The sequence below is a fragment of the Balearica regulorum genome, chromosome 5, assembly GCF_011004875.1.
Source record: "Balearica regulorum gibbericeps isolate bBalReg1 chromosome 5, bBalReg1.pri, whole genome shotgun sequence".
NCBI classification, from domain to species: domain Eukaryota; kingdom Metazoa; phylum Chordata; class Aves; order Gruiformes; family Gruidae; genus Balearica; species Balearica regulorum.
Window position 1 is genome coordinate 53,825,990 of NC_046188.1, and position 485,024 is coordinate 54,311,013.

Sequence of the window (485,024 nt, forward strand, 5' to 3'; positions counted from 1 at the left end):
ACCACTGTGAGGGGAAGGGGTGGGTGGACCCCTTGCAACCCGCTTGTTCTCTTATTGCACCGACAACCCTGGCTTATGCATCGCAAACATTTTTCTCCAGAGGTCTAAAGGACTTGGAAAGTCACTGGAGACCTTACTGTGGACTTCCCATTTCTAGGAATATGAATGTGGAATCTTTTTTTATGAACGAAGAATTTTCACAAAATAAAAACACAAGCCTGAATTTTTCTAAGCGAGAACAAGTTGGAATTTTTTTTCCAGTGGAATTCTTTTCCTCCCCCCTCCCAAACTTTTTTTTCTTTTTTTTTTTTTTTTTAAAATAACACTCTAGATTGTTTCTAATGAGAAGTTTTGGAGGTGTTTTTTGCTTTGGTGAGCTCTATTTTTAAGCCTGTTTTGGGCTGAGTTGTAAGTAGCAATGTGCCTAATTGTTTCCTACTAAGAGAGCTGTGACTAACAGGTATAAATTGCTTGTGTACGTTCCGTAATAAGAGGTTTTCTAAGCTCTAACCAAGATTTGCAATATTCCCACAGGAGGGGAAAAAAACAGCTAGCTCTCCCATGCGAGGGGTGTTTATAGCAGAGGTTTCTGCAGAGGAAAGCACCCTCCCTTCACCTGCCAGCTCCACTTGCCAGGCTCAGTGATGAAGGATGTGTTAGACAGTGACTGTGCTCACATTCCTGCTCTGAACCGCCGTTTCCTTTGCTGGACACAGCAGCATGGCCCTTCCAGGGAGGGGAGAGGAGCAAGTTTAAGCTCCAGGGCAAGCTGCTGACAACAGAGGAGACTGTTCTGAAAAGAAACATGATTTTAACAACCTCATTTACTAGCAGGGCCGCAGTAGGGCTGGGAAGCTGTGGCTGCGCCAGAGAGGAGGCGAGAGTGGAAATACAGCCCCCAGTGAAGGAACATCTGTCATCGGTGGGTGCCTAAGAGGAGAGGCAAACAATTAACTACCTGACCAGCTCTTAATTAAGTGATAAAGACACAGGCTAGAAACCCCAAATCCCGTTGGTAGCACCTGTGCAGTTGAACTAGAGGCGCGTGTTAATCTGTATTTTTGCCTGACCATTCCTCTCAGCTTCAACCTGGGGCGCATCAGATTACCTTGCACAGGGCATAACCTAAGCAGGAGGGCACAAAGACATGCTGTTTCCGTGTGAGCAGCCTCTGGCAGCTTGCCTAATGCAGGCAGCCTGATGCTTTCACTTCAAAGCCCAGGGACCTGGAGCACACAGAAAACACCTCCCAGCCGCTATAACTGCTGCATAACTGAAACCCATGTTGTTTTCACACTTGCAGATACGTTAGAGGGTACATAAACTTTGCAGCCAGGAATGCCAATGTGGACCGCCTGGCGTTTCTCCACTGGCTTTAGATGGCCCAGCTCAATTGCCAGTGGTTGCAAGTAACATTTGTAATTAAGAGTTTAATCACACTTTTTTTTTTCTTTTTCTTTTTAAAAAGCGGTGTTTCTTGGCCCTGCTTTGCTAGGGCATTCCCTCATGTTAGAACACAGCTTGGCTGAGTACCAAAGAGGTGTTGGTCTTAGGCCAGGCGAGACAGCACATGCGCAACACCCTGCCTGCCAGCTGCAAGTAAACTGGTAAGATTTCCTCCGGCAAGGGTTACTGGTGTTAAATGCAAAGCCCTGTGTTGACTACAAAGTTGTATTGGTTAATGACGCTCCTACAGGTCATGTTCTAACAAGAAGTTTGAGGAGTTTTAGGGTTTTGTGGGTTTTTTTCCTTAATGTTAACTTCAAGGCCCTCAGCTGGTTCTAACGACCTCTTTCAGCCCTTCGCTACTGCTGTCAGTATTAGGCACACTGGGACCAATGATAGGAAAGAAAAAAGAGAAGCAAGAATTAGGAGAAGGGTTTCTTTAGTACAGCTAAGTCAAAATGAACAGAGACCTCCAAATGTTTCTGTTTCTTATTAAAATTTCAAATAATTGCAGAAAGTATTAATTTTGCTTTTAAATAAGTTCAGTTCCCTCCCACACATGCAGTGTCTCTAGCAGAAAAGGGATTGCAGGTTCTCCCTGCAGGTCCTCCCCAAGCTGGCAATGACACTGTTACTGTGAAGAATCAAGTTGATAAAGACCTCCATAGCCTGCCTGCATTAAAACTCACTCCACAGGAACCAATTTCATGTAGTTACCTTAGGGGGAAAAAGTACCAACATGGGTAAACAACACTGGAATAAATCAAACCTGCTAGCAGGCGAGCCAGAACCGAATCAAAGTGCAAAATAAAACAGGTAAGCAAAGCTCAGTGTAGAAAAGAGGCAGTGTCAAGGACTGAATTCTGGAAATTCATCCCATGGGGGATTTCAAGGCTATTTGTAGGCTTTCCTTCGTGCAAACTGGAGAGAGCAATTCGAATTATTTCCTTCATCCTGTACCCATTCTGGCTTGGTGTGAGAAGGATGCCGTCATCACTACTGTGCTTTTGCTTTTTGCCTGCAGGAAAATACTCCTTTCCCTTCCCGCCTGCCCTCAGGGGCTCCAGCGTCAGCTGCGCATGGCCACAACAGACTAACCCATACTCCTTCCAGACACAGGAGATGGTGAAAATGCATCTGATTGCTTTGTCTGGCTTGCAGGATCTGGGCGGCTGCTAGGGAATCGCCTCCTGGTTTCCTATAGCCATGGGACCTGGCCAGTGTTCCCTGCCAGGCGCCTACCTCAGGCTCAGAGTGCAGCAGCAGCCGGCCATTGAGCAGCGGAAACAGTTACCGGATGGGGGCCAGAGGACAGATTTATTTGCAAGAAAGCAGCACCAGGTGCCCAGTAATGGGGCTGAGACTGGTATGCATTTGCACATACCGCCCCAACATGCTGGCTTCCTGCAGAAACATGGGGCCATCTCTGCGAAGGAGCCGGCCCCTCAGAGCCTGCACGCTGGACATGGCCCGCTCGCTTGGATGATGTCCCACGCTGCAGCTCAGATCTGCCTTCCAGTCCCCCACTCCTCTTCAACTCACCTTAGTTCATGCCAGCAAGGGGAAAACACTTTACCATCTGATTGTCTTCAGAGTCTGAGTCATTATTTTTATTTCAGCTGTCGCCAAGCAATAGCAAAAATCCCAATACACCAGCATAGCCACCACTGCAAACTGTCTTGTCCTCAGCCACCAGAGAAAAAAGCAGCTTGTCCCCAGTTGTCCACAGTGTGCGATACTAAATCTTCTGGAGAAAGACAGGAAGGAGAAAATGGGTACAGCCAGCTTCTAGTGACCTTGGTCGTTAACATACACAGCACCCAGGCAAAAAAAAAGAAAACTTGTAGCTGCTGGAAATGGTGGAATGGGGCTTGTCTCTGAAGGTGCCCACATCCACAGGTGATGGAGATGATGGAGGTGGTATAGCCCTCTTCTGCCTCTCTGAACCCCTAATCTAGCACTAAAACCAGGGTTCAAAACAAAAAAGCACATCATTTGCACCAGTCCATGGCGTACCCTGCTTGTCTCCAGCCTTACAAAAAATGGGGCATGCTACTGCTTACTCCCACATGCTCTTGCCTGCTCCTTCGTACCCTCAGAGGCTCACGCCAGGTGTGTCCCCAGCACCCTGACAGTGTCACAAAGCACTGGTAGCCTGCACCCATGGTGGTTTACTCTTGGGTCCCTTTGCCTGTTTACTACCCTCCTCCTACCCATCCCTGCTCCCCTACCAGAGGACTCCTACTTTCCTCTCTTCCTCCCTCCAGCCCGCAAGCCATTGGAATGCCTGTGACCGTACTACCACATACGTATACATTAAAAAAATAGGATCACCAAACAGGGAAGCACCTCTAGAGCTGTTTTAAAACTACAGCAAGACTCCAGCCAAACATAAGACATTTTGCGCTAACCTCATCATTGCTGCCAAATGTATTCCAAACACAGACCTCGTCTCATAAATTACTGTAGTTAGCAACACTCCAGCAGGCGAAAGTATGTATTTTAAAAACTGACAATGCAAATGAAGTGGCTGCAGTTTATGTTACGGGTGACTCACAGCGAGGCCCTGCTTGAAGGGATCCAGTGAAGTCTGCTTGGCCACAGCCTTACCTCTAGCACAGCTGTCGGCAAACAACGGGTGATGCAGCAGGGTTAGGATGCCTGGGAGGAAAATTAAAGCGCCACTACAATCAGACAAAGTGGGGCTACATCATATTTTCTCCTTCTGTTGCAAAACGATGGCATAGATGAGCTTTGCTTATAGCCAGACCTATAGCAAGCCATGGGAAAGGGTGGAAACAAGCCCCGCAAACTGTTGGGCCACATGCTGGCCCAGCCCACCAGCACAGCAAACCTTGCCTTTTCTTTTTTCCTTAACACAGGGTAAACAAGCTAAGTATCGAAGCCACTTGGGAAATGTATTCCCACTGAAAATCTGAACTTTTTGCAGAAGGGGGAAAACAAAAAATCAGGCATCTTTGGCCAACACCAATAAAGCATTTTCAGACAGACTTCCACTTCTCGACGTGCACACAAAAAAAATGTTTTTCTGGGACAGAAAATGGAATTTTTTTTAAATGTTTTTGTTTATAGTGTTTTTATGCCCCAAGTGACTTGCAGTTTTCTGGTTAGAAATAAATACAAATTTAAAAACCCCAAACAACAAAAGACATTCCTTTTGAGTTTCATTGTGGCCAAACCCAGTTTTTCTGATGAGAAAAAAAGCTCTGCTTGACATGTTTTTTCCAGACTGTTGAAGGTAGCGCTGCCCGCCTCGCCACCCCCGTCCCGGCGCCCGGCAGCCCGAGGGGTGACCATTGCGCCTTAGCCACCACGGCGGCGGAACCAGGGCCGCTATTCCCAGTCGCCAGCACCACAGGCTCTCCGAGCTGCACGGGTAAACCCCGACAACACTCCTCACCAGCGGCAGCGCCGACACCCCCCCATCTGCTCACAGGCTGCAAAATGGCGGGCGAGCGGGCGGCGCGGTGGACCCTGGGAGCTGTAGTCCCCCCATCCCCGCCGAGGGGAGAGCCCGGCCCCGTTTCGCGGCAGGTCCGTAATATTTTCCCCACGCCTCGGCTCTCAAAATGTCCTCCGGCAGGGGAAAGGCGGGTGACTACACCTCCCAGGACGCAAAGGAGAGAGGCCGTGCGGGGACGGGCAGGCACCGCCCGCTTCCCGCCCCTTACGCGCTGCTTTACCCGCTGGGAGTTGTAGTCCCGCCACGGCGCGCTGCGGCCCCGAGGCGGCTGGTAGGAACTCAGTGTCCCAGCGCGCTCCGCGCGGGGGCCGTCGGCTGGGGGAAGAGGCGGGAAAGGCGGGCGGCCGCTGTGAGGAGGTGTTGGGCCCGCGCTGTGTCGGGGTATGGAGTGCTTCCTTTCCCCTTCCCCTTCCCCGCTGTTTGTGTGCCCGGAGGTGGTGGTGGGGTGGCGGCCTCCGTGCGTGGCGCTGAGCGGGAGCGGCGGGAGAGGAGGCTCCGGGCGCTCCTGTGTCCTGAGGAGAAGGGTGTGGGGGCTGGAGGAGGGTGTCAGCCCCCGCGCGCGCAGAGGCCTGCGAGGCGTGTAGCGAGGTTGTATCCACAGGATCCCGGCCCGGGGAAGGGAACTGGGCCCTGCGTGGGCAGGCAGGACGGCTGAGGCCGTGGGGTCACCTGTGATGTTGCACAAGGCCGTGGGCTCTGTCATTTCCTCCTCCCTGGGGTGGGTGCCCACTGGAGGTGTGTGTCAGGGTCCAGGGGCTGCAGCCCTCTGTCTTGGCCTAGCAGCCTCTGTGGGCACCGTCCCGAAGGACTGTGCTACGGTTGCCAGGGGATTGCCAGCAGGCTTTGCTGCAGTGCTGTCTCTGCAATGAGAGCGGGCTCTTGGCCATGTTTTGGAGTGACTGGGGTCTCTGTTTTCCTTGCAGGCTGTAGGAGGATGCACAGAGCTTGTCTGAGTAAGACCAGGATGGAAGAGTCTAATGGGGACCTTCCCATCCAGAGGGACGCCATGCTATCTGAGTTGTGCTGTGATCACATCACCATAACAAAGCTGTAAGTCTATCTGGTGTGCTGTAAGGGTCAGTATGTTTGGCTACTAGTGCTGTTAAGGCTAAAACATCTCGTTAGGAGCAAAATTGTTCCTTTTTGTGTAACTTCCCTCAGAAGAGAGATGCACAGATACACAGACTGTGATGAACACTTCTACTGCCATCTGAAAACAGCTCGTTTAGTAGTCAGTTATGTGCGCATCAGTGTTTCTTTTGGGTTGTAGTAATTACTTTCACATGTTATAAAACTAAGCAGGAGGATGTATGATTTTCAGATGATTATTTCCCATTTAGGGGTTATACTGAGGGCAATGTTTTCAAAAGCAGCCATCAGATGGATCCCTTTTGTTAAAGACAGACAGACTTTGCATGGAACACAGCGCTTGGTCTGTGGAATTCTTCAAAAGTTTCTCTGTTTTAACGCCTCATGAAAATCTGGCCCTAACTGTGAATATGACCTTTCTTAGAAAACACAACTCTGTGGTATCCATGGTCTCTTTTTTGCAACGTTTAGTCCTTGCAATGCAGAACTATTATTTTTATATTTTCTCAGCTGCATTTAATACTGCTCATTTAGTAATGGCTTACTGCACATGCAAATTACAGTTTTATTTTTTTAAAACCTCTCTTCCATTCTACAGAATAAGGCTGGCAATGTGAATGTGGAGACTGAGTAAATACAGCGGTGCCTGCCTTATTAGGCTGTGTGGTGTTCTCTTGCCAAAAATCCAGGAATATCTGCAGACTGTTATACTAGCATGAGTTTGTGTCAGATTTAGAACTCAATTTTGCAGCTTTGGATGATTCAGGGGGAAGGAATTATTTTTAAAACTCATTCTAAAACTACATTTCCAGTATCTTGATGGAAATGTTTGTTTTCTAGGGTGGAAGTGCTGAGATCTTTGGTGGCTTTAACTGACCCTCAGGAGGGGAAGCTGACTCAGTCTCAAGAGAAAGTGAGTGACTAACAGACTTTCCATGTCTGTTTACTCTATCATTTCAGAAGAATCTATAATTAGGTAGCTGAGCTTATTCTAACAATATATTAGAACTGCTTCTGTACTTCATGCTTTTGCGAGCTGAAGTGTGTGTTTGCCAGCTCTGTTTCTAATTGCCTGGCAAGCAGTAGTGTGATCATCACCCACCTTGGTTCTGCAAGGTTCCCTTCAAGCAGGTGGCAGAGTGAATCAGGTAATTCAGCCACTACTGGAAGTCAGGCTTCAAATCATGCTGTCTTTTATTGACAGAAGGGCCAGCTCTTGCAGACCCCTGGCTGCACCCTCCCCTTGTTTCCATGCACAAGCACGGCATGTGCAATTAGTTTTCTTAATCCAGTGGGTTTGATTTCTTGAGTTAGCTCATTTGTGATTCCAGGAATCTATTAATGACACGAGAGCTTAAGCCCAGGGAAGGAGTGGAGCTTGTACTTTATGTTACTTTAAAGCAATCCTGGAACTGTAGCCCTGATATTTTTGTGGCTTGTCTGCCACTGGCCTCAATCAGTGATAGTGTCCTTTGTAATGGGCAGAATGTGATCATTATTGGGACGTGAGCTAAACTGGCTAATGCAGTGAAGGATCATCAGCCAAAAGAAAGTGTGAGAGACTAGGATGTGTTTTTTGTGGATTTATACAGTATGATAAATGCAAGGTGTGATTGGGAGAGGTCATTGCTTTCTCTTGGAAGACATGTAAGACAGTTATGGGGTATTCTGATTTGCTCAAAAACTTTAAGCTCATCTTTTAGTAATTGGACCTGCTGTAACCTTTAATGAAATTTGGTGTGCAATGCTATTTTTAATTACTTCACATCCTTGTATTGAGTCTTGTGTAAGTCTTCAATTTTAATGCACATTCATTCCTTAAATAATTTCAAGCAAAATTGCTTAGGAATCTCTGAAGTACAACTGCCTGTGATATTGCAGTAATAATGATTTTGCATGGCACAGAATGGTAGTCTTGTACTTGGTTCTTATTTCACAGTTGAATTTTTATGCTCCTTTGTATTCTAGGCACTAAACTTGCTGGGCATTTGGAAAACTGTGTTTGGAGCTGTTCCTGGGCCTACGTCAAAGACCTCAGTGGAGTGACAGTTCGAAGATGGGAGATCAGGATGCAGGTGAACCCTTTCTGGGGACAGTGGCTGGTGGTGCCACAGACTACGAAGGAGCTCTGCCCTCAGACACAGTGTCTCTCAGCGATTCTGATTCTGATGATTTGGGGTTAGCGGATGAAGCGGAAGTTGATACAATATCTCCTGAGGAGCCATCTGTAGATGATGGGGATTACAGATCAGGGGAGATCCCCGACTCTTCAAACAGCAGTCACAGATCTCCTGTCCAGCCATTTCATCTGAGGGGCATGAGTTCTACGTTCTCTCTCCGTAGCCAGAGCATTTTTGATTGCCTGGAAGAGGCGGCCAAGTTGTCTGTGCCCTCGATGCCTGAAGATAACGTTGTTGATGGGAGGTTTAAGCGTCCATTGCCTCCAACCACAGTTTCAAGTAATATAGTTCCAGAGGGCCTAGGAAAGCAAACCAAGCCAGTGCAGGCTCCCAAAACCTCTCTTGCAGTGCCAGACTATGTGGCACACCCAGAGCGCTGGACCAAATACAGCCTAGATGGAGTTTCAGAGTCTAGCGACAAGACTAACAGGGCAGTGGCCATGGAATTTCTAAAGGGTTTGAAGAAAAGAGGGGAGGAACAAAGCTCAGCTACCCAAGATAGCTACACCCCGTACTTCAACCAGGACCCTTCCAGCTGTGGAGCTGGGAGGATTGTCTTCACCAGACCAATAAAAAGGGGTGTTGATGGACTGGAAAAGAAAACAGCATCAGGGAAGGGTGATAAGAAACACATGAGAACAGATCTGAAAGGAAAATCTCTTAAGAAGACTGATGACTTGAGGGAGGAGGATAAGGTAGAGCTGGGGCACTTAGATAGTGGAAGCGGAAAGGCAACAGAGGAGGAGGAGGAGGAGTGCATGATGACAGGGGACCTGAGTACAGAAGGTAAGCTTAGTGCAAGGTTTAGTGGCGCAGGTGAAGAGCCATCAGTGGAAACAGTTGGATTCCATTGCAGCAAGAAGAAGAATAGGAAACATTTCCGGCCTAAAGTAGATGACGAAGGGGAGGAGGAAGAGTCTTGAAGGATGGAGCACATTGGAGACATCCAAGAACTTGTATTGTCTTTGGATACGTTTGGCTTTTTCTCTGACTGTTTTTTTTCTTCTGATCTGGAAACCATGTGATAGCTTTTTGTCTAATGGTTTGCATTGTAGCCACCAAGAACATCTTATATTGTTAGAAATTAAGCTACCTAAAATACACTCCAGACTTTTTGTTTGTGAGAAGTCTGTGGGCACAGGATAGTTGCACCCTAGTAGAAGAGAATAAGGGGTGCTTTGTTTGCAGCTCCCTGGGGCTTGCTCTGGAGCTGCAAAGAAAGTAGCCAAAGAAAAAGATGTGTTAGCTAAAAGGCTGCAAGGCTTACTACTAACCCCCAAATTTAGAGCTGTTCCAAAGTCATGTAGAATCCTGGAACAAAGATGATGAGCTCATTATGTAGAGATTTTTAAACAATGAAAATAAAACCTGGTCTTCCACTAGATGTGATTTATCCTGGCCCTGTCCCAGGGAGGAAAACGTTATTTTTTTTTTTTAAAAAAATTTTTTTAATACATATTTTTCTCATTGCCATTAAGACTGAAAGCACAACGGTGCCCAATCATGAGTTTGGAGGGTCCAGGTGGGAACTGGCAAAACCATTATTTTATTAAGGTTGGCTTAATATTTACCTTATTTAGTGTTACATGATAAAGATTTTTAAAAACACTGTATCCTGTGGAGAACAGCAGCTCTGGATACATCGTGCTGAAGACACACTCAGGATGGCTTCAGCAAAGTCTCACCACATTGAGTGTAGGTCAGAATTCACAACAGCTTCAGTTGTTGTTGGGCAACAGTTTTTCCCCTTACTGGTATGATATGTGATGATTCTTGGCCTGCATCTCTGTATGTCCTTTCCAAGGTGGCACTGCTTCCACATTGATTCTCTGTGGATTTGGTGGGAATGAGGTATTTATACCAGAACTGGATACTTTTTTGTTCTTCGGGATTCAATAAACTTTCAGTTGTAGCTTGATTTTTGTCATCTCTTGGAACCATGCTGATTAATGCAGCTATAGGAGTTTTAACAAATACTCAGCTTATTTGATTTGAGAATTGTCTTGAAAATCTTCTAGAATGTGACTTTAAGCTTACTGGCTTGTAACTTCTCTCTCAAGTCTTAGATTCTAAAATTCACATGTTTAACATTTTCAATCATTTTACAATATATAGAGAATCACCTCATAGGATGAGTCACCTCATACAATGAATCACACTGTAATGAATGTCAAATATAGTAGTTTTTCCACACAGGGTGTTATTAAATTTTATAAATAAGGTTGAAAGATTAAATTCTTTGAAAGGTTATATGATTTGAAACTGAGATTAGTTCAGGTCAGTTTGGACTGACATTTTTTTTTCCAGTATTCTAAATTAACTAACCCAAATGTTAGTATTTATAACCATGTAGTGAAAGATTACTTCTTCAGAATTTGTGATCTTTCTTGCTAGGCTGTGCTTGTTCAAACTGAAGGATATTTGAGGAGGTTACTTCCTCTGAGGGGGTGTCCGCATCTTATCAATAATTGACTGGTAGGCCCAAATCATTAGTGTCTTTGTGTTTGAACAGATGCATCGTGAAGCAGAAAGCAATGTAAAATGAATAATATTGTTCCATCTTTTGAAATTCACCTTTTAATTTTAAAAGCAGAATGTATTTTCTCATCAGTATACAGTTTGATGCACATTAATTAATGGGTCATTGCTAAATACATCGGTTGTTCCAATATATGTGAGTGGGACATAACCAAAATCTATCCATTTGAAATTGTTGTTTCCAGTGGATAATTAATGTGCCAGTCACAATTAAAGTAATAGCCATTTCAGAATGGAAGCTGCTGCCAAGAGCGGGGCATGCTGGTTGTAAGATTTACATTATTTACCTCAAAAAAATGTAGCTCAGTACAAACTTACTGGTGTTAGAATTTCTGCTTGCCTAGGATAAAGAACAGGTAGGACAGTACCAAAATTTCATCGCTGTTAATGAGGTCACTGAGGTCTGGGGCACAGCTGCATAAACTGGACAAATGCCTATTTTATGAAGACATCATAACAAGATTAATATCAATAAAAGGCTTATGTTGAAAAGGTATTTTTATCAGGTCTGAGATATGTTTATTATTTTTTTCCCCACCTCTGGTAACAGAGAAAGCTTTTCCGCATCCTATATTTTGTTGCATAGAAGCAGTGTTATATGCATAGACTAAATTAAGTTCAGCTGAAGCTTATCAGAGTACGAAAGACCACATCCCCATACTTCTACCCTTCTGATGCTGTTTATATTATTCCAGAGAAATTTCCTTTTAAAGTCAGTAGTAATATTCATTTAATTGGTGTATCTTTTCATACAGAATTCTAATAAAGCCAGCTAGCTTTTTTTATGCCAGAAATGTACATGCAACTTTAATGAAAAAAAGGTCAAACAGTGCAAATCCCTGGTTTGTAGGAAAATTCTTTCTACACATTCTTACTTTAAAGTCTAAGTGATTTTATTTTTTTTCCTGACCTTTGAGAGAGAAAAGTGAAATCAGAAAACTGATACGTATAGATGTAGTGTTCCACATGGTGTGATACGTAAAGGCAAAGTCTGCTGTAACAGCAGCTATGATCTGGCATTGAAACAAAAAAGCAAGCAGCGGAGGCTGGGGGTCTGGCTGTGGGAGGGTCACCTGCTTTCTGTTTGGGAAGTGACTGCATGCCACCGTGTGATGCAATTCCAGTTTCTGGGGATGAGTGAGGAGCTCTCAATAAGGAATACCAGCAAAGAAAACCTCGAAGCCAGCGTGGGAAGAGAAGACTAAGTGCAATTGTTTGAGGGTTGTAAGAACTCCAGGAACTGTATGGATTGAATAGTTCAGTATCCCAGGCCCTTTCCTGTGGAAACTATTTCTTGATTTCCTTTCTAAGCAACGCAGAAATATGGGCTTGCTTTCTTGGCCAAGGAAGTGGCTTGGGTTTTAGTGCGTAAATGATCACCCTTCTAAAGGGAGACTCCCTTGAACAGAGAAATGTGGAAATTAGCAATGATGACGATGGATTGAGGGTGTGGTATTTGGAGAACAGAAGGGAGATTGTATTTAGAAAATACAGTGGTAGAGTTGTCCTGCAGGAGAAGGTTTTTTAGTTTGATTTGTGAAATGGAGTTTGGAGAACAGGCCAAGATATAGGAGCAGGAGGGAAGAAAGCCCAAGAAATTGAAGGAGGAGGACCAGGAAATCCTCAGTCATGTTAAACATTGACAGCGCTTGGCATAAAAGCTATGAGAGCTGGGCCTTAGGTCTTCATGAGATTGGGATTTTACTTCTACAGTAGTTCAGTAGGACAAAAGGTTTAATCTGAAGAAATGGGCAAAAAAATTAATTATCAATGTATATGATGTCAGACTGATCTGCACGCTCTTCTCTTTCACTTCTTTCTGGCAAAGGCACTTCTGTGTTGGCATTCATCACACCTAATAGGATTGTAAAAGCCATGTGCTTGTTTAAAAGCCTTAGGACAAGGGGCACATAATAGTAATTGCCTAAGAAACTTTAAAATGTTTAGAAAAATCCACAATAAAAAGATACTGTAGCTTCTATTACCTTGCATTTGCTCAGTAAATGATAAAAACAGGTTTCTTCTTTATTTTCCAGCTATTTAAGTTTCTGATTTTTATGCAGTTACAGTATTAATATGTCAGGGAAACATGCTACAGGATGGGTTTTCTTACTGGAATGTTGATAATGATGCAATTTACAAGCATGTTTTATAAGCTTCTAGCATAATTAAGTTTGAGGTTAGTTTGAGTCTGAGTGACTTGAGCTCTTGTCATGTCACAACTTGCTGAGTTTCCAGCTATTTCTTTTTCCTATGTAGTATATATTTGTTCTATTAGCTTGTAGATTTTGGAGGGCTTTTTGTGTAATAGATAGTAATAGATAGTAATAGATAGTAATATTGAAATACATCATTAAGAAGAATATCCAAAATCTTTATTGTGTTGGATATCCTGCGGTGGCTGAGAAATAGTCTGTTTCTGTCTCTAGTGTTTTAAACTCCAGACAGTGGAGCCATGGGACACAGGACATGATTCTTAACTGACAGAAATAGTAGCAGCTCTGAAGGCAAATGAGCTGTGTTGATTAAAACAAAGTAGGAGGCTTGCTCACTTTTTATTTTTAAGGATTATTGATATCTGTATTAAACAGTTTGGTAATACTTTGGTAGTACCATCTCATTGACTCAAGAAACCCCCAAGACAATCCTCTCGAGAAACCCTGTCGCAAATAGATACTTATTTTCATGCTTAAAGTTGTGTGAGATCATTCTAACTCGCACTAAGTGACAGTCCTTCCCCATAGCTTTTAAATATATTTTGCAAAAGGTATTTTTTTCATTCAGAATTATGAATATTCTGTTCCTTGTTCATATTCCCATTACCTCTAGGTACCTCCTTATGTGGTTCTTTTCCAATCTTTTTTTTCCCACTTGCAATTTTTTTAACTAAATTATTCAGCTGTATTAATTAGCATTTTCATGATCGTTTTCAATACTTACATGTATAGGTTGGAGCTGGTTGGTTGCACAGTAGGTTGGTTTTGGTTAAAACCTCTGCCATTGAGGAGATAACAGCTGTACAGTAGCAAATCTACAAAATAGGTAGTGATTTCTACGTCAGCTAATTTTTGTAGTACTTTATCCATTCTTAAATTTGCAAGAAAGATAATCTAGGCAGCAGCCTGAAGCAGGATCAGAAATACCGCATTTATTTAAAGAAATAGTTGAACTGTCTTGGAGGAAGATTTGTAGTAAATACCTTCCCCTTTTTTTGTGACTATATTGCATTATCTCAAGCTGGCACAATCTAATTAAAACATTTCTTGTGTGTTCCTGTTGGACCTGTATTTGATGTCGACATTGTTCATTGAATAGCATGACTTTTTTCAGGAAGCCATAAAATGGATAAGAAAAGGGAGGGAAACTGTAATGGGAGTATTAAGATAAGGAACTTTCCGCGAGGCCAAAATTACACTGGAGAGTTCTAGGGACAAAGAAAACAGTAACAGTTGTGCTACGTAGCACATGGTAATGCTGAGCATTTTCAGACTGTGTAAAAGATGTTTGTTTATATTTCAAGGGTTTGTCATCAAAAGCTCAAGATATGGTTTCCTTCTATTATTTGTGTTTTACATTTGTATGTTAGACACTTCCCTTTGAGCAGTTGGTGTGTGATATCTAAGAAAATTAGAAAAACTGATGTTCAAGAAGATTTGGTGTTCAAAAAAACATGTAGACGTGGCACTTTGGGACATGGTTTAGTAGACATGGTGGTGTTGGGTTGACGGTTGGACTTGATGATGTTAGAGGTCTTTTCCAACCTTAAGATTCTGTGATTAGTCTAGGTCAGATCAGACAGAATATGGGTATTTTCAAAGTTGACAGTTTTAAAGAAAGAAAAAGTTGGGAGAAGGAAGAGAATGGAGGGGGGAAGATGAAGCGTTTTCTTCCAGAAGCATCCTTAGTGAAGTAAACATTTCTCAAGTAGATTAGCAAAGAGCACAAGAAATGCTGTATTCCCATTTCTACCAGAGGTCAGAAATGTTTCTTTACGTATGTATATCACCAGAGGGAAAACAATAAGGAAAGTGAAACCATAATACAGATCCATTTCTCCTTCCCTTTATCCCTAAATACGGTCTGCCAAACCACCATTAAATGAGAAACATGGTGAAATCCTAAAGCTGATATAAATGCCTATAAACTATTACTTACCTGGGCTTCCATAACTTTAAACCACTTTTCTTGTTCTTTCAATCCACTAAAATATTTAGATAAATTATCCACCCTGTTGAAACAAAGCAGACACGCTGAGCAAAAACAAAAGGCCTCAGAAGAAACCCTAAAACACAAAACCCCACGTAATTTCCTAGAGCCATGGGCCCTTGCTGGCAGTTCTGTGCTGCTGAGACGTCCCAGAGCCCCCTTAAAGTTTTGCCCTTTTGAGGTGTTCCTGCAAGTATTTATTGAACAAAGCAGGGCTTCTGGAACCCTCTCACACACCTCACACAGATTACAGCAGTCTTCAGCTGCCAGTGAGGGCCACTGAGCCCCAGCTGCTGTGGAAATCAAGGACAGCAGAAAGGAGCCTTAGGTCCAGCTCTGTCTCTCCAGCCACTTATGTCCCACCTGTACCAAATGTAAACTGATCCTGGTGTGAGAACTGAGGCCACAACATTTTCCATCAGCACAGGGGAGATGAGTCACTTAAAATTTATATGAGGTTTCATTTTTGGAAACTGGCTTGACATTCAAATCCCTTTTTCCATGCAGTCCAAAGGGACTGTGTAAATAACTTCCCCATAGTGCCTCCAAATTGTTGTATTGTCCACATGCTTTCTGCATCCTTCACCTCTTCCCCCATCAGTTCCTTATTCTTAGCATCTGATTCCCCATAGACTCCTCAAATCCCTCTCTGCTTTCTCCTAACTACTATTTCAAAGTTTCCCTCTAAAAGGTTACGCTCCATTCAGGTCTGTGTGAAAAAGCTGCTGCTGGATCAGCCTAATGCATTTTGGGATTGGTTCAATGCAAAGTTCAAAGAATCGCTTTCAGAGGGTTGCATAAGATTTCAAATACACACAGCTACCACCTAAGAACAAAGATAAAAAGTTACGGGTTTAGTGGTGTTCATCTGAACCTTTTCCAGTATCTGGCTCTGCTATACCTGAAATACTGTGAAGCCAGACTGATTCTTACTTTTTCCCTCCAAGCTGCAATATAATCTACAATGTACCGTCTTTAAAGCTTTCTAGCTTTAAAGCTGGAAAGAATATAATTGTGCCCTCTGTTTGGAAGCAGCTGCACACATATTTATTGCTTGATCTCAACAACTGAGCTCTCATTCCTAGGGTTTGTCAGTAATCTGCTTATGAGAATAAAGTTTAAACCAATGTAATAATTCTAAATTATGAATTAAGAGTCTATGTAGATTATAGGGAGAAGAGTGTTTTCCAAGAACATACTCACGTAAGCTGTTCTGGTCTCCAACTATTCTGTGAGTTAGACAGACAGAGGTTTGTTTTGAAAGACAGCACAGAAAGAAAACAGCACAAGAACATTTCTGTGGAACTTTCTTATTATGATAACTTTCACACCCATTGTGCCTCTATTTGAAGTCAGTTTTATTGTAAGAGGAAACAGCTGAAACAGGTGTTAAAAGCTTCTTTAAAGAATGCTTTGCTGTCTGGCTTTCAGTATTGCCTTAGATGTTTCTTCTTTCCCTGCCTATAACTACTTTGTGTCTCATGTAAAGGAGTAAACCTCTGATTAATAATTTAGGACTTTTCCTTTAGAATACTAAACCAATTTAAGTGATATTCCTAGTGGGGAGATATTTTAGAGAAGTATTTAAATGGAGACTCAGTTAATTAAATACAATTCTAGAGCCAATATTATTCATTTCTTGTGGAAAACTGTAGTCTCCTGCCATAAAGCAGTAAATAATTTTTCTTCTGTATCTGTGGGCTGGGGGTAATACAAGATATCTTAAACTTCCATTCAAAAGTCTAAGCTATTCAAAAGTCTAATTTAAAAGTCTGTGTTGTATTCCTACAGGGGAAGGAAGTGCATGCACTGCAGCATAGCCAGGGAACTATTCTTCCACCATTTCTTCATGAATATGATTTTCATTGAGCTTGACTGCAGATTTGGATGGAGCTTACAGGTCTGTAACTCTACGTACTTTGCCAAAAACTCTTCTAATACTGTAGTGATGCTGGCTTCTCACATTTCTTCATGGCCTGTGTATTTCCTAACTGCATCCTAGTTGGACTTGTCATATAACCTTTACAAGCACCTGCATGTTTATCTCATTCAAAGCTGAAGACTTGCAAGGTATGTTTACTGTGGGTCAGAACAACATACTTGTTAGATGTGGCCTTCAGCCTTTCTTCATTGCTTTCTTTTCTTTCTTGTTCAAGGTTTACAAGATAATTTTCTTTTTGCACCAGCTCCCATGTTATGATTTTTTGATCTAGGCCAACTGGAAGATCTCTTTCTGTAGGGGAAAAAAAAAAGAATTATATTTTACTCCTTTTTCTCTTATACTAGTAATGGAAGGCTGCTATGCTAAAGAAAAGTGACGTCTTGCCATTGCAGGAGTGTCATGTTATGAAAATGTAGTGTAAAGTAAGTATTTTCTATGGGGTTTTTTGTTGGTTTTTTTTTTTTTTTTTCTTGTGATGGAAGGCAATAGACCTTTTTGCAGCTGGGTGTGACTCCTGACTTTTCTAAAGAACAGCTTGGACCAATTTTGGTCGTTCCATTTAAACTCATTTACAACTTTACTGGATTCTGACATATTTTAGCCCCAAAGTATTTAATGAGCAGAGCTTTATGTTCAGATGTACTTTATCGTCTAAGCTTCTTTATTAGAACAATTATAATAGGAAGGACAAACTGTGAATAAATCCCTCCACCTTGAAGTATAAAGTGTGTTGTTGTTGTTGTTGTCAAGTGTCCCAGCCAATAACAGATCTTAATTTCACAGAAATATTTTGAATGTAACATGCTAATTTTGTATCTTCCTGAAGACTGGTAAATGATCATCTGCTGCATGCTCCAAACACTGCTGAATCTATAACCTGAGCAGTCAGGTACTTGCTTTCTTAGGGAAAAAAAAAAAGATATTTTCTTTTTTTAAGGAATCTTCAGCAGTATGCTTTGATAGCCAGAAGGAGCGTGCCTGAAAGGGAGCTTAGTCAAAGGGCTCTGCATTGGTCCAGTCTGACAACAGTTTTGCTCCAAAGCCCATTGTCAGCCTGTGTGTGAGGAGTAAATAGGCTTATTATCAGATGCTATTAAACTAGATGTACCAAGTTTGCCATCACTAGGGAAAGTCCCCAAATGCCTTCTGTAATTGGGTGAATTACATCTGCCTTTTTAATTATAACTTTTAAGAGACCACCATTTCTCTAAGCATGCTCACTGTCTCTGTATTGGGAAATTCCACTGATCCTACTAGATTTTTAGACTTGGTGTATGTTTCTAGGGTTGTCCATACTTAATATTTACTAAAATTCAGGAGCAGATGAAATAACTGTTCATTAAACCTCTCCACTGTTATCTCTTCAGAAATCAAATCCCTTTAACCAGTTCTATATCAACCCCTTTGTTGTAATAACCACAGCGCATAAAGAAATGCATTGTGGGAAACCATTTATAGTAGAGGATACATTATAAGCCTTAATTTTTCACTTGTACTCTCCTGACACTCGTTGTTAAAAATAAATTGTGACTCTTGGCTTAAGGAAATCTTAATTGCTCTTTTGTTTTGTCTATACAGCATGACCTAAGAGAGTGTCAGTGTCTCCAGTTGTTAGAATTTTTTTGACAACTCACCCAGATGTTCTCTTCTATGTTCCATTTTGTTGAAGATTCTTCTGAGAACCAGAGTTATGTGGTTAATAATGATAAATGGTGGTGCTAAGGCAGGCCGGCCATAATATTCAACAATCAGGTTGTAGCGCTGAATTTTCCAGAAGATGTCTGCATTGCCCTGAACAACTTGAAAAGTGTAACTGTAATTGGGGGGGAGGGCAAAAGTATGTAATTGTTTTTACCACAACAAGCTAAAGCCTCATTTACTTTAAAAAAGGAACAGCAAGCTCAGCAAGTAGTGTTAATTTAATCTAAAGTTTGTGCAAATTCTTAGATACTAAAATAATTGCGGTTGCAGTCTTCAAACGTTAAAAATTACATTAGTTTTTTTAAAAAAACGGTAATTCCACTTCACTCAGGCAAGATCAGCAAACATGCCACATCAGTTCTTCAACCAAATGAATCATTATTAGCCGTGTTGACATCAAGCATTTCCCCTACGTGCAGATTATCCACTGTTAAGTCTGCCAAGTTTACAACTGCTTTGCACCTGCAGACTTGTACTGCAGCACAGCCAGGGATCCAGACCCTTCTATACATGTTTAATTGAATTTTTAGCAGTAAAAGAGGCTTCATTTCTTCTTTACTTTAGTGTGGCTAGAGTAAGGATGATGAGAACTTAAGAACTATGTGATCACAGAAGTCTACCTATAAATCCCCAAATAATATTCATTAGGAAAATTATTAGTATTAGTATTCCAAGTATTCCATTCCATTAATATTATTATTAGTATTCCAAAATGAATAGCCAACAGCAACGTAGTAAATGTGGGTGTTCAGTTAAACCTTTGCAGTCTCTGTCTTGATACGTACTGAAATTGCTCTTACCTGAACATAGCAATGAGGAGATTCATAAGGAGCACATTTGTGACTAGTAGGAAGACAACCAACAGAAGTATGACAAGCCAGTTGGCATAGCTATTAGGACATGATGACGAGTTCTCCTGCAGAATCTGCAGTGGATTAGGTGTACAGTTCCTGGGATACATTCGTGATGCTGCAAAGGAAGATAGAGAAATAAAAAAATAGTTTGACAAATCCTACTGCCACATGTATTTCTTAGAGAGGAGACAAAAGCTTTGCATTGTGGTGAGCAAAATCTGTGACTTTCAGCAAAGAATGACAAGAATTCCAAATTGTTCCTGAGTTTTGAAGTAATACATTTCATAGCTATTTCAATACAATTAAAAACTGAACTAATATCTCTACACGTCTTTTCTTAAGAACTAGTGACATGGATGGATGCGTACATTCAGTACTTTCACTGGTAAGATGCAAATCAAGGACAATGATGGTATTGATTACCAAAATGAGATTTAATCTTGGCTGCATATAAACAGCAACATAAATTTGTTCTGAATATTTTACAGTCACTAAAAGCTTAAACCCAATATTGTGGTAATGTTTGTGCTGCCCTTGTTGACAACTAGTAGCACTGTAAATACGAGACTCTCTCAACCCTAAAAGAACAGTTCTTTGACTGCTTGAGCTACTGAGCTAATTCTTGCAGTTCAAAGATTATCTATGTGAATTAATATTCAATGTCGTTAACTTTGTGAATATGTAACCATGTCATGTACATGAAGAGACACTGCTTTAATGTGCAAGAGGTTTGCAACCCTAGGACGACGCAGACTTCCAGAACCTGGCTGCTTGTTCAGTAGCAAGATGGCTGTCCCAGTTGGCTTTTCAGTAACATTCAGCAAAGGGGGATTGTACTGAAAAGGCTGTATCCTTTCTAGACTAGTTTTGAATTCCAAAAGTCACACCACCTTTGAGTATTTCGCAGTTGTGTTCTCCCACATACTCATGCCTTCGCAGTCCTCATGCTAGGAGTGTTAGTTTTACACGTGTTAGAGGAGAAGACTCAGTAAAAGCTGGGAGTGGAGTTCCTCGTTCCAAATTTAAACTACTTTGTACATCTGAACTTGCAGCCGAGGTTAGTAAGAATGGTTCTACTGCATCAGACTAGAGGTCTAACCCTGTATCCTGTCTCCAGCTATGAATTAAATCCACAAATTTAGAGTAGCATAATACTACTTACTTTTTGTTCTCCATTTTTTCCCTAATAATTCTTTTCCCCACTGCCACAGGTAACCCCATGATCGTATTCCTCAGAGCACGCAGTTGTATCAAAGCTCACAACAGCTGGGACTGCTTTCACCAAGTGCATTACCTTACATTTATCTACACAGAATTTCATTTGATGATTTAGCACTCATGAGGGTCCTCTGCAACTCTGAGGTGTCAGCTTTAGTCTTTACTATCCAGTAATGTAGTTTTGTCAGCAAATTTTGTCCCCCTCATTACCCATCTCCTTTTCTGTATGTTTCATAGAGATGTTAAACAGAATAAGCCCCAGAGGGCCCCAGGACAAATGACTCCCTTCTGGAAGTTGCCCATGTAATTAATTAAATTTTTCTCTTTTAACCAATTATTTATCCAGGTGAAGACACCCTTTGGAGTCTCAATGGAGAGAAACACACATTTCTAGGGAATGTTACATTTGATGGTTGGACTGGATGATCTTGGAGGTCTTTTCCAACCTTAAAGATTCTATGATTCTACATCTGACCTGTTTCCAAATGAGATGAATCCTATTCCAGAAATATTTGTTTCTCTCTAATTACTTTAATGGCAATAAGAGTGACTGGTTGTGCTGTGCCTGCTTACACTGTAGGCATTTAAAATTAAGTGAGATGAACCACACCCTGGCTGTCTTGTCTCATTCAGACTTTTTTGGCTTTTCTAAAACATGCTTTTTCTTACTAAGTGGAGTGAACTTGAAAGAATGCTTACTGGTTTGCTTCTGTCTGTGGGATTTTTTTGATTCTGTCTATATTACCTCAAGTTTGAATCCCATTCCAATATTGCCACTGACATTTAGCACTGTTATTCTGGCTAAATGCTATGGCATTACTTCAGACTTCTTAGGAGATACGTATTATGTATTTTACCTGCTTGCCTATCAGAAATGTTGCCTTTGAACTTTTACGTCCAAGTATTTCTGTGTCTTGTGATTATTTTTGTTTTGTTTGAAATGTTGCATATATGCAGTTACTAGCTTTATTTGATTTGGGCACCTTTACCTCCAGAGTCAATAAATGCTCTAGAGGAATATTTATTCTAAAACATAAGTGTTTGCTTATGGGCAGAGCTGTAGTGCTTTAACGCTGTCACGTTAAGCTACTGCCAAAATGTATGGAGGTGCTATTATTTCAGTTTACACAGGGTTATCTGGATCTAGGTTAAACTGAATGGAAATGGATTGAAGTGAAAGAAAGTATGCCAGCCTTTAAAACTGCAAATCCTTGTGTGAATACTTCAGACAGCTTGTCTAAATAGGGCCAACCCTTATGCTCTAATGTAATTCCACAATGCACATTATCTCTTTGCAAATACACTATTTATATCATAGTAATGTGAAAGCTCTGGCCTGCAGGACAAAGATTTAAAAAAAAAAAGAGAAAAAAAAAAAAAAGACAATATTGGGAAGGAATTCCATGCTCTAATCAGAAGTGTGCATTCAAAGATGGCCAAGTTAGGGGGGAAAAGAAATTTCCTCACTGTCTATTTCATCCAGTGGAATCTGGCCAAATATCTGAAGGTAGGGACGATAAAGCACCCTTCTGAATATCCATTCCACTCGGCTGTCATCGGGATGAAGTAGAGCTTGAGTTGTCACACCATAGGCAATGAGCCACACACTCAAGAAAAATAGAAAGAAGAAAACATCCTTCATCTAAAAAAGAGAGCGGGAGGGGAGAAAAGGAGAGGTGACTAACAGCATAGGCAAAGAATGGTAGTCTTTCTCTATGAAAATGGCTCAAATAATTATGGCTCAAATTCTTTATGAGCTTGTTTAGGTTAAAGGATGTGGAATAGGATACAGTTCCATGCACAGAATTCCTCTCTTCACCTTGCTGTTATCATAGTGTTCTTGGCCTGTAATCAGCATTTTTCTTCGATAGTTCATTTTGCTAAAGACATTTGTAAAATTAAAACCTTGCTTTTTAATCATCTAACATTTTAAAATTAAACACATTTTATCTTTTAAGTGAATCTCATTGTACCTTTTAAATGCAGATTTTCTCTGAGATCTCACAGTACCACCAACTGCTTTACTGTGAATTACAAGAGTTCTGCTGCAGGAGTGAATGCTAGTAACAGTTGGTGCTCATTGATGAATACTGAACCACTGATACAGCAGACACTGAAGGCTGTAAGGATCGGGTAGCTTCTGTCTTGGGTTTTCAAGCTAAAAGTAATGCATCTGAGGGATTGTTTTCAGGACTTCCTGCTTTTAAACATTGTGTTCCTCTACAGAAGCAGAAGTAATTGAATCCTAAACCACTTAAAAAAAAAAAAAATCTAATATGTATTTCAAGTGCAATAATTTTTCCCTGGTGGAAGAGGAACACTTCATCCTCTTCCCATCTAATCTGACAGAGTTCATTAGGGACAGTAGCTTTGTTTCAATTAGATTATTGGATTGTGCAGTTACCCAAACGCATAGGCATTTCAGACCTCCAGGATGTTACTTGCAGTTCTATTAAGAAACATAGTTTCTAAGCCAGGCAAGACATAGTTGATGTCTCTCTGACTTTCACCAATCTATTTTGTTTTCTGAATGATTTACAATTTAGTGATGCTGCAGGACTGTAATGGTGTCATAGTTAAGAGATAGTGGTGGCAAGTCTGGAAATACTTTTTTCCAACCTGCACTCTCTCTGTGAACAGGCATTGTTCTGGCATTGAACTGCCATTTTAGCAGCTACCTGACTTGTTTCAGCAATTCTGTAGCAAGGTTAAAAAGGAGAAAGACACTAAGAGACGATCTTGGATTGTTCCCCTGTTTAGGTAAGGTAAATGATCTTGCTTGAATGCACTTGATAAACCTTTTAAAAAGGTATCATTTACTGAAGCAACTTTCACTGTTCTTTCATTTGATGTAAGGTTCAACATTGAGCTACCAAAGCCGAGGCATTCTGTTGGCTTGGATGGTGGGGAAGATGAAAGGTCCCGTTTTATGGGTTTTGTCTAGGCTGCTGTTTATGTTCTTATTTGCATATTCTTAATCTGTGTGTTATCTCCTATGACTTCAGATGCCCATATAATAGGCATAGCACCATATTTCTTCAAGGCCCAGGTTTATCTTGGTGTGCAGGAAGGAAGGGTTAGGAGCTGTAGATCTGACTTGTTCTTCTACAGTAAAAGTCTGCTAATGCTGTAAGCTAGATAATGTTCAAGAACAAATATTTATTTGCCATTTATCCTTTTGCTACTCCAAGCAAATGTCATGTTAGAGTTCCAGTTATTGCATTTGTAGAAAATCCAAATAGCTTGGTAGTTATGTTTATTCAATATATAGGCTTGTTTAGACTGTAGGGCTTTTACTGAGCTCTGCTGTGAGTCACATATCAAATATTTGTAGATTCTATAATAGCACTTGCAATTAGACGAACTCCTATTAATCAGTTACCATGAGCTAATTGGCCTAGAGGATTAACATGCCTAAATAAAAAGCTACTCCAACATACCAACGCATACCCAAGCACAGTAACTGTAGTCCTAATGCCTCATTTCCTGCAGGAGAGTGGTAATAAATAAAAATCTTTTATCAACATCTTCCAACATATGCTCACAAAGTACTAATACATGTTTTCATTGTAACTTGGAGCTACAAAATACAAGTAAGAATAACTCCTGTGGGAAACTTGCAACTATCCTTTTTCACAGATTTTTTTCACACTTTTTGCAAATAACATAATCTATTTCCCCAAGCGGAGCGGAGTCATTCAGTAAATGCCCTGCCCTTCTGCAGGTGGCCTGTCGTCTGTCTGAGGTCTTTGCTCTGAAAGCACACAGCTGAGGAAGTAGGAGGAATAGCAGTAAGTCAAAGACACTCTACTCTTCCTTTGCCAAATCTGAGGTTAAATTATTAGGTAAGGTAAAAGGATTAGTAAATTGGGATCAACTTATTACTACAGAGCTCTTTAGAAGATCTATTTCAAACTTATTCCATCTAATACTCATGATAAATAAGAGAATATATGCAAAATGACAAGTCTTAAGAATATAAAAATATAGATTATAAACTGATTTACTTTGTAAAGAGAAGATTTCCTACTATCCATTTTTCAGAAAACATGAGTATTTATCCAAGAGAGACTGCACACTTACCATCCTTTCCACAATTATGATCTTTGGTCCAAGTTGTTTGTGAATTGCAAAAATATGTATAAGTCTAAGTGTAAACACCATAAAATCAATGGCAAGTATTGTACGGCCAGCTTGAAAAGTCGAGTTCAGCATCCTGCAGAACACATGAAATGAAATATCAGATCTCAGCAAGTACTGCTGAGAGGTATTTTCTCAAATATTATATTCAGTTTCCAGGCATAGCCTAGTTAGGAAAAGGCAAGTGCTTCAGGGCTGTGGTTGCATAAGCCTGTAAGAGGACTGTAACATAATGTCTGTACATTGATGAAAAATAGCCAAAACATGGAGGGACACTGTATTTTCTGTCTTGGCTTCAATGAGATTTATTTTAAAAAAAAAATTATACATTGAGTAAAAGTGATTGCCAAAAACAATTTAAAAAAGCAGAGCTTTTCTGTACATGTTTGAATATACCAATATGTCTTTTTGTGGTCTCTGGAGCAATTTCTATGATTCCACAGAATTTTAGAAGCTTTGACTACAGAAACATGTCTCAAAGCTTGTAAAAGTAAATGTCACAGCCTGTCCTCACATGGACATGAGACTCTCCTGTCAGTTTACATACGTAGCCCTTGCTACTGATGCTGACCACATCACATGCAACAGATATATACCTGCAGGTTACCCCAATTATGAAGAGGAAGATGGTCACCATATCACATTTATTCCAGTTATCCTCCACATACAGTTTAAATTTTTTCATTAAATTTGTGTCTTCATCTGTATAGAAACTCTGAGGAAGAGAAATAATCATTGGTATTGATCTGTTTCAAGTTTCACTATTTCATTGTGAGTTTTAACATAATATCTGTTACCCTTTTCTCTTTCATTGCAAAGAGCAAAACCAAATTCCTAGTGTAATAGGAAAAAAAGCTTGAAAGCATAAGCTGGGTTTACTGTCTTAAAACACAAAAGTTGGATGAAAAAGGAAAAAATCAAATCTTTTCATTCTTGTGATATTAGCCTTAAGATTTTTTGAGGCCAGATTTAAGATTTTGTCAGCATTCAGGCTGTTAAACACTACAGTAACTTCCAAAGTTCAGTTTCTAGACATTGCTGTCTATACAGCATGAACAGATTTGACATTTGTATACCGGAATTGTCAGAAAGTGCTACGAGTCAGGTTTCTGAATAGGATTTTAGCCTGGCTCTCTTCATGTTTTACAGGTTTATAATGAAATGTTCTTTGATCCAAATATTTTCCATGTCCTCCTCTGATTATGGCCTTGCTGCATAATTTAAATAAATTGTAACAAACTGGGATCCCCTTCACTGTCCCTATTGCTTAAATAATGAACACCTATTTGTTCTTCCAGAGTAAATGTTTATAACTGCTTTTCCATGTTTATAACTGCTTTTCCATGTTTAAAGAGGACAGCTTTATGCACCCACAGTTGGCAACACGCTAGCACCATTGATCGCACATTACTTTGGTTGTTGAGCTGAGGACGTTCCAAAACCAGTAACTGGGAGAGTAATGGAGAAGGTGGGTTGTTTTGGTTTTTCAAGAAAAGCAAGCCAAAAAGAGATATGCTAATCTTTTGAGTTGAGAAGTATTTTAGGAAAAACACAATCTGAATTAATTTACTTGTCCCCAGCAGGGAAGAATCTCTTAAAAGGATGTAGAGTTGTCTGCTGTGTTTCCAGGTGTAGAAAACAACTCCCAACTTACATTATTTCTGGTGGGAGGATCTAGCTCTGGGGAGTGAAATCAGAGATACCTGAATCTTAGCAGCCCACTTGACTTGGCTATGGCTGAAGCAGGATGGAAAAACAGAGGTGGGGCTACAGGTTTATATGGTGGAGAAAGACCTTGCTCTGGGAGAGAGAGGTGGAGTGGTTTGGATGAGGTAAGTTCTGCATTGTTCTTTTGTGCAAAACTGCATCTGATACTTGAAATCTTTGAGCTTGTACAGTTGTACAAATTGTAAATCTATTAAAAATATTGCCTCAAGTTTTACTCTGTTATTACTAAGATATTGTAGATTACTGACCTGTCGGATTTCTTCCAAGACCAGGGTAAAAACCCAGAAGTAAAGTATAATTTCTTTAGCAGATGGACCCTCAGGTGGAGGTGGTTTGAAGTCCAATAAAAGGACAGAAGCAAACAGAAACAGAAAAGCAAAGTACATTATAACATTGCCCATAAATACAGTTACAGGGGCACTCCAGAATTTTCTCCACCGACTAAACACGAATGTCGCCCACGCTGTGTTTTCAGAAGGGCTCTGCTTTTCCAATTTGCCACTTCCCCTGCAAAACAAAAAAGAGTATAGGTTTGGTGATGATTTCCTAAAATTAGTTCTAGGAATAGGCTCAGTATTATTCTATATAAAGCTTTTTGTAAGATAGTAACAGGTAGATGTTGGGGGTGGCAACGACAAAGGCTGTAGAAGTCAGACCAATCAGGTTACTATAGCAGAAATATTTCAAGTCGAAAAGAAGGTTTTGAAAAACAAAGTTACATCAGACTTAAATGCATATTCTTGTTGTATCAATCTTGTTGTGTTCATTTGTAACTTCATTGTGTTCCTGCATATAGTACAAACACTGTGCAAATACAGAAGGAGAGAGGGAAGTGGGCTAATTGCTCTGTGTCATCCTAAATAATAGGAAAGAAGAGCAAATGGCCAATGTAGTTTGCGAGTTGGTTCATAATTATTTTGTGTCTAAAAATTTCTTGCCGTGTTTGCATGCAGAAGTTCTTGTTGTTCCTGTGACTTTAAACAATTCCTCTTTTTGACCCAGTCTCAAAAGTGCAGGATCATACTAAGTATGTGTTTCTTGACTCTCCTTGCTGAAGTCTGAGCGAACTACTGAAGAAATACTTTAGTCCTTTATGCAACTGTAAGCACTGGTAACTTGCCCTTTACAATTAAATTAAATTGCAGAAAAAGTAACATAGAAGCCTTTTAGCAAAAAGGTTGATCTCATAATTTATTTAAATTAGTCTTTGACTATTGTGGAATTATGCAAGTATTTTGGTAACTGAAGGGAAATTTGACCTGTACATCTACAGTTGGTTTTGCTGTGTTTTGGAACATGAAGTGCTATCTATTGGCAATGGAAATTATCCTGTGCAGAAAATGCAAGTTCCCTGTATTAGATAGCAATCTGATCTTAGTGTGAGGTTTTGTTTCCACATAAATTGCTCTCCTGTGTAAACTAGGGATGTTATTGGATCTTTAATTTTGTGATTCTGACTCTGAGAGGTGTGATCTCCAACAAAGGATGTGCACACTAGGGTATGTTTTCAATTTCACCTCACAAAAAATAAACAATGACTCTTCACTGGGTTTTAATTTCCCCTGACATTCTTGCTAATTATTAAATACATTTCTTACAAGGAAAAGTTTCTTCTCACAGCCAGTCTTTTCTACGTGCCTGATTCTGTACTACCTCTCAATTTATGACATCATAAGATACATTCCCATGGTAACAGGCTAATATCATAAACAGACAATTGCAGTTTTGCTGTAAGATGCTGAAATAGATCTGGAAGGGAGAGAGACTCTTTGTTAAAATAAATTGCTAAGCTAATAGCAATCGGAATGCACAATGTAATGACCAAACCATGCTTCACTCAGGATATGGAAGTGCTTTATGACATTGCTTACAAATAGCTCCCAAGAGACAGATGCTTTTACACCTATTTTGTAGGTTAGGGAGGGAGAGAGAAGAACTAACGGTTTTCTCCAGTATACCGGCAGTTAAATGCCAGAGGTAAAAATAGAACCTAATAACTCTGACTTGGTCCAGCACTTCATACTGCAGAGGAAGCTTCCTTGCTACCGTTGTTCACATAGTTCTGAAGATCTCTTTAAATCATTGAAAAGCACATGCTTAATACAAGTGGCTATTTAGCCATTAAGAGGACTTTGTGCTAATCAGAAGTCTTCCTATCCTGACTTAAGTCCCTGTGGCCTCCCAGGTTTTGGTGATGCACCTGTGGCAGAGGTATAGAGTGGGATTCAGGAGTTCTGAATTACAGATCTATGAATGACCACGAGCGACTGACAAAATCTTTGTGTTCAGTTACTTGTTTATGTACTGCTTCCTCTAACTTGGGAGTTTGTTGTTGTATTTCAGGTTCCTCAGGGCCCATCATTTACAATATAAATGAAGACCACTAGTATGGTGGGAGGCTGACTTAATATAAAATTCCCAGGTACTGATATTTGCAAGTACTTCTGTTGCTGCCTTTGTAGGAAAGTATGTAGTGATGCACTCAAATAATGTAAGGTTTTGCTGAGAACCTTCTTTCTGCTCGGCAATCTGACTTAGTTCCTAAACCCAACATATATCAGCCATCACGAGCTGAAGGGAATATCAGGAAATGCTTTCTGATTCCCCAGGTATTAAGCCAATTCCTTGTTTTGTAAAAATTACCTCCTCAGAACAAGTAAAGTTGTGTCTACTTAAAACAGCGATATATCCCTGTTTATTTTCTATATTCCTTTTAGAGAGCAACAACAGCAGTAATCAGAGGGCACAGCACTTTCTGAGGAGTAATGACCTTCTTGCTCCTTCAGCTGCACCTTAGATCATTAGCTGGTCACTAATCCACAAGAAGTGTCCTGTTCTGTGACTGTTGTTACAGAAGTTACATTAACTAATGGTTTTAAACTTACCTGTCGTCGTCTTTGGGAAAAAAGAGAGTCCTCTCTGTATCTAAACTGTCCAGTTCTTTAAATGGCTCTGGTTCATTCTTTGATTGTTTTTCCTCACTGTAAGGAAATAAACTCATTAGTTGAAAGATGATGGTTAGCAATTTTTCAGTGCTAAATTGGCATTTATACAGAACTGCTACTTATCTCGGACTTGCTCCACTGAGAAGCTATCAAATAATGCATTAGTCCTTACCTCTGCAAATTCTGTTTATTTGTTAGGAGAAGGCTGAAGTCACCCACAAGATTCAGAGAAGTGGTAATTGGCATGCCTCACAAAAATGGAGCAGGATGTTCAGTCTCCTCAAATTACTTAGGATTTCAGCAGAAATAAACCCCTCAGTCAGTTCTAGAAGGCAATACTCCAATGCTCTGTTCCTGGTTACTCTTAGTAGCAATTAAGAGGAAATGCCAGAAGCAGTACGGAACATGGTGTCAACTCTTGCATTTCCAGGGAATGGAGGCAAAAAATGTCCTCAACAGAACAAATTTGGAAAGGCTTACTTTGACTATCAATCATAATTTAAATCTTTCCATGAAAACTTTGCCAAAATTTCACATTAAATTACTTGAATTTGTGAATCTGGCAGCCACTATGACAAGAAGGTCATCTTAAGTGATACTGGCAGAAGGAAAGTCTTAAGCCATCAGTGCCAAACAAGTTTTCCTCTTGCTTTTTAAGTAGTTTAATAGTTAAGAAACATGTATTTCATAATAGCATGTCATTCCATAATGCCAATGATTTGTATATGATTCTCACAATCTAGGGAGATTTTCTTAAAGTTTCAGTTCTTGGATGTTCTTATGACTGCCTGAGCATCTTGGCTGCTTTTTGTTTTGTTTTTTTGTTTGTGTGTCTGTTTGTTTGTCTGTTGGGGTTTTTGTTTTGTTTTGGGTTTTTTTTAAGAAAACCTAAGATTCTAGCCATCTTCACTGTGACAAAAAGCTGAAAACTACAAACTCCAAAGCTATGCCTGCAGAAGACTAACAAAGAGATCTCATAAGACATTGGATTTGAAAATCTTAATTGATTTCATGTCAGTCCTGTGTTTTAAAGCTTGACTCATGGTTATCAAGGCGTGTGGCTGATAATACTGCTTTATGATGGCTGTTTATCTAGATAAGATACTGAGGTTTGAAACAGGCATCTCCAAATCTAGAAACAGATGGTGCTATACCTGGATATATGCTACACATTACTGTGTAGAATCTGGAGCTGACAGAATTCCAACAGGCTTTTCTGTGGATAGTGCAAAATAGGAGTGATCTATGTGAACCCATGGCATTGATCTTTTGAGTATCAGAATAGGCATTAGCATAGGATGCACAAATCAGTCCCACAGAAAACTCATTTGGTTAATAGTGTGCAGTCCTGTTGACATTCTGAGGTGATACTACTGGTTTTGTCACTTCGGTGAGAAATTTTGAGTCTGGATATTTTTTATGGCTTATTTGTCATCCCTTACTTGCACCTAAATAGTTATGTTTGTACCTGAATGCTATTAAGTTCGTGTAGATTAGGAAAGGACACCAGAATGCACAGATTAACTTCAGGATCTGTGTGCTTGTAGACATGTCTCCCCACCATATTTTTGTCAGGAAGGCCTGAAAGTCAGGAAAACAAGAGATGGCTTTAACATCACAAAAACATACATGCAAATGAAGTGCACCTATGTTCTGTAGCTCCTAAGACAGTGAATACTCTGGAAACCTAAAGAGCAGGCACACCTTCAGAGCAAACAGGCGCTCTGTGCATTCTTCTGCAAGATGTTGAGTATGCGAAGAGGACAGTGGAAAGAACAGCAAGTCAAGTGTAATTAAACAACATCTGTAGTACTAATAAAGTGCAAGTCAGGCACTGGGAGCTAAAAGCACCATCACTCTTAATTTAGCTTAGTGTATGTGGAGAGAACTTGGGTTGTGATGGCAAAGCTGAATAGTGATTTGATTTAACTTTTATCAGTGCACTTTTCCTTGAGTCTGAACAAGGAGTTATCTCGCATCTTGGAGCAGCTTCATTATGCCTCAGGCAGATTTAAAGTGCTTTCCTGATGCTTCTCTGTGAGCAAGGAAGGAAGAAAAAGCATAGGATGGAATAAGGGCTAAAACTTCTCCTCTGCGCACTGATCTGCAGGCCAACTGGATGAAAGGGAGGGGAAAGGGGGAATGTGTTGCTTTGTCAGGGATGTGGTATAACGTTCTTTTCATATGGCACTAGGGAGAAGGAAGAGTCCCCTCTCTGAAGAATGTCTCTTAGGGGAATACATTTCATGGGGCTGTTCATTTGCTGTGCTATCCTCTTCTGTGTCCCATATCATTCTTAAAGGCCCTGGGGGTAGAGGTGGCGAGGGATGGGTCTGTAAAACTTACCTGGACACCATCGTGTGCAAAGAAAGACTTTGCATCCGCTTCTGTAGCCAGCTGAAGGCAGGTGGTTTTGCTCCAGTACTGAGTTTTCCTCACCAACAGAGCAAACGCTCTCTCCTCGCTGTTGTGGTAGCATTCACTAAACAGTTCTGCCAAATGAAGGAAACATAGATAAACAGACCTTTTAATTTAAAAGAAAAAAATGAATGTAAGGCAAGAGAGTGATGTGTGTGGGGTGCAGCGTGGTGGCAGCAAAGCCTGAGCACTGCCAGATGCTCCTTGCTGCACCAGAGACTTCTGCAAGGCTGGAGTAGTTGAAAAGAGCCTGAGAGAGTGCTAAGAGGAGGTGGGAGGGAGAGAGGAATGATGCTGGACACAAGAATAATTCGCAATGGCTTTACGCATGTGCGTACATGTGTCGGGGCAGAGGGCAGTTGAAATAGATTTTCCTTGGTGAAAAAAAAAATTACGGTAATTTTAAAATTTCCACTGTTTGCAGAAAGGTATGGAGTAAATCTCTCAGTACTTCTCTCGCCTCTTTCTATCTGCATGCTCCCTTCTCAGCCTGGGGCCTCTAACATGTTTGATTTTGGGGTTTTTTTTCCTTATTGTTGTTTGATCTAAGAAGAAATTTTTCTTTCTCAGTTCTTCTACAGACAGCATCAGAAACTTCTTGGAAACATGTCAGCATTTGTTACAGTCTCTCATCTGTAGCTGCCTCATGTGAAGCTTTAGGCAAAAAACTGTATCTCTTGGGTGATCCTCTTAGACTTTGAAGGATGAGTTGCCACGCTGTCCATACTCTCTTGAATAGACTAAACAAAAGGAGCACCTCAGCTTTGGCTCGTAGTCTTGGTTTTAAGACATAGCTATTTGACACAAAATAATACTAGGCTTGTGGCATAGTTCTGTTTCCAGAGAAGCTGGTCCTGGAGCTCAAAAAGTAGGATAAACAGTCCAGAAAGTCAAGGTTATCTCATTACACAAGATCTGACTTGTCTTTTTCATTCTGCTGATTCACTTCCTTATCTCAGTACCTTTCCTAGGCCAGCCTACACCTTGTTGTTACACTGTGAGAGCTGGGGAATGGATCAAGTTCACTTAAAATAAGCTGATATACAGACTTCTTTTGCAATTGATGTGGTATTTATCATTCTTAAAGAATGTTCGCTCTTCTTAATATTGACAGTGTTATCCAGGCCAGAAATTAAGATTGAGGATCTGATCTAATACTTACCAAAGCCAAGGAGCAGGCTTCTGTGTATTGGATTAGGCCCTCTAATTCCATGACTAAATTACTCAAGCTCTGTGATTATATGAGAACCAGACTTTTATTTTTTGTGAATAATAATGGCCCTGTGAGAAGAGGGGAATATGTGATCTGTGTATAAATAATGTAGCAACATCTGCATGAGCCTTCAGCTGCTTGATGTACTAGCTCTAAGGGGAGAGAAAGAGCCTCTGCATTTTCACGTGTGGCATTCTTTAAAGCCCTCTGCTCAGAGCAGTGCTACCTTCAGGTATGGATTAGATTGAAGTCCAATCAGCAGGGAAGCTTCTGTGCAGACATCTGTTTTTAAATCAGGCAAAAGGGAAAGGGCTTGGCATTCCGGCATTGCAGATGCCTAAATGCTTACTGCTGTAGGGAGTGGCGGCTTGTCTGCTGCGAAACCAGTCTGAGCCTCGCTGCAGTTTTGCAGTGCAGTTAGACCTCTTCTGGGTGAGGTAATCTCAAATTATTTTTAGCAGTGAAGACAAACCTTAAAACTTGTTGCTCTAGTGGCCCTTACAGAGCAAGCTTGATATTGCAGGAAAACCAGGCTGCTGTGAGCCTGGAAGCGTTTTGGTTATTCTATCTTGCCCATTGCTGTAACACACCTTGTACTAACATCAGACACTTAAAATACCAGTGTGCAGCAGGAGAGTAATTTCTTCCATGCATCCCAGGGGCCAGTCTTGGAACACTGATTTTTTTTCCAAAATGATTGGGTTTTAAGTCCTTCTGTGGTATTTGAATGTTTGGGACTGCCTGTGCTGCAAGGCTGTTAAATTATTCATGACAGTTAACCTTTTACAACTGAAACAGTACTTTTTTCACTTGCTTGCCTACCAATGGCAGTTACTTATTAAATTTTTGATGGTGTTAAAAAGGTGCCATTACTTACCAACAGCAAGCTGCTCATATTTGGCCTCTTTCATTATATGTGCTACTTCGGTCTCTGTCTCCAGGCGGGACATCTCTTTAAGGATCTTGCAGGCTGCCAGAGCTGAAGCTACACCCTCCTGACCCTGTAGAATTGAAAGGGGTGCTACTGTTACCATACACTGGAGGGCATTTCTGAACTGGGGAGACTTCACTAAGGAATACATCTAAAAAAACAACCGCCACACATACAAAACCCATCAAAACAACCCTGAATTCATGCACGTCTCATCTTTGAAGACCCTTCCCTCAAATACAAACTTGAAAGTAAAAAATGTCCATTGAAATGACAGTTTTGGTGATATTTGGGAATTGAAAACCACATATTGGTAGTTCTTGTGGCTTAAAAGACTGGAGGCGTCTGGGTTTGATTGACCTTAGAGGGGCCTGATTTAGGGTAGCAATCAAAGACTGAAAGGAGAAGAATGCATTATGGAAATAGAGCAAACCAGTCTCACAGCACCAAAATACCTCAAACGTGGCTGTGCTGAGACCCTGCGTAAGGATGTATGGGAAAGAAGGGAGCACAGCTGGCAGAGGCACAACAGTGGCACACAGCTGAGAAACGTGCCTCCTGGTAATAGAGCGCCACAAACACAAGGCCCTGCAAGGTGCAGATGTGCCTGCATGCACACGCTCACTGGCTGGAGAGCTGTGCTGCAGTTTGTCCCCCCCCCCATGACTTCCCCGGTGCCAGACGCAGCCGTCTGGAAGGTCAGGGATGGAGCCCCATAGCTGTGTCTGGCTCTAGCGGGGGGGAGGGAAGCTATGGCATTGCACTCCAGATGCACCACACAGGGCCTCAGTTGTGGAGGATTGTAAAACAGGAGCCAATTATGCCAGCTTGAAGCTCAGCCTTTGAGAGCGTGATGCTGTTGCTCCCTGCGCATACAGCACGTAAGCTAAAGATGTTCGATTGCACCGTCTTCCCTCTCAATCGTGCTAGAACCCAAACAATTGACCAATTGTAGAAGGAACAAAACCTGAGATTGAGAGTAGTCAGCAGCAGCAAGGAAGAGGAGAGCCAACTCTGCAGCTGAAGTTAATCAGCAGTGGCCCAGGCCGTGCTGATTTACACCTGCTGGTGCTCTGCCCTCCTGCTCTGTCAGGCCCTCTGGCCCCTGCTGGCATGAGACACACAGAGATGAAGGGCCCTATAAATGCCACGTCTTGTATTTTAGAAACAAACCTATCTGTCATCTGAGCTACACGGTTGAGCAAAAGCCATCTCATATACTTGAAATATGCCAATATTTCACCTGAAGCAGCTACAGATCAAACCTTACCATAGCCCAGAAATAGTTTGCCATCTTGTGCCGGTTTTGAAGTACTGCCCATACAAACAAATCCCTCCAAGGATTTTCGCTTTTCTGGTTCATATCCAGGGGCTCAGGTAATTGCTTTGTATTCATTTTATCCTGAAATATGGTTTGTAGAAATTAAAACCTGCTTTGCAGTCTCATTCCATGCAAATGACATGATCTAAGCTGCTCTTGGCCTTGCCAGCTACTTCATATTCTTTTGATTTTTCTTTTCTGTAGGACTGAGAGGTAATTAGTTCATTCTGTACTGAATCAAAGGACCCTTGTGTCCCTGATATAACTCAATATGTGTGAGAACATTCTGGATGAAATTGTGACTCCATTGAAGTTGATGGTAAAGCTCTCATTGACTTTATTAAGGCCAGGGTTTCATCAATGGTGTGTAATATCATACAAGACAAACCTGTGATTAACTAATCTGAGCTTGCCTTCAGTTATATTGGAATCTGCTCAACTGCCACAGAGGACGTGGTTTCAGAGAAAAGGGAACAAAAGGCATTTTATTTCAACAGAAATAAATCTCACCAAGGCCCTGTACAGGACAAGAATAGAGTACGTCAATACCCTCTTTTTAGTCTTTCCTTTGAGAAACCTCTCTCTCGTGCAGGGAGTGTTTTAAGTAGAACACTGCTTATTCCTTTAGCATTTGATTAAAAAAACTCTCCAGAGGAAGTATGGTAACTTAGGTCGAGTTCTGAGTTTTAAGTATATTTAAAAACTGCCTTTAAATTTACTGTGTTAACTAGAAGCAGCCAGAGTGGATTTTTTTTTTTAATAAAACAAGTTTTTGTGAGGGAGGATATATTTTTTTAATCACTTAAACTATGGGATTCTGTTCAAATTTATTTTAATAGCATTTTGGGGGAATGTTGGTGTTCTGTGATTTTTTTTTTTCCTTCAGTTTGTAGTGAACTATTTAATCAATTGAATTGCATTGAAAACCTTACAGGAGACAAAGATATCCCAAAAGCCTTATCACTCTTTGTAACCGCTAGTTTCTAACTTGAAATAAGATGCACAATTTAGCAGCAGTGACACTGGTTTCCCAGTACAGCGATGCTCTTTCTGTTGCCAGTGATAATGGGATTGAGCCATTGGTGGCAGCCACGGGAAGCAGCTTTTAAAAGAAAAAAGCTGGTAGGCAGGGTGATCTGGTGTCTGAACTGGGCCTTATTTACATCAGCACTTGGCTTTAGCTCACTTACTGCCAAATCCCACAAAGGTAAGTGGGATTTTGGGGGCATGTTTTTATTTCTGTAAAATTTGTGAGTCTGGAGTCTGCTTAATGACTTCGGAGGCGTTGCCTCAAATTCTCTGTCCTTGTGAACAAAGAAATCCAGATTCAAACTTAGCTTTGCATACTACTAATTAATTTACCTAGGCTTTTTCAAAGCAAGAGCGATTGAAGCTCTTGAGTGAGAATTTATTTTTTATTTTTTTAATTTATTTTTTAGTTTAAACAGTTTTAAGATGAAACTAGAACTGAGTAGATACCAAAAGGTTTAATTGTTTAGTCTGTCTAAAACTCTAATCTTAATGAAATTTATCTATACCTCTCTGTTTTGAAATCATGAGTCCAAACTTATTTCCAATGGTCTCGCAGGAACTTTGGTACTTACGAGTTTCAATGTTAAATACACTGTCAAAATGGAAAAATTACGATATATCTATTGCACAGTTGCGGACAGTGCACTACAGACATTCCACAGTGGTACCCATCACACGTTCTCCTTGTGTGTTGGCCAGGGTGCTTGCCAGGGCCACTTCACGCAATGGTATTTCTTGCTGTGTGTTAGGTCACCCAATAACAAGACTATAATGATCTAAAGTCAAATATCATGTACTGCACATTACTGAATATCCAATCTACCCTTACACAGTATAAATCTGGGAATAGTTTTACATACAAAGATTACCATTTTCAGATCTGGGATTGAAAATGGCCATCGCCTGCTTGTCTTCCTCCTAGAAAATATTGTCTTTCAAGTACTTCTGCCTGAAGTTCTGTAGGAGAAATGCAGACTGCTGTTTTTATGTCTAATTACTCCTTAGCAAACATTAATCTATCTCTTCATATTCCCCATATATCTTTCATTGAGCTTGTTCTTACGCATGTGAGGCTAATAAGATCAACAAACTGTTCTCCACATGCAAGGTGCTAGAATGAGGAATGGTCTGTGGGAGTTGCACTAGAAGAGTATGAGATACAGGGGCCTCTGCAGATCCTGAACAGAGGCCGTATCTTAGCACTAGTTCAAGGTACAGTAAAGCCTTCCATAAAACCCCACCTGCAGAGGGGGAGAAAGAGGAATCCCAACCTGTCTATCTTAGAAATTCCTTTCTTTTCCTTTTCAATTTTGAAATAAAAAAAGATCAAACCATTTTAGCTGTAATAGTAATGAGCTGAAAAAAGGAATGAGAAACTGAAGTGACTGTTTCTCTCATCTTCCCTTTCTTTCCCTGCCCCACTCCCAAAGGCTAGACCTAGTTAAAATTTTCAAATTCTAAATTGGGGGGGAGCAGGATGATGATGGAAAGTCGTAACTCACAGATTTCTTCTTGCCTCCATGTCTGAGGTCTTGATAGAAACCTTTGCATGCATCATGGAGAAAATCCTTGAGAACTCTAGAGACCTCACTGAGAGTGAAGAGTGGGCAGATCTCCTTCTGCTCCTTATGCTGTTGACCAGTGAGCCCTGCCAAGGTCAGCTTGCTTTCTTCGTGTTTCTTCAGTAGAAGCTCATAGAGGAGACATTTCTGAGAAATGGAACAGTAGAGTCTCTGCAGACGACTATATGTCAGGAATTCAGATATGTTAGCCCCATTGTCAATAAATAATTTTACGAATTCTGGTTTGTCGTTGACCAGAGCATCCATCATCACTTCTTCCAGGTCACAGGACTAGATTGATGAAGGGGGGAGATAAAAAAAAAAAAAAGTTTCTTGGGGTAATCATGGCTGGATGAGCAGGGAGGTAAGATTTAACATGAGGATATGCACATTTTGTCTTCCACGAGGTCAACAGTGGGTACAACGAGAAAGAGAGGTAGAACTCCCTTCGTTTCTCTGTGACAAAATGTCTAGGTAAGCATTAATGTTAAAACATCAACACAAATAGCATGCAGTAGTTGTGGTGATGTTAGGTACCCACCGCACTGGGTATTTATACAGCTGTTGGAAACAGTGACATTCTTCCTACCATCTTCTAACAGTAATATCTGCATGCTGCTTTTGCTTTGCAAGCTCAGGTTTGTTTGCTTTAAAGGTCTGTACAGAAGGGAGAGGGGGAAGATTCTTGCCCCCAAAGAGTTCAAGAAAGAGACTGTGACCACTGTATTGTTCCTCTCTTTAGCCATTGTCATGTAAGGGACCAGAAAGACAAACAGCCTAAGGAAGCGTGCTGCCACTGCTCAATCTCCTAGTGGAGAATGCATGTAGTGTTAAAAACTGAAGCCGCCTATCAGGATGTTGCAGTGTCCTGAACACATTGGATTAGACACTGATTGTCCTCTAAAGCAATAAGACCTGGTACCTTCCACTCGACGTCACCATTGAATATTTCACTTTTAGCTATGTCCACTCTATTCCAGGCCACTGCCAGCTTCAGTTCATCCAGATATTCCTGAGCCTCCTGACTGTGACTTTTACAGGCTGGCAAAAATAGAAAATGAAAATAAGCTCAGTACTTTACACTTGTTATGTTTAATTTAATACAGTATTGGTAATTTGATTAACAATACAAGCTTTCCTTCAGCTATTACAGATCTGTGGGGTGCTTAACTAGGAACCCTTCACAGGATTGTTTTCCTAATTTAGGAAATATTAATATTAAAAAATATTATTTTTTGCTAGCTGACTTTTCTGTTAAAATATTAAGTTTAAATGTCTGTAGGATTTTTTTTTTTAATAGGAGAAATGGATTTTTTTTCTGGAACTAAAGCAGTTCAAGTCTACTTATGTTTTTTGAGGGTTTGGATGTTTGTTTTGGTTTTTGGTAGTCTGTTTGGTTTGTTGGGTTTTTTTAATGGCTTGTAATTGGAATAACTGCTCCAGTATATTTCAGTTCTTCTATAACCTCTACTACTAAAAGAAGCAAGTAGTGAAATAAAGGAGCGATTAAAATAGTGCTGTACAGTAGCATAAGATTAAAAAGCAAACATTAGTTTAAAGCAAGGTTACATGAGCTATGGTAACTGCCACAGTAATTTGTCAATAAGCAAACAGAAAAATTCTTCATCTCGAAATGAATTTTGAATCCAACAGCCAACTGAACTTGCTCCGGACAAGAATGAAATACGTTTATGGCACAGAAGTCATCAGATAAGACCAGTATTACACTGTGTTGTGTTTATTGTTCTTACCTTTTACTAAAGCTTTTAAAATGACTGTGTCTAGTTCTTCTGAACTGTCTTGCTCAAAGTTGTGGAGAGTTAGAAGGTGTTGGTGTGAAATAATGTTCTGAATCTGTTGGGAGTCAAAACAAAAATCATTTTACACGTTGTCCTACTGCTATATATTAATGCCTAAGCCCAGTGGAGATCACCCATACAATATTTCCCAAAAACTTATGTTCTAATTGTAAAGGTGAGGTTTGGCAAGAAGATAGACATTATCAGTTTCCCATATATAAGTGCATGCTAAGACAAGGAGTGAGTTACTGCCTTTTCTAAAATCACCTAGCAGGATAGGAGGAACAGAACTTGGATATCCTGAGAACCAGAGCAGTGCTTTTAATTAAAAGATCTTTCCTTAACTCACATTCCTATTTGACTCATAGTCATGCTGTGGCCAGCATACCATGGTTTTGTTTTACCTTTTCCTGCTTTGACATTTAAGTTTTGCTCTCAGAGTTGTTTATTTAGAAGCATAGTCTCTAAATCTTCTTTGAGTAAAAGTCATCAAATATTGATATATACAGTACTCTTTCATTCTGCTTCTCTACTGAGTTTTTCTTTCTCACAGTGCAGCTGCACTGAGACTTTGTGAGCATCTGGCAATATTGCTTCTAGATGCCCTTCCATCCCCTTGTGTTAGTCAGCTGGCAAAGTTCTCCCTAATGGAATTAATACATGGAAATTTTAAAGCTAAGGATTACAACAGGGACTGCAAAGAATAAGTAGTGGGTCAGGTTGATTGGACTTGTTGTATCTCAGAGGCACACAGTGCTCTTAAATCTTCACATAAAGAAAATCTCAAAGTGTTTTTTGTTTCTTAAACACTTATGCACAGTGGTTTAAGTACAGCAAGTGTGCCTCAAGACAAGGAGTAAGGAAAATCTGTTTTGTCTTTTTTAAGAACTCACATAACTGACATTAGATAGGATAATTTCTAAACACCTTTCATTCTTTTTAATTTATTCATGCTTCTCCACAATTAAAAGGTTTCCATTTAACAACTGTAGGTCATGAATTAGGTCTCTTCTGTCACAGCTGCACAAGCTCCACAGCTGTGGAGTATAAATAATGCTTCGTGTCCTCCAGAAGGACTGTGGTGTTTCTGAGTGCTGGCTGTTACTTGAGGAAATAATTGAGCAAGGACAGAGCCCTAAGTGTTCAGCTGAATCACCAGGACAAAGTAGTTTGTATGATCAACTGAGCACTTGGTTTTAATGTTAGAGAGGTATTCTATGATACCAGTGTCAGTACCCAAAACTTCTGGGCAGCTTGTCAAACCTGTACTGAATGGACCTCCAAAGCTAGAAATGGTAGGAAAGAGCTTGAGAACATGATGCATGTAATATAAACATATAAGCTCACTGTTGCTGTCCATTGGAGAATGTCCTTCCACAAGAAGCTTTCTGCAGGGAATTTCTCCTTAAATTGCTTTTCAACAGCTTCTGGTGTAATAAGCTGTGGGTCATTCATGAATGCAGCTAAGATGTCAGCTGTACCTCCAGACCCTGCTAAGATAAGCCAGGGAGCAGAATTTTCCAAACCGCTGCAAATTCTCTGTAGTTTAAAAAGTACACTTTTAGAATTAATGTATGGAAAGAAAATGTTATTCAAAAGAAGGATTTCTTGCAAACTAGGAATAAACGTGTACCTAAACCAGATTTGCTATAGAGTCAGTCCAGACTCCTCTAAGCTATTAGGATTTTTTCTGATTCTGCAGCAGGTTATCCATGTAGAGGCCCCTGACTATACTTCTTTTCATGATACATCTACTGAGTAGCTAAGCTATCAGTAACCTGATTTGGACAATGCATTAAACTTCTTTGTCCCTGACTTTTCCCCCCTCCCCTTGCCATTTGTGTTTCAACATAGTCAAGTGCAAGAGGAGCACTATACAGAAATTCTCAGCAGGCTCTTCTGGCTGCTAAACCTGGTGATACTTTCTGAAAATCAGGAATTTTCCTGTGGGAATACAACATTGGGCCACAAGAAAAAAAACACTGAAGCATAGCAGCTACAAGAGTTAAAGGCTGATAATTCTATTACTTGTGCAATTAGAATGAGTCAGGCAGGTTGTTGAGAGAGGAAAGCAGAGGCCATGGCATCATAATTGCAACAATGACTATTTCCTGCCAATCTATTTCTTACTGTGGAGTCATGCAAGAAGCTAATGAGACTCTAAGAATCTAACTATTGATTCACTTGTTGCATAGGCTTGGGTTTTATTCTTTATTTTTTTTAACAACTGTTGTAGTCCTCGATATGTATTATCCAATTTGTATTTAAGAAATTGATATTCTAAAAAAAGCGGGATCAGTTATCCATTTCCAGCACATGTAAACTTAGAGCAGCTCCAGCCAGTCACCTTTCGTCTCCAAGTCACTTTGTTCTCTAAAACTTTGAAAAGAAGGTTTATAGGATGTGATAGGTGATTTTTCAACACCCAAGATATAGAAAACACTGCCATATCTAGCTTCTAGAAGGAAAGCTCTCATGAGGTGACATAATCTTAGTTTAAACAGTGAGTGTTTTAGTCCAGATGACAAAGATATGACAAGATACAGGGACTGGAAACTGAAGCTAGACAGCACTGAATGATTAATCCTTTTTGTATGTGATCTCAAGTAATAGCACAGTATTTCTATTTCGCTGGATTTGGAGCTGGCTTCTGTGGACTTGTTTTGGATTCCTTGTTCCACTGTGTGAGCTGGCAATGGAAGCTTTAATGATCAGCTGGTGCCTATTCAAAAGGAAATATTTCTCCCAAACAAATACTGGCAAATTTAATTTTAACAGAATTCAGTTCTTAATGGTGTATAGATATAAATTTTGAATTTATGTAAAGTGCCAATACACATTTGTCATCCAGCCAAATTTTCCATTAATTACTTAGCACGAGTTAATTTATTATTATAAAGTTGCAAACAGCTTCTTACCTCAAGTGTGCCTGGTCCTCCATTTACCAGTAAGCAAAGCACAGGGATCTCAATGCTACCCGTTCCTGGGAAATAGATGGTTTAATTTTTTAAAAGTTAACAGCTTTCACAAAACTATTGTGTTTGTTCTGACTTCTTGAAAATACTTCTCCTGTTATGATCTGGTTTGGTGAGCCTGCAGAAGGCAGGCAATTGCAGAAACAAGTGGCAAAGGAAGAGACTAACACTGTGACCTAGCAGATAGGGTCCTAGCCTAAGGTTCAGGACAAAGGCACCTTTACCTTGGACGTCTTGCATGATCCCTGGCAAGCAGTCCAGTCCGTTCTCACCTCAGTACACCTTGGCTGTGAAATATGGATATTGGCACGTCTGTATGTCATAGCACTGTTGACTTTTTAAATTTATTTATTTACTGCAAGGTGATCAGATAGTGGAGTAATGGAGCTGCATTAGGGTGCAAGGCAAGATTGTTAGGTTTTCAGAGAGGCAGCTACCATTGTTAAGATCCAGTTAGAAGTGAAAAGCTGTCAGTTTGTCCCAGGTGTTATGCATGTGCCTAGCATGTGCAGGAACGTGTAGTGGAATCTAGGAGAAGAGCCTGATAAAAGGAGGATTTAAGAATATGAAGAGGCTGACTATGTAGACCAGCTAGGGTCAGATATGAGTTGATAGGAACCATATGCTCCTTATGACTCTGCTTAAACAGTTAAAATTTCATTCAGCACAGTCTAATATGTGATTATTAATAACATAATATTAAACATTTAAAAGAAATGTTAATGAAATATTTAACATGTCACAGCAGCAGGGGAAGAAACGATGTAGGCATCCCTGTCCTTAGCCATCCTCCCACAGAGCCCCACTTATTTCTAGATGGTTTATACTGTAAATGTTGACCTCCAAAGGTGACTACAGATTGGTCTATAAGAGCTCAATCAAAACAGTAGCATCATGAGATGAATGCCTCTTTCAGCTGGAAGATAAAAGGCATTTGGTTCAAACAATTTTTTGATGTTTCCCTTTGTAGGTCTCCCAGAGCAGTGTAAAGATCACCACTTACTACTTTGTTGGATCAGAGATAAGGTAGAACTGAGCTGTAGCCAGGACATGATTGGCAAGTAACTTCATTTGTTTTAATGAATGGTATAGCGTTGCCATACCTCAATAAGGTGATGTTCTAGTTTGAAGAGTGACCTCTGTGACTTCAGGTTCCTCAAGATAAGTTTATGGATTCAAATATTCTTTATTTACTGTAGATTTAGATAAAATTTAGCCGGAGGTGGGGTGGGATTCTGACTTTATGTTGGGAAGGTGGGAAGTCCTTAACTGCAAAGAATATTCAGCATATCAAAAATTTCCTCTGAATGACTTCTAGGTATTTTTTTTTAAATAGGGAAATTCTGCATGACCTTATTGAAGTGTTTTACTTCAGTAAAGTCACATAGCTTTGCTCAGCTTGAATATAAATGAGCTTAAATGAATGATACTGGTTTTGTTTACAGAAACTACCACTGAATTCAGTATGTTCCAGTGAAATATTTGTCAAATGGATCAGCATTTTTTGACAGAAAATTGTTCCACTGAGATTTGTTCAGTCAGATTTGGTTTGCAAGCAGAAGGAGGCTACTTTTAATTCTCAGCACTGCAACCTCAGCCTGCCATTACAGCCCACCTGTGGTCTCTCTTATCTGCATCACCAGATAAGCATTCTTCGGGTGCATTCATGCTCTCAGGTACATCTGTGCAACCACGCTATGGGCTATGTAATTGAATATTCCATTGATGCGTGCAAGTGCGAATAAGTGAGCTCTCCCTTATGTTTCAGCTGTGCTAGCACTGCAGGTAGTACAGAAACAAAGGAAAGGTAAAAGTGATTGTATTAGCACTACAACTGAATTCTTTCCACAAATGGCAGTAGGAGGCCTGCCCAATAGTCAGTTCTCATTATAAACAAAGGTCACGTAGATTTAGATGGCCATTAGATGCTACATTGTTTATCCAGGATAAGATTTTATCCTGCAATAAATATGGCTTAAAATATTTCAGAGGGCTTTGGAACAAGTCTTTTCTTCCAGTGTAGGAGCAATTCAAGACCCTGTGTGTGAGAAAGGATAAAAGTATACAACAATGAATATCCATCTCTTAGAGTCACTGGTTAAGGCACTTAAAGCTGGATTTATTTTCCATTTGTTGTGTTTTAAGGCAATTTCAGCTATGCTTTGAAGATCAGCTTTGAGCTATGTTTAAGGAGATGCGATAAAAGTCAGGATTTTTGGTTCAAAGAGCAGCTTCCTCAAATTCAGAAGTCACCTTAGTTCTGACTTACATAATGACAAATGTGTTTACTTGATCTTGCCTATGATGTAGATGATTGTCCAATTTGAGAATTGGACTTGCCTTTGATAAGGCCAGGGGCCCACAAGTGTCGCTGTAATACTAATATTATTCAAGTTAGCATGCCTATATAGAGTCTACTTACCACCATATCCAGTACGCTGTTCTGAAATATACTTTTCCAAGGTGAGACGTAGCTTAGTGGTTCCATCTGGGTCATGTGATGTTATGTGATCCACCAAAATAAAATGGGAATGGTTGTGGTCCAGGGAATACAGTGGGCCTTGGATATTATCATCTGATTGGTAGCATACAAGACTTTCATTCTAGAGAGAGGAGGAGAGATGTTAGCGTTCTCAACAAAACACAGTTCATGTTTTTATGTGCTTCATCTCCATTTTTGTGTTGTCTGCACCATGACATAGCACACCACCTTTGAGACACTCGAATAGACTCTTTGAAAAGGGTAGAGAAGGAGAATGTGTTCCTTCCGAAAGGTGCCAGATTTGACAGGACTGAAAGCTGAAATCCCTGAAGTTTTCCTCTTGGGCTCTGCAAAATATAGTGACATCAGTCATCATCTCTGGAACGCAGGCATTCATTCAGAGGTTTTGGAAATGTTTGTTGGACAAATGGAAAGGGGCTGTAAGACCCAATAATTGTGGATGGACCTGTAATGTCTCCGAGGCCTAATGTCTCAGCTGGTATAAACAGGGGCAAACCTATTCATTTCAGTAGCATTTTGTCTGTGTTTAGTCCAGTAGATGAGTTAGCCTGCTACATGTCCATATCAATTTAAATGCAGCTTTATTTAACTGACAGGGTTATGTGAGGTCTAATGGTTATTCTCATCGTGGAAATTGCATTCTAAAAGAGTGAGTGACAGGCAGACTTTAGAAAGTGCAATCTTACCTTTTATTTTTGGGTGAGGGGTGTTATATCTTGAAAAAATTTATTAATGAATTTTTGCATAAAATCACCATCTGAGTAAAACAGAACCCTTCTTATAGTCTTTTGTTCTAAGGATTGCACTATGTATGATCTTCATACACACACTTTTTCAAACTCCCCTTACTTCCTTAATAAATCTTTCTTTCCCGTTGTTGCACATCCACTTTGATACATCATTCCTAGCTGCAAGCCAGGCCATAAATGCCTGGTTATTCTTTTTCATCTTCATAATCACTGTCCTGTTGCAAGTAAGCCAGATTAAAGCAATTGTTTAAAATCTGAATTTCCTTCTATCATGCCTCTTTTCCAACTCCTGCGGCCTTTGAGTTGATGAACAAAACTCACACTGTCAGCTTGGCCATGGTGACTCTGTAGTACATTTTCCTCCCACTAATTTTGTGGACAGAAAGGTGTTAAAGCCTTTCTAGATATAGCAGTGTAACTATGCAAGTAACCTAGTTGTCATTAAGGTATGGCAGATATATTTATGTTCTGGTTTTTAAAAGCCAGGTCTTATCTAGAGCCTTTTTTAATCTCAGCTTTTGGCAGTGTTGGCTAGGAAGAGCGGGTGCCCAGTTGAATCCTGGGGGAAGTCCAGCCCAGGGGTTATTCAGGTTCTTCTCCATAGCCCAGGGTAAGGCTGATGTTGGAGAGGCAGTGAATATATCACCAGGAGCTCATAGGAGCAGTACTGATGCATGAAAGCATTAAGTAACCCAGAGGACAAGCTCCTTCTTGCTGCGGGTAAAAGAGTTGACCACACTGCATAGCATGCCCTTAAGTGGCTTTCTGAAATGAAGCTGCATACAGTCAAACTAGAAAAGAGAAATCTTCTTCAAAGCAAGGTGAAAAAGGCTATAATCAGGCATGTTCCTATGGCTTCTTTCCCTGTCAGCAGCTCTGGGAGGAGCAGGAACATCAGAGGCTGTTCCAGGAAAAAAAGCAGTAAATTTGCATGTCCTTTGCAAAGAGCAAGTGCACAAATTTCTGTTCTCCTCTCTGTCTCTGATTTTTGGGGAAAGCTTCTTGACACAATTAATTTGCCTTCAAATTTTGTTTTGATAGAGGGCGTGCCTATATTCTGCTGCCATGTAACATTAAGCCTGCTTGCCAAAGATCTGGCCTTTGATTATGACCCAGAGGCACAACAACCAATTGAAAAAGGCCCTTGAGAATTTTCCTATTTATTCTCTGAAAATGTGGAAGTGATCTTTCAATGATGTTTAAAGCATACTATTAACACAGAAAAGATGGGAGGGATCCACTGATTTCAGGGCTTGTTTTTCTCCTTGCTAGTGTGGATTGTTAGCTCTATTTTATACAACAAGCTGCTTGTGTTAGTGCCAAGTATAAAGAGAACTGGGTTTAGATCAACATCCCTGTCTATAGTTCCTTTGTCCTAAAGTTACTGAATAAAATCCAGAATGTTTCTGGGTAGAAGCAGTGCCAGAAGTAATAGGGTCAGGAACGCTCTACATGAAATATTCCTTGACAAAGAATTTGGGCTTTAGTTAAGGGGAAGAAAATCTAATGCAACAAAAAGACTAGTGCACTTGTTTTGTAGCTGCTGGTTGGGAAAGATCCAGTTGCATTTTGATCACTTAGCCTAGGAGGGAGGTGAAATAGTTTACATTTGCCAAAGCAACTTTCCTGAACAAAATTCACAAACGCAATGAACTGAATTCTTACCTCTGAGGTCCTTTTGGACCAGTTCAGCCACACAAATAGGTTAAAGTCTTCCAGCTAAAGAGTCCCAGCTGGTAGAGCACACAGGTAGTTGTCCTTAGCAAAAAGGATGGAAAAAGGGGAAGCCCAATGGCAATAAATTGCTGATATGGTCTGGCAGTCTCCCAGCTGCTAGCTGGTAGTTGCTAGCCTATCTGAGGGAAGAATTAGGTGTGTGTTCAAAGGGCTGTGTTTGTCACTTGTTTCTTAGCTTCTGCAGGGAAGTAAAATAGCACAGGGGAACTGTCATTCATTGTCATTACACACCTGCTTTATTGTTATAACATTCTGCTTAGGACTGACTGTATATCCAGTGACAAGAAGATCATGCTTTTTTTTTTTTTTTTTTTTTTGCCCTCCACCTCCAGGTCAATTCAGCATCAACTTGTCTTGACATCTTCAGCAACTGTTTCATTGGGTGAGGCTTTTTGTTTGGGGTTTGGGTTTGGGTTTGGTTTTTTTCTTCCCCAAAGAACTTTGCTTTGACCTGAATTGTGAAGTCCCTAGAGCTCAAGTAACTATACGAAATCCTGCATGGCTAGCAGTTTTGGCTTGGTGTGTTGAGCAAGTTTTTGCATATTAGACACCAATTCAATGATTACTTCAGAAAACTTGGTCTTGAAATATTTTGTATTCCAAACTAGAAAATATACTTTTTACAGTATTTATGAAATAGCTTGGAGTAAATGCTTCTGCAGTAAGTGGACAAGGAAAAAAAAATATTAAAGGTACTGTATGATGCATGATTTTTTTCCTGACGTTCATCCTTACTCTGGTCGCTGAGTTAATGTCTAATGCTGTCACCTGCTGGATGTTTTCAGAATTGCTGTCAAGCATACCGAGGCACAGAATCATTAGGGTCTGACAATTCTTTCAGCTCTTTATTTCTGTCTTCCTCCAAAGCACACTTTAAACCCCACTCCTGTTTTTAAGTTAGATCAACATGGTTCTACCTACGACTTCCAAATTTTGTAAAGGTGCAGCTTACTTCTGAACAATTCTGTCTCATGAGTAGAATAAGTGAAAAATACCTTTGCATTGTCCAGAATGTCTCTGTGCTGAATTTTTCTGAGTGAAGTTATTCCTATGGCAATCACTCTTACTTTGGATGAAGTACTAGCCAGTGCGTGATCTCGGACTGCTTGCACTAAGTGTCTTGTTATTCCTACACGTAAAGCACTAGTAAAAATCCAGGCACCTGAAATTATTTTTTAAAAATGGTTAGATAATTTCTTTATAATTGAACATGTTTGTATGTCAGGTAACATTACTTGCAGTACTAGATTTAAGGGGTTTTTTTAGGTAGATAAACTGTAGACAGGTCTTGATGGACTGTAACTCTTAGAATTAGAATACATACAAAGTATGTAAGACTTTAATAAGGAAAACAAGAAGAAATTGTATGCCCAAACATGCTTCACATACCGTGTGATGCAGTGTTGTCATCTTTACTCTGATGTCAATACACCCATCAAGAATGCTGTGTCCAGTCTAGAGTCACTTACTGTCTATATACGAGCAGAAACATCACTATACCAAGCAGGTCTGATTGTTGCATGAGGAAAAGCAAAGGAATGGGTTGTTGGCTTGAACTGAGGACTAAACAGTCTCACCTGGTAGCAGAAGAGTTTGGACATAACCTGCCTAATGTGGTGTTCTCTTTTGTTCCTGTGTGTTGGAGAGTGAATTTTTCAGGAGAGTAGGATTTACAGCAGTATTGTTATGGTGACAAAGAATTTGGAGAACCCTACACAAACAGCTAACCAACCTTTTTCAAATATGTAACATAAAGGAACTGGAGATCTTATGCTGCCTAGTCTTAAGTATAGAAGGCAGCTGGAGATAGAGAGTATCCGTGTGGTACAAAAGTACCAAAACAGGGCTGTTTCATTACAAAAACCAAAACTGTTACAATCTTGTCTAGACCAGTGAAGCTAAACCAAGAGCTTGCTGTGAAATGCTTACAGATATTTTCATTTCATTTTGCTGGTATTTTTATAAAGCTACAGGGGAAAAAAATGACATCTGAAATGAAAGCCACTTCCATGCATGTTCCCAGACATTGATTTGTTTGGTTTTGTCTTCAAATGCTTTTCACTACTCTTGTCATTCATGTGAACAGCCAGGGAGAAAGTGGACTGACTTATTTTGTGTTATACATTACCAAGGTCTTTTTGTTTAAACTTGAGTCTAATCATAGGCTGTTTTACTAACAAAGTCTATTCAACTCTTAGATTTGAAGAAAATAATCTTCAAAAATTAAAAAAAAATAAATTGTAACAAGACTTTGGTAGCTAAAAAGTGAGAATGGAGAAAACAAGAATTCTTATTTTTGACCTAAATTCACTCTTGTTGAAGTCAAATTGCTATACTCTCTTAAGAATTATTTTGCTATGGCACCAAAGAGTATGGCACCAAAATGTATGTGGTCCCATCTCATACTATCTTTCTAGTGTCATCTCTGAGAGAATAATATCAGGTAATTTTACACTTCAGGAATGGTTTTGGTTTGAAACAACTTATTTTTGCTATTTCTAATACAATAAATTTAATTTCCAAAGCCATTTAAATAGAGGCTGTAGGTGGCATTCAGCAAAGCCTTGAACTTCCAAAAACAATTGTGTGAGCAAGCCCATTGACATTAAAAGATCACTGGATGCGAAGTGTGAGAATCCAGTAGGAATATAAATTCCTTCTTTAAAGCCTGAAGCACTAACCTGTGCTTTGAGCAGCCTTTATAAGTCCTTTTTTTAAGGTGTCCCGTAGCCAAGGCTTCATCTGGAAATTTTCTTCTTCCCCTACTAAAGAGACAACCAAATTGGGAGCAGGTAGCTTCCATTTGTTGAGCATAACTTCGAATATAATTCCAGGATGAACGGTACTCGGGACCTTAATAAACTTCAACAAGCAAAACAAAAAACTAGTGAATAACAATGGGACAGTACGATACAGTAGAGATATTGTTCATGGTGAATGCAGAAGGAAACTTATCAGCTGGGTTAAGAAAAATTTGAGCAAGACCTGATAGAGAACTAAATACTAGGATGAATTTAGCAGGCTTCTCTATAATTGTCATCTCACTAATTGGGTCAGTTCTATGGGTTAATTCTGTGTTGCAGACTGACATATTGCTCTCTTCTGTGCCTTCAGTTCCATGGCAGTGTAGCAAAGCCAAGAAATTTCTTAGGTGTTTCTTGTTTCTGCACTAGCTGAAATATTTGCCTGACTTCACGTCTGTTTTTCACGGATGTGTTACATGAATCTATTGCTTCTTCCTGTCCTGTATATATTTTGGCTTTGTGCTTAATACTTTACAATGAAAAAAACCACTTAAGGCAGATTTCTGATTCTAGGAATTCCTTCTGTGCTAGCACTAATGTACACAAGGGAAGAGGGAGGAGGTGGGTCTGTCCATGTACATCCTTCTCTGCATATTAGCAGAACAGAGAGAGAGAACTTTCAGGAGAGTCTTGAAATGGCTCAAAAGTATGTTTAAAATGTTGAAATCCATAGTGATTAATTTTTAGCAGAAAGATCAAACTAGGGAAATGATGCAAAATGAAGGAATCTGGGCATATGATTTTTTTTTTTAAAAGGAAAAAGTGATCAACTATACTTGCAGCATGTCAGTGCAACTCAAGTGATTGATTTCTGTATATTAATAGGCCTTATTTTAAATCACATTCATGTTCAGGAAGGCATGGTCCCTACATGTGGCACATCGACCCTCACTATTACACTCTCTGTGTTTAATGCTAAGAAGTAACAGCTGAACAACAGCAATAGTGTTAAAGGGTTAAAACTCCTCAGTGCTGTACCTTTCCACGTTTCTTCCCAGAAGCTGTGAAGTCTATTTCTCCTGTGCAGTACGGTAGCTCTCTTTTGAAAGCTTCCTCTTTGTCACTGCTGCAGAGCTTGGTTTCCATTTCCTCCATTGAATTTGTAAGGTGATCACCAGTAGATCAAGGTGTTCACTGAGATGACAGAAAACTGGAAAATGAGAAGCTGTTTAAACTGGAGAGGCCACAAAAGCCATTAATTTACATCTAGCAGAGTTTTAGTCAAGTATTTTACTCTTTTACTGTTATGGTTATAAGTTTCAGCTAAAATTGGAGGTGTTTGTACCAAATGTTGGATATTATATACAGGAGGAGGCAGATTCCACACCAAAGCTATGTAACAAGTTATGAAAAGGCATGAAGGAGTAAGGCTTTCTTGACACTCACGTAGCAGACAGAAAGCTGAGTTGCAAGGTGCAAGATCCTGCAATCTGCCCAAAGTCACGTGGGGCATCTCAGAGCCCAAAGGTAACCCTAATTCTACAAGGGAGAAAGAGGAGGCTGAGCCACAAACTATTGCAAGCAAGAGTAGAGCTGTGTCAGTGAGTGTCTGAGTCATGGTTTCTTGATGTCGTTATGCATCATGCTACTATGACTTATGTTATCCAACATGAACACTAAATAACAAAATGATGACATGGTATTCATGTGAAGATACTTTAGGAGAGGTTTACTCTCTGTTTGCTGTAGGAATAGGCTATTTCTTCATAAGACAAAGTATTTAAGGCCAGGCTGTACTCAACAAGAACATACAGTTCAAAAAGGCAGGTGTTTTTCTCTATCCATGGCTACAGGAATGACAGCAAGTAATCTGTCCTAGAGCAAAGGTCATATAACAAGAGTTGTTCTTCTGCATTACATGAGGCACTGAAAAGGTCTGTTGCTTTTCCTATGTTCCAGTTTGACTGAACTGATGAAATCTGTATTTTTCAAATTGCAATTACAACTTGCATGCTCTATTTTGTTTCTTTTTGAAAAGAGGCAATGAAATAGCTCTCTGCCCTCTGTCTTCATGTGCATATTGAAGTATGTATTCAGTACTTTAAAAGTCCTTGTGACAGTAAGTCAGCAATGGTAATCAACCCTGCATCAATCTTTATTTCCTAGCCCAAGAGATTTGCTGTGGACTTAAAAGTGGGTCAAACTAGCAAGTCTCTTGTGGGTCTGTTAGGATGCTCCAGTAGAGGGAGCAAGCCCTCCAGCTGTTCCCTTGGGCTGGAAAGTCTCTTGGGAGTCTGTATCCTGGCTGTTTCACCATTGCTGCCTCTGTATTCTCTTCTCTTCTTTTATGTTTTCTGTGAAACAGAAAGGAGTTACCTTTTTCTCTGATCTGCCTCTGAAAAGTGGTTATGGACCCTCTCATGACTTGTTTCCCCTACAGCTATTCCACACCTGTGTATCCCTCTGCCCCCGCCCAAACTTCTGCCGGAGGTCATTGCTTTAAAGATGCTGTTCTCAGTCTGCTCCCTGCTTGCATGCTCGTCACTTCTGGAGAGAATTAAGTATTTATTCTGAACACTAGGATATCAGACTAGTCCAGTTAAAGGTCTTGCCTAAAAGATCTTCTTTTGGATTAACAATAATGGTACTTTCAGCAAAGCCCACCTTTTTGTTTGAGTCCACTTTTCCACTGGAGATGCAGCTTTATCTCCTAAGAGTATAGAAGGCAGTATTCTGGGGAAAAAATAGTTAATATGGAGTCATAACAACACATTTTGACTATTCTAAAGTACAGAAATCACTTCCTGGAACTTGCTGACAGAACAAAGTTTTTGATTAGAAAAAAAGTATTCAGGACTGAATTTCCAGAGTACATTTAGTCACCATTCTTCACTGTCCTAGATAGCACACTCTTATTTATATCTACACACAAGCAATTAACTTGGAATATTGTGGTGGGTTGACCCTGGCTGAGGGCCAGGTGCCCACCAGAGCCGCTCTATCACTCCCCTCTTTCACTAGACAGGGGAGAAAAGGTACAATGAAAAAAAAACTTACGGGTCGAGATAAGGACAGGGAGAGATCATTCTGTAATTATCATCACGAGCAAAACAGACCGAACTTAGAGAGGGAATTCATCTTATTTATTACTAAGCAAAACAGAGTACAGGAATGAGAAATAAAACCAAATCTTAAAAACACCTCCCCCCACCCCTCCCATCTTCCCAGGCTCAACTTCACTCCCAGCTTCAACCTCCGCCCCCCCTCAGCAGCACAGGGGGACGGGGAGTGGGGGTTACGGTCAGTTCATCACATGGTGTTTCTGCTGCTTCTTCATCCTCAGGGGGAGGACTCCTCTCATCATTCCCCTGCTCCAGCGTGGGGTCCCTCTCACGGGAGACAGTCCTTCACGACCTTCTCCAACATGAGTCTCCTCCACGGGGTGCAGACCTTCAGGAGCAAACTGCTCCAGCGTGGGGTCCCCCACGGGGTCACAAGTCCTGTCAGCAAACCTGCTCTGGCGTGGGCTCCTCTCTCCACGGATCCACAGGTCCTGCCAGGAGCTTGCTCCAGCGTGGGCTTCCCACGGGGTCACAGCCTCCTTTGGGTGCCTCCACCTGCTCTGGTGTGGGGTCCTCCACGGGCTGCAGGTGGAATCTCTACACCCCCTCATCCTTCCTCCATGGGCTGCAGGGGGACAGCCTGCTTCACCATGGTCTTCACCACAGGCTGCAGGGGGATCTCTGCTCCGGCGCCTGGAGCACCTCCTCCCCCTCCTTCTGCACTGACCTTGGTGTCTGCAGAGTTTCTTACATCTTCTCACTCCTCTCTCTGGCTGCAAAAGCTCTCTCTAACTGTTTTTCTCTTTCTTAAATATGTTATCACAGAGGTGCTGATTGGCTTGGCCTTGGCCAGCGGCGGGTCCGTCTTGGAGCCGGCTGGCATTGGCTCTGTCAGGCACAGGGGAAGCTTCTAGCAGCTTCTCACAGAAGCCACCCCTGTAGCCCCCCCCGCTACCAAAACCTTGCCATGCAAAACCAACACAAATATATAGCAATTTACAAAGTAAGCTGATGGTTAATTTGGCCTCATAGATAGGGCCCAAGTGGTTAATTTTAAGTCTAGTTGTAGATACTAGCTTGCAAAATTTGATCATGTGGTTATGCCTGACTTTTCTCTTTTGAAATAAAGATGCTGAGCTGCTGAGATTTATAAGGAATATTCTTGCATTTGGATAATTAATTTTTTTCAGAAATAGCACATTATTTGATTTTCAGTTTAGGAATTCTGATTCTTAATGGTAGTGAACAACAGTGAAGGGGACAAAAATAGGTAAGATGCAGAAGCTTTGATCACAAGCTTTTATAAGTCTGGAAAGTGAAGAAGGCAGCTGGTAACTGCTGGCACTACACAGGGCACTACTTTTCTCCCCCCCCCCCCCCCCCCCCCCCTTTTTTTTTTTATCAAGCAGTCTCTGAACCTTGATATTAGAGACTAAGAGCTTATTTTGGGAAGTATTACTTAATTTTTCCATCCTGTTCTTATATCACTTCTTCAGCACCCCTGCAGGCTGCTGTCTGTGATGGGATACAGAGCTAAATGGAAATTTGTTATGATCTTCTACAGCTGTCCTGGTGTTCATGTTCCAAGCCAGGAAGTCTTCCAGCATCAAGAGCAGAAAAGCGGTACTGACAGAATGGCAAAACAAGTCCAAAAATTATGCAGGGTTCTGAATGGTATCCATGCAAGAATATAGTGTAGCCCTATATGGACCTGAGAATCTACACTAGACAAGATGCTGGACTATTATGGAGTCATACTTCCTAAGTTTTTGCACGGAGCTTTTACAGATAAAGCCAATGAGCAATGCCAAGTAGCTTGCATTTTTTTGCTATTTTTTGTTTTGTTTTTTGTTTTTAGTGAGATTTGTCACTTGACAGTTTTTCTTGCTTTATATTCTACCTGTTGTTTGACCTCCAAGGAATAAATACTGGGACTTTCAGTATGACTGCAGTAATGTACAGGTGCAAACGTTCCACATCAGTGCAGTGTTCCACCCAACAGTGCTAACGGAGCAAGGAAACGTTCCTTTGGTATTTAAAGGGATGGGGAAGAAGATTTTAAAAGCTGCTCTATAGATACTATACAATTAGGGGAAAAAAACGAAACAGGAATTCCTTATATCATGAATGTTACAAAATCACCAGAAGAAGACCTGCTGCATGAGATTTGCAGATGCAAAGGCTCACCACATTAAATGTTTCCTTACCTTCCTCTATAGCTGTCTCAGCTACTGCAGTGTAACTCCTCACTGTTATGGGCAGAATCGCAGAACACTGCGTGGATCCATTCAAGCACTGCACCTTCAACCTTACCACCACTTTGCACTGCAGTGGAGCTTTACTATGTACTGATCAGTCAGCACACAGACTGCTTTATGCCCTAATATTTGAATATATATTCAAAGAGGATATAGACAGCTCTGTCACTTCCTCCTGGATTAAGACCTCTGTTCTTAAAAAGCATGTGGACATCTTGGCCAATGTCCTCTAACAAGCAAAGTAAGCATGTATTAACAGACTGTAATATAATTACAGTTTTTTGGAGTTCTTCTCTCCTAGATTTAATTCAGTCTTGTTCTGCTTGGTTCCAGCTTTCACATAAGTCTGTAGTGGTTTCAGGGGCTATTGCTTTGAGACTTCTGGCTGTACTAGATTTCAAGTCAGGTCACAGTAATTGGGTCAAATCTTTGTGGTCAAAGTCATGACATTCCACTGCAGTCAGCTTAACGATGGTCAGCTTTCATCACCGTAACATCACGGAGTATTGTTTAATTGCAAGGGTCTGGAATAAGTCCATACCTTGGGAAAGAATAGGCAGAGAGCCAGAAAGGGGAGCATGGTCTAAGCACTTTTTGAATGAGAGAAAAAGTAGGGAGGAAAGCAAAGACAAAGGCTATAAACCCAGCTGGATGAAATACCAATGGGTGATGACCAGTACTCCATAATTTTCTCCCTTTCCATATACTATTTTCTGTGGAACTTTTTAGAAAATTCCAACTTTCTTTTTATCCTAATATTTAAAGCTATCTGTGAGAATGCCATTGTATTAAATTTAATGAAAAGATTACTTAAAGGCAAGCAATCAGAAATACATAAGGTGTGGGGAGAAAGCCACAAAAATCTTGCCTGGCCCAATCTGTGCATTCATATTTTAGATTTTGTGTACATATGTGTGTATATAGAGCAATCTTACTTTAGTTCTGGTTCAGACTTGAGTACAGATTTTTCTATCTAGGCTGCTGCTACATATTTAAGTTTGTAGGTCAAATTCTGTCCTAGATGTTCCCATCTATAAATACAAACATCCATGGAAAGAATGTACCTCTAATGATTAACAGATTTGAAATATAACCTAGAAAACTATTTCTAACTAGCAAAGCAAGTTAAGACAATTATGAGGAAAAGACAATTGCCAGTTCCACCTACATCTGGAAATGTGAGTCAATGTCATTTACATTAGGGATGGCCTGATTAAATCATTCCAGGTGTCAGCCAGTCTCATGAATCATTATTTCTTTAACCTCATAAACAGGAGCTGTTAGAATTGTACCACTGTACAGCCAGTGCTTGTGACAATGAAGTTTGCAGGTCCTAATGCTGTTTAGTCCTCCATTTTGGATGGTCCTAACTTCTTATTTGGGCATTCTAGATTTTTCTGGGATGTAGGAAGTTGGCAGGGAGGTATAACTTCAGGGGGACACTTGTGATGGCTTTAGAGAAACTCCACAAGGAGGACCCCTGCAGAGATTCTTTCCTGAAGAATTGATCCTGAAAAAGTGATGAGATCAGAACCACAAAGAAACATTTTAATACCTATGTACATCCCTTTCTGGACTGTTGTTCCTCCTCTGCTTCCTCACCCCTCCTCTGCTATGCCTTCTCTCCCCAGCCTCCTTTTCCTCTACAACTTCTCTCACTATTTCCCCCGGCTTTCTAGAGGCTCTTTCCAGCTAGTGTCACTGCCACTCAGCCCACTGCGAATATGCAGCTCTTCTTCCTGCTGTGGTAACAAAGGACAGGTGGTTCACCTCCAGATGGGTGACAAGAATGTGGGTCGGTTTCCTCCTTCCTTTAGATTTTAACCAGGGTTAGGCTGTGTCCATGGAAGGAAGAGAGGTCAAATTTGAGCCTTTCAAACGTATCTTGTGAAAACGGGCCCAGTCAAAGGATGGCTTGACCTCAATTGTTGTCTTCAAGGGTAATGGTTTGACTAAGAGAGTAGGCGTATGGTAGTCATTAGCTCTCAGGACTTAGCAGTAGTAAGAATCCTCCGTCATACTAGTACACTGATCAGCAGGCTGGGACACACCCTGACTTTTAATCACTATCAGATTCTTCCACCCACTCAAGGAGTACATTTGAATATGTAGGTGAAATGATTAAATATAGTAATACAATGGGCCCAGTACTGTTGATGTTAAATCAGTCACAAAGCTCCCCCTTAGGTTCAGTGGCAGATGGAACAAATCCATTGGTTTATAAACTTTAAAGGAAGCTTTCATGTGGAGCAAAAGAAAACTACACCAATTACTGTGCCCTTCCTGGTGCAGGGTGAGCTAGCGATTCCAATGAAAAGTGAGTCTTAACTATTGGTCAAAAAAAGAGAGGGCTCACAGTAATGATGCAAGTGAATAGTAAGGAGGAAACTGCAATGGAGACTACAATGAACTTTGCTTGAGCAGGAACAATCAGCTTCCAACAGTGGGATACCATTAGCTAAATTGTAGTCCTGTTTGAAAGGATCTAAGGGTTACAGGCAGAGCAAATATTAAGTGAGTAATGCTATGCTGTTCTTGCAAGAGATAAATGCTGTATAGGACAGTATAAATGGATAGCCTGTGTGAAGTCACTTAGCTGTTCAGCTTTACCTGCAATACTCTGTTTGGGTTTGGCTGCCGTGTTTCAAGGGAATTATGGACCAGCTGGAGAACGTTTGAGCAGGAGCAACAAGGACACAGACCTTGCACTAAAAAAGGAGAGCTTAAGCAAATTAGAATTGTGTAACCAAAAATAGAGGGGACTGCAGGAAGGGAAAAGAATGTAATAGGCTAGCAATGCAAAAGGATGATAGGAAAGATGTGTTCTTCGTATCTGTGGCTCGGACAGCAAGTAAGGGGCTTAAGGGAAGAATGGTAACAAGGCTGCCCAGGAATACAATAGTAACCACACTCTAAGAAACACTTCCTTGGAGAGAATGAATGGTTAAGGAGCCAGTAAAGCAACAGGCCGCAGTCCTCAATTGTGATGGAGTCTGTATATTGTCACCCAAAGAACTTGACCTTAACCTACATGTTATCGCAAGCCTAAGAGCTGGATATGCGTCCGCAGCTCTGATCCTCAAGATACACGTACACTTATGTAACTTTACTAATGGAAATGCTCTTACTGACTTTAGTGCAAGTACTCACTCAAGGAAAATTGCATCAGTGAGTTTACTGGGCCAGTGCCAGCCACAGTGTGATGGAATTACTTGCTTCCAATAGTAGCCGTGTTTTCATTCCTGTTTTGAATTAAAACATAATAAATATAAAGAACAAAGCAGATGCAGGGGATCAGAATGAAGACAACTGGAGAAGTGAAGGGCAGAGCAAAGACTGCAAAATTCATATTCAATTTCAGCATGTGCTCCAAAGATGAATTGGATGGGCTCTAGCTGGTGTGTATGTTTAAGTGTGAAGAAACAAAAGCAGTATTTAATCAAGAATAAATGCAATAGAGAAGGGGAGGTATGACAAGGCATTAACTAGAATCCAGGAAGGGAAAAATATCTAAACCCAGCATGGGAATAAAAATATATGATGTGAGACAAAAAGAAGTATTTGTTAGGGAAAATAAATGCGTACGTATCTGTGTGAGAGACTGATGTATATACATCTCTCTGCAATTATACACATTATCTTGCTTATATTTATGTTGTAGCTTTGGAAAATGTTTGTTGGGAATTAGCACATTGAAATTCTGGTAATGATGCATGAAACGTTTCTGCATCACAGCCAAATGACAAAGCAGAATCATCTGCCATGATTGCCAAGGGATTGCTAAATAAAGCATAAAGACCTAGGATGGTGAAATACAACAGCAGAAATCATGGCCAGCTGCCCTGCATAGGGCTTTGTCATGCCTGTAGCAAATAAATCTTTGAGAATTGCACAAATATAAAAAGGGAACAAAATAAATGTGACTGTCACAACAACTGCAACTTGAACTTCTCTCACGTTCAGACAGGAGGGCTAAGAAAAGTCATTAACTGCCAGAGATGAGAGCTGGAGGGATGCAACAAGTACACAGCAAATAACCCATGGGAAGGTTTCTCCATACTTTGACTAGGACAGAGAGCGAGAGGCTATTTGAGGTTGACAGCAACCTTGGGAATGTGTTCGCTAACCGGAGATTTTATGAGTTTGCAGACACAGGGCCAGACAGGGGCAAACATTAATAGAAACAAAGAACTTGAAGCAAAATCACACAAAGAAGTGAAGCATAGAAGTGGCCTAGTAAAATAGAAGTTTGGATTAAGGTTAGAGATATATTTATGTGAATTGGCCCCACTAGCAGCTTCCAAAACCACCAGTGTTGTCAGTTTCCTTCATAGAACAGCAGTTGCTATAGAATGTTATTTTAAGTAATTCCTCTTTACCGTATGTGTGCGTAGTTAATAATCAGAACAAAATGTCAGAGGAGGAAAAAATTGTTTTAAAAACCCCATCAACAACAAGCTATAAAACCTGTGGGAAGAGAGCCTTGTTACTGAACCAGCATAGGCTTTGTTTTAACATTTCTAGGGTATGCCTCTGGAGCCTGATCCTTCCTGTAATCGCCAGGATGCAAGTATGGGAGGCAAATCAAGTATTCACAGGAGCCTTCCCACTAGTTTCTAGGAGAGTGGATTGTGCTTTGGTTTCGATAGGGTTAGTGCCAAGCCTTTAACAAATGAATGTGCAAAATGCTAATGCAAATATTGGTACTTTTGTCTTTTTTGTTTCCGTCTTCATCTGCTTAACACAGTACAGAGCACCAGAGGCTATTTGAATAATGTACTTTTAGTGAGTTTGCAGAAATTTGCATACGGATGTCAGCCAGTGAATTTCATAGAACTGAATTTATTCTGGGGAGAAAACCTGAGAGGGTAGAGAGGTGATAAAAGGGAAATGTAGACATCAGTGAAGTAAACAATGGAAGGAGCAGATGAAACAGATGAGAGAAAACAGCAGCACTGCCTGATTAAAATAAAGGGACTGTGCTTACATAGCACATTGTATATGGGGTGTGGGGGGAGGCTGACACTAGTTTCAAATACTCCTGGACCTTCACTGCTCTGTTCCCACAGAGCAGTTCCCACTTTGTTCCCACTTTGAAGCTGTGCCAACACAACTCTTTGTGTGGCCTCACAGTGAATCAGGCTGAGTTCACTTAAAAAGAACTCATTTTTGCCAGGTCATTTTTCAGCAAAATCAGTTCACTAATGTGGTCTACAGCAGGACACGCAAACTCCTGAAAATAATGTATTGTGAAACCACAGCCATGAAAGAAAATACAAGAACATGGGAATAGTTCCAACTCAAAACAAGTGCTTCAGGAACGGCAATGTTCAGATAAGGCAGACAAAACCATACCTGAAAATTTTAGTTGAAGCTGGATTGTATGTGGACACTGGCAAATGAGTACTATTGAAAGCAAATGACACAATGAATACTACTGAAAGCAGAAGTATTAGAAAATAAAAAGGACTACCACTTGGGAACTGGAAAGGCTTGAAATAATCTAGTGTGGGTTTGCTCAGATCAGCTAGTATTTTTCATTTATTAAGATCTTAATATATCATACTTGTAGAATCTGCAAAAATTCACAAATGTTTCTCTTGATGCCAACAGCTAACATCACAGAGTTAGCCCCTAGTATTAAGCTAAGTACCAATCTTTACAAATTCTACTTTACAAGCTATGCTAAAATAATCTTTACCTCTGTTCAAATTTGTCATGTACTTTTTTTTTTTTTCAATTTCATGCCTGTAGCCATGCATTCTTTTACAGAAAAGAGCAATTTTTATGAGGGGGGGAACCTTCATTGTGTTTCCTTGTGGGACTGCTTTCATCATCTCCTATTTATAAGAGCTTGTTCAATGTTTTAGGCAAATGTTGTAAGCTTGAAGGGGAAGTATATTCAAATCTCAGAGTCTCTTTTGCATAAACCATATACAGGGTGTACTTTGAGAACTCCAGACCTTAGGAAAATAATTTAGTCTGGTTTGTTTCTTAAATATAATAAAACTGCAGACACAATTTTGAACTTAGTGCATTGTGCCAAAGTGGTAGTGGCAAAATTGTTCATCAACTGTTCTAAGTGTTTCCCTTGTTAAGACATGAATCTCTATCTTTTCTGTTAACTATAAAACTGAAGCTGCATTTGGATGTGGTTGTGAATTTCAGGAAGCCTCGGGCTTATGCACCCGAGTTCACTGGGCCATGTTGCACATTTAGAAATCAGACCCACTGAATGCACTATGATGTATTTTTTAAATCTCTTTTTCAGAAATTTGGATTTCTTGCATATAGTAAGCCCTGCCAACACTAGAGTTTAAATATATGCCTGTCACCCACTACAAGGAAGCCTGCCCTTTCTTTTGTCCTCTGGATAGTATTGATTTTTAACCCATAGTTACAGCAAATCATTGCTGATTTGCTCTTCGGCACTCTTCCCCGGGTTACTTATAGATAAGTTCAGATCAGATCCAAATGAATGAGGAGACTGTAACACTGCAAGGCACAGAAGAAAGTGTCTGAATGTGGCATATAGATGGAAATGGTTGACCTAAGGTTGTTAAGGACTGCTTCAGTGTATAGGAGAAGGAGTGACCTCAATTATTCTTACATGTTTGGGATACTCAAGAACATAGAATCATAGAATGGTTTGGGTTGGAAGGGACCTTAAAGATCATCTAGTTCCAACCCCCCTGCTGCGGGCAGGGACACCCTCCACTACACTACATTGCCCAAAGCCTCATCCAACCTGGTCTTAAACACTTCCAGGGAGGGGGCCTCCACAACCTCTCTGGGCAACCTGTTCCAGTGCCTCACCACCCTCACAGTAAAGAATTTCTTTCTAACATCTAATCTAAATCGACCCTCCTTCAGCTTGAACCCATTACCCCTTGTCCTGTCACTACACTCCCTGATAAACAGTCCCTCACCAGCTTTCCTGTAGGCCCCCTCCAGGTACTGCTAAGCCTCAATTGGATCTTCCCGGAGCCGCCTCTTCTCCAGGCTGAACAATCCCAACTCTCTCAGCCTGTCCTCACAGGAGAGGTGCTCCAGCCCTCTGATCAGCTTCGTGGCCCTCCTCTGGACTCCCTCCAACAGCTCCATGTCTCTCCTGTACTGGGGCCCCCAGAGCTGGATGCAGTACTCCAGGTGGGGTCTCACAGGAGCGGAGTAGAAGGGCAGGATCACCTCCCTCCACCTGCTGGTCACCCCTCTTCTGATGCAGCCCAGGACACGGTTGGCTTTCTGGGCTGCAAGCGCACACTGCTGGCTCATGTTGAGCTTCTCATCAATCAATACCCCCAAGTCCTTCTCCTTGGGGCTGCTTTCAATCCATTCCTCGCCCAGCCTATAGTCATGCTTGGGATTGTGCCGACCCACATGCAGGACCTTGCACTTGGCCTTGCTGAACTTCATGTGGTTTGCACGGGCCCACCTCTCCAGCCTGTCGAGGTCCCTCTGGATGGGATCCCTTCCCTCCAGTGTGTTGACCCCACCACACAGCTTGGTGTCGTCAGCAAACTTGCTGAGGGTGCACGCAATCCCATGTCGCCAAAAAGATGCTGAACAGTGCCGGTCCCAGTACCGACCCCTGAGGAACACCACTCGTCACCAGTCTCCACTTGGACATTGAGCCATTGACCACAACTCTTTGAGGGCAACCACCCAGCCAATTCCTTATCCACCGAGTGGTCCATCCATCGAATCCATGTCTCTCCAATTTAGAGACAAGGATGTCGTGAGGGACAGTGTCAAATGCCTTGCACAAGTCCAGGTAGATGATGTCAGTTGCCCTTCCCTTGTACACCAACGCTGTACCCCCATCATAGAAGGCCACCTAATTTGTCATCAAAAAACCATCCCTGCCTGCAGATGGACAAGAGGCCTGTGCTGGCACGGAGGTTCCAAGTCGGTCAAATTCACTGTGTACTAAAAACATCTGTTGCTTTGCCATATGCACCCGCTTTCCCTGTGTCTATAGCAGTTCCGCTTGCAGGTGTACTCACTGCAATAACCAGTTATAAGCAGGAGGTAAATCTTCAAATGTGGTGAATTCTGTGCGTGACAGAGTTTAACATGCTGTAGGAGAGAAACAGAGTAACAGATACTTCCCTTCACTTGATGTTTATACACATTCAAAGTGTTGCTTTGGTCAGTTTATTTTCCTGCTTGCAACCTCTGCTTTTTATTGAGATGGAACTTGGAAGTGAAGGAATGAACAAGAATATAAAGATTCCCTGTCATCTCTAAAGGTTTGGACCATAACTGACTAAACTGATTTGTAAATCATAGGTTAATTTTACTCTTCTCAGATGGCTGCAAGCAAGGTATATGCAACAAAAGATTTCTTCTCTTAGACAGCAGACAGTGATTTTTTTGTTGTTTGTATTTCATCAAGACCTGTTTAAACTTACGGTCGAACCAGCCAACAAAACCCTTAAGCCTTATATGCCTCCTGACTACTCTAGAAATACGTCTTCCTCTTCAACAGCCAAACTTTTTGAGTTGTGTTAAACTGGCTTCTGCCTCACTCAGCATAATTTGGTCCTGAAAAGAGCAATTACAGAGCAAACTTGCTATTATAAGAAATGCTTTTTTTCCTCCATTTCTACAATGTATAATACAATGTCAGGTGGTTTGGGGTTTTGGGGGGGGGCAGGGGGGAGGTTTCAATACTGGTAGATCCAAGGTGCAGTGAGGTGAGAATAAAACAACCAAAAAGAACCCATTATAGCAATCCAGTTTCTATAGATGGAACTTTACAGAGAGGTGGATAGATTCACAGTTTCAGCAGAGAGATGCTGTTGTTTCTGGAAGTGCAAGTTCCTGTTTTATCGTAGTAGCAATGTAACTACAGATCTTGAATATGTGACGCTACGCAGGGACAAGGTTTGTAGTGCTCTAATGTATCACAACTTTAATGGGATGCCTTACTGTTACACTAGCCAGGCAAGGCTCTTATCTAGACAATGAAATATTTAACATGTTAAATATAAAAGGGGTGATGAATTTTTATCTGTCACAAAGAGAGATTTTAAAAAGTTCCAATTACTCCAAGTAACGCATATGACCAAGATACAGTAAAATGCTCTTAGTAGTTAAATAAAACTAGATATATGCTTATACAGTGTACTTTATGGTGCTGTCACAGGTTTCCTCAGGCAAGCAAACAGAAGCTTAAATCGGCCACCCTGCCAATTCCAGGAAGTTAAAAGTTTCACAGTTGATGCTAGATCCATGAGCCATCTCCTCATAGGTTATGTCACAGTATGGAGCTATGCAGGAGGCAAGAGCTGAGAATAGCGTTTCAGTTGTTACTGTGTTGTCAGAGGTGCTCAAGTTTGAAATTTAACAGAATTCCTATTAATATTTCTGCTATAAAGTTGAATTGGAACATAGCTGGGGTAAAGCTTGTACAATTACAAGAGTGTTGAGCTATATATTGAGGATATAACAGTGCTATTTACATTTGTTTAAAAAAAGAACAAAACCCACGTACATGAACATGTAATTTCTAGCTAATTACAGAATGCAAGTCTAGAAAATATTAAAAAGGCATTTTTTCACTTGTCACAAGTCTCATGAAAATAGCTAAAAACTTGAATTCTATGGAATTATTATCAGCTACCGAAAAAGTTAAAATGCGTAACTTCTACTATTACTATCAATATGCTGCGTCCTATTCCACATTGGCTATGATTATAATATTGATGAAACAAAAACATATGTAGCGTAAAATGCAGAATAATATTAAAGTGAAGCAGGCTACATACTCATCTGGGGTGATATTAATTAGCAAACATTCGGTTTACATCTATGAAGGTCTTAAAAAGACTGTTTTGAAGATAATAGATCTAGTGCTTTGAGAATATGTGTACCTAATTTTATTTACATGAGCAGTTCCCTTGAGCTATCCATTAGAATAAAAAGAATTACACAAAGTTCAAAGAATTTACCAAAGACAAGGATGACTTTCACCTTTATTATTTATTGATTTTTTTTTTTAACTCACTAGGAGAACATGCTTTCCCAGATGAAGATAAAGAGTTAATGAAGAATCAAATTAGCCACACTGTGGCTTGTCAGTATTTCTGGCTGCATTCCCTGTGATCCTGTCTGAATGTAGAGTCTACAGGCAGTTGACTGCCTTTTATCAGAAACCATCATATAAAGATGGCTTTTTCTACCCTAACGCTGTCACCTAACGTTCAGATAATCTGCTGTTCTGAATACAATCTTTTAAAATAAAAATTACATGAAAAGATTAGAAAAGCAAATATTAAAATAGACACAAACCTGAAGACATCATCTGTGTCCCAAGATACTGTTGGGAATTGTCCTCAAGGGCTGAGGATGAGGAGAGAATAGTAAACACATGAAAGAGGAAAACCGAGTAGCACAGTGTTACAGTTATATTAGCAGATGCTCATGTCCTAAACTCATGAGGCTTGTAGAAGAATCCCACAGAATATTAATCTACAGTGCAGGAGAGTAGAAGTCATGGGTCCACCTCTGTACTGTGCTGTCTCAGAAACAGCTGTATAGTAGACAACTGCCTGACTGTAATAGTTCTGCAGTCTGCTAATATCAGACCAAAATAGTAGCCAAGGATCAGCGAGATACAAGAGTCTGTGAAGATTCAAAGGGTTATTCCCAGTGTAAGCTAAAAGGTTGCCTAAACAATGGAGAACACAATAATAGAACATTGCTGATGTGTAATTGCAGAACAGGACATATACAGTAAGTTAGCTACTCTTTATGTAAGAAAACCAAAGTGCTGAACAGAAGAAAAACTACAGAAAGTGATCTAGAACATAGACAAAGGACAGCAACTAATAGCTTGGGAAATTTCTGATACAGAAAATCTGGAAGTTTTACATATACTTCATTGTTCAAAAGGAAGAAAGAGTAGCAATGACCTTTATATCACTGCTGATTACTCACAGATGATGAAGGGGAAGGAAAACGTGAAGTAAGTAATGATCTCTTCTTGGTTGAATCATGAACATCTCTTAATGTACGTAGTATAGTTAGTGATCCTACCTGCTGGCTGTCCTTTGCAACAGGCATGACCATCCATCCGCAGGGTGAAGTTGCATTGAGGTGGCTATTGTTACCAATGCTATTTGCTGCTGCTCCCTTTTCCTATTCGGGAAGAGGAAGATGTTACCAGATTACTTGGCACACCAGTCCCTGTGACAATAAAAGTAAACATTGCTAGTGTGTAATGATATCGATAGCTCTTCTCTGGAATGAAAATAAGCCCTGTGAAACAAATGGAGATGCAAATAATATGCATTTCTCTGTGGCAGTAGGGGAGCATAGAGTTACCAGAAACAGACAACCAGCAGGAATGGACTTCAGCTGTGACTGTATTTTCTAAATTAAATTTTCAAATCCTTGCAATAACTTGGAAGTTGAGTAACTGCATCAATAACTAATCCTTCATTCCCTTTGAGAAGAGTCACATGCTTTCCCCAGCTACACAAATCTTTAACGAATTCCCCAGAGCACATGTGTGCAGTCCCAGCACTCCCTTAATGATTTAGGTTTTCAAACAAATACTGTCCACTTATCTTCACTGATAACTTCAAATTTTGGTGCGCAGCATGTCAGCCTTTAAAGTTAATTCATTTAAGGGATTTGTTCTGTATTTAAGAGTACAAATGTTGCATCACCATGCTTTCTTAGGTAACTTGCCTGTGGGGCTTTCTTGATATATAACAGACCTCATTTGGTATAAATTATTGCAGCTCAGTTGACTGCTGTGAATCAAAGCTACTTTGAAGAAGCCAAAGATGTGCCCAAGCTTTTCAACTTTTTCATGATCATAGTAATGTCTTTCTTCAAATATTTTTGTCCTTTACTGTCAAAATAAGTGGCATAATTCCTATATTTTTGTGTTGGGGCTTTGGGGTTTTTTAGCATAAGTTGATGTTTGCCATAAATATTCAGTGTCCTCAATACAGATTTTGCTATTTTCATAGGTATTAATTAAATTTGCCTTTCTGGATTTCTTTCTGGACTTCTTTTCACAAGTCTGGATTCCTTTGTTCTTTATTCCTAAAACCTTTAGAAAATATATCTCTGACACATCCCTTTGTTAGAATATAAAATGATATAAAACAGTCAGATATCCAAATTCTGTCTGTTCAAGAGAACAGCAGATTCTGTGTCTCTCATGATGACCTGTGTAATTATTCTGGATTGGTTTAAAATTTCCTTCATACGTCCATATGTCACTGTTTTTTAACTATCCTTGTTTCTGTTAATGCTTATATTTCTAGGAATATAATTGTGTTAAATTCCATTGTATCACAGTCATAAAAAGACCTTTATCTTTGATCTTTTTTACAACAGTGACAGTTGCTTGAAGTATAAAACCCTGAAATTAAGCAGGACCTTAATCAAGAAACGTTCTCTGAAAGCTGAACCAGATTGTAATGTATGGTGTTGAAGGCACTGGCTATTTTTGTCTGGATTTGACTAACGGTTGTGTCAAAAAGTACTAGGTGCTGAGAGTGTGAAAGTCATAGCCCAAGCAGAAGTTCTCCTCTAATACAGAACTAAGTGGTTTGTTTAGCTTCATCTACAACTAAGGAGCAATACTGAGTCTGAGGCTAAACTCCTCTTGTACCAGACCCTGAGTAAGACCATCTCAGTCCCTCCTGGACAATTCTTCTGCAAGTGTCTTCTCTGTTGAAATGTTTATATCTTTCTAAGTACTATTTAAACTGCAGTATTCCATCAGGCAAACTTTTTTTTTTTTCATGTTCTCCCTTCTGTTCAAAGCAAATGTGTTTATTATTAAACCATTTCCTAGACAGTTTCATTACCTTTTCTGGACAGTTCTAAGAAGGTTTGGTGGCCACTCTGACCAGTCATCAAACCTGTGCATCTGTCTGTCTTCCTGGTAGCTTTCCAGCCTTCACATCAATCTGGTAAGAGGGAAATAATGCTTGAGTGTGGAGATTCATAATTGATTACTATCTTACAGATGCTCAAGATTAAAAGTTTTGTAAGCTGTCTAATGCACTTACTCTACTGCAAAATTTCTGACATTTATTCAGCTCTTTCCACTGTCTTGCTCACACTGCCAGTGTACGTGCAATGACTTATTACTTACATTCCTTTGTCCTATAAGGTGAAACTTTCATTTGAATGTTCATTGAGTTGAACTGTGTCTTCTAACATAATATTTGAGTTGCTGCATCCTCAAGAGATTCCCATTTCTCCCCTTCGATTATTAACCCCAGCCATTGATGTGGTGATAAACTGTGTTTATTTTTTCTTTGTACAATGGTTGGCTTGTAACGTAAAAGATCAGTGTTATCAGTGACAACTAAGTCTGTTACTGTGTGGCTGATAAGCCAGATTACGTCCATTTCCGTGTTTGTTCACATGGCGAAGTGAACAGCAACGGCAAATGCAAAGAAGAGGAAGAATCTCTGTATGGTATCAGCAGCAGTTAGAGCATTCAATCAAGTTTGTGTTTCCATTCAAAACACGTCTTGATTTAAAATCCCAATGTTATTAGTTCTATTTCCACACCAGAACTTTGTACAGTGTTCCAAAGCATCCCTACCTTATAGTGGACTAATGCTGTGTCTCCTCTTCCCCAGCAAATCTGGGTGCTTAACATGCTACAGCATTTATCGTCACAGCTACAAAGGAGGACAGTGCTATTATCTCATTTAGAAATTAAGAACCTGAGGCACAAATAAGAACAATGACACACCAGATGTCACACAGGAAGTCTGTGGGAGAACTGGGAGCTGAACTCTGGTCATTCTAGTCTGAGATTAGAGACTGGAACTTTCCTCTTTGATGGAGGACTGAAAATACTTTCTTAAATTCAACATACTTACAGGAATTTGGTGCTCTCTCTGATAATTTCTTATTATTTATTATGCAAATCTTGGTAATGTATCAAGTTAAAGTCCAGCCTATTTTTTTGTTTTTTTTTTTCTTTTGCATTGACAACTACCCATCAAACTACTAAGTTCATTAGGATTTAATTTTCATGTATCATTGCTTGTAATGGTAAATGTCAAATATTATGCTATTCTCTTTCAAGTATTTGACTAGATTATTAACAGAAGTCAAATCACAGACATGTTTTCAATGGGAAACAAGGGCTAAGCCATCAGCCTTTTTCTTAGAAAATATTCTCATGTTCTCTACCCCACAATCAGCATTTTGGGAGTCCTAAACTACTAGTGCAGGAGAGAGAGTTGCTTTACAAGTAAAGAGATTCATTTGCTGTTAAGCATAATCTATAATACCATGTGAAAACTGGAGGCCCTCTGTATTGAAAAGACCATGTAAGTCAGTACTGAAAAGATGCTAGGGTCAGATCCCCAGCTGCATCAAATTACCATATTATGACTCAGTTTATGCCAGATCAGTAAAGAGTTGTGGTTTTGGATTTTGTTGCATCAAAAGAAGTCACTGAATCACCCTTCCTTTAGAGTATCAGGTGTCCTGTATTCAAAACCAGGATGATTTCTATAAGCTACTTTGAAAGTCCTATTTCTTCCCTAGCTTAAAATGTAACACTTCAATGAACAATTCTGTTGTTGCCATTTATGGGATTGTAATAAGGCAGCTTGTCCCACTGAGGACCAGTTAGGCTGTGACCAGCTGGCTTTGCGCTGGAAACAGGCATGCATGTCTGTGGTCACTTACTATTAAATGGGTGCAGCTGAAAGTGAGGACAGTGGTACAGTAGGCAGAGCTCGTCAGGTGAAAGAGGAAAAACTAAAAAGGAGTTAGAAGCTCCTCTGAGCAGCAAATGGACATTCTGATAATAAGGTATTAGCTCCCCTTGTCTTAAAATAGACCTGTAAAAGAAAAAATACAAAACCACTGTGACTGTGATTGAATGGTAAAGTTGAGCAGACTTGCAAGCAGTAACACATAATTTTCTAATTGTAAGAAATAGCTTCCATAAAGTGCCAATTACTTTTCCTTTTTCTTAATGTGACAAATCTTTTTATTTCACTTTTTTATTTAGAAGGATGAATTATCAATGTTAAGAAAGTATTTATGTCTATTATGAGAAATATCTGCAAAAAAATGAGACAAAACGCCTGTAGCCTATTAAGCCAGGCCAGATAAACTTGATACTTTAGCCACTAGAGGGACCTCCAGGAATAGAATATACAAAAATATTTCAAAAGGCTATTTTGAAGTATTAGGTGTCTTTAAAGAAAAACAAAAAAAGCTTTGCAGGTCAAACGAATTGTTTGTTTATAATGAGCTCTGAAATAATAGGAAATATGAATTAACTAATTATATCATAGATTTTGTCAAGAAAAAGCAACTACTTTTCTCCTGGTAGGATATGAGTTTGGAGGGTTGTTGCCTCTTCACTGAATTAGTGAGGTTAGCACATCTGCTTCCCAGAGACTTGTAATTTAGCAGTAAGGTTATGCGTTGCTCTTTTGAGGAGTACAAAGCAACTACAACTATTCTCTTTTCAGAGTTTCTGGGAAGAATACGATTTGGATGTGGTTCAGATAGTCTGCAACCAATAAGCTTAGTTTTTCACTGAATGGTACTTTAGCAGAGCCCTCATCTTACTTCAAATTTTAACAGCAGTTTAATAGCCCAGTTAACAAAGGTTAGTGCCTCACTATGAATGCAAGTGCTTTCTAAAAAGCGGTTATGCTACCACTTGGATCACTTGATTTGTAATTGGCAAGCAATCAGGGAGATGACAAGGGCGCTCTAATGTTCCCGTTTATACTTCTGCAATACTATAGAAGTTGTGGTGTTCTTCACACACAAAGTTTTCGGGCTCTGCAGAGCGCAAATTCAGCAAGCTTTAGCTTTAGCATAGCTACTGTAAAACTAATATAAGTGAGGGTGCTTCTGAGACACTGAAGATGTGGACACAAAGACAAGAATTGCAATTAACCCAATTAGTAAAAGGTCAGGGATGGGACTAGAATTTGGCATTAAATCCCAATTATGGAACAGGCTAAAAGAATTTTTGCGAGACCTTAAATTATGTTGCATTGTTTAGTTTTACCTGTTAGAATGATACTAGTGAAATGAAAACTCTTTATTTTGTGAGATGAAAGCAACCTGAAATTCCAGTTTGGTAGAGCTGATTGTTGCAAAGGTCTCCTGTGATCTATCTACCGAGTTTTATAGTTTCCATTTTGTTTGCATTGAGAGGTTACCTGCTGAGAAAAGGTGTAGTGGCAGGGGAGGAGACATTGCTAGTACCTTTCCTATTATTCTTTGTTGTTTTGGGTTGGGGGGGAGGTTGGGGGGGGATTTGGAGGGGTTGGTTTGCTCGGTTTTTTGTTTGGGGCATTCGAAAGCTCTTTGATGAATTACTGGTTGAAAAATCTTTGCTTCTGGCACAGTTAGCACTATATTCCTTGCATTACATGTGTATAACCTCCGACTGAAGTTTTCTAGTGAACTACCTGCAATTAAAAGACACATTCAACCACAGATATGCTTAACTGGCAGACTGATGACTCCTGACATCAAAAGTGGGTTGCTAAGTGGGCTCTGCTGAAGAAGAATGATTATCTCAAGCCATTCCATACGTGTGAAGTAGGATATTATATGTTACAGATTAACACGGTCAGAAGCAGGAAGTGTTCCTTGACCAGGAAGAGATTTAGTGATAACTAGTGATTTCTTTCTCAACTGCTAAGAGTGAAACCCTTCCTGAAATACCAGAACATCCTTTTATTAAGCACAGTCCCCTCCATAAGTAACTACAGAGCAAAAATTTTGGGGGGGATTTCAGAATTTCAAAAGTTCAGTTATTTATTTGCAGCTTAATCAGCAGTGTTGTTTGATACTGATTTAAGTCTAACAGAGAGTTTGTGACTAATGCAAGGGGGACAATTTTCATTTGATGCAAGAAGATGATGTAACAATGTCTTCATTTGAAGAATGCCATTTGTCACTCTGCCCTCAGATACCTTTGCATGTGTAAGAATATGCATACTGCATCCTGTATGTGAGTAATCAAATGCCTGTTGAGTCTTACATGCTTCTGAGATTAAAATATACCACATCTGCCTTAATGATGAAAATGAATGTTGCAGCTTTTTTGTCAGTCTCTTTAGTCTTCTGTTTTGGAGTGATACTCAGAAGAATCCTTTTTAAATTATGAAAATTGCTGAATGATTAACCACATCAAAGAACTGGGGAGGATGGGACACCAGAGGCAACTGCTGAAACAGACTGGAGAGAATATATATGCATGTGTGCACAAGTGTGTCTGGCTGTCAGAAATCATAACCAAGATCTTCTAAAGGTCTCCTCTCTTCACAAGGCCTTCTAGGCCTTCACAAGTTCTAGATTTTTTTTCCCCACTGACACTTTATTCAAGATTTGCAAATAGGTTGGGAGCAGGAAAAAAGTGTTGAGAGGGACATTTGTAAGATGTGATGCACCAAAGCAGTTCAGCTACATTTCTAGCTCTACTTTTTTCTTACTGCCAGTGAGCCCTTTGAGGGCTCTGCCCAGAAGTCCTGCTCATAAACAAGTAAACATTTAGGACCTGAGTTCTTCAGAATCAGTTATACCTGGAAACTTTTGGTCAAACAGCAACAATAGCAAATAGAACAGGCTAACAATGTAGAAAAAATGTGGATCTTTGTTGACATAACCCAAAATCCAGTTGGCTGGAACTGGCCTTTCATATAAGTGAATGTTCATTGACAAGAAAAAATAAGAGTTTACCAAGTATTGGTGCAGATATACACCTGCTCTGTCTGAACTGGAAGGGTTTTTAACTTTTATTTTTTGGACACATTTTGTTGAAGACAATAGAATCCTATGGTGTGGTGGGTTGACCCTGGCTGGGGGCCAGGTGCCCACCAGAGCTGCTCTATCACTCCCCTCATTCACTAAACAGGGGAGAAAAAGTATAACAAAAAGCTTATGGGTCGAGATAAGGACAGGGAGAGATCACTCACTAATTATCGTCACAAGCAAAACAGACTGAACTTAGAGAGGGAATTCATCTCATTTGTTACTAAGCAAAACAGAGTACAGGAATGAGAAATAAAACCAAATCTTAAAACACCTCCCCCCACCCCTCCCATCTTCCCAGGCTCAACTTCACTCCCAGCTTCAACCTCCGCCCCCCCCAGCGGCACAGGGGGACGGGGAATGGGGGTTACGGTCAGTTCATCACACGGTGTTTCTGCTGCTTCTTCATCCTCAGGGGGAGGACTCCTCTCATCGTTCCCCTGCTCCAGCATGGAGTCCCTCTCACGGAAGACAGTCCTTCACAAACTTCTCCAACATGAAGTCCTTCCCATGGGCTACAGTCCTTCATGAACTTCTCCAACATGAGTCTCTCCCACGGGGTGCAGACCTTCAGGAGCAAACTGCTCCAGCGCGGGCTTCCCATGGGGCCACAGCCTCCTTCAGGTGCTTCCACCTGCTCCGGTGTGGGGTTCCCCACGGGCTGCAGGTGGAATCTCTACACCCCCTCATCCTTCCTCCATGGGCTGCAGGGGAACAGCCTGCTTCACCACGGTCTTCACCACGGGCCGCAGGGGAATCTTGCTCCGGCGCCTGGAGCACCTCCTCCCCCTCCTTCTGCACTGACCTTGGTGTCTGCAGAGTTTCTTACATCTTCTCACTCCTCTCTCTGGCTGCAAAAGCTCTCTCTGTTTGTTTCCTTCTTAAATATGTTATCCCAGAGGCGCTGATTGGCTTGGCCTTGGCCAGCGGCGGGTCCGTCTTGGAGCCGGCTGGCATTGGCTCTGTCAGACACAGGGGAAGCTTCTAGCAGCTTCTCACAGAAGCCACCCCTGTAGCCAACCCCCCCGCTACCAAAACCTTGCCACGCAAAACCAACACATATGGACAAACAGCAATTCTTTTTTTTTTTTTTTCACCTTGCAAGGTTCAAATTTAAGTTGCGGAGCATTTAAATGTATGTATAACTTTGAACACATGAAAACAAAACAATGGTTTGTGTGCTGTAAGTCTAAATACGTGCTCAGAACCTTTCTTGAAACTTTGCTTTAGGACTTAAAACCTGAGCATTGGTAGACAATACCATTCTTTCCCAGAACAGCATGAATATGCTTTAAAAACCTATGAAACGATATAAAAAGAGGTTATAAACATAGACATAACTATGGAGTAAGACAGCGTTCAAACAGATAATGTTAATCAGGATTGTCAGCTGTTGTACTCAATAGACTCCAAACTCCAAATATCGGGTGCATGCTACTATGTTCTGCAATGTTACTTCTCTCTACTGACCAGAGTCCTAAACTTACTGCATCCACAGTTAAAAATAACCCAACCACAAAGAGGGTGGAGAATTAAAAGCAGGTTTAAACTTTCTAAATAGAAAGTTATCTGTCTGCCCCATTTGTCTTGAAAGAGACTGATAGAAGAGCAGATTGCATAAAAACCTTTTAAAAGTGCATCTTTTTTGACAGCAATTAGTCTTTTTATGAAGTGATTCATTAACGGGGTCTCTGACTTTGGACTGATCAACTGCTAACTTGTTCAGTTGCTCCTGCTTCGTTAATTTGTTTCAAGAGGAGGAACGTGTATTTCTTTTTGTTTTTCCAAGTCCTATCCTGGCTGTAGATAGTTAATTTGGCACTGAAGGCAGCATTTCAGAAGAGACAAGGCTATTTTATCCAGTTTTCAGGAAACAATTTATTGAGTGTTTGGTCCAGGACATACTTTGCCTATCAACTAGGCTGCTGTAATCTCTAATTCTTAAGGATGAACATCTGTGTCTTTCTATCCAGCACTTGTCCTAACTACCAGCACTGTACTGGTGCTTTCAAATGAATGGCAAAGGTGTCACCTTCCCTAGACATGCTTACCCTGGTACTTCTTGATGGTGCTACTGCTTTTGTTGACTCAGAGAAAGCCTAGACAGCAATAGATGTCTAAATTACAGGTAGAGCAATGACACAGTAAATGTGGATCTTGCTGATCAAGGAAGCTGGAATAAATTCACTTGAAGAAAAAAGCGAGCTGAACTAACCTGTGGATTCTTCCTAGCCATACAGCTATGGGACCACAAGGCACTAGTTATTACTGCACATTATAAGAATTTTATCTTAATGGTCAGGCTTTTGGGGCATACTGCAGTTTTAAATGATTTACCTTCTCCATATCTGGAGTTTCTACTGGTGTGCTACCAAGTTGTTTGACCAGCAATGCCTGTCATCAGGGAAAATCTGCTAGGTCTGTACATAAGAAGCATTAATGTATTCAGGAGCCTGTAACAAAGATTTTGCTTAAATTTAAAACCTAAAATTAAGCTGGCATAAAAGCATACCAGTTGTATATTAATAGATTGTGATCAACTAAAAAGAATGGTAAATAAGATTGCTAAGGTGTCCAATGAAAAATGGACAGGTGTACAATGTACAGGTACTCAGAAAATTGTTCTTAATTGCAACTTGATGAATGGATGAAAACTTACACATATCTCCCCGTCTCCCCACTGAAATGGCCAAGCCAGAGTCTTCCCAGGATTTAAAAAATGAAGCGAACTCTTTTATCTCTTTCCACTTTCCTTGCTTCTGCTTTGAATCGTAAGGCTGAGGTTTATTTGTTCAACGTGTTATTGTTGTGTTTTCAAGATCCTCTTTGAGTCTGAGGTCTAGGTATTTAGTTGTTTTGCAGTTGTTTTAATAGTAATATTTCTAAAGTAATGACACACATCTGTGAACAGAATTTTTTATTGATAGAAAATATTTCAAAAGTTATTGTCATACAGTTATTGCTATCTGAAAATATATGAACAATCTAGGACTTTATTCTCAGTTCAGTACTGAGTTGCATTTACCTTCATCACTGGCTGTGTTTTTAAAATGTTCTACTGACTTGATTTACTGTGAAAGAAGTTTTTCAACATGTCCCCTACTATATCTGGACAGAAATGGAAAATGGCATTTAAAAACCAAAACAAACCAAAACCATCCCCCAAAGTAATCTAACTGCAAATAAGATGATTTCCATGCCAGTGGAGAACTGGTGCAACCTGTATTGCAACGTAAAGTGTTAAAGGCTTTCAGAAGACAGAGAACACTCAAATACTTACTGTTTGTTTGAGTCTTAGCTTCCACAGGGAAGTAATCACATAAAAGATCAGGTGTCTCTTTATAACTGGCTGCACCAATTCCGGCTTGTAAACATTCAGCAGTGATTTAGCAGTATGATCTTATACAATACTATGGCAGGCACACAGTGAAAAGATAGCATGTAATGAGCATATCTGACAATGCATGTGTAATATCGGTCATAATTTGGTACAGGATAACAGGAACAGAGCCCCAAGCTGGTACAAATACTTCTGATCTACTATAGCCCAGTGGTGGGATTTTCAGAAATGTTTTTCTAGTCCTGCTCTGATTAAATTACTAGAATTGGGAGCTTTAGGATCAGCATAATTGGGGTATTGTCATCATACTTTAGTGACTTACCACATCTTATTTCTAGAATCAAAATCCGCTTAAAGACATAAAGATTTAAAACAATACTTGCAAACTGGGAAATAACAAATATCATGGTTATTACTCATTTTGCTACAGTTCTGTAAATACTCAAAGTAGACTAAACTATTGTTTAGTTTTTTAGAATTTAAACAATTCAGTGTAGTAGCTCCACCTGAATGTTTAAACCTGTATTCTCTTTATCCAACATATTTTCCAACTCACTTCATTATCAAAGCCTAGCAACCTGGCTCCATAAACATATTTTAACACTCATCTGCCTCCTCTTCCCATTTTTAGCCCTTCCATGTATACACTGTACTCTCTGGATTTTTTTCTCTTCTTCCACTTTAATAATTCTGCTGTTTTGTAAAATGAATATGATTAATATCAAGACATGGCTACTTATAAAGGGGAAAAACCGGAATTGTCATTACCATGCTAAAGTGTTCATCTTAAAAATGCTGCAGATAGATAGGTTTGGTAACTTAATATATATTAAAGATAATTATTCCCTGGATTCTCATCACAAGTTGTCATTGATTTGACACTTTTAAGTTGCTCTTGCCTTCACCTATGCCAGACAGATGTTTTAGCATTCAGTAACATGAACTAGCTGGGAATCATGGAACAAAATGATTTTTACTATATAAAATAAACATTATCATCCATTAGTAACACATTAAAAATACTGATTTTACCTATTTAAAAATCCTTTATTTGTGATGATTCTTTGAAAGGTTTAACCAACATAAGAGATCCAACCCAAAACCTTATGAAATATTTCTGTCCTGAAAAAACAGTTCAATATATTGGGGTATGGAATATATTTGAGACTTTTCTTGTTTTGCAGTGAGAAAATTATTGAAACAAACTTTGGTTGCTTGGAACAGTTTCTCATTGAACACTAAGGATCAAATTTAGTTCTTAACAATTTTCTTCCCTGCTTAGCTATTTAAGTACATAATACCTCTCTAACTTTTGTTTTGGAAGAAAATTGTGTAAGTAATATAGAAATTCCATTTTCTTAGGTTCAGATATATTGGGGTTTCTATTCTCTGTTTTGTTAATGAGTAACAACATAATGCCATTTTTTAAAGATTTTGAAAACAGTTTTTGAAGAACAACATAATGTACATATAAGCATACAGCCTCTTGTTTTGCTGAACTCTGTAAATTATGTTTTGCAGCTGGTTTCTGGATAAGGTCCTGTATAATCCAGACAATATGTTGATCTTCTTTAAAATAAAGTGGAACACTTGCGTAAAGAAACACATTTGCTAACTTTAACACCAATACTTTATCAGGCTAGTCCTCAAACAGTGAGCCTTCACGGGTAGCAATGACATTCTTTCTTCCATTAGTCATTTTTCTTGCAGGCTTATTGCAAGAAAGAACAATTTCTCAAAATAGAGAAACCTGGCTCTATTTTGACCAGATGCAGGAAAAGTTTCCTTTGAAATGCTGTTTTGATTAAGCTAGTTTGTTCTTCTTGCTCTGGTGGAGGGGGGAAGCCTGGTTAGTATGTTGTTCATTTAGAAAAAAGTTTTGCAAATTCTCTTTTTAACGCTTCTGGTTTTGTATTCCTAAGAAGCAGCCAGATCCTTCACGGGTGTAAATTAGTACTTTACAAGAGCCTACAGTCTTGCTTGTCTTCATTAATGAAGGATCTTGTCCAGTTCCCCTACCATATGTGCACCTGACATTTGAATGGAACTGCAGGGCTGTTTTTGTTTAACTTTATTTAGCACCTTATCTTCCCACAACATTCTTGTCCGAGTACCAGTATCAACCATGAACTCAACATAGCTCTTACTAGTTCTGTTCTATTTTGGGCTAGAAGGAAAAAACTCCAGCACTCCAGATCAAAGAGCACCCTCCTCTTTTGCTCTGGGAATAGAAATTGTTAATTGGTGCAAAAAAGGCTCTTATTACCATGACAAATTGATTCACACCACAGTTAAGTAAGTCATAACTTACTCTACTACACAAAAAAGTTATCCAAGCCTTTAAAATAACCTGTTATTAATGGCCAAACACACGCACCCTTCCACAAAGACAAGATGTTTTTGGTGTTGGTGAGACCCAACTTGCAGAGGCTGCAAGTCTGCAAAACTGTGTTCATTGAGTTCTACAATTTGCCTAATTACTCAGCTATTTGCTCCCTTATGTTACAGTAAGACCAGGGACTGGCCTTTATTCTTGTTACTCATATTAAAAAGAGCCTCCTGGAGGATCCCAAGTCCAGCAGAGCTCTGTTGCTTCCAGATGATGAAATTCTGCAAAAAGGGATGGAACAGCAGACCCTGAAGGCTCTGGTGGTCCTAAATCTGAGATAAGGAGTTGTACCCCAGGAGCTCAAGCCACCAACAGGTCATAAGGCCTGGGAAACACTTACTGTAGGACTTTGTCCCCACAGGTGCCAAATGAGCTGAAAAGGCAGGAAAGCCTGCTGGGCTTCTGGGGAGCTGGCAGGCTTCTCCCTGGTCCCTACCCTGTCACCTCCTGCAGCGTGCTGTGCCTTGCAAAGGTAAGAGGCCGCCTCCGTGCAGCCATGCTGGTGACACGGGGTCCGATGAAACAGGTCGAGGTCAGCAATGAGGACAGCAGCCTGACACGGAGAGGGGGTCCAGACTCGAGCCAGGGTTCGCTGCCCAGCCCGTGTCCTCCGGGGCTTAGGGCAGGTCCCTGAGACAGGTGCAGCCCGAGAGGCGACGTGCCGGGTGAGGGTGAGGCTAAGGGGACACCCCGGCTCCCGCCCTGAGGTAGCGCACTTCCCGGCCCGAGGCCGCCGCGCAGCGCCCCCCGGCGGGCGGCACCGGGGCTGCAGGCCGGGTCCGCCCCCGCCGCGGCTTGTCCTCACCTTTCCCGGCCGGGAGCCGCCCCTGAGGGGGCTGAGCCAGCGGCGGCGGCGGGAGAGAGCGCCCGGCGCCAGCCCGCAGCTCCGTGAGGCAACGCAGCCCCGACACCGCCGCGCCGTCCGGCCTCCCCGAGCTGTCCCAGCCATGTCCTCCAGCACCCCCCCGGGCGAGCAGAAAAGCCGGAGCCTGGGCCGGCTGTCGCTGCCCAGGAAAGGCAGCATGACGCTCGGCAAGAAGCCTTCGGCGCTGGAGCTGGCCGAGAGTACCCCCAACGCCCACTACGCCCCACTCTCCGCCGCCCAGGGCGGGCAGCCGCCGGCGGGCTGTAGCCCGGAGCCGGAGCGGCCGCTGCGCCTGAGGAGCGAGGTGGTGGTGGTGAGCGCCGACTGCCCGCGGCCGCCCGTCAGCCTCGACCCCCGCGTCTCCATCTACAGCCTTCGCAAGCCCCTCCTGAGCCGCAGCAGCGTCCAGGGCAGGGTCTACAACTTCTTGGAGCGGCCGACCGGCTGGAAGTGCTTCGTGTACCACTTCACCGTGTGAGTACCCGCCCCGCTCCCTGCCGCCTGCCGGGCCCACCTGCTCCGCGCCGGGCTCCCGTTACAGCGGCCTGTCCTGTCAGCCTGCGCCGAGCCGCGGCTGTCCGGAGCGGAGAAACCGTCTCCCGGAGCGGCCATCGGTACGAGTGGCTGCCCCTCACGCCTGCCCGCCGTCCCTGAAGTGTGAGGTGACCGCTGCCCCGTGCCCCCCCTCCCCTCACAGGGCTCGTCCTCGCCACGGAGGCGGGAGAGCGGCGGTCCTCTCAGTCACGGAGCTTTCCAGACCAGCCCGGTGCTCATTGAACGTCTTGCAGATACAGTCTTCTGAGGTGTTTTTTTTTTCCCACAGGTGTGAAGCAAAACAAACAAAAAGTCACACTCCGGGGGAAAGTTTCTCTTATTTTAAACAGAAATGCTGTATTTCAGTTCAGGAGCTCTTGGGTATAGCTATTTGGTAGAGCAGGAGCTGATTTCAGGCAATTTTCTTCAGAAAGTTACCATGGGAGTTGAAATAAATTGTTCATTCTAAGTGTGGAAATGAAGTAGGTAACAGTCCATTCTTTAGTAGTTTTTAATGCAGTGACTCCTGATTTTCCAGCTCACTGCACAGCATTTGTTTCTGACTGAATAGGTGTGTTATCCTCCTGTTGGAGGAGAATGAGAGACAGGTGATGTTCCTTTTCCTTGCCTCTTTTATTGCCCCTTGCTCTAACTCCTTGTCCTAGTGGGTACAAATGCCGTAGCTGTTATTTTTAGACAGGAAGGAGGACGACAATGTTTGGAGGATGTTAAAGCTGCTTAGCTGCAGGCAAGTTGAAAACTGCTTTGGGTATAATATTCACTGTGGGCACAGCATCCATCCTGAACCAGCGTGTGGCAGGCCTGTGGTGCACAAGGATCTCAACGAGTGCCTCTGTGAGAAGAAATCGGTGCTTTTTAATCGAGGTGTTGTGGAAGGCTTGCATGACCCTTGAGCAATTTGCCTATGTTAAATATAGGTAATAAGGTCAGGCAGAATCGTAGTGTCTGTTTATTGTATGCATGCACAAACACACATATATGTGTATATATACACTACATATATACATGGTTATTACAACAGTGAGAGGTAATGTATTTTATGGTCAAAATCCTAAGGCAAAAGACTTTGATAAAAATCAGGTTTTATGATTAATTATTGCATTCTGATTTTTAAATTCTATTTCTAAGTATTATTTTAAGTAAATTCAGGATTGTGTGCTTATATTCCACCATTGAGGATTCTAGAGTATTTAGGTAGTCAGGTAAGTGGTACTAACTTTATTTTAGTGGAGGGAAAACAGCTGTCATCTGAATGTATTTAATTGGGAGATGACTCTGTGCAGCTGCTAGAGATAATTGTGGGCTCCATTCTCTTTAACATTATGATAATGCCATTGATGACATAACAGCTAATAGCCATAATTATGAAGTGTCTAATAGTTGTGGTTGATCAATGTAAAACACTTTCAGGAATAGTTTTTTTTTTTTTCTTTTTCTAAAAAGGAGTTTTAGGCAGCCAACTGTTATAATTTCTGACCTTTTTCAAGCATCTCAAATTATTTATAGAAGCGACGGTAAATTGTGTTCAGTATCTTAACTAATCTTTTCTAAACCTTAACAGTAGGCCTAGGAAAATCCAACACCACCCCCCCACCCCCCCAAATGTTAGATCCCTTTACCTAAGATTCTAGCCTGAATTTTAACCTTTTTTTCCCCCCCAATTATTAGCAGTGTAGATTAATCCTATCTGTGCAAGAATTAAGATTTTGTAATTCTACTTTAGGAAAGAGATTGTAATATGTATGGGAAGTCATTGCCTCTCTCCCCCCAATATATACTTACCTACAGTGTAAGCATTAGCCCCAGCATTTCCCCTCTTTCCAGAAGAGCTCTTCTGTTGCAATGGTGAATGACAGTGGCAGTAAATATTCTCAAGCTTCTTACTAAGCATTGTGCAAATTACTTCAGTTAGGACTCTGAAGAGACAGATGAATGTACTAACACCCTCATGTGTTTCTTGCTATGCAATCTGCAAGTACCATGTGTGTATTTTTAGGCAGCCTCACTGTTTTCCACCAGCAGAGGGAATTGAGTCTGTGCTGTTCTCAGCCGTCCCAACTTCTCCTTATTTATGTGGTAGATAAGCCTGCACTTTTTGTGCCTGTTAAATAATGTTTTAGGTTACTGATCTTTGGTCTGTACCTCTCCAACTCTTGCTTTCTGAGCTCCCAAAGCAACCTCCTGGGAAGCTTGCTTTCTGCTATGCCAAGGAATGAATGCTTTCTTTGAGTACAACCCCTGCCAGCCAGCTGCTGAGTATTGGTAGATTAATAGTTGCTTCAAAGCAGAACTTTGTTACTAATATCAACTGACAAAGCAGACAGTTTTTTCTGATCCAGAGGAGCTGTTGTGTCTCAGCCTCTACTCTGGAGGAGTCATGGGACCTGATTTTTGCACGCGGTTTGCTAGCTTTTTGCAAGCAGTTGGTTACAAGTGACAAGCCGCAGAGCCAAAAAGGACTCAGAGTTATAAGACACATGCCTGCATTTCTGTCCCACTGGAGGAAGTAACAATTATTTTGTTGTCAGCATACAAATTCATAGAGAGCTAAGCTGGGTTTTACTTGTGATGTGCAAGGACCTTGATGGTTGTCTCTCCTGCCAAAATCAGCTTAAGAGACTGATGCCATTTGCCTGTTGCCTCTTTGTGACTGGCTACCCCCTGCTTTATTCTGGAGGCTTTCAGCTGTCTGGGATGTCTTGGTCACTATCTTAAAGGTTCAGAGGGGAAGGAAAGGGAACAGGAGTGGTGTTAAATCAGGGCACAAAGACCAAAGCTGACTAGAGGGTCCTGGCCAAGATGGGAGCAATGAGCACTGCGGGCTTCTTCATTTTCTATCTATTGCACTGTTCTACATTTTGCAGAGTGGGTGGCTGTGTTCTTAATTAGTGCTGAAATTATTAAATTTAGAAACAACTCCTGGAATAGTCAATTTAACTTGCTCTGGACCTGTATCTCTGGCTCGTTGTTGAAACACTGTTTATCAAGCGATAAAACTACATCTGCTAATTGCTTGTCCCACCCTTTTCCTGCTCAGGAATTTTAGTCAGTGGTATCTAGAATACTAACAGCTAAGAACTTATATTCAGGACTGATTTTCCTAATTTTTTTATTATAATGTTTAGAAAAGGGAAGCTGAACACAAAGCCTGAATCCACAGATTTGATGTTGGTATGTTTGTTTCATATTGTTTAGATTGCTGTATGTTTTGGTGTGCAGCAAAGCCTCTCATGTAGCCCTTGATCTAAAGGATGGAGTCTGGTTATCTTGTGCAGCAATAGACAGTCGCTGTACTAGATGAGGCCAATGACCTGTTTACTTCTGAATTGTTATTTCTTTCAAAAGATGGCTGAAATACCTGTTTTCTGGGATACAAAATGTATATTCTTTCTCTCTTGTTGATGTTTTTAATCTTCCAGGATAACTGGATATTACAGTCACTGATTAAATTCATTGAATTCTGCACAAGTCTTTTCTGAGATTTGTCTGTTTTGCTCAGAGCAAAGAGCAGAAACATCTCAAGTGAGCAGAATAAGAAATGAATTATTGTGCCTCACTTATACTAGATTTTTATAGGCTGCGGAACTAGTCTCTTTGGGGAGAAGGAATGGGGAATCAGCTATTTACCACTGAAAAAAAGTGCCTAAAAATACTAGTGGAGGTGATAGAAACTTTTGTTTCAGCTACATGACTTGGTTTGAAGTTGTATTAAATTTCATTTGAATATATTAAGTATATAGTATACATACACTTAATTCTACCGGTGCAGGTAAATTGTGCTTGACAGTTGAAGATTTACATGCATGGCTTCTGCAAACACAGCTGGTGGTTGCTTGGATACTTGGATTTTGCAAGTAAGAGCTTGCCCTGCGGTGTGGCTGCATGTTTGGACATGTCCTGCCAGAGCCACCAAACCCCTCTTGGCTGTCAGAGGTGAGGAAGTGACCGAGTGCCACTGTTCTCAGTGACCTTCGGAGCTAGGGCATCTTATCACACTTATCATAGTAGTGCACCTTGGGATAGTGGCTCTGAGAGGTGAAACGTTCTGTGGCCTTAACGAATCAAGTTTTCAGGCTATGTGAAGAGAGGTGGAGGGACAAAAGAAGCCTAAATTTTGCCCTCATAGTGGCTTGCTGAAATCCTGAGACTGTGTCCCAGTGTTGGAAATGACTGCGAAGAATAAGTGAAGTCTTCAGATACTTAAAAAAATTGTTTTAGATTTAAGTGCGTGAGTGTCCTGGTTCTGGCTAAACCACGTCAGTGAGGGAAGAGCTTCTTCTCACCTTCTTTAAGTAGTTTAAAATAAAACATCTTAACATGTACCTGAAGAAATGTAAGTTACGATCTTTCTAGTGATTTCTCTTGTTCTCAGTATGGCAAATAATGACTTCTGGCAACGAACACTGCATGTTGACTCCTTGCTTTGAGGTGTTGGCCGATACCAGAGGGAACAATTCGGAAACCAGTGGACCATTGGTCTGTTCCTGTATGGCAGCTCTCCTTTGTTGCCATGCAAGATAATCAGCTTGTATCTTATCTTTGCATGCGTGTACCTGGTTCAGTTTACTTTGCCTTTGCATATGTTTGGTTTAATCAGCAATGATTGTCATTGAGTTTGTTCGAATCCCAAGATGTTTACATAAGCTTGGACTGGCTGGTAGTTGAGATTTGGGAGACGGGTGTCTAGAAAGAGGCAAACTCTCAGAAGTGTGGCTGCATGTGTGTGCACGCAAAGATAAGAAGCAAGGGTAGACAGAATATTCCAGTTGTGTGTGTATCGGGACTTACAGTAATCAATTACTAAAAGCAGTGCAGTGTTTACGTAGTGCTGTTTACATACAATATTGTGAGGAAGAAGCATAACTCCATCTTAAAATCCCATTTTTGTTATTTTTCCAAATGTACTGCAAACATACTTCCAAACCTACTTGTTCATACTCAGTGTGTAAATTGTTGAGGAGGGAAAAAGATCCATAAAATAATTAGTGTGTGCATGTGCTCACTCAGTTTACTCAGTCTGAAAGAAAAAAGGGGCAAAACATACAAAGTACTATATTTTTGGACATAAACATTGGAATGTTTAGAGATTTTTGTAGCTTGGAGTCAGACTTTCAAATTATTATTTCTGTTTTAAAAAGGAGATTTAAATCCTCCAAAATAAGCATGGCTTTTCTAAGTGGAAGAAAAGAAAAATAATTTGATCAGAGTAATATTCTTTCTGCTGCAGTTAATTGCAGGAAGATGCAGGTTTAGGTTGTGGGGTTTTTATGTCTCTTCAAGACTGAGGTAGTTCAGTTGAGGTCAAACTGGCCCCCTTATTTTGGCATGTTTGAGAGAGAGAGATTATGCTTCTTATGTAGAGGCTGATGTGAACAAATGTTTGTTTTATTTCTAGATTACTTTTGTCTAGATGTCTAGATGAACTCCTGTTGCTTGCAACCAGCATTTAGTGTTTATTTGTATTACTGGAGCCCATTACTCCCATCCTTTCATGCTAGATACAATTGTAATGATAGGAATCTGCCTATTAGTACATGTCACTTTGTGTTTTCAAAAGCATGGTGTGTTACAGCTGTGCAGTGGCTTATATAGATCTTTGAGGTCGCACATATGCTCAAGGACTACAATTGGGAAAAATTAAGTGGAAACAAGGTGATATTTGTAGCTTTTTTCCTCCGTCAGCTGTACTCCACAGTCTAGCATTTTGATTTGCAGCAGAGTGGACATTTTTGCAACCTAGCACTGCATATCTATCAATATGCCTGGTAACACTTTTATCTGAGACAAAAAGGGATTGGAAAGCCAACTTTACATATTCCCAGAGAGGAGGGAAGACCTATTGCCTATCCCGTTAGTGTAACTGGTTGTACATGTAAGACTGTGCTAATGTTTAGGAGTTGCTGTTGCAGGGTCAGCCCTGTTTGCTGATCAGCCAGATATTGAAGTTTTGAGTCTTGGCTAATTTTGGATACAGGTGAGGTGATGTGACTTAACAGGTTTTGCTCCTCCTTCCTTCCCTGCTGCATGCCGCAGTTTAGCCCCTTAGCTACAATATTGCATGAAGGTGCTTCTTTGGGACTTGTGTGATTGAGACAGTGTTTGGGTTGGCCAGTATACAGCTTCCCGCTCTTGCCTTGTGCCATGTTTCACAATCTGTAACTTCATGGAAATTTCATTTTTGCACAGGACTGTCTGGCTGTCCTGTCACTGAGACCAATCCAAGTCTGTGCCAAGACAACCTCAGGAGTGACAGTGTAGTTACAGGTTAGGAGGGGTCCCCATTTCTCTTTCCTGGTGGGACAGAAGTTCTCAGGGTGAGAAATGCAGATACTAATAACTGCATAATTGACTAAAAGTGGGGGAAAAAAAATAATCCAAGTTTACTTAGTAATTGACTGTCATCAGAAAGAAAAGCAGTAATGGATACCAGATCCTTTCAATGTGAACCACTAGTAGTTAATGTCTGGAAGTCACTTTGACTAAATCACCATCTTTGCATCATTTCTTGCATTAAATGATTGCTGTATGAAAATGATTGTGGCAACCTATTTTGATTGTTGAAGAAAGGTGAAAAGCTGGGTATCTTCTAATTAAAATGCCTTTTGAAGGCATGCTGTCTTTAGCAATAACAATGAATATTCAGTTTCTGTTCTGAAATGAATAGCATGTTATGGTCGACTACTTGATACTCAAGTTTTTTTTCGTCTTGACCTGTGGTCTGCAGGCAGACACAGAAGCTCTGTGAGCGGGGGATGTTCTGTGGGGGCAAAAAAGGCTTTTCTAATTGTATTGATGTTTAGGTTTTTGAGTTACTGATGGATGTAGAAGGTTGTAAACTTCTGAATATTAATGCTTAGTGGAGACAAGTTGTGTGCAGTGGAGAAACAGTTCTGTGTAATGCACACATGAAAGTTATAAATGTATTAAATTTGGGCAGGCTTTCCTGGGGGTAGGCCTCTCTTTTCCTATCATCCTTCCAGTATAAAATTTTAAGTCCTTCTCTGGTGTTTGCTTCCCTCCAGGAAAAGAATTATTCTACCTTTAAAAGTTGCACACGAATGATCTTAAGGATCAGTAAGTGCAGTATTCACATTTCTGTGTATCTGTCAAATGGTTGGTTGGGCAATTCTGGCACACTTCCTTGCCCTGGCTCTTCAAGTGCCAGGGAAAAAAACGTGCAAGGCTGCGTAGATTGGCCTCTTTCAAAACTTTCATTGCAGTTGAATCAAGGCTAGAGTTGAGATTCAATTGCAGCGAACTAATTAGGCTGAGCTCCAAATGCCTGAGTGCTGGATGTATTACAAACAACGGTGCCAACATATGCTGTAGGGAACTATGCACAGGCACAGTGCTTTGCTGACTTTAAACTTGGCAGTACCTCATTAATTTTATGTGTTAATAGATTGTTTAATGTGCATTAGTGGCTGAACACAAAAGCTGTGAACACTTGCTCATTCAGTTCCAGATGGAAAATAGTGTCTTGTTGAGGGCAAGGTGTTTTCTGCCTGCCACCAAGAGGTCCAACACAAGCTTCAAATGCATTGGAAAGCTGCCAGTTGCAAATAAGCCTGATGGGTAAGTTGAGTTACAGAAGAAGAATGTGTAGATTAGTTGAGTTTTTAGGTAAGGTACTAGCTCTCCTCACACAGTCATGCTTCATCTGGCATAATGGCCTCTGAGAACCATTGTAATAGCAGTAATGATAATGGGAGAGCATGTGTATTCGCAAGCTTCTACTATGGTAGTAGCTACTGTATTTTACCTCCTACGAGGAAATACATATGTGCATATATATTTTCAATAACAGAGGGAGCGTTCAATGCTTTAGTAGTCACACTTAATTTTACTGTATGTTTTTAGACAGTGATTTTTTTTTGTTTGGGTTTTTTTGATAGGAAATTCTAAAGCTGCTCTAAATCAAGTAGTTTTATTTGGCCACCAGTTTGTGCACACCTGGAGGACTAGAGAGGTACTTGGTGCAAACTTTTCCCTTGTCTAGCATGATCAGTTTTTGAGGACACATGGATGTTTCATCTTCCTCTTTTCCCTACTTCATGGTACAGAATAATAAAGTAACAGCTGTTTTGTATGTTCAAAGAGCTGTGAGAAATTGTGCAGAGTGCAAGGCAGGACCTGGGTAAGTGTGTAGGTATAGTGCAAGTACTCAGTGGTTTTTTTCATTTTCTTTTAAACAAAAACCCACAAAAAACCCCGAAAGTACTGTCCCACATTTCTTAAATGGCAGTTTCCTCTCTTAACAGCCATACTTTACAACAGAAAGCCTGGAATCTGGAAAAATTACAATAAAAACCTGGCAGGCACAGAGGAAGCCAGTGATTTCTTAAAGCTTAGGACAACCACTATGCCAAAAGCAAATTTTTACTCTAGACTGCGTTAGCGTTAGAACTGCCAGTTGTGTAAGTTAATGAACATGTATTTTCTCAAAACTGGCTGAATCCTTTTTGAGTTTAAGAAAAGAATGTGTCTCTGTGTGTGACTATGCAAGGAATACATCGAGTGCTAAAACTGTGGCCTTGGAATTTTATCCTTTCGAAAGCTATCAACTAACGAAAATAGGAAATTATACTGCAAATGGTTAGGTGGCCTTTAGATATTCCTAGCAGTGTACCTAGAGTAGGTCTTTTTAGTTTTCCTCATATGTTCTTCAAAATCAATGTGATGTTTTAATATTTTATGAAAAATGTTAACCAAAGTCAAAAGAAACCTAGGATACGGTTTCTGCATACTTTTAAGTTTCTTCTGCTTCTGCAAATATTGATTCTGATTCCATGTTAAAATTTTCAGTAGGACCATAAATCTCACATGTTTTGCTAATGCCAATGGACTTATGATATCTGATCTGACAATACAGTTTTGCCATATTTGTAATAGAAAACTGAAAAGTTTTACTCCTAACTGCAAAATCCCTTTTCTTTTGTGTGCCTCTTTCTGCTGGGGTTATTTAAAAAGTAAATGTTTTGTTATATAACTTGACTAGTGCTTATTTCAAATGAGAAATATACCATTCTTAGTGAACTAAGATCTTGAAATAGTAGAAAATATTTATCTGTTTATCCTAACAGGTTGTACTCTTGTTTATCATCTATTAACTTTACTCTTAGTGTGCTCTGAAAAAAATAGAGCATACATTTTCTTTTGCAAAAATAGGAAAGTATAATACATTTGTTGAAGTAGTATCTGTTTTGATTCTGCAAGAAATATGATCATCATGTGTTTAGCTTCACTATGCAAATAGATACTTACTTTCCAGTGGGAGCAACTAGTAAAGATAAAAGGTAAGGACCAAATAGTAAAGACAAAAACTTGCATACACATCTCCAAAATTAGGGCAATTAAAATTAATTGCCAGACATTGTTCACAGGATGAATAGAACTCAGTTAAAATGATTTTATTTAAAATAAGGTATCTTTTTTGAAAGACCAAGCATCTTACAGTGCTAATTCTGTATGAACTTTTTCCACATGGCTGTTGTCTCTTGCCTGTAGTAAATATGTGAAATTACATAACATATATACCCAGGTTTTCCACCATCTCGCCAGTAGTTTTGTTGTAGATTTATAAAAATAAATGGTCCCCTCTCTGTCCTTCCCTGCTTGCATGTGTTCTAGGCTGGGCAAGAACACAGACATGTCCTCTCTGTTTAGACGAGAGAACAGTCACACTTGCGATAACCTGCTCACTGTCAGGCAGCAGTCTTGAACTGGTACAAGAAGATTGCGCTTGCTTCAATATGTGTAACTCCAGTACTCAGAAGTCACTTGTCTCCTCTGCAAATGTACTCCTTGCAGTCTTGGGGATACATTTAAGGGGTTTTTAAATTTTTAACAGTATTTTTTCATTGCAATGTTAATATTGTGTAATTTTATATGGGTTGGATAGGGAAGAAAATTGGGTCACGGTTTGAGAACAGAATGTAAATCATTCATCAGGTTACTTCCCTGAATTCTCTCCAAAGACGATAGGTTTAACAGCAGAGTCATGGTACTCATGGCAAAGGTTACAGAACCCATGCTCATCCTTACTACAACAAAGGCTGCAGCGGTTGTTGTGAAGTATCTTCCTTCTGTGAAGTAAGAATTTAGCTTCCAAGAATATGTTTGTTCCTGCAGCAGCTATCCCCTTCCCAGCGAAACTGTGCCTGAAAACAGGCTGGAATTGGCTAGACTCTTCTTTTTCACAATAACCCTTGAGGGTACCACAGTCTAAGTCAGAGCTGAAGTAAAGGTGCCTCATCTCCTGTAAGGATGTTGACAAGTAGAGCAAAGGAGAATGGATGCAGGAAGTAGCTGCTGCTGCTAATCTCATTCTTACACCCTTCAAATGCCTTTGCCCAATTATCTGTGCAGGGCAATGTAGACAGGGGACAGAAACAAGAGGAAAGATTTTTCCATCCTGTGGCTTCAAAAAAAGAGAACGCCCTGTGCTGATCGTGTTAAGAATCAGTGATGTTTATATATTCTGTAGAACAAAGGCTTTATCTGTCTGTTACAAGCTTCAGCAAATAGTTCTTAATTTTATTTTTTTTCCTATTATTCTTCCTAAGTAGATCTAGTTGAGATAATTTGATTTGTTTGTTTTTCAGTCCTGTCTTGGAAGACACTGAAATGCTGTCAAACCTGACAATGAGTAATAATGTGTATTGCTTTATCTGTAGTGTAAGTAAACTTCATGTGATTGTATGCTGTTATCTTATCTGTGACCCAGAAAGTATTGATAATGGATTATCTCAGCACTTCACACAAAATAAACCTGCTTACTTGATGTCTTCTATGTCAACAGGTCATCCAGCATCCTAGTGCTAAACAGTGAGCTCCCTGTTTCAACAGTGTGTAAAGTGTGACAGGCACAGACATCTAAGTCTTACACAAGCATGTTAGTTGTGTGCCTTTATAGTTCCGGTTGTTTAAGACAGCTCTTTGTAGCTTTTATTTACTATTATGACATGATCTTATTTGGACAGCTATGTATTTGAACCATAAAAATGAGAAAAATGCTACAAGAATGAGGCAGAAAACAAGGCTTTCAGATTCTGCAGGTTTTGCAGCAAATGCAAGGCTGTAGCTGTACTGTGTTAATGCTAGCCCTTCTTGAGCATGTGAATTGCTTGTTACACTCTGATTGTCAAACAGTGAGGTTATCTCTTGATGACTTCTGTGGCAGGTTTTTTGTTTGGCTTTAATATAAACCATTATACATTCATCAAGTCTCACTGAAGTGAGACTGAGAAATTGAGCAGTGTGAAAATGTGATGTACTATGAGAAGAGCATAATCTCTGGAAATTTTCAGTGGATAGTATCTGTAAGAGTAAAGGGACACTGGCTTATAGCTCTTATATAAAATAGGGTAGATAACATTCAAGCAGGTTTTGATACTAGCTGTTAGCATCTGCTGAGGTAGTCTTTTTTCTGAGGAAAGTTTTATATCAAATGCCTTTCTCTTCAAACAAGCAGCATTCATTTCAGGAAATCTGCATATGATCAGTGTTCATCATTATTGAAATAATGTATGCAAAGTGCCATGGGATTCTTCTCTTGAGGAATTCTGCTGGAAACTACCTAGCACATAATGAAACTATTTCTATGCACGCGGCGGAAATCAATCTGTTAGTTTATACAACATATTTTAGCAGTCAACAGATTGGTCAAAACCCAGTAATCTGTCGATTTAATTTCAGACTGTGATGGAGTAAAAGGGTTTGTGGCTAGAGGAAAACCAGATGTTGCCGTGTATATATTTTATTAGATTCTTGATACTTCACTTGTTTGCTTATGAACATAGTTTGTTCATAGTAAATGGAAATTGTGAGTACTGTATTTCAGCAAAGGTGTAGACTAACTGAAAAAAAAACCAAAAAACCAAAAAACCTGTCTGGGGGAGAATAAGAGCCACCCAAGGACTAGAAAATATGATGTTGTGACCTGAAGAAAGATAGCTTAGCATAAAGAACAGCAGTGTGAGAGTGGAAGGGGGATGATTTGAAGTCTTAAAAAAAAAAAAAAAATTAAAAAATTGCCCTAGGTACGAGGAAAAAGGTCTGTTTTTCATGTTCAGATGAATTAGATAAAAGTAATGGTCTTTAAAGCATACTCAGAATTTCTCCTGTTGCATGGGAGGAGTAGTGGAGCAATGAATAGCATTACCTAGAAAGGCTGTAGAATCTCCTCCCTAGAAGACATTAAGCACAGGCTAGATGAATATTTATCAGGGTTCATTGAGGTGTAATTGATCCTGCTGTGCATCACGTGTTCAGGATTCTGCATTCACACTGTGAAAGGAATATGTGCAGATCCTGGGAGCTGGGCAGTTTCTTAACCTTGTGGCACTTGAGTTTTCTTGCATTTGGGGAGTGTGTGTGTAAGGGGGAGGGTTGGTGCTCTTTCTGTTCCCAGCCTTTATATTTTTTCCCCTGAAGTACCTTTGCTCCTTTCATGTTCAATCCAAAACCTGCTATGAGTTTTTTGAGAACAGGTTTGTTAGAGGTGCCACCTTCTCTGCTGTCTATGGCATCTCAGCAGGTAATTTTCTGGCCTTTGTGCTACCTGTGACGGCCAGATTCCTTTGACACTGAGGACTTTATCTGCATGGATACATGAAGGATATGTGCTGTTGAGGTGCTGCTTCTATTGATCCTTCCAAGGTGCTTACAGCAGTATGGAGTCCAATTTTAAGACTTTTCAATGCATTACTATTGTGGTAACAGGAACTGCTCCTTTCCCATCCAGGTGGTTCTATCTTGCTGTTGAACCTGGCAAAGATCTTTGGGATGAAATATTACGTACCGTAGATTGTTAGTTGAATCCACCATATCTGAATTTACAGGCTGATTTAACAGTGAGTGAGTGATGGAGATCTAGCAGGGTATGGTGGGTGGCTCTTCTCACATAGCTATGAAAAGTGACAGTTGTATCAGGGTTTCAAAGGAAATGTCTCCTTTATGTTTACTCTCCTGGCATCATAATCCTTAGCAGTGACAGCCTTGTTGCTGAAGCACAGACCTTGTGTGGTTTGGGTATCTCGTGAGAAGTGGATCTATACCTTGGTCTCACTATGGGGAAGTTTAGAGAGCATCTTGATTGTTAAAGCTCTCCACCATCTGGTAGCATGCATGAAGCTGGGTCTACATTGTTCACTACTGTTGTTTACTTTGGTTTTTTCCATCTCAAAGTAGTTTCCCAGCTTTTTGAGAATGGCCTAGTTTATTATCCTTGATAGCAAATATCAGATGCTTAGGTATTGGACAGACTTACCAGAAATAATTTGCTTCACTTCTGTTATTCTCCAGAGTGCTTCTCTCTATTTCTCTCTCCCCTCTCTTTCTTATCTTTTTCCTTTTTTTTTTTGTGTGTGTGTGTTGTGTTTACTTCCACCCCTTTTCTGGTACCACTCTTTGTAAGAGATAGACTCACAACTGAGCATGCTGTTGAATAGATTCTTCTGTATCTCAGGGCTGACAGGTTTTGTTGCAAGAACTTTCTAGTTTTGTCATGAAAGGAGGTGTCAACCCATCTCGGACTTAAGAGCTGAATGATCTCATCCACAACTGATGGGTGATAGCCATAGCCTTGAAAATCCATAAGAAGGGCATTCTCTGTCTATCAGCCTTTGAGTCTCATTTTACTAGCAGATTATTTTATGACCAGTACTTGTTTCCTCATGGCCTGTGACTATTTTTGAGGCATCAAGAGCTGCGTTGTAATAGGTGAATGGGTGACAAAATCACCCTGTCTCTTGCTCAGTCAGTAGGGTTAATTGACATGACCTTTGGCTAGTGGCTAGTACTTCTCCAGCTGAGATGTATCTATGTGCACAAGTTGCTTTTACTGGGTACTGCCTGGTTGTCACAGATATATGGTGGCATGCACTTGTGTGATGCTCCATGGCAGATAAACTCAGGCTTTCTCAATAATCCTCAAAGTCGTTTGTGTGAAGCTGAAAGAGATCAGAGTAATCTCTTTGCAGGGTCTGAGTTAACGCAGTATGTTAAGATCTTTCACAAGACTATATAAGATATACTTGTGTCCTGAGCAGAAGGAACACCACATGGGCTCACTTGCCAAATGTGACAAAGCTGTGGAGTTACTCAGCTTATGGTGAGATGCCTCTATATCTACAGTGGAGGGATTGTACATGTAATTTATGTATTTCTAAGAGCTCTGATTACTGCTTAGTAACCTCTTTTTCTTTCTGTGTAAATTTTTCTGGGGGGAAAAAAAAATCCACAAATGCATGTGCTAAATATTTTTTAAGTATTTTTTTGTTCCAATTAAAGAAAAAAAAAAGCAAGAATGTTAATTGGATTTTAACTTTGTAATTCCTCCTCCCTACACTGAAACTTGAGATATTTTTGACTAGTGCTTGCATATGTTGAATTGATAATTTTATCAATGAAAACTTAGGGAGGCAAAGGCAAAAATGTCATCTAGATATTTAATAGAAGTCTGTTGCCACAGCTGAATCCAGAAATAAGAATGGATTTTTGTTCTGGTTCTTTGTCAGGTAAATCTCTGATGTGCAGTAAGCTACATGATGTTCCAGATTGTGTGTTTATATGTGTGCCTAGGTGTGCATAACTCTGAGTGTTACTAAGCACTTTGCAAAAATCGTTATAATGGAGATTGAGGCCATCATTCTGTCTCTTTTTCTACAAATGGGAACTCAAGGCATAAGATTAAACTCGGGTTTTACCCTGTTTGATGGTAGTTCAACTGATCTTAAATATTTAAACAATTATTTAGTCATGACTCCTGTTTGCTTTTATCAATTATGTCTCCTCTGTTAAAAGGGATATTTTTATGAGCTCCTCATGTTTCAATTGCCACCTGTTTAGAGGGGAAAAAAAAGAATCAATCCATCAACTGCCACTAGCTGTGAGGTGTACTGGTTGCACCTGGCTTCAGGACAAATGCAGTTTCAGAAGGAAGGAAGAAAAGCAGTCTTGCGATGTTAGGAAAATAAAAGCCATGTGTATGTTTGGTTTCCTCTGCCCCCCACAACAAATGCAATTTGATGATGAAGCTGTCTAGCTGCTAAAATGAAGGGCTTTGTTCATTGGAATTGCAGTCTCTCTCTCTCTCAAACACCACATCTGTTTGTTAAGCAGACTTCATTGTCATTGTCCTTTTTATATGGTGTCTTTTTTTGCCTGCTCCTTACCTTCCCACCCCTCCCCAATGCTCAAGCCATGTGGTATGTCGAAGAGACTTTGTATTCTGCTAAATTTTAGTCACCAGTGGCCGTGGAATACTACAGTCATGGGAAAATTGTGTGAGTTTAGGACAGGAACTGAAGGCAGAAATTGAATCAGTTGGAGTAAAGTGCCCTGTAGGCAGCAAATGATTAGCCAGAATAAAATTTGCCTGCACCACTGAGATTAGCACCTACTTATAAAATAAAACTAGTATTATACAGCATGCCTTTTAAAAGGTATTTAGTAATTGAGCTCTGCTTTGAATAAGTGGTCTTCCTATACAGTTAAGAGAGACCGTGGTGGTGAAAGTAGTTTCTTCAGTTTTCCCTGTTCTTCCATTTATCTTATGATAAATGTAGGGAAGAATGAAGTGTTTTTACAGGATACTTGTGGGGAAAGTGGTGCTATTGCAATGCAAGGAAGATAAATAGCCATGGGAAAGCCAGACAAGGTACACTTTCATTCACAAAGTGTAAATGTGACTTCTGTATATTAATGAACTGAAATAAGTTTGAATACATGGAATTAAATGGAGAAAAATAGCCTAGACACTAAGGAATAAGCACTGCCTCTAAATTTACTTCTTCCTTGCAACTTGTCTGAGGCAGCTTTACTGGCTGCTTCATATCACTTTGTTTACAGAAGAGGAGAAGAAGAGACTAGCTCTATCAACACCCAATGGACTTGAATGAAACAGTGAGATTCCACTTCATATCTCTAAGCAATTTGATACAAATCCAGATGGTTTTAAAAGATGTACGTGTCTCCACTGCTCTCCTAGACCTGAATGCAGATTATAACTGAGCTGTGACTGCTAAATCAGGCTGGCTATGTTAAGCATGAAGGTAGAGGGAACATATATGCAAACCCTGCAGTTGTGCCAACTGGCAGGACACGAGTTGGTTCTGGCCCAAAAGTAGCCACAACAGTACAGGGTTGTGCCTGTGCTAGCAAAGCCTCTGAGAGGCAGGGCTTATTAGCGTAGGTAGGGACTAAAAATTCTAGCTGGTGTTGGGACCAGAGTTGGCACGGAGCCTGACAGAGGCAGTGACTATGCCTAACTGGATGGACATCGCTGCTATGTACTATAGCATAATCTTCTGGGGCAGGAAGCTTCATGCTTTGTATGTCTTTACAGCATCTAGTACTGTGGGAATATTCATGGCTCTAGGGTAATGTGACAATACAAGTAGGTAGGCAGTCTGTACTTCTGAGTTTACCCTGTCCTGATATTGCAGTAGTACCTTAGAGCGCTTTGCTTGCAGTACCCCAGGATATGTGTTAATGCAGTGGCATCAGGGACTGACCAACAACTGAATCATAGATACAGTTTGATCCTTCTTCCTCCCTGACCCACAAGTTAAAGTGAAGTTGTAGGCTGTTTGTTCTAGCTATAGTGAATAACACAATCTGACTGCTCTCTCCCCTGGCATCCAAGTCTAAAGCTGTTATCAGTACTGCTGTGGCTCTGTGAGATCACAGTGGTGTTTGATTTAGGGAGAAACTGGCACCTCTCTGACAAGTGCTGGAATGTCCCAGTCTGTCCTTGGGGTGCTGTTGGCATCTTTCACAGCAATAAACCCCCAGTCAACAGTCTCGATCATGGGCAAACACCAGCCAAGTGCACAAAAGCTCTTATCTCCTGTTAGGCCATGCATTCATAAAAAGCAAAGTCATAAAAACCTTCAGTGGCTGGCAATTCCAGACCTTACTGTTAAACTTGAAAAGAAATCCTGAAGAACACAGGCCTCTTATCAATTTTAATTGCTGGGCAGTGGAGAGTTGCTGTTTGTTTAACGTCATCTGGTATTAGCAACTCTGTTTTACGCTGTGTGTTAGATCTTTCTGGCAAGTAATATTCTGCTGAATGTAAAATTCAACAGAAATACTTTGTTTTCAGGAAGAATTCAGGTTGAGCAATTCAACAGGTAAAGAAATGCAAATTGGAATCCTAAGAAAAGAAAGACTGGAGGTGCATAGTGCAATGTTAAGATACTGAATTTTAGAGTTGTTTTTTTGAACTATAGATGCTGCTATATTGTAATTACTTTGCATTGCTGCTGAAACGAAGTTCTGTATTACCTAATCTTTTTAGATTGCATTTTTAAACATTGCATTAATGCTTATTCATTTATGTAAAAATAGAAACTTCAAAGTTAATGCTCACTGAATGGTCCTTTATTCATCCCACATACTTAAAATCAAAATTCATGCCATCTTTAGGGAACTGAGCCAGAGATAAAGTCACTTTGAACAGTTGCATCAACGTTCGTAGATGGCTTTGCCTGTGAGAGATGTCTTTACATTTTTTTGAAGTCAACTTGCTGCATTTGAGCAGGCATAAAATTCCACATGGGTCTACAACTGGATCAGTAGAAACTCGTAGATGTGCAGGTTTTTGAAATGTCAAGCAAGCATTTTAAATGCAATTAAAAGTGCATCTGAGTTACTTTTAAACAAAATAAACTAAAATCCAAGAGGTTTTCTTATTGAAAATTACTCTAGAACTGCAACTTTCAAACAAGAAGCTGGTATGAAAAAAAGTGTACTTTATCGCAGCTGCCAAGGAGCAGATTGACAGCAGGTAGTTAAGCGAGAGTAGCTGCAATGGAAGCTGCTTCACTGATCTCAGCTCTATTCCTTAAATAGCAGCTGTGTCCCAGATTAATCAGGGTTGTATTTAGGTGGGATTTTCATACATGGCTAGGGAAGATACGTTGGAACGTCCCTCACTGACTTGAACACTGTGTTTGCTCACCCTCTGTAGCAGCTTTGAAAGTCTTTAAACGAGGCTTGACCAGAAATAACCAATTCTAAGAGTGTGAGTGTGGCTGTTTGCATTTAATGCTTCATCCTTTTTGATGAGATGGTCAAGGAAGCTGGTTGTTTTGATGGGCAACTTGTTTGCAACTGGCTATTGCCAAAAGACATGTAGATGAATTGGGGAAGAGGAAGAAAATAATGTGTAGAACAGTCCTGTTGGCATCTAAAAGAGGTGATAACAAGGGCATCTTTATTTTGGTGCCACATATGTACATGTAGAGAATAGATGCCATTACCTCTCCTACAAATGTGTATGCCTGTTAATGTGCTGGTTTGATGTCTGGTATCTGAAGTAGCCTACAAAAATAATTTCCCTGTTTCCTTTCTTTGTATGTATATCTGTCTTCATTTGAAATTCTTTTTCCTTCAGCATTTTTGTTTCTCTCGTGTGTGTGTGTGTGTCAACTTCTTTGGACTTTTGGGAGAGCAGTTGTGTATTAGATTAGAAAAAGCAGCAATGAGAAGCTAGAGCAGTTGTTTACTTAACATGGTGTTAAACTCAGTCCATGCTTAAAGTGGAAGGAAACTGCTTTTCCTTGTGACTGCCAGTTGCCAGGATTTTAGTGTGGGTTTTGGTTTTTTCTTTTTTCTCCTGCATGAGGAATTGCATAGTTGAAACTGCCTTGGTTTATGAAATGCTGAACTATTGATGTCTCTTTAGTTACCTTATGGAGAGGAACACTCCTACTGGCATAATACATAGACAAGCTACTGCTGGCTGGCTCCCTGTGCGTGATTAAACATAAGCAGGAGCTGGAATCAGTTTTTAAGTGGTCACCAGTTCAAGCCTGTTAGTTAGGAGTACCGTGGCAGTATTACTATGCTGCTGCCTTTGCTCAAACAGATAGGAGGTGTGTATTTTTTCATTTCTCATCTTGATTTTTCTTTTACTGTTTCCTGGTATTTGTTAGCTTTTATTTTTCTGGCATGAAACAGCAAATGTTTACCTTTCAGGCAAAATCTTTCTAAGCATTCATGAATCTAGCCAGGGAATGGATTTGCATTTTTGTTTGGAGCAAGCAGTTCCTGTTACTCATGAAACGGGAGTGGCTTTTTAATAAAGACGCCGGATCTCTGCTATGTAATTACCATAAAATAACCAGTACAGCAATTCCATAGTTTCAACAGCTTGACAACCAGATGCTTTCTGAACTGCTTGTAAGCTCTGGTGTCAACATAAACTTTGAAGAGCAACCTTTAGTACTTAATACATGCACTGTTTCTAGATTGTAAAATCTCTCCCTAACCCAGTATGTAATAAAAATGCATCTACATACCCAGTCTTGTCAACCAGGAGATTTGCTGGGAGTTCAAGGAATATGAGCTCTGCAGAAGGTATGGTACACCTAGCTATGAATATCTGAGTGTATATTCTGAAGATTATTGGCTGGATGCTTGCACCATTTGAAAGGCACTGAGTCTTTACCTTCTCAGTCCTGTGCTGATATTAGATGTTCTGTAATCTGAGCACAGCTGATCTTTTAAACAACTTTTCTGTCAGGTTGCCATCTTTTTTTTTTGTGTGTGTGTGTGCAGTGTTTAGCACCAAACCACACTGCTTCATGGTAGAGGTTGCTAGGTGCTAGGGCAATGCAAACAATAAATAACAGGGATCATGCTGGAGTCCTCTGAAGTGTAGCACAGGACAACCTCCACAATAATTGCTTATTTTTTGCTAGCCTCAAGCACAGCTATCTGTGCTGGGACACATCCTGTTCATTAAAGGGACCTTGCCTGGAGCCAGCCCAGTGAGCTTGAAGCCTGCATCTCTGGGCAATGTGGAGCCTGCAGCCCAGCTGGTGGGATGGGGGTGCCAGGCTACTGAATAACTCAGTTTGAGTTCTGCCAGGGAGTTATGCATGACAATCTGTTTTTCTTCCAGTGATTTTTTTTTTTTAAATTGTGTGTCATGTCCCTCCTTTTGTGGTATTTCAGTTTTAGTTCTCCGCATAGGTGGGACTCTAGCTGATTTCAGTGTGATGCAATATTTGAAATGATTAATATAAAAAAAAAAAGTAATCAAAAGGCACTGGTAAGTGTTCATTCAGAATGTACTCATACATTATCCTCTGATGAGATGCACTCTCATTTGTTTTCCATCTTCTTGACCTGTGGGTCTTCCGCGTGTGCCTGGCAAAGGCATGTTTGTTCTATGATTGTATGATACTTTATGAAAAATGAGGAGATAGAAAGCTGAGGAGAAATGCAGAGTGAAGAAGGGGCAGAGGTTTGTGTAATGCCAGCTAAAGCAGTGAAGTTAAACAGATAACTTTGCCACCACAACGAAAACTTAACTCAAGAGGAAGTTTATTAAGTCTAGATATCCTTGTTTTAAAGAGCACTTCAAGCTCTCCCAAACATTGTTGGCCAGATAACTGCAGCAATATACTGGGGGGTACTTGTTTATCCCTGTTTCTTTACCATCCTGATACGTGTTTCCACAGTATAGAGAACCTGTTCTAGTGTGTGGCTAGAGGCTGAGGCAGGGGTGTAAAAGCTTAGAGAGCCTGCTTGTTGAATGGAGCTACCACACCTGAAGACTGCTGTCTGCATTCTCTTATAATCCTCTAGCTCTGGAGCCTTTTAAAAGCTGTGATTTCAGGTGTGTGACAAAGGCTTTTACGAATCCACTATTACTATGTGGTTTTCAGGCAGCTGACAGGAACCATCTCTCTGGTAAATCTAAAGTTTCAGTAAATAAGAGGCCCCAAAAATCAAATTAACCCCTCCTCCAAGAAAAATATTCTGCCAACGTTAAAGAAGCCCAGAACCGATCATTAATTTTTGCTTATACATTGTCTCAGATATCTTTAAAACATCTGTGTCCCTATAGTACAGTGTTTATTTACTTGGTGGCAATTGGGTATCATGTATGTACTGCTATAGAGTGTCTGTATTGTGTACTTAGAAGCTAAGATGGCTAACTTATTGCTGGCTGGCACAGAGTTTCCTTAACTCAACTTGAATTTAGTGCTGTAAATTTCTGTGCTACCTGGCAAATAGATTTGCATACAACTTTCAACTAATTGCAGTGAAACTCTTAATAAGCTTGATCGTCATCTTCACTTCTCTCCCATTACTTTGAAGACATTCTAAGCTAAAATATACTTTGCTGTCTGCATCACTGCACCTTAAAATCTAAAGACAACTTTATTCCAAATTCTTGAGCTACTTGAATGAGAAGTGTAGTTCTTGCTTGTGGATTATTGCAGTGCTATATTGCAGTTGCAGATCCTCAGCCTAAATCACCTATCAGTGTATGAACCTCTTAACCGATGGTAGTACTATCGTAAGTTCCTCCTGTGTGTAAACAGTATCAGAGTCTTTATGTGGACCTGTCTTTTGCTTTGTTTGAAAGAAAGTGCCCAGAAACAGAAGAAAACAACGTGCTTCCTTTTAGGTCAAACTAAAAATGGTTTTGGAACTCAATATGTATATGTTGTACTGTTAACTCATAGATATTTTCCAAATATTTTACTTGAGAACTTATCAGCTGAGGCAAAGATCAGATCCAGGAATCTGTCATTCTCAAGGCTGTATGCTCTGTGGTGCCTGATGCAAACAGGGACCAGGGAACCAGGGTGGCCAATGGTTTAGTTTCTGGTATGCTTTTGGATCAGCAAAGCTTCAGGTGGTGATAGCAAATGAACTTTAAGTAATTTCATTTGCTACAGGAAGCTGTACTTTTGTATCTAGAGTATAAATAATACACTGTGTGCAATGGACAGATTTTTAATTGATTTTTTTGAACTGTGGGTGCCATTTTCATTGCTACTTAGACAACACAGTTCTGGCAATTAAAGGGATCTCTGCACTTAGGAGTTTGGAGAAAACCTGTCCTGAATAACTTAAAAACAGGAAAACCCAAAATACCGAAGAAAAAACCCCAGAACAACAAGAAGTCATACCTGTAAAAAACTCACCTTTGTATTCACTGCTCAGTGTTACAGCTGATACAGGAAAGTACCTACATTTTAGAATTATTAATGAATTCTATAGTGTATACACTAAATATTTAGAATGTTCTGATACTACCACATATTAATTTTTCTTGCCAGGCTGCACTGGGACTCAAATCATTAATGTTGTTGATTTAAATCTTGACAGTTAAGATGTTGAAAGTTACCAATCATTGCATAATCTTCAGACTTACTTTATTTTTCCTATTTGTTTGGGGTGATGGGAAACAGTTATGTTTAAATCTAGTTTCAAGGTCTACAACAGCTGAGGTGACAAAGTTGGAGGAGGAAGAAAACTTATATTGAAATAATATAGGCTGCATAGCCATGGTTATATATTCTTCAGGTACTTAGAACTAGAATGCCCTGTTGAGTCTCTTGTAAAGACAGTCTTGCTGATGGTGAAAACTGACTCAAAATGTTGGAAAGTGTTTTTGGTTTTATTTCTCTAAAGTAATATAAAACTAGGGCCAGCGAAACTAAACTATGTTTGGCCTACATCTTATTCTCTATTTTCAGTGTCCATTTTTCTTTTGGGGGAGGGCACTTTGGAAGAGAAAAGGGAAAGCAAGTAGAAATACTAGCAGCCTGTGTCTCGTGATCCAGACCTCCAGGAATAGTAGTTCAAGCAATTGTGAACTTTTCCGAATATTAATAAAGCAAGTGACACTTGTAAAAGGACAATTAAAAAAAAAAAACTAAGAACGCAAAACTCCCCAGTTTCATTAGATGACTGAAATTGTAAGATAATAGAAGTATATCTTAAGAGTCCTCAAACCAAGCAAATGAGAAATTAATTAGTACTTAATGATTAATTAAAACCCTAATGTGGAATGAGAAATTTTTTTCTTCAGCACTGTCAATTTAACCTCAAAATAAATGCATACTAATGATTGAAAATTCAAAGGAAGATTGTTCAACAGCATGAATAAAGTGAAAATCATCTTTAGGTAAGTTGTATGCACTTGTGTTCCTCTCTTTGAAGAACCTTGAGTATGCATTCAAGTTGAACTCTTGTATCTTTCAGCTGATGAACAAGAACAAAAAAATTCTCAAGAAAGACTAAAAACTACAGAAAGACTTTTTCTCGTTTTTTTTCTAAAATATATTTAGAACATTTCTGAGGGGAGATCACAAATAATCAATTCCTCATAACTTCTTGAAATAAGTGGGGTGTTAAATGTATTCTTCCCAAGGCTACCTTATTGTTCAAGTCCCTTGTTATGCCTTTTGTCCTGTGATGCCTAGAAGAGGACTTGATGACACATAGAAATCTCACCAGTCCCTAGCAAATATTGTGGTGTTGCTCTTCAGTCCTCCACCTGCCTCTTTTTTGCAGTTATTTTCTTTTCTTAGACTCCCTGTGGAGTCCCCGTGCTTCCTGATTGTCCTCTGTGGTTGTAAATAATTTATCATAGTTGATAAGTGTCTTTTCAAATGAAAGCAATAATGAGATAGTGTATTGGAAAAACAGCTACATGAGAAACCAATAAACTCAAAAAGATTCTGCTTTCTTTTGCTTGGTTTGGCATGATTGTTGTTCAGAGTAACCTGTTCATAACACCTTTTGTTTATGAATGTTATGTACAAATGACAACAAAGGGTAGCCTTCATTAGCCATCTTACGTTGTCTAAAACACAATATTCTAGGAATGAGGAAAAAAATGCAAAGCATGCAGGTAACAGTCATACATTGACAGTTTCAGGTGTCCTTTTTCTACTTTTTGCTATGGGGCTTCTAGGGGCATTGATTGTTTGCACCTTTGAAGTACTTAAAAAAAAAAAAATCAGGCAAAAGGTGTCTAAGAACACTTACAGCTAGCTGCCATTTCTGGCAAAGCAGACTGTGTTAATAAGCTTGGCACTCATCTTTTTACGGGTGTATTTTATTGTTTCTACATGTGCATTTAATTACCCAAAAGACCTTTAGTTTCCTGTCCTCTCAAGGTGGAAAACCACAACAGTTATAACCATCAGTGCAATCTGACATGCAAACAGTGACCTTGAATGTGTTGGACATGCTTCCTTGCCTTATTTGGGAACCGCTGGTAAAAAGCCATTCAGATAAAACACAAGTTTGAAAGCAGCACCTTAATAACAGCAGCGTAGTGGTCTAGGGGAAACAATGTTACAAGCTGCACTTTAAATATTTATGGTTAATGAGTTAATGTCACAAATCTTTTGCAGAAGAAACAAAGGCCGTTTGCGTCAAGAGTTTCCATGTTGTGTATTTAAAACGGTGTTAGGAAGAACTCTTGTGTGTGAACAATAGCACATGGTGATAGGACGGGTTGTTATGTGGTGTGTGCTCATCTAAACTGGATCGTTAGAGTGCCGTCAAAGTACCTGGGAGGTATAAACACGTGTGGCATTCTGCAGATGGACATGCTCTTGCATTACACTGCTCTGTGGGCTTGGAGGTTTTCTTTTTTCTCTTTGCCCCTATACGTATGGCGTGCCCTTAGCTATTTGCCATTTGCATCTGCAAACCTGAGAGCCTACTACAACTGCACAGTATTCAGTGAAGTAATCCATGGTTGCTGTCTTTTTCAGTTTGTGACTATGGTGTATCTGTAGTGTCCTTGAGCCCATTCTTCTCTAAGCCATTGCGTGTGCAGTGTCTCTGCAGCTGATGAACTGTAAAAGAGGAACTCACTTTGAACTGATGAATGTGAGAATTAGGTTATTTCACCTAGAATCAAAAGTGTGATGAAGTTAGTTTACTTTGAGAGACTGAATAGACAACGGCATGTGAAAGACCCAAAATGAAATGAATTATTTTTGATTGTCCAAAAGTTCCATTAATTCCCCAGATATAGTGGATATTGTTTCCAGAGATACAAAACAATGAACATTTGAGGGTACCCCTTTGGACTATATCTGCATTTTTTAAACCTGGTTTGAAGACTTCCTAACTCTAATTAGCTCTCTGACAGCATTTTTTAAAATTCAAAACATACTGCAAACCTCCCAACATCCTCCTGTTGAACATTCTCTTTCTGAAAATTTCTGCTTCTCTTTATTTTTAAAATTACCAAAAGTGAGCCATGAAAAATATTTTCAATTAGTTACTTTTCCATGCTTGCTTGTTCCCTTTGCAACAGCGACAGAGCAGGAGAAAGAGGAGAAAAGTGAGTTTAGAAGACTGGAAAATGGTGGAGAAAGAAAATAAAATTGTCACCAACTGTTTCCCCTTAAAGTCATGACAGAGTCAGGATTTAGATCCCACAGCTTTTTGGAAAATGCCCTGAATCCCTTGGGTAGGATTTGGTCACAGTGTATGGGGGGGGGGGGGCAGGGGAGGCGCCTCAAAACATGAGAGAGGCAGTCCCTGGAAGCTTACTGTTTAAGACCTTTTGGTAACTTCTGTCGCTAAAGGTGCATGTTTGAATGTTTGTGACCTGACACTATACCAGCCTGATCTTCTCTGGAAGAATAACTGGTAGTTAAGAAAGTCTTGATGCAATTTTTTTTAACCCCTGCATACTGCCTGACAAGTCTGCCCTGTTTACCTTCAAGGCACTTGGTGAGGTCTGTTGGTTAAAGCACACTATGCTGACTCTTACTTTCTTTGGTCTGAAGTGAGGTTTAATTTTTAAGCTTTTTTTTTTTTTTTTACTCTTAAATTTCAGTGTAGCAGCTATTGTGATGGGTTGCCATCAACAAATGATGCCTTTCTTAAGGAAAATATCAAGCCATTTCCTACAAAATTAATGCATATTTTTTCTTTTCTGGTCTCGATGAGGACTGACAAATACAGTTTCACACAGGAAGAACAGGGGAATGATTATCACTTCCTGCTATATTTGTGTTGGGCTTGTGGACAAAGGTAAAAGCACCAATGGCTTTATTCTTATACTAAATCTAATTGACTCATTCATGCAAGGGTTCTCTGCTAGTGGAAACAAAAGTCATTTTTTCCAGCTTCCAAAACCTATGGGAAAAGATTGTTAGGATTTTATGGGACTCTACTAGCATCATCAGTCTTGCACTATGAATCCTCTGCACCTTTCATGCTAAAAAAGGTTAGAAATTGCAAAATGCCAGCACCCTTACTCTACCAGACAGTCTTCATGATTGTGTTCTGGCTGATAAGTTACTCATAGTATTTCTTCAAACCTCTGATTTGAAGGGAGTAGCTGTTGCATCTTTCTCCCTGATTTTTGGGTTCATGGAGTTCTGTTGTTCACCATATCACCCCAGAGATACGAAACAACAGGATTTAATCCTTTTGGAAATAAGTAGAGTAAGCGGAACTGTTTGGAGAAGGATGAGGAAGGGGCTGTCTGTCTGAGCATGGAAAATTTTTACCTCTCACTTAAATCTTCCTCTGAACTATATCGAACAGAGAAGGATGTTCTAGTCTATTCTGGGTCAAAGCCCAGGAAACTTGTGTATCTTTTTTGCTTGAATTTCTTTAGAAAGTATGCTGTGAACTTTATATCCTGAAGAGTCAATTTCCAGATGGTTTCAGGCAGATGAATCTTGTGATGCAAGGGATTTCCTTTTTCCTGATTGCTCCATTGTTGGCTTCTTGCCCTTGTGTCTGTGGCTCAGTGGATATAGCTTTTGAGGGTGAATTTCTAATAGAGTTGAATGAGAGTGCTTACAGTTTGTGGCAGCCTTAGCTACAGCAGGACATGGAAAATAGTGGTGTAGGCTGTGACTCTTTCAGCTCTCGCTGTTGCATAGAGAAAAGTCTCTGCTGTATTCTTTTTTTGTCTGTTTTGAGGATGGGTGTAATATCTGCCTTTCTCCAGCTGTCAGGGGACTCTACCCTACCTCTTTCCCAGAGCAACAAATGACAGTGACATAGTTCATCTCAGCTCCCTGAGATGCAACGTGTCTGGCCCTATGGCCTTGTATATGAGTTCTCTTAAGTCATCCCTTACTCGATCCTGATTTCTTCCTGGTAGTTTATCTCTTCTTCCTCCTCTCTGCATCTAAGCAGAGAGGTCAGGGAGACCTTGCTGGTGGAGACAGAGACAAAGAGGGCATTCAGTGCCTTACCCTTATCTGTCTCTGCTGCCACTAAATCACCCACTCCATTCAGCAATAAGCCTGTATTTCCCTTCTTTTATTTTTACTACTAATGTAGCAGTAGAAGCTCTTCTGGATGCCCTTGACATTGCATCCAAGTGTCAACTCCAGCCAAGATTTGGGAGCCTGTGGCACCTGGTATTTGCAAGCGGTCTCTAGTCCAAGCAGTAACTGGGCCTGACCCTGTCTAGTTTCCAAGATGGGTGATATCAAGTGTGTTCAGGGTGATGTGGTGATGTGTGATAGACTACAAGAGATAAAACTTTAAGAACATTTTGCAATTTCAGAGAGTAAGATAATTCCTCAGCTTCTAAAGGAAATGTGATATAAAATGTGTGTGCCTGCATATGGGTATGCTGTGGTTTCCCTTTCGGGCTCTGTGTAGTTCCAGCAACCAAGCTGTCTTTCACCTTCTAAGGCTGGAGACGCGTAGCAGAGAAAAGACAAATTTTGACTTGGAACACTGATCCATAAACTCTGGTTCATGGAACTGATACAAGTTGACTTTAACATAATTTGGACTATGATTTTAGAGCTATACAGTAATTTCTTATAAAGCTTAATCTTTGATGGAACAAATGGTATGGCTAAAGTCTTTAATCCTGCTTTCCTTCCATCCTGAAGCACACAATGAATCTAAGCCTTAAGCTTCATTCTGAGTGAAGACGAGACAGTGGCTAATTATTCTGTATTGGTACTGCGTGATGTTACAACTACTTAGAATGCTGTATTATCATACACTGAAATGATTGCAAGTCAGCCACTTTTTCTTTCTATCTGTATGATGTGCACAAATACCGGTAAATCTGTATTTGTATTACTTTGGCTTTGGATTAGAGATGGCTTTATTGCTGACTTGGGTAAAATACCTGCAGTCACTTCTTTAGCTTCTCTCCTTCTTTATTCCCTTTCTCCCAAAATAAAATCAGAAAACCCAAATTTTCCTGTCATTTACTTGAAGTAAAACACCTTTCATATTTCACACCTGCCCTTGATTTTTTCTTCTTCCTCATACAGCTTTGATGATCTTAGCACTCTATCTCTTTGAGCTGGACCACTGTTCAAATGCTCATTTCCTCATTGCATTGGTTCAACAACCTGTTGAAGTGTTAAGGCCTTATAGAAATACTGGAAGACCTGTCCATCATAACATTTAAAAGGTCACATAGGTTTAAAAAAAGTAAACAAAAACCCCAACATATATTGGCTGCCTTATAATAGGTAGAAATTAATTTATCCCAGTACAGAATGCTCATGCGAGGATTTGTCTTGCTGCAGAGACTGAGTGGTGGAAAGGGATCTGCGTCTGTGTCTGCTGTAGTGGTGCAACTCTTCGTCTCTGTGTAAGTAGAGATGTCTGCTTACACAAAATCCTGAATCAAACAATGGACTTGAGTAGTGTGTGTGCAAAAGTAATATACCCTTGGTATTTGGGAGGTTAATGGAATGGAAAAGGCTTCTTCAGAGAACAGTGTGTTCAGCCCTTTGTTAGCTAAATCTCAAAATATTTAGTAAGCAAAAATCACCTGGCTATAATTGCTGCACAGTCATCTTTCCAAATACTGATGGGAAACACTGATTCTTCCCTAATGCTCAAGCTTGTAACATGAGGTTTTATCTTCAACACTGATTCTTAAGTCCTTGCATATGTCTATACCTTGAGCATTTTCCAGTACAAGATGCAAGGAGAGATATGGTGTTCTGTGTTCCTTTTGCCACATAAAACTCATTGAAGTTAATATCTTCTGGTATTCGAGTTTCTAGTTTGTTTTATCTTTGACAGTTTTTTGGTTTTTTTTTTTTTTTTTTTAGTCTGATGATTTTGCCCTTTCACTGTTCTGTCAGCATTACCAGTGGTCTCTCCCTTTCCATTTGTCTCGGATATAAGCTATATGACTTTGGGTTTTAAGGCCTTCAGCTTATCCACTCTATCATTTTCTCAATGTCATAAGGCCAGCTTAGGGACTCTTATCAACTTTTGCTTTGTGCTTTCATTCCTTTGAGTGAAATTATCAAGCAAATACTTTCGCTTCATGCTTACAAGCGAGACTGTAAGCCTTTTCCAAAAGATGCAAATTTCTTATTATTTAAAAACCTACGTAGCTTGTCAAGTTTCTTCCTAGCTGTCATGACAAAGTAGTTAAGCTGTTTCTGATGGGACATCAAAGCCTATAATCATGGTCGCATTGTGGGGAGTGTCAGTGGTGGTTATTGTAGGAAAGGAAAATGCAGAGATGGGTGTTAAAAATGAGGGTGGGAACCTTTGGTGGGGCCAAAGCAGTTTCAGTCCTTATCCCCTGCAAGTGTCTGTGCCAAGGCTTGGTGGTGCCTGCTCTGAAATTGGTGAATGCCTGGGGGATGCTGACTGAAACGTAAGCCACAGTGGGCAAAGACAGGAGGCTGCTCTCCCCCTGCCTGCTGGCTTCCTCGGTGCAAAGAGCTGGCCCAGCTAGCATGTGGAAATCTAACTATGTGAAACTTGCTGTTAGAAGCCAGGTCCTTGGGCATCTATCTTCAGCTCTGCATTAGATTTGTTATATGACCTTGCACAAGTCACTTAATCTCTCTGCTGTTCATCTTTGCTAGCAAATGAAGACAATAATTGCTACATAGGTCACTGCAGTGGAAGTTTACATGTGCTTAGGAAGTAGCTAGAATTTTTTTTTTCTTTCCAGTGTTAACCTGACAAAAGAACATGCTCTGTGTCTGCAAACTTCCAATACATAGTATGTAGTATGCTTTCAGTAAAGGTCAGTCTGTAAAAGCAAGGGAACTGCCTGAGATCAGGACATATATTGGCATAGAAGTTATGCAGAACTTGAATTTCTTGGTTTGTAAGATATCTTTGAAGTATCAGACTTTAATACGTGACTAGATGATAGCTTGCAAATAAGATGGTGGTGGAATTTTAGGAAAAAGAGTAACAGAACTAGATACTACTGAATTTCTTTAAAATACTAAGTATGGAAGGCCATGGAAGAGGAGATCTCTCAATACAAATTTATTGCCTAGAACTAGACCTATCTTGCCACAGTGTATATTGCAAAGCACGGAAAAGATGGTCATCCTTACTTGATGTTAATTGCTTAGGTAGCTCTGAGGCTCTCTATAATCACTAGTGTGTGTGTGTGTTTACTATAGATAGACAGGTAAGCTGCAAATGGCTCTTTATGAATCATTTTTTCCACTTTTAATGAACTGCAGGCTGATTGTTAATAGTGAAAACAAAATTCTCTTCCAAGCCTTCTCATGGTGCAGCAATAATAAAACAAGTGGTGGTGGCTATAACTTAAACAGGAATACCAGGCTAAGTAAACATAAAAAAAAAAAAAATCCCCCCCCCCCCCCCAGAAGAAGCTTTCCAAGACTTCTAAAAGATTTTTATGAACAGTGTTTTAGCTGGCGCAGTGCTGCGATTGCCCCTCTGTACAGTGTTCTTTTTTACCCTGTGACAGACTTGTCTGCCTAAAGAATATATAGGTGATGAACCAGACAATATGCTAGCATCTGCTGCTCTTCATCCCATTGTCACATTAAAAAAAAAAAATGGAAACATTGGAAACTTCTTTTTAATCTTTTTATTTTCTTAGACAGCAAGTTCATTAATAAGCACAGCTGCGCTGGGGCCGGGCATGCCTTCCTGAACACAGAGGAAGGCTGGTTTGGTTTTCAGCTGTGATTAATGAAACGAATTTTCTGAAGGAATAGATGTAAGGAAGACATCTTCATGAGACACCTGAAAGTCTCATTTTAGAATGCAGTCATTTTTAACCAGAATGCATTGCTTTTGAGCATGTGCCTTTTAGATGTAGGAGAAACCATTCCTAAGTTTCTTAAAAGGGCTTTGACACAACTAACCTTGGAAGTGTGTGAGTAATGACATGTAATGAAATATCTGCAGTGCCCTCTTTCTGACCTGCTATTACTGGAAAATGTCTGCCTAAAATACTTTCTACAATGATTTGAAGTTTTTTTAATCACAATGGAAGAAGCTTTTGAAAAACTGTGCAGCACTGTAACCATGTGATTTTTGTCCCATTGAAATGATATTTAATGGGTTATGAAGGGCAGAATCAGGATATCCATTGAAAAACACTTCAACATAAAAGCATTTTTCTCAAAAGAAAACTTGCTGTAGATTATTATTTTTCTCTGAAATGTAAAATTTCCATTTTGATGGAAAAAAGGGAGGGGAAAAGGCTTTTTTCTTACAATTAATGGCAGAAAGAGGGAAGGATGAAAAATAGAAACAATGTGCTTAGAAAACTTAAGTTTAAAAAATAAATGTCCATTTAAGTGATCACAACTTTGACCAGATTTAGTTTTGTGTATTAATTTATGTTCTAAAAAAAGAAATGCATAAATAAAATAAAGCTTTCACTCATTTTAATAACACAAGGGTACTTCCTGAAATGCATCAGAACCAGCAGACCAAACTGGAGTTAGGACTTCAGCTGCCTTTGCAGTGGGCACAGGAAAGTACTGGAAATGGCACTCGATGTCCATGAGCTGTTCTGAGAACTCGCTGCTGCTTTGGGGCCATCTGCTGGAGTCTTCCCTTAGGAGCCTCACCTCTCCTGTGCCTGTGTTACTCCAGACAGACTTTTTTCTGCACTGAACCTTTTTTCCCCCGACTCTTACGAATGCTTCACTTATGATGCTTGCCATCCCCAAACTGTTCCTCTGCTCCTATCCCTTAATCACGATAGGGAACAGCAACAATCTATCTGACAATTAACCTTTATGTAAAGGAGTCAGTGTTGGGGGAAAAAAAAAAATATCTTTCAAACAGGTGATTTTTATCAGTTAAAAAGGAGCTGGTTTCTGGAAGTCATCTTTACTGTGGGAGTGATAATGCTATTTTAACTTATGCTTAAGTGACTGAGGTGAATGAGAAACATGCCTCTGTGCCAATGTGAGCAAGGCATAAAAACTTCATGGATCACTTAAAAGTTCAGGGATTGCTGTTTCAGATGAAGCTTCTCACTGTTCAGAATAATGGTGTATTTTTAGGTTTTTTTAAAGTGTATTGCTGAGGGAGTTTATAACTTCACTGCTCAAACAAATATTTTGTTTGTTGATGTGCCCCACTTTATTTGCAATGCTAGGTTTTTCTGAGCTCAAATGAAGCTCTGGAGTCAGAATTCTAATGAAAAGAATATATTTTTGTTGTAAGATACTGTTCTTCCATAAATCTGTCAGAGATGGACGATGTGAAATTGCTCCCCCCTTTCCAATTAAGAGTTCATATCAACACAATTTGTGAGGATATCTCACAGTAGCAAGATTTTCTTTTGGTATTTGATGACCAATGGGAAACAGTATATAAAAGGAAATATGGAAATGTGAAGTTTATAAATCAGTTGTCCTTAGGCTATTTTTTTGAGACCAGTTGTAATAACTCTTTTCTCTAAAAGTGATTATTTTATGGGAAACTTGGTATTTATTTACCTATATTTTTAAGGGTTGTGGCCCTTTGTGCAGCAGTCAAAATATGTGTCACCATCTACTGTATTTATCTAAGAAATATTAAGAAAAAAAATAATATCTAACAAAGGTAAAAGCCAGAGGTGTGCACTGGTATCCAGTTTCTGGCATTCAGTGTTGCTTCATGCAGTAGTCACATGCACACTGCCTAGAGTAGGAATCTGCCCAGGCAATTGCTTGGAGAAGAAAAAAAAGATGTACTAAGCTAGCTGCCTTCCACTTTTTTTTTTAATTAAGCATATCCTGTCGGCTGGTCAAGAAATTAATTCTGCTCCATCAGATTGTGAAACAAATGTTATGTGCTATGCACATTAGAGATACTTTGTTATTTTCCCAAATCTGCTGCCAAAGACTTTCCAAGTAGAACAATGCCTTTGTTTGTACTGACGAAGGTGAAACTGCATAGAAAAGTGTTCTCCATTGGCACAGGTGCCATTTCAATAATGTCCGTAATCAAGCCATGTCCTTCAGGCTTATGCTGTCCTGCTGACTTTTCTTCTACTACTGTTTGGCATTACTGGTGTTCCTCAGCCTTCTGCAGCTTTTGAAGTGCTCTGCGTCTTTAAAAACAGTATTAATTATTGCAGGCCGGGTTTTGACATCGATAAAACAGAAAGAGTAACACTTCTGTCTGCGGTTGGTCCTGTGGACTTCAAGGAAATGAAGCATGGTACTATTTAAGCTTTAAAAAAAAAAAAAAGTCTTTATGCTGTTCTGAAAAATTCCATTAAAAATGCAGTTGTGGTTTAATCGGGACAAGGCTATTGCTAAAATAATTTTGGAATAAGTAAATATTTCATTAAAGCTGCAGTTTGAAAAGGAAGGTCAACTATTTTTGTCCTTTGTAATTTTCTTTTCTTTGTCTTGTGACTTGCAAGGTGACTAGTATGTCCTAAAGATGGTAATTTTTACCTCTTTTTAGTTATTGTAAAATTTATTGATTAGCATGGGATAAGGATTCTGAATCTTCTAACTTTTTAGTTTACTAAATTCACCAGAGATTGAGTGGTCACAAGCGATTAGGATCTGTAACTGGAACTACGTGTTCAAAAGGGATCAGTGCTTTAAGTTGAAAATCCATTCAAAAGAGTCATGGCTGAGGTCCTGGATGATGAACATATATGGAAATCTGATCCTTACATAGAAGAATTTTATGGATTACTTGATGCATGTGAAGTGTAATGGTTTAATTGATGCACTTCCAGAAATGCTTTCAAAATAGTAGGCTGCTTTTAATAGCTTTCACTGTAACCGTGCAAATCTTTGTTAAAAAGCAAAGCTATAAATTCAGTGTTCTTGACAGGTATGGTGGCGTGTTTCTCTCTTCAGCTTTCATTTCCGCTTTTTTCCCTTAGCGCATTGCCATCAGAATCCACAGGATGTAGGTCAGAAAAATAAATTCCTATGATTGAAAACTAAACAGATAGAATTAATAGATACCATGAAGTGAATGGCTACCAGAGAGTATCTTACGGAATATTGTGACTGGCAGCCAGTTACGCTCGTGGAAGGATATACATCTACTACAGTGTCACGTAGGTGGGTGAACTTGACCCTGCAACTTAGGGTTTTGGATGCTGCTGCAATGTTGCTAATACTTGTTTAAAATGTCTAATAGTTTAGGGCCAAGAATATTATCTTAAAGCGTGATTTTGCCATGAGGCCATATGTTACTCAAATGGATGTTCTTAATATATTAGCAGATCATAGCAATACCTTTTAATGACACTTTCTAAGCATACACTTGAAATGGCAGCTTAATCTCAAGAGCACTGAAGTTTGACAGAAAGTCACAATTTTATATTTCCTGGTAGTTTAGCCATGAAATGGTGACTTCCTGGAGAGAGCTCTTCAAGGCCTGCCTCTCATAAAAAGGCTTGCACCCCGATACTTAGCTTTATGTATTACAAATTTATGTTTGTGATCATTATTTGTTGCAGAGGACCACATATAAAACTAAATACATACTTAGAAATATTGGTGCTTTAAAAAGAAATATGCAGGAATTGAAATAATATGCACTATGGGTTAATGCCCTAGTACTTCTGGTATTTATAAAACTTAAATAAGGTGGAATTCTTTTTAGTCCTAAATTTAATATTTCTGACATCTTAATGTTGCAGATGTACTGCATGCCTTCCTCCATACAATTGAAGCAAGTTCTTGAATATATATTTAATAAAATGTTAGGCCTTGCAACATTAACAATTAACTGGAATTTAATTTATTATTCAAGTCAATTAGTGTGCCAAAGAATTTGAATATTTTCTTGCCTTTTTCTGACTTGTATCACTCTGTTTTCAGAAATGTCTTCCATACTGTTAGCGAGCACTTGCTATGTATAGTTTGAAAGCCTTAGTAAGCCATAATAGAAATAATTTTATGTCCATGTTAATATTGCAATAGTAGACCGTGCAGTGTACTGTCTCCCATGCACTGCACCCTTGCTTCTTCATACTATCTTGCAATGATATATCAGAATATGAGAATTATTGGAAGATCTTAATAATTCTAAACTAAATTTCGTAGCTAACCTCCCCTATTTTTTTCCCAATGAAGATACATTTTTGAGCTGGAATCTGCCCTGTGTGAAGCCCAAACTCAGCAAGCATTTAATCAACTGCTCAATGTCCAATTAAATTCAGATGGGGCCAACTATATGTTAAAGGATAGTGTCAAATCATAACCTTAAAATGATACAGCTTATTTTTAAGTTGAGGGAGACAGAAGAACATAACAAAGTTCAGAGGGAGTTTCCATGCAAGGCTTTTTTTTTTCTCATTTCTTTTAATTGCTTCATGGCTAGTATGATGGATAGCCCAAGGAGCTGGTTTACATGAGTGCACTGACCTTTTTCTGTACTGTGGAGGTCTTGGGATTAGCAGCAAAAGTTGGGAATCTTAAGAAAGTACTTAAAAGCTATCCATTGGAATTCTGAATCTGAGGCCTCATTTACAAGTGAAAAATAACATTTATGCATATAGCAAAATACTTGCCAGCTCCCTGTGGTGTTGTACACATTACTTTAAAGGGACTGTGCCAGCTTTCCCTTCCTAAGGCTGTGGCCCATCTTCAGATGTGCCACAAAATGTTACTATCTCTCAAGTGTCTTTTTCGTTAATAAATTTTGATAAATCCATGTTCCTGAAGTTACCTGACTGGGAATTTGAGATTTCATTATAAAATAAGCAGGGTTTCTTTCTTCTGCAGCATCAAAAGACAACTCCCAGAAATGTTTAAATGCTTCATGGTTTGTAGAATGGAGGCATGATGTTTGGGAAGCTGAAGCTGGCAGTGGTATTAGGTATACCCATGCTGATGTATTCTCTTCTATAATGTTACATTAAGTATGCTTTTAATTGGTGCTGGTTGGGGAAAACAGTCTAAAGGACTGTACTAATATTTATAATGTAAAATACGCATTTTGTAACCAAACCTTCTGATCATTATAGTGGGCAAGTCTTTTAAAACTCCAACTACAGAGGAGTTTGTGGAAGAGGAAAAATGAAGTGCGTGTCTGTCAGCTTCAGCAGTGAGGTCACTACTGTGAGCACAGCAGGGTTGTACGTCCAGTTAATAGTTGATTTTTTTGTTATGTTATGTGGAACCACTGTATTCCTGAATAAGAGCCCTTCCTGTAAGGTTCAGTATATTAAGCATCTCACACGTTTGATTACTTCATCTTAACTTCTCTTATAAGTAAGTTCTTTGGTAGTTGAAGGGACAAGTTTGAAGTCACATTTTGAAACTTAAGTATTTTGGACACTAAATCACTTTGTGCTGTCACTTGGATGCAGGCCTCTGAACAGATTATAATTTTCTTGAACAATTTTCTTTTAATGTTACTTTGTTTTCTTTGGGGCACTACTGATTTCTGTGAAAGCATCTGTCAACTGTACCTATAGATAATTAAAGCAGAGGATCAGAATGGAAACAGCAGTGAGAGTAGTTATCCCAGCTCCAGATCTTTCTCACAGTCTTCGTCTTACTTGCCAGCACTGTTGAAAGTACCTTTCAGATACAGTTGTTTCAGGAGGAAAGAGCATAGAAAGGCATTTAGAGGATCAGGTGAAGGGGGTAGGCCAGAGTTGCTCAGGTCTGGTATCACTTTTGTGATATTTGGAATAAATCAAATTAAGTATCTAATCCAGGTTCATAGCTGAAGGTATGATTACTTCTTCCCCATTTGTATATTTATCTATCTGTGGCTTTTTAGTCCCTGTTTTACTCTATTCACAACTAAAAATAAAAATGTCAATACTGTTTTCCTGTTGTAGAGGTTCTTTAGTAAACTAGCAAAGTGGGTGTTTCTTTATAGAACATATAGAAGCATAAGTCCTGACTTGTACTGCAATAAAATTAGTATACAAGTTTATGTGCACTAGTAAATCAGTTGTACAACATTGTGGGATGGTGCCCTTCTCCTTAGGTGTGGAGATAATGTTTCCTTTCTTCTGCCTTGTTTTACTTCTTTGGGGTAGGATAGATTCTTACTTGGCTAGTAGAGATAGATTTCTTACTTGGCTATGTGCAATATCCAGAAACTGGTTACTAAGCAAGCAATTTGTGAGCTGAGAAGCTGACCATATCTGGGTTTTCTGCAGTATTATAAGATATATATGCTTTAGGAGGCATAATACAATGTCCTTTGGTCTTTAATTAGGGAGGGAAAGTGATTTGCAGCAGTACTGCTGTGATGAAAATAAATAGGAAAAAAGAAAAAGAGGGATAGTACACACAGCCCTTAAATACTTTGTCAGATGAAGCTATCAAAATAGTGTCCAGCCAGCCCAAGCAAGAGAAGCCATTAAGAGTAGATATTGTTGCTCTTTTAAAGAAATATTGTGTATTTAGGGAAAGTAATTTAAAGTTTACTTAAAAGTACAATATTTTATTTAGACATATTTATTTAATTTAGGTTTGATAACAGCAAAGCAGAGTAATAGCCTAGGCTTGGCAATTTTTCAGAAGCTAGGTTTTACAAAGTCTCAGAGATTTTAGTAGTATTCTCTTAATATTTGGATATTAAATTATTTTAAACTCTGCTGCCTTGAACCTGCTTTTACAAGAAAAGTGGCAGAGTGATGTAGTGAGCCCTCAGGCCGACTGTCTAAAACTCCACCTAGAAAACAAATTTTACTGGTATTGTGGCCCTCAGTTTCTAGAACATACTTCTATGTTTTTTTCCCTCTCATTAAAATGAAAGCTTATCCAGAATTGACTGATAAAAAGGAAAATCCTCTGTTGCAATAAGAGCAAATGGTTTCCTTTCAGCAGTGGTGTGCAACTGATGTATTTGCCCTAAGCCCCTGTTTGCAACTCATGATTGATTTTGGCTAAATATGCCTATTGTGTAAAATAAGGCAGATGTCCACCCTGACTGCAGCACAGTGTAATGGTGATGTAGTCTCAAATCCTTTGAGGGATGTTACCTGCTCTTTTGCTGGTGTCGCCCACCACCAAGTGACTTGGCCTGGGCAGCAGAAAGGCTGTGATTCTGGTTATACCTGCATGCATGCTTAAAACCAAGTATAGGCTGAATTTAGCATTGGTGCTCACCTTGAGGTGGGCAGTGTGTTAGAGCTGCAGGCAACGAATATGCAGCGGTGGATGTCTTTTGGAACATGCAACTGAATGATGGGCTGCTACAGGACTTGGGCAAACCTGTATGTGGAACTGAGAGGATGAGGACAGCACACAGGACTGCACTGGTTTCCTAGTGGTATTTTGGAGTGACAAAAACTGAGGACAAGATATTCCAAGCAAAATAAGCTGTTAAAATTACACTTTCTCTCCTGCTTTGTGAGGTTTCGTCAAACCACAAGAATAAGAGAAAATCTTTCATTGTTTTACAGCATATTCATTGTACTCTTCTGATTTTCAAGTCAGAGCACTATGACATATTTTTCTCTTGCTAAGCCTGAGGTGCATGTGAAAAGAACTGCAAAAATTCTTCCATTTGTAGTATTGGGTGACACCCTTTCCCATTGCGCATGTGCACTTACTCCTTCTGCGGCTGTCACGTTGCTTTGTTGGGATTTCATGTTAATGGCTCAGACACATTGGAAGCTTGTTATGAACCATCTGAGAAGCGCTGCTGAAGCTCCTGCAGTCTACTGGTTCACATCTCTTGGGTCACGCACTTGTTTTTAAATGCAGCATATACTTTTTTAAGCTTCTTACCCAGTACGTGTCATCTTTTTCCTGTTCAACCATGCTATTCTCAAAGGAACCAATACCTTGTTGCAGGATGCAATAACATTGCTTTTTGTGGGCAGTTAACCTTTCCTCTTAAAGATCTTGATGTCTGGTTTGCATTTTGCACCCTTTGCCAAGACCTTAAAGGACTTTCCTGCAATAATTCTGGTGCTGTATCCTAAATAAATTTTGATTCATTGTGTGCTTTCTGCTTTGGTACACTGCCCATAATTTAAATTATTTTTACAGACACTAATCTCCCAGAAGAGCCATGTAAGTGTGATAGAAGCCTTGCTTATTAGCTGTATAGCTGTCCTCTTCTTATTTTAGTATCAGACTACCCTGTATTGTACAATCTTTCTTGTACAATGAAACCACTTTCTCACTCAGGAGCTAGAAGACAGTATTTCTTTGACAAGGAGTCAAGGAGCTGGTTAAAAATTATGCCATTGTTTCCTTCAGGAAGCACCAACTGTGCTTTGCCTTACAGTTTGAACAAATACATATTAACAGGAAGCTCTATCTGATAGACCTAAGCTAACGCAAACAGAGTGTTTGCACTTTGCTGAAGGCTTTTTGATGGCAAGTGACAACTGAGAATAGTGATCTGTCTACTAGTTTGACCTGTGTAGGACATAACGGAGAGGAAGCATGCGTTGTACAGGAAACTGTTGTAGCTGGTTCCTGGAGGGAATCATGCTTCTCTGCATGAATGCAAGTATACTTCCTCTTCTGCTGGGCATCTTCATGCTGCAGAGAGGCTGGATGATGGCAAGGGGCTGTACTCCTCCTTCCTTCCTCTGCCTCAAAAACAAAACAGAAAAAGATAAGACAAATCCTTAGAGGAAAACCATGCAAAGAGCCTGTGTGACCAGAGATTTAAATCCCCACCTTTCTCTTTTTATCAAGACTAAGTTGCTCTTTTTAAAAAAAAAAAAAAAAAAACCAAACACAAAAACCCAAGCAAAAACCAATGAACCAACTTGTTTCACTTTCAGCTATAGTTTGTGTAGGTTGCTGGTCTCTTCTAACTATTTGCCACAGTGATTTTTTTTTTTCATATTTTCCCCTATTTAATGGATCTTGACCCAAGTTAAAATGTATATATTTTTGGAAGTTAAACGATTTTCTCCTAAGCAAGTTAGCTGAACTGGTTAGGCAGCACAGCTAGTGCAGTTGTTAAGCAATTTTCATTCAAGGATTAGATAGTTCACAGCCATACTTTAGAAGAAAAATCCATGTGTTAATAAAAATTTCAAAGTTGGCCAAAGGTATGGGCAAAGATGAATTCATTCTAATCATGTACCTTCACCAGACCATTCTCTTAAAAGCAAACACTTTTTTTTTTTTTTAAATGGAGGACCTCTGACATCCACCAGTTGCATAATTGAATGCTCGTTTAGTCTTCTATTAGTAGACTGGCATTGTGCGCCCATAGTTCATAGTCATGACAGAATTAGTGTCTTTCCAGTTCAGTTCAGCTTGCTAAAGAGTTCAGCGTAAGACCTGGATATACATACAGGATATTTACATGCATGAATTTCGTTAAGGATGAAAGGTTTCTCTGCATGGTGAAATCCTGTTTCTTTTTTAAAAAACAACCCTATCTGAGTTTCTCACTTTTAAAAGCATCAGTTGGTATTTGTACTTGACACTATACCTTGATGATGATCCCGTAACATAAATTGCCGTCCTGTATGAGCTTCCTGGCAATGCTGTTTATGATCTAGAGTCCTTTCCTCTCTCTTATTGTCAGCTGTCCTGCATTTGACAAGTTCTACCTATTCCCCTTCTAGCTTTTTATTAGAATTTCTTTTTTTCCTCAGGCAATCCTAAAATGGCTTGAATGAAAGAAGAAGAAAGACTTGATGCCTAGCTGTAGTAATGGGTTAGTTTGAATGTTTACCTAGTTGCACCATGGAAATGACTGCAGTACTGCCTGAAGTGGTTAGGGATTTATGTTGGTTAGTAGTAATATAAACCTTTTCAGGCTTTTTGTCAGAATCTTCCTGATGACAATTAAGTAAGGAATTACTTCTCTGGCATGGAATATGACAGAGTGATCCCCTATCTTCAGTGTGTGTCTTACCTGAAGTTGTCTGTCTAAATCCTCATTGCAGAAACTCTTTCTATTGCCTGAAAAGCTGCATGAAAATGTCCTTTTATGATACCATTGACCTTTGTGGTCACAATCTGAAAAATGTCAGTATGTGTAAGCCATGGAGATGAAAGATGAAATAATGATGCTGTCTTATGTTTTAATGAACTAACATGAACTGGATATGCAGCAGCCTTATGGTTTGCAAATTATGATGATCAAGATAAGAATCTGCCCATATTTAATCTGTGCACTTGTGTTGTTCATTCTCAATGTCATACTTCCAGTTCTTTTAAAGCTGTATGCTTAGAGGAGGTTAAATTTTGTTTGTATTACTTTGTTTACCAGTGAAACCTATCACAATTAAAAGTTAAATGGCAAAAAAGTTGTTGTTTACTCTGTAAAAAACAACTAACCAAAGCCGCACAAAACAAAAAACCAATCTCGCCCTCTGAGTTGGGGGTTGGTGAGGAAGTTGCACGGTTGGTGGTTGATCATGCATGTCACTGAACAAAGCTGTACGTTCAAAGACAGTCCAGTTGCCCAAAAGTAAGGTGCAGACACAGGCTCAAGAAGGAGGCTTATGTAGAATGTTACCAAAGACATAGAAGGACCCAAAAGACTTTGTTTTTATTTACAGAATATTCTTCACCGAGAGGGTGGTCGGGCACTGGAACAGGCTCCCCAGGGAAGTGGTCGCAGCACGGAGCTTGACTGAGTTCAAGAAGCGTCTGGACAGCGCTCTCAGTTATATGCTCCGATTTGGCTGGTCCTGTGTGGAGCCGGAAGTTGGACTCTGATCCTCTGGGTCCCTTCCAACTCAGGATATTCTATGATTCTATGATTTTTTAGTTTCAGTCATTTTCTCCAGTAGGCAGGGAGGGTGAACTACAACTAGCTATTAACCTCATGACAAAAAAAGAGTGCAGATCCAACAGTTATAAGCTAAAATAATATTCCCTGTATGCAAAGGCACTGATAGTTGGATACCTTCATGATTGATGAATGTAATGAATAAAAGTTGTTTGAAAGTGAAGAGCAGACTTAAGCCAGCTCTTATGGGACATTGAACAAGTCAAAACTGGCTGTCTTCCTGGAGGCTTACAACTCAAGTTGGTGTTATATGAATTGAGCTGAACTTTGCATCTCCTTTCTCATCTATTAAATGTTTTTGAGGTTTCAGCTTAATATAGGGCCTAATGCCAACCTTTGCAGGTTCATGGAAAGACTCCCACTGAGAGTATGTAAGATACACTGAGAGAAGGAATAAAATCCACCCACATTTTAATACTGGTTTTGGTGATAATGGCTGTGTGTGCATGAGACTGTATTAATCTGGTGAGTAAGTAATTCCAGCTTGTCTCGTGTACGTTTTTTTTAAATGTTCCTGGTCGTATCACTGGACATATTTTATAAACCTTTATCAGTTCTCCTACCTGTGACATTTACTAAATGAGCATTGTTATCTATCAGTAAGTGATAGATTGTTCCTTTGATCATTCCACATGTTGTTTCAAGCCACAAAAAAGACATGCTAATGTTCTAAAACCATAGTTAAATACAGGAGGAAAAAAAAAAGCAGCAGCTCAGGGCTGGAGGCTGCAAAGTACTGATAGCTACTTATAATGTGTCAAGTTTCTGCAGCTGCCACTGAGGTCAGTGAAAAGCCCTAAGACTATATGTGTTCTCAAAGTTGAAATATATCCTAGAATAGTCAGAATTAAATCCACCTTTAGCTCATAATATATTTGCTATATATCTCATATATATTGCTAAATATAGCGCATATGCTAGCTGGTCATGTTTACCTGTCAGCTGTATGATTCTTTCCTGGAAATGCTCTGACTTCTCAAACCCGTTTGAGACAAAAAAGTATCTAAATCATCTGGCTGACTTCATGGACTAAGCCAAATTTTATTACTTATTATATGTTTGCCCACATACACACATCTGTGCACACATTGTCTCATCTAAGTATATATATACCTGTGTCTATATATGTACTTTTGTCTTTAATGGGTAGTATAGCATAGACACACATCCCAAGTCTATATATTAGCTTGGATGTACGTGAGCTCAAGGTATTACTGGAGGGCTGCATGCTGACATAGCTCCGTTTCTGGGTATGACTCTACCAGGTATGCAGTGCCTGTAAAAACTGAGTTGAAAAGACAACCACAGAAACCAGCTTCTAGTAAAACAGTGCTGGTGGCCTGGGAAGAAACGGGTCACCTTGTAATAGTCTACTGAAAATGGAGTCTATGAAAATCTATCTGCTGTTTTGTAAGTGTTAGTGTCCATGCTGCTTTAAGAGTGGTTTCATGGTTTCACATCCAGAGGTACAGAGATTATCAGAGACTTGAAAAATTCTTGCAGTTAAAAGAAATGTATCACTGTTAGATAGGAGTTAACCACAAAGCTAAGTATTTTTGAGAGCATGAACTGATGCAGTATCTGTGATTTATCTACATGCAGGCAGATGCTACTTTGTAACGTAGGTCTGGCAGTATGAAAGACTTCACACACTGTCACCTCATCTCTAATGCCTGCTCGGCCCCACAATCTAAGAGTTAGATCAGAGCTGATGAAAGCCTGAATTCCTCGTTGCTCTGCTTCCTTTCTTGAAGATGGTCACGTTTGTGCATAGAAGGTAAACAAGCAACAGGTTTCAAGAGAGAAGATTGCTGTTTTCCAAGACACTAAGCCTTTTCTGACTGCTAGAGTTAAAGAAATTCCAGTGTTCTGCTGTGTGGCTCTCCTTTAGAGGAAAAAGGTAATATACTGGAGTCGTTAGGGCAGATGCAATGGTGAATATTTGTTCTGCTCCCCCTGTGCAACTGGTGAAATCAGCAGGGGGATGTATGCTTAGCAAAGTGTTCCAGAGTGGCTGATGTTACTGGTTAAACCATTCATCTATCTTACATCTTTTAAGTCCCGGAGTGATATATGGGACTTGGGGTATTTTTAATTTTTTTACTGTGAGACAGATAAGCAAGGCTGGTTAAGTCATGTGGTTTTCTCCTTGTTATGTTACAGTAAAGTAGCTTGGCTACAACCCAGCGAAGAGTACTATTGTTCTGTGAAGTCTAAGTGTTTTGGGATTAGCATGTACCCTGGATAGCTTACATTCAGTTTGTCTAATCTAAATGTTCATGTATAGAGCCTGCACCTGCTCAGCAGTTGAAAAAACTAAACATTTTGCACTGTAACTTGTTTCACATGGGATACGAGGTGCTCCCTGAAGGGGTCCAGTGTCTTTCCACTGACCACAGAGCTTTGACATACAAGTGAGGCTTACTTTGAACCAAAGCTCTCTTAACTTAGCTATCTGGAATTATGTGGTTGATTAGGGTAGGACTGATACATCTGTCTACTAGTAATTTGTCTAATGCTTCTTATTGTAAAGTTGGTTTCAGTTGCCCATTAGTTTGATATTAACTGGTTGGATGAACAGTTTACATGCTTTGCATCTCTCTCAAGGTGAGTACTTTTTTGGGAAAATGTAGTAATAATGATCACAGTAAAGTGATATTAAGAGTTATAAGGTTATTTTGAGCATGTGAAAATTGCATGTGAAGGTAGCTGTCAAAAAAAGAAAAAAGATGGCAAACTTTTCCTGTTTTCCATTTTCCTGGTGCCTCACTCCCTTCTTAGACTTCAAAAGTGGAGGAGGAAATCTACTAGTACTGAAACAAAAACAGGGAAGGAGCAAAGTGTTGGAAGGACACAAACAGCAGGCTGATGCCACAAGAGGACCATGTATTTTTTTAATCTCTTAATTTTGGATCATCTGTGCCTTATGTGCAATTGAAGCAAAATAGTGATGCCAGTGTGACAGGGTTAGTAGCCTACCTGTGGTGCTCCACTGGCAGGTCTGTACTACTGGGGCTTGCAGGCCTCATCTCTCTGCTGCTTCTTACCTGTTTCTTTGGCATTAATATCTGACCAAACATCTTTGTTTCACTTGGGATAATGTGTATTTGTGGGTGTGAAGCTGTCTCATGCTTCAGCCTAGAAAGAGCACAACAACAAATATCAAGAGTTTTTCTGGGGGTGAAAAAGAAATAAATAAAATTAGTAAGACTGAAATGCATCCGTGTGCATGAAAACCTGTAAAGTACGTGATGCACTGACTGGCACTCAGTGGAGTTCTTATGTCAGCCTTTGCTTTCTCTGATAGTAACAAGCAAAGAGATTTGGCAAACAATGTACCCTAAGTTTATATTCCTGTCACTTAGGCACACAAACTTTCACCTTTAATCCTTACTATGTTCTCTGTAGTTGTGTTTGTTTAGGAAAAGTTCAGAAATGGGATAGTTCTTGCTTTGCTGCCCTCTTGTGGTTTCATGTATTGGCCGGGTTACACTTTTAACAAGTCCGCTACTATTAAGGGATATAATAAGTATTAATTGTTATTGCTTAAGGTGTTGTGAGGCAGCTTACACCATCCCATGCAACTCGTTTGAACTAGTAATTCTGTGTATGTTGGACTTATTTATCCAGAGACCCTTAGCTGCCTCTGTGTAACTGAACCCATTTGTGTTCCTGTATCGGTTTTAAGCGATTGTGGGAATGTTGTAGATAGGGCTGGATGCTGGGGGAACATTTATGTTATGTTTCAAATGACTGGCTCATCTTTGTTTTCCCATGTCTTCTTGTCTGCGCACCTTACTTCTGTTTAAGAATGGCCAAATGGCCATATATTTATACTTTGCCTAGGTAAAAGTATATTCTCATATGTATGTTTGTGTCAATATATGATAATCTCTATCCTATTAACTTCCAATTGTTATCACTTACTAATTGAATTTTTTGTACCTGTTACCTACAAACGTCCTCTCCACAATTTTGTAATGTGCTTACAATATCATTTGTCTATGTGTGCAGTGGACTTACATGCACAGTATTTTGAACCGATCATCAGGCAATCTACCTTATAATGTCAATCCTGACACACTGTTGTTTTCTTGAGCGCTTGGCCTTTCAAAAGATTCACCCAATGAAGTTGTCACTTAAGTGAAAAAAGATAAAGGCTCCAGATGACTCCAACTGTGCCATGCCAATTTGCAGCCACTGATGTCCTGGATTCATTTTTCTTAAGTTCAGTTTTATTCATTATGTCAATTCTCTTTTGTTGTTGTTTTTCTGAAGGAAAAAAACTACTAACCATTTTGAAGATCTGTAAAGGAGGGAGGGTGTGACTTAGTTACTGGGTTTTGCAATGAGTTTCTGTCGAGTGTGAAGGTGGTGTTTGTCTCAACAGATTTATGAAAAATATCTCTAACAACTGTCTCTGTGTTTAAGTGAATGTCTTGTCTTCTTCATTACTCATGTCATATTTTAAAAAGAAACACGCAGTTGTTTGGGAGCTGGAAGCTGCCTGTGCCCAGTGTGGAGTGGATAGCTTCCAGTTTGGGTCTTCAGTGTTTTGCTTCCCAAGTGCATTATGTTGGCTGAAGGCAAGCAGCAGTGCTGTGGGGTGGTGGGCACAGCTGAAGCTGTGCAGCGAAGGGGTTTGAAGGCCGCGGCTGCAGGGCCAGGCAGCCTTGCTTCCCAGCTGGAGGAAGTGGCTTCTTGGGGGTGACAGGCACTTGGGCTGAATTTGCTGCAACTCCCTGGCTGTCCCAAATCTTACCTTGGGAACCAGGATGCCCTCCCAAAGGACTCACTCAGGCAGGGGGAACCAGGGAACAAACCCTTATATTCCTACTCTCTCTCTGATAGTTGATTTGAAATTTTATTTTATTTAAAAATGGAATCAGTCCTAGGCTGTGTTTCAGATACCAAATGTCAGATTTTATTTATCTTGGGCTTTTTGGGGATTGTTTATAAAAGACAGTGTGGGCAGATCCTATTAAGCTCTGGCTTAATTGGGATTTCTCTTTGCAGTTTATTAGAATTCGGAACAGCAAAAAGGGAAATATTTGAAATGGTAGTGGGGGTGGTGATTCAGCCGTAGTAGCCCTTACAATTGGAAAGAACAAGGAGTGATGTTTTCCTGAGGAGCTAGGAAACAGCAAGTCTTAGAGGTAGGTGAAAGCTAATGTTGGTATGTGGTTTTATTTGATAATGTCTAACCCAAAACCTCAGTATCTGAAGAGAAATAAACAATCCAACATGAAGCAGGATCACTCAACAGTTACCAGCTGTGTTTTAAGATAATCCAATACCAATGATATTGCTGCGTATACAGATAATTTGTAATGGCATAATTATCTGTCCTCCCTCTAGGTTCTTACTAGACTGCATTACAGTTTTTAATTATTTTTTTTTTTATTTACAGCTTCCTTATTGTGCTGATATGCCTTATCTTCAGCGTGCTTTCTACAATTGAACAGTATGCAGCTCTTGCTACAGGGACGTTATTTTGGATGGTATGTATGCGGACATTAATGTGATTGATGCATGTTTGTTCTTCGTGTGCAAATTCTGATCTCCTGAGCTAATACTGTATCAAGCAGAATGTTCCTTATGGTTTAATTGACAAAGCTTTTGTGCTTTTTCAAAATGAATCTGTAAAGCCACAGAAACACGAAAAGTCATGGTAGTACAAAACCCAAGTCTTACCCTATGTGGACTATACTGAGGGCATCTATATTGTGTCCAACACACAAGGCTGTTCCAATTAAGGTTGAATCCCTCATGTTGCTCAGGTTAATCCATTTTTAAGCCATACTGAAGACCAGACACCTGACTGTAGGAGGAAGAAAAAAGTAAGTGGAAGTTCTTTTAGTTCATGTCAGATCCAACTTTCTTTCAGAAGTGGAAAACTCGTGTATTCTTTGACATTAGGGCTAAGACAACTTGCTGTACCTGTCTTACGCACTGTCACTTCAGTAGAGAAAACAGTTCTTTTGTTTATAGTACACTAGTGTGCAACAGATATGTATCAAGAAATGTTCCAAGAGTATTACTGTCCTGCCAGCTTAGATTTCATTCAAGAGCCTTAGTTTTGAAGTTGGAGAGGCATGATTTTAAACATACAAAACATTTATAAATTTGTTGTACCTCAGTGGTGGGCTTACATCATTGATTTCTCTATTTGTAAATAAATAACCATTATTTTACTTATGAAAACACTGTCACTGTATTGAGAAAATGCTAACTTGCAATTTAAATGTTTGTTAAAAATAGTTCTTGTAGCTGTGCACCAGTAATATCAGTTACGTATTATATCATAATTAACATGGAAAAGATCACTTAAAATACCCATCAATTATAATAAACTTTTTCAGTTTATTCAATAAGCTAAGTTTTTATACCTAATATGAATACTTTAAGAATAAGAATATACTATATTAAATTTAGTGTCAAACACACTATCTCTATTTAAGGTATCTTCATGCATGGTATATTAGCTTTAGAATAGAATAGACTATTTCAGTTGGAAGGGACCTACAACGATCATCTAGTCCAACTGCCTGACCAACTCAGGGCTGACCAGAAGTTAAAGCATACTATTAAGGGCATTGTCCGAGTGCCTCTTAAACACCAACAGGCTTGGGGCATCGACCACCTCTCTAGGAAGCCTGTTCCACTTTTCCTGACCACCCTCTCGGTAAAGAAATGCTTCCTCATGTCCAGTCTAAACCTCCCCTGGCGCAGCTTTGAACCATTCCCACGCTGTCCTGTCACTGGATCCCAGGGAGAAGAGCTCAGCACCTCCTGCTCCACGTCCCCTCCTCAAGAAGCTGTAGAGAGTCATGAGGTCCCCCCTCAGCCTCCTTTTCTCCAAACTAGACAAGCCCAGAGTCCTCAGTTGCTCCTCACAGGACATTCCTTCCAGCCCTTTCACCAGCTTTGCTGCCCTCCTCTGGATGCATTCAAGGACCTTCGCATCCTTCTTAAATTGTGAGGCCGCACCAACGCTGAACACAGCGGGACAATTGCCTCTTTCGATTGGCTGGTTACGCTGTGTTTGATGCACCCCAGGGTGCCGTTTGCCCTCTTGCCTGCCAGGGCACACTGCTGACTCGTATTGAGCTGCTGTCGACCAGCACCCCCAGGTCCCTTTCTGCAGGGCGGCTCTCCAGCCACTCCTCTCCCAATTTATACTTGTGCCCAGCATTACTCCATCCCAGGTGCAGAATCTGACATTTCAACTTGCTGAATTTCATCCCATTAATCATAGCCCAATGCTCCAATCTATCTAGATCCCCCCGCAAGGACTCTTGTCCCTTGAGAGAGTCAACAGCACCTCCCAGTTTGGGATCATCAGCAAACTTGCTTCTGGTGCATTCAACTCCTGCATCCAGATTGTTGATAAATACATTGAACAGAACTGGCCCTAGAACTGAACCCTGAGGAACACCGTTGGTGACCAGTCACCAGCCAGATGTAGCCCAAATTTTTAACTAACTTGTAAGATATTTGAACTCCTAGGTGTAACATAATAATTAGCTGCCAGCGAAGAGAGTCTATACATGTATTTCTGCATCTGGTACCTTTTCTGTTTTGTGGTTTAGGGTTTTCTTTTTGTACAAATTTGCGTGTGTGTTATCCATAACTAGTAGTTGTGGATACTTCTGCCAATTTCTATGATGAATTTCACTTGTGATAATCTCTCACTTGTCTTTGCAACATGTCGTAATATTTTACATGGACACAGTGTGTGGTTTCAGTGAAACAACTTCTAGTGACAACATAACCAGTGATGTTTCATTCCCCCCCCCCCCATGAAATCATGGAACTCATTTTGTGTGTACATACTGTATGCAGTATGTATTATCTGTATGTGTGTAATACGATTAGTGTAATATGTATGCAATGCGTTCAAGATTACATACAAGATATGTAATATCCAGTACACATTGGGTGTTCATGCTATTCTGTATTATCTTGCTTTCTAAGCAGTGTGAATCAGTGTTCCTCTTCTATATCATGAGTAAAACTACAGGTAATTTTTAACATTGTGTGGTGGGTTGACCCTGTCTGGAGGCCAGGTGCCCACCAGAGCTGCTCTATCACTCCCCTCATTCACTAGACAGGGGAGAAAAAGTGTAACAAAAAGCTTATGGGTCGAGATAAGGACAGGGAGAGATCACTCACTAATCTTCATGGGCAAAATAGACTGAACTTAGAGAGGAAATTCATCTCATTTATTACTAAGCAAAACAGAGTACAGGAATGAGAAATAAAACCAAATTTTAAACCACCTCCCCCCACCCCTCCCATCTTCCCGGGCTCAACTTCACTCTCAGCTTCAACCTCCACCCCCCCTCAGCAGCACAGGGGGACGGGGAATGGGGGTTATGGTCAGTTCATCACACGTCGTTTCTGCTGCTGCTTCTTCATCCTCAGGGGGAGGACTCCTCTCATTGTTCCCCTGCTCCAGCATGGAGTCCCTCTCACGGGAGAGAGTCCTTCACAAACTTCTCCAACATGAAGTCCTTCCCATGGGCTACAGTCCTTCATGAACTTCTCCAACATGAGTCTCCTCCACGGGGTGCAGACCTTCTGGAGCAAACTGCTCCAGCGTGGGTCCCCCACGGGGTCACAAGTCCTGCCAGCAAACCTGCTCTGGCGTGGGCTCCTCTCTCCACGGATCCACAGGTCCTGCCAGGAGCTTGCTCCAGCATGGGCTTCCCACAGGGCCACAGCCTCCTTTGGGTGCCTCCACCTGCTCCGGTGTGGGGTCCTCTACAGGCTGCAGGTGGAATCTCTACACCCCCTCATCCTCCCTCCATGGGCTGCAGGGGGACAGCCTGCTTCACCATGGTCTTCACCACGGGCTGCAGGGGGATCTCTGCTCTGGTGCCTGGAGCACCTCCTCCCCCTCCTTCTGCACTGACCTTGGTGTCTGCAGATGTTCTTACATCTTCTCACTCCTCTCTCTGGCTGCAAAAGCTCTCTCTAACTGTTTTTTTCCCTTCTTAAATATGTTATCACAGAGGCGCTGATTGGCTTGGCCTTGGCCAGGGGCGGGTCCATCTTGGAGCCGGCTGGCATTGGCTCTATCAGACACAGGGGAAGCTTCTAGCAGCTTCTCACAGAAGCCACCCCTGTAGCCCCCCGCTACCAAAACCTTGCCATGCAAACCCAATGCACATTGAAATCCTACTATCATGATTTCTTGAGAATTCAGCAGTTGTTTGTTTCTTCAGTGTTGGCATATTCTGACATTTTCTTAAAAGATTAACTGTGGCAATTTTCAAGAAACTTAGGGGGATGACAGTGATCCATCAGTCCAAAGCAGTAGATCCAAGTTATCCAGTTGTGGTGGGACTTTCAAAGGAGTTGTGGCACCTTGCAACAAACATAGAAATGTCAGAATCTGATTCCTGTTAGTGTGTACCCCAAAAAAATTCGTATTCTGTTCTTATTTTAAGGTTTTATTTTCATTCTAATGTATCATTACAAGCTGTCAAAATTAGATGTAACTGAATTCTTAAGGGGGGAGTTAATCACAGATGAGTGGTTGAAGAGAAACTGTAAAATGCAAAGAAGTAAAAGAAAGTGTAACAGCATACAGGGATTAAAAAACAGAACAGGAAAAAACACAGCTCAAGCTTACAACCCAAATGGTGATGTAAGGAGACTTATTAAAAAGCTTAGGAGAGCGCGCTCTGCTGCTTTGCAGTAGGAATTAATTTCTCTTGTGTTTGTAGGGGGACTTTTAGTTATACCACAATAATAGTTTTTATTTGGAGCCAGACAATTAAAGTAGGTACCTAATTGTTGTCGTAGGTGAGCAAAGAAGGGCAAACAAGTTGATTTACAAACTAATAGTGAGAGAGATCTCAAAGGAGATCAACAACCTACTAGGGGGAGTATGGGAACCTTGAAGAAGGCTTTTCTGCTTGGATTTAACTGGGATGGTGAGAGGGAGGGAACCTTTGGCTACGTGGAATTTGAAGTGTATGAGACCTCAAGTCATTCCTGAATTACACAGCCTGAGTGTGTGCTCTGTGAGATTAAAATAATTAAAGTAACACAGAGACCTTTAGTTCTTTCTTTTGAAGATTATAAAATTGAGTCCGCCTTTCCCTACCTGTGTTCCAAAGGGAAAATTACTGAAGCTTTGTCCAAGAGCAGACTGCCTTTTATTTAAGCGTAGTTTTCTATGTAGGGTAGAATTCTCTCTAAATGAATTATGCTTTGTGGTGCATCAAATATAAGTCTGAGATAGTTAGTGCTACCAAATGTGCAGTGTCATGCTTTGAAATTTTGCCTACCTGAGATTTGTGGACTTGTTGTATTTGGGTGGGGAGGAGAGGCTTTGACCAGGCAATCAGAGGTCTGAAAATGCAAGAAATGACTCTATCAGGCTGATTGTCTGGAAATGAGTGCTCAGAGTTAGTATGTGGGTGTGATGAGCTGAACAGTCCCATGGGGCAAGTCTGATTAGATGAGCTTAACTGCATGGGCACTGTAAATCTGATTCATCCTGAAAATGAGATGAAATAACCGTAAAAGCACACGTGTGTGTGTGCATGTTATCTCTAAACTACTGTTGTTACAAAATCCCTTCTACAGCCCTCTCGTGATTTGCATGGCATTGAAGATGCACATTGGGAAAAGTACAGAATCTCTTCCTCCCGACTGAAAAAACATTCGAACAAGATCCTTGAAAACACTCACAATTAGGAGCTACACCACTCCATTTCCTCCACATAGCCAAAAGTTTCTTGCTGTGACCCTGTGAAAGATCTAAGCACCTACACAACTTCAGCAGAGTCTTTTTAAAACCTGTGAAATTGGTAGCTGTGTGTGCCCTTTTTCATGAACAAGACTTGCATGCTTCAATAATATAGTCATGCAAGATATTACAATTATATGAAAATAAGATCTAAAAAGGTTGTTGAGATTATATATATAATTATTTCTTTTTTACTCTGGAACTGCTTGTCTTAGAATATCACCTCCAGCTACCAGAGGAGGAAATAGAAGATGTTATGTTATCAATTATTTTAATGCATTTTAAAATGCTTTTATTTTTCGTAACAATAAGAAAAATACAAGCTTAACATTGGAAAAATAAACAAGGGAAAGTTTATATGTGTTCCAAGCGGTGTTCCAGTTTTAGACAAAAAGCTTACAATTAGCTGTTGAATCGTTCTCTACTTGTCACCACACTTCACAAGGCAAAGAGTCTCGATGAAAGCTATACCTAAATGCAGTTGTAATGGGAGATTAGGAGAGAATTAGCCTTTTGTTAGTTTCCAGAATGCAGTGAAAACTGTTTAAATTTGCATGTGTTTATTTTTTTTTTCACTAGATGGTGCTGTTGGAGGGGTTTGACTCCAGTTGCTCATTGGCACTTGCCCAGCATGAACTGGAGTCTGAGCCAAGACTGTGAAAGGATCATCATTTTGAAGGGTCTATGTACATTTGGCCCATTTAAAATAGTGGTGCGGGAGAGCTTTTGCCATGACTCATAAAGAGAATGTGGTATATCTGTGTAAAAATTGATTTTGAGACTACAATATTTAAACTATGGAAAAAAGTAATTCAGAGATGTATGTTCCCAGAGAGGCCATATTTTTCTTTTATTTTCATAAGCAAGGATTTTATGGTGCCAGAACACAGCAGAATGCTGTTATCTCAGCATGATCTAAGAAAATCCAAGTGCCTGATCCAAGGGGATTAAATATTCTGCTGAACCAAGGGATATTCAGTGTGCCTGAAAAAGCTATTTTCTTGTAGGAATCTCATTTCAATATTGATTCAAAAAAAAAAAAAAAAAAAAAAAAAGGGAGGGGTATGTTTTTATGATGAAAGTATAAGCTCTTTCCAGCTTTCTGTTTTCTGAGTTCCTTTTCTACTTTAATGTACTTCTCACTGAAGAGATTAAACAATTTTTGAACATTAAAAAGACTATCAGTTAAGATAAGTAATAGTTTTGGGTGGTTGACATTTATGTTATTGGTATTGAAATTATTCCTACATTTAAGAAAGTGGCACAGAGTCTAGGCTTGGGAGAAATCTAGTTTTTATTTCTTCTTTTAATATTATCTTTTGAGTATAAGCCTTGGGTTTTGTTTGCTGGAGTGTTTTGTGGGTCTTGTGAGAAAGAAAGAGAAAAATACCTACAGTTTGTGATTCTGAAGATGGTCTTCACAGAAAACAAATGGTCCAAATAGTTTGAAGTGGTTCCAGTTCTTGGGTTGGGTTTTTTGTTGGTTTGTTTGTTTTTTTTTCTGATTAGCTTCCTTGGTTAAGAAAGCCAAGACAGAGACTTACAATCTGAACATTGGTATATTTTCATCCTTTTGAAAAATTAAATGGGATTAATGTCTGTAAAGTATGCCTGGTGATAGCTCTACAGACTGATCTAGTCTACAGACTCTCTCTAAAGAACAACTGTAGCTGAGAGTGTGAAGAAATTTGTCTGTGCAGCCGTAGCAATGTACCCTGGTCTGACCCAGAGTGAGGTCAGCTGGTGTAGAAGACCTGTGCGTGGTGGACTTGTGCCCTTTAATCCTTTTCCTTTGCTAGATCTGCAGATACACCTGTCCAGAGAATCGCTCACTGCAGCATTTCCTTTCTGTCACTCCATTGATAGCTGAAGTTGAGAATCTCAGCTTTCATTTCAAGTCACCTTCTCTACATTTTAGTTTGTAGTTAAAAGGCCAAATGTGAAGGATTCAAAGGTTCAGAAACATGAATAGAAATGAAAATTACCTTCTCCCTTTTAATTAGGTGACAGTATAGTTAGTAGCTGGAACAAGGAGCTTCCTCTGAATCTGAACTCAGGTGTTTCTCACTGCTCTTCAGTCTGTGGTTCTCATGTTTGTAGCTGAGCTGTGCTGGCAGATACTGGTGAGTGCTTCTAATTTGCTTCATTGCAAAATCAGCTGCCTTGGTTTAAAATGCTGCTGGTAATAACATCTTAACTTGTTCCAGCTGTTCACAAAGCAGTACCTTGTCAACTCCCCTGGTCTATGTAGGAGAATTGTTTAATGTAAATGTGATGTTAAAGGATTTTAATTAATTTGGTTCAGAAGGTTGCCTGAATATGCTTTTAGTCCAGCTTAAATTCTGCTTTATGTACATTCTGAACAGATCTGAGGGAGTCAAATCAGATGCTGCTAAAGTGGAAACAAGATTATCTGTAGTGACAGCTGAACCAATTTAATGAAATGGGCTTTAAAAAAACCAGCCCATTGTTATTGTTTGGTGTAGATAGTCTGAACTGAAGAGGAATGTCAGGAAGGAATGAAGAGGTAAGATAAAAGGTAAGTATGCCTAAGATCAGTAAGGGAAAGATGAGCTGCTTTTTCCTTTTATGTACGCTAAAAATCAAACACTTGTAGAAGGGAGCTATAGTTTCACTTTAAAAATCTGTAGAGGGCAGCATTGGACCATGCTGTGTCCTATTTGGGGTGGCTGTATTCAGACCTTGGATGATGTCCTGAAGTAGATAAAAATATTTTTTGGAAGAAGTGAGCTATTAATAAAGAGATGTTTTTTCACATGGGCTTGGGGAATTTTAAACAAGTAATCAACAGAAATAATTCTGGGAGAGAAGGGTGGAAGAAAAGGGCTGTGTTAACGTTGCTGCCAGGGACAACTCTGGCCACTTTGTGGTTGTAGCCACAAAATTCATGCTGTTTGGCCTACCTGATTTCTTGTCATGTGAATGGCTTTTAGAAAAACGTGAGAACAATTAAAGCTTTCAGAGAAATGAATTGGAGGAGTATTTGCATGGACGAGAAGGAAATAGATACTAAACTTGTTAATGTACTGGAAGATTTCCAGCATGTTATGTTATTCCAGTATGTTCTTGCTGTTGTCTTAAATGTTTCCTTTTCAGTGGGGAAAAAAGAAAAAGTTTATTTGGCTAAACTTCTCTGAAGTTGCCATCAAAAATTACTTTGAGATGTATATGATAAGAATAAGCCGTGATTTTTATAAAAAAGAAAACTCTCTTTACATGTATTGCGCGCATTTTTTTCTAGGAGGTTCAGAATGTTCTGGGTTTGAATTCTAATTTCAGTTTGCTACACTGGAGAGTGTATTTGATAAAGATAAGTTTGGATGCAGAAAACTGGTTACTTCCATTTCTGCCTTTTCTCAGAACTATGAAAAAAAAATAATATTTCTCTTAATGGATTTCTGTGCCTGGAGTTCTGTGGTGGCATACACATCAACACCAAGAGGCCCCCATGGATGAACACGGACCTCCTGGGCAAAGTCAAACAAAAAAAAGGAAGCCTACAGAAGGTGGAAGCAAGGGCAGGTAGCCTGGGAGGAATACAGAGAAACTGTCTGAGCAGCCAGGGAGCAGGTTAGGAAAGCCAAAGTACTGATAGAAAGAAATCCGGCCAGGGATGTTAAGGACAACAAGAAAAGCTTCTATAGGTATGTCAGTGATAAAAGGAGGACAAGGGAAAATGTGGGTACCCTCCGGAATGAAACGGGTGACCTGGTTACCCAGGATATGGAGAAGGCTGAGGTACTCAACGGCTTCTTTGCCTCAGTCTTCACTGGCAAATCCTTGAGCCACACTGCCCAGGTCACAGAAGGCAGGGACTGGGAGAATGCAGAACCGCCCACTGTAGGAGAAGATCAGGTTTGAGAATATCTAAGGAACCTGAAAGGGCACAAGTCCATGGAACCTGATGACATGCATCCGCGGGTCTTGAGGGAACTGGCGGATGAAGTGGCCAGGCCACTCGCCATCATATTTGAGAAGTCCTGGCAGTCTGGCGAAGTTCCCGTCGACTGGAAGAGGGGGAACATAACCCCCTTTTTAAACAAGGGTAAAAAGGAAGACCTAGGGAACTACAGTCTCACCTCCGTGCCTGGCAAGATTATGGAGCAGACCCTCCTGGAGACTATGCTCAGGCACATGGAAAATAAGGAGGTGATTGGTGACAGCCAACACGGCTTCACTAAGGGCAAATCATGCCTGACAAACTTGGGGGCCTTCTATGATGGGGTTACAGTGTCGGTGGATAAGGGAAGGGCAACTGACATCGTCTGCCTGGACTTGTGCAAGGCATTTGACACTGTCCCTCACGACATCCTTGTCTCTAAATTGGAGAGACATGGATTTGATGGATGGACCACATGGTGGATAAGGAATTGGCTGGATGGTCGCCCTCAAAGAGTTGTGGTAAACGGCTCAATGTCCGAGTGGAGACCGGTGATGAGTGGTGTTCCTCAGGGGTCGGTACTGGGACCGGCCCTGTTCAACATTTTTGTCGGTGACATGGACAAGGGGATCGAGTGCACCCTCAGCAAGTTTGCTGATGACACCAAGCTGTGTGGTGGGGTCAACACACTGGAGGGAAGGGATCCCATCCAGAGGGACCTCGACAGGCTGGAGAGGTGGGCCCGTGCGAGCCGCATGAAGTTCAGCAAGGCCAAGTGCAAGGTCCTGCATGTGGGTCGGTGCAATCCCAAGCACGACTATAGGCTGGGTGAGGAATGGATTGAAAGCAGCCCCAAGGAGAAGGACTTGGGGGTATTGATTGATGAGAAGCTCAACATGAGCCAGCAGTGTGCGCTTGCAGCCCAGAAAGCCAACTGTGTCCTGGGCTGCATCAGAAGAGGGGTGACCAGCAGGTCGAGGGAGGTGATCCTGCCCTTCTACTCCGCTCCTGTGAGACCCCACCTGGAGTACTGCATCCAGCTCTGGGGGCCCCAGTACAGGAGAGACATGGAGCTGTTGGAGGGAGTCCAGAGGAGGGCCACGAAGCTGATCAGAGGGCTGGAGCACCTCTCCTATGAGGACAGGCTGAGAGAGTTGGGATTGTTCAGCCTGGAGAAGAGGCGGCTCCGGGGAGATCCAATTGCGGCTTACCAGTACCTGAAGGGGGCCTACAGGAAAGCTGGTGAGGGACTGTTTATCAGGGAGTGTAGTGACAGGACAAGGGGTAATGGGTTCAAGCTGAAGGAGGGTCGATTTAGATTAGATGTTAGAAAGAAATTCTTTACTGTGAGGGTGGTGAGGCACTGGAACAGGCTGCCCAGAGAGGTTGTGGAGGCCCCCTCCCTGGAAGTGTTTAAGACCAGGTTGGATGAGGCTTTGGGCAATGTAGTGTAGTGGAGGGTGTCCCTGCCCATGGCAGGGGGGTTGGAACTACATGATCTTTAAGGGGTCCCTTCCAACCCAAACCATTCTATGATTCTATACCTGAATGTTGTCATTTAAAATAAAGCCTACAACTAAGTCACTGTGAGTAATCAGGATTTAGCATTTATCTCCACAGTACATTGGGATGAGATGGCTATGAAGCACCAAGCATTTGTTGGGGCTCAAACTCTGAAGATTAAGCCAGGCTCCGGGAAGAGTGACCTTCCCCAAGCTTGTGGTGGAGCTGGTGACAGATTGCAGGGCAGCATGAACCACTGGTGATAGATCGGTGCCGTCTGCTGGCTGCTTGGTGGCCTACATGATCTGACATGGTGATCTCCCTTGCTGGCAGTGTGTGGGTGTTGGCCAAAGACTGAAACGAGCACAGTGCCAACTGGTCCTTTTGCGCTGAACAAGCTTCCTGGCTTTTACATATGTGAATTACAGTAGCATGACAGTCTTCAGAAAACATTGCTTTTATGTTGTATGCAGTGTTTTGAAAAATAGGGGGATATGTGCCTCCAGAGTTGTTGTTAGTTCACCTGTTGTCAAGATCCTGTGTTTGTTCTCAGAAGTCACATAGTATACTGGTGTTTTGTTTCTTTATTTTTAGTATAGCAGCACTCCAGTAAATTCTGTTCAAAGCTCTGTCCAGGAAAATACCATCACTGAAAAAAGTATGTTTTATTCACTGTTACATCTTTTGTTCGCTTTTTTTGAGCTTTCTACTTAAGGGTTAAAATTTGACTGAACTTTTCTGGGGTGTAAATCCATGTCAAGCTCAGAGCATTTGCTTGGTAACTCTGAAAGAAACATGGTAAACATATTTTCTTTGAAATTATACACAATTTTTCACTATTTAATATTTTAGTAAACAAGCAGAGTAATACAAATTCCATCTTGGAAAAAAATTTAAACTGTGAAATACTGGTGCGTAGTAGAACCAAGTAGTGAAAAGAAAGATTTTTAAATTTAGGGTTTATCTGGATTAGTGTGCAATGTTTGCAGTGACAGGTGTTTCCTTTATGCTTTGCCCAAATGTCTGGAAAGGAGTTTGTCATTAAGTGCTACATTCAGTGTGTATCTCAATTTCAGTATAACTGGAGGGTCTATGGCTTTGTTAGGTCCTTGTTTCACATCTGACCTCAGCCAGCTGGAGTCTATTGTTTTACGCGTAATGTAACAGCTGACATAACATAACGGATATCAAGCTGAAAAGCTGAAACAGTGCAGTGAACTGATGCAAAGAGAGGGGAAAGGAAGAAGTTGGGAGGGAGGGACAGAGGCAAAACTAGCTTCATGATTCAAAGTGGAAGCTTGCTGGCTTGTTTTCCCAGGGGGAATCAGCTAGGAAATAATGGGATGAGTCTGTTGAAGTTCTATTTGCAATTGATTACGTATGATAGACTACTGAGACAGGTTTGAGTTTGCCAGCTGTCACTAGCTGGTGGCTCTTGAATGGCTTTAAGTGGCCCTTGGTAGGCAAAACTGGAATAAACTCTGCAGGTGTGGTGTAATTGTAGTGCGGAAGAGCAGTGAGTGCCAGCGTCTTGGAAGAAAGAAGGTTCCAGGAGTAAAGAGAAAATAACGTAAACAAATTGAATACATTAAGAATTTTATTTTGCGATGTTGGATTAAGTGGATTCAATTAACTGGCTAAACAAAAGCAAGGGGACTTCTTGGTGGCTTTCTTTTTCTTGGCAGCTTCTAAAGTAAGCTTCTATGAGTTCATTTTTGCAAAACTTCGTTATTTCATTTCTTGTCTTCTGCATTTGATGGTAGGAAAGACCATCTCAGCATTGAGCACTAACTGTTCTTGGAAGGGGAATGAGTAAATGAACATCCTGTTAGAAACTTGCCACACTATGAAAAAAGTGACAAATACCTGACTTTGTGCACACAGAAGGAACAAGAAGGTATAGAAATCACCCTATTATTTCTTAATATATATTTATATGTATGTTTCTTTACATATATATTTTTCTGTATATAGAACATATTTCTATTTTTAGCAATTATTAGAAAAAGTAATTCTAGCTAGATTTCATTTATATTGAGTAGATCCTCCAGCCCTACTGAGAGATTTTTCCATGGTTTTAGGAGATGGGGGTAAAAAAAAAGTCAAGACTCTATATGCTGGGGTTTTTATGTGTATGGGTATAGGTGACCAAATTAGGTTCTACATTTATAAGTGAAGTTTTTATGGCATGAGACTTGCAATTATGCAGTATGTTTAACTTTGTGCATATGAGTAGTCATCATGGAGCTTCCTGTGTTCATAAATATTAACAGGATTGGGGCATAATAGGAAAGGTTTCTTGAACAGTGTCTGCTTGTACTTAGGAATAATCTAGGAAACATGAGAGTTTGATTTATGTAACTGCAAGTTGTATTTATCTCACATTAAATGTTTTAACTTTATTTTTATCTAATTTATTTTCATAGTATGAAAAGTATCAGTATGACTAAGTATCAGTTCTGTTAGATTTGTCTTGCACAAAGAGTTTCTAGGATTGTTCCTGTTGTAATACAAGGCCCAGTCCTATTTTATCTCAGTAATTAGAAAGGTCTTGTGAAAGAGTTTTAGAGCTGTTGATTCAGTGGCTAATAATACATAGCATGGGCATTTACACTTTATCTCAGCTTATAAAAGAAATTAATTTTGTGGTAGAGCTTAGAACTTGGTGTTTATACTGAGCTGCTGGAGGAGTCTTGATAGCCCAGAGAGCTGCTGCATACTGTGTTTTCTGTTCTGCATTCCTGGCATGTCCTGTGCCTTGGCTGCAAACAAGGACCAGTGCCCATGTGTCCTGGTAGCGACAGCATCAGAGACTGCAATGGAGTAAATACTGTAGGTTTCTCTGAGTGGCTTCCAGGGTCCAAACATTGGGACAGATGTCCTAAAACCTCTGCACTGCTCAGCTATGCCAATTGTTCATTGATTTCAGTGACCTGTACCTTAGTGTATTGTTTACATCAGGTAGTTCTACTTAACCCATCAAACATTAGCATATTTCAAAGATGATGGGGGGGTTAAGAATTGTTATTAGCTCTTGGAAACAGCAGGACTTTGAAGAACTAACAAAATAACCAAAATGCCTGTTTTCACACCATCTGTGAAAGCAAGCTATGTACTGCCTTACTTTGATGGTGTTTCCCTTATGCTAATGACACTGAGGTTAACCTCCCCCCCCACACCCCAGCATGCCGTTAACATCCTTATTAGGTACCTTTCAGAAACACTCTTTTTCGTTGTTGTTGCTGTCAGTTTGGCAGGATGCGTTTGAACATGGACTGCATGCAAAAGGAGTTGATTTGCTTGTCCTTTATCCCTCTGCAGCTGTTCCCCAGATCAAGGTGAGAAAGGATGGCTGCTGTAGAGGTAATCTGACTATTCCACAATTCCCTGCAGCAGTGTGGGTACAAAGTATTTAGATGCTGTTTTGGCTGCAACATTGCAGAACAGTTTTAGATTGGAATACGTGTGTATGATGACTGACCTCCATCTGGCCTACAGACAGGGAGCTTGACAGCTACCTTCTAGGAGCTGTTCCAAGTCATTGATTTAGTATATGAAGCTCAGAACAAATTATACTTAGTGGCCAGGGCAGGGGAAAAGGGAGGAGAGAAAATTAAATATTTACTAATCTTACTTCTGTAATACCTTACAAACACGAATGTACTTAACCTTGCAGCATTCTTGGGAGGTGAGTATTAGCAGTTTTATGAGTAAAATTGGGTGACCCATAGCTTTTCCACCCTAACTTGGCTTTGTAAGATAAATCCTTCAGAGAACCTGGGCTGCGCTTTCAAGAATGGGTTTCGGCCTGCATAAACTGGCACTGCCACCTGAAGAAACGGTCCTGCTGCTCTATTCCTTGTGCCAACACAAGCATTTGTGCAGCTATGTTGTAAACTGCCTTGGAGAACCCAGATGGGTTCAAACTAACCTTTTTTTTGGCCAGATGAGATTGCTTCTTTTGGCAGCAGTACTGGCTTAAAGTGTTTGTGGAACTGTAGAGTAAGATTTGTTAGCTTTTGATGGTTAAAAACATGATGGAAACTTTTATCTGCAATATAATTTACAAGCAGACTTGTGTGCTATCCTTCTGAGAAAGGATATTATTATTATTTACTTACACCCCATTCAAAGGGCCCTGCCTGTAAGATCAAGTACAACACCTAGTAGAGGTGGCCAACATGCTCTAAAAGATAGTTCCTACCCTCGTAGACCTTGCAGCCCAAACAGACGATGTGATGAAAAGGTGAGTGGGAGGAAGTGTGCGTAGCCTCTTGTGCAGCCAGGCACTGAAGCAGAGAAATAACATAACTTACAGAAGTCCCAGGTTTGGCCTGCTCCATGCGTTCAGGTCTGGTGATGAACCTCAGCAATCATAACACTGAAAAAAATATATATTTATTTTTTCATTTAATTTCTTAATTTAGAAGTTGAAAGGTTTTTTTTTTATAGGAAAGTGGAGATTTTGGCCCTTATTTTACATACTTAGCTTTGTGCATCTCTTGTATTAAAATGCTACTTAATTCGTTATTCAGTCAAATCATGTTTGCTTTGCATCTGTTTTGCTGCAAGACAGCAGGATATCAGCCTGACAGCTGATTTAGACCAACTTGACTGAAATTAATTTTATCCTATAGGTCTAGGCATGCCTACTATAATCCAGACCCAGTTATTGAACTTGAATTGGCAGCTAGGCTGTCTCTACAAACAAAAGCTGTTTTGTTCAAGCTCGGCTAGAACAGACAGGGTGTAGATAGGGCTGCAGAAGCATGTCTCTCTGGAAAAGCTGAAGAAGCAGTCATCTGCTAGCTCTTCACTGCTGCCCCTCAATGGGATTTTACTCTGCCTAGAATTAGATTGTACTGCATTTGCTTTCATAGTCTGCTGCAGTGCCTTGCTGCCCCAGAAAACTTTGTTTACCACCCAAGATGGTTAAAACTAATTTGGTTAGATGGACGGAAGGCTAAGAGCACTTCCACAATGGGTTACCGTTGTTCAGCTTTGTGGGTGGTAATCTCCAAGATGAGGGGTGCAGTAATGAAGAGTTGGGTGTGGTAATATCTTCAATCTCTTACTGACTTTGAAGTGATCATGAGCACATGGTTGCATGCGTCGGTATAGCCTAGTTCCATAGGGTATAATTGTACTATTATGTCATCGTTATTATTAATACAATAACAGGGCATTTGCTTTTGAATTACTGCAACTATTTTGATAAAAAGGGAAAAAACCCAAACACAGCCAAGCCCCAAACCCCACGTATCTCTACAGAGAATACCAATACTAAACATGTGTGTAGACTAGTTCTGAGATATCAACTTATAGATTCCTAGTGCGTGTGTGTATATGTAAATATATAAATAAAAAAAAGCTGCTTGGCTGCGAGTGTGATATTTTTTTTTTCCCCCCAGACATGATGACATGTCTTTTTATACTTGCATGTTAGGATCCAGCTCATTAGTGAAATATTTAAATATTTAACCACTATGAGTCATTTGTCTTTTTAAAGCAAACACAGCTTAAAAGAATGTAAAGAAAAAATTCTTCCCTTACTCCAAATTCTGAACAGGAAGCTTCGTGAGTTGCTATCTCATCTGCAAGGAAATAAATGCAAGAAAATTAGAGGCACTGTACTGAAGTCAAACTTCCCACTGGTATGCACTTAGGAATATATTTGTGATACAGGAGGTAAGGTGGAGGGAATAGATCTGGGATCTTGTAGACCTTAAAAGCAGCACAAGGTTTGCAGCAGTAATCAAAATGAGTAACTCTTTATAAACAAAGCCCTATTTTTATATTTTGGTAACATACTAGGAAACTCCACGTTAACAGGTTGGAAAAATGCTTTTGAGTAGTGTAGCGATAACATGAAATTTCCTTTTCTTTTCTTAATTACTCATGTCAGGTTAATGGTCAATGAGAGTCAGAGGTGAGAAGCTCAGCCATGCATCAAGTCACACAAAAATGCACACTGTCACCATTCGATCAAATGACAAAACTCAAAACAAACAGGCAGCCTGTCAATTTTTACTTTCTCAAGGTCAACAAACCATGGTTCTGAAATGCTAGTGAAGCCATTAAGAGAAAGCTGTTTCAGGATTTGATTCCGCTTTTGGAAAGCGTCCGAACTCTGGTTTCTAAGTGTTTGGACAGAAGGGACTGTTAGGTTGCACATCCCAGGCACCTTCATTTGTTTCATGGCTGATGTACAGGGATGTTTCTATCTTTAAAACGAAATCACATCTTCATAGATATGTAATGAGCTCTGTGGTCTGTATCTAAATTGCTGATTTCTTCTGATTTTGTGTCTGCAATTAACTTTCATTTGGAAAGAAGAAACTAGTGTTTGTGTAGGGTAAGGTGTTTTCCTTCAGTCCTTTTCTCACTGTAGTGTTGCTTGCACTAGGGAGAGGGAATCAATGCTAATTCAAATATCCTCTGGCACTTTAAATCTCCATTAAGTAGAGTCAGGTAACAGGGGGCTAGATTTTAATGTCTTTTTGATATAAGAACTCCCCAGCACTATGGTTCCTGTAGATCTCCTAAAACATGTAGATTACTGCTACTTGCATCTGCTAGGGTGATCATCCAGAAAATAGCAGATGAGAAGAGGGAGATTCTGCTGCTATGCCTCTTTGAGCGCAGAATGACATAAAAATGCGGAACAGCATCATGAATAGTCTTAGTTTGTTAAGGAAAGAACAAGGACACAAGCAGGAGAAACATCTCTTCTTTCTGATGACCTCACTCTGAGTTGTCTGTTCCTTGAAACAATTGTCTCTTTCTCCTTGCTCTTAAATTTGGTGTGGCATTGAGAAAGTTGCTAGTAGGGTTTTTTCCTTAATATTTGAAGAAGTTGAGCTAGAGCTTTTTCACTTACAAAGACTAGTTGCTTTGGAGAGTTGAAGCAAGATGATGGAGACTGTTAGTGAAACCTTTTGTGCAAAGGTGTCACAGGTGGGGGAAGAAGTGCTAAGTGGCTTGGATGAGGGGTGCAGCACATGATTAGATACTTCTTGTCATTTCTGTTTTTCTGTCACCTCTTGGAACGCAGACTTCTTGAGTGTTAGAATTCCTTAATTGCAGATGTCACTCATCGTGGAACTGTATTTTCTGTCGTTCCTTCCCTACCTTGATCTTAAAAATTGTTTCCAACTGAAGCAGCCTACAAGGCGTGGAGAATTCAAACACACAGAAAGCCAATGTTGATTCAAATTTGGGGCAGCTTCTGCCATTTTTGAGTTGCAAGTGACTTACGTTGCCTTTCTGAATGTGCATTTAGGCTTCCATGCACAGTATCACTTTGCTTGCATTGTGTCCCTTGCCTGCCATCTACAAGAGGGCAGGGATGTAGCAGAGATCACTCTAGCTTGCCTTTTGCACGGTGGTAGGGACCATCCTTTTGTTCTCCTCTGGCTTCCTTGATCGGTGCTGCCCACAACTTACAGCATTCTGTGGCTCAAGACAGTGTAGAAACATTTATTGGGTCCAGAGCTGCGTAGAGATATCATTGATTAAGAGTTGGAACAAACTCTGCGTGGAAGAGGCAGCTCATGAAGCGCTTCAGCTTTTTTGAATTAAAATGTCTTTTAATCACTTTTATGTAAATACTAATCTGAGCCTCTATCCCAGGAAGCTTCAGGATCAAAAGAATTGTGAACATTTTAAAACAGAGATGAAAATTGAACTAGTGTGGGGCATTTTTTAAAACTGCTACTGTTTTTCTTGTTTATTCTTAGTCTTGGATGTAAGACTGAAAACAAACAGTAAAAATCTTGGAAAAGACTTTTGTTTCTCTCTTTTCATTTTGTTTTGTTTCCCAGTAAGATAACTTCCATGTGCCATGGGACCAGGAGGAAAAACAATGGCATCTGACTGACTGGCATAGCGGAAGTGATATACAGAACAAAGAAGGCTTTTTATTTGTAATCTCTTAGGTTTTTATTCATCTTAATTCATAACACAGGAAATCAATAATTTTCGGTTGCTTTAGTAAAGTAGTATTAGGTCAAAATCAAGCAGTGCTTTTAACAAACGAGCTTACTGTAATGTTCCCATCTTTAAGGCTAAAGTTTCAAAGCAATGTGCTTTTTACTTTGATTTATTTATTGTTGGTAGCTTGTCAGGCCTTTGTTTGACTTAGGAGCCATTGTGGGCAGCCAGAAATTGAACTTTATGTAATATAATCTGTCAGTTAGTATCAGTTCACTAACAATGATCCTAACACATTCAGACTTTAGCATCTGGACTTTGCACTTGAGTTTTCAGCCACTAGGTAGGGTCTAATGTTTCAGTGCTTCCGTGTAGCTCCTTCCCAGCTATTTCCCATCTGTATGGCTGTCCCATTTCCCTAGGGGTCAGTCGCCAGAGCTGCCAATGTCATCAGACAAGCCTTTTCCCAAGAGAAAAATTTTTTTTGAAAACTGTATCACTTGTTAAACTGTGCTAGACTACTAGATTCATAACTTTTACCTCAAAAGCCAGAAAATTCATAATAAAGCAGAAAGTTGCAGGGTTATCCTTGAGCATGTGTCTGAATATATCGCTTTTTATTTCATGGGCTAATTCTAAAACTGTGGTTCTTCAGTCTACTTTAACGTTTTACAAAATGAAAGCTAATGTTTCCATGGAAGGATAAGGTGTAATTGCAGGAAAGACTAAGAGAAAGTGTTAAGAGTCTGTAGCTGGATTCTCAACCTCTCTGACAATGTCAGTTCTTGAAAGAAAAATCTGTAATAGTTAATGTAGTAAATGCTATTAAAATTTGCAACCTGCCTTCCATCTTCTCTAGTACCTTTACAGCTGTCAGGATTTTCAGGGAATGTGCCTGTAGGTATTTCATGCTTTCCTAGCTGGGGAAGACCTTGGAGGAAAGTAGGCAAGCCTGTCCTTGAGCAAGAGAAGAATTCACGAATCTCCGCCCTGGGCTTCCCGTGAACTCCCAAGAAGGTTCTACTGTGATTGCTGCTGCTATTTCATATGCTGCTTGTGGTGCCTGGGAGCTGGCTGTAAATGAGGACCCCTTGGTGCTTTGGCCCCACATGTGATATGGAGACTTAAGTACTGAAGAATAAAAGCAGTAGGTGGGCTGGGCTGAAGGACACTCTTCTCCAAATCTGTGCTCTGTTTTGTAGGTAGCAAAGTACCTGTTAGCACTTAATGACAGAGATCTGAACCATCAAATAAATAGGGTATCTTTTCTTATGCGCTACCCTCTGTTTTCTTCTGTCAATTGGTTTCTTATTTTAGGTATTAATTTACAAGTTGGAAAGCGCAACTAGAGCCAGTGAAGGGGAACCTCAGCCCGGAGCAGTACCTCTTCTGTCTCTTGATCAAGTAGCAGGGAGGGAATGAAACTTCCCTCAAAAATCTGGCTGAGCTGAGCTGTGCCATTACATCCACCCACCAGGGAAGGTGACTGACTCCTGGGGTGGGGCCAGATCAAAAGGAAGGTGCAGGGAGACAGAAACAGGAGTGGAAAAGGATGCCAAAATGTTGAAAATACAGCTACTGCATCTGTCCAGTGGTCTAGCTCCTGTTTGTGGAATAAATTTTATGAAAGATGCACTTATTTATGTTAGCCTGTGATATGTAGGTCTAGACCAACCAGCATGTTTTAAGAGGTTGGGAAAGAAAAGAAAAAAGACCAAACTGTTTTGCTTGCACTTTTTGCTTTAAGGTAATTTAGTCTAAAAATCTTTGAAGTAAAATAAACATTGTATTTTAAGTAGCTGAAGGCATTTACTATGTTTGCAAAGGCCTTTGCTCTTTGCAGTCTGGTTTGAGGAGATTTGTTTTTGTCTAGAAGAAACAAAAATATTTGTGAGCTTGCTTTTGACTCCTGGATTGCCAGAAGTCCTCTTCTGTGTGAAGTGGAATTGTACAAAACATCGTTTTAATGTGAGTGCAAAGGAGAGAGACACTGCTAGTGGGCTGATCTAGAACAGCTACATTAAAATCTTTCAGTGGCTGCTTTCAAGAATGACGGGTTGTATTTGTTTCAATTTCCTTTCCTATAGTGCTGCTGGTGGTGCTAACAGTAGCCTTGATGTAGGTGTCTTTAGAGAGGTTGCTCTCAGGATCTTGAACAGGTAACTACCGCTGCTGGTTGGAAATCTCCTGTGTGTTTGTCACCACCTGAAATTTGGAGCACCTTTCCAAGTTTTGAACCATTCAGTGGTCCTGCCCTGTGAAATCTGTGTTCATCTGGTGGTGTAATTAATTCAGCTGGCAGGGACAGATTTATTATTAGCGATGTGAAACATGACAAACCTTGAAGTCAGATGAAAAGTGGCATTTTCAGCTGCATTTTGCTTTGATCTTCCCTGCCAGCTGCACCAGGAATATATATGGACTAGGCCTGAAAATACATTTGTAAGCCCAAAACGTCAGTGCCTGCGGTGCTGCTGTTAAGCTTTATCCGATACAAAGGTTTCACTCATAAGTTAAAATGGTGAGCTACAGATGCTTATTCCTTCTTTGCACATGGGCAGGATTTTAGATTCAGGTTTGGTACCTACCTGTTACATTTTTCAGTGCACTTGAAATCAAGTTGTGGCCTTTTGTGGGCCTTTGGGGTTCAGAAAAGTATCATCACTGATTCAGAGCAGCATTACTGCCAAGTCAGTATAAAGAAATATATTTACATTTTTCTGCACAATAAATGTGTAAAAAGACTTTACCTCATTATTTGCTGTAAATGTTTTTCTTTGCCCTTCAATTTAAGTAGATGTGCACAGAACAGTCTGTGTATCTGTGAATGTGCGTTGTTTGATCACATGTGATTCTTATTCTGCAGTCGTTTGTGTCAGTGTACCCTGCAGTTTAGAAAGAACAGTTAAGAGCAATTGAGAACACTGAGTGTAGAAAGATATTATATTTATTCTAAGCAATATCTCAGAATCAATGACCATTATCAAATGAAAAATGATGGCAATTAATTCCTGGCTATGTGATAAAGTCATAAAACACCTTGAAGTGTGAGAATGTGATTCTGGTAAACAGATAAACGCATCAAATCGGAGTAAAAAAAAAAAACCAAACAAAAACAATAAACCACCCCTCCCAAAAGACTTGACCTCAAGAAAGCACAGTAGTCAGTGAAATCTACTCTGATGTGAAATCCTTCATTTTCTGATTATCAAAATACTGAAGTAAAACTAAAACTAAATTTGTTTAAATAGCTCTTGCAATAGACCATGCGTGAATTTCTCTACTGTCTTCTGAAATATTTATAAGGAAAACTATTTAAATCCTGGTTTTGCCACTAAATCTTTCAAAAAAGATAAAAAATGCACAGGAAAGGTTTGTGTACATGACAGAATTTTGCTTGCTTATATTGTTAGAGCTTGATTTCACTCTTTGAATATAAGGTTATGTTTAAAAGCCACGTTCTTCTGGCATCTGCCCAGGTTATGTTCTTCAGAACTCTTTAGTATGGGCTAAAATAAGCAGTAGTGGTAATTAAACAAACATGGCACAGTCAAAGCAAACGCTTTGATCAAGTATCATTGACAAATGTGCTGTTATGGAAAGCTTTAAATAACACATTTTATTTCTATCTTGCTGTAGTGCATGGCATTAGATGAATCAAAACAGGTGGATTCTAAAAGTTACATAGCTATCTGGTTTAGACATAGATATGATTAATCAAAAATTATTGTAGTGCAATGTGCATGTCTTGTAGTAAGTGCATTTAAACATATTTGGCAATCAATACATCATTTATTTACGTAAACAAGCCATTACGGAAAAGGTTAAGAGAAATGATGATACTGTCTAGCCTCTCTCATGTATATTGAACCTTGCTTCTTAGTCCTGTTTGGATGAAGATTTTGGCTTTTGTTAGTATTTATACTGTCTCAAGCACCTGTACATTGCAACATTCTGGAGGAAAATGTTGAACACTGCAGCTGTAAGAGCCTTGTACTACAGGTCGTTCTCTTTAGTATTTGTGAGATACTGTCATGGTGCCTGCCACTTCTTTTGCACTTGTAGGGTCTGCAGTGATTGTTATTAAAAACAGTGTCCCTTCTTGACAGAGAAAGACATAACTGTTGATTTTAAACAGAGAGAGGCCTTTGTCATCATATAAATATGTTAAGGAGCTTTCTTGTGCCAAAAGCTTAAAACTATGACCTGCTAGATACAAACCATTTGATAAATTGGCATAAAAAAGTGACAAGCTAGGAATAGCACCTTTTTCAATATATATTGCACCACAAAACATAATGCCTAAAACTGAAGAATATCTCTCCCTGAATTTTTTAGGTGTTCAGAATCTGAGGTGCATAAATGAGGAGCAGGAATGGTAAGATGCTGCGTTGTACTGAGGTGGTTCTGTCTCAAAAAGAAACCTTTGAGCTAGCATCTATGAGATGGTTTCTGTTTTGAGTTAGGATCAATGGATGCAAAAATTCACCTGCCTGTCCCCCTTGGTGAGTGTTGTTCCAATAAGAGGTGGGAGACAGTGATCTGCAGCAGCTCCTCTGCTGCTGCAGTTGTTCACAGTCTGAATCATTGGTGTAAATTTTTGTTGGTCTCAGATTAACTTAATACAAGAGAATGAGACTTTTATGGTCCACCGAAGAGCTTTTATCCCTGCTGTTGGATCTGGCAGAAAATCAGTGTGTTTACCTCACTGTAGTGTGGCAAAGCTCTTTTTTGGTTTGGGTGGTTTTTTATTTGTACTTCATAGCTCTCGGGAACCTGAGCGCTGCTTTTGCTTGAGGCTCAAAGATGAACATATGCCATCTAACCTGAGGCTGAGATGTCAAAATTAGAGTCTCAGCATGTTTCTGGAGGTGCCCCTCTCCTGCACAGATTTATGGATGGAGCCATGGGTTTTCCAGCTAAGAGCTGAAAGTGAGGTGGGACAAATGCAGGCCTAATTGCATTTCTGAAATGAATATAAGCTTCTAAAATCTCTAAAAAGCATGGGTGAATCTCCCTGATGTAGGTGAAGAAGTGTCGGTTGACAGATGTCCTGTCACCACCATCTCTCTGGCACAGTTTATGCTTAAAGAGTCCAGCTTTCTTTACAGGTGTGCAAATTTTCCTCCTAGTGCTTACATCACTTTGGAAGATACAATAGGAGTTACTAAACCACTGAAACACTTGTGAAGACTTTGTCTCAGGATATAATGCATAATGGTAGCTGTTGTGTAGCTATATCAACTAAAAATTTTGTGTCTTGGAAGCAACCCCTGATTTTAGGGTCTTATATGTCCTGAGGAGAGCTAAAGAGCTTGCTTGTTTTTCCAGTTTAAGCAAAGTCATTATGCTTTCCAAGTGTGGAGAAGCAAACAGATTTGATACCTCATTCCCTTTTTTTGGATGCAGTTGTAACTACACAGTTCTGTACTGCTGTTGCAGTACAGTATTTGTGTTGTACACTTTGAAAGAGTGGTAGGGATGGTTGTGATATAATGTCCAAATACCATTTCATCATGTGATTTTTCTAGCAAAATTGCTTTAAAAATAGAACAAAAAATCATCCCCTTACTTCTGTGGAATATAAGTGCCCTGATCATCTCTGGAAAGACTAGCATTCTTTGGAGTTTAAGTGAACTCCCCCCAAAATGGGAAGCCAACTCCGTGATCTTGTTGCAGCAGTGTTGTACTTGGGTAGTCATTGAAAGCCTTTTTTAGCATGATGCAGGCTGACTGCTCTCACTTCTTTATTGCTTTACATTTTGTCAGAGCTTAAGTGATCCTTAGACTCAAGCATCTGTAATCCTTTGCTGTGGCAGGGCTGTAAGGATAAGTACCTGAATGTAATGAAGAAACTTACCATGAAGTGGAAATTGCCACATAGATAAGGTCTAGGGAAGTTGGGTTTAAATGAAGAAAGCAGTAAGATGTAATCTCCCAGGAGGTCTGAAAGGAAATCTGATTGCACTGGCTGGTTTAGAAAGGAAGCATTGATTTTCACTGATGTAGTTTATCCAGCTTCTACTTATCCTACATGTCATCATACAATTATTGTGGTCTATAACTGCAGTGCTGGGGAAAAAAGATATATACGTTTTCATTGTTGATAATGCCCCATATATAAGCCCCTATGTGCCTAGAAGTTCTTCATTACAGCCCTGTCACACTGCGCAAGCCACAGGGCGGCTGTTAAATTGACTGATCAAACCTGTGAAATGTTTCTCTGACAGTGCCTGGCTCTAGAGACTGTCTCTGCTTCTTGCTATGGAAGTTTCCCTCACTTGTAATTTTAAAGGGGAAAAACGTCCAGCCCCGCTCTTCAGTGTAGTGCAAAGGAAAAGTGCTGGTGGAGATCTTGTGGCCAGCCTGAGGTTTTGGGTTTTTCCCCCTCAGCTCACTTTGGAGGACCAGCAATGGCTGCCCCCCTCATCTATAATGCCTTTGCTGTCCTAAGACTCCTTGCTTAACCTTTTATCAAGAGGTTAATGCCTTTCACCTTCACCCTTGTCCGATACCTGAGGGGGGACACAAAAAGTCCTCTGCAAAGCGTGCCTGATGATGCTGACTGGCAGGATTGCTATTAAAAGGAAAGTGAGGAGGAGCTTGCTTTCTCTGTGTGCTGCTCCAGGCTGAGCATGCCCTTATTGTTATTTCTGGATGTGCTGATTCAGCATTGCAATGGTGCGTAATATATACAAAATATGAGTGGCTACATATGTCAGATTAAAAAGTAAACAGGTCAGAGCGTGTCCTCCGATGTGTATTTATCTCACTGACATCAGCAGGAGCTATGTACATCTGAAGGCAAATTCAGCCTGTGTGCGAAGTGGAAAGAAGTGTGCCTAAAGCAAAAGGAGCATAGGCTGCATATCGTGCATTTAAGTGAACATCACTTGTAGCTGTCTTAATATATACCCTACTTACATTGTATATCTAACCTTAGTGATTAGCGCCTGTTAGGTATATATGTGGTGACAAGCTGTACCTTTCTGTAGTTGCTTAAAAGTTACAAATAGGCATGACTGAGTAGTTGAAGGACATTGAATTAAACATGCTTGAATTAATAGGGTAATGATTGGTTCTGCTCAGAGCTATAAAATAAACACCAGCTAGAGCTCTGTGCTATGTGGCAACCAGATCAAGCCACGGGGTTGCTGGAAGTATTCTGAAATGTCTCAACTTTGTTAAGTGAGAGAGATAATCCTAAGAAAGTTCTCTATGCAGGCTCCCTGTGCAGTTAACGTTTTAAACCCCCCTTTGGCTTGTTGTTATGACTTCAAAGATACGCTAAAGCCTTCGTTAAATTGATCATTAACTCTGCAATGTTATAATTAGACATTTGAACTTGGCTGCATTCAAAAAGAAAATGCAAGAATGAAAATCCTAACCAGTGTTGTTTCTCTGCAGCTCATCAGCATGGTCAGAGACGGATTAAAGTTCCACAGGAGTTAAAAAGCAATGGGAATTGAAGGTATTAACCAGCCTTGCAGGAAGGATAGGGAGCCATTAATCCACAAAGTTTTTCTTTGAAAGTATGGAGCGAGAATAATGTCAGGAACCTGAAATGGGTTACTGCTGGAGATTTAGATTTAAGCTCATAAAACCATTTACATGGGAATGTTGGGCTAGAAGTGTGAGTTGAGGAAGCCTTAAGTTTCCAGCCCAGTGAACAAACATGTTATACCAAGTGGTTGTGTGCTGCCGCAGACCTGTTACGAGGCTGTAAAAGCAGCGGAGGAAGCACTGTAAGGCAGCTTTAAACAATAGCAACAAACCCAAGCGGCGGTTAAGAAGATTGAGGGTTGGATGCTGTGGTTAAAGTTTATGAGGTCGAGGGCTGGGAGAAGCTCAGTCCTACGTCTCCCACTTTCTTTCCTCAGTCTCTCCTGATGGAGCACGAGTCGAGACAACAGCTGGTAGCTACTATACACCCGGCTGCATAGTGGATGGGAAAACCCATCTCCATAGTAACAGAGAAGGCATTGCATGTGCTTCTCCTGCTCGATCTGGGGAGTAGCTGGCTAAAGACATCTGGTCAGTGTAGCCAGTTCTCAGGGGAAATGAGCTCATTTCATCTGATAGTAACCACAGAAACTTTTGACTTAGTTTAATAGTATGATGCTGAACATGAAATAGAACTGACTGGTTCAGCAGTTTCAAATGTCAAAGATTATCTAATTATTTTTAGATAAATATTTTTTTAAGGAAAGCTATTGCCTGTGCTCATTCCCCCATGCCCCGCTCTTCCCTGTGGGCATGTTTCTGTCCAATATGATGGTGATTCTTCAGTGTGGGGTGGGTTTTAGGAATTTAAAGGCAGTTTTCTTTTTGTAAATATTTATTTCTTTTGCTTACATGAGCTCTTTTTATTATACAGTGAACCCTCTAATCCTTTTATCTTAGTGGAGCCCAGTATAGTGTGAGATACTGCTTGTGTTAACATACTGTGGCTTGTATTCTAGAAAGTTCACCCCCCACCCTGAAAATCTTGAGTCAATTAACTCTTGACTAATTTCAAAAAAACATTCTGAACAGCTCATGTGGCTACAAATAAGCCTTCAAAATAACTGGTGATTATGTGTAAAAGTCTTGAACTATTTAACATCACTGAAAGATCATATTTTTTGTGTACAATACAGGAAAATTCCCAGTTGATTTTTGCAGAACAAATTCAGCATCCGGTATGCAGAGACTATACTGAGAATATGGTGGTTGGGTGTGCTGTTTTTTCTGTTTACCATAAAATTTACCAGCTCATGCTATCCTGTGTAACATTAAAAAATTTGGAGGAAATTGAAGAATGGAAACTTTTTTTCCATTTGCATGTGAGGACATAGTTATGTATTTTTCATATGCCAATGAATGAATGTAGTGGTCAGTAACTTTTCTGTAAGTATAATGCATGCAGACAAGTGTCTTAGACGAGGCCCAAGAGCAACATCCTGATTGTGTGGGGCACAAATAAATACTTGATCTGTCTACCACTGACACTGCCCACTACTGACACCTACTCCTGATTGTAAATATTTGAACTCAGTGGGTGGTTGTTACCACGATGAACTGGAAAGTGAAAATGCGTGGACAGACATAAGCCTGAACCGTATGTCTCCCTTTATGGAAGACCCGCAGAGCTGTCAATCTTTGAGAAGTGCTACCCATGATTTCTGTTTGAGGATGTGCAATCCTTCTCTGGAGATACTCAAAACTTGCCTGGATGCAATCCTGTGCAACATGCTTAAAGTGATCCTGCTCAAGCAGGGGGGGGTTGGACTAGGTGATCTCTAGAGGTCCCCTCCAACCCCTACCAATCTGTGAATGAGAGAAGTATGATCAGCTCGGTTGGACAACAGCAGTAAATGATTATATGGACAATAAGAACTGCTAGCTGCCATAGTTCTTAAGAAAGATCAGGGGAATCTAAAAGTCTCAACAGAAATCGAAGAAATCCTTATAATAAACAAAGGGGCTTGAGCTTCCTAAAACAAGTCAGACAAGGGCAGCAGATGTTCGAGGGCCCCAGGTGGGTTATATAGATGTTAACAAACCAGATGAACTGAAATCAGTTAATAAAAGAGGTTTAATCAATCAGAGTTGATTCAAGAAGTGACTACATGATGAATACATATTCCTTACTGAATGAAGATTCATTGTTTTGCTTTCTCTGCTGAGCTCATGCTCTGATGAATCAAGAGTTACATCTCTGGAGTTAAACCATTGAAACTAGGTGTCAGATTTTTTTTTTCCTACCTGGAAACAGTCATGTAACAATGTGGAGAAGTATGTGGGTAGGTGGTGGTAGAGAGGACATGGAGGAAGTCTTTACTGTTTCACTCTTAACTTCATATTGAGTTTCATGGCAAGTGAACTGTCCTTGATACTGAAAAAGAAACCTCTCGGTTTTGTAGTTTCAACAAATTTCTTTCTAAAAGTGATTTGTGTTTAGTCACCTTTTTTCTGGAGGGTGGTGGTGGTAAATATAGGTTACAGGAATCAATAGGAAAAATTCTGCTTAATCATAGAAAAATTATATTATTATAGAAAAACTTAAGCTGGGGGCTTTGGGGGTCTTGAAGTGGATGGTTGCCTGCCTTTCTGGGTTTTTTTGTTTGTTTTTGTGAAGCTGAATGGCTTCTGTTGAAACTTCAGTTTTCCTGAAGCTGGATGTTTTGTAAAGATTAGAGAATCCCAATGAGTGTGATCAATCTTTTCTATCAGTCTGTAGAGAGGGTATTTTCTGCCAGACTCCTTATTTTCACAACACTTTCAGGAAGTTTAAATCTCCTCTGACGTGCCTGACCTTCTGATCTGTCCAGATCAACTAGTAGATGTGGGAGTTTTGAGAGGGAAACTGGAGGTAGACAAGGTAATCACATGGACCTCTCTAAGGAGACCAGCCATAGAAACCCTTCATAATCCTCTCCTTCGAGTGAGAACCAATAGTAAATTTCCTCTGCTGTTTATACCACTGCTCCAAGCTGAGAATACTTTATTGGAGAATTCAAAGCAGTTCTTCTAGGCAGACTCTGAAGTTTTTTGCAGCTTTTAGGTAGCATAAGCCAGTCACGTAGGCTTTCCCTGCATGGAAAAGGATAGATGCTCCTGAAAGTGTAGTTTATTACATCTTAAGGTGCCTAGGACAGTTGAGATGAATTTCCCTTTGTATGTGCCTATTCCTCTCCATTAATTATAAAAAAAAAAAAAAAAAGCTATGTATAATTAGTCTATTCAAGTATTTGGAGTTGCCATTCTCCATGAAGTCGCTTTCTAGCCAGGCAGTTAGTATTAAATTAGTTAATCGGTATTAATACTAATGGTGTTTGTATAATTGTTTTGTAGTTATGAACATGCTTGAAATACATCACATGTGGTCACATCATAGGCTTTTAACAGTTTGGCTGGTATTTGAAATATGGTACAATTACATTTTTGATGCCTGGATACATGCTGGCTTTTGTTTGTGTTTTCCTTTCAAGAAGCATAATCGTTGGTTATGTGGCTCAATACTTAGATATGTGTAGTGTAAGGGCATAATCTTCCCTTTTCAACAGATAGGTTCAACTGTGCTTGGTTGTTATGGATTGGAGCTTGCTTCAAGGGTCCATCCCGTTGACTTGGATGGGAATATTCAAGAATAAAGTGATGTACAGTGGAAGAGGTGTCAGAAATCACCTCTACGTGATGTAGCACAGGCAGCTTAGTGTTAAAGCCCCGAGCCGAAGTCTAATCCTGTGATCTAGATGAAACAAAATGTCAGAAGTATTCTTCCTGCCAAAACTCTGAATAGCTTCTTTTATCATTGAGTCTTATGATCGTGTTGGCTCACAGGCAGAGTTGCACAATGTACTAAGCAGCAGTAAGAGGTGCAACCTGAGCAAAAGAGGAGCTTCTCGGCTCCTCTCAAAGAGGAGTAAATACTTCAGTGGAGTTCCTTTGAGCCTGAATTCTGACTGACTTATCTTTGTATTTATTTTAACAGTAAAACAAGTTGAAAGTTGGAAAAAAAAAAAACCACCAAAAAATGCTTTCCCTGCTTTAAAGAGTAGAAAGAACCACAGAACATGAAGTAAAGTTAAAAGGAACTCCTTGAATGTTGTTAAGGATTCCAGAAGTAGTCTTTAACTGCTGCCAAAACTAATGCGGCTGGAATTTCCGTGGAAAACATCAGTGCAGTACCAGTTAGTATACAAATACCTCTAGTTTGCAATAGATTTTTTTTTCTCTCCTCAAAGCTTGTTCACCGTTCTCCATGTTAAAAAAAAAAAAGTATCCACATCTAATACTGTGCTTAAGATTGAAACAGTCAAACATGAGTTCTCACAGAAATACTAGGACGCAGGTGGTGGTAACTACTCAATGTTGCACTGAGAACTGTGCTGAGAACTGATTGCTTATTCTACAGCCACCATTGTTTGCTATCTTTTTAAACATAAAAATAATCAAATTTGTTGAAAAGATAATTCCCACAGCCTGCAAATAATTCACAAAGTATTTTTAAAGAGGGCTTTCGTAGCATTTTTCAGAGTGATTTAGCACCCGAGATGAACACATTTCATGTCTTCATAGCATAAAATATTCATTGCTATTACTTAAAAGGTGTGAAACCACAGATAGTATTACCAGAGAGTTCTACCACTTTTTGAGTACCATAAAGCATGCTGTTTAAATAGGTATAATGTTTCTGGCTTAAACAGTATGCCATTTGGGACAAGTAATATGGTTCATGATAACAGAATTCTCTGATGTAATATGCTAGGGGCAGATTTCTAACGAGGAAAGCTTTATTGATGGACTTATTAAAACATGCATTCATGTCATCAGCTTTGGTATCCCAAGTGCAATAGCTTATAAATATTCAAATACCTGGTTATGGGACACAGCTGTACCATACTTTCATGTTTAATAAGTTTCCTTTTGCCATCCAGCTGATGAGGAAATGCACATTGTACACAAAGCAGTCCCTTTTCTAGTGTAATGTAATTGTTATTAATTACACCCCGAACAGTACATCAATTGACACTTCTGTACAAAGTTAAATGTGCAATGTGTTATGTGTTCAGGAAAGGGCAAACACAAGGTTGTCATTAAAGCCATTTTTAGCAGAGCTGGAAATAGGACACAGATCTATCTGAGTGTGGCAGACCCACTTGTTTAATTCACCGAGGAGGAACTGGCCAAAAGGGTGAGTTGGGTTTCACTGCCTTGGTAACTGCTCCCTTCAGCAGAGGAGGACAGGCCTCTGACCCTGCTCTCCATATTTTAGCCACTTTTACTGACGCTTTAAGAAAACTAGAAAACTACCCAAACTGAACTTCAGTTTAAGTAGCCTCTTCCTCCTGTAAGATCTGTAAGGTTGGCTAAAACCTTTGACATTCAATTACTTCTAGAGGTCTTGTTCACTTGAGATACTATTCCTTTTGTAAATCCATTAAAAAAAGATGTAATCTAAACTCATTACATGCACTATTCGTGTCAGTATTTGATTGCTGTGCATCAAGACTCCCTTTTTTTTTCTGCCCCCCTAGACCTAGAAAAGAATTTACCCTGATAACTATTTATTTTACATACTGAGAAAATACCATTTTAAAAGAGTATTTTACAGTGGAAGGAACACTATCACCTCTCAGTAATGATATGATGTGAAAAATGTCACGTTTCAGTTGTTTGTCACAGAGTGGTGGCTTGCATATTGGGTTAGTAAATACTAAAGTTGAGTAGCTTTAAAGCAAGGAGTCACCTTTCTTGAATGTAGCCTCTTGCTTCATTTCTCTTAAGCCAACTGGTACAAGTGTCAGTTCTTACTAGTTCCTCCATTGCCGAACAAGTATTTTCTCGGGTAGGATGAGCACCTTTGGTTCCAGTGGGTAGTGTTAGCTCTCTGGTTTGGCAGTAAGACCTTTGGTGTCCAGGCTAAACTTACATCTAACATGATGGGATCTTGAGAGGCTTAAGCAGGACAGGCATACTAAAACCAGCTTTTTGAAACAGTGAGTATTAACAACTGCAGAGATGATGTAAAGGGAAGGCTAAAAAATTGGATGATCTTTTGACATTTATTAAAAAAAAAACAACAAAAAAACCCCAAAAATGTTTTTATAATTACTGCCAGAATTCAACTGGCTGTGGAGTAAGACTGCCATTTGCTTTATCACATAAGGTACTGGGGAAAAAAGAGTTTGGAAATTGGGCATTTCCAAAGATGCGTTTAGTTTGATTCCCCACTTAAGCAAACAGTAAATCTCAGATCAAAGAAAAGGCCCTAGAAAATTCAGCTATTCTGAGGGAAAAATCATACCATTAATTACTTGGAAGATAGCTCACATAAAGAAAAGATATGCCTTAAGCTTTAGAAATATGAGTGCAATAGTAATGCAATATGAAGTCCTGCTCCACTGCAACCAGTTGGATGTTCTGATATGTTGTCCTGGTTTCAGCTGAGATAGAGTTAATACTAGTAGCCACTATAGTGCTGTGTTTTGGATTTGGGATGACAATAATGTTGATAACACACTGATGTTAGTTGTTGCTAGGTAGTTGTAGTGTCTACACTAAGTCAAGGACTTTTCAGCTTCTCACACCCTGCCAGAACAAGAAGCTGGGAGAGCACAGCCAGGGCAGCTGACCCAGACTGGCCAAAGGGATATTCACTACCATATAGCGTCATGCTCTGGATGGAACTGGGGAAGCTAGCCGGGAGGTGGGATTGCTGCTGGGAAACAAACTGGGCATTGGGTTGTTTATTTGGGTTTTTTTGGTTGGTTAGTTTTGGGGGGGGGGGGGGTTCCCCTTCTGCATGTGGTAAGCAATTGTATTTGTGCATCACTTTATTGTTGTTATTCTCTTCCTTTGTTATCCTATTAAACTGTCTTTTTCTCAGCCCGCAAGGTGGGTTTTTTCCATTCTCCTTACCATCCCACTGGAGAGGAAGGGGTGAGTGAGAGGCTACGTGGTGCTTGGCTACTGGCTGGGGTTAAACCATGACATATGTTAATGCATTTAAAATGCATAACCAGTGCTTTGGTTGTTCTAATAAGGTATATTTTCAAGTAGATCCTAAATATGTCCTGCATTGCACAATGTCTCAGCACAGAAAAAGCTCATCTGTCTCTAGACCGTGCTCCTTGTGCCCCTTCCTTTAAGTTGCAATTATTTCTTTTTCTCTTTAAGTACCACTCCACAGAGTGGTTGGGTGTCTTTTGCTTGCTACATCAGCTGTCTGCTAGCCTATCTACTGTTGCAGAGCCTATAGTTTACTCTTGACATGTCTTAGGCATTGGTTTTATAAAGTCCCTCCTTTTCCAAAGAGTTTTGGAGTACAGCGGTCCTGAATTCTGCCAAATATCAGTTTGGAGGTTTTTTTGTTAAATTCATTCCATATAATGCCTATTAGTTTCCTGAGGTATTTGATGTCTTGAAGCTCAGACCAGCTGCCACTGAGAAGACCATGGTTTTTTTTAAGAATTTTTTTTCTTCCAGCAATGAATAGTGCACTTGTCCTTTATTTGTAAAGGGAGCAGGGGAAAGGTGATAGTGAGTGAAGGGAGTTTCACAGAGCTGGAGTTCTCCTTTCGTAACTTTGAATTCTGCAAAGAGCTGCCTCTGTTGCACCATTTATTTATGTTGGACCCAAAACTGATAGAAACATGAATCCAAGTAAAAATAGAGGTTTTTGCACATAACAGTAGCTTGGTTAATGGGGTATGCAACTTCAGAGAGATCTGGCTTATATCTTCATTTTGCAAATGTAAGTTTAGTTTGGTCCGTTTGGAACATTATCAAAGCTCTAGGGAGAGTTTGCACTGAGTTAATCATGTGCTTTGGTTGGTATAAATTAACTTCCCATTTTGGTATGCTATAATCCTGATGCGCTGAATGATAGCTGCAACTGTTTAATGCTCGCTGATTGGAACTAGCGCAGGAAATTGGCACGGGGAAAAAACTACTTGCCTTCACTATGTGAAATGTATTTGCCACTTAGCTGAAAATGCTGACTTTGTTGCCTTCAGTTAGGTTTATTTTGCATGTCAAATAATTTTCCTCTCCTCCTTCGCAAATTTTAGAGGCAACTGTAAAATGCTGACTGAATGTGCTGTGTACATATGGCATCTGAGAGGTTTTTTATTAGCTTAAACTAGCACATGTGTTTTCCTGTGAGGAGTATTAAGTGCCTGGACTACAGGTTTAGTGTGTGACTGTTTTTGCAGCTGTGTGGAAGAGCATGATGCGTATTCCCTGGAGCAGGCCTGGGAGAGAGCTCAAGTATGCTGAGGCAAAAGCAGGTTGTGTTTATGGGAATGTCAAACAGAAATATGACACTTGAACTCTTATCAACGCTGAGCCTGATACCAGTAACTGAGCAGCGGTCGCCCAGGTGTGTGAAAGGACATGCCCCGTTTCTAACTGCGTAGGATTTTGTTTCAGAACTTGACGTCTCTATCCCGTAACGCTGTCCTGCCAGTCTGGGGAAAAAAAAGAAACTTTTCTTTTTTCCTTTTGTTATCTGGAGGTGGTTGAAAACAGTGTTAGTCCACTAGAAATACAGTTCTTGTTAAACTGTTATTAAAGAGCATGGTCATTGCTCAGGCCAGAAATCTTACTTTTGGCAGATGAATTTTGAAAACATGATGCTTCTAGAAAAAGAGGATAACATGAGTAGATGTAGAAGTAGAGGTAACATCCTGTTTTTGGTGACCCTCTCACTCTTCTGGAAATGTCCTACTTGTGGAACATATATCACAACCCAGAGAGGGTCCCATAAAGCCGAAAACCACGTAAAGGAGCTGGAAGGATAGAGCTGAGAATCCCAAACAAGGCTGTCTATCACGCAGTACCATGTTCTAATTCCCTTCTTGGAAGGAGGGTGGGTTTGGAGGAGATGTCTTGCTGCACAAGAGAGGTAAGAAGTTGAACTTCCTCAGAAAGAGTTCCTCTTTGGCGTACTCTGTACCTGCTTTTGCAGGAGCAATTTGTTAAAATAGCTTGTAATAGCTCATGGGATTTAGATGTGAGGGCCTCATGATGTTGCTGTGCATATCCAGCTATATTTCCATACATAGTGCTACTATCTCGTTGTCTTGGAGCATTTGTGTGGGTGAGGGTGGTGAGAGTAGTGGATTTCTCTGATTGGGAACAGAGTTAAAGACTGTATGTGGTTTGCTTAAAGCCCTATGAGAAACCTGTAGCTGGATAACAAGGCAAGGTCTGATCTTCTGTACCTTTGCAGTCTTCCTGACTTTTGCCTACGCAGGGAATGAAAAGGGTCATTGCTACAGCTTGCGGACATGTTTTCTCTTCGTTTGGACTCTGGATAGCCCTTAATTAAGTTGAAAAATCTTTGTAGGTCAGAGCGGTTGGGCTGTGGGTGAGGTTGAGATGATGCATGTGCAATGCTGTCAACTTTGGAGGAGAAAGACGCTCAGAGATCTTGTAGAGCTTCAGAGGTCAGGTTTACTGCAGAGTGGGAATGTAAATATCCTTGGACAATTGGTGACCGTACAGGGGGAGAGAAACAACAAAAAAGGAAAATTCATTTCATTAAAACTTACATTTTTACAGTCCTTGTTTTGCAAGTTTCTAGAGAGAAAAATGTTGTTCCTAAATTTTCTGCTTAATAATAAAAAAGTATTCCCTTTCATGCCTTAAATCTACAGATGATTCTGCAGACATACATCTTCTGTTTAAAAACTCTATACATTAAAAAAGACCATTTTTCAAGAGCAAACATTGATTTAATGTAAAAGATAATTGAAAACTAGAGGTTTCTAGCTTCCCATCTTTACCAGTCTTTTTGCTCTTTTTTTTCTGCCCTTTTCTAATACAATGAAAAGAAATGAGTAAGGTTGAAAAATGAATACTCACAGAAAGCTTAAAGTTATTTTCTGCTTTTCAAAACCAATGGAACAAAAATATTTTTTCATCAATAGTCTTTCTAATTTCTGTTTTAAAATGTATTGTTGCTTCCAGGCTGCTATCACAGCGTGGCCTCAAACAAAAAAAAAATGTACATTAGCATGTCTGAAACCACTAGATTTCAAGTGTTGCTACCAAACTGTGTAGCAGGTGACCAGAGCTTGGCCGTTACATCTTAAAAATGCAATCTGCCATTACATTCCCTTTTAAGTATACAAAGTGAAGCTATTGCAGGTTAAGCTGGGCTGATAATGGCCAGATTCTTCCTGTCATGTGGCTCTGCTTTCAGGTAAGAGATATTGTGCGATATTTATTTTCTCTCAGAAAGGAATAGTGTTGTAACAGTGACAGTCTAAGGGTTTGCTGGAAGACACAATAGCTTTTATTGCCCTGTCATTTATAGCTGGAAAAAAAAAGTCTCTTCATCAGGTCCCCCAATAAATTAAAAGTTAGCTGTGGAGCAAAGGGAAGACTTATGAACTGCTCAGTGAATATGAAATAGCTTTTTTAAAAGTGAGTGAGGAAGGTCATTTAATAAAAGGCATGCAACAAGATACTTGACAGGATAAAAATAATCAGATTGGGGAAAGTGGCCACTGTGTAAATAGTGTTAATATGAAAGGTTCTCTGTAATATAAAAATATAGAAAATTTGGCTTTTTTTAAATGGTCTGTAACAGTTCCTTTCTACTCATATTAGCATATTGTATGTACTAATGAATGAGTATGCATCTCTGTGAACTGTGTGTATTTGTTCTTAGTCTTAAGTAGGTGAATAGTCCTTTTGAATTCAGTGAGATATAAAATTAAGCATATGCTGCACTGGGTAGAAGCCAGAGCATTTTTCACTTTGAAGGAGAGGGACCTGTATGAATTCCTTCTAGAGACTTTTATGAAGCCCTGAATAAGAGTTTCATGAAATAAACGGAAAGGAGTGTGTGTGGGGGGGGTGTTTAATCATTTTTGCGCCAGTGTTAGCATGTTGACACTTCCTTTCTCTTGCCAAATACTTTGGGTTTAAAGTTTAGTTCTTGAGCATGCTTTGTGATGGGGGAGAGCTCCCCACTAAAACAAGTATCGTAAACTAAATGTGCAAGCCCAGGTTAATTATACTCCTGTAAATTCCTGGTGGATATCATCAGCAACTAAGTTCAAAAGCTAAAGACATCTGTGTTATGAAGAGACTTGTGCAGGGCTGACGGTGTGGAAAGTTGTTCTAAGGCAGCAGTGCTCTGAGACCACGCCTTCACATGCAAGGTTACACCACCGACATCTGAGGCCTTTTGTAGGTGGTGGAAAAATTTCAACTGCCTGCGTTCGGATTTGGCTGAAACTTCCAGTGAGGAGAGAGCTAAGGAAATCAATTAAAGGCTTTTTAAATGTACCTAAGGGAGTTAGGTGCCTGACTCCTATTGAAATTCAGTAGGATTTAGTTGCTTGGAGCCTTTGGAAAATCTCAACCTAAAATTGCAGGCCCGCAGTATTCCTTATTGGTCCCAGTGCTATTGTTCTCTGCTCTCGGCACCAATTAAGAGAAAATAGAAAAGCTTTGGCACAGTCAACTGTTCTAACTCTGCCTCGTAGTTAAGTGTCCATTTTTTTCTGAACATGACCGCTTACGTAAATATTATTTCATCTTAATTAAAAACATTAATAAGGGGACTTTAATGATGCCCAGTAACTTCTTACGATTAATTATGGGCCTCTGAAGATAGAAATGTGATACTGATACCGTGGGGTTTTTGTTTTCCATTGTCTGTTTAATCATTTGGTGCCAAATATGCTAGATAAAGAATTTTAGCAAATGATAGTAAGCTTTTTGAAAGGAAGGAACACTGAGTGTTCTGGCTTTAACCATTTTTTAAAAAAACTTAACATTGCTGGTTTTCACTTGAAAAGATGCAATTTACAAATCTTTGGAAGTAGGGGAAGAAGAATCCCAATCCTAAATAGTGCTTTTGGCACCTGCTGTTGATCAGTAAGTGTTTATATATATGAAAAAACATTTATCTTTTTATTTTTGATCTGTACTTCATCAAGTTGGGATTTTTACTTTATTGAGCTTGGTGTCTGTCTTTGTCTGTTTGCCTAGGCCATCTGATTTTGCTATTCTGTGTATCTTAGAAAACACAGTACAGCTCTCAGGAAAAAATCCTGCCTTTCTCAACAGAACAAAGAGGGGCCTCTCTATACAAAATGAGTGAGATTAGAAGAAACAGTTGCCTTTGCTGCTGTTAATTTGCATACCCTGCTCTGGCTATACACAAGTGCTGTCTGAAGCGTTTTCCAAGCTCTGATGTGTCAGGTGAACAGTGTGCTGTGAAGTGGCTCTAGCTCTCTCCAAACTAACGCGTAGCCTGCCATGGTTTGGTTTTTGTGTGCTACCCTTCTCTGAGTGTAAATGACAACCTATTGCTCTACAGCAGACACATTCCTGGGGTTTTTTGACCTTTTGGTAGCTGTAGAGGATATGCTGCATCCTTGCTTGCAAAGATGCTGAGCCTGTTTCTCTGTTGCCCAATCCAGCTCCGCAGCCCTTGGCTGATGGCAAGTGCCCCGTTCGTCACTTTGCATTAGCATCAGCGGATCTATTGTCCCCTCTCTTGGCTCCTTCAGAGATCTCCTTGTCGCGAATTCTGAACAAAACTTTTGGCAATGTCCTTGCTCCACTACTGCTGCCTGAGATTGCGTGGAGGTTACTGTTCCACTTTACTGTTGGCAGCAGAGCTCTTCCATTGCCTTGCCTTACAAGTAGGTATTGGTACAAGTGGTGCCACAGGAATCTTATAGCTGAGGTAATGCTGGTTGGCATGCGATCCCTATGTAAGCTATGGGAGAGCTTATTTCCTTGTTTAAAGGAATTCATGGGAACTTTGTCATCCTTGAAACTAGAATTCAAAAGAAGCCAGCTTTGAAAGAATCGTGGGAATAATGTGGTTGATCCCTCCAGTGAGTATAACGTAATAGAGCTTGTGATATGGCAGAGGTGGGTAGGAGTCGTATTCCCAGTAAAATGTTGGGGTGGGAGGAAGTTCTTACAGTACAAGAAGTATGTGCTTATGAGGCTTAAAGTCATCCCCCTCATCAATGCCTCTTGTTTTCCTGTGCTTTTTACCTCCCTTTCCTCTTAGGGCAGCCACCTCTATGGCAGATGGAATAAGCTGTAAGTTGCCTTCAATTTTCAGTCTTCAGTAGCCAATGAGAATAACATAGTGGTATGCTTTGCTTCCTTGCTCCTAAACCATGTGTTTTACTACTTTTATATTTATGGAGTTCATTGAAAAAAGTCTAGACTCATTAGAGTCAAGGCATTCTTGTTCATAACAGGTTTCAGATGACCTCATCCAGTCCTCCCACATCAAATGGCTGCATGAACCTCTGTGATAGTCCATGACCAGTTACAGCTTTGAGGTCTACAGGCAGAGCCTCAGGCAATATATTTTCTACACAGATGCTTTCTCAGCCTCCAGAGACAATTTCTGTATCTGTTAAATAGCTGTTGTTATGGTGTCATGATCCATCCTATGTCAGGGGTTTGTTGTGGTTTTTTTTCCCCTCAAGCTATTAATCTGTCTAACTGCTTAAAAACATCTCCTTCAGCTAAGTTTAGGGACTCTGTTCTTCCTTTTGGAGTTGCTACTGCAATTTATCTCACAGTGTGGACGTTGGATGCCTCCCAACGTTAGACAGTAGCTCTTCCAATCCAGTGGGGGTGGAGTAGTAAAGGAAGGGCTTTTCAAGATGCATTTATTAGCAAAATAAAACAGATATTCATTTTGCTAATATACTTGTGTGTATTTGTTTTGATAGATCTGACTCTCCAGTCACATAGCGGAAGAAGTCTGGTTCTTCCTTCAATTCCATCACAGTCGTTTTCATAAGTAACTTTCCCCTGTTGCCCTCTGGAAGGGACTTTCTTGTTCTTTTGCCTAATGGCATCCTGAAGTTTGTCAGGGCAATAGTTAAGGTGTCCTCATCCATAGCAGGTCCAGATCTTCAGTGTAAGTCAAACCTAATACCTTGGCTCTTCATCACAGCTGTTCTTTGAGCCCTTCTCTGTGTGTTCCATGTGGGGGCTTATTATGAAACTGTGATTATTCCATGGGAACTGTGGAGATATGGGCTGTAATGACAGACAGCATGGGTATGTTTGTTGGGGGACTCTTTTTATGGACCTGCCTATGGTCCTTCATCAGGTGATGAGAGCTGTACGTTAGCCAGATGATTAAGTTATGACATGTCTGTCTTGGACTGAGGATAATTTGTATGTTTTGATGGCTCTTTATACTTGAAGCAATTCCCAAAGCTGTTCATGTAGTACCTGATCAACTCAAAGGAACTTCTGTTTCCGTGTGAAAACTCTGACAGTGAGTAGTGAGATGCACTGAAAAAATCTGTCGTGAGACTTCTGAAATGGACTCCGCATGCTAATCCCACTCCTGCACCAATGTACCAGTGAGGATTCAAGCTCCTTTACTGGTCTTTATGAGAAATATTTAATTCCCTGGCATCTGCTAAATGGCTACCTGGAGACCTACTGTAGTTTCACCAAGCACTGTACCACAGTAAAAATGTCCAAGGCTTGTTACACTAGTCTTGCCTACGTGTTCCTTGCAGTTGAAAGTGTTGTGAATTTACATGTTGTAAGTTGCTCACAACTGGAGAGTTACTGACACGGATAGAGTTTTTGAGAAAAGCAATATACACGTTTATCTCATGCTCATCTTCTCTACCTTTTCATCCAGAATTAATCTGGGACTTGGCTGTGTTGGGATCATGTGGCTAAGAAGGCATGAAGATGGCATCAAGCATATGCCTGGGTTGAGCAGGAGGAAAGGCAGGAGTGAGGGTATCATGTGTAAATCGGTAATTAAAAGGAAAAAAAGGCCTCTCCTCTTAAGCAAGAGGGCTCCTGTGTGCCCACAGTATGAAGGTCCACAACTGTTACATCTCAGAGGGCTCTTTTTACCATGTTAATAAATTTTTTAAATCTCGGTGTTGTATTTCTATTTTCACCTTATTGAAAGGAGATCCCAATTAAGTTGCATAAGGTTGAGCGTGTTCCTTGCACGTGCAGTTCTTATGTGTCTAATTTTAAGCAAGAAAACTCTTCCACTGAGCTTTAATCCCTACCCCCACTAGTGTTTTGCAGGCAGTTATTTGCTCTGTATTTTAACTTTTCCCTTGTGTTGAATGTTGCTTTGTTTGTTATTTGACTCATTCTTTACATCCTCTCTGTCTGCTCAGCACTTTATCCTTCCATTTTCCTGTATCAGCTTCTTGAAGCCATGTTTCAGTCAAGCTGATTCATTGTGAGAAGCACAAACGGTGCACTTAGTTAAGCAGACAATTAGGAGAAGGTATCAAAGAAACAGTGGACCAAATTAATCTGTATTGCAACTCAGGTTTGCTGAAATTCTCAGGTGTGAGGCATTGCTGTGCTCTCACAGGGTAAATCCTATTAAATGGAATTCGCCCTAATTACCACCAGCATGCATAAATGAAGGATCAGGTTGGCACCCTTCTAGTTAATGTAAAGTTTCATGTTAAGCAGTTAATTGGGAAAATGTAGGCAATATTTTAGTAACTCAGGAAGCCATAATTTTCTAATGTACTTTTTCCTCATTGTCTGCATGTTTCTGGCTGCTAATTTAAGTGTGTACTGACAGAAAATCATCAGCCTCCCCCACCCCCCAGGAGACTACTTATTAGATTTATGCAACACAAGATATTAAAAACACTTTTGTCTGTCACACAGCCACGGGCAGGGGAGGGGGAATTTGCCAGTTGCTAATGGATACCTGGAGTTTTTGTGTATGACCATGAAGAACAGCTTGTGCACTTTCACCCCCAATGTTCCCTGAATAACTTGGGTCTCATTTAGGTCAATAAGCCTTTATCAAAACGTCAGGAGTGAAAAATGTGTCTTGGTGTAAGCCGACTGGTCGTTCCCTCCAGTCACCAGAGTCTATAGGACAATCAATGTTCTCTAAGCTTGTCTGCATGTCACGCAAAGAGCTGGATGACAGTAACCATTGACTGCGTGTCTGTCGCATTGTCTTTGGGACAGCCTCCATTTGCATACTTGCCGGTGTGCCTGTTATCCAATGAACCATGGAGGGCCTTTAAAAAACATACGCGCACAACTCCGATGCAAATTTCCTACGCAGAGAATGCACGCTTCTTTAAAGCACAATCCAGGCTTTCACTTTCTACCTTCTTGCTATAAAACTGAAACTGTGATCCTGACAAGGCCACGGTTCCTGGTCAGAGTGCTGTTTGTGGTTTCATTGTGCCAAAACATTAACTTTTCTCTGGGTTTTTCTTTGCCTCTCAAGATAATTTTTTGTTGTCGTTCTTTTGCTTTCAGTAATTGCTAAATTGATATCTGAACAGTATCGTCTGTGCTAACACATATGATGTGAGGCCACACATTCCCTCCTCAAATTAGTTATTTTGAATGAAGGACAGTTTTTGCTCCCTGTACGGTTGCTGTTGTCTTTTGTTAAGGGAGTTTCCTCCGTGGTAGTGATGAAGGGAGAGATACTAGCCTTTTTGCACACAGAACAGTACTTGCATACTAGAGTTTATTGACCATATCTGTGAAACAAATACAATCACCTGATCAGAAAAGACAGCCTTTGGTGCTTTATTTTGCTGTGACAATTCAACAGCACCTTGTGTAAACCAAGGCTCATCATTTTGTCATTCACTGCAGGTTCATAAATGGTGTTAGGTGAAATTAGGCAAAGGGAGAGTTTCATTGTGTTTGAAGCTTCTGTCATAAGACATAGGCTTTACTTAAAGCATCTGCTGCAGATGCTGTTTCTTTAGGTATATGACATTAATTCTGACTGTATTTTGTTGAAAAATATTTAAAAAAAAAAAAAGATGAAGACTTTTGGTGGATCCTTTCAGAGTGAAGGTGCAGAAGAGATTCTTGGCTGGGTTGAAGGGTCCAAGCTTCATGTTTATTACAACCAATGATCTGGACAGTTTCACTGTATCTGTCTAACTGGAATACAAGTGACTATAAACAATCGTGATAGCTGTTCTGCTGCATCTGATATCTTGCACAGGTCATAAGATTGTCAAAACTAAGCGGAAGAGTCCTGGCTAATGTTCTTCTAGCTTTTCTAGAAGTGTCACAGAGCTGAACTTCAACACTGTAGTGCCTCGAGATGAGCAGTTTGTTACGCCATCAGGAGACTGGTGTTTTAGAGCCACAAAAAGATTATAGTGAAGTCAACTGATGCATACATTTTTCCTCTCTTTTTGCTATGTACAGTCCTATTATTTTATTGAGTATTCAGGGCAATGTCCCATGCACTTTTGAAGCTGATAATATGACTCCCACTCGTTTTGACTGGATACAGTCAAGTTCATTTAGAAAACAATCATAGGTACCATCTTGAGGCCTGTTTGCCAATCTGCTATGAAAAGCAGCAGTGCGCCCTGCAGAAATATAAGGAGGCTGGATAAAATGTTCAGCAGCATTTAATCTTCTCTGCGATTGCTCTTTATATTACATCACTGTATGAAATAAGCAGTGTGTTCTCTTAATCTGCAATATCCTATGTAACTGTCATACCTTATGATTGGCTTCTCTGCTTTACTCTTTCATATGCCATGTGCTGTGTGTTTTCAATTATAAGCCACTGTTACCATTCCAATTAGTAGATTTTGCTGTTGGCTCTGATAGAGAATGTGACCAGTTATTAATCAAATTGCCAATAAGGAAGCATTGCAGCTCCCTGCAATACTCAAGGAAGCTCTGTGGAGTATGCCATGCTCAGCCAGTCTGTAGAAAAGCAAGGTTTATCTGCATGTTGACCAAGTTCCAAATCTGACGTAATTGTACCTCTGTCTAATCAAGAAGAATGCCAGGTGCCTTTGACATCTATCACTTTGTAGGCATTTCCAAAGTCATACCTTAGCATAGATTTCGAGGGTGACAGAGCACTGGAAAAGGCTGCCCAGAGAGGTTGTGGAGTCTCCTTCTCTGGACATATTCAAAACCCACTTGGATGTGATCCTGTGCAACCTGATCTAGGTTATCCTGCTCTACCAGGAGTGTTGGACTAGATAATCTCTAGAGGTCCCTTCCAACCCCTACTAATCTGCGAATCTGTGGGTAACGCATAGCTTGATACCAGCAGTGCTTCAGGACGAGACCTGTGTTGCTGCTGAAGTTTCTAGTTGTTGACAGAGAGGATGGGAAAGGCGTTCTGGAGATCTCACTATGTTTTCGGTGCACCTGGAAACTGACATATTGGTAATGGGTATTAGAAATCTTTCTTCAATCCATGTGAGATTAAAGGAAGACTGAAAAAAGTAGAAATAAGTGGGAGGTTAAGCTAATATGGTAAATGGAATGTAAAGCGCACCTCTTCCCGAAATGAAATATGCTAGCAAAATACTCATCTTCTGAATGCAGACCGCTTGTTTTGTTTGGCTCGGTCAGGAAACCTTTTGTTTGAATTAGACTAGGTTAGTTGCACAGAATGGTTTTCAGTTTTAGCATGTGCAGACAAGGCAAACTGCATGCAATTAAAGTATTTAAACTTGCTCTTAATCTTTTCTTTCTTTACTCTTACAGGTTTTTCTATGTTACTTTAGATCATTTTGGTACAGATGACATTTTTTTCACCTTCCAAATTTTACATTTTATTTTAGCACTTTCTAATGCATTCTGCAAAAAGGTGAAAGACATACAGTAGAGAATTAATCTAGTTCCCTGTCTGTTTCTTTTAGGAAATTGTATTAGTGGTATTCTTTGGAACAGAATATGTGGTTCGGTTATGGTCAGCAGGATGCCGCAGTAAATATGTTGGAATATGGGGAAGGCTTCGTTTTGCTAGGAAGCCTATTTCAATCATTGGTGAGTATGCACAACTTGCAAAGTTGACATAAAGACTGAGTAAAACTTGTCCTTGAAAGTTTTGAGAAGTGGAATTTCTGCAGCAGTTGTAGCCACATTTAGAGCAAGAGCTCTTGTCATTAGTGTTAACGTAAATATGAATTTCCTTTCAGGAATCTGTGGCATTGTCATTTGAGAACAAATGTAGCTTGATTTGTTTTCCCGGAAGAGCAGAGTGTTTTCTTTTTCTCAAGTGATTGGAAGCTTCGTCAGAAATAAGTCTTGGCCATAGTCCTGTCTCTTGTGACCTCAGGATCCCAGACACCGTACCATAGCTACAACTGTATTTTTTAAAGATACTGAACAGCCTTCCCCACCCCCCCCCCCCGACAGCCATTTGAATAATTTATTATGAGTTTATTTTGCACTCTAATTGAGCTACATACTGCATGGTAGAGCATGATAGATGCACTGTGGATACTTTGTCTATCTATTGGATTAAAATACAGTTTTCAGTGATGCATTTGGAACTGGGCACCTGACTTCCCTTGATATTCACTGCAGCTGGCTTCCTGACTGACTTCAGTGTTCTTAGAAATTACATCCATATATTCCATGCATGTCACAAACCATTATTTTATTTTTTAGACTGCTTGTCGTGCATTTAACAATTTCACTGAAAGAAACATAATAATCCAAAATCAATCTGTATTTTGTTAGCTAATATTGAGAGAGATATGTAAAGACCCTAGCCCTGAGGCACTTAAAATATAAATAGATTAAACAAACTGGATTTTGCAAGAGGAGTATTGTTATAGAAGCATAGTAATCCTTGTTCTGTGACGTAGTTTTTTCCACTACTTGGAAGCATTATTTGTTGTTGAGTAGAGGATATAGGTTTTAATAAACTATCTACAAGTTTGCTGAAAATTTACACAATTTTGTATCTGGGTATTTTTACAATCATAAAATAGATTAGATTAGCTTCTTTGTGCCTATTTATGAGTAACAACTGTATTGCAGGTGTGACTGCAACTATAAAATGGCTTTAACTGCATCTTTGCCCTCTGTCCTTTTCTCTTGACACCTAGAATGCTAGGCGTTCTGAAACATCATCCAATTTATTTCAGTTTGGGAAGTGAAACAAAATTTCCTGTTCCCAGTATCAAGAACTATTTCACTCTCCAAAATAGAGTTCCTTTCCAAAATTAACTAGGCTTGAGGCACAGAGACTTAGAGTACAGTCCAAGGGTAATGCCCGACTTAAATTAGTAAATTAGTCTCATACAGTAATTCCAATTTTTCTCTCCCTTTTTAGACCTGGACAGATGAAATAATAGTAAGCCTTATGTATATGAAATAATAGTAAGTCTTATGAATTAAATAAACCACAAAACCTCTGTCAATGAAAATACTGTCTAAACCAGCAGAGAAAATAAGATACACAGAAGAGATAATAGGTAGAAACTGCTGAAATTCCTCATGGGTTATAGCTAATAAGGATTCCAGGCTGCTGAGACTGCTTTACAGTAGCTCATTTCACTCGTGTCATTTTTCTAGAATGTGGCCATCTTGGACCCATCCCAGTAACACCTTTCTGTCATATCACACAGTTATATTTTCTTTATATGTTTACAGAGATCTCTTGATACATAAACAAAAATCTTAACTTGGGATGACTGTTCAAATTGTTGAAGTAATATTGGCATTGGTTCCAGTAACAGTCTTGCAGAACTATTGCAAGATGCTGCTAACTCATTTTTTCAATTGACTTTTATTTTCCAGATTTAATTGTAGTCGTTGCTTCCATGATAGTTCTTTGTGTGGGCTCTAAAGGTCAAGTCTTTGCAACCTCCGCTATCAGGTAATTATATGCAATAAAAGAAAATAGTGCTGAGTAAGGTGATTTTTTTTTTCTTTTTTTACCTCCTATTTCAATTCTTGTAGGAGAAAACAAGTCACTGCTCAGAGAGTCATGTAACAGAGCAGATCACCAATCATGTATGGATGTGAAACAGTCATCCCATTAAGTAAAGGGGAAATAAAATTTTGTGTGTGTTGTCTGGTCATAATGCGTTTATGTCTGGTGGGGGTAGAGGTGCACACACCCCTGCCCCCTTTCCCCTGACTAGGTGGGTTCTACCCAAATCCTATTTTAGTTTCTTGGCTCAGTTTTATAGCAATGCTTTCATGCTTCAAGTCTTTGACATCTTCAAGGTGCTTCTTCATAAAAGTTAGTGGTTGTGAATTCCTGAAGGACTGAATCTACCTTGTGCTCAGGATGGTCACGCTACTTGGTTTTCTTGAATGAGAGAGTACACGGCAGTGTACTGTGCTCACTAGCTGCAGTGGTGGTCTAGAATTGTAGTGACTCTCTTAAAAAGAGTATTTTAAAATATTATTGAACTGTCTAGTTCAAATTGCCTATGCAATTCCTCAAAGGTGAGGAATTCAGATCTTTAGTTAACTGTTTCTGTATGTTGTTTCCCATCCTGGTGAGCAGGTCAAATATGAGTTGATGATTTCTAAAGCATTCACACTTTGTCTCCAAAATTTCTGAATCCTTGAGTTATTCTCACTAGCCATGTATACAAAGGTCGGTCCTCCTGTGCAATCTCCCAATCCTGTCTTCTACCTTTCATCTTGTTTGTTATGGTGAATGGATTAAAAAGAGACAGGCTGCTAGGTCTAACATGAAATACTATGTGTATGTGTCAAAACGGTTCTTTGGAAGAGACAGACTTCTCCCTGCTTCTGTTTCTTCTCTTGTATGTTTAGTCTCTTCATTCATTTAAAAATTTATTCCAGGGGCATCCGTTTTCTGCAGATTTTACGAATGCTGCATGTTGACCGTCAGGGTGGTACGTGGAGGCTGCTGGGATCAGTAGTGTTCATACACAGACAAGTAAGTTTTGAGTATTCTGAGTGGTGGTGTAATAATTGATGCAAAAGTCCTTATATTCAGAACAGCATATAAGCAGACATGCTGATGATGTCAAATATATTTAGTGTGGTGGCATGGAGTCATTTATTTTTACCAGGTATGGTTGTTCTGACTTGTTCAAGGGACAAAAAGTTCCTAAAAGATCAAAAATATTCACCTCCACTTTCACAAACTTTTGACTTCTAGTTGAACTTAACCACAGACAATGAGACTTCTGAAAAGTAGTCTGAATATTTCTAAAAATATATATCTAAATTCCAAAGTTATTTTGAATGTGACACTGTTTTAAAAAATTACCCAACTACTTTTTGGTGACCGAAAGGTTAATGAGTCATCCTTGCAAGTGAGGAGGTTGTTTTGACTCCATGTTTGAAATGTGCATGCTGGATCACGTCATCAGCTGTGGTCTAAATTCTTTCGCCATAGAGCTCAGTGGATATTTGTTAATTTGCACAACCAGCAGTCGGTGTCAATGTTTATTAATTGCTGAAATTACATTTTTCTGTTCCAATTATCTTTTAAAAAATATCAGTAATAAGTAATTTAAGTGTCTCAACAATATCATAATGCTGTTATTTTCATTCTCTTTGCAGGAACTGATAACTACTCTCTACATTGGATTTCTGGGCCTGATTTTTTCCTCTTATTTTGTGTACCTGGCTGAAAAAGATGCTGTAAATGATTCTGGAGAAACAGAATTTGGCAGCTATGCAGATGCCCTGTGGTGGGGAGTGGTAAGTATAGCAATTTCACGTGTACTAAAAGTAGTTAACACCTTCAAATGTGGAGTAAAGTTCAAGCAAGCGTGGAGTAAGAACAGCACTTTGAAATGGACTCTTATTACTTCAGTACACTTTCTGGTTTTGTAATTCCATGAAACTGAGAAAGCACTATAGATGATCAGTAGTTCTATTTGATGTTTATAGTCTTATGTGATCCAAAGTGATCAAATTATGTATACAAGATGTAGAAACATCTATTCTTATTTCATTATCCTGTCTTCCCTTCTGTTTATAGTGATTACTTCTTGCTACCTTTCTTTTGGTAGGGTTCAATCTTCTAAGGTAGTAAGAGTCTTGCTAAATCAGGGCTAGCATTTTGGGTGTTTGTATGTGTGTTTGGGGTAGGTTTTTTTTTTTTTTTAAAAAAAAAACAAAACAAAACAAACTCAACAGGTATTTATGATTTGCAATTTGGCCTGGGACAGTAATTCCTTGTTTATTCAGAATGGACTAATTCCAGAACAAGTTGCTTCTGAGATACTTACGAAATCCAGGCACAGGACTGTTTTAAAGTGATTATATTGCTTTGGAATCCACTCAGTATCCTTATGTGGCATTTGTCTGTGCTATGTCAACATACCATCTTGCTCAGTGTTTTCTCAGGTTTCTGTAAGGTTCTGCCATACTTAGTGATATAGATGTATCTTTACTTCTGCTAATAAAGTTCTTGACGTGGTTTAGGCCCAGCCGGAAGCTGAGCGCCACGCAGCCGCTCACTCACTCCTTCCCCAGCGGGACGGGGAGGAGAACGGGAAAAAACCAACGGCAAAAGCCTGAGGACTGGGATAAGGGCAGTTTACTGGGACAGCAAGGGAGAGGGAAACAATCAACAACAGTGCTGATAACAGATATTCACAATGGGTGATAACAGAGAACAACTTACTGAACCAACAACCGACCAACCGAGCACACACTCAGCCAGTCCCGGAACCTTGCCGAAACTGCGCCGCCCCTCCCCTACCCGACTGGCCCCCTTTTATGGTAAGCATGATGTCACATGGTATGGAATAGCCCCCCGGCCAGCTTGGGTCACCTGTCCTGGCTCCTTGTGAAATTAACTCTATCCTTGCCAGAACCAGGACATTATCCACCCCTTATTCCATACCAACTACATCATGCCCAGATTATTTCACTGACACCATTCTCTTACTCCATGGGCCATCGCTCTATAAAGTGTCCATTGAGTTCATTGAGTCCATGGCTTTGGGTTCCATCTGCCATTACAGTGTCTCAGAGCAGGAACAATGGTCCGTGCTGCTGGATTGTTGCATACTGCATCCGGAGTATTTTTCATGGCTGGTGTATCTGGTATGGTCCATGCTCGCAGTCTGGAGGTCACAGATGTAATTTTCGATGAAGTTCCTGGGCACCAGTTGAAGTCACTTCCAAAGTCCATCCTTCATTAGTTTTGGGTGATTCTTATGGTTATACTATTAATACAGTGTATAGCTATTAACATCATACAATTTAATTTATTGGCTATTTTCACCCAAAATCAAATCCCCCTGGGGTACACACCGGACTTCCCCATCCTTTCTCATCACCCACCAAGTGCACCCTGGTCCCTGAGCAAAAGCGATCCCGCAGATGGGCTTGCCTTTGCCTGAAGCAGGGATGACCCAAACTGTTTTACCCAACATATTCTTCATGCGCACTACAGGAACTTTATCTCCTTCTACTGGGCATGGAAATTTTGATTGGGCAGGGCCAGCTCGATTGGCAGATCCCCTAGTGTTAACTAACCAGGTGGCCTTTGCTAAATGTGTGTCCCAGTGTTTGAGGGTCCCACCACCCATTGCTCTCAGGGTAGTTGTTAGCAGTCCATTGTACCTTTCAACTTTCCCAGAGGCTGGTGCATGATAGGGGATGTGATACACCCACTCAATACCATGCTCTTTGGCCCAGGTGTCTATGAGGTTGTTCCGAAAATGAGTCCCATTGTCTGATTCGATTCTCTCTGGGGTGCCATGTCGCCACAGGACTTGCTTTTCAAGACCCAGAATAGTGTTCCGGGCAGTGGCATGGGGCACAGGATATGTTTCCAGCCATCCCGTGGTTGCTTCCACCATTGTAAGGACATAACGCTTGCCTTGGCGGCTTCGCGGGAGCGTGATGTAGTCGATTTGCCATGCTTCCCCATATTTGTATTTCAACCACCGCCCTCCATACCACAGAGTCTTTACCCGCTTGGCTTGCTTGATTATGGCGCATGTTTCACATTGATGGATGACCTGTGAGATGGCGTCCGTGCTCAAGTCCACCCCTCGATCACAGGCCCATCTATATGTCGCATCTCTTCCTTGATGGCCTGAGGTGTCATGGGCCCACCGAGCTAGAAATAATTCACCCTTACGCTGCCAGTCCAAATCCACCTGAGCCACTTCAGTCTTGGCAGCCTGACCCACCTGCTGGTTGTTCTGATGTTCCTCAGTGGCCCGACTCTTGGGTACGTGGGCATCTACATGACGTACCTTTACAACCAGCTTCTCTAGCCGGGCAGCAATATCTTGCCACAGTGGGGCAGCCCAGATGGGTTTGCCTCTGTGTTGCCAGTTGCTCCGCTTCCACTGCTGTAACCACCCCCACAGGGCATTGGCCACCATCCATGAGTCGGTATAGAGGTACAGTGTTGGCCACTTTTCTCTTTCAGCAATATCTAAGGCCAGCTGGATGGCTTTCACCTCTGCAAACTGGCTCGATTCACCTTCTCCTTCAGCAGCTTCCGCAACTCGCCGTGTAGGACTCCATACAGCGGCCTTCCACCTTCGATGCTTTCCCACGATGCGACAGGACCCATCAGTGAAGAGGGCATATGGCTTCTCATCTTCTGTTAGTTTATTATACGGTGGGGCTTCTTCAGCACGTGTCACCTCCTCCTCTGGCGACATTCCAAAATCTTTCCCTTCTGGCCAGTCTGTGATCACTTCCAGAATTCCTGGACGACTGGGGCTTCCTATCCAAGCCCGCTGTGTAATCGGTGCAACCCACTTACTCCACGTAGCATCGGTTGCATGATGTGTAGAAGGAGCCCTCTCTTTGAACATCCAGCCCAGCACTGGTAGTTGGGGTGCCAAGAGGAGCTGTGCTTCAGTGCCAATCACCTCTGAAGCAGCTCGAACCCCTTCATAGGCTGCCAATATCTCCTTTTCCATTGGAGTGTAGCGGGCCTCGGATCCTCTGTATCCCCGACTCCAAAACCCCAGGGGTCGACCTCGAGTCTCCCCTGGCGCTTTCTGCCAGAGACTCCAGGTAGGGCCATTCTCCCCGGCTGCGGTGTACAGCACATTTTTTACATCTGGTCCTGCTCGGACTGGCCCAAGAGCTACGGCATGAACTATTTCTTGTTTAATTTGTTCAAAAGCTTGTCGTTGCTCAGGGCCCCATTTGAAATCATTCTTCTTCCGGGCTACCTGGTAGAGAGGGCTTACTATCAGACTGTAATTCAGAATGTGCATTTGCCAGAAACCCACAACACCTAGGAAGGCCTGTGTGTCCTTTTTGTTGGTTGGTGGGGACATGGCTGCTATTTTGTTGATAATACCCATTGGGATCTGACGCCACCCATCATGCCACCTTATGCCTAAAAATTGGATTTCCTGCGCAGGCCCCTTCACCTTACTTTGTTTTATGGCAAAGCCAGCCTGCAGCAGGATTTGGATTATTTTCTTCCCTTTCTCAGAAACTTCCTCTGCTGAGTTGCCCCATACAATGATGTCATCAATGTACTGCAGGTGCTCTGGGGCTTCACCCTTTTCCAGGGCAGTCTGGATCAGTCCATGGCAAATGGTCGGTCTGTGTTTCCACCCCTGGGGCAGTTGATTCCAGGTGTACTGGACGCCCCTCCAAGTGAAGGCAAACTGCGGCCTGCACTCTGCTGCCAAAGGGATCGAGAAAAATGCATTAGCGATATCAATTGTGGCATACCATTTGGCTGCCTTTGACTCCAGTTCATACTGAAGTTCCAGCATATCTGGCACGGCAGCACTCATCGGCGGTGTGACTTCATTCAGGCCACGATAGTCTACTGTCAGCCTCCACTCTCCATTGGACTTCCGCACTGGCCATATGGGACTGTTAAAGGGTGAGCGGGTTCTGCTGATCACTCCCTGACCCTCCAGTTGACAAATTAGCTCGTGGATGGGAACCAGGGAGTCTCTGTTGGTGCAGTATTGCCGCCAGTGCACAGTTGTGGTAGCAATTGGCACTTGTTGCTCTTCAACCCTCAGCAACCCTACAACAGAAGGGTCCTCCGAGAGACCGGGCAAACTAGACAATGGTTCAATTTCCTCCGCTTCCAAGGCAGCTATTCCAAAAGCCCACCGGTACCCTTTTGGGTCTTTGAAATACCCTTTCCGGAGGTAGTCTATGCCCAGGATGCACGGAGCCTCTGGCCCAGTCACAATGAGGTGCTTTTGCCACTCATTCCCAGTTAGACTTACTTCAGCCTCCAACAGAGTCAACTGTTGGAATCCCCCTGTCACACCAGAAATAGATATCGGTTCCACCCCTTCATAGCTTGATGCATTAGGGTACACTGTGCACCGGTGTCCACTAGGGCCTTGTACTCTTGTGGGTCTGATGTGCCAGGCCATCGGATCCACACAGTCCAATACACTCTGTTGTCCCTTTCCTCCACCTGGCTGGAGGCAGGGCCTCTCTAATCCTGCTCATCATATTCGCTGCTCATCTCTTGCAGAAAGGACTTAGAAGTCCCTTTAAGAGGGTCATAAGTGCAGTCAGGCCTTCCACTTAATCTGGGGGGCTGCCTGGTGGAAACTGGAGCAGCATCCTTTCTGGAAGAGTTCCTTTGTACAGCTGTCTTGCCTTGTAGCTCATGTACGCGTGCCCGCAGGGTTGAGGTAGGCTTCCCATCCCATTTCCTCATGTCTTCTCCATGGTCACGCAGGTAAAACCACAGGACACCTCGTGGTGTGTATGCTCTATATCCCCTCTCCGGAGCAGAAAAATGCTTGCTCCTAACAGCTGAAATACGGGTCTGTGGGGGTGGGGAGTACGATATATCCTCTTTGAGTTGCCGGACATCCTGGGACAGCTTCTCCACAGCTGAGACGAGGGAGGAAGAAAGGCTCTCTTCATACTGCCGGAGTCGGCCAGCCACTTCATCCACTGTGGGTGCCTCTTCACTCTTCCAGTCAATTACTGCCAGTGAGTTGGTGTACGATGATGGTGCACTTCGCACAAATTTTCGCCACATGGGTCGGGTACATTTGGACTTCATCAGGGTCTGTGGGCAACTGTGCGTTGTCTGGATCGTAATAAACCATCTCCCGCACAGCTAATTCCCTCAGATATTGGATACCTCTCTCCATGGTGGTCCACATGCCTGGCCGACATACGACATCTTCGCTGAAAGGATACCTTTCCCTCACACTTGACAGGAGTCGCCTCCAGAGACTGAGGGCCTGTGCCTTCTTCCCAATTGCCTTGTCAATGCCCCCTTCCCTAGACAAGGATCCCAGCTGCTTGGCCTCCCTGCCCTCCAGTTCCAGGCTACTGGCCCCGTTATCCCAGCAGCGGAGCAGCCAGGTAATGATGTGCTCCCCTGGAAGGCGGCTGAAATCTTTCCGCATATCTTGCAACTCACTCAGGGACAGAGATCGGGTGATCACTTCTGGTTCCGGCTCTTCTTCTCGTGATGGCCCCGGTTCATCATCATCTCTCATGATGCAAACCGATTTCTTTGTGTATTTCTTTTTGTGTATAGGGGCGACTGATATTGGTATGGGTTGATCTTTTGGCTCAGTTGCAGTGCCTGTTGTGGGGGTTTGGGCAGCTGCAGTGCCTGTTGCAGGAGTTTGGGCAGCTGCAGTGCCTGTGGGTCCGCTCCCTCCCTCTGGATGGTGCTGTCTACTGTCAAGCAGTGTTTGATAGATTGTGGCCAGGGCCCAGCACAGCGCAGTAAGTTGTGTCTCCTTAGAATCCCCACAGCATTTTCCTTTCAAATATTCTACCATCTTATCAGGGTCTTGCGATTGTTCAGGAGAGAAGCTCCAAACCATTGGGGGTGAAAAGGTCTCTAGATACCCGCCCATACTCTCCCACATGCCATGCCAGCCCTGACCATGCAGTCTTGGGGAATATCCCTGGGTGGTATTCTTGAAACAATTTTTGCTAACCCTGAACAGGAGTTGAAAAACATTCAGGAGACCTAGCAATAGGAATATACTGGCCTGAACATTCCAAGGGTATTCAAAATTCTCAAAAATTGTTGTAACCAACCAAAAGGGAAAAGGGGAGGTGAAAGAGTGCAAGAAGGTATCCCCCCGTCTTCCCCATAGATCGGGTGCAGTTATTAATCAATTCTAAAAAACATTGACTGAGGTACAGGCCTGACCGAAATGCTACGTACAAGTACCAGCTCAGACTCATGACTGTCGATATCTTATCATAAGTCATTATCACACAATACAAGAACATGAGAACAGGAACCCCTCTCCCAGAGGTGATCAACAGCACCGCAGGGATTGCATAGAGTAAACACGGGTTTACAAACCAGAGCCATGTAATCAAACAGAACATCATTATGACCAGTGACTGTTTCAATAACATCATAAATTCTTATGACAATTTTCTTTAACACACTTGGGTCAGACTTGTCCTTATCACAACCCCTCGAGCCCCACGTTGGGCGCCAAAAAGGACTGACATGGTTTAGGCCCAGCCGGAAGCTGAGCGCCACGCGGCTGCTCACTCACTCCTTCCCCAGCGGGACGGGGAGGAGAACGGGAAAAAACCAACGGCAAAAGCCTGAGGACTGGGATAAGGGCAGTTTACTGGGACAGCAAGGGAGAGGGAAACAATCAACAACAGTGCTGATAACAGATATTCACAATGGGTGATAACAGAGAACAATTTACTGAACCAACGACCGACCAACCGAGCACACACTCAGCCAGTCCCGGAACCGCGCCGAAACTGCGCCGCCCCTCCCCTACCCGACTGGCCCCCTTTTATGGTAAGCATGACGTCACATGGCATGGAATAGCCCCCCGGCCAGCTTGGGTCACCTGTCCTGGCTCCTTGTGAAATTAACTCTGTCCTTGCCAGAACCAGGACAGTTCTGCTTTCTTGCTGTTGCTAGTGACAATTGTCTCTCTTTTAATTTGTTATATGTACTTACTAGTTTGGCAGCTCTATTCTGAGATTATATTTTAGTAAATTTTTAATTTTGTTGCTTCTGCTAGTAATAATTATTTTCTCGCATGATATGCAAATATTAGGTTGGCTACTCTGTTCTGGGATTTCCCGTCTGTGATTGTTTCCCTTTCCTTTTCCTATTACAGGTCAAAGGAAGGTACTTTTTGGAAGCTGTTTTTCCTTATCATTAGCGTTCAAGCAATGACTTGGTTTTATCTGCTTTAATTGTATGTAGCTTAATCAAACAAGCTGTCATCTTTAAGTGCTACAGATCTTTAAAATGCATAGGCGTCGCTAATGATTCCATGCTTGCATTTTCAAGATGTGCTGATTTTCTAGAGTCTTCTCTTTGCTGTTTTAAATGAAAAGACTTTTTTTTTCTTCATTAAAAATGAGACTACTAGTAAGTCTTGTGTACAAGAACAATAGGGCTAACACCTCTGTTTCACTAATAAAACATTTTTTTTTAAGAAGTATTTTTAATAAACCTCAGTGTGTGTGTGCTTATATAGTCTTCTCTCTACAAAGAGTACCACTTGCTGTTTCAGGAAGGAAAGATCTACTGATGAGCAGGTTTCTGGTGCTGAAATGCATATGTAGCCTTTTTTTGAATCCAGTAGGTTTTGTTTAGGTTTCTACTAAGATCTGCTGCAGAATTTTTTCCTCTTGCTGTCTGCCATGGTTAAATAAAGCCTCTGTTAAGATCAGAAACTTGCTGTGTAGCACAAGGAAGTGGCTTTCTGCAAGTAGCTTTTGCAATGCTTTCATGTCATCATGGCATTTTTATTTTCCAGCACAGCGGTCAGATGACTGTGTAATTAATAGTGGCAGATGTAGCTGCATTTTAAAACACATGCTGTCATTGACATCGGCATTAAAAATTGAGTGTGTGACAGACCAGACTGGCTTACTGAAAATACAGTAAAGCCTTCCACAGAAGCGATACAATCTGTCAGGATATTGAAATATTCTCTTTTCAGGGAATTATTGCTCAGTTAATAGACAAGCCAGTTATTTTATCTTTCTAATTACAACAAACTTATTTAATCAATAAGTTTAATTATGATAATATTCTTTCTCTGTTACAACTTCTATTATGTTGTAGCATGCCACTTGAAGTGTGAGACTGCATTCAAAGAACCCATAGTGTAATTTCTTTAATATTAAAAATAGAATTCAGTGTCTTTGTTCTTCTCTGAACACAGATGCTATACTTGTGCTCACTGCTAAAAGGATTTAGCAAAACAAAACTGAAATGGATTCAGATCTGTCCATTTCTGGTGTTTTGATACTGTAATATTCTTCATGCTTTCGGCTAGGTTACTTTCTGTAAAGTTAAGGCAATAACTGGGAGGTCATTAAGTATCAGGATGCTTCCTCATGAAGGTCTCAAACTCACACAGAAACTTTCTCAAAGTGTGAGGTCTCAAAACTTTCGGTTACATTTAACCAGAATTTTCAGAATCACTTAAACACCACAAATTCTGGTCACTGAAAACCTCAGTCTGTTTTGAACTGGACACACAGAAGAGGATAATTCGCAGCTCCTATCTCAGAGACAAATCATAGTTATGTGGTCTGTCTGGCAGCATGGCTGATACTGCACTCTGAAAGTGCACTTACCTTATGTAGTAGAGAACACTTCTAAAAGTACTTGATAAAGTTTTCACAGCCCCTTTCTCACTCTACAACATGACACTTTTTTGTTATCTCAGCATATGCTTACACTACTAAACAAGTTTTTTGGGTAGCATAGCATAAAGTAAACCATAGAAAAGGTCTGTGTTACCACAACTAAACTGCATCTGGAATAGGGTACTTTTATATTACTATGCTTTGCTGACTATAGACATACCCATAGGGTGCATAACTTTTAATTAAATGTTCTTCATTGTCATTGTTGTTATTTATAAATCTATATTGCTTTTCCATTTCCTTATGCAAATTGGCCTCCTGGGCTTTAATTGAATTTCCTTGAGAACTCTGGCTGTAGCTATATGCTGTTCCAGTTTATGGGCTTCTTGAAGAAACCTAAGGTTACCTTGTGGCATAGAGTAATGATTTGTCTGTATTATTACTGGTTTTGAATGCAGTGCCTGTTGTATAAATAATTCTGCCAATGGCTGCATATCTGTGTGTCTTTCAAAAGACAAGTTTAATATTTGCAAGTAAAATAGAAGTAACATGATGCATCTTTCAGCTCCCCAGTGCAAGTATTCAAAATTAGTCTGCGTATGTTGTCCTTCATGTCTAGACTAACACTCTTAAAAGACCTGGTATAGATTCTGGACAATAAAAAGAAGAATTTTTTTTTTTTTTTAAACAAAAAGATAGTTCAAAAAACCAAGATACTAAATATTCTCACCAAATCTGTGAAAGATGACCACCTTCAGGGAATGTTATCGACTCACTGTCTCTGGGGTTTTTTTATGTGTGTGGTTTTTGGGGTTTTGGTTTGGTTGGGGTTTTTTTTTTTTTGGCATCATCCCCCCCATGTGTCGTCCCCCCCCCCGCAAGCATTAAATTCAGTCATGCCTCAGGCAGACTGAGGGGACCCCTCCTTTTGATATCCACTGAATGAGACACAATTTCCAACCTTCACATCTGAACCAACATCCTTCAGGAAAACCATTATGTGGATTGTGCTAGCGGTCTCTTTGATCATGAACATTATTTGCCACAAGCAATTATTGAATATAGACATGCATGGATGTTACATGGTGCCTGTTTCTTTGAATTGGTTTGAATTCGATCAAGCAACTGTCTGCAAGTACCAGCTTAGTTAAGAGTTTCTTGTTCCTTTAATTCATCGATATATGCTTTATCACCAAGGACCTAATTCAACAAAACATTGATAAGTCTCCTTACTCCTAAGCATACATAAAACCATGTTCCTATTTAGCAAAGCCTTTCAATATGTGTTTAATGTAAATTGAAAATCGAAATTGCGGGAAAGCTTTGCTGAAAAGTTACAGGAAAGGCCACTCGAAACTACATACGCATGGAATTTATGCTACATTAGAGCAAATCTCATTTAATTTATAAATAGTTGAACACAAATATTGAAAAATTGCCACATAAAAGAGATTTTGTGTTATTCAGAACCCTTTTTTTCCCCCTTTCTAAATTGAAAAAGCTGTTCAGGACTGTACACTGACTTCAATATTAGACAGGAGGAGACACTTCATTTTTATTTCTTTTGTGGTTTACAAGTCAAGAATACCAACGATAGGCCTGTTATATCCTTCCCTCCCCAAAGTTTTGGGATGAAGTGTTTGGATTTTTTTGGGAGGGAGTTGGTTATTTTAAGAATTTCTGGAGCGGGGGGTCAGAAGATGTAAGGGTTAGTGTTTTAAATTTATTTTTGTATGCAATCTCTGCATCTGGCAACTGCCTTCTCATCTCTGAGCTTTAATTCCATGACCAGTTCCACCTACATTTTGTTCTCATTTAGTAAAGATCTGTGGGGTAGGTGTGGAGAAACCTTTTAAAATTCTTACTTACAAAGTGCAGATATAGATATTCTTGTATCTAGAGAACACTCTTGGGACTTACTTTCTTAACTCCCAAATATTTAAACCTTTATCAAAAGATATGAAGGAGCTAGGAAAAAATTGTATCTAGAAGAATCCAGAAATTTTCAACAGTAGCTTTGCATTTGATGAAACAAAAGTAAAGTAAAATATAGATAATTTTCTATGTCAGGATCTAGGAAAAATAATTACAATAAAGGAATTTAGCTTTCATTTAAATTTCAATAATTAACACAAATTGTGCTCCTGTTGAAATGGGCCTGTAGGAGGCTGAAACTAACTTCACTCTGATTTTCCTGTCATGTGGCTAGAATTATCTTTGTAGAAAGATGTTTTAAAACTTTCCTCCTAAGATATTTGGCTACCTTATATATGCTTAAGCATTCTTTTTTCCCTTGTTGTACCTAGATAACACTGTTTCTTTTCAGTGTAATTAATATATTTTGTGAGGTGTAATGTAGTACTAATACTGAATGGAAAACAAATAGCTGCAGAATTTCCACAAACAGTTCAGAAATTGTAGTCAAACTTTCTGCATGTGTTGATAACTCTCCCCAGCACTTCAATATCGCACTGAGATCTAGAGGGTACTACTTCAACTGGGTGCTTTTTCTGACATTCTTTGTACAGAGGTGATCTGTTGAGCAAAAGATAAGATAGATCTAGATAAGAGAAGCTCCTCTACTATAGGTGGAGACCTGTATGTGCTTGAGCTCAACGCTGGTGAGTTCAAGTCCAATAGGCAGAGCTCGCTGTTGACTTTGCCAGCAGTGTGATTGATGGTGACCAGCAGACCTTCCACCATTTCCCATTCATCTGATCACTAAGCAGAGAAGGACTGGTATACTGCGGCCTCCCAAAGAAAGTGTCTATCGCTGTACTGTAAAATCTAAGCAGCTGATGGTGGATTAATTATCAGGCTAGGATACAAAGCTGCTGGATCTCCTATGAGTTGTGTTGCTTGTGTCCATGTATACATTTACTACTGAGTTCAGAGCTAAAATTGTTCACTCCAAGTAGAAATGATCATAATAACAATCAAATTAAAAAAAAGATAATAACCGTCTTCCTAGGAAATTTTAAGTCTTTTTGCTGGAATATGTTTACCTGATTTAGTTACCTTAGTATTTTGTTAGGGGTGCTTGTAGGGGAAAGAAAAAAAAAAAAAGAAAAAGCACAGGGGAACCCCAACACTTTGTCTATACCTTCACTACTAATGAACAAATCTCTCTATGCAAGTTTATGCTTTGTGTCTTGTCATCCTTGAGAATTACTGTCAGGATGATCAAGGGCACGAATAGGCTATTTTACAAGAATGAGTGAAAACAGCCTTTTTTGTGAGGCTAAACACACTGAGAAGGTGATTCAGTGGCCTTTGGAGCGTGCTGTGTTGCAGGTGTGTGTACTGCATGAGTGAGGGAACAGAAAAGGGAGGAGGAATAAACTGAGACCATGAAATGGTGGAACAGAAAAACAAGACTGGAAACTTATCTTTCAGAAATGAAGACAGGAGCCTACAAGAATGTCTGGTACCATCAAAAGCATGAGATTCATGAGTATGTCCCAACAGGAACAGTGAGGGGAAAGCCAATTAATTTTCAGATGGAGTTGCATTTTCAAGAGACAGTAAATGAGATGATATGATGTTGCTGACTTGAACTAGTCAAAAGTAGGAATAGCAACCGGAAAATACCTTCAACCCTTGTATTCTTACTGACTTGGTTAAAGCTGCTGTAGTCCCTTTTTTTCATTGTACAGAACAGACTTTGCAAATTTAGCTGAGCTCAATGCTGCAACTTAATTTTCATCAGTTGTGTTTTTTAAGATTCTTCTAGTTTTATCTCTGAGGTCTCATAAGTAGACGTGCTTAGTTTGGGCCTCCGTTTGATTAGGAGGTTTAAAGTGGCCAGTAATTTGGTTGGAACTGATTGATGACTGAAAATGACACCTTGAGGAGGTATTAAAGTAAGATCCAAGAGCGATGGCTAGGCAGCACTGTGGATCTATTATTTGAGACACACACTCTGAAGTTAATATATTCTGTTTGTTGTGTTTGCAGTTGGATGTGTAGTTCTATTTAATTTCATATCCGAAGTTATTAGAAGTGTTTCAGTGTCCTTCAGATGTGGTTGTATATCAGTTATGTACTTCAACTGCATCAAGAATGATGGTGCCAGCCTGCAATGATAACTGTATGAAAATGACTTTGAAATTTTAAGAAGAAAAAGAATCCAAACATACCCTTTAAATGTTTGTATTAGTAGTGACCAGGGAGTCCTTTTTATTGGATTACAGTTTTATTTCCAATGTTTCAAAACATTTGTGTCCTGTAGAACATAGTCTTTTAACTTGTTGTTAAGGATGTAACTCGAATCTTTTCAGAGTGCTGCAATGTACATAGAGGTGATTGGGAGCAGAAAGTGGAAGTTGTTTTGTGAATTGGTTCTTATTGCCAACATCCTTATGTGCACAAGGAAGAAAAAATATTGTCATTTGGAAAAGGATTCAGAATATTGAAAGATCACTAAGGGGTTTTTTAGTTTTATACAGATTGCATAGTTCACAGTAAAATAAAAGCATGAGTGTCTAATGTTTGCACTTGTGCTGCATGGGTTTCAGCAACTTGGAAAGATTCTACTTTATATTCAACTTGCATGAATGCAGTTGACTGAATAAGATGTCAAGCAGTAGAAAGGTTTCTAATGTGTTCATTACACTTAGGCGTACAGGAGAGCATTAAAACCATTTTGCAATTTACTATACTTTAGTTGCAAAGAAGTCATGGAGCCAGTCAATGTTTCCAGTATATCACTGGATGTTGTTCTTGTATTGGTTTAATCAAGATGGGTGTTCTGAGTGGGTCAGAAAATTCTGAGGGGTATTTGGTATGCAAAACAACACCTAGTGTAATTGATTTTGAAGTTGCAGTGCTGCAAATTTACGAACAAAGTAGTTAAGGTATTTTTTATAAAGTGCGTTTCCCTTATTTGCTTTAATGCTTGGCTTTTTTAATCGTTTTGCTTGTGTTTCTTCTTCAGTCCTGTGATGTCTGCCTTTTTAATATCTCTGAATCATGCGTTCTTGTGTTTTGTAGCTGTTTAACTATCAAAATTTTTGCAAGGCACACAGGAAGGATTTCATCAACGGAGTGTTGTTACTCACCTGATTAGTTTGCTGTGCACATTTTGGCCTGATAGCCTTGAATAAAATCCCTTCCCTATTCAGTGCTGAGGAACATTACTATTTCTTCTTGCTGTGTGGATTTTTGCTTCGTATTTCCTCCTTCAGACTACTGATGCATATTTAATAGGAACAAGATTAGTCTCAATACCAAAGCCTGTGGTGATGTACATCACTTCAAAGTTGTGAAATAGTCAATGGATTATTATGATTTTGTTCCTAATTAAAACAATTAGTTTTACATGCTGCTTTTCAATGGAATTTTAATGTGTGAGCTCTTGTATCAATTTAATTTCATTATGTCAACATATTTACTATGCTAGAGTAGAAGTTGAGTCAGTATTTCCATTATAAGATCCTATTTTACAACTGTAAAATTAGTATTGTACTCTTCAGGGGGTTATAATCGGGCTGTAAAAATGCATTTAGGGCAGAAACTTGGCATGTAAGGTTTCAACAGCATATATCTGGGAGGAAAAAAGAAAATGTAATTTTGGAATACAATATATTTGCAGATGGATTAGAGTTATGAGGGCAGAGAAAAATGTAACTTAAACACACACTTTGATTTGCAACCCAATTTCCAAAATGCTTTTTAAAAAAAACCTCCTAAGCAAACAGCACAGAAAATACATCTCTTGTGTTACTGATGCTTCATATAGCCCAATTCAGAAGGGATGGGCGGGGTGGTGATGGGAAAAGACAGACAAGTACTACTTAGTTGTATATGAAATTTTTCTTCAGTTATACTTCAGTCAGCTCAAAAGCACCTATTTCTTTTCACATTTCTAGTTAATGTATATATTTCAACATGATGTTAAGATTGCAGCACAGAATAGTTGATAAAACTTCACTGACAAGGATTTGTAAATCTTTTCAAAAGTAGAAGCATAACCCACTATCTTCTTTCATAATCTTTTATGTAAGAAGGTACTAGAAGACATCACTTTTCCCATAATTATATTTCCTTTTTTACACCACATTTTTTGAATAGGAAATTGTAACTAGAATTTAGGATTTTAGTACAGGATGCATGATACAGAGGATTCGCTATCCTCTCTCTGCTTGACTGAACACAGTTACTTAAGGGATAGGGGACAATGGTGACAAGTTCTTGCCTGGCACATCAGGCCTGTCTCCTCTGTGACTACTCCACCTTCCCAGGTGCCCTTGCATAATAGATATGAGGCTCTGCAAGTGGAACCAAACAATGACAAGGATGATGGTTCATCTAGCTTGGAGGTATTGCTGAGGTTAAGTCGGCCTATGCACTGTGTCAAAACCGTCTCCATAAAGGAAAAAAAGATGGGTCATTGTCATAGGAGACTATCCCTTCTGAAGGGACCAGAGGGCCCAATTTGCCGACCTGACCCACTTCTTAGGGAAGTCTGCTGCCTCCCTGGGGCCTGGGTTGAAGATGTGATGAGGAAACTTCCTACCCTGGTACAGACCTCAGATTGTTATCCATTATTGATTTTTTCGGCAGGCAGCAATGAAGTTGCAATAAGAAGTCCGAGGGCAATCAAGAGAGACTTCAGAGCCTTGGGACAACTGGTTAAGGGATCAGGAGCAATAGTAGTGTTCTCTGTCTTTCCAGTTGCAGGGAGTGATGAGGGAAGACATGCTGGAAGAGCCAGCAGATCAATACCTGGCTCCAAGCCTGGTGTTACTGGCAGAATTTTGGGGGTTTTGATCATGGGTTGGTTTACATGACCAACTGGAACAGTTGTCAGGCACTAGAACAGGCTGCCCAGGGAAGTGGTTGAGTCGCCATCCCTGGAGGTATTCAAAAGCCGTGTAGATGTGGCGCTTGGGGAAATGGTTCAGTGGTGGACTTGGCAGTGTGAGGTTAACGGTTGGACTTGATGATCATAAAAGTATTTTCCAACCTAAATGATTCTATGATTTTTTTTTTAAACTGACCCTCTAATGTATGTAAGGAGATAATGTCTTAAAGTATCTTAATATGTATTCGTAAAATACTTTTGTAGGATTCAACACAGTTTTGGAAATAAGCCACATGTTAAAAACTTGTATTAAAAATTAAATGCTAATATTTGAATGTTTTGAGTATCAGAAACTTGCAACAAACTTTTAACATCACCACCTCCAGCAGCTAGAGCACTCCCTTTGTTGTTTATTTGACAGACATGCGATGATGTTGCTTAGGAGGTGGACGGTTTGAGTATGGATGGCTTTGTGTTTTTCTGAGGTACAGCTCAAGTTGGAACTTACATCCACAGGATTTCCCTCTGGTGTCCCATTTTTTAGTAGGAATGGGCAATTGTTAAAGTGGCTGACAGCCACACTTGTCCTGAAGCACTTGTCATGACTCTCTGTTTCCCCAAACCTAGTGTCTCCATCCCTTCACTCCCTTAGCAAACATGTTGCCTCTATAAATCTGCCCTTCCTTTCTCGCCTCCCCTAGAGATGCTGCCCTCACCATTTCTGCAGTAGCTTGGTGGTAGTATGCAGGAACAACTGCAGGACAAGATGGGAATGTATATTATTGCCTGGAACTAACATCCTCTGGGTCCTGGGTGGCTGAAGCCCATACTGTCAGAAGAAAACCTGAACAACCAGCAATTGAGGTGTGCCTCAACTGCTTGAGAGCTTTATGTGGTTTCACATGCTCTGATTTGGTTAGGCTTCTTCAAAGTCACAGACGACAATCGCTTTAATTTCCAAATTCAGAAATAGCTTGTGACACAGGTGTTGAGTTTTAACCCCAGCCAGTAGCCAAGCACCACGCAGCTGCTCACTACCCCCTCCCTCCCCAGTAGGAGGGAGAGGAGAATGGAAAAAAAACTTGTGGGTTCAGTTAAGGACAGTTTACTAAGATAACCAGGGAAGATAATAATAATAATAATTTTTAAAATGATGCGCAAATGCAATTTCTCACTACCTGTGGGGGGAAAACCCTGATGCCCAGTCTGTTTCCCAGCAGCAATCCCAGCTCCCACCTAGCTTCCCCAGTTATATCCGGAGCAGGATGTTCTATGGTGGGGAATATCCCTTTGGCCAGTCTGGGTCAGCTGTCCTGGCTGCGCTCTCCCAGCTCCTTGTGCACCTGGCAGGGTGTGGGAAGCTGAAAAGTCCTTGACTTAGTGTAGACACTACAACTATCTAGCAACAACTAAAAACATCGGTGTGTTGTCAACATTATTCTCATACTAAATCCAAACCACAGCATTATATCAGCTACTAGAGAGAAAATTAAATTTATCGCAGCCGAAACAAGGACAATAGGTGAATTTAAATTGCTCTCGGATGCCAAATGTATCCTCCTGCTTCAAACAAATCCATTCTTTCCTTGAGCTCATGCAAATAATGACTTATTAAGCCTTGTTATGCTACATCACCCTGGTGGTAATCTTTACTTCAGTGTTTTGAAACCCAAACTCAACAGATGTTTCCTGCATGTGTGCATTAAATTATCTGTTCTTGCTCTTGGTGTACTATATGAATTAGTGATTTGTTAGACTATGTTTTTCAGGATCTCTACTACATGGAAATTTTTCAGCTTCTCTTGCTATTTATACCAATGTTATTCTCTAGAATACTTCATGTCTGACCCCAGTCATAGTCCATGGTTACAATATATATATACACACACACACACACACTCTTTCTATGCAACAGTCTTGTAATACTCTCAGCAAACATCTCTTGCCCATAAAGAAAATCAGTAATTCAGAACTGTTGGCAGCCTCCCACTAAGGAAAGTGTATGACGTGGGTAGGCAGCCCATATCCCAGTAACTTCATACGCTGTAAAGTTGCCTCAGCCATGAAGATTTAAATTAATGGTTTTACTTTACAAGATTTTAAACATGTATTTTATTGTAATTCAATTTCCTGTACCTTTATAGGTGGGGAAGCAAACCCAGAGAGGAGAGTTACCTTCATTAATGTCATACACATTGTCATTCGGAGAGTTAGGAATGCAACTAATGTTTCTTTAAAATAAATTAAAAAAGGAACAAAAAACAACAACCTGAAAATGCCACATTAATACTTCCTGTAATGCTCTATGTATTTCTCTTCACAGGTGACTGTAACAACTATTGGCTATGGGGATAAAGTGCCTCAGACCTGGATAGGAAAGACCATTGCATCTTGTTTTTCAGTATTCGCAATTTCATTTTTTGCACTACCTGCGGTAGGTTATCTTCTGCTTTTGCTGGCAATTTGACTCATTAGTCATCAGAGGAAACTTTTGTTATTGATTCTTTAACCCTTCATTTAACATGATGTTATGAAAGCTTTCTATTCAACTTTTATTTTGTAGTTAAAATATATGTGGCTTGTAGAAGGAAAAAAGCTTCTATAAGTAGCTAAAAAAAGTAAACATGTAGTGTTTATTGTATGCAACACTAGATATGGTACGTATTTGATAAAATGATGTTGAATTTAAAATACTTTTTCTGCCCATCTCAGAAATGTAAAGGAAATTATTTCTCATGCTAATTACTTCTGGTCTCAGTGGCTTAGTGATGTTTTGGCTTTTTAAGGCATTCACTCATAGTTTACTCAACTGATTAGGTTCAGGGTGACCTGGAAAGTTCTCATACACATCACTCTTCTCATATACATCATTCTTCTAGCAAAGTTGCAGAAAAGGTGTCACTGGCAGAGAGACAACAGTAAGCAGCCAGGGCCACTGATGCAGCTCTTTGCCAAATTAGCATCTGTCCATGGCCAAAGTCCAATTTTAAAAGCAACCTAGGGCTGAGCTTGTAAAAGTGTTATGGCACTTTGTTTGCACTGAAAACTGGTTCCCAAGTACTTTCTAACAAGAAACAAGGCACTTGAGTACCAAGGGTAAATTCAAAATTAGCAAAACCTGGACTGTGGTTTGAAAACCCAAGATGTTCAGTGCCAAGAGTACTTAAGAGTATTTTTTTTTTTTTTGCACAAATTTAACAATACTCCTGAACTATGCTGTTAAAATGTTTGTGCAACCTGAAACATGCAGTTAAAATGTTTATTTTTCAGCAAGTTTTTCACTTCAGTGACACCAACAGTTGCGTTAGCAGATGTTAGTGTAGTTGTGGCAGGGAAGCAGTGGCGATAAGTACAGGATGGATGAGAAGAATGCTTTTATACCAGTACCATCACAAAAATTCTTCACAATATGAAATAGTAACTATTAAAAGCCCAGTGGCTTTTTAAAATTAGTCATTACTTGAAAGGTCCACAACCTTTTGCGGCGGAGAGTACTTAAGTGTAGATTTTTAGACTCTTCAGCATCAGTTTGCCTTTAAAGCGTATTCTTCCCCCCCCGCCTCATTCTAACTCTTTGATCTTTACTAAATGAACATAATAGCAAGGGTCTTTCCTGTTCCTTTCAAAACACTTGATTAATACAGTTCTTAGAGGCTGAGCCATGATCATTGGCTGCTCTGACACCTCAACTACCATAGGAAGAAAATGCATTATGTTTTTATTGAGTAGATGTAGTCATGTAAGCTGATTTATAGATCATCTCATTTTTATCTGTGTTACTAAAACTTCCGTTAAATATGTGTATAGCTATGCAAATGACTACATAAATGACTTGCTCTATACTTAATTTTGGACTTAATAGTTATGCTACATTTGGAGGCTATTTTGGGTTGTACACTATCCAGTGGCGTTAGTCCTTGTCTTTTGTCCTGAGAGTGGATTAGGTGGCCTTGTGTTGAACTCACTGAAGTCCTGACCATTTTGTAATATTCCTTTTCCTCTTCTTTGTCCTCCCCTCCTACCGTGACTTAACATATGGAAACAGAAATTATCATACTACAGTTAAAAGGTCTTTCTTGTGACCTGAATCATGCCATGCCAAAACTTTATTTCTCATAAAAATGGAGTTAAGCACATCAGGTTATTATTTCTCCCTATTCTGTCGCTCCCCTGCGCAAGCATTTATGAGGCTTTTAAAGGGTATGAAATATAATTTCTGCTCACTCTTTAGCATTTGAGTCCAGCTAGCTTAAACAGGCTTTGGATCAGGGCATGATAGCATTCATAGTTGGTTTCAAAAAGTAATACTAACTGAGTCTAGCAACTTAACAGTATTAAGTCATTTCCTCTAAATAATTAGTTAGGTTTTATGATGCTGAATAGAAGTTTATTAATGCAACATAAATTGGTAAGCTTATGTGTGTTTTTTCCCTCCCTTAAAAAAAATTAAAAAATTAGATCTGTGTTTTCTTTCTTCCCATAGGGGATTCTTGGTTCAGGCTTTGCCCTAAAGGTACAACAGAAACAAAGGCAGAAGCATTTCAACCGTCAAATTCCAGCTGCTGCCTCTCTCATACAGGTACTAAGTTCCTGCATTTTGCATACTATCATTTCTTTCCATTTATAGTTTTTTTCAAAACTGTTGGCAATATTTCCATGCCTGATTCCCATTAAAAATTGTATAGGAGTTACAGATGCAAGTCTTTTAAATGGTTTTGGAAATCCCACCTTTAATGTAAACTAATGAGCAGAAAAGCTCACTCCTAAATCAGTGCAAACTGTTTAATTCCGTTGGTTAAAATCAAAACTGAAGGCTATTTTGTAGTTATTGAGCAATGTACCTGGGGAAAATGTTATTAAATACTATGCTTGCAGTAATAAAAAACAGAGAAGAGGCTTCATGTAAAATTACAATGTAAAATTTAAAAAATACTTTGTTACTTGTAAAGACAAATGTCAGATATGCTTCATTTTCCTTGGGGCAAATAAATTCTTAAAAATCTCAAATTTATAAGAATTAAGTCAGAATATTAAATAGTAAAATCTTGTATGAATTTTTCAGCTCCAGGATAGGTGGCTGGGAACCACTGGGATTCTGCAAAATCAGGGGTTTTGTTTAGGATAACATACAGGCAGAAAAATTCTGTTCCCCTCTGTTAACAATACAGTTGCAATTCAGTGTCAGTAAGGTCAATGAGATTTTATCTTTTACTTTGGTGAAGCCAGCATTTCACCCTGGAGAAGAATTAATATTGTTTCATTCTAGGTTTTTCCAGCTTTTCCTGCCTCAGTATCTGCATATAGCTTTAGAAGCACAGGAATCAAATTTAAAAGAAATCTAGATGTACACTTAAACCATATCATTTCTGTGTTCTCATATGACTTATTTCTCTAGCTTCATGAGTGAACATGGATTTCCAGGTCAGGCTCTTTATGGAAACAGTAGCTAACTGTAAAGTTTATGCTTGAAACTAAACAGTCCCAGAGTTAATGTGAAAAAGGTTTAAATTTAGGGCCCTGGTTATAGCCGGAGATTAGCCAAAAATCTTCAGACTCAGTGTGTTTCGTTTGGACTGCATGGTCAAAAAAAGGTATGGTTTTACAAAGAATGGATTTTTAGTGTTCCTACTGATTCTTTTGGGAAATCAACCCCAAATTATTGGGAGGCCTGAGACTGCATGTCCAGAATGTTGTAGTTGGCTCCATCTGAAATGTTAAGGAGGATTGGAGGATGGACAATGAGTTGCTGACTACCTGTTCTTAGTAGTGATAATTATGATTTACTAATAGTCTCAGACTTCTAATGACCCAATTTAATAAGTGCTCTACAAGTAACTTATAAGAAGATTATTCTTAAACAAGAAGTTTATGAAATAAGTACAAGACAAGACAGCAGCTGAAATGAGTGATACTTTTTTCCTGTACTCCTTGTTTTCTTCTAGAGGCCAGTTGTTTCTTTCAGTATCCTATTAACCATGGTAGGAATGAATTATATGGTGATTAATTCTGTGATTGATCCTTTGATTTCCAACTGCTGTCTGTTTTCTTCTGTCATTCTGCCTTGCTTTGTTTCTTTCATCTAATGTTTTCTGGCCTTTCCCACTTTAGATTTTGTGTATCTATATGTGTGTCCTTTTTTTCATGTAGTTTGTAAGTGAGGATTTTTAATTTGGAGACTAATTATTAATCAACTCTGATATATTTACACGTTTAGGAGAGAATGTAGTGGTGTTTTGTCTCTGGTTGGTCTTGTTTCCTAGCCCTGCTTTTTTTCCTGTTTGTCTTAGTACTTTAATCATTGGTGGTTGGCAGAAGGGAGGATTGGGTTTGGGTTTTGGCTCCTGGTTAACCACTGGTGCTGCTCCCTCATGCTGTCAGGCTTATTTCTTCATATGAATATGGTCCTACTAACCACACCACAATTGCTTTTTTCTTTTTCTGAGAGTACTCTTGTGAGGCAGGGAAGAACAATTTTTGTTAGGAGCCTGAAACACAGGATCCAATAGGCAAAATGCTCAGAGGGGGAAACTGGGGCAGAGCAAGAAATTTAACCCCAATCTTTTGAGTCCAGTCTAGAACTCTCTCTTACTATTTCTTTGTTGCTAATGCGAACAAAAGTTGCACTTGAGAGGACATCTTCCTTTCTGGTTTGCCCAGTTCAAACTATGTAGTTTCTGTTTACTAAATAAGGATTCTAAACATGCTGAGTTTGTTTCCAATGAGAATATTCAAGAATCCTGTTAAATAAAGAATGACTAACACACTAATTTGAAGTTACTTTATAGTACAGATAGCTACAAGTCCGATTGCATTAATTGTTCTGTGGCTTAAAAACATTTGTTCTAGACTGCATGGAGATGCTATGCAGCAGAAAACCCAGACTCTTCTACATGGAAAATATACATTCGAAAACCTGCCAGAAATTATCATTTGCTGTCACCCAGTCCAAAACCGAAGAAATCTGTGATGGTACCAGTATCTAACACTTCCTATTACAGTAATTTAAAATTTTTAAATTAGATAGAATTTGTTCACTCTCTAGAGGCTATTTGTTGTGTTTGTTTTACAGATTATTACTTTGTTTCGAAGTTTCATTTTCACTTCAGTTTTGAGATTTTCAGTATACAGACATTTTAAATTATAACTTAATTTGCTTCAGTTCCCAGGCTTGACTTTTTTAGTGGATCTATGGGTTTGGAAAAGAGTAATAATGACCTAACTCAGGCATATCAATCAGTAACTTACTGTTGTTGTTTGGAAAACTATAAGCAAAGGAAAAAAAGAAAATTACTATTTTCAAAACAGCAACTTTTAATTGTTTTGAGTTTTGTTTGGGTTTTGGGAGGTTTTTGTTTGGTTTTTTTTTTTTTTTTTTAAACACCAACAAAACTGCTGCTTGTCTCAGATATTGATTTTGTGGCTTTCTAAACTATGGTGAAGACATCCTGTGCCTACATACAGTAGTATTTTCATATCAACGGATTCCATAAGTTAAGAATTTTTTGTTTAAAAAACAGCAACAAAACCCCTTTGTCAGAATCTTTAGATTACATAATATTTCATCCTCTCTATTGTAAGAGTATTGCACAGTACTCTCAAGTTGGATGGAGAGGCTGTTGTGCAAAAATCTTCCCTAGTATCCCAGGTTCATCTGAGTTCTGTAGCAATATATCTGTTTTCTTTTTGCTGAAGGTATGATTTATTGTATCCATGTAGTGGTAATGATGTTCTAGAATAGGTTGATTTATTTAAACTGTTGCAGAGCTAGCAGACTTTTTTACTGCAGGCAAGAGATTTGCTAATGACAATGTGCAGAATTCTAGTGATTAGCCAGTTTTGGTGGGATGGGGGCGATCTTACTGAGAAACGCAGAGTGTAGCATTGTGAAAATGTAATTGGTCAGGCACTCTTTTGACTCGTAGCTCATTGGGGACTGCATTATTATTGAAGACATTACTGAAGAGAGAGCTAAATGTACTCAAACCAAGTCAATTTAATGTATGTGTATTTTTAGGTTAAAAAGAAGAAATTTAAGTTAGACAAGGACAATGGACCTTCTTCTCCAGATAGGATGTTAACTGTTCCACATATCACTTATGACCACGTGATGGAGGACAGGAAACCTGATTTCAGTTTTGAACCATATGAAAATTCTGGTAAGAAATTCCATTATAAAATGCCAGTAACTGTAATGACTTCTATTAGTGATTTACACACAGGTCCTCTTTACTATCTGTAGGGGAGAGGATGAGGACACAACAAGCTTTTGTCATTCTAAAGCAAGAATACTTTGCTTTTTGACTTTGCTTGCTGGCTTCTCTGGATGAGATTCAACTATTCTTTTAATAAGCATGCTCCACTGCAGACAAACTGAGATTATTTGTCATTTCTACCTGCCAGAAGAGCTACTGTCTCTGAGGCTAGTGGATACATTCCCCAGTACTGCAACTTATTGAAACCACAAGGATTAGCTGTCTGCTTTTCAGTGTGACATTTACCCAAGATGTGTTACTATTGTGCTTGTACGTCAACCAAAAAGGGTTGACATGTCTTGGCTGCACTGAATGTAGTCTGGTACATGAAACCATCGTGTGCTCCTGCCATCTGCTCAGTGGAGTAGGCTGTGAATCAAATTTTGAAAGCAGAAGTACTTAAGATGAATGTGGATCCGTCTGTATTAACTGTGACTGTACAAAATGGTACTGTATGAGGAAAAAGAAGAAAGAACTTTAATAGTCACCTTATAATTAATAGCTTAGTTATAGTTGCATTAGCTGTAATGAACTTCCAAAATGACTCTGAATTTACAATGTGGCTTTTTTACAAATGTACTTTTATTAGAAGTTCTTACTGTGCATTGCTCAAATTTTGGCAGCGAGAATGAGGTTTGAGTTTTAAGGTTTGTTTTATTGATTATAGATACCTTAAGTACTTATGTTTTTTCTCCTAACAAGAATTTGGCTGACCTGATTAAATTTAGTGACCTTTAAAATCAGATAGCAATGTGGGCTGGCACCAGGCGTATTTTAATTCAAGCAGAAAGTCTCACCTTCCATGCACTTTTTTGGTACGCCTCTGTCTTGTCTTGTTCTGTAACATCCACGCTTTTCCACTCCTTCTTGGCCTCTGTTCAGGAATGATTGCGAATTGCATCTGGTGGTAGAAATTACACAGCTGTTAAAAGGTGGACAAGTAATAAGTTAGTCTGTGTCTCAGGCTTTGAGGACAGATACCTTTTTTCAAAACAGTCCAATGAATGAACTGTACAAATGCTTAGATTTGTGAAGTCCCACCTTTTATCACTCACTAAGTTTCTAAGTTGATTAAAGGACAATATGATTTGCAGGCAGCCTACTACTGCCACTTCAAAAATCATCTCTATAGCTTTTAATAAAAGGATTTTCTCTAATTTCTTCTGACACTTATCTTTTTTTCTTTTTTATCTGTGTTCTGCTCTCTCTAAACTGTTACAAGTATACAGGACAAACAGGAATGTTAAAATTGCTTGGTAAGTTGAGGAAAACAATTCTGTCTATGGCATGCCAGCTTATGACAATGTAATGTTTGCAGTGCTTTTCATGTGTGTCTAGTGCCATATAGTTTGTAAGAAATCTTTTGCAGCCAGGGACATCTAGACAGACAAAAATGTGCATTGTCACACTTGTAATCACAATTGCACCCACAGTTTCGTTACAAAAAGAAAAGTGAGCACTCATTTTTTTGTATAAGTAGATGATCTCTGGTTTTTTATAATTGAGAAAAATTGCTCCTGTGTATATAACCAATAGAAAAATATAATCTGCATATAAATAAAATATAATTCATCTAGTAGTTATCTGAACATATAGCTGAGAATTAATTTCTAAACAAATAGATTGAAACGGAAGAAAAATTTCCAAATTTGACCTCCAGTGTTGTGTATTCTGAAGTACATGCATCTGTTCCTGTAAAAATGCTCTGTAGATGTTTGTGAACAGATAGGGACCCATAAATTAAATAATTTATTTTACTGTTTGTCTGGATTCTGTGATCACTTAAGCAGCCATGTAGTCCTGCGATGTTTCTAATGTGCTTGCTTAGGTACTTTCTTAACAACTGAGTGTTCCCCAAAGACTCCAGGATTAGAGCTAGGTCTGGGCACAAAACCTCTGTGATTTAGTGAGAGTGCTGTGAGCCACCTGTAAGTTGTCTGCTCCGCAGCCACTACAGACAATAGAGGCTTCTTTTCAGTAATTGAGTGCATGGATGCTCCGACTTAAATTGTCTGAAAATACAAGGTTCAGTTTCTCCTCTGAATCTGTGTGGAACACAGGTGCAATTAAGGTGCTAAAATAGCAGAAAAACTGAATCTCCTTGACTCCCTCTGACCAATCCTTGATTTACCCATTTTCCGGTTTCCACTTTTCTCCTGTAAAAGAGGGGTTAGCATGGCGGAACAAGTTCAGGAGAGCAGCAAGAGCCATGAAGGCAACTGTTTTACATGAACAAGAAATTTCTTCATCCTGGGGAAATATCAGAGGAGCTTTGCCAGCCACCATAGGTTCAGTTTCTATTTCTTAGCCAGGCAGCTGAGAGGTTACCTAACACTGCTCTCACAGTGACTTGAAGAAATAAAGAGGAAAGAGGAGTGTATTTGTACTTACTGTGAATAAGATTACCTACACAGAAAACTGAAGCTGCCAAGTCAAAAGCTCAGAAACAAGAAATTAGGAAGTTCAAGAATAAAGGATGCTCATTCAGCTTTAATGTGGTCCTCAGAAAGCCTGTAGTCACATATCCATATGCCGCTTTCTCATATTCAGTAAATTCTGGTTCTGTCTTTGGGCTGCCCACTTACATTCAAGTCTTCATGCTCCTGGATCCCCTTCTGGCTTCCCTGCCAGTATTCTTGTGCAACCAGAGATTTCCACCTTCTTATCTCCTCTCAAAGACCCAAGAGCCAAGGCTAGAGCATACCTAGCAGTGACAGAACGCTTGCAAAACTTTTTTTTTTCCTCCAGATTTTTTGACTCCAATATATTTATATTTTGAGAGTTTTTCTCTTTGCATAAAAGATAACACTTCTGAAAAATATCACTCTTTCCTAGGGTGCGAGTGCACAGGCATTTCTTAATAATGAAATAGTTATTAAAAGGATAACACTATTCAAAAGAATGAAACATAGCGTAAACGTTATGTTTTGCTGAGTCTCTTTCTCATCATTGACTCCTCTTGCTTGCCTGAAACTTTTCCCCAAGAAATTCACCTTGAGGCAGGCACTTGGCTTAAATGGTTGAAGTGGGCAGCTTCAAATGCTTTTAATGGGATGTGTCAGGCATCTTCAAACGTGGGTGGCAGTACTGGTCTGTCCACTTGATAGCACTGAAATTTGACCAGGAGCTAGCTACACTGTGAAGGGTATGAGCCAGAATAAGAAGGGTCTGACCCGTATGAGGTTGTACACTTTGCAAAGGGAAACACTTGAGGAAACCCTAAAGTCAGGAAGGAAGGGGCAAACACACAGATTACTTTCCTCAAAATGGGACTGGCATGTAGGGAGCAATACCTTGCAGCAGGTGACAGTGTCATGAAGAATGGGTTTGAAGAGACACGATGCCTCCCCTGGTGGTGGTTTAATGTTCTGCTAACATGTAATACATGCTAGAAGTTTCATACAAACTCTTTTCCACGGTATTTTTTATTTTGGTTTTAAAGATGTCAGGTACAATATTCTGTATTTTAGGTATGTCTGCATCTCCTCAGCTGCCTGTCTGGACCTTTTTTCTTTTTTTTTTTTTTTTCCCCTCCCATCTCCTATCTCTTTGTTTTATGTGCATCTTTACTCTGACTCAGATTGTCAGCGCTCCTGGCCATCCTTTTCCACAGACCAGCAGTCTTCCAGCGCTCCTTCCTCTCCAGGTAAAGCTCATAATAATTCATTGCTCCATCACCTTTGTTAATTACTAAGTCTTTCCAATGCTCGTCTGGAGTTGCCTGAAGTGGCACAGAAAATTATAGTGCTGGTTTTTAAAGAAAGCATAGGCATGTCAGTAGAATTTTGAGTTTGGAAAGTTTTTCAGGTTGTAAATTGCAAATGTTTAAATAATAAAAAAAAATATTCTGTAGAACAGAGGTATTTTATAAATGCATTAATGAAAACTCAGATTTTCCATGAAAAATGCTTTGAAGTGTTTTAAATTTTGTCTGTGATTGCAAAAGAGAAAGTGTAAACTATTCTCTGTCTTGCTAGCCAAATACCCCACTACCAGAAAAGCAACTGCATACATGTCATATTATATACAAAATTGTTGTGTTTCTGTAGATATATAGAAAACCCACCAGCAATTTCTTGTTACTGTGATTGTAATCCTCGATTGAAAGTTCATAGAATCATAGAATTGTTTGGGTTGAAAGGGACCTTTAAAAGTCATCTAGTCATGCAATGGGCAGGGACATCTTCAACTAGCTCAGGTAGCTCAAAGCCCCATCCAACCTGACCTTGAATGTTTCCAGAAAGTTCAGAATTTCTGTTTCAAAGCAGGAGTTCTCATATTGTGGGGAGTATATTTGCTGCCATTTCAAAGTAGTACTTGGCTCGGCTTTATCAGTTGGATACTCATGCCTCTTACCATAGTTGCTGCTGCTACCCATCAAAAATAGAGAAAATAAAGCTTGGGAACCCCTGAATTATAGTAAATATCCCTCACTACATCTGTTTCCTGTTTCTTTTCATTCATTATTATCCATTGAAAATGAGTTTCTAAAGCTTCCTTTTTTTTCCTTTAGCCTACTGATTTAGAAATTTAGTGTCTTTTTTTAACATACTTCTTTTTAAACACTGCTTTGTGGGAAAGACTCCTCCAAAGTCAAATGGCTATGAATTTATTTTTATAAATAAAAAAAATATGCTGTGGCAGCATATGCTCCCTAGTGCTCTGCTTGAGTCTTTGTCATGGTTTAACCCCAGCCGGCAACTAAGCATTGCGCAGCCGCTTGCTCACTCCTACCCCCACCCCTCCCCAAGCGGATGGGGGAGAGAATCGGAAGAGTAAGAGTGAGAAAACTCATGGGCTGAGATAAAGACAGTTTAATAGGTAAAGCAAAAGCTGTGCGTGCAAGCAAAGCAAAACAAAGAATTCGTTCACCACTCCCCATGGGCAGGCAGGTGTTCAGCCATCTCGAGGAAAGCAGGACTCCATCATGTGTAAGTTACTTGCGAAGTCAAACACCATCACTCTGAATATCCCCCTGTTCCATCTTCTTCCCCCAGCTTTATATGCTGAGCATGATGTCATATGGTATGGAATATCCCTTTGGCCAGCTGGGGTCAGCTGTCCCAGCTGTGTCCCCTCCCAGCTCCTTGTGTACCCCCAGCCTACTCACTGGTGTGGTGGTGTGAGGAGCAGCCTTGGCTCTGTGTCAGCACTGCTTAGCAGTAACGAAAACATCCCTGTGTTATCAACACTGTTTCCAGCCCAAATCCAAAACACAGCCACACAATAGCTACTATGAAGAAAAGTAACTCTATCCCAGCCAAAACCAGCACAGCCTTGCTTCAAGGCATTTTGTGGCAGGGAAACTGTAATTAATACCGTGTTCTTTCCTTGGTCCCTTCCCTTCTCTCTGCAGGCAGATTGCATTGGTAGTATTTGGAGTGATTCCTCCTTTATATTGGAAGCAGCAACATATATTTAAGAATGAGAACATAAAGAGCAGAGGCCTGCACCGGTCACCAGAACTGACCAATCTTAGTTATGATCTTAGAAAATTTTAAAATAAAAAGAGAGGGAGATACCATGTTTGCCTCATATTAAGCAGCTCTTCATTTCTGTATTCTCAGATAGGCTGAGATACACTCTTGACTTCTTGTTCCTTTTTCATTGTGCCACTCCTTCTCTCCCCTCCCATGAAACTGAAAAGCAAAAACTGTGAATGATCCAAGAATAGCTGTTTCTGCAAATCCACTTGTGTACTTTGTGTATTGTATCTCTCATAAGCACAGTTCAGTGAGTGTTCAGCAAACACTTCATGTGGTTTTAGGTTCAGCAGTTTTACCACTTGTCATCAGGAAAACTAAAAAGGCTGTTTCCTAGAAACCAGGAAAGTTTCATTTATATCTTGCAGAAATGAAAACATTGAAAACTGATTTAGTGGAAGCCAAAGGAGTCTGTTTTAAAGACATTTTGCTGCATATCTGAATCTGGAATTATTTTGCTTGTTTCACAGGCACTGTCTTGGATGATGGCTACAGTGAAGTGATTAAATACCATGACACTAAAACAAAATATAGGAAGCTAACATTTGCTAAAACTTACTATAGAATTTTAATTTTTAAGTGCTGCAAGTGTCTCATGTTTTTAATTTGTCTTTAAAATATAACTTCATCTCCTGGCAGTAGTGTCTTTTTTTTTTTTTTTTTTAAACTGTGATTTCAGAGGTCTTCCTCTCCTATTACAATTTCTGGAGAGCAAACTTTCCCATTGTAATTTTGAATGGCCGTGTGCCTAATGATATAATAACGCTTTCTCTTCTCCTTGTTTGTAAAAGTTCAAATCCATTTCTGCCACATGAAGATATCTACTTACTTGAGTAAAATGATTGCATTTTGAAAAAAAAATTTGTTTCCTGATATCCCCACTTCTCATTAAATTCAGCTGCATTTAAGTTAGCTATTTCTGCTGCATTCCTTTAGCTTTCCTGTTGCATTTTGGCAGGACATTATTTACTGTTATATCATAAAGTATTTTATTTAATACAGTAGAGATTTCATAAATTACAACACTATAATTATTTCACTGAATGATCCAGCCAGTTGCACAGATAAAGATTTCTATGGAAGCATCACAATCTACCTATGATTTCGACAGAATTTTACTTGTTGCTTTTATTATCTATAAAATTCATTTACAAGTGCAAGTATAAATATGATAGTGGTTTTATTTATATGCAAATTTTGTGGCTTCTCTAACAATTGTTAGGATTATGCTGGAAAAAGCACTTAGGGTTCTTAATGTTAGAGTCTGGCAGAATTTAGGAGCCTGAGTTTAAAAATGAAATCTACGATACTCTGCCTAATTTCTTGGATGCAACTTGGAAGTGTTGGTTAACAAGTACCTTTGCCACTAAAAACTTGCAATATCTGAAGTTTTGTGAAATGGCCTTCCCACGAAGGACCTCATCTTGGATGAATGGATCATCTTGTCACCTGTGTCATGTCTGGGCTCATCGATGAGGCATCCTTGTGCCTAAGTATGAGAGGGATTGGGAACCAGTAGACTGGCTCAGACAGTGCAGGACAGGAGCTGACTGCTCACCTTGAAAATGTCTAGACCCCTTTGTTGATCTAGGCCTGGTTTCTGGATCTTAGTCACACTAACTGCACCTCAGAAACTGGTATTATAAACTAAAACATGAAGCAGAGATGATATGAAAAGGACCTGATCTTGTCATCGAATTGCACTCGTGCGCTGTTGCTATAGAGTCCATGGTATGGCTGAGTATTGTACAGTAAGATTTATAATGCATGAAGCTGCCTGTGATATAGATACTCTACATTCTAGTGTATGAGGAATATGAACCAAAAGAAAAAAAAAAAAGAGTAGCTTTAAGTCTTCAGCAGAAGTTGAAATTCTTTGGGTAGAAGAAGAGCTGAAATTTTACTTTTCATGAACTCTGTGGTATATGCAATTTTTTTGTAGTAAGCTCTGTTTTCAAAATTCTGTTGAAATGTACAGTATTTCAGAGATCCAAATGAGTGGTAGACCTTTCTCAAAAAAAGCCAAATGCTATTGCCTTAACTGTTATCTGCATGTTTCCTCACAGTGAAAAAAAGCCCGACGTTTTTAGATGTGAACACAGGACCCTTCATCAGGACCAACAGCTTTGCTGATGAGCTTGACCTGGAGGGTGAGACACTGTTGACCCCTATAACTCACATCTCACAGTAAGTCAAGGCTATTGAGTTGTGCATTAGTTGACTTAGACAAGAGAAGCCAATTCAGGTGGGAGGAGCTGATAGGGCTATCTCAGATATTTGCGTCAAACTCTTTTTACCTTGAAGTTGGTGTATACTCTTCTGAGTGCCAGTAAATCTTTGTGTTGACCTAAAGAAAAGTTCACTTGGCTGTAACACAAGGCTTTAGTTTTTTGCTAATGTCAGTGGGCAGCTGGTGGTTGATAGCCTCAAGATTTTCACATGGAGACAACGTGTGGGAGTACTTGCCTGTTGAGATTATATTACTCTCTCCACCATTTTCCAGTGAAATAGCTGTAAAGTGCAAATTTTGAAATACTACTTACATGAAATACCAGCCTTTCCGTTTCAGTAGCACGTTCTCTAACAGTCAAATGATGATCTGCATTGGAAGAAAAGATCTGTTTTGCTCTTTATTACTGCTTTGTGGCATATAAAAATGATCTGAAATAGGCCTGTATATTTTTTTATTTTATTGGGTTTTTTCCTTTTAAAAGAAGATTTTCCACATCTTTTATGCTAAAATGTTATCTCCAGGTTCTCAGGTTATTCTCAAAAATTGAGAATTGCAAAAGCTTTTTATTCAAATGCCTTTAAAAAAAAATAATCTTCTGTCATTGTTTAATTCAAACTCCTGACAAATGCTTATTATTTACCATAGTAGATGTGTTACAGTATGGTCTCTAGCAGAGGAATGAGACAATTTTTCCCTCTCCTGTTCCTAGAAATCTGAGGATTTCTACAGTGAAACCAGAGATGAAAATTCTTGGCATACTTATATTTCTGAGGTACAAAACATGCAGAAATGCCTGCTGCCGATTTTCAGGACTTCTTCCTATGCAATATAAATAGCAGAGAAGCATGAATGTACTTTTTATAGCCATTGTAGAAGGGCATTTTTTTAAAAAAGTAGGTTTCGGAGGACTCTTCCCTGCCCCCAAACAAAAGGTTGTGCATTTTTAGCCAAATCACCTAAAGGTACATATATTTGTAGGCAGAGGATTTAGGAGACTTGTATTCTGGAAGATTTCTTAGTGGCACAAGCAGGAGGAGGAAGTCATAAATTTCCTCAAGCCTTAGACAAGAACAACGGAGCAGCAAAACCAGATCTAGAAGTTTCCTTTGTGTAGCTTTTTTTTAAACTTTAATTTACCACAACATTACAGGCTTTCTTTAAGAGAAATAAGCTTTGGTGCTAGGAATTTCCATTATCTTTTTTCGGATTCCGGAATGATTTAGTTACTTCTCGTTATTACCTTCACTGATGTTTTTCAAATAATAAGGTGTGTGCTCCATCACTTTTAAGTCCAACTTGTGTAATATCTGAGGTTTATTTTTTTTTCTATGGACTCTTTGTGGGAGACTTCAGGATATAGATAATGTGTATCAGCTGAAGAACTTTACCAATTTAACACTCTAGGCTATTAGTAACTTATATATTTCTCTTTCACCTCCTTAATATTTGGTTGTAACCTTTGTTGAAATCTCCCTAGATTGTTGTAGGTCATGAGCGATGGGATGGTACAAAACATGTCCCCATATATCGCCAGAATTGAATCTTTTCTAGAGTGGAACAAAATGGAAAGCATTGTTTCTTTTAAGACTTTGGGTTTAGATTCAAAACTGAATAAATTGGATTAAAGACAAAACTGGATAAAATATTAATTGAAATGTGTCCTTTTGAAGCATGGCTGCCAAAATGTTGTAGGGTCTGAGAACTTAGAAGTGCATTTATTTTGTATGCAGTTTATTAAAAGGTCTGAAACAATGCCAGATCAGCCTATAGATATAACGGTTTGGCAAAAAAGTTGGTGAAAACCCTGTGTTTTGTAATGTCAGTCGGAGTGTTGGCATTTAGGTAACAGATATTCCCAAATATTTTGAAATGAAAAATATTTTAATGTTTGTTTTACTGTTGGGTTGTGTGTTCTGCTTGCATTTGAGGTGGTTGAAAAGCAAGCTGCTGTGCTGGGTTTCACTGGGTACCCATGTTGCTAGATGCTGGAGACCAATCAATTTCCATGAATTATTTAGACAAATGCTTCTTTTTCATTCTTTGTTTCAAAGTCCTAGGGAACAAATATTTAAGAGCTGGTTATACATCTTAGTAGGACCTGCATGTTAGACGTGTGGGCATAGAACTAAGGATCAAATTTAGAATTACGCAATAGACGTAGCTCTGTGTGCAAAGCCACATACTAATTTTCTGTGTAATAAAAGTGGTTAGTCATTTCAGATCCATGTCTGTGTGTGTGTTTAATTCAGGCTTGAAAGTTATGCTGTGCCTGAGAGAACCTAGGATGAATTATTTTGTTCTGATGTCCCCAGTTGTGAAGCATTTTATTTCCTTAAAGCCATCATCCAGTATGATCGCTCCAGATTTGTTGATAAGGAAATAAGCAACCATACACAGGTCTAAAACCAAGTACTTAACAAAAATACAGCACCAGCTATGGAAACAAATTAGCATGGAAAGGTAAAATGAAGTGCAAATATCTCTAGTTGCAGGTCTTAAAAGCAATTCATAGTCTATCAGAGGAACAGAAGCATGAAGACAGTTTCAGAAATGGAAGCATAATGTAAAACTCTTGATCTAAGGATGCTTGGATTTGGGATTCATAGAACTATTTCCTGGTCAGTTATATATTTATTGCAACATGAATTAGTTTATCCATAAACCACAGAAAAGTGACTCCAGAATAAACGTTACTTTTTGAAAGTCATAAATACATGAGTGAGTATTATACAGTTAATTGGAGGCATGCAACTGGAAAGTGACTTCTAGTTGACAGTATGAAAAATATTTCCTTTTGACAGGTAATGTAAATCTGGCAAAAGTGTGGGGTACCTATTGTTACTGACAGGCAAACACTTGGCATCATTATGTCTTTAAAAAAGAATGAGGCTGAGTTTGTTTTCTCACTTGCATTATGTCATGGAAAGGAAATGCTATCTTTTAGCTCTACTGGTAAAGGGCTGTAAGCTTCTAGGCCTAAAGTCCCCTTTAAGTTGTATTTCAGTACCCTGCTTGTTTATGCAAAAAATACTCTCTTTTTATAAACATAGGTGTAGATTCCTGCTGAATTTAATAGGACTGGTTTTGTCTAATAATAAAAATGCGCGTGTGGGGATTTTTTTGCAGGATATACTCCTGGCTGTATTTTAAATCTATTTTGAAATAAATATCATACTAAATGTAGTCCTGTTTCTGTGGAATTAGAAATGTGAGATCTTTTATGTGGAAAGATTGCTATACCAGTTAATCATTTGTCACTACCCCTTTGAGGAAACAAAAATAATAATAGAAGCACTTTGAGACCTGATGTTCAAACAGGAAAGTGATTAAAATGTCATAGAAAAAACAGATTTGCAGCAGGTGTGTGCGGAAATATAGAATAAGATAGTGCATGGAAGAGTAACTGCACTTTCCTTCTATGTGAGACGTTTTATAAGCTGAAGGTGTAGATTCAGGCAGAGCAATCTGTGTAATTGGCTATTGCAGATCTCTCCTGTAAAATGAACTGTAACAGTTTGAAGAATGCAGTACCCAGTGTGGTGTTTGAGATAAGTCTGGGCTCTTCAATGGTTTGTTTAATGATCATTGTGGTCTGTTCTGTTGTAAAAGTGAATTAGGAAACTAGACTGTAGCAATACCACACCTCTCCTTTGGACTTCTCACTGTTTTCTTTCTCTCTAATCAGTGCGTTCCCATATTGTCTCCTGTTCCCTGTTTCACTTCATTGGGTCTTTTGTTCTATTTGCATTTTAAAGCAGTGGAAAATCGATGCTACTTGTAGCTGAACCTCAGCTGCCAAGAGGTCCTTTCCATGTGTTGGTGTAATTGTTTGATTTCAGCACCTTTTTTAACTTTTAATTTTAACATTAGCTGAAGTAGCAAAAAGAAATTAACCCAGCTTCCAAGGATACAAGTGGGAGGGAGGGAGACAAGTAGGTGGAATTGACCTGAAAAAGGAAGAGAAGAAAATAATGAAGAACTCTCAATCTAATATATTTTTATATAAATATTTCTAACCTTTTTAAAGAAGTTTAAAAAGAGCTCTGAATTCTCCGTGACTATTTCAGAAATGCTACTGAATCAAAAATAAGTTGATGTCTGCTATTCCTATAGTTTCCCATTCTCAGGGTTCAGCAGCTCATTAGACAGTGGTTTGTTTAATCAGTTCTGCTGTAACAATGTTTGGTATTTCTTTCTGCTTCTTAATAAGAGTAATCTTTTAGGGAAATGCTATCTCTAAATGTATTGTAAACTTGCTGCAGAAGTTGAAACCTAAGTCAAAGTTTGTCTCTGGATACAGTATTTAAACTCTTTTTATATAAAAAGTAGCTTGTTTTTCACAAAGGTTAAAGAAACTGGTGAGACTTCTTGAACAACCCAAACCTAATTCTAATCCCTTGAGTATCATGCCAAACGAATACTTGCTGTCATAAGACTATGTAAACCAAGATACTCTCTAATTATGCAAATTGCTGACAAAATTCTTGATCTTTAAATTGTGAGTACGGTATTGCTTCATGTACATCTTTCTCACTAGGTTTTTTTTTGTGTAAAGAATTACTGTGGATCCAGCTGACTTCAGGGAATGTATTTCTTGCTGAAAGCAGTTGCTAACATTGCACATTTGAGATCCTGTTATTGTCTGTATGGTCAAAATAACAATAATTCTTGATGTTTTAATGATTTTTCCCCACCCGTTTAATGTATCTCTTTACTGGGGTGATGAAAATACATTTCATTAGTTTAAGGATTGGTTTTGTCACTATACATATAAAATAAATTTTCAGTGGAGGCTTTCTTGCAGTGGCACACTGCTGTGATCTTAGATTTAATATAGTAGGCTTACAGTAAAATAAAACATTGTATTAAAAACAAAAAGCACTTTCTGTTAAGTGCATTTCCATCCTCAAAAACTGTGTCATGACATCAGCTTTATCTTTTGTACTATCTTCATCAGCGTCTTAGGTGTGGTAGAGCCTTTTAGGCATTGTATTATAAGTAAATGGCAGTCTCCAGTGGTGGAGGTGTTTTTAAAAATAAACCCTTCTTTGTCAAACAGCATGATAGATCGAATAATTAAGCAAACAAATGCTTTTTAATAATTCCAGATTAAGAGGAAATGATAACAGATGGATCTTTCTGAGTGATTGAAATGAATGCATTTGGACACTTTGAAATGTAATTGAAATAATCAAAATAAGCGTGCTGGTAAACTCTTGAGTGCAGCGTCCATGGTGTTGCGGTTACCACTGCCTTTTCTTGGAAATAATGTTTTCTTTCTTTTCCCTTTAAGATTTTTATTAAGTGTTCTATGTTTTAATTACTAGCATATAATCTGTTGGTATGAGATACAGCACCGTTACCTAGAACAAACAGCGCTCAATGTGTTTTATAGCTGTCTCTCTTCTGTTGGATTATCAGTGAGTGGAATCCCTATTTGCTTTGACTTGCTAGCTCATATTGTAAAAGATTCCTGCTTTTATCTTCCTATCCTATACCAAAATGACACTCTGAAGTCTGAGCAAATACTTTTTTTTCCACTCTCGAGTGGCCAGATGTAATGGCTGACTTCTGCTGTCACAAGAATTCTCTCTGAAATGCTGCTAACAATATTTAAACCATGATTTGCATGAGGTTCATTTTATCATTAAAGACAGGGCATGTTAGAAGAACTGCAGTGATGGCAACTGTATGTAAGAACGTGCCTCAGTTAAGACCAGAGCTTAATGTTCAAACATCTCTGATTACTGTTATGTGCTGATATTTCAGCCATTTACTTCACCTGCAACAGGAAGGTCTTTGGTGCTTGCTGTACGCTGGGCAGCGTCCCTTTTTCATTCGGCGTGTTTCAGTATGTAGTCAAACTCCCTTAGAAATGCTGCTTACAATCTCTGCTGATTTAATAGTTCTCTTAAAAGGAGGGGTATGGACTATTTCCCTGAGTTATTCCCTTTGGTACAGAGAAGCATCATTATATTCTGTGCTTTCGGTATAAATATAGATATAGAAATCGACCCTGGATATCTGGACATATCAATAATCTGATTTTTCTCATCTGTTCAGGTGCTTTGAGCCACTTGAGGATATGAAGTGTCCCTAAAGCTGGTTGAACAAGCAATCAGGAAAGATGCTTTTTCAGATGGAAAGCCCAGAACAGTGGTAAATAAGACACTGTATTGATTTCAGTGGCATCACCCCATTGTGGTTTCTCATTGCAGGTTGCAAGGGAGAGGAAAAGACCTGTGGCAATCCAGTCCTAAATATGGCTAATCCCTTAAGTAAGCAATGATGACCACAGTACGGTCATCAAAAAGGACTCAAAGCATCTAACTGATTTAAGTTAAGAAATTATTAGTTTGCTAGGTAGTCCCAGTTTTAGGGAGCTGCAGAGCTTATCTGCAGCTCAAGAGCTACGTGGTTGTAGTGGAGGAAAACATAAACTTGTCTCTTTAAATGTTGAAAGGCAAATGGGTATTTTAGTATGTTTAACAGACTTTATAATAATTTTATTTCTGGCTTATGGGTATTGATATCAGCTAGAAGCACTGCCAAAATAGCTATGGCATTCCCACTGTAGCAATGAGCTAATAGTACCAGTGTCATGCGTTTTCGTGTGCAGCTGCCCTGATTCAAAATCACTGTGAAAATCTTCCCTGCACCTGAAGAGTACTGTAGCCACTGCTGTGCTGAGACAAATGTGATATCTTATTTCCAGGTGCCAGTGCATCTTTCTGTATGTATATATTTAATCTGTCATCCTATGCCTAGAATGGAAACTCTCTGAGTTGGGGACTGTTGTTGTTCTGTGTTTGTATAGCATCTAGTAGGTTGGATCCCAGCACACAGTTTCTGTGCTCTGCATCCAGTGTCTGCCACAGACTTGGCTGAAATTGGCTGATCGTGTCTTCCATGATGCAGACAGTTATTTATAATCTTCATTTTTGAGATGGATTACCTGAGGTGTGCTGAAGACTTTGGGCAGATCTTCACGGTGTCTTATTTCACCCTCAGCATTGTAGTAACTCAGCTGCTTCCGACAGCGCAATAAGTAACGTGGCTAACATCTGTCCCATGTGGTTACTTGTTTCTTTTATCTTTAGGGAGAAGTTCTTGTGCGCAATGGTGGGTGGTTGCTTTTTTCATAGATTAGATAGAGTGTGTAGTTTACATCTGTAGATCTGAAGACCAGAACGGATAATTAGATAATTAGATCTCCTTTGATCTTGTAAAAGACAGGCTGTATAGCGCTCCATCGAGTTGCATGCAGCATTGCTGTGCTGTGTTCTTAATATGAGCAAAAACACAATAAAAGAATTGTATTTCACAAGCTTAGAGAGTTAACAGGTGAAAAATCCAGGCAGGAACCTAGAGTTTGCAAATTCATCTCTCATTTTATTTTAATTTTCTATCTATTTATTTATTGGAGAGGGAAGTGCCTTCATATACTGGTGCTGCTATTTGCCAGAAAGTAGTACTGAACAAATATGTTCCGTGTTAGAGGTTACAAGCCTTTATGAAATAATATTCTCATGATCTTTTCTCCCTTACTACAAATTGTCACTTATGTATTCAAGTACAGCATAAAATTACTGTTTGGCTATTTTATGTTACTGACATAGTATAAAAGTAATGTGTTGACTTTTCCTAGTGTACAAACCGTCTAGGCAGAAGCTAAAATAGCTTAGCTATTTCTTTTGTGTTGCAGATGAACGTTGCATTCCTTGGTCTCCAAGTGCTGGTTTACATCTTGATTGATGTTAAGTAATTAAACCAGACTCCAGCTGCTTAGTGATTCAGAAGTACAGGGTTCCTATGCTGTAAAAACAACAAGCAACTCTCCACTTACTAACTTTTATCATTGTTTACTTTAAGCACCATGCAGAATAAGAAGTGCAAAAACTTTTTTTTTTTTTGGAGGGGGAAGAGAGAGAAACAATAAAAATGTCCCTCTTTTATCTGTCATTTTAAAAAGTTAAATTTATGATCATCTTAAGTTAACTCCAGAATTAAAATTCAAAGCATAAATAAACATTCTCTTTCTGTTAACAGGATGGATTTGCTTTTTGTTTAGATGTTGTGGATTTCCAAAAGAAGTTCAAAACTTGAGTAGTTTATAATGTGTGCGCTTTATTTGGTGGGAGTTATTTTATCCACTAAACAGGATGGAAATTGGATTTAGTGGTTTATTGATATTATGACAAATAATAGTTTTCTACTAATGTGGTAACAAAATATTCATTATGAGGTTATAAAATGTAGTCTTTTAAATAGCAATTAAATTAGCATACTTAAAAATCTACAGGCAGCATTGCGCCCCCACATGCTGCATATACTATGTTAAATCAGTGTAGCAAACATACCTGGATTTGGCACAGCGGCTCTCCAGCAAGAATCAATTTGATATCAGTACAAGGTTGTAGGAATGCCTGTCAAGATTCTTATGTGCCAACCAAGAGGCATAGTTGACCACTGAGATTTATTTCATGTGCAGGTACAGACTAGTAAATGAGCATTTTTAGCAGAATTATAATTCTAATAATGGTCATAATGTTAGCATATGTAAACATTTTTTTTAATTAGTGAAACAATGGCTGTGGATGTGAGCATACTTACAGATATTTGTATTGTGTTTGGGGTAGACAGAGCTGGAAACCAACACAGCGTAACAAGCAAATAGTTTATCTAATGTATTTTTGACCTAATCATCTCATTCCAGGCTCAACTATCAAATCCAGGCATGGAACATTATGGTATTAAAAACCAATAGCACGTGTGACCCAAGGGACCTTTGTATTTTAATACTTGGATAGCATTTAATTTCTAATAAGGTCTTGTGAGAGCATCTTTTGTAGTAAAATGCATTATGTTGGGAAAATGAAAATCAACAGCTGGTTTAAATGTTGCTGGATAGTGCAACAGGACAGCAATAGTTGAAGGAAAATACCTTTTTGTAACAGTATTAACACGCAGGAAAACACTTCCTAAAGGTGTAAGTGGGATAGTTTACCTGCTGTAATGCTATAATTGTTCAGGAAATTGCATGCTGTACATTCTGTGTGCAAAACTGATCTGAAAATTGCTCAAACATATTATCAATACAAGTTGATTTTGTCTTTTAACTTCCTTCCACAGTGTTTTATGAAGATAAATACTGCAGTTGCAGGTTTTTTCACAAGTAAATGCTGCTCCCAGTATGATCAGGACCCAGTTCAGAATTAATGTAGTATTTTCCTCTTGCTGTACTTCTCCGGAGATCCTTTTACAGCATTAGCACATTAAAGAGTTTCTTTTGCAGTTGCTGTTTCTGATCTCTATTGATGACTTTTTTCCCCAAAGTTAAAAACATGGTCAAGTATGCTTAACACTCTACTGATGCAGCAAAGCTTTGCTGGAAAATGCCTGATTACTGCAATGGAAGGGTTTGTTTGAAACATTTGCCAAATCCAAGCCAGAGCTGTAGTGCAGGGGGCTCTACACATTGTCCCGGATGCTGGATGCATGAGGTGCAGCATGCCAGGCCTCGGGCGCTTGCCCTGGAGAGGTCATGGAGCTGGTGACTGAAATTTACTTTCTTCACATGACTGCAAGGACTGAAAATAGTTGTGATTTCACACAGGGACTTTCTGTCATTCTCATGTGTAGAACTGTATGTTTTGTTTTGCTCACTGCAGGAAGTTAAACTGGGAAAAGCTAAAGTGTTTTCATTGTGTTGCAGACAAAATACCTTAAATACCTTACAGTAGTTGTCACACTGTTAGCAAACTAAAACAAAGCACCTGACCTGTTGCTCATGGTTGTATTTTGGTCTGTGTTTTTTCTCAGGTTCCTGTATCACACCCATTTCTGTGGTTACTGAGTTCCTCCTGGGATAAAAGTAAATACAGAAGGTAGTCATCGCTATGTCCGGTTACTCCTCTATATCTGTCTTTCCCAAGGAAAACTGATGTGTTTGTGTTCAGTTTTTTCCCTTATTCTCCATATGTAAAATGCATAAATATAATGTCAAAAGGGAAACGGAACGGAAAGTGGTAACTGTTGTTGTCAGTCTGTCTTCGTGTCCTATTGGTCAGGGGCCTGCCCCACAACCAAGTCCCATCTCCTGTGCAGCCAAGCGTCATTGGTACAGAAATGTCACTCTTCCCGAAAACAGGAGTTATTGGGAGTGGCAGGGATCCCAGGGACTTGATCTTTTAGGAATTTTGGGCCCGTATGAACTAGCACCTTGAAAATAAAGGCAGGGGATACTCAGTGTGATGCAATGTCCTGCAGAGGGCCGATGAAGTGAGCAGAGCACAGCAGATACATAACACTTGTTAAGTTATTCCTGGTTTACAGGAGATTGCCATGCTGTGTTTTGTAGGCGTAGTGTGGTTTTGAGGCATGGCACTTTCAGGCAGGCTAGATCCATAATACAGGCTGTGTGTGAATGGGAAAATACCAGGGTATGCCAAAAATGTTTTGCGATCACTACCAAAGTTTGGTTTACGCACAGGAATATGAAGGGCAGTGAAGAGAGAGCTGTATCTGGTGAGATCTCACATTTGGAAATGACTTGCTTGTCTATATCTGCCAGTAAGTTCACTTTGAAACCTTTAACATACAGGCAGTAAAACTTATTATCCCCATGATTATTTCTCTTCTCAAGTTGTAGGTTCAGTATGGTGGACTTTACAGGCGTTAGGCAGTGGTGAATGGTTTGAAAATTCACAGATTCACAGATTGGTAGAGGTTGGAAAGGACCTCTAGAGATCGTCTAGTCCAACCCTCTTGCTAAAGCAGGATCACTTTGAGCAGGTTGCACAGGATCGTGTCCAGGCGGGTTTTGAATATCTCTAGAGAAGGAGACTCCACAACCTCTCTGGGCAGCCTGTTCCAGTGCTCGGTCACCCTCAAAGTGAAGTAGTTTTTCCTCATATTGAGATGGAACTTCCTGTGTTCCAGTTTGTGCCTGTTGCCCCTTATGCTGTTGCTGGACACCACTGAAAAGGTTTTGGCCCCTTCTTCTAGACATCCACCCTTTGCATATTTATAAGCATTAATAAGATCCCTTTCAGTCTTCTCTTCTCCAGGCTAAACAGACCCAGCTCTTTCAGCCTTTCCTCATAAGATGCTTCAGTCCCTTAAACGTCTTTGTGACCCTCACAATCCATTATTTTAAAGTTGATTTTAACACAAAATGGAAGCTTGTCTTCGGCTGTCCCACAGATGGTGGGACACGCAGGACAGCACCAGTGCGGGACGTCAGTTTTCTGTTTGTTAGTGACATGAGCTAGCAGCGGTGCTTAGCTGACCACAGTTGGGGTCAAAAAACAAATAAATAAGGTTTGTATGAACCATTCATTATTCACGTAGGTCTGTGAGTCAGGGGTCAAATTCCCTCCCTTTTTGAATGTGAAGCGTTCAAGAGCTTTGTGTTGGGAGCATAGGGAGGTTGCAGAGGTGAAACACATCCTTTTCTTCTCCTGTCCTACCTGAAGTCTAGGACGCTGAGCTGCCACGTGTGTGCTTTCATCGTATTGGTTTCCAGAAGCCCCACTCTGGATTTGGAGTCCTGCTGTGGTTGGCAGTATGCATGCAAACACCGAGTCCTGTCTGGGGATGTTACGCTGTACCTGTCCTTCCTGAAAAGGGACAGAGAAAAAGTTCGGTTTGAAAGCACCACTCTATCTCAGCACAGTATTGAGGAAAATTTGGCAAACTGGGATTAATAGACTCTATCATAGGCTGTTGTTCTCCTGTACTCATCTGTTTTTAGAAAAAAAATCACACTCTGATACTGAGAAATTCTGGTTCAGCAGCACAAACATTAATTTCTCCTCTTTCTTCTCTTTCCACCCTGTACTCTTAGCTATTTTTCAAACTGTAACATTTAATAGTTCTTGTTATTACCTGTTCCATAGAGTAAGTAATGCAGGGGAAATAAGAAGTCAGGTGCATCATTAAACATGTTATAAAACTTCATCTATGTTCTAGCTGTGATAAATACACTAAGAAGTTGAAATGCCAGTCATTATTCTTCTTGTTGTTTAATTAATTAATACTTCAAAATGTTTAGGCCTTGCGAGCAATGCCATTATTTAGAAGGAAAGGTAAAGATTTGCACATGTGCTTTGTCCTAGAGGATTTGCACTGGGCTTGCTGGTGTGTATGGAGCCTATGCTGAGAACCGTGGTCATGGAAAGTACTGTACAAGAAATACTCCTAAAATGGCTGCTGGGATAATAAATAACCAAGGGACGCAACCACAGTGTATTTGTTCTTTAGTGAATTTAGTAAGTGTTCTTGGTCCATCTGCTTTTTATTTTAGAAACCTAATCCAGTCCTGTCTATGTAACATTTTCAGATACTAATTTGGAATGCATTCTTATCCACATGCTTTGTTACGTTCCAGAATCTTGATCTTTTAGTTTTATTTTTTTTAAAAAGACTATTTGCAGTCTTCCTGGGTTTTTTTTTTTTTTTTTTTTTTTTTGGCCACCCACATGGGGGCACCTGCCAGGTCTTCAGGGATAAGAGATACTTCCTTTACTCTGCAGGACTCTGAGGTTTTTGTGTGTGTGGTGTGTTTCATCCATTTATCATTATTACATCTTAATGTAGGTCTCAGGTTTGCTAAATTATGTTAAATCACTTCCATATTGAAACACATGAATAATCTTAAATCATTGTTGCAAACAGCAGGATCAGATTATTAGAGCTCTTAATTGTTTCTGTCTTTTTGTCTGAAGGCTCTTGGTATTTTACTGTAAATTCTGAATTGGCAAACAATGTATACTATGGGCCTTGTAGCATTACCATGAATGGCATATTTAAGACAGTACTTCTAGGAACCCTCTTTTTCTGAGGGAAGTACAGTTTAAAGGTATGAACTTCTCAAAAAGCAGTGCAATATAAATCATACCTAATGGAGCTGTAGTCATTATAGTTTGCAGATCCCCTAAGAAAAGTAGGACTTATTAGAAATATTTGAATGGCAGGAGTCATTTGTTAATGACTTTTTTTTTTATGCATGCAAGGTGTCCCTGTGTCAAAGAGAACTGAAAGAGGAAAAAAGAGAGAAGGGGAGGAAAGGATAAAAGCAAACCAAGAGTCTGAGGTCTGGGAACGTTCATATCTGAATTGCAAGCTTTCGAGTTCCGTTCCTCTCTGATTAAGCAGGACGTTTGTGTAGAATGCAGAACAAATAAAACATGCAGTAAAGAAATGAGATGGATGGCTATACAGAGTTACACGTGATGGAGAAAACATTCAAGGTGCTCATGGCAGTAGTGACAGATCTACCACAGAGACTGAAAAAAGAGAAAGATTTTTGATAATTGGAAAGTAAAATGAGTTGGAAAGCTATACCTTAATTACTGGCCTCCCCTTGTCCCATCTGAACTTCCTCTGGTCAGCTCATTGAAAGGCTAGAGCATTACAAATGCCTAAATGGATTTGAGGGGTTTTTGGTTGGTTGGTTTGGTTTTTTTGAGGGTTGGAGAGGAAGGGGAGAGGTCTCGGAGATGCTGTGACAAAACAGATGGATTGTAGGGGAAGGAGAGAAGAGGAAAGAGAGTAATTGAAGGATATAAGCTTCAGTGAACAGGAGGGATAGTCAAGTCAGCAGTGACAGAGGAAACGAGCTGAGGATATGGGAGAAAATTTGGCTGATCTTGATGATACCGTTGGATGCATTTATGTTTAGAATGTGATGCCTTTAAAATTCTGTTGGCATTGGTGTATTTCAAAGACTCAGATTATTAAAGATGTCCTGATGGCTTCATATTTTTCAGATATTAAATTTGTGATGCTGTGTTCTAGGGACCTTGATACTTGGTACTCCTCTAGGAACTGTGCAGATGTGGATGTGTGTTCAGGAGAAGCAACTTCTAGGAAATTAACTTTGTCCTTTTTTTCCTCTACCTTTCTATCCAAAAGCTTTTGGTTTCCTGATACAGAACTGTGAAATCTGCTGTGAACAATACTGATCTTCTAGAATATGCTGCTTGTTTCCATCACTTCAACTCAGTTCTTATCCACTTCGTTTCAGTTCTTCACTTTTCCCCTCAGTTCCCCTTTTCCAAGGTTCAGTTGAACACCTTGGCCCAGCATTTCTCCCCACATCAGTGCTTTATCCTGCCTCCAGACTTCTATGTAGAGAAGACACAGACTTCTGAGTAGAGTTCTGCAGCTAGGAAATAATTTATTTCTTCCCTGTTCATCTTTCTTACCGTCACTCCGAACTAGTGTGTGTGCTCCCACAGGGTATGTGCCAGTAGGACAGAGATGGCTAATTTCTCTGGCAGTTTTGTAGCCTGGGTTTTAAAGGGGAAAAAGTTCTAATTCAGTTTTCTCTTCCTTGGGCAAAGGGCCTCTACATTTATTTATTTATTTGAATTTCCTTTCCCCTACTTATAAACAAAGGGCACCCAGTTCTTCCCTTGGTTATTGATGGCAAACATCTAATCTAGCTCTGACTGCCTGCCATCTGCTAGCATCATCGACCGGTTCTCACTGGCATTCACCCTCTTGGCTTAACAATAAACATTTAAAAAAAAAAAAAAAAAAAGGAAAAAGAGCATAAAAATCTGTCCATGTTTCCTTGATGACAGCGCTCACCTATCTGGCCTGAGTCCAGCGCCCTGTTTAGCACTTCGCAGATGCCACAAGGGTTACTGATACCTGCATAAATCCCACATAACTCTCTTGGTTCTTTATGCTAAGGAACAAATCATAGCATTTCGTAACTCATTTGAAATAATTTGAAATATTTTCCAAGTGCATCGTGTGTTAATATATGTAAATTATGCATAGGACCAAATTCTCATTAGAAAAACATTACAGCCCTTTACGAATCCCTCAGAACTTGCAAACTGAATGTGTTTGGCAAAGGTGGTGTTTTGTTTGAGCAAATAATTTTAAATGTAAGCATATATCCTGTATATGTCTATGTGCCCACTTGGACCTCTGATGTCCTTTGTGAATTTTCCGGTTGGAGTATGGTATGTTGCGCATGTTGACGTAGGCTTCTGTATTCAGAGCTAGTAGTGAATTACACTGTGTGTCTAACTTGGTGAAGTTAACTAACACTCTTGCTATATGATTTCATATAATTAGTTTTATAACTGACCTCTAAGAAAAAAGGGATTATGTAAAGAAAACAGCTTTGAGAGGGAAACAGCTTTTCCCTTTTAGTTGTTGTTAATAAATCTGTCAGTGATGTAGGATTGTATCACTTTGGAAATATATGTTGCAATTTTCCAAATTGCTTTCCATCATCCATACCCTATGTTTTGTTTTGTCATAGTTTCAAGAACTGTAGAGCTCTAGTTTCATACTCAAGAAACTAGTTAATTTTATTTTTTATATATCTTTTCATATTAGGAAAAGAAATAAGTAGAGATGTTCTGAGAAATCATTCTGCTAAAGGAAGGGGATCTAGCTTGACACAAGGGGGCAGTCATGTTATATATGAAATTATGCCTACTTTTGAGTTACTCAACCATGGGTTAATAGTCAACTGGATGACAAAATTAGTGTTGTAGGGTGGCATGAGTGGATGCGTGGAGTCTTACATTTCAGCAGGATTCACCAATGCTGCTCCAAGTAGAATGGCTGCCAGGATTTTAGGAAAGATTTATTTGTAATCCTTTTTTGGAAAAAAAAAAGAAATAATCTGTGTACGTATGATAAACCGAGTGCTTTGTTCTTACAGGTTAAATATATGTATATGCATGTGTATGATAATGTAGGTCATAGATGAGATGACTGCAGTACTTTCCACACTTTGTTAATGTCTCCTCAGGACTGGGGAATAAAAGGAAATGTAAACATAATATATCTTTTAAAAACTCTGGATACAAAGGATTTTAGTTGGAAAGTGGAATTGATTTAAAGATTGTTGATTCTGTGAGAGGGATTGAGTAGGAGATCTCTCCAAATTTGTTTTGGACAGGAGATAGGATAGCACTTGAGAAGCCTCATTTCCCTCTTTCACATCCCTGCTCATTGCATTCCTGGAAAGGTCAGTTGGGTGATATTCAATACAATTAGTGAAGACTCAGTGCAATTACTGTCTTCAGTGCTTGTTGGGAAGCATTAAAAATTAAATTTGTTAGATAGTGATAGTGTTTTACCTGGGTCATGGTCCTCCTCTATTTTTTGTTTGAAAGATCCAACTACTCTCAACATGAAACTGAATCGGCTTGATTTGCCTTGTAGGTGATGTTGCATGAGCACAGAGTTTCAGAACTATAGTTTTAAAGTAAAGTGATTTTAATCCTAATCTGTCATGACACATCCTGAACAAGTCTTGCAGGATAGGTCTCAAACTTAGCCTTGCAAACACGTTTCAAACGTAGGTCCATGGTGAGAATAGGTCTCAGAGGAGAATGCAGGGAGGAAAAACAGCAGCTTAGCATGTTGTCTAACTTCAAGTTTGGAACCTGTATCCTATTAAGAGAGATCATATATTTAAAAGCTGATAGATCTGATCGTTAGTTGCTTTAGTGTTCTGCTGCTGAATGAGGCTACCTGTAGCATTCTGTCACTTTAGCATGTCAGAAATCTCCCTGCTTTCTGGAAACTGTTGATAGAGGGAGGAAAACCCCTTGAAAGATGAGACAAAACATTATAAATAGTGCTGGAACTACTGAGCCTTCAACTAAATGTAAACAAGGTGTAAGTGACTCAGATGGGTGATAATCCTAAAGTTTATGTTGCCATCTCCTGGTGTGTGTCACTTGAGGTCATTATTGTAGAATGTGGGCTTTTACTTGGAAAACTATGGTACTTGAGAAGTTGGGTTTTTTTCTTTTTTTTAACGGTTTCTTTATCATGGCTGACAGCATTTGTTTTGTATATTTTTTTGGGCTGAGTATTATTTTCATCTTGTATGGCATATTTTACAGTTAGGAAAGCAAAAAAAAGATTCAGATGACTTCTCCTTCATGAGTTCCCTTATTTTAACCTTCTTAGGAGGTGAGATTAACAAAGGAAAAAAACCCCACAGATGTGCACACACTGCTGCATAAATCAACATCCTTTTTTGCAAGAAAGCAGGCCAGTGTGATCCTGTTGTCTGCATGTCACCAGTCACCAATCCCCAGATAGATTTTGAACAGGTTGTCTGCTCTTACCTTAATTTCATAGGAGCTAAGTTGAAATGCTACTCAATTTCATGAAATAAACAGTTGTGTAGGAGAGGAGGAAGAGGGAAATCTCGCAGGTGGTTTCTCCACTGAAGTGAAAGATTTTAGTCTGCATTCAGTCTTACTGTTAGACAAGGCATAATCCACACAGGATGCCCAAGAAGCCAGATTTTGTAAATTCCCCTGTGCATACAACTATTTCTTCTATTAGAGGATGAGACGATACCTAAGCTTGAAAGTTGGGAAATGCCTGTAATTTAATAAAGTGAAGCCTTACAGTAAGTGTACATGTATACACCACATGAGCAATGAATCGGTGGCCAGCTTCCTTTGTCCTTTTGTCCCTTCTTTTCACTGGAAAGACAAAGTATATAATTTCATAATCTGTCTTGTGTATTTAAATGATTTTTAAAAATACCTTTTTCTCTTGTAAATCATTGCCATAGGATAAAAGTTGTCAATATCTGAAGGATGAAATTCAAAGTGGTAGCATGTATATTTTTGGAAGTTCAGTTTTAACTTTGGGCAGAGGCTCATTTATAATCCCCATTGGACAATGCGTTTGTTCTCTTCGACAGTTGAATAAGGGGAAAAGACATGTTGAAAAATGTGTTCCTGTCCTCTTTTTCTGTGTGCTTTTCTCTACATCTGTGCTTAGCAGAATCCCTCAGGGTATCCTGGATTGTATTTACCAGGAAGAAAGAATACCTGACTAGACTAGCATTACTCCTCGTGATTATGGTGTCATCAATTAACTTATATGACTCAAAAGTGAAGCTTGCCAGTCATTTTAAAGCTTTGGATAATGAAACTCAGGAAGTTTGTTCCTACGGCAAATTTCTTCAACCTTTGTTTAAAATAGTATAAAATAACTTCCTTTAATTGTGGAAATATACTGCTGGCAAAAGGCAAGGGCAAGCTATAGCTCTTTAAACATTAGAAAACATGAGTCCATCATATCTGACAGGTTAGAACTGGTTTCTCCGCACATCCAATAGCAGACAAATAGCAACAGTATAATAATTAAAGCTTAATCCATGTAGTCATAAGCTATTATAAGTAATTGCAACTATTGCAGCTTATGAGTTTTGCTTTTCTTATCTTTCAGAGTGGGATGTTTGGGTTTTTTTCCCCCCTTAAAGAAGGGGAAATGCCTCAGTGCTTTTGAAGGGCTGGTAGGACAGCTTGACAGTTATGTAAGCAGCTGTCTGCAGAAATTCATTAAATGTCTGATTGCGCATAGCCATGTCTGACCCTTGGTGCTCACGCTGAGCTTTCCCCCCGCCAGCTACCTTCTTGTCTCTGGTTGATATTGTGGATATTCATTTACAGGGATGCAGACTTCAGTGGTTGTCCTCACAGTAAAGCATGCCATGATCCCTTTAACTTTGTAGGCAGGGGTTCACATTTTTATGTGAAATGTGAAAGGAATTTGGTCTCTAAATGGTGTGGCTTCACAGAAGAATAAATGTTGTCCCGTACACATACTTGCTGCTTAAACTTTTCTCTTTAACAGTTTGAGGCTCTTCCATTTTCTTAAAGTGATCTTCTAAGAGATCCAAAAAGTGGGAACTTTTTAATCTCCAACTGTACCTGATTCTATTTTTGAAAGTACCAGTGTTTACTGGCCTACTATACATCCCACCATGTCAATGAGGAAATCATGAGCAATTCTAACGTTAAAGGAAAGCATAGACTTTTAGTATTTCAAGGTGTGCTAACGACTCATATATTTGGAATTAGTGACCTTACATCCTGTGCTTATTCTGTTCTGTCTGATATCACTTTATCCATCTCCTGTATTAAGATTATTATTTTTTCAACATCATAGTTCCATTTAGTTTTCTTCTTTAATGAAATTTCATCAAGATTCCTAAAACAGATCTCACAGCTCATGTATTTCTTAGCTCTACCTATGTGTTGATGTCATTTATATCCAAAAGACTCTTAATATCAGCGTGGGATTCCTTCTGGCTTCTCTTAAGATTGTAAGCGGTTTGTTTTCATCTTTTTTTCCCCCCACTTGTTGAAGCTGAGAGGTGCTAGGACTAAATCATGCCAAGACTGAAGCCACTAGACTTAGCAGGGTTAGTCAATGACCAGAAGATGTACTAGAGCTGGAAGTTCTGGGAAACATTTGCTTAGACAAGATATGGTGAAAGTAAAAAGGTTGTTGTAAGACTGCAGGAAGCTGTCAGGCTGTGCTTTCTGCTTCTGCTCTAGTAGCTGCACTGATAATTTTGTTTATTGCTACAACTAGATATTGTACTATACATTTTATTGGACAGTAATTCTTGTATTGACCATTCCATGCTTCCCGCAAAATGCCAGACACACTCAGCTGAGTTGGTAATTAAGCCAAAGGAAGAATACACAATTTTTGGGAGTAGCTGTCTTGTGAACATGTAGACCCTGATTTAGGTAATTGGTTAAGCACGCACTTTGGGCGCTTTCTGAGTCTTAATAGCTTCAATGGAGGTAACATTTTGTTTAACATAGAGCATGTGCCTGCATGTGTTGCTGAATCAGATCCAGCTGAATCCCTGTAAAAGATCAGGGATTAAAACTGAGATTCTCCGATTCTCTTGTTTGGACTGTGTCTGCCAACTATGAGCCAGGTTGAGTAATCATAGCATTGCCAGCCTCGAAAAGGTCATAAATTGTGAGTTAGGCCCTGCTGAATCACAAAACTTAAGGAAGCACTGGCATCTCTTTTTAACTCTTAACACTTAGGCTACGCATAGTTTCAAGCCCTTCTGTAAAGCTTGAAATACACTTTAAAAATTCAAAGTGTTCACATAAATCCTTGAAGCTTCAATCTTTCAATTTTTTCCTTAAATTCTCTCTCTTGGTCTGTACGTCACCTTTCTTACACACACACATACATCCTCTGTCTTTGTTTCCATTCGTCACCCAGAGAGAGGGAACCAGATCAGTTGATGGCTTTGGAGAGGGAGGACAGTTCTGACTTCCTGGATGATTCTTATCTACGCACAAAATAGACTAAAGGATAGTGAAGAAACTGAGGCATAGAGAAAAAGGAAACCTTTATTGTTTCACTAGTTAAAACAACTTTTACTGTGATTTTTGTGTTTGCTTTGGCTGGTACATATCTGGCATTTTAAATCTAGAATGTTTGTGAGCTTGACCTATGAGAAATATGTCAAGAATGGGTGGTGGTTTTTTTATTGTCTAGGATACCTGGGTAAAAGGCTTCAATTTTTGCAATGGTGTAGCAGAAAGTATGCAGCAGAAGGAAACAACCCAGCACCTCAGCCCTTTAAGCTGGGGGAGACTAGAGATCATCTGAGCCCAGCATTGAGCAGACCCCTCAGCCTGGTGTATGCCCAGTGAGGATGCTTTACCCCAATGGCATGGACGGCTGTGGGGGTGTGTATGTAAAAATGTGTGTGTATGTTCATTTACAAACTCATTAATTCAAGTGAGCACTTCCCTTTTTCGACACCATTTATTCCTCTCTGCTTTTAAGCTGATTTGTGCTCCTTAATTGCTCTTGTACTTTTGGCAGCTGAGGTGCCTTTTGTGCAGGGAAACTCGATTCCATTTGCTATCTAATCTGTGACTTGTTTTGCAGTTTAATACTACGAACAGATTCTCTGCAGTGACCTATTCTCATCTCCTCCCTCCAGCATTTTATATCTCTGAAGTATTCTGCCAATATCCATTTTCTTTCATCTAAAAAAATTAATATGTGTCCAGTAGAGTTGTCCTTCTTTTCTACTCAGCTGCCAATGCAATCAACGGAGATGTATATTTGGTACTGTTGTCATCAATTGAGATTCATTTATTGACGATTTCTACTTCAAATCTGTGTCGCTAGATAAATTCTCACAAACGTGCACACTTAGTTCTTATCGGGAAGCATAAAATGCATTTCTGAACACCAGAGCAAAAGTGTTTGTGAACTCAACCCAGAGGTAGCTCGTTTCCTGCCCAAATCCCGAGGTTTTCTCTGCATTCCACTGCTGTGCCGTGTGTTTGTCGTCCGAGTGCAGACACATGTTCAGTCTAGCAGCTCCTCTTTCAGCCAGTGTTTGAGCAGCGGTTAAAAGAAGATGCACTCATGTGGAAAATCCTGGCAGCAGGCATCCTGGATTGTGTTACAGCAGCTGTCCTCAATGGGAAGGCATTGATGTTTACAGTGTGTGTTTTTCCATGGAATTTTGTTTGTCTGCCGTATATATACAACACAGGCTATTCTTCTTTGTGTGATACGTTTTTCAGTACTTTATATACAAAGCATTTTCTGTGGTAATATTTATATCTTAAATGGGAATGTGGATGTAAGGCAGACACTGGCTTGAAAACATTCACAATTTAAAAGTCCGATATGTAGTAATTTAGATTAATCAGCATCTTTGAAACAAAGAGGGGTGAGGAAAAAAAGCCTTACTGATCTGAAACATGCAATCTTGCTTCAGCATACATATCAAAAAGTCTGGAGGAGAGTAAGAAATGCTTTTTAAAAGAACCTATTTATAAGCACATTAATTAGTACATTCTTTTTGCTAGATAAACTTCCTTTATTTGCATGGAACCTTGAGGTGGTGGTGTTATCTGAATTGCAAATGGTTTAACTGTCAGTAACAATGTCTTGATATAGGGTGAGGAATCCTTCTTGCATTATTTTTCCCAACATATCAATGTAATATGGTATCAGTTTTTCATATCTATTTTTAGCGGAGTTGTCATTTTAGCACCCAGGCCATAATTGGCACAAGTATATGATGATGTCGCTCCTTCTGCCTCTGTCATACTTCCATTTGTTTTTTGGGGAGGAAATTTTTTTCTTGTTTTATTTTTCACTTGCTGAGGTCATGCCAGTGGAATTCAGTGGGCCTTACATTGTTTTCTAAAGCCGTAGTTCAGCAAAATGCCTTGACATGCTTGCTCAAAGTGGATATTAGGCAGCTATTGGCTTGGGCAGGATTTAAGCACTATCTTAAGTGCTTTTTGGAGCATCGAGTGATTTGTAGCTTATGGATAAGTGAATGCAGTTTTTTCTATTGAGTCTATAACAAGTTGGACATGAATTAAGGCAAAAGCCCTTTCCACATCTGTGCAATACCCCTGGATCATTCCAAGATCTGCCCATCCTAACAGCACCATTGTGCAATCCAAAGAGGTGTGAAAAAAAGGAGAGAGCGCCTCAAGGCATCCCAAGCCCAGGGTATTCTACTTGAATATGTTTCTCTGATCTCGAGAAATGCCTACCTTTGGGCTGGATCACTTGCTATTGTGATAGGATGTAGATGGAAAGCTGAAATCTAGCCACTCTTTGGCAATTGCATGCCTTGAAAAAATTGCAAAAGAAAGTTTTAAGTAGCATTTGGATAAACACGTGCAGTACTAGGCATGCAGTTGTCTTAGGTTTACAAAAAGAAGTAGTATGTTTGTGTACAGGTCAAGCCAGCCTCGAGAGTCTTCCCAGAGACGTACAAAATCACACCCTGAGGCTTGCAGTCTGGCATAATTAATGAACATCAGCAAAAAAACCACCTAAATGGAACATAGAATTTGTGAAATAGTCTGCTTTGACTTTTTAGAAAAAGTCAATGTTCATTTTTCTAAAAAGTCAGCATTCAGTACTGGGATGTTACTCCACGTGCTGATTTGGTGCATAGGAACCCATTTCTGTGTTGCACAGTGATACAATCTCTACCTGTACCACAAGGAGCTTGAGTTTCCATAATTTCCTAGCTTCTGTCTTTGTATGCTGGAAAAAAAGCCCCAACTTTTAACTATATGCAAAACTGTATTTTCAATTAAAAGACTGTGCAAATGTACAGTGTCTAGCCTTCACTTCTAGTCCAAACTTTTATCAAAGACATGTTTGTCAGCAGGAGGCTCTTACTGCACTGTGGCTGCAACAAAGCCCAGAACAGCACAAAAAGTGGAAGGTGTACAGGGCTGCAGTTCAGTCTTCCTTAGGCATCAAAAATACCTTATTTTTACTAGTACCTCACACAGGCAAGCAGTCATAGTTTCAGGCAAGTCCTCCTTCTCTTTGATCTCTATGCTGCCTGCTATTATAAGATACTGAATTATCACCTCCTCCCTCAGGCGCTCTCAGAATTTTACAGATGCAAACTTTCAAATCAAACAGTTTATGTTCAGCTGGTTTCCCCTTACTCCTTCACCATTGCAAACCAGTCAAAGCAAAGTTCACAAAAGAGAAAAACAGTAGTCAAAACACCTAATAAATTATCACCCATTTATTTTTAAAAATCTTTCCTGAAGTAATGTTGTTTACTCTTTAATATGTAGCTATGATGAAAGCAAAGCCACTTGGCAACTTGCTTTTTAGGTAGGGCATTTGTATATTGGCGCTGCTAACGGTGAGGATTGTTTCTAAAGAATTCATGATAATTAATTGGTGTGTTTATGGTTTTGTTTGTCTGCAAGTGTAGCTGTGCCTTGTGCCATCAGCTTTGGATGAAGCGCTAGCTCAACAATAGGAACGTTGTGTGGGAAATCAGAACTATATGGAATTGCATATCGACATTTTCACCAAATTAATTCCTTTTTTCGTCTTTTGCTAGAATTATTAAAGATGTAACCACAGAGCCTCTTTTACAAAGTGCAGATCCACAGTGCTGTCAGTTTTCATTGCATTTCTTGAATGCAATGTGGCCTTGAAAACAATTTTACTATAAATAGTGCAACTCCAGTTTGGGAGTTTGGTAACAAATGTAAGAAACTTTTATTTTTCAGAGGGAAAAGTTGACACCTTTTCCATTCCTTTGTCTGGGATTTGAAACAAACTAAAGTAATAGCTTGAAAGCTTTTTAATTTCCCAAATGTGTCTTCCATTACCAATGACACTTCTTGGCCACCCGGGCAACTCTATTGCTAAACCTTCTAATCTTGAAGGTTCTGTGAGTATAGGCAACTGTCAGGGAAGCTGCATAAGCTACATAACTGGATCCGGGGAGGTACAGGCCTGTCAGTCTGACCTTGGTGCTGAGGGAAGGTCATGGAGCAGATCGTCTTGAGTGCCATCACACAGCACATACAGGACAACTAAGTGATCAGGCCCAGCTAGCATGGGTTTGTGAAAGGCAGGTCCTGCTTGGCTAACATGATCTCCTTTTATGACAAGGTGACCCACTTAGTGGATGAAAAGCTGTGGATGTTATTTACCTGGACTTTAGTAAAGGTTTTGACACAGTTTTCCACAGCATTCTCCTGGAGAAACTGGCTCCTCATGGCTTGGATAGGTGGATGGCTGGGCCCAGAGTTGTGGTGAATGGAGTTGAATCCAGTTGGTGGCTGGTCACAAGTGGTGTGCCCCAGGGCTCAGTACTGGGGCCAGTTCTGTTTAATGTCTTTGTTAATGATCTGGACGAGGAGATCGAGTGCACTCTCAGTAAGTTTGCAGATGACACCAAGTTGGGCAGGAGTGTTGACCTGCTTGAAGGTAGAAAGGCTCTACAGAGGGATCTGAACAGGCTGGATTGATGGGCCGAGACCAATTGTATGAGATTCAACAAGGTTCAGTGCTGGGTCCTGCACTTGGGTCACAACAACCCCAGGCAACGCTGCAGGCTTGGGGAAGAGTGGCTGGAAAGCTGCCTGGCAGAAAAGGACCTGGGTGTGCTGGTTGACAACTGGCTGAGTATGAGCCAGCAGTGTGCCCAGGTGGCCAAGAAAGCCAATGGCATCCTGGCTTGTATCAGAAATAGTGTGGCCAGCAGGACTAGGGAAGTGATCGTCCCCCTGGACACTGGTGAGGCCACACCTTGAGTACTGTGTTCAGTTTTGGGCCCCTCACTACAAGAAGGACATTGAGGTGCTGGACTGTGTCCAAAGAAGAAGCAACAAAGCTGGTGAAGGGACAGGAGCACAAGTCTGATGAGGAGCAGCTGAGGGAACTGGGACTGTTAAGCCTGGAGAAAAGGAGGCTGAGGTGAGACCTTATTGTACTCTACAACTACCTGACAGGAAGTTGTAGTGAGGCGGGTGTCGGTCTGTCTTCCCAGGTAACAAGCGATAGGACAAGAGAAAATGGCCTCAAGTTGTGCCAGGGGAGGTTTAGATTGGATATTAGGAAAAAATTCTTCACTGAAAGGGTTGTCAAGCACTGGAACAGGCTGCCCAGGGAAGCAGTTGAGTCACCATCCCTGGAGGTATTTAAAAGCCATGTAGATGTCGTGCTTAGGGCCATGGTTTAGTGGTCGACTTGTCAGTGTTAGGTTTATGGTTGAATTCTATGATCTTAAAGATCTTTTCCAATCTAAACAATTCTATGATAATTCGGCAGTGAAGTCATGCCTGATTCATTGACTGTTATTCATTATACCATTATTTCTGCAGTTCCTAAAGATGATAATCCTGGTGGTAAACATTGATGGGAAGTCAGCAGTCTTGGACCAGGAATGAGATGATCAGAATTACATGCTAGAGTGAAATCTGGTAGAAAGCATTCCATTAAGAAATACTGTATTTAACACAGACTGCCTTTTTAAAAAAAATTACTTAAAGAGCTTTTAGAGTATTTTTTTTACCAATGCATTCCAAAAAAATGTGTGAAAATAATTTATAATTCCTTTTTGTTTCTTCCCCATTAGTGGATACGTTTTTGACTGTCTTTTCTTCTTTGTTTCTCCCTCCTCTCCTCAGCTTTTCTTATTTTGGTTCATTAATATCATATAATTAAAAGATGCTGAGGAAATTCCGAGTGCATGGTGCAGGTGGATGATACAGGCTTCCTACACTCAGCTTTTCCGTATCTCAGCAGCGTAACCAGTGTATTCCTGTCCTTGAACTCTTCTGAGGTGGCAGTTCAAGTACTGACAACCTGTATTGTGGCTCCGAGAAGACAACAAATGGCAGCTGGAGAGCGGTTTGGGAACAACTGCATTTATTTTAATTTGAAACATAATCTGTGCCTCCTCCCCCTCTCCTTCCCCCAGTGTTTTGAATAGAGCACTCAGGGAAGGGAAGGAGAAAAGAAAAGTTTGGCTGACACTTGTTTACCTTGGGTTTAGTTCAACAGCATCAGTGGCCTCAGCAGGTCGGGCAACCCTGGGAGTTGGTAACTCGGTGCTACAAAGCAGTGATGTGTGTATTTTGCGTACTGCACAAAAATGGCCACAGCAGTGCAGGCAACATTTAAATTCATATTCAATGATAGCATTCCTCTGTTGTGAGATAGGAGGTGGGTAGTTCCTGGCTCCATGGAAGTCAGCAGGGGTTTTGCCAGAAATTTGAGCAGGCCTTAGATTTTATCCACAGTTTTCAGCGTTGTTTTGTTTCCAGGATTTGTCCTGAACTGTAACCTTTATGTGCCGGGGCTGTCTTTGTACAGTGCCTGGATGGCATAATCAAAATTTAGCGCTTGTCTGAGGGTCCAGACACTGCTGCAGTGGAAACAGTGCCAATCTCAACAGGATCTGTGTGCTTGTGATTATGATTTTTAAACTGACCTGAATTACTTTAGTACCGAAGCTGGAATTGAAGTTGAACGTACCAGAAGACAACCCAACAGCTGTAACGTGATAATGAACGGTGGTGCAGGAAGGGAGGGGGCTGATTAGCGCGGTAGAAGTGCAGGTAAGCATGATGGATGTGTTTCTTAGAAACCAGCCTGCAGAAAGCTGGATATAAAGATACAGACCAAGCTAAAAAGCTTTATGTCCTCTCCTTAGGGACATTAGAAACATCTAACACATCCAGTTGTCTGAATTAGTATTCAACATGGTGTAATTCCGTGCAGGGCAGACACATGCTTTGGAGTGCATAGAAGCATCAGAACAGGGCAGTTCAAAGATATAAGTCTCTATTCAACAAAGCATCAATAAAGCAAGCACTTCATGCTAAATTAGGAATATATAAGAACTAAGAAATAAAGTACAGGTTTTATTCTTAGTAACTCTGCCAGTGCCAGTTTGCCGCAACTTATTTACAATTTACAGCAGTCATAGTTTCATTTGTTCTCATGATACCTAAATAGTATTCTAAGCTAATAAAATTTGTTTTGTTTTGTTTTGTTTTCAAAAAAAAGCTTCATTATAGGAGAGACTTGCTAAATGATATATGCCTGCTAAACACAAAGTTACATGAAAACTTTGCACTGCAGTTCTGACCACGCACAAAGTGTTCGTTCCAGTTGCTAAGAAGTGCAGAGCTTTCTAGCACTGGAGAATGAAGATGTAAAATTAAATTCTAATTGAAGAAACTAAATATAACTGTCCATTTGAAACATGTGCAAAAGCTAATCAATATAATGATGAAAAGGAACCTGTTTAAAACCTTTTCGTTAAAATCTTAATTTAGCAAATGTTAGAGTAAGCTTTTAAGAGAAATTTGATTGAAATTTTCCTTAAAAACTATAGAATGAAAACCTCAGGGTAGGAAATTGTGACTGATGGCCTTGGCTAATTTTAAGGAGAATACCCACTTTTACTATCCTTTTACATTCTGCTGGTGAAAAATATTGCATAGATTATCGAAGTACATTAAACCCTGAGAAGGAGCTGACATCAAGGCCAAAAACTATCCTGCACTATTTTACTATGCCCTTTGACGAACAGTGTTTGATGTTTACTGTTTGTTTTGTAGTAGAATTATATTTTGTGGCCTCAGGCAGAGAACTGTACCTGAACTGTTTTACTCTTTCTCTCTCTTTCCTCTGAGTATAAAAAAAATTGTTGAGCCACCTGCAGCCTCCTCCAGTCCCTGAACTTTTTCTACATCTGCAAGAGTTTTTCAAAGCAGTATCCTTAAGTAAAGTAGGAATGGACTTTATTTTGAAAATCTTATTTCTATGCAAAAGTTGTCTCTGTGGCATACTTTTTGCTAGTATTTACCACCATCATGCTTTCTGGGTAAATTTCTGAAGTGGTATGTACATTTTGTAGGGCATATAGGTATACACTTGAGGTTAAGCCTTTAACGAATGCTTTAATGATTTTACAAATTGCATCCTTACTGAGCAAACAACTTATGCATTTCCTTGAATCTAATTAAAGTTAATGGGATTGTTGATATGCTTAGAATTAAGCACATTCTTGAGTATTTTCCTGAACTGAGACTTTACTCCTTTAAAGCAGTATTTTAGTCACTTCTGCAAGCAGAATGGAATAAAGGATTTGTTGCTGTAAATTTCTTATAACCATGGTAAACCCTTCTGCATGAAGGATATTGATGAACAATACGTACCTGGTTTAGTGGAGACTAAGAATGATTTTATTGCAAAGGAGAAACCAGGCTTGTTGGGTTTTGTCTTTTTTGTTGTTGTTTTGAAAAGATGAAAGTTCAAGTTTCATTCAGATGCTGACTTGAAACCAACCAAAAAAATGTCTGTGATGCTTGCAAAATAATTAACCTCTGATGGTTATTCTGAACTAGTGCACTGCTAGTTTGCAGTCTGAGCGGTTCAGAAATAGTGCACTGACCGTTGAATTGAAGACAAGCAAATCAAAGCCGCTTTTCCTGTCACACATACTTGTGTTAATCCTACTACAAGAGACCAAGCAGAGACACAGTAGGTGTTACAAATTTTTGAAAAGTTCAAAGTGTGCGTACTCGGTAGGATGCGGTGACTCCAGGGTGCACAGGCTTTGAAAGGGTGATGTTGCAGCCTTGCGAAAGGCTCTGTTCCTTTTGGACTGGTTAAAAGGTACTGTTATATTTGGTAGGAAGAAGGCTGTGGAAAGCTGAAAGGGAACAACTCATAGCCAATGTATGTGTGGGGTCCTGAATACTTTATTTTAACATATTCCACTGCAATCACATTATGAACAATTCGCACTTCACAGAAATCAAAGAAGGAAGAAAACCATTTAGATCATCTTGGCTAATACTCTTGCAAATGCAGGATTGTGTCCTACTGTATTTTCCCTCTGGTGTTAGACTATCCATTTTTATCTGACTCAAGTTGATCATGCATTCCCTAAGAGTCTAATAGATTTTACTGTTAGGAAATTTTCTGTTGCTCTGTAAACTAAAGTTAACTTTGTTTAAATTTAGACCGTTACTGAGACACAAATTTCCAGGAACTTAAGCAAAGTAATTCTCATTGCTGTCCTTGGTGGTTTACACCATTCAGGTACCTGTAAGTCTAATAATTGTGCTATTAAAGAAATAATGCTACTGCATAAATTTTTTCACTGGGAAAAAAGTAATACCACAAAAACCCCAAAATACCACTTGTGTGTTCATCAACCTGGTGTTTTTCTGTAACTATGTAAAAGTTTGTGATGAAATTCAATCCTGTGTTTATAACAGCACTTGTGGCTCAGTTATGTAGCTTATGGTATATATTTGGTTTAAAGGTAACAGTGGTCACAGTGACAGAAATACAGAAGACACATGAAGCTGCAAGCAGGGGTGGTTTGGTTTGTGTTTGGGTTTTTGGTTTGGTGGGGTTTTGGTTTTGGGGTTTTTTTTGAATCACACATTGGACTGTTTAGTCTTGATCCACATGTTAAAAGGAATTGCAGCCCCTTTACAATAGCCGGGTAACTTGAGAGAGCCGTAAAACTGTCTGGTGTATTGCCAGTTTAGGGACAGCTACATAGCTTCTGTAGCATCTCTGACCTGTAGGTACAGAAGAAGTGTAGGAAAGAAGGGGTAAGTGAAACAGTTGTTGCGACTGCTATTACCTCAGTGGCGATCCAGCAGATATCCTCGAACCAGCAGCCTTGCCACCTAGCTGTGTCTAGGACACAGGGCTACATGGACAAAGAGACCAAAGTGCAGTTCCCAAACTGTGTTAGGTTCAACCTCTGGCTGTAGGAGAATGTCAAATGGGAAATGATTCTGTGAGGTATGACAAATCTCCAAGACACACATCTAAAGTGATAGACACAAGGATAGGATTCACAGTGCTTGCATTAGCCCTCATGAACGAGTCTTATTTGCCTGTGCAAGTTGTATGGATGTATGGCTGGCACTGGCCTGGCAGCTCAGCTTTTGGAGGTACCCTTTTGCACTACGTGGCATGACTGTGAGTAGATAAAGGTGTCTGCAGTCATATTTCATAGCTGCTTTCTAGGAGAACTTCTCCAAAGTTTGAATACTCTTGAAATCACATCTCTGGCTTACTTTGGCTGTGGATGGTCTTTTTTAAATATATACCCCTATGCCTAATACAGACCCAGCATTGTGTTTCCCTGGTAGAGAAGGGAGAGGTGATTATTGTGGAGTCAGAAAGAGAGAATTAGGGCTTGATAAGAGCCCTGGAGATGGAGGGCCAATGTGGTAATGTGTCCCTACTGCCTCCCTTCTGATTACTGGTTGAAATGGCTCATCTTAATTGGAAGCTTCCTGGCAGCTGTAGATAACCTTCAAGGTTGTAGTGCCTCATTTTATTACCTTTGGCGCTCTAGTCTGTTATAAACAATGTGTCTCATTACAAAATGAAAAGCTTTGTCTTCCAAAATTAGACTTATAAAAAAGTTTACACTCCATATTCTGAAATGTCTTTGGCTGAACCTTTTACTTTCCTTTTTGTTATGTGTTTATCCAGAACTTCTTCTGGAATCATTGTGCTTGATTTAGGTATTTAACTTTGCAAGAGCTGGTTTATAACCATGCTTTATGTACATTGTCTTGAGATGGAAAAAAGTCAGTTCAGAAAGCTTCTTGAAACTTATTGATAAGTAGAAAGCTTCTTGCAACTGATTGATAAGTTGAACATCTTTGCAGGATTACTGGAAAGTACGTCATCTGAGACACTAGAGTTGATAGTGGTGCTGTGTTATTTCTTTGGGAAGAGGAAGGTTGAATCAGCATTGCAATTAAATACAGTCCATAGGGTGAATGGACTGTGGACCTTGGCTTTTCAAGGTGGCATTTGTTATAGTAGTCTCTGAAAGCACTGCTGTAGTTAAGGATCTGTACATACTTTTATTATAAGTCCTTATTTTATAGTCTTACAGTTTGACCATAGAAATTTGCCCTTGGCAAGAACTTGGCACACAGACTGCTGTCAACACAGGAGTCTAAGTTATGTATTTATTATTTTCTCCTTCTTAAATCTAATTCATTTTAATTAAAGATGGGCTTGTGCTGCAGAATTCTGATCCAAATCATAAACTCCCCCCCCCCCCCCCCCCCAGGTTTAGAGGATGTATAGACTTGACACTTACTTTTGGGCCAAACTTTTGTTTAAATTCAGCTGGCAACAGTTAGGCAGTGCAGTCGTGTCAGATCCTTTTGCTATTTTCTTTCAAAGAACAAAATTTTTGTCAGCAATGTCCTTTCTTCCGTTTAGAACGATGTCTTCAGAAATGCTTGATTTATTTTTGAGTATTGTATTTTAGAGAAAAATCAAATGGCTTGTAGGTTTTGTTCTGTTTGGAAGAGAATAAAAGTTGGAAGGCTGACGTCACAACCCAGTTTGGCTTCCTGGAAAAATGCTAGTCTGTACCGATCATGTTAATAGCTCCCTAACTCCTGGGTCCAGGTAATGGCTTTTAGCTCTGGGTATCTCTGGAAGCAAGATCAGGCCTTGCAGGAAGAGTACAGAGTCACGGTTCATATGTGCAGAGAGAAGACACGAAAGGCCAAAGCTCAATTAGAGTTGAAACTGGCCAGCGTTATTTCAGATAGCAAGAAGGGCTTTTTAAAGTACGTTAATAGCAAGAGGAGGTCTAAAGAAAACATTGGACTGATACTTGTTAAAAATGGTCATCTGACTAATAGGGATGAAGACAAAGTTGAGACATTCAATGTGTTTTTGCCTCAGCCTTATACGGACAGACCTTGGGCTGCCTGGTCCCCTGAGTCAGAGGGCCATGGGTGCAGGAACCAGTGACTTTCCATTTGTGGACACTGAAATTGTGAGGGATGAGCTCAATGTTCACAGGTCCATGGGGCCTGATGGGATTCACCCCAGAGTACCGAAGGAGCTAGCGGATGTTATGGCAGGACCTCTCTCAATCATCTGCTAAAGGTCTGGGGAGGTCCCTGCTGACTGAACGCTAGCCAATGTTATTTCAATTTACAAGAAAGGTGTGAGGGAAGACCCAGGGAACTACTGACCTGTTAGACTAACCTCAGTTCATGGAAAATTATGGAGAAGATCATACTATGTGCTATTGAAAGGCATTTAAAGAATAATGCAGTCATCAGGGACAGTCAACATGGGTTCACAAAGGGAAAGTCCTGTTTGACCAATTCGATATCACATGGAAAAGATGAGGGGTAATGGCTGCAAGTTACTACTGGGGAGATTCCAATTGGACACTAGAGGAAAATTTTTTGCAATTAGAAGAATCAGCCATTGGAATAATCTCCCCAGGGAAGTGGTGGCTTCCCCAACATTGGACACTTTCAAGATTCAGCTGGACAGGGGGCTGGGCCATCTTTTCTAGGTGGTGCTTTTGTCTAGACAGAGTTTTGCTAAGAAAGATTTCACCAGACGATCCTTGAGGTCCCTTCTGACCTGGTATTCTATGGTTCTTTAATATCCTTCTATGATAAGGACACTCACCTAGTTGATGAAGGGAATGCAGTGGGTGAAGTTTTTCTGGATTTTAGTAAGACTTCTAATACTGTCCCTCACATAATCCTTCTGGACAAGTTGTCCAACTATGGGATGAGCAGGTTCACAGTGCGTTGGGTAAAGAACTAGCTGAAGGGCAGAGCTCAGAGGTTTGTAGTAAATGGCGCTACATCTGGCTGGCGACTGGTCACCAACGGTGTTCCTCACGGTTCAGTTCTAGGGCCAGTTCTGTTCAATGTATTTATCAACAATCTGGATGCAGGAGTTGAATGCACCAGAAGCAAGTTTGCTGATGATCCCAAACTGGGAGGTGCTGTTGACTCTCTCAAGGGACAAGAGTCCTTGCGGGGGGATCTAGATAGATTGGAGCATTGGGCTATGATTAATGGGATGAAATTCAGCAAGTTGAAATGTCAGATTCTGCACCTGGGATGGAGTAATGCTGGGCACAAGTATAAATTGGGAGAGGAGTGGCTGGAGAGCCGCCCTGCAGAAAGGGACCTGGGGGTGCTGGTCGACAGCAGCTCAATACGAGTCAGCAGTGTGCCCTGGCAGCCAAGAGGGCAAACGGCACCCTGGGGTGCATCAAACACAGCGTAACCAGCCAATTGAAAGAGGCAATTGTCCCGCTGTGTTCAGCGTTGGTGCGGCCTCACAATTTAAGAAGGATGCGAAGGTCCTTGAATGCATCCAGAGGAGGGCAACAAAGCTGGTGAAAGGGCTGGAAGGAGTGTCCTGTGAGGAGCAACTGAGGACTCTGGGCTTGTCTAGTTTGGAGAAAAGGAGGCTGAGGGGGGACCTCATGGCTCTCTACAGCTTCTTGAGGAGGGGACGTGGAGCAGGAGGTGCTGAGCTCTTCTCCCTGGGATCCAGTGACAGGACAGCGTGGGAATGGTTCAAAGCTGCGCCAGGGGAGGTTTAGACTGGACATGAGGAAGCATTTCTTTACCGAGAGGGTGGTCAGGAAAAGTGGAACAGGCTTCCTAGAGAGGTGGTCGATGCCCCAAGCCTGTCGGTGTTTAAGAGGCACTCGGACAATGCCTTTAATAGTATGCTTTAACTTCTGGTCAGCCCTGAGTTGGTCAGGCAGTTGGATTAGATGATCGTTGTAGGTCCCTTCCAACTGAAATAGTCTATTCTATTCTATTCTATTCTATTCTATTCTATTCTATTCTATTCTATTCTATTCTATTCTATTCTCTCAAGTAAATTTCTAGGAGCGAACACTTTTCTGGGGCAAAGGAACAATCCAGCAACCTGTGCCTTAGAAAACTAGTGCTGCAAGCATCCCCATCAGTTGTGTATATCCCTCCCAGGTTCCCCCTGGCTGTTCAGAACTCTGATTTCTACTTACATCTTTCAGAGGTAGTGTGTCAGTAAAGCAAGGAAATACAAGTTTAGCATGCATAGGCCCATGCTTCCTTCTTAAAAAAACAGGAGAAATCGTTTAGTTAGCTTGTGATGGTTTCAATCATCAGACTTCTGAATACAGAAGTTTTCAAGTATCAGTCTAAGTGTTGCTTATAGGGATTGTGAAGCATATGAGAGGAGTGTTACAGGTGAGGCAGTCCTTTTATCCTTCCTTCTTTGTGGGGAGGACCAGGGTAAGGATAAAACTTTTTAAAAAAATTCTTTAATGTGACTTTGTAAACATTAAAAAGAAAATAATTTCACTTTCAGGCTTTGGCAAAAGTTTTGACAGCTTCTTATTTCACTCCCTATGATTGTTTTTTCTAGGCAGCCAACTCCAGTGGGATGCATGTTTAGTACTTCAAAAGTGACTATGAATATTTATCTTCCCATGTCCCCACCTCTTCAGGTATCCCCAGCTGAACATATGCACCTTCTTTATGTCCTTGCTTTGAATCTCCATCCTCTTGATAGGATGGATTGCACATTTGTCTGTATCTCCTCTTTCCTTTAAATCTTTAAAAAAGTGCTCTAAATGTTAGCTTGGGGTCAGAGATACTTGCTCTGTATTATCAGCTTGATAATGTGTGATGGAGAGCTGCTTGCATCCGGAGCAGCTGAGTAGTCATTCTGTGATATGCTATTGCTAGATACTTTGTTTTGCCTTTATGGTTTTAAAAATAGAGATTTATTTCAGAAAAAATAAAAGCAGTATTTTTGGCATTTTTTTTAAATTGAAGTAAAGAAAATAATCTGTGAATGGGCAATTGCAGTATTACTTTTCAATTATAACTTGTTTATTTGTTTAACCAGTAAATCATCTGCTCAGAAAGTGTCTTGGTTTTATCTTAGGACTTTCAGTTACTGGAGTATTCAAAACCCTGTCTTAGGCAATGACAAAGTACTCTGTATATTGTAGCACTTCACCTACTGCTTCCATCAAGGGTCATTACTGTTTGCTTAACGGGCTGGTAATCTGGAGTTCAACGATGCTCCCTTCTCATTAAGACGTTCGTTATCCCACTGCCCTTCCTTCCCAGTGCATTGACTACTCTGACCGTAGCTGCTTTAGTATTAGAAGACTAATAATTGCAGTTGGAACCAGAGAGGGGTTTCTTTTGCATACTAAGCCATTCTAGGAGTGCTTTATCAACAGAATATGGCAGTGGTGCTCTTAGTCAGGAGGCCAATAATAGTGGTTTAAAGCTGGCATAAATAAGCACCGTGCTTATTCACTAAACTCAAACTGACTTCTCATCCTATGCTTTTCTGATTATGCATTCATGTATTCTTCATTTTATAGATTTCTCACTCTGCACCAAGTCTCCATCCTTATTCCAGCTTACTTTGGAACTGGAGATAGTTTAAAGAAATAAATTTTTACTTAGAGAATCCTGGTGATAAGGTCTGTGTTTGCTGTCTTGTTCCTGCCTTTGTTTCCTGTCAGTGCAGATACTGTTAGGACTTCGTACAAAACAAAGGCGGGCAAAAATTACTAATATCCCTGTATTGAATAGGTCTTGCATCTTTAATTACTGTATAAGGGGCAGTCTTCCATAAATGTCCAGCCCTGCTTTTAGGTCACAGGTGTTGGGTGCTGTGGTTATGTGACTGGGATGTCATACAATTATGTGTTTTGGTGTGCCCAAACACTTCAGAGTGGAGAAATTTGAAGAAATTAAGAGACTGCTTTCCCACCATGATTCATGTTAAAGAAGAAAAGATTATAAGTGCACACAGAGCCAAGTGTCTCCTAAATATTTTGGGCTTGTGTTATCATTTTATTACTGAAGGGTTTTAGATAAATTTTGCAAAATTAAGTGATCACTTTGATATGAGTGGTTACCTTCAAAGTCACATTCCAAACCTGCTTCCTCATCCATAGTACAAGTACAGGGTTTCTTGCCGTACGTTCTCTTTAACACATACTCAGTCCATTCATACTAAGTATATCAGGGTGATCAGCACATGAGAAGATACTAGAGTTGCACGTGGCTCTTACACTGGGTTTACATCCTACTACCGGCAAAAGCAGGACTGAAACAGAGGGACTGCTGAGACCATGCAGGATGGCACCATGGCAATGGAGTTGCAGTTGTTCCCTCTATGTGAACCTTTCCCAAAGCTCTGTTTTGTGTTAGCTCTCCTAAGTGTGTGATGTATCATAGGATTTTTGATGACATGAAAATTGCAGGGTCTGGAAGATTCATCACTTTGAAATACAACCGTGTCAGTGTAGTTTAATGCCATCTACAGAGCTGCGAAGATTTGCTTCATCATTTGTGTGTCTCTTCATTATCATGTGTTGTCCAGCTGTCAGTGGGTCAATCCAAAGTATTGTTTAAACTTTACTTTTAGATTATAATTATAAAATTATCAGAAAACATATGATCACTAAATTAGGAGAACCTAAACCCTCATTATATCATGCTCACAAAATCCAGGCCAATTAATTCAAAGCTGGGAAATAATGCAGATTTAAATCAATGTGACAAAAAAATTAATTTGGCCCTATGTGTATAGGCGCAGATCAGCAGAATCAGTAATACTGTGCTTGCAACACACACTTGTAACTTAAAATGATCAGCTGTAAAATGTGTTATTTTTGGAACATAAGGTAGATTAAAGTGGTTAATGGCATATTATTCTAGCTCTTGCTTCAGCAATCTGATCAAGAAGGTTAATGACATTTTGTTTGCACAGTACTGTATTCTATTCATGTCCATAGCTAATATGTATTTTCATGAACATTGCAAGCAGCTTTTCTGCTGTGGCTATAAATCACATTGTTTCCTTGACATGTTGGGTGTCAATAGCCGAGGCGTACAAAAAAACCCCAAACAGTTAGTTCATTGATTTGAGGTTGTGCATGTCTCCACTGACCCACCAGGTGTGTTTGAGTGTGTCTAGGTGAGGTTACAGAAGGGACCAGGAATTCCTTAAGCTGTGATCTATGGGCAAGTGATGGTTGGCAACAGAGCGAAAAAGGTTTGTCAACAGTTACATTGGGATGTGCTCTGTCAGCTTCTCCATTTTGGGTGCTCTGCTTGGGCTAATAAGTACTTGATTTCACTTGGTGGTGAAGTCAGAGCTCTTAGCTGGCTTCGTTCTTAGTGTACTGCTACTGTTTTGGGCACAGATCAAGCTTATCATCAGTGTAATAGGCATAGTTTTCTTAGAGTCAATAGGTGAGTAAATTTAGGTAAAGATCTGGATCGACAGCTTTCCTGCCAAACTTCTGCCTTCTCACTCTGTGTTGTGCACTCTTGTAGGGCAGTAGTGGAATTCCCATTAAATGTCTAATAATTTAGTTTAAAAAAAAAATAAAAATAATCACCTGTAGAAGAACAAGCAACTGAAAGAAGAAATAGCTAGATCAGAAAGAGCACGAACTTGTTGGAGGGAGTCCAGAGGAGGGCCACGAAGCTGATCAGAGGGCTGGAGCACCTCTCCTATGAGGACAGGCTGAGAGAGTTGGGATTGTTCAGCCTGGAGAAAAGGCGACTCCGGGGAGATCTAATTGAGGCTTACCAGTACCTGGAGGGGGCCGACAGGAAAGATGGTCAGGGACTGTTTATCAGGGAGTGTAGTGACAGGACAAGGAGTAATGGGTTCAAGCTGAAGGAGGGTCGATTTAGATTAGATGTTAGAAAGAAATTCTTTACTGTGAGGGTGGTGAGGCACTGGAACAGGTTGCCCAGAGAGGTTGTGGAGGCCCCCTCCCTGGAAGTGTTTAAGACCAGGTTGGATGAGGCTTTGGGCAATGTGGTCTAGTGGAGGGTGTCCCTGCCCACAGCAGGGGGGTTGGAACTAGATGATCTTTAAGGTCCCTTCCAACCCTAACCATTCTGTGGTTCTATGATTCAATTGATAATTTATGTCTTACTGTCACATGAAGGAATTGGACCTCTTTTGGAGGAAGAGGGCAGGCAAGAGAGAATAGTTCCAGTGCTCACCCAGGAGAGCTATCCATATGACAAATGAGATGTAGTAGCAGTGAAAAGCTTTGCCCAGGTTTAGTAACAAATGCCAATTTTGGCATGTTCACAATACCACCATGCTACATAAAGTGTCTGTATGTTTGAACTCCATACATTTCTTTAAAGGTGACAGCTGAATCCAACTGTATGTACTAAATAATGCAAACAATGTCCATATGATCAAAGACGACTCATCTTGAATTTGTAATAGTGGGTTAATGTTAAGAGTTGTTTTGTGTTGCCTATTTTTGTCACTCATCTTTTTTTATCAAAATGCACCTTGCTTTTTTATTTATGTATTCCTTGTTCCTTGACTATAATAGTATGTATTTTTTCTCTCTAGTTTCAAAATGTAATATCAAGTGCATTTGGATTTGTATGCCTTATACATCCATATTTATTAATTGAGTTCAATCTTCCTGTGCACAAAGAATCGACATTTTTGCATTTGTAGAGGCAGTCCAAAAGCCTAAAACTTTATGTACAGTTAGCCAAAAAAGAGGCACCTGGAGCTGTGGTGCATGAAATAGTCCAAAATGCAAAAATCACTTTACAGTATTTTATTTATCTGAACAACAGAGAGCAGTGTGTAGATAGTGTTCAGTGTCTTATCAACTAATAGTGCTTGAACCTCACTGGATAGCAAAAGCTTATGTTATAAGATTTGCCGTATTTTTTTCCTTTTAAAGACCTTTTTCTCTTCCCCCCCTAGCAGGGAAGTAACATAAATTCATTACTCGCAATGTTGCCTTAATCTATACTCAAATAAATATTTATGAGACTAAATTTTGGTAATTGTAACATTATTGATACATATTGTTCTTAGAACTTCAGTGTAAAGCATCTTCGTTTCAGAATATCTGTGCTTTTGTCAGAGCGAGCTGTTCACTCGCTCTCTCAAGTATGTTTTTTACATTGCCTAACCTTGAGTGAGTGACGACTTTAAATATTATAGAGAAAAGCAAAGAAACGCACTGGAGATGTGTGACTTGGTTTCAAGAGCAATCTCACTGTGAAGGCCAGCTGCCTCAGGCTGTACTTTTCATGTAATTCCTCCGAAATGCTGACAGAGATGTTAGGGATTTTTAAAGCCATCGTGAGCCCGAATTAGCAGTACAGGGCCTTCCTTTTATATAAACAAATAATCTGTATTGTATGTTCAGTATCCCTCCTCCAGATTGTAACGAGACCTAGTTTGTGGTGGTTTTACTTTTCAGACAGCTGTTCTTGACGTACAGCCGAATAGCACGATGTCATGTTCATTACCAGTTTGACAGAGAGGGGGTTTGCATTAAGCAAAGTTTGCTCCATACACACAGAAGCATGTACAGTTTTGACAGTAGCTTGTTTTACTGTACCTGAATGTTGTAAATATTCTTTTATCTCTATTTCGTTGAGGGGTTTATTTGTTATTTACTTGGGGACGCAAGTTCACGATGGTGACTAGCAAAACAGACTTGAACGGAGTGCCTTTGGGTTTGTCGCAAGGTTCCTCTGCGTTTTACTGTCTTGTGTATAACCCCTGTTCCCCATTAAGTGAAAACTGCTAAATCATATATTGAAATGAAATGGTGGAAGTGGCAGTGGTGAACTGTTCACCCAGTTCCTATCAAGGTGATTTTCCATCCCGCTCATTGGCACTGGATGCGCATTAAAAATCCTGGAAAAGAATACGCAGATGTGCTTTTCGGAACAAAGAATTAAATGACACAATTTTCTTCAGATTTTCCCAGTGACAGACCTTAAAATGAATTACAATTGGTTTTGGTCCTAATAGTCATGCATTTGCATTCAAACAAACAGAAATTACCCTCTGCGCTGTGTTTGTTATTTTGCATAGAGGAGATGCCAGCTAGACACTACTGGGAATATTTTTATCCCCAAGGTCTATATTAATCCTTTCTTGCTAAAAGACACATTTCTGAAATATTTATCGTAAACCTGCCATGCTGTTGTCACATTGTTCCTTTCATGGAGTGAGCAGTTCTGGGACTTCTGCCAGCATTGTTCCTTCCATTCAAATGGGAGATTTGTTACGAAGTGTCTGGTTCTTGGATGAATAGCGCAATGCTTGTTCATCAACCTGACTTTGGTGATTCATAACCCGAATGTGTGATGCCATGCAAAGTAGGAGCAGCCAGTATGTGGCCTGTCAGGTTTACTGACATTATATTTGCAAGTATAATTTTACTTGTATGTATGCATAGGAAGGGGGGAGGGGTCGATCATTTTAAATAGGAGTCAGATCTTTGAAATACTAAGTTTGTATTGCTTAATAAGTTCTACAAATAATTAGGCAAAAACTGAATGAGACCGAGGCTTTGACTTACAGCTTTTTTAATCAGAAAGTTTTACAGCGTTAGTTCTTCTGCTGTCTTTGTTTCTGGGACTGAATAACTGAGAAAAACTTGTGCGCACTGGGAGAGGGTCTTGAACCTGCAGTGTGTTCCAAATGTGGGTTGGAACACCTCACTCTTCTGAGTGGGGTTTCATCTATGAAATATTTGTTTCAATTGGTAAGCTAAAAATAGTGTTCCTTCAAAGGAATTTGTGTACAGCAGAAAAAAGTCAGTCTGCAGATTTTTTTTTACATGCTTTTCAATTTTTATTAGATTTTTTAGTCTATTTTTTATACATAACAAATAGCTTGTCTATGATTTAATTTCAAATGCAGTTCTATTTTAGCTCTGAGTATTCTGGCGAATAGCAAGAATAATTTGATAACGCTATTCCCTTATGAAAGCATTTAAATATAGTAAGTATTTCCATTTCAGGAGTGTGTAGTGCTGTCTGGTTAAATTATATATTGGACTTGAATACATCATTCATGAGCTTCTTGAACCAAACTTTGACAGCTATTCTAAAACTATGCCAAATTTATTTTTCATATGTGCTAGAATCTACCTGCAACATAGCTGATAGGCTCTCTTAAGAAATGATGATAGCTTTTGTATATAAAAATAAATTACTTAATTACAATAGACAAGTTAAAATCATATAAATAAGAATATTTCTAAGGGTAACTAAATCTTATACACAGCAACATGAAATTCAATACAAGTAATAGGGAAAATAATAAGAATTCTTTGAACTTTCAGTTCATGGGGCTGTTGAAGGTTTTATGGTCAAGGCGCAGGTATTAGTTTAGACACCTAGGATACTTTGGGATCAGGGTACCATGTTCCCTAACATCAAAAGCAGGACACAAATATATGTGTGTTGGGGGAGAGGCAGCACTTCTGTTTGAGCAGAAGCTGCACGTAAGAGGCTCCGAGCAACTGCATTTCTACCAACTCTCTTGTAGCACTAAATTCTAGACCAGGTGCTCAAATTCCCCGTTGCCACTGGCACAGTGTTCTCTTGTCTGCTGGTGTCTGCCCCTGCGTTGGCCGTCAGCGCGGTACTGAGATCTTGCTCTTGCTTCTGAGTAGGATTCCAGAAGCCTGGAAAGGAGCTGCCTTTACTGAAATCTATGGACATACAGTAGCACTACTGCTGATAGAGGTGGAGGAACTGGGTTGGAAAAGGGTGGGATCCCTCAGGGAAACCAGAGCATCTTTTACCCCTATGTGACCTCTTTAAAAAAAAAATAAATCTCCCTTTGATTTCTCTGTCTCTCATTAGCTGGATAACAAATAATACATATGGGTCACTTTTTAGTTGAAAGTGGCTGATTTAAGGTTATATAATAAAAAAGGATAAAAAGAGCATCACTTTACTACCTGTCAAATAGTTTGATTTCAAAATGAGTATGTATACTGCCTATATCGCAAACTCATCCAGGAATCTGAAAGCCAAGAGGTGCTTCTTTGCTCCTGTGTCATTGCTGATGACAAACAAGCAATTATAACTAGGACCTTATTTTGATGCACCACAATACAGTTCCAAACAGCCTGCAATAACATTGATATAAGTTATGATGAATAAAACCTATCACAGTAATAATTATTACTATAAGCTTGTAATATTTCTTAAGTTATCAAATCAGCAGATGGTCTTTATCATCACTTTAAGCAATATAAGAGTATGGTCCCATTGTGATTCTCCTCTGTGTGTTGGTTTTGGAGTCAGTATTTTGTCCTTGGTTTTGACCAGCTTTCTTCCAAATTCTTCACTTTGTGGGTATCACTTCCTGGTAAGGCTACAGGAGAAGTTCAGGTCATGCTTAGGCCATTGCTAAATCTGTGAGCTAGTGTTTTCCAAGAAAAACATTGTAAATTGAAATGTTATTAGACACACAGTTAATTAGATTACCTACGCATCTTCAGTCTGAAAGATCCACTTTCCTGCATTTCTTCTGGATAGAGATAAACCAGAGTGGTTTGACTGAATTGAGTCTTCCTTAAACAGCGATGTATCTTTGTATCAACAGTAGCGAGGTAAGACATTGTAGCTGAAAATGGCCATGCTGATTTTGGTAGGGGTACCTGTGTCTTACTGCAGGGGTTATTTGCTTTCACCAGCAATTGTCCAGTTTTTAACATGGCTGGAAGCATAACTGAAATAACAGTTAGCTGTAGCCATTTATTGTATTATTCATGCAGCTGCTTAACTCCCATGGGTGTTCGCAGAAACCGGAGATATTCCACTGGATATAGCCAGGATCTGCAGGTTCAGATACAGCAGCCCTCGTTCAACAAAGCTTAAGGAGGTTCTTAAATCATGTTGAAGGAGCTACTGTATCATTTAAATTAAGTGCAAGCTTAAATGCTTTTCTGAATGTGTGAGGATCTGGGAAATATGTATAGTAGGTCAGCTACAGTAGGATGTTTCAGGATGCTCTTACATACAAGACACTTGTTTCAAGCACGTTGAAACTGCGGCTAAGCTAGGAAGGACAGGAAATTGGGTAGAAAACATTTGATATATCTTAAGAACAAAATATAATGCATTAAGTCCTATCCTTAAAAATAAATATTTATCTACTAGAAATAATTTCTTGACACGCAAATCACTTGCTATTCTGTTAAGTGTTTGTTTCACTTCTTAATTTAGGATAAACCAATTTCCCTGTTAGATACTGTGTATTAAATGTTGGCTTTTTAAATTGTTCTAAAATTTAAGTAACTTTTAATGATCTGCTTAAGATAAACAGCTTGGCCTCTTCATTATGCAGCCAGTCATATTTCCAGATCAGTAGCACATATTTTGATCATTGAATGATTGTATAAAAACACTTGGAGGGTTCCTGGGTTTAACACTCTGGTGGATTCCTGTTAAATTAACTGCAGAAATTATAAGACATTTTTCTGACACACTGCATTATCTGCCTGTTAAGAAGGAAAAAACGTTCAGATTAAATATTTCAGGCTAACTTTATTTAGCCCCTATTTCCCAGCTTCTTGCTAAGCAGTTCAATAGGAAAAAAAAGTATTATTTTTATTTTTAAATTTGTTGAAGTTGTCATTCTATTCGAGTCAGACAGGCCTGAGGTCTAAAGTTACATGAATTTGGTCAAACTGACCCTGAATTCTTGACTGTAAACACCATAAATCTTCCCTGCAATAATTAGTTTCACATTGTAAAGGCCATGCTGTGAAGGGTAATCCCTCATGCAACAAGTTGAGTTTCTAATTTGTTTTCCGTAGCACAATGAATTCCAAAAGCTTTCACCATGTTTCTAGCAAGTCATTTATCAGCTTCATAATAAAACATAGAAGGGACATCGCAGATCATCTGCAACAGAAACTTAAGTTGTGTATTTCCTTATACATATATACATATTCTTATATATATAAGAGTAGGCAACAGTCCCTGAGGGCTACAGTGTTTAACATGATTTTTTTTTTTGCTTTCATAATTCACTTTGTTTTATAAAATTTTAAACTTAAAAATCTGAAAAGTAATCAAAATCTGTAAGCTGAGCCCAGAGATTGAGTTTCTTTAATAATTTTCCTATCAAGAGTCTATCAAACAGACCTCAGTAATATGCCAGTCTCATACTTCTCCATTGAAATACAACTTCACAGTATTGCAAAAGGCTGTACCAATACAGGAAAACATCAACACCATGACTCAGCTAATACATAAGTACAGGAGGTGCTGTCTTTCAGTCTATCCTGTCATTTTTCAGAATTGGTCTATTACAGTTTTTCCTAGTCTAGAGTACAGAATTTTGCATATCTGTGCTTTGCAGAGTAATAAAATAGTTAGCATAATTCCTCTTCACGTAAGTTTCAGTAATTGGTTTGACAGCAGCATATATCTCTAGAGTAGACATTTGAACTGCAGCTTTTAAATTACTGCTAAACTCAGTAATATTCTTCATCCTATCTTGAGTCCAGTGAGACCTTTTTTTACTTTTTTTCAGTATTTCAGGTTCATTTGGGTTTGAGGTTTTTTCAAGGGGGGGGGGTGGTGGTGCAGTGGTGGTGTGGTGTAAGAAACACTTTTTTGTGGTTTTGTTTTTTAAGAAAGTTGATTTGGAGGGAAAATGTATCAGATATTTCTGACTCAAATGAGACTCCCTTTAAACATCATTTTGCTTCTATGGCGAAGCAAAAGTAATTTCAGTCAACAAGCTACAAGTCGTCAGCAAAAGACAGCATTAACTGTGACATACCTTTTTTAGGACAATTTGGTTAGGTCAAAAAATATCTGCCTTTCTGCTTCAGCACATGCCAATCAAGAATCCCAGACCACAATCCTTTGCTGTCACCCTTGGAGTTTAGCTTGACATACAACAGCATGTCAAAAATATTTACAGGAGAATCCTGTGAATGCCAGCCGGGCACACAACTGTGTAGATCATCTCTACAGTGAATGGTGACTTGCTCTGTTCTGAGTTTTATTTGAGTACAGGGGCCATCTATAAACATGTGCCTGTGTACCCGATGCTCTGCTAAAAAAGTATACTGTCCTGAAATAACTTGTGCTAGGGATTATTAAAGCACTAAATGGGTTATTAAAGGTTATTCTTCACCTGGTTCCTCTCTTCCTGCCATTTTCAAAGAAATTCTGGAACTAAAACCTGTATCATGAAACAGTAAAAGTGAAAAAAATAAGCAAGCAACAAGAGAAACAGACAGGTTGGACAAGATGAACTATCCAGAGACAGTATACTTGACAAATGCTTCATGGATTTTAGCAGAGAATCTGCGAGCAGGCCATTCTCTAGTCTAACAGACGTTCTGTCAATGGCACTCTAGCTCAAGAGCTTTGTTTCTTTCTCAGGTGGCTTCTCTGAGAAAGATATTCTGCCTAACAGTAACTCGGTGTCAGTGACCATTATTTTCTTGCCAGTTGTCTTTTCAAAATAGATGTAAATCTATAGAAATAGTGCTGTCTGGTGAGGCACAGTGTTGAGGAAGTTGTTGGGTTCATGGGCTGGAGTGGAAGGGGCCAGAGGTCTTTGATTTCCGGAGGCTGTTGTAGTTTCAGTGACTACCTAGGGAGAAGTAGAAGGGCTGGAGTTGAGTGCAAAAGCTCCTTTAGGGCTTAGCATTGATTGTTAGCAGTTTGATTGATGCACAGATTTCAGTGCTTTTGGGAATCAGGGCTTAATTAGTAGGACAGCTGCTTAATTATGTTTATCATCAACATCCAGTGTATACTGAATCCAGAGCATGTAGTCTTGTTCTGTTTGGCAGGCCTTATCACTGAGCACCATCCGTGTATTATCAGCTTTATCTCCATTAATATTGTCACCCTAGCAGGAAGAGTTATTTCAAAAATAACAAAGTATCAATAACAAATCCAGATTTTAAATTCCATGTTTAAAAGTCCTTTTAAGACTTCCTCCAGATTATACTTCCTTACTGCAAATGTTGAACTTCAAGTCCTGCTGACTTCCACTCAATGTCTGTAGTAGATCCCAGGTGTCTCAATTTGTGTATCCGCAGCACACTAAGGGCTGTAAAATAAAAATTGTATTGAAATGTTGTGCTCAGTGTTGCAAATGTAAAGAGGGAATTAAGTTTTCTTGGATGAATATATACCCTGGCCTCGAGCATAAGGCTTTCCCTTCTGTAATTCCCTGCCTCATTCAGTAGATAATACTGAACAAGTCTGGTGAGTTCATGTGTGGTCAAGGATTGTTCATACCTGTGTCCTTCCTGCTGCAAGTATTTTGTAGGGAGGACCAGTATAACTGTTAACTGTTGAACTCCTAATACCTGGGATAATAGGAGCTAAAAGATTCTGGCTAACTCACAGTAGGCAGTGCTGTACAGTTATTTGATTATACAGTGACCTTATTTCTAGTGAGGTTTATTAGCTTATTGTGAGTATAGGCCCTGCTGAACATTAGGCTGTTTCTTTCAAGCTTCTCTAATGTCTCTTCATCCTTCGTAACAGCATCAGGTGGGGTTATTAGCTTAGGCACAGCACTATTGCTCTCGTACATCTACAAGCTATAACACCAACTCATCCTTGTGTTTCCATGAGGGCTGCTCTCAACTCAGTGCTCATCCTGCACCTTCAACTTCCCTCCTCAGTAGTCAGAAAACCTAGAGATGTTGTCCCTTAGCATCTGCATATATGTCCTTCTTCAGAAGCTTTCAAATTTGGGGATGTATTATTTGGAAAACTACCTAAATCATTTTGAAACACATATTCCATGTTGCAAAAGCCCTGAAGAAGATAATTCCATTAATTTAGTCTGAGGTCTAGACTTCTCAATATGGAGGTCTCTTTAGAAACTTGGTCAGGACTTTCCAGGAAAGAGCATCTCTTTTCCTCCTGGCAATGATGATAATCCCCTACTGTTCACAGAATGTCATTTAAATTACTTAGAGGCTTTTGGCTTGGTCGTGGGTGACTCTTGATGAATATTGGCTTCAGCTATAGATTTGGGAAAATTTTCACAGGGAAGTTCAATCATTAGAACTAGTCAGCAATTTCTTGTGAATTTCTTAGAGGTGAGAGCTGTCAAAAAAGAAATCTGGCTTATCTTCAAAAAAGCTTTTATAACACAGTCTGTTTTGATCTATGGCTCAACTCAAAAAAAAAAAAAAAAGAGAGAGGAAAAAAGATCTGAGATAGTCAAAATGTCCCTGTTGACTTTTTTTTTTTTTAATAAAAAGGTCTTTCATGTTCAGGCAACACTTTGTAATGAAGTACAAGCTAACCTATCTTGGAATTTGAAAATCAACTTTTAAAGTGCTTTAACCAAAACTGGAGCATTGTTACATTTTTATTTGAAAATCCTCTTTTGATTTTTTTTTTCCCTCCCCTCCTGTCTTCTGGGATGGGAACAATTTCTGAAATCATATATGTTTTCACAGAACAAAAAGACTCTCTTTCACTAAGCTCTTGAATCTGTTCACTAGCTGAGGATCTGCCCTGTGCACTTCTATGAGCCCCTTGAAGTGTTAACCTGATATTCTGTTGAAGTGTGGGTTACCTATATCAAAGGAAGCAGAGATGTGCGGTCACATTCTGATGTCCATGCTCACGCTGAAGAAGTGCCTTGTGCTGCCTAGAAGTCACACTGATTTCACAGAAACTATTCATGGAAGAAAGTTTGCATCAGCATAAATAGATACCAAAATTTTTAAAAGCCCTTACATACAAATGGTACTTACCATACATTTGGACAAGATGCAGAAGTAACTGATATTAAGCTGCTTTATTTTAAGTATCACAAGCTGCAAGAAAATGTAGTCTTTCTCTTCACCCCCTGCTCAGCCACACATGCTTATTTTAATGTTAGTTTGGTAAGAGAACATATCTTGCATTTGAAAGGTTTAGTTTATGTGGAGTTTAACATTATATTGACTTTCAAATCATACTGCAAATAGGAGCTGATCATCTTTTGGCTTCAATGGCAAATGTATATATTCTGACACTGTAGAGGATGTTTTCAAAAAACTTCTGAGTTGCAGTGGATCTGTGAGTCGGACTGGTCCTTTAGGGACTAGTCCTCTTCTGAAGAGAGGACAGTGGCAAAGTGGAGGCTTAGCACTAATAGTTTTGTGTATATTTTACATGCCACTGATTCACAAAACCTTGCTAAAATCCAGCAGGCTTGTCGTTTAAGGACAGCTGGTATAATTGAACTTGCTTGGGAAATTTTGTGATAACTTTTTGGATATTGAGCTTTTTATGCATTGATATATTTTGGGCTATGATTTGTTAAAATCATGCACAAAGCCTGCGTTTATAGCATGACTTAGTTCACCTTATGCTATGAATGTAATATTTTTTGGCAGTATAGCTGGAAAAATTGAATATACTGTTGTACGTCAGCTGTTTCTAATCGAAGAAGTATGTTTAAAAGAGTTCTAGGAGCTTTATAAACTATGCATTCAAATTACTTTTGGAATTGCTTTATTACATTCAGTTGTGACTGCCATTGCTTTGGGTAACTACTCAAATCCATTGTTATGAATTAATTACAACCATAATATAGCCTTTTGATACATTTAACTTGACTTATCAGCTAATCAAAGGCGCATGCATGTTATGCTGCCACAGAACATGGAATAATTAATTTTTAATGTTCTGTTTATTTCTCTAGTGCATTTTTTTTTCCTAAAAATAGAATGCAAACTGTTTAAAAACTGAAGAGGTTTGATTGGACATGAAATGTATTTGTGTGCTCTTTGCAGCAAGAACAGCTAGTGAAATATTTGAAATAAATTGGCAAGGAAGTGAACTTCTGATCCATGCACTTTGACTCCCTTGGGAGTGTGCTGTTCATTTGTTAATACACACAACACATCATTTGTATGGAAGATGCCAATTCCTGCTGTGTTTCTCTGTTTTTCTTTCATTTGCATGCAAACACGCAGCACTTGAGTTCTACAAATTCAACTGCTATGATCCATGGGAAAATTGGCTGCATTTGCATGCATGAATATGCATGGTTTCTAACAGGAAAAATTTGTATTAAAATATGTGTGTGTGTACATCTATATGTACTCAGTTAACATAAATATGTACATTTAAAAAACCCCAGGGTGAATCTTACATGCATTTCTTACATATCTGATGCTTATCCCTGATGTGCGTACTGTGGCTAAACAGAGATAGAAAGCTCGTTTGAAAGCATTCTTGAACAGTTGACATTGCTGCTGCTATTTTTATCCAAAACTCTACATTTATTTTTTCGGGCTGTTTTTCTAACAAGGCAGCAATCAGTCCCATGTGGTTTATACAGTAACTGAACTGTACGTGCCTCTTGCCTGTTTGTCAGCGAGAAATAGGAGAGCTGTGCTTGTAGGTGTTAGGACTCAACACTGAAGTTGAGTGATATACACTGAAGAATATATGGAGAAAATAAACCAGTAGCCCTGTTCTGCTAGTAATAGCTAGAAAAACCAAGAGTGAAGAGGCTTGCAGTGAACTGCTAGTAAAAGCACGAATGGATATCAGCTAGTCATGAATGAATTGAGGCTGGAAAAGGGAGAAAAAGATCTGACTGCACAAAAGTGAGCTTCTGGAGCTGTCCTCCAACAGAATTTGAACAGCAGGAACCAAACCGGTACATGCACAGCTCTTGAGTCAATTGATGAAGGAATTCTGTGATGTGGTCACCGAAATCATAGAAATGCAGGTGGTCCTTCCCTCCAGTGTGTGCTTTATCAGATTAATCACGTTATATTGCTATTAATCCTAGCACTGAGGTTGATATAAACTAATAACAAATGACTACAGAGTAGCTCCAGGCCTATCGTATCAGTATCTTTAAAAATCAAGTCATATACGAGGCAAGTGGTTATAAACTTAGTTGTTGGAGTGTCAAGTCCCCCAATTTAAGTTTTTATATCAGAGTAGTATTGTAAAGGCATCAAACCCCATATTTTAAAATAACTTAATTCCAAAATTTTCCAATGCATTTAGCATTTTTCTGTTCTAGATCACTTCATGGTGAGTTTTTCCTAGATAAACTTTCTTTGTTTATATTCTTTCTTTTCTCCAATTTTACTATCAGGTTATAAAATTCTGACATTTCTTTGTCCTTAACTACTTATCCTAAATGTTATGTTTTGTCATCTATGCAACATGTTCTGATGATGTATATAAACCAGTTGGTCAGTTTAAGCTTTAAAAAGGAAAAAGAACAGTATATGAAAGCAAAATATATTTCCCTTCAGCAGTCTCCCAGTGAATGCTGGTGTACCACCCAGGCTTAAAGAACTGCCTTGCTTATGAAAGCAAAGGCATCACAGAATCAAACAATGGTTCAATTTCATGCCTAATTTCAGACATCGTTAAACATATTTGATTTCACCTCATCTTCATCAAGGTCCCAAAAAAAGACAGGAGCTCTGATTAATGTATATTGCAGCAAAAGAGGAAGAGGGGGAACTTCATAAATCTTTTTTTTTTTTCCTGATTTCTTTGCTGCTTTGCCTGCTGTTGTGCAGCTTTTTATTCCTCCTTTTTTTGAGATTATTCTTTCCTTGTGTTTATTCCTATAATTGCTGCGGAGGACAGTTATTAAACCCCAGGCAAAAAAATCAGCTCAGCCTTGCAAAACTGCTCGTGGTTGTTTCTTCTACAGATTACTGTTCTCAGGAGAATTCCTGCACTGCCCAACCAACACCTTGGCCCTATTCCTCTTCCCTTTGTTTTACAAAAGGGTTGAAGACCCCAAGCAGAGCAACTGTTGAATTTTGTTTACTGTATTCTCCAGTATAGAAAAAAATACTAGCACCCTGCTTTACGGACTCTCTTTATTGTTCTTCCTCTGTATGTGTTTATAGCCAGTGGCCAAGGAGAGGAAAACTTGTTTACACCACTTTGGTGCTCTTGAACTCATGGGGAAATGTCTGTCGGCTATGATGGAGACTGAATTTTCACTCTGTAGGTATTAGATGTGAGAAAGCCAGGATCATCCTTCCTTCAGGAAGGTTCAGGTACAGCAGGCTCCAGGATGAAGCTACTCTCTCACCATATTAGATCCAAATTAGTGATCTGTAGGGTATGGTGTCCTGTCTCAGAGGGTGGCTGGCATGATGATAGCAGCTGCTGTAGAGATTTGTGAACATTTGTGTAGTAGCCAGTTATATGGTAAAATAAAATTAGTAAGATGGAGGAAGATAGCAGAGAGAAAGAAAAAAACCCCTTTCCGGATCTTGCTCATCGTTGTGGGATGTTGGCATTACATGACTGCCAGAAGCAAGCTTGCTTTCTGCGAAGCCGCCTCCATCGGTACTTCAGATGTGTTTATGTCCCCTAAGCAGAAGGGGTCGGGGGCCAGTGAGAGCTCTTATCTCGACGGGCCAGAAGCCACGTGCAGGGACAGGCAGAGATTGCAAACAGCTCTCACGGCATCGCTTGTAGCCCCTCAGCTGCCAAGAGGCCTGCATAGGAAATCTATTGTACCTGAAAGAGTAATAAAATCTTGGTACCAAGTACTGTCTGTCTGAACTACTCTGAATCATCAAAAAGGCAGTGCTCCAAAGAGTAAAGGCTTTGTAGTTGTTAGAAATGGGCTTCTTAATCGCTGGATGTAAAACTTGAGAATTTTGGTTTCTCTTCCTGTAGTTTCATTCAGTTTGATGTTTATTTCTCCTTTCCTCCTCTCTCTCCTGGCTCTGCTCGTTCAATGGTTTTCTCCTTCCGCTGACCATTGGCTCCCTTTCCTGCACCCTTGTTGTCACATTTTTTTATTTCTTGGTCTATCCCTTTCCCCACCCAGCAGCCACACTCCACGTGCTGGATTAGCGTCTGCTTCGGGACCTGCTGTGCCCAAGTGAAATCTTGTTGTCCATTGAAACCTTATTCGTGTGCACTGCAAATGAAACCTTGGAGGCCAAGGAAGAATGAAATACTAACTCAGATGAAGTTTTGACCTTCGTTATTTAAAGGAGGTACAGCTAATTCAGAATCACCTGTACCCGCAGGTTTTTCCAATAAAATGTTTTGATGTAGTGCTTTTGTGGCTGTTGGTGAAATTTTAATTTTAAGCTAGTTACATAACAGCAAGCTGTTGAACTGAACTTTACTTTTGTTTGTGCAAAATCCAGAGGAATGAGAGAGACAAGGACTTCTCTAAGGGACATTGTATCTAATATCAAAAACATAAGCTAACCTTGATGATTTACATAAACGCTCCAATATGTGATTTAAATGAAAGTTAGCATTTCATATTTAAAGTGCAACCTCTTACCTCTATCATGTGGAGATTTGAAGCAAGTCTTGCAAAAATTCCTCGGCTCAGCAAGCTCACTCTTAAGCTAACAGCTAATACAGTGCAGAGATCAAAAGGGTTGGTTCAGTTTTTTTTGGAACCTGCAAGTTGAGATAAGATCTACATGAGACCAAGCTGAATATTTTTCATGTTACATCTGTGGTTTACCAGAAGTGACAGTATCACATAATTAGTGATGTAACGTTTGAAACATTTAGTAAAGTCACATGTGGATCTAATCTTTATGCCTAGTGGAACTGTTATATATTTGTATAGATTGTAACTTCTTTTCTGTAATGTCTTTATAGCTCATAGTTGAGGGGAATGATGTCTATTATAGTAATTTGACGCCCAAGGGTAAAACTTATTGGGCATAAATGAACTAATATCTCTTGAATTCAAGTTGATTTTGCAGCAATAAAAAAGCTAAGATTTGTGACCTGCTAAATCACATACCTACCTCAAGTAGCCCATTTCTTAATCTCTTAAAATTTAAATAGCAATATGTGGCCTTTAATTGGTATAATAACTGTCATTATGATATAATACTGTATGATAATTAACTAGCAAAATCTGAAGGCTCGTGAATATTGGAATTGAAAATTAATTAATTGAATTTATAATTGCTTTTCCTTATTTTAGTCTCATGCTGTAGAGACCCTCTGGCACATACTGAAGTGCCTGTATTAAGAACAGAAATACTGTGCATGCCTTTCTGGGTAATTTCTGGGTTTCACTGCATGGCCAAAATGGGTCATGACTTACCAGAAGGAGAGGTTCCTCTGGGTTGGGGTACAGGAGGGAGGCGCCTTCTCTGTGCTGTGGACAACTTCTCATGCTTCAGGGCTCATTGGGGCACTATGGGAATAACAAGAGCAGTATTTCTTTACATATATTCTTCTACAAAATACTTCCTTCCTAAATGGAAAGAATATTTGTTTCCTAAACTGCCTCTGGAGCTTCTGACAGTGACACAGGGCATGATGAGAGTGTCCTCCTCTCTGGCACTGCACAGTGCAGGCGCCCTGACTGAATTCAGTGTCTGCAGCAAACCAGGGATTTGGGGTTGACCTTTTTATTTGTTCAGATTGTTCTTAGAGCTTCTCTTTCCACTTCCATCTTTACTGGCTGCACGCCTTGCATATTCTGTCTTTGGCAATATCCAGTATTTTTGTTGGTTCCAGTTAGGATAAGATTTTGTCAGTTGTAATACTAGTTTTGCACGTTATTGCCTTTAAGAAATAGTGGTGGGCAACTTTCAGTTGTCTGTTTGAAGAAGTGGAAGTGATGCATCTTTTTTGGAAAGTGCTTTTGATGTACCGATTGAAAGCTCCATATCAGAGGTAAGTTACAGCAGTGTTTGCTGTCATCAGTCTGCAGAACTAATGGATGTTTGCCAAGCAGCAACCACTCGCGTGGTACTTTACATGCATCTATGCGTGTGCTTCCTTCCATGGCGGCATCAGGAACATAGGCTTCTTGTTTTGATTCACTGGTAGCTTAATGTATTTATTTCTGTGTGTATGTGTGTGTAAACTCAAAGAAAGGAGCACACCGAATTCTCCTTCAATTTTTCATTACAATAAGTTAAAAATATTGGAAAGGTAGCATCAGTTGGGTTGGCTGTTTGAAGCTGGCTGTGATGTGAAACATGTGAGCAACTCTCAAGGTTGGGTTTCTGCTGTTTCTTGAGAGAAGGCCACGCTGTGTCTTAGTTCTGTCAACTATAGTTATAGGAAATATTTGTTTGACTTTTTCTTTTTTTTTTTTTAAGGTGTCTGTTGTAAGTGCTGGCAGGTTCCTTGCCCTTATTTTGCTGTATTTTTCCCCCTAAGTGGTGTGCTATACCATGCACAATTGATTCTCAGTCATTCTGGGAATAACAAACACATTTTAAGATTTGTTTCATAGTATAAGTTGTCAGATATATATGCAATAACAAGATGACTAAAGACTTAGTTGTTCAAAGACTAGACTTTCTCTAATGACTTCTTGTTGCAAATGAGGGTTGTCAAAGTGGCTGTAATGTTCACTACTGTAGCACTTTCTTTTTTAATGAATATTATGAATTGTGACATTCAGTGGGACTGCTTGTGATAATAAACACCATGGTTCTGTATGATAGATGTTTGCATGCTCTGGCCTTTACAGTTTCTTGCATCAGCTAATGAGAGTATTTTATATGTGCAAGTGTCAGAGAAATTTAACCATACTCTGTGACTAATACTTAGTAATAAGTTTAGATATAATCAGTAAAATATCAGCAGAATTGTGTGCAAGTGAGTTTGGGTTAAATAACCCTTTTATTTTTAATTTATTGTAGTTGCATGGATATGGTCCAGAGCATACAAACCCCAGGTTTTGATCCACTGAGATGTACATGATAAAAATTAAAGGATTTTTTTTTTAATTCAGGAGTTCAGACACATTTTTTCGTAAGGGCACCTTAACCATGGAGTGATCCCCATAGAGCAGGCTTTGAAATCACTGCTTAGAGGCTCTTAAAATTGAATGCCATAAAATGTTCAAGGATAACTACGTTGAACATTGGCTGAGGGACAGACAAAAGAGTTTGATTAATTTCATTTTCTCCCCTATTATTTCTTCAGCAAGTTGCTGCAGTTTCTGGCTGCCTATGTAAAGGTGCCTGGACTCACTGAATCCTTCACTGCTTGAGAAATTTCAGCCAGTGCAACATGCTAGCAAGGCAGCAAGTTCTAGTCTATTGGGGGCGGGGGGGGAGGGAAAAAAAAAGAAAAGGCATAGATACTTTGAATCCTTCTGCAACCTCTGATTCTGGGCTAACATGCTCAGAGGAGGAGAGAGAAAGAGCAGATCGAGTTTTAGGCTGATACGGCAGCAGGCAAGCATCAGTGTGTTACCTGAGGGAGATGTGTTTGTACCGTGATGTTCAGCAGCAAGTCATATTTCCATGCTCTTAAATTAAGCAGGGTAACAGCCTGTTGGTTCTCACTGTGGTTTCCAGCTCTGTTTTTAGTTATCTGGGGCTTTATGATCTTCTCTCTGTCCAAGTAATCTCACAATAAAATATTCTATTTTGAGCAGCAGCATGGAGCTGAGAACAGAGGCTGAGTTTCAGTCTGCTTTTGCACCTCTAGGACCGGGCAACAGCGTGAGTGCTCAGCCGAGGACACTGGCAGTGGCATTTTTCATTCCCTCAGAAGTGCCAAAGCTGGAGTGTTACGAGGCTTGTCACATTCTCTAGCATGCTGAGTTACATGCGAAGAGCAGATATTTCTAAAGTATTGCATTCATGGTTCATTTGGATGAGCAAGCATTTCTAATTTGGCACCAGCCTAATGAAAAGATGCATTCCATTCCAGATTCCAGCAGCTGCAGACTTCATTGACTCCAAAGATAATGCCTTTAGTTTTGGCCGTGGAACTCGAGTGATACTTCAGCTAACTGCTTCTAAATCCGGTGGTTGTTATACTTAGAGGAAAAATAGCGAAATAAAATAGTTACACTTTAAATTCACCCTTATGTTAGCTTTTGTTTGATTTACTGGTAAATTACAGATACACTGTAGTAGATTAAGTAACAATTTATGGCATGTTTTATATGCAAAAAACCCCAACCCCAACAAACCCAAAGCATGTCTGACAGAAGAGGTAATGCAGAGGACTCTGATTTAATATATAAATGCTAAGCAGTTTTGCTAGTGGTGGGAGGGAGTTGTGTGGTTTCACTTCTGCATTTCTTTGGATTCTGAAGGGAACAGTGAAAGGTAGCAGCTGAGGTGGAAATTTAATTTTATTATATTTTGGGAGGTAATTACAGTGAATGGTAGCATCGTATATTTGAGAATAAAGGTAAAATTTGGATATTGAATTAGATTCAAAGTTAGAAAAAATATTTCATGAATACATTTCACTCTGGAATTCTTTCTCTTTCAATGTTCGTTAGAAAAAACTTACATTGTCTACTTCCAAACTGATAGAAGAAGCCTGTTCCTGAGAGAAATGTTCTTTTCCTAATTTAAATACAGAGCAGAGGAATTCCCACTTGTGACAGTTTGGTAGAAGCATTTACCTGCTGCTTCTTTGCTTGCTTTCTTTGTTTTTACCTAAAAATTAGTGTTGAATTTACTCAAGTAGATTAAGTTGAGGGATAAATCCATTAGACTTCTGCTGACACCTGAAAATGAATCAATTACCACCTAATTTTTAGAGATATGAACATGCCAATAAGACAGAATGTCCTTCCCCTGCTAATTTCAATTTACTGTACCAGCAATACCTGTAACACTCACAAGAAAGGTATGCCTGCTAATTGGGAAAAAAGGCAGGGACTTTAAAAAAGGAGGAAGAGTGACATCAACATGACACTATTAACTTTTAAAAAGAATTTTTTCAGATGTGGCTTTCCTGCACATTTAACTTGAACTTTGAAAGTTCTGTATTTTAACAAAATTGTGTTCCTTTCCATGCTTTTGCAGTTTTCTGCTGACAACAGAAGTTTTCAAGCTTTTTAATAATATTGTCTGAGAACAATATAAAAACATTTATCCATAATAAATGTGAGTGGCACATTGCACAGAGCTTTCCTCCCTGGAAGCTACGGAATAAGCCTCAGTGGTGTTGGAAGTGGAAGGAGGAGAAGGGACGTGTTTTGGTGGAGCGGAGTGTTGAGAACAGGCTGTACCATCAACTTTTCCATGCAATGAAGTGAGAATGGGATGTTGTTTTTCCTGGATGTAGTAGGATGAGAGGTGGGGTAGTAAGCTGCTCTGAGACTAATGAGGAAGAATCATAAAAGATCAGAGCAAACAATATAAGAAAGTTCTGGCGTCACCAGTCATTGCAGTAGGGTGACCAGTTTGAGTGTTCGAAGTGTAGAATTTGGAAATATTATCTAGAGCTGCTCCGTAAATAAATGAGAGGCAGTGATTTCCAACCTGGAGGGTATAGTCAGGTAGTTAAACTTCTCTGTAGATATTGAATAAAAATAATCTGACTGCTAAAAGTTATTTTTTCCTGGCACATTTAGGATTCATATATGATTGGCTCTTAAGTTACTTAGGCTTTTTTAATACCAATCTATGAATGTGGGAATTTGACTATAAATTTGACTAAAGGTTTGAGATCCTTACCTGAAAAAAAATTATATTGAGGTTTTTTTCCTTTTTAGGATGATAGGTGTTATGTCTTTCGATTGTATTCCATTTGTATAATTAGCATGTTCCATTTCGTGACAAGCCAGGCTTCTGTGATAGACCAACTTTCACTGGCATATCAAATACAGAAAATTCTTTCTTTGGGGGGCTTTTTTTTGAGGTTTTGTTTTTAATGCTGGCTTCACTCAAGATACCAAAGTAGGGAGCCTCATTTTTCTTTCTTTTTTTTCTTTTTCTTTTTTTTCCTCAGGTTTAGCAAAACATCCTTTGGCTTGGGCACTGCTATGCCACAGTGGCCTGTGGAAGTTTTTAAGTCAAAATTGCCTAACACCAACTTTTTTTCTGAACACTGCCATAAGAAAATCTTGGCAGTTTATTCAGATATTATCTCTTGGAATTTACTCAAAGCCTAAGTTGAGGAGGTAGTTCTGATTTATAATTACAAGGCGGATAATCTAAATTCATCTCTGTTTTTGTAGGCATCCATTCAGAGTAAGCGCTCTGGACTGGAAAAAAACCCCAACAAATCATAAATGTAAAATCCAGACCCAGATCTCAGAAGTGGTGACCTATAAATGTACTTTTTAAAACATGGAAATGGCAGTTCTACCAAAAACTATGTTAAACATCTCTGGTAGGTAGTGAATAGATTTCATTAAACTGCAAACCATTGTGCTTAGTTTTTCATTTTAAAAAAGTCTTGTAAACCATTAAACTGCATCCTTTTTGGATTCACTGAGAATAATTACTGAGTAAAAGTTCTGGTATATAAGGTGGTTTATACTAAGCATGGATCTAACAGCTTTTTGAAATTAACAGCGCGTTAATGGCACTTTACACTGCAGAAGCTATTTTAAATGAATACCTGGACTAAGTAAATACAGGCTTGCATTTTGTGGAAATCCCCCCAGTTAGTCCTTTATCTTCTGTTTGCTCAGCTTTTAGAAAGCATGTATTAAGTCACAATGCTAACTAGAAAAGAATTAGTTCTGTACTTGTTATTTGACACTTTCTTTATGTGATTCCTCCTAAAACAGTTCTTATAATGCCATCACATTTTCCCTCATATCTTCTAGTGTAAGCTTACTTAACCTTTTGGAAACACCAACGCAGTTTTCAGATTTCATAACAAAATATTGCACATGTGGCTTTTGTAACATTTTTGCACTCATTTTTTGGTATTAGGATAACGCTAGGGTAAAAAGTTAAACACTGATATTTGGGTTCCCCAGGGGAGCATTCACTGTTTTTTATCTCATCTCTGTTACTGAATTCTTTTGTGATCTGAACTCTTTTAAATATAAAACACTTCCATTTTCTGGAGGTGGAATGTGAGATCTAAAGATCTGAATTTGGGAAAGGTTGACATTAATAGTTGCAGCTGAAATCAATGGAAGCGGTACTTGACTCTATCAACTGTCATGTGATGCTAACTGCAATTGATTCTTCATTTCATGACCAAAAATGCAGATAAGACTGTACGGTGATACTGAAAAAGATGCTGCAAAGACATGAATTGCTCAGCATAGATGGTCAGTGGGTCCTGGTGCTGACTCCAGTAGAATCATCTCAAGTATCTTCAGTTGCCCTTGGGTCGATCAGATCATGGAAACTGAGAGGTACCTTCATTTTGAAAAATCCAGCTTTTACACATGTAAAGTTAGTTGATGGTTTTGGCCGTAATCACACTGCCTTTCTAGTTTTGATCTGCAAAGTGAGTGTGTTGTCATACCAGTCGGCTACCAGGAGTGTTTTGAAGCTAAATGTGTTGATATTTCTAAAATATTTATATTCACTCATGGAAAAGACCTTGAAATAATTAATCATTCTGTATTCATCATAAGGGTTGGAGAACGTGAAGCAAATAAAGAAGGGATCTCACAATTCATAAGCAAGAGAAAACAGAATGCTTATAGAATAGAATGAGTGGTCCCCTCTGTGAACTCAGGTTTCCAGGGCTGTGACAGAAAAGCTGTGAGTGAACATTTAGTTAAAGCCTGGACGATAACGCTAAAGGAAAGAGGACTAGTGCTTGTCACCTTCTGAGTGCATGTCTCGGCAATAGGAGATTATATATAATAACCCTCCATGCATATACTTTTCTAGCACTTCTTTCAATTTTTTTTAAAATCCAGTCACGTATTAAGGATATCATGTTGGTTATCTGAAAATTAGGTACTTTGTAAGCTTTTCAAACCTTCTCAGTAAAAAAAAAAAAAGTAGTTAATTTCAATTTCAGATAAAATTATTATAACAATGACAATGTTAGTGTTTTTTTCTTCTGTTAACTATTTATTCCCTTCTGAGATCCTCTCGTGTTAAAGTATATTTAGGGCAAATCATGGGCACATGTTCATTCTCAGCTGTAAGCACATGCTTTTACACAAAATTAGAATAAAGTCATGAATGTTTTTAAGAACGTACATTTGTTTTAGCTAATACAAAGCAATGATTCAGTTAGACAAAACACTAGCACTATCATACTGATTTTATTACATAGGGCATTATAGGTGAATATAAAAGATATAATTTTGTAGTTCCCATCTTCACATGGTCATGGAAAATGTCCCTTAAAATGAGGGCTAGAATCAAGCACAGTTTGCGGGAGTTTCAGGGGTGCACTGAAGTACATCTGCTTTACCCCTGATATTCCAGCAAAGGGGTCGTTCCCCACCATAGGCTTCCAGTAACACCCGGCTGGGTTACGGTTTGTGATTTGGTCTCCTGGGTGCTGTAGAACTATCAAAATCCATTTTCACTTTGGATTTGAACTTTGGTCTCCAGAGGTAAAAGCCTAGAGGTCACTAACACCATATACAGACAAGCCTAACATGTTACTATTAAGTCAAATAATTATAGGCATTTGTGAACATTTTTCAGTAATAATTGCACTTTGACAGATTTGTGCCTTGCTGAAAATCTGATTTTTAGCATGTGCTGTGATCGATTACCTGGTAGGGAGTCTTTCTAACAAGATGAACAAATTCTTTATTTTATTACCTGAAACAAAACAGAATGACTATCCAAATGTTAATTCAGCAGTTGGACATATTAGTTCCATCTCAGGAAAACCAAATCTCAATTACTTTCAGTTGTCTCTAGTACCTCATAAAGAGCTAGCTTTTTTGTGCATGGTCAGTTGACAAGAATTAAATGCCATCCTTAAAGATTTGTTTGTTTGGAAAACAAAATATGCCAAAATGTTTACTTAATGTCTGAAAAAGAGTGACTATATAATTGTATGTGTTCAGCTCACATTTAACAGTAAACATTGAATTTAAAATTATTTTTTTTTCTTGAATTGAAATAATGAAAGCAACAGAATAAGAAGCACTGCATATACCAGAAAGTGCCTTGTGTTAATTGTGATACCGGAGATAACGTGGTTGGGGATAAGAGAGCTGATCCTCAGTTTTCGCAAGCACTTGTCTACACATGGAATTATTTAGGAACAGCAATTCTTGAATAATTCCATGTGCTGACACTCTTGTTTCTGTTTAGCTTAACACACTTTGATGGACTAAATTAAATAGAAATAAGGCAACCTTATTCTGGAATAAGTGTGTCTACACATGGAGTTATTCGGGAATAGCTGTTCTTAAGCAGTCATTACTAAATAATTCCATGTGTAGACAGGCCTTTAATCTAGCAAGTTCTTAAGTCATTTCTGAAAACATGACTTAGTATCCTGTGTTATTAAGGGAAAGTCTAAATATTTTTAGCGAAAGTATTGTTTTGAAAAAAACATTTAAGTCCCAGCTGGTCTTGGAAGATGTAGGCTAGATAAGGGGCATCAACGGGGGGGAGGGTGGTTTCAGGCAGTATGATGCAAAATAAGAAAAATGTACAGCAGAATAACAATTTTCAATACAACAACTCAAACGAAGAGACTAATCTGAACAGTTCCAGAGTATCTTTACTAAGAAAGCAGCTTGGGAGATGATGATTGCATTAAGGGCTTCTGCCTATCAGTTCTGCATCTGGTTGTATTTAAAAAGTAAGACAAGAAATTCTAAGTTTCATCAGTGACAGAATAATATTGTAAATGATACTGTTTGCCTTACAGTGAAAACTTGTTTTTTATAATGATGGGATTCCCCCCCTGTATTAAATAGGTACATGGAAATTCATTACAATCAGGAGTTTCAGGCCAGTGAAACTCAGAGCTTACATTCTGCTTAACTACAAACTGTGTCTTAATGCATTTGTCCAATTCACTTGTATAAGTTACCAGTGGAAATCTGCATAGCTCATAGGACACTGTGTTCAGCTTGGCTATTTGAAGAGATGTGTTGTTGCCTTGAAAACAGATTACATAAGATTCAGAATTTAAAACACATGTTTTGAGAAACCGTCAGATTATCTGTTCTTATTAGAAATGAGTGAACCTCAGTAACGAAATATTCAGAATTTCTCTATAAAGGGATTTTCTGTAAAGAATGAAAGATGCATTATAGTAATTAAGAAGTTCAGACTTTGTTATGTTTTATTAAAAAAAAACACCCCAACATTCTGGGTCAGAGTTTCACAAATGTAAATACAGCATGGTATATTGTTAATTCAGAGCAGTGAAACGAATGTGCACAATTCAGATGACAGATGATTAAATAAGCACCAATTGCGTATGACACATGAATACTCAGTATGGACTTAGTATTGTGTTAATAGTCACGTTGCTGTTGGGACAAGCTATCACTTCCTGTAGTGAATTTCCTTACAGTGTAAGTAAACAAAAGATGTATGCTCTATTTTTTGGTTTCTTTCTCTGGCATACAAATCTCCTCTTTTCTGTATGCACACAAAAATGTAGATTTTGCTGCGTTGTTTTCTCCCACTCACATGAATCACATTCTTAACTAAAGGCAGCCAAACTAGCCTTCAATGTAAGCCTTTCTCCTAAACACCAACGTTAAAACATTATCCTGCCATGACATCATAGCTGACTTAATTAAAACAAGGCTAATGCGGAGCAGAATTGTACCTGATTTGGCTATCAGTATCCTATTCTTCTCTCTCTCTCTGTATCATAATGGAGCTGGCTAAGAAGAATTTGACTGTAGTTTTCCTCCATAAACTCAAGTGAACTTTGGCAAGATCAAGACAGACAGTATTATTGCAAAGTCATAAATGGGATTTCTGTAGATTCTCCAAATACCTTTTTGCAGACTACCAATAGACTCCTTACTGGGATACGGTAATTCAGCATAGGAGACTTGATGAATAAAGAGTAAGGCTGTTGCTGTGCTAATGTTTAGGCACAGTTCTTCTATATATTACTATATAACCATGAATTATTGAATCAGCAGTGGAAAGGGACTTCCAAAAAGCACATACTACTTTTTGTGTACAACATTGGGCCGCAGTACCTTTGATACCCAGCTCTTGTTCAGCAGCATTTGAGTTGTTTAAAATCATGGTAAGTTTATTTCCCCACATGAAGGAGCCTGCAAGTCTCATAAAATTGAAATTTTGGTTAACAAAGCCAACAGGCTTGTGTTAGGTGTCTCATTTATACCTCTGTCAAATGCGCATTGATCACAACAGTCCAACTGCAGGCTGTTTTTTGGGTGTTGTCAGACCGACTCATAGAGTGCCGCAGACACACTGATGATCAAGTTGCTTCCGCTCTCTGTGAAAAAACAGGACAATTCTGTCAGGAAAATGAAAGAGGAAATGCTCTGTTTTTAAAGTGAAAAGGCAGTGCTACCTTTCTGCCTTCTAGGGAAAGATGCTTCTCTGCTTGGGAAACTGCTTTCTATCCCTTCGTTTTGTCATGGTGCTTCCTGAGAGGCAGACCTCTGAGCTTTCACCTTCTCTCAAGCCAGAAGTGTTAAAATCTGCACTTTAAAATCTCTTTAGATTTGGGCTGCATCTCTTTCTGTTTGTGCACAGTTCTCTCATAAAATGTCCGCGCAGCTCCTCCAGACCCACTGGAAGGCACCTACCAAGTGCCCTTATAATAAACAGGATTACATGTGATTCAGTATAGCCCATGAGGAAAAAAATCTCTGTTAAGCCCCATGTCAGGATTTTGTTTGAGGTAATCTCAGGCTTTCACATACATCAGAGATGTTCAAAACATTGTTTTGCATTAGCCTAGATACCAGTACTGGTTTAGAGGCATTCAACTTGAAATTTGCTGCAGTATCCCTTTTCTGCCCCTGGTAAACCAGCAAATTGCAGTTCAGTGTTTGCTTTGGGGTTGCACTGGTCTTTGGATTTAATACCGTGCTCCGGGGCGCCTTTGGATGAGGTAGTGTTCTGGTCCATCTGTAGCTGCCATTCTCTTGGAGTAACGTGCTGCTTCTCTAAAACCTTAGAGAAGGAAGGGACCAAGTATTAATGAAAAGCTTCTTCTGGGTTCATGCTTCCTGCTTAGTTCTCTCTGTAAAAGTGCTTGCTATACTTGCTAGTTGTTTTTGATTTTTTTTTTTAAATGAAGTGGGGAAAAAGCCCACATACGTTCCAGGTGTTTTTTTTTTTAGTTAGAAAGCTTGTTAAAAAGAAACTGAAGTATATATGTGTATGTGCAGATATACGTGCATTCTGTTAGCATGTCAGACTGACCCAACCTTTCTGTGTAAACAGGGTTAATGAACCTTGCAAGGCACAGGATTAACAAAAAGAAAAAGGAGCTCAGGAGCAGTGAAAACGGCCTCAACATTAACTGGGAAAATGGGTTGCTTTCCAAGTATGTCCATTTGGCAGCGCTTGCAGGCAAGCAACGTGACATTTCCTCTCTCTTTTTTTTCTTCGTTTCATTCCTTGTCCCATTTTTTTCACTCGGCCAGCTATTCGAGAAATGGACTTTATTCATCCGCACAAAAGCCACAATTTACAGATGCCTCCTGATCCTTTAAGGTTATTCATTCCAGGGCAATGCAAAACTAAAATACACATTGTGAGTTTAGCATCTTGGGGTCATCTGTGAATGTATATGACTATAGCTAGAATGGGTGAAAGCAGGCTAAGGCCGCTACTGCTGTTAAATGATTTGTCTTGCATAAGTCTTGTGGGCAGCCTGTGTGAAAAGTTGCAGTATGAACATAGAAAAAGCCAGAATTAAGCCATGATGGTAGTCTTTAATAATTATTAATGGAAGTACATGTTTATGAATTGTGATGCTGTGGGTTTACATATTATATAAAAATTAAAACACATTGCTGTTTTAAAAAGAGCACTGTTATCCCATCCCTACCCCTTTTCTCCCTGCCCCCTATGTCTTACATTTTCTTTCCTTTAAAAGAAACCCTTTCTGATTAAGGATCATGTTGAAAACTCAGCAGTTTTTAATCCAGCTCTCTGCAGGCTGCAGTTCATGCTTCATTTAACTGATCGGTTCCACTGCTACATTACTAGACAAAATCACCAGTTTGAAGAGAGAAGCAATTACAGTAAGTCATAAAAATGGAAGACCCCACATTTTAAGAAATGAAATCCAGTTTAAAAACTCTCCACTTCTCATACAGTTGATTTGGAGGGTGTTTTTGTACCAAATGAATAGCACACTCTTCAGTATTTTGGTACACTTTGTGTAATGAATCCTGATCAAAACACGAAGGATGTGCTTAGCGAACAGATTATGCATGCTTTAAAATAACAGTATGGATACATGTGAAAAAGTTTCAGCAAAGTAATACATAAATGCTGGTGAACTATGAGTGTCAGGCTTGAACAGTAATTGTTAATGTGAATCTTGAGGTTAGCATAAATAGGGCTTCAAATCAGCAAAACCAGTACTTGTTATTTTGTGGGGCTGCTGGAATGTAACTGCGTGAACAGATACATTGTCAGGGACACCAAATCAGACACTGAGAGGAGATGCTGTTGGGAAAAAACTCTGTCTTGCTAGCAAAACCCAAAAGGTGGAGGGGGGCAGCTGTGGGGTCCTAATTACTCCCATGGACTACTGCGTAGGACTTGTTGAACTTGTTCATTTTATCATGCCATAATCCTGGAGGATTCCTTGCTAGTGTGTATTCTTGACCTAAATCCTCACAGGTTCAATACAGCTGCAATGTATGCTTTGAAGGTTCAGAAAGTAGCATCTCTGTCTTTAAAGAAATGTTGCCTAAGTGACAGACCCATTTGACTGCCTGTTCTCTCTGTGTATGGATGTATATACGGATGCACATGCATTCTTGCAAAAAAACCACAGTAAGCTTTTATTTACACTGTGTAATAATTTTTTTTTTACTTTTTGCTTATACTATTTTTCATGCAAATAGTTGTGATGACAAGTTCAGTTTAGCTATTCCTTTAGCATAATACTGTTTAAATGTGAAACAACGCGTGCCAGTGCAAGTTTTTTCTCCATTCTCCCCTCATTCACATTTTTCTGTGCTGTTTCAATTGCTGTTCTTCATCAATCCTTCTTCTAAGACTACTGACAAGGCTCTCGGACTAGACCACCTTATTATAGCTCGAAGTATAGCGATTCAGGATGGCTCTTGCAGCAGACACAAAAAAATTCGATGTTTGAAATACTGGGTGTTTCTTATTAAGATATAAATCCACTGTATATTTGCTCAGCACATAAACATTTATGCTCCTCTTTTGAATAAGAAAGATACTATTGTCTTGCTAGAACTTACCTTGATACCTTAGATATTTAGGGCATCATGCAGTGGTTTAGTTACATGAATCCAATAGCTGCTAATCACATGGAAAAATCCACACTGACCATTTTCACAGTTACAATTTGCAGATGCTACGGTGCCAGGCATGCTATAAAACCAGGAGCATGATAAAAATTGGAAAGTTGATCAGATAGCGCTGCCTCTGAAGGCTTTTCACCATGTCAGGGGTTTTTTCTTCAGCATGTCAGCCCCATGAGAATCTATTGTGACAATGCAAAAAAGCTAGTTGTTCTGAGGTGTTTAGCTGGTGCCCTACAGGTAAAAAATGTGTTATACTATTAGACGCATTTATGGAAAATACTCTTAAAGCAACGTGGCACCTCATGTGGGGCAGTACAGCCTGTGGCCAGCAACACAAGCTCATGAAATTTGTCTTGTGAGAGCAGATTCAAGTTCTTTACATGATCATTGTATTGTACCTGTGTCATGTGGCTTTTCTTTTTTCCTCTAACGTACACCTTTATTTTCCACAACGGTAACAGTATTTTTCCATATGATGTGGGTCAAATTCTGCTTTGAGCTCTACCTGCCTAGATGAAGCAAATTCACTCCCAAGTTACACCACTTTATATGGCATGTCCATTCCTTACAGGAGCAAAGATAGATATCTATTTATTGCTTTTTCTCTGAAGTGATGTTTAAATAAGCACATTGCTTTTTTTTTTTTCCTAACAAACCTACAGTAACAAAATAATATAAGATGACAGGCCATACAACTTAGCTGTATATTAGCATTAGAGCAAAAGACCTAAGGATGAGATGTTTTCAGGCAGACAGAATTTGGGCACATCTAAAGAAAATTCTCTTCAGTAAGCTGCACCAGATAGCCAGGATAAGGTTGAGTAATTTGTCTGAGTTCTTAAATTGTTTGAAAAATAATAATTTTCTCTCTTCTTGGTAAGAACACACTAATTTAAGCTGAGCAGGATATACTCATGTATTGAATGTGTTTTGCTATAGTGTTTCAGGCTCAATGACTTAGAGATCTCTGAAAGCACAAGGAGATTTTGGATATTTTTATGTATTTACACTGTAGGTAGGTGACAGCATGATGTAGTTGATTGGACAGGTTCTGTGTCAGTATATAGCATTTCCTTTAATTGTAGCACTACAGTCAAGGAGAGATTACTACTAAATCCAGGAAATATCATTTGGCCATCTAACTAATCTCCATATTTTTGGAGGGAGAGGGAGAAAATGCTATGGGTTTGGTTTTGTTGTGTTGATCTGGGGTTTTTTATTTATAAAAAGATACCTTAGGTTAATCCATTTTGAATGTCAAGAGGATAAATCTGACAGGAGTCAGAAGAGCTCCAGTGGGACTAGCATTACAAGTTACAAAACAGCTAACATCATCCAAGACTAATTTCTTTCCCCTGTTTGTCCTACTGTGGAGGGAGAGTTAAAAGGCAATTCTTGGGGAGTTGAAAGGCTCCATAATAGGGCTCCTCTCTCTAAGGGAGTAAAACTGCTTTGTGGCCTTTGTCTTCAGGCTGCTAATAAACCATCCCATGCTGTGAAGCTTTGAGTTCACTCTTAATTCAACTTCAGTTCAGCTTCCATCAGCTTTGGTTTCCCTGTCTTTGTGAGTTGTTTTTTTCTTAAATACATGGTGTATCTAACTCGCATTTGAGCTTTTTTCATTCATTGCCTGAGTTTGTAAATGTACCAGCTTCATAACACCCTGCTTGGCAATTTTTATCAAAGCATCGACATTGCCAGAAGCATTTCAGTAACCGAGAGTTTTGATGGTTACTGCTGGCTGTCTGTCTGAGTGCATGTCTCCTTCCTTCTTAAAGCATCTTATAGATGCGAGGATACATTTACCCATATGAATCTGTGTCAGATCTTCTGGACTGTTCATGAGGGCACATTATTCTGTGCAGCTGGAGTTTGGCTGATCCGTCTCCTTCCCCCCATCCCGTCCCCAATTATGTGACCGATCATTTCATAACATGTTTGTCTGCCTATTGTTCCTGCACCTGCTTTTCCAGATGAGACCAAAATATAGTACCTGGACTTGTAAATGCCAAGTAATTTGCACTTGGCAAATTACAGATTTGGCAAGAGATAGTTTAGGGGGGGAAGTTCAGTTAATTTTGCGATCCATGAAGTCTGATAGCGGGGGAGCAGCTGCAATGGGCCGGTTCCAGCCCTGCCAGCCTAGTGAGGTACTGTTTACTGCCTTTGTACCTGGAAAGAGCTTAGAGAATGACGGGGAGAAAGAAGGGGGATCTCCCACCTTCTGGTGGGAAACAGTCTCATGCCTGTGACGGTGACCAGGGCTGCACAGGCAGCGCTGCCTGCCAGGCTTCGGTCCATGTGAGCAGCTCTGTTTCGGGGCTCAGTAACCGAGACGGTGATGGTCTGTGCCCTCTGCTGCTTAACCCTTAAACTGCTGCTCTCGTAGGATGGCCAGCACCAAGTGATCTGGGAGCAGGGGACGCACACAGTCAATGTACCTTGACTTCAGAACAGCTGTCCTGACAAACAGCAGTATGATCGTGTCTAGAGCCAGAGGGAGCTGTTAAAATAAATTTTTAAAAGCAAAACAAAGGTTCCACAAAACTTGCTTTGTTACAGGAAACCCCCAAAACACTCACCTAATTGTTTAAATGTCCCTGCAAGTCACATCCTTTTCAAGTGAGCTTAAAATAGTTGCAGTTTCTCTTAGAAATTGTTTGAAATGGAGTGGTGGTGATGCATCTCTCACTGAGCATTGGTTGCATTTGTGCAGACACATTTCCAGCACTAACAACATGGGACAGAAGTTAATGAGAGTAGTATACTGCTACCTAACTACTATACTAAGCATATTACTTTGAGGGAGAACAAAGGAAGGATCTTGTGCTGAAGAAAGTGTTAGGCTGGATGAAGTATGAAGTACCATCAATTTAGTAGTGAGCTGAGGCAAAATCCTGTTATTAAAGGGTTGGGTATTCTTCACTAAAAGGACAGAAAATTGGTGGATTAGTCTCAAATATCTAGTTTATGACCTTTTAAGTAGTTTGCAGGGAGAGCAGAGAAGCTGGTTAGTCAAGGGGTTTCATTCTAATTGGTCTTTTCATCTACTTTTCAAGAAATATATCCATTTTCTCTGTCTTGGGTTTGATGGGATGTATGAACCTATAAGCACTCTATGGGTTTCTGTTTTGATAAGATCATATGTGATTAGGTCTTGCCAAGTAAAAAGGTTGGGAGTCTTATGGATATCTGCTACTGTCTTCTCAAAATTATATCCATAAGAAATCAAAACGGTATGAAAATTAAGCATACAGTTGGAAGTCAGAAGTTCTGTGTCTTTATAAAAGTATGAAAAACAGGTTTTTTCTTGCTATTAATTTTAAGGTAAGTGAGCTAGTTTTACACCAGGTATTGGAGAACTTAGTCACACAAATTTCACTTTGTTTCTGACTGAGTACTGCTTTCAAATCTGTAGCTATTCAGATGTGGAACTAGCACACATTTATCTCAAAGGATGAGCTCTTTGCTGTGTCATCAGTATGTTAGGGACTGTTATTTCCAGAGTGTTGTGTGTATGGTCGTCTGCAGAATGTTGAGGTTTTTTTATTTCTGTTTCTTGGTTTGCAGCTTAATTCTCATCAAGAATGTAGCAAATCAACATGTAGTTCAGTTCCGTTTCAAGAGATGAGATTCAGGTAAAATTTATTGTGCTGCTAATAGAAGGAAAAAAGCTAAGTACTCCCAGAACTGGAGGCCCAAATGAGAAGGGGTAGTAGAAAATTCAGGGGTTGGGAAAAGGAGGTAAGACAAAAAAGATAGATCAAAGAGGAAAAAAAATAGAAAGGAAAAAGAGGGCAAATGATGTAGCAGATGGAAGATTAGATCGCGAGTCCTTTATGCTTAGAAAGAATTGAGATGCAGAAAGGCAAATAACACCAAAAAAAACCACAGGAGGGGTCATTATATTAAAACAGCACATAACCTGAAACTACATACTGAACTTCCATGTCAATTTGAGAGAATTCTTTTGGAAATGAGAGCATAAAAAATGTATTTCTGTGCAATATGAGGGGTTTTTTTCTTTTTTTTCCTGGGTTTTGAAAAACCTGAGCTTGCTTTTTATTGAGTGACATTTCTAAAAGATTTTTTCCTGCAAACCCTACTAAGAAAACCTAAGTGCAGCTGGAAGGAAATACTATATTTTAAAATGTTACTATCATCTCCCACATTCCTACCATCACTCTTTGCTTTTAGGACTGGAAATCAAACTGACCTTCGCCAGCTACTCTAATGCAGCTGAGAACACATGTTGAGAGGCCAAAGGCTTGCACACGTAAATGTGATTTTGTACCCTTGGTTCATGCCAAAAGAAAGTGCAATTATTCTCTACTCAAAAGTCTCAGTGGGGACCCTGGCCATTGTCAGATGGGTGCTTTGTGCACATCTGCTGCATTGCCCAGTGCTTGACTTGACTGCTCACCCTTTCATTGAGGATAAACAAGGAAATAGAAACTCCTGCTTGTGTAACTAAAAGGATATGAAAGGGTACGTCCTCATTCGAAGCATTCTAGCAAAGAGTAGCCTGGCTTGGAACAAATACAGAGGAACAAAATGTATCCGTATTTTACCAGGTCAGACTGCTACTTCATGCGTATAGCTGTGGTGCCGTGGATAAATAATTATTCTTAAGACTCAAAAAAAATGTGTATATCTGAGCTCGGAAGTATACAAGGAGATCTCTAAACAAACATGTCAAGTGTGATTAGTGTTGTGTGCAAACAGGCTGTCATACAGTCCTTTCTGTCCCTATCTGTCTCCTATTTAAGTTGCATTCAATAAGAGATGCTGTCAAATATCAGAAAAGCAATTTTTCCAGTTTCTTCATGCAAAATGGGGAATAACTAACACATATAAAAGCACGTAGAATTTGTTGTTATTAAGAAAACTTCTTTTTTCTCTCCCAGAAATTGGTGTTCCAGTAGATGCAAGTGATGTTACTTAGGTATCTGGCTATCTGTTGTGTGGCTCTATTCCTGGAGTAATATTTCTCACGAGAATTGTTTGTTATGAAATCGTTTGGACCCAAGAATAACAGTAGGTGTAAAATTGGTGTAATTGCTTATGCCTTTAAAACAGTACTCACAGGAGAAGGACAAAACTAATGCAAGAAAAAAAAAAAAGCATGACCAGAGAGTAGCGGAAAGTTTAGGTAAGGTTGACAAATGATGTTTTGACAGGCTAGTGCAATCATTCCAATGGGATTTAAAGTTTTAGGAGCCTGCAAGCTGACATAGCCTCTTACCTTCACAATTTTAAACGTGAACTTTCTTTTCTGCTCAGAGATCTTGGATAGTCTAGTCACACTTCAATAATGCCCCTGGAATGGAGGGAAATTTATATGCTATCTGAAATAAGCCATCATGCAGGAGAAGAGTTACAGAGCACCTTCAGAAAAACTGCTCAGTTTCTCGACTAGACAAAAGGGAGGGCACCTCAAACAAACCATAGCTAGGGCTTTGCAAGATGAAAGGTAAGCAGATACCCTGCCAAAAGCTTGAGTAAGGAAAGGGCAGGTCTATGTACAACACATGCTGTCAGCAGGCTCCCTTCGTAGTTTTCAGTGCTGCTAGACTCTTTAACTTAAACCTCCCTACTTTCTCTCAGGATAGCTCCCACCACCCTCTGATCCGGTCACTCCTTACCTAGAGTGTCCATTTGCCCACTGTTTCGAGGGAAATCCTCCTTTCTCGGCAGCCAGTGTCCTGTAATCATTTCCCAAGGAGGAGAAACTGAGAAGCATTCAGTCACACTAAAATGTGTGGTCTTTGACCTTTTCATGTGAGTATACTGATGCTAATGAGTGACTTGGTATTGTGCATAAAGCATGTATGCTTTATTAATAACGCATGTGTGCTGTTTTCCATTAAGAATAAACTTTGTTCCTTATTTTTCATACACTGCTACTTTAATTTCTTCAAAAGAGTAAGGAAGCCACCTTACTCCCACTGCTGCCAGCATCTTTCAGCTTCCCTTGTTGCAACATGTTCTCTGCTTCAGCCTCTGTCCCCCCTTTTCCCCCTCCTGCTACAGACAGAGAGGACTGTACAACAGTCTGTTTGCACACAACACTGATGCCTCCCAATTTAGGCAAGTGGCAAGCCCATCTACTTTTATAGACTCAGTACTTTAAGAAGAACAACTAGATTTATCAATGTCCCTGCAGAAAATAGCAGGGAATAGAGAGCTGTAGCAGGCTGCCCTTCATGTGTAGGGATTAACTTCGAGGCACTGGCAAAATGCTTTCAAAACAAGTATCTCGTTTTAACCATCAAATAGGTGTGGCAAGCTTTCTATGAGCAGCAGCCCATCACACTCGTGGAAATCTCTTCAGATTTTAAAGCAAAACTCAAATCGGGATTTGTGCTTTTGAGAATTCAATGGCAGTCTCAGTGGCTTTGTAGAAGGCAACTCTACTGGGAGAGACTCAGGTGTCAACGCCTAGTGCTATTTTAGGTGACCTAACTTATCTTGCTTGATCTACAACTACCTCTTCTGAAGGCCATGGGGCTGATGTTATATCTGCCAACCCCACGCAGGTGTCATGGATACTATAGAAGTGCCTAAAATAGCACTACATGTCTCTCTGCTTGCATCTAAACCCATGCTGTTTAAGCTCCTGCTCTGAGGTGTAGGAAAAGGCACTGTGCTACTTCATATCTCATTACTGAGTGAAGCATTAAGTGAAATTTTGACAGCTTACAAGTTTTATAAATGTCAGAGCTGGTTTTCAACAGAGGCAGAGCTAAATGCTGCATCCAGTATTTCAACTTAAATATATCACCTTAAATTATTCCTTTGGTTGTTCCTTCTGTAAGTTTTTAATGCTGTTACCCTTCCTTGCTGCAGCAGCAGGTACTATGTGAATGAGCAGAACCAGTCAGCAAGTGTTCTCAAGTGTTCAAAATATCTTCGCACACATGCATAAATGCAGTAGGGTTTATAAAATACTTGTAATGGTGATTTGGGAGTAACAAAAATAATCCTTGCTGTGAGAGGCTGCAGTCTGTAGAACTGCTTGATGCATCCTCCCAGCCATGGGTCACCTTTAGCATCCAGCGCATGGCTGGAACTTGGAAACCACTGTTTGCTCTAAGTTCAGACAATGTGACAACAACAAAATACTTGTCACTTTACCTGACTGTGGCCAACTTGATCTGAATTGATCCCAAAACTATTGTCATTGGGTTTTTTGTCTTTATTCTGAGATAAGTCTGCTCACTTGGCAATTCCAAAAATAGAAGCTCATTCAGTGACCTAGAGACACGTGTCTCTTATAGCTTATTTCTCACAATTTAGAGAACCTTGATGAGAATGAGAGGAAAGTAGCTGATTCCCTCAAATCGTGTTTGTTCATGGCACAAAGTCTCAAGCATGTTTACCTGCAAGGTGCGTATTGATGGATTCACTGTCATGCAGTTTTGAACTTCACTAGAAGCAAGGTATGTTAGTTTCTGTGAACTTTCAGAGCAAAATATTTTTTCTCAGCTGTTGGAGAGGAATGAAAACAAACATAAAGACGTGTTGCCATCATGTCTTTTGAATGACGTTATTTACTTAAAACCTCCCTGGATGTAGTGGCTGGCTGAGGCAAGTATTCCATAAAAACATACTGGTAGAAACCCACGGATCCTCAGTCCGGACTCTGAGGGAGTGGGAATTAATTTTTTTTATGCTCAGTTTTATGTGGATAACAGGTAGTAGATAAGAAAAAAGGTTGTAAGGTTTGAGAATGAGGGCTCAAAAAACAGCATACTAAGTTCTTGGCAGGGCAGTGTAGTGTATGTGTAAGGATATGAAGAAGCCAGTGGGAAAGCTTCAGAGCTCCAAGTGCCCTTGTTCACTATCTCAACTACATGAGGCATCATGGTGGTTTGGTTTTGTTATAAACATTGGTTTGGGTTAGCTACAGGAGGCAACTGATACTTCTTCCTGAAGACTGGATTCATTTTCAGTTTTGTTTGACGCATTTGGACTAATCAACCCAAATGACATCATGGACATTAAATTGCGCTGGCATACATCCTAAAAATGATACTGTTGGAAACTTCCAGCTAAATTTCCATCAGTGGAAAATGCACTCTCAGCAAAAGCAAAACTTTATGTGAGATCATGGTAAGGTTAAGGGGGTTTCTGTCAGAAAACTTAAAATATACTGTATGGGATGGGTCTCCCATCCTACCTGAGTGTGTTAGATTGGATAGTTCATTACTATTTGTACAGTGTTTTGCCGACCCACAGCATTCCTTTCCCTTCTCATCCTTCAGAAGGAGAAGAAAACCAAGGCTTATTTCATCATAGGAGACTATTGGATTTTCATGTCATGGATTTTATAGTCCTTCCCATGAAGGACAGAGTTTGCCGTGTCTTGTTTGGTGGATTCTCGAAAGGATCCTGGCCAGCTTTTAGCTGGAAGGCTGCTATCACCTGACCCAGTTTTCTACGGCACAAAAGAAAGATTAGCAAGAAACTGATGGAGTTGGGGCTGGAGGCTCTCTTGTAAGCTGTGACTCTAAGGAGGAGAGGACTTCTTTTGTTTTCTTTTTTAAATTTAGAGACCTTTAAAAGTTTAAAGCAACTTCTAAACAAATAGTTGTGTCCTGTTGAGCTGTTCCTTCTATTAGCCAAAATCAAATGCAGAAACTGCCTTAACCAGAATTGTGATGGTGTGTTCTTAACAGGTTCCTTTCTTTTACAGAATACTCCATTTCCACACCTTATTTTTCCTTAGCCTAGCAACAACTTGTCTTTAAGATTTGTCTAACAGAGCTTACCCCCTGTTGGTTATAGGCCATCACTTTATATTGATTTCATCAATGAAAACCACTATCAACAAAACAGAATTAATGTTGGGTGCTATCAGCTTTGTGACTTTTGTTGTTTCCCTGCATTATTTAATGCTTGTTTATGTATTTTTTTTAAAGCAGCTCACCCTCTTTTTCCCTTTGCAACTCACCCTCTCTTTTTTTTTCTTTACCTTGTTGTCAATATACTATGTGTAGCAGATCTGAAAATGCTGCTTATTTTTCATGCCCACAGTATAAGTGGTCAGGTTGATAAACTGAAAAAAGCTGAATCCCAAAACTGCCCTTTGGAAAGAAAACTAACTGGGAGGAGTACAGTCCTAGTCAGCCCACTCCTCTGTGGACTTCACTGAGTAAGATAAGGATTTGGTTGCTAATTTTAGTAGCACAAAACCATTAAATGAGTTTGTCTTTCAGTTGCACAGAAATGTTCATTCCTAAGCACACAGGACGTATTGCAGAAATGGAAGACTATGTATGTGAACCGTTTTCACAGAGAAAGTTTGTTCTTCCCTCGCTTAAACCTCAGTATAGTTATAGTCTTCAAGAATTTCTCAAATTATTTCATTTCCATGGGAAAGTATGAGGAACTGCAAACAATTTTACATTCTGTTGCTACAGGTGAAGGGACTAAACATTTGTTGAAAGGATTTTGCTACTGTTATCTCAGGAAAGAGATTTCTGAAAGAAGTTTAAGTAATTTTTTGTGCAGTTGGCCTTCGGGTACCCTCAGGCACAAAAAAATAAGCTGCGGGGGACTGTTATTGCTGTAGAGAAACTTTTCAAGAAGAAAACTCGGTGAAATCAAGATATCTGGATTTTATTGCGATAAAAAGGAACTTGCAACAATCTTCATTGTCTTGCATCAGTTTGAAGTACGTCCTTGGAATGATGTTAGGGAATAATTAAATATATTCTCCCCTTTTCATAAAAGATTGGAGTGCTTAAGCGCACACTCTCGGACTTTTGCAAAAATTGGCTCTCGAGGAGAAGCTGTACTGGTGCTGTCTTTGGGTTAGCCCCTGGCTCATGGCCGGTAGATAAGCAGGGCTGTTTGGAAGGCGGCCTTTTGTGCCCTGTCCTGCTGTGACCCGTGTTCTTCAAAGTGCACTGATGGCCAGCCAGGGCAGTCGGTATCTTATATATGAGGTGAGGTGCTTTTAACACAGTGGGGAGCAGAGCTGGGCTGCTCTCTAATACATGGCAGCTGCCTGTAGCCTCAGGGACAGTACTGAAACCAGCATTAATGGGAAATATCCCTTTACCTGTTGGAAAACACATTGTTTTGTCTGATTGAGATGAATAAAAGGAAGAAAACAGGAAGATTGGACTATTTGGGGAGTAGGTATTCCACCTCTGCAAACTGATGCAACCCTTAGTAGTACAGAGTTATTCTTTGCTACTAATTTTGTATTGCACTGAATGTAGAAAAAGCTCCTCGCTGCAGAATAATAAAAAGACAGAGGAACAAAACTATTACTTATAAAAATAATTCTTTGGAAGTATTTGGCATTGACCTTCATGTGATCCCATTCAGGTCTGCAGAAAAAAATTGTAGATGGAAGCAATATTGCACCAATGTTCCCTTTAAGGGAAAAACCAACATTTGCAACATAAATAAGAAAAAATTAAGTAGAGAATTTTTGAGTGGAGGTGACAGAAACTGTAAATTACATGCAACGTTTGAATTATTGTCAAATTTTGCATTATGTAGAAGAGGTTGACTTGTACCTTTAGAAGGATAGAGAACTGTAGCATCTGAGAAGAGTATTGAGCTGAATTGGAAATGTGTATCAGAAAAAAGAACTTGGAATTACAGAATCAATATTTTTTAAAAACCCAGGAGTATAAACACTTGTGCTTTAAGGAATACCAATTTGCAGACAACTATTGAGCCTTGGAGTATATGAGCGCTTGGGAAGTGTTTTGTCAAAACTGCCTGGAAATCAGATTTCTTTCTTTGAAGCATCTGACCCTGGCTACCCTGCAGACCAGTTTGATCCAGAATTGCATTCCTCTTTCTAAAAGTAAAAGCTAACAACAAGAGAAGATTAAAACATACGTACAAACATAGTGAAATGAAATAACTTGGTATATTGATAAAACAATACTGTTAATGAGAACAATTCTAAAAATCTCACCTTATAGAAATGGGATTTTGGTTCCATATACCAGATGTTAAGAGCAGAACCAAAGACATTTTGGCAAACGTAGACTTTTGGTTGCTGGAATTTTTTTTTTCACATTTACTTACAGTCTTCCTAAAACTTTTCAAACAGCTAATGCAACATTTAATCACTAAAATGAGATTCATTGAATAAGGATATAGTTGCCGGTACTTAAATCTAATCTGTTATTACACCTAAGCTTTTCTGAAGTCAAAGTTTGAACTCTCAAAAAGTGTTTGTTTGATCTTGGAGAAGATATGCCAGTGATTAATGTTAACGATAAGGTGTTGATTGGTGCTTGGGAGAACGTATTCATAGAAACAATAGACTATTATACTCTGCTTTAACTACCATATAACAATATTTAAGCTTTACTCCATAGAAACAATAGTCTTATTTATACATCCCTGTCTGCCTCTAAACCAGCATTACAGTTTCTGGCTTCCTATTGGGTTGAAAGCACCCATTAACATTTTTAGTGCTTGAAGAGTTCAGTTCTATACCAAGGTGCAGAAAAAAACAAGTGGAATTTTTCAGCCTGACTATTATTTGAAGTTTACAGTAAAAAAAAGCTGAGCACTAGAACTGTTGTCTGTATTTTGCTACTCATCTGAGAGGTGTACGAAGATTTGAGACATTACAGGCTAAATCCTCCTTCTTTTTGAGCCGGACTACACAAGCTGTCTTTCAGCCTTTCATACTGTTGCCAAGGGTAAGAGCACCAGGTGCACCAGATTTCTTACCAGTACTAAAATCATCCAAGAAGATCAAATTTACTAGACCTCAAATAGCTAGAGCATCTGCTCTTCTCAAAGGTGCATAGTTGGTCTCGGAAGCCTAAGAGTCAGAAGTTTGGTATAGTAACTTTATATAATTGTTACTATGCTATTTTAAGTTAAGTAAAGCTGTGCAGTGAAGAGCTTGCAGGTTATGGGAATACTTAGGCACTGAATATATGAACTGAGCAGAGCATAGATTTATCATACTGTGTTCGTGCTTCTTCCATCTAAGAATAAAGCAGAAACCCTTCCTTCCCCAGATAGCATGTCAAGAATTATTGTGATTATTTAGCAAAACTGATTTTCAAGAAGTGGAAGTGTAATCTACCCATAGCGTTGGGGAGAAGGATGAAATTACCACAGGGATGATGCAGAACCCACACCTGAAACTCTGCTACCTCGGATCTTGGCATTTAGCTCTGGAAACAGAGATCTTTTTTACTTGAACTAAAGTGGTGTTCATTTGCTTATGTATAATAAATTGTCCATAATCTTTTTAAGCTAAATCCAGAACTACTGCATTTTGCTTTGTTAACACTCTTTTGTAAGATGATACATAAACAGAAGAAATATTATTGATGACAGTGTCATTTCATTAATAATGAATTTTTACACACTCAGACCACCTGGCATTATATTAAGATTACACAATTATGTCTTTAAATAGCTCATGCACTTAGTCCTGTGTTGATCTCGTCTTTGCACAGAGGGACACCATTGGAGGGAGGAAAGATGATTCTTCATGCCATGTAAAAAATACACATAAAAATTAAATGGTTTTCACCTGATAAAAGTCACTTTGAAATGACAATTATGTGGTGCAGCAACTACAATAGTTATCCTTTTTCTTTACGTACGACATACATATCAAGCTCTAGAGGGTTCATCGGGGACCTCCTTCTGTACTGTGGAGGTTGAGCTACATTCAACTCATTTTTAAAGTCAACCTCAGTTCTAAATAGCCTTTATCCATTTATTAGTACAGGTCATCTTTTAAAACAGACTCTACAGAGAGAAGGAAGGAAATTATCCTTATGGACTGGAAGAAGCCTTCAGTTTGCAGAAGGCCTATGATTTTGGTTGCTATCAAGGCTTATGGAGGACAGTGAGCTCAAGGAACATGAAAATTAAAGTCTAGTGTAAATATAACCTGTTTGAAGGATGTGGCAAGGCTTCCAGTATAACATGAAAGACTGAAACTCAGAGCTAGGATCAGAATGACAGACGGTAGCCAACTGCAGAAGCTGTGGGAGTAGAGAAAGACCATAAAACCACAGACCTACTGAAGGTGGATGGGGAAACAAGGGATAGAAATTGTCACGACAATGGGAAGGGTAAGCTGCAAATCCAGGCAAATTGCATGGATTTTCTTCTTTGGAGCAATTGATTGGTTTTTTGAGGGGAAAAAAAACCCCAAAACAATATGAATAGAGACAAGAGTGAAAAAAGCAAAGACAACAGGCTTGTGTTTGCTCAAGTGTAGATTGATTTTTGAGCAGCTTTGTATCATGATTTGTGGGTGTAGGGTGAGAGGGAGAACTACCAAGAAAGGGCATTGTTACAGTGGAATCTAACTCAAAAGAGGATTGTTTTCTATATGCCAAAAAATGGCAGCTGGACAAAAAAGAAAAGAAAATGTAAATAAGGGCAGACCTTTATGTATGTATATATTTGAATTTATTAGCTGCCAACGTTGTCAAACAGAAATGGAATTTGATACTTTATATTCCTCATTATATGTATTTCACTCCTACTGGAATTCCTCTGAAAGATGGTTTGTTTGAATGTTGGACTGGTTTAATATTTGTTTTCAGAAAGCAGAGCATAGAGTAAAAGAAGACAAAATATTTCTTCTAGCAAAGAGAACAAGCATTCAAACGGTATCCCTAACCAATGTTACATTAATGATGGCTAGAGCCTCATGGAGACACCAGTCTATCAGTACCTACACCAGCTGTCACATTATTTAAAAATACATTTTGGAAACAACATAATTTTTACATTTAGGAAAAAATCCTGTCCTAGTATTACAACTTTACAGAAAACAGTAGCTGCTGCTTTTTCTTTCCATGTGCAGCTGGATCACCTTGGATCTGTTTAATAAGAAGGCTGTTAAATCCATACTTCTGAACTCTCAGTCAGGGTTTATAAAGTTATGATATGAAGGCTTCCCTTCGTGCCTTTACTTGGTGCATCTTCCTCCTTCCCCTGTGAAACTCCATTTTTGGAGTTGAGGAGATTAGGATGTCCTTCTTGCAGAACTCAGTTCCTGCAAAGACGTGTCATACTAGCCCTCATACAGAGGAGCTTTCACAACCAGGAAGGCACTGTGGAACACGTTTGAAGTCACATCAATTCCACCTTAAATATTTTCTGAGTAATTTTTTGTGTTCTTCATCCAGGAGTACATGTTATTGTTTCCTTACCCCTTCCACTTCTTTCTCGCTTCTATACTGTCCTGTATTTAAAAAAGAGATTAATTAGTTGATGGTTTCAGATGCAGTAATTCTGCAACTGAAGATTCTCTTCTCAAAGGTTTTTTTGACAGAAGAACTGCACTGCAATCAAACCAATTATTTGCACTTTACAGTGTATTAAAACAATATCGAACTATCTCCTTAAATCCACACAGGTGTACTATATTCAGGTTTCACTGAACTCCAGTTATTCCTTGCATATCTGATCTATCATCGCTGGGGTACCTGAAAGAGAGATTGCATCCATTTTATTTCATTTTAGGTCATTTGCCTTTATTATAATGGACAGATGAGATACTTATGGCCCTTGTCTGTTGGCTTTTGGGGAGTGGGGTATGCAAATCTTTTTTTGACTTTTAACACATGCTTCCCGTTGGTTATTTTTGCCGTATATGATCCATCACCGTCTTTTTCTTAGAACATATTTCAAAGGTGTTGGAGTGATGTGCTCATTTCCTGTCTTTTTAAGTTCAGGCACATTCTTTTTTTATCTCGGGGAACTTCATTTAGTAACCCAGGGTCTCTTAAGATCAGACAATGAAAGGCTCTACCACATTTTCTTGCTAAAGAGGTGGTGTGAGGATGACATCATTCATCTGTGCTAGACACTGACTCATAGGCATTTGACCCGAGGGTGGAACCCAGTAACAGGGGTTAACATGAAGTCATCTGCAGTTGCACAATGCGTTTCACAGTTGTTCTCCCTCTCCTTTTTTAAACGGTCTAAATAATTGCAGAGCACACAACATAAAGAAGTACAGCAGTAAGGGCAAACATTGCTTTTGGGGCTCTTCCAGGGCGCTTTGTAGACCACAATGGAAGAGAGTAGGAAAAATTTTGTGATAGAGTATTGGATTTTACATTTGGATGTAGAAATAGCTTTGTCCAGTAGCCAGAAAATGGAAAACAAATTTGTCTTACAACAGTATAGCATACAACCTGTTGCATTAATTTTCACTGTGAAATACTAGACCTGGTTTTAGATTTGTAGGGTGGTATCATATTTTTGATATGATACCTTTGAGGCATTGTTGATTTATCAGTATCCAAGACATGTTTTGGTTTGTTCATTGTTTTTTCCCCTAATGTTTTTTGGCTCTGTATTCAGCTTGTCCACAATTGCTTTTTTAGAATTCTTTACTTCATATTCTGGCACAGGGTCTGGTCCCCTTCTTGTGAAATACAGCCTGAGCGTACATTTAAGGGCTGAAAGTCACCAGTGATGTAACTTGCAAGAATATCTGTAATATTAAGAGCTTCAGAAAGAGAATTACCTGTTGGCATCTCCAGTTTCTTACACTGAAACTTGGCAGAATTTGTCATGCAATAATATTTTGGTACATTAGAAAATCTAAGGCTTTCCCTTGTTAAATCAATGGACCAGCAATTACGTTCTGCTTTTACTGTTAACAGCAGAAGCATGAACCTTTCTCTTCGTGGAGCATAGGAAAGCACGTCCATTCTGTCCAAAAGATATTCGGACTGTTGCATTAAATTATCTGGGGAGTATGGCTGCTCCTTCTCCACCTGTAAGTAAGGCAGGGAGCCTGGCCACCCTGCCTGGAGGTAATGCCATCAAGAGGATGATTGCTCAGGACTAACTGTTTCCAGGATCTCCCTTTCCGTTAACTAGAACTGGTTTGATGTAGGCTCTTTCTGTCCTTTTATAACATGAGAAACGTGCTTTTCCCTGCTTCAAAAGCTGTGGAGAGCGTTAAACACATGGTTTATTTTTGCCTGCTGGTGAGTGCTGTGTAAGTATTTTAATCAAAAGAGAAAGTTGGAACAAAACACTAACTTCCAGTATTAGATTCTGGAAATCTTCTGAGTCTTGTAAGCAACTTTACATTTGAGTATAACATGGTTTAATGTAACACTTTAAATACTTTTCTAGATGGTATATAATTATTTACCTAGCACTTTGCATTTCAAGTCTCTGAAATTTAGCTTATCAATAGTCAAGACAAGTGGGAATTTATGTTTGGAAATGTGAAGATTCTGTTACAGAACATTTTGTAAGAATGAATGAGTTATTAAAATGAGGATTGTTACTGAGGAAGAGTCATAACATATGTCTGATTTTGAAAAAGACTCTTTTTTCTGAAAATGATCTAATGGTTTACAACACATGAAGCTAGACTTCCTCCCTCCCCGGAATTTTAAGAGACTTGTAGATCACTGCTGTGTCCTATTTTTAATTAGAAAGTATGTTAAGTATTTCGCTTCATAGCTCATATGGGTAGATATATTTTACTAAACTTCTGGAGAAAATGAATCATACGGGGCTTGCTTTTAAGAAAGTTCTCCCTGTGTGAATGCAGTGTAGCCTGCTTCTCTCCACTTAGCTCATTCAGCAGAAGGTTTAAGCATGCACTTGCTTTTGTATACACTGCTGGACTTTAAGAGGTTTCTTAATTGAGGGCCTTTGTCCATGATGGCTGATTTCTGGTTGAGTAAAGGACAGAAAAGCTGGTTCTTGGAAAATACGTGAATAGGTGGAACGTGATTCTGCTGTGTAACTTCTTACCAAAGGATGACGTGAAGCCTTGGAGTTTGTTAGACAGATGTCCACTTCAGTGGTACATAAGCAGTTTTCTATAACATTAACAGAAGCGTTAGCTGGAACAGGACAGTGTAAAATCTCTTTGGCTCTTAGAGGTGATCTATAACTTGAAAAATATATAACTTGGAAAAAAATATTTTGAATATTGAACTTCATCATAAAATAGGGAGAAAGTAGTCTCTTTTTTTCCATAGGCATTGTTGAGTTCTGATGCAAATTCCATGCAAATTGCTGACCTTGGAAACACCATGGGGGCAATCTTTACGTAGGCATGAACAATTTCTCCAATGTACTAAGGCATAAATAGTCTTGGTTTTGACATCAGACATGCAAGAGGTTTTTTTCAGGTTACATGTTTCTGGAGCAAATGCATTTATTAAATTCATTGCACAAAAATCTGCTTTACAGTTATTCTTCACTAACCTTTTCCCAGGAGATTATGTCTCATTATTCCAAGGTAGTTAGTTATTTTCTGAATTAACTTTTGTCTGGGCACTAGAGGATGCACCTTCTATAAGATTTGATTAAGGTGGCTTGAGATGTATCTTTGAAAGTAACAGAGGTGTGTGTTCAATGATCCCACAAAATGAGAAATACCTATACGTACAGGCATGCAGACAGCCTCTAAGCATTCTTCACCACATCAGATTATGTACTTAGCATCTTGCTTTTGGTCATAAAAATATGCATTTAGAAACAAGTATAATAAATCAAATGGTTATTCAAACTATTCCATTTTAAAGTGTACGTGTGCTGTGATTTATTTTTTTTTTTTACACTCATGCACACACCCCCCAATGCTAAAGCATTCGTAGACATTGTTTTTGATGATTAAATTGCTTATCTCTACTGATCTAGTGAAAAGCGGAAACATTTGCTTTTGGAATTATAGGGACTTATAGTGACACTTCCCTACAAGGTCTTCTCTCAAGGAAGCAGAGTGACAGGCAGGCTTTTATTTATGGCAGATGGTAAATTTGCTGAGTTTCACTGGGGGAAAAAAAGAGGAGGGGGAGGTGAGGAAATACACTAAATAAAAAAAAATATATATATTTTCAAATCCAGGAACTAGAAACCTTGTAATCTGCAAAGCACTTTTTTGCACCCTCCAACAAGAAAATGTACCACAGACTAAGGACAGAATTTTTTTTGCATTTCTTTGTTTGCTTCTGTATGAAGAAAACACAAATTGTAACCCATATCCTCCAAATGTTTTGGGTTTAGTTTGGGTTGGGGTTTTTTTTTTCAGATTTCATCTTGAAATTCTGTATTGTTAAAATGTAAGTTTATAAAGGAGAGTCTGTCCAGGTCTTAACTGCAGTCGTGCTCCTAGTGCTACTGCAATTTTATATGTGTTTCATTATATGTTGTACATAATTTCAGTATATGATGTACGCATTCCTAAACATTAAGTATATCCTATGAAATAATGGCACCTCATAAAAAGGGATCATTTTCATACTAATGATATACTTAAGCTGTTCAGAAACTAACTGAACTCACAACTTATTTCCTGAGGCAGGATTTGGGGATATATTTAATTTAAATGGGGCAGCCATAGTGAGTTATGAATTGTGAAATGACCGCTATGTTTACCACTTAAGAGGTGCAAAATTGTTAATTGATACATGAAGTCTCCCTTACCAAGTAAATTCTCACATGTTGCAGGTCTGTATTCTCAACAGTTAGATCCAGAAAGTGGTCTGCATATCTTTAGAAACACTTTGAAATGTCATCAGCTGAAAACTTTGCTCAGCCTTTTAAGAAGAAAGTAAGGTAGATTTTTCCATTTAAATGGATCAAATTTACTCATCATTGAAAACTAAGGTCTTATTTGCCTTCAGGTAAAATGTGACTGTGAAATCACTTCTGAACATTCTGCTAATCTCTGCTTCTCTTCCTTACCTCCTTGCCTTTCTTTAGAATAATAGAATTAGAAGAAGGGGAAGAATTCCTACCACAAGTTGAAGATCACAAAGGGCTGGAGATGCGTCCTGTGTATTGCTCCAGAGTCATGTGTCATTTGTTGCTTGCTTTTCTTTTTTCTTCCAACCTGTGTTTGTACTGTTAAGGTGTCTTTACACAGAAAGTTTAAATTTAGGGAACAGTAATCTCACAACAAACAATACTGGAAGCTTTTGTTGTCATTGACCAGCTCTATTAGCATACGTGCAGGTTTCAGAGCCTTTAATTTCCATTCTCAGCTTACACTCAGGACTTCCAGTTCTTATGATTTTATTGAAAATTTTTACAACATTTGATTTATATTTTTTTTAAATTTTATTTTCACCCTAAAGACCTAATTCTGAAACCAGGGGTCACTAGTAATATTTTAGTGTCTGTTTCATTAAAACTTTTCGCTCCACATAGCTTGGAGGAAGGTCAGAAAATTAGTGTGAGTTGCCAGGTTTCATCTGTCACATCACTATCAAAACTGAGGCTTAAAAAAACCCCTGCAAGTGTCATCACACTTAGGTAAAGGCTAAAAGTTAGGATTTCTTCTTCTGAGAGTTTTCTCTCAGCTTTGACTTACTGAATTTGCAGTGGCTGGAGGTAAGAGAGCTTGGGGTGAGAGCAAATTATATTTGACATTTTCCATGCATTTGAAACTTTTTTTTTTTCATAACTGCTATTTAATGTATGGGAATGTGAGAGAGTGAGCTGTGAGATAATCTGTTTCTCTGAGATAGTGTATATTGAAGAACTTCTCTTTTTATGTGAAAGAATAATTGTCAAGAAATGAGACTTGCATTGTTGCACCCTTGAGATAATATAATGAAATTTAAAATAAATTACAATGAAATAATGTTAAATCAAGGAAATTCTCAGTGACAGTTAAAGCTTTACCATTAGTCAGGTGTGCTGTAGTGATTGTTTTAAATATCAGATTTACATTCATCAGAATCTGAATTTCCTGCTTTTGTTTTGTTGTTGTTTCAGGGTTTTTTTTTAATCAATACTCTTTGAATCAATACTCTTTAAATCAATACTCTTTGAATCAATACTCTTTAAGAAGATGCATTTCTTGTACTCCACTTCCATGTGACCAAGGTGCCTATGTAGTTGATGTATACCTTATATTTTTAGGAGGGTAAGGGTAGTTTCTCAATATCTCTTCTGCTCTGCCATCCATGTGTTTAAGGGTTCCAAGACACAGTGAGAAGCATGTTCTCTTGTGCACTGCAGGATTCCTAGCTGCTTTAAATGACAGTTTTAAATTCGTGCCTCTGCTTTCATTTTACTGTGCTCCTTTCCGTCATCCATTTCAGTGGTGAAACTTGACTTGGTGTGTCTGATAATGACTTGCCTTAGTAGCTGTCTGGCCGTGTGCCATGAGCAATCAAAGTAACACTACTCCATCATAATATGTAAGTTGCCATATCTCTTTGCAACAATAAAGAAATTTCAGAGGGTGAGGAAGGAAGAGGAATAGGAACATGCAGTGGGAGAGAAGGTGTGCGCTGGAAGAGAAGTAACTATTGGTTTTGCAATTAGGCATATGTTCCTCACATTGGACAAAAATAGCCTATAATAGTTCAGAAAGTTTAATGATACACATTTTTAATTTATCAAGCTGAGTTGAGGTAGCTAAGGTAAGAGAGGAAGCTTTTGTTTTCCCGAGTGCTGTGTGCCCCTGGCAGCCCAAACCTTTGAGCAGAGCGGGTATTGGGAGGCTGGTCCAGCCCCAAGTAATGGATTCCCATTCTGACAAGTTGCTGCCTCGTGTAGCCCAAGTGTTGCAGTCAGACAATGAAATGGAAGACCAAACTGTCACGCAGAGTCACTCCAAAGCTGATTGGATCTGGGAAATACCAGAGAAAACTTAGGAACCTGGCTTGCTTACGTGGTTTTGTAAATCCCATCCAGCTGTCTAATTCTGCATCTATAAGCATGCAATTACTCTTATTTTTAATCTAGCTGTCAGACTAGCACTTAATTTCACAAACCATCACATAACGTGTCTGTTTCACACTGTAAGAAGAAATATATGAGTAAGTAAATCTCAGTAACTTGTGCAAACGTTGTTTTTGTCTTTTGCTTCAGTTAAAAGGCTTTTGCACAGCAGTAGATGAGGATACAGGGCCAGGAGCATAGAATAAGATTTCTCAGAAACTCCTATTAACTAACATCATGCGCATTGAGTTAATGGAATCTTGTCATCACCTGTAAAACTTCTGTCAGCAAACATCTGGGTTAGATTGAACTTCTCAATAAGCTGTGTTAAAATTGACAGGGCACAAAAGGGTTTGTATGTGAAATGCTGAGATGAGCTGTAAGAATCGTGGTGTTCTCCAGACTGTCATCTCAAAGAATTAAAATATCCTCAAGAGGGAGATGGGCTCTTTCTGTAGAACTGGACTTGACTTTAGCAATTCTGCATATTTAAAAAAAAAAAAAAATTCTAAATAAAGTCAAATCACTGCAAAAATGTCAAAGCCTGGACTTTGTCACAAGACAAATGAAAGGAACTTTGTCTTCAATTTCCATAGATTAAAAAGCAGTTAATGAGCTTGCTCTTTTTCCATGCTATAAACTTGTTGCTAGTATACAAGTTCTGAATGGATTGTTGGTCCTGGGCTCTCACTTAGGTAGCACGATGGTATTGCGGTTAAATGATGTCAGGGCACAGACCTATAGACAAATACAAGTGTTCTTTTTCACAAGGAACAATTGCCTTACTCTACTGTATTTGTCAAGAAAGACAGGAAATTCTTTTAAAACATAAGAAAAAGCATTTTTGCTTGTGAGGATGCTGAAACACTGTCAGAGGTTGCCCAGGCTGGTTGTGGAGTCTGCCGCCTTGGAGATACTCAACACCTGACTAGGCACAACCCTGGGCAACCTGCTGCAGTTGACCCTGCTTTGAGCAGCAGGGTTGGACTAGAAAATCTCCAAAGGTTCCTTCCAACCTCAACAATTCTATGATTGTGTGAAAGAATATACTTCAGACTTAATTTCTCAAGCATTTTCTTTTCACACCTCTATATACTGTAAAGTTAGTTGAGGGTCTTCACTGTTAAACCTCTGTTGTTTCTGTATCACATTGTTTTCGTGACGTGGTCTTCCTCATGATTAAGAAGTAGTTGTGCATCTGCCTCCCATTGTTACTGTTGTGGAGAGAGAGGACTGGCTTTTCGGGACTGGGAACAGTCTCTGGAAAGGACTAGGGTGTGAAGCTGGAATCGCACTGAAACATCAAGAGGGTGTGAGTTGTTAATCCAGTACTATGGCCAAAATTACTTGTAAAATGAAAACATTCAAATTCCATTGAAGTAGAAGTCAGTGTTTAAACATTAGTGATGTTTTGCTCAGGAAAATGCTTTTTATCAGCAAAGAAGGGACATAGTAGAGAGTGAATGAGGTGTGAGGTCTTGTGTGCTTTTCTGATAAAAATGGGTACATTTGATAGCCTTAAAATAAGCTTCTGGTTATCTTTTGTTGCATTTGCCTTACTTTAGGTGATGACATGCTCTACAGTAATTTTTGAAAAGTCTAAAGTGTTGACATGAGATGTGCTATTTGTTGCCAGAGGAAGGAAGCAAAAGGTTTCGGTGCTTTGGGGATGCGTAGTCCTGATATGGTGCAAACCTGATTTCCATAGTTATTTCACTGAAATGAGCAAGGCTGTTCTTTTTGCAGGAAGGCTGCTTTAGTCTGAGGGCACAAGTACATTTCTTCCTCCAGATTTGCCTCTTCTGACGGGTGTATTATAAAGGCCGTACACAGTAACCCAACTTCTGCTACTTTGTGGGCATTCTATTAATTTTCCAAATAATGTGTTTCAAAATCATTGATTTCCTCCTCTAACACTTTTAAAACTATTACTTCAGTAAAAGAGAACCAACCAGGTGGCTAGCAATTGCGAATATCAATGTCGCTTTCTTTAAAACGCTTTCAATGAAATGGGATGTGAGCAGCTTCTGTCTCTCCATTCCCTCCAGAGTAGAAATAGTCTTCTCCTGCTTTATTGTATCTGCGGCAGGGGTCCTGGATGGGAGCGGGGTCCTCGCAGAACAGTGTGACTGCTGTGGAGACCAAACCTTCAGAGCCTACGTGCCCTTTCTCAAAAAAAAAAAAAAACACACCCCAAAATCAACCAAAAACCAACTGCTAAAAAACCCCTAAAACAAACCAAAGCACCCCAAAACCAGGTAGCATGCCAGCTGTAAAAGGGCATAGAGAAGAATAGAGCCTGGCCAGAGAGTGAAGCAGGAAAAATTGCCGTAGCAGCTCCTGTATAAGCCGTCATTATTTTATAGTGTTTGAGAGACCGAGGGGCTGCTGTTCTCAGAGGCGATGGCTGGGGCCTGCTCCAGCCCTTCTCTTCCATTCGTCCCCAGTATTTAAAACTCAGTGTACTTGTATTTTATTTTGCAAATACCAACTTAGACCAGGAAGACCAGAAATCAAAGCAGCAGCAGCTGTCTGTTGTAGGACCAGGAGATATAAACATGCCTGCGTATAGAGCCCTGCAAGTCACTTTTGCCCTCCCACCCCGGGACATATTTTTTTCCAGCTCATTGAATGTCATTTGTGCCTGTGCATGGAACAGGTGTCTCTTGTGAACTCCTTAAATAAACTGAGTTTTTTAAAAAGATACTGATGTCAGTTTACACAGGTGCAGACATCATTCAGAAGAATGCTATTTGCACACAAACAGACTACTGTTTACTGTCTGCGCTGCAATCAGAGCAGTGCCAGAAGGGCACTGAAGCAAGATGTAGCATGGTTTGCTTTGCTGCTGCTGCTGTCGATTGATGTGAACTTTCATAAAGTTTCCTCTCAGTGGGCAGAGTCTCCTTTTTGCTCCATGAAGCATTAAAAAGTGCCCTTTCAGAGTGTGACGCAGAGGAAAGCAGAAGCCCTTTCTGATCGTGATATGTAAGATGGAATAGAAAATCTGTCTGTGCGACTCTTCTTGGGTTTGCTTGGAAGCTTAGCAGGAACTTTGATTTTATTTGTTGGGGTTTTTTCCCCCAACCCCGTATTACAGCTTATCCAGGGCAGCCCACAATAGGAACAATTCAGTTAACTTGCGGCATCTCTCAGTGTGTGAAAATGCCCACGGGTTATCTCCGAGACAGCCCTGCCAATACTAAAAAAAGCAACAAATTGCAGATGGCCCATGAGCAAAGGAGCACTGAGGTGGGTTATTGTCCACCTTCGCAGCCCCCGTGAGCTGATCAGAGACTCGTCCAGTCCCTAATACAGCAATGAGCGTCCCTTGTGCATCAATACAGGGTGAGCAAGTAGGAGCAAAACTGGCCGTGTATAAATCATGCTCTGGGCTATCACAGCGCAGGATAGCTTTATTAATACAGTTTCAGAGAATTTAATTTTCATCAGATTCCCCAGCATTGCTTATGGTCTGCATAGCTGCCCAAAGCCCGCGGCGGTTGGAGCTGCAGGATCGCGAGCTACCCTGGTATCTTTGCAGTACTGGACCTCTCTGCCACATGCTGTCCGTGGTAAGTATGCAAGGAAAAAGAACTGAATGTGTCCAAGATATCTTGTTCATCACATACTTAAATAAGAGCAACAGTAGGATTCCCAGCATGAACTTTTTCCTTTGTGTGTATATATTTCAACTTCTGAGTGGAGGACATCCACAGAAATGACAGACATTTCTCTGGCAAGAAAGCCCACAAGCTCTTAATATCAGCCAGTGCCCATTAATTAGGCTTTCTGACAAAAGGCATGCTTGCCACACCCTTTTACATGCATTGGCCTGTGTAATTTTTTCCCTAAGTAGAGCTTTTAGGTATATTTCTTCCATTGAAAATCGTGCATTAAAAAAAAAAAAAAACCCGACCAACCCAAAACTTTTACAAAAGCAAATTAAGAACAGATGTAGCTGAGCAATACTTTTTAACCCAGGAGTAATAAATGTTTGGAATGGACTGCTGTGAAGGTTATTAAGACTAAAACACTGGGGTCATTCAAATAAGAGTTGAGAGCATCCAAGGGGATGGAATTGGAGTAGAAAAGAAGTGGATAACTGAACATTATCCACTGTGTTCTTGATGATGCATAACACCCTGTGCACTTGTTTTATGTTGTATGACTTGAAAATCTATCTGCATTGGTTAAATATATACTAAGGATTATACCTTGGTAAAAGCTATGGAAAGTTGATTATAATAACATGCCAACAAGCTAGTCTCTGGACTGCATCACTTGGGGAAAGTTGCCTCGGGAGAAGAGCTGTTTGACTTTATTCCTTCTCGGATCTCATGGAGGACATAGATGTGACAGCTTGAAACATTTAAAAACATTTATATTTTATCCTGACTGTGGTTACTGTGGAGCTATTTCATACGCTGTGAGGAACATCAAATTTTGAGGAAAAAGTAATATTCTAAGTGTAGTTTAAGTCCATATTGAACAGATCATTGCAAAGATAGGAAGTAGAGACTTGTAATGTTTATTTGCATCAGTCGTGAACAGCAAGAAAAGCACTACGCTCTGTGCTTGTATCTGGTGTTCCAGGATTATTATCAGATGTTTGTCTAATCAAACAGCTGGGAAAACCACTGCGTATGAATGCTGCAGCCAGCTGACACTGTTACACCTACTTCTCTCCTGACTTTCCCAAAGTCATGCCTGTAACTTCATTGTAATATTTTTTTTCTCTCAGTCACTTCCATCAAGTAGGTGGGTATTTAGTATTATTTCTATAGATAGTCCATTTATTTGCATGTATAGAACTTTAGAGACTTGTTAGCTACCCATTTCAAAACGCTAGTTCTTAGTAGATAGATGTCAAATATATCATGGCATGCACTGGCTCTCCTTCTTAGACAAGAGAGTGAGGGAAGGGTAGGAAAGCTTTTCAGTTCTTTTAGTTGAGCAAACTATTCTTTGATTCTAAGGACATCAAGCAAACCTAAAAAAAAATAAAATTAAAATAACCAAACCTGTATCAAAAACTTGTTAAGCTTCAGTGATTTTTAAAAATTACGTATTTTAATTTAAAGGACTGTTAAGGATCATAATTTCCCATTCCATCTAAGACTACAGTAGTGCTCAGCTGGGTCAAAGAATTCTAGGAGGAGCTCAGAATACAAACGAGGTCAAATCAAGGCATTTTTATTTGTCCATATTTAACTACAAGAATAAATCTAACTGTCCAGGCATTGTGAGAGTCTCAACTTTTGAAGCAGAAATGAGAAATCATATGCACAAAAATGGAAGGCTATGAAGTGACATCCTCAAATCTGAAGCTGGAAACAGAAATTTGGGTTTCGTCTTTTCTGGGCAGATGACTTGATGCAAGATGTGTTTTAATCTGGTAGATAAGTAATACAGCTTAGTGTTCAGATTCATTTCTAGAGTTATTGCCTAGACTTTATGAACCAAAAGAGAATAATAAAATGAGGAACACCAGGCTTAAGTTACTAAATCCTCAGTTAGGACATTTTCAGATTTTTTTTTTTTAGAAGGCTTAATTTTATACTGTGAAAGATAGAAAAAAATGGAGACAAAGAATTCACCTGTTGTACTGACTTCTCAAAAGTACCAAAATTTAGTAATTACTTGTCTAAGGTTTTCAGTTATCCAGCTTATAAATAGCATTCTGAGCATTAATTAAGCCTCACAGCACTGTGAGTCATATGTCTCTTTTATCCCCATTTTAAACACAATGAAACACTGAGAACCCAAACATTATGATCGGCTCTCCTCCTTCCTTATTGCCCTCCTACCTGGGCCTACATACAGTAGAAGGAATTAAGCAAATATTTCTTTGAGCCTGAACGGTGGTCATTTGAGAAAATGACATTTGCTTTCTAAGCTGTGTACTATTCTGTACGTCCTTGTCGAGTACCTGACGTGGATCTAAATACTCACGATGCTCAGAAACACTAAACAGCTTTTCTATTGCAAACATCATTTATCAAAGCTGTGATAAGGGCAACTCGCACAACTGACTTGAATACAATGGAAAGTCTGTAAGCTTCCACCGCCTCGGTGAAGTTGTTTCTGAAGTTGTTTCTAAAGTTGTTACAAAACAAAGGGTAGCTTTCCCTTTTACTGTCTTGCAAGGATATTGTTGACTACTACGGACCTGAACTTTAACCTTGTAGGCTATTGTTCTTACCAAATTATAAAATATTTATGAACGGCTAAAAGACACAGCCTTTTTTTGTTTTCTTATAAGATTCTCACAGCAGAGTGAAGTGATCAAGTTTTTATCCTAAATCGTGAGGGCTTACGATGCGAGGCATTCTGTAGCTAATGGTTGCATTTGTAAAAATCACAATGGAAAAGCAATAAAGAACGAGATTTGCAAATCACATGAGAACTCATCAAGCAGCGAATATCTTTGGAGGTGATTTTTTAGTAATGGGAGAAGTCAGAGTGCCTTGACAACTTGCTGCCTTTGTTCCTGTTACAGGACAGTCCAATGCCCGTATATTAGACCTTTGTTAGCCCAGCTCTCTCTGACGGGTTCCCTCCACATGTGCCTTAGCCCTGGTAAAAACAAAGGCTACGTGACATGACCTCTTTTCCTGTGCACATTTTAGCCTGGAGCCATTGGTCCAGCCTGTCTTAACTGATGACAGTCTTCCAGGTGCTGTTCTGATCTTAATCTTCTGGCTGAACCATAGGCCTAATGTGGTAAGCTATAAATCTCCCTAGGTCACCGAGAAGTCTGCTGGTGTCATTTCTAATTGACCTCAGGGAAAAGAGACCAGCTTAGTTCATAATTTCCTAGGTTTACAGATTCACAGGCTGGCATTTCCAAAGCCGTGCTCGTGACTTTTCAGTAATAAATTACACCGAAAAGCCTACAGCTACAATAATTTATGATCTTTCTGCTGCTCTTATAACACATGTTAATTGGAGGGAAAAATTTTTTATAGAAAATTTTCAATGGAGTATTCGGAGAAAAAAATAGCATTGAAAAGCCAGTGCTTTCTACTCAGTAAATTCTTTTGTGTAAACATATTTAGAATTTTCTCCGCAGTAGTAAGAAGAAATAGACTGCGGTATTGGAAGAACAAGCCAGCAGTTGCATAATGGTACACTTTGCAGTATATTTCGTGGCACTTACTGCTCAATAGCACTGCGTTTTGATGCTGTGGGTTGAGCGCTGGGGCTGGGTCTTTGGTGGCACACATCTGCCCAGCTCTATCAGTTCTTGTAAGTTGTGGTAGAGGTGCCTCAGCTAAGAAGTTGCTCTCTAGGTGTAATAATGTGAAAGGATATGGGGAAATACTTAAACGTCCAAAAGAAAAGTTGTTCTTGGTCAGTTTTACCTGAACTGGTCTGTTGACAGAAAGTAAGAAAACATTTTGCTCAATCCATTACCGTACTTGAAAGAGGAGTTAGGAACTGATTCAAAGCTCATTGAAAAATTCCTGGTGGCCTTGCTGTCAGCAATACAAAGAGTTGTTTAATTGCTAAATATGATTTTAGTTGTATTGTTGACAATTTTTTGCAAAGGGAGAATACAATTAATCTCAATTAAGGCACAATTTATTAGCACAAATTTGCTGTTAAAATCCTTTAATATAAGTCTTTTTTTTTTTCTTTCCCTTCTTCCAACATTTTGAATATGCATGCATTTAAAATTAGTTAAATGTTATTTTGATGTGGAATAACCCAATATTGTACTCCTTTAAATCTGAACAACAATTTCATACTTAGTCACAACTCCTGGAATTCCTGGGGAACAAAAAAATCAAAATTGTTAGCTCTGATTCTTATCAAACTAGATTTTCAGCTAACACTGCATAATGAATATATTTTTGCCCATTTTCCAGTGGTATTCTGGGTTCAGTTACTGCTTCAGAGGTAATCCACAATTACATTATTTTATAATCTTTCCCAAATCCTTTGGAAACTTTTCCAGAAGGCTTCTTGGGAAAGCTGTGCTGTGTAAACATTTCAAAAGTGAAACAAAAGAATTTTCTACCCAGTTTTGAAGAATGAAATACTAAGCATAAACACGTCCTTTTACCTATTAAGTAAAAGTGAAACAATTTGGAAAGGTGCCTTTTAACTGTTCTGGTTTTCAATATCAGCTTTATGGTATCTTTTAAAAGTAATTTAGCACCTTTCAAAAATACAGCACTAATTTCCTGATAGACAAATGAACTTTACTATTAGGTTTGTTTTGGGAAGAATGATTCATTTATTCAGTTCACTGCTACTGACTGGTTTTAATTTGTTATTGATTCCTTACGGATTGGCCAAGTCACAAGTTATTTCTTAAGAGTTGTGCCACTATTTAACTTGGCATTTCTGACCCAAGCTTAGCTCATACACGAAGCTGTGGATCTAAGACACTTATATTAATCAGCATTCGGTCTAGTCTCATACTTGTGGATTACTTTTATATTCCAACGACGTTACTGGAATGGTCTAAGCAAGGCAAAAAAATAAACACTGAGCCAGGAAAAAATAAATTTCATATTTCAGCCGTCTTTCTGCTCTGTATGGTCACCTTTCTTTAAACCAGTTAATTCTGTAACAAACTTGTTTCGAAGAAATGCACAGCGAGGACAAATCATGATGTCCCCTGGGGTGGGGATGTGGCGTGGAACAAGCACGTACATAAGAACATGGATCCATGTCATGCTCTGAAGTCAATGTCAGGTTCTTTACACATTCTGCTCAGAGGGTTTGTCGTAACCTTTCCATGCAATTTGATTTTTTTCGAAGTTAATTTCCTAAAGTAATTGCTGCAAAAACTTCCTTAATGTTAATACACTAACAGTGTGCTTTTATCTGAAAGACACAGAAGTTTATCCTACAACATTTTATAACCCATGCCCTTGGTTATATCTACACAGACTGTTTTCGTATTATGTTCTCTGACACCTGGCTATTGAATATTAAGTAACAATGCAGGAAATAATTCAGAAGATTGTAGCCAGTCATTTGCCATAACTGTCCCTTAATTTAAAATTTAGTAAGGTAATTTAGCAAATTAGTATAATGAAAAGAAAATGTAGTCCAGTCACATGCGGAAACATTAGCAGAGGTTGAGAAATAATATGGATCTTAACTAGCAAAATCAACAGTTAACTCCAAATATATAACATGGAAAAGGTTCTAGGAGTCAAGTGATTTCACTTACAGCTGTTTTCCAGCTAAGCAAGCTGTTCCTCATTCCTTCATGTTTGATGATTCTCATACATGTGTGTGTGGAAATGACACACACATCCTTACCACCAGCAGCTCCAGCTCTCCCTCTCTCTCTACTAACCCATGCTTCTGCTTCTTCTGAATTCAGACCATTTCAAAGGTATTAAGACACCAAAGTAACTGCATATTTAGTTGGATTACCATAAATAGTTGATCTGTTTAGGTACTCAGCTCGCTTAGAAACAGGTCATTGTAGGCAGCTTTGTCCCCTTATCCCCACAAGCTGGAAGCTACCTCCTGGAGACCAACCTGCCATGAATCCCAGGAGCCTCATCTGACGGTGAGCTGAAGTGGCTTGCTATGGCTAAATCCCAGACAGAAAGAGAAAGGTGTTTTCCCATGAAAAACGTAGATGAGCGTTGGGTTAAATCGCTGATGCTACTATTTAGTGCTGTCAAGGAATGCTCAAAGGACACGAGTTTCTGTGTTATTTTGATGATGATCTTTTTCCTACAGTTAAAAAGGGAGCGAGTTGCTGGCAATCTTCTCTGTGTATATTACTCTTCACCCAAGCCCACTTTAGTTGGGTGGGTTGAATTCAGGCTACAGTCCTTGAAGCTTTGCATAATCCCTATCAATGTGCTTAGCCATCCTGATGAAAACACCTATGTCGGCATACGTGCACATGCATGCACAGCCGGCTAGAGGGCTGACCGCTCCTCTTGCAAGATTGAAGGGCTGAGAAGAAAATTCCCTCTGAGGAGTAAACGTAATGACATTTTGATCCCTTGAGAAATGCTGTCGTAACCTTGCCTAGATTCTCACACTGTTTGGATTTTATTTTTAGCTCTGGCGTTCTTGAAGATTAATAAGCATAATGTTGCTGAAATTATTCTGCCAGTGTAATGTTACCTGAACAAAGTATTACGTAGTTGAGTAATGAAGCTGAAATGATGGCTCAGGGAGAAGCACATGCTACAAATTGCACAATGTTTTAGAAAACGGCCTATTTCAGTTTTGTTCTGCCAGTGGCTTTTGACATATTGCTGTTTCAAAACACTTGCTGGCTAGTGAGCCACAGATAAGCGTGTAACAAAAAGCGCACAGAGTGTTTCTGAGTAGTGGGACAGAAAAGGGAAGTACAATAGAGAGGTAAATTGCAAACGCACTTCTCCGTTCGTTAGCAGACGTGCCTCTGTAATAGCAGCCCAGTGTGTACTGCAAAGCAAAAAGGCATTTATCTAAGCTAAAAACTGAAGATGAATCAAAAGCAGAAAAAATAGTGGTTTTCTCAAGTTCAGAACATTGATCTTTCATTTTTAGAAGAATTTTAGTGAGTAAGTATATCAACCTGCAGTAATTCCACTTAAGCCACTGGAGTTACTCTGGACTTAAAATACTGGAATACTTTAAAAGAAGACTTTTAACTATAATGTCTACTACAGAAACTGGTGAACATGCATTCATAGGGTTTTTTTTTATCTAATAATGCTTACAAAAAGAAGTAAAAAATATCTTAATGCATGCTGTATAAGTTGATGAAAGTTTATATTCATTCCTATCTACTGGATTTTTTATGATACAAAAACTGTCTCAATTTTTCCACTACCTTTATTCTTAATAAATAAGTCACATGAGATTTTTTGTTACTGTATTGCATAGGTACACCTAAAAAAAATATCTAGTTGTGTAAAACTGAACCTGCCAATTATTTCTGCGAAACTTAACACTAGAGACTTGTTTGTAAATGTTATGAATGCTACTCAATGAAAACTTTGTTTGATTTCACTTATGTTTAGTATAATTTGTTCTGCTCTAGGGCATCCTGAGAATAGGAGATTGTACGCAAATGAATACTGAGTGAAGCAAAGATCATTAAGAGAGGAACTGGGGGGGAACCACACATGCCGGACACAATTATGTGTGTGTGTTATATTATGCTATCTTGGACACATCAGCACTGACTGCTTTGTTCCTTCGAATGACCTTTGATCAAGAGAGACTGCATGTGTCTTTGGTCATTCCCACATCCTAGGCTACTGTAGATGAAGGGAATTTCTGTGGTGTCTTAACTATAATCTCACTGGGAGCTGCCTCATTGTGTGCAAACACTCTGGTAGATGTCTGCCTTGTTGGGAGTTTACAATTGGAGGAAAGGATGGTGGCATTACCTCAAGCATACTAGGCATTGTGCCAGTGTAACTGAGCAGATGGTGACCCGTGGGTCATGGGACTATATTTCTGAGATAGATGGGAAAGGAAATTCTACAGTTTGCAGACCAGATGGAGAGTTCTCACAGAGCTGGCTATAAGGAGTGTATCTACACGTGTGTGTGTGTGTGTAAGAGAATGTCAAAGCAGAGTAAAGTAGCAAGTGGATATTATTAAATGTAGGAAGAAAAACTTAGCGATGGCTTTTATGCGAGAGGACATCAAGTAATAAAGGTGGTTTACGTGGCTATTAAATACAGCATTCACAAGTTTCCTGCTAGTTTCTGTACTTCACTCTTGTTTTCATTACATAGCATTTGAATTACTTCTATATAAAATATCTGTAATTAAAAAACCCTATTGTTCTTATTCCAAACAGATAAGTGATTTACTTCCTCTCTAGTATTCAATTTATCCAGACTTTTCTTTCAAAGTGGGGTTTTTTTCCAGATAAATTATTTTTTTTTTACAAAGAAGGTACCAGGTGCAAAGTTTCTTTACCTAAAATTATATTCTCTGTCTGCCAGAATTGCCGCCTTTCTCCCATTTATTTCTTGAAGGCTTTTAGGGGCTCTTAGTTGTGTCACTTGAAGGTCGCTTGCAAAGCAAAACAGATATTCCTCAAGCAGTAAAGAGAGCTCTGGCTGCCAAATGTCAACATTTGTGTAGATTTAATTTGCAGGTTATTTGCACATTGAAAAAATTGCTGCTATATTGATCTGAAAATATAGAAATCATTTGATCTCTGGGAACAAAGTATGTGCTTCACTAGAAGAACTAATAAGTGTCTGACAGATTATGTGTGTCATGAAATGATATATGCATCACTAAAACAAGGAAGAGAGGGAGAGTTTTTTCTGAGAAATTTCCTTTGATTCTCTTTCAATGAATCCATGTGCCAGTACATAATCCATAAGCCATTCCAGGAAGGAAAAATCAGTTGTAGGGTCTCTTTCTCAGGATGGCAATTACATATAAATCAATGAAAAGAACCTCCCCCTGGTCTCTCTGCGATGACTGTTGCTACAGGAAAGGGCAGTTATTGTGCATTGTTCAGAGTAAAAAAAATGAAAAGTCTTGAGCTCTTTTTGCTTTGTGATTTGTTTTACACCTTGAATTTAACTTTTAAAGAAAACAGTTCAAGAGGAGCCCAAGCAACCCTTTAAAGAATGAAGAACATAAAAGTAATAAATATCTTCAGAAACATAAACTATATGATAAGCCATAAAGTTCTGGTTGCTGTTATATTTCATCCTCAATCTAAACAAGCGAGGTAAGTGCAGATAGCGTTAACTGTGCTTTCAAGTCAGTAAAAAAAGTATATACAATAAAGGAACCACAAGAACGGTATTTGCAATGGGAACTACTGAAAGATACCATCTAGAGAATTTTGTGTTTCCTTAAAGGCCAGTATTCACTCAGAAATGGATATGTTAACATCTTTTATTTGAAGGGCTTAACAATAATTTTTCACCATTGCTTTCATTTTTCTCCTGAATTTTGTATTTAAATGGTATTTAAGCCTATCCCTCAAAGGTAGCTGTGCACCCTTTAAACTCAATACAGTGGTTAAAAGCTTTATGGGCAGTTGTACAACTGGAGTCATCTTCATTCAATTTAGTTTGTACTGAGCAAAGGTGGGAAAAGGAAAAGGGAAATTTGGGTTCACTCTTCCCAAGTGAATGCTTTAAATACTTGGCAAGTGGTAGGAGTCATACCTTTTCAAAGCCAAGATCTGGGCAAGTTTTCATCCAGTATTCATGTCCTTAACACTAGACACCTTTGGAGATGTCTACCTGAGGATCTGTAGATGCCTACCTCTAGGGCAGTATCAGGACATACTGGTACATTCCGTGTGGCAGAATTTTAGGCATGAGGTGACATTTATGGGCAGAAGCTTTGGTATCTAGGTAGTTATGTTCCTCTGAGGTAGAGAAAACACGTCACTATTTGAGATCAAGAAGCTTAAAGAGGTGTTAGGTACCTATTTCTTTGAGCCTGTGTCTCTAATCCCAAGGCCCCAAGTAGTGAAGCCCACTTTTAAGCAGGAGTGGTCTCATTAACTTAAATGGGACTACTCGTGTACTTGTAAGTTAGACATATGTTAAACTGCTTGGTTGAACTGGGGCCCAGATTTCTATTTTTATGGAAAACTCACATGTGCAAACAGTCATAGCATAATTAATCTCTTTTCATGAAGTGTTGGTTTTAATAATTTTACTTAGGACTTATTGTGCATAGTACTTTTCATCTTCAAGGCCTTTTACAAACATCAGCGCAGGGATTTAAATTGGGTGTATGATTGTGGGAATTGCACAGTCTTATATCTGGCTTTGCAATTCTGTACCTCCACGTTCTTGGCAGGAGGCTCTTGCCATGCAGCTGGGCTGGCTGAACCAGGAACCTTGGCTCTGTCTCCACTTAGCACCTTGGCAAATTATGTCCCAGGTGGAATACTGGAGGCTGTAAGTAAGTGGTTTCAAAGCCTCTTCCAGATCCAGGTTTTCAAGCTAATGACTTCATTCACCACTAAGTGAAGCAGAGGTGGTGATGTAGGCTGCATTTGGCATGTTTGGCTGTTATGCCTTCCTCCTCTTCACCGCGAGCTACTCAGAAACAGGAGAAGGACCAGAAATGCAGATGGGCCAAAGTTACATTTAAGATACAGGCATAATTCTTGTTGGCTTCAGAAACGCTTGACATATGCGCTCAGATCTCAGTGCTGCCTGTACCTTAACCCATCACAGCATTTATGGCAACATGTAGAATCTCAGCATCTGATGGTGGAGGGCTAATTCCAAACATGTTTCCAAGGCATGAGAAGCGTTTAGGGTACAGTGGTACTGACTGTTGATTTAACTCGTGATGCTACCTACCATGCACAGTAGTTTATTGTACAAAAGGCCTGGACTGCAGAGATCCTTAAGTTTTCTTTGCGTTCTGGAGGAAGCCCAGTTGTTCTCCAGTTCGGTTGGCTTGCCTGCTTGGAGCAAGGTTTCTCATTCTTCCATATATCTGGTGAGGTCCAAGCCTTGTTATTAGTGTGACCTTGGTTTTCTCTCTGTAAATCTCAGTAGTAGCAGCTAGGCAGGAGAGTATATCTTTTTTTTTTTTTTTTTCCTTCCCAAGAAGAAAAATTCCTTAAAAGATTTTTGGTTTATGCCGTGTTTTCAGCAAGAGGGCTCCTCCTACTGTTCCAATTTCCTTCTCAAAGGCAGATGCTCAAGGTATTTGCTTCTTTCCCTTTCAGAGCAAAAACTCACATCAGTTCATGTTGCAGGAGAGAAATTACTGTCTTTTCCCATTTTCCTCTTCCTGACTTGAGGTTAGTTGTGTTTTACAGAAAAGGACCCATTTTTATGTGAGTGGCTCTAAAAAATAATTGAGTGGACTGCTGTCTGTGACACCAGCCTCCTTACCGAGTTGTGTATTTATTGGTGATTCCTTGGAAAATACAGAACTCGGTTGAAATACGGGGAGAGCACTCTTTACCGCCCAGCAGTCTTCATAGATGACAACACTGCCCAGTCCTGCTTTTTCTCTTCACCTTTCCCAGAGGTAAATAAGATGTTTAACTAGTGCCCTGGTCAAGCTAACACATTTCAAATGCATGAAAGGAATCAAAATATCATATGAGGGAAGGGAGTAATTAGAGTGCTGTAGTTACAAACAGGCTGATCCTGTAAAAAGATGAACTCCAGGTTACAGGAGGTTTTGGATTTAATGGTGTGCTAGTGTTTATCGCTAATGTGTGTGCCGCTGCGCTGTGCTTAAGCGATATACGTGGGAACTCCTGAAAGATCCTCTTCACATAACTAATAAGCCACTAGAAATTCTTTAAAGGATCACACCCTTTAAATAAAAGTATTGCCTCATTAGAAATATCAGAAAATAGAGAGTCTGAACAGAGATGAAAATGGAGCTTGTGACTTAATAGTTGTAATGCAAATCTAATTAGTCTGGTATTTTAAAGTATTAACAGGGAGCCATAAAAAAAGATGGATTGGAATGAAGAAATTTGTTGTAAAGAAAATACTGGATAGTGACAAAAGCCCAATTTATTAACACTCCATGATGTGGAAACAATGAAAAGGGCATTAATTACTTTACTAGTATTTATTTTGTGCCATTGCCCAAAGTAATTGGTTTATTGACCTCTCTTTAATCCTGAATAGTTGTAAAAAATAATCTCAATGTTGAAAATGAAGTTCTGTAAAAGCATGTAGGCCTGTTTGTTCTGTCCTGTCTTTCCTTGAGTATAAGTGATGCGTTGCTTCAAACATATCTGACTATATGTGGAGGGTAGGGTATCTGTATGTTCTCTGTGTCCTTTATCTGTGTATGCAAGCATTAGTTTTCAATCAGTGCCAGAGATACGATTTTTTTTAAAAAGAAGTGGCTATAATAAGATATATTTGGTATGCTCTTCTCAGTTTAATTTCAAGTATCTTTAATTATATAGTCCTAATAATTCATTCCTGGAAGGAAGTTCCTCATTTATGATTTTTATTGAAACTCCCCTCCACACCTCCAGACTTCTGCAAGGCAGTATATGCAGCACTTTGAAAACACATGTGTTTGTTTGGCTGTAATTTATTTTTTTAAATGTATTCCTTTTTGTAAATAGTATTAATCTTTCACACTTAGGCTATATATATGTATATATTGTTTCTAAAATTTTTTTTCACTCTGTACTATTTATGAGAAACTATTTTTGGCTATATGGAGGCAGAAAATTAAATGTCATCAAGAAATGGATGTATGGAAGTGATTGGCATAACTTCAGGTTAAAATTCAGGATGTGCAAAATCAATGGGTTTTTTCTTCTGGGAAATGTTTAGCAAATGTAAGATTTTTAGTATATTTCTGTGTTTGAGGAAAAGCTGAATGAATTGTTTCAGCTTATTTACATTGATAAATTGTATCGACCTTGAATTGCTGAGATGTTTCGTGGAAGGTGACGTTCAGGTACCACTCACCTGTATTTTACATAGCCAGGTGGAATTTCTGAGTCACCAAGTTGTGTAATTGCTGTAGTATCCTGTTGTTTTCCTTTTGCTTATCTGTATAGTGATTAGCAATTTGTGACTGAAAAAGACTTTTTTTTTTTTTGGTTAACTAAGTTCACCATAAGCATCTCATTTGTTTATTTGTCATTGTCATAATGAACAAGCACGTGGACTTTAATGACTATGTCTTTGAGGTATCAGTCTTGATACGCACTCAAAAGACAGATGCTGAATAGCAAACAAGTAATTTTGGCTTCTGTTTTGTTTGCAATACATTAAGGACAGAAAGGTTCATGATTAACAGCTGGAAGTGGGTGAAACCTCTATGGAAATCAATGTAATTACAGTAGACAAGTGGTCAAAGAATGCCCCATTAATATGTCCAAACAGGAAGGCAGTTGATGCAATGTAGTGTGTAACACTGCTGTATGCAGTACAAAGTCAGTAAAATTCAGTATACTGACACTTTCAGCTACAGAAAAACCAGCGCATATCAAAGCAACAATATCACAGTTCTTTGAATATTTTTTTTTCTGGAATATCTTGCGATCAGAATAGGACACTTTGTTTGGACTGTTTTAAACTTGTTTCCTCAAAGAAATGAACTATATAACCAAGTCTCTGTCAAGTCTATTCATGTGCTCGAATATCTCCCTGCATTGTTCTCCCTCAGTTCGAGCAGCTCTCAGTTGTCTTTGCTCCTTCCTTTCTCTCCCTGTTTCCCTGCGTTTTGTTCCGTGTAGCTGGGCACTGGGCTCCTGCCCCGCCTGCGGATGGGACCGCATCAGCTCCTTCCCTCTCTCCTTCCAGGTTACTCACTAACCATTCTTAATCTTTACCTTCATTAGGACATTCCTGCTTTCAGGCATCTATATACTTATTCTGGCTTATAGAATCCATATAAAACAGTGATGTAACTTTATCATGAGAAACATGAACAATCCTCACTCTTGTCAAGGTTTATAACATTCAGCTGGTTAGAAAAGATTTGCCTAAATTTAATGCGTAATCCATAAGTGTAACAAAAGTCCAGTTAAAAGATGAGGTTGACTAGACTGCAGAATCTCAAATGCTGCTAGGTTTGGAGAACCTTGTCATGTATGTTTTACCTAATTTACTTTAGATGTTTAAAGAACATCAGAAGGTACTTAGTCCTTAGGTCTCCTGGGGTGTATTTGCTGACCAGGATCCTGTCTGTATTACTTGGGTACATTAATGACATATTTTGTTATAAATCTGTAGTACATAAAGTGTATAATCTTGTAATGGAAGAGAATTAAGTCTACTTATGTACTTGAAAAGTTACAAGGGAAAAAAAAAATCTTGTATTATTTGATGAGTAGGAGAAACTGCCTGTTTATATGTGCATAGGGTTTTATTACTTAGTTATTCAAATATTATATTGACATTTAACGTTAAATTGAAACTGTGGTCAGGCGTTCTTCACTCCTTTGTGTGTGAGGGTGGAAAAAAGGTTAAAACTTTTTCAAAACTAGAGTAGCTTTTTTTTTGCATGTATAATTTTTAGTCTTCATGATGTGAATTCCATATACCTTTTCTCTGGCTTCTGTCATGCAGGGCGCTTAGAAAAGAAACAATCAGTTTTGTTTTCTCTTCAAACTGAACATTTGGGCAAACTATTTAGCTATAATCTTCATGTATCCTTTCTTAAAGGGTAGAGGGGACTTTTTGCAGGAATGCTGTTCTTAATGTAAGTAAATAGGTACCACATTTCAGAGTAGCTAAGCACTAAATTTTCCTAGCGAGTATTCCTCCAGAAACACACTGCATTTTATTGTCTGCAGGAGGTAAGCTATTCTTCAACAGTATTAAAAGTAAAAAGTGCCTTTTTTTAAGTATGCCTGACTTGTCAAATTGGCACCACGGCATCAGAACATGACTGGTGTTCCTGCGGTCTGATATATTCCTCCCCCAGATCCCTGGTGAAAGTGGTGCTCAGCTGGTTGGTGGAGGCAGCATGTTCTGTGCAGAAGTTTTTAGAGCATAATAAAGCTTTCATTCATAAGAAGGGGACTTGATGTTTACTTTTTTTGGCAGAATTCACTAATCACTCACCAGTAAATCTAAAATAAAAGCAGACATGTACAGATACCGAAGTGCCTCCTATACCCACTGTGACCGGGTGCCTGGGGAAATTGGTCGTATCATGAGCAAAGGTAGTTGGCTTCAATTTGGACTGAGTTGCTCAGAAGTAAAAGTCCCTCCCGTGCAATGCTGACAAGGGATCTATGTGACGTTAATCCAGTTTGCAAGGTGACAGGTGCTCTTACCTAACTAGCTCACAAGCGCATACGCGCCCCTGCACCAGCTGCTTGACAAAGCAGCCGAGGCCAAAATACACATAGAAATTGGCCTAATTGTCCTTTAAAATGTGTTTCTGAGAAACAATAAGAGGACAAAGAAAGAATGAGTGAAGTAAACAGTAGAATCCTGTTCCCATTTTATGCAGAAGAAATAGGGCTTGGTTGTTTTTTTAGTGCTGTGAATCAACACCTGTTTCAAAAAACTTCACCACTGAAGAGTGGAAGAATACCCAGTCGACTTCAAAGCAGAGAGAAACCTCGCTAGAAATAAACAGAACCAGTTCCTGGCCACAGGGATGTTTGAAATCTCGACTTGAACTTTGCAGATCTAGTATCTAGGTAAGCCCCAGAGTTTTGAAGGGATTTGCAATCCAGACGTGTTGTACTGTTAATTTTTTCATAAACTATTTTGGGTTTATTGATATAAATTCAGAGGATAATCTGGTCATCTTTGGTCAAAAGCAAGTGTACCATTTAGAAATCTGAGGTAAGAAAAATGTCTTACCATGCACATCTCGTTGTCAGAAGGGAAATGTCTCTCTGTCACATTCTTCAGCATCTTGTCTTCTCTGGTCACTCAGGAAACTAGCATCTCCTGAGTCTACTGATTTCTGCTCCCTGCCCTGCCTGGATACACTTCTGCTGTCCTAGCTCTGAAAACACTCCACAGTATTTCAGACCAAAATAATGTAATACTTTTATATTAGGGACTACATCACAGCGCATCACCGCCTCACACTGAACCATTGGCTTCATAACATCTTTTAAAGTGATTCAGAGACCCAACAAAGAGAAGAATTTTCTCTCCGTTAATGAGTTTAGTGGTAGCTAAGCTTGTTACGAAGACTTTTAGATGGGTTTGTAAATAGTAAGGCTTTAAAAGGAAAATGTCTACAAAGCTGTTCTAGATTCCATCCAACAAAGAGACTGTATCATTCGTTTCAAAATGTTAATGTTTTTTGTCTCTTTGCCTTCATTTTGGTCAAGCAATCCCATATAAGTCATCTCAGTGCAGCCATTATTTATAGCTAATAATCTCCTTTAGCTGCCAAGCCGAAACTAGATCTCCTTCACTCGAGCTGAAAGCGCTTTTCTTTCTACAATGTGCTGGAAATGAGCCAATTTACCAGTTCCATTAACTTAATGAGGTCTGACAGCCTGCAGCAAATTTTCTCATAATCTTTCTTGGATTTAAATTTGGTGCTGCACAAACAACTGAGTACGACCAAGTGGTTGCTTTTTAACTCTATGTATTCTAAGCAAAATTCCTGACACATCTTAAATACAGGGCAGGCTTGAGTCTTTCTTTTTGATGGGCAGTTTTTTAATCATGCAGCAATTATTACATTTACTAATTAATTTTTAATCTTAACAATCATCTCATGCTGTATTTGTGTTGACCTGTTAAACATCAGTATTAAAACTTCAAGTGATTTAAGTGCAAGTGATTTCAAATGTAGTACTGTTGGTAGTAGTAGAAGGATGGTATTTATTTATTTTTATAATACACCTGAATAGTTATATGAGCTGTGAGGTTATGTCATGATTTTCACAGACTAATAAATAATCACTCTTATAAGGTCAACAGTAGTTTTAATGCAAGGTTAATCCTTAGCTTCTGTTTCCTAATACTTCCAATGATTACTGTTCACTAAAGGCTGTAGTATGTTACTAAATTCACAAGAAATGGAATTGCTTGGCAAATTAAGCAGGACAAAAGTAAAATCTTGCTTTCTCTTGCTTGAGTTTTACCTTCCCCAGGGACAGTAATATGCTGAAGGCAAAGCTGAAAAAACAGGATTATTACTCATTGCAGGAATAGTGGGTCCTTATTTGTATTTTTTTAGTACATCAGATTTCCGTAAATCTGGTAAACCACTTTAAATTTAACAGCATGGCATTGTAATAGAAAATTGCTAGTGACCTACCGCACTTTGAAAATGAGCTTGGAACAAAGGTTTGATCTGAATTTAAAATTGCCAGGGGTATTTCCCTTCACTGTATTAACGCTTCTGTGAAGCTTTTATTTGCACCAGTATTTCCCAAGTAGCTGTAAATTTTGTCTTGAAGTGCTTTGGACATTACAAGACCTCAGTACTTGGGGTAGAAGGTGTATTGGAGGAATCTTAAATTTGAAAGTAGGTGACAAAGTGCCTCAAGTAGAAATATGCCATCTCACACGGTGTCTTTATCTGGAGGGTCTCCTTGCATGGGCTTTGCCTATTTTCTGTTTTATCACTATATTTGTAAGTATTAACTTCACTATATAAATATTATCAGGCTGAATATTTGTACCTCTCACAGTCCACAGTCTTTTGGTTAACGTCAAGTTCTGCAAAATTAATGTGTTACTCCTCTGTTTAATCTTTTTTTTTTTTCCTAAAACAATCTTTTGGTGAGCTGTTTCTCATTTACAAGGGGGCAAAAAACCTTAGGCCTCATCCTTACAAAATCTTACAAGGGTGCTTTACATCACATGAGGTATTGCCCAGCACACTCAGTGGAAGCATTCATATATTCATAGCAACATGGAATTGCAACTGCAAGATCTTTTTAGTTAAATTAGAATGTCTTTTGTTTCAGACTCCTGGACAGACTCTTTCTCATATAAACTCATCAAGTTTTTGTGTCTGCAAACTCCATGGAAAATTTGAATGACTGTTGATGTTTAGATAACAAAGGAGTCCAAACAAGTCAAATTTAAAAATTCAATGTACACATACAACATTGTATGGAATGAGTATTAACGTCTTGCTCTTCATACTGGGAGCCAGGTTTTAATGGAGAAAGCCGGGAAGTCACCTGCATGGAGCCCCCAGCTTTAATCCTGCTTTTCCTCAGCCAGTGCTAAATGCAAAGCTAAAAAAATAGCTTAGGACCTGTTTTTCTATCTTTAACATGGGTCAACTCTCATGACTTTTTATGACCAGTCTCATCATGTCTATTTTAGGTCATATTATCAGTTCAAGTCCCAGTTCCTCAAGACAATTGATTTGTAATTTCCCATGAAGAAGTAGTTGAAAGAAAACACTGAGTTTGCCCTAATGCTTTAAATGCCAGAAACACTTCTTTTTCTTCCTTTTTTTTTTTTGTTCCCCCCCCGCCCCCGCTTCAAGAGGAAATAAATCACATAGTTTGGAGCCCCATACATGTCTGGTTCAAATATGCTGACTGTATGGTCATTTACGAAAGTTTTTAATTTTATGTTCCTCAGTCTTCCCAGCAATTTTTTTTTCCTCTCAACCAAGAACTTTCTTGAGTCCCTGAAAATACTTGGTTGAGCTTAATGTCGGTGTTTAAACACTATTGTATGTTTTGTTGCTGTTGTGATGTCTTATGCTCCCTTAAGCAAGTGCATTGCACAGTCTGGGGAAAAGGAGATTTTTAGGGATGTGGATGGAGATGGAGGGGCTTTATGTCCTATTGAAGCATTGCACAGTCTTATAGCAAGCATGGATGTTTCTTGCTATAATACTTCTGAAAATGTTCTGTCAAATTACTCGTATTAGCTCAGCTGAATACAAGTTGCTTGAAGTGATGGCAGATAAAGTGAAATATTAAAAGAATGAAAGCATTCTTCAGGACACGTACCCTTGAGACAGGCAGGTACTGTTAAGTTTGCATGAACATCAACATAGCAAAAGCGTGCAGCCAAGCAGTATTTAATGTCACCTATATATCAGTCAATTCTGCTTTGGACTAATGAACTTAGACTATACCATTCATTTATTTTTAACATCAGCGAGCATAGTGAGGCTGTGTTCCTGCCAATGACCCTGTTTTTATAAAACCAGTCATTTTTAGAAAAGGTATTTATTTCTTGCACGGAATGGCAAATTTAAAGGGAAATCTGTATAATTGCAAATCTTAGTTAAGAAAACTACGTTAAATACAAAATGTGAGTGATGGAAGCAAAATGTGAGTAGTGTTAATAGGAGAGAAAAATCAGCAGCTATAGAGAAATCTATCTAAACTCTCTGTTTTGTTTTAATGCAGATTTTGCATTCTTGTTTTGTCACTGTGCTATAAATGGTCACACAAATGTTGCCATTCATAGGCACAGAAAAAGGTAGGAGAGCTGGAGACTGAGAAAATCTGTTATACAGGCAGGTTTGAGAGGAGATGCAGTGCTGCACTTGGGTTTTGCGCTTTGACTCTAACCATAAACCAGGGCTTTCTTCCTGTGCAGACCACTGCTTGTTCTTTGTGCCTTTATAAGCAGAGATGCCTGAATATGTTGTGGCCAAGTATTGATATATATCTGATCATAAATTGGGAAATTACCTGTTTTATGTTTGTGCATGTGTGCGTGTACTGTGTTTTCTTTGCACTTTAATTCATTGTGCTGGTAGGAAATACGGGGCTAGAAAAATGTTTGTTCACCAGTACGTACTTCCCTCTTTTTTCCCTCCTGTTCTCATTATTGATTGGTATTTTTTTAAAAAAAAAAAAAAAAAAAAAAAAAAAGGAAATGTGTTCAAATAATTCCATGGAACTCAGAATTTTTGGCTTTGCCACAGGCTTCCTGTGTAACCTTGGACAAGTTGCTTAATATACCACATTTTGACAGGGGTCTGGAAAAAAGGTGGTTATGTGAAGCAAGAAAGTATTTGATTATGTTTTCTCATCTAATATCTCCATAATAAATCTACCAAACAAGTCAGGCACAGCAACTTCTAATGAACCCTTAATTTGTATGTGTTTTTTAATGGGATGAAATTATCCTTACCAGCAGATCTGAGTGTTTCTAAGAAACTGCACTTTGACTTTTTAGACAACCTCAGCAGATGTTCAGGCAGCTCTCCAGGTATCTAAAGATAATAGAAGGAATTCCAACCCACTGACGTCAATAGCAAAACTTTTATTGACTTCAGTAGGCCAAAATTTCACCCCGTCACAGATCTGTGCTAACCCTTGTGAAAGAACAGCTCTCTGCAAATGGATGAAGATGAGAAACAACTTTAGAGCACATTCTTTTGTATTATGACCTCTCTGCCTTTTATGTTCTCTTCAAGAACTGGTGTGAATGCATAGTTGAACACTTAACTTTATGATGTGTGAGAAAAACAAAGCATAAATGCTCTTCTGGACATTCCCTTGATTCTCTTTCACTAACAGGTGATTATACATTTGATACTTCCTGAAGACTGATTTGAGCACTGGCAATGCCAGCATCTATGTTGTCATTTTTCCTGTTTAAAGATAGCTACTACCATGCTGGATACCTTTGCTGAACCTTCCAAGAACTATTCAATCTTCTCTAAGCACATTTTTTTAATAAAAAATTCATTACCATTGTAAATTGTTCGAAGTCTTGAGAAAAGAGAGAGTATGTTCTTGTTGAATTCAGAAAAAAAGGATGGCTTTCGGGTCAAAAGTTTTCATGTTCAGTCCTCGTTGCCAATTATCTACTTAGGTGAGAGTAAATTACAAAAAACTAAACAATTATATGTTATTAGATAATCCACATGTTTTTATTTAAGGCTGTCTTAGTAACTGAGTAACATATATGAGTAACATGTAATAGGGCAGGTTTTGTATTCCACTGGATTCATACAAGTTGTTCTATCTATCTCACTTAAATTCTCTGAATTGCCACTGACTGAACAGGATGCGTCGCCTCTTCTGTCTTTCAGACCTTCGAGTTAGATGTCTACCTGCTTTGTTTTTAAGTGGAAAAGCACCTTGATGCTTACACATTGGTCCTGTATATAAAATCCTTGCAAGAATCAACAAACTTGAAAGGGCCTGACCATATTTACAGGATATAGCATTTCCTCCGTTTCGTATTCCACTTGTTTTTTCCTTCAAACCAACTGCTTTAATATTCTCCTTACCTGAAAAAGAAAAAAAAAAAGTGAACTAAACCTTTAGTTCAGTAGAAGCACTCCACAATAATCAAGCAAATATATATATATATATAAAAAAATTTATGTATACACACAAGGGAAGAAAATAAAGCTATTTTTCTTTTAAAACTGTGAGGATTGTGCTACTGCTACTGATAAATAATTTTGTGGTCTACTCTTTAACATGAAAGGAAGTGAGATTCCATTTTTTGTCTAGAAGTTTTTGAGAAATCAATATGGTAAAGGACTGTCTAGATATAGTTTGGACATAGTTTAATTTGTGATGCAGCTATTGTTATTTAAGAAATGGCCATTATTGTAATTGAAGGTGAACTTTCACATTGCTTTGCTTTAATAATTTCAAGCATGAGAATAAAAACAGTCTTTGGGACAGCTCTTTGTACTATAAAAACCTGTCTTTAGCCCATTAGCACTTTAATTTTGTCTGAACGTGAATCTTAAGCGGCAAGCATTGTTTAAGGACCCTGCAGTTGCTGTTCAGTAATATACATCATAACAGCATTCACTTCAGCTCAGATTCAGGAAAGCATTCTAATATTCAAAATCGTATAGGATTTTATTTGGCCTTTATTTTAGGCCTGACGGCAAGCAAATAATTGTCCTAATAGCTTGATATTAATGTGTTCTCGGGAAGCAGCAGCTAGAGGTGTCAGTACAGGCTGCTGTGCAGGATAAAACATTTCAGGACATTCCGTACCTCTGGGGGAAAAAGGAACTACATGAAAAAACCCAACACAAATTAAATTTAGGCACCTAATTATACAAATATAAATAATTTGTTTGTTGTTGCTCTATTTAGATTGGATATTAGGAAAAATGTCTTCACCAAAAGGGTTGTGAGGCACTGGAACAGGTTGCCCAGGGAAGTGGTTGAGTCACCATCCCTGGAGGTATTCAAAAGCCGTGTAGATGTGGTGTGTAGGGACATGGTTTAGTGGTGGACTTGGCAGTGCTAAGCTTACAGTTGGACTCGATGGTCTTAAAGGTCTTTTCCAACCAAAACAATTCAATGATTCTGTTTTATCTGGTTTATGTATATGTACACACAGACAAGATAGGTAAATACTGTTCAAAAGAGAATAGTATTTAAACTTAAAAAATAGAGAGGAATGAAAATTAGGTATATTAGACTTGCACTTAAACATAGGCAGAGGCCATCTGGTTACAGGACAAACAATACCAATTTGACAATCCATTCTAGAGAGCAATGCCATCTTAGTCTTCTCAATAAAATCAGCAGTAGATAAACATTCAGAGGTTTGAGTAAAGATTGCCTCATATGGAGTCTCTCAGACTCATCCAAATCTCATGAGTTTTCAAACTGGGTCATTAAAGTCTTGTGGGAAAAGAGTTTGAGCTGATTTTTTTGTTTGTTTGTTTTTTCCTGCTTCCAATTCAGACTGGAAATTCTGCGAAAATGTTCTTTATTGTGGCATTTCATCATTGGTGCTTTAGGTCTTGGCTTGCAAACAGAAAAAATCATGTGAAGAAAAGATATTTAAGCCTTTTTAAATGTGAAAAGTCCGAAACTTTTCCAAAGACCAAACCATTTTTTTCTGGTTTGGTCTGAGATTAAGTGAAATTATTTCTGTTTCAATTAAAGGCCAGACTTTTATAAGTATAAGGCAACTCTGAGACAGACGGGTAATCAGTAGGATTTGCCTAAGTGTTTTGTAGTTAGTTGTCTGTTTACGTCTCTAGGAATTTATTTAATACGCACAAAACCCCCCAGTGTTACCGAGAAGTGCTAGAGGCTGCAATTCGCAGTTGAAAAAGCAGGTTTGCCTTGCGTGTTAAGCCCTGCTATTCTGAAGAGATGTAACTTTTCACAGGTCTCACACTGGCGTTGCTACAGGGATAAATTGCCCAGGGGACGAGCAGCAGTCACAGCTCCACAGAGCTGTTTGCCAACAGACATCAGGCCTGGCTTGAAAAAAGTCATTGCCAAGTCCCTGACCTCTGAGACGCACAACAGAGTCACTGTGTCGTGCGTGTTGTCATCGGGCATTTTCTGCCCGCGAGGAGCTGGCTGTGTAAAAAGCCTCTGCCTTTTTGCGTAAGCCAGCAAACAAACATTGATTTTTAACAGCTTCCCATTACGGCACTCCAGGGTGGAGTCTCCGCCTGTAGTCACCTACTCCATTACCCAAACTTGTTTGCAATTTGTCTGGTTTTGGTTGAATTTTAAGCAACTTATCATCTTGTTTTTCCTTGTGTTCTGACCAGGCTGTCAGTTCATATTTAAAACAGCATTAATGATGTGATACTAACTCTTATGATAACCTAGTAGTTGCTTACTATAGGACATTTAATAGGATTTTAAAGTGGAATTCAGGATACATGAATTGTTTGTCACCAAATCTCCAGGAAAATTAATACGAACTCAGAAATACTGGGAGTAAGGGCAACTTTCATTTTCTTGTAATGTTTGTTCTTCTGTATTTTAAAAACCTTGAACAGTTGAGTAATAAAGATATGTAGAGAAGAGAAATGGGGGGAATATCCCATGCACTTCCACTTTTGAATGTGGAAAAGCCCAGATCCTGGTGATCACCTATTTGCACAAATACCTGCGGTATTGCCCAGGCTCTAGTTAAGGTCTCAGTAGATTAATCCAGTGGGAGTGTGCTTTCATAAACTGGAAGGAGAGGAAAATAATATAAATAAAAAGGGTATATGAGGGAGGAAGAGCAAATATAGCCTCAGAGCCTGGTTTAGCTGAAATCGCACCATCCGCAGGCAGAATACAGTTGGCTTGCTTTCTCCTTCCGTACAACGCAGGGAGGAAAGTGGTATTAAAGCTGCACAGAAGACTGCTCAATGGGCTCAGTAAGGCCATGCCTACTCCCATTCAGCATTGTTTCAAAACTCCTAATTGTTTTTCAACCCCCAAAGTGAGCAGACTTGTAATAATAAAGACTGAAATTAAAGACCTGAATAATGTAAACCATCAAGTCAACTCTCTGCTCTTCATTTGAGGGTGGCATCGTCCACTAGCACCCTCAGTACTGGTAAAAACTCTGTGAAGCTCCAGAATACTAACGACATTAATTTTGCTTCAGTGTTCCTGCGTATGCTTAGCCTACTCTCCTCTCTGCTCTTGGCTTGTGCAGAACTCATGGATAGAGAGACATATACAAGGTGTAAAAGTAGCTGGTAGAAAAGTACCACTGATTTTCCCAACTTTCTGAGAAGATTTTCAGTGAAGAATCACTGCTGATGTCTATTGAAAGTCTTCTTGTTAATCATGATTTTGACTTCTCATCACCTTAAAATACCTTCTTGATTCCAGTATTTTCAGAATTTATTCCTTTTCTCTCCAGTTCTTGTCTGCAACCTGCATTAACTTACTTGCCTTGTATTAAATGAATACTTTCATATACATATATTACTATGTATATTAGCTTATATAAATGGATATTTTTATGCAATATTCAAAGATGGAAATAATTTATGGTCTTGTACTACCAGTGTTATCTGTGAAGTGCTTACTAGGAAGAGCACACTAGAAAGACTGTCTCTTATAAAGTCCTTTTTCCTCACAAAAGTTTGAATGAGCAAGTTCTTGCTTGGTTTTAGGACATCCTTGTCATTAGTTTGACACAGAAAGTACAGTTACAAAGCTAATAACTACATTGAAAGCCTAGTTTTGCAATGCTTCTATTTAGTGTTTGTGCTCCTCAAAATATGTGGGGTATATTCTCGAGTTGTGTTCCATTGTGAAGAGATGCCATGCACCCAAAGAGTAAGGAGAAATAGAAAAAAGTTATATTGCAGTGTTGTTTGGTACAAAGGTGGCAAGGAAGGAAATGGGCCTGCATGATTATTGAGCGATGGCACACAGAGTGAAGACACCCGTGAGATTTGATAGCTGGAGGGCTGTGAAAACAGGGATGAGTAACTTATGACTGATACAACAGAGAGGAGGAACCACAGGACAGATGCAGAAAACATAAAGGGGAGAAAAAGATAATTGGAAAGTGTAGGAAAGTCAGAGGAAAAGAAGAGAGGGGCTAAGAGTTAATGTGAAGGAAAGTTGCTAGAGAAGAGAGCTGGCTTACAGTGGCATGGCAGGAAAAGAGGGGGTGAGACCTGATGAAGTGCTCTTTTAAATAAGACTTTTAGGATTGCTTATCTAATTAAATCAGTGGAGCTCTGATTTGAACTAGCTGAGAGTTTGGCTAATTGCTTCTGATTCTATCTCTTTTGCAGGTAAGACATTTGAAGGGTGGGTGGATGGGCATATATATGCATGTGAGTTATATGTGTCTTATCTTGCACCCAAAGAAAGTAAATTATCACAGTGTCATAGCCAAGCAAGATAACATTTGCTATGTGTTTTGTGGTATGATGTACTATGTTAATCTTGAGGTGGGAATCTTCAGATCCTCAGACAAGTATAACCCAAATGGTGGCAATGCTGAGCCCTCTTTAATTCCACTGCTACTATGTTCCCTCAAATGACTGTCCATCCTGGATTGTAGTCACACTTCTGGACATTGGTAGTTTAGTTTTCATTTCCATTTGACTTTCTCTGTACTGATACTGCCAAGAGAAATGCATGGTCATGTTAGTTCTTTGATTACAGGATTCCTTAACTGTATTGATAGCATTGGAAAAAAAAAGATTTCTAGAATAAATAGAGCCCACCTAAAACTGGCCAGGATGAAGAGATTCCTATCTGCTATGCTGAGCTCAACCCTTATGAAAGAAATGTTGCTTTGCGGAAATGTGTGTTACAAAACTGTAAAGTTACAAAGTGGGATGATATTTTTAACAAAGTACTTGACTGTAAATAATTCTCACTATCACATATTTAAACAATGACATAGGAATATTAAGCAAAATATATTTTTCTGAGTAACAGTACTTAAGTTGAAAGGTACAACAGTCTTGTTAACAGTTTCTGAATTGAGAGGGAGAAAGTAATTAAAACACACGCTGTTTTCCACATCTAACTTACTAGAGAATAATTCTAGGTGAAAAAATACATTGTTGAGCTGTGCTTGTGCTTTGAAGCCACAGAAACAAATGGAGTTCACATACCAGAGTAGTTAGTCCCAGCCAGTTTCTGTCTCCAGCATATCAGCTCATAAAATTTCTCCTGTCTTTTTGTAATAGTAATAACACAACATATTCTTTAACTATTAGATAGAACAGGAGACCTCAGATGATTCAGGCCAGATTTTCCACACAAAAGATATGAACCTAGTTAGTAAGTGTGTATCTACAATTCTCCTCAACATATAATCTCCATTTGCTATCTTAAATGTTTTCTTGTATATAGAAATTCTTCAAGTTTCTACTGATCCCTCAACACGCAAAGCAAGTGTGTAAGTTCATGCGTGTGTCTTTCCATTGACTTCAATCAGGCGACTCCTGCACGTCATCCTGCACCCATTTTGGTGAGATGGGGGCTGCAAAGCAACTTTGAACCTTTAGGCAGGAACTTCTGCACAGGATGTGCTTTAAAGAACATTTTATCTATCTAGCCATTTTGAACACATAATTCAGTAACTGTGATACAATTCGTATTTTTAGTGGCTTTCAAGCTGTGAAGTTCCTCTTCCTTCGTACTCATACAATTTGTACATCTAGTTACATATCGAATAGGTCAGATGATTGTCACAATTATTTAGGTACCTCATGAGATTTTTCAGAGCTGTGTATTCCAACCTAGTTAGATGGGCTGATAGATATCTTTGGTAATCTCACTGGGGACATCCATAGGTGTTTGTATGGAAATATCATCTTGGGTTGACAAGAGACAAAGACAAGATCTGGATCTGAGCATCTGAAGCAAGAGAGGTTGGATTTGAAATTGGACCGCAGCTTTAAAAAGCTGTAGGGATAAGAGGATGAAGGTGAAGCAGTTGAGGGTCTAATCTTAAATTTTCCACAAAGTATGAGATTGTGAAAAAGTCAGTCTTTGGTTTGAAGTTATTAAAAAAAACCCTAAAAATTGTGGTGACTGTTATGGTTATTGCGATTTGCTAACACATGATTTGATATGTCAAATGTTGGTCAGAAGAGAGAATTGTGCTAATATAAATTCTCTCTCACACTGTTTTCCCCAAATCTTTCTTTGACAGTAAAATTACATAAAACAGTTTTAGCAAGCTATTTCAAAAGGGCTCAGGTTTTGTTAGGTTGCCTCTCTGATTGTAACAGCTCAAAATTTTAGCCATGACTGCATTTTTTGGATGCTCCCATAACATGCCCAGTAGCTAAGACTGAATTCATTGTCATGCTGTGTTTAATGTTCTGAGGTAGCTGCTACTCCACTTAAAAAAAGATTCAGCTGCCCATCATTGCCACTTTAGAGCCATTTTTCGTATGAATTGCAAGTTTTTCAGTGAAGTACAGAAACACCCTAGCTTTTCATCAGGAGACAAGGACAAAAGTACCACTTCCCTGAACGGCAGCCAATAAAGGGACAGAGGCTGGATTTCCACAGGGAAATACTATGTATGTAGATGAGTGATCTTGCAGTGAGCTTAAAATTATCTTTCCTTTTCTCCTTTCAGCTGTCCTGGGTTGGTTGGTTTAGAGTTTGCTCTAAAATATTACATTGGTGTAGAGGTTTAACATGACGTAGCATCATACTTTATTTCAATCTGAGCCCGTTTCTGGTTTTAATCATACCGTTGTGTCACGTATGTGAGTGAATTTCTGGAAGTACTGGAACTCTGACCCTGACAAGGTATAGACTAATGCCTCTTGACAATGCTGATATTTCAGTCCATTCTGTTACACTGTGGGGTTTTATTTAAAAACACAAAAAAAAAGCTGCATCTTAGGATTCACGTTTGAACAGGCTATGCTGGGTTTGGGTTTTTTTTTTTGTCCAGTGAGCCATAAGAGAGGCTAAAATGTTAGAGAAATGGTTGGGGATCTTAAAAGACAATAAATAAATGCTCTTTCTAGCATCTTAACGCTCTTACATATTTCTGAAGAGAAATTATCACTAATGTGTTAGTATTAGTTCTCCTATTACCTGATTAAGGAGTTTATAACCTTATGGTGAGACGACAGGCTGCTAGTTACTTCTTTCCCAGTGAAATATAGCCTGATATTCAAAACCAGAGGCCTGTGTTTGCCAGGTCTTGCTCTATAAGAGAGATCCTAATCTCAACAAGATAAACAGCTTAAATAAAAGTTGATGAAAGAACAGTCCGAATAGTGGATTATGCTCTAACAGTTTTACAGTGCTTTGCTTTAGGACAATTCTGTGCTTGCGTCCTTAGGGAAGTCGGTCAAAGAGCTGAAGTTTTCAGTGTTTACAGAATTGTATTCATCTTGATTTTTACCAAGTTAATTTCTGTTCAGTACTTGTGTATTCATTTTCATTTTGTACCGGGAAGAAATTATGGGGAAAGGGTTAAGAGCATGCTTGCTCTTCATCTGTTTTAAATCCATAAATGTGAGCCCCTGTGCTGTTTCTAGGTTTCAGATTACGCTCTGTGATTTATAGGAAAAGGCTGTTCTCCACAAGTTTAAGTCCCATGTGTTTCTCCACCATTGTAAAATAACAAATCCTTGAGAAAGCTTCCAGTTGCAAAAATTGCAGTTTTGAACTACATTTGTAACAGCTTTTTTTTTTTTCTGAAGTGATGGTATTGATGTGGGAAGTGAAGTCTCCTTGTCCTAATGCTATCTATCCAAGGTTTGCCATGCTTTTCATTGCAGCTTACACAAACTATAGCAACACCCTTACGTTTATAGTCTTCTATCACTTTATTTTTGGAGGATACACCCACTAAAAAATGCAGCTGTGAGCAGTCACTTATATCATTCTGCATAAGTTAAATCCAGAGCCCCTACAGAGATGGCAGGCCAGAAGGCACAGTGACCTAACGGTCCATCAGCCTCCAGTCCCTTCTAGTGTCTCCTGGTGTAAATCAGTGCAGAATTTGGCCTCATGTTTTTCAGTTGATTTCTGTGGCAATGATGGGGTTTTTTTGATACGGTATGATTTCATAATATAGTGCTTAGAAACAGCTTCACAGCAGCAACTTCCATCTTCTCTTTATCATCATTAAATGGCAGGAGAATCTGCCAATCATCTCTGTAGTAGAAAACAACATGAAAAATGTTAGGATTTCTGAAATAGTATTAGCACTGATTTTGGTAATGTAAATATTGCTATTCAGGTCAATGGCCTTTTCCTTACAGAGATTTTTTTCCTGCTATAATTCCTGTCTCTGCAACAGGAGAGCTGCTTTGCTTTGTCAGTCACAACTGTGTAATGCCTTTCATTCGTGTTGAACAGCTGAGATACTCTCCTGATTTACCTACTTTGCCTTGGTAGAATAGCCTGAACTTGCGAGGGTGTATGAGTTAATCTAACCTCTTGCTTGTAATTGGTTTTACAAAGAAAAAACAACTTTTTTTGTATGTATTCATCATTATTTAAAAATACATATGTTGCTGAGATGCAGGAAAAAACCAAAGGAGGTTCTGGCTAAAGTCATTGTGTGAGGTTAAATAAGTAGCAATGTGATACTGTTTTGACCTTCCATGGATCCCCTATGAACTGCGTCAGTAGTCGACCTAATAAAAGTTTATATCTTTTGTCTCAAAACAAAAGGTTAAATGGGACGTTATTAGTAGTATTACGTGATGAGTCTTAATTAAGATGTGGGATACAGCATATATTAAATTAGCATGTTAAAGTATTATGTAGAGTGGAAACAATTGATAATTAATGAGTTGATCATAATTTTGATGCTTTTACATCTCATACTTGGCATTAGATATTTTTGTGTGCAGGTTGTATCTGATGTGTATTCTGGGCAATGCAATTTAAGCAAAATAATAGAAAAGTCAAACTCAGCCTTGAGTTTGCAGTGGTCTTGTAACTCCCTACAATGAATACAACAAAGACCTACCATCTAGTGTTAGCAGCTTCTTAAGCATAATGAAGTAGTGTAACATCAGCCAGTTTAATATTCAAAGGTTATTGTAAGTTTAATAGGCGAACAATAGAGAGGCAAGTAACCATAGGCAATATGGTTATTTCTTCCTAGTGTCACTGATGGTAGCCCTGCATTTCCTTGTATAATTCAGAGCCATGAATGACAAGCTCTGCAAAAAATATTTTTTTTTAACCTGAAAAGATTGCTCTAAATCAGACGCTGCAAAATAATAATATCCATGGCTTTCCATGTGCACTGAACTACAGCTCCGTTGTGTTCTGTCTTCACCTTCTTTAGAAAAGGAGTTTAATGTGTCAGACTATGTCTGTAAGACAGTGCTGTACATTATTATTTACTTATCCCCTATCTCATTTGTGTTTAGTTACTTTCAAATTGCTTGGCCTGGAAACCATGTGAAAAAGTAACTGCCTTCCGACTCAACAAGATGCAGAGAGCAAAGAGCTGAATAAAGGTTCACTGTCATTTGATATGAGTATCAATATTAATTGGTGTTTGATAATGATATCACCAAAGTTGGGGAACAATAGCCAATTCTGACAAAATGGCAACTGGTTTTTATATTTTTTCCTGCTTTATCTACAGGGTAATTCGGTCCCCAAAATAATTTTGTCTTCCTCTTTTTTCCCCATGTCCTTTGTACAACTTTTCATACCCTGGTAACGGACATAAGTAAAAAACAGAATTGTGAAAATATACAGCAAAGGCAATTTAGGATGTGCAAGAAATCTCATGCTCTTGCCTGACTTCAACACAAACTTTTCTAGTCAGGGTTATGTTCTTAGCTAGCATCATTGTGGGCAGACCACAAAGGAAATCTCTGATGCTACATCTGTTTGCCCCAGCATACCATTAGCTCTGAAAACGTATGCATGATCTTTATTCTAGCTACAGCAATTTGTCTTGGTTCTAGACATACTATGTGTTGGACCATTTCCCCTAGGAGAAGCTGAACAAATTTGAGCATTGCACTCCAAAATCCTATGCTGCTTAGCTATTCTGGATACTCCTCTGTCTAGTCAGAAACCAGTTTTTATTTTGTTTGTCAGGATATGCTGAGGAATAGAGGGACAACTGGGAATGGAGTAGAGGCTCAGCATGCTTGAAAACTTTGCTTTTAAGGGTGTGTTTATCTTCCTTATCCTGGGTCCAGTCTCCCAGTATCACGTAAATGCTTTGCAGAAAGCTGTTCTTGAAAATCCACCTTGACTTACAACAATATAGTCATCATGCAGCAGTATAGATATTAGAGAGTTCGTACTTCGGGTGAGCTATGAAGCCAAGCCCCTGGTGAGACTTGTGTTGCCTGTCAGAAAAACAGCTTCCAAAAAATTCTGCACTTCGTGCCATCTCTTGCTGATCCACATGGCAGTTGTTATTTTTACCTGTGCTAACTAAAGGTCAGGAGAGTAATGGTTCTTTCCCTTCTCAGGCCTGCATTTAAATGTTAATTTCAGATTGCCTTGATATAAGCATATTTTAAAGGACTAGACTGATGAGCTCTATTTTCCAGAGTTGCTCTGAGTCTCAAATTGCTATTAGTGCCTGAAACAAGTCAAGTCACTTGAGGTTGTTTTCCCCTTCCCATATGAACCCCCACCTCCTGCTTCCCCACCGCCCCTTGGACACCTCTCCCAGGCCACCGGCACAGAGCTCGGGATTCTTTCTGACCTGCCGTATGCCTCTGATCAGGTTTCCCACCAGCTGCCATTGCTGCGTGAAGGCTCCCAAAGCAGGAGAAAAGCCCTAGTGCCATGCTGAAGCCTTCTCCAGCCGTACGCCAGCGTCACATCTCTGCTGAGATGCAGCTGAGACCTAGGGAGATCACATCACACTCCAAGGTGTGGGTGCTGAGCTGCCCACCCCACGGGGAGGCTGCGTCTTTCCAAAGGCTTCCCCCATTTACATACCATGTCTCAATGGCATGACCATGAAAAACCTACACAATTTTTTTTTCCTTTTTAAAACATTTCTTATAATTGTAGGCTATTTTTATTATGAACTCGAAGATATTAAAATATCAAAATCCTGCAAAGGCAATGTTATTTTTTAAACTTGTTGTTTTTTGTATGTCTCTTAAAAATCCAGAAACCAAGCCAAACCAGACTATCTGTAGAGAAAAGAGGATTGCTAGAACTACATGAAAGGATTTCTGAGTTAAGCCCGTGACTTTTGAGAAGGGAGACATGAAAGCTGCTGTAAAATAAAATACAAATCCATTAAAAGATGACTGTGGGTTTAAAATTACTTATTTTAAATTAAAAAAAAAAGACCAACCACAGATATTTGGGAGAACACATAGTGGGGGGAGGAGCCTACAAATATTAATTCAGCTTAAGCTAATTCGCCTGGGGCTATGTTCACATTCAGTAAATAGTAACCAAGATGTTTACTGGTTGAAGCGTTCACCAAAAGAGTGAATTTGACATTACTCTTACAGAGTATTCTTGCAGAGCAATTCTTTACTTTATAATCACTAATACTCCTATGGGAAGGCAGCCCCTGCATTCCCCTGGGTAGTGTGTTGGTTTTGCGTGGCAAGGTTTTGGTAGCGGGGGGGCTACAGGGGTGGCTTCTGTGAGAAGCTGCTAGAAGCTACCCCTGTGTCTGACAGAGCCAATGCCAGCCGGCTCCAAGACGGACCCGCCGCTGGCCAAGGCCAAGCCAATCAGCGCCTCTGTGATAACATATTTAAGAAAGACAAAAACAGTTAGAGAGCGCTTTTGCAGCCAGAGAGAGGAGTGAGAAGATGTAAGAACATCTGCAGACACCAAGGTCAGTGCAGAAGGAGGGGGAGGAGGTGCTCCAGGCGCCGGAGCAAGATCCCCCTGCAGCCCGTGGTGAAGACCATGGTGAAGCAGGCTGTTCCCCTGCAGCCCATGGAGGGAGGATGAGGGGGTGTAGAGATTCCACCTGCAGCCCGTGGAGGACCCCACGCCGGAGCAGGTGGAGACACCTGAAGGAGGCTGTGACCCCGTGGGAAGCCCGCGCTGGAGCAAGCTCCTGGCAGGACCTGTGGATCCGTGGAGAGAGGAGCCCACGCCAGGGCAGGTTTGCTGACAGGACTTGTGACCCCGTGGGGGACCCACGCTGGAGCAGTTTGCTCCTGAAGGTCTGCACCCCGTGGAGGAGACTCACGTTGGAGAAGGCCGTGAAGGACTGTCTCCCGTGAGAGGGACTCCATGCTGGAGCAGGGGAATGATGAGAGGAGTCCTCCCCCTGAGGATGAAGAAGCGGCAGAAACACCGCATGATGAACTGACCGTAACCCCCACTCCCCGTCCCCCTGTGCCGCTGGGGGGGGCGGAGGTTGAAGCCGGGAGTGAAGTTGAGCCCGGGAAGATGGGAGGGGTGGGGGGAGGTGTTTTAAGATTTGGTTTTATTTCTCATTCCTCTACTCTGTTTTGCTTAGTAATAAATAAGATGAATTCCCTCTCTAAGTTCGGTCTGTTTTGCTCATGATGGTAATTAGAGAATGATCTCTCCCTGTCCTTATCTCGACCCGTAAGTTTTTTTTTCATTGTACCTTTTCTCCCCTGTCTAATGAAAGAGGGGAGTGATAGAGCGGCTCTGGTGGGCACCTGGCCCTCAGCCAGGGTCAACCCACCACAGTAGGGAACAGAAATTATATTTTAAGACACAGGCATTTAAGTCGAAGCAGCTTGTATTTTTAAAATTAAACACTTGAAACATACTATTCTATAGAAATTATTAATCAAATGTCTTCATAAAAATCATTTGCTGCATTGAATTATTCAGTGCTTAGATGAACAAATGTATCTGATGAAAATTTAACTATTCATGACCACTTTGCAAGCACAAATAAGAGTTCAGTAGATGTAGATCTTTCATACCCAGATTACTTGTTCGCCAAGAATTACTAGAATGCCTTTGACTACTAAGACGAAAAAAGTTTTAAACATCTAGCTTACCTGCTATTTGTGATTCTCCTTGTTCTACATATATCTATAATTTCTGTGTTCCTATTGCATTTAAACCTGTGAAGACCCTGCAGGTGAGGACTGTGGGGGATAGGTGAATTCATGTCATTGGTCTTGTCACTAGTTTCTAACTTTACTTCCACACATTGATGGGAAGTCCAGAGGGCAAGGTCTAGTAAAGAATATCTGTCCATTAAAAAAAATACATTCATAAATTGAAAATGCTATGGGAGCATTTATGTAAACACTAAGCTTGGCTGAAACCCATATAATAAAACTTCAGTTTTGTAACTGGTTTGCTCTGCAAGTGTCATCATACTTTTCTAACACTTCTGGGCAGCTTTTACTGTTTTGTCCTTAAGATGGTTTTTGTGAATCATTTATGGGCCAGGGTATATTTTGAGAGCCCACGATAAATGTATCATAAAGATGGCAAACAACAGTTGCCAAGCTCTAGCAACAAATCAAAGGAAAAGCTGGGTCACCCACGTTGTTTGAAACAATCAGTGATTCTCATTTTGTTCCTGTGTACGGTGATCAAGCATTTCCCATTACAGAATACACAGCGATGTGACCTAATCCCTTCCAATTTATTCCATCTAAAACTTTGCCTAGTACGGAGAGACTCCAGTCAACTGTAATGGGCAGAGAATGACAGAACGTGTGAAAAGACAAGAATAACCTTGAGCCACAGCAAATTCTGTACCAAAAGCGCCTGGAGAACTAAAAATGAAAGATTTCATTAGACTTAGATGCACTAATGAAATGGCTTAATGTAGTTACTCTGAACCTCGTCCACCAGATTCTGTGACAAGGAACGCTTTCAGTGCCTAAATGGAAAAAATATTTCAGTTCACATGCACAACATATTATTAAAATCTGATGTGTTAAAGATAAAGTTCATCTAAATAATGATTAGTGCCAAAAACTTCAGGCCAACCAACTTCAGCCTTCTTTCTTAATACTTTAGTCTGTCCTAAGTCAGAAATTTAAGATGACTGCAGAGAATTTTAAAATGCTTGAAAACTGAGCTTGACTTCAAATCAGTGTTAGGTTTACTAAGAAATGGGCATTTTGTAAAAGTTATTATAAAGCTATGGCTCTCTCCTACTGAGTTTTCATTCTTGTTAAACTCATTCTGAATAGACAGCGTTGACCTTTTAACTCTGATAATATCAGCGTCCATGTACGTTGGGAGGTCTGTGCCAGACATTATGGTCCTGATAATAAAATGTTCTACAAATGAACAAAAAGGCAAGTGTTATAAATAGGAAATTAGCACCACCTTTCCTCTGTCTTGTTGCTTTAATATTTCTGTTAACACTAAACCAATATGTAGAACACCTTCCTGAGATGAAAAGGGGAACAAACTTCTAATGGCATTACAAAGGATTTGATACAAAATTCAGCAGCTTTGTAAGGACAATAAATATTTCTAATTAGTAATTGTTTTTCCTTTCTTGTTCTTTAGTGACAGAACTGTGTATTTCAGAATAGGGATTAATCTTCTAAAACTTAATTTAAAAAAAAAAGTTTTTATTTTTCTTGAAACATAAAACAACCAAACCGTGCAACTGCTTACTTCCCTTTTTTGTAAAGCCACCTGTTTCTTGTAACCAAAAATCTTAGCCTTGTTCCCAGAAAACATTTTTCTGGGGTGGCCCTGCAGGTCCCCTGGCAGGAAGGAGGCAGGCGGGTGCTGGCTGAAGCCAGTGACATTCACTGCGGCTGTCGGTGAGTGTGGGACTGGGGAGTGAGCCACACCTTGGGAAACCTATTGAGGTTTTGGCTGGCTATGTTGTGAAAAAATGAGTAATATTGCAGTCAAATGTACAAACAGCTCCGTTACAATAGTTTGGGGCATTTATAAATGTATAACAACTTTCCAACCAAATGAGAATGTCTGTAAAATTACCTGAAGTTCTTCAGCATGCTTGTTTTCTAAATTACATGAAATTCCAGTCCAGATTTCTGGTGGACTAATGAAGGGATCAGGTTTCCTCCAAATGACTTGTTGTAGGTTAAGTATCCTAACAACAAAAGGAGGCAGGAAAAACTAATGATTTCTAGTCATTTTATTCTGTCAGGCTTTCTTTTGTAATGTGCATGCTCAATCCATTTTATTTTGTTGCCGGGGTTTTTTTATCCTCATTTCTTATGCTTTGAGGAGTACCTGCATCTGCAACAGGTTACTTTTTCAGTGCACAAATGAAGCAAACCTAGTTTATACCTACAAATCATGTATGTTTGTATGAATCTATTGACCCTATTACCACTGGGATGGTTTTCTGTTGTTGGTGAGTTCTTATATCCTCCTTCAGTCTTCTGGATCATTCCTACAGGTTCTGACAATGTTACGGCTTCATTGGTGGCTTCAGGACTGAATTCTATGAGTTTAAGTCCACGGGAAATGTCACACAGTATGTACCGTGTTCAAGGTGATCATGATGTCGTGTCTGTATTGAGAAAGAAAATTATTGGTAGCCAGTGAAAGCTGTTGGCAATTTTTTCTTTGGAAAGGTACAGGCTGAGATGTTGTCTAGTAGTGGACGCAGTGATCTGTAGCTTGATTTTATGGGCATACAAACTACTTCAGTTTATTTTTGAAGGCAATGTGCTGATGGTTATTGGAATCACTCAAACGCTGATTGGCGAGTCCCTTCGGCTGTTGGTTATCATGAGATTAATGGGTATGGTGAGGGCAAGACTCAAAGCCTGACAAACGCTCAGGAGAGGAAAATAGCCTTGTTAACAAAAGGGCATAAACCTTCTCTGTGGACCCTGTTGCTAATGCACTTATCGAACAAGCTTTCTCCCAAAGTCAGGCAAAACCAAATGTGTAAAAAGATGAGGGATTTCAATCACAAGAGAGCTTAGCTCCCACAGCCACACTGAAGCAGGCAGGCTCTCTGGAGTATCCCAGTAGTCCTGGAAAACTCCATCCATAGGGGCTGAGGAAAGGCGACTCTGCCAACGGGGACTCGCTCTGCACAGCAGTACTTCTCCGAAGGGTGTCTCCCGCTTGCTGTGGGGATTCAAGCACGGCAAAGGTATGCTGCTGCTAGCACTCTCAGATGATGTCATTTCCTGCCACACTCCTAAAAAAAAAAAAAAAGTATTCATGAAACCTTTGCTCTGAGGCCAGTAATGTATTGAGCGGCTATCTGGCATCTAAGCATGCTGTATGTCCCCAGAGGTTGCAGACAGCCATTCTGTAGCCAGAATTCAGAGATGTCACAAGTGGCTGAACAAACAAATATCACCAGTTAATGGTTAAACTCTAAATTTACTAAAACACTTGTTACGAGTTTGCAAAAGAGATCAAACAAACGTGAATCATAACCTTGGCTACTAATTAAATCCTTTATTCCCTTCCCTCATCGCAGAAGCATTTAATCTTGGGGAATCAGGACAGCCTGTTGTGTAGAATTAGATTTTACAGCATAAGCAGAAACAAGCTTACTGTAAGGTTTCCTACTGGAGCTGGAAATGGGAAGGAATAAAATGAGAATATTAACTTTCCCTCCTGGCATGGAAGCTCATGTTAGCGCTGAACAATGATTGATGTAAAGTACCTGCATTGGAAAATCATTTTGGTGGTATAGTTTTCTTATTTCACTGAATGGCAAATATCATTTTATTATCTGGCTGTCTTGCTCATAGATGAGAGTCGTCATCTAGATAGAGAATGAAGGATTTGGTGTGCTTTACTAGTGACCGTCTGTCCCAAAGAAAAATATTGTACTTAGAAATAATGGACTGTGAAGAACACCCCAAAGGAAATGAGACATAAAACAAAATGCTACAAGCAGTTTTATTGCAGTTGAAATTTATTTCTATTTGTCATGTTTTTGTGTACGTTTATGTATAGGATGTATAGCTGCATGACAGTTAGGCTTTCATACCTTTGATATTTAATAGCAAATTAAGCAGCATTTATCTTTTTGGCTCCCATCTCTGTGAAGCAGAACTTAAAACCCCCAAACACTTAATTTCCTTCATTTTTTGGGGAAGTCATCCTTGTCCCTAGGAGCAGAGTGTTGCAGCAAGGACTCATAGAACAGAGATACCGTGAACTAGCATTAGGCTAACTCCGTTCACCAGGACTCGATCCAAACAGGCAGCCATCCCAGTCAGGGAGGAGTGAGTTTCCATTTTTGTAACACGAACCAGGATCTTGCAGTCAGGTCTGCGGGAGCAGGGTCCAGGAGAGAGTCTCTCCGAGACACCCCAGTTAGGCGCTAAGAGGGAAGGGCCTCCCTGTACAGATCCAACTGCAGATTCATGGTGCATAATTATTGAGGCACAGTCGCTTTATATAAATGCACTCACACTTTTTGCGATCTGTAGACCTGTGGTGAAAAGCTGTACATTATTAGTTTGGAAAGCAACCGTATTTAACACGGTAATCTTTTCTGTCATTGCTAAATCTGAATAATTTCTGTAACTGAAAGAAACCACCTGAGAGGCAGTATCTGCAAGCAGAAAATGAGAGCTCGTTCTGGTTCTGGTTTTGGCTTTGCAGAAAGCTATTTTCCCACTAAAATGTGTGAGTTTTCAGAAAGGGGATGCCCCAACTACACTTGCCATGCTGTTCAGAGGACAGGCATCCACCATTTGCACATGCAGAACTTCCGTTTGCTGAGGGAAATTTGTCCTGAGGAAATATGTGAATACTCACTAAAATTCCAGGTTATATTTAACTGAAGCGGCTTGGTGATACCATGCTATATCATACCAAAGACCCAGACCTGTACAGAACTTAAATATGACTTTTCCATCCCATAGTGAGTATGAATGCTGTCAGGTTCAGTACAGACAGAAAGCACGGCCTAGTGACATCTCAATATGCTGGTCTATCAGTATTACTAATAATAATTTTATAAAGACAAAGCATCTGGAATATCTAATTCTGCTTTTACGGCTGCTTCCCCAAAGCCATCACTAGAAGTCTGTTTGGGATGAGAGTTAGAAACGCTGCATATTCATGCATTTAAAAAGGAAATAAAGGTTGCACACATTCAAGCGCATCTTGATAAAAGTAATAAAATGAGCAAGTAGAATAAATCATCAATGCAGCTTAAATTTTTGATTTGATATTTTAATGTTCAGAAGAACAATACATCATTTTTGCAAGCCTTGAAAAATTTAAAATATCTGTTGTTCTTAATGAACTATTAAAAAATGTCAGATACTATGAGAATCTGTTATTTTAAAGCATAAAGAGCAAATTATTATTTTTTAATTGTTTTCAGTTCATGTGCATGAAGAAGGGGATATATTTGTTTAAAGACCTTACAGATTCTTTTGTCTTTATATACACTTACAGTTCAGATTTGAGATATGTAGATGTTGCATGCAGCTACCAAAGATCATTTGGATTGTTTAGCAGTCAACGACTCAAAAATCTTTAAAGTGTTTTTTAAAATAATTTTTGAAAACCGCATTTGTGTAAGTGAAGAAACATATCATACAGGACTTGGGGGAGGGAACACAAAAAAACCCACAAAAAAACCCCAAAGCTGGATTTCTAGAGTGACTGTATATAAAAGCTGTGCATGGCTGAATATGCAGAAACTTGATAGGTTGTTTTGGGTTTTTTTTTTTAATTTTTATGTGGAAATGAAGCTGGGAAAGATAGGTGGAGGTTTGCTTAGACATAGGAGGAGGTTATGTGGACACCTCTTTTTACTGTGAAATGTATGCAAACGTAGCATAGGTCAGATAAAATCCTGGGGTTTTATAGCCTTCTTGAAAGGTGGGGAAGGTCAACACAATAATGTGTTGTGCTCCCGGGCTGAATCGCAACTACTTACATTACACATTCACGTGTTAGTGAAGCATTTACTGCAGACTGTTATATTTATTGTCTGGATGGAGATGCTCTTTCACCCCACTCACCTTCCTCGTTTTTCCCACAGGCTACGAGAACACCACCGCGCTGCAATTAAGGTGATTCGTAGGATGCAGTATTTTGTGGCAAAGAAAAAGTTTCAGGTGAGCTGTGAATAGAAAGCTCCTTTTCTAAATCAACCCTTTTATTCTCCTGATTCATTGTTTCTTTTAGAAACTTAAGAGAGACTAACACAATTCATTTCAGTAATGGTGAGCTACACCCACTATTCTCTTCCTCCTTCAATAGGGTGGTTGTTTAGCAGCAGATTAGTCAACTGTGGATGCACTGGAAATAGGCTAAACTCCTGAAATGCAGCCTGAATTAAAATGTTATTTTCTGCTAATGGACTTGACCCTTAACCCTCTGTTATCGCTGTCTCTTTCTCGTGGTGCAAACATTCTCATATGTCTCCATTAATTCTGAGCTGTATGTTACTGTCATGCCGAGGCAGTAGGATTAGAGATTAAAATACTGCCTCAGCCTTGTTTCTGTCTCTTACTCAATGATAATGAAGTCCTGATAAGAAACCCGGGGTGGAAATTTGTTAGCGTATTGGAAGGTTTCTCCTTCCTTTTCCCTTCTCCCCTCTGCATAGGTAGGAGATGACCTTCCCAGTTTGTGAGATACCGGTTCTCTTTACTCCTCTAGACCTCACTGACATACGCTTCCAATGTGCCACTTCACTTGCTGTGATGTTGCGATACCATAAGCATTTAACAGTAGCTAATTAACCTTGTTGCCTGGTCTGAATAAAAAATTCTGCCTGCAAACTTCCTAAGAATGTGGTTTCTAAATCAATTTCATTAATCCAGTAAAAACACGTCAACAGCCTTCAGCTTGATTTAAACCAGGTGAATATATACATGTAAGAAATATATTGCTTTTCTTAAAATTAATTAAAAAGGGACAGTCTCTGGAGAACAGGCTTCACAACTGAAAACCAAAGAAAGAGAGGGGCTTAACTGCCCACATCCATATGACCTTGGCACTACTGCTTGCAACAGACTAAAAAACTTTCCTGCCCTTAATCTAGACCACCCGCAAAAAAGGGAGGATGTTTTTTTTCCTTCACATCTGAAGGGCACAAAGTTTACAATCAAAAAGATGATGGCGAGGATGGTGATGACCAATAGTCCAAGAGATCATTGTTTCTGTAAGGCTGGTACTTCAAAATGATGATTCTGACTTCCTCATTGAAATTTAGAAGCACTGAATTCTTCAGCAGTTTTCTGCTTTGAATCTTTTTATTTTTACTAAAATTCATGAGCTACTTTATGGCTAAGGTTGCCTGAGCTTTCCAAAAATTCATTTCAGCTATGTATAATGTATTCAGACTGTCACTATTTAGGCTGAAATCTCCCATGTCTGGGGTTTTCTTGGAGAGAGCCCTTTCAGAAAGTTTCTGCTAGCACATTTCACCTGTTATTTTTATTAGACTAAAATTAAGAAAAGCATAATGTCTGGACTAGTTGAAAATAATTTTTATAGTCATTTTGTTGAGAAGCTCCTTAACACTTGCTTACCAGCACTTGTAACTTGGCAAGGGACGTGGCCCATTCCAGTGATGTGTCCACTGACATTCTGTGAAAAACCACCTAAATGTGGCCAGTGCCATTAAACTTTAATTTATTCTCATTCTAAAAACTGACTGTAATCCTTTGCTCTGTGGCAATTACTGAATTTTTGCTCTCATAAATTTAGATCATAAAATATTTGCCATGGTATTAACTAAACTGCTTAGAAACAAGAAATCTACACATTATATATCTACCTCCCAAGTGGTATTTGTCAAAAACAGATTTTGAAAATGCTTGAACACTGTGTGCAACATTATCCACCTGGCAAATAAATGAAACTCCCCTGCGGCAGATGATTTGATAGAAGCTGAAAAAGCATTTGACTGAAGAGAATGGGACTATTCAGTTCATGCTTAAAACTTGTTTGTACTCGGTATCCCTGGTTGCTAATCTGGCTTCTCAGTTGAACTCTCGCTTTCACGTCTGCAAAAGACCTGCTCTTGGCCATCTACAAAATACCTCAACAAGGTTGTCTCTCATCCTGCTTTAGTAGCGTTTCTTCTTCTTTCTATCAATATTAGTTATTCCTAAAGAACTAAAAATGTCAGTTAGGCTGAAGTGAAATGTACCTCAAGTCACTGCTACGTACAAGTGATACACTGCTCTTTCTGTCAGAAGCAGAATCTCCCAATAGAAACGTACGGGGGATATGTGATACTTCTCCATAATTTGTGAATACAAGGTTATGACTGGGTTTAAAGATTTGGAGAGCACCAAATGTACAGTTTTTCAGAAGCACCTAGGTAACTTAATGCACAAACTCACCTTGAAATTCAAGCTACGAGGTGCTTTTGAAAATCTCTCCCGTAATTAAGAGATAACCACTGTCATTATTATTTCCGCAAAAGTATGTTGTAAATCTGCTTTGTTCTATTGTATGCACAGAAAATAGTCATAAAAAATTAAAATGTTTAAACATGTGCCAAGTAATGACTATACAGTTTCTAATAACCAGTCCAATGCAATATCTGAAATTAAGGTAAAGCAGAAGATGCATTTTAAAAATGTATCTTTCAGCATTTAAGAAGTCTGCATAGTTGTTTTCTGGCAGATATTTGCCTTCTAAGCTTTTTGTGTTTATGGGAAATGTATCTTCCTAAAAGAAAAATCAGATATTTTTTCCTATGACTTTTGAAAAAACCCACAAATTTCAGCTGAAGTCCATTGGACATAAGTAATTGCAAGGCCAGCACTTAAAAGGAGTATTTTTTAGAGATGCCTCTGAAGATTTTCAGGAAGGGAAGCATAGGAAGAAGGAGAGGAAGAGGAAAATTTTGCAAAATAGGTCCCAGCATGAACCCAGCATGGTTCTTAAACTATACCAGCTGTTTGCAGGATACACCTGTATGCCTGAATTTGCCTAAATATATTTTTTTAAAAGGTCCATTAATAATGGGGTGACGGCACCACAAGGACAAAAGTCAGTTAGAAAGCAGAGCCTTCCTGTTTAAAAAAAAATAAATAAAATAAATAAAGAGAAGCTAAAGAGGGATACAAAGAAATTTCAAAGGACATGAAAAGCAATTTGTGAAGCATCGCACTTGGGCATCATTTCCTCATTAAAAGGAGGGGAGAAATTTATGCTCTGTTTTAAAGTCCAGGTTTGAATATGTTCCATGTGATAATGTCCATGTAAGAACCCAGCATAATATTATAAAGAATTAATACCTTTTTTATGGATGTGTTTATGCTCTTGTAAAGTCTGTAGGACTGTTTCAAATTGTGTAGGAAAGATGATATTCTACTAGTAGTCAACACAAGTCCTGTGCTTCAGTTAAGGTGAATGGCTCACGGTTAAGGAAGGATTCTATAGATTATAGGCAAAACAGTACTTAGAAATTAATGGTTTTCTAGGCTTTGTTGACCCCACCTTAGTTTAATATATTAATTATAGATCAGATGTCTTTGGCACAGTCTAACCTTACAACTGAATTTCAGAAAGAAAATCACCGTGCTTGGTTATTCCATTAGCTGGATTTATGAGTAAATAACCGTTCTCTTCCAATTAGGAAAGCTTCTAAATGTCTTAAGACTTACGCACATGGATACAACTGCAATATCCATCACAGATCCAGAGACCAGGGATTTCATCTGGTTTCCCATTGTCGTTTTGAAATCTTTTTTTTCTCTTTCCATGTAAATTCTTCCTGTTGAATAAATCAGTTTCCTTCTAAAATACATTTTTAACTCGTGTTATGTTTTTCACCATGGCAAATATTCTATACATAGCATAAACAGGTTGCAGTTCCGCTGATGATGTAACTGTTGCCTGGTTTGTTACAATTTCACTGGAAAATCTTGCATTTATAGTCTTATAATCCATCATCTTATGTAATTCATTTGTCGTGGTATGAATCATGAATTGTGCGTGTAATCTCTTCTAATCTCCATACTGGGCTGTACCAAACAATGTAGTTCAGAGTGTTCTGTGCTTCAAAAGACGTTCTAACCATTTTATTTGACTGTTATTTGGTTACATTTCCCAGAAATTCCCCTTGCATGGATTCCCCTCTCCCTTTCCCAGGTCTGCCTCCCTGCGCAGGCAGTTACTAGGGAACAGCCATGGCCAGTGGTGCACATTTAATATTTGGTGTTGGCTTTTGTGTCTTTTGCAAACTTTTGTATATGATGGAGGAAATTTTAACCCATTTAAGAAGATTTTTGCCATGAGTATTAGTTAATTAGCAGGGGGCCGCAAGTAAAGAAGTGAAGAAGTTAAGGAAAGCTGTGGGGTGGGCTTTACTTTTCTTTCTTTAATACTCATCCATTGCCCACTGCAGATTGTTTTCCTTTTACAAAACTAACATGTTGTCAACATCAAGAGTATTTTCTCTTGAAAAATCAGCTTTCAATATGAAATAATTACAGAATAATCAGTACCGACTATTAAATACCCTATCCTACTCAGAAATTAAGCTTCATTCATAAATTCCATTTACTCCAAGTTTTCAGTTCTTGTTTTAAAGAAGCAGCAGCAGCCCAGTAAATGAAAAACAGGGAGGGACATACCTACTCTTTCTACTGTCAGACACCTGCATCACAGTACAAGGACAGCTCTGCACCTTTGTTCTTACTGAACAGCTTTTCTGAAGCTGGAGTTTTCAAGCTGATCTTGCAGATTTCTCTCTTGCTTGTTTATAATACAAAAATAATCCAAAAATTCTTTTTTTTTTTAATATATATATTGTCATGTTTATAGTACTAGTCCATGGAAAGACTTATGGGCTTAAGCCATCATTGAATCATATTTCTTTTCTTTGTGGATGTTATGATTTATATGTATCTAAGCAGTCGGGATTCCTGGGAATTCCTCTGTGTGCTCTTTGGTTAGATTGAAGCAGTTCCCATTCCTGTTTAGCCTTCCACTAGACAGTATCTTACATTCACCCAAGGTTTGCAGTTGGCTTTGAGGAATCTGGCAGACTGAAATACATAATTTGTTTGATGAAGTGATATTATTAAAGTAATGATTATTAAAGTAATGATTCCTAAAATGTGGGAGCTACCTCCCAGGTAGGTGCAGGAGACTCAATGAAGGTGCCACAGCCTGGTTTTTATATTGTATCCTGCTTTCCTTTGGCTTAAAAAAGAAGGTATTTGTGGCATGGAAAACCTGCGGCTTGTGAAATAAGGTCAAGCAGTGCAGAGGCATCTCCTGCTTTTGAAGTACAGGTGACAAAATATTTCTGAGACCTCAAATGGGATACACATTCTGGTATGTTAAAAGCTACCACTGTAAACTCTTTTTCTTGTTCTCAAAAGATGCAAGAAAGGAAAAGTTGTAACTCGGTGTTACCAAGGTTTTTACTAAACCTTGAAAATTATCTACAGAGTATCTATAAACAGCATAATGAGTCAGAAATGTAGAATCGTAGAATAGTTTTGGTTGGAAGGGACCTTTAAAGGTCATCTAGTCCAACCACCCTGCAATGAGCAGGGACATCTTCAACTAGAGCAGGCTGCTCAGAGCCCCGACCAACCTGGCCTTGAATGTTTCCAGGGATGGGGGATCTACCACCTCTCTGGGCAACCTGTTCCAGTGTCTCACCACCCTCATCGTAAAACATTTCCTCCTTATATCTAGTGTGAATCTACCCTCTTTTAGTTTAAAACCATTACCCCTTGTCTTACCGCTGCAGGTCCTGCTAAAGTCTGTGCCCATCTTTCTTATAAGGGCCCTTTAAGTATTGAAAGGCCGCAATAAGATGTCCCCGGAGCCTTCCCTTCTCCGGGCTGAACAACCCCAACTCTCTCAGCTTTTCCTCATAGGAGAGGTGTTCCCTCCCTCTGATCATTTTTGTGGCCCTCCTCTGGACTCTTTCCAACAGCTCCATATCTTTCCTGTGCTGGGGACCCCAGAGCTGGATGCAGTACTCCAGGTGGGGTCTCACAAGAGCAGAGCAGAGGGGCAGAAACACCTCCCTCAACCTGCTGGCATATCATTTATTGTTACTGTAGTGTTTGACTGATTCGATGAGCATCTTTAAGAAAAAGTTTTCTACCCAATCGTAAGTTCAGGTGTTACTGTTCAGTCTAATGTGTGAAGTTTACACACACTCCTCTCCTCTCTCCTCTTTTGTGTTAGAGCTTCATTGCTGCTTCTCATACGTAGCTCTGATATTGATTGGACTCTAGTTTCTAAATGTAGGATTAAGATATTTTTAATTTGTCACTGCACTTCAACAAGTTCATTCACTTGCTTTCCAGTTAGTCTTGGTGTTCATTGGTTAAAATCACGATCTTTAATACTACACAAAAGTGTTTTTGTTACTCATAGGTCAGATTAAGGCCTTCCCATGTATGAAGGGCAAATTACAAGACACAGGGCTTTCTCCCTGGTCATTCCTTGCACCAATATTTTCCCAGTATTTCCCAGTAGATTTGAAAGCTCGGCCAGTCTTTCTGGAAGAAGAAATCAGTCATGCACCTTCAGCCAGGACCCTGCTCTAACCTTCCCATGGTAAGCGCTTATCTGAGAACTCCAGCTGTCTTGCTGCTGACTGAGAATAAGGGCTTGCATGTGTGAAAGACCTCTTTATTGTTCGGTGGCCGATGAGTATGAACCTTATTTCCAGAAGAAACCAAAGTGACCACAAACTTCTGAGCAAAATTCCAGATATACTTTTTTGGCCCCAAGTTCTTTTGGCCTCAGGTTCAGTGGATAATCTCTTGAAAGGCATGTAGACCTGCAGTAACAAAAAGGTGGATGAAATCAGAACTGTCATAATTATTCCACAAAAAATGTATGATCATGGCAACAGTCAAAATATCTCAAATGTTTGCACAGTGTTAAAAGGGTTTAAAAGAACTCACTATTTACTCTTGAAAAAAATCTACATTACCATTTACCATTCCTACATCCCTGTGGCTTAAAGGCATGGGTTTTGTTTTTTTATTTTACAGCAAGCTAGAAAGCCCTATGATGTCCGAGATGTTATTGAGCAGTATTCACAGGGTCACCTCAACCTGATGGTGCGAATCAAGGAGTTACAGAGGAGGTATGTCAATAAAGTTCAGTGTCTGTATCTGTAAACACCAACAGAGGGATGTTTGTAAATAAATCAGTGATTGGGGTCAGGGATCAAAAACTGACAGGGTTACAGGTGTCATATTGGTAAGACTGCAAAGGTACAGAATACAAAATGGCATTCAATTAAAGTTTTCTTTTCATGCAGGAAGGAAAAGGTGAAGAGCTTAAAAATCTCCTGATCAGGACATGCAGTTTTCTTTATACTTACATACATTGCCTCAGTCCCTGCTAGCTTTGACTATACACTGTAATCCCTATATGTTAGGGGCTGTATTATAGGTACAGAGTGAAATACCGTTGCTGCTCTGATAGAATTGCACTTAAGAGCAAACTAAGAGATGACAGATAGACGCAACAGGCAAGCTGCAGAAGAACAAGGAAAAGAGGAAACAATGGTGTTCACATGGAAAAGCTATGGGCATGGTACAGCTTTACAGTGGTTAAAACTGCTAAAACCCAATATAAGTCTAAGGCCATTTTGTTACTATTTTTTTTTAATTTCAAGCTATTCTTAGCCCAAAGCAACTGCTTCACTTACAGTACAAACCAGAACTATTTGAACTTCCCTTTACTTGTTTGTGAAGAGGTCTCCCCCTCTCCAGCAAAAATGCTGTTTCAGGCTGGTAAAAACTAAAAATTATCCTTTTTGTTTGATAGGTTGGACCAGTCCATAGGGAAGCCATCTCTTTTTATCTCCGTCTCAGGTAAGTTAATATGAAGGATGTGTCTAAAGTTAATCTGATGAAGATATAATTAATGGAAAATACTTGTTAAAATACTGTTTATTTTATCGCCAAATTTTTAAACAGTGCCAACCAGTTGTGGTCTGAAGTTTAGGTATCTACGATAATATTTAGTCATCACTATCTTTAAAATAGGGTTGTTCTTAATTAGATATTTAAAGCACCTACTTTCACAGAAGTTTTCAAAATGTTGGCTCTAATCTCTCCAAGACTCACCATTTTCAATAAAATTTTCAATAAAAAATTATTATGATCAATTGATTATGATTACAGAGTTCCTGTGAAATCAGTAATATTCACACAGAGCTTTGATAGCTTTGAAAAGAGACTGGAAAAGGAGCACAAAGTACTAAGTTTGTTTCTGACAAGTCTGGCTAATGAAAACTCTGTTAGTGTCATTTTCAGACTCATGTTTCTATATAGTTTATAGGGGGACAAAAAAGACAAAATGTTACCCAATGCATTGTTCAAGCTGTCTGTAGAGTCTTTTGCATAGTGCCAGATTGGTTTTAAATGGCAATTAAGACATTAACTAAATTGGGAACAGTTTTGTTCTCCCAGGTTAAAGCATAAAACTCAGTTTGAAAGTGCCTTAAACTTAAGGGCTATTAAAAGCCATGGCGTGGGCTAATGCTATAAAAAGAAACAAAAAGCTGCTTTTAAGGAATAAAACTACCAGCCTGGGAAAGGTGTTCAGTTACACCGCGTTGGTGGGCTAGTTAAACACACCCTGTTGTGGCTTGCTGCTATTTTGTTATACCACCATATATTAATTTGAAAATGTTTCTTGTTCCACAGAAAAAAGCAAAGATCGAGGGAATAACACGATTGGTGCCAGGCTGAACAGGGTGGAGGACAAGGTAAGCCTCAGTTAGACTGGCAGTGAATGAGGATATGGTCTGTGATTGAACAGTGCTTGTTTCATAGGACGTGAGGGAAATTTCAGCTTAAAATAGAGTTGAATGTCTGGCTTTTCCAGGTGATGGAGCATAATTTTTGTTGCAGATTGCATTTTTGGTTCTTTCTTGTCATTTTAACAGAATAAGAAAAAAAAAACAGGCTCTAATTGATTTCAGTCTCTTTTGGGATGCGCTTGGGTTTTTGATTTTTAGTTGTATATATTACATGTCTCAGTGCTCTACTTCCTTCCTTCTCAATAGATAAAAGGCTCTGTTCCTTTAATACCTCAGTATATTATGGTCCCTAAGATTTCCCTTTGATCGTTGCTCTGTTGTTTATATAACTCCACCTACAATTCCTTGTTCTGTCCTGGTTTTCATTCGTTATGACAAATGGAGTTTCTCCTTTCAAGTGACGTGAAGCCAGAAAAAAATCAGACTTGTTCTATAATCTCAAATTAACAGTCAAGTGATTTGTAACCCTTTATTTCAATGCTGGCAGTGCTTGAAAAATTAAATGACAGGTGGAGGCTATGTTGTTATTAAAAAATACAGATTTGCCTACATTGGTATTAAGGAAAGAAAGGGAGGGTTAAGAGAAATGGTTTGAAGATCTCTTATAGTGATTTCGTGAGAGGGTGAAAGAATTTCTTTACCTTAGGATTATTTCACTCATGTAGCTAAACTGTTCATTTGGTATTAAGGAGTGGGTTTTTTTCTTGAAGAAAAGAGCTTTCAGATTGTTTCTTCCATAACTGGAAGTATGTGATAACCTCATGAAGGATTTGTTCTGAAGAAATATCCAGCAAATGTTCTGCAAACGAAAAGAGTTGTGAGCAACGCATCCCAAACGATGCAAATTGAACACCCTAATCTGTACTGATTCACTTGTGACATATCCGTTCCTTACACAATTCTCCTTAAATACTTACGATAAACTTACTTACGAACAATAGTACTCAGAACTGTACTTCAATCTATTCCAAATAAATGGCATTTTAAAGGGAAGAGGTGCCTCTTGGTATATAGGGTAACACATAGAAAGGGTGAAATAGAAGACAGGAAGGTACAGTGCATTGTGCACGAAGAAGAATCACTGTGCAGTGCTTGCTTGGATCTGCGGTTGGTAAGTGTTCTTACACATGGAAGCCCTTTCCAGAAAGTTTGGATTACATTTATTTATTTTCTCTCCATAATGTCAACTAAAAGTGTGGAACACTAAAAAATGTCTCGTGACTTGTGACAAAGAGCAATGACTTTTTAGTTTGGACAAATAATTCTCAAATGACAGCTAAAATAGCTTCTCAGTGCTATTTGTAAAATCTCCAACGAGCCTGGGAAAGCTTTGGTGTTGTGGCTCAGAGATAAGCTGTTTTGGGGTTATTAATTACTCTTTTTACATCCTTACAAATAAGTACACCGTGGATTTATAGTGACTGTTGTTTTATGTCTTGTAATGGGACTGTAAAACACTCCCTGTTTAATTTTAGTATAGCTGGGTTAAATTTTAGCCTTGTTTTAAGTAACAGACCCTTCTTTCTTTGCAGTTGTATGAGGTCATGTGTGGTTTCAGAGTTGTATGTTATCTGCCCTATACAGCTAGTCCTATCTGCAGGAATTTTATCTGAAAGTAGCTGAAAGGCTAAAAATAGAGAATTTCGGTTGGACTTGGCAAATAGTGGTGTTCATGAAAACACGCTGGCAATGCTGAGATCACATTTTTGCTGCAGCTGCAGATGGTGGCCAAAGCTAGTTTTTTGGTATATTTGCTCTCAGAGATTGGCCTTCTCTTTCCCGTAAAGTATATGGTACCTGGTATGCTTTCAACAAACAATTAAATCCTTCCTGAGATGAGCACTGTATAAAGGCTATCTGTATCAGCTGGTTTTTAAGGTGACTACATATTTTAAAAAGTTATATCCCATTTGGTTTCTGAATTAGTTTTGGATCTTCGACTTCTGATGGAGAAATTTTCGGTGCTGCAGGCTAGCGTTAGCATCTGACCACCTTTTGTGCATTTGAAAAATCTCCTTTAAGTCACTTTAAAATGAGCCATAGCCTTCTGAAATTATTTGGACACTCCTGCTACAGCGAGAAATTACACAGTACTTCCCATGCCACAGGCATAAGCTGAGTTCTTCTAGTAGATCTTTCTCGGTGATGGTTAGTATACTCGTTGCAGCAGAAGGCTGGCGTGCAGTTGTCAGAAAGTCTGTTAAAGCAGAAAGTCTGAGAAGAAACCCTGAACCTTCCTTTTTTAAACTTTTGGGTGGTTCTGCTTATGGATGTCTGCTGTCAGCACAGGATCTGCTACTTGCACATCACAGAGGCAGAATCCAATTTTATGCATATTCCTACAAGCTTTTGTGGAGGTGGATTTTAACTTGAGAAGCTTTTACAAATATATCTAATTCTGTCTTCAAGAGTATTTAATCATTTTTCTGGGACATCGTGTCACTCTTGCAAAGCTTTTGTACTTGTGGCACAAGTGAACGTGCTCTAGAGGCACAGATGTGGCTGGCAGTACAGAGGGGAAGGTACCTGAAAGGGACATTTTAAATATAAAATGCTTAGAGTCAAACAGCAGTATATTGACAGGAATTATACTTTATGGCACAAATCTGAAATTCAAAGGTGGAAATCAGCAAAAATTAATGTTTTCTCCTTTTAAATTTTGGAACATGTTTATTTGGAGGGGGTTGGTATCTGCAGAGTCTGTTCATCTTGTGCACTGAGTGAAACTTTGACCTTGAAATATATACAGTTTGTGATAATGTAACTAAAGATCGTTTCCTAATATGCACAAGCCAGGGGGAAGAATCACGCTTGCAGGAATCTTCCTGCAGGTTCCTTCCCATAGAATTTTTTAATTCTGGCAAGCAACTGGAAAAGGTAGTTTTGTAAACATAACCAGAAACCACGCAACCCAATAGGCCTTCGTGCAAAGAAATCACAATCCAACGTATAATCACAGCATATTTGGACTTTGCCATTGTTCTCTGTTGCTATAAAGCTGTGGGTAGCAAATGCTATGTTGTTCTAAAGGTGTATTGCCACGGCTGAGCGCAGATAGTTGCAGGCACCCGGCGTGCCCACGGAAGGCACATAACTGCGGGCCTGCAGTGCCCAGGCTGAGCTCATAAACCCCGCTAAGTAGCAACAGTCCAAGCGTGTGCACGTAGATACGCCGATACAGTCCCTCAGAGAACGTTGTTGAGCAGGATTACAGCAGCAAATCAATTTATTTGTGGCAACCCGCCTTCTCTCTTTTTATCCTGAAACATCTGTGAGTGACTATTCAGCCTACCCTCAAGAAACCTGGCCGCTGCTGGCTTGCTACCAAAATCAAAATCAAAACCAGTTTTTCCAGATAGGCGCAGCTGTGTGTGTGCAGCGCTGTTAATCCTCACGCAGAGAGCACTGCGAGCCAGTGGTTTAATGCTGGGTGTGCCCAACAGCTCCGTCCAGGAACAAGCGCGCAGTGCGCTCCAGAACTTCTGTGTGCTACATCTCCTCTTTCCTTTTCACTGCTTTGATTTTAGCTTGGGTATAAATGACTGTAATGCTAACTTTTTAGAATAAATTAATCTGCTCTTTTTTAACCTTTTCCTGGCCATTAATTGTGATATGACAGGCGCAGCTTGCACTTCTCCGGTAATCGGCTGGGCTTGTTGCTTGACTGCTCTAAGATAATTCGCTCTTAAGTATGGGTGCTGCAGAAAATCATCTAGAATATATAACGAGGGCTAAAATTGGCAGTCCCTGGACTCTCGACAGGCTGTTGTGCCTACGTGCCAGACTGCCCAGATGTCAATAGGTCCTGCCTGTGGACCTCCTAGAGCAGAATAACAGAACCCAGATTTACAAAAAAATTTTAAAAACCATTCTGAGCAGTAGACATTATGCTTTGTTCTCTGTTAAGTTGTTCTAAAAGTAGGACTTGACCTTTTGCAATGTCTTGGGCACTTTAAAATTTGCCTTTTAAGAATTGTTACAGCAATCCAAAGCAATTTTCTGGATGTCCCTTCTATATACTCAGAATTATTCCTGTACCTTACAGGAAGTACAGTATTAATGTCAGTATTGCCAAGGTCACAACTGACATCTTTTTCAATTATATGGAACATCAGGAGTAATGCTATATCCTGGCTAAATTTTAAGTTGTAGAGATTTAAACGGAGATTACTCTTTATACAGAAGGTATGTAGATGTGACACCTTTTAATGTGAATCCAGCGGTTCTGCAAGGCAATATTAATTCCAAGCATATGCACATTTTGCCTGCATACAGCTGAAAACGTGAACCCTTGGATTCTGAATAGTACCAACCCAAAGGCCAACATGCAGAAAATCAAACATGCAGCACAGCACTGAACAGAGAATCCTATCAAATTTTCAGATTTACTTTAAAAGCAGATTGCACCACTTTTTAAATCAATTAAAAACAAATCTATCATTTGAAAGCATCTACCCTACAATAGATGCTACTGTGCTGCTTGAGTTGCCTACTGGAAATCTGATCTTGGAAACCAAAACTGAAAGGAAATTCTCTTTTTTGCACAGTTCTTTTGAGTTCTGGTTAAGGTGATTTGGTTTTCTGCTTTCCATCTACAATGTCTTTGATTGTTAAACATATAGATCCCATGTTCAGTAAAACTGTAAGGATATGGCATATATTTGATACATTTTTCACCATGAGTGCAGAGTATGAAACTTTTAAAGAGAAGCAAGTGCAAAGGCTTTATTTGAGGTGGCTTTCAAAAAGTGGTTAAGACCTGTATGTTACAACATTTATATATGTGGTATGACATTTTCTTCTGGCTAAGTAATATTCTGTAATTGTTTCACCATAGCATTGATTCTGTCCATGTGTATTAGAAACCAGTTTGGCTGGAACCCTGTTAAACACAGTCCAGCTGAACAGAGTAAGTCTAGATCTAGTTATTGATTTTACTCTTGCTCTTTCCTGCTTTTGCTTCCTCATCAACTAGTAGTTACCTGTTGCAAAAGGTTTCAGACCTAATTTATTTCTCTTGTTGATTTGCTGAAAAATACATGAACTGGGGTAATATATTGCAGAGGAATTTCACTGTAACGTTAATAATTTTGCTGTTTTATTGTATCACAAGGAAAATTGTAACCATGCCATTTCTAATAATGAACTCCCAGCCTATCCAACGCAGAAAGGTTTAGGACATGCTCCAGAGCCTGTTAAAGGTGACAGGAATCTTTCCTTTGACCTGGCAGGCTGTGAAGCAGGCCTTTTGATCAAAATATAAGCCTCAATGAGCCAACATTTCAGCCTGCCTTCATCAGGGTAGGAAGAAGAAATGTTTTATCAAAGTTGTATGCTTTTGAGAGGATTTGTTCTGTTGGCTGTTGTGGTACAGTTTTGCTCTGTAACACGTATGTGTTGCTTGCATGACAGCACTTGTCTCATAAATGGAAATATAAGTCTGTACATATATGTGTCTTACTGAATGCTCTGTATTTAAAATCCTAAGAGCATACATTAAGTAGCTTAACATTTTACTTAGAAAAGTATTATCTCATCTACCTCTTCCTGGGTTCACAAGTACCAGGTTGCATGTTGACAGCTTGTTCACCTAAAAGAATTCTTTGTGTGTGGCCAGTCTTACAATTTGCTGTGAAAGATCTGCCTTATCTAACATAGGACCAAAACTTGGTGGGGTTTTTTGCCTTTTTTTTTTATGGCATTCTGTAGCCTGTGGGAGCAGTCACTGTGCTTCCTGGTGTAACATAGCAATTCCTGCAAACTTCGAAAAAGGCCTTGAGTGGTGATGGCCCTCTTGCACATCGGTATGCAATGGATAGGGACATTTTGCCTTTATTTTTAATTGAATAATGATGCTGAAAAATTGATGGAAAATGACTGACAAAGAACCATCTTCTGACTTTCTGGTCAGTACTGGAAACCTTGGTTAGAGCCATGAGTTACGAGTTGGAAGAGATGACTTCAGAAAGTGTCTGGCACGGAAACAATTAGCACTTTGCAGGCTGAACATATGTGAGGCAGTTCAGGTATTGAATACTGGCAGCTTCTGCAATAGGTGTGTGAGTATTTGCCTTCCTGATAGCTAGAAACAGAGGGAAAACTGTGGGTTTGGATGGAAATTTTAAAAGATATGCGAAATCAATAAAAATCAAAAGAACTGCCGCCAAGCAGTTACTCATCTTGTATGTAGTTCTTGCAGTAATGCAGAAGTAATAACCTGGGGGATGTGGAGGAATATTAAGAGACATATGGAAGATTAAGTATCCCTATTAATTTAATCCTTAGTCTTTTTCCAGATGCCGAAGTACAAGCATACGGAAGCAATTTCAGTGCTGAACTTTGTGATGGAGGATGCCCATTTTCTATAAATTGGACTACAACTAAGCACATCTTTCATCCATCTAGGTCATTAGGCAGTCCTAAAATTTTAATAGCTTTTTTCTCACCAATCTGATAATATTTCAGTGGGTAAACAAAGACAAACTGCAGATTTTCATTTCCAATATCCTATGCTTTCCATCTCCCCACTACAGTGAAATAAAATTGTCAGACATACATGTTAAAAATGAAAACAAAGAATAATTACTTGTAGGATTCACTGCTGCCAGAAGCTTTGGTAGCCAGAGTAGAAACAGAGGGAGACGTTAGGCAAAGTTGTGGAGAAAGGCTCGCTTGAGGATTATTAAACAGGATGTCTGTATGTAAACTCCAGTTAAGCAAGTACTTTAAACAGTAGTCAGTGATGAGTTGGTAAAAAAAAGGAAACACGTGATTTTATGTATATGTACTTTATTACGCTTGGTTTTAGACTCTGCTATAAGCCTTTGGCAACACCAGAAACAAGGTAACTTGGGGAGATAAACTTCAGTCTTGTTCAGTATAGCCCTTTTTATGCTAGATTGTTATTCACAGCTGCTTGCCACTGGATTTGGTCACCCATACAGCCCCACGCAGCTGAACATTGCTGTGCAGTGTCTTAAACCTGCTCTGTTTATGAAGGCTGTGCAAGCAGACCCCTGTGCCTGTCTGGAGGACATTCATGTGAGTTTTTGCAGCACCATACCCTGAAGACTGTAAGGTCTTTGGAATAGCCTTCATTTGCATCTATTTGTTAGCACTGATTTTATCTGTTTGAAGATCATTAGATCCTACTGCAGCACAAATGAAAAAAAAAATCATTTTTTGCATTAATTTTGAAATTGTTTAGTATACACAGTGTTAAGTACTATCTATAACCCATAGGATATTATCTAGGTGCAGCGGCTTAGATATAGTTACAGACCTGGCCTACAGAGCAGTGTTACAAGCTATCGTGATGTTTTGTGGTCTGTTTCTGAAGTGTCAGCTCTTGGATCAGAGGAAACATGATTTTGTCAAAAAAACAAATCTGGCATTGAATATACATAGCCACAGACAGTGAGGATCCTGCAGCTCTTTAGCTTATTTGTAGGAATTGAGTATACACTTCTTCAACGCCGTAAAATAAAGTTAAGCAAGACAAGTATTATCTTTATTCTAGAGAAGAGTGACTGAAGGTAGCTCACTTGAAGGTAATTGAAGCTAGCACACAGCTGCTGTGCTAGTATTCAAACGCAATGACTAATTAAGCTCTGGTCCTTGAGTCGCATGCAGTCATCCATGATACTCCTCTACATATTTTATGAAAAGTAAAAAAGCAAAAGTGAAATACTCCTAAAGAGAAGACTTTCTGTTTAAGTCAGTTGCTGTAGATTTTACCCCAAATTTCTACCGCTTCTGGATGCAGACAGTAGTTGGGAAGCGTGATGCTGAAAGCAGAGTGTAAACCTTTATAAATACAAAGTGAGATATATATATATATATGTTATTTTTCTTTTAATCTCATTGTTTTCTTCCCTGTTTGGAATCCGATTAATGATTTTTGAATTCTTAACACTGGCAATGGTTGTGTGCTTGTGATCTGCATAGCTGTCTACTTGCTTATTAAGAGAAGAAATCCCAGAGGAATTTTAGGTAACATGCAATACATCCTATAAAATCTAGGAATTTTGCGGGGGAAATGGAGGAATGAAATGGTGTGTTAGCAGTTGATACTATCTAAAACAATCTTCAGATATGTTGCTGGTTTGTGAATCAGCTGTTTGTGCTTATATTGAGTAGGTATGGAAGTGGATGTAAGGTCTGCAAATTGAGATGACTCGATCTTTTATTAAACCACGTAAAGCCTGTTTTGTCTGGCATTCAAAGATAAACCCAAGCAAGATTTGAAACATAGCCTCCACAATTCTTGTGCATAGACTGTTTACATTTCATGTGGAATGGAAATGCATGGTGAATATGCCGAGAGAGAATGTGGAACAGTTGTATGGACTAAATACCCTGTAGAGCAGATCAGAGAAAAGAGATTTAAGTGAACAACACACGCGCACTGCATGCCTCACAGAAGACAGTTATTTGTCTTTCTTATAGGTTAAAGAAAAGAAATGACCGTAAGATCATGTCTGCATTTTAATTTTGTGTGTGTTGCAGATGAGCAACCAAAAAACATTCTAACGTAAATGGCAAATTTTGCTTTTGGTACACTGGGATGAACCTTTACTGAAGTTAGATGCATCAAAGTTGAAATTGTTCCTTGTCAAAGATCTAGTTTTAGAGTGATCTTGCTGGAATTAAAATATTTTATTTTCATTTGCAGTTGAGTATCAGGGAGGAAAAGTGCATGGAGTTGAAAGGACTCTATTCAGGCTGCAGTCTTTTCAGGTTGGAATCTATTCAGCTCTTGGAAAAGATTCAGAGTAAAGTATACTCCCTTTCTTACGCAAAGTCCGTACCTTCTTTCACCCTAGCTTTTCCCCCCACCCCCAAATAAAAATTGCAAACCAGAAATGATCCGGTGCTGCTTAGATTGCAGGAAGAGAAATAGGAGAAGGAGCCTTTGCTGTCTGACTCCTACTTCGAGCTATGGGAGTCAGAGGGAAGATAAGAAGAAAAATAAGCAGTCCATAAAAAGCAGAAATACGAACACCTGGTTCAAAGTATACCTACCCCTCCTAGAGCTCAGGAAGCCAAGATGGCAAATATAGCTCCTCAAACCTTTCTTTGTTCCTGCATCCTTCCCACTGGGGTTGTGACAAAACCACAATTCATCTTTCAATGAGAAAATCAAGATTTGCGTAACTTCTGTAAAAATCTGGAACAAATATGATTATGCCAACTTTTTACACGTCTTTAAAGTATCCCACTGTTTCAGCAGTTAGCACAGGGCTGTGAACCTGTATCCCAGGTTCTCCTTCTCTCCCCAGTTAACTGATGCCACACCTGGGCAGCTCCAGCCAGCAGCCCAACCTGGCAGAGTGGGATTGCCCTTGTGTGCCATGGGTGTGATAGTACGATGAGCTGCCTCCCTTGAGGATGGACCTTTTTCATTATGTTCCTCAGAGCTCCTCCTCTGACAGACTAAACACACAAAATAGAGAAAAGAAGGGAAAAAGAGAATATTGTTTCCCTGTTTTACAGCTAAGGAAGTGACTTGCCCGAGGTATCACAGTGGCACCTGTGGTACAGCCAGGAATTGAACTTAAGCCGTGTCTGGGACACAAATCAGCATTCCTTTTTGTTATTGTGTTTAAAAGCCCCTCTAGTTTTGAATAGTTATATTGGCCAGTGCACTGTTCAACATAATCATAGTCCATTAATACTAAAACCATCCAGTACTTGAGAACAGTATATGTAAACACATAAACCACACCAAACCAGCCAATGTAAATGTACTGGGACTATTTTAGACAGTAGATTTTAAATCGTCTAGAAATTAATCCACTAACATAATTTTGTAGCCCAGGAGCCTAGGGGTGGAGAGGACTGGACATGCTTACATGACACAGAAGCTGTCCTACGTATAGATAATTATGCATTTAATATTTAAAGCTAAACAAATTATATTAAATGCTATATTTGCACAGTCAAGCAGAGAGAAATATTCAAGTGAGTTCAAATATTCATATAAGTTTCTATTTTAAAAGTCTTGGATCCAACATTGCTCGCCTTTGACCCTTCTCTGACATCTGTTAATCTTGGGTTTATTTCAATTTCTTTCTCTCTCTTTTTTAAACAGATGACTCCACTTAAATCAACACTTGGTTTCCATTAGACAGATAGAAGGTGATTCACTTAGTAACATGTGCATCTTTATCTAGTTAAGTCCTAATAGCCTTAATATATCAAGGAAGCCAGTGTGATTAACAGCACTAAAGGCTTTGTCAGACACTACAGCTAATAAATACTGCCTTTCCTCCAGCCATAGAAAAAGAGTGAATAAATACATTGTTTCCAAACTGAAAACATGTACAGCCATATAAATATTCTAAAATTATACCTATTAAAAAAATATGTTGACAATGGAAGTTACATCTACATACATGTCTGCGTTTGTACATGTCTACTGATTCAAGTGCAGGTTGGCTCTTTGCCATGCCTGGGATGTCCTTTTGCTGTTTTATCATTTCATGATGGAGCCACTATTCATGTGTGATTTTCCTCCTGTTCACTGGAGCTTCGTGCAGATTCTTCAATGGTTCTTTGTCTCTGGTTGTCACAGCTTATCTGTCCTGGGGTAGTTGGATATGCCAACTATATTAGTTGTGCCACTCTAGTTAATGTTGGCAACAAAGACATCTGACTTAGCTTGATTATCATGTCTGATATTCTTGCCAAATGAGGCAGTCAAAACAAAAACCCCAAGAGTAAAATATATTCAAAATGTCAGCTTGGGGTCCTTGCTTCCTCATAGCTAAAATATTCTGGAAACTTTCCAGTTGTGCCACCAGTGTCTGTGCTTGCGTGCTGTGGACATCAGGGTACTGAAGGAAGTCTTTATTCTGCTGCTCCCAAGTTTCTAGAGAGTTTCAACCAGAGGAGTTTTACAGAACACCTTAGAAAGGAAATGTGCAAGGATAATTTTTGCTGTGTCTTAAAAAGAGACTGGCTGAGCCATAATCATGGATCCTCTACTTTTGTGTTTGCTTCATTTTGCATTAGGGAGTTTTGGCCAAGCTTTGACGTCAAATAATCAGTCTCTCAGAGATGTTGCCAAAAACTCTCAGGAGAATTTTGGTAGAAGAAGTGACTGGGGAAGGAACACAGTGCCTATTCACCGATGCAAAGGAGCAGCAGTTTCTGCTATAGCGCTAACCCCATACTCTACCGTCTGACGCAGTGCACAGCAGGCACGCTGCCCTGGGGCCCAGAGGTCCATCTAGCAGCATTTGGGTGGCACTGCATCCACGCATGGCTTTTTAGCTTGGGCATGATACTTTGCAGAGGTCTGGCTGTTTCTGGTTTAAGCTTGGGCAGCACTGGTTCAGCTCTCTTTACAGCACGCTTTTGATTGTAGCCAGCTTGGCACGATGCTCAGAATGAATGGGTTGTTCAGAGGCTGCTCCAAGGTAGTGGTTGAGAAAGCTGGTTTTGAACCTGAGCCCTCTGAATCTCTGTGTAGAGGGATTTCTGAATCCCATGTCAGCTAGAAAAAAAGGCAGTGGAAAGTAATTTCCTTTGCATAGAGAAAGGGCAGGAGGATCAGTTAATGGTGCTACACTTGAGAACCAAAAGGGGCGGTGATTGTCCTGCAAACAAGGTCACCTTCATTTTGTTTTCTGTGCACTGACTGTACAACTTCAGTGAAAAATCAAGAACAGATCATCATATCAGACCTGAAACAGAATAAGAACATTTTTGTTGTTGATTTGGAGTGGGTTTTTTGGTTATGTTAGTTGTGGTAAATCCAGAGAGTCCAGCTTGATATATATTATTTTGCTCTAAATCCAAACAGTTTCCTTCTTTTCTCCCGTCCCTTTGATATTTATTATCAGTGAACACACAGGCCACCTTCATTCAGTCCCGAGATGGCTGCTCTCATAAAAACCTGGCCAAGCACAGTGCACGTGCATAGCAGTTGTTTAGAAATGCTTCACTGATTTTCATGACTACAGGGTTGGCACCTTTTCTTTCCACTGCTGGTGGAAGGGCTGCAAGATGAGAGGAGGAAAGCAGCAGCCTTTGCAACTTCATTTTTGTTGTATGGCATATCTGAAGGTATAATTAAATTAGGATACAAGCAAATTCATCAGATCTATCAGTGACTGCTACATTTAAATTATTATTCAAAGAGCTGTATGTTAGAGGAGTGTGAATTATTCTATGAAACGAAGCCCTAAAAACAATTGACCTTAATTTTTCCACACTGAAGTTCCCCTTCCATACCCTTCCCACACCTTTCCTGAGAGGGGCTTGTGCTAATTAATAACTGATGGAAATGAGTCTTAAACCGATGACTGCAGCAGAAAAACTTAGAAAAAAATGAATTGTTCTGTCTTCAGAATATATGAAAAGGAGGAGGCATCGAGATGCACTGAGGGGGTTGAAGTCTTTGGGATCTATGGCCTCTTTGCAGTGCAGAAACATTATAAAGCAAGGGAATTAGTCCAGCTCTCACTTGATAATAATTTAAGTTCATTTTTCTCTCCAGCTGCCCAGCTTTGACCTGTATCGTAACCTTGAATAGGCGTCTTCATCCCTCTCAGCTTCTGCTCCTGAGCGGAGCCTGGGGTGCTCATCTAGGCTGTAAGCTCTCTGACCTCCAGCCCTGTCGTGTGTTTAGATGGGACTTTTCTGTTTTCCAGTGGTGCTGGAATTTGGGGATTATCGATGCCAAACAGTAAAACAGTATTCTAGCCTGGAAGATTTGTGCATAGTACATGCCTAGGCTTTTGAACATAAAGTAAAAACAATACAAATATAGCAGTAACAAATCAAAACATAGACATTTTCTGTGCTAGAGAAATAACTAGTAGATAGCTAGTAGGACTCTAAAAAGCAGGGAAGAACTTCAGAAGTTGTCATAGAATAATGTGGATTCATCCATTTTTGTAGTATGATTGTAGTGATGGGGGGAAAAAAAGGAAACCAGTTACCAAGATGAAGTATTAGAGGTAAATTGGGTTAAATGTAAGTCCAGAAAAATGCAATTGCTACATATGTAGTACTATTTCAAAAAATGTGTGATGTTTTGGTTGCGGTTTCTTCTGGAGGAACTTATTGCTAACCTTGGAAAAGGCAGGCAGGGTAACTTTAAATTGAGATTCCTTTTGGTAGAAGACTCTTACAAGTCTATTATTCGTTCAAAATAAAAATGGCTATTTTAGATGATCTCCTTAATATATAAGGATTTCTTCAGAGTAAAATGACATAGTCAGAGTGGGTTTCATACTGGTCACACTCAGAAATGCTTTCTCTTTAGGCCATGGGTGGAAAAGTGTAGGAATACTACCAATACTTTAGTCAGGAATAGTACCAATATTTTGGTCAGCAAAGCATCCAGGAAGCCCCTGGAAGAATATGGTACACATCAGTTTAAGAAACAGCTAGATATATTTTTGAAATTATCTAAGAAAGCTAACACAATTTGAAGGTGGTATGAAGGTAAGGGCAGAGTGTGGTTTAATTAGAGGTTTAATTAAGGATGAAATTGTATTAGCTAAAGTCAGCTGGCAATTATTGGGCACTAATTCATGGAAGAGGGATCTTCTCTCCTTCCTCTGTCATTTCTATATCCTCCTCTCACTGCTGGAATAGCTCTCCCTTGCATGAGGCTGAGGGAGCTGGGGCCAGAACATGTCTCCTTGCTGTGCTAGTGAGAACTTGTGTTGAATCCCGTGACACTTGTGAACTTGCAGCAGCTTGAACCTTACTTCTAACCTGGATCCCAGAGCAGCTGGAGGGCATTGTAGTTAAAAAAAAAAAAAAAAAAAAAAAGTGCCAACAAATAAAAATTCCTTTCCAGTTGCAAAAAAATGGTCTGGAAAAGTGTCAGAGCACATCCAAAAGCTCCTTGGGTGTTGTTCTGATTCTCAGCAATGCAGAAGGTAGAAGGTAAAGTTGGAAGCATGCAAGAGGGCACTCTCTGACAAGATAATGTGTGTGCACACAAACTCCTGTTTATGTCTAGCAAGCCTTGAGGTCAGAGAATTGTAAGCTTTTCTGACCCCTGTTTTAAACCCCAAAGAAGCAGAAGTCCTTTTACAATGTAAAACTGCATTTTCTTCTGCTTTACCATAGAAAATCCCTCTCTCCATTGAAACCGAGAAGTTTGCGCTCCATAGTAAATAATAATGAGGATTATTGTAAAAGACTCAGGTTATTTCTGCCCTGCTCCTAAGCTTTCTTTCCTTTCATTGTAGGTTTGTTTTGTACTAAAATGAAGCTGTGAGGTACACACATTGAACAGAAATCAAAGTTGTGCTTTCATCGCAGTCTTGAAGCTAATTGGTTGGCTTGCTGCTACAGGCATCTGCAGGCACCTTGTACTATAGTACAGTAGTGTTATGACTTTGGAGGCCCGGCTATTTTAAATCATAATAGTGACACACTATGCATGTTTTCTTTCAAAAAGCCTGGGCAAGCCACGCTAAGTTGATTTTCTTGGCACACTGTATGCCTATAATTTTGTCTTCTATTTTGTAATGTAGGTATCTGGGCATAGAATCAAAAAGCTCTGCTGAATATAAAAGTTTTTTTTTAAAAAGAAAAACACAACAACAAACACACTCTTTGCTTTTAGATTGATAATACTTCTTTAACAACTATAGATGTTTAAGAACAAAGAAAGTTACTGGGGGAAAAAAAAGAAAAAGAAACATTATGATTGTGGGAGATGTTTAGAGGGTTTCTTTGGCAAGACTGTCCAGGTGTTTTGTTAGTCAATTTTTCTACCATGATTTTGGTCCTCTGCTAGTATACTTACAGTGACTGGGTTGCAGTTACTCAGAACAGCGAGAAAAAGTAATAAACTTTCATGAAAAACCTGAAAAGCCATGTGTGTGCTGTAATAGCGGTCAGCTGAACTGACTGATTCTAGAAGAATTGTCTAATGGACACACTTTATTCTGCATTGATTTCCATTGTTCATGCTGCTAAAGGAAGTAAAGTCACGATAGGAGGATCTAGTTCTAGTTCTGTGGCTCCCCATTTCATCGCCCGATAGCCTGGTTTTCAGAGGTGGTGGCAGACACTGTGGGTTCTCAGCATCTCGTTAAAAATCAGCCCCTACCTCTCCTCTGAAAAGGAATATAATGCCGTATCGCCTGCCCACGGTTGGAGAGACAGCTTTTCACACTGAGGACACTGAGCGTCAGAAGAGCTAAACCCACCCTTGCTAATCTCTATGAAAACAGAAAGAGTAGAGTTCGACAAGGTTCTTGAATGATTTGTAATTTGGGATAATGGTGTAATTAACCTTATAACAATAGCATGAAATGTATCAGGCTCCATTCAAGTACAAACAGGAGACCCACCTTTAATTGGAAGGTATCTAAGAGGGATCTTTCTGTTCCTGTTTTCTATTCATTGCACAAAATTGGCAAATGCTACCTGTGCTATCAGGGATGAGGCCGAGGAAGAGTATCTCCTGCAAATTCGCTTTGCTTTTCCTGTATAGGTACAGGAAACTACCCAAGCCTGAATATAAAGAAAAAAAGCAGGTGAGGGGGAGTTGACTATTGAGTTTTTATTTGCATATTTTTGCTAGAGATCCATCACTGTAGTACTGTAGTATTGCAAATGAGAACTTTTTGTGCAGGTGCTATTTGGTCATTCCTAGCTATTTCCTATGCATCGATAATCAACTACTCTAAAACACAGTGGTGAAAGAGATTGCTGTGATCAAAAGTTTCCATATTTTCTTCAGAAATTTTTTTTTCTCCACTCTGAGAAGAGGGCTTTTCCCCACAATAGGGAACAGTACATTGCATCCTTTTTTTTTTTCCTCACCTTCCTTTTCACCTCAAATTTGTCCATTCCCTATCACTGCCGGTGGTGATGCTTTCCCTAAGTGTTCAAATTTGATTGCTTCTGTCAAAGACTTTCTGATGTTATCCTTGTTTACCAGAGGCAAGAACAGAATAGCTTGGTTTTGGTTCGTGGTAGTCTGTAGACCTAAAGCCCTTCCAAAAGTACGTTCTGTTTCCAGACAAGAGGATTTGATTTCAGAAAATTAGTCTCTGTAGCTAGTTGTAGGGAGGCAGATTGGTTAAAGTTTACAACCTCTTTTTGTTTAGCCTCTGGAACAGTGCCATGGAGTCTCAAGTTTCCTGTATAAAGAGAGATCTGTATTCGGTCAGAAGGTAACCAGGCAAGGTACGTGAAGGCTGCAGGGTGAATGGCTCTTTCAACAATGAAATCAGTTTGAGGTCTTTAAGATCGCAGCAGTTCCTTGTGTCAAGACAGTGCTGAGTAGGCAGAATTGCTAAAAACTTCAGGGGGGCAAAATACCCAGCCTTGACAAAACAAAACTTCAGAAAATACTAAACAGGAAGAATTTTCCTGCAAATCTGATGATCCTTATGAAGTTCCTTGGCTCTTGGGGAATCAGAAGAGGTGACGGTTACCCACATCTTCGTTTCCTTCCCAATGAGTCCTATGTGCTTTGGTTGTTCACACAGGGAATGAAATCTTATGTAAAATATCTTGATGTACTGTTGTTCTGGGAGCAAATGCACCCATGCACCTTGAGTTTGAGGGTTAATAGTTATTCCTGCAAGTAGATGACTCACCTTGCTCCCATCTTCCTGAAACTGGAGCTGTCACTCTACAATCACTAAATCACATTCACATGTTACTCCAGGGTGCAGAAGCTTTGCCTCAGGCAGAATAAAAGACAGGAAGAAAAGAAACATGCACCTATAAACATTGCATTCAAGTAACAGTTGTGTAAACTTTGCCATTATAGTATGTTTCTTTAAAATATTAGAAAACACTTCCTAAGCACCATACATCTCTTCCACTATTGGTTGCTACTCAGAAAGCATCACTGAATTAATGATGGCTCATGTAGCAAACTCATGAAAGCCCCAGTATTTTTGGAGTATGGGACCTTGGTTTTGATAAAACCAAGAGGCTAAGGCCCAAATTAATTTCATGCAATTTTAGACATGTGGAACTGTAGCATTAACATCCTTTTCCAGAGAGCTGAGAAAGACCTTATCCTCAAGACAGCTTCTGCAGAGTAGGTGGGGTGAAGCCAAGGCTGCTGCAGCATGCAGTGCTGAGGTGCAACTGCCAGGTGGCTTTGCAATGTCTTGCTTTTGCTCGTTATGCAAGTTAGGCCATTCTGAGCTTTTTGCAGGGATATCCACAGATGGTAGGTCTTGCAATGAAACCTTTCCAGAAGTGAGCATTTCTTGTGCTCTTTTTCTCTTATTTCCTGGTTTTCTAAAAGTGCATCTGATATAAAGGTGTTTGAATATTTGCCTTTAAACAAATGGGTTGGAGAACTGCTAGCCATCGGGCAGAGAGCGTTGCATTTTTCCTGATATCGACTGGTGCCTGTTTAGATTTTTAGGGAATACTAGTTATTTTTTGGTCTCTGCTTAAACTAAGCAAGAAATAAGAAATAGGTATAAAGTCTAGTTCAGTGAGTGTGTGAGGTGATGCCAAGGAGTGTCAAGTAGTCCTCTTCTGGCAACAACGGGCTGTTGTTCAGTATCCTCAGACAGGTTAACCACAGACTTGCTCCTGAGAATCTTTCTGATTTATGATGACGTTGCTGGCAGCTCTTAGCAGTGCTTTCCACAGTGCTGTGTCAGCAGTTTCTTATATATATACACACACACGCTCTTAATATACATATTTATAGCAGAGAATTCTGACCCGATTCTAGTAGTCATCCTGTTTTTCTTTGCACTTAAGTGATGTTTATTCAGCAATAATGTATCTGCCTACAGCTCTGGTTGCAATTTTAGAGTCTGTACCAATTACAAAACTGTGGTAGTCAGAACAGCCCTGGGAAATGAATTATATTGATCTTGTGTTGCAAGTGCCCTGCTAGGAGGAATTCCTGGGAGGGGAAGAGGCAAGTAATTCAGTTTCTGGGATGATACAACTTGTCTCGATAAAGGATTTAAAATGTTATCAGAGAAGCAGCTCTGAATTCACATACACAATAATTATAATACAATTAAAAATACAAGTTGCATCACAACAGTGTTTCTGCTATGTTTGAAAGATATGTCTTTCATTAAAAAAAGCCCTTCATCTACATATAGCAGAATTTGAATGAAAACGTTTGTATCCTGTAGTATCATTCTTGATACCCTCTTTCCACCTTTCCTTCTGTTCCCCCAAGAATTCAAGAAGCTTTGTCCTGCCTTGACTTGTATATAGTTTGTGCTTCATCTATTTCTTATTCCTGTTCTCTTTTTGGGCAAAAACTCAGATAAAAACTACACAAATGTGGAACTCATGAGATTTGTATCTTCAACCTCTAGCTGAAGGGTTTTGGTTTGGGTTTGTTTTCTAACTAATTGTGGTTGATCCTCCACTCTTTGGTTTCTCTGGATCAAGCTATGGTTTTGTCTGTTTTGAGGCAGTAGCATCACGTAATGCCAGCCCCTGGGCTATAGATGTGCCAATATTGAACTACGTACTGAAATATAACAATTTCTAGAAGACAGCCTGCGGGCTGTCAGCTCAGGTCCAGTTGAGATCTGGACAGTCACATAGTTCAGGCTTTTATTCCTTTCTTCGAGCTTGTGAATGCATAAATAAGAAGAAATCAAAACACATAAACCATTTTTTTAATATTATACTGGTATTTTATTGTTTCTTGTAAGCAGTCAGTGCAGAGTCACAAGGTTGATGATGAACGGTGGCCAACAGGAGGGATACAATGCACATGATCACGAGTGGGATGGAAAGCACTGGTGAGGCACTCCTGCTATTGACAGACATGTATGGGAATACCTGGTCTGAACCGTAGTCACGTCCAAATTCTTCCTTTGGGTGCAAGTGCCACAGCACAGGACATGCAGGCACCACAAACCTGACTTTTTCTGCTATTAGGTCACTTTCAGCTATGATGTTGTCCAGGATCTCAACAGAGTTTTCAAGGAAATAATTTAATACTGCCTATTGAAGAAACATTTTCTTCTTAATTTTGCAAGGAGGATTGTTGGTAATATCCAGAAGTGCCTAGATTTGGGGTTCTTTGTTTTTCCTAAAGAAACTTTTATAGCCTATGGGTGAATAATAAAATTGTTTTGCTAGATAAGAAAGTCCTCGAGTAGAGATGGATTATCATTCTGCCTTTCTGTTTGGATAGGGGGTTATTTTGAATAACTTGTTTGACACAGTAGGATTTGGAAAAAGAGCTAATGAGTTCTCTTATGTCATGGAAGTAGTCTTAATCACAGATACATTAAATGCAACTTAATAGCTTCAGTAATGAGAATATAGTAACGTTCTTGCATAGGTCTGTGATGTACCTCACTTGGAATACAACCAGAGCAGATGTAAGCTGTAGGGGCTATAGGGAATGAGGAAAATTTCTGCAGTAGATGTTGTGTTAAGCACTGGACCATCTTATTTATAGAATCAATACATTTGCAAGATAATATGGCTATGCATATCCCTAAATAGAGTAGAGAAAACAAACAAACAAAAGAAATTAAAAGTAAAGTTGCACCTACAGTTTTTGTAGTGGGTAAAACAGGATCTGACAAATAACATGTTCTTTGTTAGTCCCTGCTGTTTAATTCCCTGAATTAAATAGCACCATCCTGGGTGCTACTGAGACAGAGAAAGCTTGTGGGGAAAAAAATAAAACACAAGCATGCAGTGAAATTGTTACTTACTAGGTTTTCAGAAATGTAACAGAGCAAAGGAGAAGGTTCATTAAATGCAACCATATGGCTATGTGATGTCTTAACTGGGCTGGAGATCTTCTACTAACCGCACAAACTTGTATTGCCTACCTGAATAAAGCAATTTAATCAACAGTAGTAGTTTATTATCCACACCACAGACCAGCCCCAGGGCCAGACACACAACCCACGTGTTTGCTGTTGCTTGTTGCCACCAGAGACTGGTAAGCCCTCATAACTGGGGTTTCCCTTCAAGGCTACGACAGGCGGTGGCATTTTGACGGATGCAGACTTTTCTTTCCATTTTCTGACAGATTTGATGTCTTCTACTATGTACTCCTCAATGAATTTTTCCCAGATTTTTTTTTTTTTCTTCTGAAGCCCTGAGGCCCGGAAGTTGATTTCCTTTACTCTCTCCAGATTTCACTCATATTTATCATCTCATTTTCCCACCATTCCCAAGCTCACCTCTGCTATAATTTTTTCCAGGTATTTCCCACTCCATCCTTATATATGTTTCTTTCTTTCGTTTGCAATTGAATCAGAGTTGTTTTCTGTGTTGTCTTGACTCAGACAGCATTAATTGGCAGTGCTGGGCAAGTCTCCTGCACTCGCTTGTGGTGATTTCAGGCTTGGCATAACCCACACCAGACCTGAATATCATGCAAAGTGAAAGTCCTGGTTTTTTGCTGCTTGGGAGCATGGGCTAACAGACTGTTAAGGGATATTTGCCGCTGGCATCTCTGTACTAGGAAGGTAAATGCTGCCATTTTCCAGAAAGAAAGGCTGTATTTTTCACATGATTAGCAAGAAGGCACATCCTTTGTCCAAAATGTTGCCTTATCAGAATTGAGGTTTCTGATTCAGAGGATAGAGGGCCAGGACTTTCATAAAAAGTCCTTTTTTTTTTTTTTTTTTACATAAATTCATTTTTTCTTGACATTGCTTTTAGAAAAGGCAATTAATTTGTCTGAAATTTCCCAAAGACTTTGAGGCAGATATTCAGCATAAAAAAAATCAAGCCCAAGAGTTGTACTTTGGCAGAATTACTGAAGCGTTATCATCTAACAGGAAGCATAGGATAGACTATACAACTGCTAACACACTAGTTACAACCGTTCTTATTACCTGAGTGAACATCTGACCCATTTTACAATTTTGAATATACATTTTGATGATGATTATAAAACCTTTTATAGTTGAGCATATGTCAAATGCTAACTGAAAGAGGAAATGCAATGCCCACTTAAGGATTTGGTTTTATGACCGTAGAAAGGGAGGTTTTTTGTCAGTCTTCTAAAGCCTGTAATACTTGCTTCTGCCAAAAAAACAGTATTGGTGAGCCAGTATTACTAATCAGTGGACAAGCAATTTGCTGCACTAGCTAGATAAGGCTGCAGTTCTAGGAAAGCTCAAAAATGAGGAAGATTTAGCGAAATGAAAAAATAGTTCTGTACTAAAGTGTGTGTGCGCACACATGCATGTATGCATATACATGTCTACCCAAGTGTTAATTTGTTTTTTGTAGAAGATTTTGAAACATTAGCTGTAGTAAAAATAAATAAATAAATGTCCATAGCTGCAAGTGCCTTGAATCTGTCACGGTCCTCTTGCACTGTGTCAGGCAGCACATCTCTGTAGTAAGTGCAGCAGTCTGTACGCAGGGGGACGCCTGGTCCCTGTGCCTCCTTGTAACCAGCCAGACAGCACCTTCAAAGGAGGGTGAGCTGAAGTGGAATTAAAAAGCAAAGGGGAAGCCAGACGATCAAAGAGATAAAGGCAAACTTGCCCTGCGCTACTGTTCTGGGTACCTTTACAACAACCAATCTGAGTAAAACTGCCAGGCTCTTTCCTCGGTATTAGTGATGATGTTGCAATACACTGGCGCTTAAAATTCAGTCAGCTGTTTCAAAGATTGTTTTCACTCTGCCTTCCTCTGTGTAAGTCTCATTAATGTCAATAGGGCTACAAGCACGCAAGAGAAAAGGGCAGTAAGTTTCTAGAGCTGGCTCTGAAAAGTGCCAGGAGCTGAACAGCAATAGCTGTATTTAACCCGTAATCTAAAGGAGAGATGTTCTCCTTTAAACACTTCACTGGAAAAAATAAAATGTGCATGAATGATAAAACTTACCAGAGAGCAGACATTAGGATAATACAGAATTGCTTGGCGTTTGCTTGCAAGCCTGACCATAGCACAAATAAACAATTACACACTGGTTTAATTACACTGCTTTAACCCAGTGGACTCTGCTGACCTTCGCTGTAGCAGGTTGCGTTCTCTGGAAGCACTAGCTTAAACTGTAGCACATTTCAAGGTCATTTGCTCATTGTAAAAACATTTTGTTTGAAAAAGAGTGTTCCCAAATTTAATGTTGCACACTTGGCTTTAATTCAGCAAGGTACTTAAGTACATGCCACGTGTAAGTATAAATGATTACTGTCCACTTCAGTTGGAAGTACTATTGCTTCAGATTTATATTCTGCTTAAGTAGCTTGTTGAACAAAGGTCCTCGTTTGTAGGTAGGGGTTTTTTTTCTTTCCTAACTTTAAAAACAACTGCGACTTTACTGTTTTTAAGAAGCTTCCAGCTTTTACAAGGAGAGTTGAATCACGACTGCCGTGGCGTTTTGTCTCTATGTATAAATCCTGCTTAGTGTGTAAAAGCAGAGGACTCCAACCACATGCCCTAAAATCCATGTATGGCTAGAAATGTTTAACTTCCTTATCTCCAGGGATAAGGACTAGATAATTTACCAGGACAAAAACTTCAGATTCCCAAAGATCAGATCGCTGCAGTAAAATCAGAGCTAAACAACTTCAGAAGTTTGCTTTATGTGCCAATAAGTTACGTATTACAGTGTTGACTGCTGAAAAGCAGCGGAGTCCCATGTGTCCCATTCATTTATGCAGGACTCATGAGATTTCCTTCCAGCCCTTTACTCCCTTTCAGCAGTCAGCACTGTTGTATAGTATATACTATATTTTACTGATAAATCTCACATGGCAGTACAGATTAGTGGACACAGAGTATGATTAGAGTTGGAAGTGTTTTTGAGATGTCTGCAAGGTAGGTCCACATGTAATTTCTTTCTTATTTTCTGCAATGAAAAAGTCTTCTCACATCTCAGTCATAGGAACAGGTCCTTCGTAGTGAACATAACTGTGAAGGCTGCTTAGAAAGAAATCGGTTACAAACATAAGAAAGTCGCTGCTTCTTGGGTGCATAAGGAGGAACAGTGATGAGTTTTAGGCATCAGGAAAGCCCAAAAGACTTGCATGGGAGCTCCTTCCCCGTGATATTCTTCACAGTAAATCAATTCAGAACCAAATGTCTGCATCTCCCGGTGTGTCACAGGCAGCAAACCTTGAGATTAGCTGGATGTTTCCCGGCAGCCTGCTAGATGCCTACAGCCGCAGAGGGGTGGGACGCAGCACACATTCCTCTCAACGCTGCTGCATTTGGTGGTTAAAACAGCTCAAAACATGGCCTGTAGCATCCCCAGCCTGAGTCACCTGTCTCTCACCGCACATTGCGTGGAGAGCCTAAATACCAAACCCAAACTGCAGGCTACCTATCTAAAGGCTGAGGGTTCTGACACTAGTTTGGCAAGGCCCAAGTCTAACTGCAGACCTAGTCTTTATTATATGGGTGCGTTAAATCCCTATGGGATATTTCCTTCTGTCGGTTTATTGCTTTCTTTGTTTATTTTAAACCAAAAAGTTCTTTGCAGCTGGCTCAACAGCATTCAGGTCATGGCTGATAAGCCTCTTTGCTCTACTGTCAGTGCAGCTGACGATACAGATAAAATTGGGAGAGAGAGGCCAAAAATATAAATCATTTCCGTGCTCCTTCCATTTAGTGAGCTAAATCTGCTGGCGGACTTGTGCACAGGTCTGAGAAACTGAGCAAGGCACGGTGTGTGATTTGGCAGACATCCTCAAAAGTCAGGTTGAAACGGGGTGTGCCCAAGGAGAGTATGCGAACCCAGGCTGACGGGGACAATGGAGAAGGAGCCGGAGTGGGAGAAGCTGTTGGCAAAGCAGGGAAGCACGTACAGTCCAGGAAAGGCTTTGTGTCATAGTATTTTTATTTTTTTTTCCAATGTGTTAATCAACACATAACCAACCAGTTTCATATTCTCCAGAGGGTTTTCCCATGATCTGGCATTTTGGGTCTTTGTTATTTTTCTTTCTGTTTTCCTGTCTCACTTCATTCTTCTTGCCCATTGATCTCTGAATTAAATACCACTTACTCAAAGAGACACCTGGGTCATGGTGCACCCATCAAAGTCACAACAACTGTATCAAATTCATGGAAATGTTGTAGAATTAAGTTCTTTGGTTATGTACAATCAGTGTAACTTTACAGAAATTATGGCCAAAAAAAAAAATCCATGAGTTAACTCATTGTGAACTTTACATTTGAACCCCAAAATTCATTATTTTATCACTATTTTACTGAAAATCTGAGTCTCCTTCAGCAGCTTCTTCAAAAAGATACAACCAACAAAGCCTTGAAAGACTAAAAAATAAGAACAAAAATAATTACTGATAGGAAGTGGGAAATTCTGCATTTAATGTGATTATAGCAATAGCTGTCGCTTCTTCCTAAGCCAAACATGACATCTCTTTCCATTGTTTTCCAATGAAAGCATTCATCTGTGTGCTTGTACATAATCTGGCATTTCTCCCAGCTGTTCTCTGGATAACGTGTTGGGTTTTTTCTTCTAAAAGAGTAATTACTTGTCCATCAAGAATAGTTTGTTAAATAAATACTGAGGAGAAGCTATGACACTGAGTATTTTACACTGAATATTATTACATGTACATTTTCATAGTGCAACCTCTGATGTTTTATAGACGTCTTGCAGTTGAAAGAGCAAATTGTGAGAGAAAGTATAACTAATTTACTAACTGCTGACAAAGTTTCCAGATATGCAGGGAATGGGAGTTGCTTCAGGAAGGGAGAATTTCCATTTTTAGAGGGTGGCTCCGAAGGGCAATGCTCTGCCGTCTTCCCCTCCCCGCAGTCACTTTGATTTAAAGGAACTTAAGTATATCCATGATTGCTTTGAGCCCCACTTCAGTTCACATCAAAGTGTGTGGAAAAACTGCCAATTAACTTTAGGGTTGTAGGATCATGACCTTGCTTCTAAGATCAGAAGTAGGATCACGAATAGCAAGCTAGGCAATGTTACACTTAAGGACAGTAGCACCTATAGAGCCAGTAAATTTCAGTGACCTATATTCCGCTCTGAGGGGAACTGAGCACTGATTATAGGTGGATATGTAATTCTGCTTGGGAGCAATCTCATTACATTTTTCATTATTTAAAATTCTTACATTTGTTTTCAAAAGCTATTTGAGAATTTTGTGCCAGAAAGTTTTTGTATGGTACTTTTTCTTTATCAGAAAAAAATATTTTTGTAAAAATACATTTTGCAATGTCTGTTTCATATTTGTAAAAATACATTTTGGTTGAAGTGCTTAAGTTTCATTTGAGGAATCAGTCTAAAGTTCTGATGACCAGACAACACTGTCTGCTGCTTAGGCACTATTTAAAATGTCTCTGGAGGTCAGCTAAGTTTGTCTTGGTGTGTGCAGGTGAGCTGCTGCATTATCTGACTGAAGTTTGGAAGACACACCTTCAAGACATTGAGGTGCTGCAGCGAGTCCAAAAAAGAACAACGAAGCTGGTGAAGGGTCTAGAGCACAAGTCTGATGAAGAGCGGCTGAGGGAACTGGGGTTGTTTAGCCTGGAGAAAAGGAGGCTGAGGGGAGACCTTACTGTTCTCTACAACTACCTGACAGGAGGTTGTAGTGAGGTGGGTGTTGGTCTCTTTTCCCAGGTAACAAGCGATAGGATGAGAGGAAATGGCCTCAAGTTGTGCCAGGGGAGGTTTAGATTGGATATTAGGAAAAATTTCTTCACTGAAAGGGCTATCAGGCACTGGAACAGGCTGCCCAGGGAAGTGGTTGAGTCACCTTTCCTGGAGGTATTTAAAAGCCGTGTAGAAGTGGTGCTTAGGGACATGGTTTAGTGGTCAACTTGGCAGTGTTAGGTTAAAGGTTGGACTCGATCTTAAAGGTCTTTTCCAACCAAAACAATTCTATAATTCTATGATTCTCCCATCTTGACTAGGTTCTTTACTGAATTAAGACCCTAAAAGTTCTGTATTCAGGGGTTTCCATGCTGTAGGGCTGGTTGGTCAGGTGCATTATGGGGAACGCATTTCAGCTAAAGAGCACGGTCCATCTGGAATGATGGGAGGGGGTTGACCGTCTGAACTGCTTTTGCCATGGGACAGCTCTGCTGGTCCAGGTGGGCATCATGTAATGTCTTGCCAATTTCAGAAACACCATTTTGGCAATGTCTGTTTTACTCATTCCAAAAGGAGTTTGTATTCATGTACAACACTGTGGCGCTTTGCATTTTCTGCTGAGGTATACTTAGACAGTAAGATAAACTCATTGATAGTCTTTTTCCCCATGAGAATTGTCATGAGTAGACTCATGGGCATTTCTGTGCAAGCATGAGAGCTACAAGAGTTAGTGGCTGCGTTTTCAAACTCTTACGCTGCTGTCTTCAGCACAAGCTGCTTTTACCAGAGGAGGTGCAACACCACTTGAAATGCATTGGTTTCTTTAGTGATGTGCAGTGCTAACATCAAAAAGCCCCTTGCTTGGGTTTGATGTGCTTTTCATTAAAGCTCCTTGGAGGTCAAATGGTGCCAGACAGGGTCCCAGAGGCACAGAGCTGAGAACAGAAGAACTCTATCAAGTTTACACGACACAGAAACACTTTCTGCGTATGGCTTTGCACAGAATATTCACTTTGAAATATTTTTCCTCACATAAAAATCACCGTGGTTTTTTTTCAAAGCGCGGTGACTTCTAAGGAGCTGTGTGATTTATTGTTTGTCCTGTACTTTTCCTTTGCTTTATAGAATATTTAATTAGCAAAGGTCCTTCTGTTACTGCGCCTTTTGAAACAAGTTCAGGATCCCTTTGACAGCTGCCATTTTTTATACCCTGATACCATTACCTGCAGCAAATCTCCGCTGCTCAAGCTTGCTTTTCTCTGATCATACTCAGTCATGAAAGGTGGTGGAGTCTCCCAGCCTATTCCTTGCCTTGTCTGCTTTTTTTTTTTAGGAAGCCAGATGGTGCATGCCACATGTAATTTGTGTCAAAACTAGTTAATACTGAACTGCCGCAGCGGTTTTTTTATATATGGTGGATCTCATCTCATAACAGTTGATGTATTTCACAGCTGTTTTGGTTAAGTGCACTCTGAGCGAAAGAAGCAGGTACTCGGTCACGGAGATTCAATCTGATGAGACAGCTCTGTCTTATGCTATCACTATACAAATGGCGTTTACCTCAGTATGGTTAACATTAATTTCTCTCTGTAATACCGGCACGGATCGTTTTCCTGAGAGCTGGAAGGAGATGCTACTTTTCCCCCGCCTCTGGCACCTCAGGAGATGTTTAGTATCTGCATTGTCATCTGGTTAGCAACACCACAGGCATAAAAGACATTTGTTTCCATTGAAAAAAAACCTATGAAATTAAGCTTTGTTTTCATGAAATCTATTATTTGGATTCATAGCATGATGGATGATAACTAATTCCAATACAGCTGAAAAGATAATTTTAAAAGACAGTGAACCACAACAAAGGCAAAAGCTTGTGTGGAATATGTGGCTGGCTTCGTGGCTGAAGATACATAAAGGAACAGTATATTCATACATGACAGCATCTTTTTCAGAGGAAAAGGGCAGGAAGATTAAATAGAGTTGATGTTATAACATGTGTTTAATGTACTAAAGTAGATTCCTTGCCTCGGTAACATATACTTTGATGAGAAGAATTTGAGATCATTTCAGATGATAGAAGGTGAAATGTTCATGGCAAAGACTACAAAGCAGCAATGTTTCTTTTGCAGGTGCTTGAGCATCAGTGTTTATTAGTCATATATCACAGGAAAATCCATTTTGGTAACGTAAATAACTGATTGTATGGTCACAAAAGGAGAGTAAAGTTATAAAATCAAGATGTTGATTGTAGCATTGCTCTGTGGTACATCTAACATACTTTCCAGTCTGAACGGAGGTATTGGCAACTTTTAGTTTCAGTCTTATCTGAAGTTTATTAGATGAAATAGATTACAGTTTTTTGTGCAAAGTTACATCATCTCAATTATATAAAAGATCAAGAGCCCATAGAGTTGTGTTGGGCTGCTGTATATTTAAAACATTTTTCTACCAGTATCTGTTATAGGTGACTACCATACATGAAGTTAATTGGTCTTGCAAGATGCCAGTGATTTTTTTTCTCTCCGCTTACCGAAAAAGTGCTTTCTTTCCATCCTTCATCTGTTTCCAGAAAAACATTGTCCAGTTATATCTGTTCTGTGCAGTTGGCCACAGAAGTTGTAATGGCATTAAAAAACCCAACACATGTGAACCAGTATGATAGCGCTGTGAAACTGGTGGAACAGACTCTGGTACCATTCGGGAGGGGATGGCAGGCTGCTGCCATCCTTCTAAAACTTAGTATTTGAAAAGGTGTGTTATCAACCTAAAAGAGGAACAGAAATTCCTAGTAGTCATTGGTCATTAATGTTTATAAAAATAGGACCTTGAACAGTCAGTGTGTGTTTGACCTTTGACTTGCAGAAAATTCCTGGCAGCTTTGTCCAACCAAAGGACTATTTATGCTGGATGTAGGATGAGTTCTGAGATTTGGCTGTGATACCGTGAAGTATCAGGAAACGCTACATAAATGATTCAAAGTCAGATGAAGTAAATTAACAAAATGCCAAAGTGGACTTTAATGCCTATGTACAAATTTGTAAACATTCCTTGGAGGCAGGCAGAACCTGTGGGTTCCTTTTGCAGATAGCTACATTTATCTGCATATATTTTTATAAAGTAGATATGTATAAACCATATATGCACACTTATATATTTATTTCAAGAATTGAATTGAGAACATTTGTGAGGGATGAAATTAGATCTTGCTTCCAAAAAATCTGTTTTTAAATCTTACAGCTTTGTTATGGTAGTATGTTTTATGTTACATGAATTACGTCCTTTAATGTGAATATCTGGAAGATACATTCACCATTGGATTTAACTTGCATTTTGGAATGTCCACAGAAAAAGGATCAGCGGAGCAGTAATAAAAAACAGGCATTTAGTAAATTTTTTTCTGACACATCTGTGAGCAGTAAAGAGACACAGGGTTTTACCAGCCCCGAACATTCAATCATAAGTGAAACTTTACAACTGCAGTAACAACAGCGCTGTGAAAACATTCACTGAACTGCCACAAACTCTCTACTTACTACTGAAATCCTTAGACAAATATTGAATGAAATTTCTTATTGCAAGGCATGGCAAAGGAAAACAAACACACTTTCATATCCACTTTTTTCGCCTCAGATGTACATCAGGTGACACGGAGGCATGCTAATTGAAGTTGATTTTTAAAGGCTTGATTTCCAGGCTCTGAGTTGCTACAGGTGCATCTCTCTCTCTTGTGGTTAATGGGAATGAAGGACTGAGGTCATCAACACAGCAAAAGAAAACATCATGAATATACAAAATCTGCATATGCGGCCACATACAGCTTCTGTATTTTTCTCTTTAGCTTAGCATCTCACAAATGCTGACAAGTTAATTTAAAGATTGGGATCTGGTTTGTGTTTTGACAGTATTAGAAAAGGATGTTTACAAGACAGGCATTAAAAGATGCAGACATTCCCTTAGTTTGTAAAGCTTCAGTTCTGCATGCCTAGGTAAACGGGGCTTTCATTTCATGGTGTGAGGAATGCTGTGTTATTTATCTTTGGGTGGATTTTATTTTCTGTTTGGGTTTTTTCTGTTTAATCACATTCTCTGAAAATATTTTCAGTATTTCAGATTTGCAGTAAATTTTTATCTGATACTGAATGAAAATAACATTACAAAAAAGAAATCATGTATTGCAATACCAGTATTAAAAGATTTCCTGGTTTTTTGGTTGCATTAATTCCAATTGAACCTGCAGAACTGAATACAGAGTGACTCTGCCCATGGAAAGGTTTCTGTGTTCTTCTGTCTTTGCCCTTGGGAAAGCCAAAGTATAAGAAAATTACCAGAATGTTGATTCTGTGCCTAGAACGCTTAAATTCGCTTAATGCCAGGAAAATCAAATATGCGCATCAGCAGTTGGTCAGATGGTAAAACATTTAACTGGTTTTACCAGTAAGACGCACTGCAGAGAGTGCGTTTTATGCAGAGATCTTTGGACAATACCCATTCACATACGGTGTGTGAGCTCTGGGGCGGGCAGGATTTTCACACAGGTACTAATAGGCTGGAAGCAAGTCGTATAATGGCAGAAAATACGTCAGGTCAGAAATAGAAAGGTAATAAATGTCATTCCTGTGCATTATGGCTTGGATTTTCAAAGAAGTCTATGAGCTTAGCTTCTCAATAGCCACTGAAAGTGGGAGCGTGTAGGAGGGACAGGGGGCTGTGACGGGTATCTCCGTTTTGTACGGGAAGTGCCACCTCTAGGTTCAAAATGAAGCACTGGCCTCCCCTAGCATTGGGCAGAAAGCCTCCAGCAGGTGTCCACGTTGGGCAAGCCTGGGCAGGTTGCAGAAGAGAAAGGTCTGCTTGTTCAGGTGGGCCCCAGCAAACTGGTAAGAAGGGGTCGTATTTGTCCTAGCGGCAATATCCTGGAGCCCCAGTGGCACGTCAGGTCAGTCTTCTGCTTGCTTTCTGGCATGATGTGGCATGTAGCAAGGGCCTGAACTTGAAGCAACTAGTAAGCAGGGATACTAGAAATCATGTCAGCCTGCTTTCTGAGGGAAGAGTATCTCAAGAAGAGGTCCTTCAATATCTCTGGGTCCTTTTGAAGCTCCTGGTTTAGGACTTCAGAGTTGTATACCTTGGTAGTCAGCATTGCTTACTTCAAGCGTAGACAAGTAATGTGCATGGTAGAAACTGAGTTGGACATCTTTTCTGCATTTAGGACCAAGTGTTGCAAAGTGGTCCAGAAACTAGACGTGTGCCTGAGAGCTGGCATATGTATGTGGGCAATGTATTTGCAAAACCATCCACAATAATGGGCTCGGTATTTATCGTCACAGCAGGGGTAAAGACCAGAGGTAGTATGGGTTGACTGAACCAGGTGCCACTAAATGAATTAGACCCAATGAACAAACAGGCAGGGGTTGTTGTATTGTTATCACACAAAGCTATGCTTTGATTCTTTTGTTTCTGTCCTCTTTGTCCTCCATCCTAGTCCCTGGTTTTCACACTCTTATCTTTTCTTAGCAAATGTGATATTTCAGGGCTCTGGAATAAGTGAATTATACAGCCTGTAAATTTTTTGGCATCCTACCTATCTGCAGCTTACAGTCACCAGCACCTAAATCAGGTTCTGAGTGTAGGGTCACCTGCCTCCTGGGTTGTTCCTGCTTATCCCCCACTCAAAGGATATAACACTCAGCTGAGTAAAAGTATAGTGATTTGAAAAGGAAATTTGCGTTAACATTAAGGAAAAATAAAGGCCCTAAAGTGAGGTTATGTTTTGTTTAGTTTGGATGAAGAAAGCAACTCTATAATGTAATTTTCTTACCATTTCCATATTAAGTCTGTCAGAGTATCGGGCTAATTTTGCAGATTTGTAAGCAATTATGTGGTGATGATAGAATAAGAAAAATGTGTGACTAAACTTGTCTGGTCAATAAAAGGAAGAGGTGAACTCTTCTGTTTGGTTTCCAGGTTAGTCAGGGAGGAGTAATTGCTGTGTTGCCCAAATTAGAAATCAGAACAGTTGTTTTGCTGTGCTTAACCTCAGCTACACCCAGTGTGTCCTCACAGTGACCTCCCCATTTGCTTATGAATAATTGCTCATCAAAGAGCCAACTGGCCACAATTTTATTCTGAATTCTTAAATATTGTGCACAATTAGTAACATCAAAGCAACCACTCAAGAAACCAAGGCTAGCCCTACCAACCACATGGAGAGGTGGTGTTTCAGATAAATTTAGCTTCAGGTAATGATGCTGAGTTTGCTTCAGTGAGGATCCTTCAGCTCACAACTTCTCTGACCAGAATAATCTTTAGTTCTGAAAGATTTGTAATTTACCTGAGTGATCCTTGCGTGTTACTGAAGAAAGTTATTTATTCACTGATAATCTAGCTTGACACAGTTCACTTTCTTGTTTAAAATGGGGAAAAAAAAAGAAAAAGATATATTATTCTGTACTTTTAGGATCCTTGTTTTCTCTTCTTAAAGAAAAGCCCTGCTGCGCAGCATGCCAAGCATGTCTTGAAAGGTCTTCAGGTTCTACAGAAATCTGCAGGAACAGGGGGAGTTAGCCCTGTTGTTAACTTGGCATGGCAAGTAGTCAGTGTAGGTTTTCATAGAAGATGCACAGGCACCAAAGTCCTAGGCAAATGTTTGATTTGTTAGCAGGCAGCTGAGATGCCACCTCATCACCCTGAGGCTGGCTTGAACTGGGCAGGGCATCAGAGTGGGTGATGTCCACGAGGCTGGATTCCAGCGCTGACTTTGTGGGGGAGTCTCTAGGACAATAATCTCTACTATTTTTCAGTTTTCCTGTCTGTGCAACCAAGATAATGATACTTTCCTTGCTTTTTAAAGCACATTCTGACCTGCAAGTGGAAAGAGCTACCAAAAAACCACTAAATACTTGCTGCTGTCCATTCTTTTAAAGCTAGCTTTAAAACTGTGCCACTACATTCATCAGCGGTTCAGAGCTTTTGAAGTCAAGGCCGTTTTACATCATGGTAATAGCGAAGAGTGTTTTTGTAGTGTGTGAATGAGTTTTATTTTTAGATTAAGAGTAGATGGGTACTGACGTCTGTTAGTGTTTACTGAGAACATAAAAATGAAAGAGACTAAATATTTTGTAGCGCTGCACCTACTTTTGGCAATAGCAAGCCAAAAAGAAACTTCCCAGCTGGTGTGTATCTCTCATCAAGTCCAAGCTGGTTTTAGACTTCTCTGAAGATCTGGCAGTCAGAGGGCTAGGAAGATTCAGAGATACTCAGCATGTGTTCTCCAAAAATGTTTAGATGAACAGGTAAGTGTTAGTGGTCAGTGGCAAAAAGCAATACAGTGACAGTTCACGGAAACTACTTTAGGTGACATGGATTTTGTAACGCACAAGAAACTGTGCTTTAGAAACTTCAGCCTTAATAATGCCTGGCAAAGCCATGGCCAGGCCCTAGTCGGTCAGACGTCACTGGCAAAATTCCTGTTTAATTCAACTACCAAAAATAGATCTCAGAGCTGAACACATAAGACTTCAGGCATATTTTGGAAAAGCACTATAAGTAGTACTTAATATAAAGTACTAACTATGTATTTCCTGATCTATCACTGTTTCTCTTTCAAATTACTGCCTTCCTGGTTTTTTCCACACTTTGGTGTCCCTGGAATCAAGACAAATCATAAACCCAACTGATAAATATGTTAAAGTAGCATCTTTTTTCCCTGACATGGCCATTTCTAGATTCCCTTGCCAATGCAGTTTGCCATTCTATTTGGCTGTTTCTCTGTGACCTAGATTTTCTCGTTCTGTGAACACTAAAAAGGAGGGAAAAAACATCAAAGTGTAAAGATACACCAGCTTTACCCACTCATCTCAGGAATGTTCTTCCAGCCCAGCTGGAAGAGGAAAGGCTCCAAGGAGAAGGCCCAGACCCAGTGGTCCTCCAGCCTCTGGTGTGGACCTGGGACCTGAACTCTTGTATAACAACTTTTGCTACTTTTCTGAACTTTTGAATTTAAAAAGATATTTTTATAGAAGAGAACTTTCTCACTCTTTAACCTGCAAATCCTTCTAGCTTCTCCTACCGAAAGTTTAAGGTAGGATGGATGCCAGAAGACTGTGCTGAACACCAAACCAGTGCTTTTAAGAATGAAAGGCACCTGGCTTGCGTGGAGAGGAGTGGGAGGAAAAAGGAGAGGTAGTAGTAGATTTACAAAGTAAACACAACCCTACATCAGTGACCTAAATATAGATGAGCATTTCATATTCCCTTTTACAAACCTTGTAAAGTTTTGAAAGTACTGAAATATTGAAGTGTTTATTTTTTTAACACTTCTGTTTGCTTGAGTCCAGCCCATCCCTTTTGGCATGCCGAACCTGCGTGGAGGAGAGCTGCCACCTTTGAGAGGGTTCTTGGCCAAGCCAGCCCCTGCCCCGTAACCGTGAGCTGTCATTCCACCCAGGGGCAGTAACTGCAGGAAAAAAAATCAACAGGAATGTTACATGAGTGTGTGTACCTACCAGTCCTCCAAGTGACTCATTTATAGTCTGAGCCTTAATGTCTGTTCATTAAAATCTCAGAAAAGTCGTTGTCCCCCCACCCTTCAAGCCATAAAAGTCTATTTAATACGCTCTTTCTCAGAAATCAGCAGCTCTCCAGACCCCGTTAAACTACGCAAGTTATGACAAAAACTCAGCCTTGTGCTCCTGTAGCTTGAGCTTTGGCGTTATTAGTTTCCCCAGCATCGCTGCTGGGGATCGGGGCGCAGCTCGGGGGGCATTGTTTGTTTTCCATGTAAGAAAATACAGTAGCATTTCATAAAACAGATTGAGCCGGGGCGGCGCAGTGACGGGTTATTGGCCGAGCTGTGCAGCCCCGCAGCAGTGCAGGCTGGAGCATCGTTAGCCAAAGCACTTAATACATCACTGTCCACTTTCACAGCCAGTGAAACGTGAGGAGCAAAAGGGAAAGGATTTTAAAATGCTATACTTGATTTTTGGTAGTTCTGGTCTAAAGAAAGTAAAATGTCTGGGTTTTGGAAGGACTGGGAGGACAAAGAGGCAAAAGCGGCTCTTGATTCAAATTTTAAATTATTCAAGCAAGTAGCTCTTGTTCTTGTCGGACAGGTACTAAGAGGTATTTAGGTACCTACGTGCTGCTGAAGTCAGTGGGAGTGGAACACTTAAATATCCTGTAGAGGTTACTGTTAGAGTTCAAGAGAAGGATTTTGGAGACATTGAACTTCACTTCACTTTGATAGAGCAAATGTGTTGGGGGCTTTTCTCTCAAGGTCAGATTTAGTGATGTGCCTCTTCATTCCTCCAGGTACCCAGCTCCACACCCGTGCCTGGACCTGCCGTGTCTGCACAGTCGGCTAGTGGGGAATGGACACTGGGCTTGTCCTCCCTGTTGGGATCCCAAACTGGGATGTTCCCTCAGGAATTTTTAGCCAGGATGTGTAACACCATGAAACACCATCACCTGCTACTTTGCCTTACCTTAAAAGAGCAGCATATACAAAATGATTTTTGTGAAACCAGGCCAAAATGTTACTGCGTGCATAAAGAAAACTCAGTTTATGTATAAGGAGGGGTTTTCCTTGACTCCTTTTCAGTTTTTGATAAAATCTTTCTCACTTTTTTTGGTAACAGTGACAGGTGCTAAGTTTTAAGTAGGACAAAAATATCTATAATGTTATCTCAGTGGCTCCCTTTTATGTTAGTTACAATCCATACTTGAGCATTCTTCCAAGATTCTTCAAGCTTCTAAATGCCTAAAAGAGTTGCTATTAGTTTAGCACAGTGCTCTGCCAGCCATCTGTTGTGGTTTATATCATTAAATATCAGTAGGGGCTATGTATTACAGAGCAGGGAGAAAAGCTCTGACATAGTAGAACTCGTCTCCCAGAGGAAACGATGGACAGCCAGAGGCTACATCTTTTTTGGGCGTTTAAAACAGCTCAGACTGAAGTGTAGGAGCTTGTACCACAGGGCATTTTTGCAATCCTACCTATGAAACCACAAAGGTCTAAAATCTTCCTGGTTCTTGGAGGGCAGAAAACAGGATAATGTCTGGAGGCCTTTAAGAGTAAGCTACGTCTTTGTGACTTTAAAGCGCAATATTTTCCCTTAATAAATTTGCATTGCAAATGAAACGACTTGAAATATGTGTCTCCAGGAGAAGTAGAGGAATATACCTTATACGTATTTGCATTTCAATAGCATCTAAAATTTGTGGTGCAGGTCTTCTGTTTGCATCTGGCTCTCTTGGATAATCAGAAGCCCGATGCCCAGAGGAATTGCTTTTGAAGGGAACAGTTCACAGCTCGGTCATGAGATTATAACAGTTTCACAGGGACCGACTGAGGGAAGAATTGCAGTCAGTTTGGGCTCGAGGAGTAGCACTGCGTGTTTATGTCTCTGAATGATCTGTTCTTTTCTGTTTTACCCAAAGGAATAACATCCTGATGGTTTTCTCTTAAACAGTGTTAGCATCTGACTTCGCAAATACCACTTTATTTCTTCCGCTATGCTTTACTGGGGTCTGTCCTGTCTTCCCAACTTCTTCAGCTGGCACAGGCATAGCAGGTAAAACAGCAAAGTACAGTACAAAACACCTTTAGCCATTTGCAGTTAACCCACAGTATTCCTCAGTCCAGACTTTTGTATTCAGCTGTGACAGTGTCCTGCAGGAACAAAGGAACAGCGTAGGGTGCAGGAAAGGATTGCTGAGGTGATAGCCTAGGAAATTACACTTCTCCAGTTCACTGCAATTCCTAAAGGTGTGTTGAGACAAAGAACCGTGGATTGCCGGTGGGCATGTTCGTACACAAAGATAAAGAGAATTTTGTTCAGACATGCCTAAGCTCCTTCTGATAATGACATATTTAAATCTAGTGAGTGTGCTCTGTGCTTATATCACATGTGGTATTTCATATTCGGAAATGTTCTAGCTTGCTTATTGCTGATATGATTTTTTTATTTTTTTTTTTTTTTTAAAAGTGACCTGAAACAAGCAGGAGTCCAGACCTTCAGTCTAAATCCTTCCTGTTTCATCACAAATCATGTCCTGGTTTTTTTTTTGTGAAGGAAGTATTTCTGAAAATAATAGCTAAAAATGTCAATATCATTTACTAATTTATTGCCAATATATACATTAATCTTTTAAAAACACAAAGTTTTTTAAAAAATTAGCCTTCATCTGTGCTTCATCTCTGGGTGCAATCCATTACTACTTATTATCTGTATTTCATTCCTGTCCTTGGTTACTTCACAGATTCCTTTACTTTGTCCTCATTAGTACCCACAGACACATCCTTCATGAACGTTGCCAGTGTTCTTTGTTATCAAACACAGATGTGAAGAAACCACTGAGATTTTCTTGATTCTTTTTCAGTCACTGGAAATTTCTTTGTTGTTCTCTTTGGTCCCGGTCCAACTCTGTAGGAGTCAGTGATTGTCTTTCCACCAACTTCATTGGGATTTGGATCTTATATTTAATAGCTCCACTAAATTCATTTTATTTTCAACCTTCAAGTATGTCTCAAAGTTATTTTATTTTAAAATTCATTATGATTTGCCATTTGACCTTCATGGATTTTATATGTTTCTGAATACTGTCGTTATATTCCATCAGTTGCTTCTTGTAAAATTCAAACCTTGTTGTAGTCCTTTGCCCATGCGCTCACTCTCCCGCTCTCTCACTCTCTTTTCAGAACTCTGTTTTCACTCAGCTAACAATAAACTACTGATCATTGGTCCTTATGGGGGTTTAGTTTTAGGTTTCACTCTCCATAAGGATATATGTCCCTCCCAAGCCAACTCTGCCACTTCTTTCAACTTCAGCAAATCTTGTCTACTGCACCTCTTTGCCAGTAAACATTACAAATTTCTTTCATTAAAATAGATTTAATTTAATCAAATCAGGCCATGTATTCACCATCATTTCAGACAGTGAACTTGAGAGCCTTATTAAATGTTAGTCTTGTTTTCCACACTTTGCTTAATGATCACCTCTTTTATTCATTGTACCACTGTAGCGCAGGAAGGGCTACAACCAAGATACGTGCTTGGTTGTGTTGGACTGATGCGCACACACAGGGAAGGAGCAGCCCCTGTTGCAGTGTTGAACAAAAGTGAGCAAAAGTAAAGTTCCTTCTCAAACAGCTGAAGTGACTGGCCAGCAGTTTAAAAAAAAAAAAAAAAAAAATAACCAAAACGTTACCAGTCCACCTTTCTTTTTCAGGTTAAAGTGTGGGTATGTGGCTCCCCATGTGTCTGTTTGTGGTTTGGTGGGGTTTTTTTAAATCAAAGGCATCGGCTTTCTTTTCTAGTATTGCAAAACTGAATTTAACTCTTCCAGTCTTGAGCCTAAAGGCTTCTATCACTGAGCAACTCTCAGTGCTAGTATGTAGTATTTTTCTGATTGAATGTGCGTTCAATCTTCCAAACTAGACTCGTAGCAATATAAAAATCACCTTTCTTCATGGACCACAGTGGCATTAAGAGAGGTCAGTCAGAGCGGTGCCTTTGCAAATGTCCCTCCTAAATCCTTCTGCCACCCATTATCCTCTAATTTTCACATCAGCAATTTTTCTGCTGTCTTAGCAATTTTCTTGGGCTCAAGACTAGTTAATGGTTATTAAAGCAAGACCTAATCAACCCAGTTAATTTCAGTAAAAACTGTTCTTTCAAGGTCCCCCTTTCAGCAGCAAAGTCAGGTATGAGATAGCTAGGATCTCCCTAGGAACTCACACCTGGAGGAGAAATGACCGCTAGCGGCTCAGTGTTAGAGGAGAAAAGAGATTGGCCTCATTCCCAATCCTAGTGGGCAAAGCACAAAAACCACCATGAGGGTTTGCAGTTATTCGTACTGCTAACAGTGTCCTTAGTAAGGGGAAGAGCTGTAGCAAAGGAAATATCCACTCGCTCTTCCATCCCATGGGTAGGATGGATCAGCGAAGCCCTAAGGGGGGATTTGAGTGCTATTACCCTGGCTTTCTCTGCCCTGTGTAGAAATAGGGCAAATGATTTCATTCTCCAGTGCTTTTGGCCCTGTATCTTCCTCAAGCAGGAAATTAATACAAAAATGGAAAGTAGTTTGCCATTAACATGGCAGTGATTATCCGAGGGCCAGACTCGGCATCCATTGAAGTCAAAGGAAAAAAAAAAATTCCATCGACTTCCAAGGGCTTTGGCTCAAGGCCTAGGAGAACCTCTTCAAATTTCTGAGGATTGCTAGGCTACTGAAAAATAATGTACGTACAGTGCTTCAGTGTACATATGTTGCTTTGATTATTTCATGAATATCACGTGCTTTGATGTTGGAGGCTACATAAAGACCGCCAAAAAAGATCTGTTAACTAATGACTGTGTTTATGCTGTAGTAGGCAAATGCTGAAACTGAATTTGGCCTTTTTCCCCTGGGACCAAATCCAAATAAATGTCATGAAGTAACTGCACAAACAGCACTCACTGGGGAAAAAAAAGGTCTTTGTTTCACTAATAAGCTCTTTTAAGGAACAATGGATACAGTTTCTCAGTTTTCTTTACTTCTGACAAAATAAAGCAGGCAAGAATTCTATTTTAAGGCCGTTTGAATGAAAGCAATGAAAATTGGTTTGCTTAACAAAGGTAACTTGACTAACTATTTGTTGTGGTTAGGAAGATATGAGAACCCCTATGAATGTTTCTGGATTCCTGAAAGGAATGCTGGCCCTGGAGGTTTGCTTGTTTGCTTGTCTGGTGAGGGCAGTTGGGTTCCAGCACAGGGTTTATGTGGGGCAGATTGCACGGCCCAAAATACACCCGCGAGTGTGTATCCAGGTAGTTGGAGGATGCTGATGTTCATGAATCTACAGAATGTGTCTTTCGGTGGGAAGTTACACCATCATTTAGTTTAATTCTGATTCTTGTTGAATCAGCTACAGGTTGGGTAGCTATTTTCTGTAATTTCTGTAGCTGTCTGTAGTATCACTTTCAGGACAAATGCTCTTTAGTTGTGTGTCTTGGAGCCGGGTTCTTTCTGAAGTCAAGCTAACTCTACATGCATTACATACTGGAGAGACTGCTAGTTTCCAAGCCATGGACAGACTTCTCCAAATCCAGCCATGTGAGCAGAAGAAGTTACCACCTTTAGCTACTCACTGCTCTTCCCCTGTCAAAGGCTGCTGCCCTCTCCATCTACTCGCACAGCAAGTTGTTTAGGAGGTCCCTCGTTTGTTTTAAGCAAAATCAACTCCATTTGTTTTGCTCGTTGTTGGTCTGCACCAAGAAACTGGCTCAGCCTGAAGCTGGGCCTTGTAGGAAGTGTCATACAAACTGTTCAATGAGCACATCAGTGGGGGTGATCCCTAATGAGGAGAGCAGGGAATGGCGCTGAGCAGCTGAGAGTAGTAACCTCTTCCAACTCACAGCAGGGTCCCGAAGAGGACATCTGTTCATGGCTTCTGTCTATAGCTCCTGACCAAAATGCTTCTAGCAAAAAAGCAGTTCCTACTGGGGGGGGGGGGGGGGGAGGGAAGGTAGTTTAAACATTTTTTGCAGGGAAATGTTAATTTGAAAGAAATTCCAACAAAAAGTGGAATGGTGCCTCCAGTGAAGGAAGTGAGGGTTTTCTACCTGAGTTCAGTGGAGTCAGGATTTCACACAAAAATACCTGCTTCAGGATTTCACACAGAAAACTGGTTTTTTTGAATTGCAGATTTCAATTTGCAAATTTGTTTTTTTCATGGAAAAAATTCATTTCTCCACCAGTTCTAACAGCTGCCACCACACTGCTAGGAAAAAAATAGGAGCACGTTTTGCTCCCACTCACCCCTGTAAAGACAACAACTCCAAATCCTCACTGTAGAATTTGACTCTAGCTATTTAAATGATAAACTACATTAAAATGGACGGGCATGTCTGTAGCCACCAGTCCCAGCTTGCAATCTGTAGCGGTGGAAAACCTCATTTCCACATGGTTCATCTCAAATCCCAACTTGTAGCATACTCATAGTTTAACATTAAATTTCATTAAATATCTCTCAGCAGATATACTGTGTTAAATAATTGACAATCTCTTGGTGTAAGACTTTATCAAGGGAGTTTCAAACAGGATGGAGTAGATCCCCTCCACCCAGAACTGCAGAACTTCTCCACAATTATCCCCGTGTGTCGCTTAAAAACCATTTTCAGAGCAAATGGCATGTTCCATATTTAGAGTGCGCCATCTCTTATTTCTTTAAAGAGGTGAAAAACATAGACCTTAATGAAGGCATAAATCCTTGGTGTTGAATCTTTCTAAAGAAATGCAGTAGTGTTTGTAAGGGAGGATATTATAAAAAAATCAGTAACTACTGAAAAAATGCAGAATATCTCAATATCGCCATTTATATAAACAGTCAGAAGCTGTTTGCTTTATAGTAAAGAATACAAGGAACTGACTTTTTTCTCCTCCCCCACAGATTTCAGTAAATAGTAGTCTCAAAGTGAAATTGTCTTCAGTGTTGACTATGAAACCATGCTATGATGCTGTAGTCACAAGGATGCTTCCAACTTCAGTATTGCACTGCAGAATAAGCAAGAAATATCTTATAAGTAGGACCTGTTAAAAGAGGAAAGAGCATAATTTAAGGATCAGTATATAAATAAGTTGTAACTCTTTTTTTGAATCTATATTGCTTTTCCTAAATGTACTAAAACTGTAAAGTAATATCAGTGGAAAATTGTAGCAGAATGATTTGTTTTCATAGTTCATTTATAGTTAATTTCCTGTACTGGTAGTACAGGGAAAATGATTTAGCAGCGAGTCTAGTGTGAATTCCTTACAAGAAACCAAAAGATAAATAGCTTACTCCCTACTGCCTAAAGGTTTGAGAGTGCAGATGAACTGAATTAATAAAATCTTTGGAGTCTTTGTGTGCTGCAGTATGGAAGGCATGAAAAGTATTCCTTCACTGTGCAGTTTATTTTCTGTACATGTTCTCTGAGAAGGCAGCCTAGAGATAATACAGGACAAGTTACCGTCAGCTTTGAAAATGGTGGTCCGCTTTTAAGTTCTGTCCAGGCTCAGCAGAAGGCTGTGGGCTTCCTACCTCTGCCCCGGGAAAAACTGAAGGTACCCCCGCCCCCAGCTAAGACGTTTGGCAATGAGATGGATGCAAAATGGCTATTTGCTGTGCTCTTTCCTTTCCTACAGAGATATGTGGTGTTGTCCTTCATATACCTGAGCTCTGCTGTGCTAACTCATCCTTCTAATTTCTTCTGTGGAAGCCAGAAGGATATTTATTTGGGGGGTCACTCCTGTATCTGAGTGTTTGACTGCTGCTACACTAAGATTGTTCTGTGCTTTCCTTGTCCGTCTCTCAGCTGTTGCTCCGCACTAGCATGCTGGCAGTGTCCATTCAAGGGAAGGAAGAGAAGCAGGAAGGGGATGGACTTCTCGGCAGAACTTGGCAGGATTTTCATTTTGGTATAATTTGCTTAAAAGAAACAAGTTAAAATATATATAGGTATAATAGGGTGTATATAAATATCCTACTAAAATACATGTAGGTCGAGGGTAATAGATACAACATATGCCTCTCTTTTCTCATTGCAGACTAATTAGAATAGCAAGCACATATTAATGGTTCATGGTTGCTCCCCACTTTTCCTGCCCTCCAGCTGTCTGGTTTTGAATCATAATTTGCATTTCCTCCCAAACCTCTTCTAATAAAAGATCTAAACCTCACCAGTCCTGAACTACTTTTACTAGAGAGGACTGGACTGACCCTGCTGACCAGCTGCTGTTATAGCTCTGAAAATCAAATAAATTCATCCCCCACTCATTTGCTTTCATCGGTTACATATGAATACAGTACAAATGGGATGGTCTCAATTGTAAAGATCAGAGGAGTTACACAATTAAGCCTGCTTCTCTATTTCATTGATATCAGAGAGTAAAATACACGTTACACTTTCTTACCTAGTTCACCAAGCTTTTCTGTACTGAAATATATAGATATGAGTTTAAATACTCAAATCAAACCATGAAGTAAGCAAATGCATCACTGTGATAAGCTACTAGAACTTTGTTGTTTATATTGTAGAGGATAACTTTGTTTCTTCTGCACTGGGTATTAAACCAGAGACTCATATTCTTGACTAACAAAATGCAGTTGAAGCTATTGATAAACCGTGATGTGAACTGATAACAGAACCTTTGACATTTGGGTCTGTTCAGCTTTATCCACCTCAAAAATAAGGATCAACCAATCTGCAATTCAAACGTCAGCATTTAACAATGCTGACAGCTCATTTAGAAAGGATGCCTGGTGCTGAAGTGTATTAAGGGATGTTATTTGTTTTCTTGCTGTGATGGATATTGACCATCGATCGAAGACAGGAGCTCAGTACTCCCCATCTGATTACAAAGTTATTATGGAAGGAAAAGGCTGAATGGCTGAGTTAAACTCAGTAACAACTAACTGTGTTTCCTAGTAATATTTTCAGACATGCCAATTTAAGTTATTAGCATCCAGATTCATTGTGTAACTGTTAGGGATGTGTTGGTTTGACTCTGGAAGGTGCTGAGAGCTTTAGCTGAGCAGCTGACAGCTTTCATAGTACTACATTTGTACCTCCATAGCATTGCTGGAAAAATTGCCTTTGACTTGAATGGAGCAGGATCAGGTCCAGGTTCGGGTGGTATTCATGTTCTTCACAGGCAGAGACGTGTGAGAAGGTCAGTTGAGACTCGGTGTGTGGCTGGATGGGGATAGCAGTTAAGTGAGGAACCTGCTCGTGTACCTGCTTTGATGAACTGATGTCGGGGTATTCGGTGTCTTCAGCCATATATATGATCTTATTAAAGTTATGCAAGTAGTTAGACTGTGAGGATGAAGTAGTTTCTAGTGAATGTGCAAATAAAAACCACTGGCTGCTTCCTGATACAAAACCAGATGGCACTAATTTTGTGAGTTAATTGAAATAAGTTACCGATGACTTAGTAGTGAAGGTCAGGGAAACTTGGGCAGGTTTGGATTTGCAGGCAGCTGGGGAAGGTTATCTTATTTGCACTGTTTCTACACATAACTGTAAAATGACTACTGCTGGAGTCGACAGCAGCCCTGTTTGTTTATTTTAGAAGTGTAAAACTGAGATTTATATTATAGTAGGAAACAATATTTTAATGACTTCCCAGCCAGGGAATAGTGTAAGAGCACATACAGGAGCCACCACTCATGTGGACAAGAGTGACCTGTTTGAAGTGCTGTGTATGGATTGCCAGAGGGCTTTGACAAGGACGCTTAAATGGTCTCAGAATGGTCTCATGGATCACTCACAGATTTGAATGATGGCAAGCAACGGCTGTGAGTAAATGGCTAGAGAGGTAGTGGTGAATTCCCACAGGGATCTGGCCTGGAGCTTGAGCTGTTCGATGTGTTCATAAATGATCTGCACAAAAGCGAGCTGACAGCATTTGCTAGGGATCCAAGATTATTCCACCTAATGGCAATTAAAACTAATTGTGTGGAGTTGCATGATACTGAGTGGCAGATGAAATTCAGTGTAAAGAAATACGAAGCAATGTATACGGAGAGAAACATTCTTGCTATATACAAATGCTGTATAGAATTAGGAATGGCACAAAGAATGAAACAAACATTTTATACATAATAAATATCTTATTAATATAATACAGAATAAATGTAACTTTCCAAAGCATTGCTGTGGTGCAAGGGCACAAGCCTTGCTTCATCAAGTGTTTGAGCGTCTGCACTGCAGGCAGATCGGGGCTTTGAGCCACTATGCCTGTGCTCCAGGAAAGTGTCCCTGGAGGGGCACAGTGCTCCCTTCTACCCACTTTGCTGTAAGACCAACAACTTCACCTAGAGGGGGCAGTTAGGGGTAGTATCTTCTCGTATCACCATAGCAAGACTATTCAGCAACCTCTGTCCAAAAGGGCTTTTGATGAGATGTAGGATTTGCGGTGCTTGAGTCCATTTGGGTCATGGTACGTGAGCATGTCTTAACATGTTATTGCAGATCATGCATTTATGTGAGTTTAACTTTTAAGATACCGGTTTTATCTAAAAATGTGCATTAAAGTATTTGTACAGCACACACATTTCTATTATTTGTGTGTTGAGCAGATGATGGTAGACTGAGCTGTCGCAAGAGATGCTCTTACTGAGCCAGTGCCCAGCACAGCGCTGCCAGGGGCCTCGAACTGCAGAGCAGCAAACCGAGATCCTGCAGTATGCTCAGGCCTATCCCTTCTCTCATGGGGGTACACCTCTTACTTGGAAAACATTTTCCTCAACAAAGTTTCTCAATAACTTCTATTTAAATCGAATTTTTTTTTTAGTTGTAACCAAGAGTCCCCGATGTCCTTGCCTGCCTTTTGCATACCTGCCAGCTAAACGCTCCTCTTGCAACCCACCTAGCACTGCTTTCCCTTCCCCTCCTCATTTGTGCTTTTCTAAGCATTGATTAGCCCTCTGGCAGCACCGTGTTTTGGTGAGAGTTGAAACAGTCCTCATGTGTGTATGCACGTGAGTACATGTAGGTGTGGAGAGGAAAGGGGGCACGAGTTTAGTCACTTAACAGAAGCAGCGTTTGGGCACTCCTGGGGATTTTCTTCAAGCACGCAGAACATGATCAGGTCCATAGCTAGTAGCTACAGAAGTTTCTAACGTTGCTGGTGTGTTTATAGTATAGCATGGAAGGTGCTATATAAATATCAATTACTCTATGAGTACTAGTAATTAGTTTTTATACCCTACATTCATTTTATGCTCTTCATAAGAAAATGCAACCAATGCAGACTACCTTAACCTTCAAGCATCTAGATGTGGTTCATTCTAAGGGTTAACTTACTTGTAGTTTACTGTATTAGTCCCAGTTGTATTTGACATAAAAATGTTTTTATAGCACAACCAAATACCAGCATATTTGCGGTTGCAGTCAGATGTTTTTAACTATATTGGATATAACCCACAATGGTTTCAGAAGATATTTCCATTGTTTTAGCCAGATTTAGAGAGGCTGGATTAAGCTATGGCACACCAAGCCCAGTGCTGTTTACATATGTCAGTATCAGTCTTAAAGGGCAAAGAATATGATGTTCCATAAACCTTTATACAGAAATAAATACCTCGCAGCAAAAATGTTTTTCTAAGATCAGTTACTATTTCAACTGTAATGACCTGCCTGGAGAAGGTCAGGGGCCAAATTCTACTCGCATTTACACTGGCGTAAATCCACAGTAACGTAAGTGTAGGGTTTGGGCTCGGGAGTGTAATACTTTGGAGTTAATTTTCCCCTGACCCGCAACATTTTAATGCAATCTGTTCTGAGCTGTTAATTTAGCAAACTGTTCCATGGATAAGATCCTGATAAACTACGTAACACAAGAAATTAATTCAGTTGGAGCTTCAGGGCAGAATGCAGCCCTGAGCAGTGCTTGTTTTAACTGTGTCTTTCTAAAAACAAAACTGTGCCTGTGTTGATCTGCCAAAAGGCTTGTTCAGGTTGGAGATGTTACTGTTTAAACTGAATATATATGTGGGTAATGTACTGTGTATATTTAAATATATGTATGTCAGTAATATACTGAAGTTCTGATCCAACTTTACAAGTGTACCAGTCCCTGGAAGTCCTCAAATCATAACTGCTAATGCAAACATCCCTCAGTCTTTGTCCATCTTCTGAATGGTTGAACAAAAGCTCCGGTTCATATATGTTCCTAACTTTTGCGGCTCAGTTCCATTTTTAAACTTTATGGACTTTTCCCATGTCATCTTTAACTTTCAGTTGCAATTAGTATTTCTGGTCTTTACTGCTAGCAGTGAAGAGCTCGTTAATGAAGGATGATTTAGTACCAATTTAAACATCAAAAACTGTTGTAATAGATATTATGTAAATATGAAGGATAATTCTTTTTAAGACCGCATACCTGACTTCTGCATGTGCAGTGCAAATCCAGTTTTCAATCCACATTGCTCTTGAAAAAAGTAGCAACTTTTTTTTTTTTTTTTTTTCTTAAAATAGTAAGTTGTTTAATGTAGCCAAACTCAAAACCTGATTAACAGATCCTGTGTTATCAGCATCCCTCATAGCAACCAGACACCTGGGACTCTGGACCCCATCCAAATTATACAGGCCAGGCTACACACATACAGAAAATGAGGGGCCAAAATATTTCAAGGAGCCTACAAACTCCTCTGCATACCTTCTAACCATGGCTCTTTCACAACTCAGTCCCATATTCATTAATATGACACTGCTCAGGAACCTGAATTTGGATCCTCCTTCCAGATTTCAGATGCTCCTGCTTCTAGTAACACACATCTGTAATTCTTGCGTAGCCCGGCCACCTCCTAACATTTCACCTCCCAGGTGCCAGGACTTCCATCGTGAACGTGAAGGCAGCTGACCGATCCTTTGAAGAGCAAAATCATGTTAAGCTATCATCCTGCCTAGAAGATTTTCAGTCTGTGCAATTATATGAACTCATGTTGTGATCCTGGGCAGCGGGGGAGATGGCAATCGCAAGGGCCAGTTTTGCCGGTCTTTGACATTGAGTAATACAGATGTGGTTGAATCTTCCCGACCATGCAGTGTGTTAGTAGATAGCTTCTATATTAAAACCTGATGTGGTTTTGGATATGTATTGGATTAGTTTCTCTCAAATAACTGTTCCCGTCTAATTTGAACATTACACAAATACAGTAACAAGTGAGAGGACTTTTATTGTTGTTTTAATTCAACACAGAGCACAATATATATAACCATTGAAAACAGAACCACAACTTGACAGACTCAGATCTGGCTCTTCCCTAATCCTGCGGGCTCTGTGCAAAACCCTAATGGAAAAATACCCTGGAAAGAATGGGATGAGATGTAATCAAACTCTCTACAGTTCTCTGGAGATGCTGCTGCCTTTGGGGAGGACCTGGAGCGGAGGGAGGACCTGGGGTGGATGGAGTACCTAGTCAAAAGCTTGTCCCTGAGACTCTGTAGGGAATCAGGACTTTTTCTGTTAGTATCCAAAGCTCCGTGTTGAAAGTTGCCTTCTTTTCACAGCTCCCCACCTCCTGTCCTGGAAACAGAACTGACTTCAGAGCCTTGTTGCCATTTCATGTTCATGTAACTGTGCAAAAGGAAGGGGACTCTGAAAGTTTATGGTGGCATTTGCTACACCAAGCACCAGATGGATTTCCATCCGGATGTTCTAACAGCTGCTGAAAAGGCACGCTCTAGAAAATTATTATTTTGCAGTTACACATGCCGTTCCTACGTGTAGAAAAGACATAAAGTTGATAAGTTGATGAAAAAAATTCTTTCACTTCAGTTAGACCAGGATTTTGCTCTTACCCCTTTCTCAAAAGAAACGATGGCAAGATTGTGCAAGCGTTAGCATCTACGACTGAAGGCCAAATGCTACAAAGCACTTGGCAGACAGTGAGATGTTCCCAAAGAGCTGCAAGGGGTCTTCTGGTCCCCACCCAGCTGAGCCCATGCACCAACCCTCACTGCTGCTTTGCATGGGAAGAGTTCTGGGTTTATGCATGCGCATCTGAGGAGAGAATCTGATGATTCCCATCTCAAAAAAATACAGCCAGCTGGCCTGTTTCAGTGTTGGCTGACTAAAACTGTATCCTTGCGTGCATCCCAACATGCTGAGCAGTACTAGCAGTTTTCCTCTGTAGCCGGAGTGATTGCTCACAGAATAAGGTGCTTGAGGTAGAATTAAAAGCTCTGGGAAATGCTAGTTCACCATGGTGTGGGCCAGAGAAAGTTGATACTGGAGGTGTCTTCTTTCTGGAAAGGAAAATATTTAAGGAATGTGGTTTTAGCTGCTAACTAGATGCAAGCTGTATGTGAAATGGGCATGAGAATAGGACTTGGTTCCATTTTGCAGTGTGAGTGGTTTTTTGAAGCCTTGTCATCAAATAGATTCAGATATATAGTCTTTTTCCTTTTTTTCCTTTTTTTTGGAGGGGGGAGCAGGAGGGGTGGTTTCTCTTGCAGTAGGATCCAGTTAGCATCAGGACCACATTGTATTAGGAGTTACTTAAAGGCACGGAAGGCAGCTATCCTGCCTGAAGAAGCTCAAAGCCCATAGCACACAGATAGCTGTCGTACATGTAAAAGTCTGCTGTTAGCAAGATGGCTTTTTGCTTTAAGAGTAAGCACTTGTCTTTTGAAATTAGTCTGAACAAATAACCAATTACTTTTCTTAACCAAATATTCAGCTACGATCATGCCACTAGGTTAAAAACTCTGTGTATATTTTGTATTTTTAATTTTTTTCTCCCCAAAATCAGTAAGAATTAGTGGCTATAGTTAAAATGTATTCTGTTCGATGTGTCCTGTAATTGCTGTTGTTCCCCATCACATCAAGTTTTTTTAAAAAACCCACCATTCCAGTGAAAATTCAGCCTCTTTAACAGTTGATATATTTCTCTCTTGCTCCATTAGGAAGCTGATCCAGCTTCAGTTTCTGAATGTCCTAGTAGTGTCAGCACACACGTCTTCTGTCAAGTTCAATTAAGAATAGCTCAGATAGCAGTTGAGTATTTTTCCATAGCAAATCATAACTTCTTCACCTTCTCAAAACCTTCTTCAGATGTTTCTGTGACGGAGTATCAGTCTGCATTTGGGTATCATTCCCTCATTAATGTAAAATAGTGTGACTGTCTTCTTTTACATGAGGAGCTTTGTTTTGTTTTCTCTGCTGTTATTTGAGTTTCATTTTAGAGCGTGCATACGCTCCAATTTCCCATCTCGCAGCACAGCTGGCTATACCCAAGGGTGTGCAGTCTCGAGTCTACAACTAACACTGCTGAGAGGGGTAGTGCACGGAGGAGGAAAAAGGAAGGGATGCAATAGTACAATCTTTATAACGTGAAGATCATGGATTTATTTTGTTTGGAGATATATATCTCGACAGATTGGTCAGAGTAATAAGAGAAGGGTATTGCCATGTTGCAATTAAGGTGTAATTATGCTGTTTCCAGTGTGTAATTACAACTTATTTATGAACTGCCAAACCTAACCAATTTGCTTACTGAGACCCCTTTGGCAGAAGTAGTCACGCATGTATTTTTATAGGTCAGATATATTAACTTCTGCTCTACAATGTAATTATTCTGGGTTGTGTACTATATTTTCTGATTATGGATGTTAATAAGTATTGATATGATAAAGCAAAACTTCACTGCAGCCAAGCTGCGTCCAGGCTCAGCTCTATGCCAGAGGACATTAACAGCTGGCAAATGACAATATGTCTCCTGGATTCTTCCGTCACAGAAATGACCCTGCATGTGTTTGCCACGATATGCTTCCCGCTGTGCATTGCTATCGCATGCCTTCTGCTTTTAGGAAGAGATGCCCAAGCCCTGCTCGGACAAGGGGCTGCTAAGGATCCCTAGGCACCAGCTCCTGGGGGCTCCTCTTGTCCCCAGCCTAATGAGTCTGATCCAAGTAGCAGACAAAGCCTTTTACAGAAAGACTAGTGATAAAAATGTTGATTTTGGGAAGCAACTGAAATGACATGTGGGGCCTGATCTTCAAATCTGTGGAAACCTGTGGAAGTCCTTTATTTTCATGCACAGAAAAGACCTAAGTGATGTGTAGTTCTCTCAGATTTTAAAAACGAGAGAAAAAAGACAAACCCCAAAACCCTGTCTGCACGGTCTGGCAACAGCCCATTTACAAGGCATTTGACCATTTAGCCCCAGTTAAGACCTCACTAAAATCACTGTCTAACTTCCCATTGCGTGGATTTTCTCTGAGTCCTCTGTCTCAGTTGTTGATGGAAGATACGGTAAATAATGTTGGACACTTGAAAAACGCAGATTAATTGTATAAAAACATCATACAGGTCAAGAAAGATTGTGTTTCATGTTATTTACTGATATGGGGCAGCATTACCAGTGGAATTTGTACATCCTATACTTGTAACATACTCATTCATTTGGCACTCCTGAATGGAAAACATGGAGCAATTATATGCAGACAATGCTGTAATGGAAAATAATTGAAGACAGCCACAGTTTGGGTTTTTGTTTTGTTTCTTTTTTTTTTAAACAATGCATGCCAGGTCCTGCATGCAAGCATCCTTTTTTTTTTTTTTTTTTTCCCTCAGCATAAATACAGCCAACACTTGAACCACATATGAAACCACAGTTCTGGGGCTCTAACTTCACAGCCAGCTAGAAATGACCAAAACAACATCTGCTACAGTTAGAATTTGAAAGTACTTTTTCATTTTGTTGAGTTCCTTTCTCTGTTCAAATCACCCTCTGTAGAGTTAATGTTTTGTAACTGTTTTATCTGAGTAAATGGAAAACTTGATGGTTTTCTGAATTTCAGCAAAGGATTTGTGTGAAAATCCATCAGGCAAAAATGGATCAAGTGTATGTGTGCATAAATCTGTGTATATGTAGTATCTGAAGCATTTCTTGTTATGTCTTCCACAGTGCTGTAACAGTTCAAGCAAGCTCCTTTTAAGTCAGCATACACTTAACATTCCCTTGCTTTTTATGGTTTTAAACATCAGTGTTTACCTCTGCGTAAGTGAAACTGTCAACACAGCGCTTCTAATATTAATGTGACATATATGCCTATTCTTGTTGCTCTTGTTATTATTAATAGTAACCATAATGTTTAAATTATGGTAGTACCTCAAGACCCAGCCTTCTTCTCACTAAGTTTTTACAAAAAAAGAGTAAAGAGAGGGTCCTGTCCCAGACAAAAGATCAGTTGGAAACCAGGCATGGAGAGGAGGAAGAGTGAGCTGCAGCAGATCAGGAGAAGAGCTGAACCAATGGTGATAATGCCATATGTGTCAGAGGAATCAGAAATAATCAAGTTTGATTGATTTGGAGAGTCAAATACATTTGAGTGCTCTTGCATGTGTTGTAGCAATGTGGCTGAACCTCTGGTACTTGTATTGACCTCAGCTCAGTACCTCAGGCTTTTCAGCCACAGCCAAGAAGCAATTAAGTAGCTCAGCAGCTTTTAGGAGTCTTGTACATCCTCTTCTTGACTGGCAGTGGGAGCAGAGAGGAGGTTTGTAGCAATGAGAAGCTGTCAAGAGTGCATGAAAAACATGTCTTAACCCCTTATATATTGGTTTAACATGGAGTTACATTGATTGCCACTAAGGATCTGATCTTGTATGCCTCACTGCAGTAACTGAATTTGTTCAGTAATTCCCCTACAAGTACAGAGGACAAGTGCACTCTTCCTAGCCAGAGTCTGCTGCGGTGTTGCTGCTGACGTTGCAGCTGCTTCCTTGGTACCCCCCAGGGTCTCTGTTCCAGCCCTGGGGTACCTGCTGCAGCTCATCTCCCCTCCCAGCTGGCAGGACTCCCTGGTGCACCCAGCAACCCACCCTTCCCCTTGGAAGGACTCTGTTTCCAGGGCTTCTTCAAAGAAGCCCCTGCAGGTCTGGTTTGGATTTACCAACCTGAAATCAAAAGAAGGACTCGTTTAAGGCTAGAAGCATGCGGTGTCAAATTTGAATCAGATGTAATTGGAGATACAAGTAAATCTGTGTGAGTGAGTGTAGTTAGTGTTGATTTGTACATCGGAGGCAGACAACAAGGAAATGCAACCAGCATAAAGATGTAAGATGAAACAGCCCCACCTGACTTTTTATTTCTTGATATACTGGGCCTTAGCCAGTGTGACTACAAGGCACGTTCTTGCAGATCCCTTTGGTTGCTACAGCACCACCATTTACAGTGTCCTCCCAAGTAAACTTGGTCCACAGAAGCCCTGAAACCATGGGGCTGACATAAAAAGTTAGCAAAATGTGGCTTCTCATGTGTTTTACTAATCATGGTTACTAATCACATAAATACGCACAGAAATGAACTCACAGATCAGCAGGGATACGCAACGCTTAGTGGTGCTCTTCAGCATCAGGGCAGCGAAGGTTTGAGTGGAGAGATGTTCTGTATGAGGATCTTTTTTCTTAGGAGTTGGTTCACATGACTACAAAGCTAGAAAGATTCCATCTTCTAAAGAGTTGATGGATCTAAACAAGTAAATTCTTTTAAAGCAAAAATAGGTATTTTCTCAACAGTATTTATTTCAAGAGTGGCAAATTTTTACGTATGAGACATAGTTTACTTTGTATTGGAATTTATATTATATCATGGGTTTACTCAGCTTATGCAGACAACTCTCTTTGACATCTTACTGAGTGTGCTGATAGTGGTAGCCTTGTTCACCGAAGAGGAGTGTTCATATTCATGTACATCAGCCTCTTCTTCTGTATCTTAACCATCCACAAAAGCACTTTATCATCTTGCAAGGTCCTATGTGATGACTTCTATGCTTATGTTGTTATGAGAAAGTTAAGAACATTTTCTTCCATGTACCAAAAATACAGATTTGTATCAGAACTGGAGCAGTCAAACACCTCTTCTGGCATAAAGGCAGGCCTTAGTAGAAGTAGCTGTTGGTGTAGTTTTCCTGCCTGTTTTCCATAGCTTAAATCTGTATGTTCCCATGAACTACTCTAAGAAGTAGCTTCAGCATTGTAAACTGTTGCATGAAGAGTAAAATGTCCATTAACTTGTGGAATGGCAGAGTGGAAAGCAAAAAGCAGACATACTAGAGACATACTAGATTTTCTTTCTTGTACTAAGTCATTCATTGTCATGTTGGAAAAGTTGTCACGCTGAAAAAAATTCTGTGTCTTTTTCCTTATTGATGAGTAGTTTCATGGTGAGCTCAGAAATGGTGGAAAAAGTACAATATGGAAGGCTTTGATGCAAAGTGCTGTGTGATCACTGTGCCTTACTGCTACTGATCCTTTTCTTTAAGCATGTAAAGAATACTTGTAAGGCCATATTTTAATTATTTTACCATTATTGATAGAAAAAGTATTATGCAACAAATCTATCTGCTCTTTGTTGTCACAATATTAAAGGAATTGTGAGCAAGCAGGCATTAAGAAAGCTTCAAGTACTCTACTTGCATTGCTATGTATTGGTGGAAATGAAGGCAGGAAATCCAATCTCCTACAGTGACAGATTAATAAATTACAATATAAATTTGAGCTGGTGAATTTATGGATTGTTTTTTTCTCTTCAAAAATTGGGTTGCACCCAACTATTGAAGGGAAAAATGCAGTTTTGTCATGCCTGTCTAACTGGCATAGATCCAAAGTGCTAATGATGCAGTTTTAAATTCTGCATAAGCCAAAGACTCAAACAAGAAAAGATGGGTCGTGTTAGAAGTTTTTGGAAATAGTTGTATGTGGAAACTGATTACAGTTTGCAGCTGACTCAGGAGTGCTGCATCCATCTGTCCTCCTCGCCAGAGTGATAATGGAAGCCATTAGTGAATTGCCAGCATGGCAAGTAACAGCCTCCCTGGTGGCACTGGCTTTGATTGATTTTATGCAGCAGTGAGAGGCTCCATGTTTCATGCCCAGAGACTCCACATCCAGGATCAGAGGTTATGGGGATGGGAGCGCAGAAGCAGTATGATGTCTTCATTACTCAAAGGAAAAAAGCCAAATATGCTGAACATCAGTGCTGCTCCCCCAACTGCCATTGGCATCAGCTACTGAGACACAGGGTTGCCAAGTCTCTTGGCTGATATCTGCCGTTCTGGCAACTGGAGCCATCAAGAAGGGGGGCGGGGGGGGGGGGGGGGAGGAGATTAAAGGAATCATTGGCGTGACGAAGAAAGACAATTTTAGGGTCTGGTTCTCTAGATAATATCAACTCACTGTGAACAGCAATGACTTCAACACTTCAAGCGGATTATTTATGGATTGGACTCTTACAAGATAGCTTGGGAGTATTGGCTGCTATTAAACAAATATATATATATATATATGGAAATTTGTGTGTATATATAGCCAAATTATAACCCTGGGGGTGCATGGGATTACCCAAATATATAGGACAGGAAATCTCTCTGCAGTTACCATGAGATTATAGCTGTACACAACAATGTCTCCTTGGTGTCTAGGTGTACTTCTGTGCTCATTAGGGTGAAGATAGCATCTTTCTTCAGTTTTCTCCGCTGGTTCTTTCCACAGTACAAAGCAATGGCTCTAGCCTACAGCTGTCTGAAGTTTTTTCTCTCTGTCCTTCCTCTACCTTGTTATTCAGCCCTTCTCAAGGTTTTTGAGGAGATATGTGATGGTTGAAACCTGCAGGAACCAGGTGTTTTCAGAGCCTGACTTACAGCTGTGATATCTATATCTCTTCCTCCAAGAAACAAGGTAATCCTGAATCTGCCCAGTTTTCATTGAAATGTCTTCCCATAACAACCAGTGAAAAGAGACCCTGCTCTCACTCCCTAAAAATAAGGCATTAACACTTCTGAAGGTCTCTTTAGCAGCATAATAAGCTTGGTACATTTCAGGTCTGGAAATTATTTACAGAATTTTTATGGGAAGCCAAATACATCAATAAACACATTGAAAATACCTACTGGGACGGTGGATTATAGGGAAACTGAGAGTGCTGAGCTTTCAGAATTATGAAAATATTTTGAATCGAGCAAATGATGAATGTGATGCCCTATTATGCAGTTTAAGCTAAGGCATACATTTATATGAGGTCATTTAATACGGTATCATTTAATACAGTATGATGAAAACAACCAAGTAGATAATTTTGCTTTATATAAGTGAAAGTGCTTTATGTTCTTTTCACAATCATGTTACCAAAGTGCATTCTACATTGTTGATGTAAATGATTAAAATTTAAAAATATAATTTCAAATACGAAAAACAAAAAATCTTGAAGAGACTGAAGTGATAAAGGTGTCTTTCTAAATTTTCTATGTTATTTTAATTGAAAAGGAAAGTATTTTTTATTTTTCCTGTTAAAATTTTCCACTTATTAAAAAGAAAATAAAATGAGATTTTCTCTCTCTTTCTCTCTCTCCTTTTTCCTTCACCTTCCTTCTGACGTAAGGGAAAACAGAGTGGAGAATAAACAGCTCTCTCATTTTTAGGGCCCCCTCCTTCAAAAAGTCAGCCTTATCTGGTTGCACTTTCTTTTGCTTCATGCTGAAAAGTGAGTTCTTTCAGCACCAGACACAGACCAGGGAAAGGGCTGGTTTCTCTGGAAGGGTTTTCTTCCTGACTTGCCCATAGTGGTATCCAGCCACTCCTCCAGGGAGCCTTGTGGAGGGGCACTCACGGGACAGACAGTGTCCCCCAGGACACGCATCGGGCTGAGCTCACCCCGACCCGCCTTGGCTCGGGACTGAAAGGCGGCCAAGAGCAGGGTCTGAGCCAGCCGGCTCCTCAGGGATATCTCTAACCACCGTGGGACGTTTTCCATCTCCTCTGCGAGTGGGGCGATATCGTGTATTTAAAGATCTGAAGTGCCTTGCGTCATAACGAGAGCAGAAGCGTCCACGCAAACTGGAGTTGGTTTTGTGGCTGGTGCTGTTTTCAAATTAGAAAAACAGTCAAGGGCTTTTGGATAAGATGTGCATGTCAAAAGGCAATAAAGAAAACAACTGGTCTTAAAAGCTAATCGCCATGCACCGTTGTGATTGGGACCGAAAAATGTTAGCTAATATTTTAAATGTGAGTGAAGGGTCAACAGATGAACCGTATTGTAAACATACATGTCAGCAGGAGGGCAGGGTTGAAGATAAAATTAGAACCATGTGCTTCTCCATTTCTCATAAGGCACAGGGGTCATGACCCCAACGGCTTAAAAGTCCCTCAACAGGGAAAAATATAGTAATGTCATATGTCACGCAGGGAGATGCTGTGCTTATTAATTTTGTAAGGTACATACAATTGCTAAGAATAATGTTTTGTACTGTGAAGGAGAGAGTCTCTTTTAAGAACATCTGGTTTTTATCAAATAAAACTACTCTTGAATCAGGTCTTAACACAATACATGGAAATACAGTTAGAACTTACAATGAACTGTAACTAATCCCACAAACTGAAGAATCAGCACAAATCACTAAATATGATATTTAGAGCAAATGAATACAGTCATCTGATAAACTTTGGAACTGCCTCGTTACTGCTATTAATTCAGTCATTTAAGAGCTGTACCCAAGTTAGCATCTACTCCATTTCCACCCCAATACCCGAGGAAGCTACAGGCTTTTTCTTTCCTTTCTCTTTCCCCATTAACAAATTCTAAACGTTTCTTTCCGTGGTGCAATTATGTGGTCATTGTGCTGGTTTTTAAGTTAGAAAGGGGAGCACAGAGGAAGGACTGCCCACTGGACCCAACCCAATCCCCCTCAGCTAAAGACCACGATGGTGAGGTGGTGCTTTGAAGGAGAAGGTACCGCTGTATATATGGCGGCTCCATGGATGGTTTAGTGATGGCAACGGCAGCGTGCTGTTACAGAGTGGTAAACCCTCGTATCGCCCAACCAGAGCTTCAGCAAGTTCTCATGCCCAAGAAACATATATGTGCACTGCAGAAATCATTCAGGACTTATACTTTCCTGGAATACCAGACATTCATGGGTCTCGTCTCTTAAAAGAAAAAGAAAAGGTGTTTTTTAGCATTTAGTGTGCATCTGCTCTTATACAACAGTGTCCTCTAGAGGAGTAAATATGGGACAGAGGGAAAAAGGTCCTGAGTTCTGATCTTCATTTTGTTCATCTCTTGGTAGGAAAATCTCTCTGTTGCTTTCTCCTAACACTAAAATGCAACATACCTGTTTCAAAGCATATCTCTGAATATAAACTAGCTGCAGCTTCTCTGGTTCTTTGAAAATCCAGAAGGTATATTTTTGTAGTAGAGGCACATCACAAAATGTCAGCGTCCTCCTGGCCTTTCCATTCCTTGGGGTACTGCAATTCCAACCTCGTTGTCTTCTCTTCCCAAGCCAGACTTCTCTTCCCCTTTTCTACTTCCTATCATTGTTCCACTTGTATTTCTTGCCTGCCAGATAGCTGTCTGTTTTATCTCCCTTTATGTGCATTTCAAAGCTGAGGCCCTGAAATGTCTGGGATGAAAATTGTCCTCAAAGGGGCCAAAGTGAGGAAGGAATTGGATGTTCTACTTAATTCATGATTCAGATGAATCCATGCTAAACCTGTTTTCAGCTCTTTTCTCCAATGCAATTATTGAATGTCACCCAGGCCAAAAAGTCTGTTGACTTTTTTCCAATGCCTGTGTCCATGGATATGCAGGTCTTTTATAATAGTTTGTAATGGTATTCAGGAACATTGGGCTGGAAAGAACCGCCTTCTGCCTTTGAGGCTAATCTCCCACAGTTGCAACCATGAGAGAGATGCACAGTTCAGGAGCACACAGACCTTCAATTCCTGGAATCATAGCACACAAAATACTTCTTACCAGCCTCTAAAAGTACAAGTTTATAGTGGAAGGTCAAAAGCCATGCTATAATGTGCCATAGGAACATAACAGGAGAGATGGAGGCATTGCAAAACGAGATTGTGTACGAAATACAACTCCCAGGTGACAAAAAAGCTGACTAATAACCTTTGCTTCTGAGGAAAGAGGGAAACCTAGTAGGGTACCTGCCAGTATGACCTGAAGGAAAAATGTGTGCTGTTTCGTGAGTGCCAGTGGGACGTGCCAACTAGACACTGAAGGGAATGTAATGGTATAAAGCGTGAGTGTGTCTGCATCTCTTACTGCCAGTCTCCAGTTGCTCAGCGAAGGGAGGAGAATATCAGAAACAAGGGCAGGAGGATGAATAATTCTTTCTGGCCATGACAAGGTGCAAAAGCTTGAAGTTAATTTGGTATAAATACACTACAAACAGAGATACATTGCCCTTTCAAACTCCTTTGTATGTACCAATACACTGGATACCTACAGATGTCCATCAGAAACATATTTTCTGGGAATTTTTCTCTATAAATTACTCAGTCCCTTCCCTAATCCCCTCAAAATCCATCTGAAAGCCATTTAGGCATCCTGTCACCATGAGCCTCATGTGGAAGCAGCTTACAGAATTTCATTCTTCAGACAGCTAAACACCTGTTCCTAGTTTTAACTACATTTATTCATGACCAGTTTATTGCAATTTGATCTTATGCTCTACAGACATAGTCATATAGGGCCATGATATCTTTTCTCAGCCTTTGCTTTATGAGGCTGAACAAGCCAACTTCTCCTATTTTCCTATCACAGGATTTATTCTCTCTCCCTTAATAATCTCTGTGATCCTTCTTTGAAACATGGTTTCTTCTAAAACGCTGTCATTGTCCTTAATATATTTAGAAGAAGGGTATCTGGGAATCTGAGACCATGAATGTTCAATAAGGTCTGTGTGTGCATGTGTTAAAACATATAAATGATGCGCTTTCACATACGCTTTAGGTGCTGGAGTGTGTCCATAGGTGCTGGACCGTGTCCACGGAAGGGTAATGAAGCTGGTGAAGGGTCCAGAGAACAGGTCCTGTGAAGAGTGGCTGAGGGAACTGCGATTGTTTAGCCTGGAGAAGAGGAGGCTGAGGGGAGACCTTATTGCTCTGTGCAACTACCTGAAAGGAGGTTATAGCCAGGTCAGTGTTGGTCTCATTTCCCAGGTAATAAGTGATAGGACAAGAGGAAATGGCCTCAGGTTGTGCTAGGGGAGGTTTAGACTGGATATTAGGAGGAATTTCTTCATCAAAAGGGTTGTCAAGCACTGAAACAGGCTGCCCAGGGAAGTGGTTGAGTCACCATCCCTGAGGTATGTAAAAGCCATGTAGGTGTGGTGTGTAGGGACGTGGTTTAGGGGTGGACTAGGCAGTGCCAGGTTAACAGCTGGACTCAATGATCTTAAAGGTCTTTTCCAACCAAAACGATCCTATGATTCTATATATCTACACACATATTTTAAAATGAAAGAAAAAGTGTGAAGGTTCAGTGTCTTGCCAAGCTGTTACCCTTGTACTTGGGCTGGACAGACTTCTTGGAGTCCCCATTTTCTCAGTTTAAGTAGCAAGAGGGAAGGTGCAGCACAAAGACAATCAGAGCAGATCTAAATGCAATAAACAATAACCACCTCCTCTTCCTTTCTGAGAATTGTGTAACTTGACCTAGTTACGTTTTTAGAAAGTTGGTATGTGCCCCTACACGTATGGCTTCCAGCATAAAGAAACCCTAGAACCAGGCATGTTGTTATCATGTCGCTTTTCATACTCCAGTCATCTTAAGGGATTTCATAAATCATAAGGATCTTACTAATATTTTAAACATTGTTGAAGACACTAAACTCTGTCTGTTACACCATTCTAGTTTTAATTTTCCTTGTTTAAGCCTCTTATAAATGCATACGGCTTAAATGCTCATATAGCTGTCAGTGCATTTGCCTGATTTCATTACCTGCAAATTCTTAATAGAAAGCTGTGCAGTGAAACTACTGTTGTGGAAAACTTAAAATGGTAAGTTGGATGACTTCTCCTGGGTCACCTTAAGGCAGTCAGCGCTTACTTAAGCTACCCATCTTGTATTTTAGTAAATGTCACCCTATTCTGGATGTACTTAAAGTCTACCCAAATTCTGGGCCTGATTCTGCAGTCACATCTGCACAAGCCTAGATGTAGATGTTTGCAGAGCATCATTAACTCTAGCAGTGCTTTGAGAAACCAACAGTTCTATAATCTTGATTAAATTTAATAGCCAAAAGAAGAGGCTAACCACGAATCAGCGATGGTGAAATAGAAACCTTGCCCACCCCACAGAAATAAGAGGGCTCTGTGTTTTTGTACCCTACCCCAATCTTAGATCTGTTTGAAAACCAAACCAAATTGTAAATGAATCCAAAACCAAACTGCAAATTGGCTTCTGGTGCTTTAGATGCTTCTATTTAGGTGCCACCCAGTTATAAAGGCTCCACAAAACCAAACTGGTGTTATTAAGATCATTTATTCTACTTCTAAGACTGCTTCTGGCACCATCTAGGGCAATCTGAAGCATAATTAGCAGAGTGAAAGGCAATGAAATTTTGTTTGAAAATGGTTTATTATTGTGATTCCATAGCTTCTCTTTCCTGAATAGTGCATCAATTTTTTTCATTAAGAAACCATTTTTTTCTTCTGACTCTCTTTAGGTTTTTTTTTTTCCTTAGACACCAGTCTTCAAAAATTTCTTATGTTCAACCCCATCCACTTAAGCTTTGATAATCAAATTTGGGGAGAATAAGAACAGGTATTTTTGATTTGAGAAAAATTAGTATGTCTTCATAGATTTTCGGAAGGTTGTCACAAAAATGACTCTGCTTTGAAAGTCCACATTTGTTTCTTTCACTGCTGGGTTTAAGATGCTCCCGTTAAAGAACTACCAAAAAAACAGATTCTTGTAGATATTAGAAAGTTGTGTTGCTGAATGTTCCTGTAATGAGGAAGGAAAAGGATGAGCATCCTGGCTGTCCAGTTCGAGCTGAGATGTAAAGGTTTGGATTATTGCTGTGGGGAACCCAGGCACTGACTCCCTTTTCTCACCTCATCTGGAGCTCCAGCTCTGTAGGAGCCACTGCCTTAACTGAGGCAAGTATATTGCTAGCAGCTTATCCCTGTTCCCACTGGGTTTTGGACAGCATCTTTAGCTTCTAAACTGGAAAAGACTGTGCCCACAGCCTCAAAAAGTTGTTGACTCTTGGTCTGTTGACTGTGACATAGCACGGTATAGTAGTGAGGCTGAAACGGAGACAGGGCGATGGGAAGTGAGGTTCTGGTTTCGTCAGAGTCAATGGCAGACCCTTATGCACTGCAGTGGGGCAAAGGTTTCAGCCCGGAGGGAGGGCGATTCATCTTGACCGTTTGGGTATTTTACTCTAAGACATCTGCAAGTCTAGACTCAATGGTCAGGGGAGGGAAAAGGGCATATCTAGAGCATGATGCATCTCATCCTAAAATAGACATCTGAAATAAAGTGCACAGACTACAACCTAGCTGCCCATTTCTGTCTGCTGACTATAAAAAGCATCAGTATGACTAGCTCCAAAACACACATCTGTGTTGATACCTACAGAAAGATCATTTGCTGGAGAGAACTGAAATGACATAGAAAAAAAGTCCCACCATGGTATTTAGGTGGAAAGTCGCGCTATCAGTGTTGTTGCATTATGGACAACAATACAGTACATATAGCAGTATTCAGCAACATTCCTCTATGTGAGACTCAGGAGTGACTCAGGGATCAGGATTGTTTGTGGTTCCCAAGCCCTCCATTTGCACACTCCCCAGTGCCTGTGAGGGGGAGGAGATGGGAAGGAGGAAGGCATGTTGAATTGGTCTTTACCCTTTCTTGCTTTTTTAGCTGTTTGTTTTCATTTAACAGTCAACTTATTTTATGTTTTCCCATTTTCAAATATTTGTAATTTGACATTGCAGCGTCCACTAAAGAGTGCCATTCCCTCCCTCAATTCAAAATAAATGAATGGAAAAAAAATCAATAATCGATATGTAAATGTGCAGGATAGCTGTAAAGTTGTACTAGAATATCTATTTGGCCATTCACTTTCAACAGTTTGTAAGCAGTTGCTTTTAGGTGCCATGGTTTTACGGTGGCAGGCTTTGGTACAAAATCACATGACTCGTGAAAGTAGTGTTTTTCACATTTTTAATTACGATTTGCTCAACTTTTTAGAAATTTTGTTTTTTCTGTGTGTCAGATGAAAAGTTGAGACTGCTTTACCGTTCCCAAGGCTTTAGAAGAGGTCAGGGTCTTTCAATGATGTGATGCCTGTGGGTGCAGGGAGACACTTTGCTGTTAGCTATCTGTCCTCAGTTTCTGAGACTCTCTGGTTCAGAAGTGCCTGTCACAGTACCATCATGTGCCCTGCAGGTTTTACCTCTAATTTCTCTGATGTCTCTTTATATGAGGCATCTCCATTCAAAAAAAAGAACTTTTAGTTCCAAGCTCTCTTATGGCATGAGGGAGGAGGATGCCCGTTGTTCTCTCTGCTCTGCACAGTATCATTTGGGTGGATATTGCCAGATTCAGCATACTTAGCTTTAGCTTCTGCTCTGTGTTGAATCTGCAGTTATTTAGTTGCATATCTTCATTTTAGGTAGGAAATAAATTAAATCTAGGCTTGCAAGACTTCTCATTGCAAAAAAATGAATTTAATCTTTTACACTGCTGTATGGCCCTAAAGTCTGTGCACAGCAGTGGTGCTGCTAAAATTTGCTATGCAGTTAGAGAGAGAATATCTGCAAAAGCAGGCTGACATAAAAGAATTTTTTTAAGTAAATAAAAGAGTGATTTCATTTTTACTGTGCATACAAAAGTATAGTTTGCAACAGAATTTTTGCTTGCTATGTGCATTTTGAAAAGCTCAAGGCTGCTGTATTTCTAGTGCACTGCACCCAGGCTTCGGCGCTGGTAAGCACAGAGATGATTTTCTGGGTTTTGTTTTCAAACCATAGTGAAACTGAAAAAGCAATGAGGGCTAGATATGAATGCAAATTATGAAGACCAGCAAATATTCCCAGCAGATAGAGCTCTGTATGGCAGAACTGATGGTTCACATCACTTGATAAATACTTAGTACTACTACTACAAAACAAACACTGGGATTAATCACAAGAAAAGTCCGCAGGTTGAAAACCTTGAATGAGCAACTGTAGAAGAATTTTCAGAACGGCTTCAGTCTGTTGATGTATCTCACCATAAAATCTTTCCATATTCATATTTGTTTTTTTGGCTGAAAAAGTTAAACAGTGGTCTGGCTGCTAGTACAAAGTGTTCTGTCTCCCTTCCCCTCCTGCCTTCCTGTATTGCCATGGCTCCAAAGTGAGGGAGGAGTCCGGAGACTGAGCAGAATCAAATGCAGGTGGGGATTATGTGCTAACTAGCCAAGACAAACAGCGCTCTTGCTGTCTTCTATCTTTTTTTTTTCTTCTTTTCCCCCGAACTGCCCTACATTCGACGCTATCAGCCTGTTTGTAGCTGCTGGTGCGTGCAGTGGTACTGATTGCTGCAGCGTTGCATCTCCCTGCCGCAGGCAAACATGCGCTTTTGTTTCTTTTACATTCTCTCCTCCCTCTCTCCAACCTTTTTCCCGCAATGGTTCAGTTTAAAAATAAATAAATAAATAAAATTAATGCAGTGAATAAGAGATCTGTGCAAAAAGCCCGGTAACAAAGCCAGGAGAAACTTGGCCAGCTTTCAGCTTTGTTACAGACTCAAAGCCCCAGTCCAGGTGTGTGGAAAATTTTGCGACTGTTCTCCAGACTGCTCAGCGAAACTGGGCCCTCTTGCACTCAGACTGGAGCTGATTTCTGGTTTCACATGACAACGTGAGGAAAATCCAGCTCCCATGTGGTTTGTGGGTCAAAACCTCGAACTGAAACCAAGGGACACCTAACCCTCAGCCCACAAACCCAACCAAAGCAAAAGATTTGCACAAAGGCTATGTCCCACGGTGCTGAATTTGACAGAATACTAATAGTTTTCCCTTAAGCCTCAATTTTTAATTATAAATACCTGATGATTAAAATTTTTGTCAGAAAATTACACTGGAATTTTGCACCTGAGATATAGTTAATCTCTCTTACCTCATCCAAAGACATCTGTTGAAAAACTTATAGCAGAAGAAACTAAAACTAATCTCATCTTCTGTTGGCTAATTTGTTCCTTCAGGCAGGATTTTGCGACCTGATCTTTCTCTTGGGTCCAGGTCTGCCCCTTCAAGGTCTGTCTTTCTGGTTATTGAGTATAACCACGCACTGCAGAAAGTAGTTTCCCTGGGTCCCAACAGCAGTGGACACAGAAGTGCAGCTCCTGGAGTGGTATGTGTGCGTGTAACAAATGCAACCCTGCCGTCACTTTTTATATGCTGCAGTGTAAACGTCAGCTACTCCCCCAGGTATTCTCTAAGGCAGCACAAGGTGACTGCTGTTGGAGAGACTTGCCATGCTTTATCATGAAGGATAGTTGTTCTTTATTTCTTTGTTGCCTCCTTAAATTTAAAATGCAAGCCATAAATTCTGAACATATAGAATCCATACTGGCAGCTTACTTGTTTCAGCGGCACGGGATGGAATTAGAGTCACTCGGACAAGGGCTGTGAGTGGTACCTCCCATCTGACATCCTGCCCACCCATCCTCTCCCTGCTGCCACTCCGAGGAGCTCCACACAGCTCCCTGCCAGCTCACCATGGGATCTCCTTCACTCCCCAAACAAGATTACATGAAGCTGAGGATCACCTTAGACAAACAGAAGGCATTATCAGGTTGTGGGGGTTTTTCTCTGATCCTCGAAAAGCCTCACAGGCTTCCTTGTCTTCAACTAGGGAAAAAAAGCTTTCTGCCATCATTATGCACTCATTGAGAGGTGATAAAGGATTTCACTTCTGTGGGTGCAGAGGAGAGCTTTTGCCAGCACTGAATCAACACCCGGCACCCATGCCAGCAAGAAACCACTCCCCAAAGCCAGCACCCGCAATCTGCTCAACATTTCTTGCTAGGACTGAGATCCCAGCTGCCTTTAGGGCTGCAGGCAATTACGGAATGTGGTAGTTCCTCCCCTTTTTTCTCTAACTGCATAGCAATTTATAGATCAAAATCTGTATCTTTAATGTTCCGGTCCCTGAAGTACTGCTCAATGCACAGCCAGTCATCTTCTGCATTACTAGAGGTATCCAAGTGATAAAAAGTGCATTCCAAGTGGAGGACAGGGCGAATACCCCTCCTGAAAGGGCAGCAGTTGCACTACGTGTGTGGCAGTGTCCTCACGCAGAGAGAAGTGTCTTGCTGTCTTCTAGCCAAGTGCTCAAACCAGTCGGTTTGATCCTTCTGCTTCAGGAATGTCTAGCGATAGCCTAATATGCTGCGAGGATTGCAACACTAACTAGCAAAGAGTAGAAGAAAAAAAAATACTGTTAACTGAGAGCACCAGAGATTCTTCTGTAAACTCTTGCTGTTGCTTTTGCCATGCTCAGTGGGACGTTAGGATGGGCAGTCGGTGTACGGTGACACAGACACATAAACTTCCCAACAAGAGCTGCTACCAGCACCCATCACTGTTTACTCCAATAATTTTAAAGAGTGATTATCAAGATTTTTTTTAAGTTCTTTCTCTTTTTATCTTTTTTTTGTTGGTTTTTTTTTAGCTTATTTTATTCTGGGTGAATACAGTTGTTCTAAATCTTGTTTAACTTTGTTCTGCCTGCTCAATTTGGGAGAATTTAACTTGTCAGACTTTATTACAGTGAAGATCCTCTTTCCTGCCTCACAATTTAGTGCAGTGGGATTGCAAAAGCTCTAGGGGAAAAGTCAATTAAATGAGCGATGAAAACACTCCTAAGTATATTAAGAATTTGGATTTGTTTGCTTTTTGTTTTTAACAAACCTAATGTGAACTTGAACACTGAATTACTTGATATGGTTTGGTTTTAAAAATCAGTGGTCATACTGCAGTGTAGGTCTCACTGGTTGCCTTGGTGCTTTAGCTCAGACCAGGAATGCACTTTTGAAGCAATCATCTGACAATCCCAATTTATTACAGTTTTGTTTTTGTTGAGAGCAGTCTCAGAACAGGAGAGAGTTATGAATGAAACCAAACTGTACATGTGCTCCAGGATTACACTTAGCGCACTCCCTCCCCAAGGGGCATTTCCTCCCTGGGGCCGGATAGAGCTAGTCCAGAGCAAACCCGCCTCCGAAGGCGCGCGGTGGTGCTGATGGCTCCGCCACACCAGCTGTGTGCACCAGCTGTGTCCACCTCGCTGCACTGCCTCGCTTGCCAATGCAGAGACAGCCGCTGGTTCCAAACTCGGAAGAAACTCTCTCCCCTATCTTTTTGTTCTGCGCCAAACAGGAATGCGCGGTCTGAAGGGTAAGAGGGAGAGGGTGCGCATATCCACAACTTGTTTTGTGATTATGCTTTATTTGGTTATTACTATTAGCTAACAAAGATATCTCTGTGGTTAGAACCCCTTGGACTCAGCTGGCCTAGATTCAGTTTCTAATCTTATATATTTTCCTGCACTATTTTAGGAAAAACTGTACAGTCATATAGCCTGGCCTCATCCCATACAAGTTTACCCTCCTACAGTCGTCTCGAAATAGGGACCTCCAGAGCGTGTCCCATTGGCCGCACCAGGAATCTAAACCAATTGGACTTCTGACATAAAGCACTTCTGGGCAGGATGAGTCCAGGCCTTGGTGCCATCATGCCTCGGGTCCCTATTTATCATGAGACATGAGAGGGGATGCGTTGATCAGAAGGGAAATCCATCTAGCCGATTGTGCCGCCTGCGGCAGGGAACAGCATGGAACAGAGCAAGCCTACAGTGAAACATTTGAACTGCGTTTGAACTTATTAGAATATACATAATTTTTCATGAGGTTCTGAGAAAGCAGTTGTTAATTGGCCTCTGCTAGAATTCTTGTGGAAAATCATGGGTTTTGTCAGCCTGAGTAGAGCACATGGATCGTGGAGCAATGGATATCCTTGCAGTCCAGTAGCTGTGGCCTCCCATCAGATTACATTTCAGTTATTCCTCATGAAAAATAATGCCTTCATTGTAAGACAGTTCTTTAAAAGACAGAAACTTTACGCACATGCTCCTGCATCTGCTGGGTATCTTTATGAACACATGCTACAAAAGGGGTTAAAGTGCATTTGGCCTCTCTTCAGTGAACCTGCTATAAGAGTAAAACACCGGAGGGCAAAGGGTGCCTCAGCCCTTGGCCAGCTGAGTTTATATGGTGTTTGGGATCTGCTGGAAGCAGGCGTTTTCTCTAGTCCTCAGTGTCAGTGTATTTTAATGTAACATTCTGCATAAAGCCTCTCTGATGTGAAAAACCCCTTTTACACAGCACTTTGCTACTGCACACCCCATGTTCTGGGATTGATTGTGTCCCTGGGGAGTACAGTAATGATGATGCCCATCTTTGTCATGTTGGTGAACTTCTGCTGGTATCTTTGAAGGAAAAAATAGGGTGGTTAACAGTGGTTAGTTGCGTTACAGCTCTTGGAGGCTCAGCAAGTAATTTAATGGTCACAGCTGTTTGTTTGCAGGGGGGGTTTGGACACGTGGAAATACATTGACCTGCGATCTGAGACCTACTCCTAGCTCTTCCTGTGTGACCTTGGGCAAATCACTTCTCTGGTTTTCTTCCCCCCTTTATCTGCCTTGTCTATTTAGTCTCTCAGGAAGCTCTTAAGAGCAGAGACTGTATCTTACTCTCTGTTTGTACAGTGCCTAACATAACAGGGCCCCAGGCTTCCTGAAGTCCCAAAGATGCTGTTGCAATACAAGTCATAAATGTTAAAGAGGTGTAAGAATCTGGCCCAGCTCGCCACCATCACCATCTATTTTTCTGTGACAAATTAGTAGCATGAAGGCATGCAGCTGAGTGATTAGAGCTGTGACCATTTGCTAGACTCCCTAGCTTCTGCTCCTGGGTTTGGCACAGCCACGCTTTGTAACAAGAGCTGTTTAAAAATTTTCCAGCAACGTGCTGTTGCTTTTTCTCCCTTAGAGAGTGTCAAATTAGTAAAAACTGAAAATAAGGAGAAAAAAAAAAAAAAAACAACCAAGACCATGCCAGTTTCAACAAAGCTTTAATGGGAAGATGTTTCAGGGGCCCAGGTTGGAATTCCTGGAAAACCAGAGAGCAAGCGACCTCCTCCTCTCACCTCCTCTAGAGGAGCCAGTAGTGCTCGCATGCACGGGAGAAGGCTGCGTTGAAATCTCTGTTCCAGCAAATGTTTTGCATAAAGAGGAGGTTGCAGGACTTGGTAATGCCATGGTGGCTGAGGCTGTCACCTGGGGTGCAAAAGGCTGGTTCTTGGTTTGAATCACACAGAGCACCGATGTGGACCTGGGTTTCCCCCCTTTCCTGATAACTTCCTCGCCCCTAAACTCTGCTGTCCCAAGGAGGAAGGAGTTGAGATTGTCTCTGTGGCTTTATGCTCATAGATTTGCATGGTTTCGAGGTTGTCTCCAGTGGAAAGCAAAAAATAAGAAATATTTTATGTGTTGAACAGATAGGGAAGCCATTTTCTACCCAACTCCTTGTGAAAGCAACTTAATTTTTCATTGTCTCTGTGTGTCCTCTAGTAAGTGGGTACACTGGTACTTTTAAATAATGTTGTAATGCACTTTGCAGTGTTTGACCAGCGTTATCACTTCCCCTTTGCGGCTGGTGCTTCATCTGATCTGGCTAGAAGTGTGGAAAGGTAGCTTTAAATAGGCAGTCTGTGCCCTGCAGCTTGGGCATTACGTGGAGCAGCCTTCAGGCAGTCATCATCTAACCTCAGCTGCAGCATCAGCTAAGGAGCTTGTTGCTCCACAAATAGTCATTGGCTCTTGTTCGTGCTTCCTCCCCACAGCACCTCCCTACAGTGATACAATCACCTACGTCAGCTTTCCCCAGCACCCAGGACTCCTCTGGAGAAAGGGAATCCTCCAGCTGGGCAGGGAACGCAAGCAGCAAGCAAATACGCACCGCTGCTCCGGGATTTATCTCTGTCAGGATGAAATATTCTTAAATCTTACAAATTTGATTAATTCTTTGCACTAGAAATTTTAAAATATACCCTGCTTTAAGTCAAATTGCTCTTGGCTTCTTTTTTAGTAATTCCTTGTTATTTGTTGGAAATTATGTCATCCAAAGGACTTAGAACAAATAGATCACAGGGAGTCTGCATTTAGCCATAAAACTACCATGTTTCTGAGAATGAGCTTCTGTCTGACGAACTGGATGAGGCAATGACTGGTGATGATGCTTGTTTTGTTAATCGAGCCATTGAATTACTAAATTATTTCTCTTTTTTTATTCTACTTTTCTTGGAAGAGGCTTCCTTGACAAGCAGGTGTTTCCAAGACCATAATCAGTGCAGAAACTTAGGGTAGCTTGGAGCTGTCACATTTCCACCAAAAGTATTTCATTACCATTATGTTTATGTCTACGTCCACATAATGAGATTTCTATAGATCATGAGACCCACTTAGTATGTCCTTAACCCCATAATGATAGGAAATGGTACTCTCGACTGCCAGACAGATTTCCCTCGTGAGGGTTATAATCTTAAAATTTGCTTTCCAAAACTAAGAGCCATATGTTGCCACATGGAACTGCCATTGGTTGCTTGAATGAGTCAGTGCCCTGAATTTTATGACAGCTGGAATGACTACTGTGGTTGAAATGAAACTTTTCAACTTCAGGTGTTGCAATCACAAAGGAGGCTAGTGTCTGAAGTGAAGTGGAGCATGCCAATGCAGAAGTGAGCTCATTTCCTAGCTTGGATCTGTTATTTCTTCAGAAGCAGAAGGAAGAGGATTTTGCATCTGTTCCTTCTTGCCTGGAGGAAAGCATGCTTATTAACCATTTGACAAAAGACTTAGAAACTTTGACCTCCAATGATGCCCGAGTCACTTTAGCCATTGAATCTTGCAAGATGCAGTTTAATAAAACCTTCCACTACTGCGAAGATTTGCAGGGAGAGGTAAAAAAAAAATTATTCGTGGGAGAGAGGTACCTCCCTTTATTTGCGTTATTATCAAAACAGAGATATTTGGGGATGAGGCAAAGAAGATAGCAGGGGGGGTTGTTTGGTTTGGTTTTGATTTTGATTTTTCTCTCTCCAGGCTCAGGCAATTTTGTGAGCCTGTGGCTGTAACTCCAGGAAGAAACAGGTGAAATGAAAAGTAGCTTGTCAAGTAATGTGAAGTTAACAGAGCACTGTTTCTCCAGCCCCAAAGCAGGATTCTTGAGAGACAGCTAAACAGGAAAGAAATTCTCCAAAATAAGTTATAGTGCCTGTCTGTTGTGGTGTAATTGACTGTTGTTATATATTCATATGAGGTGTAGGAAAGGATTTGGTATGTTTTTGCCAATAAAAAGTTAATGATGTAGACTCCATTTTCCAGCAAATAATTGCAACTATTTCTGCCATGGTGTGTTTATAAGGCTTAACTGAACTTCCAAGCAAGGAGGAGAAGTTTAGCACAAAGCACGACTGAAAGAAAGTCAGTTTTACCCAAGGGTTTGCTTTTGCTTTTGGTTTGTGACATCTAACGTGATGGGTTTGGTAGTGGTTTTGTTACATAAAGGTGATTCAGTACTGACATGGGCTATTCGACATCAGAAACTCAGTTCAATTGTATTGATTGATCGATTGCCAAATCCAGTATTCTGCAGATTCCAAAAATAAAACAAAGCCTGAAAAGGGAACCCATTTTTTAAAAAATCCCTGTAAATACTTAACCTTAAGACTTTTCCACAATGAGTAGACACTAACTTTCAGAGCCCACTCTTCACATTGTATTTCTTCATATATTTCAGGCCATTGGAGGTTGTTGTGTCCCTTCCCCTCTCCCACCCCCTAATCTCTCTCATAGTCTAACATTCAAGGTGTCTACAATACCAAAAACAAGTATATTGTGGCTTTGTGCATCTCATAGCTCTTAATCTGAGGGCTGTGAACTCAGCAAGTGTTTCTTTTCTAACATAAGAGGATGGAAGGAGGTAAGAACTTGTATCGTCTCTGAAGTGAGCTTTGTGGAGCCATGACAGTGTTCTGCTAAACAGAGGGCTGTATTGCAAAAATGTATTCGTGCAGGTAATTTTGTGATTAGGGGGAAGACCAGAGATTGATGGATTATCGGTCTGACTCAAAATTCATTGAAGTCAGGGGAGAGATCTTCAATGATTTTAATAAGTGCTATTTTAAAAGTATGAATTGGTGATAAGCCAATACTCGGATTTGAACTCTGTCAGAATTTGGGAAACAGTTGAGATACGATGTAGTTAAGAGCTATGAGTAAAGTTTGACTCTAGAGCCCTAACTTCAAGAAATTCCTGTGTTGCTCAACTCCAGAGTTTGCTTTAGAGTCTCTGGTGCAAAAAACTGTGAGATTTTACAGTGCTAAGGCCTAATTTTACAGTAGGAATTTGAAGGATGCATCACAATCAATTTCTCTCAAGTGAAAAAGGGATAGAAACACAAACTGTCTTGTAGGTTGGATTTCTCGGTTAACATGGTATATAATTATGCGAATTTTCCATATGAATGGCCAACTATTGTTACATAAGGCATGTAAAATTAGTATAGCCTATTCAAACTATGATGTGTTTCCCACTGGTGGCCTTACCATGTAAGTAGTCATGCAGAGTTTCAAAGCCTCATCTGCTGTTCTAGTGCTAATTTTCCATGCAACTGATAGTAGCTGACGTGGCTGGAAATGCGGTCCTGTAAAAGGAACAGAGGTTACTTCAGGTAATCTCAATTTTAAAACAAGTTCCACCCAGTATGAAGTTGCATAGCTTTTATTATAAGTGATAATATTGACTTTATTTTAGTTCAATTTGGGTGTATTGATGACACAGCTTTACACTCTTGAAAGTTGAATCATTGAGAAATAGGTTATTCTCCAATTTGTCTTGGCAAATTTCTTTATATTTCTTTGCCAGTAATCTAGACCACTCACATAGTGTTGCTCCAGAGGTGCTGAATTGTGTTATATCCAGAACGACTTCATACTGTACCAAGTAGAAGCCACGACATTTTTATTTCATGGATGAATCCTTCAGTGTCCTCAGCAGTGTGAAGACAAAATAATTTCCCAAAAGCATGGGCTGTGCAATATTTGGAAGTGTAGGTTTGTTAATATATGTTTAACACATGTAATACTTATTAATACATATATAAAATGACGATGTCTGTGGAAGTTTTTGTTAAGCTTTTGAGTATGTTGAATGACATACGACAAACGATGAAGGGTTTCCTAGAAATGAATAGGAAGGCTTTATGGGGTGTGTGAGTCTCCCTAACTTATTTGCTAGTTTGTACGGTTTGGATGGATGAAGTGTGTTCTACATTTCACGAGCATCATGTTTGGGTTTTGTACTAGCTATTCCATCTGTGCAGTTGTCTCAAGTAATTGGTTTTGATTATTGGGGTTTTCTCAGTATGAAAATGATATGTTTTGTCATTTTTGAATGTAAAATACGTATTTCTTAATACATAAACTTGTGTGCTGCCACAAATATTTGTTAAAACGTGCCTTTACAGGCTAATACTAACTCACTGCCATGCATTAAATGAGACACAAGTACAGATGATGTCAAAGTCTGTACTCAACCTGACACAAAGCACAAACCATGAAGAAGGTGGTGGAAACTTCTTCAGAGCTCCAAATCTTTTTCAACGGAGCTTCCAAGTTACCAGAGAGTACCTGTGCCATTTCCTGTTAAAATCCAATTCACTATGATTAAACCATGGGTGATTCTTTCATACTTTCATCTGTCTTTGTAATAGCCATCACAAACTGGATAAACTAAAGATGATGAAAATTTTATTTTTCTTCCTACTTCTAATTGTCAGTGCTAACATAAATCAGCTTCACTGTAAGGAGAAAAAAAAAAAGGTAAATACAGCTGTAATTGTAAACATTTGTAACATGAGTTACGGACATGGGATGCCAGAATTTGTAATCTTGAAAGAGTATGTTTTTATAGTACAGAACTTAATACTGCAAAACTGAGTAACAGCATAGAAACTCATGTGACTTTTCTTTAATTATGTTAAAAGCATATGCAGCCTATCCCTTTCCACGCAAGACAAAGTAACTTCTTCAAAAACTTTATACATTTCTTTAAGATGTTTTTGTTTTGTTGAGTTGTGAGGACATAGGTATTTACCTGGTGTAAGCTGTTGTAACACCATTTACTCAGTGGAAATAGCACTATCCCAGATGAAAATCCAGCCTAAAATCCCAAGCATTTTGTTTTCAGTTAGATCACACCATATTAATTTTTGTTGTTAATTTTAAGACTTGTTTAGGCTGCTGTCATCTAAATTTCAGTTATTGCAACATTATTTTCTCTGACGTTAAAAGAAACAATTTCACCCTGTCTTAATTCATAAAGTATCTGTTGCTGTTTCCAAGTTTCCAAGTCCACAGCTTTGACGTTTCATCCTTCTCTTTGCATCCTTCTAACTCTTTCGCCATCATACTAAGCATATAGCACTTACATTAATTTTCAAGACCTTTCATGATCTGTCTCCTTCCTGTCTGTCACCTTGCCTTTGGTTCATCGCTTACACCAGTTTGCATCATCTACTTACTATATCATTAGAGAAGCCCATACTTTGTCTCATATATATATATATATGATACATATATATATGCTCAGAGTCAGTCTCCATAAATAACTTAAAGCTATTCTGCTTTTTCAGATCCTTCTGTAAAACTCATGCCAGTATAAACTGCCTGTCCTCCTGCCTGGTATGTCCTAGTTGTTCCTCATCTATTTGTCTGTTGTCACTGTATTACACTTGGATTAGAAGACATCTGAAGCAGGAACTGTTTTTCCCCTTGTTCTCTTTCTTTTTTTAATATGGAGTCTAGTACATCTGAAGTCCGATCAGATTAGTTTTTCCTGGGACTTTGCTGATAAATACATAATACAACTGATAGTAATTGTTGTTGTTGGTCGCACATGTGATATAAACGTGCAAGGAATTCCTCTAGCGTACCTTCACACTGCATTTCTGCACAGCAGTTTTTCTGTGGCTCCTTGAGCTTCTGCAGGTTTACTGTTGTTGGGAACAGACCTGCTGTCTCCCGAGGAAGATTGGGGGTCATGGCATTCATAGGAAACTTAAGTTCAAAAGAGGGCTAGGTTAGACATTGACACAGACTTCATACTTGTGAAATTAACTTTTAAGAAAGGATTTGAAATGGAAAATGTTTGTCATTGCAAGCATCTTGTAATTATTCACTTATGATTGAGAAGGGATTTTCCTCTCTGTCTTTTAACTAAGATGAAAGTAAATCTACCTTTGGTTTGAGCGATCACGTACAAGCAGAACAATTTCTGAACTTGCTTCTGTGTCCTTTAGAAATTATATACACCATTGTATGTGCCTGCTACCTTGCTTAATACATGTACTCACTGCAATGTTTTCTGCCTATGTAGTGGTTGCAGATAATTTTCATTTTCTTCTCTAAGCATTTTAAGGACACAATTCAATTGCCATTGGCTTCCTTGGAAGCTGGATCAAACCCTATAAAACAGTCAGTTAAGGGTTTTTTGGTTAAAGGAAAAATAAGTTTACTGTCAGGCAACTTGAAGATGTAAGCGGAAGGGACAGCTGGTTCAGGCTTGTACAAGGTTATTGCCTTCCCTATGGTTTCAGGAAAAGATTAGCTGGAGGCTATTACTTATCTGAATAACTCCCTTCATAAAGCCTAGCCGTTTGCTGTGTAAGCAGGGAACTTACAATGTCATTTCCCACTGTTGCCTTTAGTTAGTGCAAAAATTTACACTCTCCAAGCACCAGTTTACAAAGTAGCTTGTTCATGATATTGTATGTTGAAAGTAGTGTTTGGTAAGAAATGCATGAGCGTCGTCTGTGGTCGCGTGCAGTATATAAGCCTCAGGACTCCGGCCCTGTATCAGTCACTTCTCTGCTCCTGGAGTAACAGCATTTTCTGACGCTCTTGTCCTATGCCATGATTAAACAGGGATCTGTTTACTGAAGGATTTCTACAGCTGTAAAACTAAGCAGAACACATGTCCAGAGAAGTGAACAGCACGTCATAAATAAAGAACAGTTTATTCGCAATCTCTCCGGCAGCTGATGAACCTATCAGGCACAGGAGGGCTTTCAGAACAGGAAACTTCTGTGAAGGACAGAAGCTAGTTTGGGATTAGTGATTTATCATCACGTGTCATGTAAAAACAGCAGCGTGCTGGCACGTCTGCAGAACTCCATAGGTGAAACTGTTGTACAATTTACCCCAGAAAACTTAAGAATAAAAAAAAATTGATCTCTAGTTGAGTTTTGCTGGCCTCTGAATCGCATCTAGGTAGGAGAGAAGTCTGCTGGCCCAAGAGAAGTCACAGGAGGGAGGTCTGGTCTGAAGCCAGGACCCTGGGCTGCGTGTGGAAACAAAAGCAATCTTCCCTGCCCTCAAGAAATCTTTGTCAGCTGCACACTACCCAACCTGCTCATTGGATCAGCGTAAAGGGATGGGGACGTTATTCCTCTCCCATGGCCTTCACAGAAGTTGTGAGGAGGAAGCTGGTAGCAGCAGCGCTACAAACTTATGCATTCCTTTGGCTTCATCAGTGCCAAAGATTCCTGTTATCATCACCGTCTGTGTTTGTGGAGAAAGGACTCTGTGCATCCAATGTCCAAAAAAGCCCCTGAAGTTGTTTGTGGCTATTCCTTAACACCATGACATTTTTTCTGGGTTTTGAGTGGGTGTTTTTCAGAGTTGGGGGGGGGCGGGAGGGGAGAAGCACATTAAAATTGTTAGTAATTTTGAAGAAAATGAAAGTAAAACCTTTTCAAAAGGAAAGTGTGAGTTTCCAGATGCCCCCTGAGTACTGGGACATGCTTTGTAAAGGAAGAAAGTATTGAGTTTCTTCATGATGTGGTAGATGCTTTTGTCTATCTCTAAGCCCATATCTCAGCCTGCCTATTTTTCCTTCAGTTACTAATCCATAGAAGTAACTGGTTGATTTGATTAGGATTGGTGAGAGAAGTATCCTCTGGGTATATTTTCCTCCCTGGCACATGAGGAAAGCTGAAGACTGCCTCAGACCTGTTTTTAACCATGTAGAAATGCAAAACTCTGTCCTTGAGGTAGAGAGGAGGGAAAGTCTAAACATTTTCCCTTTCTTTTCAAAGTTATTGACTGCGCTGGAGACAAACTCCAGTCAATTCAAGCCTCTCCCGTATATTTTAATCAACCCAGAACTACGTGTCCAAGGTTCAGCTGAACATAAGCTCTGCCGTTGACACCTGAGCCAGGGAAAGCTGCACTGAGACTCCAAACTCCTGTATGTCTTAAGGCCTGTCAGGGAAGAATACTTGGCTCAATACTGCCTAGTATTAGCTTCAGACAAGAACTCCACAGGAGAAAAGATTTCCACAGCCTTTTAGGAAACAAGTCATCCTGCCTTTCTGAAGGACATTATTCACCTGGACCAGAAAGACAGAGTAACACACGGGCAGTGAATTTTCGTTTTAAACAGTGAGAGAGCGCAGCCTGGCAGAGGCTTGGTAAAATGATGATGCTCATTGCATAAACAGCTTATGCTTATTATTGGCTGCACATCTATATAAACTAGAAAGTACCCTTTCCCTAAGCTAACTGTAGTTTTTCCTCTGATTGCTGGTTCCCATTTGTTTCTTCTGGTATGTTCTTGAAGAGAAAAGAAACCTGGTCTAACAAATTAGCCTAGCGTAGCAGCATCCAGATTAGCGGCATGGGTACTTTGGAGTTTCGGTACATTTTTTTTTTTCTCTGAAAAACTGGTTAAAGTAGTGTATGAGCAGATTCAGGGCTTGTTATGAAAGGATTAAGTCCAGCTCTTTTCTAGAACAAACTTGAACAAAAACCAATCTATTTTGATCATCTTTCAGAAAAAGATTAAGGAGGCTGATTTATTATGTATTACAGTAGTCACACACTAGAAAATTCTTTCCAATGCAAAGGCGCCTTTTTTTGTTCAATTAAAAAAAAGACATTTGTAAACAGGAATGGACAGGAACTGCTACGTTCCTAGGCTGATCCAGTATGAACATGTTCCACTTCAGTTTGAAGGTGGTTGGCAATGTTTTGGCAGGAATATTATTTATTTAATTAATCGGTGTGGAAAGAACCATTTGGCTTGTTTTCCCGCTCTTCTTACAATCAAGATCTTTTGCCTGTTGGATGCTCCACCGCTTCTTACATACCGCTTTTGCAACCTACTCCCTTTTTGCTTATGCACAATGCTTTTCCTTCAGTTTTGGGAACCACGTTGAATCAGCAAGCTAACTCTCTCTGGCTCTCAGGCACTCCAGCACATCCCATGGTTTTATTGATAAGCCATTAAGAGAATTTTTTTTCTTTTTTTTTTTTCTTTTTTTTTTTTTTTTTTAAACTTGTCTGGGCTGGTTTCTGGCCAGTGGCAGTTTCCCCAGCTCATAAGTTTCAGACTCTGGATGGAAGAGAGCCTCCGAATAAGCACTGGCCCTCCCCTCTGGAAGCCCCACAGTCCATCAGTTTTGAACACAACAGCCTGGTCAGCAGAGACTGTCAGATACGTTGGGGCACTCCATCAGTTTAATGTGGAGACAGAAGCCCTTTGGGGAAGTACCTGGTGGTGCTGGGGGGGGGGAATTATAGGGACAAGATTTTTGTAAACGTTAGAAAATCTAAAAAAAAAATATGTGCTTAGTGAATGTATTCATCTCTGCTGAGGTACGGGAGGGTCTTTTCTTCAAGAGTTATCTCATTCCTAATGGGCACGAGGAGCAGAGGAGAGTGCTTGGAGGGTAGGCACAGCAAGCAGAGGGAAATCATTATGTAGGGTTTTTTCCTTATCAGTTCTGCAACTTAAAACTACCCTGAAGAGACGTGTTTCGACAGAGCTCTTCACACTTCCAAACAAAAGAGCTTTTCTCTCTTCATTCCCCCTCACCCTCCCCCCAGTTTGGATGTATGGCTGGAGAAAAATGATTGCAGGCATTGTCTGGCAACAACAACCGCAGAGTCTCTTCTGGAAACAAGTTGGGTCAGGTTCATGAGCGCGCACAGAAATAAAAAAGAGAGAAGGGGGTGGGGGGAAGAAAGCTCCCTGGTCAGATAAATAACTCACTTTTGGAAGATGCTTCACCAGTGTTCCTGCTGTTATATAACAGCCTCAGCCAAGATCCAGCTATTTCATATTTGCTTAAGCAAGAGAGTCATACAGGGAAAACATTACTGTGTTCTGTTACTTGTTTAGTCATTGGTACTGGGAGAGGTGATATGCTAACAAAAGTATGCAGTAACAAGCATTTAAAATGCGATGTTTTATTAATTTTGCAGTCAATACAGTGAAGATACTTATGAATAATTTCTGCTCTTAATTTAATTCATGTTGTGAACACGAAAATGAGGAGGGAATTAATTTCTCAGTGGCTGGATCCTCTCACTGACCCTATGCATGTTTGCATTTAAACAAAAGAAACTAAATTTCTGCCCATGCATTCCTGGAAAAAAATGTCTGTAGTTTTGTCTGGGTATCATGACAAAGGGGTTTAATGTAACTTCAAGAAATAATTTGAGTATTAAATGGGGAGCTGATTAGAGCAGTAAAATAATCAGATGTTAAAGGAGCAAATACAGTGTAACGGCTTAAAGCCCAGGAGTGGGAATCAGGCCAGCTGGGGTTCTGCTTCCATTCAAGCATGCTGTGCAACTCTGAGTAAGTCAATAAACCTTGCAGTGCTTCAGTTCGACCATCTGTAGAATGGGAATAATAAAAATATTATTCCCTGTCTCCCCAAACTGCGGTGAGCCATTGAGATGAGTATTGAGTCAGTGCTGTGAGTTGAGAAAAGACAGATTTAAACTTTCCCAAAGTTCAGAAGTTTGCTTCCAGTTCATTTCTATTTGGGAGGCTCAACTCCACGTTTGCAATTGTGAATCTGTTTTCCTCCCACCCCTATAGCTGGTAGGCATCTATTGGCCTAATGTGAACACTCAGGAGACAAGATGCGTTCGTGTCCATGACAGTGTTGTTACGAGTCAAAGAAGTATGTTACGCTTTGGGAACTGTGGCAACAGGGAAAAGCATGCACAGTTGAGGATGAAAAATTGAAGTGAAACCATGGGACTAGTAGTTAAATTCTTTGCATATTTCAGAGACCTTTCTCTGAAACAATACACTCAAGATCCTACTAACCCAAATCTCATGAGCCCAGGCTGTATACTTTTAATTATGACAGCATCTTTCTTCTTCAGGTTGTTTTGCTGCTCTCAGATGGAGTATGCTCTAGAGCCCAGGCATCACCAAGACGTACCTTTGCGCTTATCTCTCTGCACCCTGAGAAATACCGTTGAAGCGGATGAGGAATACTCTCAGTGCACATAGTTATTCACATCCATGAGTCTTGGTTAGGGCTTAAGCGTACGCAGTAAAGGGACGGTTGGGACACCTGAAATACCATACAATTTAGTTTCACTAAGTTATCTTTTAATTGTAATTTAGCTGTAAATTGTTTTTCCTGTTAATTTTCATCTCTGATTCTGAGTTGTAGTTAGAAGTGCTGAAATACAAGTCCAGGCTTCCTGGTGTATTTAGCTCAACATTGGAGTCTCCAGAGGTTGAGATAAGTTCCAGAGTTGATTCCAATGGTTTCTTTGCTCATTGAAAGTAATTTCCAGATCTCTGAGTAGTTCAGAAGGTGAAACAATCAATTAAATACACACATGCACAGAATATCCCTGAGGTGGTTAACAGGGCAGAATGTTTAAAAGGCACCAGGAGCCCAGTTCAGTAAAGCTGCAAAGACTGCAACAGCTTGGACATCCAGTCTCCTCATAGGCTACAACTGAAATTTCTCACATCTTTTGTACCCTACGTGAGAGCCAAAAAGCAAGCAAAAGAGCAGCACGATTATTTTGTCAGAGTAAAATGTACATTTTCTCAGAATATAAATTCTTTTGTTTTGCACTCAAACTAATTGTAAAGAGAAATATACACATGCAAAATGTTTTACTTTTTCCTTGTTTTGGTTAGCAGTGAGGGTTTTTTCACACAGCCCTCACTAAAAGTCTGCTGTATGGGAAGGGCTTAGAGTGTGTTGTAAACAGCAGGTTCAAATCAAGGCTAAACCAGTCCTCTCAGTCCAGCCAAAGCCACAGGGTGCGCAAAACTCCAATCTATTGCAATATTGGAAACAAACTACCGTGCAGTAAATTGTAAAGACTGTTTTTTCATGTTGCTGCTGTTATATGAATTCATTTTCTTTCAGCTACAAAATAGGGTGAAAAATCTGAGAGAAAACAAAAGGAGGAAGAAAAAAATCTTTTCAGTTACAGAATGACCTTTTTCATGGTCATGGTTCACAATGCTGCAAAATAATGAATTCAAAGAAATTTTAAACAAACTAAGTTGAGAAGATTGTTTCTTTACATGCCTTAAAATTCTTTACTTCGTGACATATATTTTATTTTACCTTTGGCAAGATGGCAGCCTAAGCCCTGAAAATCATCTTGTTTCAGCTACCTCAAAGAAATTTTAAAGTTCTGAAGTGACTTTAAAAAGACCTGTCTTTTCTGATCTAATGCTACAAGATTTAATCCTGGTCTGTACATGCAGATTCTGGAACACTCAGTAAAATCTTTGGGAATTCTCCATGTAGTAAGTTTCCCATGAAGTTCTGAAAGCAGAGGTTTGCCTTTCTTATCTCATTGTCAAATGATTAAATATCTTAAAAAAAAAAAAAAAATAATGCAGTAGGAGTTTAACACCCAGTCATCTGTGTGCCACTGAAGTCAGGAAATATTAAGGCTCATAGTTTACGAGAAGACATTCTCTTTTCTGCTTTAGATTGACAAGACTCAACTATCATCTGATTGTTTGTTTTTCATTGTATGCATTGGTCACCAACAGAGCTCCACGCATCCTGTGTATTACAGTGGCAGGACTCCAAGGCAGTATTTGGCTATCAGTTTATTCACTAAATTTTTCATTCAAAATCCCTCTTGAGCTTTTCAGTATGGCTCAAATAAATTATTAGTTGGCTCAGAGTGCTGGCTGTAAATGTTTGGGCCTTTATTTGAGCATTAAAAAAGGCCTGGGAACTATTTCAGGGAAAGTATTATTAACAAATTCTATGTGATAAAATCTACTATTTGTTTTGGTTTTCAACCAGGATTTTTTATTTTGAGGGAAAGGCATGGAGGAGGTTGGTGGCAAGGAGAACCATTCATATCAGAAACAATGTCATAATTACACAGAGTAGAGAGCCTGTCTAGAAAACAGGATTTTAAAATTTATATAGAAACTTCTATAGCCAAAGAGGGAGATCCCTATGGATGGCGGAGGAGGGCTTCCAGCAGCCGAGCTGGCAGTCTGGTTCAAAAGTCCTATCAGAAACAGAGGTAAAGGTTTCATTAAGAAAGTCAGCAGGCACACCCTGATTTCCAGGAAATACGTGTTATCCTTATTACCTCCCTGAATACAAATCAACCTGCAAGCATTCCTGGGAGGTGGACAGAACATGCTAGAGTCCCCGAGCAAGGTTCCTGCAAAGGGCAATGCCCTCCATGTTTTCCAGAATTGCCCTGTGCAACTGGATTTTCCACGCAGCGATCCTCAGGACCTTCCTTTTCTATGTTAAATTCCTTCTACACAGTGTTTCTGGTGGTACGTTAGTTTGGTCAGGTGTGGTGGTGGGTCTCCATTGGTATTGCTGGTTGCGTCATGGAGCTCAGTGTTATCCCATGCAGCTTGTGGATCTCACTGTGTTTCTTCTTGAGCGGAGATATTCTTGGTAAACCCGAGTTTGATACAGTCCTCAAGAGACAATCAGGCTAAGATTTTTGACCCATGTCTCATCAAACCACATGACCAGCTCTTACTGTTTTCTTTCCCCTCTGTATTTTCCCTGGTAATTAGATCAATGTGTACAAGACTGGCTCAGCAAATTGGGCTATAGGATCAAGATGGTTTCTTGTATCACTGAAACTGAACACGAGAGTTTAATGGAAAATTGTCATCTCTAATAATTGCATGGATTTATATTTTCCATCCATTTCCACAACTAAAAGTCTTGGAGAGACTTTTTTATCAAAACTTGAAAAAGTAGACTAGCATTGACACTAATTGACTGTTCAGATTGAAACACCTCCAGGGCCAGCCCTGACCTGAATGCTCCTGGGGCTAATCCTAAAGTAAATATGTTGTTGATAAAAAAATAATTATTCTCACCTGTGCTTCTGCTCCTTTTAAAGTCAATGGCAAAGGTTTCACTGGCTTTAGAGGACACCCATGCTATCATATTTTCACACAGCGATCCCAAAACACAGTCTGCTTTGGAAGGCTCCCCGGTAGGACTTGCTGCCTACTCACCTTGGGCAAAGCTGGAGGTGGAAAGGTGCACTTCAGCCATCCAAGGACCATACGCAGGTTACTGGAAGCCCTATTATTTTGCAGCATTAGCTGTTGCAGTTCTGTACATGGAAAAACAATTTGCCTCTCCAGGGATTTCTGCTGGAAAGAACTAGTTAGAGCCACTTACAGAAACAGGAAATTCTTCAGTTTTGTAAATGATTTTAAAACCGATAGCCCTCATGACAGGCGGTTCTTCAGAGGCCCACTCCAAAACGCTTCCCCAATGAACAGGCACTTGTGTCAACATCTCAGGAGGACAGGCTAACGGCAAGGAAGGACTGAGACATGGTCGGGTTTTGTTGGGGAGAAGGGGGGTTATTCAGAAAGTAAGAAGTCCTAAACACCTTATTTTAGATAGGGCTGGCAAAAATTAGCCTTTTGGAAAAAAACAGAAGTCCCATTAGAAACTTCTGTGTTGTCACATGTGAACAAGGCTGCTTGGATAAGATTTTCAGTCAAACCTTCTTGGAATCATTGATTTAGACTTTTTCATTGTGATCAGCATTTTAATCCAAGGACATTGAAATGTTGCACTTAGTCTGTTTTGTTATCTTTTTATTCCTTTTAGGCACTTTGGGATAGTGATAGGGATTTTACTTTTTTAATTAAATATTTCAGTACTATCAACATTCATTATGAAGCTAAAGCCGTGTAAGTGTTTCCAAATTAAAATAGTTTGCAATATCCACTCCTTGAAATATCTCAGTATTTTGAGAGGTTAAAAAAATCGTGATATGCCATAATTTCCCATACAACAGAAACTCTATTTACTGACCAGGGCAAGTAATGACAATCCTCTTTTCTGTAAAAGTACCCAAAAGTGTGGTATTGAACCCAAGTAATGAAGCACAGTTTGTCTCCCATGTAAACGTGTTTTGGGATTTATTATGTGTACTCACCTGCTTGTTCTTGGGTGTTGGGAGTGCTTCAGAGCCTTACCAAAACTTTATAAGACATTTCCCATTGTAAGACTTTGGTTTAGTTGTGTGCACCTTTAACCATCCAACCCAAAGTCTTCCATTTTGGACATCTCAGACTAAAATTTTTGGGAATGTTTCAGCTGAAAAGCTTCAGCCATTCTGAGAAGAAAGTTAGGAAGAGACATATAATTTTGCCTGTATTATTGTGATTATTTTTAAATCTTGTGTTTTGAGATGCTCTCCTACATCCATACTTTGGAATGAAGACTTGAAATTTGTCTGGAAGTTGTCCTAATTTCAGGTACATTTATTCTTTCTCTTAAAGCAAAACCCAAACAAACCAACCGACAACAAAACAAAACCTTGACCTTTTATTTGGCCAAAGTGAGAGCCTCTAAAATCACACATTCTTAGGGTAGAAGCGGGCAGTGGAGGGGGAGGTGCTGATCTCCTCCCTCTGGTGACCAGCGACAGGACACGAGGAAATGGAATAAAGCTGTGTCAGGGGAAGTTCAGGTTGGACATTAGGAAAGGGTTCTTCACTGAGAGGGTGATCGGTCACTGGGACAAGGTCTCTGGGGAGGTGGTCATGGCACCAAGCCTGTCAGAGTTCAAGGAGCGTCTGGATGATGCTCTTAGTCATATGGTTTAGTTTTAGGTAGTCCTGCGAGGGAGCAGGGAGTTGGACTCGATGATCCTCTGGGTCCCTTCCAACTTGAGATATTCTATGATTCTATATAACAATCTAAAAAATAAATGAAACTACTTGATTTTCAGAAGGAAACTACTTCTGAAGTAGAAAACTACTAGGTTTTTTTCTGAACACAAAGTAATGTAATAGTTCTTTACTAAAACATGTATAACTACTCCTTTTTTTCTTTTCTTTTTTTAGTAAGAATGTGTGAACTGCAGGTCAGATGTTTAGAGAAACCCATTAAGTGATTATTTACTTTTTTCCTGAAGCATGGCACAGTTTGTTGTTTCTGTGGCTGCTTGCACAAAGGACTCTGCAGAGAAATAGCAAAATCCAGACTTCCTTCACCAAATAGGAAATCAAAATATAGGACTTTATTGATTTTTGTAAAGCTTCAAGAAGCAAAGCCACAAGTAACTATTGCTATGGGAACATACATATTCTTGCAAGAGGTTAGAGGCATGTTGTTCCCCTCCTGTGCTTAGGCCCTGTGTGCCCAAAGGCTGAACACAGCTCTGATGTCTCAGCTTATAAATACGGTTTGAGTACCGTCCTGGAGTTAGTAAGCATAGGGTTAATGAAGGAAGACGAAGTTGATTTGAACTTGAAAACTTTGGTTCAATTCCTAGCTTTTGCCCCAGATATTTTTTGTGTGAGTACAGGCAAGACATTTAATCTCTCTGTATCTCAGTTCCATATGTATAAAACAGGAATGAAAATATGATCTTTGTCCCACCCCTTTTTTTATCTCATCTATTCAGATCATGCATTTTTCAAGGCAAGGGCTGTTTCTCTCTGTATGTGCGGAGAACTCGTAGCCCATCAGGGCTCTGATCTCAGATGAGGCCCCTAAGTGCTATTAGTATGTAGCAGTAGTAGTAATAATAATATTAATAATAATAACAACAACGATGACGACAACAGACGGAGTCCAAATTCTGACCGACAGCACTGAGCCATTACACATTCTGAAGTATTAATACAGGCGAGCTCAAGACAGCTATTTTCATCAGAGACGAAAGTTAACAGTTTGGCAGGGTGAACAAATTTGGCATTATGTAAGTTGGGCTTTGCAACTTCAAACTGTGGTTTTATTTATGTCTTTTTTTTTTTTTTTTCACCTTCTCCATATGATTCAGTCTGTGACTGGCACTGTTTTAGAACTGGCTCGTTGTGGGATCTACCCTGCTGCAAACAACATTTGGAAATCTGAAAAAAAGGTTTCTTTAATTAACTGAAAACCAGAGCCCATAGTCTACTTGATATGAAAAATAGACCAAATTATCGTGGTATTCATAGCCTGCTGGAATGATCGGTTGTTTTGGAAAAAAAATGTTTTTAAAGGAGGCTTGCCAAGAAACTGTTCTCTCAGGAAATGATAAATGGCAGTTTGGAGACTTGAGTGGCCTGTGCTGTATGTATGTGTCTTGGTAACTGCTGACTCAATTGTGTGTGCTCCTGATGGCTCCCACATTTGCAGCACAGGGGATTTACAGTCCTGATTCACAAACTCATTACTGTCCTGCAGTTCGGAACTTTTACTTATGGCCTCGGGATTGTTTTAACTGAAAACAATGTAAACACATTTCTTTAAATTACACTTCAGATAACCTTTTGGTTATCATTACTTTTACAATGTATACTAAAAACCTGGCAATTTCTTTTCCAAAACTATAGTTTCTCTGAATACATTCTGCCAGGTTTGGTGTTTTCTGTTTGTTTGGTTTGGGTTTTTTTTTTTTCTTTTATAGTATGTTTTCTATGAAGTTGTGCAGTTTTAGGAAATTTAAGTAACACAAGAATGAAGACATGGCTAGAATTTGTATGCCAGGGTTGGTTTTTAAAAGAGTAAAAGAAAATGCTATCTCTGTGCACTGAAGAAAGATCTGCTTTAAAAAATGCACCATTTAGTCACATGAGTTCTTTGCAGTGGTATGTGCTGTTTACTGTATACTATTACTATAGGGGATATGTTGTGTGCAAATGGACAAGCCTTTGGAGTGTACTCTTATGAGTGCTAACAGTGATCCATGTTTTCAGGCCTTTTACATTACTTTAATCCCATTGACATCAATAAGTTTACTCCTCATTTACTGTGGGGTGAAAGAGAAGCAAATTGGGACTACTGTATTTTTAGGAGACATTGTTATAAAACATGGCTGGATGTTGCACTCAAACAGTTGTAGTCAACGGCTCGATATCCACGTGGAGACCAGTGATGAGTGGTGTTCCTCAGGGGTCGGTATTGGGGCCAGCACTGTTTAATATCTTTGTCAGGGACATGGACAGTGGGATCGAGTGCACCCTCAGCAAGTTTGCCAACAGCACCAAGCTGTGTGGTGTGGTCAACACGCTGGAGGGAAGGGATGCCATCCAGAGGGACCTCGACAGGCTGGAGAGGTGGGCCCATGCGAACCGCATGAAGTTCAGCAAGGCCAATTGCAAGGTCCTGCACCTGGATTGGGGCAATCCCAAACATGGATACAGGCTGGGCGATGAATGGATTGAGAGCAGCCCTGAGGAGAAGGACTTGGGCCTACTGGTGGGCAAGAAGCTCACAATGTGTGCTTGCATCCCAGAAAGCCAACCGTATCCTAGGCTGCATCAAAATAAGCGTGACCAGCAGGTCGAGGGAGGTGATCCTGCCCCTCTACTCCGCTCTGGTGCATCCAGCTCTGGGGCCTCCAGTACAAGACAGACATGGACCTGTTGGAACAAGTCCAGAGGAGGGCCACAAAAATGATCAGAGGGCTGGAGCACCTCTCCTATGAGGACAGGCTGAGAGAGCTGGGGTTGTTCAGCCTGGAGAAGAGAAGGGTCCAGGGAGACCTTATAGCAGCCTTCCAGTACCTACAGGGGGCCTACAGGAAAGCTGGAGAGGCACTGTTTACAAGGGCAGGTAGTGATAGGACAAGGGGTAATGGCCTGAAGCTGAAGGAGGGTAGATTTAGGTTAAATATAAGGAAGAAATTCTTCACTGTGAGAGTGATGAGACACTGACAGAGGTTGCCCAGAGAAGTTGTGGATGCCCCCTCCCTGGAAGTGTTCAAGGCCAGGCGATGGGGCTTTGGACAACCTGGTCTAGTGGAGGGTGTCCCTGCCCATGGCAGGGGGGGTTTGGAACTAGAGGATATTTGGGGTTCCTTCCGCTCAAACTATTCTATGTCCTGTTCCTGAGTCACAGTGGAGGGAGGGAGAGGTTCATGTGGTACACAGACCTCAAGGGATTTTTTTTTCCTAATGTTTCCTAATGAATCTGACTGAAAAAGATCACGCAAATGGTAAAGAAAATTTGTGCCTGTGAAAATTTATACTGTGTGCTTGTAAACTACAAGATGAAGCATGGATTAAAGAGTTTGGAGATAATTTGATATAAAATGAATTGATTCATTGCCTTTAACTTGAATGTTAGAGTTCCTAGCACCTTATGAAGAATTTGTGTATTTGGTCATTTGTATCCTTGAAAACCTTTTTAACATTCACATAAGAGGCAGTTGTGAAAATACTGAATGCTTCAAAGATCACTTCTCTGCCCTTCATTATTTTTCCGTCTTTGCTCCTGTTCTTTGCTGTTACTGAACAAATTCTTCTCCTTCTCCCCTTTTACTTTGCCTGCTGTATGGTACTGTGGTGCAGAGCGCCTGTAAACAGCTGGGTGGAGAACCCTGCTTACACCAAGGGTGCTCCTTGCCTTTGGTAGAAATGGTGTTACTTTTATGTTGAGGACAGCATGAAACCTTGGAGTGTATTTAATTGAAGGAAGCACCTACCTAAAGTAACTTTCTGCTCTGTGATTTGCCAGTGAGAAATCTACTGATGGGTTTTAAGTGCCAACTGACAGATTAGGAGAAGAGAAAGGTGAGATGCAGTTATCTCTGCCCCCTCTGACCAGTTAGTTAGATCCTGGCTTTGAGGTTATATACCATTGATTCTTCAAGTTGTGCATACTGAGCTAAAGGAAGTACCAGCACTGATTAGCATCAGTGTGAGCCGGGACCGTCTGGGGAGAGCTGCAGTGGCTGAAGATGATTTTGAATGGGGAACTACATCCGTAAAAAAATGAACGCTGACCTTGGCATTTGAGTTTGAGCATAATTTTAGGTACATAAATAGCACCTATGAAGCACAAAGTAAATAAAATGAAATTATTTGACATTTCTCACATGTTTACAAGTTTTGCTGGGTCAGGCATTACTATACAATGAGAGATGGAGAAAATGTTATTTACATGAAAGTTAGAAGAATGCATATTCAAATCTAAAAATAATGCTAAACTTTGGATTTCAACAACAGTATCTGATTAGTGCTTCAATTTCTTTATTCATTCAAACGTTCTGGACTGTCTTCTTGTGCCCAGCAATGGGGTATTACAGTTTTTCACCTTTAGAGACTTCAGAGAGTGAGTTTATATTCAGGGTTGCCTAGTTTTGCAGCATCAGAATTGCAGCTCCAGCAATATAATGGTGTCTGTCTCCTGGGGTGGCTGATTTAAAACCTTTGCCATGAGCAATGACCCCCGAGTGAGTGAAGTGCGTAATTAGTACAGGTGTTCACTGTACTAACAAAAGCGTTTTTAGGCTCTGGGACTGTCTGCAAAGACTGAGTTCATGTCATTTTCTACACATGGCAAGCTTCTTTGTCCAGCACGGATATACAAGCCCTAAATTAACTGTAGAATTATAAATAGGCCATGGTTACAATACATCAGGAGAGAAACCTCGTTTTGACCTCTTGTATTGTGCAGTCGCTGTTACGGAAATTTATAGACTCTGTGTTTCATATGTACTTACTTCTCTGCAAATACATGGATCTTCCTCAATGAAAAGCTGCCTGGGTGTCAAGGGCACTCAGAGAGTAAGGGAAGTGTTGAGCACCTGGCAGCACTGCGTCACAAACAGGTTTGACAAAGTTGGACTGATGTGAAATACTCATATAGAAATGTCTCCCTGGAAAATGACACTTACTCCTCTGTGTCAGTTGCATGTAGAGAACTGCTATGATTTACTCAAGCTTCTTCTATAGCCAGAAGCTTATTTTGCTATTGTACTGGATGCTCTGTTGTGCCACAGCAGGGGAAAAAAAAGACAAAGAATCAAGATAAAATGGTATTTGTGATGATGTGTCTGCATGTCTGCACATCATCTGCAGGCTGTGGATTTATTAGTTTTTCAGTCAGTAGAACTGTTATATAAATAACGCATATCAGAGCTGGTCACACATGGTCTTCTCACTTGCAAATGTACACTGTGAGTACTGTCTGAGCCAGAGAGGGTAAGTGCAACCAGACCTCCTCTGCCTTCTCTGTAAATCAGCTTTTAAAAGGCAGTGTCAGACACTCGCATCGTCACGACAGCCCGCGTCCCATCTAGAAAGATGCATCGAGTGTGGTTATTGTGGGGTTTTCAGGCCATGAGGGTGCTGTTCCTGACTCAGCCGTCACTTTCTGCAGGACTTGAGGCAAGTCGTTTCATCTTCTGTTGTTTCCACTTCCTCAGCCGTGAGTACTGTGTATCATAAAGCTTTTTGAAGCTTGGAGGTCAAAAATGAAAACAGAAGCACCTGGTATTTTTATTGTTTTTATTATTCCCACTGTTGTTCAGCATCTATCTTAAAACTTAGATATAATTTGAGATTATTTCTTGACTTGAAAAGACTGTTGCTTGAATATATAAATCAACAGTGCAGGTACTATAAGGTAAAAAGGAGCAACTTATACCTGAAAGGAACGGTGATGCTTGAGACTGAATTAAACTCCTTTTGCATTTCAGAGCAGATGTGTCAGAGCTAGAATTGTTAGCCGAATCACATAAAGCCATCCATGAAAATGGATGAAAATGTCTTAATTAATGCAGAATGATGTTAGCATTTTAATCTGTAAAGTCCTTAGTAGGTGCTGTCTGACAACCTCTTTTCAAGGGTTGCAATGACTAGGGGTGAATTAATTTCTCCACTGAGTAGCTGATTACTCTCTCTCGGGAGTGGGAGGAAGATACTACTTAGCAAAAGAGATTAGCAGAAGAAAGGAAATAAATAACTCCGTAGTAACCTCTTTCACTCTTTCAAGGAAAATACGCAAAGGGAAAATAAGAAATGACTGCAGCTAAACCAATTTGTGCGGTGATACTCAGATCTTCCAAGTAAAGCATGGTCTGGCTTCTATGACACAAATGGTCAATGTCCGGGAGGAATGGGCTGCAGCTTGCTTCAGAAAGCTGATTCCCTGATGTCGCCTTCCCAGAGTGCCACTGTCAATGAAGTCCGTCCTGACTGACGCCTAAGACAAGCTTGGTCCCTCTGTGGAGGACCATCCTTTAGATGAGAATTAAAGTGATGTCTCTGATCACCTGCAACCATTGACGATCTTGTAGCACTTTTTGTCTTAGACAGGGTTGGGTAGCTGCTTTCTGCCACCGTGATGTTCTCCTGTGATTTCGTCACATCACTACTCTTTGTTCCTATCTGTAAATGCTGTGGGGCGTTACCGTGTTACATAAACAGATGCTGCCTCCCATTGCAGAGAAGCTACATTTTGGGTTTGATTTAACAGGGGCTAGAGCAGCCCTTAATGGCAGGGGCTTGAGGGGAAAGATTCAGCTACGTATTCGTGCTCCTCCTTTGCGAAATTGATAACAGTTCTGGTGGGGGGTGGGAGTGGAGAAGGGAAACATCACAAAGCTCTATGTGCAAGACTGTCACCACCTCTGCCTGAAGGATCTTCCAGTATTTCATGATGTCTAGACTTTATGTACTGTGTTATCTTGTGTAGAAGCCTCGTCTGTCATAGGATAAAATTACAAAGCCCAAATCCTTTTTGTTTTGAACAGTAATGATCATCGTTATCTTAAGAATGAACAATCCAGGCTACTGCCTATGAACCAGAACAGCAAGAGATGGATGCACCTCTAACATCTGAAGCTGGGCAGATCATTTAGTCTTCAAGCCTGTCATGATGATTAATCAGCTAGGAAAGACTGCGAGCCTTTTGCTTCTACCACTGCGCAGTTGCTTACGCTGCCAATAGATTCACTTTTTGAGTCACTGTTTACCACTCCAAATAAATGCCCAGTCTGGCTGTATTCCTAGAAGAAACTATTGACAAAGAAAAGCACTAAGGATTTTTTGTTATCTTTGTCATCCATTATTTTTTTCAACCACATTATCAGAAACATTTGTTTATTTTTGAAGTCATTATAGCTTAAAATGTTATGGAGAAGAGCCTTGATATTTTAACTGACTCAAAACCAGAGGAAAACCTGCAATGGAACTGATTTGGAAAGTTAACCCATGCAGAACTTGCCAGCAGTAGCCAAACGATCTGTCTCTTAGTTTTCAAAATTAGTCAAGCCCCCAAAGTGTTAGGAAATTGGCTTAAAGCCATAAGGTTGTTTTTAAGCAAAAAAAAAGAAATATCAGAGTCTTTAAAATCTAGTTTCTGAGACCTTGGTGTACGCTGAAGACCTTTTTTTAAGGTTTTCTCTGCAATAGTATTGGTTAGAAGCTAACCCTGGAAATTGAAGCTAGTATTCTTGCATAGCCGGTTGGCTTCAGAACTTAGAATTTAAAGAAAAATGTCTAAAACTACAAAATGCATAGCAAAATAATCACTTCATTTCCCCCAAATTCAACTGGCAGAGCTGTTGAACTCCTGCAGGCATGGTAATGACTTTGTATGACCCATGAAATTTGACTGAAAACCCTTCTTCATTAGCAGTTGGTTGCCTTTGTTGTAGTTTTGCTCCTGGTATCCATAAGATCTGCTAGTTTGCCTGTATGAATAATGCCATGACAGCCAACAGGCAGTTTCTTTTCCTTTTAAACATGGGTTTCCACTGGTAAATATATTGGGTTCTGGTTCACTCATTGGTTATTTGTTGGCTTGTGATTGATTATATCTGCTTCCACTTTTTGAAGCAGTCAGTAAAGAAATGAAATGCCATTTCGGGGTGTCCAAGGCAACTTGATTTTAGAGGGTGCAGAGCACCTGCATCTTCTCTGGATTTCAGTGCTTTTGCTGAGTGCTCACATTTCTGCAAAATGAAAGCGTTTTTATTTTTAGAGTATTCTGAAGGAGATATTTCCAAGGATATGATTTCAGCAGAACTGAATGGCGGTTGGAAAGGCTGGAGGAGTAGAGTGGGCTCGCAGACATTTTATCACCGATAAATTTCACCTCTGATCTCTGTGCAGCTCCTGGGAACGAAAAGTGCCTTTGGAATTGTGTGTAGTTTTCTTTCATTCCACTGAGCTTTCTCACCGAAATTTTCTGTCTTGCATTTGCATCTTTGTACAGCTTAATGCAATGGCAAAGCAAGAGGCCTCCTCCTTTCAGAGGAGCTGACTCAAGCGTACAAGAATACAGCCCTGGTTTTATGTGTTCAGAATGGGAGCAAACTTGCCACCTTATTTATCACCGGGATTTCTAACCCTCAAATTCCATGGCCCATAAGTGACTTCTCCATAATAATATTTATCAAAGTATTTCTGGTCTAATTATTCATGCTGAGCTTGTTCTCTAAAAATTTCTCTTGAAAGAAGCTTTTTAAAGATTTTTCTTTTGAAAACAAATTCATGACCACATCAAACGGAGATTCATGTTGCCGTTGGTTTAATTACCAGCAGCCCTCAGGGAATCTCAAAACTCACTGTTGTTATAATTGCTTCTCTCCCTTTCTCTCCCTCACTCCTTTTCCCCTTCCATTTTTGATTGCTGCAGAAGTCATCGCATGGTTATTAATTTTTTAAGCTCATTTTAGGGACAAAGAAGGTTATGTCCTTTTTTTTGCCCATATAGTAACTTTCAAATCATAAATAATGAGTACATTACGGATTTACAGATACTAAAAAAGGAACTGGCCAAACATCTATTTTTGAAAAACAGTTGAAGTCATCATGGTTTTTAACATTTCAAGCAAAAAGCAGACAGTGCTGCCCTTCCCTGCTCATGCCATGCTATAAGATCAGATCCATAACCTGTGAATGCATCTCACTTCCTATTCCAACCAGAAAACCCAGTACACCTAGTCTGGCTTTACTCCCTTTGAAAAGCACTATGGATGCCTCATTTGGGTGAAGTATGAACACAACATAAGTGATGCTGACTTAACTCAATGTGATACATGGCATATTTGCTTTAGAAAGAGCAGCAGTCTCAAATCTGGTTTGAATTAGGAAAAGTGTTTGAGAGAAAGTAAGGAAAAAGAGAACCGTTTCATAGCAGGCATCTGAAAAATAACAGTTTGGAGGAAGGAGGAAAAATTGTCAGGCAAAACCTAACAGTTAAAGCTGAAAAATGTATTTCTAACACTAGGGATTGTGAGTGTATATCTTATTCTTTGTTTTTTTAAAAATAAAATCTTGGCAACTTAAATGCATACTATGATGATCCAGAACAAGAACAGCTACTCAATGGTGGAATTATCAGCAGTACTCAGCAAGAGGTTATTAGTCATAGTCCCAGTATCATACAAGAGCCAGAGCCAAGGATTCAAGAAGCAAAACATTCCCCTTTGGAGAGAGGTCAAGATTAGTCACTTTTGTTTTCTTTAATTGGTGAGGGTGGTAGGGGGGGTTGGGTTGGGGTTTATTTTGTTGTGGAGAAGAGTTTGGGACATATTTTTATGCTAGTTGGGTCTTTTACTTTTTTTTTTTTTTAACCCTAAAGTGTTGTAAATATGCCACTGTTTCACGTTAGAAACAGGAATCTACAGCTAGGAGAAAGCTATTGTCTGATAGCCAAACTTCTGACAACAAAAATATGGAGTGATATTAAGAGGCTGTACTGCCATGATTAAACCAGCAGAAAGAGTCCTCCAGAGGCAAGTACCACGGGGAGTTTTCTTCACATCTGTGGAACTGAAGCATCTGTAATATAAGTGCCGGTTAGCTAAACAAAGAGTCTGTCTTTCCCCTTCAGATAGGTACCGGGGTGCTCAACCAGAAGGACCTGACGTGGGAATGTTTTGCTGAACAAGAATGTGATTGAGAATGAGAAAGCAATCAGTTTTCCAACCTTCTGTCTCATTAAAAATCAGAAAAGTGCTTTGAAATTTTCTTTGAGATCTGAAGATCTGTCCAGGGCAAGGGAAAAGATTTTTAAGATTTTGCTAAAGCTCTTCCTTCCAAGTTGAACTTAAAGATGTTTAGCATATCTGAAGGTGGGCCATTAACTTTACTGCCTCAGCGTTCCCCACTTTGTGATAGCAATAACAGTACATAGCTACTGCAGTGTGGTACTCTATAGATACACAGAGGTTTACACAGTGCTTTGGATATAAGATGCACCAATAACCACCATTTATTCTATAACTATATCCAAACTGTTGTATAAAGATAAGGGGCTTTTTTTCCTGGTTTCTTTGATCAATACTTCCCTTATATTTCTTGTTATCTCAAGTCTGTTCGACACCCTCCATAAGGCTGGATTTCAATTTAAGCATAATTTCAGAAACTGTTTATGATGACGGATGTCCAGTGATTTTTGTGGACACACAGATGTCTCATACTTTTGGTATCATTGATTCACTTATAAGGAAAGAATCCCTCTCTCCTTGCCAACATGTGTCTTATTTTTAAATGGAAATGGAAGACAGTTGTGTCTGGTCAAAGAGATATTCTTTCCTGAAGGTGGGACTATAGTAAACAAAGATAAGCAAATTCTTGAAAAATCCAGAGTAGTCAATTAATAGGATAGGGGGATTTTATCTTCTTTCATAGCTTCTGATAAAAGTTATATTTAGAGACAAGACCCTAAGCTTCACTTTCCTGGCTTCATGCAAGGGGAGGAAAACATTCCAAGCTCCCTTGTTCATCTACTGATACTCTGTTTAGAGGAAAGGGTTAAAAAAATAAATATCTGACCTTTGTAATATTTTAGAGAAAAAAATGCTGTATCCTGACGCTGTGCTGGGCCAAAGACTGTAGATTTTGGACATTGTCCTAACTTGAAAATTTCCATGTGTTTTAAGTCTTGTCTCATTTATCTACAATAAGAGTCAACCACAAATTTTAATTGCTTGGCCATAGCCCTCTGGATGCCAGATAGATCTGCAAGCATTGCGCACATCTGGGCACGCATGCGGTACTTGTGAGGTCAGCAGGGCTGGCCTGGGAGCTTGGGGAGCCATCAGCAGGCAGAGGGGCTTCATGGCCCAAATCTACACCTAGAGCTAAAGAAAAATTCTCAGGAAAAGCTGATTTCCAACAGTTTGGGTGTTTCAGATAAGCCAAATATTTTTGCAAGAAGTTGTTAATAGCAACAACAAAAGGGCTGAACCAGGGCCACCGTTCTCAGCTCTCTCTTCTCAAGTAGCAGCCATATCCAATCTCTGCTTCTTACCACCTCCTCCAGCCACATCCATTGTGGTCCTCGTTTCTGTCTTGACTAGCAGCATTTTAGGTCATGCCTTTCTGACTTTTTTTACCCTTGGGCCTTTCTGAATCTTCTCCACTTCTAAAATAAGCACTGCCCCAAAAGCTTTCCAGCTTTTGAGGTCTTGTACTCTATAACAGTCCATGGCCAAGTGTATTTGACTCTCCTGTAAGTTAATTCTTCCATTTGCCAGTGTCCTACCAACCTCCTTGTTAGAAGGGGAGGTATATATTCGTCTTATCTTGCTTCCTTTAGTTAAGCAGCAAGTTATGGCCAGGTAATTTTATGAAAGTGACATGTAAAAGCTAAGTCAACTTGTACATTAATAACTTTTGATTTCTCTTTATGTCTCGTAAATTTTAAGATCTTAAAGGAATTGCTGTCTTATAGAAGCACAGCATCTGTTGTTGCCACTTGTGTCTTTGCAGGTCTTATTTAATAGACCTCTCGTACTTGAACTTTTGCCTGCTGCTGATCTGCAGCGTTATTCACATAAGGATTATGTACACAAGTTGTGTGTAAGTGGCTGGAAATAGTCAAAGATAGCTGTGAAGGTTTCTGTTTTACTGCTTAACATCCTCTTCAGTTACTGCTGTTCCTGAAGGCTGCATCTTCATTTTGATTTGGGGGAAAAGGGAGATATCATAAAAGAGGCAGTTATGAAAACATGCTGCCAATATTCTGTTTGGTAACATATATGCTGTATTTTATATTATATTATATTATATTATATTATATTATATTATATTATATTATTTATTTAATCACTCATTGCTGAAGTGGCTTCTTCCTATCAGTTTTTGACCTGTCAGAGCATGTCTCTTACTATTGTCGATTTCAAATAGAATTCAAGGGAGACATCTAATCTGAAAAATGACATTATGGTTGTAATCTACACTCATTCTACGAATCATGAAAATCCACATGAAAGAAATGGAGCTGAGTGAACAGTTAACCAGAGATGTCATATTTCCAGAAACTTTGAGGAAGCTTTTAGAAAAAGATGTTTTTCTTCAGGGAAAAGGACATTTGGGAAGGAAAAATAATTCTCTGCAGTATAGTTACTTGCTTATCAACATTGCTTTCCCAATTCTAATGGAAAGAAAGAAGGCATAAATCAAGCCTGTCATTTCTCCTATTTCCTTTAGCTTGAGCACCCGGTACCCTACAGCTTGTGCTGCACGATCAGGACAAAATTCTTCAAACAAACAAAAACTACTTTAAAATGCCACGAGTGTTATAGTCAGTAATCAAATGGCCACATCCTGGTGGTACCAGTTTGTTTTACTTCCCAACATAATTAAGAAAAACGTGTGATAAAACTGTAATTCTATACAGTGCATTAGGAGTCTACTATGCCAAGTCAAGCCCTTTTTAATAGCAGTTCACTCTGATAGCAAGGTGACTTGTGGAGAATCGGAGCCAGCAGCCGGCTTATAAATCCTCGTTGTTTCTCAGCTCTGACCTCGACTCAACGACTTAAAAGTTTCTTCCCAGTCCCAGGTCATCACCCTCTGTTGAAAGCACAAGCGGCACACCCTGATTAATGGTGAATTACCAGCAACCATTTAAGGGTTACTACTACAAAAAAAAAAAGGTTTTTTTACACCTTGGGAAGTGTAGGAGAAATATTTTATTATAAAAATGCAGAGTAAGATGAGACCAGCAACAGTCTCGGTTTACTGAAAAAGCAGAACAATTTTTAGTATCTCAAAGCGAAGAAGAGATTGGCACTGATAGCTTTATGCAAGAGAGCTGATTTTAGGACACAGTGTGTAACGAGTGCCTTTCTTTCCAAAGATGCTTTTTGTCTCAAAGTTATCCATTTTATTTGTCTGTTAAGACACTGGTTCATATAATATTTTCATTGACTAGAAAGTGATTTGTCACATGCAACCCTCAAAACCTGTTTATTTTGTTCCTCAGAAGCTCAGCCTTTATATTTTTCTAGCAATGAGTAATCTTATAGTAGAGGGGAGTGTTTTCTCACTGGCTCCGCTTCCTCTATCCCTCCCCCAGACACCGCACGCATACTCCCTTCTTTGGCCAGCTCTCAAGAGAAAGTACAGACAGTCTGGAGAACAAATCTTCCTTCGTGCAGATTACATTCTCCTATAAACACCTCAGCAACGGGTGTATAACCTCCAGCAAGACTAATGCCTAATCTCTGGCAACAAAATAAACAGATTGAAGCCAGAAGCTCTGATAAGAGGATTTGCAAGAATCTGGGATCTTGGGTACTGTAAATGGAAGGAAGACTCTTTCCATGATTTTTGAAGAATCATGTACCTGAACAAAGAAACTTTCTTTAATAATACTGAAGTTGTTGGTCTCTCCTGCCACTATTATAGAGAAATGTTTAAAATAAATCCTCTGTGAAGATTCCCATACCTATCCCGGAAATTCTCTAGAAGGCCACTCCTAACATCGTATCTGTTCCTGTCCACAGGGCCCTCAAAACTAAAGCATCAACTTTTAGAAATACTGAGATACCAAAATGTGTAGGGATTTAGCAAGAAGAGGAGCCAGGGAAGCTGCTCTCTGTAGTTTCTTCAGATATTCTCAAGAACTTAAATAGGATGGATCCCACCAAAGAAAAATGTGATTTATAACCACACCTTTGCTTGCAGAACACACTCACGGTTTTCTTAAGTACTGCTTGATACTGATATCTTCCTTCATATCATTACCATTAACAAGTATCATAAGTTCTGGAATATTTTTTGCCTCTTATCTTTTCTTCAACTGAATCATGTGTGCCTGACAATGATTTTGTTAATAGATAGGATATTTTTATGTGTTTTTCTGAAATATAAAGCTAGCTCATTACTGAGTATACTGTTGAATAGCAAACACATTAGGGATTCTATACAACACTGCTTACAAGGATGCACAGATGGCGAAAGCATCATTCTCTTTCCCTAAAAGTTTGCCACACTGCAGAGCAATAGGGTCCTCCTTATTAACAGGCCACCAGGAGTGATAAATACATGAAGATGTCCCCGATCATCTTCCGTTATTTTGAAAAAGTGCCTTAAAGAGATGGTTCGCTTTGAGCTAAAAAGCTGCACCCTCAAGAATGAACGACAAGATAAGTCAGAGTAGCGGACTGGGGAGTCTCATGTTGGAAAAGCAGCTGAAATTTTCTTTTATCACGTTTTTTCGTTCAGTGTTGCTTGCGTTCTGGTTTTCCTCTTCTCCTTTAGCAGCTTCACACTTGGCTTTCTGTATTAAGAACAAGCACAGTCCCCCTGAACCCACTGAGTGAGCACTCTGCTGATAAAAAAAAAATCTCTTGATTAAGCACAAATTATTTGTTTAATCAGTCATCCGTGATAAGGACATAGGTAGCTATAAACCACCATTCCGTCCAAAGGGACTGTGATTTTTACCCTTAATATTTACTTTAGAAATCTCTGAGAATGAGAATGAAGGGCAGATGAGACAGCTTTAATCAACAGCGTTAATCAACCTTGATCCCTCCAGATCATGGAGCAGCGCTTGGCATAACTTATTGTTAATTTGTGGTCTTTGTGGCCTAAATTATGCCAGACTCCAAATTTTGTCCTTCAGCTTCCCCACTATCCTGAATATCCATGGCTGAAAATACTGTTCCCCTCAGCTCTGCAATTCCATCTGTCCTTGCCCCTTCCCGGTAAATCCCTATGATTAGTTTTGGGAGTGGGTCTCCAGAGTGCTGCTCTTTAGTTCTCCATTACAGGGGTGCATAAAGGAGATTTTTCTCCAGATTTCCCTGGAGCTACTCAGGCTTCTTTGGTGGTTGTCATTTTAAAAAGCAAGGAAAGAAGTTCATTGTTACATTTTATGTTCTGAATTGTACCATGAATTTGTTATGAATCCTTAAAATTACACGGCATTTTAAATGATTGCAATGTGCAGATCTGTGGAATTTTAATAGATAAATTGCTCATTATTTTGTTCTCTCCTCTCATCACAAGAGAAGTTCATTAGCCTCTCCTGAAATGCCTTTGAATCCTAAAAAAGAAAAAAGATGGCATGTCACTTTATATCCAGCTGTAGAAGACTGTTGCTACTGAAAAAATGACCTAAGAGGACCTTTTGGTTCACAGGAACTACATCATCGCCACTCCTCAGTTGTGTGGGGTGTCAGTGTAGTCACGTGCATCTGTGACTTCTTAGGGAGAGCAAAAATCCATTCTGTAACATAGCTACGTTTCTTCATGATGTGCCATTTAAAACTTGTGCTCTCATCTTTCAGCCTTTGTGAAGAACTATTTGGGTCGGTTTCTTTTTCTCAGTGCACTGCATGGATGGGATTTTTTCATTAATTTCTAAGAGCTAGGTTCAAAACTTGTTTAAATCTGCTTCTTTCCATCTGTGCTCAATCTATGATCCTTGGATCTTTATTTTTAAAAAACTTATCTCGGAGGATGGAAAAATCTTGTTTTCATACAATATTTCAGTAAGATTTAGGAATAACTGTGGTGTGTAATTTCTGAAGAGTTTCAAACACCACTTCCTCTACCCAATAACTGTAAAATACAAAGGAAATTATTTGCATATAAAGAATTCGATCATACAAACATCTAATGAAACATAAATCAGCTAGAAAGAGCTTACTTAGTTTTTCCTAAAAGAAACAAATCAGTCCGGGTTATTTTTCTACGTAATTAACACTGTTTGCTGATTTAAGTAGAGGGATCAGAGTTGTCCAAAGCAGCTAAGATTATAGCAACATCAGCAGTTTTTCTGTTTGCTTTACTTTTATTCATTCTGGCATCATAGCTAATTTCTAATCAAGTAAATGTGTTTGAAAGTATGATTCAGGGGAGATGATACACTTCTCCATGCTAAGTGCATAAAACTAGTTTAATAAAAAGAGTATTGCACACGATGACATTTTTCTAGTGGGAATAATTATCTCTGCAGCAAACAAGTGAACGATATATTTCAGGATGTGTGTTTGGATGGCAAGGGGCAGATTGGGCATGCTAATAAGCAAGGCCGTTCACCAGCAAGCCTCTTATTCTTGTACATCAGAGGCCTGTGATGACAGCAGAAGTTGCCTTCTGGTGGCTTTTCTCTTTAAAATGTCTCATATTTTAAGCAGACACCCCTTTGTCAGAACCAAGGAGGGGGGCCCATCGTCCCATTGCCATCTCATTTACAAATGTCATCTGTTCTGATCCAGCCCCAGGAAGCATGAGCAAAGCAACGTACAGAAATCCAGACCGCTCCTTCTCTTGTAATATCCAAAGAATGTGTTACTATTTGGGATTGACGATTCAGTCCAAGATTGATCCAGAGCCCGCTGAAGTCACTGGAAGTCTGTGATTGCCAAAAGCTGCCACTGACTTCAGCATGTCTTGGAGCAAGCCCTTCACGGGCGCAGAACTCCCTGTCAAATGGCTTGCTTTACTGGAAAGCAAACCTGATTAAACAACAGCTAAACACAACCAGCTATCTGGACCTCCCTCCAGAAAAGCCTTGTGGCTTTAGAGCCCTACCCCAATAAGCAGCAACATGGAAGACAAAGGTCTTTACTTTTTATCTCATATAAATTGCTCAGCTCAATAGCAATTAGCTTCTGCCTCTGCTTCTGTGGGCCTCCTGCACTCCACAGCTGCAGCAGCCAAACCTTGTTCCCTAGAAAAAATTAGACAATTATCTCTGGGAATTTATTTCCCAGCAAGAATATTCACATCTCGTTTCTCTCCAGTACTTCATCACCAAGATGCACAGCTGTTGAAGGACTATCCAGATCTCAGTCCAATCTACTGTCATGTTCAATAGCTCATCACTGCAAGAGTTTCATAAATGCACGTTTTCCAGATATATCTTCAGTCTGTGTTTCCCCTGGTAATCTCTGCCTGGAATCACAAATTAAGAAATATATATATAAAAAAAATCCCCTGATTAGTTTAGAATAATTAGCAAAAAGACATTTCTGGTTAGAGGAAAAGTTGTCCTTTGGACTTTGAAGATAGCTGTTTGTCTGCAGTCTTCCACTTCCAGTGCAGCTGTCTCAAAAAGCAAGTGATACCTGGGCAGTGGGGGATGGAGGAATGAGATATTTTTGCAGGCTTCGCTAGCACCGATTTGTACTGTCAACGCTTGGAGCATCGTGAGTTTGCTATCTGTGATGGGCACCATTTGGGTAAACCGTGCCTTTTTTTAAGGGAATGAACAAATAGTGATTAAATGAAAACCTGATGATCTGCTCAATTTTCCATCTGTATTTCCTTCTAGAAATCTTGAACTTATGTGTTCTTCAGCTTCCTCATTTGAAGAATCTCATCTTTCAACAGCCATTCCCCATCCAGAATTACTAGTGTTTCATGTACCATCTAGGGTGCTTTGGCTAATGTCTTCAAAACCAGCTGCAAAGTATAAATCTCTGGCACCTCATATTTTTAAATCACTGTATCTGCTTCTCTACCAGTTGTACAGTGTCTTTGAAAAAACCAGCATTTTCTCTACGGTGGAAAAATGTTAGTCTCTGCTGAAATCCTCCAAGTTTGTTGATGTTCTGCTCAGCCTTACTGTCTTTTACTATCCTGTGTGATACTTGGATGATAGCCAGGCACATATAAATTGCTCCCACTCATGCTCTCTCTGGCGGTTTTATGTGCCTTTCACTACTTTCTAGCAGATATTTTAGGCAGCAATTTATTCCTATCATGTTTTTTCTGCTTACTTTCTTTTCCCTTTTTAAAACTCATTACATCTTTTTGCCTAGAATTTACTTAGTGTTTTAGGATCCCTGTGGATCAATGGCTCAGAGACTACAACGGCAAAATGGAGGCTTTCTCATTACGCTTGTAGAAGAGAGTAGGAGGCGGTAAGGCAGACTCTTAGCGCCCAATTTCAATGCTTGCCATGCCAAGGGGCAGAAAGTGGGCAGGACTTTGAAGCTGGAAGTGCCCATCTTCCCCTCGGGACATCTCGCTCAGTACATTGGAGTCAGCCAGAGAGGAGGCTTCCCATGCCAGATAAAAGGGGTGATACAGGTTATTTCTTGACTGGAAAATGCAAGAAACAGAGACTGAATCTGTGGTGCTCCTAGAAACATTTCATTCTTGATTTTCTTCTGAGTACCAGGAATGTACACCAAATAGAGTTTAAATTTTGGACAGATCCATAATCTAGCCTCTTATTAGGTATCCTGATTTTTCATTATATTTTCTCCTAAAGATTAGAAGAAAGAGCAGAAAAAGCAAAAAAAGAGGAATTAAATAATTTAAGGAGCTTCTGTCTAAAGGTAGAAGAAAATGAGCATTATGGATTCAGGCTGAACCTTCCCCTGCAGCCCCCCATTTGAAAAATTAGTTTTCACCCATCTCAGAAGAGTTTCTGGCTTGCTGTGAATCATGTCATTCAAACGGCAATGCTACTGAACGCTGTGTCACTGGGGAGGTGAGAGTGTAAAACCGAATCGTGCCCCACTCCCAGCCCTTGCCACAGACCCCAGCTGCTTCACACGCACGGCAGCAAAAATATCTGTGGGGCATTTTGCAGCCTGAGCTGGTAATTGGGCCCAAATGTAACAAAGAGCGTCAGTCAGTCCTAGCATAGAGTTGATTAGATCACTGCGACTAGGGCAGATATTTACAGGAGCATACTGATACTGTTAAGGCATATAAGCATGTTAGAAGTTTATCATGTTTTCAAAAGAAGTATGGACACAGTAATAACAAAAACCCCACAGAAACTCATTTCTGGGACTTTGTCCTCTGTCCCAGCACAGCTCTTTAAAAGCCCATTTGTCACGTGTTCATCCAGGTATAAAATGAGCGTCAAAGCACATACCCAGAGGTGACTATTAACAGGCCTGTCCTCATCCAACTCTGACCTATTGCATTAAATTTCTAGTGCTCTGTTTGATGAACTGTGAATCTGTGGTGTCTTCATAGAGGTTGCTGTGATCCTAATTAAGAAAACTGTCATTTTAATATTGCATTTGTATCACATGGTTTGCTGCAATTTTCTCACGTGCTACTACTAAACAAACCTTCCCTTTGCCTTTGTAGGTTACACAAATGGACCAGAAACTGAACCTCATCACAGATATGCTGCATCATCTGGTTTCCCGTCAGCAGGGGGATCAAGGGAACAACAGGTCATCTCAGAGAGGCAACAATGTCAATTCGGATCTTTTCCTCCCTAATAACACCCTGCCGACCTATGAGCAACTGACAGTACCGAGAAGAAATGAAGATGATATATCCTGATGTGATATAAGTCCGGGTTGGGTTCTTCCCACCTTTCTCCTTTAAATGGGACTGAACGCTGAGAACCTGGAAGGAATTAAGTCCATCAGCCATCCAAGAAAACACGCGACTACTGTATCTATACCACTAGTCTCAAATACGTTCTTCTAAAGCCGCTCGTAGTAGCCGAAGGATTGCCAGGCCGTCTTCTACCAGGCAAAACTTACTGAAGCTCCACGTTGATTTTGTTCACAAATAAATGATCACAACTCATTATTTTTCAGAAAGACCAAAATGATGTAAAGACAGGCAAATGGCAAGGATTTAGAGCTCCTTTAATAATAATAATAGTAATAATAATATTCTAATAATACTTGAACTTAGATGGAAAAAGTGCATTCTGTTTATGAATCTGCAGATAGCAATATATTTCTACTACTAAGGTTTTTAAAACAAACTAGGATAACTTATGTTGTTTTTATTGTATAAACGTACACTAACATTCTAGAGAATGACAAACCACATACTGAATGATTTTCTTTTTCTGTTATATTTTAATGTTGCTACATAAACAGTTATCAGATAATGACCAGGTTTTTTAGATCTGTTTTTCTTCAGGGAGGAACTAATCCTTAATCTGGAACAATACTATTTATAGTGGAAAGTGCTATAGATTTTTTAAGATACCAGTTTTTCATGGGGAGACAATAAAGTATTACATAGAAAAAATGATTCTGCTTTCTAGAAAATTGTTGCCAAAGAATATATATATATAAATAGAAAACACAGTGGTCTGAATGTACTTGTCCTGAAATAGCTTTTTAAAAAGAAGGCCCACTACTTCTTAAATCTACTGGGTTTTAGCTTAGAGTCACCAAGAATAGTACAAGAGGCTGAAGTGACTGGACTTGCTGGTCAAGTGCTTGAGCTGGCCACTTACTGAGCTTCCGTAATCCTCGCAGGAACCAAGGCCCCAGTTCAGGAAAGCATCTCTCATCCAGACAGCAAATATGACAATTTGATAGTTTCCTGAATAATGTCTTCAGAAATTCAACTCCCTACAAGCATAATTTGGTATTGAAAAGTGCCAGCTCTAATTTAGAGGACCGAGGGCCTCAGCTCCAACCCACAGAGCTGAACCACCTTACCCCACGATAGTTGCCATAAAGCCAGCAGTGCTTGGCTCAGCGTGATTTTTCACAGACGCAACGTGAGCAGGATTTGGGCTTTGATTACTAAGGTACCTCTACCCTAATAGCCCTGCTTTGAACTTGGAACATCTTTAAAGCTGACAGAGCGTCAGGAAAAGCTATTTAGTCCAACGGGGGGGTGGTGGTAGCCCATCCCGCTGGCAAAGGAGGGAGATGTAGACAGATTTCTCAGCTTTTGCACATTGAGCATCATGCACATCCAGTGCACCCTGTTCTCCTCACTGCAGAGCCTGTACCCCATGGCAGTCACTCTCCCTCTCCTGGAAAACTGATGCCCTAAAGCCTCATAACTTTGCACAGCAGTTAACGTCACCAGTCTTTAATATCTTTGAGCAGTCTAAAATACTGATGTGTAATGAACTGAGATTGCAGGGAACCTTCTCATAGTGCTGCTCGTATTCCGGGCTTTCTTTTCAACATTTCATCTCTTTCATTTGGACTGCAGAGAAAAGTATACTGTATTTAACTTTACAGATTATATTACAATTATCCAGCCTCGCTGCTGCGCAGTAGATAAATGTTAAGGGTGTAGAAATTTACAGGCACAAACAGGAATTGTATCTGGGCATTATGTTTTATAGAAATCAAAATTATTGTCATGATTTTGAACATTTTTTAAATGAGATTCACTATGTAATTTCAGGTTATCAATCAGCCTGTTAATTTCCTAATAAAATACAGGACAAGAGTGCCATGTCTTTTGGTTATTCTAAAATCCAAACACTTGATACACACAGGAAAGCTTTGCTTTTCTTTTTTCTCTTAGTCCACTGTAGAATGTACAGATGTCTTATTTGCAATGCAGGACTGGAAACCTTCTGCTGATTCGTTACTAAAGAAATAAAAGAAAAATAGGACTTAATCAGCTGGGATGGCTTTGGGGAGAAGGGAGTGTGTTGTAGCCCTAGCTGAAAGCAGCCAGGTCTGTGCATTTCTAGGGGCATTGTGTTAACCAGAAAATGCATCCATTCCTACCTCTTCGTTCCCAAGACCGTACCTACATTTTCTGTTCGGCAGCTAATCTCAGTGATAGCAGTCTGGCACAGCAAATGTTTCGTGCGAAAGATAATTTCCCTTTCCTGATGCGTCAGTTTGTCTATGTCCATCCAAGAATCACCATTACAAAATCCTGGGAATAACCAGGTTTTACAGATTCTCAAGGCTGTTGGTGAGTTGTCGCGAGGTTGGTGATTCCTCACCTAGGTCCAGCTGATCCTTTCAGGGAAAGCACCAGCTCTGAGATCTGCCACTTGAAATCTGATAATCCACCTCACCCTGAGAAAAAGAAGATGATCCATTTTCCTGGCTGAAGAGGGATGTCACAAAATGAGCCATCCAAATTTGCCATGCAGCTGCCTGGAGCTAACCATTCCCAAGTGCTCACCGGAGAAAGGTCTGACCTCTCTGCTCGGAGGACCAGAATGGATTTATCTTGCCTGCTGGGGCTTCATACCTCAATGATCTCTCCTGAAAGTAAGCACCTCGGCATCTTTCCTTCACAGAGCATTGTGGAACGGCAGCAGCAGGAAGATGAGCTGAACAGTCCAACGCCCGACCAACCTGAAGTAACCAGTGAGTATATGTTTCTGCTGAAACCTTACCTGCTGTTGTCTGCTGTGCATCCAAACTGTCCAGAGTGGGGTTTTTTTTTAAGTGGGTAGGAAATGTTTGTAAATAGCTTGCTTGAAAGGAAGCAAAGGAAACTGTAAGGTAGGCAAAGCATTGACTTGATAATTTTCTACCTGTAAACTGTGTTAAAATAAAGGCATCTGAGGCTACAGAAAGGAGTCTTTTTCTTAGAGCAGCTCAATAGCAGTTTGCATTTCAAGGCTGGTGTAAGCTAGGCCTGGACTCCCATCCCTGCCTAAAAAACTAAAGGTCAGCTAAAAAAAAAAGTAATTTAAAAAAATGTGAGCTGGCTCAGCTTCCTCAGCCTACCAGGGGATGCCAGATACAGAAGGTAGGAAGCCAGTGATTAGCAGAGGAGGAGAAACATGGGGCTGCCCAGCTGAAGGTGGTGATGAAAGCTCAGCCTGTCTCACTCCACAGCTGAGGCAGATTACTGTGCAAGTTTGCAAAAAGAAAGATTAATGGGAAGAGGAGGGGATGTGTGCGAGGGAGGAGGTTTAGTAGATGAGCAAAAGCATGGGCTCCTGGGTAGAGGGCTGTGTTGGGATTCAAGAGACAGAAGGACTGTGCCTGGCATCAGCATTAATCTACAGTGTGTCCTCAGGGTGAGTTTTTTCACCTGTTTGGCCACATCTGTTTTGCTCTTTCTTCTGGTCAGCCCACTTGTCTATTTAGACCACAAATTTTTCAGTACAGGGATGGCCCCTTTCTGTATGTTTGCTTAGTACATAGCACAAAGGGACCCCCACTCTGGGGACTTGAGGTACCACTCTCATATAAATAATTACTCAGGAGGTAAAAGCCAGCTTGGAGCCCTGCTATATGTAAAGCCTTTATTGTTCTGAGCCCAAGGAGTTTCAGAGTTAGAAGTGCCTGCTGCCAAACTGACAATTAGAGGATGTTGGGTGTTAGATCCCCTTTGACATAGTATCTTACAAAAGACTAGAAGTCCAGTATTTTCACTCTTGTATTTTAAAGCAGGTTCATTTCAATTAATGCAATGGGCCAGCACTACACTCAGATACTAGCTGAGGCAGAAATCTTTGGATGTCAGTGGATTAAACAGCCATTTTACTGCAGCAAGTTAAGGGCTGTTGTTGCTAGCAAACACCCATGGGCTGATTTATCACCCATCAGTTCTGAGGAAGCTGGGAATATTCCAGGGTGCTGAGCTAAAAAGGTCTGGGCAAGAAACAAATTGCTTTCTGAAGTATAAAAAAGTGAAATACAGGAAGATTTTTGTTTCTGGGAGTTTAAAGGAGAAAAGGTAAAAACTGTTTTAAGCTAATCCTCGTGTACCCTGCTGAGATGTGTATTGCTTTTCTCTTTTCACTGATGGGGTGGTGGTTTGGGAAGAGGAGGGGCATTGAGAGGAAAAGGGAAAAGATTACAGGTCTGATGCAACTCCCATTTACGTCCTACTCCTGGGAAAATGTACTCATGTGCTTCATTTATGTACAGGAGTTGGGCTATTGCCTGCAGTGGGACTACTCAGTCCGTGCACGTGTACGTCAATGTAAGCCTTTGCAAGTTCAGAATGTGTAGTAAGGATATCTTTCCATGGTCTTTCAGTGGAAGCTGGGCTCTGTTGTTTCAGGGAAAGCACCAGCTCTGAGATCTGCCACTTGAAATCTGATAATCCACCTCGCCCTGAGAAAAAGAAGATGATCCATTTTCCTGGCTGAAGAGGAATGAAGCAGCATTGCTTTCCTCGTGGTCACAGAGCCATGTGAATTCACAAGTTTCTGTTTCCCATTTCTGGTTTCAAATCATTGGTTTATAATACTCTTGCATGCCACTCGCGTTTTCAAGCCACAACAATTAGAGGTATTTCTTTCCACTTCAGCAATATGAATTTCCTTACCTGCCACACTCAAACACATGCAATGCAATGTTTCTGCACACACACCAAAGGCTTTTTAAATGTCTTCCAATTTAATTCAAAAGTGCTTGTGTACCATTTTGCATCCTGGGCTCCCTGAACAGCGGTAGCTCTGACAAAGGTGCATGAAAGGCAGTGAGTTGTTACGCCGGTGCCATGTGGAGGTGACACTTAGCCACGTCCCAAGAAGGATTCGCTCCCATGCAATAATCAAAGGTTGTTGAGTTCGAATGCAAAATAGCAATTAATTCTATGAACGCTGGCTTTTTTTCTGTCTTGTCCATGGGCTGACCTTGATGTCTAAGAAGTGCAAATTTCAGCTGAAGCTTTTTTCTTGCGGTTGCAATGTCGAGCAGGTTTGTTTTCTGTGTTGTTCCCCTGGTACCCAATGAGATGTGCATTTGTGCTCAGCCTTTCCTCGGCAAGGACGTTGATACTGGGCCCCTCTTGCTTCTGCCTCAGTGTCTATTTTCACAAAACTTGTAAGAACTTAATTATTTTGTAGACCTTCTGTCAAGTTCAGTTGAACAAGGCTGACGGGTTCAAAAGTTATTAGGGGGAGGCAAAACAAACACAGCGTGAGTGCATTAACCTTGGGTTAAAAGTCTTGGGCTAAAAGTCCCCTCTCCCCCCCTCCAAACCCAGAGGTCTGGAAGAGATGTAACCCCTCACTTTGGAGCACAAGACAACCTCTAACTCATGGGGTGAGGAGGGGACTCCCAGAAGACAGGTTGTTGGGGGTTGGTGGCTCCTGCAAGGCTTGGTGCACCTTGCCTTTGGATCAGCTATTGAAAGATGTTGGGAAATAGCAGTTTTTTCTTATATTGCTCCGAATGACAGCGACCTAAAAGCTAATACAACAAAACGCTTGGCACCACAACAAAGAAAACGCAGGTGCCAGATAAGCGTATTACGAAACACGTCCATGTGCGTTATTGTAATACAGCGTGGTGTCCAGTGAAAAGATGTCTACATTGCTGGCAAGGGAGCGCTGCCGGGGAAGGGCTGGCCCGAAAGAACTGGCATTGTCCAAGTTCACTTCACTCCCGCATGGGCTAGCAACTGCTGCCTGTGGGGAGAGGCTTCCTGGGGGGGCCTGACATGAGGCATTATGCTCTCTGCCCATGGATTTGTGCTTAAGAAGAACCGATCTATAAAGCCGGTCTTGAAACCATCTTGGAGCTGCATTTGCTTCAGAGCTAGCATTGCTCTGGCGAGCTGCCCAGGGATTTAGGCTCAGTTAATCCAGACTTGGCTCTCCATGGCAGACACCCATGGAACAAAGGAAATAAAGCTTCCACGACCCCGTCGAGTTGCTGGTCAATCACTCGGCCAGGTGCAGAAAGTGGGCTAGGCAGCCTTCAGCGAGCTCTTTGGGATCAGAGAGGGGCAAATCCCTGGCAGGGGTGAGCAGAAAAATCTTTAGAGATTTTCTTGCCGTGATTTCCCAAGTCTGGGAGCATTGCATTCCAAACCCCCGGTGCCTGTGCGTTTCACACAACCTTTAAAGCCAGCTGTGCTGAAATGCATCACTGCTGCTTTCTGTGCTGGCAGTCTTATAAGGAAATAAAAAATAAGAAGCCAAGGAGGAAAATAAATTCAGTTTTCAGTCCTGCTTTATGTCATATCCTTAGGAGCATATTGATCATTAATTCGGAAAGATTAGTATGTTAGACAGAGTTGTTACAAGCACTACCAGTGCTGTAAGAACGATAAGCACATATGAAGTATTAGGATTACAAGCAGCTTGTGAGATGCTATCATCTGCAACTGTTGTTTAAGCATTACCTAATAATTTGTTAGTCCTAATGATTGCCTAATGGGGTTATTAACTGAGCTGTCTATAAAGGTAATTCAGATTTTTACATAAATCCTGTAAACGTGATTCAGATTTTACTCCTTTTGCATCCTTGGCCCTTATTCTGTATGTAAATCTTCTGCTTTGATTCCATCTCTTTTCCTTGATTTCCCTAGGGATTTCCTTCTAAGTGCTAATTGAAACACGGGATGTGGGTTTGTTGGGCAGAGGGATACGTGCCCTTCAGATCACTTTTGGGAACCATCAGGTAAGAGTTACCCACATAAGGACTGACTGCAACTGCACGAGGGAGTTTTCTGCAAGCCACAACATCTTTTTAATCCTAGTGTGCCTTTTAAAATCTGAATGACAGATGTGCTTACCCTGCTGAAACCCTCCTCTGCCCATGCTGCAGGAGCTGCAGACTCGCAGCCAGCACGACCTGTGCTCACTTGCAGCCATTATAGAGCAGATTTTAAATACCGCATTTGCTTAAATGGTTGCAAATGTTTCTCTGTTATTTCAGTCGGCAACCAAGCAAATATTTGATTTTCCGTTTATTTTCTTTCCTGTGCTGCGAGGTGGGGGGATCCTCAGCAGCCACGGGAGAGAAACCAGGAGCAGGGGAGCAGAAAGGTGGACCAGAAGACAGGTCCTGTCATTAAGCAAAAAATACTGCCCCAGGCACACGTTTCAGTCCCTGTTTCTCACAAGCTGAGCATCGCTTTTACTAACCTGTCTTGATCTTCTTGCACCCAAGTGTTAAACCTTAATACACCTTTAAAGTACCCTGAAGTGTCCTGAACCGTAATTTCCATCTGGTTCTCCCATTCCCCCGAGTTGATTCGATCCACTCGATCCAAAGCTGGTGGAAGGCGGCAAGGCTGTCGGCTGGCTCCCTTGGCACTTGAGACGGGCCCCCGGGATGTTTCCTGGTGCCTGCACCTCGCAGGCGCGTTAGTCACTGCTCCTTGGCATCGCAGCCTGTGATTAACATTTCCTTCCTACGCCAGTCCTTCAGACCGCCACTTCGACTCTGACTTTTTGTTTTCCTCCTTCCCCCCTTCCCGGCCGAAGAGGAGAACAATTCCTGGAAAAGAAAAGTGCTTTTTCCCCCACGTTGCCGAAACCTTCGCAGGGAGCTTTGGGGAGGAGAGAGGAGACTTTGGAGAACATATGGCTAAAAGCGTTTGGGGGTTTTCAGATGGTAAATGACCGATGAGGTCTCAAAGGGGTTTTATTTATAAATGATAGACTCCTGAGAGAGAAATAATTGCTGCTCTCCCAGGCGTAAAAAAGCAATTCACCTGACATAAAACCCAGGGATAAAATTAGCTAAATGAAAGCTAGATATGGCAACTGTATTAAGCTTTTTTTTTTTTTTTCTTTCCCCCTTCTGAATGGCGAATCATTTTAATTTTGTTTTCCCCTCCTTTCTTGGAAGGAGAAAAAAAAAAGCCAAAGCCAAAGCAGTGCCTTGGGTCTGAAAGAACAGATGGTGCCCTGGGCGGCCCTCCGGAGCGCTCTGCAGCGTGCATTCCTCCACTCCACCGCTCAGATAACTGAGTTATACAGCACACGACCATCTGGTGTATGACACATCTTGTGTCCCCTGGACAATGCCCCGGCAAACCTCTTCAGGGGAGAGGTTAGTTTCTAGGGTAACAGCAGCATGTGCAGCTCCAGGCCTTATTGAGATTCAGGGCTCCTCACTTGTCCCTATTCTTCTCCTCCCTATTGTTGTCACTTGAGCTTTTGCTGCTTGGTTACTCCGAGACTGACAATATCCATCAGTATTTTGTCCCCGGCCCAGAAACCATTGTCTCCAAATTTTGTTTCACTATTTATGTTTTCAATATCCAATGGTTGGCTGAAGCATCTGCTGTAGAGTGATAAGGCAAGTGCCTATTGAGGAGGACTGCGCTGCTGCCTGACAACGATGGTGTGAATTATTTAGGTTGTGGTTGGACAAGCCTTTGCAAAAGCCAGGGTATCCGTGAAGCACTGAGGTGACTTTATTTATTTGTCTGCTTCAGTTTCTTTAGGTGTTTGCATTTTTTAATCCAGGCCCCAAAAAAAGCTTAAAGCCTCCACAGACAAGTGAGCTCTTGAAGAAGTAAGTCTCCTCATTGACTGGAGGTCTCTGGATTTTTCCTTGCTGGGAACTATTTGGCAGGGCCGGGGGGGGGGGGAGGGAGTTTCACTATCGTTTTGGATTTCTGAGGGGTTTCTTCTGAAGTGACTGTGGGTTTTGAGTGCTGATATTCTCTGCTTAATTAAAGAGTCAGGGTCTGGACTATAACCACGATCAAGCACAGGGACTATATATAGAACTCTGAAACTCAGTTTTAGCAATGTGAGTCAGATCGTTTAATCAGCAAAAAAAAGTAGTAGATATAGATGTTTTCTCCACCAGTAAAAGACATATGTCCCACCAAATCCTTTGCTCTGTTGCAGAACAGTTATATTAGCAATGTTACCTTCCTCAGATATCTGTCATCGTCACAGCTAACCAAGATCCCCAAAATTCATCTTATATCTGCATAGAGTAGGCTGTTCATCCAATGGAGTTAAAAATACTTGTTTAAAAAAATAAAACATCATTAAATAATTATTAAAAACACACAATTAAGGAAATACCAGTGATGTCTAAGCATAAATATGCTGAACTGTAGGCCTAAGTGCTTTCTTCAAGTCAAGGTATGAATAACTTTAAAATACTGCATCATATCTCAGGTTAAGGTCAAGTATTAGAAAACCAGCAATAACAGTTAAGAGAGGTTCTCTATCTACATATCAAATAATAATAACATATATATGTTGTTATTGTGGTAAGTTTGTTATAATGTTAAGTCCAATTCATTATTTTCACTCATTTATAACTTTCTGGAGATTTTACTTTCAAAGTAACACATGTAAAATATATATATATACACAACCTAAAGGCAATTTTAAAAAAGATTTGCCTAAACTGTTTCAGACCTACTATGAGGAAAAGAGGGAAAAAATGTTAGAGTTTTCCCAGCCTGAAACAACCTTTGTTTTGTAGACCTCAGAGCTGGTGGCAGAAAATGACAATGACACGTAACCCTGAGCCAGAAGACTGGTTTTAAACATTCTCATGAAATTCAGTTCTGATTTGCAGCATGTTTCGCCCCTGACCTGTTCATTAGGTGTGCCATGGCACTAAGTGTTTTTACTTCCTCACATGCTTGAGATGGCATGTGATCATAGAAGCAGAGACCACGCTGGAGTGCATATGCAAGAGGAGATAGAGCTGATCGTGGGCAAGGCTTGCTTAGCTGTGTTTTGCTTGGCAGCTTTCAATGGCGAGGAGGAGGGGCTGGAAATACCCTCGCTTTGTTATAGATTTGGACAGAGTTCCTATTTTTCTATCTAACTATTGAAAGTTATCAGCAATTTCCTCCACCAGAGTCTCTGCGTTATCTTTGTAGGTGCGAAGCCCTCCATCCTGGCCAACAGAGCTGGGCCAGCTGGGAAGGTACAGGCAAATCACCTGGGGCTGTGGTGTTTGTGAGCGTGCAAGGAAGGTCCGTACACTGATATTGCATAGATTGGAAACTGGGTCTCAGCCGTGCAACCCTTCTCCCACTCTTGCAGCCCTCCCTACCTCCCCTCTACCCCTTTTACCTCTTCCAACCTCAAAGATGGGGTCTGCAGCCCTGAGGTCCCTCAGCATCTCTCCAGCTACAGAACATGAGAACAACTGAAGGTGAACCAGAGCGGGCAGTCCCCACCTGCAAAAGGTACTCTCGGTCTGAGAATAGTATCAGGTGAGGTATTTCTTTAGAAATTGTGGAAGCTGCACGCCTTCAGCTGGAGTGTTGTGTAGTAGTCTGGTTACTTGAGCTGGATGAGTCTTTCCTGAGAGTGGCATGGAGCAGCAGAAAAGTAACGAGGGCCGTCAGAGGAATTGAGAACCTGTGTAAGGAGTTTCTCTGTCTAACCTAGCAAAGCAAAAGGCTAAGGTTGCTCTTGATAAATGTATACAGGAAGGACAATGTTACCGCAAGAACAAATATGTAACTTGTCCAATAATACATTTCTGAAAGTTTCTAAACATCAGAGAAGGGGCAACAGCACCCCACTGTAACTATGGAGGGCCAAACCTCCCAGCTTTAAGATGTCACTTGATTAATTTGTGATGGAGATCATAGACTACGATTGCCTGCAAAGGCAGGGAACTGGTCCACGTGACTCAGGACATCCCTGCTGCTCCAGTATTTCATAGGTTTTAAAGGCAGAAGATCCCATTAGAGCATCTGCTCTGAACTTCTGTACGACACAGAAGATAGATCTCACCCAGTTACTCTTTGCTAAGCCCAGCAATTTGTCTGACTCAAGTGTTATCTTACAAAAAGTCATTCAATCTTGACACGAAGAGACCAAGATCCACTCCTTTGCCTGTGTTTTTTCACAGCCTTAATCCTCCCACAACTAAAATGGACAACTTTTCTTTAAAAAGGTGTAGACCCGCCCTCATTCAGGAGTCCAACTCTGTCTTATTGTCCTTTCCCAAGTATTTAAAAAATAATTTCCAATACATTTGGTGCTGTTGTAGGTGCGGACTGACAGCCATGGTAACTGAGGTCCTCTGGTCCCTGCCTGCAGATAACCTGGACAGCCCTGTCACTTCAGGGGCAGCTAATTAAGAGCAAACTGGGGTGAAAAGAGTTGTGATCATAAGGCTAAGCACAAGAGATCTCCATCTGTGAAAGCAAAGGCTGCTTATAAGAAAAATCTTTAACAAATCAGGAGGAAATTACCATCTTCCCCATTTTACAGAGAAGAAGGACAAGCCACAGAGGATGAAGCTTTGCTCGGTTACATGAAAAGTGATAATTTTGCTAGGTTTGTACTAAGACATCTCTGTACTGCGTGAGGGCCACACTTGACCTCGCTGCTATGCCGTTGTGGCCTAGCACCTCCGAGACCCAGACGAAGCCAACCAGTTGTTCATAACATCTGCTTTTGTTGAGAGCACAGCAAATGGCTTCTTAGCAAAGAGGTTTCTCTGAGGAAAGGATCACTGAAGAGTGAGAAAGGCAAATTAAATTAGGAAGCACAAGGCAGAGTGCCATGAGCAGAGGGCAGAACATACTGCCATTCACGCGTGACGCAGATCACTTGCTAAGAAGTCAAATGGACTCAGTTTTTTTAGGAACACCTGAATATTTATATACTTTTAAAAAAATATTGCAGTCCATTTAGAGGAAAAAGCAAGCAAAACAAAACAAGTAGGGCCATAGACATGATGCAATTTGCATCTAAATACGTTTTAGAGATAAGAACGTGTTCAGAGGAAAACACAGTCTTGCCAGTTCACGAGACTTACTTTCTGCTATCTTTGTGGGAACCAAATGAATTGCAAAACATCTGCAAGGTCCAAAGTGTCAACTATGCCTTTATGTACGTGGAGGAAATGTCACATGATGGAGGCAGTCATTGGACATGGTCAATTGTAGGGTTTTATCCTCTGCTTAGCCTTAAAGCCTCGCTCAACAGTCAGGTTAGACAATGGCACTGTCAGAGCAGGAGATGGATCAGTTTGGCCACTCACAGGAGTTGCTTATCAGCACAGAAAGTGTCCCCGGCCTCGGACAGCGCTGACATTTCATTCGCAAAGCCTCGCTCAGGGCTGCTTTGAAAAGTCTGCTTCCAGGTTTGTGCATCTAGAAGCAGCCAAACGAAAAACCGAACACAAAGCAGAGATATCAGCTAGGATTTGCAAAAGGACTCATGCAAATGAAGGAGGTTTCTGAAGTTTCTCTTCATCAGATTTGTGTTTCTTCATCAGATTTCTTCTCCACAAGTTTTTAAAAAAATGCCAACTTTGCAGAAGCATCTGACGGGAATATATAAAAGTAGGTTGTGCATCATTCAAGGAGCATAGGAGCTGCCAAACCAGAAGAATGGTTTTGAAAGGCCCATATGTGTGAATGCGAATGCCAAATATCTTCATTTTAATGGCTTGCATGTTACAGTTTATATTGAGCACTTCAACAAGTCCCAACGATATTCTTTCTGGATTTGCATTGCTTCTCCAGGAAACTTTAAAATCCAGCAATATTTATAAATACAACTTGTGTGTGCTTTACTGCAGTCAACCTCTGCAGCAAAACAGCACCTGTAGTCTCTAAAATTGCACAGCAATGCCACTGGCACTGTTTCCAGCTGCACTCTGGGCTGGGGTCTCATCTCCAGTTCCACCATCTTTCATCACTCTCTAGCCAATGCTAGCAGTGTGCCAGATGACACGCTTAGGTCCTTCAAAGCCCACACAGATGCTATCACAACCTGTCTGTAACACTAACCTGTAAGAGGGGAGCCACGGGTGACGTTTTTGTGGCAGGTGATGATGTTTTTGCAGACCACCAGAGAATGCTCCCAAACTTGACAGTTTCTCCAAAGTCCTGTTTCTAGGTTTGTGGAAAGAAAACTCCAACAGCCTGAACTACATCAGCCTTGTCACCTCCACAGCTGCCACCAGCATCCTCTTACTCTTTAATTACACATGGTCTGATGCAGACTATTGGCACTGGCAAGTGCTGTTGGACTTGATACAGCTCCCCTCACATCAAGGGAGGTTTGGATTGGGCTTGTAATCGTTATTATATTTAATTGTTATATTATTGCATCACTATGGATGGTCTTGTAAAGTCTGACATCTGTGTGACTGAGCGAACGTGTCTGGATTCACTCCGAGTGGGTGTCCCACCAAATGAGATACCCTTTGCAAGATGCAAGCCGGGCTGGATAAGGAAATGAGCAGCAAATGGGGGAAGGGGGGGCAGGGGGAGGAAAAGTCTGATAACTAGTAAATAACTCTTTATGAGTCTGTGCGCTTTGGCTGCCAGATTATGGTATTGTTGGTGCCGACACTGTATATCACAGCCTTGTAAGTCAGCGGAAAAACACAGAAGCTAAAATATATACTTTGTAAACAGTCTGGTGCATCCTTTGGGGTTTTTTTTACCTCATTAGGCGCTGAGTGGTCTCCACATCACACCAGTCCGAGTACTCACGCGTGGCATCTCCCAGCGGTACTGTGAGCCCACGATACCAACATTAACGATTCTGAGGCCAATCATAATGCCAGGATTACCCACCTAACGTGCTCGTGACACAAGCTTCACCACGTGCTGCCTGCCCCAACAGCCCTGCTCAACTGCCTGGACCTCCTCCTGCTGCACCCCAGGCGCCGATACTGCAAAACCGTGCAGCTCTCTGGAAAACTGGAGGAGAGCAGGCAGAGTAAAGCACTGAATTTTGTATCAAAACCACTGGCAGAGATTGTAAATTATTTCATTCTTTCTTTTCATCTCGAGCTCGCAGAAATCCTCTTGCAGAATTTTGTTTCTGCCAGACCAAAAGAAATCCAGGAAGCCTGGTACAGAGTTTGAGACCAACTTGTCGCAGCATAAGCGAGGCCTCGATTACAACGTGTCCGGCAACAGCCGCTGGCTGGTGTGGAAATGGAACAAAGGCAGACCATTTGCTTAAAAATAACTCTTTAAGGGTCGAAGTAGAAGTATGGGTCATGGCAGCCTAGGTGTACGATCCAGGCAAAGAGACGAATGGGCAGAACGGGAGATGCACAGAACAAGTGTCTTCAATGGCTTTAGAAAGCGTGCAGCCAAACCTGTAAATTATACAGTAAGGATAAAATCTGTTCTCAATTGTAGAAGCCTTCACGTTGTTTTAACTTATATTTTTGTATTTAATGTAGCTATGTTTACCCGTGCAGTTTCAGGTAGAGTTTGGGAGAGATTTTACCTGCAGGAGTAGTTCAGGCCCCTACCACAGCAGCAGCAGTCCTCCTCCCGCTGCCTGGCTTTAATTAATATACCCACAAAATGAGAATAACAGTTTTGCTCTGGTTGTGGCTAGCTGTCGTAACCAACAAGTTACGACAAGGTAATCCACAGATCTAAAGAAGGAAAAAAAAAAAAAAACCTGAAAAAGGGATGGGGTTTGCTGTTGTTGAGGACTAAGTTGCCTGGTAACCAAAATGAAGGTATTTACTTAAAGTTGTTGGGTAAGCCTAGCAATACAGGTATTCCAGGAAAGGATGGAGTTTGTTTCACAATTTCAGGAATGAAAAGGAGTTTTATGAAGTGAGCAGATGCGCATCATGTGCACTGTGAGATAAACCCACTGGACAGATCTGAAATGCAGCCTGGATTTGGGTGGCTTACATCGACGTGAGTTTGGCTCCATGTTTTGTAGGGGAGAGCTATACAAGATCGTTCTAGCAGTAACATTACTGGAAGAGACGATTCCTGGAAACTGTTTTGAATCTGAATTTTAGGGTAGCAGTTCCACTGTGCCAGTGAAGCTTGTTTAAGTAAGAGCTCTGCAAAAAAGAACATTTAATACAGTGTGAAATCCAGCAGCCAATGGTGAATGGATCAGGCTTCAAGCCTGCGAAAACCTGTCTATAGGAAAACAGTAATTGCCAGGAGGGGTCGGACTGTTGTCCATCATCTCTGCAGTAGACAATGGCTTATATTTAGGAAAAATAGATTATACAAAACCCTGCAGTTTCTAACTGGAGAATAAGTTATCCATAAGAATTTCTCATTTCTGTGCTGATTAATGTCCTTTCACAAATTTAGAAGAATTATCTGCCTACTGAACTGTAACTTGAAATAGAAGTACTCAGCCCCTCCTCTTCTAAGCTCTTGTCATCAGAAAAAGAGCACAAGAAAGTGTTTTATGGACTAATACTGTTTTGGGTTCTTGGGAAGTTGCTGAGTAACCAACTGATAGGAGTAGGATTCCATCAAAGCCAGTTGTGCATGGGGAAAATGCAAGTTTATTAGAACAATTTGTATTCTTCAAAATGTTATGCAGGGTTAGCGAGTGTGTCATTCCTGTTCTCCACACAGGGTGAGGGTGATGCCAATGGCTCCTCTCAGCAGCTTCTGTGTTTGGTGTTTTTTCCCCCTGAAAAGTCTTTGCATAATATATTTTAAAAATCTAAATATAAAAGATGGACTTTCTGTAACTTGCTTATCTCAAACACTGAGCAAAAGTGTTTGAGATAAGCAAACCTATAAGCACCCCACCTATAGCAAAATATGTTGTCTTTTACTAAGCATATGGAGAAAATGCCAGACACAAGGACTATCCAGATTGTAGTTTCTTCTGAACTTATTTTGAGAGTATTTGTGGCACTTCCAGCTTTACCCTGCCTTAAAGGTTAGGATAGAAAGCTACTGAACATGTTGGCAGCTCCTGTTAGATAACACGCTGTCCGCAAAACAAAAAAGACTGCTTCTCCTCCAGCTGCCTCGTGCCTCCTCTCTGACACATTCACTGCTCGCAGGTTAAATAAAAAGGAGTTTTCTACTCTTGTTGCAATGAGGATTCACTGAGATTGCACAAATGCACTGTTCTTCCGGGCCTAATGTACCTGCTGCTGGAGCTGGTGAAAATACTGTAAGGGGATGCACTGGGAGCTGAGCCAGGCTTCGTGTTCTTCTGGTTACACAAATTGTAGGATGAAGGTCGATGTCTCCCAGGAAACCAGCCTGCCACACCAATCCACTGCTAGATATCACGCTACGGCTTGAAATGAATGGTATTTAGGCTACAACCAGGGAAGACATAGCCGCTTAAAATGGCAACGTTGCCATTACTTGTGACCAGTGATCATCCAGTGGCTTGTTTTCTGGGAGTCACAGCTTCTGAAGCCATAGGAGTACATGAGAGTCTTAGGTGTTTTGTTACAAAAAGCAGCTTCTTAGCTCTCTTTTTTTTTTTGGGGGGGGGCGGGGAGGGGGAAGCCCGGAAGTGTGATCAGATTGCAAAGCATCCTCAAAGCCAACAAAAACTGATTTGTACACACCTGGCACATAACTGACTTCAGCTTGCAGCCTCTGAGCGCTGCTGTGCCCTTTGCTAGATCCAGAATGCTCATGGATGTGGGAAGGCCAGCGATTTGAGAAGCAGGAATAGAGCCATGAATAAAGCTTCCCTTCTCCCTGCTGATCCTCTGCTGGCCCTGCTTACCTAATTCCCTCTGCAGGGACCCTTGGAAAAGGCTGTGTCCTAGGTGAGTCGTAGCACTACTAAGCTGTTCCCAAGGAGGATGGAGGGACACCCATGGGGGGGGGGGTGTGTGTGTGTTTTAATCTTTCTGTATTTACCTGTATAGAGTGTACGAAACACCTCACAGCTCGTTTTTCTGATAACCACAAGCAAGGAGAGTTTAGGCTGGTATTTTCCTTTTGGTGTATTTTGGAGTTGTTAGCTAAGTTTGCCCCTAGTTGAGAAGCCTATTCCATGCTGTTCTATCAGGCAAAAATCAAAAGCAGAAAACATGTACTGAGCCATTTTAAAAAAAAAAGCACTGCCATCTCTGATGTTATCCACATATATACATCTAGGTTTTAACCAGGTGTACTGTATAGGGGAATCAATACGCCATTTGGCAGGTATAGGAATGCTGCAAGCTGCTACTGACGGAGAAACGATTCAGGTGTCTCAGCAGATGCTCAGCTGAGGGTGGCTGTCTTCTAGGAAAGAGCCAAAGCAGATCAGATTGGGCCAGTTTTTTAGAGCTGCCTCCTTCACAACGCAATGACTTGATCCCCAGTCTGTCTGTTTATAACGTGTGTGCTCCTTCGCCAGCTCAGGGCTCCCCTGGGGCTGCTGCCTCTTCCGCAGCCCCATTCACTGCAATTCCACGTGCTTGGTTTGCCTCCCTTTCCGTATTCAACAGCACAAAACCAAGTTAAGGCAAGTTTTCCATTGTAATCAGCCATGTTAAGTCCCTGTGTTTCAATGAATCTAGCCTGAACCCTCGTGAACATGGCTTTTGGCAAGAACAAAGCACCGGCCAGCTGAAAATCAGGACCAGTTGAGATCGCCCCACGTGAGGCACCCAAATTTTCCAAACACTGTCACAATCCTGCCCTTCAGTTCTTCACTGCTTTGATTAAAACTTTTTTCTTTACACTCCCAGTGTTGGCCTTACTAGTTGTCTTATATTTTCTTAGATCTCTAATATGTTTATTCAGGTAGCTTTTGTTATGATTTGAGCTTTATCTCCCCTCTTTGAACCTTCCTCCCATCCCTTTTTTCCCCTCATTTTCCAGTTTGGGATTCTGTACATTTTGTTACCTTTTTTCCCTTTTACTAAATATTCCTCTTAAATACATTTGTTTTTGTAAAATGGTAGATTTTGCTCCTGGAACAACTCTGCCACCTCTCTTTGGCCAAATTACATGTACATCAGTTATTATTAATGAAACATTATCTAACATGACACAGTATTTAAAATCTATTGAAAGATCAACACTTAAATGCTTTAATTTTACCATCACTCAGCTGGCTATTGTGAAAAAAACATTATCCTCATTTTAAATCACTTCAAGTGTTTTCTTTGTGCAATAAAATTAAAACTGTACATACTCATCTTAAAAAAAAAAATCATCAAGGTTACTCAGTATGTTCTCTATGTTATCACTAGAGATTTAAACGTGCCACATACTCTGTGGCCAATTAAAACACTCGCTGCTCTGTGATTTCTGTTCTAATTGCGGCAGTCAGATTGGCGTCTGGGTTTGGATGGGTGGAGTAGGTGGGAAGCGGGATGGCAATTAAGGGTAAAAAATTTCTCTGTTTATTCCTGCACAGAATACAGGAATACATTTCGGTGAAATACAAGTAAAATTTTAATCACCCAAAACTTCTAGCACTACCACATGGATAAACATCTTAAATATCAAATGAGTTGGAAGGGTTTTTTTATTGCCACCTTTGGTCTGAGAAGACAGACAAAACTCTCAAGGTTGTGAAAGCGCACCTGAGGAATCTCAACTGGTAATTTTAAAGTCAATGCAATTTGCCTCCCTTATCTCAAAGACATGGTAATTCTGAAGAGCTGCACTGAAATGGTAATATTAGATACGAACTGTTCCAGTGCCATACATCTTGGTTGAAAAGTCCAACCGTTGTGAGGAGTAGTGCAAACATTTTCCCACTCCAGTATCATTAGCTCTGCCCCTCAGGATCTTGTAGCTGTTATTAAAATCAACTGTGTTAAGCTCAGCCCTGACACTGAGTTGTATCTCACTGGGGTTGAGCAAGGGACTTCAGCTCCTGGTGGGTGGCTTTGGCCAGGTGTCTCAGTCCAAAAGAGACTTGCTTAGCTGTTGCCCTTTTTTACCTGTTACTCTATTGCTTGCCTTGTAACTGGAGACAGCATGGGTTATCTCCACAGCAGCCCAGTTTAGCTAGTCTGGAGTCACAGCCTCATTTCTTGCTCAATGTTAAGGGCTCTGCACATGCCTCTTCACCAGAAACACGGCAGCACATGGGAAACTGTGCCGTAGTGCCTCTGCTTGTCTTCCCCCTTGCTCCCTTATCCACCCAAAGTGGGAGGGGAGTTTGCACTGAGGCATGGTGTGAGCTTAAGATGTTTTTTCCTCTGCTCTCCTTTTCCAGGTGGATGCTCAGCAGTCTCGGGGAGGAATGCATTTGTATGGCTTGGTTGCAATGTACGTTTTGGAAAATGACTCAACCTACTTTTTATCTAGAATGCCTAGATGGGGGGGGGGGGGGGAGGGTGGCGGGGGGGGGGGCTGCGCACCGAGGCTTCCATCCTCTCCCACCTCTGCCTGCCACGCACCGACCCACACCAGCACCCCAGTGTGGGCGAGGGGATTTTAATCCCTCCCCAGAAGAAATTTGCTGTGTGTTTTTATTTAATTATTGAATTAATTTTTTATTGCGGTGGTTGCTCCCAGCCGCGCCGTCGCCCAGCAGAGCGGCGGGGGCCCTTCGGGCGGGTAACTCACCTTTCCCCGCCCCGGGGGCGCGGAGGGGCGCGGAGGGGCGCGCGCTGCCGCGGCGGGGCCAGCAGAGGGAGCGCACGCGACGCGGTGCTGTTGCGGCCCCGGGCCCCGCTCCGCTGCCGGCGGGAGCTGGGTGCGTTCGGGGGAGAATGGAGGTATTTCCGAAACTGCCACGTTTGGGCCTGTCCCCACCCCGGCTGTAGTCCGCGCGATGTGGTTTTTTTTTTTTTCTTTTTAATTATTTTATTTTTTTCCCATCATTTTACGTTGCAACGTGATTTGGGCAGTTCCCGCTGCGGGGGCGAAACACGCACTAAGAATTGTAAGGCTGTGCTTTGTCCGTCAGAGCATCTCTTTAACCATGGATAGCCACATTTCTTTTTAAGCAGAGGCTGTTTCTGGGAATGCCATCCCCATTACGCTGTTGACGCTTGAAATGGGGTGACCATCACCTCTGCCGTCACTGTTAATGTCCCCGATTACAGATGCTGGAGCTATTGTGCTCTGATGAGGGACAGGGCCCAAACAGTGCTAACAACTGTCCTCAGTTCCAAATTCTAGTGGTCCTTGATGCAAGACTCGTTTGAATACATCTTTTGCATGAAAATGATCAAACTTGTAAAAGAAAACCAGGTCATACAAAGAAAAGACTCATGACAAGACCTATGCATCAAAAGACCTGATTTCTGCATCTAGCACTCAGAAAGGGCCAGCTGCTTTGTAGACAAAAACCACCCCAAAGAGCCAGTGACTTGAGACCCCAGACTCACAAACCCGTACTTGATGGGAACTCCTCCACCTGTGCAGAAACCCACTGACTTCAGGGGACTCTGCACAGACCATTCTGCAGGAGTAGACCTGAAGTCAGAAACACAGATAAGTGATATGACAGCAGTTTGTCCATTGCCCTTGATTATATTCTTAGCCCATCCTTGTGCCCTATCTAATCTTTATTTTCTATGTACAATGGGGGGAAATGGCTACTCCACATGTCTCTAAGCTCCTCTCAAAAGCCATCATCTGGCAGGTCGCTCTGGAGGACTGTGCTAACTGTGGGAGTTTGTAGTGGATATATACTACCTACCCTCTATTTTGATGCTTCTTCCAGTAAAAGATCTAGAGTTGTCTAATATACTTTAAGCAAATCATCAAGACAAGCAAGAACAAAGACAATGGGGAAGGAAAAAAGCAAATGTTGGAAGGACCTGGGTATTTTTAAGAAGGATTAAGAGTAATCAAGCTTGGATCTGCAGAGATGTTTTTTCTTTTCTTTTCCTTCCTGACAAGTCCAAAACACTCCCTGCCCCGTGAGCGCTTCCTGCTTACCTCTCTAATACTCTCTGGTGCCAAGGTCCCCTCTATCCAGGCTGTAAGTCTGTGGGTTGTTCCATTCCCAAATGGTTTCCGCCTACATGCTCCTCCTGAACTTGGAGGGTGGAGGGAGGAGGCAATTGAAAGGAGATTAAAAATATGGTTTCTGGCCTGCAGAAGTCCAAGGTGTTTTGTGAGGTGGAGATAGCTTCTAACAGATTTCTTCTGCCACTTCTCACTTCTGAGCATGGTACCATCAAAAGAAGGTTGAGGGGAGCCACGCGGAGGGGAAGGGAAGGAGGTTGTGTTGCCGCATCCCCTCCTGCACACTCCTGGAAACCTGGGACTCCTTGGAGGCTGACACATGGCAAACCTGAAATAGGCTCGTCCTGGAGGAGCCTGCGATTGCCGGTACAGGTCCTGCTGCTCTGCCACCCTGGGTTATATTCTTCTGGCGCAGTTGAAGCATTTTGTATATCCAGGAGTTGCTGGTGGTCCCAGATGCACTCCATGTTGAGGCTGGGGCCAGCAACACAAGAGGAGTTGCAGCAGCAATGGAAACCTCTTCCACCCAGCTCTATATATTAATCTTCTGTCCTAATTCACCAGAAAGGCAAAAAGATGTACGCAGGGATTTCTAGACTGCGCTAGGGCTAGAGGGGAGAAAAACCAAAAACCTTTGAGGCTAATTCCAACCCATATTCTCCTCCTTTAGAGTTTTCCAGGGCTGGGTCAGGACACAAAGTGGGCAAATAGCAACAGACTGCTTAAGAGAGCAAACTGGCCTGCAGGCTGTTTTGCCTATGTCACAGCACTGCGACCGCTGTGGTCAAAGCTGAGATACAGGAGCAGCCATCAAGGAAGAGCATCGCCTTGCAGAAGAAGTGTTGTGTGCTCCTGAGCTTGTCGTGCTTCCCATCAGGGAGCAGACTGTGTCGGCACGTGTGTCCACCATCCACGGAGCAGCAAAATCCAGTCTTGCCTGCACTGACTGAGATCTTCCAGCTGGCTCTGCCTCTAGCCTGTTGCTTAACCCAGGTAAAACAGTGAACCACACAAAATCAGATACTGAAATACACACATACACACATGCAGATATAAATATATGCCATCCATGCACCAAATGTAAATAAAATAGCCTCGTATGTATTTGAGCACTTCTGCTTTGGTTATTATCCAACCAAACATCTTTGTTGAAAAACTTCTCAGCCTTTTTTTTCTTTTTATTACAGAGGACACGGATTTACCTCTGCCTAATTTACAAACAACACCTATGTCAGATTTACCTTATGCCCTCCTAAAGATCTCATTATTTAAAAACATGTAGGAATTTGTCATTCTGTTTGCAATGTTTTTAGGACACCCAACTTACTGTAAGCTATAGTACTGGCACCTCACCCGAGAGATGGGTCTATGGCAGCTCAGGCAGCTTTTTTCTCTTGTTGCTGGTACAGGTGGGTTTTTAAAATCCTACTCATAGCTGACATAAATTCTGCTAATAGATTCAGCACTCTGATCCATGTTTGATACCATCTTCTGAAGTTGTTGTTGCTATTACACCACTCACAAGGGTAGACAGAGGAGCTTAGCCATTGCCTTCAGTTTGGTGGCTGGTGTTTTGTTCCATAAAATTTAAAACGTCTTTTCTAGTCACTGTATGCTTTTTCCCATTCCTTCAGAGCACTTTCACAAAACCAAATCTTTAGTTTCAGGCATCCTGTTGTGTGGCCTTGCTATTGTATCTACCTTTTCTCTCCCTCAAGAATGAAACTCAACTTTAACAGCTAATAAAATCATTTGGGGGACTACGGAACATTAACATGAGGTGAAGATGCAAAGTTAGTTAGCACGCACCCACATCCCCAGGACCTATCCAGCTGTGGAGCGCTCTTATCTTACAGAAAGTAACATCTGCTCCTCTTAAAATACACCTTGAGGGTACAGTGGGGACTGTAACACATTTGTAGCCCGGTGCTGAACCACGCGCCAGCCCCAGACGTTGCAAAGAGGAATGGCTGCTGCTAACAGCTTCAAGTGCGGCGCAGAAAGGACCTAAGAAAGAGGGGGAAAAAAGCAGGAAAGAGCTTATGCTTGGATGTCTAGGGCCATCTGCCACCGCAAAAGTACAATACTGGATTCTTGAAATGTAAAAATAGATCTCAAAAGAGACATGTTTTAATGAACTGAACACAAAGAAACATGGTCGAAATAAACTGAAAACAGAAGCAAGGTTCAAGGATCTGTTTGTTAAATGAACACCCAAAGCCAGAATATGTTTTTAGTGCTGGAGAATGCTGGCTGTCTGGTTTCTGCTAAAGCCTCCGGTCTCTCTTTGGGATGCATGTGGGAGAAGGAGGGGGTGAATGGCAGCCCTTGTTTGTCCTCTCTTGAGGAATCTAATTATGTATCAATTGATTTCAAAGCCTGGAATAGTAACTCTCTAGAAAACACTCGCTCGGAGACATTGTTCCAATTTTCGCCTGCTCATAATTTATTCACCTCCACTTTCAATGAGAAGGGCGCTCCCTCATACTGATTCGCCCGCCCCCCCCCCCCCCGCCCCCCGCAAGCTGCACAGAAAATCCCAAGTTTGTGGACTTTTAAAAAACAAAACCAAACAAAACACAGGCACGCAGAGCAGCGCTGCTGGGCGAGCAAGAAGGAACAAAACGTGGCTCCTCCATCACAGGGCTCACGCACACCGCCACGGAGGGCAGCCCCCACCGTGCCCAGCTGGGAGTGGAATTTCTTCCCTCGTCCCTCGCTCCCGGCAGAGCCTAGAAATAACCCGGGGGGGCGAGGAGAGCTGTGCACCCAGAGGAGCGTTGCCGCTCCACGGCACCGCAGTGCCTTGAGCAACCAGGCTGCAAGGTGCAGGCTGCTGCTAGTCTTCTGGTCCTCGGTGCGCAGAAAAACCCAAAAGGTTTTGGTAGCCCACCCTCCAGCCCTGGTGCCACCCTGCCTGTTCAAGCCAGCCCGGGTCATGGCCATCCTGGGGCTCCCCTCTGCACCGTGGGTCTCTGCCAGCCTCCAGCAACCCCACAACGGCCACTGTGGAGGACCCCTGGGCACCCATAGGTCACCCACACCACACAGTACGGGGGGTGACCGACCAGGCCCACAGCCCTTGCAGCCCACAGGCCCCGTGTGTGTGTGTATTTGGGGTGGAGGTCCCCCTGAAGCCCCAGCTGCTTGCTCACAGGGGGATGCACATGGTGCCCGGTGTCCAGCACCGCTCCCTCGTCCCCACCCAGGGCAGGGTGACGGCCCCCAGCGGGACAACCCCTCCCACAGGGGCTGAGCCTTCCCCCCCCCCGGTCAAAAAAAAAAAAAAAAAAAAAAGCAAAGGCAGCGGGTTGGGCGGCTTGAATCCATCCCTCCTCCCTCCCGAAAGCAGCCGAGCCACGAGTCTCCTGTCATTCAGCCTTCTGCCCGGCTGATCACTGTGAAAAGAGCCGCCCCGGTGACAGAAACACATGAATATTGACTGCAAACAAACCCCGGGGGAGCGGCACCTGGGGGGCTGCGAGCGCCGGCCCCCCCTCAGCCGGGGCATGGAGGGGGGAGAGCGCTCACCTGCTGCAAGGCGCGGGGGCACACGCGTGCACACGCACGCATGCACGCACAAACACGCACCCACACATACATGCATACGTGCGTGCACTAACATGCGCATTCCCCTCCCCGAGCGAGGGTCCCCGCTCGGCTTTGCAAAGCCCAGCCCAGCTAAGGCGAGGGCCGTGCAGCTCCGGCGCGGGTGGAGGGGTCCGGCTGGCTGCAGCCCCCCCCGCCCCTCCCCCGTGTACCTGCCGCAGGCCGGGGAGGCGGCAGCTGAGTCTATATAGCTGGTGGGTTATAATGGGGCTGTCCCCCGGGGGGGAGGACCATGAAAGAAACACATTTCATTTACAAGTTTCCCCCAGCTGGCCCCCGACTTTAGTCCTTTCTGGAGAGGGGATGGGGGGAGATGGGTCGTGTCGTGTCGTCCCCGTCCGTCGTACCCCCCCCCCCCCTTTTCGTGTATCTACCCCAGGCCAAAATCTTAGCTTTCACTTCAAAATCCTCAACTTTTCCCAGTTTAAAGGCAAGAGTCATAGGGGAAGGGGGATAGGAGACAAAAGCTCTAACCCTGACGGTTTTCCATTTCTTTTTGGGCCATGGCATCCCTGATTATCCCTTTTCTCTCTACCATCCCCGGGGGAAAAAAAAAAAAAAAGATTAATATTTGCTTTAGAAACATACTTTCAAACAACCCTTCCTCCCTCCCCGGGAATTAAATAAACAGCATCTGGAAGCTAATATATCACCAAATGCCCCCCTCCTTTTATTTTTTCCTTCCCTATTGTTTACTGCTAGGGCTATAAATAACGTTTCGATTGGGTTTTACGGACGAGGCACGTTTCTAAGGTGTCCCGTCGGTGTGTGTCCCCCCCCGTTATACCATCAGAGCGGGGTGTAGGGCCGGGGGTGCAGCAGAGCCGTGTCCCCCTTCGCCCCCCTCCGCCAAGCCCCTATTAACCGCCTATTACAGGGGGTGGGGGCAGGGAAGGTGCAGATTTAAATGGTCTCTCCCCCCTTCAAACGCAGACAATTTTGATGAGTGGGTTTTTGTCCGGATGGTTTGTAATGGTGCCTGTTTTGGGGTGTCCCGGGGGGTCCGGGAAGCTTTAATTCGCTCACAAAGGCTCATTTGCAGGTCAATGCCATGGCACACTCGCCTCTCCCCTTTGCCTAAATCTCCTTTTGTTCCCCATCGCCTGCTCCTCATGCCAGATGGCCGCGGAAAATGCTAATTTTCTCTCCCCCCCTCCCATTTTTCTTTTTTTTTTCTTTTTTTTTATTTTTTTTTCTTTTTTTTTTTTTTTTTTTTGCATTTAATTGCGGCCCTTTGCAGATGGGGGCTGCGGAGTGTGTGCTTCATTCAAATGAGGTTTGCTTTTTGGTTTCCAGGCACGTTTCTAAAAATCCGATCTGAGTCAGGCAGGGATTAGTTTGACAGGGAAGTGATCAGATTAAAATCCGTGCATGAGCTCGGCCTCCTCACTCCCTCCCTTTAAAACTCTCCTCCTTCCTCACCTCGCCTGTCGCTTTCCTCCCAGGAAAAAGGCAAATCCTTCTCTTTCCTGAGCTGGCACGAGCAATTTGGGGTAGCAGGCAGGGTAGATTTTGCCTGAATCCGGGGAAAATTCATCTTCTTGGAGCAATGGGAAAATAAGCTTCTCTTAGCTAGCATCTTGCCATCAGTAGCGTCATAAAGATGGATTTGGGATGAAAATAAATGTTTTCTCTCTTTTTAAAACTTCATTTTGAAAAGGCAAGTGTTGCTGTTGATGGGAAGAGGGGAGCAGGTGCCACCATAGGTCTGGGTATCTGGCGGTGGGGATGGGGACCAGGGTGTACAGAAGGGTAGCCTTGGTGCAAACCCCCCCCCCCCCGGGGAGAATCAGCCACCTAAAAAACATGTGATGCAGAGGGGAGAGCCACTGCAGCAGGTCAGGCAGACATGCTGAGAGAGGTGTGCCCTCCTCCTCGGGAGTCTCCAGGGTCTCACTCAAGTTTAGTAGGATGCGCTTGTCCCCAGACAGAGTCTGTGGCCTTTGAAATGCTTTAAAAGTGGTTGTACCTAAATGCTTGCTCTCAACAAGGGAAAAAAAGTGCAAAAAGAGCAAAAGTAGGGTGCATTTTTTCCATCTTTAAAGATGGTTAGACAGTGCTTGCAGCAATTGCATGGGCTGAAACCCAGACTCCTTCCTGTCTCCTTTTTATCGGGGCGCAAGTTAAGGTGTCTCACTGCATGTTGGCAATCGGCTGCTGCAGCTCAGCCGAGCAGGGGTAGCCATGGGCTGGGGCTGCCCCTTCTCCTGGGTATTTAAGCCCCCCACTCAAGGCTTTGTAACTTAGGGAGGAAGGAACAGAGGCTGTGCTCCCTCTTCACCCAGCAGCAGGGTGGTTTTGGCCTCTGGCGTAGCAGGCCTGGGTTTGACTTCTGGACTCTCAGCTAGAAGGAGGTCTATTTAAGACACACCACCTGGGTAAGCATTCCAACTGCCGTGCTGCTAACACAGCAAGAAAAAAACCCAATTCCTTTTCCCTCAGCCATACTTTTAAGGCATTTCTGCATTTTGTCTGGCGCTTGGTTTGGAAATGTATTCTACAGCAAATCCCTCAGAGGTAGGAAAGACCCAGGGATCTGCCCTAGCTGCAGGTGGGGCTAGGTATGAACTAGGTACCACCAAGGTTTTCAGCTGGACCAAAGCTGGTGGCCCTGGGAGCATGCGGAGGCAGAGCTGTAGGATGGCTTATGGTAAAAACAGATGTGGCACCTTCATAGAGCAGTAGTGGCTTGGCAGGGAAGAGTTGCAACCTGGGCTCACAGAGGTATGTGGGTCTCAAAAATGCTACCAGCCTGTCCCCATGATGGAGGGCATGTGGGAAAAGTATATTAGTGTTAGAAAAGTCTTTAAAACTATTTAACAGTGCAGAGACACAAACTAGTCAACAGCTTATCACTTTCTGTTCAGTCACAAATCTACACTTTATTTTTCCTGTATGGTTTGTTTTGCTAGACCAAGACGCTGATGTCGTCTTGCTGACTTTGGAGCATATGAGCCAACTGCTTTGCCTGAGTTCTTAGTTTTCTGCTTAATTAAAGGCAGCCTGTGAATGCTGATCCAGGTGTTATGCATGCTGGCAAACTGCTGGCACAGACACCTGGATCTGTGTCTGCAGGCTGGGGGAGCTGCTCCGGAGCAATGTTTGGCTGGCGGGCAGTACCAAATGTTTATATATCTATATGCATATACAGATACATTTTACGCTACATTTTAAACTTTTGGGTTTTGAATTATCTGTCTGTTGTGATTTTTGGAGCTTAAGAAAAGTACCCATTAAAACAAAAAAAATCATTGTCCATTGTGATTTGATTGTGGCCCAAGAGAGAAACTGCAGGCTTCAGCTTTGGGGTTTGTGGGTGAGAAGGAATTAAGCAATGCTTTTGCCTAACAGGTAGGACTCTGAATTGGGGGGGGGGGGGGGTGCATGTAGTCTGCTTTTTGCCTCTGTCACTGCTGGGGAATCACTGCTCTGGATTGAATTGATTTATTAAAAGTTAACAATTGTATCACACTGGATATTAGGGCTTAATAACTCACTGTGACTATGGTCTAATATGGCAACAGCCATTCCCTTTGGGATAGCTAGCAAAAATACAGGAGACAAAGATTAAACCCTAGTATCCCTTAAATCTTTAGTAATTGTTTCTCTCTTTTCTTTCTTTTTCTTCTTTTTTTTTTTTTTTAATTTGGGTCAGGGAGGGGCAAATCCCATATATTCTGGATTTTTGTTTAAGTTAGGTTTGTTTCTCTAAGAATTCAAAAACTTTTATTTGCTTAAAGGCTTGCCAGTAAAAAGGCCCCAGGTCTAATCCCCTTTCTGCTACACACCAATGAAACTTAGGAAACTCTTTGACTATTGACTTTTTCACGTGGAAACTGATCTGCTGAAAGTGAAAAGAAAGCATTTCTTGGAGGGGGGGGGGAAGAAAAACCTCTGTGAAACTCTGTTTTGAAGAAGTCGTCGTCCTTGGCCTGTGGAGTAGCAGCAGAAGCAAAGGCTTTTTGATCCTCAGATTTGTAAACTTGTAGACATAATAATGCCATTTCTCTAGTGTTAGCAGGTGTCCTGTCTGGAAGTTGCTGCCTCAGCCTCCAGCAGAGCTGGGAATTAGAAAATTGTCTGTCTTTCCTGAACCGTGAAGTGCTGCTCTTAAATAAAGGCCAGGTCAGATGTTAAAGGGACATTCTTGTCTCCTGAAGCCGAAATAATCTACAGTCACGTCAAGAAATGAAGGCATCCTCCTCCCAAAATGGTCAAACTCTTTATCTCCTGTTATAGTCTGCAGGGTCAAGAAAAAAAAAATGCTTCCGTACTGACTTTTTTCAATATTTCTCCTCAGCCTGTAAGTATCCAGGTTCTGTATAGCTGAATTTCAGGGAAATATGATAATTGGGAAAGTTTATTTTCTTCCTTTTTTTTTTTTCTCCTCCCTGCTGTTGTTCTTCCTCTGACAGAATAGTTCAGTGAACACAGACCAAGCTTCAGATATAAATTCTGTATTTTCTCTCTGCTTGTTAATAGCTGTCAAATGAAATCAGGATACTTTTTTTTTTTTTTAATTTAATATGGTTAAATAGAATTTTTGCACCAAGTCTTCAAAATCCTGCAGACAGGCACAAAACCAACAAGCACATCTTTTAATTTGCAGCTAATTCCATCTGACAAGGTGTGTTTGCATACGATGTTTTATGGGTGTTTGATAACAGTGATTTTTATGGAAATTGTCCCCACATCTACTGCTGTATTCTGCTGCAGAGGTGGCTGCTGCTGCTTGGAGCTGTGCTGTCCTGTGCTGCACACCCAATAGCATATGCAAACTGCTGCTTGTGTGTTATTATGCTATAGAAAGGCTGTGTCTGGCCATTTCTTGGAGGAGCACCCTGGCTTGGGAGTTGTGCTGATGGGGTAAGGGCTTCCCCCTATCCCCCCTGGCCATGCACTGCTGCCCTGCTCGTGTCCCTGGGTGCTGGAATGTGACATTTGGCAGAGGGGTGGACTTTGTGTCAGGGAGGTGCCTTTTGCCATCCCGGCACAAATTAAACACGTTGTGTTCCCCAGTGCTGCCAACCCCCTGCGACACCCCGCGCCCTGCTGCGCTCCCTGGGCTCCTCGCCTGCACGGCACAGGACAGCAGTCCTGGCTGGCGGAGAGGAGGGATGAGGGGCTGGGAGTGCACAGGTGGGTTCCAGGTACCACCACACCCTCTCTAGCAGCTCTCCGGGCAGAAAAGCCTGGTTGCAATAGCTCCAAAAGGTTTGGTCTTGGCATGAAAGGCAGGCTTCTTTCTCTGGAGGGATACGCATTCAGACTCTCTTGGTTAGCGGGATGAAGAAACAGGTTTGGCCTAAAGATGTGCAGAACAAAATGGAGAACCAGGTGCTTACTCTTCTGTGTGAGAACAAAACCTAAAGATAAAAGATCCAAAGTTTTTAGGACCACCAGCCAGCAGATGGGATGTTGTACAGCCCCAGCAAAACTGCAGGGATGTTAACTGGAGGCACATTTGAAAACTTCTTGAATGAAGGTCCTAGGAAAAACAGGCTTTGCTAAACCAATTACCCTTGGATGTACGAAACCAACTTGATTTGTGCCCATTGTTTTCTGGAGTAAATTGCCATAGACTTCAGGTGGCAGTATGTCTCAAGTTATTTAATATGACTCAAGCAGGGAATTTTCCTCAGTATTTTCATGTAAAAACAGATAGGGTGGTGATGGTGTATTCTTGGGGGAGGATGGTTGTGGCTTCATTTGTTTGGTTTTAAGGTGGCTGGCTTGCATGTGTATTGCCACCAGCCCTTGCAGAGAGGAGCTGTGCACTCATGTCCCTCTAATCCTATATAACTCAAAAATGGCCACGATCAAAGCATCTTCCAGCTCTGAAAAACTCTTCTCCTTCCCCCCACCTTGTTGCCAGGCATAGCAGTAATTTTTTTCTTAGGCTTGCTGTGATGGCAAGGGTGGTGGAGAGCATGGTCTGGGGTGGAGGTGCTGAGCCTTGCAGGAGTTTGGAAGGTCATCCTGTTTCCCCCTTCCTGGAGAGCTGGCAGGGTGAGAGTGGGATGGACGAGTGACAGGCAGGAGAAAAAAGATGTAGTGAGGTGAAAAGACTTGTCAAACCTCAGGTAGTGATTTCTGTTAGTGTAGGGGCTTGAAAAAATATTTAATGTTTTTTAGGTTCCTGTTCTAGGTTACATTCAAGAAATATTCTGGTGTGTGTGATGAGGAACAGCTGAGGATGAGGGAAGACAGGGCCTTGGCTCTGCCCCCTTGTGTCTGTGCACGATGATAAAATCTTTTAATTAAATGATTGCATTGAGTGCACAGAGTGAACGGTGCTCACTTAATGAGCAGTTGCTCAATTTTGTTTTTCTCACTGTGCAGTGGACGGTGCTATGTCTTATTAACTGTGCACTATTCAAACCCTGATCAAAGACATTATTAATTTCCCCGCCAGATTTATACAGTGCTGCTCACAGTAGTATCCGAGCCCTTTCCAAACATTAATGGATTAAAATATAAACGGCGAGTGTTACTATCCCTGTGTAATGATGGGGACCCAACAGAAAAAGAGATGGGAGCTAATAATTAATTTGGAGTGCTGGTCCAAGGTACCTCATAGCCGACCCCTTCTAAGTCCTGGGCTTCGTTGGGCTGAAAACGTGTGCAGAGCCTGGTGCTTGGTGACCCCAACCACAGCTCGGTGCCTTTGCAAGTTGGACCCAAGCATCTCATATCAGATACCCAACAAAGGTGGGCACAATTAGTGGCTGCTTGTGAAAGCTTCAAGCACCTTTCCCAGGACTGCACAAAGCCTCTGTTGCAGGAACAGGTCAGGAGGAGCCAACTGTCCTCCAAAGAATAAAAAACCTATATCCAACTGTTGGCATTGGATTAAGCACAAAAGCATCCTGCAGGCCCTTGCTTTACTTTCTCAGCTTCTCTGGCAGGAGTTTACCCAGCCATTTCCCCTTTGCCGCACAGCCCAGATTCATTTGGTAAGGGAAAGCGCTGTGTGAAGTGGGTAGTACGCGTCCTGGGGGAAGAAACGGTGTGTGTGCCTGTGAAAATGCACCGTGAGCAAAGGATCTGGGCTGAAATCATACAGACAGCTCAGACACCTCTGAAATTTGAGTGTTTCCTTCCCAATCCTTATTCGGCGTGTAATGCGAGTGTAGCGTGTGCGCAAGAGAGAGCATTGAGCATGCTAAAGCAAATCTGGTAGGGGAGAGTGAGTAATCCTGGGGTGATGTGAAGCTTAGTGACTCCTTAGCAAGGCTAGGGCATTTTAGATCCCACACTGACCTGGGCCACAGGGATAAAACCCAGCAGATTATCATTAGCACCCATCTGTAGATGAGTTGATGGGAGGGATGGGATGTTACCGGATGAGTTTCATGGGTGTTTGCTGGCAGCAGAGGTGTGTTGGGGCCAGGCAGCCTCTGAAGGAATGTGCAGAATACAAATGAATATGTAATTCAGAATACAAATGTCGTGGCCTGTTGTCTTCTCTCCCTCCCCTCACGCACACAGGCAGTTGGTGCCCTCTGTCCAGCCTCTTCCAGTGCGCCTCAGCCGTGCTTCTGCCCCACCTGTGCCTTGTTATCCCCATCCCAAGTGCTTTCTGGTGCTGCCCCCCCATCCCTGCCTCCTGTTCCCTCTCCCTGCATCCCCATCCTATAGATTGGGACCCCATGGATGCAGACATGAGGCTGCACAACCACCACTGGCCACAGGTTTTCCTGGAGCAGAGGCTTGGCCATGCGGATTGGGGAGAGTGGCTCCAAAATTTAGTTTGTCCTGTGTTTAAGAGAGTTTGAGCTGGTTTTTTTATCTCATATCAGGGCCTGCTTCAGGGCTTTCACATTCTGTACAGCTCATCTAACTGTTTAGCATCGATCTTTCTCCCTTTTTCCCCACCAAATCTGTCCCAATAGAAGTTTCTTGGAAATAGATAGCTAAAAATCCTCTTGGTTTAAAAAACCAAAAACATGAAGTTCTTTTCATTGAGGAGTTAACTATGATCAATTCAATTTCTGTCTCCCTGCATGCATTCTTTGCACAGATCTCCCCATGTAGCCATCCTACTAAGCAGTTGCAACTCATTGCGAGTGAATTGGGCATTTAGTGAATTTATTTTATTTCTGGACCCAAACGTAGGAAATTATTCTTTAAAAGTGATTGGGTTTTTTCCCCCATCCTGTTACCTACACCTCCTGCTCATTAGTGACAAATATTTGCTCAAGAAGTGGAAAGCAGCTTTTTGTTTATTTTAAGCAATAATAGAACAAGTTTTGGCCCAGAAAGAGAAGTTGTGGCTAGGAAGGAGAATAATTCCCCATGTCAACCATATGTTGCATTCATCTAACTGAAGTGGCTTAATTACTGGTAGATGTTGCTGTGCTCATAAAGATAGCACTAACCTTTTTGCAAAGATTGTTTGCTGATAATTGCATTTCCTAAAAAAATAATAAATAAATAAAAAAATATTTTAAAAAAATCTGAAAGACTTTCCCCTGCCAAGCTTCCCTTCCAGTCTTCCTCCAGTGCCCTTTCCCTTTAGGTACCTGCCACAGGATTTGCATCGAGAGATGCTCATATGAGACAAATCTCTGGAGATCCGACAACATTAATGCTCCTGTCTCCATCTCTCTCGGGGCAGGGGAAGAACTGCAGTAGCCATCCCCCAAACACACGGCTCTATTTCTTGGGAGAGGGAGCGGTGCTGATTTGGGGTAGATTATTCCTCTAATTGCGTAGCTGGCTTCAGCCTGGGATTAAGGCGGCTCAAACAACGACCTGACTTCTTGTAGCTGTAATGAGCGACGAGCTCGGTCCTTCAAGACCCCTGATATTTTGAATCCTTTCCAAAAATATTCCTGTCCTCAAATCCAAAGTGGAATTTGGGATTTACTGCTAAGGGGTAAGTGGGTTGGTGGTAACAACTGGCAGCCTCCCTCCGCTTCTGCCTATGCATTCTCATGATAAAGGGCACTTTAAAGCCCCTCTGACAATGAATGAGTCCTAGTTAAATATTTCAAGAACTTCTTTACATGGTTTCCTCTGAAGCATGTACTGTTGAGACATCTGTCTTCTGTACTAATAAAGTAGTCTAGATTTAAAATGAACTTCATTGGATTGCTTTGAAACTATAGGCACATATGGTTCATAATTAGCTGGATATCTCTTATAGTTAAATGATTTTTTCTCTCTCTCTGTCGCCCATTCGCATCAATAATAGAAGCAAACAAAGTTCCAATTGTTCCCTGTTGCGGGACATTATGTGCCTGAATAAATGGATGTTGGCTGTGTCTACATGGATTTGCCATATGGCTACAAAGGCCGAAAGAATAGGGGCAGTGTGCTTTGTGCCGGGGCGAGGAGGGCCGGCCGGGCTGGGTGGGGCAGGGGGCGGCGGGCGGCCGCACACCTTCCCGCACCCCCAGCCCTCGAGGAGAGCGGAGCCCTGGGGGGCTGTGGGAAGCGGCCCTCCCCACGGCGGGCTGGAAACCTGCCGGCTCCTCTCAGAGGATGCCTACGAGCTAGAATTATTTGCTTTAATAGAGAACCCCCTGCCTAAACTCTCCCCAGGGTGAGAGCTTTCCTCCCGGGACGGGCTGGGCACACCTCCGGGCAGGCGGCAGCTCCTCTGGCCGAGGTATTTGGGAGCTTGGAGCAGGGATCTTTCATTGCAGAAAGTCCTATTATTAGTTGGGGGCTGGGACAATGGAGGTCCCAAAGGCACCTGCTTTCATGAAAGCGAGAGAAAAGCCCATAAATCCTGGAGGATCCAGCTGCCTCACTCCGGGTATTGTTGGCTTTCATAAGGAAAGGGAAAAGCTATTTTTCTTTTCAAAGGAGGGGAAAATCGTATTGAGTCAGCAGCCACTGATGCGGGTGCGTAAAATAATCCCGTTCTGATTAAGCGATCATGGAGCTGGAGGTAATCAATGTTACTTTTACAGCCAGGAGTGTTTGGCGGCTGTGACGGGGGGGGGGGGGGGGGGGGGGGGGGGGGGGGCCAGAGACGAGCACTGCGGGGGCCAGGGGAAGATGATTCGGATAAACCCAGAGCCTTATTCACCCTGAGCCTTATTCTCTCAGCTCCCTCCCCCTCCGTGACAGAGCATCGCGTTTCAGAGCTCACAGGGCTGGGGAGCAATGTCCTCACCCCCACCCCCCGCCACTGGGTCCAGCATGGGGGTGCAATGCTCCAAGGGAGGTGACAGGACAGGGAGTGGGGTCTGAAAGCAACAAATCTGTCCAGCCAGTCCCTGTGCCTCTAGAACTTCTGTCCCCCTCCCGCATCCCTGCATGACATCTGTGCTCTCCAGCACCCCAACCTTCGTGTCACCTGCAGCTGGGACCAGACCTGGTCTGTCGGTTCGTTCCCCTTCCCGAGCAGCACGGGGTTTGGGCCGCTGAGTGGGGACGCATGCCCTGATCCCATCAGGCTGTGTGTGGATCCCATGGCTTTAACCTGCTCATGGGCCAAGGGGATGGGGGTGCCCCCCATTAACTGCCTGGGAG

The 485,024-nt window shown here is 40.1% G+C and overlaps 3 protein-coding genes across 7 annotated transcripts; 2 read left to right on the forward strand and 1 right to left on the reverse strand.

The window, feature by feature from the left end:
• Nucleotides 1–5,201: 5,201 nt before the first annotated feature.
• TSSC4 (tumor suppressing subtransferable candidate 4) lies at nt 5,202–10,117 on the forward strand. Of its 3 annotated transcripts, XM_075754957.1 has the most exons (4): nt 5,202–5,311; nt 5,854–5,980; nt 6,860–6,932; nt 7,988–10,117. In XM_075754957.1, the coding sequence occupies exon 4, from the start codon at nt 8,076–8,078 to the stop codon at nt 9,120–9,122; it is 1,047 nt and encodes a 348-aa protein (XP_075611072.1). In that variant the 5' UTR covers nt 5,202–5,311; nt 5,854–5,980; nt 6,860–6,932; nt 7,988–8,075; the 3' UTR covers nt 9,123–10,117. The 3 variants fall into 3 exon arrangements, with proteins under 3 accessions (XP_075611072.1, XP_075611069.1, XP_075611070.1); XM_075754954.1 differs by lacking the exon at nt 6,860–6,932; XM_075754955.1 differs by lacking the exons at nt 5,202–5,311; nt 6,860–6,932 and adding an exon at nt 5,355–5,518.
• Nucleotides 10,118–12,469: 2,352 nt separating this feature from the next.
• TRPM5 (transient receptor potential cation channel subfamily M member 5) lies at nt 12,470–55,818 on the reverse strand. Its single transcript, XM_075754958.1, has 26 exons — nt 55,725–55,818; nt 53,120–53,188; nt 51,494–51,665; nt 50,393–50,573; nt 48,707–48,873; nt 45,145–45,325; nt 42,666–42,730; nt 41,095–41,286; nt 39,700–39,802; nt 38,871–38,989; nt 37,889–38,239; nt 35,304–35,435; nt 33,980–34,103; nt 31,818–31,963; nt 30,940–31,052; nt 29,412–29,507; nt 26,775–27,033; nt 25,395–25,513; nt 24,742–24,874; nt 22,126–22,300; nt 19,387–19,555; nt 18,520–18,698; nt 17,044–17,176; nt 14,893–14,965; nt 13,678–13,768; nt 12,470–12,592 (listed from the first exon to the last, which is right to left on the reverse strand). The coding sequence occupies exons 3-26, from the start codon at nt 51,608–51,610 to the stop codon at nt 12,498–12,500; spliced, it is 3,513 nt and encodes a 1,170-aa protein (XP_075611073.1). The 5' UTR covers nt 51,611–51,665; nt 53,120–53,188; nt 55,725–55,818; the 3' UTR covers nt 12,470–12,497.
• A 24,151-nt stretch (nt 55,819–79,969) lies between these two features.
• KCNQ1 (potassium voltage-gated channel subfamily Q member 1) lies at nt 79,970–450,973 on the forward strand. Of its 3 annotated transcripts, XM_075754948.1 has the most exons (18): nt 80,065–80,633; nt 127,813–127,903; nt 172,663–172,789; nt 174,554–174,632; nt 175,577–175,673; nt 176,306–176,446; nt 194,416–194,526; nt 196,576–196,671; nt 198,939–199,061; nt 200,107–200,248; nt 201,574–201,600; nt 203,925–203,990; nt 207,894–208,014; nt 338,029–338,104; nt 344,984–345,078; nt 345,768–345,814; nt 346,652–346,713; nt 450,045–450,973. In XM_075754948.1, exons 1-18 carry the CDS (start codon nt 80,242–80,244, stop codon nt 450,243–450,245), a joined length of 2,094 nt encoding a protein of 697 aa, XP_075611063.1. In that variant the 5' UTR covers nt 80,065–80,241; the 3' UTR covers nt 450,246–450,973. The 3 variants fall into 3 exon arrangements, with proteins under 3 accessions (XP_075611064.1, XP_075611063.1, XP_075611065.1); XM_075754950.1 differs by lacking the exons at nt 80,065–80,633; nt 127,813–127,903 and adding an exon at nt 162,692–162,896; XM_075754949.1 differs by lacking the exons at nt 201,574–201,600; nt 203,925–203,990 and having other exon boundaries at nt 79,970–80,633.
• The last annotated feature ends 34,051 nt before the right edge of the window (nt 450,974–485,024 follow it).

Bases quoted from the DNA above. Each gene is read 5' to 3' on its own strand.
- TRPM5 (XM_075754958.1), bottom strand. From the start codon at position 51,610: ATGGAGGAAATGGAAACCAAGCTCTGCAGCAGTGACAAAGAGGAAGCT. The intron at 35,436-37,888 runs GTGAGTTACGAC...ACCATATTTCAG, and splicing joins ATGGAGGCAAGAAGAAATCT to GATAAAATGAATACAAAGCA. The intron at 29,508-30,939 runs GTACAAACATAA...ATTTCCTTACAG, and splicing joins ACGAACTTAATAGCATTCAG to TGAGGAAAAACAATCAAAGA.
- TSSC4 (XM_075754957.1), top strand. From the start codon at position 8,076: ATGGGAGATCAGGATGCAGGTGAACCCTTTCTGGGGACAGTGGCTGGT.
- KCNQ1 (XM_075754948.1), top strand. From the start codon at position 80,242: ATGTCCTCCAGCACCCCCCCGGGCGAGCAGAAAAGCCGGAGCCTGGGC. The intron at 127,904-172,662 runs GTATGTATGCGG...TGTTTCTTTTAG, and splicing joins CAGGGACGTTATTTTGGATG to GAAATTGTATTAGTGGTATT. The intron at 208,015-338,028 runs GTAAGTCAAGGC...TTTTTCCCACAG, and splicing joins CCTATAACTCACATCTCACA to GCTACGAGAACACCACCGCG.